The sequence below is a fragment of the Amblyomma mixtum genome, chromosome 5, assembly GCF_055824585.1.
Source record: "Amblyomma mixtum isolate Tamu chromosome 5, ASM5582458v1, whole genome shotgun sequence".
NCBI classification, from domain to species: Eukaryota; Metazoa; Arthropoda; class Arachnida; order Ixodida; family Ixodidae; genus Amblyomma; species Amblyomma mixtum.
This window is the reverse complement of record NC_143016.1, coordinates 54,842,596-55,301,817: the sequence shown is the minus strand read 5'-3', so window position 1 is coordinate 55,301,817 and position 459,222 is coordinate 54,842,596. Positions and strand designations below refer to the sequence as shown.

General features: G+C 46.4%; 3 protein-coding genes across 8 annotated transcripts; all 3 read right to left on the bottom strand.

Annotated features, from left to right (window-relative positions):
- Positions 1-12,435: 12,435 nt before the first annotated feature.
- Positions 12,436-24,053, bottom strand: LOC149342207 (epithelial sodium channel subunit gamma-like). The gene is made up of 6 exons (XM_089546767.1): positions 23,999-24,053; positions 23,019-23,097; positions 19,619-19,670; positions 17,540-17,598; positions 13,804-13,876; positions 12,436-12,717 (listed from the first exon to the last, which is right to left on the bottom strand). Exons 1-6 carry the CDS (start codon positions 24,051-24,053, stop codon positions 12,436-12,438), a joined length of 600 nt encoding a protein of 199 aa, XP_089402893.1.
- Positions 24,054-25,867: 1,814 nt separating this feature from the next.
- LOC149342206 (acid-sensing ion channel 1-like) lies at positions 25,868-28,366 on the bottom strand. Its single transcript, XM_089546766.1, has 4 exons — positions 27,794-28,366; positions 26,759-26,913; positions 26,568-26,677; positions 25,868-26,046 (listed from the first exon to the last, which is right to left on the bottom strand). The coding sequence occupies exons 1-4, from the start codon at positions 28,364-28,366 to the stop codon at positions 25,868-25,870; spliced, it is 1,017 nt and encodes a 338-aa protein (XP_089402892.1).
- Positions 28,367-47,958: 19,592 nt separating this feature from the next.
- Positions 47,959-394,165, bottom strand: LOC149342205 (neuroligin-4, Y-linked-like). Of its 6 annotated transcripts, none has more exons than XM_089544495.1 (12): positions 393,760-394,165; positions 392,426-393,337; positions 124,320-124,469; positions 120,201-120,386; positions 83,119-83,492; positions 75,131-75,636; positions 71,138-71,250; positions 62,163-62,455; positions 61,383-61,595; positions 60,385-60,570; positions 55,274-55,474; positions 47,959-48,596 (listed from the first exon to the last, which is right to left on the bottom strand). In XM_089544495.1, exons 2-11 carry the CDS (start codon positions 392,919-392,921, stop codon positions 55,274-55,276), a joined length of 2,718 nt encoding a protein of 905 aa, XP_089400621.1. In that variant the 5' UTR covers positions 392,922-393,337; positions 393,760-394,165; the 3' UTR covers positions 47,959-48,596. The 6 variants fall into 6 exon arrangements, with proteins under 6 accessions (XP_089400621.1, XP_089400618.1, XP_089400620.1 ...); XM_089544492.1 differs by having other exon boundaries at positions 55,278-55,474; XM_089544494.1 differs by having other exon boundaries at positions 47,959-48,593; positions 55,278-55,474.
- Between the last annotated feature and the right edge of the window lie 65,057 nt (positions 394,166-459,222).

The following is a 459,222-nucleotide window of genomic DNA, read 5'->3' as shown; positions in this document are numbered from 1 at the left end:
TAAATCCTTCGGGACAGCGCTCTTAAGGCTCTCTCCAGACTCCCAAGACATTTCTCGTAATCGGCATGGGTATTGTCCGGGTTCCTTTTGAGATAGCACAATGTTTTCATTTGCTCATATCTTCCTGTAAAGGTGCCATAAACTACGTAAGTGAGGCCTCTTTCCTATTTTTATTCCACTGTGACGCTTGCCGTGTATATACTCCATAGTCACAGGCGATTGATGGCATGCGATTGTCACTGAGACTGAGTGTGTTGTATAGGCGAAAGTGGTGGAAAGGTCATCCGATTTTTGTGCAGCTAGAATTGGGGGTGCAGCTGTTCCACCGAAGACTTCCGCCGTTGCAGGGGAATGCGTCGAAGCTGGGGAAGGCACTCGCATCGTGAGTGCGGAGAAGTAGATAACTGCAGCAAGCGAGCATTCCTTCCATAGTCAGATACAACTCAAGAAAGAAGCAACAAATGCCCTTCAAAAGGGGCCCTCCAACTAATGGCGTCGACCTGTTGTCACCGGCTGTTGTGACCGCCTTGCATCTGCTAGTGCACATTTTCTGCCCATTACAGGTGGAAGGCTGTTGATCGCGATGTCATGACATTAGAACTTCTTGCCGGGCGAGTTGGTGCGTGGCTATGTTAAGAACGAGTAAAAAAAGTGAAGTAACGGTTTAAAAATTCACCCTCTATCAAACAGCAACGGTGTATGCTGGCGGAACACTTTCACGATCTAAAAGAGGAAGAGACCTGCAAGCGTGAGCAAGTTAGAGCGGCTGCTCTCTGACGGTTCATCAAAACGCCAAATTAAACGTCACTCAGTGACGATGGAGCGCCGTGTATGACAACTGCAATAGGTCTGTCTGCGTGTAGTTGAATGTTTAGACATATATTCTATGTACCAGGTGTTTGAGGGAAGCCCGCCATTACTTTTTGAATATAGGGTGTTTGATGTAAAACGAAGCTTTTTGAGGCATAGTAACACCTGTGTTGGTGTTGGTGTAACTTTTTAACTATTACAAATAGGCTGCAGCTGAGTGCAGTTAGAGATTTGTAGCCGGCTGTTAGTAATAGCCTTATCAGATTTTTAAATTTCGAACATGCGATTACCCTCACCGCTGCGGCTCGACTAAATCGGGCCATTTCTCGCGGCATTCGAAAATTGCGCGCCTGAGGGGAGCGCAAAGCAACGTCAATCAAATCACGTCACGTCCCGTGACGCATGTACCCCTGAAACACCAAGTATAGAAAACAAACGCCTGCGGGCAGTCGTCAGGAGCCGCCACGATCGCTGAACAACCAGCGCCATCTAGCGGGCAGGCGGGGAACATATCGCAGGATTGCTCCGCCGTAGCAGACGGCATGGCAGCCTTGCGCGAGGCTGGTAGAATGGCGGTGGAAAGCGTGCCGATGGTTATATCGGCGGCCTTTCGCGATTTGGAAGATTTGAATTCCTTCTTCCGAGGAGCGAACTTGAAAAAGGGCAAGCTTTTGCTTGAAGCCGGTCACGTGCACAACGTGAAAGAGCTCGTGCTTTCAAGCGGCTCCGAAATAAGGGGGAAATGCATGGCGCAGACCCCTGCTACACGGGCGTTTCGAATGCCTTCCAACCGAATGTCATTCGACTCGACTGCCGAGCTAACGCTGCTACACGAAGTTTTTCAACGGCATTCGGTTCAGATGACATTCGAGTCGACGGAGCTCCGCGGAGACATTCCAGATTTTTGCCTTCGAAACGCGAGCACAGCCCGAAGCGACCGAAGCCGTCGCTGCCGCCGTCGCTTCGCCCCGCCCACAGCCGCGCGACTGCTTTCGGCTCTGTGGCTGTTCATTTCGATACCCGCTACTCGCTTTTTTCTGCTGTTTGTTTAGCAAATAGTTCATGTTCCGTCTAAGTGAGTGCTTGCAGATAATAGTACACCAACGAACATTTACCGCGTGTGCATGAAATTTCCCCAGGAGTGCGCTGATGAGGACGACTGTACTCATGCTGCTGTTTACATCGCTGCGTATGAACAGCTTGTACTGGTTTGCAAGACATAAAACGAAATATGCGCTTTAGTTCTATTAAATAATCTCCTCTCTTCTGTACCGGTTGTACCCGTGCCTGTTTACGCAGTGCGACAATCTGTGGGAAGCGCCGACACGATCGCTCGCCTGAGAAACACTTGACAGCCAGGTTGTTGACATCGCGTAGGATCGGCGCTTCTCGCTAATTTTCCCGGCTTCCTCCGACATGCCCCGTACTTTATTTTAAACTACTTTATCCAGAAGCATGTTTGGTGACCGTTCGCGTTAACTGAAATGGCTTAACTTGATACCCACAAGCTAGCGACGGCGACGACTGCTGCAGGCCGTAAAGCACTGCTCGGCAGCCCGAGTCACACCGCCGCTTCCCGTTCATCGTATGCTCGTCCTGCGATGTAAGCAATAGTTGCTTTCATGTCACTCTTGTCAAAACTACACTCGTTGACCATTTGCATTCGCTAAAACTTGTGAATTCGTTCTTCACAATCACCGATCCAACCCTGCGGGCTCGCCAGTCGTCGCTGAAGGGAACGGAGTCGTCGTCGACTGAAATTAATTTGGCAAGTGGTTGTCGCTAGTGAGTGTCCATGTGTGCACATGTGAAATATAGGCGCTCGTTTCGCTTATTTCCAATCCGCATAATGTATAAGCGCGCATGTATTCGCACCGTCACCTCAGCGCGTTTTCGCTCAGCCGCCGAACTCCCGAGGGCATGAAAGCTGACCGTCCGCTGATCGGACTAGTCGGTGTCGTTTAGCCAAAAAACTTGTGCCACTACAATACTATTATAATAAACTAGATAGTTCGCTATAATCACATGCTGCTGTTCACCGTGATAGTGCCGTTGTCGGACTAGCGTGACCGTAGTCGTCGTTGTACACTGAAAACGAGCTGAGAATTTCGAATGCGTTTGGAAAGTGCCGTGTAGCACCGCGGGAGTCCGTCGAGTTCGAATTCCATTCCAAGTCTCGACTGCCATTCGACTCAGATGTCATTCGAAAGTACCCGTGTAGAACAGGTATAATCAACGCGCCGCCGAAGAGCGTGGAGATCTCGAGGTAAGCTACGTCTATTCATCGCTTGTATTTTTCTGGCTCGCATCTCTCATTGTTATTTCAGATTGACAACAGCAGGAGAATCATTCGTATTTGACCCCGGCGTTCTTCGCAAAAAGAGTACGCAGCCCAGCCGCGGCGATCAGATGACATACGGAGCTGACTGCCAATGCGTGCGACGGCGAGCGTATCCTGTCTCCGCTGCGCTGCTCGCCGCGAGAGGCGCCTCCGTCGGCGCGCTAATGACCGCCGTATTCCAGTTGTACACGGTAGTCCATCGTCACAGAGTATCGTTTAATTTGGCGTTTTGGTGAACCGCCAGAGTACAGCCGATCTAATTGGGAAACACCGCAGCACGGGCGGGGCAGATATTGTCGCGTGGTACGTGCATCACGGACGCGATTCGATTGACGTCGCTTTGAGCTCCCCGCAGGTGCGCGATTTTCGAATGGCGTGAGAAATAGCCCAAATTAATTGCGCTACTGCGGCGAGGGTGACTGCTTTTTCGAAAATATAAAAACCGATATCGTAATAATAACTGCCAGCTAAAAATCTCAAATTGCAAGCAGGAGCCTATCGGTGATAGTTGAGAAGTTAATTCGAATTTAATTAATCACCTTACTTAACAATATTCACCAGTTTTTTTTTTAGACGCCCGTCAACATTGGTATTGCTGTGCCGCAAAAAGCTTGTCCTTGCCTCAAAACCCCGATTTAAAAAAAAAAAAAAATTGTGGAGGGCGTCCCTGAAACACTTGGCATATCTACCGTCCATATGTATGGGTGATTTGTATAAGCCGCTCTCTGCTCCTGTATCCTTCTCTTCACCCGCCTTTACTCCATATCTTTACTCCTGTACCACGGCCGCTCAATGGAGAGCGCCGTGCCTGTACTATACCTCTGTTTTCTCAAAGCGTGGCTTTGGTTCTCTCCGCTGGCAGCCGTTGAGTTGCCAGGCCTGGGCATAGTCGCAGCGGCCGGCGCTTCGTCCTACTTCCTCTCTATTCTTTTCTTTCATGAATCAACACTACGACGACAGCCACCTTCAGTGTGCCAGCCACGTAAGCCTACAACGAATGTGCTGTGGTGTAGCAGCATGGAATACGCTGGAAAACACCACAGCTAACACCGCAGCTTCATTGGAAAGGTGCGGCCTGTGAGCTCTTCCACGATTTTTTTTTTCGCTACTCAGCGCCATGGTGGCGCGACTCAACTTCTGTTCTACTTGCTGTTGCAAAGATTGCTCCTTACGTCCAGCAGCAGTTGCGCACGGGATGGAAACTTGCTTTGCTGCTTGCCACTGCGCCGTCCGGTGCAAGCCTCTTAACAATTTTTATAATTGTGTATCACCAGCCGCCGCTGTAGCTGAGCGGTTTGGTGCTCGGCTGCTGACCCGAAAGACGCCGGTACGATCCCGGCTGTGGCGGTCGCATTTCGATGGAGGTGAAATGCAAAAACCCCGGTGGGCTTTGCGATGTCAGTGCACGTTAAAGCACCCCAAGTGGTCGAAATTATCCGGAGTCCTTCACTACGGCGTCCCTCATAGTCTTAGTCGAGTTGGGAGCTTAAGCCCGATAAACAAACCAGTTATCAGCTGTGGTAGGTCTACTACAGTACAGAGGCCCACTAGCGCTAGCCGAAGCCGCCCTATTCGAGGAACTTATTGAGGTCATCAGTTCACATGAACTTCAGCTCCCTCGACTGCGTTCCTCTTCGCGACCATTTTGTGACCATAAGACATCAAACATTATAACTGTTCTGTGTGTTATGTATAGCTTAGCCCAAATCCATTTCGTCCCCTTAATTGCAGCGAAGCTGTTATCATCGCGTGTTTCATTTGCTTTCTGATTCGCGCAGCTCTTTCACTTCTTTCCTTTCCCATTCTTTGCTGCACTTTTCATAGTCTCGAAGTTTCAGCCGCACATGTAGGTGAGTACCAGCAGGGTATGTCGGCTGCGCTTTTTTTTTTTTTTTGGAGGCGGGGGCAGGAGCAAGGAGGGTGGGGGGGGGGGGGGGGTGACAGCCAATTGAACGCCAACTGGTGTGCGAGCCATTTTTCGCGCGCTTACCTTCACGCATTCTTCCAGTACCGGTTTCAAGACTAGTAACGTGATTACGACGTCGACGCTTTGATCTTTGGGAGTGCAAAATATCTTGGAAATTCTTACGCGCGGCACGAAATTGGCGAGTTCATTCTTTTTCTTTATGCCTGGATGCTATCCGCCAAAGCGTTTATCTGGCTACCCTCGTGCTCCTCCCGAATGAGCGTCGCTCGATCAACCTTGGTTCATCATCATCATCATCATCATCAGCCTGACTACGCCCACTGCAGGGCAAATGCCTCTCCCATGTCTCTCCAATTAACACTGTCCTTCGCCGGTTGCGGCCACCGTATCCCCGCAAATTTCTTAATCTCATCCGCCCACCTAACTTTCTGCCGCCCCCTGCTACGCTTGCCTTCTCTTGGAATCCACTCTTAAAGCGGTTATCTTGCCTTCGCATTACATGCCCAGCCCAAGCCCCCTTCTTCCTCTTGATTTCAACTAGGATGTCATTAACCCGCGTTTGTTCTCTCACCCACTCCGCCCGCTTCCATAGCTCGCTGCGTTGTCATTAACTTAAGCTGAACCCTCTTTGTTAGCTTTCACATTTCTGCCCCATAGGTGAGTACCGGTAACATTCAGCTGTCGCATATCTTTCTCTTCAGGGATATTGGTAAACTGCCATTCATGATCTGAGAGAACCTTCCATATGCGCTTCACCCCATTCTTATTCTCCTAGTTATTTCCCTCTCATGATCCGGATGAGCGGTCACTACCTGCCCTAAGTAGACATATTATCTTACTACTTCTAGCACTGCGCCATCAATTGCGAACTGCTGTTCTTTTGCTAGACTGCTGAATATTACTTTGGTTTTCTGCATGTTAATTTTTAGCCCCACCGTTCTGCTCTGCCTGTCTAATTCATTGATCATGCTTTGCAGTTCATGTCCCGAGTGACTCAGCAAGGCAATGTCATCAGCGAATCGCAGATTACTTAGGTACTCTCCTTTAAATCTTACCCCCAACCGTTCCCATTTCAGGTCCCGGAATACCTCCTGTAAACAGGCAGTGAATAGCATAGACGAGATCGTGTCTCCCTGCCTGACACCTTTCCTTATTGGAATTTTATTGCTGACTTTGCGGAGAACTATGGTAGCTGTGCAATCGTTGTAAATATCTTCCAATATTTTCACATAACAATCTTCTACACCCTGATTCCGCAATGCCTGCATGACTGCTGAGGTTTCTACTCAGTCGAATGCTTTCTCGTAATCAATGAACGCTATATATAGGGGCTGGTTATATTCTACGCATTTCTCTATCACCTGATGGTTGGTTAGTCCCGGTCAAATGGCAGAAATTGAAGTCACCCCGGCGTTCGCATCGCTGAACGGTAGCACCTCTAATATCGTTGCCACTGGTGCTGAAGCTATACTCCCGGTTAAGTCAACAGCCGGCTGGGCGCTTCCTTCGAGGATCGGCTGACTGCTTATCCACGCTACGTTGTTTGTCTGCTTTTTTGAGCGGTACGTCTCCCTCTCCGGCGCAAGCTCAAGTTCCGGTCTGCGAGAGCTTCCGCGCTTGAGGTCGCGTGAGGGCCATGCATTCCACGCCGACAAAGAATGATTTTCCTTGATCTTTCAGTAGCTGCTCTAAGCTATTTGAGAAATGGTAAGGAAAACGTTCTTGGATGGTGGCTTCAGTACTGAGCTAAATTACCGTCAATGGTCACCTCTGCGATCGGCAAACAAACGCTCTGGTCCTCTGCAACTTGCGCATTCCACGCGCATTCCCCGGTAAAATCATCCTGCTTCCTGTCTCTGTCTCCATTCTTTCGCGCAGTTTAATCATGAACGAGGAGCACCAACTAGCCCGCCAGCAAACCCTTCTTGAGCAGTTTCGGAGCACCTGAAATTCGCAGCCATTCTAAAGAGGGAGTAAAAATGAATCAGTTTTAAACAATTCGTAATCAAATAAATGTTATCAATAAATAAACGATCAAATATTAAAATACATTGAAATAGCATGAAATAAGTGAGAAAGAGCAAAAGAACAATTAAAATAATATATGTAAATAAAAATTGCAATATAGCTGCTGGTCTCGCACCCCCAACCCCTTTAAAAAAATGTTCTAGCGTTCATGCAGGCAGGCAGCGACCTCGAAAACACTGTCATGAAAGATTCAATTGGGCCCCCCAAAATCGTGAAAGAACCCGGCAGCTGCGTTAGTGATATGTGCATGGTCGGTAACTCGTCGATCGAACGTTAGCTACTCTCGGCTGTGTTCTATTTGAGCGTGGCACGGAACTTCTGAGGTCCTGCATGCATAATCTCGTACAGAGGGCGAACACCGTATAACTAGTACGCGTGCGTGATCTCAATCCTTCGCGAACAAACTTAGTATCCTGTGGTGAACTCGCCCTGCCTGACGAAAGAAAAAAAAAATGGTCGGACCGTATACGCCGGCGCTAATCAAGAAAGAACGATAAAAGAAAAAGTAAACACATCGGAACTTCGTTGAAATGTAATCGGCCTTCAGTCTCAGCTGGTCGACATGGCGGTAGCAAGAAAACGTGACCAAACGGGGGCCTGATCCTATTAGTTAGCGCGTGAATAGTTTACGTCAAGGCTGAGTTGAACATTGTGGCTCTTCCACACGTAGCAGGTCGCCCTAAAAGTTCCTCCTGTGTGCCCCAGGCTCAATTACGGGGAACGGAAAACAGGACACCACACACAAATGAATGGTAATCAATACTGAAGTCTATCGATCGCTTTAACTCGAAGTGCTTTTTCTTGTTTGGCAGCTGCGTATAGTAAGAGTTATGGCGAACGCATGAGGTTTCATTTTCTTGCAGCTGGCGTTCCTACAAGTCTGATGATCTCGTTTCCATATTTTGACAAATGTGGTATGGAATGAAGAATTCATGTTGCATTCTTTTTTTTTTTCGTTTTTCGGTTGCAATTAAATCGCAGTGGTGGCATAAGGTTTGAGCAGCCGCCTCGTATGCGAGAGGTGTGGGGTTAGCTAGATCCCCGGTGCCGCTTTCCACCGATTTTTTTGGCCTGATGCTCTGCTCATCTTAGGTGAAATGCTTGGAAGACGGGTCTTTGACCGGGCCGTATGTGGGCAAAAGACACTTGGTACCTCGGTACTCTTTAGCCAAAGCGTTCCTTGCGCCATTAAAATTCATCATCATCATGAACATAATAATAATCATCAATCAAATGCACGTACCGCGCTGCTTTCCGTGCACCAAAATATCTGAAACCAAGCGCACTTAAAAGCAAACTACGGAGATTTCTTTTTTATTTCCAGCGATGAGCAAACTTTTTACTACATATTTTTTTTTCTTTGGTAGAGTGATGGCCTATGAGCGTGCGAGACGATTGGTAGACCCGCGAACGACTTATGCGGGACACCTAGCTAGGTGTCCCATCATACATGAAACCCCGCAGAATTCAGCTCGGGTTTTATTGTCCTGCCCGGAATTGCTCAGGGAGCCATAGTGATGAAAAAAATTGGAGGCTTATCAAGGTTAAGCCCAGTGGATGCGAAGCATGTTAAGCAGCTGCCTCAGTGTGGATGGGGCTAAGTAACGGAGACGTGGTTTTAGGTTAATCGTCGTACTTTATTCTTTGCAGCCCGACAAACACACTCTTATGGTCCGTAAATGCATGACTCTTGGTTTGCACGTCACTTATTCTGTATTGTCTTTGAGCATTTGGAGGCATCTTGACCGCATACACGCCCGGCGCAAAGACGCTGGCGCGGTTGCGGGCGCAGAGACCGACGCGACGGCGGGCGCGCGCCGCTTCATCCGTGGCGTGACGTCACATATCACGTGATGCAGCGATGGTGGCGCCGCCGCCGCGTCGCGCGCTACGGCGCGAACCGAAGCGTGGAGGCCTCCGCCGGGCGACGTCCGACGGCGCGATATGAGGCCCCATCTGCAGCCGATGTGACGTCATCACGTGACGTCACATCACGTTATCTCACTTCAAGGTCAATGGTGGCCACCGCCGGGCGTCGCGCGAAGGCCCGAAACCTACGTTAATATGCTTCGCATAAAAAAGAAGCGACACATGAAAGCTAACAATTGGAATAACGGCTGCTGAATCGGGATCAAAACACCACTGCAGTCGAGCGCCAGCACGTACGGACGTGATCGCGCCGGCTGGATCTTCCCCGGTCGGCACTATCGTCTCGAAGCTGTGACTTAGGCGTCTGAGAGAGGAGCTGCAGATGCCTTTCAAGTCTAAGAGGGAGTGCAATAAAATCATACATGTTGCTTTGTTCTGTTTCAAGCAAGAAAATGTCGATATTGTAAAGCACATAAAGCCCTCTTCTAATTATATTTTAACAGGCAAGGCTCCGTCCTTTGTGCAGCTTGAACAATTCAACTGTTTTAGCACTCTCTGGCATAAGTCGGCTGCCTCACTCATGAGTTCATCGATTAGGCCCCTGGGAACGTAAGCGCCTTTCAGTGTGAGTGAGCCCATATGAGTATCGGTGAATGTGATGAGCGTGTGCGTGTGTCGATATAAGTTTGTGTGGACGCGAGCCCCTTGTGAATGCAAGTGGATGCGAGCGTGTGTATGTGAGGTCTTCAAAATGCCAATCGTTCCGAGTGGACAGCGAAACATACTAGTGAGCGAACTTGACTGAGCCACCTCTCATGATGACGGGGTATGTTCGCTGGTACTTAGATCAATTGCTCTGTACAGTGGCGACGGGTCCAGACGTCAACGCAAGCCACCGGAGTCCTGAACTAAGGAGTACGCCCACCTGACTTGTCAAACGTAAAAAAAAAAAAAACTATAAAGTTTTATCTCTCCGGAACTTTTTTTTTTTTCAGTGACCCAGGAAAGGGGGCGGCGGACGGGGGGCGGCAAGACTATAAACTATTTTCTATTTCGTTCATGTTACGGTGGCAAACAGAAGGACGAGAGATGATGACATGAGATGATTTAATGGTTGGTGACCTGTAGCACGAGCTCTCCGCCTGCGCCATGAGGTGCAGGACACGACGATGAGCTCGAGTGGATGGTCATTAAGAGACGAGACGGTGATTGAGCTTGCCGCCGTGGTGAAAGGGGAGCGGATGAGCCTGTCCGCGCATACCTAACAATTCCGGACAAGAACATTTTTAAACGGGAAAGAGTTTATGAACGCAGTTTTTTTATGTATTGTAAGATTTCACTACAATAATCAATATATACGGAGATCTTCCTTCGGCAGGCTTGCATTTTTTTTTAACGTTTTTGCTATCGTCAAAAGCGTTACCCATTGGTTTTCTTGGTATATTCATAACTGCTCGATGCGAAGGATGCAAAAAACTTTAAAGAAAGCTTTTATGCATATCGGAAGAACGGACCATTACCTTTAATATTTCTATAACAGCACCTTACAATCCAATATTCAAAATTTTAGTCCAAGAATGTTGGACATGAAACCTGCAGAGCCGCCGGTCGCTAGAAGTCAACAGCAAGGGCGAGGGCGCTATCTTAGTTCGTGTGGTCGTCGGGTCAGTACTTGGTCGTGTCGAGTCAGTCAACGGCTTCTTCTGGTCGTCGTGTCTTATGGTCTGGGCTGGGGGGTGGGGCGAGGGGGAGCGGTGGGTCGGACCTGGTCAAGTCGAGCTGAGACGATGCCGGTATAGGTGCGAACCACCAGCACGCCAGATAAGGCTTCGGCAGACAACAGGCTCCGAAGATGCGGTACCGGGTTTATGATGACACCCTGCACCTCTTCCAAATGTTACGCGGCGGCATGCAGAAGGACCATGATGACAGTTGGCAATGAGATAATTTAATGGCTGCTGGCCTGTCAAGGGCCATCAAGAGAGCCCGGAAGTTGCTGTTCGGCCTTTGTATTGATGAACTATAATTTAACGAAGTCAGAATGCAGTTACGCGGCTCTTTTTGTCTCCTTGTGTTCCGCCTTTCTGCAGCTGCAGTAAAAATGTGCTCCATTCTAATCATGAGACTGAAAGTATTGCCCAGTCGGACTGGTTAAACCTGTAACGGCTAAAAATCTAAGCGACGCCATGCAGTCCTAGCATGTCAAACTCCACAGGCTTAATTGTTTGTGAACTGAAGCCTTCTCGGCGGGTTTGAAATTCTTAACATCGTAAGTTCCCTCCTTGTTTCGGTTGTTTTTGTACGCAACCTTAAGTCCTCAAAGGTGGTGTCAGCCTCTAGCCTCCATGGACACTGTGCACGAAGAAACTCTGCTGATATTTTTTGTGCCCGTGTGACGTTCCCGCCTACGGGGGTTTCAGCTCTGCAAAACCGACTGGGCTCCACTATTGTGGACTACGCTGAATTTAGGAGGAACAATATAACACGGCGGTCATCCGGTCAAAGATTACAGGTATACAGACACGCTACCTGAATGGGGGAAGCTGAAGGCCGGTTCACCACTGGCTGGACTGCTGTCCTGATGCAAGTCTGGAGGGCTGCGGTGTGTGTCACTTGCCACCGCTGAGTCAGAAGGCATTTGTCTCAGTCGCAAAAGTCTACCTGGAAGCCTGAACCGTCACCTCAACCTTGTCTAATCCGACATCAACGTGTCGCGGACGTCGTGCGATTAAGTTTGGTTTTATGGCTTACCTAGGATTGTGCAAGTGTGGAACCCCCCGTCCCCATTCCCGCTGGGGTTTCTGTCGCTAGGCGAAACGCAGCTCCCTAAGGTTCCCGAGACGTGAGCCCCAATAACGAAAAAAAAAAGGAGACAGTGTGAGTCTTGGACGTCAAATTACATTGCAATCTTGTCTGAAATGAATTAATTGAATAGTTAATCAACGCTTCTCCACGACTTCACTTCTGGCGACGTTCTTGAGGAGACCACGCTTGTAGAAAACATTCTTAGCTCAAGTTCTAAGAGAGATCTGCACTCAGAGTGAACGAGGTTTGTTCGTTGAGACAAAAAGTTTAAACACGGAAAATTTCACTTCGTTTGGTACTACACAACAGAAGCGGTTTAGATGGCAGCATAAAAACGAAGGCTCTTCGCACTAGTAGAAACGCTCCTTCCCCATTTCGGCTGCAGCGGAGCCAGCGCATGCGCCACCTGCTGCAGCTTCTATGGTACTAAAATAAATACGGCAGTATACACTTGTCGGTGCAGCATCTAACTGTTCAGGTCAGCTTTATTTTCAAGATTCACAAGGTTGTCTGATTTCGTGGCAAAAAGGTGTAGAGACAGCTTGGTGAGACCAAGGAGACGGTGATAAGACCCGTCGCTCTTCTGGGAGCGATGGGTCCAGGAAGATTAGCCGGAGTTTGCAGTTCGCCGCGGGCCCCGAACTGTCCGTTGTCGTCACCGGTTGCCGTTGCCCTGGTAGAGTGACAGCGACTGTCTTTGGAACAGCGGCATAGGGCGGCTCGTGTATAGAACATCTGGCGCTACGGCGGCGGCAGCGACCGGCCTCTCCACCTTCCACCAGGAGCTGGGGGCCTGCTGTCGGGAGCGCGAGCGCCAGACCCGCAGCGCCGAGAGCACCGAGCGGGCGACCACCTCGAAGATCTCGAAGATCACCAGGAACGAGAAGCTCACGTACATGCCCAGGATGCCACCCATGTTGCTCACCAGGTTCGAAGGCTGCGGCACGATTGCGAGCGAAGGTTGACCCCCCTGGACGAAGCTTACCCTTCACTATATGAGTGCCAGTTTAGCCATTAAGTTGAGCTACTTCTGACTCGCCCAATACAGAGTGCTGTTAAACTATAGGCATATTTGACTCGATGCTGCGTATGACATCAGCATCTCAGTATCTCGCTTTGGTTTTGTCTTGTTCTTTGAGGGATATTAATGTTTCGGAGAAAGAGAAAGTTTCGAGGGACATCGGAATCTCGGTTCGTACGCACAAGGAAGCGAGAGAACGAGGAAACGTCTGTGATGCTATAGCGCTTTTGGATCTGGGATTCAGACATTAGACGAGTGTGAAGAAAGCTGGGGGCGCGGCTACAAAGTCGCGCGCTCAGTTGATGCAGCGGAGTTGTAATCCAAATGGATTAATGGCAGATGTTGGTTTGCATCCGGTGGAAATGCTTGAGGAGCCTGTATAACTTAATGAGTACATGCTTTGTTGATCGGCTTTACTGCCGCTTATGCAGGAAGTGCAGGTAGTCAACTCCCAGTGCCCCCAAGCACCCATCGGTTTTCCAGTGGGTACAAACTTTCCCTTGGCCTTTAGTGCTCAGCTTGTTCGGGGAGAAATGCTTGGGGCAATAGGTCTTTGAACAAATACCATGCAGACCAAAACCGTCAGTCAGGGTGCTTTTTGTTTAATGTACCCTTGTGACATTAGAGCAGTCAACATCATCATAATCAATGACCAGGATTGACTCGTGACGAACGATTAAATATTTTCAATATGCTTAAAGGAAATGGTTACATCTAAATGCACATGATAAGGGCTGCAGACTGCAAGCTGACTTACCACTAGTCCTGTGCTCGTGTGTTCGTGGATCGTTATTTTATTACCACAGCACTATAGTATATGACTAACTTTTAAACATCGGCACAGCATGCAACCTGTCCCCAAAACAGGTCACATGTCAAAAGCGGTTTGCAGACGATCCCCATGTCATACTGCACAAAGACACCCAGCACATCATATTGCAGAAATAAAATTTTTATTTACAGCATGAATACGAATATGAATAGAAAACGAAATCTACTCACGCTGTACTGAGCAACTTGTCGAACGTTCTGCGCTGTGAGGCTTTGGAAGTAGATGACGACTTTTGCGAAAACCCTGTTCAAGAACAAGCGCATGTATAATCAGCCAACTCTTCACAATTTACCATAAATCCTTGTCAATGTGACTGCTCTTATGTGTTAAATGTGTGGCACCTATTTCAAACCATGCATGCATATTCGCGAACAGTCACAAACTCTACTGCGAAGTATAGGTGCCGAATTTGTACGTGTTTAAGTACAATGTATAAGTTCAAGCATTAGCAAGCGGAGAATAATAGGCTAGATGCCAGCGCAGGACATGCTTTGCTACGGGCAGGTTATGTTGATTTTCTTGTGATGTTTTGTATACGCGAGCTTTCCTAATTTACCTCCATTTAAATGCATCGCGGCTTTAATCTCAGCCCCAGCGGCACTATATCGCGGAGCTCTGTCGTGGTGGCTCACTGGCTAGGGTGGCGACGTGGGTTAGATCCCGATAGAGGCGCAACGCAAGGCGCCCGTGTACTGTGCGATGTTAGCGCGCGTTAAAAAAAAAAAAACCAGGTGCTAGTAGTCGAAATTAATCCGAAGCCTTCCATTACGGCGTCCCTCATAGCCCATGTCGCTTTGGGAGGTTAACCATACCATACCATACCATACCATACCATACCATACCATACCATACCATACCATACCATACCATACCATACCATACCATACCATACCTTACCATACCATACCATACCATACCGTACCATACCGTACCGTACCATACCATACCATACCATACCATACCATACCATACCATACCATACCATACCATACCATACCATACCATACCATACCATACCATAACATCCCATAACATCCCATAGCATAACATAACATGCCATACCGTTCCATAGACCAAAACCGCACCATACCGCATATTACATGACGTACTGTACCATACCATGTCACATCCTACCATATCACACCATAATGCACCGTACCATACCACAGCACACCGCACCATACCATATCACACTGTAACATACCATATCATATATCTTATATAATACCATGCCACACCATGCCATTTCGGGAGGTGAAATTCCATAACTCCTGTGCATTGCGATTTCGGCACATGCTAAAAATCCCGGGCGGTCAAAATGAATCCCTTAACTCTGCATTCCGGTGTCTCGTAACGCAAAATGTTGCTCTGGTGCATTAAATTTCAACAATAAGTCCGCAGTGCTGGTTCCGCGCGTTGACGGTGTTTGTGGTGGAAAACATATATTTAGGCTAGTTACAAATTCTAGGAGGGGTCCCTATTTCGGGACCCCTGTGGCTTCCGCGGCAGCTCGGGCCCTAGCGACGAGGGCTCGTTGGCTCTCTGAGGTAGAACAACTGAGCAGGACAGCCTCCCAGCTCTCTCGGGTAGGTGAGGGGAAAGGGAGGCAAGCGGGGTTAGAGGGGCATGCCCATACCGTCTGGTACACGTCCGAGAACGCGCATCCATAATGCGGGCTCTCCCCGTTAAAAGCCGGACTAAAATATTGCAGCACTGCCGGACACAGTACCGTGTTGATATATAAGTGAAGAAGCCAAAGCTCCTCGCTTGTAGCTGCCTCACGTCTGAAACAATCGAGCCAATAGCCACCTCTCAACTTGTATACGCAGGTGCGAGAGACGGAGGAGGGTGCGAGCATTAAAAAGACTCCGGGAAGGGCTCGCCAACTTTCGCGCGTGATTGTGGGCCCTGTGCTGCGTGTAGAAGTGTATTGTTTGGCTCAGGTTTTCATGATCACACAACGCAATGATTGACCGAATTGGTGTGCTCTCCTCGGAAGGTATTTGGGAGGAGCACCTTTAAAATATCCCGTGGCATGATGCTGTCGAGCTGCAGCAGCAAGCGGAGGGTCGCATGGCGTCAAACAGCCACGCGGTGTGGAACGGTAAATCCCGATTTCGTTTTTAGTGCGAAAGCGCTTCTCCGCTCGCAAAGCTCAAAAGGCCGAGGTATGTGTGAAGCCTCAACCTTTGATCTTGGACGAAGCGCCAGTGGTGGAGGCCTTGCGCAGCTGCTCCCTCAACGCTTTTGGTTAGCGCGCCCTCTCGTCACGACCGTCAGCAACAGAGTAGCAGAACTCCGCGTAACCACTGCGGGCTGACCTGCCGCAGAACTTCTGTCATCGGTCGGTATCGCGGCTACATGGTTCTGGAACTCGCATTTAGGCGCATGAAATTTCCGATTATTGTTTCCCATCTTGCGTAGGGGAGTGTTTCACGTTCAGTTCGTTTGCACTTTATTGCAGCTACCAACCGGCAATTAATAATGCGCCTAGAGAATATACCGGGTGATTGTTTTTAATCTTCGCAGATTTTTATTTTAAACCCCTTAGAGAGACGTCGGCGCTGTCTGTTCATGTGTGTTGTACAGCAATTCGGGCATTATAAACATTTTAGAGCTGAATTAGTTTACGATTAATTAATTAAATAACTAATTTATTGATTTGTAATTTTTAGGCTTATGACGCAAAACTGTGCTGCGGAATTCAAGGCTGTCAGCGACAAAGTCAAACGAAATTTCCGGAGCCCTCCACTACGGCGTCTCTCATAGCCTTAGTTGCTTTGGGACGTTAAACCCCATAAACCAACCAACCAACTTTTTTGTTGTTCCGAATCGGCATTGTGGTTCTAAATAGCGAAGGTGAAAAATCATGAAACCAGGAATAGAAAAAATACACCCTTGAAAGTTCGTTAAGTTGGCTTTCCCGCGCTTTCACAGTTGTAAAATCGCGTCACTTGCATTTTTAATGCAGCAGATATACATGCAGTTTGTCTATTTTATACCGTAGAAAAAAAAAAAAAAACGTGATTTCGGTTACGATACTATGCGCAGCGACGCCATTTTATAAATGTGCAGTGCGGAAAAACGAACTCACCAAATCTTCAAAAGCGTATTTTTGGCTCTCGGTATTTCGGACCACAGTGACGAATCAGAAAATTTAAAAACTGTGCTCGCCTTTGGCATTGAATGCCTTTAATTTTGGTTGGTTTGGTTTTATGGGGTTTAACGTCCCAAAGCGACTAAGGCTATGAGAGACGCCGTAGTGGAGGGCTCCGGAAATTGCGACCACCTGGGGTTCTTTAACGTGCACTGACATCGCACAGTACACGGGCCTCTAGAATTTCTCCTCCAAAGAAATTCAAACGCCGCGGCCGGGATCGCACCCGCGTCTTTCGGGTCAGCAGCCGAGCACCATAACCACTGAGCCACCGCGGCGGCCCTTTAGTTTTGCATTGTAATATTGTGTCCTAAAAGCAGGAAATAAAAACGTTTATTACTTAATTTTTGTCAAAATAATTGTATTTTAACTAGCTGTGTCAGGTACCTAATGTCCATCTTGCTGTAAAATCCACGTGAACAGACCGCGCCGACGTATCTCTCACGGTTATTGAAATACAAACTCGCCAATATTAAAAAGACTACGAAGGTTTCAGGGCACAACGAATACACCTTACACTAATCTCAACGGGGTGTCGCAAGCAGAAGCCTGCCTCTTCTCGATAGACTTAACACGAGCCTTTCGGTTTTCTGCGAAGAATCTTTTAGATAGCCGTCGTGAGCTGCTTTTTGTCTCCAAGATGTTTTTTTTGTCTCTTTGGCCCGGGCTTCTAGCAAATAGACAGTCTTACCAGAGACACTGACGAATATGGTTTCTGCTCAGAAAAAGTGGCGTTAAGTTTTACTTACGAACTCCTCGACCTCGTTCGCTGTCTGTAGCTATTTGTGCTGCCACCCTGAAACGAACACTTACATTAGGTGAGAAGAATGAAAAACACTTCACGTACGCTCAATCCCAGCCCTAGTTGTATTAAATGGGGAGCTGGTTCTTTGCGGGCCCGTCCAAAGAGCTTACTGCACATCGCACGTCGGCGCGCTTAACACAGATGCAGTATTTTCTCCAACAGAAGCAACAGACGCACGATCTGTCCTTGGCGATGAGGTTTGTGAGGAACATTGATCGTCTGCTAAATTTTCAACGGTTACAGTTGCACGCATTATGCTGTCTAACCTGACTGTAGCCTGCTTTCGGATGCCGGCGTTCTACTGTCATTAATGAATGTTTGTAGCCTATCATTTTGCATATGCTTTGACTTTTTTGCGAGGTATGTGATTGTAATTGTAATGAGCACGCAGTTGACATTAATGACAATAAACAACTTCTCGAATTCTGTTCGCTATATTATGCTCAATATAATTTCGGGCTGGGAGACAGACTTCACTTTTTGTCACTTACGAGCCGTTATAAGCCGTTATGTTTCTAGAGTTCGTCGAGCAATTTACTAGAATGCGCTACCTATTTCGTATTCAATATTTTAACATCTATTAACGCTTTTCGTGTCAACTAATGCAGATACGAGTGAGGGAAATTAAAGGTGAGTAAAAGCCCGAGATCCGGAAAACATGCTTTAAAGCTCAACAAAGGTACCTGAAAAACAGCACTCACTGAGATTGCCAAATATGTTTTGGCCTCTACGCAAGTGTTGATTCATATTGCAGCGAAGAAGCACACACACACAGAGAAGGAACACGCAAAAATTACGGACGAACGCTGCACTCACAACTGGTTTACTGCGAAAAGATTTCGAGCTTAAAATGGTTCACGCATCTGCGCACTACAGAAAGAAAACCGCACTACAGAAAGAACAAAGAGAATGTGCACTTGGTTAGGCACTGCCAGTCATGCGTGACATGTTTGCCACGTTTCGATAGTGTTCGAATCCTAGGCAGAAGCAAGTATAAAACGGCACGTGAACTCCTGGAGGCCTTTCACATAAGGCTATAAAGGAAAAAGCAGATTGCTGCATTAGTGATGCATCAGGTTTTTTTGTACGCTTCGGAATTTAACCTTTTTGCGGCAATATGATAAGATGTTATTTCTTGGCACGTGTTTGTTATGGTTTTCTTTCTGTAGTGCGCAGATGGGTGAACCATTTTAAGCTCGAAATCTTTTCGCAGTAAACAAGTTGTGAGTGCAGCGTTCGTCCGTGTTTTTTTGCGTGTTCCTTCTCTGTGTGTTTGTGCTTCTTCGCTGCAATATGAATCAAGAATGTTACCAACTTGCCCAAAAACGTGTTTTACGCAAGTGATTACTGTTGAAGGCGAAAATCCTTGTTACGCTAACCGATTTGACTGCAGTAAAGGAACAAATTAAATTTGGCGTCTGCATTCCGGAACTCCACAGATTATAAACCTTTATATGTTCTCCGCACCGTAAATGAAAGTGCACAGCAAAAGAAGACGGCTTGAAAGGGTAACTTGACTTAGCCTGCTAACTCGTTATTGGCCACATACTAACGATCACCTTCGTTTCCGGCGTGTAGTCGAAGTCTCTCTCTTTTTTTTCTATACCTGGGGCCAATATGTAGAATGCTTATAGCTCAACTGTAGTCGGAGACGGCTCAACAACGAAGTAGCTTTTCCCCGCCAAATGATCCCCTTCCAGCGAATGGCGTCGGCTGAATCTCTTGAGCTTGCTAGCGTGACAATGCAGGGAGTGACGGATGAAAAGGGGACAGTCCCCTCCCGCCGTGGTCAGGGATAGTCCCCTTCCTAAATTTTCACGCCGCTCCCTGCATTGTCACGCTAACAGGTTCATGAGAATCGGCCGACGCCATTGTCTGGAAGGGGGGCCTTTGAAGGGGAAAAGCCGCTTTTTTCTTGAGTTGTATCTGACTATAGTAATTCATGTCTCCAAAGTGAGCCAACATGTCCATATTACTTCGCAATCGGAGTTTGCGAAGTGTGCTCTACGAAATGTCAACTCACCACATCTTTTGCCCATGCAGCGATGGATGCCGATTTCAGGAACAATGTCTCTCTAGAATAAAAATAGAAATAACCGTAAATATACGCGCACGTCGCTACCCTCTGCAAGCTAGTAGTTATACTCAACGCTAACAATACCCGACCCGTGCGCCATGAAAAGATGGGGAATGTTATTTATTTACGAATCACTCCTGAAACCACGGAGTCCTCGCCGAAGAAATGGTTGTCGCTTTCGTCGCCTTTTGAGGTCTTCACCCACCAGAAATCGAAGGGTTCTTAAAGTTAGCAAATACAAAAAAAGTTATTTTTCGCATTCTTCTAATCAACGAGACAATTTTATTTTGCAAAGCCCTTTTCGGTGAAGTGCTACTTCCAGTGTTTCGCTTCTTTAAGCGTCTGACCAATATTTATTCAGCATCTTTTTAAAGGGTGACGCGTTTTGAAATCTCCCCAAAACGGCCAAAAAATTGATTTTTCGAAAATTGTTGAATCCACTTGTGTGCCTCGTTTTTTATGCTGTCCCGAAGTTTAAAAAATCGATCAGGGAACTGTAGATTTTTCTTTTATTGTGAACCGCGAAGGCTCTGCACTGCGGGGAAAAACGTTCGATGAATTGGCGTTTTTCTCCGTTGTGGTTTTCTACCTAGATGCTCACCTTGCTGAACAGATTTCTTCAAGGCGGTTCTATCTATTTTTACCGCGTTTCCTAGGACCAATTGGAGGTCGAGACATTCTTTGCTTTTATAAATAATGAATTTTAAATTTCTTGTAATAAATTTTCTCCTTACACCAGATGTATCGACAGACGCCGCGTTAAAAAATTCAAAAACAAAATTTGTGCTTTACGAAAAAAAAAAATCTAAGAATGTCTTGATCTGCAGCGCGCCATTAGGAACACTATGAATGTTGAACATGCCTTCTGGCATATTTTCTTAACTCTGCATCCTTTCCACAAGATTCAGAGGAAAAATACAGATTAGGAAACAAGTTTTTGGAGATTTAACAGTCAATGTTTGTGAGAGTAGTAATAAAATTATTTCTAATATGCCCAAGAATATTCATGTAAATACAGAAAGAAATATTTTTTTTTCTGCTGAAAGCTAGCTTCCCCCTCAAAACTTTTGGGAAGAACAAAAGCCTTTCAGGAGGAAAGTGGAAAATACGTAAAATGGTTAACTTGATTAAAATTTCTGTCTCCTTAATTTTTTCTTGTGACCGTCGGGCCTTCATCTGTCTCATGCCAAAAAATTACAAAGAAATATGCAGTACAGACTTAGAAATTGGCATTTTCTTGATATGCGGTCGTCGAAGATTGTGAGCAAATCTCACTTTTGACGGTCTCGGCACACTGCGAATTCCGGTGGCTTCCGACGACGAAGTACCACCATCTTAGTATCGTGGCGCTAAGAAAACAATTCGAAGGCGAATGCTAAAAATGCCTTGTCAGTGTTTACGTTGCTATGTTCATTCTCCTGAGCGGAAAAACTAAACATTCATCTAAACAGAGTTGATTACCGGTGCGCACAATAATTGACCCGAGGTAAACCAAAGCATCATTAAACAAAGCTGACGTTTTCAGACGTAAAATTCATCAAGCGGCTTACTTTGAAGAGGAAACGTTCGTTTTCGACAGAGAGAAGTGTAGGGCGTTTCTTAGCTTTCAACACGCGTGTAATATTGGCAGTTTGGAATTTTCTCTGCTGTAAATAGATTCTTTCTGCAAAAAGCACAAAACAAATTCTTTCGCTATACGCTTTCCTGTCATTACGACCTGACATGAAAAAAACAAAACAAAATCGACATGAACGGCCTTTTGAGAAACTAGCTTACTCCATCAAAATATTTTTGCAAGTGTTTGTTTTTGTGACAACGCGTCGATCTCGTGTCATAATTTACGCTGGCTATAAAGCAGTAAAAGAAAGCCGAAAGCAGTCAGATTTGGCTGACACTTCGGCGCTAGGCTGCTGCAGGATTTTAACTCAAGGTTCAAGAAATTCTCGTCATACGATAACCACCTTAATAAAATCATAGATTTAAAACCAAGACCGGCCTGTTGATGAGCTTGCAAGATGACGCGAAAAGCAGAAACTCCGAAAACATGCGTCTTGCAAGAGCGGTTCTCTCACTCGCTGATTTTATCCGAGATAAGCGGAGGCTTTGGTCAAACTATCCATCATGTCAGCTAAACCAACGTACAGTAATGACGGCTGTGGACCGGGACAAGCAAAATACTAGATAGCATACCCAAACCAGAAGAGATATTTATTTTAGAGACGTGTCGTCTTTAAATTTCATTTCTTGCGTGGTTTTATGCCTCACGGGATAAAAAACGATCGCCACAGCCTCATCAACCTCGTCTAAGCGTCCACAGCTTGCGGACCTTAAATTAATTTCTGCCGGGCAAATTTTCTTTGGGCGAGATGAAGAGCGCGTTGATATATACATCTTTTTTTTTTATTTTCACGTTCACGTACTCTCTTTCTAGTAAAATTTCGATATTTCGCTGAGGAAGGATGGAAGTCCCTTTTCTCTGGTACTGATTTAATACGAATCTCCAAGTATCCTGGACATATTTGCGCAGAAATACAATCGCCCCGGTTTTTTTTCTCCTCACCGGATAATTATTTCTATCGCTAATGGGCTGCACAGTTCATGTAAAACTTAAATGGCTGCTGAGTTCTGTATAGTCTGTTTCCGGAGCTTTCGCTGCCACCATTCCGTCTTTCTCTCGACAAAGCATTGTATGGTACTACGCACGCGCAGTTGTGAGGCACGCATCAAACTGAAGGAAGATATCTTGCTGACACGCATTTAAGAAAATGCGCTTCCTGTGTCCTTGTTTTGTTTGAGTTGTCAGCTCGCCCAAAAAAACGGCTTCTCCGGTAAAGAGCTGTATACGAATTACTTTTGCTCTCTGGCAACGCAGACAAATGGGTTCGGCATTGTCACGTCTCTCCGTGGTCTTGGATTTCAACTTGTCGTTAGTAGACACCTTTAGCATACCGTGTTACCGCTGCGGGCGTGAGCACAGCTGCCGGGTATGTGGCGCCATCTGGCGCCGTCAAGGCAATTTGCGCATGCGTATTGGCTGCGCGCAGGCTCCCGGTACTCCGGTACCGGTAACGCTAACACGGTACACGGTATGCTAAAGGTGTCTAGTATTACTGATAGAAGTAGCCTGTGTGTCTCATACCCGTATTCGCATGCCGCGCGTTGGTTCTTCTGGTATTAAAAAATATTTAAAAGTCAGCCGGTTAGCCTTGTACTCTTCAAAGACTAATTCCCGCTCGTAAAGTAATCGTCTTTACCATGCATCAAAGGGGTTTGCTATGAAGGCGACTGTTCGGGAAACTAAAGCTGCTTTGTCTACCATCTCCCGTGAAGAGGTTAAGATACTCACAGACAAGCTTGAGGGCAGTTGCATTCCAGTTGTCCAAGTTCGTAATGGCGTCTTACGCGGTCAACGCAGTTTAGTGTTTCTGAAAAACGAGGTAAATATTTTTGTGAGGGAACAGCTAATACATTTCCGTGCGAAATTTGCTTCCGCACTCTCACTGGCCGCTTTTCAAACAAATAGGTATTCCTAAGATGCTAGTGCAGAGAGGAGATTTTTCTCAAACACCTTTATTCAGTGATAAAACGTGCTCTACGCGCCGCATACATTTTTTTACCGCCTATATTGCTAACGCGTTGTTTGAAGTCTTTCTACGCGCTAAGTGAGGTATGAAATATGCGGTGAGTCTAACCTTAATTGTAAGTTAGATCACATTTTCTATCACAACTGCATGCCAGTATGTGACAGCGTTCTCTAGTGTGTACGGCAACACATTCTGACCATTCACCCGACTATTTCTCCGTAATTACTTGCGACGAGCGCACGTTTTTTTGTCTTCTGTTTTCTAAGTAGTTTTCCTATTGGCATGTTATAGCCAAAATCTATTCTCTACTTCAGCGCGGAAATAACAGTAGAGTTTTTCTTCTTGCGCAATATAGTTGTTACCTTTTATACTTCTAGCACTTTTATATTAGCATATGACTAAAAACGCGCGGTTTGGGGAACGGTGCACGACGTTCAGGGAATGATTGCGGAAGCACGCGTGAGATTTAGGAAGGCTAGTTCATTTCTTCTACACGGTTAGGGTTAATTCATTAAGTATAATTTTATTCTAGCGCATGCTGCTTGATCTTTCTTTTTTTTTTTTTTTTTTGCAGATGACTTGTTAACGTCGTATGCAAGTCGTGCATGCATATTTGCGGCAGCATGACAGCTTCAATGTAAGGCGAGAAGCCCCTGTGTTTTTGGCACTCGCGTTTGAAAGGAAGTGTGAATTTGTCCCTCGAGATTGAGAAGTACACCTGAGTATCGTGCAATAAGCTCACCATTGTTGTTGAGCACGTCGCACACGTTGAAGGAAGCATAAGACGGCGCTGGCATGAAGCTCGACTCGCAACTGCAATTCTTCAGCACGGCTCCCTGTTGACAAAGCTTGAGGCAGAGCTGCGCGTGCGCATTGGGTGGAGTTTTTGCGACAACCAATTGAAACACTTCCGCTTAGGTGCCGTCTTTGAGTAATGTAACCATGCGACTGGATTTGCTTCAAAGCCATATAGTGGAACACTCGTCACGCCTAAAGACCAAAAGGTCTTTAGACTTAGAGCTTAACTAGTCCGTAGACTTAGAGAGACAGAGCCTAAATCTACCCATTTACTGCGGGATAAGGGCAGTTTGGAATTTAGTTTGCACTACTTTAAGGTCTTCTGAGCAAAGTTTAGAAAAATGTGTAAAAACAAACTACTAGAAAAAAAAAAGATGGCCCGCTCTCGTAAAAACCTGAGCGCGCAGCCTTGCGGACGCGAATGTGAGCTGCACGTGATTTGTGATGAAGGCTACAGTACATGTCAATACAAATGAAAATCATCAAGGCTTTTATAAATCGAGGCATTTTTGGACAGAAACGGGAACTAGTAATGCGGCAGTGCGTTTTTTTATGAAGAAACTTTTAGGTTCCAGCGATATCCTGTTCCAGTGAATACTACGTCTTTATTAGCCATTACACACACAAAAAAAAGCTGACAGCTGACTAGGACTACTGAATTCGTGGCTGTTTTTTGTGAATGCGTAAATAATTATTGTGACGAGGAACTTTTCTACAATGTAAAATTATTTTATTCTAAACATTAATTCACACTACTGCAAGAACAATTTGAGTGCTGAAAACTAAAAAGAAGAGATGTTACAAATAATAATCATGGTGACTGTCTGGAGTTTTCTGCCTCTAAAGCAATGGATTAGCCAGCGTCATTTGAAACTGAGTGGCCTGCAGATAGATAACACAGTAATAATATTATCTGCGGGCTCACTGAAGAAATTTTGCGGAGCGATATTCTAGATCACAAGCATTTGGGACCCTCCATGTATGATCCAAGTTATCGCTGTGCGAGATGACACACAACTAGTTCGCTGTTTCAGGTGCAATGGCAGCCTCGTAGTTCATAGTGACCCGCGAAAACGCAGCACTCGAGAAGCCTTGAATTAGAGACTCGGCTAACAAGCTCAACTGTTTATCTAGCGGAGCAGTAAGCTGGAACGTACCGCCCGACTGTAGACTTTTCCAAGCGAAGCATTGGGCTGCAGGCTATTTGGAGGCCATGTTGGCACGCAGTTAGATGGGTAAGGAGCCTTGAGACGGTAGATGCTATTCTGGAAGAATAACAGAGGATATTAGCGCAAAAAGCAAAAAAAAAAAAAAACGGCATGCCATAATTGTAAGTTTTGCTGCGAATAACAATGAAACGGGCGTGATCATTGCGTCTTCATGTGGTGTCTGTAAACTGCTGTAAGGATAATAATGGGGCCAATTAGTGAATCATATTGAATATGCTATGAATACACCAGGAATATGAAATATTAGAATATTATGAATTATGAATATTATCAATAAATATTAATAATTATGATATAAAGAATATTATAGAATATTGTGAATATAAAGAAACACTAGGAGAGGAAAAGGTGACATTTCAGCTTTGAACTGCGCTCTAAACAGAAAGGTATAAAAAGGGAGTAAGTTGTACTCTAGTGAAAGTGAGTGCGCTAGAGGACAGCTAGTTACTCCCTTTCTACTCCCATATAGGCGCATTAGTGTTTAGAGTGTGTTATTTCGATGCGAACGATAGTAATCTATTGCTCAAGGCACATATTTCTAACGAATTCTATGAATATGATTCAAGATGATTGATTAAGCACGATTAAATGCAATGGCGCACCACGGTGACGCCGACGTAGGTGGTCTGTCCGGGAGCCACGAAGATTCCGTCGGTGGCCTCCTCGGGATCGTGTCCCTGCTTGTGAATCATCACCATGTAGCCGGCTTCGGGCGTGATGGGGAGGTACTCGTGCTGCTCGACGGCGATCAAGATCTCCAGCCCTGCGATGGAGCGACCGACAATATACATGGAAGATGCTCACTGCGGGCAAGACGTAGTATCGGTAGAGCCACACACAATGAAAACCCTATTCATGTTACACGAACGGAGCGGCCGAAGCTTCTCAAGAACATTAAGGTTTGCTGGTATTAATAATAGAAAGCCGCCTATTTAGGGGCACGTGGCCGTATTGCCATAAAATGAAGAAGCCTCTTTATGGAGGTTAAACGTCCTAAAGCTACTCAGGCTATAAGGGACGCCGTAGTGAAGGGCTCCGGAAATTTCGACCACCTGGGGTTCTTTTAATGTGTACTGACATCGCACAGTACACGGGCCTCTAGAATTTCGCCTCTATCGAAATTCGACCGCCGTGGCCGGCATCGAAACCACGCCTTTCGGGTCAGCAGCCGAGCGCCATAACCACTGAACCACTGCGGCGACCTAAAATGAAGAAGCCTTTAGCAATGTTACTGGAGATAACGAACACAGCGGTAGGGATAAGAATAGGGAATGAAATGCTTACCTTGTTCTGGCCTTACTAGTCTCCGATACCGGAATACTGGCTCATTGTTGCTCTGACAATGAAAGCAGAAGCAGTTCCCGTACCTGGAGCTGAACGCAAGAGTGAACATCCTGCCGGAAAAAAAAAAAAAAGAAAGCTCGTACAGATTGCAGTGCCCTCGAACGCTCTCCAACGAAGCCCTCACTACGAACCTGTCCAAATCGCATTTGATCCCTTGAATGCTGCAGGTCTTGAGCAAGTCCGACAGCTGGTGTCCCAGAGTCTTCGCGAACTCCGGCTCGGTTCTCTGCTTCGTGGCCAGCCACATGACGAACTGGTCGAGCTGGCCGTCATCCTCGCCGCGCGTCTGCGCGGAGCAGCAGCGCAAACTTCACTCATATCGGCCTAACCCCCACGTGAGGCTTCGCGAAGTGCGCAACGCCTCACGCGCTGCCTTTTTCGCGAGAATAAATTGTTCTTCTGAACGTCCGTATACGTGTATATGAAAGTTGGCCCCTTGCTTTCCGACTAGTGTTTCTGATAAAAAATTGTGATGTGGTGCTACCGCTGCCGAAAAAGTGTAACGGGCGGTTCAAATGAGCCGGGAATGAAATTAAAAAAAAAAAGACGCGTTCTTGTGAGGTGTGTAAGTAAACAAGTCCAAATATTACCTGTAAAAGTTATATGCAAGCTCAGAGAGCACTTGCCAGGGATGCAGCTCTATGCTTGTGCCCTTCTAGACTTCAATTAGTCTGCATGTTAGAGACTCAGTACAAAAGAGGTAAGCGAGCAAGCACACTGAGGGATAAAGATTAAGCCCATGGTCACACTAAATCCTCCAGTAGTTATCTAATGTGGACTTTTGTTAATTCGAACTTCTGGGGAAGTTTTAGTACCGTCGATATCAAGTGCACTAAAAAGGCTCTACTTAATCCGAAGTCCGCATTATTCGAAACAATTTTTGGTCCCCTTCAAGTTCGGATTTAGGGAGTGGACTGTAATTCTACATCACCCTCTCTCTGTCGCTGTATTAGAAGCATATATGCTGAATGTCTACCAGGCGAGGTTCCTGATCAACGTAAGCATCGCGCAAGATCTCAGCGGCGAAAGATAATCGCGCAAAATTCACTTTGACCTTGAATTTCGACCTGTGTAGTGATATTTCTAACTCTTAACCTAAAACAGGTCTTACGTGCATTGGAAAGGGCCCCGTGCTGAATTTAGTGAATCTGTCTAGCTGCGCTCACCACAGTCATCTCGGCCGATTTGTTGCAGAGGTACTCCTGGAGAGCATAGTCGAGGTCAGTCTCCTGACCGCACAGCAGGCTCTTTCGCACCGGATTTAAGTTGCAGATAGTCACGGCGGGAAATTCCACGTTGTTGACGTCTTCCAGGCGGATGTTCACAGTGAGCGGATAGCGGAAGTACTCGTCCATCAGTTCGTACAGGTTGCTCAGCGCCACCGACCCGAGGCCTACGAAGACGACCACCCAGATGACGATGCGAAACGGGTTTCGAGACTGCGCCAGCTGGATGAATCCGGGAACCGTGGACTGCGAGTACAGGTCTCGAGCCATGAGGCAGCAGTTGGCCGTCGCCTCGTGCACGCCGGACCGGGCCGACGTGGCCTTGTCCTTGAAGAAGGACCCGCGCTTCTTGAGCAGTTGCTGTCGCTGCTGACTTCGTGGCTGCTGTGCCGGTCGTAGCCGGCTCAGGTCTATTATGGAAGGAGGCGTGGGCTTGAAATGTCCCCGGCTGTTGCCGAAGAAGTTGGTCGCCCCGCGTCGCCACTCGCCGAGTCGCCGGAGGTAGGAGTCCATCTGGACAGAGTCCGCCTGATGCCTTTGAGACCGAGTCGTAGATGCGGTTGACCTTGGTTAAGGATGACGCGGCTTTCGTCCTCGAGATGACCGTTTAGGTTAATTTAGACCACTTTGAGCAAGTGCTCTAGGAAGGAGGGTGTACTGCGCCTGTTTAAGAAGAATTAGTTCACGGGAACTACCAGTGTTTGAACACGCGTGGGTTTGTTCACTGTGCACCTTGGACTCTTCGACCAGCGAGTTATAGAGAGATTTCGTTACTCTCCACAGATGAACACTTGCAGAAATATGATATAGTAAAGGATCTTGCAGCATATGGTCAGTAAAAAAGTGTGTCCATCTGTTACTCTGCTCGCCACCTAGTTCTACACGCCTGTCTCTAAGGCCGAGCTCTATAGGGTCGTCGGAATTAGTCTTAGTACGCCTTGAAGTTGTTCCTTGCGGCGTTATGTGTTACTAGAAGTCACCGAGGAGACTCGAGTAAGTGATACGTGCGCAGCAGGCTATACGAAATATCTATACCGCACTGACTGCCAAGTGCTGGCTTGCAACAAGGATCGCGCCATCTGGCCCGAAGGTCGCGCGAAAGGGTGAGCACATCGATCCTCCAACCTCAGTGGGTCATTCAGACAGAGCTCTTAGTGCACCGAAGGGCGAGGTTCAACGGGAAATGGATTCAGCAAAGGCGTGTAGCGTTGGCAGCACTGACTAACGGACCACCCTCATGTCTCGGAGACCGGAAAGTGCTTGAAAGCCTGGCTGCGTAACGATGGTTCCGTGAGCTGTGCCATTAGGCGTGACAGGCGTCTAGGCTGCCGACTTACAGAAGTTTCTAGGTTTCTTTGGATTGTCGATTTATGCGGAACAAACGGCGCGGGCTAGCAGGACATCGCATTTACTTATTTTGTTTGGTTGCTAGAAGTTAATAATGTCACGTGTATGAAAATGGCATTTTAATGTTATCGAGCACTATGGTGTGAGTTACCACTGAACATATATGTTGACATGTGCGGGCCATCTGCATACTTTACTGTAATATCCATGCCGGATTCATCGTCTAAACTGTGCGTCAAAACTCGCGTGAGCATTCTAGGCAGACTTGGCTGTTCTGTATTACTTTTATCATTGCTATTTTTTTACGTGTTCTTGAGATTCGCGTGGCCACAGCGAAAACTTTACAAGCTATTCCCTAGAGATTGTGGAAAGTCGGCGGAGACAGAACCCGTACCCAGCCGTCTTCCAATTCCCGAGCCCGGGTTCCATGTCACGCGGCTCGTGTCTCTTCATCCTCTTCTTCTGTCGCCGATGACAAATCGATGGAGAAAGGGCAGCGCTGCTACTAGGCCAACTCTCTTCGCTCCAGTCTCAAATGACTACATGAAAGATTAAGAAGAGAGCACTACTGCCTGCTGAATGTGGAGAAGTCAGAATAACACACTGTATAGGTATTCCAAAATTTTCGTTTAGGCATTGAAATACACCGTATAAAATACATAGCCATGGCAAAGCCATGTGCAATTTCAATTGCACACAGAATGTGCTGTTTATGCTAACAGTAACCACGCTGCCTTGACCGCAGTAAAAGCGGGCTGACGTCCGAAATGAGAACCTGCGGGCGCCAGGCCTCGTCTGCGTGGCATGAACGTGCAAGTGATAGCATCAGACGCGCTGAGGGAAGCCTGGTTACTTTTGGCAGAGACGTTATATATGTTAAAATAGTTTAATTCTTGAATTACATCTATTTTATTTTTGTAAAAATTTAAAGTTGAAGTTATTTAAAAATAACCAGTAAAATTCTTTCATGCGACATTACTTTAGCAGCTGTTGTGTCAGTATTGCCGATGCAACGGAGCTTATTGCTCACTACAGAAGGAATTCGTGCCCTTGATTTTAGGCTGCTCACCTTCATTCTCCTTCATTGTAAATTTTATGTTTGGGCGCATTGCCTACAATTAGGAGGTCATAGAGTTCACAGCAGGAACTGGAAGACCGTGTGTAGGCCACGAACTCTATAGGAAGCTGCTAGATTCGTCGCTGTTTGTGCAGCGACGTGTGACCTCGAAAAGTGTGACCTCACAAATACGTGTGACCTCACAGGGTTACACAACTGCCGCCACTGAGCTGCAAGATCAGACGGCGGCGGCGCACGGACACCGATGTTTAGCTGCTCTTGCCGTCTGCGCACTGCTAGTGCCAGTCTCCGGCCAATAATTTTTCTCTTGTGCGATGTCTTGCGCACGTTCGAGAAAGCGATAAGTACAAACTTTAATCCAAGGCAAAAAGCAGAGGACTCTTTTGAGCATTTCAGAAAAGCTGAAGCAATTTATCGCAGTTCGCTGTTCGACGGCACACCTAGAATGTCGCCCCGTCTTCTTGGCTGAAGGAAAAAAGGTCGATAAAAGTACAATACAAAGTAAAAGTGCTACAGGCGTCCCATCCAAAGGACGTCTGTCTTGGCGAGAAAATTCAGCGATTGCCCGAAATAGCACAACGCGACAGCACGTGTTGGGAATGAACGAGCGCCGCTCCAAATAGAGTTTTCAACAGACAGGAATGCATCTGGAATGGTAAGAGAGTTAGTTATCTTGCTTTTTTTATGGACAGGCTGTCCGCCGACTGGCGTCACATGCGAGCTCGACGCTTTGCTCGCCTGCGTCGTGAGCTTGAAAAGGCGAGAGGTTTTATATGTAGAAGCTGAATTAAGGTTGTTGTGAGCTACGGGTGCACGATTAGTCTTGCGATTGATTTTCTGTCAATAGCTTCGTCATAGCGACAGTTAGGGGTTAATTAAGCCAGAAAATTTGAGGCACAGATCTGTAATCTGGCTGATCTACGTCGCTGCGCGCACAATCACTCTGATCATTCATCATCCTCAGCCTGACTACACCTACTGCAGGGCAAAGGCCTCTCCCATGTCTATCCAATTAACCGCGTCCTTAGCCAGCTGCGGCCACCGTATCCCCGCAAACTTCTTAATCTCATCCGCCCACGAACAGTCTTTACTCTCAAATGACTAAGGAGGGCTTAACCGCTGGCTTCGTCTCTTAAAGATAAAACCCAGGGCACTAAGAGTGTGAAGTGCCAAGCAAGTCCGGGGACTCAGACCTCTTTCGGAGAAGCTGTAGAATGTAGAAGAGATTGCCCGGCTACTGTCTCATCAAGACGACAAAGTTGCAGTAATAACCTTTGTAAAGCCACAGGCTAAGAAGTTTCGGCAGTGACTCATTAAGAAAATTGTTCGCGGCCGCCTGCGGAACTACTTTTCCAGCCTGCAGCTTTGTTCTTGCTGAGAACTCTTCTGGGCTAACAAGAGCTATTGTCTTCGTTTTTAGGTAGGGTCGATGAGCTGTCAGGTCGCCTAAACCGCAGCACCCTACACGCGATAGCGATGTGATATGATACGTGAAAAGAATGCGTGGTTTTTAGTGGCGTCCGTTCGAACTTCGGTTCTTATCAATCTGTACTGTTCAAAAAAAAAAAAAAAGAACGCTTCGCATTCATTTCTTTGCAGTCGCTGCATTTTTTTTCGGTCATGAGGGGCAAGCCCAATACACATAATGGCACGGGCCGCGACACTTACATTCTTCAGCCATTTTTTTTTTATTAGTCCCACCATAGCATTAGCCATAAAAGGCGTAGAAAACAAAGGGATGCTGACCACGCCGAAACGGCCTTGCGAGAGCCCGTTTCTGCGGTCTGCGTTCACCGTACTCGTCTGCACATTCGCGCACTTATAATGAGTCTTTCAAATTATTTGATACAAACTTTTGTTTTAAAAGTTACAAATACGTTGGTGTGGTTGATAAAGCGGCAAGGCGGACATTATTTACGTGACCGAGAACATTTAAAATGTACTTAATGGACTGAACTAATTAATCAACTGAAAAAAAAATTTTCTTTTAGGACAGAAGGTTATATGCGATATTGAAAGCCGGTAATATCGAAAGTGAGCCCATTTTAAAAAAAAATTCTGAATCGCCAACCAAGTTCGAAGCATCGAACGGGAAAAAGATGTCTTCGAATTATGGGTTCGCTCTGCCACGAACATTCATAAAATTCCGTCGCTGTAAGTGGTGTCGTCACGGAATCATCGTCAGTATAATCTATGTCATAAAACACGATAATTATAATATAAGTTATGTTATAAATACATTACAAATTCAAGCATCGTCATTTGATGAATGTGCAACGTCGAAAAGTCAACCTAAGAAGCTTTCAAAAGCTTTTTTTTTGTGTTCCATATTTCGAACCGATTCCAGCGTTTAAGAGACTGAGCTCGCCTTCGATGTTGAGGGCCTTCAATTTCGCAATATAACCTTGCGGCATAAAATCTTCAATAAAAAGTAGATTAGCTAATTTTAGTTAATTATTCGTATTTTATTTTAATTGCACTTTATGACCTAAACAACGTCCGCCTAGCCGCACAATCCACCTGCACAGACCTTACCGAAGTATCTTTCAAGGCTTTAAAAAAAGTCTTAAGATGATTTAAAACATCCGTATACCGCAACTTCGGCTGCCGTACACGTAGGTCAGCAGTTCGCTTCTCTGAGGCGCTGGTGGTCGCAGAGCGAGGGTGGCAGAGAATTTCATTGTAGCATCATTGCAGCATTCGTGTCCCTTTTCTGTGGAACGCGTCTCGTCTTAAACCAGCACTGCAAGACCTTCCTGTCAGTTATCTCCGCCTTCTTTACAACTCTTACTTTATAGTTTAGGAATACGTGACAATGTAGATAAAGCGAGGTGGGACATTTTCACATCAACATAGCCAGAGCTTAACTGTGGAGCGACCTTTGCGAGCGGGTGCAGATTGGACTGCTTTGAAATTCAGGTTAACATGTGACGAACACATGGCTTGTTATGGGAGCTGAATGTAATGTATACTCATGCGATAATTTTCAATATTTCGTAACGAGATATGATAATTTAAGTAGGTGGTTTTTGAAGAGTTGAAATAGGTTGCAGATGGTGAAACCGAAGCAGCAGTGTCGTCGGGCGGCCTCTAAAGCCGGTTCATAGTAGTAGTTTGTAAACATTGAGTCCTGATGTTTGCAAATGCTTGACATACCAAAAATATGTTACATGGGAGATTTATCATTATCAAAAGTTGAGACACGCAATAAATATGTTGTAGACATAACAATAAATTTTTCTCTAGCCTGCAAGTTCCGTCCCGATAGGCGAGTTCCGGCAGAATGCAAATATACCTGTATTCCTCTTGACGGATATTGGCGCATGAACTTAGATTGCTTTATTCGTAGCCAAAGCCATCTTGATGCATTTTTTCTTGGGAACGAGTGGCACGTGGAAGGATAAAAACGACACACGAGTATGTGCCCAGACTCGGCCTTGATAGTCAGTCAGCCAGCAGATGTCCTCAAATGTCCCCACGGTAAGTTATTAGTCGTGTTCCTAGGTCGACGCCACTGAAAGGTACTGCACCTTTCGTGCGGCAAGCCAACCAGTTGGAAGCCGGAGGGATAACCTGGCGCTCCTTTGAGCGTTACCGTCCAGCACCGTTGATGTTTCGCGTTTAGTTAGCCGGATGTCTCGAAGGGCTTTTCCGGGCTCCCGAAGCGTGCTTCGCCTGTGTCTCAGTCGCATGTTGTTCGTACAGGTAGAAGCAATATGAGAGGGAACACGAGAGCGCGTGGCCGCCGCACTTCGTCGACCACTGTCACCGCGAGGCGGCGAGAATCGGCAGCAAAAGCTCATGCACAGTAAGCATGGCCGGCTGCTTTCTCTCATATTGCTTCTACCTGTACATTTGAGCAGCTCAATGAGCGAACAAGAGCGGGGTGCGTCGACCTAGCGGAACTTTTATTAGACTTCATTATCCTGTTCTGTCTGTTGACGGTGCCATACAAACGTTCAAATGCACCTACCTAGGTAAATCCTGATAACTAGTAAGCTGGCTAACTAAGTTTTAATTGCAATGTTTTTAAATAATGCAGTTATACCCCTGGCTACAGTAGGAGAGGTGTATCTGGTCATTAGTTATATCCATACCAGTTTTTAGAATTCCAGAAACACGATTACTATGCCATCAAGGTTCGACCAATTTTTTTCCACCTCGCGAGCAGGGTGTCGGACCGGCAATTTTTCGGGTTCGGTTCGGGTTCGGGTTCACGACTTTCGGGTTCAGTTCCGGGTTCGGCTCCAGAAGGCCATTCCGTTCCGGTTCGAACCGGTTAGGACCGTCTCGAACCGGTTCAAACGGGTTCAGGACCAAAAAAAAATTAGAACGCAGATGGGTTTCAGTCAAACTTGCTATGCGTTTTCTTTTTTCTTGCACATCGCTATACAAAGTAAAAAATGCAAATATATGTTTACGAGAACATAAAACTGGGCTAGTTGGTAATGGTTGTTTAAGCAGCGCAGTAAATAGGACAAAAGGAAGTCTGGAGACGACACAGACGCTGACTAATAACTGGTTATTACATTCTCGGAAAAGTATATGAAGGCGCAGGACACTGTGAACAATCCAAAAAAACAGAAGAGCAAAGATTAAAAGTAAAAAACCATACTGCGCATGCACATCGTAGTCGAGTCATGACATATTTTTGAACAAAATTCGAAGACTACATTCTATAGCAGACGGCACTCCCCTATCTCATGGACCTCACACAGTTGCCAAGAAAGCCTGACTCCTTATCTCCGAAATTGATGGATGGTGAAGCAACACGCTCATCTGCTTCCATCCTGATCATAAAGGCCTCCACCATCTCCCTACAAATTCGATCAGGGTGATTAAACAGGAGACTTGTCTTTCTAAGTGGGGAAGCAATGGGCATTTGTTCGAACATCACAGGTGGGTGAAAAAAGTAGCGGTGTCGTACAACTTGGCTTTGCATTGCAGCGAGTGCAACGATTGCTTCCCCCAGTAGATAAGACAAGTGTCCTGTTTAATAACCCTGTTTGCATTTGTGGGGAGCTGGTCGAGGCCAATGGGATCAGCAAGGAAGCAGATGAGTGTGTTGCTTCACCATCTATCAATTTGGTAAATAAGGAGTCAGGCTTTCTTGTCATTGTGTGAGGTCCAGGAGATAGGGGAGTGCCGTCTACTATGGAAGATACTCTTCGAATTTCGTTGAAAAAGACGTCACGACTAGACTGTGATGTGCATGCGCAGTATGGTTTTTAAGTTTTAACCTTTGTTCTGCTTTTTGGGGGCTGTGTCCTGTGTCCTGCGCCTTTATATACTTTCCCAGAATAAAATTAACCGTTGTTAGTCAGCGCTCGTGTCGTCTCCCGTCTTCCTTTTGTCGTGTTTACGGCGTTACTTGAGCGTGAAAAAATTGTTTAATGCGAGATGTTCTCACTTTACCTATTTTATTTATTGTCCGCAGCAAAAAGACGAATTTACGGCAAGAGCCGCAAAATGAAATGTACTCGAAATTAATGAAAATGGGCTATGTATATACGCTATAATCCACCTTATGAGGTGAAGGACGAAAAGCCGATACATTTTTCATCTACAAGACCCTCCTGCTTGAGCAGTTTGGGAGACCCCCTTGCGCCAGTAATAGGTCTCCCTTGAAGCTTTAGTCAGTTGGGACTTTCTCGTACGCAGTGTACTTACGGGGCCCCGAAATTGCCGCCGCACGCACCCTCTACGTTCCCGCGCACTACTGAGAAACGAAACTGTCATGTATCGGCACGTATACATACAGACAGATAGATACCTTTCCGTCACCCCGAAACCGACTTGCCAGTCCCCCCTCCTTTATTACATGGTAAGAAAATGTTCGAGAATCCCTCCACCGCCCATCCCCCACCCAACGAGAGCCTCGTGGTAGCACTGGCTCTCCCTAACAACCAGAACTTACCAAACATATTTTATTTAAATCACCTATTCGACATCGTCTTTGTGACTCACGTTATATATCCTGTGACCCTATAGCTCAGTATCTTCAAAAACTCAGGTAATCGTGGCTTCTCACTACAGTAAAGTAAGAAATTTGTTTGTGATAGAATGTTTTTGACTTTTCCTGGGGCGCTATCAAAGGCAACCTTTGCGTCAACAGAATTTTTTGCGCTCTTGGTAGAGTGATAAAGAGTAGTTAATCTGGCGCACCATTTGTCCACCAACCTGTTTCAGGCATTTATTTTCAAAACTGCAAACAACCCTTTTCTGGCAGCTATGCTTAATAGGTGACTAAGTGCTTTCCTGTCTTTTCTGGATATGGTCGCGAGTGCTGATTCATTCGGTTTTCTCACTCTTCGCTTTTACTTACCTGTATGGCCTCTTCACAAAGCAGATGGCAAATCTTGCGATCGGTCATTACTTCCTCTACCCATACATCTACAGCCTTACCTAAACTTTATTGATACTAGTGTATTAAAGCGAAGTCAGCGGATGTACAGTGGAGCCCACTTTAATGGCCACAGATATAACGAACGCTCGCTTATTACGAGTGAGTGTGGTGCTACCGTGAAAATATGCATGAGGGCAACGGAAATTCGTCGCAGATACAGCGAATAACTCTGGCCACATCACTCGGTTATAGCGAACGACGTGACGTGGTGAACTACCCCGAGGTTGTAGAGGTCGTCCTTATGCTAAGCACGCAGATGAAATAGCGCCTCTCAACCTTCACGACACCGCCCCGGAAAGAACATGTCAACCCAGAAATGGAATTAAAAGGCGGCACTGGCGTGCGCAGCGCTAACCGGAAAGTCCGGCGTCCAGTAACACTGTAAACGCCAAAGTAAACACGGTAACGATATGCTATAATTCTCTATTGAAATAGTAAGTAACCGCCGACCAAACCCGCGTCGATGGCCAACGAGGGCAATCATTGCCTACGCGTTCGCCGGCTCGGCAAAGCCTCCTGAGTCGAAGAAGCGCGGTGCGCGTGAGAAAGAGGCATCGTCAAAAGCGAAGCTACTGACCATGGTCGCGGATCAACTAACAGCAGTGATTAGATAATTCTGAAATCCTTGCTGGCCATGCCAGTCACGTGGTATGCGTAGCCTGCCCAGTCGACTCCATCTTTTGCGCCGCTGCCATGTGCAGGCATTGTCATATAGCGGACAGTGCAACGGATGCATTCTGTGCCACAAGAGCTGCGCTACTTCGTCAAGGTCAATTGAAATAGGTCGCGAAGCCGGAGCCTGAATGCGGTCCAGAACCAAGTGCTAGCGACATCAAATTAGTGGTGGAACTAAAGCGCCAAAATGAAATGAGTGGGCAAACACGACTAGAACAGGAAAATAATTAGAACATATTTTGTGTTTCAAAAGCATTCGAAAACAATTGCAGTGATTCCTTTTTAAAATGTTTTAGTTGTGTGCATTTTGTTAGAAAGTATAGCGCTTGCTTTGTAAAAATTTTTATGACAGCGTTCGCTCAGAGCAGCGGCAATGGCAGCGGGACGATGCCAAGGTTGACGGTGCTCTGATGTCATACCCTTGTCATATCTTTTGACCATTCTGCTTGCTTTTGTTTGAAACTCGATTCTGCTAGCCCTACTTTTTCCTCGTTGCTTGTTGCTCGAGTTCTTGGTGTGCATCGTTCGTGTACACTTCCGTTTTTCCCTTTTGCCAGCGCTTCTGTGTAGTTTCGTTCGGTTGGGTGCGGTTCTGTCGCTTTTGCCCCAAAAGGGCATCATCTGTGGCCATGGGGCCCCAGTACGCAAAAAAGAGGTGTGCGGTTGCACGATGTGCGAGCGATAACCTGTCTGGCGGCGTCACATTTCATCGCTTCAGCGCTACACCTGCGACATTCAGCGCGACACCTGAGGCGAGGACGAAGGAAAAAGGCACAACGAGAACTGACTACCTAAAAATAGCGTTGGTGGTCGGCACTCGTCGTGTCTTCTTTCTTCGTTCTCGTGTCGGGTGTCGCGCTGAAGCGTCGCGGCGTTCAGCAGTTATTTTTCCCGCCAAGCAGCACGTGACGCTGATGTCACGAATATGACGTCACTAAAACACGTGAATTCAACGTCGCGTTTTTGTTTTAATTATGACGTCACTTTTTAGTTGTCCACGCATTTCGAAGACGGCGCTGGCTGCGCACCATGAGCCGCCATGTTTTGAACGTATGGGCTTCTATGCAGCCTACGCTACCATAGTACATCTACCTTGACTTCGTCGCTACATCAGCCCAGTAACGACAGAAGAAGCTCGAAAACACGCGTGACCAGATGCTTGCAGATTTCTGGCAACGCTTCGTTGATCCATAGCAGACCGTATGTTTCCGCGGATAACTACGTTCCTGCGGCACCTTAGAAGCAGAACGATTTCAGCGAATCGGCATAACGAAATCACTTCATCGCAGTTACATTTCATCGCAGTAGCATCTTTCCGGGCGTAATCACTATCGCATGCCAGCGAGCGCATGTATTTCCTCATTGCGCTTTTCTGTAACCGGTATTTAATTTTTTTCTTATTAGTACATCTCCACCGTTGCCAAGATCCCGCCTTTCGTTGCTTAATTCCATCGCGCGCAAACAAGAACATGTGGATTCTAAAAAAAAAAAAAGAAGCTGCACCAATTTATACATCGCTATTTTGGAGCCCTCCACGGTGTAGTGGAGGGCTCCAGATTAACGGAGACCAGCTGGGCATTTTTCGACATTACGCTGGTTTTTGTATTTTTGGAATCAGTGGCCGAGCTCCACAGCCATTGAGCCATTTTTTTTTCTTTATTGCCCTACAGATCCATCCTGAGGGGTTTTATTTAGAGCCTGCTGTCTAAGACAATGAGCGCATACAAAAGTAAATGTTGCACTACCCATTACGGTTGCTCAGTGTTTAGGCGCTCGGTTACTTATTCGGTGTACCCGGGTTCGAACTCGGCCCCGGCGGCCACGTTTCGATGGAGGCGAAACGCAAAATGCACCGTGTGCTGCGCGATTTCAGTGCACGTTAAAGGGCACCTGCGCCACTTTTTGAGGATTTCGCGATATTCAAGGATTGAAATCTATACAGGCTGTAGGTAAAGCATGCTAAGTTTTTTGCACTGCCATTTAAAATAGTGACGTAATCGACGATTAAATTTTGCGCTGTTTCTCAAAGCAGTAGAGGAGTGCGGGGAAGTTTAGTGTGATGTCACAGAAGGTATGATTTCAAATTACTGCTGCCGTCAGCCATGCCCTGCCGTGCCTCGTTGGACGCTGCCAAACAACGTTCGGCGGGCTCTGCCTTCGGTGGCGTTGGTTTTTTTCCTTCAAAGCAGGCGTTTATGCGTTGGAAATGTATGGATACTTTCGATGACGTCATCATGCGTCCCCCACTTAACGTTGTGCGCTGCGGAGATGCTTGAAGGCCATCGCAATTTTAAATGGTGATTACGTCACCGCTTCAAATGCTAGGCCTAAAGGACTTCGCATACTTTACCTGGAAGTATCACACATTCGAACTTTTAAGCTCGGCGATTTTTAAAACCTATGCAGTTGCCCTTTAAGGATCCCCAGCTGGTAGAAATTATTCCGGAGCCCTCCCCTACTGCACCTGTTTCTCTTTTTTCTTTCACTCCCACCTTCCTCCCTCGCTTACGGCGCGGTTCAGGAGGTGTCCATCAAGAAGTGAGACAGACTGTGCCATTTCCTTTCCTCAAAAACCACCATCACAACATTGTTGGGTCCTCGCTCTAATATTTCGTCTATTTGTGGAAAATGACGCAAAGAAAAAGAAGGCATTCTCAGTCGGTACTGAAACGACTATAGGCACCCAGTTTTATTGCGTGTTTTCTTCTTTCAAATGCCGCCATAGATATTAGAATACATGGATCACGGTTGGTATTCGCCAACTTCCACTAAATAGTTTAGAAAATAATTTTTTCTACCATGCTGTTTCGGTTTCATCAACCGAATGATGGCTGTGACGTGAGTTCAACATTAGGTCACGTGAGGCATGGGAAAACTAATTCAAACGCTGATAAGTTTTGACTCACTGTAGCACTTAAATCAGCCGGCTTCAAGACCTATAATTACATCGAACGACGTATCAGCAGTTATATTGCCGTTTTATAGCACCTCACGCCGCCTATTTTCCACTACAAGTCACAGCCATTGTTATGTTGGTGAAACCAAAACAAGGTCAAGAAAAAGTTCAAATATAAATTATTTATTATGTGTTGGTGAATTCCACGCGGTTCTCCATGTACACCAACGTCTAACGCATTGTTTGAAAGAAGAAAGCACGCAAGCAAAAGTTTGGTGTCTATAGTAGTTAGAGCAGTTCTAACATTTTGATTAAAGATTTGCGCAAATACGTGACAGTGGAGGTGTAATAACTCAAAATTTCACATAAACCTGACTTACAAGTGTTTAGAATTAGCGGTAGTACATTACAGAAGCGTCAATTAGGCTTCTTCCCATGCACAAAACCTCCTGTAAGTTTGCTGTCGCATATACTCGGTACCATTTTCGCGCTTCCCAGCGCAGACAGCTACGGGTGGGTAAATCTATGCGATAGATCATCTCATTTTGTCGGAAAACAAGACGTATGCCGGGATGCAAGAAAAGTGATGCTGCACCGGGTCCTGAACCGGTTCGGAACGGTTCCTTCGAATCGTTCCGGTTCGGGTTCAGTTCCAAGATGGCGAAAAAAATATGGGTTCGGTTCGGTTCCGGTTCCGGGCGAAAATTCGGGTTCGGTTCCGGTTTCGGGTTCGGGTTCAGTTCCGGTTCGACACCCTGCTCGCGAGCCATTCGAAAACCGCGCGGTTATGGAGCTCGCACAGCAACACCCACTTGTGCATGACACTCCGTGCAATAACACCTATATGGACACTGCTTTGGGGCACACGTGTCACGCGAGCTTCTATGTCCCCCACTGATCTAGAGAACCGCCGAGCACTTCGTTCGTTCGTGTTAAACAAGCTCAGCAACACGGACTTAGAATGCACGTTTTGTGTTCATTGCATGTAGTGTAATACCCCTGTCACACGGGCACTTTCGATCCTCATTGAGTCAATGCTCATCGAACTCAATGCAGATCGACGGTTGTCACACGGCCACTTTCAAGCGCAATCGAGCTCGATCCTGCTTGACTCGATGCCGACTCCTCAAGAGTGCTTGAGGTTCCAAGCACAATCGAAAGCACTCTCGCTCTCACGAAGCTATAAAACTAAACACTAGTTAACGAAACAAAACCACAATTATTATTGTTGTAATTTATTAAAATGCAAGGAACATTTTCATGCACTATGCCTGCTTACATGCAAACATATTTATAAATAATCTCGACGCCACTATCCAAGCTTCGCCGTCTGTGCAAACAAAGATGGCGTCCTCCTGCTCGTCGACGCGCAAACTGTGGAGCGAGCGCGAGACAGCCGCCCTCATTGACCGCTGGCAAAGACCGCCTAGATGATTAGCGGCGCCAGAAGAGAAACGCCGCAGTCCCTTTTAAGCTCACAATAATGCACACAGGTGCGTCAATAAAGCTTTTGGCTTTGGCGCAAACCGCTATCACGCCTGGCTACGGATTTAGCTGCCGCTGCCCCCGACTGCACAGTGTTGCCGGACATCACCTTGTTATGGCTGTTGGAGGAACATTTGGCGTTATGGCTGTTGGAGGAACATTTGGCGCCACCTAACACACATTAGGGAAACTTCTCAATGAGCATTGAAAATGCCGGTGTAGCACCGGATGTTTCGAACCTGCTCGAAAATCTCAATGCAGATCGAGTTCAATGAGGATCGAAAGTGACCGTGTGACAGGGGTATAAGGTACGATAATGCTTTCGAATCGTTCCTGACACCGGTATTGAGTTATGTATTTTTTTGTTACTTGAAACGAGAAACCAGCCCCACAGAAGCCAACTCTCAGGGGCGCTTTTATGCTCCACACAGGCACGTATCCAAGACGGAGGTAGGAGAACCTCCCTGTTCTCTTGAGAGAGCTTGACAAGCACCCCCCTCCCCCCCCCCCCCCCCCCCCCCCCCGGCCGCCGCCAGCTCGGAAATTACCTAGGGCCCCTCCATAAAAAAAAAAAAAAATCCGGTTACGTGCCTGACTCCAGATATGTCTCACATTAATGTATGCGTATTTCGTGGGCTCCCGATGATTGGAGGCTTAGTGTATCACATATTTTTTTCAGTTATTATGAGTGTGGTAAATTATGGCGTTGTGCATGTTAGACGACACTTTCAAGGTCTTTTAGAAGCAAAGAATGAGCAGTCCATGAAAGCTGTCTTAGCACGTAGATTATGCGACTAGACGGTCAGAAGGGAGAAAAAAATATACTTTCGACGTCGATCTAATAATTGACTAAGGCCAATCAGTAAACCTTTTAGTAATCGTAGTTATGGTGTGTATTTGCATTGGGAAATTACAGGCGATAGCATTCTGCGAGCTACTCTTCCCTGATGTTTAGTGGTCCAGGCTCAACCACTGTAAGCCGACAAGGTATTGCGCAGAACTGTGCCACAAATGCTGGAAGCCTTTATATCGATATTGTCATCTAATGAAAATCTGAATTTCGTGTGGAACAGCAGTTCGTCCGCGTTGCGCTTGCAAATTTTTAAATAAGCAGGGCACCTACCATCCCAGCAGCACACCTTGATAAGTGTGAATGCGTGCAGAAATAGGACCTTATTTAGTCTTTGCAGTTGAAATCGGTCAAACAGTTGGTCTTTTATGTCTGTTATGACCTACGTGCTAGACTGCTTTGGCAATAACTAGGGTAGCAAGAGTAGTTTCCACGATAGTAACTGCGTAGTTACGCCTTTGTCCTTTTATTTTTATATTCTGATGTATATTGACTTTGTTTCCTAATTTATTATTTATGACCTATTACCTTTTTCTATTTTGCTGGTCCTAGCGCAAGAACTATATTTTGTGAATTCATTCTTGATAAAATAAAATGTCAGAAAATCGGAGTTACCATATGACAGTTGCAATTAAAGCGCGTGACGCGGTAAAGAAAAGACGCACTCACAATACAAGGTGATCGCATCTTCACAAATTCAGCTAATTTATTTTCACATTTTATTAATTTATTTTGTGAGGCATTATTTGTGAGCTATGTCCTTTAAAATTATACTGCAGGTATCCGTGCACAGAATTATGACGCAGGCACTGCTAAGAAAACGAAATGTCTGTCATCTGAAAAGGCAATATAAACTTTGCGAAATAGCCCGTTCTTGCACTTTTCAGAGGCGTGAAGATGTCACCATAGCACCCGTCACAACATGTCTTTGAGAAAAAGAAAGCCTGGCTTTTGAGATGATAGATAAATGCAGATGACGGAGTGTTATCACGATTGCGGGACTTGCAAAATTTAAGCAATAGCTCTCCTTCTGTCTAGCTTTTGGCAGATGAAAAGATAACAAAGAACTAGTAATTACATCGCCTCCGTATCTATATAGTTTTGCAATTCATTCTAGACGTCATGGAGGATGTACACGTTTCTACATTAAAGCAGATTTTCGGATGATTGAAGTTAGAAAACTTCGGAGTCAAAACCAAACGCCTGCGCACGACATGCGCAAAAATAAAGTAATAGCACAAATAGAAACAGTTGAGAGGAATAACTTTTTTTCAAATCGGAATTTTTGGTATAGGAGCCAAAGGCGGAACCATGAAACGCTAACATATATTATTGCTTCCTGTCATTCGGCTCCTCAGCGAGGTAATTAAAATCGTGGTCGATTTGTCCGCTGGCGATGACAGCGGTCGCCGTATCGCTATTTCAGCTTGCATTCCAGCCACTGAGCTGAGACAGCTTCTGATAGCTTTCAGATGTTCAAAAAAAGAAAGAGTATGACAGCATTACAGGGGCAAGAAGGTTATTTTGAATTATTCCATTTCTGCGTGCTTCACTTGCGTGATCGTTCTCTGACACAGGCTCGCAATTTCAAGAGAATGATCAAGGAACTTAGCCAGCGTCAGCACTTCATGGTTTTGAAAAGAACAGACGGCTGTCACGGTGACGTTATGCGAGCAGACGGGAGAACATAGCATGTTCTTGTTCGTACGTGTTCATGGCCGCCGCTGCGATATTACTATAGTCGGATAAAACTCAAGAACGAAGCGTCTCTTCCTCGACAAACATAGAGTTTCTTACTATTACCTAGAGGGAAAGCTGGCAGCCCGTCTATGGGAGTTTGCATGGCGACCCCTCGAGACCACTTCAGCCACCATGGGCGCTCAAAGCATCATGGGGCGGTAAGCTACTTGTTGCGGAACTGCAACTTTTGGCCAAAAAATAATAGAAAAATAAAGCTGTTTGATAAACACGAATGTCCTAACATTCAATATATTGTCTGATGATTGCAACAAACGAGCAGAAAAGCATTTAAGTGCAAAGTTTGCCCAAAATAAGAGACGACTCGCTCTCCTATTGGCCAAGTAGTGAACACTATAAAAACTGATATTTCGTAATTAACAGGCGCACTTTTAAAAGTAAATATGTTTTCAAAAAAGATGTTGTTGCTTAAATACTATAAGAGATTTTTTAACGGCATTTCGGAAAAGTGAAACCTTTTATTGGCGTCGTATGTCGTAGCGTTTTCACTACTATGGGTTTTGCCCACTGCGTTCGCGGGAAAGTCGTCTGCGCGCACAAGAACAGAGTTTTCGGAATGAAACGTCTTAGTAGTGCCACTCCATGTTTCTGAAAAATTACGACTGTGCCGCAACAAGTAGCTCACCGCCCCATGATGCTTTGGGCGTCCATGGTGGCTGAAGTGCAGCGCCGCCAGCTTTCCCTCTAGGTAATAGTAAGAAACTATATGTCGACAAAGGACCCCTTTCCAGCCAATGGCGTCGGCTGATTCTCATTACGCTGCTAGCGTGGCAATGCAGGGAGTGGCAGATGAAAGGGGGACAGTTCCCTCCCTGATAGTTCGATGATAGTCCGCTATCACCGACACCATTGACTGGAAGGGGGTTCTTTGACAGAGAAAAGCCACTCCTTTCTTGAGTTGTATCCTACATAATGACGGGTGTACTCAGCCCTTGGCTTCTCTTTGAGTCAGATTGCCACTTTGTGCTGCCTAGGGGCAGCACGGAAGCCCACACCATGGCAAGATGGTACCATGGATGGCTTTTTCATTATGTTTGGTTATCGTGGCGTGAAGCAAACACAGCTGCTGAAGACACCGTTTGATGAGCTAGTGCAATCACAGCAAAGTGTTGAACAGTGCAGAACATTGCTTCGGGCTGTAAATGGCCTCGTAACCTTCGAACTCGTCACTTTTGCGTCACAGCAAAAAATATTGCAAATGCACAGAGAAGGAAATAAATGCGTTGGTCCGTATTCACAGCGAGAAGTCTGGATAATGAGAAAAGAATGAAGGTGTTACCTGTTAGAATATTCAGTAGCATTGATCTTGTGAAGAACAAACCAAGGTGAACGAGGCCCATGCAGAAAGCCACTGGCGATAAGCTCAAGGTCGTCAAGCTTTCACCAGTGTCATGGTTGATATTTTTTTCGATTCAAGCCGCAAGGAGCAAATAGCGTTTCCGGATTTGGCGGATATAGAGAAACCGAGGAAGACACGTGGATGAAAGAATCTAGGCTGCATTCCATAGCGCTGTTTTTGCGTGTCCTCCTTGTTTGACTGAACACCATTGACAACGATTGCGAAATTTTAGCCAAGTGTTATTTGAAATACCCCCTGTGACGACTCCTTGCCCTGACGTCTCGGAAGATAACAAACATTGCCCCGTCACTTGGCATTACAATAGCGTTTATTGGATCTAAGGTTGAATAAATCTTGTCCTCGTTAGTCTAATATAGTCGAGCGACAGGAAAGAAAAGTGTCGCGGCATCTAAAGTGCGAGGGATGTTTACGTGTGCTTTAAAACTTCAGATGGAATTAGATGTAATTTGTTTTTTGCCGGATTTATTTCAACAGGGAATTATTATTAGATGACTGAATAAAATCAGTAGAAAATGAAGCTATAACAGCACATGACAGTTTATGTACCCTAAACCGTGGCTTGCTTGCTAAATGCGATCGACTGTTAGTGTTCCGTGATGGGCAACCTAATGAAGATAGCGTAGTGTGTAGAAAAGTATTAATAAGTTGCGTACGTGTTCGCCAACAAATTACAATATATCTCATGGTGTGAGAAAGCGCATATCTGAGGCAAGAAATTCCTTTCCTGCAACAAATGCAGAGCGAAGATTTTGCGGTTCCTCTAATTACATGTGACGCTGATGAACCTCTTCGTCCTCAGCCATTCGGGGTTTATATTCTCTCGAGTGATACCTTTAACGAATATTTCACACAAACAAGCAGTACGCTTGCGGAGCATGAACAGGGACAAGAACGCTTGCATTGAAGAATGAGAACGTGACAGAAATATGAGAAGACCACACTGTTCGAGAAAGGATGTTTTATTGATGTCTTTACGTTACTCCACGCAGATGAGCAAGAACAAATCAGGATAATTTAAAATCGCTGCATTTCTCCCAACGTCCTATTAGGTTTGTAGAAAGAATTTTAGGTAGTTTCCTGTAATACCTGCGTAGGGCAGGTCGAGACAAAACTAGCAAACATACCTTTGGTAACTATCATTGAGGTAAAGAATCTCTCAAGCGATCGTAAATTAACAACTGCCCGCCAACTGGTACTGCTTAGTATGGGAACAAAATAATGCTCCCCATATTAGGATGCACTGGTGTAGTCAGAATTTGAAAAATAACTGTACACATTATTTTCTGCGTTAATGAATGTCGCAAAAATAAAAAAAAATGATTGAAACACAGATAGGGAAGTATTTGCAATTTGGTTGGGCACAACAGCCGTAGAAAGAGGTTTGCGATGTTATAGAAAAATGCAACTCGCCAACTATGCTATCGAGAAACAAGGTTTTGCGCCAAACATATCCTTTCGAATCGCTCAAACCGTGTGGCTTGCATCGCTTGAGCACGGGCTTCTCGTTCAGTGGTTCAGGTCGCATTGTTCAGTCAGGATTGACAGATAAAGATAGATGCAAAAGGTGTGTGAGATCCATCCTGGTTCAAGAGACATACGCTCGTAACGTCTCACGAGACGACAGCTCTGAAGCTGTCTGCATATTAACGCATGAATTGCTCAGCTGAAAACTTAAGTATCCAGTCCGAGTATCTGGTACTTTTAATCGCTCGAAAATCGTCAGAAATTTCTTACACTGTGCAAACACCCCGCGGTGTGGCGCTCAAAGACTTCGGAGTGTGGAAGGGTCACCGAGCCGTAGATAACAAAAGTGATGATGAAAAAGGGGACGAAGCCTATTTTTCTCGTATCACCCAAGTCCATGAATGACCTACGCAAAGTGTTCCTCGCGCGAGCTCTTTCTGTAGTTTCGTGAGTGCGTGCTTGATGTCAGAAAGCACCGTATCGCGCAGGTAAGGAAACTATCGTTATACTTTGCAAGAACGGCGCTCTCAGCTGCATTTCGCCGCGAGGTGTCTGTAGCGAGGAAGGTTATCTAACCGCTCTTGTCACCCTGCCCCTTCCGTCAACGGCTGACGCTACTTAGAACGTGGCCTGCGTCCACCAGGAAGACGAATAAAGAAAGAAAGAAAAAAAATGCAGCGTCCACAGGGACTTCAATTTCTGTACAGCAGCCACACATGCGTGTTTCGTCTCGAAAAAAGAGGAAACACATGGTTACTATGTCGAAGTGGATAACCGCCAAAAACGTTAGCCGGCACACAGTCGTCGAAAAGTCTATCACCGGACCAGCAACGACCACAAGCCTCGGAGAGACCACGTTCAAGATCGCACACGCCACATTCACACAAACACTCGAAGAAGCCGGTACAACCGAAACGAAGCACGCACGCCCAGCGGGAATCACGCACAATACGTCCCGCCGCCATCATCGCTACCACCTTCACCACCGCCACTAACACCACAAGCAGAAGAGCGGTGGCATAGGAAACAAACGCGGCCTGATGTGTCCGCGGCGGGCGTCTCGACGAAAGGAAGCCTTGTGGGCAGAAAGTCGGTCGCTCCTGCCTTTGTTGTCACTCTCTCTCTTTCTTCGACCTGGAGAGAGGGAGTCCTTTGTCTCTCCGAAGGAAGGGAGGAGGAAAAGGTGCGGGGCGTGAGTCCTGTTCCGTCGCCGCTCGAGGCGCCCTCTTGACCAGCCCCGTCGTGATCGGAGGGGCGGGGAAGAGACGAAGGGGGGAGATGTCGGCGCGTACAGTCCTTATTGTTTCTCCAGCGCCGCTCGTCCCCAGTGCGGCAGCTCCTCGCCAAAGTCCGCGCCCGGAAGGTCACCGCGCCACCACCACCGATGCTAGACTGTTGTCTCTTCCCTCCGGTCCCGGAAGCTACTGTCCGTGGCCGCAGCGAAAGGAGGGGAAGAGGAAGAAGGGAGAAGGAGATAAGTGATGATGCGGGGCGAGTTGTCAATCACACTGCGCCCGCCCACGCGATTCCCAGATCTCACGTTTGATGGATGACGGGCTGCAGGTGCTTCGATTTCAGCACTGCCGTGTTTCAAGTATTCGAGATGCGACTAGCAAAGTGGTGCAGAGCACAAGCTCCCGTCTGGCCTGCTAGTGATGGATTGATTTAAGCTGAGATTAAATCAAATGTGTTCTTTCCGGTTCGGCATTTTATCAACAAACCCCGTACGGACAGGCACAAGGTCTTTTGCACCGCTGACCAAGTTCTCTTGTCCGGGAAAAACAGGAACAAAAAAGGATGTTAAAATACATTTGGCTCTGAAACGGCAACCGGCCTACTTGTACAGGAAATAAACAAAAGACATCGGGTTTCATTCACAGTGACTAATACAAGAGTGGAAGACCGGCATGCACTCCATTTCCAACTACAAAAACGTTAAATCCTATGCCGGTTTGATGAATTCAAAGAGAGCAGATTTGCCGGGAGAATGTTGTCTGTCTTTCGTATCAGTTATGCCAAAGTAATTTAATATCGAGCCCGGATTGCGAAACGCCAGTACTGTCTAAACAAGGCGTTTAGTTTCAACGGTTATCTCCTATTATTTTCTCCAGCCTTTACACTTTTCATGCCTGCATATATACGGAGCACAAACACGGTCACACACATTCATGCACGCACACATATGTTACACTCATGCTCACCCAACTGATAAACACATGTATACATGCAGGCGCCCGTGGGTGTTAACATGAGAACATTCTCGTTTCTATTATTTTGGTATTTTTTTGCGATTGAAATAGTTAATTCTTATAAGGAACGGGCAGTCCAAATACTGTTTAAACGAGGCGCTGCAGTGTCAGTTATCACCCTCAGAAAACACATCACCCTTTTTTTTTGTAGGTTTGGTCACTCCTTCCTGAGGCGTTGTCGTACAATAGCAATACAGTTGCGGTGGTGACGGTAGAGATGCATTGATGATGATGACGATGATGACAGGTGAGAGGGAATGACTACATGGACGGAAAGGACGATAGCAATAAAGTCAGTGTTTATTAAGCGCCATTCAAGTGGTTGCCTGCAACTGCACGTCACAGAATTGAATCGGTGGCACGTCACCCAAGTGACTGGGGAAAGAATTTACCTGTGACCTGGCAATCACTGAAGCCACTCTTATGCACTCTTCAGCGCTTGTAATCACGTGCATTTTGATGCTCTTGACAATTAAGAAAGCTCGTGCATCTAACCTAAAGCTACAAAATGTAAATAAATTATAGCAAATGGCAGCGAAATAAAAAGATAAACGACAGAGACAGTATTTGATTGTAGAAATAATGGAGTTGGGACGGGAACACATGCATCTTGCTTTCTATAATTTACACTACGTGAATAGAGGGGAGGGGGGGGGGGGCGGGGGGGGGGAGCAATGAGTTGGTAGGTGGAAGAGGGGAATCAGTGCAGTGTGTAATCTACCCAACACCGTCAAGCTACTCTGTAGTGCTCTAAATAGACGGATCATCGGGTTTTCTTTGCTGCCTCTAGCCATATTTATTATCCCTGAATACTGCATTCAGTAGAAGGATATAAATGCATTCAAAATGCCAAGCCTCCACATGTAAACCCTCGCAAAGGCACCTTGACGGTGAGGAACGTCGTAAAAGGGCACTCGGCATTATTTTCTGATCCCGTGAGTTCTTAAACACGCACGACACCTCATTGCACAGGAGATATTTTGCATTTCACCTGCAACAAAATATCACTGCAGCAGACGAGATCGAATCCGCGAACTTTATGATCCTCGTAGATACTTTTGTCCTTGTGATTTATATAGAATGGCGGACTTTCTGACGATTCTTTTATTCTTCTTTATTTTTCTTTACGAATGCCAGCGACGCTTGAAAACGTCGGTTTGATTTCAAAAAGTTGTTTAAAGGGACACTAAGGACCAGTACATCCAATTTTTGTTAGCAGTAAAAATCAATTCTGTGGATCTTTCTTGTATGCAGACGTTTTCCCGGCAGCAAAAGATAAATTCGTTGCTGCGGCAATTACGTTTAAGAATTTTCCTATCACTTTATTCAAATTGGTGACGTCTACATCAGAAAGGACTCTGTGATCGCCGTTTTTAAGTTAATGAGGACATAGTACAGCCTCTGAGATCAGCGAAAAAAAAAAAGTGTCCTTGCACAGCAGTTTACCTTCGAAATCGACTCGCTCGTGATGTGTACACCTGCATTTCATTTTTTTTTGCCGTTTCTAGATCATAAAAACTCTGTTTTCTCTGGAACTAACATTTTTGTCATTATACCGCGGTAATTCATCGATGCAGGTCCAATTCAACTTGTCGTCAATGTCCATTCAAGGTCGCTTCTTGCATATAATTCTGAAGTAAAACACATGGACAGGCCATGTTATACTATGGTAGCGTCAAAACAACGGCTTCGGAATAGCTCACAGTAAGCAAAGTTGAACAGATGTCACCGACAGACCGACAGACACGCAAGACAAATTGGAACTTACACACCGTACGTCAGAACTGCCGGGCCGCAAGCCGAGATGACGCGCGGATAACGTTACGCGGTTTTGAGCCCCTCCGCTGTCACGTCGTCTGTAATGGCATCAATTTTGTAGGAAAAAAAAAAGAGTCTTGACGCATCCAGGGACGAAGACGACGCTAACCAAGCGCTCGAGAGCACAGCGTGCGCATAAAGAGAATAAAACTGGGCGGCTGGTCGCGTATAAATCTCGGGCAGAGAGATAACCGCGCTTTAAATTTATAAATGCCCTCGCTTCTCATTTTTTCCCCTTATTTCTTCTTTTCCAGCGAGAGAGGGACTGCATGTCCACGCAAGCGCGCTCGCCGTATGCGGGGGCGCGATGATAATAAAGAACAAAAAAAGAAAAAGAATATAATGGGTGGCGCGCCTTTGATTTTTGTGAACTTTCGGCGCGGACTTGCAGCCTGTAGAATGAGGAAAAGCGTTCATCGATCACCTGGGTATAACGGTCCGACGCCGCTACATTAACGACCAGAAGCGCGAAGGAGGGAACGAAGAGAAAGGAAAGAAAGAAAAGAATACGAGGAGATAGAGGGAAGCGGCGGCGCAAGAGAAAAATGTGACCTGCCAGGCCGCCTCTTTCGCGCGCCTCCGTCGTCGCCGCTGCTCTCGCTGCTGCTGCTGCTGCTTATGGGCAGCGGCGCAGTATATATTTTTCACGCGCTCTCATCGACCGTGGTTGCGTCCGCCAGGCGCCCAGGACGGTTCTGATGGAGTGCAGAATTCCCGGCGCTGAGTGGAATGGGTGTAACGAAGCGCGGCTGCTTCTGACGAAATGAGGCGTCGACGGCGGGACGAGCGCACGAATGCGGCTTTGGCGGCACTGACGTTGTTGTGCGCGGACAAAGGGAGAGCCGATAATGCCGGCGAGACTAGAGAAAAAAAAAAGATGGAAAATAAGTGACGATGGGCTAGAGGGGCGGCGTGGTCAGGGGGACGAAGTTCCAGTTTGCCGTGAGGATTAAGGGGCATCGGTGTTTGTGATCTGCTTGGTTGCGCTCCTGCTTCAAGCGGTGTCTTTCGTGGGGCCCTGTCTTTCCCACCTTCTTCTCTTGGCTGAGGGACGTGCTTCACTCTCTCTGAACGCTTTGTTTTTGTTTTCTTTTCTTGGAGTCTATCGGGCTGTTGCCCGGCATACCAATGAGAGAGGCTGCAATCTTTTCGCCCCTATCCGAGCTGAGCAGTCAATACACGAAGCCTGAGAGATGCATAAGGATGCAATTTTTTTTCGTCAATATATGTTTGCTTTTCGAACTGATCTCTTGTGGTAGGACTCCTTAGGGAACAGATTGTAACAATGCGACGAAGCGTAACCCCGAGAGAGAACGTTTTGTCGAGGCGCAATCTGTGTGCTTTGAAATAGGCGCATAAACGAATACCGTTAGTGGCGACAACGAGGATTAGTCACTTAAGACATAGTTCCCCTTTAAATACGGAATGAGCCTACGTCAACATTCTAAGGGAGAGCAAGCGTTGTACCCTAACTTTAAGGTGACAGTTAAAACACCCCTGACATTCATTCATATCACTCTCACAACTGGCAGGCTACAAAATTAGTGTGTCGCGTTCAATCTTTCGATAATGAAAGGTGGGTAAGAGAATTTTCTCTTTAACAAAGCCGCGAAATGTCAGCGGGGATGCGCGCTACACGACGGATTACGTTCTTAGTTCACGTTCAACAAGTAATTATGGCATAAAATTTGGAATATTACTGGCGGTTATAAAACAAACAACTAGAGATCGAGCGACGTAGCTTTGCCTCTGCTCGGCGGCTTAGCCCGAAGACGCAGGTTTAATCCGGTCGCTGCGGCCGCGTTTAGGTAGAGACGAAGCGCAAGACGCCCGTGTGATGTGCGATATAAGTACATGTTAAAAAATTGCCAGGTTGTCGAAATTTATGCGGAGCTCTCCACTGCGATGTCCCTTCGTGTCACTTTGGAACGTTTAATCCTCATATGCCATATTATAGCTTGCCTCTGAAACATTGTAATAGTGTCACAGGGGCTCGTTCTGAACTCTGCAACGTTTTTAGAGAAAAAAACAGCGCAGGAACAGGGACACAAGAAAAGAAGACGACGGGACAGGCGCTGACTAGAGAGTATTTGTAGAGAGTTTGTAGAGTATTTTTTGTGTTCCGTGCAATAAACCTTAAGTTGCAAGTCAGCGCCTGTCCCGTCGTCTTCTTTTCTTGTGTCCCTGTTCCTGCGCTGTTTTTTTCTCAAGATGTACCAACTCGCTCAACTCGACGTTTTACTGAAGCAACGTTTTTAACGTCGTATTTTCCGAGTCCTTTGGCCTAACGCCTGCCATTTATAATTCACACTTTGGCGCTGTGATTTTTTTTGGTATAAATTATACCAGTTTCATACAATTTGTTGCCATCTTATATTTCATAAAAACCTTAGACTTTTGTCCTCTCCCAAAGAGGTTGCTATTGAATTGAAGTTTCGTATCACTCATAAGAAGCTGTTTCAATATACTTCGCAAATTTGCTCGCTGTCACTAACTAACGGCGAGTTAGCCAGGACTGAATTGGTGGCTAACGTGGAACCAATGTAGTCAACGCATTCCATAGCTGTAGGCATATATCATTAACTAGTACTCCCACGAGGTGTTTCAAGCATATCTTTATTCAAATATGATGAGCTTTCTTGAAAGCAATTCCTTCCACCTCATTCGCATAGATGAGCATTAGCATGAGACAGAACTTGTTGCTCTTACTAACAACGTTTTTGTTCTAGGTGAATAAAGCGTTAAACACTGTCTGCGCAATTTGGGATTTTATTTCATAACTTGTAAGATTGTTGCCTGCCAGATATTTCGCCTGACACTAAAAAAAAATAAATACTGCGCGAACTTTCCTTCACGGGTGGAGAACCTGCTTTTTAACGAAAAGCGTTTCGCAACAGCCAACGTACACGAGTCTTCTCCTCTTGAGGTTGTTTTTAGCGTGGCATAGGGGCTATTTTCCGGATTTCGTTTTTTTTTTCATTAACAGTAAATGCTTGTGAAATCTCAGCAAACAACCCAGTAATTTATTGAGTTATTCCGTTTAACACTGGCACTTCAAAACTGCGGCAACAAAATATCTAATCGGCGAAGCGCGTGGTATGGTATCTGCGCCCGGATATAAATATTAAAATAATCAGCGGTCGAAGCTATGCTTCTTGAACTTAAAACTTTAACTACTGCAGCGAGGAACCATTACTTGAACATGTAACATTGTGTATATACGTCAGGGCTTGTATAACTAGTGATCTATCTCGCTAGATGCACATTCACTATATCGTAAACATAGCCGATCGCGCACTTTGATACATGTGTTAAGACTTTCTGAGAGAACTTATCGCTATATCTTCTACTGGGCAAGACCTTAGGTCATTCTAATTTAGGACACTCCTGCTGAATTTTGGATCCTGTTCGTGAATCTCCTATAAACACTTTAGTCAGTTCAGAACCACACATCGCGTTTAATTTTGTCCCTGTACTATAGTTTCTCTGGTGGTTAAAATATGAAATCAACACTAAAGAACTGCAAAGTACATTTTAAGGTCCTTTCCACCAAGACAGGGAAACTTCGAGGGAAGCTAGTGCTGATCTCAAGATACCAATATGCCAGGTATGATCTTGTGAAGCCGTCTGCAATTGAGGTGCGTTGCTATTAATAATGCCAGGCAATTGTACTTAAGACTGCCTTATCGCGCTGGGTGCGAAACCGGCTCGCGAAGCTGCCCAATCTTTCTGAACAACGTATCATTCCTGCCAGCCTGAGGCATGGCATCTTCGTGAAGCGTCAGAGAAAGCTCTGCGGCTGACATCATTGCTGAAGAATTTGGTTTCAACAACGCTCTGGCCTTTTCAGTATACCCCAAGAACTAAACTATTAACTGGAGAAAGATTTACGACAGCCTTGTTTCCTTTCCACACAGCTTCAGCGAAGCGCACAGACACGGTACTACGACCCCGTGAGGTGAGAGTGCAGACAGAGGGCGGAGAGGCAGGCAACGGTGAAGGAAGACGATGGAATGGAAGGTGTGGCTACGTACTCACACGCACAGCTCCTGAGTGTTGTGGCTTGTGACTTGCTGCGTCTGCTGCTGCTGTTGCTGTTGCTGCTGCTGCTGGTGATGCCTAAGGAGCGTGGCGTGCGCGCCGGGCGATAGGACCCGCGCGGACGCCGACAGCGGGAGCAAGGGCTGGGCTTCCGGGTGGTCCGACGGGAGGAGGCTGTTCGGCTTCGGAGGCACCTGCGCGAACACCACGTGACGCAAGCATTGTTTTAGCATTACCAGGCTTTTCCCATCCTGTCTTCGGCGACACATTTGTTCACGTGCTGCATGTGGCCAAGCTTGCAGGCATCTACTTGTGCAGGTCCGTGTTCTTGATTGAGGAGAAACTGCAGAGGCTAGCCGTTTTTTTTTTCATGCGAAAACGAGAAACATGAAAAATATAAAATTTTTCCTGTTTATTCAAGTGCTTGTTTTAAAAACACCCGCTCTTGCGCGATCAAGTAAACCAGACAAGCTAGGCACCAGGATTTTTTTTTTTCACCTGATTGATATATATATTCGGTTCGGGTAAAAATTGCAAATCAAATATGAGAAAAATAAAATGACAATCATGAGCGTGGACTGTTTACTTTTCAGTTACTTTGGCTACCCAAGCTTGCTAAAAGGACTGAAAATGACCAAATTGAAGTTTTCACGCAGATAACTCTATCCTGAGCGCAAACAGAAACATCTCTTTGAGACATAGGCAGTGTCTCCAAATGACTCCTCCGATACAACGAGAGCGTTCTCGCAGACAAAATGCTGCGCTATGCTCGGCCCTGTTTACTGAATGAATATACATGTCACGGGATCACTACTGCCGACCTGAATTCAGTAAAACTATAACGTCATTATGCACCACATAGCTGGAATTTCGCACTGCCTGTGTGCGTCTTACTGATTTGATCTGTCATGAGCCATAAATCTCGTGAAAAAGGAACCAAACTCTTCTTTTTTCGATGTGAAAATTGCACAAAGCTGGCACGCGTCAGTGGTTTGAGTTAGCTGCTGCTTCTAGTGGGACTGTATGGGGACAACAACTTGTCAAAGCTCTCAGACCGACTTTTTGCTTGTTGTCTATATAAAAATATAAAATGAAAGAAAACCCAAAACAAATGAAATAATGAGATATAGTATGTTTTCAGTCGTCGGAAGGGAAGAGTTAAAAAGAAGAAAAGCGCGAGGAAGGTGCTACTTTGAGAATGCGAGAGATGTATTTTCAAAGATTTGTTTTATTGGGGAAATAGGCTTCTGCTTGAAAAAGCAACGCAGCTGCCATAGGAAAACAGCATAGACGGGGGCTTCGACCACCTGGGATTTGTTAACGCAAACCGAAAGCCTTGTACACGGGCGTTTTCGCATCCATCATAATACGGCCGCAATGGCGGCGATGTAATCCTTAAACTTATGCTCCAGAGACGAATACCACTGCAGGAGGGGAATTTAAAGCATTTATTGGTGTCTATTGAGATAAGTGGGAACCACATATTTTAAGTGATATGTTACGTGCGCTACAAACGCAGCTTTCACAACGTGAAAAAGAATCTCGACTTCAGGTTCAAGCCAATGAAAGCCGCGTTTAGCTCCCATAGAGCACTGTTTGAGCGATAAGGTAAACTACACAGTAATGGTATCAATCAATCAATCAATCAATCAATCAATCAATCAATCAATCAATCAATCAATCAATCAATCAATCAATCAATCAATCAATCAATCAATCAATCAATCAATCAATCAATCAATCAATCAATCAATCAATCAATCAATCAATCAATCAATCAATCAATCAATCAATCAATCAATCAATCAATCAATCAATCAATCAATCAATCAATCAATCAATCTTTATTTTGCATTTTTAGTACAAATAAAATCAAGTAAGGCGAAGCTAGCTTCCTATTTAAAAAGCAGGAAAGGCATAATGGCAGCTTTCACATTCTAATTGATGCTGGTCTTAGAGGCAGTTCATTAACAATAATGTTGCGACCAATTTTCGACGAAACAAGAAAACAAAGGAAGGTGCGTAATCAAGCGCACAAGCAAAAAAAGAAAACAAATTTGACTAGAATAACGAGCGGTACGGCTCCATTTTCAGGCCGTTTGTTCACTTAGTCGATGCTGTGTCGGCGACCTATTCCTAGTTTTGAATAAAACATGAAGGAGGTCCACTCCAGAAAGATTAGCATTGGCGCTTTACTTCAAAGACATCCAACAGATGGCCTGAGATAGGCCTAGAAGCTGTGTCATATAGAACGAAAGAAAGAAAAAAACAAAACACCATGCAACAGATTTTCTCTTTGTACTCGCGATTCTCTATGCACTCTGCAGTGACAAATTCGCCCGTCTCCAATGCGCCCGCTTTAATTGGGAACGGTTCCAAACAAAGAGAAGGCCGATGTTCCCCCGCTAGAACGTCCACGACAAATCGAGCCCTCTGGAATGGCGATAATGAGACGGCGAGACACAGTTCTGCTCTCGGCGCATTAGTCGAGCAAGTATAACTAAACACGCTTCTCTCCGAATGACGACACGGGTCGAAGGGTCAGCTCAGGCTCGCTAGCTGCCGACCATGGTCGCCGGTATTCCTTTCGTGCTGTGTTTTGAAATACGCTCTGACCCTCTCGTTTATCATGAAATTAGAGAAGCACTCGTCGTAATAAGATTAGGCGCATACCATTTTAATTTATTTACTTTTGTCGATGACTCGCATTAAATAAAAGCGTAGCGCGCTGCGCATGACTTCAAATGCACGTGTATAAAAGAAACCTTTCTCTGCTTTCGTAAGAGTCGATGATGGTATGAGGGCTAGAGCCGTCCAGTTCGAAAACGCACAAGCAACGGCAGGAAAAACCGACGAGAATTTCGATGGATGCTTGGCGTGCCAGATTTTGCTGCGTTTCCCCAGAACAATATTGATGGCGTGCCATGGGAAGGAGCAACGGGTCGGAAGGTAATAACGGTCTAGTGTGCTGTAAGCCAAACGGCCTGCCTTCATGTGACATCGGCTTGCGGATGCAGCGTTCTGAACATAATGGATAGTTTTAACTTAACGCGAGTAGAGAAGAAAATCCTTTGAAGTCGGTAAAAGCTCATGAAAAATGCCATGAATGGCAGCTGAGGCTCGCATAGATTTCCTCCCTTTTTGACTGCAATCTTAAGTGTTATTGTGCTTGTTTCCTTACTTCTGGCCATGAAGAGTGAAAGGGCAAATGACATTAGTATCCGCGGGTTTTATGTTGTACAGAAGTTTAAGCGAATACCTAACGAGTTCTGGTGCAGTATAGCACTAGCATTTTTGCACTATAGCATAAAATTAACTTGTTGCATTTCCTTTTCCGTCATTGCAGTGTGCCCGTTCTGGACCTTCCAGTTATGGGGAACTGCTTCTATAATCGCCAGGCATATATGTGTACGCACACACACAGAGCGCATAGAATCATATGCTATTTTCTAGTTGCGTAATTACCGTGTTACTGCTAATATTTAACTTTCTAACTCCCCAAGGTTCGTAAAACAATTCACTTAGAATCTACTGGGGTGCCACAAGCAATGCTCAACAGCCATTTATGTAACGACACCTATATTTAGAGTGATTTTTGAGCACGCTTTGAGCAATGCACTAGAAAATTGCGCGCTCGAAGCGTGAACAGCTCGTTGTTAATCGAGAGAGCTTACTGGCCGTCATTACGACAGGACCAAGACGGACCAGTCGCACTCGTTATCATTATGCCCACGAGCTTTACCGTGTATTATAGGTGCTTCTTTCGTACCGATGAAAATAACTTTCAGAATAAAGCTACATGTTCAGAAATCCGGCATATCAGGGATTCTTTCGATACTCTAGAAGTTTGTAATCAAAGTTTGCTACGCATATTCGGTGATTTAAGCGGTTATTATCCTTCTCAGCTAATAACTAGGCGCAAATGCAATGAATAATACTCCTGTGGTCACCTAAGTGATCGCCTGCAAGAGTAGCTGAATTTTATCCCCACAAAATGAGCTTGTATTTTTCTTAAATCAGCTCATTTTACGAATATAACCCTGCAGCATGCCTAATATATTGTCCTCAGAGCTAATCTCTGTACATCATCTTTTCTGTCTCAATCCCTAACTTCGATTTTCTACCGCACTTTATCGAATTGGCTCAAGACCACTTGTTTTTGTGTTTGCATGTAAAGCGTGCACCGCTGCACATACATCCTTTATGTGGTGAAGCTAACTCAATAAAACAAGCTTGCGGTGAAGTATGAATTAACGGGCGTACAAAGCAGCCGGAAAAGGGTTCCCACTTTAGCCATTAACAACCATGATTTATGCCTGCCTGTATTTTATAGTTACCTCTAGTACCATCAAGACTAACTAATAATGCGTTAATATTAAACTAATAATAAAAAGGAGAGAGAGAGAGAGAGAGAGAGAGAGAGAGAGAGAGAGAGAGAGAGAGAGAGAGAGAGAGAGAGAGAGGTTGCGTAGCAACTATATGGGAATGAAAGACAATTTGCACTTGCAAGTGAAAGATTGGTGCTGTAGTACTAAAACGCAAATCACACATCGAGTAGCGAAAACGCTTGATCCATTAATAGCGCTTGGCAGATGAGTACGTCTGTGGTATGTGCGTAATGTGTGGGCCTGATTAAGACCCAACATTCTCTGCACGTGCACGGCAGCAGAGAATTACCGCTTTTGGAGATCACGAGCAGTGAATTTCACGCGGTACCTCCTTCTATATTTCATAAAAATGTGTAAGTACAGTTACATTAAATGTTACACAGCTGCCAACAGTGTCAAAAGGAGGACGCTGCTGCGTTCCAACTCCATTCAAGCGTTTCCCATAAGAAAGTAGATGTACAGCCGGCCAAATCTTTAGCTGGCGTGCGCGAATGCCGTTTTTTCTGCTCTACTGCGCTTTGAGGCAAAGCAAACTTCTGGAAAGGTCAATATTAAGTACGGGCTAAGTGAGCTGGGGCTTACATTTGATGTTTTCGCAAGTTTGCTCTGTCATAAGCTGCAGGAGCACAGAAAATGCGGCCGTCACGCACGACAGCTAAAGATACAAAACACTGCGAGTTTTTCGTTATCTCTATAACGGTGGCAGTGGCACGCACCTTGGGTGGCGCGACGGCCAGACACCCGGTGACGACGGCGGGCGTGCTCTGGTAGTCTAGATGATCGCACCCTCCGGCGCAGGGTGACGCCGGAGGGGGCCGCTTGAGCGTGCCACTGCCGGCCAGGATGGAGGCCGGCTGCGATGGCGGTGAGCCCCGGCCCAGCTCGTCACCCAGCCGCGGAGGCTGCGAGCGCCAAAGAACGGACTTCACTGAGCACTTTTGTTTTACTTTAATGACTACAAGGTCGGTGTTATTAACCATTTGCGCAAATGAACGATCATTTTTTTTGCGTCCCAGATGACCGATAACCACACTGGTCATTTACTAACCTAAACCTGAATCGTTAACCATTGACCATTTATTACTGGTGGCTTGAAGTTAGGCATTTGCCACAAAACATTACCAACTAAATATAAAACAGGTCGCCTGGAGCTTTCTTCTATAACACTGGCGCAGAACCCTGTGGTAAGAAAGTTCTATGCCGGTCAAATGTTTAGGGCAATCCCCCAAGGTGGAGTAGATCTGTGATAAGGGAGTAAATACTTATTGACATCCACCAAAGCGCAGCATTTTTCTTTAACTGCGAAGTTTCTGAGAAAGCGGTATAGCTTTCCTTTGTAGCCGTATGGCTGCGCTTGGGTGGATGCCAGTGAGTAATAGCTCCCTTATTACAAATCTACTCCACCTTGGGGGATTCCCCTAAACATTTGACCAACACTGTTCCCACGTTGAGTTATTGATCAATTCGCTCTCGCCCTACCATGAGCTTGCCGCCCCGGTTAGTTCTTTTGGTAGAGAGACTGCTCCGGTGAAGCGTTGGTCCCGTGTTCGAACCCCGGACCAGGACGAATTTTTCTTTACCTGCGAAGTTTCTGAGAAAGCTGTTAGCTTTCCTTTGTAGCCGTATGGCTGCGCTTGGGCGGATGTCAGTGAGTAATTACTCCCTTATTACAAAGTTCTATGCCGTGCAAAGAGGCTGTCAGGACTGTCCCTACCTCGAACGGCCTCTTCTTGGATTTGTCGGCGGCCCGGCCGGCCTTGTCCCGCTGGTAGTAGACGCCGGCGAATATGAGCACATTGAGGATGAGCAGCGAGCAGCCCACGGCGATGGTGACGCCTAGCGCGGTCGAGTAGCCGCCCTGCGGCATGGCCATCGCTTCCGTCTGGCTGGGGTCCCCTGGCGTCGTGACACCGCCTCGGCCGCCGTCCTGCGCGTTGTGGACGGGGTATCGTGCCGTGAGCAACTTTGGAATGCTGCAATGAAAGCTTACGGGTGGGTGCATTTCATGGTTGCCTTTTTCACGGGCGGTGTCTCAGTAAAAAAAAGGCGCACGGAGAGGCTTATCGTCAGGTTTCGGCCGCTGTGTAGCTGCGTCTATAGTGCATGCATGTATGGAAAGAACAGATGCTGATCGAAGTCTTGGCAACACGAAACTCACGGCAATCATTAAGTTTTTTGCGAATATAACCATGCGGTTAAAAATTGAATGGTCTGCTCAGCACTTTCCTCTCAGACTTTCATACCGCACCTGACAATGACATATCGAACCTCTAGGTAGGGAGAAAGTTCAGCCTTTTTTCGTGGCCTCCAATTTCGCAACACTTCTATGGCCGCCGGTACGTAGAAAGCCAAATTCTGAAATACGATTCATAAACAAGGTAAACGTTTTCTGTTCGTTGGTGATATCGATGGCGGCTACTGGTTACTTTGATGCATCGAGTGACGAACTCCCCCCCGTCTTCTAAATCCGAGCTGAGCGCTGCACGGTCCTCACCTGGGCGCCTTTGCCGGCGCGTGCCCCGCCGCTGGTGGTGAGCGGCCCTCCACCCGAGTTTGAATCGACGGTGGAGTGCGGCAGCGCGGGCGTGGGCGAGGGCGCCATGGGCGGTGGCGGAGGGGGCACCTCGCGCACCACGCCGTCGTAGCTGGCCGCGTCGTCGAAGTCCTCGAGCAGGTGGTGCGCCCGAGGCACGTCGCCGCCGCCCGCGCGGTGCAGCTTGGGAATCAGCTGCGTCCACACCGAGAGCCGGTGTGCGTGGTAGTGGTCGCGCACCTTGGGCTTGGTGCCTGCGCCAGGTAGGAGTGGGGGAGGTGTGAATGAACTGCTTATTAGGAATTATGACAGAGTTGTGCTGCGTGGGCCCAGTGTTGCAGTGTGTCGAACATGCACCTTGTCCGGGGTTCAGGACGAATTTTTCTACAATTGCGAAGTTTCTGAGAAAGCGTTCCCTTGTAGCCGCATGGCTGCTCTTGGGCGGATATCAGTGAGTAATTATTCCCTTGTTACAAATCAACTCCACCTTGGGGGTTTCTCCTAAACATTTGACCAATAGGTTGATTTCTCTGTATAGTTCCCGTTAGGTTACCGAGAGCACGCATACGACAGTGAACGAATTTAAAATTGATAGTATAAAAAAGTGAATGAAAGAATTAATGAATGACACGCGGGGATGAAACTGAACGGGCCTGCATATCACGGCCCCGTAAGAATGAAATGCCGAACTGCTATTGCTGATAAAGCTACAATGGCCACGATCTTGCGATTTCGCTGTGGCGGTGCTGCGAGGAGGCACAGAGACCGACCTTGAGCCTTTGCCTAGCAACCGCCACAGCGGCGGACGGCGCGCGCTCGCCGCACCATCTGGCATGACGTCACACCACGCGCCTCACCGCGGAGCCGCCGCCGCCGCCGGTTGGTATGACGTCACACCGCTTGCCTCGTCGTTGCGCTTGCCTCCGCTCGCTTCGCCAGCTGTGTCGCATGCCTGATAACATGTGCGAGGATTGAAAAGGAGAGCTCGCGTGCACCGCAACCACAGTTGAGGTGGCAGTGTGGCAGAGTATCTCAAGCGGAAAAGGGCAGAGGATGCTACCAACGTCTCCGCGTCGACATCGGTTACTGGTTCGGTTGCCTTTCGCTCCGTATAACCCGGCTCAGCCGAGCTGAGCCACAGCCATTTTCATAAATACTACCTAGAACTATCTGATTTATTCTCATGCCATTGTAAAAAAAAAATGGTGCAATGTCCACCAGCGGAATTAATGGGCTTAGTTTCGTGATCTCAGGCTTGCGTACACTATATTATAACATATTACGCGCATTGATATACCTGACACATAAAACAGTAAAGTAGTAATTTGTGAAGTATGTGCTGTTGTATGCAAATATGCTGAACGCCCATTCAGCATTCTAATTCTTAGGGAAATTTATGTTAAACTCTGCAGAGCTATCTTGGCTATCTCGTGATTGAATGTAAATTTGTTGTGGTCCGATACAGATCATTGACGTTCCCTCATGTTTTGCGCCGCCTTTAATTTGCTTTTTTCTCCCGGTAGGCATCCACTTTTGTTTTGTAGGAAAGCGGAAGAACGGCACACAAAATGATAGAAAAGGATAGATACACGGCTTTACTAACAGCCGAATCTTGATAGCACTCGATTCGACAGATATTATCATTATAACCCACGACGTATCATCTTTTGATAGTGCCTATAAAAACAAGAATTTTCATTTATCTTCGCAGAAGCGCATGAATTGCGAATGTACTTGGAGATACGGCCCTTTTAAGCATTTTTATAATCTGAAGGTCAAAGTGTCAGGTGCTCGTTGCAAAACAATTCTTAGCTCTAACTTGAAAACAGCCTAAAAGTTTAGTCTTCGTAATGCTGCATTGGCAGAAAACGGAGTGGCTTTATGCGACAGCATTTAAGTTGTCGTCTCAGAAAAAATTCGGGCTTCTTTGTCGTCTCGAAAATTATCTGATTGGTCGAGAGAGTCGTGCTGTCATCAACACCACGTGACCACCAGTGTACCAATCATAGGGCATCGCCTCTAAAATTTGGAAGTTGGCCCACCCCCAAAATTCCAAAGAACCCCCAAAATTTTGGGCGCAGGCCAACCCTAGACTATAGATTATAGACCCTAGATATGGATTAGTGGTGATTATTGGGTGGATTAAGGAATATTAGCGGGTGGAGTTCGTATAATCTCATAGGGTAATCTAATGGAAGGTACTCATACATTCTAGAGGGTGATTACTCATGCATACCGTATCAGGGCAATGGAACCGGTTCCGACTGGAGTTTTAGCGGGAAAATATGGCGTGATATGTAAATTGGGGGAAAATCCGGTTGGCAATAACTCTTTATGTGGCGGGGCGCGAAACACTATTGCACCGAGAGCTCGCACTGATTACACAGAAGAATATTAGACACTTATCGTAGACACCATGGCTGGTAACCTAAATGCTATCGATTATTCTTCGTTAGATCCTGGTTAAAATGCCCTCAAGTTTTTTAATTTCGCATTTGATTTGCTGTATGCGCTTTCATATTTAAGCCCAGTTTTGTTTTCTTTAGATTGTTAGAAGTCACCAAAATTAGCTAAAATTATTTGGCTCTAATCATATTTTAATCAATAAATTTGCAATTTTTTACATATCAGTGCTGAAATCTAAGAAGTTCATAACTTTCATCGGATGTTTTCAATGATTGGGTATTAGAGGACTAAGGAAAATGAGCGTCTTATAGTAAATCAAATAAAGAATCAGACAGGCTACACAACCATTGCGTGGTAATCGTCGATGCAGACGTTCAACCAAAAATACGATACCCTTTTCCGCCAGTGTCACAGGCTAACTCTTGCGGCGCAAAGTGAAGTAACTGCTGAAATTTAACTTTGGTTCTTGCCTTGCGTACACCACCAAGATGGACACGTACTGATTTAGTTTGGTCAATTCTCTATTTTGCTAAATTTTCGCACAAAGCACAACGCAACACGACACAACACAACACAACACAACACAACACAACAAGCTGTTTTCTTACTGTGTGCCTTTATACTTACCTGTCCGAACACGTTCAATAAAAAAGTCAATTGCTAGCGCCGTCTCTCTGTTTTTTTCTATCCATCCTGCGCGGCGTTCCTGTGCTTTATCCCGACACGGCGCACTAGCTTTCTCACCATTGATTTCTTTTGAAACTTCTACGCAATTGTCGAACCAGCGCGTTACTATAAAAGGATTTGCTGCCGGCTGTGTAAATAGCCTACAGCGTCGCGCCATAAACTGTTGCGCAGCACGGCAACACGATGGTCATCGCTTGCGTGGCTACGTTGTTGCTCGGCAGCCTAGTCGGACAAGTTCTGTAGTGACGAGCGATAGGCGGTGAAATAGAATTGAGGTGTCGATGTGCATTTTTCCTCCTAGTATTTTTTCATCGCTGTCTCAGGTGACTGTTTGTTTTGAAACTATATGCTTTTCTCAGTGTCGGCGAAGCGCGAAAGCGAACTTCATGTCAAAATTTTGCCTTTACAAATAGGCTCCTTTTGGGCAACGTGTGGCCAAACACTAACAGTGCGCTGAAATTCCTGCTATCTCTGTTCATGCGTTCCCCATGACATTTACTTAGCCTTAAAATGTAGCGACCACTCCCTCCTTCTTTTTTTTCTCCATAAAAAAGACCCCAAAAAGGAAGGAAATATACAAAGAATCGTTTTGAGATTTAAGAATTTTGTGTGCCGCCTCTTCAATAATTTGTGCAGACGCAATGCGAGGACTGTATGTGCGCTTGTACTTTTTACGTGCGGAATAAGCGCTGCTTTCTTGCACCAGAAGCCATACCTTTCGACGCACGTATGGTGATAAAAAGAAAACTGAAAAGAAAAGGTATCTGACTTAATTACAAGCTTCGCAACACGCTGCTAACTAAACGTTTTTTATACATTTGTCCCGTTAAATAACTCTTCATGATTCTGGATTCGATGACCGTACATTTTGCGCACGTATTCGACTGACTCTATAAATTGTGCCGTTTTAGATGCCACCCACTCACTCACTCACTCACTCACTCACTCACTCACTCACTCACTCACTCACTCACTCACTCACTCACTCACTCACTCACTCACTCACTCACTCACTCACTCACTCACTCACTCACTCACTCACTCACTCACTCACTCACTCACTCACTCACTCACTCACTCACTCACTCACTCACTCACTCACTCACTCACTCACTCACTCACTCACTCACTCACTCACTCACTCACTCACTCACTCACTCACTCACTCACTCACTCACTCACTCACTCACTCACTCACTCACTCACTCACTCACTCACTCACTCACTCACTCACTCACTCACTCACTCACTCACTCACTCACTCACTCACTCACTCACTCACTCACTCACTCACTCACTCACTCACTCACTCACTCACTCACTCACTCACTCACTCACTCACTCACTCACTCACTCACTCACTCACTCACTCACTCACTCACTCACTCACTCACTCACTCACTCACTCACTCACTCACTCACTCACTCACTCACTCACTCACTCACTCACTCACTCACTCACTCACTCACTCACTCACTCACTCACTCACTCACTCACTCACTCACTCACTCACTCACTCACTCACTCACTCACTCACTCACTCACTCACTCACTCACTCACTCACTCACTCACTCACTCACTCACTCACTCACTCACTCACTCACTCACTCACTCACTCACTCACTCACTCACTCACTCACTCACTCACTCACTCACTCACTCACTCACTCACTCACTCACTCACTCACTCACTCACTCACTCACTCACTCACTCACTCACTCACTCACTCACTCACTCACTCACTCACTCACTCACTCACTCACTCACTCACTCACTCACTCACTCACTCACTCACTCACTCACTCACTCACTCACTCACTCACTCACTCACTCACTCACTCACTCACTCACTCACTCACTCACTCACTCACTCACTCACTCACTCACTCACTCACTCACTCACTCACTCACTCACTCACTCACTCACTCACTCACTCACTCACTCACTCACTCACTCACTCACTCACTCACTCACTCACTCACTCACTCACTCACTCACTCACTCAGGCTGTGAGTTGAATGAATTGTTCTCAATCTTTTACACGCAACTGACCGTGTCTCTCTTGACGGGGCCCACTAATTTTCCTGCAGAACATACCTGTTAAGCCAGCATTTAAAGTCCTTCACTGCGCTGTCATGCAACACCTGAAATCTGGAAACACGAAACTAGAACCATGCTCAGTGAAGCAGAACTTGTAAAGACTTAAGCATGGAGAGTGCGAAGCTTTCTCTAGGGGCGCGCCAATTTCACGGAGAGATTCAGCCTCTAATCCACGAACGTTCTGAAGCGCGATACGATCAGGAACAAAACAGGTGCATCGAATCAGTTGTCATCGCTTCCGAAGCGAAAAAAAAAGAAATAAAACACGATGTAACATCCCGGCTCCATTGTCTTTACATCTCGAGCTTCGAGGTGCCTAATAAATAACCGGGCCCCGAGCCATCCGAGACCGAGACTCGTCAAATTCTAAAGCCTGCGCGCTCGAGCTCTGGTTCTTTGACGCGTCAGATTTCAGCGCTGAAAGGAAAGATGGAAAGGAGGTTGCCATTTGAGCTACGCGCGCGGGGTCGCGCGACGGAGACTTATGTAACGTGAGCTCGCGATGGAGGGCGAACGCGCAAATGCGCGAACGAATGGAAAGAAAGGAGCAGTCACGGTTCTTTCATGCTCGAGGAAATCCAGCACATGGGTAGTAGTACTCTATTTTGAGGCAAAATGTGTTTACAGTTGTTTTGTCCTTTATATACACATGTTTAGTTTCGAAACACGGAACGAGCCACCAAGCAAAAGTTTCTCATGCTCGTGTGATAGAGAGGACAGCTTAATAACGTTTGTTGAACTTGTCAGAATTTCATTTGAACTGAAACGAACGTGATTTTATCCCCGGAAGTATCAACAACGAGGGGAACAGGAAGATATGTAGGAAGACGGCAGCTTTACGGGTGTTTCAGACCATCGTTTTTTCGTAACTAACCTGTTTTCACGATGAGAGTCACAACCGTTTGACCTCCACGCTATGTAAACGTCGGCTATAGTCGTAGATTTGTTTTCCCGTGCGTGACATTGGTCGCTATTTGGATTGAATTTCAATGAACGGCGCCTGTCGTGGGAATCAGTGGCAGTTCTTTTCTTCACAAATGAAACATATGTCGGAGTCTCGAGGAAAAGAATGGATGAGAAAAATGCTCAAGCACGGCCATTCGACCTCCCTATGGGATATCCTTATAGAGTGGGCCATCCGTTCACAGCGCCATTGACCAGTGTTTCCTATCTCATTTTAGGTGGACACATGAACAGCGCTGGGAGGAAACTGGTGAAGGAGAGGGAGTTAAAAAAAAAATCTTTGTCGTGATTATTGCTTAAGGGTTAGCTGGCTTATCTTTCGCCTCCCTTCAGAGTGAAGAAGGCACAATGGTGAGTGGGAGCACAAAGTACACATCCACCAGAGCGCTCACCGCGACTGCTTAAATAAAATCGTCATGGCTCAACAGGCATATGCAAGTTTTTGATCAGGACAGTGTGTGGCGCTACTGGTTCGACGTACAGCTATCGGCGTACAAAAACTAAGGCAATATAAGCCGTCCTAACTTCATGATGGGAACTAACGTGTTAGTAAGTTCTGTGCACAGTCAAAATTAGGAGAGCACCCAAATGCTTTACAGGTGAGCCATATTTAAAAGAAAGAAGTACTGAGTTCCTTAAAGGGCAGCTGGCCAGGTTTGCGCATTTTAAATAGACAGACCCAGTGCTTAGATTGGGCTGCTACAATCGCCAGCAAAATATTAGAGCCATGCGCGCCCTGTAAAGCAATGAAGATTCAAATTAAAGCCTGTTCGCGCTTTATTTCGACAAAGTGAACCTCCTCATCCTCAGCAGTGGAAAGGCTGTGACGCTGCTGCAAACTGGATTTCATTGGTCGATCGTTCTAGCTCACGTGCGAATGACGAACAATGGCTTGTTGCCGTCACTCATTTTCGTTGCACCGTTCGTTTTTGCACACATGCAAAAAAACAAAACAAATATGCAATTTAGTTCTTTGTCCTTGTTCATTTATGTCTCCGCTTAGTATGGGTGCTACTCTACCCTTCGTTTGTCGCTCACGCCCTTCATTTTACCCTGTGAACGCGGACGCATCGTATCGTCAAAAATTGGAGTGGACACTTAAGCTCAGCCTTAAGGGTATGAACGCGATAACGTAACGGGTTAATTCTCATATATGCTGAAGGTCATTCTCCACTTTACATTCATAGATCCCTGGGAGTCCCCATACCGCTCCTGGCGCTTGGTGCAGCGGTTAAACGGTGCTCGACTGCCTTTGGATATCAGGTGGTGCCCCCGGCGGAATTTGTGCGATGCGTGTTGCTCTCGGGAAAACAAACGCTGGATGATTTTGCCAGGCTCTGAACCTTCGGATTAGTGCTTTCGCACTAAAAGTTGGTCGCGCGTTTTCGTGACCCCCCTATACTATACCTGGTTGCTTTTTTTATACATCTTAAGAATGTTATTTTTATTAATCCACCTAATGCAAGCCTACCTTTTTCCCGAGCCTTGTGAGTAGCTAAGGCTTTTATGCTTGTTTTTCAAATAAGGGTAAACTGCGTGCCCTTTTTTAGTTTTTCTTCTTGTGTCCCGTTTCTTTCGCGTAGGTTTTTCTCGTATGCATTAACTCGCCGAGGTTTCAAACTTGTTTCACCGTAATGGGAGATATATGGTTGGACACAGAGAGCTTTTGGTGACGCTGGAGTCATTTTTCTTTGTGAACAGTTGGGCAACGCCTTCTCTCTTTCGGTGCAAGCTGCGGTGCTCTCTTCGCGGCACTTCGCAGCAGTTAGCTCACTTTAGCAGCGGGAATGATTCGAACGCCTCGGTTCGTTTACTCGCAGCGATGTGGCGCCACTTAAGCGTAGCTCTGGCTTACGTCATAGCACCAGCTCTCGTCATGACTGCCGTGACTGCCGGATGCTTGTCTATAAAGCGCCTCCTCGCAAAGAAAAGAGAAAGAGGACAAAAATTCGTTCGCCCATTTCTCGCGGTGTGCCGCCAGTTATTGAGTTCACTCCAGAAATGGAAGAGTGAAGAAAAAGTAGTAGGAGAGGGCTTGATTTGCCGAAGCCGGCTGCACTAGACTTTCATTTAAATCAATGAGCCGTTGCCCTGCGAATGCACCCCTTTGGCCCAAAGTAACGGAGCAATAGGATTCTGCTTCTCAGCCGTGTAACGGAGCCGTTACGCACCTCTAAAGACAGAAAGGTGTCAAAACGTGAGCACAAGGCCTAACTTAACACAGATTCAGAGCTTAAGGGCTGCCATAAGTGCCTCGCTACGCGGCTAAGAAACAAACCACCTCTGCCCGGTTACTTTTGGTAAAGACGGTACCTGCAATGAAATGTATTGAGCAAGTTTGTATGCGACGTCCGAAGGCTATCGCGTGCTGTACTATATATCACAAGTTGCTAGAACTGCACTGGAAGATGCAGCTGGTGTCAGCAAATCAGGGACCGAATTTTCACATAGCAGCTGGCGTTAGAATGGGGCTTGATTGGCTGGTACTCTTGCTATCGTCCATCTGGCCACCATGATTGCCCAAACGAAGTGCTTGAGTCATTCATTAACGGTTCTGACTTGCGAGGAGCTTAGTGCATTCAGCGCATGCTTTGCTGGCGCCCGCTGTAGCTCTGACGTGCACAGTGTACGAACAAACGGGGAGACAATATACAACCGCTGGCGTGCGTCAAGCTTTCAGCGGCTTCACAAGAGTAAATGGCCATTTGGTCCGCGAGGTCACTACGCGTGTTTTTTTTTCTCTTACTGGGCGAATAAGGTGGTTGGTGTCTCTTACCTAAGGTGAGGTATCGTTGGTGGACGGGGTCATAGGCAGGCCAGGCGACCTTTTCCCCGCGGCCGCCTTTGCCCCGCTCGGACTCCGTCTCCGTCAACGTGAAGTTCGGTGAACTGCAAGGGTCATCATCATCATCAGCCTGACAACGCCCACTGCGAGTGTAAACGCCTTTAAAAGAGAGCGCACAGAGCGAGCCACGTATAAATCGCTGCCAATTTATTAACAGGACAAGCTTGCTAAGAAGAGAGCCCTACGGTCATGGTGCTTGGAGTCTATCTTCTTTGTTGCCTATAAGCGTCGAAAACTTGCAAAGACGGTGATACGTGCGTCTTTTATCTTTCTGAGTCCATTTTACACTTAAGCTCCGTTTTTATTTTTTAATATTCTTGTAGGAGCGGCCACAGGAACTGGACACACTGAACAAAACGAAGATGACCATAAAGAAAAAGAAACAGGATGTTCCAGCTTACCCACCAACCCAGCTGCGAGAGGGAAGAGCTTGATTTTTTAGACTGGTTGCTACATCGGAGGATTTGGGGGAGGGGTAGAGAGGGGATTACATAAGCGACTTCTCAAGCAGCTTGCTTGAATTTTGACGGCCTACTATTGTTTTACGGTAACCAGGCCACAGCTGTCCCGTTCTTAAAAGGTTCGTCTTCGCTCGTTTACTTTGGATCATCTCCGGCTCCCTAGTAAAAATGCAATTCATGGCTCCCCAATGGCTCGCTTCCCCGTAAGCTTGGAGATACCGCAGAAAGGATTGCCTTTCGTTCCAGAGTACAGCATTCAGAAACAGTATAGAAGATATAATCTTCTCGGAAGTCTTTACGAGAGTTTAGATAGTGAGTCGCTGCCATGACAAAAGCAAAAAAAAAAAAAACGACGCTACATACTTAAGGTGCTTTCCTCCAATATAATAGCGCTCCCAGGAGCATCGATTGGATTGGAAAAGAGGGGAAAACTTTCCTTACACCGGTCGTGGTAGCGGGGACATTAAAAAGCAGGTACAAACAAAAAATGAACAACATGATACTAGAAGACGTAGTTTCAAAGAAATGAAGCGAAAATTTCTCGCAGCACTGAGAGAAGACGAGTGAGAACTCTGTAGACAGAAACCAAGTCCTTGCGCAAAACGGGAGGACACTGAAGAAAAAGCCTTAAAAAGAAAACAGTGGCACGTGCAGAAAGCAAACACAGCGAGAAGGAGGTATCGCTCCGAGATTGAACGGAGGCTGCCGGATTGAATAGCGAGCTGCCGGCGCTGCTACAAAGAACCGCCACTCGTTGCAGCAAGCGAAGCCAGCTCGAAGACAACAAACCGATAGAACGCGCACAGAGAAAGAAAAGAAAAAAGAGAGAAGAAGGAATGAAGAAGAGGCGGAGGCTGCCAGTGGAGAAGGATTGAAGAAATTGCAGGATGCCCCTTTTCTTCCCGCTCGATGTACCGTAGAAATTGCCAGTGGAGAGAGTGAAGATGCAAGCAAAAGCGATCGGAACGAGGCTGAATACAGGCACATGACAAACCGGGGCAGGCGACGCCCTGCTTCACTTTGGAGGGAGGAAGAAAAAAAACGTGAAATCTTTTCTGTCGTTTTATTGCTCCCTGTTTACACTTCTAGAATGCACGTTAACATCGATCACTCTCAACTTCCTCTCCGCGAAGGCACAGCGGCTGGGATATTGCGCTATTGAGTTTGAGGTCCCTGGTTCGATAACCGACCGCGACGGCCGCGTTTCGATGCAGGTGAAACGCAAGAACGCTTGTGAAATGTGATTTAAGGGCAAGTTATACCACTACAAGTGGTCAAAACGAATCCGAAGTTCTCAACTCTGACGTCCCTTCAAAAAGCAGAGTGTAGCAAAATATTGTGTACGAATATCCTTTCTGATTTTACGAAGGTTCACTGCTGTGAAGGATCAGTTGAAAATATCTTTTTTTTTTGTGCGCTTGTAGGTCAGTTTGTTTGCACACGGGAACTTTTGTCATAGTAGAAAAAAAAACGAAATTTGGTATTGGAGTTGAGATATTTTTAAACATGTGATATTCCTATAGAGAAACATTGAATAAATAGTACGGTGTCCATTTTTTTTAAGATTGGTACACTACAGAAATTATCAATGAAAAAAATTACGACGGTGCGAACAAAGACGCATGGTGAACTGGGGATTGTAAAGCTTTGGTCTAATTTAGAATGAATCTGATACGCCGTGCCATTTTATCGCTATTCTGTCACAATGAGGACAGTACGATAATTAATGTCTCAGATTTATGTGCTGGGTTTCTGCAGAAATTATTCCACTGAAGAACTAATTGCTTGATTTTCTTAAGCAATGTTGTCTACGAACGAAACCTGACGGCGTGGCATACGGCATGAAAGTTTGGCGAAGCTCCGAAGTCTTTGGGCAAAACTCAAACTCTTTTACGTTTGTATTTTCCTTGCACACCCAGAACGTTTTGTACGAACAGGAAAGAGATACTTTAAAAACAGAGTGCAACTCGGGGGAAAAAAATAGAAAGGAAGATCAATAGAAGCCACATCAACGGTTTACAGAGCGAAGGCAGAAGGTTCCGTGTCAAAGCAGCTCGGCACACAGAAGAGAACCCAGTATAAAAACTCACTTAGCGATGCCGACGCTGAGTTCAGAAATATTTGTTTATAAGAGAGAGAAATCAGTAGGTTTTTCTTCAAACTTTTTTTTATCCTGTACTAAGTCAAACTGCGCGAACCATGAACGGGATAAGCATGTATTTTTCAGAAAAAAAAAAATTGCTTTTCAGTTATTTGCGAGCGCGAAATCCAGGCGTATCGAGAGTTAACAATGGCCATTTAAACAACTTTGAGAAATTCTATATCTGAGAGAAGCAGCAACAACAACAATAAATCAGAATGGCCGCGACAGAGGCGTTGGCAAATTTCAAGCTGAGACCAAGGAAGAAAGCATTGCTGGGTAACGCGTAAAGGAGCTCCTAGCAAAAACTAACAAACATTCGCGTTATGCTTTGTAAACAAGCGATAGCTGTTTTCATTACGGTTGGAGGGTAGGAGGGGGCAAGCAGTGTAATAGGGAAGTGGACTAACTCTTACGTTGTGCTACGTCTGTAGTGTTTCCTTTTTACTGATACCGTTTCATCGCACGCGTGGCGCAGCGGTTATAACTATACCAGTTGCGAAATTTCCCATAGGGTCCATGTATAAAAAAAAAAAACGGCGGTTTGATGTGCCAAAAATTTGGGTGCTTACGGATTGCCACGCGGCTCGCGGTGAATAACGTACATTGTGTTCAAGGTGCAAATTTCAAGATTGTGGATAAACCACAACCGCCTGCCAACAAAATCAATTAAACAAATGTATTATCGAAAATCCGTACATATAACAGTCTAACAGGTAAATTGAGATAAAAGAAGCAAAAAGGAAAGCTTTTCAGAAGGCAGTGGTGCCATATAGCATTAGCTTTTCTTTGCCGCTTCGAGATGGCGCAGCTATCCGGAAGCACCAGGAAAGTGGCTACTAAATCTAGCCACTTCTTGAAGCAGAGTTTCGCCACACACATCGTGGGAATGCACAACGAAACCAAAACACTTAACTGTATCCAACCCGACATATGAGCAGTGGGAGGTGGCCCTGACCAGCGATACCCTGGATCAGCAACTTAAGTTGGTTCAGCAAGTCCGTCGGTCAGCTAAAGCCAGTGGCGCCTTCGACTAGGGGTGCCACCCAAGTTGCTCGAGCAGTCGAGCTGTAACCCTTTCCTACCGCCCTCACTGAGCGGACATCTACACCGACACCCCTATCTAGTACACTATATCGTGGATCAGGGGGCCTATGCCATTAACAGCTATCGCTGGAGAAATAGAGAGGGAATGCCGGTTAGTGAGGGCAGCTACTAGCCCATGTCCAAAAGAGCACAAGGGTGCCAGGCTGCTTGGAGAGAGCGTTGAGTGCTCCGTGCTAATAACACCGCCAAGTGGCGGGGCAGGTGTCGACCACTTACCCCGTGCGGAAGAATCGCACCCAGTAGGACATGGTGGTCTCGGACAGGGCGGCCTCCTGCTTGCTGTAGTTGCCGTAGAGAGGCGCCCCTGTTCCCAGCAAGGGAAGGCCCAGCACGTAGGGCAGCTCCTCGCCGTGCACGCAGCCGTTCTTCTGGGCGAATGACGATTCGTCCGAATGGTAGCCGAACAGGTAGAAGTGCGTAGTGGCCACGGGACCACCGCCGCCCTTAGACTGCTGCTGTGCGGAGCCGACCCCTCGGGCTGACGACGGTGGCGCCCTCCTGGCTGCCGCGGCGGCCGCGTGCAGCGTGCCAGCCTCGACGACGGGCGCCACGACGAGCGCGTCGCTCAGCGCCTCGGCCGTCTCCTCGAGGATGCTGGCCGGGTGCTGGACGGAGCGCGTCCAGTCCGTGTACTCGTTGACCACCGTCAGAAAGATCTCCTGCTGGTGGAAGCTGTACAGGTTGCGAACTAGCGTGCGCAGCAACCGGTCCCGTCGGTCCACCTGCGCCAAACGCCGAGCATTTTGAATGAGGCACATACTTGCGACTTTAAAAATGGAAGTATTGTTTACACGCGGAAAGAAAAAAAAAAGATCTTGACACGGACATGCACACGGGAGTTGGCGAACGTTGAAGATGATGTACACTGTCTACTACCTTCCTTGGTCGGTTCAATGGACCTCAGAAGTCATTAATATGTGCATAGTCTCTGTCATAAATATACGTTCCTCAAGGTTTCCTTCTGGGTCATGCAGTGTGATGCAATGCGAAAATTGCCGTAAAACTCTGCAATTTAACCACGCTGGGACGTCCGGTGGCAGACATCATCGCCTTTAAACGATTAATAATAATAAAGTGATATAAAAGTTAGTAGTTATTTCTTCAAGGTATACATATACAGCACAGAGTTGAAGCTAATCATTATTTTAGAATGAGTAATTCTCTAAGATTCTGCTTAAAGACTAGAGCTTCAAGATTTTCACCGCTAGTCCATCTTGTGTGGTGTTGAGAAGCGTGCTCCTCACCACAATAGTTTACTCAATCTTAATAGCGCCTCTAGAGGGCACATATATTTTCGCGTTTCCTTCAGCCCAAACAGATCTACTGCTAGCAGCTCTTCCACATTCCGGCACGGCTTCAAGGAGCAAGATGAATAATGCGCGGAGATTTGTTGACGTCAAAGCATGCGGCGAGTTTTGGTAGCTATGAGTGGGGTCAGTGCCCTACAATGGCTTTCGATGCTCCAGTGGGCGTATTCATAGACGGAATTTTTTCCAATGTACTCATTTCGGGAAAATATTTCTCTAAGTTATGCAGCATTAGAATGTACTACAGTCAAACCCTGTTATATCCAACTGAATAGAGACCATGAAATAGTTCGATATATTCATAATTCAGTGTATGAAAAAGGCCATTAGAGAAGTTTATTTATGACCTATTAGCAAAAAATCACCCTAGTGACACGCTTCTTGCAGCGGCGTGTTACCGCCGCTGTGATGGACGCACACCACTCGCTAGGCATTGCTATAGCTAGCCTGCGTCGAATCGAAGTAGCAGTGGATGGTTGTTTGGAACTAAAGCTACTGCCTATCATAAGGTGTCTAATCATGTCAGCAGTACAACTATAAGTAGAATAATGGCTCATTATCAAATTAAGGTTCAGTTGGTTACCGCAACGCTTTCGGCAGCAAAGCGAACGAAGCATCCCCAGCGAGGGCCGTCGCTAGGCTTTAGTTAGCTAGGCTGGCTTCAATGCATGAGAGCGATATGTGGAGAGGAAAATGGGCATAAGAGATCGAAGGCCACCCACAAGAACTACCCCCATTAACTTCATCAAGTGGTTTCACAGTACTAGCAGGGCTAGTAATGCCCAAGTCCGCGCAGCCGACCCTTTTCCGTGATCGAGGAGCGCTATTAGGAGAAGCGCCACTTGCAGACCAGCGACGCGCAGTTCGATATGTCGAATGACTGGCGAAGTTGGAGTTCGATATAGTGCACTACTTTCCTATAATTTTACACAGGTTTTCAAGGGTATAATATGTGTGTTCGATATAGCCAATAATTCGAAATATCCGGGTTCGACAGCATAAATGTCTACCCAGCACGCGAACAGGTATACGTTACTGCAGCAAGTTCTTTGACACAAGAATATTCGCATATCAGCGACGGGAGAAGAAATAGACGCGAGCACTACTTCCACGCACTGGTCTTCGCGCCATCAAACTAGAAATCAAATGCACTATTAGCCAGTCTGCCGCAAGTAAAATCTTCGTATTCTTCTGTACTCATTTGAAATATGTTCCCGTTTCATTCGCCGCTGACACTGCATCCTGTTGGCAAATAAATCCTCACAGATTGCAGCATCATTTGTAAAAATTCCGCTACAATTACCCCGCAATGGATTTGCGTCGGATAAATAATGCAGTGTCGAAGAAAAACAATTCGGCTATCATTTGTAATTTTTTTTCTGATAACTGTTCACATTCCAGTGGTGCGCCATACTGTATTTTCATTTCACTCTGTGCTACTTTATGTGCCGCAACGGTTACCAGGAATATTTTATTGAATATATATTTAATAATAGCTAGGCAAGTAATGGTTGGAATCACGTTAACAAAACTGTGCGTGCACTGCTACGCCAGTGATTGAAAGTCTTTGTGGGGCAGTGTGAATTAAGTAAACGAGAGGTGGTATCCCTCAAGAAATGCGAAATTTTCGATTAAACAGCGGAGATCTCGCAGAGCACTTGGTGAGAGAAAATCGAAGACAGTTTACTGGTTGCATCTTCTCCAGTATATTCCTCTCTTTGTTAGTTATGTTTTCAGCACTCTTCTTGCTCGTATCCACCGCAGAACGTTGAGGCTAAGGTAGCAGGCTTTTATCGCTCTTCCCTAATTTAGAAAAGCATATATAATACAAACCTTGCGACTACAGCAAGGCTAGGAACTACGGAACAAAGTCCCTTCGACAGAGGGTTTCACGTAACGCCTCTACTATCTAATAAAATTGTCTTCTTACTTTTTTCTCCGAGAGAGAACTACCGTTCATTCATGCAGCTCAAAAGCTCTCGTAGAGCCAGAACGGCTCGCTTACATCGTATAACTGCTCATAGCTCCCCGGAGCGTTATTAATGCTGGCTCGGCAAAAAAACCGCCGAGCAGCCTCCCGTCCTACATTCCCCTCCTCCCTTCCATTTCCCTAGCGCGCAGCACTTGTTCTCATCCATTACCGCGGTCATTCCAGCAGCGAACCCAACCTTGCGCTCCTGTATATTTCCCCAGCCCCCGAGGCCCACGTCGGCCTCATTCCGAAGGTGTGGTCGACGTCGTGGTACACGTCAGCCCGCCGCTTGCACCGCCAGACAAAGCGTTCCCCGCTCAGCCCGAAGGGCAGCTACTAAAACAATCCCAGAAGATGGGGAGGGGGCCCGGGGCCACTAAATAACTCCCGAGAGAGAGGAACGGCGGACAAACGGAGTCCGACAAGCGCTTGCAAAGCGTCGCTGAGGAGAAGTCTTTTTCTCGCCTTCTTGCTCTTTTCTTCTCGGCACGAACAACAGTGCTTCGCTTTCCGCTTCTTCTTCCGGATACACTCTCCGAAGGGCAGTCAAGGAAGAGAGAAAGAAAGATATTGAAAGCGCCAGCGGCTCCCAAGAGCACGAGAAACATGTAAGTCTAAGCGCGGAATCAAGGAGGAGAAAACAGCAAGATAATAAACCAACAGGAAACGAGGAAGGGAACGTCAGACAAATGAAATACAAGAGAAAAGAGGAAAAAGCGAAACAATGAAAGAGAGGCAGAGAGAGAATGGAAAGAATGTGCTTGGTGGGTGGCAGCAGCTTTTGCCGCAAGGACCGACGGAGCGATCTGATTTCTCGGGTACCGAAAGGATCGAGAGGAGAGGTGGACCGGGGACGAAGAGAGAAAGGAGGAGAGGAGGAGGAGGAGGAGGAGGAGGAAGTGAGGGGGAGGCGTAGTGCTGCCGGCGGGCGCAGAGGCCAATTTGTAAAGCAGTAACAAGAGCACCAACAGCGGAACTGGAAACAAACCGGGTCCAATCACACGCACGCCCGCGCGCTCTGGAGACTGACTGCCACCGAGCTGTAATCAGTACAGGGGACACGGAGGCCAGATAGATTGCCGCGATCGTTACAACGCGAGGGAAAACGATAGGGAAAGGAGAAAAGGAAGAAAGAATAAGAAAAGGAAAGAGAAAATAGAGGAGGAACAGCATGAGGGGCCACACATGCGTATGCCGACAATAACGCGGTGTTCACCTACCCGGCTTCTGTCCCTGGCGAGCTTAGGAGCACATTGCTTGCTTAGGAGCGACATAAAAGGAGGTACGAACGAGACGGCGCTCTGTTCGCGAGCGTATGTTTATGGAAGCGTCGTGAGACGTACACGAATGCGCCGCATGAAAGCAGCAGCAGCAGAAGAACGAGGATACTTTTCCGGCTCCTCGCAATTCGACGACTCCCGAAACGAGCAGAGTGAGCGCGCCGCTGGTCGGATGAGGGCGTGCTAAGCCGCACGCACAGCGCCCTCGGGCGCACCTGCGACCCCGGCGGTGGCTGAGGTGAATAACGGGACGCAATCAGGCTCCGTCGCCGCGGTGAGGAAAATCACGGATGCAAGAAAGAAAGGAGGAAAGAGGGACGACGCACGCGCAACGAGCTTCATCCTCCCGAGTTATCCAAAGTCGAGCAGTCCTTCCCTCCCCCGAGGCGTTGCAACGAAGATACGAGGGGAAGGCACTCGAGGGAGCGTGTGCCTGTAACCGGGCGCCCTCCCCCAGCGTGGTGGCGGTGCTTGCCCGCAGGCAGCTGGGCTCGTCGTTGCTGGATGCTATCGCTGTGGCGAACGACGGGCAGCAGCATGTCGCTGCGGCGCCCGTGGAAGTTGTCCCCTGTTCCAAGAACCACTCAGGCGTGGGAGAGATGTTGCTGCAGCAGCAGCTCGTGTGTGCGTGCGTGCGCGGTTTGCGCGCAGCAGAACAGCGCAGCGCAGCGCTTTTCCCGAAGGCGTGAAGGAGCGCGTTAAGCCATTATGCAAACAGCGCGTGCGCCGTTGCGGGGACCCGAGCAAGCGGCAGATTTTGCCTGTGGTGCCGTAGAGATGTGGGAGAAAAAGGCGTACTCCGGGATTGTCACCGAGAGGTGAATCCGTTTTATTTGTGTGTGCGCGAAGAGCGGCTGCATTGCCTTACTTGCTTTGTAGATTACGCCAGTTTTGAATTTTTGTTTGCAGCTCTACTGTCTTTGAAATGGAAGGCCTTGAAACACTGTCAGATGCGACGTGATGCGAATGTAAAAGAAAAAAAGAAGAAAAACCCTGGGTTTTCTCTTCCTTCGTGCTTATTTGAAGGACGGCTACTTGCCGCTGCATTGAGTGAGGATTCTTTCTGTGCAGCTAATTATTTTGTTTCTATTCGAGAGATAGTCATCTTTTGTGACGTCTGAGTGGCCGGCTGCGTTATCGGAGGCGGGGATGGGCAGCGGCAAGGAGGCATATAAAGAACAAAAAAATTGTTTAGAAATGCCACTTCTCCATATCTAAATGGGTTTAGTCTAAAGAGCAACCACACAGTCATGCAAACGGAATATCACATTGTACACATAGGATAAAATGAAGAAAGAGAAGCTTCGGGGCCTGATCTAGAAAATTACCTGTGGAAGGAGCCCAAGAACAGCGTCAAAAATAAGAAGGGTGCTTCTAACGCGCTTGTGGAACATGTGGAATCTACCTTTAGCATGAGATCGGTTGGCAAGAAGCATCCATTATCGCAGGAGAAAGCACCTGGCTCTTACGGCGGTATCTTGAGTCTCTGACAATCCAAACAACAGAAAGAACTCCAAATCGCAGCGACCGCAATCTTCCGACTATGTACGCAAGATTCTTTTGGCGATTGCTGAGACCATCTTGAGCTGCGTGTTTTGTTTGTTTTTTCGTTTCATAGGAAAGGTGTGTCTCTTTAGCTAATATCGTGCCTGGGGAAAATATTCACACTCCCCATCATAACACACTTCCCCCTTCACGCCTTCCTCCCCATCATCGGGCCTTACTCCTCGGAGTGAATACCCTATTTAAACCCCGCGATGACGAAAGTTTTGCCCAGACGAAGAGAAGCCCTCTTGTCGAAACGTTGCCAAGCACCCGAGCCCTTCCCCTCCCTTGCTGACTTTGTGAGTCAAGAAACCATCTGCCTGCCCTCTACCATACCATGCCATACATACCATACCATACCATACCATACCATACCATACCATACCATACCATACCATAGCACACCATACCATACCATACCATACCATACCATACCATACCATACCATACCATACCATACCATACCATACCATACCATACCATACCATACCATACCATACCATACCATACCATGGATTTTGTCACTTAGAATGTCTTTTTCAGGCTAGAAAAGACATTTTGGCGCGAACATTGCTAATTCGGGTTGGATTTCGTGGCAACGCCCATGCACCTGGAGTCACGTAACGCAATCATCAGTTAGTAACATGGTCAAAATTACCATGCGAATACGAAAATTTTCAGGACATCAATAGCCGATCTTGACTGACCTTGCTTATGAAAGCCCTGCCCCGCGGCGTTTCCCAACATACACATTCGGATATTGGTTATTCTATCATGCGACATCAATTGTAGCTTTCGTTTGTCCTTCTCTTTCCTTTTTAGCTAAATGCTTTTACTTTTTCTTTGAACAAAAGGAATACCCTTCTGTAATTATGGGTGCAGAATAATTGTCGCCGTGCAGGCACCTAAAAAATACGTAATTTGGTATTGATTTCTGCATTGTTCCTCTACTATTCTAACCATATGGTGCTGTCGCGACCGCAGCATGACCCAAGTACATATCGTGACTTCAGCTATCATAGGTTTGTTCTTGCCTGGATCGGCTGTCTTTCCGAGTGTAAAGTTTACTATCTGTGATTACGCAAGGTGTTTATTTGCCTTGTTTGGCGCATTATATAGATGCCTAGATACGTAGATTTAATGGAGACATACGGGTTGGTTAGTTGGTTGGTTTATGGGGTTTAACGTCCCAAAGCGACTCGGGCTATGAGAGACGCCGTAGTGGAGGGCTCCGGAAATTTCGACCACCTGGGGTTCTGTAACGTGCACTGACATCGCACAGTACACGGGCCTCGAATTTCTCCTCCAAAGAAATTCAACCGCCGCGGCCGGGATACGTGTATTTAAATACCTTGTAGCGAGGGTTTGTGCATACATACAGAGACTTTGTTTCCATTGGCACTTTTTTTGTCCTTTATCAAGTTGTATCTCCGCATTTCTAATACTCCATTTTATCTTCGCACTTCTAATGTATACTTTGCGGCACTCCTCGTTTATACATGTGCTCGTTGTTGCCACTAAAATTTCGGTGCAATTACTCGCAATACATGACCGGTGACAGCTGCTGCTGCCCAGTACACTGGAACGAAGGACAGCGTCGTTGAGATTTTTTCCTGGCCGTTCCATATGTGCAAAAATGTCAAGGTTCTTAAACGACAAAGATTCATTAAAATATTTGTCCTGCATACTTGCTAATTTCGTGGCCTTTACGTTTTTAATATCAGCGGCATGCAGAGCTTTGCTGGTTTCGGACTGTTATAGTTCTAGACTTAGTGTGATATTTTCTTTATTTATTAAATACGCAAAAACACGGAAGCATTGGTATCAGTTATGTCTGCCACCGTTTTTAAGACATAAGAATGGATTATATTATTTAAAAAAATACATATTTTACTTGTATAGACAGTGCATAGCGTAAACTAATACGCAATGGTAATGCAGTTATTATTCTTTCGTTTGATCCCTCCACAAATTCTATGAGGAGGCCCCTCTGCAACATGAGCCCCCCCTCCCCCTCCCCCGAGCAAAATTTCTGGCTACGCCACTGGGCATGACATGGCATACTACGCCACACACGCGTGCTCAAGGGCGCTCACCCACCTCGAATCCGTGCTTCTCCTCGTAGGCAGTGAACAGGAAGTACGCCTCGAAGCGCACCACGCCGAAGAGCAGGTCGTAGTCGGCGTACGAGGAGCGCGGCGAGGCCATCTCGTGCCGGGGCTCTCCGGGCACCACTGTGCCGTCCACGGTGGGGCCGAATGCACTCAGGTGCTCGGGCACCGCGAGCGGCACGTCGACCAGCTCGCGCACGGGCCGGTGGCGCAGGCAGTCGCCCAGCGCCGCGCCGCTGCCGGACTCCGGGCAGCCCAGCGCGCGGCCCACCTGGCGCGCGTAGCGCACCGCGTCGCGTGCGATCGCCCACGGACTGAGCGCCGAGCCGGACATCATCACGGCGCGCTGGAACAGCCCGTTGTCTGCAAGATGGAGAGAAGGGAAACGCAATTACTGAGAGTGAAACTCTGCCCTGTTTGAACACTTTGCCCGAGGCTCCACTGATTATCATTATCACAATCGCAGTCAGAATCAACACCGTATTAATCATCATCATCATCATCATCATCATCATCACTAATGATAATTGCTCAACAAATGCCTCACTTATTTGTCTCCAATTAACGCTGTCCTGCACTAGCCTCGGCCACCTTATCGCCGTAGACGTCTTAATCCCATCCGATCATCTAACTTTCGGCCGCCCCCTGCTACGCTTGCCTTCTCTTGGAGTCTAGTACGTTACCCTTAACGACCATCGAATGTCCTTACTTAGAAGTTTAGTGCGTTATCGTTTGTCATGTCTGTTGAGCCGCAACTCGGTGCCGTTGTATAGACCTTTTTCAGGTGCGCGCGGCCATCTTTCGACAGCAGCGCCGCCTTGCGTCTGGCCGATTTCTCCGCCATGTTGGCTTGGGTGGCCGCCGCTGCAATACAGGCAGCGAGTACTCGCCGCGCTGTTCAGCCTAATCTGAGTGTTGATTTTTGCATGATTTTGACCTGAAAAGTGTTGCACTGTATGCACTGAGCAGCTGTGAACAAAATGGCCCGTGCTTCGGCGAGCGGCGACGCGGATTTTTCCCTGCAAGTTGTGCTGAAAATCGGCATTGGAAGCGCGCTTCTACGCCAGTGTGTGCAATTAATTTAACGGCTTTCTGGTATCTATAATGGAGACATTTATCAATGCGAGCACGAAACTTGCTGAGCGCTGTTATGTTGTAGTTATAATTATAAAACAAAAACCGCTCCGTTCCGAGCTAACAGCAGTGTTGCTGTTAAGCGCTCAAGTGGTCTGCTCTGCGTTGCGCCGGTGACACGAACAGATTAAAACTGCGTTCGACCGCGTCTTTCACTACATTTTTCCTCTGCACTGCCCTAAAAAACGGTACTTTCTGTAGTGCTACATGGAGAAGGCACCGCTGGAGCGCATAAGCGCACAGAATTCTGTTGCGGCTTTTGGCTTTGCATAAATTTCTTGATTACTTCGTACTAACGGTAAAATAACTGGTGAAGCGTGCAAATGTAGGGTGGTCCACTCTTACAGGGTGAACATGCGAGTGTGTGGCCGCGCTCTTCGGAGCGCCAGTGCATCGGTCGGCGCCGCGCGCGTCGAAACAAAGTGTCGCAGGATCAGAGGAAACTGGATTTGAAGCTTCGCGTCGTCTGACATTTCGTTAAACTCGGAAAAAGATATAGTAGAGAGGCATGTGGCCTTCGAATGCGATGTAGTTTATGCACTCGAAACTGGTGCACCTGCTGCGACAGTTCCTGAGGGGCGTATCTGCTTGGTCCGTCTCGGGTGCGGCCTCTGATTTATGCCGAAAGAGCGAAAAAGCGCGTGCGTGTGGTCGGGTGGGCACTGCGCGCCTGCTGATTGCACGTACCTAATAGGCACATTTTTTATGCGAAGCATACTACTTTAGCTACCACTTCAGCCCTTCACCGTGGTTATGCGCCTCCAAATCACGTGATACATGACGTCACACCACGTGACACGATGACGTCACGACAGTAGAGAAACGGGGGCCCACCTCGCGCCGTCGCTGTGCTTGTGCGCCTCCAAATCACGTGATACATGACGTCACACCACGTGACACGATGACGTCACGACAGTGGAGAAACGGGGGCCCACCTAGCGCCGTCGCTGTGGTTGTGCGCCTCCAAATCACGTGATACATGACGTCACACCACGTGACACGATGTCGTCACGACAGTGGAGAAACGGGGGCCCACCTCGCGCCGTCGCTGTGGTTGTGCGCCTCCAAATTACGCGACACGATGATGCTTCGCATTCTCCAGGCTTAACCAAGTTAAGCCTCAGCCATTTTTTTTCAAACAATCGGCACTTTGCATTATGACGTCAGTTGAAAATAGTATTTGGTCAAAGTATGAGGTGTCACGATGCAAGGTGGACACGTCAAAGCTGCGGCCTTCAGTTTTTTAAGTCCTGCTGGTTTATTGATATTTACTGCAAGCAAACAGCTGTGGCATTTGTGCAATGCATCATGGCTTTCAAGTACTGTCAAATAGCTAAGTTTACAGTGCCGTTGTCGTTAATAATCAGTCGCCAGTGTCGGCAGCTATAACAGAAATATTTCACGTAACCCGCAGTGCTGCTGCATCATTTGCCCTAATTATTACTTATGTTTTGATTTTGCAAGGGTCACAGACGACACATATCTTAGCGACATCAGCAGTAGGTGCTCGCGTGTAAGGTATGTGTAGCTGAAACAGCCCGCAACCGCACTGCCGCCGTGGCTCTCTTCTTCACACTGCTCCGCTTCAAGCCGCCTTCGCTTCCTGTAGTTGTTTGAACCGCAGACGACTGCGCAATGGTTTCCCGAAGCCCTCGTTTCAGCTTTAATCGCACATACACCCAAATCGGGCTGCTACAGCTAAGCAACCGCATACAGTAAACACGGAGAACCGCAGAGAACGCACGGGACGCACGGACACCGCCTTTCCGAACCAGCCAGAGAGGAGGAAAGCAACATGGCGGTGTTCGGCGCGCTGGGAGCGAGGCTAAAACTGAAAAAAGGTCTGTTGACAAGGGCGTCCGCAGAATTTTTTGCAGGGGGGGGCTCCATTGGTTCTTGACGCCGGAGGGGCGGGGGGCTATGTTCGTAGGAAAAACGCACTATTTGCGGAGTAAATTCATTTATATATATATAAATAAAAAAGAAGGGAAATACACACATGAAAGAAAAATTATAAACAGCAAATTAAAGCGTGGCTAGGAGAGATATATTGGAGTTTATCAAGGGAGAAACAATTAAAATTACTAAAAAATGCAAAAAGGTACTGTCACTTCGTGCAGAAGAGTGCTCAGTCTTGCTGCATACGGGTTCTCGACTCACCCGGATTGATGACCAGCACACAGCACAATATGTTCACAAACACGCAACTACAGTCACTCAGTCAGTCTTCCTTGAACAGCAACTGTAGGCGCCTCGAATTTTTCTGGGCGAATTGCGTAATTACACGGGTGATAAATTCATTTCCGTGCTTCATTACACGCTCTCGGTGCACACTCATCATACACATTGATTGGGAAAACGGTTGAACGCGTACTTTGAAAACAAAAGATGACTATATATACAACGAAAACTTATTTACAAGATAAATGCACGCTCGCCGCTTCAAACACCTCGCTCCATCTTGATCGCGCATCCGCACAGTCGAGCAACCGCACACACACTGCTCGCCGCTCGTCGTTTTCTCGTCCGCTGTCGTGGTTGTTCTCACCTTCGTTGACAACCGGCCACTAAAGACACCGAAGCACGAACACAGAGGCGCGCACACGTGCAAGGGCTTACTTGCCGCAATATCCCCGAATGCGCACTCTTGGGGTGAAAGGAACGCCGCGCGAGACTTCCGAGGGGAATGGACACTCGCCACTCCGGTCGGAAAATTTGTTTTTATTTATTTATTTATTTATAAATACTGCTGTCTCTGAGGAGAGACATAGCAGGAGTGGGTGAATACATGAGTAAAAACAAATAACATGGGTAGCATAGAAATAGATAACACAGAAATATTAAAAACAGATCAACGGGTCAAATTGTCAGGCAACTGAACAACAAAATCTTCAATTGGCAATGAACGAAGTGAGCCGTCCAATCCATTCCAAATTTCAACGGTTAGAGGGAAAAAAGAAAATTTAAAACAATCTATATGTGGTTTGAAGGGAACAATGTTTAATGGGTGGTTCCGTCGGGTTGCACGTGCGCTTGATGACACAAATGTGAAGGGTGCCTGAATGCCAGATGATGTGTGAACGATCTTGTGCAGCATAATGATGCGTTCACGTGTGCGCCTATGTTCTAATGTTTGTAAAGATAAACTGTGCATATGGGAAGAAGGTGAAAACTTGCGATCATACCGGCTGAAGATGAATCTTATTGCTTTTTTTTGAACTGATTCTAAACGGTCAATGTCGCGCGCGTAATGAGGGGACCAGACAATTGAGGCGTACTCCAGGATGGGTCGAACTAGTGATTTGTAAGAAGTTAATTTACATTCCTTCGTGGCATTTTTTAAGGTTCGTTTGAGATAACCAAGTTTGCGAAGTGCTTTCCCAGATATGTTATTTATGTGAGCATTCCATGTTAAGTTATGCGAAAATATAACGCCCAGATATCTGAACTTTATGGGGTTCAGAGCCCCAAAACGACTCAGGCTATGAGGGACGGAGTAGTACAGAGTTCCGGATAACGTCGACCACCTGGGTCTCTTTACCATGCACTGACATCGCACAGTACATGGGCGCTGTTGGGATTTGAGGCCCAGCCAGAGGTGACAGGCGAGCCAGGCAGGCGCCATCGGGCTGCGTTGACCAAAGGCGCCGGTTTTCGAAGAAGACGCAAGGAACGCTGGTGTGGGGGCGCCTCTGGAGACTGCGTCGCCGTGAACAAAAGCAGCTAATCCCCTTTGCCGAAGATTCTGAAAGCGGCGCTTCTACCGAACTGCGCTCTCCCGTGGATCCGGCGGCGGCGCCAACTCATCGCCCGCTTGCCCCTGAGCAGCCCGACAAAGCGGGGGTGGACATGGCTGATTTGTCCTGCCCTCCTGAAGAGTTCATCGGTGGCCGGCGTAACGAAGGCGAGAACAAGATGCCCTGTGCCCTGTCTGCCTCCGTGTCGCATCTGTCTAGAGATCAAAGAAACAGACACCCATCTCAAGGCGGCTCGAAACACATGCTAGCCGGTGCCGCTGCATGTCTGCAACAAGTCGCCCTTTTGTAGAGCTAACGATGGCTTGGTTTGAAAACGGCGGGACGGCGCGCGCCCGGACGCGGCATTTCGCAGATGTGACCCAAAGCGTGGAAGCGGGGCTGCTTTTACCCTTTTGGCTGAGCGCACCACCGCCCCTGGCGTGCGGCCATCACCCACGGTTCGAGTGAGTGATTTTCCAGGGGGGTGCAGCCGCCCCCCCTTGCCCCCCCCCCTCCGGACGCCCATGTCTGTTGACCTCAAGAAAACTTTTTCGGGCTGGCTAAAAATTTCAGACGCTGCCTCCCGACTTCCGTGCAATGTTCGCTTTGAGAAGCAATTCATGTCGTGCAGCAGTAGTGGCTTTTCTTCAGTGGAAAAAAAAACTTCGCCGCTTTCATGTTCATGGCGTCAAAAGTCAAGCATGGCATGGTAGTATTGGTCTTTGTATGTGCCATTGATTGCGGGAGAAAGTAAAGAAAATTATACCATAATTCTAATCTTAGTTTGGTTGATTCTGTTACGTCGGGCGTGTGGAGGGGTGCATAGACATACGAGAGGTTTTTACACAACACTACGGGCAACGATACACCTCGTGCATTTGCTTGCCGTAGCGCAATCTTCGCTCTCTACTCCAGAGAACTCAAAAAAAAAAAAAAGATCGTGTCAGGTTTGAGTGATCGCAAATATAACTTTGAGATACATATTCATGCTAGGCAAAAAACAAAATCAGAGTAGCATTTACGACGGTTTGCACTGCCCAAGCATCACGCTGGAAAAATAATTATTTGGATATTCTATTGCATGAACGATAAAATACTCCAAGCAACCTCCAGCCCCAGCTCGGGGACGGGGGTTAGCGTTTCAAACTTCTATTTCATTTTACATGGGAAAAAAAAAATTGCACAGAAGCCGTCTCATCATAAGTGGCGCTCGCCCATTGCTTAAAATATATATATACATAAATGCTTTGGGAACTATGACAAGTGATTCGGCGTTCCTAGAGGTGGCATGACTGTTATATTAGATTACGTTCGGATGTGCTTGATTCGGAAGTTTGAGGGCGAGTCAAGTCGGGCGCAGGCAATTTCGGAAGCTTTTGGGGACCCTTATAAAACCTTGACAGGGAGTAATGAATGTATAAATGCGTTGTATTTTGTTTCACACGCACGGGGAATAAAAATTTACCCCTGTCATGACCGCAGCATAGGCAGATTTTGTTAGCGCAGCCTTTGCGTGCATTGATTATTGCTTGCGGCGTAGTTTCTTAAAGGCCTACCTGAATACTTGAGTTAATGTTAATCGATGGAAAAACAATTTTGTATCTTTCTGCACATAAACAATGTTTAAGACATTGAAAATAAAGGCAAAACGTTGTTTTTTTAAAACTCTACTGTATTTATTTATGCTCTAAATTTGTTCTCGACAATCTAGCTGTCTGCCTGGACGTGCAGGTATACTTTCATTTACTTGTCTTTAAGTGATGACCAAAGTGAACACATTTTTTTTTACTCTCTGCCCCTATACAATGCAATGAAGTGTCGACACTTTGCGTGAACGTTAGTGCTGCATTTACCGCAATGACGTTTTCGTGTTATCGTCTCGAGGTTCTTTTCTCACGCATGTTTGGTCGTGTACGAGCAATAAAAAGTAAAAATAGAGACGGAAAAACACTAATGGAAGGAAATTTGACATGTCGTTCTTGAAGCAGGTTCATTTAGCTTGGCGCCACCTCTTCGTCTGAGTGTGCATGCAGTCTCTATATTTAAGTGCACTTTCTTTCCTATCGCTTCTGAGCTTAAACGAGTGTTTGTCCACGTCATAACAATGCCGACACTTACAGTAATGGCTTAATGGCGCTGCAAGACTTTCGAATAATTAAATAAACGCGCACGCGAACATAAACGCCTCCGGGTTCTTGCGCGCTGAATGCAGTAAACATTTGTTTCTTCCTAAGCTACGCATACACATTGACGTGAAGATTTTTCTTTCGCCTCTCTTTTCTTATCGAAGAGGCACCTTCACCGCCGTTGTATTAAAAAAAAAATAGACAAGCTCACTTGGAAGTTAAGAAGACGCAGCAAACGGAAGGAGACAGCAAAGTTCACTATATGCAAACCAAGTTTGTAAAGCTGTCTTCCCTCAGCGACACCTACCAGTGAAACACGCCTCGGAGAATCGCCCGAAGCGCAAGCGACAGAGACCGCGAAGCACATGTCGGCGGAGGGTGATGGCAACCCTCTCCACTTCTCGTAATGCCGGTGGCGGCGGCGGCTTGTGCATCTTCCCCCTCTCCCATAAACGACAGCGCGCACCCCTCCCGAAAGCGGAGGCTCTTAGGCAACCTCGCCTGTCGCCTGATGTTCTCGGGGGCAACCGCGGTGCGGTGAACTCCGCGGGGACAGGGCGATTTAGGAATTTACGAGGAGCACGCCAAGACGACGGGCCCGAACACGGCGCGTGAGCTCTCTCTCTTCCTTTACGGCCAGGGCGCCGACCGATATGCCACCACCTGACCCTTGTAGAGCAGCGTTCGCTTATAGAGTCGCTCCCTGGCTCGCCCTTGTTAGCTGCCGGAAACTGCTCTAGCGCAAATAGAGAAACAAATAGGAGGATCCAAGCGGGGGCGCGAAAGAGGTAAGCGCAGTGTTCAGATGCGGTCGTATAAGAGGAGAGGAGAGGAACGTGTATTAGGGTCGCGAAGACCGTGTACTGCGACCGGTGTTTTCCTCAAGCACCCGCCGGGCGGACCGGCCCCATGTGACCTCTTTGTATGGCGGGCCGTGAAGAAGACGACGGCGGTGGCGGCGGCTGCGTATACTGTTTTCATAAACATGTCAAGTGCGGCGGCCGACACCCCTTTTTGCTTAAAGCGAAGCAGACAGCGCGCTCTCGCGAGCGCCTCCGCGCGTGTGTGTGTGCGCGTCTGTGTGTGCTTTAGTATCGTTTTACGTTGCCGCAGAAAAGACGGCCTCGCGCACATATACTGCGCTTTGTTTGCGCCGTTTCTGGAACGCTATGGAGCGGCGACTTGATGCGACTGCTCCTTTTGCAGATAGCACCTTATACTTTGGCTCCGCGTTACAGCTTCGCTGTTGTTTTTCTCGTCCTGCGAGGCGCATTTTAAGAAAGAGCACCCCCTTTATTTATTTTTTCGTTGTTGCAGAGTGTCCCGCTGTCGCGGTGCCGCGAGAGATGCGTTGCTTTTTGCAAGGCGAAATGTCATGCGCGACCACTGACCGGAAGGTTTCGTTATCTTGGTTTGTCCCGCGGGCGAGCACCGTGCCGGCGAGATTTTTGCGTTGGAGCGCAGTTTCTGCCTTCACGAAGCATGCCAAAGGAAACAAATGAATTGTGAAATCAGAAAGACGGCGACGCCCTTCTCATGTACGCTTTGACATGCTTTCAATACATGTATGCAATCAATATGCCTTGGATTTAATTGGGAAATTCTTTTACGGTTCAGCGTAAATGTCGTCCTAGAAAACACTTTGACGTTATAATAACGGTATTTTTTGTTTGATGAGTCGAATGTTAATGTTATGTGCATAAAGTTGTTGCTTGACCTTTTAAAACCCGAAATTTAAAGACAATGTTTCTCTCTTTGCGCTAGAGCAGTTTACACATCACAATGTAGATGGAGCTTCAGTTAAAATGTATTCCATGATTTATGACCCAGACTTTGCGCTCGACCACTTTAAATTTATTTGAAATAAATCATGATACATTGTGCTACCGTGATAAACATTCTCGCACCTCATTTCTGATGATAAACCGTTTTTTTTTGTGCCTTGGCCGCCATCTTAAGTCGCAAATGATAACAAAACCTAGTCTAGAAAAGAAATTGTAGAAAATTTAATTTTTAACCCATGCCTCTGAAATGTTTTTCGGGTGAGTAAAAGATACTGCGCTTTTATGCACAATAGCTTGACGTATATTTGCTTTATTTTTGCTCAAATATTAAACAGAGAGAATGTACAAAACCATAGTACTTTGGAATTTTTTAATTAATTTTATGTTTGCACAGAAGTAATTTCAGCTATTCATCAGATTACCTAAAACTAAAAGGAGCGGATAAAAATGCTTCAGAGCGGAAGGAATGTAAACCACGTCAGAAAAAAAAAAGTTCTAAACAGAAAATACTGCTTTTTCGCAGCAGATTCAACCATAACCTGCGCAGTGAGGTGTTCCAAGTAAAACTATCAAAGGTAGTACGTCACTTTTTGTTTTAAGTGAGAAAATAATTTCGTGAATTAAACACCGGGGCCCACCACCGGCGATACACCGTACTGGCTCTTCACTGCAATGCACGAAGCCGCCGGAGCTAAGGAGGCACGGAAACAGATCTCCACTGCCCAAATGTGATGATGCTATGGGCTTGGACGGCCTGTCCTCGAGGGCACGGTTGCGAGAAATAAAAGCGAAGCAGCCGCGTAGCAGGAGCATCATGACACCTCGTGTGGCAACTGGAGAGGCCGACGAAAGATCGCTGCAGCGTCACCTTCCATTCCTTGCCCACCGGAAACGATATCAAGTTCGGGGGGCCATCAGATCCTCGCGTACCAGATCGACTTATCATGAGGTGGCCAAGTACATGGGGCAGACTGGACGGTGTCTGAGCACGCGCCTCCCCGAGCACAGAGACAATGTCGAGAACAACGACACTGATTCACGAGCTGCAGACCACTGCGTCATATGAAAGGGGTGATCGGAAAAATTTAGCACAAGAATGTTGTACAAACACCCGGATAAGGCAAAGAAGGTGGTAGAGTCATCATATAGCCGAAAAACGAAACACTAGCATCAGCAAGCCTACCGTAGCTCTTACAGGTAATGAGCTTGCATTCCTCAACATAAGTTCCTTTTACTACGAACTTTTTATCATGGTTATTCTTGTATGCTTGTAAACCTTTTTTTTTTCATCTCTTTTAATGCGATTCCAGTCACTCATGCGGATAAGAATTCTTAAGCATTGCGAATAAAGTTAATTGAGGTAGTGCTCACAGCGTTTCTTCAAATCATTAGGTTCTTGTGTTTTCTTTTTGAGCTGCTTTTTCATGACTAGGTGCCACTTTCAGTCTGAGCGCCACCACCGTGGCCAGTGTTCCTCCATGCAAACTGTATGTGCGCTCGTAATGCCAACATCCGTACCTGCCCTTTTGACAGGAAGCACCCTTTGCGGTCATAGCACGAACAATGTGAAAACCGTTCCAAGGAATCGTGCTACATGCCGTGAGAGAAACGGAGTCGGCTCTTTTGTTATTTTGACAGTGCCTGTGGAGGAAACACGTCAAGGCGAGGCGCGTCTTCATACGCAGGTACAACCTCTCTCGCCTGTTTACATGAGTGGAGAAGAATATCATGGTTGTCGTAGCCCACTTTGTGCCACAAGAAATTATTCAAGAAAACGGTGCTGAACCCACTGGGTGGTTTGAAAGAGCGGTATCTTTGAAAAGAAAACGGGCGTTTCACCACATCAAGCCTTTAGCATTCAATGGCGCATACTAGACGCTCGACTCTTAAGCAGCGACCCTAGAGTTTCGTAGTTCGAAGCAAGGATGAGGACGCCAACCGGCCTTTCGACATCCAAGCCTCCGAAGCAACCAGAATTTAAGCAAGAATTAGACTATATAGAAGTAAATGGAGAGTGAATTAGCCTATATGGGAGTAAGGTATCTTTTAGCGCACACCCTGCACCTTAAAGGGTGTGCACTAGAGAACAGCTTGCTCTCTTTTTACTCTCATATAGGCTAATTCGTCTTTAGAGTGCACTTGAAACATCGCGGGGCTGTTTACGAGTCTCCTTAGTTCCGACAGCTGCATGCGCTGCAGTGAAGAGTGAGCACGGAGTAACACCGCAGTAGTGCACGGGTGTTCAACTTACAGAATTTTTTCTGGTTTGGTTTATTGATTTATTGGGGTTTAACGTCCGAAAGCGACTCAGGCTATGAGCGACGCTGCAGTGAAGGGCTCAGGAAATTTCGACCACCTGGGGTTCTTTAACGTGCACTGACATCGCAAAGCACACGGACCTCTAGAATTTCGCCTCCATCGAAATTTGGCCGCCGCTGGCCGAGATCGAACCCGCGACTTTCGGGTCAGCAGCTGAGCACAGAATTTTTTCTCTTTTAAAACAAAATTCGTTCCGATGAAACGCTCCGAAACAAATGCGTTTGAATGGCGCTGCGCAAAGTACAGTTCTTTACGTTCTTACTTTTTTTTCGAACTATGCAAAAGTTTTTTTCAGGTTTCGAAATTTTTCTGACGTCCTTTACATTCCTTGCTCTCAGAAGAATTTCAATCGGCTTCTTTAAGTATGCGAAAAAATAGTTAAATTAACCTTCGCGAGGACATAAAAAATGATAAGAAATTCTAAGTACTATGGTTTTGTACTTTTTTCGGTGTTCCATAACTGGGGGGAAAATAACGGAACTTCATTACAAGACACCGCATGTAAAGCACAGTGTATTTAATTCGCGTGAAAAGATGTCATAGCCATGCGGAAAAATTTTTATTTCGAACAAATTTTTCTTAGACTAGGTGCTAAAATTCTTTTTCGCTAAAAACCAGCCGGGAGAGTATTTAACACAGTAACACGATGCGGCAATTTTTTTTTACAGAAATCGAAAATGGTCGAGCACAGTTTGGCTGATGTGGAGTAGAATGACCATATAATAGTCTTTCAGGACCGGGCCTGCCATCTGCGAAAGCACACAGCGCCAGTGAACATTTTGTAAGGGCTAAGTAACTAACAAGGGCTCAATAGAGCGCAGTAGAGTAACTAATCCGTGCAGAACTTATAATTTTCTTTTATTACTATCATATATTATAAATTATGCAGACAAAAGCTCTCGTTGCACTCTGACTCATGCACTACCCTAAATCAAACTTATGCGCAGACTTTGGCTTTACGCGTTCAATATATCGGTCATGAAGGTGCGCCGCAAGTGAGAGTGATGAATTACTGAAAGCACTAATTATTTAGGAACTATCCAGCATGCGAACATTACATGCTAAAAATGTTATGTAAGCGCACCCGTACTTTTCTTACTACAGACTAATGAAACTTTACATACTTTAGTAATTTTGCTCGTAACGTCGCTATTGCCCTTGGTGAGATGTGAATGCAGTGGTTTGAAAATGCTCCATGAGTGAGAAGTTCAGCTAAAGAGATAACGACCGCAACTTATGTGCAAATGTCAGGAGACTTTCGTGGACTGAAATAAAAATTGGTAGTGACTTAGCTCTGGTTAAACCTTGAGGGTTGCGAAAGCAACGAGGAGAGAGGCAATGGAGAGCGCGTGGCAGCAGTGGCGGCCCCGGCACGATAGCTATGCGCCGCTACTGCGCATGCGCAACTGGCGAGCGCGGTGGCGGCACCCCTGAGTCACCCGCGCAGCGACGGCGCCGGCGCGCCAGCTGTGCGCCATGTGACGTCACTGCTCCTCGCGCATGCGTAGTATAGCCTTTCGTCAGCTCCGTAAAATGGCTCGGCGACTCGCATAGTGTTGTTTTCGCAACAAAAGTGTTCTTTTCACACATTCTGCTGTCTGCTATTAATCTCGTACAGTGGTAAATGATTGCCTGTGCAAGAAGGCAAGGCATAGTTTATTACAGAGCAAACCAGAGAAAGAGTGGAGCAAAAGTGGAAAGGAAGGACAATTCCTTGTACGAGATGCGTATGCTGATGAAGCCATCGATATCTAATCTTATTTGTTTTTTTTTTTAGATTTTGTAAAGGCGGTAACAGTGCAATTCGCAACCTCGCGCTGTGGCATCGAGGGGCTACTTCGGCCTAGGGGAAGTGTGTTTTTGAAAAAGGAGCACTAAATCCTAGTCTGGCGCTGCTGTGACCACGAGCGTCGAGCAATATTCATCGCTGTTTCTTCTAATTCCTGTGTAGGATGCATCCGATGGGTAACGGGGGAAGTCAAGCAAGCTGTCAGGGAAGTGAATTCTGCGTGGACCATTCCTTCTTTTTGGAGGAAAAAACGAAGTGTTCTAATACACAGGGTAAATAAAATCTGGCTGTACTCAAAACCGAAAAACAGAACTCACACGGCCGAAAGCATTGACATACGGGGATATAAATTCTTGTGCTTCGACTGAAGCATTTCAGTTTGACGGTGCGACAGCCTAAAGGCAACACGTACAGCCCTAAGGATACTTTTGAAAGGTTTCTGTCCACTTTCCTAAAAATGCCAAAAATATATAAAGCAGTCTTCGTTTACGAGTAGAAAGCTGCTGCGAACCGCCGTGGTGGCTCTCTGATTATGATGCTTGGCTGCTGACCCGAAAGACGCGCGTTCGATCCCGGCCGCGGTGGTTGAATATCGATGGAGGCGAAATTCTAAAGGCTCATGTACTGTGCGATATCAGTGCAGATTAAATAAACCCAGGCGGTCGAAATTTTCGGAGCCATTCACTGTGGAGTCCCTCATAGCTTTGGGTGGTTTTGGGATGTTAAACCCCATAAGCCAAACCAAACCAAGCTAAACCAAAGCTGCTGCAAATTAGAAGAAGGCTTTAAGGAAGATGGATTTTAACTTTTGTGATCAGAGATTGAATGCAAATTGCTTTGGACGTTTCAAACAGGCAAAGCTCATGTAGCCTATCTGCTAGAAAAATTCCAGACGGCTTCTATTGTCTAGAGCAATGGTCAGTGTTCGAAGAGAACATCCGCTATTTCGTACTTGGAAGACCTTAGTTTACGTTTGCACTAGCTAATGTGAAATATTTTTGCACACTTTTTTTCTCAGGGCTGGCTGGATCTTCTAGTCATAACGAACATAATTAGGTTGCTCTAGCCTGGATTATTTTTTTTTTTGGTATTGAAATCAAGGCCTCCTGCTATTGTGACAAAATAATCATTGGGTTCTATTAAACGCTGACAATATTTCATTCCGGGCTCTTTGTCTAATACGGGAAATCCGAGCAGTGTCTTGCGCGTTAACGCTCCCAGGTTCCTTCTTGAACAATGCCCATTGTTCGAAGACTCATATTGCGAATAATTGTATCCCAGCTTCATTATTCAAAGTTTGAGTCAATATTCGCAGCTAACTATTCGTATGTCATGGTTACAGAGGAAGAGACGGGACAAAGAAGGAAGGGTACATACAGCTCTGGGTTTTGTTCTTTTTTATAACTACTGAATCCCTTCCGTATTTGATTCGTGTTAGTAAAATCAATATTTCGCGCATTTTGCAGTCGGAAGGTTTTCCCTGGGCATTAAAATTACTTCCTCAAGCCCCGCTCATAAGTTTCAGTTGTGGCATTTTATTTTCGCTAAATACCGCGGGAAAACTTTTATCATTGGGAGAAAGGAAAAAAAAAAAACTCTTAGAGGAAACAGTATCAGTCAACCTCACTGACTAAATCCGGAATACATAGTATAAATTACACTTCATATGACTAATGAGAATGATTCTATATGAAACGCGAAATTGCTTCCGGGTCCATAGAGGCGTTGCAAGGAGTGACTTGCACAAGATGTCCCGGAATGTAGAGAGAAAAATACCAAGATGCCAAGTGGGTTCGACTCCCTCTGCCGGCCAGCTACCCACCGGTTATGTTAAGTTTATTTCCCGGCCTGGTGTGCGGCTTTCCGGGGTGAATGGCTTGGGACCGGAGACCATATCAAATCCAACACCTGTGTTAGCCTGGAACAGGCAGTTCTTCAGAAAAAGGGACCACAGTAGGCTTTAACGCGCCAGTTGGATTTTCGTCTCTCGCGGATAGATTTTACAACGACGGAGGGTGAGGTGACAAATGGCCCTTTTCCAAGGATTTCACCCCAGAAGAGCCGAGCACCAGGCCAGGGGAAATGTTGCACTCATTAGGATATTGGAGGGCACCCGGTGGCGCTGGGGATCGAACCCAGCACCTCCCGAATGGTAGGCGGATGCTCTACCACAAGGCCACCGTTGGGATGGCAGTCGCTGATTTATGCGAGAGCCTGTGGTAATCTGTGTGTATGAATACGAAGAAAATAGCCGTAACCGAGCCCTCAACCGCGGAAACAAGCGAGGAAATGCGACCAACAAAAAAAGACGACGCTAACAGGGCAGTAACGGGGACTAGTTGGTTATTCATTATGTATGCCTTAGGCTTTTATCATTCAGTTCAGGGCGGTTTTCTCTAACAGTTCTCTAACAGAACTTGACTATGTTGCAACTCGGATGGTAAAGACATGTCGCTGTTGTATGTTGTTTGTTGCTTTCTACAACGAAGCGTGTACTATATAGAAGCTTGCGTAAGAATGGAAAAAAAAAATTCGAATAATGTCGCCATGGTCTGAAGGCATGATTAATCACAATGAATACGACAAAATGGTCAGGAGAAAATTTCTGCCGTGTTTGTACCAGCTTACATTGATTGAGCACTACGTCATGAATACGTAGAGCGTGGGGCAGCAAAGGCCTGATCCGATGACCCTTGGGAGAGTGGTTGGAGGGAGGAGGGGGGGGGGGGGGGGTGTTGCATGCATGAAGTTTAGAATGGCATTAATTAGGACACGTTTTGTGCACGTCGGGCAAGCATGACTATTTAATGGTTTTCCGCAGTCGCTAGAAAAGAGTATCTAGAATAAACTCATTTGACAGATGAGCCGCCATGGCATTATATTTTACCAGATATCTTCTGTTCAAGGCGTATTGTCATGGTCTAGCTGAGAGTCCTATATGTTTCACGACAGCAACATAGACACTCTAAATTAAGAGCGTCGGGATAGTGCTGACAGCTTTGTCTCTGAACACAAAGGAAGAACGCTGTGTTTGACAACTTCTGGGGAAAAAGCGATGGCAGTTAAGCCGAAATGATTAGGGTCACGAGGGAGCGCGGCTAACTTCGTTTATAACTAGCATTAAATTTTTCAGTATTTGTAATACCATCGAATAGCAGCTTTTGATTTAGTTCCAGGTAGCACCTCGAGCTGATATTATTTTTCGCGAACTGCGATATATACAACATTGCTGCCAAGATTCAAAACATCATTTCACCCAGCGTTGTTGTTTTCCGAGTCAGCCCACAAAAGCATAAAGATAACGCTTGCTAGGAACTGGTTATAACACCCTATTGTCCTAATTGTCTCCTAATGGGGGAAATTTATTTATGTGCAGATTTTTGTAAGGAGCATGTCCCGAATCCATATAAAAAATTCCAGTCTTCCGAGATGAAAAATTATGCAGTTTCTGCGTGGTCCTTATATACATACGGTGTGATAAATGTACTTTTAAGGCATCAGCTGCATTTCTTTTAACTGATTCCTGTTATATGAAGTTGTGCAAACAAATCAGCACATGCTAGGGGATCTTAAATGCACTTATTCTTGCAAAACAACGAAACGAAAACGCACACTCTCTGGAGAAGTGTCGGAGTTACCGTAAAGCACGCGGTTGCTCATTTTAAAAACGATTTTCCGCATTTGTTTCACATGCCTGGCTTGAAGTGTTTCTACACATAATTTTCCGGACTCAGCACGCTTTACTTCGCACACATTGTGGGCATCGTGCTTTGTATACGAGGAATTTGACAGCGTTAAGATCGCGTCCAAAAATGTCAACGCAGCGTCTGAAGGATGTGTAGCCGTTTTATATTATGAAAAACGCCTTGGATTCTTGAGTGCAGAAAATTTGCAGTGAATTCATAGTTATATCGAGCAATAACAGCATTTTGAATGTTTATGCTGTCGTTCATGTTTATTTTCCCGTAATGAATATGATCCCATGAGAACGTCTGAACTACCAGCAAAAGCAAATTTCAAGGATTCATAAATCTGATGGCCCATGTTCCATGAGCAGATTATGGTCACGTGCAAGAAAAGTTAAATGTACTATCGGGGACGAAAGTGGTATGCTCCACGCGGCGGGAGCCGGAGCAACGGAAAACTAGAGTTACAGTAACTCTACGGAAAACTGCGTTGCAACGCCATCTACAGGCGGCATCTGGGACCCAGGCAGCCAATCTGTGACCTTTATTATCAGCAGGCATGTCGCTTGGCTCGTTTCAATGTTTCAAAAATGCTCTGCTTTCACGACAAGTTAGCCAAGCGCATGCGGGCATTTCATCGCATCATGACGGTGCGCGCGCCGGCTCTCAAGCCATATCTCGAACACGCGTTGAAAAAAAAAGAAGACACAAAATGAAAAGAGGGCCACCAGATTGCTACTGCTGCGGCGCCGCTCGGCATTTTGGCGAACAAAAGCACGTAACATTGAAACGAGTCAAGCGACATGCCTGCCGATAATAAAGATCACAGATTGGCTGCCTGAGCCCGAGATGCGACCTGCAGATGGCGTTGAAACGCAGTTCTCCGTTGCTCCGGCTCTGGCCGCGTGGAGTATACCACTTTTGCCCCGATAGTACATGTACCGAACACATAGTCCCAAACAGAGGCACATACAGACTCACTCACTCACTCACTCACTCACTCACTCACTCACTCACTCACTCACTCACTCACTCACTCACTCACTCACTCACTCACTCACTCACTCACTCACTCACTCACTCACTCACTCACTCACTCACTCACTCACCCACCCACCCACCCACTCACTCACTCACTCACTCACTCACTCACTCACTCACTCAACCACCCACCCACCCACCCACCCACTCACTCACTCACTCACTCACTCACTCACTCACTCACTCACTCACTCACCCACCCACCCACTCACTCACTCACTCACTCACTCACTCACTCACTCACTCACTCACTCACTCACTCACTCACCCGCACGCCCACCCACCCACTCACTCACTCACTCACTCACTCACTCACTCACTCACTCACCCACCCACTCACCCACTCACCCACCCACCCACCCACCCACTGACCCACCCACTCACTCACTCACCCACCCACCCACTCACTCACTCACTCACTCACTCACTCACTCACTCACTCACTCACTCACTCACTCACATGCTATTAATGGCTCACTAAGATAAAAATAAAGTTGGCCTGTATCGATACATTATCGCATTCCAAAGGCACTACGCTACTTTCGCTGAAAACAGCTTTTGTAGGCTAGAAAAGGACAAAAATATAACACCGGTGTTAGCACCACCCTACGATTTCACAAATAACCTGCGGTGCGTCAGCAGTTCTTTCACGCGGACTCCCGAGAGTGCGCTGTACCCCCATTTTGTTCACAACGATGATCACGGAGTTCTTTTCGGTTCAGACGTCACATGTTTGAATAGAGTGACGGAGAAAGTTTTATGCGAAGCATATTACTAGAGCTACACTACAGCCCGTCGAGCGCGGCGGTGGAGCTACCATTGACCTTCATTTGACCTTGATTGCATTACATTTGATTAGATTGGATTAGATTGGATTGGATTCGATTGGAGTGGATTGGATTGGACTGGATTGGATTGGATTAGGTTTGATTAGATTACATTAGATTAGAATAGATTACATTGGATTGGATTGGAATGGATTGGAGTGGAATGAATTGGATTGGATTGGATTGGTTTGGAGTGGATGGATTGGATTGGAGTGGATTGGATTGAATTGGAATGGATTGCATTGGATTCGATGGGATTGGATTGGTTTGCATTTGATTGAATTGGATTGGAATGGATTGCATTGGATTGGATTGGATGGGATTGGATTGGATTGGAATTAATTGTATTGGATTGGAATGGATTTGATGGGATTGGATTGGTTTCGATTGGAGTGCAGTGGAATGAATTGGATTGGATTGGAATGGATTGGATGGGATTGGATTGGTTTGGATTGGATTGCATTGAATTGCATTGAATTGCATTCGATTGGATTGGATTGGATTGAAGTGGAATGAATTGGATTGGATTGGAATGGAATGGATTGGTTGGGATTGGATTGGATTCGTTTGGATTGGATTGCATTGGATTGGATGGGATTGGAGTGGAGTGGAATGAATTGGATTGGATTGGAATGGATTGGATTGGTTTGGATTGGTTTGGATTGGATTGGAATGGATTGCATTGGATTGGATGGGATTGGATTGGTTTGAATTACATTGGATTGTATTGCATTGGATTGAATTTGATTGCATTGTATAACCGATGCATCACCACAAGTCTAACCACTAGCACCACCACCAGCTACACTACGAGTTGTACCATGGCGTACGTACGGATATTGCTTTCGCAATTACCGGGCTTAACCAAGCTAAGCCACAGATTTTTTTAAACCATCTTTTTCCCGCAATAAATGCGCTTGCTGTTACCAGACAAATATTAACATACACAGAAAGTGTCATAACATATTTTTTTTACAAAAGACAAAAACTGGATGGGGTTGACTTCAGTGTCCCTGTGAGATACGTTGACACATTCGTCAAAGCACATTTGGCCTTGTCACAACTTGAACGTCCGGCTTATGTCTGAATCCCCGTTTTCAAGAGCACTTCGACAGGACAAGAACAAGAAACCTTTGCGGATGCATCTTGTCAGGCGCACTTAAGTACTTTTCTCTGTACGTCCATATTACTTCGCCCCGACTTAATATCTAGCAAAATCCATGCATACAAAGCATAGATTGGACTAACGTAAGTCGAGCTGGCACGCAGTCCGGTCCACGAGCGTTGAAATAACGACCGCTGCTTCCCATCCACTCATAAATCAGTCCTATACAGCCACGCTTGCGAGCGGGAATTTCCTTTTCCGGGCAACGCCGGCGAGACCGCGGAATCATGGCGGCTAAATTTGCGCATAAATCTCGCATGGCTCGCTGCTCATTTGCCCTCCGACGGCCATTGTGGAATCAGCCAGCGTACGCTTTTCCCTTGCGTGCGCGGTGTTTCCGTCAGAAATAGGCGAACAAATTCAGCGATGCACTGGCTCACACGTAGGAGCTGCAGGAAACGTATAGTTTATCACAGATACTTGTAGACAATTTGTGATATATGCTCTATTGAATGAATCGATAGCGCTTTAAAAGAGCGAAGGGGGCCGTGGCGTTCACGCGAAAAATGATGACCGCGATAATATTGAATTTCAAAGCTAACTGGCAGCGTCATATGCATGCGAAACGTATACGCTGTGAATAGAGTCGACCCCTTCGACCTAAGGAATTGAAATGGTCCTTATTAAGAGAGCTTTTTGGGAGGCTAGAGAGCCCGGACAGGATAAATTCTGTCGGCAGCTTCCCTGTTTACATCTTCGACAGCGATTGATTCCTTTACAAATTAAAGGTACGTACGTAGAATATTTCGAAAATACCTTCCTACTAGTGCAGTCGCTTTTATTCGTTAAAGGCTAGACACCTGCATTCCTACAACGACTACGGTACAATAGCTTTATTTTTTTTTGTTCTGCAGAAAGTACATGCCACATGCTTTCGTAATAGTGCGTGAATAAGCGCTCTTTGACACCAGACGCACTGAAAAACAGGCTGTTCGGCTTTTGTGGCTTTGCGAATGTTTGCTAGGCAACAAAAGACGCATTAATTACTCAGGAAATAGAGTTGATAATTGAAAATTTTTATTCCGCCGTTTGATTCAAACTCGTCACGTCAAGACCAAAAAGGACTTTGTAATCATTGTTTGGAAGTGTATTACGGTGCTCCATAGCCTAAGTGATTCGCAATAAAATATGGTCTCGATGCCATCGCAGCTTGCACCTATATTTTGCGTCTATTCTAGCCTACACCATCTCCGCTTTCAAAGAAAAGTGCCTCATTGTCATTAAAACGCAGTTATAAATTGATACTGGTCAATTTAAATTTGTCTCCAGATCTTTAAAATGTTGGCATCTTTTTGACTGGCTTCTTTCCTTCCTTCGGTGGTGAAATTAATAAACGGCGTTGATCGAATCAGCTTTGCTTGTTATGGTGATTTTTATGTTAAGATATTGCATTCTTGTACCTTAAAAAGCGATTCAAAGTCAAACTATTATCACGTACGACAATTTTAGAGATGATATTCTACTTCGAGCAGTCGCAGATGGGGCCGCCACGATATGAAAAAAAGGACTGCAGACAGCTCTAACTTTACCAACGAGCGGCGCCATTCACACTAAAAATGTACATTCCAGTCGGCTTTTGGCATAAAATCTAGGATCAGTTTTTAAAACTGTTACAACAAATGACCCTTGGCAACTTATTACACTGCAAAGAAGATGAATTTCTTGTCCTTTCCTTCGGCGTTACAAGCCAGTCATGGCTACGTAACATGTCCCGCTGCTTACGTATCGTCTTTGCTAAAAGTAGAAGAGAAACAGGGTTCATTTCTTAGCTAAGTAGAAGAACACCTACAGCACCCGTTAAGCTCTAAATGTGTGTAAAGTAAGAAGAACCCGTGTCCCCACCTCTTAAGAGCTTTTGGTCTTTATACTATAAGCACGAATATGCCTATATGGGAGTGGAAATGGAGTAACCTTTAGCGCACACCATGCTAGAGGAGAGCTTACTCCACTTTAAGTCCTTTCCTTTTAGAGTGTAGAGGTGCCGTATGAGCTCCGCTACACGGCTGATAACAAAATCTCGTTGCTTAGTTATCTTTGTAGATACTGTACTTACTGCGAAAAAAGTAAATCCTGCCTTAATTGCTCGAAGCTCTTTACTTTCGACAGTATCTGATTAAGTATAGTTTAGAAGAACTTCCATTAGGACTAGATGGTTCATTGTACTTGAGAAAGGAAAAACAGTAGCGCCGAAAAAAACACACACAAAGCTGAAGAACCGCGTAGGACATGTGCGCTTGTCCTACGTCGATCTTGAGCTGTGCGTGTGTTTTTTGGCCCTGCTCTTTTTCCTTTCTGAAGTGATTATGTATAGTTTCTCTGTTGCCAACACAACTCTTCTATTCTTAGCCACGCCGCATTGTGGCACAACCTGAAGGCGAATAATAAAAAATTTGTCTGCAAAACAAAATTAGTGACAGGTGCCTTCACAAATACTGCGAAAGCACGAACAAAATAGAATAAGAAAAAAAAACGATATTTTGCAAAGTCATGTGATTCTTGACATAGACTTTTTATCTGTAACGACTTAGCGTCCCGTGAGGAAGAGAGTGAGATGCAGGCGTGCTGCGCGGAACTCGAAACTAGACGTAATAAGCTCTCCCTCTAGTCTGGCTCGGCTGTTGAAACAAGACGCGTGAAGTTCCATAAAGGTCTCGGCGTTCTCACTCCGCCTCGATACACCACCTAAGAGCCCTGTCAGCATTTGGAAACTGTAAGAGGAGCCTAACGGCGCAATAGACCAATTATCTGCATGCGCGAGTACGTAGGCCGAACCACGCATGCGCCGCAAAGAATACGCAATGAGGCTATTACGCGAAGCATGTACCGCGACAGTGTTAAACAGGCTGCCACCCTAACGGGACAATTGACACTTCGCATGCAACAAAGCATGCTTATTCGCCTAAGTCGTTGTAACCTAATCCGGGCGCTGGTTGCATCTGAATGGAGCGCAGTCAGTGTTGCGTGGTAGCTTGCAGAGAGTTGGCTGGTATAAAGCCACGCGAGAAATGCCAGAGCGTAGGCCGGGGTTTCAACAGCAGTTGTCAATTCGCTTGATAACATGGCTTTCGTAAGGGAAGTAATAATTTTTTTTGACAGTTTGAAAAGTGCACAGGCTGCGTGTCTTTATTTATTTTTATTTTACACCTAAATTGCGCATTTGTTAACACGATGTCTCCAATAATAGAGCATATGAAGCCAAGCTGTCGTAGTGGGTAGCTTATTTTATCGTGTCTCGCAAAGTCACTGACATTACAGTGACGAGGGTAACCTTTTAAGAGCGCACAGCGTAGATCTGTGCTAACAATAGGGTGCCCACTCAGTGCGTCATGGCTGCTATTTTCGCGCATGAACGAAAGCCGTAAAAAGCGTGCACTTACACAGGAGTCTAATAAACTGGGTGTCCACATCGCTGCTGTGCAGCGTAAAATGTGAGCGCATTATGCCGAAACACGGGTTTCAAATAAAGCCTATCTCAGGGATTACGTGGTTTAAGGTTCTGACATAACCGTAAAAATAAATCTTAGGCCCGTGTCGTCCTTAGTTTGTGAAAGGGGGGGAAACAGGGGGAGATGTGCGGCAAAAATAGGAAGGCAGCTCAGACAGCTGCTTTGGATCTGTGTTCCTTTTTTTTTTTTTAGAGGGGCGGGATTTAATAAAGCAATAAATGTTCTTTTAGTACTGTGCGCTGCAGGAGGGCTCTTTGTTTGCAAAGAGAGACTGTGGTGCAGATTATTCTGACCCTGTGTTCACGAAGGAAAGCACTCAACTTCGAGTACTTAATAGATACGCAAGGAATATTTTCCGAGACTGGTGACGTAAATTTTTACGTCTGCATTTCAGTGGTATCAGCTTTCACACCATGTCCACGAAAGCCCGCCGCGGTGGCTCAGCGGTTACGGCGCTCGGCTGCTGACCAGAAAGACGTGGGTTCGATCCCGGCCGCGGCGGCTGAATTTCTTGAAGGCGAAATTCTAGAGGCCCGTTTGCTGTGCGATGTCAGTGCACGTTAAGGAACCCCAGGTGGTCGAAATTTCCGGAGTCCTTCACTACGGCGTCTCTCATAGCCTCAGTGGCTTGGGGCGTTAAACCCCCATAAACCAAACCAAACCAAACCAAACCATGTCTACGAAAATTTGTGCATAAATAATTATCTGCCTTCTCCTACTTGAGTAGTACTGCGCTCATGGCGTTTTAGTTGGTAAGTAAGGTTGATTAAACCACTCTGCCTGACAAACGCGCTGTTGGAGTTAAATCCGTCGTCATAATTAAATAATTTCACTGAGGGCCTGATTGTTTATTTGATGCCTGTTCTAAATAGGTGCTCAATTATTTCACCGCATTCGTATAAGCCATTGGAATCAAGCACACTGGACGCTAAAAAGAAAGTACTTTTATCGCTCGCATATTATATGTTGATAGATTGCTTTCTAACAAGTTACTAAGTTATATTAAGGCTCTTGTGCTCAATGCCATTCTGCTGTTTACTCGTTCCGAATGCAGCCAGAAAGGTTCTCAGGGCGTGCGTCGCAAGGAAATTGCGTTCAAGGTCGCGCCCAGTTGAAAATTAAATAACGCGCTTTCGAAGCTCACAAACAGGCCTCCGCACAAACCCAGAGAGTCGTAGTCGTCGTTGTAGCGCGAGGCAGACATTGTTGACAGGCTAATTGTTTAACAGTGTAACTAATCAGACGCGAATGGCGCAAAGTACGGGCCGACAAACGAGGAAGACTGGATACAAGACAGCGGACAAGGAATTCGCATATTTATGCGAATAGCTGCGACGCATTTCGGAGGAATCGAATCATATTTTACCGATTTTTTATATATTTTTGTTCCCATGTTTCGCACTGCTCTCTTTCGAACATGCACGGACTAGCTAAAATTCGCTCATTCCTTCTGGGAACTAAAGCGTGTTGCTGGTCAGAATTCCCGGGCAAGAATGGGGAGGAGGTGCATATGGTACGGTCAGAGAAAAAAGAAAATGTTTGAAGTGATTAATGTTTTTAAAACAGTGCTCAGAAGAGAAGTGACAAGTGAGCACATTTTTTATGCATCTCTTGGGCGAACTTTGTTCACTTTCTCTCAACCCCTCTCTCTCTCTCTCTCTCACACACACACACACACACACACACGCACACGCACACGCACACGCACACGCACACGCACACGCACACACACACACGCACACACACGCACACACACACACGCACGCACGCACGCACGCACACACACACACACACACACACACACGCACGCACACACACGCACGCACGCACGCACACACACACACACACACACACACACGCACGCGCACACACACACACACACACACATGTGCCGCCGCGGTGGCACAGTGATTATGCTGCTGACCCGAAAGACGCGGGTTCGATCCCGGCCGCGGTGATCGAATTTCGATGGAGGCGAAATTCTAGAGGCCCGTGTGCTGTACGATGTCAGTGCATATTAAAGAACCCCAGGAGGTCGAAATTTCCGGAGCCTTCACTACGGCGTCTCTCATACCCTGAGCCGATTTGGGGCGTTAAACTCCCTTAAACCTTAGACCAAACACACAAACGCTCTCTCATGTTTTCTCTTGCCCTTTATCTCCCCGTCTTGGCACCTGAGCTCTGTTTTGTGCAACTGGATCCACAGATGTTATTACATAGAGCGGGCCCGGGTTTTGCAGTACGCCACTGGTGTTCTCACATCATGTTGACACGTCCGCGCTCGCAGTGCGCTCACTTTGCTCGTCTGCACATGGAAATGGGCAAATGGTGAACTGAATGGCGTGGTTTGGCGTGCGCTCAGTTACTCGATGCGCTGAAATTCAAATATAGTCATCACAAAAGCAACTTCATGCCTGGGAATAAGAAGAAAATAAAGGAAAATGACAATACTGGTATCGGAGGGAGAAAAAGAGAGCGACGAAGATAGAGAGAAAGAGAGAGAGAGATAGCATTAACGCCATCTATTGAAAGTCTCGGCATCCTCGTTACGCATCGAGCTGAGATTATGTGCCATTGCGTCACTGAGGCGTTATACAAGAGCGCGCAGTTAAAGAAGTCGCGAAAAAATATAGAAAAAGTCAGAACTTCGCCAGAAAGAAAAGAATAAACCAGCCTGAGTGCTGCGCGCACCCGAATTACTCATTCCTGTCGCCAGAAACGCTCGTTCATTCTCCGACCTCTCCCCAAAGGGGGCGTGCAGATTCCTGCGAACTCGCGTGATAAAGCCTTCCGCATCTAATTGAGCGCCTAATTGGAGTTCATTAAAGTCCTCTTTTGCGCTAAGGATCGGCAGGCGCGAAAAGCTGCGCCGCTCGCGCGCCGCCCGACACCGCAGCAGCTTTGCGACCGCCGCACCACCGCGCGTTTCCGACGGCGGCCAAGAACGGAATAAAAAAAGAAAGGCAATAACGCGCTCGGGCGCGCGAACAGCAACAGGGCCGTCACACGCTAGCTACAACAAAGGCAGCACCGAGAAATAAGGAGGAGAATAAATAGCGGCAAGATAGGCAGAGATTCTTGGCTGCTGTAGTTTAGGCAATGAACGTGCGCGGGGCCGTAGCCCCCGCTAGGACTGGAGGGATAAGGTCGGAAGGCGCCAGGTTTTGCCGATAAGGCCCGCTAATTAGCGACTTGGGAGCACCGTGCGCTTGCCACTGGCCTGTTCGGTGTGCGAGGGCGAGTGGGTTGGAGGCTGCTTGGGGCTCCTGGAGCGGCGAGGCTTATGGAAAGGGAAGGGGGACCGGTTTACTTTCGTTCGGCCTGGCTAGCCTCATTGGAGCCCTGCTTTGTCTCGGCGGCCTGACCTGGGGTCCCTTCGTAGGCGCGGCATTGGGTGGAGGCAGGCTTGAGCGGTGACTGCCGGCCGGTTGGTTTTCAGCGTGCCTGTCCGGAATTGTTTAATCATTGTTTACGTTGTGCATTCAGCGAAATAAAAATTTTGAGCAGATTTATGTTTTTGCATTGAAGGCGGCTCGCGCCGATCTAGGTTTAATTTCTCGTAATGAAGACAAATGAATGAGACAATAAAACATATGTGGAGAAGTGCAGTGAGTATTAAGTAGTTAACGGTGAACCCTCGCAAAATCTAAAAGAGGAATTAGGCATGAATGAGACGGCGCGAAGATCTGGACAACGCTTTTTTTGTTTTCATTTCTTGCATTAAAATACTGCATTTCCTATAGCCTCTAAAGTTGTATTACAGACTTAGCGACTGCCGGCACGGACTAACTAATTAAGTTAGTTAGTTAATTAATTAATTAAGGAAGTTAAGGAGTTACACTAGCAACTCCTTAACATCGCGCTTCGCGTTGTGATGTACCTTAGTGCTTTGAGCATCATGAAAATTTCAGCATGACCAAAGCCCAACTTCCAGGGGATACTCAGGGCTTTCAAGGATACTCAGGGCTTTCAACCATGGCCTGCTGAGTGGCATTACAGTTTTTGCCGGACTAAAAAGAATTATAACACGTGTTTCAGTACAGCACACTGCTGGTAATTAAATTTGCTATAAATTTACAACGAAACGTCCACAAATTCTCAGGAGTTAGTTTCTGAACAATTTCGAGGCTTAAGTGTAGAGGCGCGCCGTTTTGTATAACTCGCGCGGTGTCGTTTAGGTATGCCATCTGGAATTTTCGCTCTTAACCGCTGCAAGTCTGGTCATGCAATTTTTTGAAGATGAAACGATATGTGGGGACAATTCAAGGTGTTTCATCGTGTAGGTGTTTACTATGTGAGAATTTCTTTGAAAACTGTGCTCCAGCTGAAAAAGCGGTGACGAAGAAGTCTAGGTACACTAAACATTACGGAAGAAAGATGCCAGCCTTCCGTGTTGTTGTTAGCTATTATTTATAAACTAGGGTAGAGAGATTCTAAGATTTTAAGTTTGATCTTGTTATGTAATTTTGTTCGTTTCTACCTTACTGAGAAAAGAACTGGCATTTCATAAAACTTAGAGAGACCATGATTTCTTGAAGTGATTTCCCGGAGGCAGAAAAAAAAAGTATATGGGCCATTCGCGTAGTGAGGCATGAGCTTTCAGGTCCATTTTTAAGGTCGTCGGAAGTCATGCTTGTGCAAAAAGGTGACGGTCATGTTTAAGGGATTAATCGGTCGCATTATCTACTGACAAATAATGTGTCGTAAGCATGGCTGCTAACTGGTCATGCGGCTTACTGGCCATAAGACATGTGACCATTTGGCGTACCATGCTGTATGAAGACTTAATTCATAGGCGTTGGTCTGTTGGCTATAAGTACTGACGCTTTAAAAGAATGCAAACCAGGCAACATATAAGTGCTGAACCGACCACTAGGCGGCGTTTTTACCAGTCCAGGCATGCTATCCTCATTAGCGAAACGAAGAGTTGAATGAAAAGATGGAAGCTAAGAAAAGAATGGTTTGCAATGTAAGCTGTACAATAAATATGCTAAATATATGAACGATATCTTTGTTAGAGCACAATACTAAGCGACATTACAAGCGGAGTAAAGACTTAGGAACACTTGCGAGGACATACACTGACTGAAGATGACGAAATGGCTGAAGTGTAGGTGAGCGCGTCTAAGCACGCTTTCAGATTTATGCGATTCATGTCCTTCCTACTGAATACTTTATGTCCTTCCGAACATATCGGAGCAAACAACCGTAAAAACAACAAGGCAGACACTTTAATACGAAGACTGAGACTTCTCTTGCGTCCCACTCCAGCAGTATTTTTGAATAAAATAGTGCATCTCGATCTTAGCCATTTCAATAGGCTTTAATCATACCGCACAGTTTAGGCTTCCCGGCTACAAGCAGCCGTCAGCCACTTAGCGGGTGTGCTTAAAGAGTAATGGAAGAAATAATGGAAGAAACAGCCTGTATTAAGAAGAGCTTAGCAATCGACGGTGAGTTAAGTGATAGGGGCAATGGGAAAAAGACAGCAATTGCTGATAACAGAACAAATGGGATATAATTATATCCTGGTTGAAATTGAGAGGAGAAGGCCGACTTGATCGGGACATGTAAAACGGGGAAAAGATAAGCGGAGGTTGTTAGGGTAACCGAGTAAATTACCAAGGGGTGAGAAACACGGCCGTAGATGGCAGACAGTGATTTGGGGAGATCACGAAATACCTAAAATAAAGAGGCTGCGACTGGCTCCGAGTGTTCATATAATTGGAGATCAATGAGGCAGGCGTTTGCAATGAAGCGGATTTAACCTTGCAGCTGGTGCTGGTTCTTATGGCGATCCTCTCCATTAAGAGTCTGCATCGTTAATCATGGCGAGGAGTTCCCCGAAGACCTGATTAAGACCACTAAAGCCCTTGAATTGAATAGAATGCAGAGGGCTCACAGGTTCTCAGGATTTCTTGTTCGCAGCTTGGATTATGCTTCGCCGCGATGTGTGAGGAGGAATCAAAAGCTTAGACTTGTGTTCTCTTCATTTGGGCGCATTCGTAAACTGTGCAAAGGAGCATCCGTTGCACCCGGTACGTTGGAAGGTGGCGAACTGGAGACAGGGAAATGTCCCTTTCCACTGGTATGGTAAGTGTGGTAGTGCATGGCAGCTCACAACGAAGTTATTATTGTCACAGCTGATGGTAATTAGTTTTACTCCAAACTGTTGAATTTTTTTTTTCAGAGCGCGGATGAGAACCTAATGCTTCGGTCGCCGAAAAGTTTTTTCTTAAGGCAAATTCTGCTCACTGCAGCCCATCAGAACGGTCATGCATTGTTCTGCGACTATTACTTAGGAAATGCAGTCCAATAAAGGTTTCGATGCGTCTGCTGAGTAGCACTACTTTGCCGTTTATATAAAACATCGTTTTGGGGCATACCTGCGAAGTGCGTTTGAGACCGCCTGTACAGATCACACTGACGCATGTACAGCCGCGTCCAGATTAATACGTAGCACTCATCGGCGTTCCAACTCTTCTCTCGTGGCGCCTCAGAAGCTCATAAACCGCTTCTGCGGTTCCGCGAAATCCTAATTTATTATTGCGACAGCCACCGTCTCTACCCGGCACCTGCCAAGGGGCTGAGTAAGGCGGAGGAGCGAACTCTGCGGCGCCTGCAGACAGGAACCCTTCTCTGTCCTGCAATAGCAAAACACTTCGATCCGAACACAGATGGGCGCTGCCCGCACTGTGGAGAGATCTGCGATATCTTTCACATGGTGTGGGCATGTACTCAGAATCCTCACCTTCCCCCCTCCCCCACCCCCACCCGAGAGGCATGGGAGACTGCCCTCCTCAACTGCTCCACACTGGAGTCCCAAAGGGCTCTGGTCAAGCGGGCGCGAGACGGGGCCTCGTCATGCGGTGTCCCGGACTAAGGATACCGACCATGCAGCAGGGTTATTTATTTTTTTTATTATTTTTTTTTAACCCTCAAGCTCTCTTTGATTGAAGTTTTTCACCACCACCATCACAAACAAAATGATAAAGCAACGTGCCGGCGGCTTGAAGCGCGAGCAAAGAAATACTACAAGGATTCATAGCAGTATAGCCTCCCAGGAAAATGGTTGGTATGAGCAAACAAAGGTTATATATACTGATATGACGACGGTAATCATTGAAATGCGCAGCACGGGCAGCAAAAGCAGAAATGTTGGTCACTTTATTTATATACAGCATATGCTGGCGCCCGAATAGGAGCTCTTTTCACGTGTGTAAGCATTGCGGCCAAGATTTCTAAGTTTTGTGACCAAAGTTTCCGTACGGGGCCAAAATGTCTCGTTTTTCTTTTTCTTCATTTTATGATCGGTGTCTGTTTTTTTGTTCCACGTATAGCACATTTATTATTTTATAGACATGCACTTGCAGGCGCTTGCACTTTCCAAGTTTACTTTCTCGAATTGTGCTGAAATTCTCAGTGTATTTCATCCATGCAGAGGCTGCATGCCTTGAACTTAACTTCTTACTTGAGGAAACGGAGCTATCTTCTTGTACGGCGTAAACTTTAGTTTTTATTAGCGAGTCTTTTCCACGATCGGTTCAGGACTCTTTTGGTTTTTTCATTGCAAATTTAGCTACTTACTGTTTATTAGTGTCCTACGTAGTAAAAATAAAGGTTCACTTAAGTCCCTTTACGTGCGGAAATGCCAAAGAATTTTGAGTTCCGTGGCCTGCTCTGTTTATCTTATTTATTTATTTATTTATTTATTTATTTATTTATTTATTTATTTATTTATTTATTTATTTATTTATTTAAGTACCCTAAGGACCCGGCTGGGCATTACATGGGGGAGAGCAGATAAAAAAATTGCGCAAGGATTCACTTCCTACATAATACAAATATAGGAAAAACAAGAATGAAGGAACAAAGCGCGAATGATCAAATTTGGCCGGTGTTCGACATCGTGGGCACGGCGCAGTGTGCAATAAACAAAAAAAAAATAATATGTACACGTACAAGGCAAAGCACAGGTACAAGGCGGCAAGTTCAAACAGACTGTAATGCTGCGCCTGATTCAATAAATGTTAGTAATGATTAACGGAAAGATGATGGTTCGTTAACAGCCACAATGCTACCAGGTAAAGCATTCCACTAAATAAATGTAAATTGGTTTTTGAGGAAAGGAAATGGCGCAGTAACTGTCTCACATATCCCGGTGGACACCTGAACCGCGCCGTAAGGGAAGGGAGGAAGGTGGGAGTGAAAGAAGAAAGAGAGAAAGAGGTGCCGTAGTGGAGGTCTCCGGAATAATTTCGACCACCTGGGGATCTTTAACGTGCACTGACATCGCACAGCACACGGGCGCCTCTTGCGTTTCGCCTCCATCGAAACGCGGCCGCCGCGGTCGGGTTCGAACCCGGGTACTCCGGCTCGGTAGACGAGCGCCTTACCACTGAGCCACCGCGGCACTCCCTTATAGCCAAAACTAATGGGGAATTCTGATACTTCTTTGTGCGGGCAAAATTGTTTGAATTTTAAGCGTACGATCGGAACGAGGTGATATGTGATGTGCTGCTTGGATGTGCCTGCGTACGAAAGATGGATGGTTATAGTAGAGGAAGCGGAACAACGATAGGTGGAAGAATTTAATGTAATTATTCATTGATGAAAATTATTTAACCAGTCAATTAGTTGTAAGTACTAATCAAATAGTTTAAATTGTAATTAATCGTTAATAATTAGTCATAGATTAATTATTGATCGCTTAAATAGTTTCTTAGTTATCAATCCATTATTATTATTATTATTATTATTATTATTATTATTATTATTATTATTATTATTATTATTATTATTATTATTATTATTATTATTATTGTTATTATTATTTTGGTCGCTCAGTTCTGGAGGGATTGCTAGTAAATCACCAACTTTGTGCATTCCTCGGACGAATTAGCGAAATTAACTGCATTATTATTTAATTAATTATTTTATTTAGTAATTCTGTCGTTTAAACTTTCCATTCAATCATTGTTAATTATTACAAATCATAATTACACTCTTACTGGATGACCGACAACTCATGAAGACACGCTATGTCCACAATTCTGTCCACAGCCCGTGGTGACACATGCTGTCCACACTACTCATGAGGCAAGAAAAAATTACGAGGAACTTTAGCGGCTACAGTTGTGAAAGGCGAAAGCCTCAGTGCTGCATTCTGCTACGCGATTGTTCACTGCATATTTTGTTGGTGCATTAATTAACTGCCAATTAATGACGCTTAAGCTTCGCCTTTAGGAGTGGAACGCACCAGCGTGTTGTAGCGCTGCCACGGAGTCCAAGGAACGCCTCCATCCCATCGGCGCGATGCGTTGCCCTTTGAACGCAACGCTTTTTGAGGAAAGGAAATGGGGCTGTAGGTCTCTGTCATCTCGGTGGACACCTGAGCCGCACCATACAGGAAGGGAGGAAGTGTGAGTGAAAGAAGAAAGAGGGGCCGTAATGAAGAAAATGAAAATTGTACTTGAGGAAAGGAAATTACGCAGTAACTGTCTCACATATCTCAGTAGACACTAGTCGAAAATTGTATTTGAGGAAAGGAAGTTGCGCAGGAACTGCCTCACATATTTCGGTGGACACCCGTCAAAATTCGCGCGCGGTGACGTCACGACCATTTGGACCAATCTGAAACGCGGACAAATACGCCTTGCTCGTTGGTAAATTGGTATTTGAGGAAAGGAAATGTATCTGTCTCTCATATCTCGGTGGACACCTAAACCTCGCCGTAACGGGAAGGGAGGAAGATGGGAGTGAACGAAGACACCGTATTCACTAGACGCACCTTTGTTCATTCCAAACCATCGAGCTGGCATGGCCGAACAATAAAGAAAAAAAAAAGCTGGCATGGCCGAGTGGTAGCGTGCTCGTCTCGCACTCCGGAGACCGGGGTTCGATTCTCAAGCTCGGCAAATTTCCTACTCAGTTTTATTTATTTATGTGGTCTGGCTAGAAAGGTTAACTAGGCTAATTGGTTAAGTAAGCAATTAACTAAACTCAGTCAAAGTTACTTGGAGCATCACTATACGATCCCTTTAATTGGTTGCATAGTTAGTAGCCAAAGTACAATTGGCCCCGTTTGAAATTCGCGCACTGTGACGTGACGACCGTTTCGACCAACTGAAAAGCGTGACATTTTTCACATTAATAAGCCCCAGTATCCTTGGCAAGTGTTTTCTTTCATAAAAAGCGTCCGAAATCAAGTGCGAGCAACATGCACGATCCACGTAAATGAGCTAACCGAATGTAAAGAACAAGTAAGGACCTAAATCGGTTTGCTTATTCAGACTCAGGCTGAGGGCCGCAGAATGGAAAGGCGGCATTTGCTCTCCTCGGCAAAGCGTACGCACCAAACGGACCACACGTTTCTGACAGCACATTTCAATCCTTGGTCAGCCTCGTTTAAAGGTCAGGCACGTGTGAATGTCGAGTACGAGGAAGACAGAAAACAGGCGGACGGGGAACGTGAAAGTTCGTTCGTTCTTCCCGACCTGCTGAACAAAGCTCGCTCTAGTATCTTCGCACTAGTGTGAACGCCACTTCGAACAGCATGCGCTCCAGTTCCCGATGCGCATACATTGTCGGCTCGCGCTGCATGCGGGAGCTAAAGACCCTCAGAGAAGGCCGCCCACATGATCCACTCACAAATAAAGCGCGTGGCAGAGACGTCTTCTTCTACCCGCTTCTTCCTTTTCTTTTCTTTCTTCCTGACGAGAACAATGAGAAAAGCTGAGCTGCGGTCTTGTTTAAGTGTGACGGTGTTTGCACAACGCTTTGCACGACGCGCTGCGCCGGCTACCACTGCGCATTCGCACTTGACGCTCCGCGCTAGAAAAAAGTGGGTCGCGGTAGCGGACCGAAAAACGCTGTGCACGAAAACATCCTCGCGTCTCCACACAGCGGAGTGAAAGAAACCAGTCCCATTGCGCGCCAACATATGCATCTTCACAGGAAAAGTTAAAACATACATCGCGCCTCTGGCTTTGTCGGGCATCATTCGGGACCGAACAAGACGCGTGTGCCGAAAACGTTGCGACCGCGACTTCGAAGGAGAGGAGGGGGGAGGAGTGCGGGCGGAATGGCCGGACATCTCTCCTCTTGTAGACTGTGCTCGTGGAGGGGGGGGGGGGGGGGGGGGGTGGCACCGGCGTTTTTCTTATTTGTCCCGGAGCGTGGACAAGACGCACGGCCCACCGCTACCGCCGACCTCGCCGGAGAGTCGTGCGGAGCGTCGTAATAAGAGCTCGTTTGGGCTGAATTGACGGGGCGGCGGGAGACGTTAATCGAGGCACGGAGAGCCACCTCCTCAACCCCCCCCCCTCTCCACTGCTGCCCGCGCTGCGTCGCCCTCTCTATGCGTCCTCCAGGGAACGCTGCGCGCGGCAGCGGCGTTGTTTTAGGCCGCTCTGTGTGTCACACGTGTGTGCCCCACCGAACGCTTCCTTCTTTTGCAGTTTTCCTCATCTACCCTTTCCTTCCCTAGTATATATATTTTTGTTTTCCTGGAACCTGCCACTAACCCAGCCGTGCGGGTTCCTTGCGTCACGAAATGTCCGTGAGGCCCGCTACTTTCTCGTTCATTCTGTTTTGTAGGTTTCAGCGAAGTAGCCCTTGTGGGCTGTCTCCTCCGCAGCTCCTCCGAGCGGCAAAAGCCTTAATTGGATCTAGGCGGAGACAGGGAGTTTATTTGGGGGCGAGACAGGGAGGTTTTCTTTTGGTGCGAGTGCGTTTTTCGGTAGTGGGGAAAGCGAAGAGATTAGAGATGGGCGGTGATGGTGACGGCCGCTGAAGTGCGCGCGTGGCCACAGAGCAAGGACTTTTCTTGGAGCAGTACTGAAGTGGAACTTGGCTCCAGCTGTAGCGGGTTTACGAAGAAAAAAATTGCGAAAAAAAAAACAAGAAAAGCGAGAAAAAAGACAAAACCAGATAGGTTGAACATCGAACGATCAAAAAGCTACAGCTCTATAAACCCTTGGCGGCCACAAGCCCTTAATTCATGGGGTAACGTTTCTTAAACAAAGGGCGCGATCTTAATAAAGGTGAGATTTTTATTTGCGCTTACCGGGAATTCCTTAACTCATTTCTTCTCCGAGCCTGTTTCGTAGTGCTCGGGTATTTTCATCGTTTATTTCTGCTAAATAATTGACAACTAGTTGTTTTCTTCTTAGAGAAAAAAGCTCGTTTTTCTTTTAAATAATTTTTTTCACACAGTATTTTTTGTTGCGTTCTGTGCCCCTCTTTATTTATTGTTTTAGTTGTCAATACGTCTGAATAGCTTGCTAAGGAGAGCATCATCTCAAATTTTTATTTCGAATTTTTTTTCTTAAATTCCCGTGACAATTTTGGGATTACTGCAGGAGTCTCTCATTTACAGAGAACAATTTGCGAGCCCCTGTCCGAATCATGAAAAAAGTCCCTCGGATGACTCAATCTGATAATACAGAGATAAAGAAATGTTGCTCACTTAGGATGCGCAAACCCGGTCATCTATGGGCATTCCAAACCTGTTATATATCTGTGGGTGCAGCTAGATTCACTAGAAGTTACGTGAACCACTAGAAGTGAATGCAGAGAAAAAGTGCAAAAGGAACGAATACTGTCACATAACGGAAGAGAGGCATAGAGAAAAAAGTAGTCCGTTTCGAGTGAAACAGGAATCAAACTTTGCGCTTTCTTTATGTTGCTTTCAATAGGAGTTGATAAAAATAGCCCAATTAACGAAGCAGCCTTTGATGCTTTGTGCGTGTTACGTGGACCACGCAGTGCGTCTGAGCACACAATACAGCATTAATTGCTGTTAGGCAATGTAATACCTCTTTGTGCGCCGAATTCGTTCCTGTGGAGGTCATCGGCAATTTAAGCGATTTGCGATTGCGTTTCGGTCATAGACAGGCATCCCGCATCCTCCTCTCGTAGTTGCTTAAAAACTGTGCGGCCGCTCCACGCCGACGACGTAGCACGACGCCTTAACCACCGCATCCTTCCAGGTATCACTCTGGTGTGCCCCTGATTTCTTCGCACTTATTCGCATCACAACATTCTTCATCGCATAAAAGGTACTGACCAAAGTAATATTGCTGCTTTGTGTCATTGCAGGTCTGTTATACAGTGTCTTGTTATTTTGCTGATGAACAAGATCACTTTGGGAGCTACTGATAGACTACATCTGCACTACCTTTGGAATCATCCAGATCGACCGAAAGAAAGACAACTGTCATAAAACGCTTGACAGTGCGCCACTGCGTTCCCACTTGCTACCAGTTTTGTGGCGTCTTCGGCCTGAGGGAGGGCGCTACCTGCTTGTGCGTGCTACGGAGGCTGCCTTGTACTTCTTAGTTTAACCGAAGTCAGTTTTTCTAACAATTTCAAACGCAGTGCGTTGTGCGCTCATGTCTCGTGCTAGTGTCTTCTCTAATCGTTCGCCAACATGAAGTAGCAAGCCGTTTCTGTGAACATGCTTCGCTTTTAAGCCTACTGTTCAAGTAGCCATCAGTCGCCAAATTTGTCTCTCTCCCGATATCATCGATGACACCGTTTTCGTGCTGTTTGCTCTAAAAAACTGTACATAATTTCGGACTTCATCGCGATCTTCTTGAGACCGTTCGACAAGCGAAGGATGCACGGAAAGACCGCATGCTTCCGATGGGTGTCATGATTAATATGAAATATGGAAATATGAATTTATGTTTTCTAATATAAATTCACATCAACACGTCAAACTCTCAGTTCTCTGGTTTTTGTTTTTTAATCCTCATAGGCTCTGTACAATGTCCTAGCCATGTTATAAACAATCCTGCCAACCTCGTCCATATACGCGTCGCCGGGTCGGAGTGATGTCATGACATGACAAGTGCAGCAACGTTGCCGCAGAACTTCATCTTGTTCCTGTTTTTTATTCTGAAGCAGAGCTCTGGTTAACTTCTTTTCTTTTGAATTTCCTTTCACACAATCGAACCTTCAATTAGTACGCAGCTCAACAGCGTATACAACTTGAAAACAGGTCCGTGCCTACCTTTCGCCATGGGTGACATCATGAGGAAGTTGACGCACGCTGCTCCGTGGCCGTGTCCGAGTATTGTGACATTGCGGTTGTCGCCCCCGAAGACGTCGATGTTCTCGTGTATCCAGTGCAGCGCCGCGATCTGGTCCAGAAGCCCGTTGTTGGCTCGAGAGGCACCGTCCATGGCCGGAAGGAATCCTGCGTTGTCGATTCACCGTGAACATATGGTGTACTCGAAGCGCCCACGAGCTCACATCAATCATGCTAGTGAAGTTCGTGCGAACCGCTGTATGTTACAGCAGCAGCTGTTAAGTTTTTCATCGATAACATGAAATTGAAAGTTGTTTGTTGTCTTTTTACAAAAGGCCAGCCTCGGGCTTGCGAATATGGCTGAGATGACAGTGTACACCTAATTAAATCAATCTTCACGCAGAACTGAGGGGAGGTTCAGAGCAAGATAGCGAAAGCACAGTGTACGTTTCCCGTAGTATGGCATGCGCGTAGGCTATGTGAACGGACGGAAGCAAGAGGTGGAAGCACAGGGCCGCGCTTATTGGAGGTCAACGGCAGAGGTCTTTGTCCTTCAGTGGACGTCAGTGAACGGATGATGACAATGAAGAGCTTACTGCTCGCTTCCAAACAACCTCAGCATACACGTACGCCTTATTGGTGCTGCTAACTAAAGCCGTACTCCACTGGGTAGTTTAGGCTGACTGTCCCTTCCAAACAGTGCAAGGACGGCGCAAAGGAAAGTAAAGGGGAAGACGAAAGAAACAAGTGTGTGGTTTTAAACCTCTCGTTTCGAAAAAAAAAAAAAAAATTCCCCGACCCTGCGGTTTCATCTCGACAAACAATCTAGCGCAACGCAAGGAAAACTCAGCGAAGGCCTCGCGATAAAGAGATCGAAAGGAACAATGGGAGCTCGCAGCAGGACGCAAACTGCTGCGGAGCAGTTCCCACTGCAAATCGAGCCACCGCAGAAACGCACACGGAGGAGCCGCAGCAGCAGCGGCAGCAAACGAAGCCGGCAAATCCAGACAAGCGGTTTCTTCGGAACAGTCAGCCGGGCGAGCTCTGAAATCGCCTTAGCCTCTCGGCGAACTCCTTCCCGAAAAACCACCGTCGCTGCACAGCCGATGTGTGGTAGTGCGGCGCAGGGAATGGGGGAGGCGGGGGGTGGGGGGGGTGGGGGACAGAAAGAGAAAACGGAGCAGTTGTGAGTGTGTGCGTGCGTGTGTACGTGCGTGTCTGACTGTGTGCGGGGACTAAGGACGTTGGTATGAGCAGTAAGCTTCCGCCAGCGAGCTAGGCAGTGCCGGAGCCTCGACGTCGGAAACACGGCAATGGCGGCGTCGTTCGTTTTTTTCCCCTCCCGTTCCTCCGTACTCCCCAGGGTTAAGCCGGCAAAAGAAGAAATCGGGATAACAAGGAGGAGGAGGAGAGTAATAAAGCTCGGCGAGACGGAGGAAGAGGAGGGTCGGCGCGGAGCGTTTACGACTGGCGCTCCACCCTAAATCAAAGCAAGGAGCCGCTGTGGCCGCCTCGCGATGTGAGCGGCTTTGATGCCGAGCGAGCTGCGGGATGGGGCGATGCCGGGCCTCGGCTAAGCGCGGCCTCCTTAGCTGCTACGGCGTGCCGGTAGTTTGTTGCACCACCGGTGGCGGCGGTGGCCGTCTCCTCACTCCCCCCACTTTCTCCCGTTCTTGCTGCTGCTGCCGCCGCCTCTTCCGATGCTTATAACCTCCGCGCGAACGCCTCCCCCCTCCGCGAAGCGAGGAATCTCTCGCAGGCCAGTCTTATAGCGTGCTGCCTAGTTTCGCGCCGAAGAAAGTACCGAACACCGAGTGGCGGCGGCGGCAGAGATTACATGATAATGGATGTAGCGTCCTCGTATCGCGCGGCAGCTGCGACCGCACTTGTGTTCACGCTTTGCTTCCGTACGACTTGTTCTCCTCTTTATCACGGGACACGGGCTAAGTTTTTCGCCCGGCTTTTCTTTTAGCGAGTTATCTTTCTCACCGGCGCAACTATCCCTGTCTCTTGATCTTGCTGTATACCTCAGGGGTTTCACGCTTGGGGAATCAAGTTTTGAGCGCCTTGCTTTTGAACCGCTTGATTGAAATGCCCCTTCGAACAGCCGCTGTCTCGACGAACTCTAATTTACGCTTTCTCATTATCTGCCTAAGCCCGGAGAGAAGAGTTGTTTGAAAACTAACGCCCCCTTTTAAGCGCTTAGAATTAGCTCGATGCTGGCGCCTTTTTTTTTTTCGTTATTTCAATCTTAAAACACTTGCGCTAGTCGTGGTTAAAAAAAAGTTTGAAAGAGATGTTGGCACGTGCCCTAGATTGTAATAAACGAGTGTTCTGAGTGTACCTTAACGTCTGAATATTTATTTGCTTAATATTTAATCTATAGGTACTCCTAAATTTTACATGCTCATACAGGAGTGGGTCACTGTTGATTTTTAATTTTTCGCTCCTCCAAATCGAAAGTTTAGAGGAGACGGGCAAGAGTAGTCGGTATGAAAGTGAATATGATTTATTGACGCAGTTGTTGAAGTTGACGCTGAACAAAGCAGGAACACTGCCTTTTGTTTTTACTCACCCCCTCCCCTTTGCCAAGCAAAGATTACTAATGAACGCCCTAACTGCTGCAGATTCGCGAAACGTATATTTTTGCTCTATTTAAAAGTAGAGATGAGCAGAAAAAAACATAATACGAAAATTAAAGCGCCTGAGCTTATTAATTCGCTTTAAAGTTGGGACATCTGCGAAATGAATCGTTTTTATTCCTTTATGATTTTTTTTACCCAGTTAGTAGAGCTGCATGGACATATTGCGGCGCGCTAAGAAAGAAATTTCTTTATTTTAATATTTCTTCTCTAGCCTCTTGCAAGACGATCAAGGGCCTGCCTTGTTATTGGCCGGAAAAAATAACGAAGAAATTCGATAGGAACGACGAACAGGGAAACACTTACTTATTAAGCCAACGGTGAGTACAACATGAAAGAAGGTTCGTGAAGGCAAAGGCTGTAGAAAAGCCGCTAAGAAAAACAAATTGACCAACCTGTCAAATTCTCTAGCAGAGCATATTAATCTTTGTTGCGAGCATTAGATAGTAGAAACAAACTCTAGACAACACAGCAAAGAAAATCTAAAAACCGCAAGTAAGGTCATGGTTGCGCTGTACCAGCCGCGGAAAAAAAAGGCAAACAGCACGACAAGTGGATAAAAGGCTTTCAGAAAAGCATGACAAGCCTCTAGAGAAGCCTTGAGCCAGTAGGACGTCCAGTGTTGCTGTTTCGACAAGCGGCTTCTTGTGCCGATGTCAATGAATAACGTCAGGCAGAAATCCGAGCACCGAGTCCATTCCATGATATATGGCCCCACCATTTCAGCGGTTTTCGAGCGATATACCGACTGAAGGACGCGTCGTTCTGCGGGCATAGGAAGCTGTGTATGGCAGGAACAAAATGCGGAGCCGATCTGGACGTGTCCTTTCGCATTCCGCATTTAAAGGTTTGCAATGCTTTTTTTCGCAAACAAAATTTGGCGAGAGAGCCTTCAAGGACACCGTTTGATGAAGATTTCACGTTTTGGATACAGTAAGCACACTGTGGGACCAAACCAAGCTCAGCCGGTCACTATTGTTTGTTTCTGTGGTAAAATTTTACTTCAGACGGTACAACCGAAGCCAGTCGGATCACTAGTGTTGCAATGCTCAGCAGTGGTGCGCCGAAATCAACAGCACCACGAGAACTCTAGGAAGAATTCTGCTTTGACAACAATGCGACTTCTGTACTTAGCTGCAGCTTCTGCGAATGTAGTACTGCTGGTAGGACTGGAAAAAAAAAAAAAGCCTCTTCGTTGAATCTGTTGTTACATGCATAAGGAACGAGGCAGCGCAATACAGCCATAAAACAGCTGGCGGATGCAAAGACTTGCCACGCCTAACTGTTCGAGTGTAACGTAAATAATTTGGTCAAGCTGAGGCTCAGCGTAATGCAAATTTAGTTGTTATGAGCAAGTCAAGATTACAATATAAGAACGGGGACGGAAGATGAAGCAAGAAAAAAAGAGGGCGGGATTGAAGATTTGGACTGACCTAAAAGTATGTGGCGACGCACTTACCGAGAATGCCGAGCCTGTAGTTGATGGTGACAACGACCACGTTGCCGTAGCTGGCTAACACGGAACCATCGTAGGCGTTTCCCGAGTTCCACTCGTACGACTCGCCGTGGATGAACATGATGACAGGAAGCTTGGTGGGGTCACGTGCCACTGCATCGAGGAACAGAAGAATGCAATATCCGGTTATTACGGGTTGGGTAGGTGTAACAAGGCAACTACTGTTATCAACTTGCGATGAAAATAAGCCGATTATTTGATTACATTATCGTCAGGTGGTATTGGAGCTTACAGTACATAGCATAACCGTGGAGGCTGAGATGCTTTACCGGTGAGCAGCAATGACGTGTTCGTGCTAGTTTTAAGCTCAACAGGTCAGATGGTGCGCGAAACTGCAACGGCGTTAGCGCAGGATACTGACGTTAATCCAATATGCATCTACGCTCATACCTCTTCACTACGCTAAACGATCTATTGTCAGGTCGGAAAAGCACTGAAACCGCAGTGCCGCCGTCAAAGTTAATAACTGCCCTACGCATTCAGCTATTATGAGCTGACTTTTTGCCTTTTCAAAACATTGCCCCCCCCCCCCCCCCTCTTCTGTTGAAGCACGTGTTCTTTGTTTGTGACACGCGTTTTCACAGACAAAAGCGTTGCCTCAGAGCCAGCAGCACTCGGTAGCAGTCAAGGCTATACTAGAGCGAAATGCTCACATATGACAACTTTTACACGGTTCAAACAAATAATATTGGACAGAGTTAAAAATAAAAGGATCATGGAGCAATTTAGTTTCTCTGCAAGACTGGAGCATAAATTTTAAACGAAAAGAGGGATATACTATTCTTCACGACGTGGTGTGCAAAACTTTCTTCTTGCATTAGGGAGAGCGACCTTGACTGGCGCGATGTTTTTCTTTTATTCTGACATATGACCGAGAAGCCACTTTTCACATGCTTTGTCATGTCAATGGCAACAAGGCAATATTTCACAAGGACGCTGTTTGCGGGATTGGCCTGAACTGAGAGAACCCACCATGATATAGAGTAATCATGTACTTTAAGAGGACAAGAGAAATGTATAACATCTTCCCTCCAGTGTGTTACATTCAACTTTTGTAGAATCGCAAAGTAATGTAGTAAGTAATCGCAAAGTAGAATACCCGCCTCTATAGGCGGGGAGCATACCCTGGACGACTTTCTCGAGACGTTGCAAAAGGCATATCGTGCTTGACGGATGACTGTAGGTTAATAAATATCAGCGCGTGGTTCATGTTCAAATATTTATACACTAAGCTTAAGCAGACAGAAATGCGTGAACAGCGAGACATAGAACCCGAGGCAGTAACACATAATTTATTTATTTTCGCAGCGCACAACTTTCACCGTGGGCGGACGAAAAATTCCTGTTACGGCAGTAAGGCAATGGTGTCAGTGGGTGCATTTAAAGTGTGAATAATCTGCATGAAAAGCGAATCCATATGAAATGATGTCACGGGCAGCGTCGGCGCTGAGTCCTCGGTACGGACAGAATCTGCGGACGAATATCCTGTACATCGACAATGCTTTTGCAGCCTACTTCTTGCATAATGGCTTATAATGCTAAAAAAGTACTCGTCGGCTTAATCGACTCACACTTCGCGCAAAAAAACACAAGCTAGTGGGGGCGACGTTGTGAGATGTAACCTTTCTGGGCAACGTACAAGTTTTGCTCACGCAGAAAATTAGAGTTCGTAATACGGGCTCCGCACTTGACCTAGACATTAAAAAAAAAAGTTTTCTTTTGTTGTGCGAGGGGTCTCTTGTGCCTCTGTGCGCAGGAAATCTTGCGCACCGCATTTTGTATTCTAGGTGTGGCTAGCCAAGTTAGTGTATTGCATAAAACTGCTTCACAACGTCTGCGCCCACACAGCGTACATTAACCACAGAACAGCGACCAGGCGGTCTCCCCATGTAAAACCATTGCAAACATTTCTCAGTTTCTTGCGACATTTAAAATGAAGAAGAAAGGGTGTCTAGTGAACGACGGCAGCGTCGATGACATAAAAATGGCTGTGACCTTAACTCATAGTATTCCTGTCGAAGACATGCAGGAAGCTCAGGTTGAACTTTTCTAAAAAAAAGACTAAAGAGCACATAATAGAGGGTTTCAACGAAATCTTCGACTTTGTCTTTGTGAACTTAGTGACTCGTATGAATCTCTAGACGTCAATAATTTAAAAAGCCATTTTTGTTCGTAATTAGCACTTGTGTGTTAATTCCCACGAATAACTCTAAGCCATAGCACTTCAGATGTTTTAGACTGTTTTAAAGCTGTTGTTTTTTGAAAACCCTCCTTTTTATACGCAGGAGGCGTGTTTTCCGAGCATAATTCCGGTGATCCTCCGGCGGTACGCAGTAGTGTTCTTCCAAGCCAAACGCATTCTTTTAGCCTTCATACCAGGTGCTTCTGCTACGGGCGTGGATCTGAACAACAACGAGCATTGGTGGTCCGTACCGTTGACGCCGCACAGGGGGCGCGCGGTTGCGTTGATTATGGACGAGGCAGTAAAGTGCGTTCACTGCTCGTGCAGCCGAGTCGAGAAGTGCGCAAGAGAACGGGGGGGAGTGGAGGAGGGGGAGTGCAGGAGAACGAGAGAGAGAGAGAGAGCATAGGTGGCGTAAGCAGCGGCAGCATCAAAAAATACCGTCGGCAGCTCCTGCCTCCTTTGCTGCGAGCGCTATCCTCGTTGATTATGCATGCCGACGCGACCAACGTCCACGAGAAGAGCAGTCGCCGCGGTCGGCTCCGGTGGTGAAGAAAGCAAAGCGAGCGGATGGACGGCGGGGGGCCTCGAGGGACGACGAGCAAGCAGCTGTGTTCGATGCCCTCCTTCCGTTCCCACATCGTCTTTTGGTTGCGCGCGCAATCTGTGTTCGCGAAAGCGAGTTCCACTACGTATGCATGGCGCCACGGCGGGGGCCGCCAATTGCCGCCGCCGCCGCACCCGCTTCTCCTCTTTCTCCTCCCGATGGCGCTTTCCTGTGTTAGGCCTTCGTTTTATCATTTCTCGCTCTTTCTTTCTCTCTTCGCCTTATCTGTCTACACACTATTGTTGGCCCCGGTCGCGTGGGCCCCATAGAAGAAACGGCGGAAAAAGCTTCGCCCTCGCGGGGCAGGTCCTGGCCGTGTTTGCCGAAGACAGAAAGAGCGCTTGCGCGCACACCTTCATTCGCCCTGTTTCACATTTTCTCGTTTCGTAGTAACAGCGCTTTAAAGCAATTGCGAAAGAAAACAGATTGGAAAGCAAGTTCAGAAATAGGAAACAAATAGGAATAAGTCCGTCAGGTACCAACGCACTAAAGGGTAGAGTCCTTTTGTGTGATCTGTTGTCTTCGTAATAACCTGCTGCATACCAGAACTTCAAAGTTATCAGAGAAATGAAAGGCCCGAAAAAAAAAAACTCGATTAATTTGTAAATGTTAAAGTATGCGCAAATGTCCGTAGGACACACAAAAGAAACAGGGCTGTTCTATGTCTCCAAACTAAAAATTTTCTTAGACAGATTCAAAATTACCTATGTCAAGCCCTTTTTCGGTGCAGCAGATTGAGAACTCGGTCCGTTTAAGTCGGCTCTTAAATTTCTCTGAAACGTCGTTGAAATTTCCTTTTCACCAAATTTACCACACTTATTCTCCGATGAGGAAAAAATTCTCAGAATGCAACGTCAATGAAATCAATGTAAATATCTGATTTCATTGATGTTCCATTCTGAGAATGTAAATATCTGAGTGCCATATATGACATGTCCCTGATGATCACCCTCCAATACTCTCTCTCATATATGACATGATAACATGCCTTTTCATTAGCAGCACTTTATCACACGTTATGTCTACGTTTTTAGTTTACTGAGAGAAAAAATTCGGCACACTTCAGACTGCTTACCTGGGAGGATGCGAAAGCATTAAAGGGCCGAATCTTGTTACGTTGCAGATTGACCATGATTCATGACTATGACCAAGAGGCATGACTATGCATACTTTGCACAAACTCAGTACTCCTTACATTACATTACCTGGTAAGTGCGGAGTCAGGCTACATTGCAGAAGTGCTAAGTCATGCGTCATGACTGCGCGACTTGTTAAGTGCATAGTCATGCTACGTTGCATAATGATTCGGTGTCATGACTGAGCATATTTTGCACAAACTCTATCCACCTTCATTACGTTGCTTGCAAAGTGCTGTGTCATACGTTGCAGAATGACTATGATTACGAGTCATGACTTTCGTAGGTCATAGTACGTTACGTTACACCATTCATGACTACACATGTTCGCTTACATGTTGTGACATCATACACCGGTGTTCTGACATCATCTAGATTTCTTGCCATGGATGGCGACACACTACGGACGGCTGCTTTTTCAAATGGGGCATATTATGTTTTCGTGTTATTACATTAATGAAATTATTTTCAACAGACGATGCCCAAAGTGTACCCGATCTAAATGATATCGTACTGAGAATTTTTATCCTCTCTTGCCAAAAATAGTAAGAGAAAACCAGGAATGCGTATTTCTCGATGGATGCACGACAAACATTCTCATGCTTCTGTGTCTCCTTGTTTCAAAATTGAGCCTTCTGACAAAGTTTGCCTGCGATGCTTTAGAGCTCTTCAAATGCCCAAACAAGCTGTCGTTCCTAAAAATTCTAGGACTGCATGAAACTTCTTTCTATACTATATGGTAGCACAGTGCTCGCATAACAATTGGTGGCAGACACGTACTGGTACTGCGTAGACCTAAACGATTTTTCCCGTGCTTGCTTATGTTCGTACGCATATTGTTTTTATTTTAAGGTTACACCACTTAGTAAAGGAAGTCTAACCAACTAGGTGAGTCATTTTTTGATTTAATCTATGTGATACGTCCTTCAAATTATTTTAAACTGACCATTTTTGTCGACGCATTTTCTTTCACGCCCACGACACGAAAAGTGGCCCATGAAGTGTCGAGGGAGAAGCTGTTGTATGGCTGCAACTTACTGAACACAGTAAATTCCGCCAGCGTAGTTTATTTTATTTGTCTTCATCTTAATAGTTGCCAAGAGATTAAATATTCGTCCCCGTCTCAAAAACATAATGTAAAGTTATTTTTTTAGTGCGTAATACGAAGGTTTTGAGGTGGCGTTGCACACCTACTTCGATGAAGAAGCATAGCCTGCTAATTAAACACTATCGACAGTGGTGAATAACTTTCACATTGAATAACGTGTTTATCTTGCCTTTTTTTTCTGTATCCGGATTCCGCGGTGCCTTGATCGTTTAATGTATTGCGCCTGAGTTGGGCCTGAAGTTCGCTCCCCTTTCTGCCGCACGTGTCAAACTCTCAACTGCTGACCGAGGGAGAGGTGTGGAGACCGGAGACGCCTTAAGCCAAATCTCCGGAAAATTCGCCTTGGTCCCACGCACCGGCCCACTCGTAGAAAGCGCGAGAGGTGGCAGAGGGCGAGGGAACTAACGTGTTTGTGTGTCCCAGCAGCGGCTAGGATCCGGAGGAGTATGGCGCGGACGTCGAAAGAAGGGGGCCGTCCCGCGTTCTCCATCAACGCCGCCGGAGCCCGGCAGGCTGGGACGCGTCGTTTCGGCGAGCAGCCATTGTGTTGACCGCCCAGAACTCTTCGATTCATCATCGGAGCAACCGACATGGCGGCGCCACGTTGCGGTCGCCTCCTCCCGCGAGCACACCGCGTCACGCAATCCTAGCGCCGTGCCGCGAGCGAGCGAGCCAGCTTTCTTCGCCAGGGGGGCATGCGGAAGGAAGGAGGACGGGGAGGAGCGAGTCTTCCGTCAGCCGCAGCCAGGGGCTACGCGCTGTTAGGAGCCGCTCGCGCCAGGGACGACGCGTCCATTTGTCAGATGTCCGCACGCGGGGGGGCTTGGCTCTCGGCTTATGGCTTCATCAGGTTCGTCTCCGTGCCTAACTGGTGGTGGGGGCTGCCGTCGGTCGCTGCAGGCGCGCCGGCGGCGGTGCTGCTCTGGGATCCTCGTCTCGTTTCAATGGCGTCGTCGTCTTTGGGCAAGACTGATAGCGAGAGGTCAGGGGGACGCAGGGGCCCAGGAGGTGCCGTGGCGAGAAGCGGGAAGCCAGGTTGCAACGACACGATGGGGCAACGACCCTCGTCGCCGACGTGTCGCCGTGCCCAAGTGCGCGTCAAATGCCTCCGGCTGGGGATTTTTGTTGGCTTTCTTTTCTTGTGCTACAGTCATAACCCCCTCCCTTTTTCTTTGTTTAACGCTTCGCCTGTGAGTCGCGACCGTACGTGTGGAAGATACGTGCTTCGAAAGCAGACAGTATGGCTAATGAAAGTGGTGGTAACAGACCCTTTTTAGAGAATGAAGGTGGGAAGATGATCGGGTAAAAGCAGCTTGAGGGTGCGGTGGCAACAAAGGGTGGCAGGCATGTAGGAAGCAATGGATGGTCGTGAGGCGTCAACGTACGAAACGTTAAGCCCGGGAAGTGACACGTCCTTTGATGACTAGTTTAGGAAAAGAATGACCAAGTATGAAGAAAAACATTATTGACCAGAAAGACTACTGAAAGGTCTCTGCGTTATCGAAGTTTAAAGCACAGAGTTCGCTGCATTTTAAGTCGGCAAAGTGACTTAGCATGCTGATATATCGATTGCTTAAACCGGCACAAACAGCAAATCGTCACTGTTTACTCAGGCACATAAGGTTATTTCAAGCTTCATGGTTCGAGTTTGCAATCGTTCAAATTACGCTGGAGAAGTGCTCGTGGCTCGTTTGCTTGTATGATGCTTTGAACTCATGAGAGTACCAAATCATGGTCCGTTACAGTTGTAGTCTATCGTTTACCAACATGAGAGACTTTTCAGGTTAAAAGCTAACAGTCTGCGAAGCGGTATAATGATTTCGTCTGAAACACAAGCCTGTAGGCTGGCGTGGTAAGGTGATTTTTCTACAACAAACAGAAGCCAGCAACGAAGCCAAAGTCCTTTTGCGCTCGCCGGGTCAACAGAGCACCCGAGAGAGAGAGAGAGAGAGAGAGAGGGAGAGAGAGAGAGAGAGAGAGAGAGAGAGAGAGAGAGAGAGAGAGAGAGAGAAAGAGAGAGAGCACTCGAGTTCCTTGTTTACCGTGCTTCCGGTGTTGTTCCATGCACTTCGGCAGTAGCCGGAAGTCGCTTTCTCAATCCAGTGTAAAGGCCGCACTGCTGGGCTGCTTCTCAAGCAGTTTCGCATTAACAGACTCGAAGTTAAACAATAATTTTTTTTGTAATTTTTTTGAAGGAAAGTACAGGACGCCTCTTTAAAATCCATTCAACCCTAAGGGCAAAGTGTTAACGTCAGTGAAATACCAGGGACATTGAAAGAATAAAAGCTCACGCTCATGCAAATGATTTTGGTGGTCAGATACTTAGTGAAATACATCTATAGAGGTGGTCTTTGTAAGTATTTGACTCAAGTCTGAAAGCTCTGCGCGGACTCTGTGCATTAAAAACAATTTTTAAAATTGGTACTTGCGGTAGCTCGCAACTGATTAAGGCGACACCTCACGGCGCGTTCATAGCCATTGCCATGCTGATGAAGTCAGTGGCAAACTGGACAAGCTTTAACTTTGGGCTCGCCCAGGTGGCCTGGGCGGGATGGGGCTATATGGGAAGCGTAAGGGGTGTAGTTCAGACCTGTTATATGAATTCTTTTCCTGGTACATCGGCATGTATGAGCTGACGGGAGAAAAAGCATCATTTTTAACACGCGATATATTCGGAGTTAATGAAGCTAGCTTATAAAATTTTGTTGTGCGGTGACGAGAGACGGAATACCGATCGCTCATGCGCCTTTTATAGCCCCATTAAATGTCATTTCATGTTACATTTGAAGCGTTGGATATTATTTGTACAACTATTATGAAAGAACCATGAATAAAGTGATCTGCTACGAAAATTTCATCAATGATAAGATAATAAAAACAGGTAGTGATTGTACTATTTGGTTTTAGAGTACGTTCACGTTAATGTGACTCTGAGGAGTATGTTAAGGTCCAACTGCACCAAAAAGCTTTAACGCAATTTCACGTTCATTTTTGATTCGACTATTCTATTCTTGGTTATGTGACACGCCCTCTAGAAACTATTAGTGCAAAATTTACAAGCCCACTCAAGGAATTTTCCTCTTAATTATTACAGCGTCTATAATTGTCTGCTTTTGTCTACAGATGTAATTATTAGAGATGTCTACCTTCGATGTATGGAGAGAAAACAGGACAAAGCACCTTTGAATTTTGCTCTGCAGCATCAATATTGTTTGATGCTCCCCTTGGTACTTGCCTTGGAACACACCATATAAAGATGGGAAGACGCACGAGGCTATCGCCTATCAAGTCCAATTCTTACATGTGGTCACTTGTGGAAATTATTTTTGTCAATTTTGTTGTGTTGCATTTGACAACACTGCCCTCTTTCTCTCGCGCACACAACGTCTGGTAGCGCTTATCAGTGGACGTTTTTGCAGTAAATGGGTTATGCCCACACTCAAAAAAACTTTTTTTTTTAAAGTTGCCTGTAAAGCGTGCTCTACAGCAAGTTTGACTGTACTGCGGCGAAGCACCACTAAGCTACAAAGGAGACGAGGACTTTTAATTTTGGACTTCGCGCTAGCACGCACACACAGAAGAGCCCATGCCCACAAACGCGCTCACACATGCACACGCATGTAATATACTATGTAATATACTAACTGTGTTGACAGTGATGGTTGCTAAGTCAACACAAGGAAATTTTATTTGACTTTTTCTAATTTTTGTGACTTGGAGCAATACTGTCTTGAGCAATCGCGTCACAGTGTGCCGAAACAGGGCCACCACGTAGTTTTATAGCTTTCTTTCAGCCTAGCCCCAGGAAAGGTCAGAGGATCAGAGAGAACCCATTATTCGACTATGATTGAGTCAGAGCTCCTTCTTAGAAATCGAAGCAGGTTATTGGTTCGATAAAAGGGTGGCGAGGGCCTGAAGGAGTACTACCCAAAACAAAGAAAACAAAGGGAAATACCCCCCCCCCCCCCCCCCCCCCCTGCCTGGCGAAGAATAGCTGAGAAAAAGTCAACATTGCAAAAACCTTTCTCGATGCTTTCGTAAGAAACGAAAACAGCGCCGCTCTGACGTCCCATTTGCTGTCCACGGGCTAGAGTCACCTAATCACTCGTCGAAACAGGTCCCCGAGAGAAAGGCACCAATGGCAGCAACGACACAGTCTGGACAGCCGGGCTGCGGAGCTTTTGCCAGCACCGTCAGCGAATGGTACCAGCGGCAACGGCGACAGCGGCGGCCTGGTGACCCGATTCCTCTTTATCTGAGATCTGGACGACGCGGGGGGATGCGACTTCAGAGGCGCCCAGGGCCGCGCTATACCTAGGAAGCAGCGCCTTCAAATGGAAACATATGGCGGCTCCAAGTCGCCGCTCCCTACGAGATCGCAGCGTCGCCCGGATGTGCAGCGGCGGATAAGGTGCGGGATGAAAGACAACAACTACGAAAAGAGAAGCGAGATGGACCCACACTAAAAAAATAAATGAAACGAAAATTCCCCAGTGGAACTGGTCGTGCTGGCGGCCGTTGAATGAAAAGGTACGCGAGGATGTGGGGTCTTCTATACGTATACCCTATGTCTTTTATTTGGCTGAGCTGCGTGTGCGTGCGTGTGTGTGCGTGTGTGTCACACACGGCGTTCACACCCCCTTCCCGAAGGCGCCTCGAAGCAGCGGTCCGTGATGGATAGCTACATTTGTCGGAAGTCCCCGAAGCGATTTATTTCCGCGAATTTAATAACGGCCTGGAGAAGCGTCGGGAGCTCAGACGCTCTCGCGCCCGCGTGCGCGCGTGGGCCTCCGTGTCATCTTCTTCGTTTTGCGTTTTTTGGTGGTTCTTACTTTCGTGATCCTTACTCTGTTTGGATTTTCCCCCCTTTATTTTGATCGCTGTCGCTTGTCCATTGCGAGATAGTTATGTAGCTTTTCGCTCTCGCGTCCAATATTTACGTTGTTCCGGAAGGAAGGCTGTTATTGGAAGAAAACGAGAAAAATCGTTGCGACGAGGTGAGCGGCGTGTCGAAGTGTCTGTTTACACCGACAGCACGGGTTGTTATTTTTTTCTCCCATCTACTTCGCGGCGAGTAATTTTCGCCTGAAAACAACTGGCCATGGAGACAGCATGTTCATTTATTTAGCGCCACGAACCTCAACCATAGACATAATAAATATGGCACGGCTACTGTTCATGCGGGAGTATCTAATTTTATTTCTATAGGCGTCAGGCGAATCTAACAGACACTTTTCTTCAACTTTCCGCGCTCTTCGTCTTCCAACTATAACTTATTACCTGTCCCTGTACAGACTGATGCGCTCCTCTAATACCCTATAAGGCAGAGTTTCAGTGCGTTCACTATTAAATCTGTTTTTCCTACTTCATTTAAACGTTTTCTATCGGAAAAACATTCTGGTTAGCTACAGCGACACCTAAGCAAACAGCGTAAACGAACAGACGACCGTAACAGGAAGGGACGTTTCACGATACGGTGTCTTCGAAAACGTACAGCAGAGCTAATTATTTGTACTAATGCCTTATTCTGCGATGGTAGAGAGGGCGAGCTTGTCTTTGTGAAATAGTAGAGTTCTTCGCGCGCAAAGCGTAATGATTTGATTTGTTGTTTACGAAGACGGCTACAGCGCTGCAACCCGCTGCTATGTTTTTGACCCTCTCCAAATACGTAAACAGTCTGACGAGCCGCCGACCACAGCTTCTTGTCGTACTATGCCTACAGCGTGACAGCGTCTTAGAACGGCAATGCCTTCTCATTACGCGCAATTGGACTTACTGAAACGCGTTCCAATCTACATTCCTAATCACGCGGCACTAAAGACGAACGTCACAGTATTCCTCTGCAGGATGCCGCAGCACAGCTGTGCGGACCCTTCTGCAAACAACTCTGTTGATCCGCCGCGGCGGACAGGGACAGAACGCGCCTCCATACGACGTGAAAGGAAGTGGAGGATGTGGGAAAGGGGAAAGGGGGTAGGGGGAGAGCAGGAGCTCACCGTCACGCTTTCTGCACTGGCGACTCGCTCGACGCTGTCAGTGGAGAGCGACTGCACGTCTCAGAGCTGAGAAAGGAGGAAAGGCGGCAGGGAAAGCGGTGTGTGAAAAGCGTGGCTCCCAACGAGCAGCCCCGGCTAAAGCAAGCAGTGGCGGAGAGAGAAGAGAGAGAGAGAGTGAGTGAGAGAGAGAGAGCATAGATGGCAGTTGCGAGGAGGAAGAGGAGGCACACTCCGGCCGCGCATTTTCCTCGCTCCAATCAGGTCCATCAAAGACTCACGCCATGCAGCACAATCGCTCTAATTAATGCTCGTTTGCGCGGCCTGCGGATGGGACGGCCGAAGAGGGCCCGGAAACGTTCCGGGTGAGGAGGAACAGCAAAGAGGGCAGGGGTTGCGGAAGAAGGATGGAGCGCCCCCTACAACGCCCGGAAGAAGAAACATCGAGCGAGCAGAGTGAACGGAAAGAGAAAAGAAAGAGAGGTGAAGGAAGCCCACAGTAGGGGCTAGCCGGGGAAAGAGCGAGCGACGCGGGGTAGACTTTGTGAGGAGAAGTGGCGAAAAAGCCTACGACGCGCGATAGCGGTCTGGTGCTCACGCGCGCTCGCGCACGCGCCGACAATTTGCGATGCTTTGCTGAGCAGTGCGCAATTAATTACCCCCGCGGCGGGGGTGTCACGGCACGCTTGGGGAAACTTGCGCCGACGGATGGCGCTGCAACTGCCTGCGTGCGCGTACGTGCGTTCGTGCGTGCGTGCATGCGGGTGCGTGGTATGGCGCTTGCGTGCGCCCTGCGGCCACCAGAGTGCGCGTATTCATCTCGACACTCTCGCGTTGGTACCACTGCTTTGCTTGGTGTTGGCGGCGACTTTTTGCGGAACGTGAACGTCGGCGTCGGCAACAACCCCCTTCCCCTCGCACCTCTCCTCGAACGCCGAGGTTTTTTCTTTCTGCTTTCTTTATTGTTTTTCTTTCGGCGCCCCCCGGCTTTTCTGTCGCAGCCGCCAACGTGACCTCGAAGCTTCCCGCAGGCTGGCGGCGTGCGTACGTGTTGTACGCGGTAGGCACGCGTTCTTCGTTCCTTCTGGCGTGTAGGACAACGTGTAGACAAGCCACTCGATTGGAATTCCTCTCGCGTGGGTGGGAAAGCTAGGCGCGCGTTGTTGGTGATGACGCGGTTCTTTGCCTCTCCACACGCGACTTAGGGTAGAAGTAGGGTTCGGAGAAAGCGCACTGATGCGGAACAGGACAGAATTGCGCGGCAGTAACGAAAAAGTTAAACAGCCGTCTTTGTGGTCTAATGGTATATATTGGGGCAAGGACATATATGCAGAAATATATATGCGGAATCATATATGCGGAAAGAATAAGAAAGGTTGACAATGCGGACGAAAGAATTTCGTAACTGAAGGCGACAAAATATTGGACCTAATTCTTGCGTTCGTTTAAAGTTTAGGACGATAACCTCGGCCGCAAAACATGCTGCTTCAAAGACAGCCTTTTTCATGCTGTTTTAAACTGCATATCAGACGTAGTTTTCTTTAAAAAAAACTAACAAAAAGTTATCACAAAGAAATAAGTGAAATCTGCAGTATGAGCTTGAGAAAGTTATATTTAAGGGAGTTCTGCGAGCAACGGAAGAGAATTAATATAGGGGGCGATGAGTGGTAACATTAAGGGACAGAAAGGGAGCAGCTCGAATTAGAGGTGGTGGTGGTGGTGTGACACTTTTTATTAACAGCCTTTATGTTAGGCGTTCAATAGGTCCTGGGCCAAGGTGACGAGGGCGCGTTGCAGGTTCAGGTCCCGGGAGACAAGCCAGATGGGTCACGGTGGGGGTGGCGGGAAAGGATAGGCGGGGGACTGGAAGGGTGCGTGGCACTGTGTAAGGCAGTGTTCTATGTCTGCATGTGTGTGGACAGTTTGGGCTCTGAGGTGTTGAAGTGTGCAGGTACAGATAAAGTTTGGCTGGTGTACGTAGGAGATTAAACTGTGTTCGGCGAAGAATGCGAGCTTCAGGGATCGATAAGGATGGGTGTGGTGGCGGTAAATCAGCTAAGTCCAATTTTTGCTGCGTGTAGTATTCGTCGACAGTGCGTTTGTAAGCCCTGACCGCCTGCTCCGTTGGTGGGCTCGTCCATGGTATCCCCGGCGCCCGGTATATAGTTTCGCAGGCAAGCTGGTGAGCCAGCTCATTGCCGGGGATGCCCATTTGACCAGAGATCCACCGAAGGGTCACCGGTCGTGGGCTTAATGCTAAGAGGGTGGCATCTAAGGCCGATCGGGTAGGGAAAGGGAGGGCTGTTTCATGGAAGGCACGCAGAGCTGCCTGCGAGTCTGTATAGACAATGTATTGGGGGGCGGGGGATAGGGTGGCAAAGTGTGTGATGGCATCGGCGATCCCGTGTATTTCTAGGGCGAGCGTGGAGGGTGGAGAGGTGTATGGACCGGTTGTGTGAGTGCTGATTGTAGAGAGGCAAGGGTGGAGGAAGAAGGCTGCTGTGGAGTCCGCGGTTTCCGTGAGAGAATACGCTCACTGGAAGATAAGCACATCTTCCACTGACCTCCAATTAGCCCTGTCCTGCGACGTCTGTGGCCAACCTATCCAGGCAAACTTTTTAATCTGATCTGCGTACCTGAACCTCTACCGCCTTCTTCTGCAGTTTAGGTGCCCTTGGAAACCACTCTTCCTTACCCTAAGGGACCATGGGTAACCTTCTATCTTCACTAAATGCCCTTCCTAATTCTATTTCTTCCTTTTGGCTTCTGGCAGGATACAAGTAACTCAACGTACGCCGTTTGGAGGTAAGGAGCGAATAGTTCAATGTTTTTATAAAAACGTGTCTCCACACAGGCACCAGAACTGCCGTTTACACAGATTTGTAACGTTATAACAGTATTGCATTCACTTATCACTGCGCAATATTTCATGTGTTTGTAGTTTGGGGCTTTCTTTGATAGTAAATGCGCTAAATGGACACTTCGAAGGGAGTGGAATCATCTTATAATGCTTTCTGTTGGAGAAAATCACCTATTGTAGAAATATCTTCGTGCTCTTATTCACGAAGATGTGGTCACTGCAATACTGCTGGAGCTTTTGTAACTCTTAATGCTAACGACATTAAATCGGCGCTTCTGATGACATCAGCTTCTTCATCGTGGTTGTATTCTGCATCATAGCGCTTAGAACGCTCGCATCCTGCATGCATATGTAATACTTCTGGGTAGTAGTACTGTATTAAAGGCGAGCGCAGGGCAGCTAAAAAGTAACTGTTTGGTTGTGTCAATTAATTCTGCATGAATATTCAAGGCTTCAGAAACAGAAGCAGCGGCAATACAATGATAATGCTGCTTCTCATATGCTAATTTATGAAAACGGTTACGAACGAGAAAAAATTATCGCACGCACGAAAGAAACGGGAAGCTTGAGACATGATTTTATCAGTGCTTTATCTTCTTGCTATGTATTCACTCCTACGTAGGTGAAGTGCTCGCATGATCCCTACAAGACATGAACGGCATCTTCTATATATAGACTACGCACTGGTGCCTCTTCCGAGCTAGAGTAACGCGCCCCAGGGCCCACGCAGCGAATCGTGTAGCCCCGTGGCCGCATTCCCTGTTGCGCGTCGCGGTACGCGAGCGACGTGCCGGCCGCTGCATTTTTAGAGCGCCTCCTTTCGTCGCGTTATTTTTTACCGCCCATTTTTTTCAAACTGAACCAGTGACTGAAGCATCGCCGAAACACATTTACGCTACCCACCTATGTCCTGCTTTCAAGGCTGAGATAAAAAAAATGCACAAAGAGGAAAGCGTAAGCTAAGACGGGAAACGAGAGGGGCTATACCAGTCGAGAGGAGCACGTTTATAGCGCATGTATTATGCATGACCCAGCGGCGTTCTTTCGGCTATGCTCGGCATTTTCGCCGGTCAGCGAAGCTCCTTCTCAGCATCCCCGCCCTCCTTGCCTTCTTCGTTTATGCTGCTCGCCAGGGCTCAAAAATTTGTGCTGACCGGAGTTGAGGAACACGCGCATACCAGCCGAACTTGTTGGGTGCCTCGCGGAAGAGGAAGGATTTTGTTCCCCCTGTTTTAGTTTTCTTCTATTCGCCTCCACCGACTCCTAGCCAAGGCCGCTTCTTGGTTTTCAACGCCGTAGAGGGGGCGGAGCTTTTCTCGGCTCATGCAGGTGCCTTCTTGGTTCTGGGACGAAGAAGTGTGTGTTGCAAAGAAGGGGAACTAGGTTGCAGTAAACAGTGAGTAAGCTGAATCGAGAGGCCGCATGTTTGAAAATGTACGGGCTTCTTTGTTGGCTAGCACTTTGTTGGAAGGAGGAAACAACGCGTTCTATACTATTTACTCGCTCGTGAAGACCGCGCCGCGCTTAGCAAATACCGAGCCCAAGGACGCGATTGAGGATTTCAGGTCAGAGGATTAGGACTCTGCCAAGAAAAAGAAAGAAAAAAGACAGGCAAACTGCCTGCCTTTGTGTGTCCGTTTACGTGTTTTTGCTTAAAGGAAGAGCGACAACTCTGCGCGACTCCGACTGGCTAGCGTGTTTCTTTATTGTACTGCATATTTTAGAATGCGTCCGCACAAATCAATATTTAGTGAGCCTACGTTCCCTTCATTGTGAGCAAGGCAGCGACAACGCGTTGGTGAGTACGTTAACATTCACGTGTAGCTTTCAACACTTAACTGAAGGAAAATCTTGAGTTCGTCTCGTACGATGCCAACATCGGTTAAGGGACGAGACAGTTTCGGTGTTTAGTATATGAGCTGATCTGAATGGACCTTGTGATGATGCAGACAACGACGAAAATAACGTGGACACACATCACATCTCATTATCTCTGCATTAATATTTACCGCCCATTCCCCCCTTCAGCCCATGTCGGTCAACTGGACAGAGTACCGGTTATACCGTATGCCCTGCCGTTGCCAAAATCCCTTGCTCTTGTTCTTGCAGAACTCTGTTGAAAGTCGTCGTGTCTGACATGAATGGCAGGAAGAACTCAACTCCAAGACAGCAAAATTTTGACTTCTAGAACTTGCAGTGTGCGAGCGAAGTATTTAGGTAAGGTGCTTCACAGATAACGAGTTGCTGCAGCCTGCGCAATTTTCTTGTGGCAAAGTGGGCATTTTACTGATGCTTTTAGTTACGACACTCCAGGTGGGCCTGTGGACAGGGAGACTGACTTCGAAAGCGTTCTTTTGCGCTAGATTTTGCACTGACTCATTTAAATTAAGAAAGAGTTGAAATAAATGTTTTTTAGTAGATTGATGATGTGAGTTATTCGCGATATAATCTGGCTAAGCTGATGGATTTTTTCTTTCCTTCGCTGCATTGCAAAAGACTAGTTATTCGCAGCATGGTTTGACGCATCTTTAGAGCAGATAATTAACACGAATAGACTAGATTCACCTCAATTTCTTCCCGTGAGACTGAGGTAACTGGGATAATCTTTCAATTTTTCTGCGACTATACGCAGGCCTGTAGCACAGCTGATCCTGTTTTATTTATGCGAATAACTTGAAGGTGAATAACTTCTTGTGTTCTCCTCAAAATGCACTCAAAAGAGGTTTATTCGCTGTTTCACAGCTTATTGTAGTGGTTGCTGGTATCTATTTATCTTTGGATCCACGCGAACAACTTGACGTCATTCGCACAGATTTTTGCTAAGGCATTCGATAAGGTTCCGCATAGTAAATTGCTTTTTAAAATTCGAGATTCAGGTGTTGCTTCAAATATTGTGAACTGGATTTAAGCCTACTTGAGGAATCGTGCACAATCCGTGCGCATAAGGAACTGCATGTTTAATTCACTAGATGCTTTGTCGGGGGTTGCAGAATGGTCAGCGTTGAGTCCGTTATTCTTTCTGATTTATATCAACAATATTTCCAGCGTTTTTTAATCGCCCGTAAAAATAAACGTTTTCACCATCAATTACTGAATTTATGTCAGAGTGGCCGACACAACTGATCAAATTAAAATTAACCGATGCTTGCAAGTTTTCTGAGACTGGTGAGAGTTAGGAGTGGAAATGAACTACTCGAACTCGACGTTTACTTATATAACAAGAAAAAAAGTGCTTTCTTAAGACTATGATATTGATGAAAACTATTTGTCTAATGTGCTATTGCGATCAAAATATTACGGGACGCGTATTCTTAGGAAAAAGTTTATTACACTTCTACCCCGCTACCCAGTCGCGTGCTATGGTTACCAGCGCACACAGCATGCACGTTCTCTCATGACAACACATTTCCGACGACTGGATTTTGACTATGCCAAACTAAACTTTTTTTCCGCGCAATGCAGTCTCGTAAACTTCTGGTCATCATAGTGCGTACCTTTAAGCATTTAGGAGTGATTATTCATCATGATCTGTGCTAACGCAGAAATATGGAGATAGTTTGCTCTAGGGCGTTTGGCTAACTGTGCTATTTCAGAAAAAAATTGAGGCCTGCACTACAAAACTTGAAGCTAATTACGTACAAGACAATATTTATTCACTCGGGCTTGGAGTATGCCGCCTCCGTTTGGAGTCATCACCAAGTGTACTTGTGAGATAATCTGAAAAAAATTCGGAGTCGCAATACGTTTTATTTGTTCGCGTTAAAGGGCAACTGCATCACTTTTTGAGAATTTCACATTAGTCAAGGATTGAAATCTACATAGGCCGAAGTTGAAGCATGCGAAGTGTTTTTCCACTAGCATTTAAAATATTGACGTAATTGACGATAAAATTTTGCGCTTCTTTGCAAAGCATCAAAAAAGTGCGAAGAAATTATGATTCGGAAGGTGTGATTTCAGATTACCGCTGCCGACAGTCACACCCTGCCGTGCCTCGTCGGATGCTGCCGAACAACGCTCGGTGGGCTTTGCCTTTTTTGACGTTGTTTTTTTTTCCTTGAAAGCAGGCGTTTATGCGTTGGAAATGTACCGATGCCTTCGATGACGTCATCAGGCACCACCCACTTGGCCTTGTGCGCTGCGGAGAAGCTTGAAAGCCGTCGCAATTTTAACCGGCGATTACGTCACCATTTGAAGTGCTAGCTCAAAAGGACTTCGCACGCTTTATCTGCAAGTTTCACGCATTCGGCAATTTTCAGCTCATCGATTTCTAAAACCTATGCAGTTGCCCATTAACTACGAACCAAGTGTGTGTCCCTCTAAAGCACATTACGCATTTGAACCACAGGACCGCAATACAGGCTTCAAAAAATGCCTAAATGGGTCTCAAAACCGTTTATTTCCTTCTAGTAGCTTTGGTACGGCCTTCCGGAGTGCGCTGTAGCAGCACAAATTGTCAAAGAGGTAGGAGTTTTTTTTTTAAATTGTTCTACAGGTAATGAGTGAATTAACAATTGATCATGCTTTGTCTTGTTATTTCTCGCATGCTTTTCTTGTTATTCGTTGCTGCCCCTGTATTAGTGCTTTGACCATGCTTTCTGATAGTGTGTGGTCAGGGCCCGAAACAGTGTTCTCTTATGATGGCCCTCAAGTGAGGAATGCAGATTTCATAAATGAATGAATGGATGAATGAATAATTGAATGAATGAATGAACGAAGTACTCATTGCTCATGAGCCGAACAGTCCAATAAAGAGCACAGCACGAGAGGCCACAAGGCGTAGTGGGCTTGTTATAAAACAGAGACGTTCTTTAAACTTGAGTGCGTGCACGAATTTCGTGTATGTACATATTTCAATGTAGTCAGTTCATAAGTGCCAAACTGAGGCCACAGACCTGCCGTGCGATTATCAGGAGAAAAAAAGTCTTCTTATGAGCTATTCGCTGGTTTGCAAGATGTCCCTTTTTGAAAACTTATCGCGTAGTGAAAAAATAAATAAAAATATAGAGAAACCTTTATCCTGTTACTTACCGCGAAGAAGAAGTGAACTTTAGCTAGTAATCCTATTACGCAAGCTCTTGGCATCGAAGGGAATGGCTAAAAGTGGAGCTTTGATTTTGCTGTTACTAGAGCCTGAGAACCGAAGTGATAACGGTATTTTAACCCTTAAGTCGATAGCGCAGAAAATGAGCGTACTTGCTGGGCGTTGGAAACCACTTTGGTAAGAGCTTTCCTCCGTTGTTGCGTCTCGGAAAGAGGCTTTGAACATCGCGCCGGGTAGTGCGCTTTCGCAAATTATCTTACTGCTCGGTGTTGCAATGGAGAGGACTGCGTTAAAATGCTACCTTGTGAATGCACTTTTCTGCCCACGCTGAAATTAAATTAAACAGTGCACAACTGTGAAAGATGGACGTGGAATCACTCATAAAAGTGGCAAATCAGTAGAGCTAGCCGATATTTTTTGGTATTGGCTTGTTGCGCTTTTTATGACCAACGAAGTGTGCAAAGCTGCCTGCCAGTTACCAGCTGTTATGTGCTATATTGATAACAGCTCTTTTATCAGCGAATCACAATCATTTTTCAGATTATTCTAGATTGACTACTGCCATTTTTGTCGGGGCGTAGTAGAATATGTAGTCATTGTCATACAGTTCCTTTCTTTTTTCTAGAGGAAAAACTGCTTTATGTGTTTTGTTGGAAGAGGACAGTAACAGATTCAGAGGAACTTACTAAAAATAATGTCCTACTGCAGTAGCACTACTACCATAATTCCCACAAAAACTCGATGTCTGAGGTGGAAAGGGTGCTCGGGAAGAGCAACCTGGGTCGCATTAGCTCCACCGGTGGGTGGCAGCACAAGCCATTGCCAAAGGCACAGCTATTGCCTTTTGTCGCGTCCCCCAGGACATTTCTGTAGCGGAATGTCTTGAATAAAGAAAGAAGGAAAGTTCGATAAGTGGGCCCGGTAATTTTTTAAGTGTGCTTCTGTTCCCGTTTTATATAGACACTGGAACAACACGATATAATTTTTATTAGCAGTAAAAATCTATTACAAGGCTCTCTCTAGGTATGTTTATGCTTGTCCGGCAGGAACAGACGCTTTTTTTTTTTAAACTTGGTTTAAGGCATGTTTTTGGGTTGGCAGCATACTGCAGAAAGTCATTTTGTCCACTTTAATGCTGATTAACTTGAGCAGGCTGCATCTCTTATTAGTGTCCGTCAGTACCTCGAAGAATTCTCCCTCTCATGTGGACGCATTTATTGGTGAGAAAACTGCATTTAAAATTTTTCCCGCCACTCAATTCAAACTTGTGGCGTCTAGGCTAAGAAAGCCTCCGTGATAACCGTTTTGAAATGAATGGTGGTGCAGCCTAGCCTCTGAGATCTGCTCAAAAATTAAGTCTATGCACCGTACTTTACTTGCAAAATGGGTCGGTGATGGTCACACCTGTATTTGATTTTTTTTTTGTCTTTTCTACATTTTTTTTGCGAAAGTGGTCTATGTGTCGTTAGAATGGCGTATTACAATAATACAGACCAACTTCCATTCGTTCTCAGTCTTTTTTTGAGTAATTTTACGCGGCGAAAATCTCGTTTCGAGGTTGCTGTGTCCGTAAAGAAAAAAAACAACTGCTTTTTCAGTTCGGTTTTTGTTAAATGACGCCTCAGTTGGCGGTGAAATTCTCTGATTTTGGAGATTTGGCAAGTGCGTATTGTGGTTCGGAGCACATTGATGTGTCTATATAGAAATTGCCAAACACGTGCTCCAGATTTCGTGAATTAAAGAAAAGCTATCTGTACAGTGTTCTTCCTGGTTCGAAAAGAGGTCGTACTGCACATAATGTCGCGTTCTGATGAACGTCAAAATATTGAAAATTTTTCAAGGAGCAGTACCGTTTCAATTAGTCGGTGTATACAACACAGAAATTGTTAACGTCCAGTGCACAAAGAAAGAAAGAAGGATGATATAAGTGATGAGAAAATGTGCTAAACGACTACACTCCTCTTATCATCGTTTTGAAAATTCCGTTTTTATTTGACGTTCATTTATCAACGCTGGCCGGCAACTGCATTTTGCTTATTTAATTTTAACAAATAGAAAAGAAGCCAAACAATGGAACCTTTTTGTTCGTCGCGCTTGTACGAAACACGCGCGAAGAAAGAAAGGAGAAAAAAAAACTGAAGCCCATTCTCTTGATTCACATTTCCTCACACGCAACGCTGTCTCCGCTAACCCTATGTCCACACCGCATAACGCGCAAATCCACCGATCCCCCAATCGCATTCAGAGGCTTAAATAGCCCCGCATCGCAGCCCTTCCTCTCTCACTTTTTCTGCAGCCCAGTCTGGAGAGAATCATGCCCGCACCGCAGTGCGCTGACAGCCAGCGCTAACGGCCAAACGCCCCGGCCGCAAAGCCGTCTGATCCCGCGAAAACCCAACTTGTCAGGGCTGGTCACTCGCAAGTGGCAGAGAAACAACTCGCCCGGAACGAAATAACCCAGGGCCGGAAAAAAAAATGTCCCGAACAACCAAAGGGACTGCAGCCAAAGGCGCTGAGTGGAACGGAAAACAGAAGCGCAAAAACAGCCATCCTGCCCACGAACGTCCGGTGGGGGAGGGGAGAGGGGGATGACCGTGGAGGGGGAAGAAGGCAGCAGCAGCAGCGGCAACGGAAGGACGGAAATTCTGGCGTAAAACTGTGCTCGCACCCGGACCCACGGGTCTCTATACCAATAAACCGAATGGATAAGACTAGGGGGAGAAGGGGAAGGTGTACACAAACGCAGGGAGAAACAGCGGAAACAGAAGCGCGGTGACGAAAGAGAGGTGGTGAAAACAGGGGAAAAAGTATAACGGTAACGAAGAGGAGGGCCCCTTCGCCTTCAGCGTAACCTGCGGTCACGCTGCCAGCAATTCGTCACTGACCATGTGGAAAGACAAGCAAACAAGCAACAAACTGTACCAATGCACTGACCCCCCCGCTTCTCTTCTCCTTTCCTGAGGTTCTGGCCCTTCCTTCCTTCCTGTCTCTCCTCTTCTCTCTCACTTCCCATCATTCGGCTCCATCTTACTTTCCTTCCGTTCTCTCTCTGGTCTCCACTGTGTTCGCTCTTCTCTCTCTTTTTTGTTATTTTAGTTTTTGTCCTCAGGCGTGCAAACACTAGCGAGTAGTCGGCAGCCTCATTTTCGCGCTTCCCCTCTCCTCTCCCTCTTTCCTCCTCACCCCTCGCCCGCTTGTGTGATTTTTGTACGACGCAGTGTGGACGCGGCGCAGGCGAACGGAAGAGGAGGCCCTTCGAAGCCATCGCTCGCCAAACGACGGGGCTGCGCGAACGAACGGCAGCAGAGCACGGTGGGCTTCGGATCCAGCCATACAGAAAGAAGATGGGGAGGCGGGAGCAAGGAGCTAGGTTGGGGAGGGGAGAGGGGGGGGGGGGGTGGAAGCTCCCAGAGCGAACGGCCGGACGAGCGGCGGTGGCCGTCGCCATACACGGTGGACCAGAAAAAGCGCTGACCTCGCACCGCCGCGCTTACGTTCTCCGCGCATCCCCCCTTCCCTGCTAGCCTCTTGATTCCCTGTTCCTTTCTTCACTGCCTATTCTCTTCTTTGTTTGCAGAGGCAAGTTATTATTTCTTGTGATAACTGCTTCCAGTGCGGCCTTTTTATTTTTTTTTCCAAGGTTGAGTGATATTTTTCGTGCCCGATTCTTCCTCCGTCTTCGCCGAAAGCCCCCGTCCCTCTTCCGGCCTTTATGTTTGCCCACCGCCTGCTGTTCCTCCCTGTCCGGCCAGTCGGTCGTGCGTTGCCAACAAATGTCCGGCCGACTCTATAGGCATGCGACGGTGCGCTTGACTTGCTCGGACTCATTTATGCTCAGCCGGCGGCCTCAGCGCATTGTCTCCTCAGCTGGGCGTCGTGTCTGGAAAGGAGTCTTTCATCGTCGCTTGCTTCACCGCGTTTTTGTTTCTTCTTATTAATGCCGGTAACAGAGAGCGCGAGGTTAATGATTTCTTTGACTGCTCACATTGGGGCGTGGAAACTGTGCTTTGAGAGATGCGGCATGCGTCACTCGTGGTGGTACTGGTAGAGGTTTATCTGTTTAAAACCTCGAATTTCTTGTTTGTTTGTGGGGGTTTAACGTCCCAAAGCGACTCAGGCTATGAGGGACGCCGTAGTGAAGGGCTCCGGAAATTTCGACCACCTGGGGTTCTTTAACGTGCGCTGACATCGCACAGTACACGGGCCTCTAGAATTTCACCTCCATCGAAATTCGACTGCCGCGGCCGGGATCAAACCCACGTCTTTCGGCTCAGCAGCCGAGTGCCATAACTACTGAGCCAACGCTGCGGCCCAAAAATCGGCATTAAAAAAAAAAAAAAAAGATGGGTGCTGGTAGCAAACTGCTGCATTTGTCCCTAGCAGTTGACTGCCGGCCAACGCAAATAAGGGGATAGGGAGAATGATAGGTGGTCTGAAAATAGAGATGGGAGCTACAGAGAAAAAAGACAGCGGAGAGCGCAGGTTATCACAGCTATATTCAGCTATTTGTGGAAAGGTTAGCAAGTTAGTTCGCCGCAGCAATGTCTGAAGGAAATATATATATGGTTTGGTTTATGGGGTTTAACGTCCCAAAGCGACTAAGGCTATGAGAGACGCCGTAGTGGAGGGCTCCGGAAATTTCGACCACCTGGGGTTCTTTAACGTGCACTGACATCGCACAGTACACGGGTCTCTAGAATTTATATATATATATATATATATATATATATATATATATATATATATATAGACAAGGAAAGGGGAATGAAGGGCTCGTTATAAATATGAGAAAAGCCAACAGCCACAGAAACCAAGGGGCATAGGGGAATTTTAATTTATTTATTTATTTTGTGGTGTTGATCAATTTATAATATTTCTGAATATGTTATCGCTTAAAGCTAATTGATTAGAAAAGCAGAAGAAAACGTAATTCGGAGATCGTGGGTTCGGGTCCCACCGGCGGCATGTGGTTGTTTTTTCTTCTGCTTTTCTAATCAATTAGCTTTAAGCGATAACATATTCAGAAATATTATAAATGGATCAACACCACAAAATAAATAAATAAATTAAAATTCCCCTATGCCCCTTGGTTTCTGTGGCTGTTGGCTTCTATGATATATATATATATATATATATATATATATATATATATATATATATATATATATATATATATATATATATATATATATATATATATATATATATATATATATATATATATATTGCCACGTATCATTGTAGTGTTTGTTCGTTCAAGCTCAAGGCTGCAGGAAAGGGTTGTTATCACTTTTGTTCGTGACGCGAGAAGCGACCACACTAATCTCGATTGATCGCAGCCATGAAAGGCTGCATCTAGGTTTTTCCAGATTTCTGTAGATGATCTTGTCTTGTTATCTGGAAGTTTCCTTGCCGGCTTTAAATTGAGCGATGCCGCGAGCGGCGGACATTCGTAGATCGACGATTGACGAACGCTTGTTGCTTACGCTGCCACCGAGTGATTCAGTTCTTTTGCGGGCGCATGTCAGCCCTAATAAAGAGCTTCGTTTGCAAGTATTTCTGGTGTCTTCCTGACCGCTGGACTGCCGTCACTACAACGTGACATCTGGTGGAGGTGCTGGGATGCCTTCCAGGTACCGGACAACTCCTGCAAGTCGTGACGCCAGCCCTTTGAGTTATTCGCCGAAAGACCTGACTCCAGTCTACCACGCAGCCTCTGGAGCCTCCAGCCATGACTTACGCCGCAGCAGTGCGCCGTCCTGTACCTCGACGACGGGATCCAAGCCCCTATCGCCCTTAGCCAGCTGCGCTGGAGCGCCGCCCTCTCGCCCCAACTCGCCCGTCCTACGAGCGTCGTACACGCCCGAGGAAATGCGTCGAGTGGAGAACACCCGACCAGCGCCGCCCACAATGCTTCCACTGCGGAGAAGCCAGTCACGTTCTCCGATACTGCTCATACAGAAGACTGGGCATCCAAGGGTTCTCTTACGACGCCCCACGACCCCGACCCGGCCAGCGACCAGTCGAAATCGAAGAGTTTTTGCGTCGGGAAGAATGCCCGTCGCCGAGGCGCTTATCACGTTCCCCGTCGCCATCGTCACCACGCTTTGTATCTCCTAACCGAGGTTACGCCGTGCGTGGACGCTCCCCCAGCCCCCGAAGGTTAAACTGAATAAAGCAGCCTCTGGAGGTGAGGTTGCTTCTGAGCGCAAGAACTAAGATCCTCCATCGACGAAAACAGAAGACCATGCCCCCTATGACAACGACGAACCCTACGACAACGACGACCCCTACGACAACGACGACCCCTACGACAACGACGACCCCTACGAAGACGACGACCCCTACGAAGACGACGACTCCTACGAAGACGACGACCCCTACGACGACGACGACCCCTACGACGACGACGACGACCCCTACGACGACGACGACGATCCCTACGACGACGACGATCCCTGCGACGACGACGATCCCTACGAGGAAGACGATCCCTTCGACGACGACGACTACTTCGACGACAAATACGACGACAAAAACTACGACAACACCGACGACAACATCGACGACGACACGGCCAGACTTCAAGATTTTACAGCTGCCCTTACACCTTATTAGGAACGCTAAAGGACTATAAGTTCTCGAAGCATTGTCCGTGTTTAATTTCATTATAAAGCATCGAGACGATGCTTCTTTGGAAGGGGGGTAATGCCACGTATCATTGTAGTGTTTGTTCGTTCAAGCTCAAGGCTGCAGGAAAGGGTTGTTATCACTTTTGTTCGTGACGCGAGAAGCGACCACACTAATCTCGATTGATCGCAGCCATGAAAGGCTGCATCTAGGTTTTTCCAGATTTCTGTAGATGATCTTGTCTTGTTATCTGGAAGTTTCCTTGCCGGCTTTAAATTGAGCGATGCCGCGAGCGGCGGACATTCGTAGATCGACGATTGACGAACGCTTGTTGCTTACGCCGCCACCGAGTGATTCAGTTCTTTTGCGGGCGCAAGTCAGCCCTAATAAAGAGCTTCGTTTGCAAGTATTTCTGGTGTCTTCCTGACCGCTGGACTGCCGTCACTACAACGTGACTATATATATATATATATATATATATATATATATATATATATATATATATATATATATATATATATATATATATATATATATATATATATATATATATATATATATATATATATATATATATCCAAGCACACCTACTTCTACGGTAATAAAGAGGGCTCACGAAGCCACCTGCGTGTTATTTGAAATGTCCTTTGTTTTGTTTGTGGAGCCACACACGTACGCAAATTGTACGAACTGCAGTGCTTCTGAAAACGCACTTCTATGAACCGCACTTTCGAAGTGAAATACTTGTCGCTTAAAGGAACGCAGGCATTAAGCTGAAAGGATGATGCTGCGGAATATTTGTTTCAAGCAATGGGATACCAGCTATAGCTCAGCAGCAGTAGGCAACTGAAATTACTCAGGGATTTCAAACTGTAGAAGACAAACTCAGACAAGTAAGAAAAGCTTGATGGCTAGAGCATCAAGGAGTCAAATATATCTTGCGCTTTCGCTATGGCTTTTTCTTCAACAGTACCTAAAGTTTGAGTCATGCAGCCTTTATATAGAAATTCAGAGTTGTGTATCAACAAATAGCTTTCGACAGAGTTGAAGATGGGTGCTAGACAACATAGGCACAACGAAGGTAATATCAGCGTACTTATGCAACTCTAAGCTGAGTTGCCGTCACCTAACTCGCTATCAAAAGCAGATCCTCTCAGTGTCCTTGTCAGCAGACTTGTTTTCGAACCTACAGGCTTGGTTTTGTGTTCTGCCCTGAATTTGGTCTTTAGCCACCTCCCATTATTATTTTCACAGCGATCTTTTACAACGTTTCAACTACGCTCAATATACAATCGTTATTATCCCTGAATATTACGCGGTCGTAATCATTAACCTCTACCCAGGGAAGCGTCGAAGTTCAATAAGTACCGGTACGTTGATGTATGCGTGTCATTCGGCGGTTTTCGTTAGCTATGCAACGTCACGTTGGCTCTATCGTCGTAGAAAACTTCACAGCTAGGATTCTGGGACTCCCGTGTTGTCCGTAGTAGAAGCAAAATGCTTTGAAGTTTGCTGCAAGAATAGAAGGCCGTCAGCAATCTCCAACAGGTTGCGTGATTATTGCCGCAGTTACTACCGCGATAAGAGCGGTAATGAATGATCCATAATCTCACATGGCTTCGACGACTCCCTCCTTCTAGCACAATAGCCTTCCAGCAGCGAATGCCAAGGGTTCAGTGAGGCCCACTTGGGATAGTGGATATATAGAACCTGGACTATCGGATGAAGAAAAGATGAGTAGTCAGGAGAGGGGCTCACTCGAATGTCTCTCTCGGCGGGGACGTGGCCGCAAATAAATTAAAGCTTCCCAAGCGGTGCTCTTCACTTGGTCCTTTAGCAAACCCTTTGCTAATAAAAAGGGGGAGGGAGGCTGCGATTTAAACACGACGACGGTGCGAGAAGCGTTAATTAAGACCTGTCCGGGCGTACGGAGTTGCGTTATGCGCTCTGGCCTGGAGTAATTCTTCCTGTCTTCGCCCGTACCGCCGGAGCAATCAGGCGTATTTTATGAGGTTAGCTTTTTTTTTGTTCTATGCCTGATTAAAAGCGCGGACGGCGCGAAGTAGAAAAGAAAGAGAGGCAGATCTGGCAAAGCGAGCGAGCGAAGATGGCTTTAAAAATTGCGACGGCGTTCGTGAAGAAGGGTGAGTAGGGAGATAAATATGCAAAACAGGGGGGCAATTTGGAAGATCGGGGTGCTAATGAAAATGAGGTATTGTCTGTAGAATCCAAGGAGATCCTCGCCGACTACTACTACTACTTGCCCTGTGTGCAAGATCATGAAAAGATCATTTTTAGCAGGGATCTACGCAAGAATGAGAGAACAGAATAAAAAAAAGTAAGGAAAAATGGAGTCGGTTGAAAAAAAAAAAAAACGGGCCAAGAGCAACGTTGGCGCCCCGATAAAATAAATATATAAAATGAGGAATGGGGGAGGGGGTTATTTCTGCAAGACAAGGCTCCTGGCGGATCTTGTGCCTCTTTTTTGGCCGGTAAGTGCCTATTAGGAACATCATGAGGTCATGAAGAAGAGAGAGAAATAAGATAGAAAAAAAAGTCTGTAAATCGCGGGAGTAGTCCGGCGAAACTTTGCCGAGGTCCAGTCCGGTCGAGACGGACCGAAGGGCGGCGCTGGCGGCGGGGGGCCTTCATTCAAAATAAAATGCGGAGAGATTAGGCGGCAGGAATGTGCGCTGCTCAGAGATAGAATATGCAGGGCTTGTTAGGGTGGCAGTGCGCGCCAGAGAAGGAGCAAGACGAATAAGAGAAACCATCTCTCGCGGAGAGTAATGAGGGCTCTTTTGAACTCGAGTGTCCTCACTTTCATTACCTTCCTTACGTCCTCTCTCTCCCTCTTTTTTTTTTTACTTGTACGCCGTTTCGATTCACATAGCATTTGTTCTGAGATTTAAACGGGTCCCTGGCGCGCAGTTACCGGCTGGAAACAGCGTGTTCGCTTTTACCTTCGGTTCTGTCCGCGCCTCCGCTCTTAGCGACGTCGTCGTTTGTAAACGGTGAAGTTGAAAGACACTTCTTGTTCAAAGAAGAGGGAAATAATGAGCCTTTAGCAATAATTACTTAAGGTAAGGGAGAGAGAAGAAATGCGCCTGCGGAACTGCTGAAAAAAAAAAAAAGAGACAGCACTGAACTAAGAGAGCACAGTTTGGAGACATTGCCTTGGCCATATCAGAAAGTTGAAAAGCAAAGTGTTTTTTTTTCTTTTTTTATGAATGAGGAGGCTGTCATTATTGCCGGCTTACAAGTGGAAGTCATTTGCACAAAGCGTTTAAGCTGAAGGAAAGATTGGAACATCTGAACGCAAATAAACGTCGAGGTAGTTCAAACCCTGATTTACGAACCCTTCACACAACTCCTGCGCAGAGTTCTGGGGTCTCTTGATAAAACATGGTGTGGAAAACCATTTACTTGCAAGAAAAGATTTCTGATTCTGATTAGTATTCTGAGTTCAAAGCAAGAACACGTTTCAGACGGCATCGAGTCAGATGCTCGTTAAGTCAGGTTTCTGAATATGTGGAACGCCCCCTGCAACTAAAATGTAACTAGAAAGGACAGCCTCTGTTGCACATAAAAGTACAACCTGAATATGTTTTCAAGTTGAACCATGCTGTTTGGGCAATTAATTTCGGATTTTGTTCACATAGGAGCACCGAAAACTGGCTGTGAAGGGCTTGACGTGCAAATGGGCGCAATTATTTGTCTGGCCGTCCAATTTGTCCCATCACACTCTTGGTGATCCTGCGCAAAGAATTGTTTCCAAGAACCATCTTTTTAAATTGCTAGCAAGCCTGGTTAACATGCCGGCCTTCCCCATGTCTGCTCCATTCAATTTTATCGAAAATGCTTCCATGCTTAGTCTCGACAACTGAGAGCAGCAAGCTACTAAGTAATCTTTGTCAGAAATCAGTCAGCTGACGGCAGTCGGATAGCATAAAAAAAATCTATGTACAGTAACTATGCTCAATGCATCAGTCGCTGAGGGCGTCCTTCACGGCATACATTTTTTTTTGAAACAAACCAAGCAATTTTCACTTATGACGATGCGGCCCTATTTTGAACGAGCTTTTGTAAATGTATACAGAATCATTTCGGGACATCGCTTTCTGCAGACAGTACTTTCTGCAATAAAATAGAACACCAAAAATGCACTTTTCTTGGAGCGGAATTATCATATGTTTACTAGGCAAGAATTTTGTACTGATAAAACATTTGTAATCACAGAATCAACTGGCAGAACTCCCCAGAAGCGTCATTACACAAATGATTTCATGCAATAAGGACGTATCTCTGCCACTTGATTTGTTTCGGTATTTTAAACACCGACACTCCTTGCCGCACAGATCTACTGGATGATCCTGCAATGATCCCGAGAAAGAAGTTATGTGAAATCCAGAAAATATTTTACGGAAGCCATGCAGCCAGTGGTAACAAAAGCTAATGGACACAGAGGGGAAAAAGTGGAAAGTTGAACAGAGAACATCAGATAATGAAATATGGAATTCCACTTCATCTACAGATGTGACGGCAGAGAATGTTTTTATTCTATAGCGGCGTTGTACGACTACGGTGTTCGTCACGGACGTTTGGTGGCGCTCTGAAATTTTTCAGCCATCGAGAAAGATGTGTACTAAAGGCGAAAAAAAGTCTCTAGGACCCTGGAAAAGCGATTTAGGCTTGTAGGTGCCATGTTTGTCAGTGATTACATCGTTTCACTATCACAGTTTGACTTTCACCTCCAAAAATGTGGTTTCGATCCGGCGGCTAACAACAGAGTTTTCGGCTTCGTTTGCTGCTGACATATCCTAGCGACTTCTGATCCTGGTTGTAAATACCTCTTCAAATGTAAGTACAAACTCGGGAAAAGCTCCCAGCAAGAACAGAGGCCAGGTCGCACTAACTGGAGAAGGGGGGGGGGGGGGGGTGGAAAACATACCTGACTTTCGATGCGTCTAAGGTTTCGGCGACAAGGAGGTTTAATTAGCAAGTCGAGGTGGAGAACGGAACAGTCTCATGGTGTATTTAGTTGCGCCAGACAGCAATAATTTCGCTGGGTGACATCATCGACCTAAATAAACTGAGCAAAATATGCAAATCAGCAGCAGCTCCTGTATCCAAACGAGCTTTTCAAAGAGCCCGAATTCATCTTGCGTTAATATTTTCAGTAAGCAAACACCTTTTATGCCCTCGCTTTAGGCGAAATCAATAGTTGAATCACTTCCAGGAAACTGCGTAGTAAAAAAAAAAAGGACTTCCATTTTCGACTGAAAAGAAAAAATAAAGGAAACCTTTGCTTGAAAAAAAGTGAAGCCGTATGCTCGGAGCAGCGTTTTTTTTTTTCCCCTACCTACACTTTGAAAGCAAGGAGTTGGAGAACACGAGACTTGGATGAAAGCCGAGCCGACTCTATGAAAACCGGAAGCCCTCAGAGCCCAACGCCTGCGGACCGACCCTGTGCTCCCTGGGAACAGTCCGCCCGGCGCGAATTGAGTAATGTTCTGGAAAACTCCATGGCAATGCATGGCAGAGTGCGGGTAGAGGCAAACGAAAAAGAAAAACGGAAATATTGTAGAACAGAGAGTGAGATAGAGAAAGAGAGGGGGACAGAAAGACGAAGACAAACAGGAGCAAGACTGTCGCGCTGTTCGGCGACTCTTATTTTTCGGGTTTCGGAACACGCCCGCGCAAAGCACGTGGGCAAGACACGGAAGCGTCCTACTTCTGAAAAACTCCGTTCCTTTTCAAAGCTTTGTGGAAAGCAAAGCGCGTAATTTTTTTAATTTTTTTTTTGCCTGTAAGGGAGGCAGGCGCGTTGCGCCTGAGGAACAGTACTTTGCGAGGTTGTTGCTGCTTGCCACGCTTTTTCAAGTAGAAGGGTTACTGCGGCTGCATTGAACAGTGAGTCAGAAGAGAAATACTTAGGCAGAGGGAGAGAGAGAGAAAACACAGAAAAGAAAACAACGACCGGCAGTCGAGTCAACAAAAACACGTGTTTTAGGTCTGTCGAGCTTTCTCACTCGGTGTCTGGTTTTGTCAGGAATAATAAAACAGTTGTTTTTTTCCAGAAATGGTTAATGGGTGAAGAATTTGTACGTGTCTTAGAAATGCGCCGAGCTGCAAGGCCTGCCGTATCAGAACACTCCGGAATGATTTAGGCCCACTGGTGTTCCTTAACGTGCACCGAAATTTAAGTGAAAGGAAGAGATTTTTTTTTCTGCTCGTACTTCGCCGGGCATCAAAATGCAATCGTGCTTGCTCATGGTTTGAACGTCTTAACTTCTGAGCCACCACTATACGACGGCTGATTCAAGAATGATGTTAGTTCTTTATGGAATCTTATTCCTTTCACTATTTTACGCGGTTGTGTAAAAAACTTGCCTGGGCGTTGTTTTTCATCAGTCTTCTTAGTTTCCCGGAAGAATGACAGTCGCGACTGCTACAAAGCGCTTCCGACGACCATTCGGGAGGGAATTGAACTCCGCCTGGTACCACCACGCGCCAAGATGAAGTGGGAGCAGAAGAAGAGCTTGCCTAATTTAGCTACCATTAAAGGCTGACGCAACGAGGATGCTTTTAGTGCTCTGATTTATTAGAAGCATGCCTTTTCACATTGTGTCAGCAACGGAAATACGAGAGAAATGGCATTAAAAGAAGAAGAGGGTGAATTGTTAAGCTGGTGAAGTAATAAGAGCAGCCCTTAGCAGCTCCATGTATACATGGAGCAACAAGCGCAAGCGCTTTTATAGGATCTGGTATAAAGACTACGAGAATTCACTGGGTTTGCCTTTTAAGGAAACCGGCCGCAAATAATACGATTGACTCTTTGCCCCTAATGTTGCCAGCTGTGGTCGCGCGCAAGCCTCCGTTATGTGTCCTATTTTTTCATTGCTGTGAGAATTTATTCGTTCCGTTGTTCACCACCATACTTATCCTTGTGAGAAGTACCGCTCGTGCATAGATGACGGTTATGTAAATGCTCTATGTGCCCTTACTGCAATCCAGGCACTAATGATATCAGCCAGGAGGAATTATTGACGCTTTTCTCATCTGTGCTGAGCAGGCTGTTCTTTTTTTTTCCCTCGTATATATGTGCGGAAATGTTCGGCGTTACGTTGGCCTGTTACGTCTTTCGATTCTTTCTCGTCACGCCTTAATCAGTGGTCGTGTCATTCGGCTGCTAGGCAGGAGGTCGTGGGTTCGATTGTGGCTGCAGTTCGATTGTGCAGTGGCTGCCTGATGGAGTGGGAATGCAAGAACGGCGATATACTTATATATATGTACAAGTTAAAGAGACCCAAACTATCCAAACTGACGAGAGCCGTCCGCTGTGGTGTGTGCCATACTCAGCCCATTCTGAGGCTTTAGTAAGGGAAAGTTCTTTAATCTTCTCACTTTCCTTCCTTCTCAGATTTTCTTTGTTTCGTCTTCTCTGTCTCTTCTTGCACAGGTTAGGAAAAAGAAAAAAAGGTCTCAAGAGAGTGTCAGAAAAGGCTCTGGTTAAATCACTGCCTCTCATATCATTTTTTTTTTCCTGTGAGGATTTGTAACGTGCAGATGACGGTGAATTGCAACACCATGGGTTCCGGAGCACATATGGTCTGTGACCAACCCCGTCTAGCCATGTGTGGAGGTTGGATGATTGAGCCGACGCCGATTGTTTGGGCATTTCAGGTCCCTCGGCGGGGGCAACACACTGCTTTGGCCCCGCTTCCCGTAGGTAAACCTTTTGCGGCTAATGACCCTGAGTTATTAATATTCGGTTATCGCTGGGCCGTACAGCTGGCGTGGGCAGGAGCTCCTTTAAGTTCCTGTGGCTCTATGGTGGGTGTTTAGCAGAATGGCCGAAAGACTCTTCCCCCTTCTCTCACACCTTTGATGTATCGCCCTAAGTGCGGACCAACGTTCCTGCTCGGTTCTTGCAAAAAACGAAGCACACTTTCCTCATATAGTGAGCTACCAAATAATCCAGTCGAATAATGTCTTCATTTACAGTTTCTAAGAGTCTGGCAGATGCCTTGGACACCGGCTATAGGGTGACAAAAATGGTTAGTGGTGTCCTACTGCTCGAGCTGAAAGATACAGCGCAACATTTAAAACTCTTTAAAGTTGCATCCTTCGGAAACATCACTGTTTCTGTGTTCTAATCACTGAAAACAGTCAGAGGCGTACTTTATGAAAATGATTTGCTCCTGCTCACCGGAAAAGAGATGCTAGAGGGGTTGACTCACTCGGATGTCATAAACATGCACTTAATAAAACTTCGAAAGATAATGGCGAAATACCGACCAAGCACCTAGTACCCACTGTCACCTTCAGCACACTTCCTATATCCATTGAAGTTGGCTATGAATAAAATTCGCGCCCGCGGATACATTCCGAATCCCCGTCGGATTTTCTAACGCCGGTAATTTGGCCATGGTTTGCAGAGCTGCCGCGACCACCAAACATGAGTAAAATGCGACTAAAAAGAACACCTTTCTGCGAATTGTTAAAGGGCATCACAATGCGCAAACTGTGAAGGTGAACACCCCGCATACTCAAAGTTATGCCCATCGAGAAATACCGAAAAAAAAACATCACTCTGAATGCAAAGGAAAACAATTCATTTAACGAGGCGAATAAACGGGTTTCTCTTGTCAAGAATACATTCTCCTTCACGGCCAAGGCAAATTTCGCGGATGTGGTAGACAGGGGCGGTGCATCACACCGCACTGCAGTCCGACGCCTGCCCAGGCTCCGTTTACGGGGCCTCCGGCAGTGTCATCCAGGCCCGAGGCAGGCGCAGCAGTCTGTCCTGTCATCTCCCAAAATGGACCCGCTGCCCTCTGAGTCGCCGACCCGCAAACCCTCTCCCACTCAGGACGAGCCAAAGGCTCGTGCGCTCGCGGTTTCTCAAAGACCTCCAGTGCTTCCAGTGAGGCGATGGACACCACTCTCAGTACGCCATTGTCGCACGGGCAGCACAGCTCTCTGGAGCTTGCAAAAAAAGAAATATCCGAGATACCGGGTTCAAAAACCAAGGATAGGTTTAGGTTTTATGGGGTTTAACGTCCCAAAGCAACTAAGGCTATGAGAGACGCCGTAGTGGTGGTCAAAAACCAAGGAATTACCTTAACTATTTATGATCCAACAAACATTAACGAGGCTTTTAGAGTGCAGAAAAACTGTAGAGGTGCACTGAGGAACTAGAGTAACATTACAGGCCTACGCGTACTTGGAGCGATGCCACCCATACGTTCTGAGTACCAGGAAACAAATTTAAGACCACAACACTTGAATATTATGAAGCAATATGAAACCTTTCGTCAAGACCGAGAGCGGGTAAATAGTCGTTCAGGTGGTGTCGCAAATTTAACTCTAACTCAAAGCAGTACTTGGATTCTATGAAGCAATATAAAACCTTTCGTCGCAACCGAGAGCAGGCAAATAGGCGTTCAGGTGGTGTCCAAGTTTAACTCAAAGCGGCACTTGAATACTATGAAGCAATATGAAGATTTCGTCGCGACCGAAAGCAGGAAAATAGGCGTTCAGGTGGTGTCACAAATTTAACTCAAAGCGGCACTTGAATACTATGAAGCAATATGAAGATTTCGTCGCGACCGAAAGCAGGAAAAAAGGCGTTCAGGTGGTGTCGCAAATTTAACTCTAACTCAAAGCAGTACTTGGATTCTATGAAGCAATATAAAACCTTTCGTCGCAACCGAGAGCAGGCAAATAGGCGTTCAGGTGGTGTCCAAGTTTAACTCAAAGCGGCACTTGAATACTATGAAGCAATATAAACCTTTCGTCGCGACCGAAAGCAGGAAAATAGGCGTTCAGGTGGTGTCACAAATTTAACTCAAAGCGGCACTTGAATACTATGAAGCAATATGAAGATTTCGTTGCGACTGAGCACAGGCAAATAGCCGTTCAGGTGGTGACGCAAACTTAACTCACAGCGGCTTTTCTGCTCAAGAAATACAACTAAACACAAAAATGAGACGGATGCAGTCAGCTTCGTCAGCTACAAATCAATAACGGTATGTTTCCTATATCTTCCTACACAGACCACAATTATAATCTAGGATTTAAAAGACCTTGTCAATCAACTGCCGGAACCTTATCTGGCGGGTAAAACTTTAATGCTTAACTCCACCTTCTTTATTGCGGGGGGGGGGGGGGGGGAATCAACTGCTTTGACACTACGGGCCAAATCTTTGAATATTTTGTACTCGCAAACATTGTAAGTCTATAAAACGCAAAAAAAAGAGACACAGATGCCGCCTTCGTATAAGACGCACTCATCTCACACAAAAATTCGCGCTTGCGAAACAAGAGAACCTAGCTGTGAAGCATGGGGAGATGAGCTGACAATCAACCACATCGTACTGTCATGCAAAAAGCTTGAGAAAGTAATAAAAAATTGCGATTTCATGATGAGAACATCAAATTTTACCCTAGCTTGCTGCTGGAATTGTCCCTCGTTGAATTTCCGTGTGAAAGTGAGTTTTTGCAGACTAAAAAAAGTACGGCATTTAAAAACGCTTTCTATATTTAGCACAAAAAACTTAAACATGTGCTAGGTGCATGGCGGCCTTAGCTGCTAATGCGCCTAGAGAAAGAAATAAGGAGGAGGACCGAAGGCAGAGACGTTAACGAGAACGTTGTCCTGGTGCGCTACCCTGCACGGGGGAAGAGGCCATAAAACCCAGCAAACATTCTTTCTTTTTTTTTTCTAAGGAGCTGGTATTATATTTAGCCGTTGTAAGTTTTAAGAAAATTGACGCGGTTTTGCATATGACTTACATTCGACTCATTTTATCAGATTATGGGAGTAATTCCACTCATCGTTCAAAATTTTAAGTCTCGAAAAAAAAGTGCTGAGTTTAGCTTTTCTTCTTTACTGAGCGGAGCGGGAATGAATATTTCAAACATTAACATTATAAAGATATTTAAACAATGCTTGTCTTGGACATAAGCTGGTGACTTAAAAGCAGCATGTAAAAAATTGAAATAAGCTTTCAGGGACAAACTCCGGGGCGTATCTATCGCACGCATATGCTTGTTTCGAATATTTTTGTAATGATTCTGTGGCAGCGTTTTGTTGCAGCCGCGCGCGCCCCAACCGTACGATGACAAAGAACCCCGAGCGCGAGCGGAGCGTTCGAGGAATCAACGAGTTCGGAAGGTTAAGGGCTACCGAAAGGTCGTGTCCTAAGTCTTTCGCGTTTACGTGGCAGTCCTGACATTTCCGGTAAAAATTTTTTCCTTGTCTTTTTTTTTTTTGTCTAGCATTCTAAACTTCCGAAAATTTTACATCCCTGGCTCCTGGCAGGCGACAGACCATGTGGAACTTCCGAGCCGTGTAGTTCTGGCAGACTAAAAGGCACTATGAGTAAGTGGTTGAATCAGGAGCATGAAAACTTTCTTTTACCGATCTGACATGACAATAGTTGGGCGGCTGTCTAGGCCAACACTGCCTGCATCGCGCTCAAATACGCCATATATGAGAGAGGAAAAAATGGATGGCCTTAGTGATGTTCTTTGAACGTACTATTGTCTGCGCTAAAACCTGCGGACATGAGACGCATCCTGTTACGGGCGAAAAAACAAATACTATAGCAATATTGCTGCTCCACACGCGCTTTTACACCTTCAAACAAAAAAATAACAAATAAAAGAAATGTAATGCCCTCGGGCCCTTAAGGAGAAAATAAATGAAAATGTATGAAAGTTGTCTTCACTTCACGCTGCTGGAGAAGATCCAACGGGGGCACAGTAAAGAGAAAAACAGCCTGGAGCTCCAACTTTGCTATTCATACTTTATACTTCAAAGAAATGTCTGAGTGAATGCAGTGAAACTTACGGGACGTCTCGGTTTCTCATGTCTGTACAGTGAAAGCAGGGCTCTCTTTTGTACCTCGGAATAGGCCCGCCTTATAGGACTAGATCTTCGCGAAGCTGAAAAGAAAAGTGTAAAAGAAACACTTCCCGCCGTCGCTTCTATTATTTCCTTTGCTACTGCCTTTTTATGTGAGCGTGCAAGACCCTCTCGTTTGTGCAGCACGCATAGAGAAACCGGAAGTGCACTCTCAGCAGGTTTAGAGCGGCAGTGTGGTCAAGCCGGCTGGGAGATACGCTTCGAACGAAGACAAGGGTCGCCTTCATTCATATGCAGATATCTCGAAACGCCCAGACGGTCGCTCGTTCTCTGAAAAGGAAGGGGGGTTCAGGCGTGCTCTACACCTTCCTTTTCGAGAAACGCGGTCTGACCCCAACACGGAAGGAACCCGGCATCAGCGATCTCCTTCGCTGCATTCAGCCCACGGCCGAACCGAAAGCCTGCTTTGTAGTACGGATCGGACTTCGATGGCAGGAAAAATACACAAGAACGAGGATACCGAAGGGAGCAGAGGGTAAATGAAAAGAATGTGCTCATAGTAAGCTTTGGAGAAAAAAAAATGTCCACTAGCTGAAAGAGACGAGGAGTATTTGTTGTAGTCTAAAGTATGCAATAGGCACGGACCAATTGCGTTTCCTTAAAAAAAGAAAACGTTGGAGGACTTCGCACCGTGGAACGCAATGCTTTACGTATAGTTTTATTATTTTTTTTATTGTTTTGTACTACTTTTGTTTAGGAACCGAAGTTTGCATTAAATAATTCATCATGCAACAAGTCCATTTCAATGCAATTGTTGGCCATGCTGCGCGACCGATTAACTCTTTTTCCGGCGCGTTTCGAAGTTTGTATTAGTTCAGAAGTTGAAAACGAGTTACACTTTCTTGGTGATGGAATCAGATACAATTAGTCAGAAGATGATAAAAAAGGTGTAGTGTAGTGTAGTACCGTCCTCATCATCATCCTTCCACTGCAAGGCAAATGCCTCTCCCATGTTTCTCTAATTAACCCTGCCGTTTGCCAGTTGCGGCCACAGTATAGTATAGTATAGTATAGTATAGTATAGTATAGTATAGTATAGTATAGTATAGTATAGTATAGTATAGTATAGTATAGTATAGTATAGTATAGTATAGTATAGTATAGTATAGTATAGTATAGTATAGTATAGTATAGTATAGTATAGTATAGTATTGTATAGTATAGTATAGTATAGTATAGTATATATTTGTTTGTTTATGAGGTTTAACGTCCCAAAGCGACTAAGGCTATGAGAGACGCCGTAGTGGAGGGCTCCGGAAATTTCGACCACCTGGGGTTCTTTAACGTGCACTGACATCGCACAGTACACGGGCCTCTAGAATTTCTCCTCCAAAGAAATTCCAGCCGCCGCGGCCGGGATCGAACCCGCGTCTTTTGGGTCAGCAGCCGAGCACCATAGCCACTGAGCCACCGCGGCGGCTTTATAGTATAGTATAGTATAGTATAGTATAGTATAGTATAGTATAGTATAGTATAGTATAGTATAGTATAGTATAGTATAGTATAGTATAGTATAGTATAGTATAGTATAGTATAGTATAGTATAGTATAGTATAGTATAGTATAGTATAGTTAGTATAGTATAGTATATCGGTAGCGGTATGTGGGGTTTAACGTCCCGAAGTGACTCAGGCTATGAGCGACGCTAGTGGAAGGCTTCGGGTCAGTTTAGACTACCTGCCGATCTAACGTGCATTGACATCGCACAGCACACGAGTGCCTTTTGCTTTCCGATATGGTGTGGTGGGGCATGGTGTGGTATGGTATAGCTGTGGTATGATTATGGCAGGGTATGTTATGGTTGACATGGTGTGGCATGATATGGCATGTTATGGTATAATATGGTATGGTGGGGTATGGTATGGTGTCGTATGACATGATATGGTGTGGTATAGTATGGAACGATACGGTATGGTGTGGTGTGGTATGGTAAGGCATGTTATGATGTGGTATAGTATAGTACTGTATGGTATGGTGTGGCACAGCATGGTGCTGTATGGTAAAGTATGGTTTGGTATGTCGGGTTTAAACTCCCAAAGCAATGCATGTGAGGTGCCATAGTGGAGAGTTCCAGATTAATTTCGACTGCCTGATGTTTTTTGAAGTGAATTGATATCTTACACCATACAGACATTTTTCGATTCGCCCCCATCGAAATGCAGCCGCCGTGCCCTGGAATTCGATCCCGCGCTTGGCTGGGGCTCGCTACTGCACGCCATAGTAACAAAGCTATCGCAGCGGATAGAGCAACAAAAAGCGCATCTGCAATGTAATTTTACAGTACACAGTATTGAAAGGACAGGCGCTAATACAAGCAGCCATTTGGTGGTAAAGCGCAGTTGTTCCGCAGCTGGCGAGGCTGTTCAGTGACGTGGCTCGAACTTTATTTACTTGTTATACATGCCCTCGAAAGCCGGCGACCTGTAGATCGGAACAAAAAAAAAAAGAAATGAGAACTTAAAGTGGAAAAATCATGTAGAAAAGGTGGCTTAGAAAAGATGTACAAAAAAGCACGCGTCACGAAATAGATTAGAATAGTAGTGCTAACAATGGGAGAGAAATACCTTACAACTACGCGAGTTAAACATACACAGTAAATCAGAAGAACAATCTGCGGGTAAACTTTCAAGGACGTAAAACATAATTGAATGAAATACTGAAGCCGTATGCGAGGATAAGGTGGTCGTGGCTTTGCAAAGGACAGAGGTAATTAAAGAGACATGGGAGAGGCCTTTCTTTGCCCTGCAGTGGGCGGAGTCAGTTTGGTGCTGACGATTATTATTAAACCCGAAAGGCTCGAAGGTAAGTAAAAGAAAAATGCCTCGCAATGCAATACACACCGGCCGAAACGACTTCTATGGCTAAACTGAAAGCAATCGTTGGATAGGTAGGCAGCACTTGCAGAGCAAAAAATTACAGGTATTTCTCTGCAAGAGCAGTACTTGCAAAGCAAAAACATTTTGAACGACTCTCTTCCTTGTTTTGCTGTCTGGCATTATTGCTCAAATGAAGAACAGTGCATGCGCAGAAACTTTGGGAGAATGAACTTTATACTGTCGCTTGTTGCAGGGGAAAAAGGCCGCAGGTTTTTCAAGAACCCCCAGCCTAGCGTCATCTACTGCGATGCTCTGGTGGAAAATGATAGTTGAGTGGGACATCCTCCAAAGTAGCGACGAATGTTGTAAATGAATTACTGCCGATCCCCGCTTCTTTATACGCGAGCCTGATCCCCCATAAACCCGAACTCGTCCTCTTTTCGAGCGAAAGCAGCTTGTGAATCGCGCATGTTTCGTTTTCACCCTCCGCTCCGGGGCAAGCAACCGAGCCGTTCGCCGCCAGCGCTGCAGCCAGGATAATTAGCCCGCATCACCTGGCATAGAGGATCCGCCACCCCACCACTTCGCAATCATTCATCTTTTGTTCTTTAATTGCCCCTCGCGGGTCGGGTTCTCCGCACGCGTCCTCGCACGCTAAGTGAAGTGGGCAGTAATGAAAGGCAGGAGGGTCTTTCGAATCTGGATTGCAAGGACAGTAAGAGCTGTGGTCGGCCTCGCGATCCGGGGATTGGAGGCACTAAAAGAGCGGGGGAGCTGACGGAAAGAGAGAGGAACGAGGACGGAGGCGTTACACCTGTCCCGCTAATCTACTGGCCCCCGAATTCCCGTGAGAGAGTTTTAATTGTAGGGCAGGGCGATGAAGGTAACATCATTTGAGGGTCCAAAGTTAGATCACGGGCAGAACTGAGCTCTGCGCCTGCTTTTTAACGTAACAAAGTTGGAGATATGCATCTGTACACTGGGAATGCATAATGACTGTTGCTGTGAATGTAATTAGCGTGCGCTGACTCAGCCACGTGTACAACCGTTTTTCAGGTCAGTCCTTTTGGGTTGTGCATACCTCCTTTACGTTAGCAAGGAAAATTAAACTGAGTTCATTTATATGCACTCGTGTATCTCGCGACAGATGACGGTGCTATTATTCAGTCGGTCACACAGTGATAAAAGCTAGAGTGGCGAGGAATTCAAGCTTGGGATTTCACAATGAAACTGACGCTTGAATATTAAAGTGCCGCCTGTTGAATTCATCGAAGTGCAGGCGCTTGAGAGCGTAAAATGAAGAGGCAAGTTTGGCCGCTCAATGATCCCTTGTGGCGGCTCAGCGGTTATGCGTTGGGACACTGAGCAGAGGGTGTGGCTTCTATTAGTTACCCGCTGTTTCTGCTACTGTATATGCGGCTGAATCGACGGTACTCCAGCTTGTTACTGAATACTACAGGCGGTTGAAAGAAATCCGGAGATTATCACCGAAGCATGAGCCGTAGTCCGAGTGCGGCTTTGAGACGCACGGACTCTATTTCTTTGCGCCGTTCCGGAAAGAACGCACCGTAATTTACTTCTGATTAAAACCGGACGGTTGGTATTTAGAGTATCTAAGAATCTGTCCGCGCACTCTACAATGATCTAGGCATAGAGAAGAGAATAGTGTGTGAGTTTGGGGTAGTTGTTAACTCATGATTCACGTTAAGTGCGCAGATAGACAAGGACAGAGCAAGAGAACTGATGCAGCGCCTAAGAGAGACGTGTCCTACGTCTATTGTCTTGCTCTTTCTTCTTCTCTGATCACGCACTTAACGCTAATCATACATAAAGCAAAGATGTTTTCTCCCACACTTCAAAGTTTTTTTTTCTTATGAGTGATCCATTTTCCGTTCGCAAGAGAATACGAGGGAGTTCCTAAGGAAGCAAATGGGAGGAGATTTTTTTCGTTCTAAAGTAAGGAGAAACACTAAGCTCAAAATGAGAGGAGCAATAATGAATGGGACTGAAAGACTGGCGCCACTCAGTGCACATTTTATGAATGAAGAGACGGTGAAAATAAACGAAGAACTCGAAATGATAAAAACCGTGATTTAAAAAAAAGAAAAATAAGATATTCGTTTTCTTCCGAGTTCAAGCCAAAAGCTTCACAAGTCCAATGCAGCTTCTATCAGTGCTGTATTTGTACTTTCTGCTCTCCATCCGAGGGAAAGCTGGCGTAGAACAGAGAACTTGGTTCAAAGAACACGGAGAAACTGTTGAGCTTTTACGCCACTAAAAGCGGTACGAATATTGGGGCTGAAACACGACGTTATAAATACAGACGTGAAAAGAGGGACAACGAGAGCCAAATGAAAGCCACCGTCGTCTATTATTTTATTTGTCTTCAAGGAATAGAACAGCGAGCCTTCACATTTGACTGAAGAGAGAGAAAAGAAAAACAGAAACAATGAATTTCTTTGTGGACGCCGCCTTCCCGACAGAGAACATGCGAGTGTACGAAGAAAAATATCTAAGAAAGGAGCACGCGACGGGGTTGCATGTTCATCGATTTATGTTTGTGTCGCATTTTCGCTCCCAAAATCGGAATCGATTTTGCATTAAGCGACTGTCGTCGCCACCTTGCGTATATAGCTTGCGCGCGCTGTGGCTGCTGTGACCCAGTCGAGGAGGGGTGCACAAACGTCGCGGCTTGAACCACTGATGCCGTCATCGCTGTTCTTTGAGCTGCAGTGCGGCTGCTGGTGTGTTGCTGATACTGTCACGCTGTGAACAGAATAAGCAACGTACAATAATATCTGAGGCTAGCGTCAGCGAGGGTACAGCAAAGCCTGAACCTGCTCTCCCCACCTCTGCTGTGATTGTATTTTATCGCAGTTACTTTGCCTCCGAAACACGAGCGCGATATGGGGTTTTTGGTGCGAAAGAAGCTAAGGAGATGAAAACAGAGTTGATCCGCTTGCAGAGAAGGTGGATTTTTCCTTGCTTAAAGGAAGGGCGGTCGCACATAGTGGAGACGAGAAAGACAAAAATTAAGGCCGAGCATGCGAGTGCAGATGTATAGCGGATGTTTGTGTCTTTCAACGTCCAGTAAGCCACGCAGCTTCTAAATTACATTCCTTCTCTCCACAGTTTGTCTTATAGCTTGCAGTGTTATACACAAAGTGATCAGAACCGAGACAAAACAAAAAGAAATGCTGATGGCTTTACCTTGTCAGAGCAACTGGGTTGCACTGTGGCAAGCATTAATCATCCCAAGAGTTTGCTATGATGCTCGCCAAGCTGGGTGAATTGCGCACCGTTTCTTGGCACCTAGCTTAAAAATCAGCACTCACTGGAGCTCGGTGAACTTCTCGCATATGGCGGCTGCTCATTGCGGCACGAGGCTTATTTGAAACTGTCATATTCCTGAATCTACACTAGGCTGCTCCAAGCCCATTTTAGCTCTCTGCAAATTCATTGTCGGTATCTCATTTCGTGCGGAATGAACTTCTGCTATTCTAATTATCCTTATCGACTGTTCCAATAAATAGGGGAACTGCTTACCCGTCGCACAAATGGGGCATGTTCTGAGCCAACGCACTGTAGAACACGGCAGCGTAGTAAGAAACGTCCACTCAAGGTCTACATGACCCGACACACGTGGGACTGGAAGCGTGCCTAAGCACAAGCGTGAGAGCACGGCGGAGAGCAAGAGCGTATTTGCTGATAATAGAATATGCGCTGGAGATGACCAGGAAATGGTCCCAGTTCGTCTTAAATTTGCGGCCTGTGACTTCCCCACGGGCCGACCTGGGGAAAGGGTAATGTAAGCGCTGGCGCAATGGGCAGGCGCCTTCTCGCTCCGCTGATTGGTCTACTCTGTAGGGCAACGCCAAACCGTCTTCCGACCTGGCACTAGCCACTTCACCCCACAGCCACTGCCACTGTACTCGACCCAAGGACAACGCTAAAAATACCGTAGCTCGAGTGACACAGTGTCGGGAACAGGATTTCAGATGTTGCCTGTTGAATCGCTGCATCTAGTCGGGTGACCACACCGGCCTCCTAAGCAGTTAAAGGTACTTGATAAACTATTCTTTACCAAGTCTCTTGTCCGTTACTCTACGTTGATTCTCACAAATGTGGCAAACGTGATGCAACCCCCGAATTGAGGCACGTCACAGTGGTGGCAGCGATGCGATCCGGTTAATTTAATCGCAGTGTTTAGAAGTGTGACTTCAATCTCATCTCTTAGAGGAAACGAGGCACGGTGGCTACTGATGCCCAAGCTAACCTGTTAGGAGAGAGCGCAGTCGGGTTAAGGGGCATGATCCTTTATTTTGCCGCAGGTGGTAACGAATGCGGTAAGCACGAAGGATTTTTTTCGTACGCTAGACCGAATCGGGAAGCTAAGCCGGTGGACGGACGCACAACTGATAGGGATAGCGCTCTTCAAGACGGTAGGAGCCGCGTACTACTTCTCACGGCACTACGGGGCCGCAGCTTCCGCAATAAAATTTAACAAACGGAAAATACTCTGGCACGAAAGAGGCTTGACGCCGAGCTAGACAGTCCAAAGCTTCAAAAAGCTTTCTGAGAGAGGAAAAACTTTTAGTGTGGACGTTCGATCGTTCGTGTACTGGCTCCGTACCCTGGATAGCACCACTTAAGCTCCACGAGAGCGCTGGGAGTATTAGCTCCAAGCACGAAGCTTGTAAAGAGCTCTTGGACGAACAGTTGAAAGTCAAATGTCGAAAGTGTCTGCGTGACCCGATTAGAAGGTTCTCACTTTCACGCGAACTCAGCACACTAGAAATCGGGCTCTTACAGCCAAGCAGAACTGTCTTCAAGCCGGGCACTCGCCACTTCACTCAGCAGCCGCCTCCGCCTCAGTCGACCCGAAGCCAGCTCTGAATCTCGCGTAGTTCGAGTGGCTCAGTGCCGAGACGAGACTCCGGAGTCAAGATTATTGCCTCCTGAATCGTCGCATCTAGTCCGGTGAGAGCATCGCTACAGTTGCAGTTCAAGCTATAGCTTGAGCTGCCAACAATGCCGGTGCTCTCCCCCGAAGGGATGCGACGATTCAGAAGGCAATAATCTTGACTCTGGCGAATATATTCATCGTATTTGCGCACGTAATGAATGCGCTCTCAAAACGAAAGCAGTTCTACTGTGGCTGTTAGAAAGTTAATTTTTCTCCCCCGCATCACACACTCCTTTATTTTGGCCTGCAGCTTGCGGATGATGATAGCGAATTATGGAAGGGGGCCTTTTTTGAACGCCGAAAACTGCTACGCAATACTATAAAGCTCCATACGCCGAATGTCACCATTATTATACCTCTTTTGGAAATATTTGTGGGCACTTAAGACAGCACACGACAGAGGACACACACAGGCGCCTGTGCGTGTCGTCTGTCATCTCCTGTCTTGAGTGCGTGCAAATATTTAGAAAACCACGAAAAACTAACTCACCCAAAACGTAACGATACTACACTTCACCCCACGTGACAAACAGTCGATACGAATTTTCCCCTTAATGCTACGAGCCATGCTTCAGTGAATCCCATTTGTGCTTACAGGAAAAAAAAAAAAACAGAAAAGGACGCGTTCACAAGAAGGAGTAGACAGGACGGCGCTGGAGACACAACTGAATTTTACTCGTTGAAAATTGTCACAACAGAGCCCGGGGGTGCACATGCACGTAGCAACAACAACGCCGACAAAAAACAATAAACATTTGATGGTGCAGGTGATGGTATCTTGCATGTACCAAACTATGCTTGCATGTGACAAACTACGTCACGTTCCTGAATTCGTATTCCCATGCAGTAAGACATACCGAGCTGTCGCTGACCCATTCATAGCGTAACTTCTTGGTTTAAATTCTTCTAAGATTTCTCGTTCTATCGGTGCTTTCCAGCGGCCGATGACTCTGACATTGGTGAAGAAGAGGTACAGTCTTTATGATGGTTGAAATATCTAGGTAGACTGACTGTGTCATCCAGCTGCAGAGGAGTGCGGTGCTGTCTGAAGTGTTTTCTGCCGTACTTTTTTGTAACTATGTACTAAATGGCGCAACAAGCTACGTTTCCTTAATTAATTTGTGCTCTCTTTGGACATAATTATAAGCCGCTACGCGAGTTGTACGCGGGGTTGTCGAAACAAATTGAAGTAATTGATTATAATTTCGAGTTGGGAAAACGTGCTGAGAAGTGCGTTTCGCTTTAATTAGACAATGAGTCGTACCGGATGGAGACTTATTTCGTCAGCCTACTTTTTGTTTCTTTTATGCCGCCTCAAATTTTTTCTGAATATTTCACCTTGAGTAACCGACTCACTCCCCAAATTTTCGTATATTTCTTGGGGAAAACGTGCGTTCTTTATGGGAGTATATACTGCACTGAACTTGTTCTTTGCAAATTCGCGTGTTTTTTTTTTCCTTTACTGTGTGTGTTGCTTCTCTAAAGTGGAAAGCGCGATGCTAATGCAAACAAACTGGAGGACGCCACCATAGGAGGGATGTCCCACTTGAATTTAGCAGAAGTCCTCCCCAGTAAGTCTTACCGCGAGCCTAGGACACAGAAAATGGATTTATTATTACGTATCCGTGTGTTGGGGGGATTGTCAGATTTGTACTAAATAGTTATTCAGTAGAGTTAATTCTTGGGCTAGTTGGTATACTCGATTTAAACTCATAGTTTTTCAGCGCAACGGCACACGGCCAAAGAAAAGAAGCAGGGAGAGAAGAAGGACAAACACAGCGCTGTGTTCGTCCTTCTTTTCTTCCTGCTTCTTTTCTTCGGCCGTGTGTCGTTGCGCTGAAAAACTATGAGTTTAAATAAAGCAGTTTTCTTATCTGGAGAAAAAGAATGGAATTGACGTGCATTGGTGGTCTTTTGTTGCAATGCTGGAGAACAGAATGGTATACATGAAGTATATGTCTTTCCAGCTCGGCGTCCAACCAGAATTCGGCACTTGGCGAAGTCGGGTCTCCTTCTGGAATGCACAACATGTTATACGTTGAGCCGACACAGGGGTCTGCCATCGCTCACTGCTCCCGTTTATTTATGCAGCATGCACAGAACCTTTTAAACAGTATTTCTTTGTTTGTGCTCTGAGTGAATGCGGAATGCCAGAAAAAAATACGGTGTTTATACGTGAAAAACACGATCCTGGGACTGGTTAGCCCTAACCATACAAAGGACGCAAGGCTGTTCGCTTCTCTAACGCGGTCTGTGTTTGCGCTTTCACGTGCTCAGATAGTAGAGAGATTTGTAACACGGGCTGTGTTGGCATCTTCATGAACTCAGAAGCTCAACAGATGTGAATAGGGCTGCGCATATGTAAAAGTACAAACACATCACAGCTTATCTATACTATACACGTGTGAGCGCGCACACGTGTGTGTGAAGAGGCTCTGACCGAACCAAAATCGACTCGCCTGAGTGCCGGAAAGCACCGCGGGATGGTGTTTGATTTAAACGTGCGTGCCAGTTTTTCTGGCTGACGTCTTTTCTGCTATTCTACCTTCCTTTGCGGCATGAAGGCAAAGTGATTTATTCACGCTGGTGATTGCAGATGGCACTAGAAAACGTTTAGAACATGGAGCCCACGCCAACAAAAGCTGACGTGAATAGTACTTAGGCTGATGGATAAGTGTATTGAGTAACATACGAGGTCTGTTAGAAAAGCATCCGACCTTTGGCCGTTGAAAAAAAACTTGCATAACTGGAGCGTTGCAAACCTAGTCATCTTTAAAGTAGTCTACTTGGGACTCCTCACACTTCTCCCAGCGGTGCTGCCATTGTGGGAAGTATTCCGAAAAGGCCCTTTTCGGAATGGAGTTTAGCTCAGCTGTCGTTGCAGCCATAATGTTCTTCCTTGTCTGAAATTGCGCTCCTTTCAATGGCCTTTTGATTTTGGGAACCAGCCAGAAATCGCAGGGGCCATATCAGGACAGTAAGGAGTCTGTTGAACTACAGGAGTCTGGTTTATCACCAAAAAATCTGATTCGAGTGCGAGGAATGTGCAGGAGCATTGGCGCGATGGGTGCGCCAATTTCCTGTTGACCTCAGCTCCGGGTTCTTGCGCCGCACAGCATCACGTAGGCAACGGAGGACATCCCTGTAGTACTCTTTGGTCATTGTTTGACCCTGTAGAGTGCGTACTCGTGGTCTGCCACACAGAGGGTGTCAAAGAAAGCAGTCAGCATCACTTTCACATTGCTGCGCAATTGGCGGGCCTTCTTAAGTCTTGGTGACGTGGAATGCTTCCACTCTGACGACTGGGATCTGGTTTCCGGGTCGTACCTGTACACCCAAGACTCGTCACTAGTGATTATGATGTTGATGAAGTCGGGGTCACTGTTTGCGGAATCCAGCATGTCCTGTGAGACTTCAACACGAAGCTGCTTTTGCTCCACCGTGAGCAGCTTCGGCACGAATTTCGCCGCAACTCTCTCCATGGCCAAATCTTCGGTGATAATGGAATGTGCGGAGAAATTGCTCATGTCCACCTCTTCCTCAATTTCTCGGATAGTCACGCGACAGTCCCGCATCACCATAGCGTGCAGTTCGGCAATGACCTGGTCATTTTGGCATGTTGATGGCCGATTGGAGCGTGGCTCGTTCTCCACCGATGTGCGGCTATCTTTAAAACAATTGTAACACTGCTTAAACTGTGTGCTGCTCATAGCATCTTCACCGAAAGCCGTCTGAATATTTCGAATGGTTTCCACTCGGCTGTCGCCAAGTTTATGGCAAAATTTGTTGCAGTAGCGCTGCTCCTTTCACTCCGCCATTTTCCTTGCAATAAAAAACATACATACATACATACATGCATACATGCATACATACATACATACATACATACATACATACATACACACACACACACACACATACATACATACATACATACATACATACATACATACATACATACATACATACATACATACATACATACATACATACATACATACATACATACATACATACATACATACATACATGTGCAGTCAAAAGCAAATGGGAGGCGACTTTGTCAAAAAAAATTAATTTTTTTAAATCTACGGCATAGTGGTTCATGCTTGTTGGTGCACAGTGCAATTCGCAAAATCACAATCAAGCTGCACTTATGTATTCAGGGATGCATGAATTAGGGGGCCAATGATTAAATTTTTTCGTGAATATTGCCTTCCATTTACTTTTGACTGCACACACGCACACGCACACACGCACACGCACACGCACGCGCACACACACACAAACAAACACACACACACACACACACACACACACACACACACACACACACACACACACACACACACACACACACACACACACACACGCACGCACGCACGCACGCACACACACACACACACGCACGCACACACACACGAGATTAGACGCGAGTTCATCCCGGTCGCGGCGGCTCAATTTCGCCTCGTGTGTTAACACGAATGAATTTGGAAATAGAGATAAAAGATCACGAGATAAAAGCTACGACAACACCGAAGGGCCCTAAGACAGAACAACGTTGCTTGTATTAACGTGTAACACCAGGCAGCGTCGTCTAGTGCAACAAAAACATCAGTGGTTAGTCAGCGTTTAGCGGCTCACCTTTCTCGGTAGCTTCCCTGAAACTCATCTTTGTTTCTTCGTTCAGTGATTTTACCGAAATGTGGAGCTTTTACGGATTGCTGTTTGTGTACTAAAAGGACGGTCCGGTAGAGTTAGCCTTCCAGGATGGGTACATAAAAGCGTAGCAGTGAAAAGCAAATCCCAACGAGAAAAAAAAACAAGTCGTAAAACTTTTTTGCGTTTGCGGAACACACAATCGATAGCTGCAGTTGCAGTTGAGGTTCATGTTGTTTTTTCCCCTTCTTCTTTCACATAGTGGAACGTTTGGGCAGCAGGCTCATTTCTCACCGGAGAAATTTCCCTTCGGGCTCCTTTGTTTAAACCGTGGCGTATTTACGGCACGGTTTATAGAGCTCCCCTACATTTCCCCGACAAATAACTAAAACCGCGGCAGAAAAAAACTGAATGCGCTAGGAGCTTCAGTGACTCACCGGAACCATGCACGCGCTTATGAACCATAAACAAAAAGAAGGCAAGTAGGGAAGCTTAACTAAAACTCATTCTACGGCTCATTTCCTGCTTAAAAGCTGTAAACACCTCACCGAATTTGCTATTCCGCGAACGCGCGTGCTCCACACGCAGGTTTACTAACTGCAACGACGAAGCGGAAGCTCAACGCGCCAGCTCTCATAAACGTGGAGGCGTGCATGCGTGATACGTGCGGCTGTATATGCGCGTTAGGGGCAAGGAAAAAGGAGGCGGCAGGAGAGTGCGGACAAGCTTGCATACTAATAGCTCCGAAACAGAGGCAAATCGCTGCTGCCCCAGCTGACAAGGCCGCGGGGAAGCTCGCAGGGGGCTCTTGTGTTTTCCCCCTGAGCCGTGCATAAGCTCTCGCGTGTCGACCGCAGGGCTTCTGCGGTGATCTCGGGGGTTGGGGATACGCTCGGTGAGCAGCGATACCTCGCTCTCCTTCTCACGTCTCCCTCCTCCTCTCCCCTGCTCTGCCTTGGAGCGTGACACCGGGGACACGCCCTCGCGTTCACAGGGCTTCACGCGAGGTGCGTGCCTGCGAACACACAGGCTGGGCGATCGGAAGCGGAGGGAAGAGATATAAGAATAGATCCAGCGCTGAGAAACAAAAGGCGATAAAGGATGGGTGCAATAAGAGGCGCTAAGTAATAAAAAAGTAAAGCGAAGGAGTAAAGTGATGGGTGGGGGTATCACCGGAGGCGGGCGGTGCCGTGGGCGTCAATCCATCATCGCGTCAGCTCTTGCGCCGATCCGGCTGCCCGGTGCGCACTCGGACACGTCAATTTCTTCTCGAAACGCTCCGGTGCTCCGGAAGGCATTTGGGCGGAGAAAGGGGGGGAGGCGTAGTATGAATGAAGAGGGGAGCTTTAAGTAGCGAAAGTGAGGATCTGACAGCTCTTACGGGGGACGCGGGTGTGATGCGTCTATCCCTGTTTCCTTTCCCGTTTTCCTTTTCTTACTTTCCTCGTTTCCCAACTACCTTTTTACGCAGTCAACAGGAACTCGCAAAAAGTTTTCCTACCCTTTGGGAAGGGGGGGGGGGGGGGGGGGGGTGAGCGGTATGAGTAAGTAGCGAAACAGGGTGGTGTTTCGCCTTTGTTTTGCTCTTGCGTCCCCCTTCCCGCAAAAGAAGGATGGAAAAGAGGGAAAACGAAAAATACAAAAGGAAATAACAGGGCAGGAAAGAAAAGAAAAAGGGAGGAAAGAAAGAGCGACGCGTGACGCAAAACGACAACGCGCCTTTAATTTTATTCTTGTCGCTGAGCTGCCCCCACCGTTTGGTCGACGTGCTGTCAGCTTGCTGTCTTGTAAGGGACGCATAAGCGATAGGTGCACGGGATAAAAAAAAAAGACAGCGAGAAAGCCGGCGTGGCATCTTGCCCCTGGGCTAGAAAAATAATAAAGAATGTTATTAGACAGGATCACTGCAAAGGTTAGAAAAACGAAAAGTCGCAACGCGCATGCAAACACCTGCGTGCGGACATTCGAGGGTTGGTGGAGCCTTTTTCATATTCACCGTGAAAATAAATATTTAAACAGAGAAAGGAAACAAATAACCGTAATGTGCACCTGAGCATCGAATAAGCAACAGCAACGATGACGCAGACAACAAGGAGACGTAGCGGCAAGAACAACGAAGTAGAAAGAAGCAGCGACAAAGTAAGTTGAGGAGTTTCGAGCTACTGGAAAGAACGTGGACAGAAAATGAGCGCAGTACTGTGGTGCATAAGAAGGTAGTCGAGGTAGAACTACCTATCTGAACTTTCTCGCGCACGCATGAATACCGACGCGGACGGCCATAGCGGCGCAAAATAGATCCAGCAGGCCTGGAAATGAGGAGTCCGAAACTCGACGCTATTCATCTCGGCAGCCCTGGCCAAAGCTGTACGGGTCGACAGCAGAGGTAGAACAAGGGGTAACGGCATCAACGAAGGGAGCGAAGAAAGCGGGGGAGGAAACTTTTATTAAAGAAGCTTTCAGTCACGTGACAAGGCGAGTGTGCAAACTGCTCTGCACCGCTCGCCCGTGCGGTTGCGAGGCTCGGCTGTTCTGGCTCGTCGAGCACCCAGGGTCCGCTGGCATACATGAATACCAAGGGCGTTTCCTTTGGCACGGTGCCGGCTCGAAATGACACGAGCAAGCGCGGAACGGAGTCCCCCGAGGAAACACGCGGTGGAGAGATGCAGGGAGCGTTGGGACTGCACTTTTCACTGGCCCATCAAGAGGCGCTGGAAGCGCAGCAACATCTTCATTGCGAGCGTTTTTCTGCCTGGGCGTCGGCGCCGGAGTCGTCTGTGGAGCAGTCGACGCCATTTCTAACTTCAGCAACGCACTTCGTCTGCAGAAACGTGATAGCAGCGATAAGGAACGCTGTTCATGAAAACAAAAAATGGTTGAAGCCCATTTGCCCGGGGGATTCTTGAGGCGCGTCAAATGCGCCTGGAGCCGTTTTCGGGGTAGCAAACCGGTTCGCGAAAGTGGTAATGGTGAGATCCTAGCTAGCCCGATCTGTCTTTACTAGTTGTGGTTGTCAAGGAGGGTGGCACTTCGCAGCCTAGAAGACCGCATTGCACTTTCGCTACGATCGAAAATTTCCATGGCAGCACCGTGATATGCTTGAAAATGCAGTCAGCCCTATGTGCAAAGGGCTCGAATACTTTTCTTGTTTTGGGGGGTCCTCAGACCATGCTAGTAAACATTATTTAACCGAACACCGTTTATTAAATTTAGACGATTGACAACATATCCTGCTTCATTGAGAGTTAAACAGAAAAGTTTCAAATCAGGAATTCACTCGGAACATTTGAAATGAAGTAAGCAATCTTGCACTATAGGGCCCTATATCCCGAAGAGATGACTTTCGGGAGCAGAACGGCGTCGTCTGCTTGTGGCAGATAATTCATTTACATCAAGACAACAGGTGACAACCCCTTTGATAAGAGCACCACGAGGAGCACATAAACAAAGTAGATGCGTCATAGTATAGCCCGACATCAGAGCAAGATAAGCTCACTTGAAGTGTGAATGGCAGGATAATTTAAACAAATATGAGCGTGACAGGCGGCATTTTAATATAGCGTAATGCAACATATAAGACGTATATATATGCGCAGAACATCACCATCCTATTGCGCAATGTCCATGCGATGTGCCTGTTCAGTCTTAAGGGAGTGTTTTGCGTGCATATGATTGCACCCAAATTCAGCAGGAGCTGATTGGTTATAACCATTTTAATAAAAACACGACAAAAACACGACAAAAAGAGAAGAAAAATTATGCTGTTAAGAAAATTTAGATATAAAAAGTACGATTTTGCCATTCTTTTCTGTTATATATTGGCTTCTCGATTTTGTATAAAGAAGAATATTTTCCAGCCTGAACACAGTAAGTTTGCATGGTCATGCTCTATGTACGTATATAGGTGCGATGGATAAAACACACAAATACACACGAAGGATAGAAGAAGAAAATCGTAAATCGTGGGGTTGAACGTTCCAAAGCGACACATGAGCTATGAGGGAAGCCGTATAGTGGAATGCTCCGGATTAATTCGACAACCTCGGGTTTTTTAAAGTACGCTGAAATCGCACAACGCAAGGGTGTTTTGCTTCTCGCTTGTGTCGAAATACGGCCCCTGTGACCGGGATCGAACCCACGACCCCGTGATCAGCGGCCGAACTCTGCCTGCCACCATTAAGCACACAAAATATTCCTATACAGCAGAGAAAAGTGAGAGCGAAAAAAATAAAGAAAGAACAGGGATCCGCCGTAGTGAAAAATCGAAACGAGCTGAAGAATGATGCTCCGGAGAGCCAGCCAACCACACTGTTCCGAGTACCTGCAGCGCAGGGCTCTGAAGGGCTCTCGCGTTCCTCTTTCGGAAGAGCACAAAAATAACTCGGATCACTCGCGGTTTCGTCTCTACGGAAAGCACAAGAGATAAAAGAAAAAGGTAGGAAGAAATATAGAAGAAATGCTTGAAACGGGAATAGAAACAGAAATGGCATAGGGGAGTACGAGCGAAACCCCCTTACTTGCTTCCGAGGAGTTGTAGGGGGGATCTTGGTCGGGCCGAACAGTGACGCAGCGAAGCGTGTTGTTCTTTCACGCACTCTATCTGCGTACAGGGCCCGGGATGCCCTGCCGGCAGCCAGGTCCTGCGCCCAGTCTTCGCAGAAGAATGGGGAGCTTTCGACTACCGCGATGTCGGCTCTCGCCGTTTCTTCCGTCCTGACTCCTTTTTCCCTCCGCATCTCGTCTGCGGTGGTGTTGAATGCAAGCGCCGACGGAATTGTTCTTTACGATCCGTCGAGCTTCTTTCTTTGTGCCGGCGTTGGCCGTCGCCCCGAGGCCGTCTTTGTTGGAATCGCAATTCTTGTTCACTCGTATCGACGGCGGGGCTCGAAGCCTAAATCAGGCTCACAAAAGAAGGGGAAAGGAAGATGAAAGTACTTGTACGCGTCTTCAAAATGGCTACTGGCCTTGTCGTTGGAGGAATGAGACCGCAGCGGTCGGTTGGGTGTACTTTGCCTTTGCGGGCGTTTCGAGTCTTGAAAGGTAATAAAGGGAAGAAAATGTGGTGTTCACATGCGCTACGGTCTCGCACAGCATCAATACTCCCAATCCTAACCCTATTCTCGCTGTGACAGCGAAAATATCCCACATTTAACTGGCGTAATAGAAATGTACTCGTTCAGCCATACATTATAATCAACCTAGTATCATCGTCAACATTTTGCGCAATGTAGTTTTATTGCTGCTTCTTTTTTTGATAGTTCGGCAGGTTCAGTCTGAGCATTTCAACTTTTACGTACCACTGCATGTTAATGCAATGATTCGCTTTTTGCGTTTTGTGCTATTTGTACCGATAGCCTTTGTTATTCTTTGCACTCTGAAAGAAAAGGTTATGTAAATAGCGTAAGAGCTCAATGAGTTTCATTTACAGCAATAACTGTATCAAGTTCAGGAGTACTTATGTAACAAAAGTATTAAACAATGTAATTGCAGAACTCATGGGTTCTGTAATACGGATATTTTTCCCTGTGAGGAGACGACCATTCGCGTAAGTGGATGGAGAATGGATCGGAGTTGTGCAATGCGTATGTTTTGGGCGCTTCTCAGTGCGGTAGAGAAAACATGTAAAATCTGAGAGAATCTCCTAGTAGAAAAATAGCTGCGTCCAGAAATAGCCTACCACCTGTGTGATGAACTGAATGAGTCCAAAATGGACGCCTTTAATCGACACCTTTTGTTTGGCGGAGACGGTACGACTAAATATACATGCAGGTAAAAATTTACTTGCTCCTTTTCTTTACTTCTATTGCGCTTTTGACGCCGATGATCAAAACAGAATTCTCCCGATTTGGTGCGAAAAATGCGCTTGTGGATAAGCTTGTACATACATATTTTGCCTTATCGATTAAAAATTATAAGCAATAATAGTTTGTGCCGCATTTTGATAACTTCCAATCAGCATTCGTGAAAAAAAAACAACTGAATGCATGAAGTGCTATCATTTTTGAAGAACCTCTGGTTGTCGAAATTCTTCTGGAGACTCTTATATTACAAGAGCAGCTTAAGGACGTTGAACTTTCCATGTCACCAAAGTGCTGTTTTGTTCAAGTTTGTAGGTTTAAGCAACTCAACATAATGCAAACCTTAGTTCTGATAGTGGGCTCACCAGAGGCGATGGTAACCAGGCGATCCGAGTTACTAAAGCCAAAAAATGGCCGGAAAGAAAATTAAGAAAAATACAAGACAGTACGGACAACCTAATACGTCAGTGTTGAAAACATTTGAAAGCGAGATTTCGAAATATCTCCGCGAAAGTTTCAGACTCTCAACATGAAAGTTCGGGCGTTTCAAGGGCTCACGATGTGCGCAATGTATCCAGAAAGGGAAGTAGCAGCAAACGATGCGAGCTCTTTTGAAACCGTTGCTGAGCTTCGAAGCTCTAGGAATACTCTTATTTCGTGAAGAAATAAAGGCGAGCAACTGCCCGGCTTCTGGCTGTTAAGAGGACGAGAAAGTAAATGGGTTGAACATTGCGTAGGGGCAGGGTTAATTTTGGAAACAAGACGCACTTACTTCCATCCCTCCGAAAATGAAATTGATCAGGAAAAACATGTCTGGTTCATTGGTACTTTCGTCAGACGCTTTGGATGAAAAACAAAAATGAATGTTGGTTGTGCTCACCGCAGCGATTGGGAAATTAACGAAATAAAAAAATGCCAACTTTAACCAAAAAAGAAGCTCTAAAGCTGTTTACATTCTCTGTTGTACGTCTCTGAGTAGTCGGCTTGAATTCGCAATCGGGGTAATGGCGCGATAAATTTGCAAGTTTACTGAAAGGAACGACTTAAAAACAATAAAATAATCACGTCAGAAACCAATTCGTCTTACTTCTTCAAGCTGCTCCTAGACCGAAGAGTGACACGTGACAGCGCATAGGCCAGTTGCATGTGTCAGGCTTGCAGAACTCTCCTGTCAATCATTGTCCAGGCTGAGTGTCTGACAAACTCAAGCCCCAGCTATCTTTCCACCTTTTACACACTGGAACCTGCCGTTGGTCTTATATCTTCCCGTCCCGTCAATGTCGCCATCTCTTTGTTCTTCGTCTCATAAACCGAGGATCCAGCGATTCGCGCGATGTTCGTTTCCGATGCTACAGAGAGGGAGAGAGAGTGAGGGGCGACGACCATGCAAAGAAAGAAGACGAGAAATCACGCGTTTGCACATCGACGCCCGTCTTGGTTGTCGGGAGCTGCCAGCTCTGGCTGAAGGCGTTATTGCGCGTTCCTAGGGCGAGAAGAAACATCCATCAATGTCGACGCGTTGGCACAGAGAACCGTCTCGGCTTCCTTCGAGCAGGGACTTCACTTCGCCCGTCGCGCGTCCTTCTTTGCAGAGTAGGTCGTCACTGGCACGAGTTCTTTGTCTCGCCCTACTTGAGGAGGCCCTCGGCAAGCTCTCTTTTTCCGTGGCAGCTGCGGTTGTCCATTCTCCTGAAGAACAGCGGAGAACGAGAGGAAGAGGGTTCGGCAATTCAATACGCCGTTGTGGGAGAAAATTTCATCGGGGCTGTATTTCTATTTCTGTCGTCTTTAATGCATGGGCTCATTTTCCGTTCTCAAGTGAACCGAAGCGAAATGTAGACTTCACCAGCAGCAAGCCCGGCAGTGATAGAGTTGTCAAACTGGCCTCAAACTTTCTAGAATTTTCCACCAAGAAAGCCTGGAAGTGACACAGCTGTTAAACAGGCTTAAAAGTACAATCGTAACGAGGCGCTGTAAGGAAGCGTATGTTCCTCCGAATCCCAGGATATCGTATCTTGGGCGACGACCGAGACTTTCGGGGAGCTGAGTATTGTTTTACTACAGAGAAACCGCGAAGCAAAGGGTAAGCTTAGATTAGAAGGGTGAAGAAATAACAAATGAAAAGTTAGTTTACAACTTAAAGAAAAGGATGAAAAGAAAGAAAAAAATTGAAGGGGACACTTAAGCTCCGCCTTAAGGGTATGACTATGACGCGATAGTGTAATGAGTAATCCCCATATATGCAGAACTGGTCATTTGTCTGCTTTACATTCATAGGTCCCTGGGAGTCCTCATACCCCTTCTGGCGCAGTGGTTAAGAATGCGCCACTGCCCAGTGATGGCAGGTGCTCCCAGCGGTGGGCTTTCTCCCCAGGTTGCTCTTCCCGAGCAACCAATCATTAATTTAACTGCCACCTGCCATGGTGGGCAGTTTTCTCACTACCCAATGATTAGGTTGTGATGACGCCGCAAATTCACGAGGCCTAGGTGGTCCATTTACCTCCTAGGTCCCTCTCTGGGGACCACCTGCCAGATGCATGACCGCGATTTATCGCTCACAACGCCGACCGTGATAACGCCGACACCGGATTTTCTGGACGAAGCAGCCTTTAACTCTATCGCGTTTAAAGACGTTGTTTTAATTGTAATCAAAGGCCTGGTATTTCGCTAAGTACTGAGTCATAGCTCATTAAGATTAAGGGACAGTTTGAACAAAACGGGCTATCTCTATTCGAAGAACACGCAGTGGCTTCGTGGGTCGCTACTACTCCTGATTGAAGAGCGGCACGCTAGCATGTTTGAATGCCAATAATGGCGCTGTTGTTTTTTCAGAGCTTTTAAAACGCGTTTATTCATGTCAATGCTTGGCTTGACTGCAAGAGATGGATTCTTTGTTTGTTTATTTGTTTAATTCATTTCTCAAGGACCTCATATTGTTGTTACATGAGAACTTTGAGCCTAAAAAAAAATAAAAGTGGTTTCTTAATGCAGCTGTTGTGACTTTGTAGCGGCGCAACCTTTTCTAGCCATGTCGGTCATATATTCAAACTACGCTCTCAACCGTTTTGAATTCATTTTTTTAATGCTGCGAATGAAAACTGCTTTGCAGCACGCACATCCCAACCCAAATTGTGAAGGGTTTTTACCACTCTAACAAAACTTCGTGCCGGGCTAGTTGGTAGGACATTGTTGAAACTTGGTTCAGCTCAAAAGACGTACACAGATAAAGGAACTGACACACACGGAGCGCTCCGTGTATGTCGTTTCCTTTGTCTGTGTTCGTCTTTTGCGCTCAACCAAGTTTTACCACTTTGTAACGTGAGATTCAGCGACAGTTGTTTGTGATGGTGAATAAAATGCCGTTTATTCATTATTTTGCCTTGTTCTTTGGCACTGTACTGGCACATGATGTCGCTATATTGTTACTCGTGAAGTCACTGTCACCGTGGTGCGTTGCAGTGATGCCACGCGTGACGTCACTAAAGGACGACCAATCAGCATGAGGTGGTGTTACGCCAACGTCAGCGCCGCAGAACCGGGAGGCTAACAGCTATCGCTGAAAAAGCAAAGGTATTAGAGCATATAGAACACGACAAGCATATCTTACCATTACTCCTTATGGTTGACAAAAATAAGTAAAGCTCTGTCTATATTGGCTGAGTCGGTGGACTTCAACTGCGTATAAGAAGGATAGAAAAATCTTGTCCATTAGGGCAAACATGACACTCGACTCGTCGGTTTCGTTTCGGTATGGACTCTGCATTTTGTCTTCGCACTTTTCTGGGCACGTGCGCAGCTCTCCTCGCTCTTCGGAACAGTTTTCTCGCGGACTGGTTGCTAGCCGTTCCCCGAAGAAGGATTGGAGAAAAAAGAAAAATGGACAAATGAGCCGGGGTTGACGCCGCAACGTCAATACGCCGTGGGATGTGTTTCCGCCTGACAGACGCTACGCCCAAATTGCAGCTGCGACGAGTGTTGTGGCGTGGCGAGACAGCGACCACGGGGCCTATCATTATCCCCCCGCAGAAACAACAAGCCGGGTTCGGACCGCATCGCTGAGGCGGTTCCTCCGCATCGCAGGGCGGTAGAAAGGAGAAGGCCGTCGCGATCCGAAAGATAAACACCGTACAGCCGTCGGCGCTCCAGTGCGGAGGCAAAAGCGATAGCGAACAAAGTAAATACGCTGCAATAACTGGGCTGCTGGCTGAGCGGCCACGTGGGTGTATGCGGTGGTCCTACTTGCACAGTTATGTCTAAATCGGAGGCAACTGTCGCCTGTGCTTAGCCTTTTTTGTGTGTGTGACTTGGTGAGCTCGGTTCAGAAAGAAACGCTTTTCGCACTAACGAAGAGCAGCACGTGTGTGACCCCTGCTGTCCCCTGCTGTCGCAACACTCGTTGCGACATATGTAGCATACCATGTCCAACAGTTTCGCACAAAAATTTTTAAAATTGAAAAATTGTAAGATGCTTTTACGGAGATATTGAATGCAGTGGCTCATTCTTCTGTTTTGTAGCAAAATCTTTGTTTTTAAAGTGTTTCCATCGATCGATTCGAACAGTTAAGACTCTCATAGAAAGCCAGTGGGGAACGCATTTGATGACAGCAAAAACATTAATAGAAAAAAAATCAAGATTACTGTCTGGTGATCTGCGGATATATTGATTGTTATAGCGAAATGTTTCCCTATATCGAAAAATTGTGTTCGTAAAAGGTTTCTCACCCAAAAATGCTTTTGTACAAAATTGCTGGGCATGGAAACGCATGGAACAATAGGCAGATTTGGAAACAGATCTTTCTCTATCACTGATTCGTTGAAAGCGGTCCTTTGAATCGTCCACCACTTCTCGTTTTCATTTTTTTTTTACTTAAGAGAGAGAAGAATATCAATATGTTCTCAAATATAAGATTCCAGAAGTAAAAACTCACATGACCGTTACGGGTGTGCAACGCGATTGGTAAAGCGTTAGCTGTAATGTGAGAGCTGCTCTTTACCTATGCTCCCCTCCCAAGCCGCTCTACTCAGGGTGCGCAGTGGCGCGCCAAGCAATCCATCCCCCCTGAATATGCCGTGAAAATATAAACACACCGTGGTGTGCTGTTATCGGCGGGCAGCACCTTGGCACGTTGCCAAGTTCTGCGCCCGGGACGATGACGGCGCGAAACTGAGGAACGAGCTAAAAGAACCCAGCTCTTTAAAAATATAGCCTTTCGTCGCCTGAGCGAATTGGTGTGGTCGATTCTTTTGCCACGCAATTTCTCGACACCTGTGTTCCAAACAGCATTACGGAAGCAATTCGTGGCACTGCTGCTATCTACCCGATCAGCAGCGTCTCTGATAGCGAGAAAACGAGAAAAAACAAGGTATATAAATTCGAATAACGAAATGTTCAATGTGGCCAGCTTACACTATGTTTTCTTTCTTACTTTTTCTCTCAGGCTTTTTTTTTTCTTCTTGATCATAATGGGCTGGGGCGCCGGTCGACAAGGGCAGCGGATTCCGGCCAAGGACGATGGGCGGCGGTGGCGGTGAGCGCACGGTGGCAGATAAGAAGGCCCCGAACCCAGGGACCCGCTGCGAACCAGGAAAGTCGGCAGCCTCTATTGATTTCGCGCAAGCGAAGAAGGGCCGCGGTGAAGCCAAGCCCGTAATGGCCGCAGCTTAAGCGGCAAAGCCGCCGGGCGTTCCTTGGCCCGATCTCGGCGGGGAGCCCGGCGAGAAGCCGGTCTCCCATCCAAAAAAGGGAAATAAAAAGCGTCAAATGAAAGCGTACCAGGACGATCCGGGATGAGCGGGGAATAGGCAGCAAAAGCAGGAAAAGAGCACCTAAACGAGCGTTTCGGACGACTTATCGAAGAGCGCCGCTAAGAGCGCGTTCGATTTATGCTTCCTGATAGGAAAAAGGAAAAGAAAGGTAGGAAGAGTGTAGAAGAGGAAGTGAAGATACTGCATGTTGGAGTTTATTACGTTTCCGGGGTGCCGTTGTGGCACGGGCGCTGCTTCAAGAGTAGCAGCGCCCCCTACTGGCGTAGTACGTGGCGCCCTCTATTTTAAAGCGGTCGAAATCAACCGTGGAAGGTAGGCAAACCATAGAGAGATAGAGAAAGAGTGAGACAGGTGCTTTATTTTGATGGCTTCAATCGGATGTGACATGAATGGCGTCGCTGTACTAAATACTGGAGAAAAAAAAATCGATTTGTTCAAGAGGGAGTGGCGCAATTAAGCATTATTGTGTATTTTGTGGCGCTATGAGTTAATTTCAGGTATCATTATAGTAAGTAAGTTACTATATCTCTTACTTTTAGGTGCGCCACATAAAAGAAATCTCTTAAGAGGAAAAAATATTGGTAAGAGTTTTTGCAAATTGGGAGTCTAGTCGAGGTACAAGTAGGTCCGTGATTTTCCCTTTATATGTTAAAGTTAATGGCAACGTGAAACAAGAAAAAAAGTGGAATGTGGGCTGTCCAGGTGGTACGCTGAATGCATCTTTCAGGACTTCATCGGCGCAATATTGGAAATGCATTGACAAAGGCCAGTCCAAGAAAGGCTGAAACCATCCATTTTCAATATTGGGCAGATTATCTATGGTGCTTGGGTAGGAGGTTCTTCTGATGGTCTCCACCTGTAACCTCCTTGTCGGAAGGGCCTAAGGGGCAGCGTCGCAAGGCCGACGAAACGGCTATCAAGTCTACCACGTATGAGGCTTTAGATGTTGCTGAAAGCGCTGCGACCGCCATCTAGAGGAGCTGTGTAGCAGCCAAATGGACGGTGAAGCGAAGCAGGAAAGGCTGTTTAGGCTTACCTGCTCTTTCCTCAAAAAGTGTAGGTACAAAACGATATCCCGAAGAACTTGTGCCGACAAGAGGCACAGGGTTAGTGGGTAATAAACCTTTACTTCCCAAGACGACACTATGGGCAATGAGGCAGGCCGCAGTGAAGATCTCCAAATTGATGTAGGTTCTCTGTGGTTCTTTAGGGTGCGGTGAAGACTCAGTACACGGGTATTTTCGCACTTCACCAAGGAGCACTGAATCAGGATGATGGTACCGACCCTGAAAATGCTGACAAGCCGGAAATGTTCTTTTTGCCCAAAGTGAAAGAAAAAAAAAGCCTTGGTGGCTTTTTAGACATTGTATACATATCTACTTCAAGCCGAGGCAATAGTAGCATTTTGTCAGGTGACTGTTCCAGGCCAAGTGGCGTTTTTCATGCTTACCTTCGCAACGAATATTTTGGAGTAAGAAAGAAAGTAGTCACTAAATAGTAGCACTTCTAAAGCCTCTAATTATCTAAGCAGCTGACACTCTGAAAAGATGTGAGTTGGAACTGGGAAGATTTTGGCGCATTGCTTTTGAGGAGGAAGAAGAGACAAGCACGAAAAGAAATGCGGGGCAACTATCTCTTGGTTGACAGACATTCTCGAGCACGGTGATATATGAAAATCTGACCAGGTGGAAGTAGGGAGAGGGAAGTGTAGGCACGTATACAGATCACATGTTGTCTAGCGTGTGCTGACGGCTGCTTTTGATTCCCCTTACTGACCTCGTGCTCTTATCTATCTACTTTAAAAAATTACTCTAAAATACTGGTTTTGACTTATTGTTTGTTATATACGAACGCATAACGCATTGCAGAAGTGTCAGTTCTTGAACAATGAGCCTAAACGTTGACCGGGAAGCATCCCACTTGCTTATAGCGGGAGCAAGAAAAATGAGCTTTGCGAATAAAACTCCACTTTTCGGGATGTTACACATACTGCACTACTAAAGCTGCACCCTGGTATTTGAAAGGTAAATTTTACGGGAAGACCTTATCTTCTTTTCCGGTCGTTTAATATTCAGGAGGTTTAGTGACTTCCGCAGGACTCGGAAGGCCACTGTATTTATACGGTTCCGGGTGCTTTCATAAGTAAAGCTAAATGCGCCCACAAATGTAATTTAGCCTCGATCTTATTAAGGGTCTCACGCTGTTGTACTAATGCATACATTAACTTTACGCGGTAGACAGAGCACAAGTTTCGCTCAGGGTAAAGCAATAGAAACACCTTAATTTACCGCACACACATGAACGCAAGCAAAGCAGAACATACTCAGGGCAACACAGGCGCTGCACGATGTGTTAATTTCAGCCTGTTTATGCTATTGTCGCTTGTTTGTGCATGCATGCAGTTGTTTGTCATATACGAACCAGTCGCACTTATATTTAAGCATAAGTCTGCGTGTAGTTCAATACACAAGTGTGTAAATGTTCTAGTAGTTGCACTGAGTAGACATTGAGTCCACTGGCAGAGCCCGCTTCGATATATTTCTTCAACCATTAAGGTAGATAGAAGTTTTTTTTTTTTTTTTAGTGCATAGGTAAAGCTCGAACGCCCCCGTAGCAGTGCATCTTTTTGTTTTGTAGACGCAAAGTATACATTCAAAGACAGAAGTAGCTCAGCACTCGTTTAGGCGGAGGGTCCGAAAGGCGCGGTTTCGATTCAGGTCGCGACGTTCGTATTTAGATGGAGGCGAAACGGTAGAGACTCGTGCACTGTACGATATAAATGCACGTTAAAGAACCCAGAAGGCCGAAATTATCCAGAGCCCTCTACTACGAAGCCCCTCATAGCCGGAGTGACTTTGGGAGGTTAAACCTGGTGAAATCACAAAACCAGACTCAGCACTCAAATGCTAATTACTTCTGTAGATATATTATTATTCTGTAGATACTAAATTATTTCTGTAGATATTAACCTTCAAAAAGAAGGGATTTGTATTGGCCCCTGCATTGCCCCGATCTTAAGTGACCTCGTTTTAGTAAAACTTGACAAAGTCGTTATGGACAGATTAGACAATATGCTGGTTGCCAAAGTTTTTAGATACGTTGACGATTTTCTGATTTTTATTGACAGTGACCATGATTCCTTTGAATACAAGGCTTTTGACACACTAAGTATGCTCAGACAAAGTTTTAAACCACTTATTCTAACTTTCGAACTGCCTTCTATTGACAAGCTTAGATTTCTTGACATTAGCATCATCTTTCACCCAGGTCATACCTGCTGGGCTTATGAACCTCGCAATAGCAAGCCTCTCCTGCGCGTCAGACGCGGGTTTGATCCCGGCCGCGGCGGCTAGAATTTCTTTGGAGGAGAAATTCTAGAGGCCCGTGTACTGTGCGATCTCAGTGCACCTTAAAGAACCCCAGGTGGTCGAAATTTCCGAAGCCCTTCACTACGGCGTCTCTCATAGCCTGAGTCGCTTTGGGACGTTAAACCCCATAAACCAACCAAACATCTCTTGCGCTTCAAATCTGCCCACTCTAAACTGGTCAAAAGAGCAATAGCGAATCTGTGTTTTGAAAATGCCCTCCGAAAATCTTGTCCGCATATGATGTATGCAAGTTTGCAACAACAGTGCAGTAGGCTATCGCACGCTGGCTATCCTGGTCACCTTCAGATTTCCGTAGCAGAAAGTTTACTCAGGAAGCTGAACAGTCAGCTGCACCCTTGTGCGCATGTGCCCTTAGAATGACAGAAGAAAAAAATGGCAGTTATCCCATACTTGCATACCATCTCTCACAATCTTAAGCGCATCGCAAATCGGATAGATGTGTCAGTTATTTTTTCTGCCCCTGAAAAGTTAAATAGCCTAGGCAAGGTAAACAAAGTTGTTCGTCCTTTGGCCAAAGAATGCACAAAGAAACATCAAATTCCGTTTGTAGAATGCAAGGTTGGCGTGGTGTACCAGATACCGCTCTCATGTGGACGACAGTATGTCGGTCAAACAGGTCGCTGCCTGAATGACGCCTCCGTGAGCATAATCGCAATGTAAGTAATAAAAACGAAAATGATGGAGAACTCGTGAAACATTGAAAAGCATGTGTTAGGTGCAAGCCGTTACTAGACAAGTGTTCTTTAGTTGGAAAAAGTAAGGACAAACGCACTCGGGAGATTATTGAAGCAGAAAAGACAGCCAGATTAGGAAGTGCCTGTGTAAGTACTCCTTCTGTCAAACTTTCAAAAAAAGAAATTGCGTACCTACGCTCGCAGTGAATTTGCGCATGCTTTGGGATGACACGGCAAAAATGCATGTATAAATTCTTGTGCTTTTGCTTCTAATAAGGTTGTTGGAAGTTAGCGCTGTGTGTGTCTACTCGTTCTTGATCCCTTGTCCTGTTTGCGCTATTGCTGCGAAGCTAATTACTTCATAGCTGCAGTAAGAAAACAAGAGGTTCAGAAATAAAAACAAAGAAATTGAGAGTAGTTATTTGTCTTAATTTGTCACTTTTCTAGACGTTCACATTATGCACATGGGACAGCTATGTCATGTGTGAAGAACGCTTGAGACTCACGCGAAAAAACGACGCTATGTCTGCGATTGTAAGAGCAGAGGAAACAAAAGTTAAGTCGAGTTTTATCGGAAGCAATAAAATCGAATATTCATTTTTCTTGAAGAGGGCGTGATTTACGGTGAGACCACAGCCTACGCACCGCATTCATAACGTCGAACAATGGAAAAGTTCTACCGGCAGAACAAGCCATTATAAGGCACTTTTTGCCATTCCCGTTATTGCCTTAGTTCTCCCGAAATCGACTGGAGTTTAGTCAAGAAAGCGTGAAAAATCACAGAAGCATAAAAAAAAAGATAGCTTAGACAAACAGCCCTCTTTGAGCAGACAGTCCACAGTGCCAGAGTCCAGCATACTTGTGTAGAGCATAGGAATAAGCTGAATCCAAAAGAAAAAAAAAAACGCTTAACAATCCATCGGAAGATTGATGGGAGCTTTCCGACGGGCATTTGCTCTTAGCCATTCAGTTCCTGTTCTTGCATTCCTTCATTAAGTCTCTGACGTGAAGCTGTTAGTTTCCCTTTCCCGTTAAAAAGAAAATTGGCTTTCCCGCTAAAGTTGGCATGAAGTAAGTCGAAGAAGAGCGTGGCTTGCTGAGATGAGCAAAGGCAAGGCATAGAAATGAAGACGGTACCTTTTTTTTACCTTTCAGAAAAAGAGTAAAAAGAAGGCGCAAATACAGAAAGAGTAAAATTAAGAGCTAATTTGGCCTCAGTGGTTTGGCATTATATAAGTGGCGCACGTCAGTGCTGAAGAAATAGGAAGAAAAATGGAGAAAGATGGTAAAATAGAGTGAAGTTTGAAATGCCCCTCAGGCTGTCGTGCTATTGCAGCAGTTTTTTTTGTCAAAAATGGATCGTCGGGGCGAAGCGGGCGTCGGTGTAGTTTATTACAGGCTACGCTGCGCCATACCCTAACAGGTTCCAATGCTTGTCTGCTCTTGGGAGCGATGCAAGCGCCCTTTCCTTTCGCAAGCGCCCAAGTCCGTACTTGTGTTCTCCAGGAAATATGGCGACACACGTTGTGGTTAGACAAGCAATATTGCGTTTTTGGAGGGTTTCACGCCGTAATTAAAACTTTAAAGACAGTCCTCGGGAAAGCGTGGCGATATATTGAGCTTTCGTATCTTTGTTTTGGTGTTGAGCGCCTAAAGATTTATTTTGGCGTTTTGCAAAGCAATTAGCTCCTTTAGGTGTGTGCTATAAACTCTCCTCTGTTATAACTTTTTTTTTATGGCGGCTTGAAGGCGTATCCAAGTTTATGAAGTAAAATAACAGGTCCCTGAAAGAAAAAACAAAGCGATTCCTGAAAGAAAGAACACTAGCAACTGGTGACACTGTGCCAGTTTCTTGTATATCTTTGTTGTATCTTAGATTTAAAAGAGGAGAAACTGGATAAGATATCAAAGTACATAAGTGCAGTAGTCTAGGAGTGAACGTTTTTCCTGTTTTCTTTTTTTGCTGTTACGAATGCGGATAAGTTTAAGCAGTGGTTTTATTCTTCTGTAGCGTGTTGTTCTCGCTCGCCCGTTCTCACTCTGACATTAGCAATATTTTAACTAAAAAAATGTCATCAACTAGCTCACGCATTTTTAAGACAAGAAATTTTAAATCTCGCTGCCGCATTTCCGCATTTTTTTTTAGAATTAAAATTTGTTGAGGATATTTAGTGCTTGAGTAGACCATGCTTCCGGGCTAGTTGGTGAGATTCTTCAGACATGATAAACTTTCTCGTAAACAAGACAGGATACCGCTTGGGCGGTATCCTGTCTTTTTGTGTATTCTTTTCGCGCAACTTTATCATGTCTTAAGACATTCAGCGCTATGTGTGCAACGTTAATTAAAGCTTTTACACTGCATAATCATTAATCTTGCAGGTGCTTATGTCTTTTTTAAGAACGCCACAACATAGTCCTTTTCATTAGCCTAAACTGGAGATATATCTTCCGGGCACCTCCGTAGAACTTGTCATTATTTGTGCCGATGGTAGTTTCCGTGCGAAGTAGTCGCCCGAGACTTTCACGGGTATATAACAACGCTACTCCCGACTTTTTTCGCCTGACGCACTTCGGCTTGATTAAGAGTGCAAACATGTCACCAACAAGAGGAAGCTTATTTACTGGAGTCTGGTGCTCGCAGAGTAAGAGAGAGAGAGAGAGAGAGAAAAGTCTCGGTTGTTGGCTACGCAGGACCGAAAATCCGGCAGCGTTGCGGTAGCTCGACCGTGAACGGACGTACCCTTCGATCTGCCGCCAAAGCATCGCGCGAAGAGATCTCCCGCTGTTCCACACGGACAACAAACAAGGTCGTCAAGCAAAAACAACAAAGGCGGATAAAGAGTTGAGCACCGACCTACGCTGCTGCCGATTCAAGCTTCCTCACCTCCAGTGCAGGAGCAACTGGCTCGAAAAGGAAGCCCCGTGTCGCCGCCGAGCGGGCGTTTTCTTTGTAATCCTCCTAATTGAGGGCGCTGTTTTTTACTCCGATGAAAAGAGGGAAGCGGCGCTGAGTCGCGAGTGCAAGCGAGGGCACGCACGCACAATGGCTTCACCGGGAGGCAGAGTTGAAAAGGGGACTTGTCAACGAACACGCTATTCGAGGCTGTCTGGCAGCGGGCGACATCGCGAGTGCCGAGAAGGGCCTCCATTGTGCCACCGGCTGCTGCTGCCTCCTGCGAAGAAGAGGAGGCCCCCTTCTTCTTCCTCAGCCTCCCTTTTCCTTCCCTACCCTCCCTCTTGAAAACGCTCGGCTCGAGAGTTTGGGAGAAACCTTTCGTTTCGCGTCCGCCATACTGGCGTTCTTTTAAAGCAACTTTTCTCTTCGACCAACCAACACTGCTTTACTCCTACCTTGGTTTATCCTCTTTATTTTTCTGTTATTCCCTTCGTCCAGCGGCCGACGGTGCCAGGCAAGAACGGAGTACCGACGGAGAGCTGTCGTCACCACGCTTCTTCTACGAAGGCTGCCATTTAGATCGACGAAATGAGGTCGAACGTTTTGTTTTTGTAATTTTTACAGTTTGCCTGTTGTATTCGCTATTCTGGGAGGAAGGTCGACGGAGACGCCGAAACACGGCGGCGATGAAAGACGAAAAATATACGGCCTCAAGAAAAGCATTGAGAGCCAAGCGAGATTGGAAGAGAAGAAGCGGGGCTTTAAATAAGCAGGTTCGTTGCATCACTGAAGAAGATGTATTTGCTGAGCGCGCTGCAGCGCATCAACAAATTACGTTATTTAAGGGCGCACTGGGCTCTATACTGCCACAAATCACGGTTATTTCAGAAGAAGAGATCTTGTCGCGCTTGCATCACAAGCGGAATCCTCTGCAGCACGAATGCTGCTAGCTCAAGTGTTCTCCCACTTGAGAATGAGATGGAATTCATAAAGTGAGATGGATATTTTAAAGTCGCTTCAATGTACACATGTGGCATGAAAGAGCCACTGTGTACACTGTGACTGTGTATTTAGAAACTGCTCATACTGGTATGCTTCCCTATTCAGACGCATGCGCGCACACATACGAACACACACGCACGCAGGAATGCATGAAATGTGCTTACAGGCGCGGTCATAAGTAAATGCAGCACGCGATACCATTTTAAGTACAATTACACATTTCCTATTGGAGATGAAACACTGTTTGCCCTTGACACAGCACACTGGCGTCCCCTGCCAGCGTACAAACACCATTTATGGCAATTTCAATTAGGCAATGCGTGAAATATGTTATAAGACACCAGCAACCTTCATTTACTTTATTCCACACCTGTACTTTAAAACTCCATGTTATACTCTAGGCAAGGGAATCATCATCCTCCGAAGGCGCTGCCGATATCGAAGCGATCCAGGATTTCTGATCTAGTGCTTAGCCTCGTCCTCACAAAATACTTCCTCTTCAGAAATAAATCGCCACTCGATGCTCTCTGAAGCCATCGACGTGCATTTGTCACCGCATTTTTCTTCGCGGTAAATTCACGCCGCTTTTATGCGGCTGTGTATAGTTACCCCGCACACTCACTGCACCAGTAAATACACATCAGGATGAGCATGCAGATGCGCATCCTGTACTTTTTACACACGCGCTTCGCTAGCACAAGCTAAAGGTTCTGGAGAGATGTCGGACGCCTCTAATTGAAGAAAGAAAATACTACTAGATGCCCCCACCCCCTCCCCCCTCTCTCCTCCTATTTCTGCAGAGCTTTGAGCGTTTTCTGAATAAATAAAAATTTCTAGCTAACCAATTTTAACTCCAAGGTTCACACGACACATGGTTCTTACTTTATTTGCTGTTATTTTTTGTAACGATCTCTTGATCATAATCATCTTGATCGTCGTTGCAAGAAAAGTGGTGCGAACGCACGCTGACGAGGGGATTTGTGAATTACTTGATTTCGATGTAAATTTTGAGGGTGGCTTGTTAGTGTCTATCGCAACTGATATGGAAGCAAGTTTCGGAGCACCACAACGATAACGCTCAATACTGGAAATAAGAACGCCACCCAGCGCGAGCATAGACGTGGCTCCAGGAACAATGAACGTCCCAAGAACTCGCTCATCCAGTGCTCAGCGCAAAAATAAAACAAAAAGGCTCAGCACAACGAGCAGTCCACGGAGAGACAGCGTGAGTGGGGAGGGCACACGCCGCACCACGTTAAAGTGATGCAGAGGAGAAATCCGGGCGACGCCGCGATCGATGCAGCGGAGCGTAGTTTGCGCTCAAAGACGGCGGCGACGGCGACGACGCCAAGCCCGCGGAAAACTCAGGAAGCCGACGCAAAGTCAACTTGCCGTCAGGGTCTGCGCCACCGGTCGTCCTTCCCTAAATGCATCGACAGGCTGACGCCAGCCAGGCAGGAAAGCAAGAGAGTGAAGGGCCCACCCTCCCTCTTCGGCAGTCGTTAGACGCAAGAGACGCATCCCGCTTGAAAACGCCGCTTGCAAGGCGAGGCAGCCCGCCGTGCGGCGGTAAGCAGCAGAAAGAAAGGGCACAGACGCGAGCATTCGACGAAGCTCGTCCTCCTCTCTCTTCCGAGCCCTCTTGAAAGCGGAGTGGTTGTTTTGTTACCACTCGAAAGAGAGGCGGCGAGGGAGAATGAGGGGAGAGCAAAGTGTCGATCTGCTTTCTTTACAGCTCGGTTACGAGTTTACGGCCTCGGGCTTCTTGCTGAGGCCTTTATGACTCGACGCGACTTTATCGTGTGTTGATGAAAGCCCTTAGAGGCGGATTCTCGCGGCTGAAATTATAGCTACACGGCTCTTGGCAAACAAACGGCATGCAGGCGCCGGCGAATGTGGCGCCGTCTCGGTTGTGTTCGGCTTGCGCGGTGTCTTCTTGGGTTCAAACAAGGCACTGTACGCACAGGCCTGGAAATAAACGCTATGCTTCGTTGGGTCTGGTTAGAGAAGAAATAGGATGTGTCCGGTAACAGGGAATGGTAATAAATCAAAATAATAATGATGTCAAGCTCGAATATCGGCTTTCAAAGGAGAACGCTACTTTAGATGGCGCAGGCCATCCACTGCTTTCAAAGCAGGAAGCGACGAAATGTGAGCTGTTAGAGCGAACTACAAGTGCAGTACTGTGCCAGCAGCGGAAGTGACAGGCTAGGCGCTTAAGCGGAAAGCCGTTCCCTTACAAGGTTTTGTACATTTGAATACGACGCATTACGATGCATACGATGAATGCGATGCATAATTAACAGTTGTGTTCCAAGGAGTCACGTTGTGCTTGAAAATTTTTACTTGTCAGGAAAGTAAATGGTTAACTCAAACACAATAATTCAGATATAAATCGGCTAATGTGCACTTAAAGCTTCAGATAGAAAACTGAAGAACATGAAGCGAAGTCCTAAAGGGCACGTTTCTCAAAGATAAGGTTTATTTCATTCTGAATGTTAAAGTTTTCCTCCAGCAGTAAAACCAATGCCCACGAATTCTCAGAGGCGTCGAAGTTGGCGACGTGGGCTGAGCCAACCAAAGGCTACTGAAAGTACGGTCGGAAGAGAATTACATCAGCACTCTGTCAATCAAGACCGATGCGATCAGAGTGTTTTGTCGACAAAAAAAAAAGATAATAAAATTAAGCTATTTTAAACAAAAGAACGACATTTACATATTCCTTTGATTTCGGCAACGTTTTTTCAGAAACGTCTCACCTATGCAGAAGAGTTAAAACAGCTGCTACGCTTATTATCATTAAAAAAGAAAGTTGTGCCAAGTCGGCCTGTACAAGAAAATTCAGGGAGGGGGGGGGGGGGGGCACTTTGTTGACATAAAGTGCTGTGAGGCGAAAGCCTTAAGCGCGGTGTTGCTACTTGTGTCAATGATGTGTGGTTAAGATGTTAATTAAGTACACAATTGTTTGCGAATCTTAAATGCTGGAGACATTGGAGGGCGTTTGGAAAGGCATCCGTCTGATTCGACGCCTTTCTGCAAACACTCTCCAGCGTCTCAGGCAAGGAAAACTACATATCATTTTGGGTGGAAAAACAGCGCGAAAGGAACGGAAGACAAAGATTAAGGAAACGCGACGGATGAGCGCTGACTCACAACTATTTTTTATTCAGAAAAAAACAGACATTTATAGTTAAAAAAAGACACATGACCTGACGTAGCCCGCGCACATGCCAAGAGTACAACCGAGTACATCAATTAAGAACTACCTCATGAGTCAAAAATAAAAGCCTTATAACACGATTTCAGAACATCGTGACTAACCGAAAAAACACGAGGCAGCCCGAAACAAAAACACCACCACTAAAAAAACAAAAAATCAAGTGTTGTCAAGAAACAAGACCTATTTATCTGACATTATCTACCATCAATCTCTACCATCAATCAATCAATTATCTACCATCAATTTTTCCACCCAAAATGAACGTATACCAACTCGCCCAACTTTCCATTCTACTACAGAGAACTACATATGCGTTGGCAGAAAGTGTTTCGCCCAGAATTCATTTTAGCCGAATGTTGCTGCAGGTAGCGGACATTTACAAAGAATTTGACTTTTTACCGGTTTGCTGAATATCCTTACCGACCTTTTAGTTCTGATCTGTTTACTATCATGTTTGTGCCACGTAGCGTCTACGTAGGTGCTCTGTAAATAACTTTTTTTTTGTATGCATACACACACACATATGTATGTATATCATTTCTGTACAAAACCATGTAAATAAATACCATGAAAGAAAAAAATAGGCAGGAAGTGGCGTAGCCATTAGCACGCGCGGCTGCGGAACGGAAGGACGGTGGTTCAAATCCCATCGTGTGCGAAGATGTTTTTTCTGTTGAAATGTTTCAATTTGGAATCACTAGCCATGTTCATCGTCTGAGCTTGCGCTACTCGGCATACCTTTTTTATTTTTTCTTACAAACTTCCTCATTAGCTATTCACGAAGTACTTAATGCGTCGCAAAGCAGGATTCTTCGCAAAGCAGGATTCTTCGCAAACCTTCGTAGGATCGGTAAGTAAGCCGATATTTTTCAATACCAATATTTTCATACAAACGTGTGTACTATGCTTGTGGACGAAATTCAGCTAAGTAAAGACGACAAGGTAAAAGCAAAAAACGGTTCACAATTGCAGGAAATAAATTATTCTTGGAGTCTGCATTGCCAACCGTATATATGGTCCCGGGAGCAGTCGTCCCTGCCTATACGCAAGGCCATGGCCATTGCCGAGCGCTTAGGGTTGCCGCGCGGAAGATCGTTTTTCGTCGCAAAGCCGAGAGCGGGCTTGGATTTGCCTCTTCTTTCTTCTTTTCTTTTTTTTTTTATGAGCGCCGCGGCGCAATTCGCTGGCCTCCGCTGAATTTGATTGCACAGGAAGCGGGCTGAAACGGAGCGGGCAGGAAGAGGAGAAGGACAGGGACGTTATAATTATTGTATTCTCGTTTTACAGCCGGTGCAGCGCGCATTCTGCACTTGCCTTGCGAACGTCTTCGTTGCGAACACGACAATTTTACGAGGGCGCTCATGTTCGCAGTAAAAGACAGAAAAAGGGAGTATGTATAGCCAGTATGTTCGCATCATCAGAAGGAGCCAGTCTACTTTTTTTGTATTTTTGTTGTTCAGACATCCCCCCCCCCCCCCTCTTGCATTTTCAACTATGTTTTTGACGTTATTTGGATATCTGCTTTTTGTTTTCCTCCAGAGACCGTTTTCCCAGTTGTCCGTGACCGCGTGCTTGATTTCTTAAATAAAGACGTCACTTTTACGAGAAAAATTTAATGCACGGCTTTCATTTTGAAAATGCGTCAGAAGGAGGAATAATAAAAAGTTCTAGAATATATTTATTTGCTTTCTATGCTCTGACGTATTGACAGGATTACGATTAAACATAAAATTCTGGCGGCAGAATAATGGTTCAGGACGACGAAGCTGTTTGGAGCGATCGATACTGCATTCCCGCATTGGAATATTTTGTGAAGTACTTTTACTATTGAAGATATTGTATTATCGCATTGGAATATTTTGTGAGGCCCGAATAATTGGAATCGTTAGCACGTACGTATGATTTCTGTTGTTTGATGCTTCGCAAATTCGGTCCTGGACTAAAATAACTGGCCAAGATACTGTGGTCATCGTATTACACAATGCGTTCAGATGGGAACAACTTTGTGACGAGTACCTGATTCTTTGCACCTGATTCTAATCCACACTTTCTTAAATGAAATTTGCATGACGAAACAGCATGCACTTCACAGTTCGATACAAACCGAAACAACACTACAAACCGGTGCGCGTTGCAAATATGATGCGGGTTGGATTCGGAAGCTACTTAGAATCGGGCTATTGCGCTATCATTGAGCTACTTTAAGAAACAAGGTAGCTCACAATAAAAAGTCCGTATGCAGTCAGCACGGTGTACATGTCGATTTTTGGCCTATTCTAGAAATAGATGGTGTGCGTTGTTGCATAGATCAGCAAGCAAGCGTTGCACGTATAGCTTTACGCTGGGTGAACACTGCTTTACACATGCGATTGATTAATTCGTCCATTTGGACCAATTGATTTTTTGGTTAATCAATCTAAAAGAGCACGGAGTCCCTGTATTTACTCAAGCGCACTGAGGTGACGTGTAATACAGAACAGTAAGGAACAGAGGGAAGTGTCTTAGAGTTCACATAGCAATACTAACTAGCGAAAAGACTCTTCAACTCTCGTGGAGATGACGCGAAACTGATGGCCTACAATGAAGACATCAATGAGGTGAAAATATTTTTTCAGATGCTATTGAGACTTCTTTCAAGCGATTCTAACAGCAAAAAAACAGAATAACTGTCTCCGGGCCTCTTGTAGGCATTAGATGAACCTGTAGACTCCCGTTAGCATCGAGGTTAGATCTTGGAATCTTTCTTACGCACGTGGGACGCTGTATGGTAAAGTTATTGCTGAAGTTTAAGACCCTCGTTGATAACAGAGAGAGATAAGTGGAAAGAGGAAAAAGAAGAAGGCGTAATTTCGTTTCTACTATGCGGATACTGGATGACAACGAAAGGTATAACACGAAACGAGAATGTAGCTAGTCCTTTTCTTTTTAAGTGGTCATTGATTTATGGAATTGTTAGGTTTTTACAAGGAGGAGTCTTGAAATTTTAAATTAACACAGAACTGAATTCTTGAAAAAAATATGGTGTTTGAATGACAGTGTGTCAAAAGAAGATCTGTAAATAATTTGCATTTAGTCGACAGAAGACACATACAATATGGGAGTCTTTTGCACACGTACGCACGCACAGACATGCACATATCCCGAAAGTGAGGCAGTAAAAAAAAAAATCAGAATTGGGACTAGAAATAAAAAAAAAACAAAATTGCAGCTTCAATAAATAAGCAAAATTACGTTTTGTTACCTGCGTTTTCTTCCGTCCATTTAGAAGCTGTTTTTTTTAACCAAAAATATTACATAAAAGTCAAACGATGTGGTGATTACGTTTGAAATACGAAGCCGCTTTGCTCTATCGTGTTACGAGGATCGCCCCAGGAGAGTGATGATAGCATTGCTTGCCTGGCTGTCATGCAAGTTTAAGGAGAGAAGGGCTTTTATACATTTCACTAGTATTCGCTAATACCTCAAATAACCTGCTCGAAAGGCCTTAATTGATATGAGGAATTGATTATGGCTTGCCTACTAACAAACGGTGTTTCGAAGATGGAGTTAGACATGCTGATGCCAGTGAGTTTTTAAGTCAAGAGTAATGCTGATATTAAGGAAGAAATTTAAAATTTAGATACTTATAGTTCAGTGTAAATATAATGGTATTCTAGTGAGCAAATATTTTGTAATTTGTTTAGGAGATGTGCGCTGTTTCACAGCCGTTTTTCTGAACCCCGTCCGACCTACTGGAGTGCTGCTGAAGCGTTGGTGCGATAGCATTTATTTTCAAACCGAGGTTCCTATTTACTGACCGCAATAAGTTAGGTAAAACATGGAGCATTGGCAGTAGTTGCGTTGCAAGCATTGTGTTGTTTCAAGCACTCGCCTCAGGAGCATGGTTTTGTGGTGTTATACCACACACGCAAGAGTGTTGAAACACTATTCTTCTCAAGAATAGTATCGAAGCACTATTATTCTGAAGAATAATTTTGGAAATAACCGGCAAGGGGGATAGGCTTATTAAAAGGGGCAACGAAATCGACATCACTACAAGGAATAAGGTTGAACTGCACTACATCTCGCATATTTTCACCTCCTGCTTCTTTGAAGTTTAATTCCAATCTGTAACTACAAGTTAGCTTTGTTGCACTAAACAACATACGACGGCAAAGCATTCTTTACAGGAGACAAAAAATAATTATGGTTCGTTCGTTGAACAGGAAACTTGTCGCGAACGCAACGCTCAGCGTCGCTCAAAACAGCCACCGGCATATCGAGCGACCTTAAGTGCACGCGCGCTGCTAAGCGACACGTGGCAATCGACGCTTGCCGTTGTTCATAGCGTCCGCTTCCGCGGAGCCAGAGTTGCGACATGGATCTAATGTTGCTTGAAACGCCTTCGAGCGCAGGGTATCCTTCGCAGCAGCTGGTAGGTTGGAGGTGTCGCAAAAGTATTGCTCTTAGTAAGCAACAAAGATGCGGTAGTTCGCCGTGTCAAGCCCTGTATCGGCAACGAATGTAGAGATCGCCAACCGAGACAAACCTCTGGGTAAAACAGCATCGCGGAGCTGGATCTGTGGTTTCTCAGTGTTACCCATGCGTTGCCAAGAGGGGAGGAAAATATTTGTTGAGATTTAAAAAAATCTTTTCTGTTCTTTTTCCACATGATTTAAAACTTCAGCTTTATAGAAATGCTGCCTTTACCTGCTCTCTTGCGAAATCTCAAAGTAGGTTAGAAAGAATTACTTCCAAAAGTCATTGCAGTACATGTAGCACACAACATACCACAATTGCATGCGAATGTTTCATGACGTCCAACGTAAATGATATAAGCAGCGTTCTCGTGCGTCGTTTTGTAAACGAAGAACCTCAAATTTCTAGCAGAAGATGCACAAGTCCTATTTTTAGCAGTTAAAAAGCTAGGGAAACTAATTACGAATTGTATATCTGGCCACAAGAATAAACCTCCTACGCTTATGCCATTCGCATATTAATAATAATAATAATGGTTTTATTTGCGCCAAATGAATACATGGCGCGGGAGACCCGCAGTAAAAGCTGTCACAAGCGACAGCTTGACAAAGCCGGAGGCCCCCCTATACACTTGACAGCATCATAGGCGCAATGAAACGGCATGTCTCATCCAAAAAGAAAATAGAACAAAACATGAAAACATCTGCAATTACAATCACTCATAAGAACTACATAAAATTATACAGAAAATGTGTTAGAATGAAGCTAGAAAGCACTTACAAAAGCAATGGAACATTCATGTGCGATGGCAATGAGTTTAGCGAAAGTAACAGATAAATTAAGCACATTTTTGCTTCAAATAAAATTCAAATCAAAGTGAATACAGACAAGCGGTACAGTCAGGGTAAACAACAGTGTGACAGAGTAAACAGGAATGGCAAGCGAAGTGTCCTAGTACATGTTGAAATACCGGCGGAGTGTTTTGAACGTCACCTTTTCAAGTTGGATATGTTTATGATTTAAATCATTTAGTAACCGGGGTAGTTTATTCTGTAGTGTTTGTAGGCCGTATGTTGTGCGAAACAACATATTACAAATAATATGCTTTTACAACGTTATATTCACAGGTTATTTTAATGTTGTATAGGGCTTTTTGTTGATAAGTTTCTTTCACGGGCTTGGTTCAGTACGAAACCTTACAGTGATTTGAATTGTCTTAAATGAAATTTATTGTTTTTGGTAGTAGTTTTTTTTTTCTGAGCCATGTGTCGAAATATGCCCTGCTTTAGATCACTTCCCTGACTCATAAAATACGGGGAATTATTATTTTTTATCATGTTCTAAGCGTTATTATTTGATAAATCGATCCGCACGGAAAAAGTGTGTCATTCGAATTCTAAAAAAATATGCTTTAATAAAAGAAAACAGTGACTAATGACATTACTATCTGGTCTCCCTTTTCCGTTTGCTTTGCAGTAAATGATGATAATGTGCTGCTCAATCTGACTCACTCCACACTTTCAGATCGACCGAATTGTCACATATCAACAGGACTGTTGGCTTTATATGCGCATAAGAGCTTTGTATCTGTCTGATATTATTTCCTTTCTGTTATTAAACTCTCCTTATCGACTTTCCACCCTCGCTTGCCGATTTTTGTACAAACACACACGGCCGCCGTTTACGCCTGCAGTATGTTTCGTCTGAAATAATAATAGTCGACGCGAAATGGAAGTTTTTCCGCTTCCATCCTACCTCCCATCCTGTGCGGCCTCTTCCGTGACTTCAAGCGATTCCGTTCACGCCTCGATCTCCCAAATCTTCGCTCTAAGCCCCATCTCTACCCGCCAAGCAACTAAGCGCACAGCGGGGTAAATTTACTTTTTGACAATAAGGGCGCGATGGCATAGGGGGTGGCTGGAACGGGAATATAAAGAAATGGAAAAAGAAACAGACAGAGAGCATCTCGAGGAAGCGTTGCGATACAGATACGAATAAGACTGGGCAGTTATAGCGTTCAAATCCTTCGAAAAACTGAGCGTACGCTACATGGAAAGACAAACAACGTGGAAGAAACGTTTTACGCTTATTTTATTCCTTCTCTTTTCTTTGCTCTAGTCTTCAGAAGTTCGCCGCCTCTAGACGCAGAGTGTGAGAGGGATTGTTCAGAGCAGTAGCACTTTTATTCAAAAGCAAACAAGTCAATTTAATTTGATCAGGAGAAAGAATTTCTCTCGCAAAAAATAAGCGTTAACCGCTTCAAGTTTCAGGCGTGTTTCTTCGGTATATTCGTAGAGGTTTTATGAAATATATTATCTCAAAAATTTATAAACTGTATCTTTGATAACAAAAATTTATCAACAAACTTTGAACGTGATATTTTTTTGCATTCTTGATCACATGGAGTGAAGTTCGAAAAGACTGACTCTAAAGTTTGGTTGAATAAACTGCCGACCGACTTTGACTCGTTAATGAGCACTTTTATCTATATTTTTTACAGTAGGATTCTTGCAGAAACATTTGTAGTTATTCAGCTCGGCTATTTGGTTACTTATTAAAAACCTTTTGCAATTTCTGGAAGCCTCTTTATTCAAGTCGACACATCGCGCTTTTTCATTACGGAGATTTGCAAGCAGATATATACGGTGAAACAACACCCATAAAGATTTCATTTCGAAGGTTAGGCGGGTTTCTAGAAAGAGAGCGAAAAAAAAAAGATTTCAGGTTTAGCATATGAACAGGCTCTCTTTTTTCTTCCCACGATTGCGAATGAAAAGAGCAGTAGATAGCTGGGTGGATGTGTAAAGGTATAAATAACATGGTCGTGTTCAAACTACAAAAGGAAGAAAGCTCTGCATTCAAAACAGGACAGTTCATGCAGTGCACACAATCACTCATGAATGCCACAGTGCACCTCCTCTGCGAGAGCGGTAAATGCGTTGATACTCGCTTGTGTAGATGCGATGGCGATACGCAATCGCATTGGTGCTGTGCTTCAATATTTGAAATGCAAATAGGCCTAGCATACCGACAACAGCAGGACATTCAACTCGCAGTGGAGAGATTTCGCAACACTATTGCAAGACATCCGTATTGTTGAATAGTACAAACTTGTCTGAGGACTATATGTGCCTGCCACGGGTCTTGTTGCTAGATGTGAGTGAAGAAGAACAGAACAGGTCACAAAGGGGAAGGGCAGAAATGAATCCGCTGCTCTCGATAAATGTTGAGGTCGAGTAAACCAAATATGGAAAGATGGTGTAACAAAAGGGCACTGCCTCGTAACACGAGAGAAATAGCTAGAGAACTGGTTTGGATGATAGATAACATCGTTACTTCAAGGATAAGTCATCTAGAGCAGAGGATGCCCTCTAGATGACTGCTGAACTGGGCTGTAATCATTGAGCTAGCCTATGCTATGGGGTGACAAGCATTTCAAAAGTTTACAAGACAGATGTTACCTCTCGGCGAGGGAGCCCCACATGATGACGACAGACGCTGCTCCTTTTCTCGCAACGTCCGCGCTTGTTTTATGCGTTTTCCATATTGAACTAAAACTTAATGGTGCAATGATGTACGAGCAAACGCATCATGGTTGTAGATGTTTACTCCTTAACTGTAGCTCTAAAGAAGGTAGCAGAATGTAGTGCGCACTTTTCTTTTCTGACCTTTCCATTTCTGAGCTGTATTGCTTCGAGGATATATGCGCGGCATTTAATTATGAAACACGAATGTTTAGGAGCCCTGCGACCTACAGAAAAAAATAAAACACACACACTTATGGTGTCTTCGACTGGTCGCTCCCACGATCCGGTTCGGATTTGGCAACGTGAGAGCCGCTCTAGCTCCGAGCGCACAGCGAGACCGGTCAAGCCGAATGGTCAGCAAGTTTTCAGAGCGAAAGCGCAAGAAGGAGGGAAAGGACCTAACTTCCGGAATCGCCACACCGCAGTGGCGCTGCCGCTGCGGCTGGTGTCAACGACAGCAATCACACAGTCTGCACCGCCCACGCCGCCGTCGCCGCTGAACCTGTATTGCTGCCCCAGCAGTTCTTCGTCTCCGGCTCGCGTCGAAAAAAAAAAATAAAAAATTAGTGTCCCGTTGTACCACTCTGGATATGCCGCGGCAGCCCCCAGATGTGACAGCAACACAGACGGCGTACCCAGCTTAATGATTCGTCTGCTTTTCGACATATCCCCTCACAGAGCCACACAGCAGGGACGTTTTAACTGCGTCTAATACCTAAAGCACCAAAACTTGCTTCTACGGATGCGTAAGAATGCCTCGCCAGACCGGTCGTGATGTGCCCTGGCTACCCTGGCTTCGCATCCGTCTCCGCGAAACGGCGGAAGTGGCTCTGTCACGTGAGCACATCTCGGGGCCGCTCCGACTTTTTTCTCGGAGCGCCTCAGAGCGCTCTGAGCTGGAGGCGGGCGCTCTGAAAGAACCAGCCGAATGTAGTCAGAGCGCTTGATTTCGACCAGCCGAACGTGCGGCTGCATCTCAGAGCGCTCTAGAGCGATCTGAAACGACCAGTCGAAGACACCAATAGACTCCGCTGTTTTCGTGTACATTCACCAGCATCACCTATTATATTTGACAGCTGGCACAGTAAGTACACCCCGTCTGCGAAGGCATCCGACAAGTTTCTTGGAATGAGATGGAGAAGGTTAGAAGGTTGGACACGGAGAAACGAGCTAAGGGATGGGAAGGAGGTAATAACACGTAGAAAGAAGGAAAGAGTGAAATAGAGAGAGAGAGGGAGAGGAAACCGAGAGAAGGGTAGAAAAGGGGGCGGCTTTGCCAGGGCAGCGTATGTCTAAGCTCGCAGCCAGCGTCATACGAACGCCAGGCGGGGGATATACACGTTCCGGAACGAGCGCCGGCCGACTTGGCACGCGTCTGGCCGAGACACTAATTCCGCAGAACGAGGGTAAGTCGAGCGCCAGCGCGGCCAGACGTTTGTCAGCCTGGGGAGGATAGGGCGGGCGCATTAGCGTCAGTCAGCCGAGGCCGTAGGCGCCTCTGCCGGCGCGCGCCCGCTCACCTAAACAGCAAACGGCGCCGGCGAAGCGGGTGCGGGACGCGCGAATGCGACGCCGGTCGCGATCGAAGTGCGACGCGGCCCGAGCGTATAACAATGGCGCCGTCGGGCAGCACAAGCGCAAACCGAGGCGGCGGCCCGCGCTCGCTGCCGCAGCGTCAGAGGGCGACGCCGAGGTTGCTGTTTGCGGCTGCCCCCCCACAAGAACACACCCGCCCACAGGCGCGGCGTCGATAGTGTTGTCGTGCCTCCTTTGTGCAAGCAAGCGTTGGGGGCCTTTGAAGGGGCGATCGAAATTTTACGCGGCAATCAAACCGCCGCGCTGCTTTACGATGTTGTTTATACTGTCAGCACTGTTATGTTCTCGTTTTCATGGTATACGTAAAGTGATAAAATGATTGATAATTAATTTGCTAGAAAGATAGGAAGCTCGGCCTGAACAAATTCGCTCATCAGATGGCCTCTCTCTTTGGATGTAGGAAATGTAATTAATATGGTTCAAAGGTGATCGGGAGATCAGATCAGAGGGATGAGTGCATGCTCTGAACAAAGCACAGCGGCACACTCAAGACTGTGAGTTTTGTTTGGCGTCTTGTAGAAAGCGTAGCACTGCTTTTATTGCCTGGATTTACATTTTCATCTCACCTCTAGCAGAACAATAAAGTTTTGTCTCTCTGTCTTTCGCATGGGAAGCCTAAAGTGAAAGGCCCAAGACTGCGTTTTCTAAAAGTAGTCATTTGCCAATTCCTGCATAGAATGTGCGCACAAATGAAAAGTTTATATAACGCCTGCGTACTTTATCGGCTGCAGGTGTTCAATGTGATACGCCTGTGTAATTTCCCGTGCATGGATCTTTTTGTGTTTTTACGTGCAATTTATTACTGCTGCGCCCCTTAAGTAGCTAGAACAATCATAATGAATGTGATAATCAATTTCGATGAATAAGGAGGGACCGCGAGGCCTTTGCAACAGAGCAGTTGTTTTCTGAAATCTCTGCGAGTAAAAAAAATACCTAATGTCCTCTCATTAATGAAATTCTGATCGTTTTAACCTATGACAGTGAGCTAGAAGCAATTGAAGAAAACAAGGGATCTAATTAATAATAGGAGAGACAGCAGCAGACAGGACGCGCTCAATAATTGCCAAAGAGAAGCCTGTGAAACTTGGTAGTCTTCTCTGAACTCCGAACGTACACCTGATTATGATTGCAGATAGCGTTCACAAGCATTATTAATATCACTCATATGCAGTTCTTCCAAAAACGTTATAGTATGTCGCTAAAATGAACAGCATGCACTCTCCACCAAAAAAACTAGAAACATCGAAGAAGCGCTCTGTGAGAGACGTCGTAGGGAAGATGTCCGGAAATTTCGACTGCATGGGGTTATTTTACGTGCACTGACATCGCGTAGTACAAGGGCCTCTAGAATTTTGCCTTCATTGAATTTGACCGACGAGGCCGGGATCGAACCCACGTCTTTCGGGGCTGGCAGTAGCGCGGGATAAATAATCTCTTTGCCATCTTTCACTGCGGCCCATTCTTCGGCTCGCCGCCACGTAGAAATATGTGTAAAAACTATATATATATATATATATATATATATATATATATATATTTGAACATGTTCATATCGCCAACCTATATATATGACGCTCTTAAGCATTCGCGTTTTTTTTTTCTGACGAAGGTCGGTCCAGCGGCTGAAACGTAATTAATTTGTTCTAAGCTACAAACGCGTTAATATTTCTTGTATATATATATATATATATATATATATATATATATATATATATATATATATATATATATATATATATATATATATATATATATGAATGAGGGGCTCGTTATAATATACAGTATAAAAAAAGCCAACAGCCGCAGAAATCAAAGGAACACAGGGGATTTTATTTTATATTTTTTTATTTTGTGGTGTTGATCAATGGAGAATATTACTGAATATGTTATCACTTAAAGATAATTTTTTAGAAAAGCAGAAGAAAGAACAACCACATGCCGTCGGTGGTAACCGAACCCACGACCTCGAATTGCACGTCCGGTGCCCTACCTCTGAGCTATGGCTGCGGCTGTCAAACCTTCTGCTTTCGTGGGTATTTATGTTTATACGTAACCTAACCTTGAGAGTGTTCATCAGCACCACCCACGTTCGAAAGCGGCGGACGTAGTACGTCCTTAGTTACCGCTGGTGTGACGTGGAACGTCATATATATAGAGAAAATAAAAGGCTGAGTGATTGATTGATTGATTGATTGATTGATTGATCGAATGGCGAGGGTGGAAGCTGTGTGAGAACCCTCTTATGCTTCCTATGGCGATAAGGCTGCCAGAACCGAGGCCCTCCTTAAAAGCAGACAAGTGAAGGGAATGAGGGGCTCGTTATAACATACATTTTAAGAGAAGCCAACAGCCACAGAAACTAAAAGTCGTAGGTTCGGTTCCCACCGGCGGCATGTGGTTGTTTTTTATTCTGCTTTTATAATAAATTATCTTTAAGCGATAACATATTCAGTAATATTCTCCATTGATCAACACCACAGAATAAATAAATATAAATTAAAATCCCCTGTGTTCCTTTGGTTTCTGTGGCTGTTGGCTTCTCTTAAAATGTATGTATATATATATATATATATAGTTAAACAACGTTGACTAAAAGTGGCTGCTATCAGGCCAAAAAGCTTTGAAAACCGGAAGTGCGTGACCCCTATTCGCCATTTTTTGAGTGCTATGAAGCCCTTGTTTTGTTCGGGCACATATTTTATACGCAGGGAAATAAAGGGAAAGGACGACAAACAAGCACCATACAAGTGCACTTTGACAACAAAAAGGACTATAGTGGCGTGACGACGACTGCACACCACAGTAAACTGGCCACCAGGAAATGGTCTCCCCATTATTATGGGATGCACGGTTATGAAGCAAACGAGTAGCGGTTATGCTAGGCGTTATTACAGCAGCGGCGTTGTAGCAGTAAACGCCTTGAAAATGACGGGTATAAAAATACCCCCTCCCGCCCTGCCTCCTCCCAAATGGTAGCCCCAACAACCATAGTGTTTAAATAGATGCTGGACGGAGCGCCCAACCAGCACTAAACACGCAAAGTTATTCCTCGTCCCACAGTTCTTTTTTTTTTAATTCGCGCTGGTGCGCGAGTAAGGCTTAAACGAAAGAGGAAACAGGTTCACCTTTGACTGCAGCGATTTAGTAATGATGAGGTTCACCTGGGAAGCTGCCCGTGTCATTAAAAACCTAGGCAAAAAAGGCAAGAGAGTGCATTAGAGGGAAACTTCTAATCACGAAGATTTCCGCTTGGCAAACTATCGAGTAGCACGATAAACAAGAGGGGGGGAGGGGGAGAAGTAAAGAAAGAGTATATCGGGAACACAATGCCGTATTCTTGATGACACCATTTTCCCGTATGACAGGGCATAAATATCGCCCAACCCTGGCGCTTCTACCCCTGCATCCGAAAAAAAAAAATAGTACAGTGAACGTGAAGCGAAAGTAAGCGGTCTTTTGTCACGAAGATATATATAAAAAAAATATATCCCAGGGCTCGCGAAAAAAATCGCAAAAGAAAAAGCAATCCCTTCACAGCATCGGCAGAAAGTGGCAGCCTTTTAGAAGAGAAACCACCACGGCGGCCAAAATCAAAAACACGTTAGCAAATAGGAGAGAGAGAGAGACAAAAGTACGTAACGAACCGGAGAGGAAGGAGGGCATAAACGACCGCCTCTCGCTCGTGGAGCCGGCCAGTTGGACGGCGTAGTTACGAAGCCCCAAACAGGTGATTACCATAATCGTTACCGTTACGACCGGCAGGTTTTCGCCCCCGCACGATACTGCTGGCTTTCTTTCTGGCTACCTTCTCCTTCTCTCTCTCTCTCTCTCTCTCCTTCCTTCCTCCCGACTTCGCCACAACTTTGTGGGCTTTCTCGCGTTCTCTCTTCCTTCGTTCTCCTTTCCGCCTCCCTAAATTTTCTTACCTTCTTTCTTTGTCTCTGCTGCATCAGTGACTCTCGGCGCGCGTACAGAGGATCCCGCCTCCCCAATAATTACGGGCCGCAAAGATCGGGCATTACTCGAACAACGCCGAAGGGGAACGGCCAGAAGGACGATGCCGTGGTACCGCCAGGAAAGACAGCCGAGTAGAAAAAAAGAGAGAGAGAGAAAGAAGAGAGATAAGGAGGAGAAAATAAAAAAAATTAAAGCTACTCACCACCGTGAGGCCATACGGTCACAGTTCGCGTCACCTGCTTGAGACGCCCCCTCCCCTCCTCTTTTCCAAGCATGCATTACCTTTTCTCTTTTGTGACTTTCTCAAACGTCAGCCTTCTCTCATGCACCCTTTCTCTCCATCTTCTGTTTATCCATTCCTTTCTCTAGTCGCTCCTTCTTTTTATTTCGGTTACCTTCGTTCTCTCTTTCTCATCCTCACTATCTGGGCTTAACATCTCGCCGTTGTCCGTTCCTGGGACGTCATTTACCCGCCCCAAAGGTTTCTGTCCATTCCTGGATGCAACGGCGGCGCTCCCCTCCTCCGCCTTAAAACCACAGCAGCCACGTGAGGTGTACGCTTCTCCTGTCGTTCTTTTCGTTCGTTCCTTCATTTTCTTTATCCGTGCCACTCTTTCTGCGCCTCGTTTTCTTTTCTGTTCAGCTAAAATGATGCGCTATTTCTCTCGTGCGCAGCCGCTCAGGGAGACGACGCTGTCTCGTCTCTCGTCTTCCTTGCTTCATCCCTCCTTTTCCCAGCATCCCGCTCGATTCCCGCTCGAGGCCCAACAAGGCGAGCGAGCCACTGAAGGGAATAGAAACGCAGAAGCGAAAAGCAGAGGGAAAGAACTCGCAGCGCGCTAAGAAGCGATTCCTGCGGGCGCATTTTTTCCTGCACCAGCAAACCCGCGGGCGTTCGTCATGGACGGAGCCAGAGACACATCAGTATGAGCACCGTTCGTCGGGGCCGTCGACGTCGACGTTCACCGCTGCGCTTCTCTCTCCCTCTCCATTTCCTTCCCCCTCGTTTCCTCCTTTCTCTCTCTCCCTCGGTACTTTATACGCTGACCAAGAAAGCTCGCGGAAAGAAGCAAAATGTCTAGTTAAAAAAAAAAAAACACATCGTGCAGTGGGGCGCGGCCTTCTTCCTTCCGCGCAACATCTTTTCTTCCTCTTTCTGTTTTTTTTTTATTTTAATTTTTCTGTCTCTCTTTCTTGTTCTTGCGGTAACGGCGCAGAGCACCGCGCACGCTCGAACGATGGCGAATCCAAAAGATAATAAAGGACCACCCCTCCACCCCTCCACCGCCACTACCTCCCCAATTCGGATCGCCAGTGGTTCCCGATGCGAGAAATGACGGCTCTGGGGATAATAAGTAACGATAACAAGCGTGCCATACTGCCTTTCCCTCATCTGCTCCTCTCCTCACACACGCGCAACCTCTCGCTATTTCTCTTTTCCCTCGTCCTCCCGCGCTAAGCACTGCCCTTCGTCTCATCGTATCGGAGTTATTGCTTAGCTTTGCGCCCGACGTCCGCTCGGCGCCAGAATACGTTCGAGAGAGCGGCCGCTCACAGCCGTATACTGGCGCGGTTGTGAGCAGCTGCCGGACGCGCAGCTCGCAAGCTAAGCCGAAAGGCGCTGGAAGCTCAACGAGGTGTGCTCTTGGCTCGAGTGCCGGCACCGGGAACGTTTCAATTACGAACGGAAATCTGGACGGTTGTTTTGCTAGGCACGTGCCGACTATGCCTCTTTTCGTAACGGCATGCTGTGAGAAACCACGTTTACGAAACGTGGCGGAGGCATGACGCCATGCCTACCTTTGTGGGCGACTGCGGTGAATTGCGTCAGTTTTATCGATCGCTGTCTCTTCTTTTCTCATTGGTAATTTCGCAATACGAGGAGAACTGCTTTCGATAAAGTGAGGTGTTGAAGTATATGAGCCATCTAGTTGGTCTGAGAAATGCATAACGTCGTCTGAGGTTAAACTGAATATGAACTTTTCGCATCTGCTGCAATTCCTGCATATGCAGCGAACTTTTCGCAGTGCTGCCAATAAAATAAAATGCCAGTGCCATACAACTTCAAAGTCCGGGTATGCAGCTGAGAAAGAAGTGTTCTGTATCGTAAAGAATTTGGAGAAAACTGATAAACTGTAATCGCAAAGTTCACTTTTGTCATTAATGCTATCAGAGATTGGCTGCTGAATACAATCCCCATCAGAAAAGCCATAGTCGTTAAGAGAGAAATAAGTTGGCCGAATTGGCAGTTATATAATCGCGCTAACAAGGCGAATAGTGGGAGGCGCCATTTTATTTGACTGCAAATATTAGCGGTGGCTCAGAAAGAAATTCTCCCTTTTCAAGTTTTCCAGTCAACAGAAAGACAGGACCAAATAATGCAAAGTATGGAGGTTGGCTGACAACGAAATTAGCATAACTTTGCTCAAATGTCTCCCAAAGAAACGAACAGCTCGACGAATAATACGGGTGATGGGAACGGGGTGACAAAACCGAGCAGAAATACGACTGGTTGTGTCAATGAAGGAGTATATAGAGTAATGGTTCCAGCAAGTAGCACCTGCGCATAAATCGTGTGTTAAGCGAATATTGCAGCTACACAACCTACAAACCGATTGAGTTGTTCTGTAGGATTCAAATCATGGCATGTTGCGCAGCATGTGCCGTATTGTCCTGATGATAACTGGCGTACGAAGACGCAAGGGATGACTGCGTAATCGAGGGAAGATACACCCTTTTGTTGCGAAAGCAACACTACGCTAGTCGCCGAGCCATTTCGTGGAGCCGAAGAAAGGCCATACTGCGCATGAGCGAAGAGCAGTGACGTCACAGGGCGCATAACTGGCGCGCTGCCGCCGTCGCTGCGCGGGTGACTCAGAGGTGCCGCCGCCGCGCTCACCAGTTGCGCATGCGCAGTAGAGGCGTATAGCTAGCGTGGCGGGGCCGACGCCGCTGCCGCGCGCTCTCCATCGCCTCTCTCTTTCCTCTCCGATGCGCAATGGCGGCGCACATCTAGCGTGCCGGGGAATCCGGCACGCCAGCTATGGGTAGTGACGTCACTTGCTCCTTGCGCATGCACAGTATGGCCGCGCAAAAGCACGCGAAACGGCGAGACTGTGGGAAGTGTAGCTCACGCAACAGTATATGGCTACGCGCAGATGCTGCTTTCGCAATCCTCCAGGTTTAACCAGATCTAAACCACAGCGAATTTTTTTTCTCAAAAGCTTAGGGGCCAATGATGTTTGCTTGTTGGCCGCAAAATGTGGCTCGTTATGCATCTCCAGCATTCCAAATCTCATGAAGGTGAGAGGAACTCTGGTATATCCTGCTCCTACGTTAGGACTTGCGAAGAGCCTACAAGGGCCCTACTGCACAGCTTGGAAGCAAACCACCTGGACTGTAAACTTTTGGCAAATGCTGCACGATTTCCAAACATTTGATGGAAGTCGCATTAAAACTATGAGAGGTAAAGGTTTTTATTTTATTTTTTTACTTTAGTTAAGCTAACTCATGTGTGCAATAAACAAGGAGGGAACCCACCTCAACGTCTAACAGTACGAAAAACTACCGTCTTCAAAGAACTGTATGTTCAAAGATATATATTTAGTAATGAACACGTAACGTTTGCGTACTACTTGTTTTGAGGTTTGAAAAGACAAACGGTCGTAATCAACAATTAAAACTTTAGAAGAGCAAGTTGCTGGGCTAGTTGGTGCTGTTGCATCGTGGTGGAGCAGCGCAAAGGACGGGACACAAGCAACAAGGAAAGACGTACACAGGCGCTGACTATCAACTGACCATCATTTCTGTTATTGATTGTCTATAGCTTTTAGCCCCTTTAGGGCGACCTCATCTTTCATTACCGATCATCCGTTATTTCGCGCCTTGGCCCTATACACCCTCCGCTTCTCTTTATCGTCTTTCACCGCCACCACATTCACCAACATACTGTATCTACTGACGTGACTGTCTTCTGGATTCCGGTGACCGAGCAACCTTTTATCTATGTTCCACCCCCTCATGATCGCTATATATTCTCTGTATTTCGCAATAAAAATTCAGTTGATAGTCAGCGCCTGTGTACGTCTTTCCTTGTTTCTTGTGTCCCGTCCTTTGCGCTGCTCCACCACGATGCAATTAAAACTTGTTTCCGACACTTCGTGTAAGCTAAAAAATCCTGCTTGAGTTTATTCTATCCCTGAACTCGTACCTTCTGTGCTGTACACTTCTTTCTAAGCAGACAAAAAGAGCACATGCAGTGACAGCACGCAGCATTCTTTATTTCATTACGCGGTGCTTAGGTCCAGCGCGCACTTTAGAATGAAAAGTTACACGGGTAGAGCGCATCGCGATGGTCTCGCGAGCCCATTAGGGCTCTTAGCTCGCACGCGTTCCGCATACCACTGGGTTTATCCTCCTGGGAAGTGTTAATAAATTAGTAGATCCTTAGATCCTTAGACTCAAAAAGGGACACGCGTATTTGTGCCTGGCACTGTAGCGAAGGTTTTTTTTTTTTCAGCTCAGTCCCCCTGAACGTTCTCGAGCTGCACCTAACTATCAACGAGGGAGCATTTTCGCATATCCTCTCTATTTTGTACTCAGCCAAGTAGAGTAAAAAATTTCGCCTCGAGCAGAGAGGCACCAAGACATGGCAGAGACCAGATGATTGGATGTAAGACCAAATCAGCAAACGCATGTCCTGAGAACGAAACGACTGGGAGATAAATCCTGATCTCGGTAGAATCAGTGAAGTCAGAGAACAAAATAAACGCAACAAAAATTGGCGCGCTGCGTCCACCCTCGAGCGTCGGGTGTATATCGACCGACTTGCAGGGTGGTCCTCTGTTTTACAATCTTCGCACCACCTCATCACTCTGTTCGCTCGGCGAAGCAGAACGCATCAAAATAACGGAGCCATATATATACACACTGGAAGGTAAATAGCTCAGAGGAGCAGCCTCAGAAAATAAGCAAGGTAAAAAGAAAACCGATGGCAGGCAGGAAAGGGAGACGGCGCACGAGCTTGCGTCGAAGAAAAAAAATGGCCGCTTCTGTTTCTGAAGAGAAACAGGGGGGAGGAAGAGGAACGCGGGGAGCATTCCTAAGTGCATCATCAAACATTTCCAGCCTACTTCCCTCGCGCTTATTGATCACCACTTGGAAAGAAAAGTGTCCCCAGCCCCCCGACCTTCTATACCGTCTTCCCCTCCTCCTAGTGCTCTTGTTATCCCATATCTACAAATATATATGTCTGTACATTTATGTCGGTCCCGAACCGTCGTGTGTATTAGTGCCCCATGGGCACTGTACGACGGCAGCCGTCCTAAGCCCCCAACACCAGGGACACCCGAGACGGAGCGGAGAAGTGGCGCATACACGGGAGGAGAGGGAAAAAAACACAGTGACAATAAGGGCGGGGTGAATGAAAAAAAAAAAGGAAAAGCGATACGGTGTACGGACTGAGGAAGAGGTAGGAGAAGGAGGCACAGTGACGTATCTCGCCGAGAACGCGGAGGATGTGCCTCTGCGATCGCGGTGGTAGGAGAGAAGAGGGAGGGAAATATATTTGGTATGTGCTTAGCGAAAGGGGTATACACACCACCCGCCGTGCCAGGCAAAACAAGATGGAAGCGACCGATCTATCCACCGACGCTATCGTTGTCCTGCAAGCCTATCCAACCTCTCCCTACCTCCGCCATTTCTTTCACTCTCCCTTTATCTTCATCTTTTACTTTGTCTCGTTCTGGTTTTTCTTCCACGTCGCAATCTTTTCGCCCCTGCATTTTCTCCTTTCCCGACTACTCCCTACGCGCCCTTCCAATTCCCGTGCTTTCCCTCGCCTCCTCCGAGAGATCGGTTTTCTCCCGTCTCGATCCGGTTTCGATTCACTGCCCGGTTCGGCAACGAGCAGTAGCGGCTCCAGCAGTGGCGGCGGCGGCGGCTTGACGCTCGGGGTCGCGGTGTATCGCTTTAGATTTCCAAGAAGCTTCATTTGTAGAAGCTTTTCCTCGGCGGCTCGGATTGCATTAGGGGACCTGCGGAGGAAACCTTGGCGGCTTCTCTCCTTCTGTTTTATCTTTCGCGTCGTGGCCTCCTTTTCGATCCTCCTCCGCCGTTTTTCTTTGTCTGCGCGCGCACGGATGTACTCTTTGGCGATAACCCAATTTGAGACGGCAGGTTCTTGCGGCGGGGGTGAGCTCAGGAAGGTCGCGCAAGCGGCGATGCGCAGAAAACGAAGCAGCTCACCGGTTGCGACAACTCGGGCATAGCGTCGTGCCCCTACTGCGATTGGCTCACTGAGACGAAGACGGCGACGTGGAGAACACACGCGCTCCCTGGGAACCGGCTCGGAATGTGCTCGACCGCGTTTGAGGTGCAAGGAGGGCGGCGCGGGAGACACTAATGGTTTTTTCCCGCGCCGGTGGCTTTGCATTCCCCTGATTCCTGCGCTGAAGACCTCGGCAATTAGGTAGCGAGCAGCGCATTAAAATCTGCTTTTGCTTCCTTGGGGGCTTCTTCCTAGGTTGCGCCCGACGGATGCTGAACGAATCACGGGAGAAAGAGGCCTGCACAGATGCTTTGATGAGGAAAGTTCTTGCTGTCTCTGTACACCTTCGGATCGAGCGCGTAGTGAACACACTTCATCAATAGTTTGGAGGGAGAAGTCGATAATTTTACCGTGGTATAAAGGAAAACATAGGATTGGTGTTGAAAAGAACAAGCACTTCGATCCCTAGTGCGCTGTTTGTGATCGCGTAAGTGATAATTTATGAGCTAAAAGTGCGTAAAACGGCGGCGTGGGACTTGATCTGTCAGCATTCTTAACGTCTCATCTTCTGAGAAGGCTTAAGGGAGAAAATTCGAGAGAAGGTTATCAGGTAGATTCGTTTACCACTTTTTACGCAATAGAAAAGAAAGAAAAACTTGTTATTGACTATTTAGCTTTAGCTGCTCGGCGAATTATCTAACTTATTTTGGATAGTGCCGGTTTTCTCGATTTCGCCTCCGCACTTTCCACATCACCGAAAAAGCTGCATTGTGCATTTGCGACACGATGAATGTTGTTTCAAATGTTGTGTTCGTTACTAGCGGTTTATACTGGCGTGTAATAAAATAGAAAGCGTGCGTGTTGCCGTAGCAGTAATGCTTTGTTTGGCTTACCCGTCACAGCTATTCAAAATCTCTGGAATTGTCAGCTAAACACGAAGTCATAGGTTCGACCCCTACCGTGACGGCTGCGTTTAGATGGTGGCGATATGCAAAAATACTCGACAGCGCGTTAAAAACTCTCAGGTGATCGAAATCAATCCGGAATCTTCCACTTCCACTGTGCATCACAGTGCAACCCCTTTTTAGCATCACCAACGCACATTAGGTGCATTCTTGGAAACGTACACCATTTTGACGCTGGTGCAAGTCCCAGTTCCAGTAATATTAAAATAGCAATAGTACTGTAACAAAGGAAAGCAAGCAAGATGGAAACACGATGATCAACAAATGATTGAATGTCCAGTAGTTGCATGCGAAAGAGAGCTGGTCTTCCAAAGTGCTGGGATCGCGTCATGCACAAGCTGTTTGGACTGCGTAAATGTTACGAAATTGATGCCTCAATAGAGGCTCATACGAGGAAAATCCTTACCTCTTAACTAGCTCACTTATGAGTTCTTCCAGTATACGGTAGTGTCTGAATTAGCGCACGCCACGTGCAAGTTCTCATTACGCACGGAATCATGAAAAGACTCCCAGAGAGAGAACACTTTATTAAACGTCCTAGGGCCGAGCAGGATAATTAGGCAGCGGGGCAGACAGTCCCCGAGCAGTAGACCCCGGCTATATATATATATATAAATATATATATATATATATATATATATATATATATATATATATATATATATATATATATATATATATATATATATATATATATATATATATTAGCGAAGCACATATTACTGTTCGGTTTTGTTGAACCAGTTTTCTTGGCGCAAATACGAGTAGAAGGTGATAGCGTGCGAAAGCGGTCATGTTTGACATTACAGCTCTGCACCATTACCTCGTTTCCAGGCATTTCGCTTTGGCCTGAGTAGCGTGGGCGTCGCTAAAGCTGCCATCGGATTCAGCAAGGTCAGTAAATGCTGAAATATTCGTGGCACAGACATTAAGCTACGCTTCAGGTGAAAAGTATTCAGCAGAAATATGCTGAGCATTGTATGCATGTCACATTTATGCATAAGTTTATTGCTATCGTGGATCAAGAATATTTAGAACATCTGCTTGAGTGTTGACAACGTCCTTTTCTTGGCTTGCTAACTATTTTTGCACGCACTTCTGAACTGCGAGTTACCAGCGTCTAGAAAGTGTTAATTACGTAAAAAAGGCAAATAAGGCAGTAGTTTGTCATGATAGCTTGTTGCATATGTGTTCATCTTCAACCGAATGCTGCAGTTTGAGCTTGCTAAACAGGGGCATGCTCCTGAAAACAACAAACCCTGAAAACAACAAAACCCTGAAAACAAACCCTGAAAACAACAAAAAAACAAAAAAGATGCCCGAATAAAGTGTTTGAGAAATCTGCGACAGTGAACTGTTCTGGGTTGCTCCGTGTGTTCGCGTCTAAGAAATAATCGTGGACTGAAGGTCAGTTCCTGAATTAAGGCTGAGGCAGCGAAACGTTATAAGAACTAAAAAATAAAACGGAAGTAAGGCGAACCACGAAGAACTGACCAAACCGAAGAATCGCGCTCATAGCGAAAGACACTCACCGTTGTCAGTGTTTACCTTAAAATTAATTCATCATGGTCATTTTCATTATCTGTATTGTAGGCGCTATAGTCCCGGCTTCAGGATATTGATATCGTTTGGCTATAGTGGGAATATTTATTTAGTGATCTTCTAGAGCTGTATCTTTGGAAAAGCCTGCAGGCAGTTTTTGCGGGTCGCGGTCGTAAAGCAACTATGTAGCGATTCACAGCACCCTTCCCCCGGACAGTGCACCTCAGACGACAAAGACAGCTCTACTCGGGTAGGCACACAAACAGTGCTCAGGAAAGGAAGGTCAAAACATACATATCTCCAGCAAGGTGGTCCCTTTCAGTCCTGTCCGCATCGCCTGGCTTCTAATTCATTTGGTGAAACCAGATCTTATTCGTTTCTCTCCAATCCTACTTCTGTTTCAACTATGTTAAGTAAGCACTACCGGCCAACAGCAACAGTCAAAAGGTTAGCGCGCCGCCCATTCGGGAGAAGAAACACAGCAAGGCATGAAGAAAGAAGCCGGCTATGGGACGGAATCAGAGACGCGCCTCGCAAAGGAGCGGTGCGCGCGTGTTTGATTCCGAGCAATCGCGCGGCAACCAGGCTGCGCCGCCACTGCGCTGGGGACGTGCGCTGAGAGCAAGCAATGATAAGCGCGCGGCGCCGCGAGGAATGCTAAGAAGGCCGCAGGCCCCCACGAGAGGAAATCGGGTTAGGCCGTGGGGGCCTCCCAGGACGCGCCGCAGCTGGAACCGCGCTTCCCACGACGAGGAGGGGGCGGCGGAGGGCTTCTATTTGCTGACTTCCGATTAGCCGCACCAACCTCTTCCGCGCGTGCTTTTCTTCTGTGGCAACTATAACCAGTCCTCTTTTCTACCCGCTTCCTAGCTCAGCCCCGCACGCGCCAACTCCGTTTTTTTTTTTTTTTGCACTTTGGGGCATCCAGCCTTCCGCTCTTTGTTTGCCCCCCTGTGCCCAAGCTCATCCAAGATTGCGCGGGACAAAGATTGTTTCCGGGGCAACGAATGACTGGTCGGGGAGTGATACTGGGATACGCTGTCTGACAAGGTGGTCACCGTCATGTTGATGGACGTCTCTTGGGATTCATTACGCTAAGTTTTTAATGACAAGGCAGCAGATTTTTTTTTCGAGGTAGCTCATGGTACGGAGTTGGACCAGTTGGTACATTTTCTTTTCTGTTTTTGGCACAAGCAAACAACTAGGAGAGGAAAAAGGGGCAGGAGGAGCGGGAACACAGGGTAGGATTGAACCCGTCAAACTGCTTCCTGGACACGTCTGTTGATATCATGTTCTGTGGCTGTGTCTACAGCATTAAACATACCTGAAGAAAAAAAAATGAGTTTACTTGTGTCCATATAACCTGCTCAGGCTTCAGTGATGTGCAGGTAAGCACCCAAAAGTTTCCTAGCAACTGAAACCTTACGGCAGATCCCGTGGTACTTTGACTATAGTAAGGCAAGTACAGTTATATAGAACACATTTCAATAGAGTGACCGAGTGTCCTCGCAGCCACATTTAGAATACGCAGAAGGAGGCCTTAGAGCAGGCGGCTTAAGGAACGCCTCTTGCAAGGAAATACAAAAAAAAGCATATATATGCATGTGAACAGTATCCAAGATCAGAACGTAAAATTTGGGCTAGACAGCTGTCAAAGCAAATAACTTTGTCAATGAGGGAAACATTAGTTAAGGTCTTGTAGCGTTAAGCTTACTAACGCTGACGCTGCAAGATTTGCGATTAACATAAATCTAATTCTCCCTAAAATACGCACCAATTGTGCCAATCAAACAGTTCATTTTTTATTTTTTTCTTTCTGGAATGGCTTACCAGTGGGATTGAAGAACACAAATGCACTATACATAATTACAAAAACGGCCTAAAAACCCAATTCTACCTAATAATTATTAAGCTGGTTTTCCAAATCATAGGTACAATTATTAAATTAACTCCACAGGAGCGAATATCGTATTAATGAACTGTGGATTACATGTTGCAATCGCAAATTTATCGATAACGTTTTCCTCCACGGATGTTTCCTGTTTCGCATTGTATAACTTCTTCAACTATTTGTTTGCACCCACCTAGAGGCCCGTGTGCTGTGCGATGTCAGTACACGTTGAAGAACCCCAGGTGGTCGAAATTTCCGGAGCCCTTCATTACGGCGTCCCTCATTGCCTAAGTTTCTTCGGGACGTTAAACCGCAATAAACCAACCAACCAAACCAAGCCTTTTCTTTATTAACTGTAACGCTGCCGATAGCGAGAACTGCACAAGTGTTCATTGTGTTTTTGTTGGAGTTGCTGTGTTTCGTTAAATACTACTGTTTTACTAAATGATATAGGAGATCCCAGTACAGTCACTGACGACGGGACCTCCTTCTGTATAAATTTGTCCATCTTATATTCTCTTTTTTATTACAATAAACGGATTCTGAAACAGATTCTGATTCTGACTTCATCTGTTCGAGTATAACTTGGGCATGTGATTGTGGGCTGTCTCTGCCTAAACTCGCATCGCACATTTTACTTTTTTTTTTAGTCCATGATTATTCTACTGCATCCCTGCAGCGATCGAGAACACAGAACCTGTGTTGGCCAGGGGACACCGTCAGTCTTTAATAGATTTAGTCACGTTAGCTTAGTAATGACGTGCTGGAATACAACAGACTTTCTTTGAGTCGCGTGTAGGTTCTCATTTCTCTCTCGAAAAGTAATTACTAACCAATCCTGATGAAGACGCGAAGTCTCCTCTCTCAGGAATAAAAAAATGAAAAGAAATGAAATGAGGAAAAACAGAAGAACAAGGAAATCTTCCGAAAAAAAGAAAACAACCAAAAAGATCACCTTAAAACAAGGAAAATCGCCTGACTTGATGAACTCTAAGAAAAAAAAAACGCCGCAGAAAGAGATATGAAAACTCAGCGAGTGTCATTTTCATTACAAACCTGTGCAAGTCCGTTATGAGATGATCTCACACTTCTGTCAACAACGGACGATAATAACTCTTGTGAAAAGTGCAAAGCAACGAAACCTGTTACGGCTGAAATTCCTCAAACGAAATCTTTTCGCGATTGTGAGCGCCAAGCAAAGTCAAAAGTGCTGTACGCTGATTTCAATTTGCAAAGTCACTTTCTTTATTTCTTAGACGGCCTAAACGCAGTTGTCTTGTGCCAGGGCACCTTGACATTCTTTTTTAATGTTGGTACCTTTTTAGAAATTGTAAGAAGATAATAAAAAGATTTTTTTATTGTATGAAAGACAGCTAGATGAACGCAGAGCTCTTATAGCCGGGAAACACGGGGTAACACGAGAAACCTCCCGCGTACTACATACGCCGAACTTTAAGTGCTTAAGTGCCGTAAGTGCCTACCTCAATTTCTCTCTACATGTGTCAATGGCAGGCTGAGTACATACTTTCTCGGCATTTTAATTTTTCGCGAGATATTTCTTAGCAGTACAAGCTCTTGAAGGTCAATTTTTCACTTCTCAAAGGTTTTGACTGTTAGTTTTTCATTTTGACTGCGCCCTGAGCTGCCCCTTAGGAGGCATAGGTGATGCGCTATAGAGTACTCTATCGTCAAACATGAAAAAAAGATGCAACAACGCGTTGTTTGAAATAGAAGCACTGTACTATGGACAAAAAAAAAACCACGAATGAGTGTTTTCTATAGTATATAATAATCCTGCTCTGAAATAGCTAAACCTCACTGCCAGTCATTGTTTACTGGTGACGACAAGATAACTCGCATGTGCAAAATTTTAGCCTAATTGACTGTGTTATCATGATTGCTGGGTGCTTGATGATTAAAACAGTGCCGATTTCCCTGCTGTCTTTAGCATTACTTCGAAGAAACTCCTACTTAAGGGTGCCATGACGGCGTTTACGAAGTGCTTCACCGTATAGAAATAGGCAAATATGTTTTCTGAAGTATGATACGTTCCAAACGTGTGGAGCAGTGAGAAGAGGGAAGCAGTGTAATTAAAATACAATGCCAGCGATTTGTCTGCTATGGCAGCCAATATCCTAACCACGATACAGAAACCAGAAGAAACCATCTTCCTGGTCTCTTGTGAGGCTCTGTTGTTCCTCACACATTGGAGGATTCCGGAACTATAGAACAAAAGGAAGCTCTTCAGAACGCTTGCTAAACGCTCCCTCAACTACTAACAGACGTAGCACTTGTCGCTCTTCTAATTACGCCTGCTGTGATCACCAAACGAGCGAAGCAGAATCCACCCGATCACTGAGTGAGCAGAAGCGAAAGACTGTTCCCGCGACGCTAATGTATCACCCGCTGGTAACAACAGTCCTTTCAACGCGCTTCCGACAACTGACCGATCCATCCGGTCTTCTTCCGTTGTCGCTGGCGCCGCGGTTCAAGCGAGGAGGAGAAGGGTCTTTTGACGAGCAATTGTTTGCTAGCTGTTGCTGAAACCGCCTTCCACCGAGTGCGAACTCGTTGCAGGAAAAACTCGTTGCTGTTGAGTATACTTTAGCTGCATACTGCTGTATCGAACAAAGCCCCTGTTGCGACTATGCTAATTTTTCCCTTTATGTAAAATCTGGTAAACTGTAAAACTGAAGCAGCGCAATTTCATAGAACTGTGTCGTTTGTTTGCGAAACAAACTTCGCTCTCGTGCGCCTAGCAAAGGCAGCCTCATCCAGTACACCAAGCGTTTTCTCCTGTGTTCATCTCTAGAAGGGAAACTTTCGAAATAAGCTGGGCCGAACGGGACGTGTTCTCAAAGAGCGTACAAAACATAAACGTAATTACCGAAGAAAAAGCTAATTAATTCCCTAGTTTTTGAACAAACACGAGTAAGCGAAATTGCAGCCTCGTATTCGCTGCATCCATTTGTACAAGCTTTCGCACCTCGTTATCTTCAGAGTCGGCGTACAGGCTGGGCAAATACAGGTTCGGGGAGAGTGCTCAGAACATATGTCGGCAATACTTTCGTGGACTCCATCAGCCCTTTACCGCAATGCTTTTTCGATAATAAAAGAGTAAACATGGGTACGGAAAGTCCGAGGTAATAACTGAGCATCTTTTGAAAACACTCTTCGTGGGAACGCCGTTCTCCAAGCAGCCGCCCCAGGTCTCACACGTGCCGCCTTTTTGTATGTGCGCTAGTTTTCGCTTTACTATATATCCTTCTAAGTCTCTCCTTTCAAAGCCTGTCTTCGCGTCGAAGAACGCACTTTCTATTCCAGCCTCCCTCGTTCTCTCGAGCACCCTTTAGGGGTGCCTTGTTAGACAATATACGACGGTCTCAGGCGCTTTATTTTACTACACGACATTTCCAGCGCGCGCAGCTTGTGACACTAATTGCAGTGAGCACTGCACGGGCCCCGGCAATCTGAACCAGCGCATTTCAAGCGCCTTCGCAGGCAGCGTTGCACGCGCAGTCATTATCTCGGGTGACACGCGGGTCTTGACACGTTCGACGACGCTGCTCCGATGGCTGGCTCGCTGAGCGCGCTCGCGTCCTTGGGCACAGGTGCAGGCCGGCATCTCGAGTGACGATGACATGCAAAAGAAAATAGCGCTAAACAGAATTTTGCCGGGAGCCAGATGGCAGAGATGTTCGCTTACATGGTGAGAATGGGTAGAGGAGGAGAGAAAAATAAAAACACGACGAAATGAGTGCAGGCACTTAGTGCCGTTGCTGGCAATCCTGGTGCTTTGGCGTCGCGTCGAGCGCGCTTGCACGCGTCGGGAAATGAGTGCGGGCGTCGGGGCAGACGCGAGCCCAAGAGACGGCAATTCGATTTGAGTGTCGCCCCGAAGCGATGCAGCCAAGAAAGAGCTCCGAGCCTTGGCTGGAAAAGTTGTCTGGCGTGGATATCGCTGGAAGATGGCGTGGGATGAACTAAACGAGGGATCCGGTAGTTCTTCCTTTTTTTATTCTTAATTTTTTTTTTGATGGCGCAGATTGGGAAGCAGATTGATAGTGAATAAGCACGCGACGAAGCAACGGATGAAGGAAGAGCTTGGTTAGAAGACGTGAAGCTAAAAGGGAAAACGAGGAGCTTTCAGTGTGGAGCTTTCGTGCCATAGGAACGCATTTACAAACAGACGTTTCATTTTTCGGTACATCGGGACATTTAAGAAAAATACATGAGTGCGCATATCACAATTACTAATGGATATATGGAGCCCATTCAAGCCATCTGGGAGCAAGTTTTATGCGATAGCTATTTCTACAATCGTTTTCCGAGCAGGGCTGTGGACGCAGAGTACAAATGTGCAATGCGTCCATTAGCCACAATCTCTTACATTCCTGTTTTACTTGGAAAGGTAAATTCATAGTTGATATAATACCGGAGTGCATCGAGGGCTAGTGGCAGATTACTTACGTTCAGTATTTATACCTTCACTAATCGCATTTTTCTGAAGTACAAAAAAAAAATGCAGCATTGTTCTCCATTATGACGCTCTCACTATGGGCGTTAGTGAGAACATACGATGTATGATGCGTTAAAGATAAAACGCATCAACCGCCACGAGAGCACCATATTTTAGGACTGACTCCTGGAAAGTTAGAGCTTGTTTGTAACTGACGATGAATATATAATGTTTTATGATTGGCATATCACTTTTGTTGTAACATCGGTGGTCTTTACAATGCACTGCTCTACCTTTTGCTATATTAAGCGGAAAGAAAATGATGCTGTTCTAAAAAGAGGAAGTAAAGCAGGTCACAGTCGAATCGCGTATTTTTCTTATTTTATCTGCGTCTGGACACTCGCCATAAGTAATCCATCGATCGCTCTTAGGGCGTTAACTAATCTCCCGAGTTCATCGTCCACTAACCGCAAGAGAAAATCGAGCCCAAGAGAGACGAGATTGAAGTAGTTCCTAATCCCTGCTTAATTAACTCTACGAAGACGGCAAGACAGTAAGTAAACAGACATGGCAGAATACATTTTCGTCAAGTCCTAAATGTCGATACGTGTAAGTTGGTATAATTAAAAGGCACAACGTTCCTTACTGATTACGATGGAAGGGGTCAGGGTATTATCATCGTGGTAATTGACGTTCTTGTGCAAGACTTTGTTTCTAAGTCCTCTAGCTTTGCAGGAAGATTTCATCACCGCCAAAGATACGTTGTCTTAGACTGTGCGCTCCCACAAATGAGCTATAGCATAGAATTAAGGATGAACTCGCGCAAAATGGGGATACAGTTTGCTTTCAGGTTTCGTAACAGTACATATTTTTACCCGAGGCGTTCGCAATCGTTTTCAGAGCTCAAGAATATCGCGAGCAGTGGAAGCAGGCCTGTGAGCAGAACCCAGGCTCTGTCTGCTATAAGCTGCAATTCTCTCTCGCACGCATTGTTTACAAGCCCGCTTCAGTGAAGCATCACGTTTGCAAGCCACAAAAGTACTGAACTAAGGAGTCCGCCCACCTGACTCGTTCCACATTTTAAAAACCAACAAATTTTTTATCTCTCTTCGTCTCTTGGTTTCCCGTGGAGTACCGTACTTTTTGACATACAGTCCGCGAGCTACACATCTCTAAAAGCTTATATTTCGCGCTTTGCGGCCATATCTGTGGATGTGAACTAAAGAGTTTTTTTTTTTTTTAAATATCGCCCAAAATAGATGTGAATCTGTTTCCGTCATGTGGCTGACTTATTCAAGGAGTGCGTACCAGCGCTAATTGCGGTCTCGACTTCGATTGATATGAAGCTATACACAGAAGTACGCATGGGGGTTGTGGAATCCTGAAAAGCAATTCCTTGTCAAGCTATCGTCAATGGCTTCGTTAAAGCCCGATTGTGGACGTTTGTGCCCGGTGAAGAGAGCAGCAGCGAAGATGCTCAGAACAGTGAAAACTCTCCACTCCATGCTGTAACGAAGGAGTTTTTGCTCTGGTAACTGGGACTTTGGCTCACACATTATTTTTTTTGTGTGGTGAGCACACCTGACCCCTGCAGCCTTTTCACCGGACGCAGGCAATCTAGTAAAAACAAATCTTTTCGCTGAGAATTTAAGTACGCGTACTGTGTACACCGAGTATCGGCTGTGTACGAGAAACCATGACACTAGAATAATGCACAGAGGTCAAGTTCAAGTATACATTTATGGTACGGTAAAACCAGCGCATTATTTGATGCTATCTTCAGAAGTGTTTTTTAGGAAAGACACTGAAATAACCATAGTAAAAAAAAACAGTATAATTTTTACCTGACCTCATTTTCGTTCTTCTGTATATTAATTGGAAATAATATGAACAACAATGATAATCATGCGATGTTACCATTTTGGGCTGTAAGCCATAAAGTGATGTAAAGTATTGGGTTAATAATTCTGTCGTTTCAAAAAGCGCTTCAGTCGCGTCAACCACATTCATTAATAACTGTTCCACGTATGCGGCATCTGTTCGTTAAGTGAAAAAAATATGTATGCAAGAAACTTTAGTTACGATGCTATTAACTTCCATCAGAAACCTTTAATACTTATTGGTCATAATCTCTGCCGTAACGGTATGGGAGAGTTTTGTACGCGTCCAGGGGTGACCGCAATGCTGCGCTATGTGTTGTCTAAGGGCAACGAGTGGATGGCAGGGAAGGTGGCGCCCTCTGTCAGCGTTACAATGACGCGACAGACTGACGCAACGTTTTTTGAAGCGAAAAGTTCTACTCCTCCCCTGCTGAGCCTGAGGGTCATCTGGCTTTTAGGTTTGACCTCTAAAGAGAGGTGCGCCCCATGTGCAAAATAGCACGTGGCAGGTGCCTTGATCTTCATCTTCACTTTCGTCGCCACAGATGCGCGCTTCGCAGTCACGTCCGCCGCTGCGCTGGCTGTTGCTCGGCCGCTCCTCCTCGCCAGTTGTGGCATGTGATATGTCACGTGATTCACTCTTGCTCTTGGCAGTCACGTTCACCGCTGCGCTGGCTGCTGCTCGGCGCTCCACCTCGCCAGTTGTGGCATGTGATATGTCACGTGATTCGCTCTTGCGCTTGGCAGTCACGTTCACCGCTGCGCTGACTGCTGCTCGGCGCTCCTCCTCGCCAGTTGTGGCATGTGATATGTCACGTGATTCACTCTTGCGCTTGGCAGTCACGTCCGCCGCTGCGCCGACCGCCGCTTTGGACGCTCGCTCTTACATTTGTGGCACGTGATGTATCACGTGATTTGACCTCGCTGAAGCAATTTTCTGTCGCTGAAGTTTTGAAAACAATAAAGATGAACCGAAGCTAAACTGTGTCTAACCATCCTTAACAGAGCTTTCGCTCTGTATATCCTGGCTCAGCTCAGTTGAGCCACAACCACTTCTTTCTTTGTTTATTTGCGTGTTTCGAATGACATGCTGCTTGAATACTTGAAGGATTCTGAACGCCTGCTGCGCACCTGGTTGCCGTTCCGGCAGTAGCGAGTGGCTCCGAAATGCGCGAAAATGACGAACGTTGCCATCTGGTTGACGATGTGTGAATCTTCGCACATCGCCAACCAGATCGCATCTGCTTCGTGCCGTACGCGTCTGATCACGTTAGCGCCTGACCTGTTATTTTATGTTGTCTCCTTTGTGTAGCGCTACAAAGTATTCCGCCTCGAAAAGATGAACCAACCAGCCCCTAAACAAACTCTTCTGGAAGTGTATATTTTACTCGCTTATGGGCAATTTTAGGCCACTTGGACAGTGTACGTGTTTCGCCATTTTTTTGCCAATAATAGAAAGACGTAATTTTCGGCAATTATTGACGCGCTGTACAGCCACGACTCCTGACTTTAGGCGTCCGATTACATCGGCAGCGAGATATAATGTACACATAATTTTTCTAAGTTGGCAACAAGACTAGCTATGAAATTTCAACTGCGGGCTTAGCTTGGAAGCTATGCGTTGACGTGATTTAACGTTCGCAGAAACTTTTCAGGCTCAAGAAAACTGCTTTATTCGTAGCCGTAAATGTAACCATGACTATGCCAGAGTTTCAAGTGGCCAGCCAAAGCTGGAGTTACGAGGCGTAAACAGAGGCGTTGAAACCGAGGATCTGAGCACTGATAGAAAACCTACATAACACAGCATGGTGCAAACAGCGAGCTTTTGTGAGTATTTCTCTTATACTTGTCTTTTTTTTCTCGTTGTTTCTGCTTACATCATGAATCGCCAACTAGACCAAAACCTCCACTTTTGTGAGGCTCTGTCTTTTAGTCCCATCTGCAGCAATACTCGCTTCCACACAGTAGAAGGTGCTTGTCTGTTCTTGTAGAGGACACCATTTTGAGTTTAAGCCGACAAATAAGAGTCCTGCGTCACCTGCAACAAATAGCGGCCATGAGAGTGCACCACTTTACAACGAGCGCTTATCGCCAGTTCTCTCCGCTATGTTATGTCTTCCACGATTACCGGCTTCACGGTCCAGTCAGCCGGCGCCAGCGATCCAGTCCAGGAAGCCAGCTATAAGAGCGAGGAGGCGACAGAGGAAATAGTCGTTCACAATTGTCGCTCTTTCCCCTCGCCTTCCGCTTTTTCCCTTTCCGCTCCTCCTCTTTTCTCGCCGCCTCATCTTCGCCCAAGATGTCTTTATGGCGCCCTTCTGGCGGTCGCCGCAATATTCTAGTGGCCTTTTCGTAAGCAGCTGACTTCCTTTTCCCGTTCCTTCGCTTCGGCCGCGGCGACACACGTTGTTTCTCGCACGCTTCAAAGGATGTCTAGAGGAAGCGAACGACCAACATCAAAGGCGATGGTCGCTGCTGCCACCGCCAACGTTGGCGCAGCTTCTTCCTCCGAATTTTTTTTTTCCTCGTCAAGAGCAAGTAGAAGGCGGGTAAAGAGAAAGCTACGCCGGAGCAAAAGTAAGTTCAGTCTAGTAGCAGCCGCTCCTAGCCGCTAGCGCTGGTTCATATGTTGCAGTGCTGCGATTTTGATGTATTTCGATGCCTGGGCGGTGGACCTAAAAAACCGCGGCGACGCTGCTGTAAGGTCTCTCCTGACAGGACAAGGAAGGAGGTCGAGCGTATTGGTGAGATAAGAGGGACCTTCCGTCCGCGCTGTGGGGCAGTTGCGCTCGGGCACACTGCCATCTGGCGACCAACGACTTGTACGGCTTGCTTCGGGGGCTTTATCAGGCTGACGCCAGGTGGGACTGAATACCAGGACTCTCTCTCTTCATCTCTCTGCTTCTTTTTGTCTTGTAATCCACTCTTGCTTCCCCTTCGTTTTGCTTTTTGGACGTCCAGCTTCCCTTTTCCTTTCCGACTTTTGCCTTTTATTACCTCCTTTTTTTCCCCGCTGTAGTAGTACGTCCCTTTCCTGCAGCTTCTGTAGCGGTGTAGTAGTTGTATTTATCTTCTTAATGTGTTTTTCCTCTTGGAGGTAATGTCCTTGTTTGTCGGCGCTCTTTCCGGCGATCGCCGTTACTCCCTTTGTCGCTGCTGTTCCCCGTTGAGTGCCCGCTGTTACTCAGGAGAGGTAATTGTCCCCATGAACTGAGGGCAAGCTATTCGAGAGTATGAGCGGGCGAAGGAAGAACGCGAGAAAACGAAGGTTAGGGCAGCAGCAACAGTAGCATCGTGTCGGCAAATAAAGATCACAGGAGGGGGGATAGCCTCAAACCAAAAGCAAATACAGCAGCGCGAGCGAGTTCGAAACAGGACCAGTGAAGAATCTGGTCCCGGCGGAGTGGAATGCCAGCGACAACAACGACGGCAACAGAGCTGATTCCTCTTAGCTCTGCAGTTTTGTATGTTCGGAACTGAAAGGAACAGCACGCGTACACTCTGCTTACTTCTGTCTTTCCATTTATTCGCCCTTCTATTTAGTTGAATTCGCGGCTCGCTGTTGCTTGCTGGCAGAGTGCCCTCAGGGCTCGAGTGTAATGCGAGGGCGAACTGCCCCGATTGGCGTCAATCTCAATTCACGGGATGTGTCAAGGTTTCATCAGCGGTCTTACAAGCCTCGTGGCAAACAGAAAAGTTTGCTCAGTCTCGTCGCGCACTTTTCCACTTCGTAACTTTTCTTAAATAGTTGCATGTAAATAATATAATTCTGTTCAAAATAAAAAGCAAGTAAAGTATGTGAAACCAAATTTCAGATAAATTTCAAACATTTATATTCGTAACAGTGGTCCACATACGTGTACATGAAACGCAGTACTGCCTTGCTTTGTGAAACTGGACTTGCACCTGTCTAGTGATCATCTTGAGGGGAATAGGAGCGGGACAAGGGACGCTACCTTTTTGCTGTGTGCAATTCTTTGTGTCTTCCCTGCTCCTCTGGCTTATACTGGGTGCTTTAGTTGCGCCTTTGCTGACTTTGCGCGAGGCAGCCTGAAAGCATGCATATGCGAGACAGCTAGGGCTCGCTTGCATCGCTCACATGTAAAACGTAGGACACGTTTACCGTTTTCTATTATTAGCCTCATTCCCAAATCCCCTTCCCTGTCCCGCTACTCCCCGCTAACCTTTTCTTCTTTCCTGGGTTGTCAGACTAGAGAGAGGCTCATATGACCGACCTATTCACCATTCTTGCATGAGGGGGTCGTCCAATGTCTTCTCCCTCCAAAGCCTAATCAATTTGCGCGTTCGGTCTAAGAAAAGTCGTGCGTTGTGCAGGCACGCCACAGAGACTGTCTTTCGTCTCATTCCCGTCCATATTCCTGCAGGGTGGCTCGGTGCTGAGCTCCAAAGCCGAAGACTTTCAGGTTAGAGTCCACCGTAATATTCACTTTCGGAACTCTGCCATTTTAGAGGCTGAAGTTCTAAGCACGACAAATGCACTAACCGCGTTTCCAGATTTCGCAGTTTCGTATAGCGTGTAGACAGCGAAATATGCCTGTGGAGTGGTAGTAACTACTGATCCAGAAAAAAGTAATCAAAATATGATGATATAAGGTGAAATTCTTGATGATAGTGGGCGCGTGTATAATGCCTCTGCCCGCAAAATGAGCTCCCTGCCAAAAGATCTGCTATATTCAACCATGGATATCCTCCCAGAATAAGACCAAGTGAAAACTGATGAAAGAATTTAGAATAATGTAACATTTTGTGCGGCAGCAGGAAGGCAATAAGCGAGAATCTTTTGTACTTTGGACGAGAGGACAGCAGCGGCCATGGTGGAATTTGGGGGCAGTTACGCATCGCTCTACTAATACACATCGAATTCATAAAATGTTGTTTTGGTAGCAAAATTCTTACTGAAGGATTTCACATGTTTGCAATGTGGTGTTTTGAGGCATTTTAAAATAAACAATACGTAGGCCACTGTTGAGCAATTCATGGGAAGGACAGATTTAAGTGTGGCTTTTCCATTGTACCTGGTACCACTGAAGGTTGAGACCACGGGAATCAGGACATAGGGAAACGGATGCCCATAGCTTTCTGCGAACTTACATATGTAACATTAAAAGGCAACTGCAGCACTTTTTTGAGAATTTCGCGATATTCAAGGATTCAAATCTATATAGGCTGTATGTAAAGCGTGCCAAGTGTTTATGCACTAGCATTTGAAATAGTGTTGTAATCGACGATTGAAGTTTGCGCTTCTGCTCAATGCACTGGAGGCGTGCAAGAAAGTTCAGCGTGATGTCACGGAAGGTATGATTTCCAATTACCGCTGTCGTCAGCCGCACCCTGCCCTGACTCGTTAGACGCTGCCAAACAACTCTCGGCAAGGTTCGCCTTCGGTGGCGTTGCTTTTTTCCTTCAAAGCAGGCGTTTGCGCGTTGGAAATGTATACCGATACCTTCGATGACGTCATCATGCGCCCCCCACTTGGCGTTGTGCGCGGCGGAGAAGCTTGAAGGGCGTCCGGATTTTAATCAGCGACTACTTCACTATTTCAAGCGCTAGCCCAAAAAGACTTCGCATGCTTTACCTGCAAGTTTCACACATTCGACCCTCTTAAGTTCGTTGATTTCTAAAACCTATGCAGTTTTGCTTTAAGGATCAATACTTTCAAAAACACAGCTCAATGCTGTGCTGCTTACCAAAATCGAAAGGGGTTCATAATTTGCACACGAGTTGTGTTCTTAGGCCAGAAGTATTCGCACAGCCTCCGACACGAAATGAACAAACAGGAGCCAGGCTTGATGTCGTCCTCCGCTCCAATTAGGGCAGCACACGCTGAAAACAAACTTTATGCAGGGTGTAATGAGAATGGGCATCGCCCATAAGACTTAATAGTCGCAAGAGAGGAAATGCGCGCGTTAAAGCTGCGACGAGCCTTTTCTCGTTTCCGAAGCTATCGAAAGGGGAGACAACCGCGGAGCTGGGCTCATTATCGCCCTGTAATGACCACGATGTGAGCCGTTGTTGTCTTGCCGTACTTTTCCATAGCCGCGCGCACTATTCCGGCGCTGGTCGGTTGATGAGACAACGGCCGTGGCTATTAGGACCACGGGTAATGACAAGAATTGCAGTTTAGAGCATAAACAAAGAAGTCGACGCTTTCCAGGCTCTCTTTCGCATACGGTTTCATTCGGACGAAAGTACGGCATCATCCATTTTTGGCCGCCAGTTAGGTATTTATTCCGGCTGGCAGCTAATAAAGATTTCAGTTGTGAGTCAGCGTTGTGTTGTGTCTCTGCCTGTGTCCTTCTTCTTGTCCCGTTCGTTGCGCTGTAGTCACGGAATATCAGACAAAGACACTTGAATTGTTCGGGGTATTAGTGACAACTATTGCATGCCACTGCGGAAATATACGTCGAGAAATGTGGTCTTGAATAAATATTCGGCTTGCTTTAGTAATGGAGGGCGGTCAATATGATATATGTAGAAAACATTAAAAAACATAACTGCAGGCTTGCGAACTGAAAGTAGCACAATGTTTGCGAACACACTGAGCACTAACTATGCTGTTACACATTTCTGTCACGCATCTAAACGACGACTCCAGCCCCAAGGCCAGATATAGTTAAAACAAAAACTTCCGTTCTTCGGTCATACTAGCTTCATTTTTATTCAACGCAGGCGTAGCAGAAGACGCGCTAGTAGAATTGGAAAAAGAAAGGTAAGTGCAGGATAGCATGCAAGAACTACAAACCGTGTTCCCCGAAACGATCAAGCGAAATTCATGGCACACCGGACCCATCGCACGCATTTGTCGCAAATAAACGTGAATTGCACTCCACTCCGCATGGCTTGTTCCAGGAAGGCACAGCAATTTTTCTTCATCATCTGCATGCCCCGATCGACGAACAAAAGAAGCTGAACATAGAAGCACTGCGATGTAGAAGCAGCTGCATAGCACACGTATAGGCTGCACGGAGGCTGGTCCGCGGCATTTCGCGTCGCCAAAATAGAAATTCAATACATCCTTTTTAAGGCACCTCGACGGCCCAGGGGACGGGCACAAAGGGACACGACGTATCCCGGCTACGCGAGCCGTGGTGACAAGGACATGCAAATACCTGATTCGCACAGGCAGGCGGCGAGCGCTGTGTCCACGCTATCATTACCAGAAATTCAGGGCAGCGACCAGCTAGTGCGCCTAACCGCCTATCACGTTCGTTTGGGCAGCCAATCGGTCATTCTCTTTCTTCCTTACGTCACGGATGATGTCATCGCGTTATTCTTGAATGTTCAAAGCTATGCGCCTCGTGGTGGCAGCGAAGGAAACTTGTCGGATGCAACTGAAGAACGCAGCGGCTGTTCCCCATCAAATGACCATAGAGGGAAGCTGCTATCCACTTTCATCTACCACTCCCTGCTTTGTGACACTAGCAGGTTCGTGAGAATCGGCCGACGCCATTGGCTGGAAGGGGGGCCTTTGACGGGAAAGAGCCGCAGCATTCTTAACTTTTTAATTATTGACTTGAGGAACAAAGTGTAAACGGAAAAGTTGTGGATCGCTTTGAGAAACAGCTTGCTGGAACATTTGCGGCAAAGTAATATTTACGTATAGTAGTTTTTACAGGCCTTTAACCACAACCCGCACAATAAGAAAAAGCTTCCACATGACAACTGTGCCACTTCAACGTCCCAAGACGCGCCTTAAAGAATAAAATCCGTTTCCGTTTTTTCTGAAGTCCTGTCTTCGATGAGACTTTGGGTGCACATTGGGGCAGAAAAGTGAGCGAGCAGCTGGTCACGTGACAACTTTCTTTTAAGGCCAATAAATGAAGCTACGGAAGTCGTAACTTGACGGAAACAGCACTACTGGCGGTTTTTCGATGCGATCTAAAACTTTTTTATTTACACTTTCTTCCTGAAGTCAATAATTAAAAAGATAGCTAATTAAACTTAACTAATCAATTAACTTTGAAGAGCGAAAAAAATACTCAGGACTAGGCCACGCGACTATGAACAACCCTCAGTTGGTTTCACTGGACTAGGACACTTCGCCTTTTTTTAAAGTTTGGTTACACTTAGCTGGGACACCCGGTATACGCCATGCGCATAACCTACATCACCAGGAGTAGGCGCAGAGTGGATAGCTAAGTCACGTGGTAAACATTCCTCGCATTACAAAATTTGGAAATTGAGGAAAGTTGTAAGCAGCCTTAAATCTTTAACACTTGCCTATACCGAGGGCGCTTTCGAAAACTAAACAACCTACTGTGCATCCCAGCCACAAAAGTAAGGAGCTGTTTAACCTTCAGGAAAATCTGCACCAGCTGACCCAGATCACGGCCTTATTGGGTCGTTGTTACTGGAGCGGGACTGGTATGCACCAAAAGACATGAGTGGACAGATTTTCGTGTCTTTGAGGACGTATATGATTTACATTGTCCTCCATGCCATCATTTGGAAGTCTAAAGTTATGCCATTTGAAGTTTTTCAAGATTCGCAGTTAGAAGAACGGGGACGGCGAATATATCTTGTTGCTCGGTTTGACTAATCACTTCTCAACTCCTGCGCCCAATATCTCAATGCAATGTGATTCATCCTTGGCATTCTGAAAGTGGTCACACGAACATGTGCTGTAACAAACTATCGTCCGTAACAACAGCTCACAATAGGTGTAAACCAGAATTCGCATCATTCATTCAAGGAGCTGCAAAATAGTAACAGTTGCTGGGCGCCAATGAAGTCCGGAAACGCGTAAGCATCTACCGATCAGCGAAACAGCAATGAGCCCATGAATATAAACCTCAGCCATCTTAACGCTTTCAACTCAGGGGTTCGTGACAATTGGTAAGGAGCGACGGAGATAGAGTATACAGTCACAGCGCGTGCAGTTGTGACATTCTCAGCTTCCGGAGTTGGTTCACTGACCAGAGAACGAATGCGACCACACCGCATTCGACGCACCCCGCGAAAACCACATCTACGCCTCGAATTTGCATCGTTTGAGACTTAAAAAAAAACGAAGAAAAAAAGAAAACACGCGTCAGATACCATCGTCGCGATGAGTCCGTCTTCCGGTGCCCGGCGCCTCCTGTGCGCCATTGCATGCGAACCGTGTTCGCGGCCTCGAACAGAGTCGAATGAAAAGGACGCGCAGAGACGAAACAAAGGCGTCATTATGCCTCCGACTCGGTTCTCGGCGTAGCGAGACACACGCACCAACGCAGAGAGGAAGAGTGCGCCGAGTTTTGTTTCCCTCCGAGTCAGAAGACAAATGATGCGGCTGCTGCGGCTGCGGCGGCGTCGCGTTCCTCCTTGGCCGGAATCCGGCAGGGCGGGAGGAAGGCACGCTGCCGTCGCTGCTTCTGCTGCCGTTGCCGCTGTTGCATGCCGCACGATTCTCCGGCGCTTCTCTCTCCTGAGCGCCGCTGTATACCGACGCCGATGCTCCTCCGCCAGCGCCGCCGGCGGCGCGTTCCTGAAGGGGCGAAAGAAGTTTCTCCAGAGGATTCGGAGATGGAACTCTTGCAGCGAAAGCCTAGCAACGCCCGTGCATGCATTTCCTATTCTGGAACGCGTCTTCGTGCAGGAGGAGACGTGACTGCTGCTCTAAGGGGTGGCTAAAAGTCTACGAAAGAGGCGAGATTTCCTGCGACGTGAGGTGGGAGTTGCAGGGAGGCAATCAAATTTAGGAATTGTCTACCTTGAAAACACCCTTAATTCAAAATACTGTTAAAGGCGCTGGGAAGAGGGTATTAAATAGGCGAAGGGAGAATACGTAAAATGCATAACACTTATATGATACCCGAAAGCTTTCAAGTATCATAGTACTGTTGTCATAGTACCTGAAAGGACTACGAAAACAGAAACAAGCCAGTATAATGGGCAGCAGTAACACAACATTATGAAAAGAAGTGACAGTGCGGACTATGGCCAAGTACTTTTTGTTCTTTGTCCTGCTCGCAATGTGTGTATTTCTTCATCCTGGTAGGCCGATCTAGGCAGGAACTGTCAAGCTGTAGTCTTGTGAATGCTGATAAGAGGTTTTCTCAATGTCCTGCAGAGTGTTGGTTTTTTCTAATGATGCCTCTCGCTTATTACGATATAAACAAGACGGCGTTTCCTTTCCCTTGCCGTCCTTCCAGCTATAGCATAGAAGAAAACCAAGTGAATGATTTGGCTTCTACTACTACTCCTCTAAGGTTGCCTAATCACACGACAGGTAGACTTTTGCTGCTTCGGAAATGCGTGACCATTTTTACAGGCTAATATAGAAGCTTTCATTAGGAAGCAGCTTTCGATCAGAAGCGGAATTCTTTTGGACCGTATTTTTTCTGAAGCCCTTATACGTTCACCAACACTAGTGACGGATCTTGTCTCGATCTTTCTTGTGCCGTTGCGTAGGAAAAGCGACGCCATGTTAAGTTATAAAGAAATTAAATAAATATCCCCAGTTCGTAGTCGTGCCCCCGGCGGCCCGAACAGATCACCTTAGCAGGCAGCTGCGCGAGACCGTTAGGCTATCGCCGCAGCCGAACACGCCTCGTGTTAAACCATAGAGTTTCTTACTATTACCTACAGGGAAAGCTGGCGGCGCTGAACTTCAGCCACCATGGACGCCCAAAGCATCATGGGGCGGTGAGCTACTTGTTGCGAGACAGTCGTAGTTTTTCGGGAACACGGAGTGGCACTACTAAGATGTTTCATTCCGAAAACGCTGTTCGTGTGTGCGCAGACGACTTTCGCGCGAACGCAGTGTGCAGAACCTATAGTAGTGAAAACGCGACGACACACGACGCCAATAAAATGTTTCACTTTTCTGAAATGCCACTAAAAACCTCTTATAATGTTTAAGCAACAACATTTTTTAAAAATATATTTACTTTTAAAAGTTCGCCTGTTAATTACGAATTATTAACTTTTGTAGTGTTCATTGCTTGGCCAATAGGAGAGCTAGCCATCCCTTATTTTGGGCGAACTTTGCACTTAAATGCTTTTCTGCTCGTTTGTTGCAATTTACAGACAGGATATTGAACGTTAGGACATTCTTGATTATCAAATAGCGTTTATTTTTGCATTATTTTTTGGCCAAAAGTTGAAGTTCCGCAACAAGTAGCTCACCGCCCCATGATGCTTTGAGCGCCCATGGTGGCTGAAGCGGTCTCGAGGGATCTCAATGCAAACTCCCATAGACGGGCTGCCAGCTTTCCCTCTAGGTAATAGTAAGAAACTCTATGTGTTAAACTGCAACACATTCTCGCACTGTGCATTGCGCGTCGTCGTCTTCATCAATTTCCATTTGCGGCGCGTTCAGATCGGATCAGCTTAACCTCCATCAGGGCTTAACGTGAGTCGAATATCGTCGCCAGACGTGCCGACGACCCACCAAAGCAAAAGTATGAGCCAACCAGGCTAACATATGCTTTCGCACGTAAACTCGGTTCAACGATGTTGAAACCCAACCAATATTTTCCGGTCGCGTATATTTGGGTCAGGATAAACGGTCAAAAAAGCGTGCGAGATCAGGTTACGCAACCACACTGTGATGACATCTTATCTCGGAGAAAATGTTACTAATCTGAATGAGACGCAAACAAAACAGAAGTGACGCTCTGTGGAAACTGACATTAGCTGCATGCCTTAAAAAGCATGAACTGGACGGTGTGAGGTAACCTGAACGCAAGTTTGGTTATGCTCAAAGCTCAGAACCATGAATGATTCCATATTCTTGCGCGCTTTCAAATTCAGCGTTCAATATAAAACGCTTCTTTCTTTCGCAAGCAAAGTGCGTGAGAAAAAGTAGAAAGAACTGAAAAGAGTTTTCTTTCTTTTTTTTCCCACCGGGACAAAAATCTTGTAAGGCAGCGAGTAGCACGACCGCGATTCACGCTACTATCGAAAAGAAAAAAAAGTACTTAACGAAGCTCGAAAGGACGTCATTCGGAAAATGTATGCACGGACGAGCGCGTACTGCATACCAATGAGGTGCAGCAAAAATAGTCATAAGCTCTCGAAATGAGGCATGAAGCACGAATAAAGAGAAGAGAAGAAAAAAAAGAAATAATAAAAGTTCTCGCTAAATATGATACGAGTCAAGAGTTTCCCGGGTGCAAGAGAAGAAGCTCGGATGCAAGAGAAGCGCGTCCCGCGCATCACTGGTTGACGCTGATCTTAATTTTCGCCGGATCGCGCGTCTCCGTTTTCCTGCATCTTTCGAGACAGGACTAGGAGTATTTATTTGTATCTTTTAGTGTTGTTTGCTTCGAGTGGATCATGTATGCGATACGCACTTGCATGCCGCTACACACACTGTGTCTGTAGGGACACTTTATTTTTAGTCGGCGCTATCAAAAGATCGAGACCTGCGCAAGACTTGGCCATCGGCACCTTGCCGCTCCCCCCCCTCCGCTTCTTCCATTCCTTCCTTTTCCCCTCATCCAGCTCTCCCCCTTGCTCTTTCTATTTCACGTAAGAGCTCTCCTCACAGGAACAGCAGTGGAAAGAGCACAGGCGGACCCGATGCGTTGTTGACTTTGTCGGGTTCTTGGTGGCTCAGTCGCGCGCTTTCCGAAAACTGATTCCTCGTCGCACGCACGGCGAATCTGCGAATCTGATTCCTCCGAGTCTCAGGATCTACGGGCGCCACATTCCTGCGGATCGTGAGGAGAAAAAATAGTAATAAGTAAAGAATGGAGCGTATTTGGAATAGCGAACCATATTACGTGTATATTTTGAGTGCCCCGAGAGAGCGTAATCCTTTTCTGGGCGTTGTTTGTCTGTTTCGTTTCCGAGTGATTGAGAGCGCGCGCTACTGCATCGCGAGAAGGCGGCGGGCGATGGGAAAGGAAGGTAACGCAGGCGGCGAAGTGATTTGCCAGGCAGGAATCCCGTGGTGCGCTAACATTTCCTTCTTTTGAAGAAGCGCGAAAGAAATATAACGCAAGAAAGACAAACAAGCGACGGTACGGAAGGACGTAAGGTTCGAACTTGAAATAGTTCGGGCTTCGAAAATCGGTGCCGTACATTTTGCTCTTTCGCTTTTATTTATTCTCTCTTGCTACACTTCTTCCGGCCCTGCTATAGCGTCGTTAAAGAAACGCGCCACCTCAAGGAAAACGATTTCGGTTCCTCTCTTCAAAGACAGTCACAGCCGTAAAGTTTCTCAGTCCTCTTCTTCTTCGGGGCTGAACTTCGAACGTGTTCCCGACGTGTGCCCGTCGCAGCAGCAGAAAGTGTGTGCCGTACGCGTCGGACCAGGAACGACAGGTATACGTTGAGAAGCGCAAGAATCGGGTGCTCGGACAAAAAAGCAAAGCAAAAAAAACACAAAGGAAAAATCCAGAAGAGAACAAAAACAGAGAAGACAGGGGCGGGGAGAGGCAATTTGCTGGTGTTTGTACCGATTCAGTAAAGCAGGTCGGATAAATATAAAGAGTAAGAAAAAGCAGGAACGTGGAGGTGGAGCCGAGGGTCGGGCACGCATCGATAGCTGAAGCTTAATAGGTGTATAAGAACGTCTCTGGGGCGAAGCACTTGGTGGGCGAGACTGAAGTTGGTCAATCGATAATTGCCGTGGTGTGCCAGGGAGGCAGGCTGGAAAGGCAGGCGATTCGGCAATCCGTCGATTTCTCCCTTCCAGAAGGCACGAAAATCCCATGGACGTCGTCGTCGGTCGACCTACAGCATTCCGCCTCGGTAAAGCCGAAGGAAGGTAGGGGGGGGGGGGGGGGGGGGGGGGGGGTGACGGATTCCGGTGTGTGACGCAATTCGGGAACACGCGCTCATTTAAGTCGGAGCCATGGGCACGAACTTTCTCGCTAGTCTGCTTCCCTCACCGCCCGCTATACCCGCGAATTGCGACATTCTGGAATCTCGGCTCGACAAGAAAGCCTCGAATTGCGCAGTCCTTACTTTGCAGACAGCCGATGGTGGGCCGAGAAGCAAGAGAACTAACTCTGAAAGCTTGCAGCTTTGCACACGGAGTCTGCTGTTTCGCTGATCTTTATTACCTTTTTTTTTTTTTGCTTAAAGAAAGTACTACTTTCAATAAACTAAGCGAGCGCCACGGAGCAAGTCAGTCGAAATTGGCAGAAGCTTAAAATTTTTAAAGTTTGCACTATATTACCTCTCTCGCAATCGATGTACTTTATTGTTGAACCGGACTCATTGATAGCGCATCGATACAGTCAATACCTGAAAGGTGCGGTTAAGATTGGCCAAAGTATCAAGTTTCTCTAACACAAATATCTGGCTATTATCTTTATTAGGACCTCGGGCAGGCATCTAAAATATTCTGGTTACTTTGCCACAGCAACTGCGAGTTTTTCTTTTATTTTAAAATAGTTAGACAATAAGATTTGCATCAGACAGGAAAAAGGCACGAAGTGCGATGCCCACTCTAGTGTAGCTGAACACTCGCTTTCTAGTGGTGTTATCTTTTTTACTCTTTATTGCATGATTGTATGTGTCCTCTGTCAATCCTTTCCTTGTCCTTTTGCACTATCTCTTCTCACCCTATTTGTGTTTTTCCCTTATCTATCTTCTCCCTTTCGCTTTTATTACCGGTGGACGCGGCTCGGATGCTTGTTGCCGCAGCCGGCTATATTTTGTCTTAAAGTTTTTATTTCATTAATTAACCACTGCTATTACTTAAGATTGCTCAGTTGAAGGAAGCTGGCTCAGGCAACGTTTTGACATGGAGAAAGTTCCGCGAACTCAGCTGTTCGGCTGATGCCGGGGTACCTACAATAATATTGAAGTGTTTTGAAGAGGCATAGTAAAGCGCAACAAATTCAATACAGGCAACCGCCGCTAGTAACGAGACATGTTGTTGAGCACAGAAAACTCAAGTAAAGCGCGGGAACTGCACGTGTAAAAACATGGTGGAACCATAGAAATGGGTAATTGTTCACAGCGCAATTATCAGGATCATTACTTACCACTTTCTCCACGGGGTGTGCTGCCGCAAGCTTCAATTCATTATTGAACGACGACAAACGAGCGATCAGACTTGGAAGCACTCCAGCAATCACACACCCTTTATTCGCAGCTAACTGGCGGGTTAGTGAGAATTTGTACACGTCGACATACTGACGTGCGTACATTAAGCTTGATTAGAAAGTTTTGCCTTGTTTCGTGGTTAACGATCGGAACCGCGGAATGACGGTTAAAGACTGTGGTACAGTAGTGTTAACTTTTTTTTTATCTGTGCGGATTACGCAGAGGTCACGTTATTTCTTAGCAACCAGGAAAAACGTACACTGTAACTTTCCAGATGACAAAGAAATTTTGCCTGAATTTTATAAACGTGCCAAAGCAGAACTGCATGAACGTTAATGACGACGATGAAGACAGAGAATTCTCTGTGTCTTAGCGCCACAGATGGAAGTTGATAAAGTCGACGATGTGCTGTGCACAACACGAGAGGGTGTTGCAGATTAACACGAAGCTGGCTGTGACCGTAGTGGCACTCACTCTTAGTGTTGTGTTGTTCATTGCCTTTCTTCTAGTTTTTCGTTGCTTAGATGTGTCGTGTTATGATGTGTTTAGCGATGTGTTCCGAAATGGTTTATGGGGGCTTAACGTCCCAAAGCGACTCGGGCTATGAGGGACGCCATAGTAAAGGGCTCCGGAAATTTCGACCACCTGGGGTTCTTTAACGTGCACTGACATCGCACAGTACACGGGCCTCTAGAATTTCGCCTCCACAGAAATTCAACTGCCGCAGCCGACATTGAACCCGCATTTTTTGGGTCAGCAGCCGAACACGCTAACCACTGAGCCACCACGGCAGCATCGACTCTTTTCCTGGGCTTATGATGTATTAGCTATGTGCTCCTAACTGACTCTTTTCTTGTGCTTCACTGCTTATGTTTGTTGATGTGTCACTGCTTTATTAATGCTTGTAGATAACTCATGTACATAAAACATCGCATCATTGCAATAAATACCATGCTAGAAAAAGCGGCGATAGCCTAGTGCTCTCGAGCACTGGCCAGCGAAGTTGATCTCTTGGCGCAGTTCTAATTCTAGTCGAGACAATATTTCTTTAATTTAGTTTTATTTATATATTTCACTTGGCACAAAACCAGATAGCAAAATACTTGGCTTGGCCCAAACTAACAAACATCGCAAGATCTTGCTCAGGGTTTAGCCATCGGAATAGTGGTTTTGCACTTAAGTGCCACAAACAATTATGATCTGTTCGCTGTCTAAACTGATTTCATTGCACTTGTAGCTAGCGCTCGTGTCTATAGGCCAATGCGTGCCATGTGCACAGGGGCCAGAAAAAAACAAAAAAACTAGTGGGCCTCTCTATGCAAGCACTGGCATATACGCCCACGGTTTGCCACGGGATAACGTGTTAGGACAGATGTCTGTCTGCCTAACTACCTTAGTGCACTGCTCTGGTTACGACAGCAACAACGGACGAACGAATACAAACTCGCATGGACACACAGAGGAAGTTGTCCGCCAGGTGTCGCAACAATTGACTTATCACGCCGGAGAAGTTAAGAAGGCTGTTACTGAGGGACCTCGGGGGAATGCAATGCAACTTGACCGTCTAGAGAGGCGACTATAGGTTTTAGTTCCAAGAACGCATCCAATAGGAGGACGCATGGCGACAAGACTGCCGCGTGGCGGTAGCAAACCACGTTATTCTCCGGGGAACGGGCAATGTTCCTGATTCAAAACACCGCAGCAAACACGTAGAGAAGGGAGACTAGAGAGGGTATATTTTCCCTTCTTTCCATGTTCGCTGCGCTGTTTTGATTCATGACTATATACCAACACGTCCAACTTTCTTCCCTGAACAACGTTCTTGCTGATCACGTGGCAATTCCTGCAAGAAGCATCTTTCTTCGGAGACAGAGTTAATGCTCAGATGCGCGAGTGCTTGCAAACCCTCAAAGCTAGAAAAAAAATACTAGTTGGCCTTTCTGCACAAGCCCTGGCATATACGCCCACCATTTCTCACGGGATAACGTGTTAGGACAGATGTCTGTCTGCCCAACTACCTCAGTGCGCTTCTCTGGTTGCAACAGCAACAACGGACGAACAAAAATAAATTCGCATGGACACACAGAGGGAGTTGTCCGCCAGGTGTCGCAGCAATTGACTTATCACGCCGGAGAAGTTAAGAAGGCTGTTGCTGAGGCACCTCGAGGGAATGAAATGTAACTTGACCGTGTAGAGAGGCGACTATGGGTTTTACTTCCAAGAAAGCATCCAATAGGAGGACGTATGGAGACAAGACTGCCTCGTTGCGGTACCAAACCCCGTTATTCTCCGGGGAACGGGCAATGTTCGTGATTCAAAACACTGCAAGGGAGAATAGACAGGGTGTATTCTCTCTTCTGTCCGTGTTTGCTGCGCTGTTTTCTTTCATTTCTATATACCAACATGCCCAACTTTCTTCCCACATCATTGTTCTTGCCGATCGCGCGGCAATTCATGCAAGAATCAACTTTCTTCAGAGACCGAGTTAATGCTGAGATGCACGAGCACTTGCGAACCTTGAAAGCCAGAAAAAGAAAGAACGTGGGGACTTGCAATTCCATAGTGTGTTGGCAAAGCGATAATATTAAAACCTATTGATGCCTTTACCGGAAGCGACTGGCGGGGCTTCTGAAACAGAGGTCACTCTTCCCGAGCTCTTCCCGTCTACTCTCGGTCTGATGACGTCGCTTCGCACAGCCGATGAGCATTCTCCGATCTGCTGATGTCACTCATAATCTGTCGACGTCACTACAAGGCTAGCGAAGTCACGCCCCTAGAGCCAATGTGATTTGTCTGCTCTGGTGACGTAATTGATGTCGTCACTGTCCGCCAGCCAGTCAGGATTTTTCTGGACGATGCTGGGCGGCGCCAGGTTTGCTCCATGCGGGTTCTATGTTGTCGCGTTAAAACGTTATTTGTTTGAACAGTTGTATGCGTGCTTGAAAAGAACAAACCTCTGTCTTTCAATGCTGTCTTTCTCTCTGATGTCATGATTTTAAAGCTTTGCGCTGAATTTCACTAGCTCATATAGTTCGCGTTCCGTTATTGCACATGGACTACATCAGTACGCGCTTCGTGAGGGGAAGCGTTAAAAAAAGTAAGTCATATTTTCATTTTAAACCACCAGCTTAATGGCTGTGATACTGAAATCGTCGCGAGTATTTTTGGGCTGATACACGCCATATTGATCTCCTCCTTCACTCGACCCAGAAGAGAGTAAACCGTCGAAGCCCAGATGTTCGAAACACTGCGCCAGCATCCGTACGCTGTTTGCGTGGGACGCTCGGTCGTCTGGCGGGGCGCTACACCGCTGCACTGCACCGCATTTTTTCGTCTAAAAATCATTCCAGCAAAACATGCAAACCACCGCATCTTCGAAACGTGCCCTGCGCGATGCTCGTGGTTCAGTCCGCGCAACGGCCGACAACATTTCGCCGACTAGTGGCTCGTACCGCACGAGAAGCGCTGCTGCGGAGTAGGCATCATTAGGGGCCGTGTGACGATGAGAACGACCCTCCTTCGTCCGAGCATTGGGGTGGGGAGAGGTGTCGACAAGCGTCGACAGAGCTGCCCCAGTTGGGACATCGCCGGGCGCGGACCCCTTGGTCCTCCCCTGCCCCCTTCTTGCTTAACTAACGCTCATCAAGGGTTTGTCATCGTGCCTTCTCAAAACTCATTAGGCCTTAATTTTTCGTCGTCTAGCTCTCCTCTTCTCAGCTATCACGATGCTTTTTCCTTTTTTTTGTTTTTTTTTTTCCCCCAGCTGCCGGTTCAGCCCTAGCTGTCGGCCGAACCTCTTCAACTCATTGCGAACCGGGATTCTTCCGTCCTTTACACCGCGCGCTGCTCTGCCGACATCTACTCTATAGCCCCGGTGTCTGGAGCCTTTTGATTGGTGGTCCCTTTCTCCCTCGATGCATTTGGGAGAAGATGGGGAAAAAAAAGACGGCAAAGGAAGAAGAGAAAAAGGAGTGTAGAGGCAAAACTAAATGGTATGTATTACGCGCCGGTGAGCGAGGCGAAATAAATTATTCCTAACGATCGGACGCTTGGTTTCTCGTCGTCCCATTATCGACCCGACATATTCAAATTGCCTTTCCTCGCAAACGCCGAAACAGATCTCCGCTCGCGAGGCTCGGCGTTCGCGAGGCGCGCCAGGCCATTCCGGTTCTTTGAGGCCCCACTCTTTTCAGCGCTTCGCAAGGCTGGCGCGCATGCATTTATACCGCCGGGTGGTTATTTAAATCACAGCTTAACAGTTCTCGTCATTACCGTACCCCCCCCACCAACACACACACGCACTTTTTTAATACTGCTGAGTGAAGCAGCTGCGCGCAAAAATGTAGCGTGGTCGTAAGGAGTTACTTGACATTCGCGTTTATTGAACACCATTGTTTTCGTTCGATTGGTGTTCATTCGATGACGAATACGAAGTGGTGTCGGTCCTTGAGTATCGCAGGCACTGTTGCGTTATTCACGCATGCAGTAGCGGATATTATTTCAGTAGTACGTTAAATATTTCTGCCTACAAAGACCGTCTCCACTGGCTGGCACTGACGAATGAAAAAGAATAGGGAGAACTTATACAGATATTCGAAGAAAGTTTGTAAGCGAACCGCACATGTGTAGGCTACTTTTGTAGTGCAAAAAAATCTTTTAGTAAACTTCTACGTTATTGTGGTATCGTTTAGACAATTACAACTTTAGTTTGAAGGAACAGAGTATAGGACAAGACAAGGAGTGCTGTGTGACGTTTTCCACACAGCACTGACAGTTCCTGCTAGAAAGATTTATTCGTATCCGGCTCGGCGGGGTGTATGGGTTCGTGAGTATCAGCACTCTCTTTCTGTTCGGGTTGTTTCGTCAACCCGCTGTTTCTCGAAAAGAAAGAAATGATGGGTAGCCCACGTTTTTATCCTTCTAAACGCGTTCATTATTTTACGGTTTTCGAAACATTAAGAGCACAAAGCCCTCAAGCACCAAGAGATTGTTATTGCCCAATTTGAATCGATTGCTAGGAGTTGATTGTGTAGTGTGTTGCCGGAAAGTCTTGACAGCAAATGGCGGGGAACGTCATTTGATACCCCGATAAAAAAAAGGGCAATTATTTGCTTATGAGAAAATTAACAACACCAAAAACATTTTTACGTAGAAGGAAATAAAAGAAAACGTGCAGAATGGCCCACATTATTTCTGCTAACATTATTAGAAAGCAAAAAAAAAAAAAGCTCAGATAGGCACTATCATGGCTTCGAAAAACAAACATCGTTCTACGAACGCTTACGACACAGCTATAGATCAGATATCTGTTCTAGTCCCCAAGAGTTTTCTGAACGAATGACGTCCGAACAACTCGTGTTTTTGTAACAGATTCGCATATCTTAAAGCCAAGGTTTGCACTGTTGCCTCCCGGATTTTTGGCGTTGAACGCCCACAGCTGAATAACTTCTTGTGAAGAATATTCAGGCGCAAATTTTTGCAGCGTGTGTCCTTCAGTTTTCAGTTGTACTTCTCCTCCATGCGCGATATCATGAACTGCATCCCAGACTGCACCCATACTGTACAAGCGTATTCATTTGTAGGCATACACCTCCCGCAAGCCATGCACAGAGTGTCTCAACACAATGAACGAAACGTGTTTGCATTTCATCGAAGAAATAAGAATGTTTTGCACTCTGTAGGGACGCATGGCGGTACCAGTCAAAATCAGAAAGATCTGAACAATAAATATTTATAATAAAAAACTTTGCTGAGTGCGCTCTCCACTGCTGAAAAGCAAACCGCGTCGCTTGAAGGCTCTGTACGTTAGATTTTAGATACTATAACAAAGCATCAATTGAATTAACAAAAACACTTGACTGCCCACATGTCGACCTATGCCGGTATTTGCTTGTGCATAAGCACCCCAGGAGCATGGAAAGACGTGATGCAAACGGAAGTGACGTATCATGTGTTCTTTGTGCTTTATCAAACCAACTGTTGTGGTCTAACATCAGTGCGGATCAGTGCTATAGAGGCTATGATCCTCAAAGCTGTGCAACTAGGCTCGAAGTTCCTTGCCGAGGTCAGTGTTGCGCAGCAAGTATCTTTAGATAAAGCTGCTGTCAAATCTTGGACGCGATAACAGAAAAGAAGGTACAGAGGCATGAAAAACAAAATAAACGGATAATTAGAAGCTGTAAAAAAACTCGCAAAGTTTTACTCTGTTGTCTTTTTTGTGGACTCTGTAAAAGCCTTCAGGTACGGGACACTGTAGAAAACATCCCCCTGCTCGCCTAATGGCAGTAAAATGGATGCAAAACGCCGAATTCTTAGCAGAAAGTCTTTCCAGAAAGCAGCTCGGCGTCAACTACGTGGTATAAAAAAAAGTAGTGGCTGATACCTCCAGCCCCTGCCACCTGTGTACGGTTGCTGTATTCGTGTAAAATCACAAAAGAGAAGAAAAGAACGCCATTTTGTTTCTGCAAGGTGAATTCCTTGTTACCCTGTAGTATCGCCTCAACACGGTAAGGGCAATTCATTACGGGTATAACTCCAGCCGTAGACCCGCAGCCCTCATCGCCGTCTGAGCTATTGGGAAAGAGCCTAGAAAAGAAAAAAAAAAGAAGAAAACACTTTCCGTTCAGGAGGGATTTTTCTTTCCTCTGGCCTGTCCCCCCCCCTTTCGCTCTCCGCTCTTTCTCTTTCACTCCCTCCCTCCTTGCGAGGCGGTGTCGACATCAATCATGACGCTCTTCGTCAAAATACGCTCTCTCCGGGGGCGATAACTCTGGCGGAAAAACGCATTAACGTGGCCGGACTCGAGAGGCCCCACAAACGCCGTCAGGGTGCGCGCGAGTGCGCGAGCCATGCGCCCTGCCTCGCCTCGCGGTCTCAGCAGAAGCAGCAGCAGCAGCGCAGGCCCGCCCCGGACGCAAGAGGCTTACGAATGAGCCGCAGATCGCTACCGAGCAATTACGGGAGCGCGTCCGACAGGCGTTACTTCCGAAGCCTTGTCTGACGCGCCGTATATTTTACGTGACCGGAATCGGGCCCGGGGCTCTTCGCTGCCTTGGCACGTGCGGCGGCGCGTCGTCTCCGGGTTTATACGAATGGATCCCACGGGTGTGTGGCCGAGCCGGAGAAACCGGCCGCAACAGCGAATAAACCGGGAGTGGAAGGGAACAGAAGAGAAAAAAATAATAATAAAGGAAGCAGGCGGCGAAACGCTCGAGAGAGGAGCGGGAAATATTTGTGTGCGTGCGCGCTCGCCCGCTTTTGGAATAAACAGTGGCGGCCGTTCATAATCCGTTCCGCTTGCCCACTCACCCGCTCGCGGTGAGCGCTCCTCGGCACTGCTTACGTTCCGTGAACAGGGACGGACTCACCTGGAAAGAAAATGAAACGAAAAGGGCGGTCAGTGCGTGCAGTGCAGCGCTCGAGAAACGGACATCATGCTCTGTAGACATTCACTCTTTGTATGCATGCCGCATTCTCAGGGGTTGCCCTCATTAAGGGAGCACATATGAAGCACTTCATAATCCCGGAGCACATGTGAAGCACTCGTGTTTTACGCTGACTGATGACAACCATATGTTTGCATGACGTGGCCGGTCATAAACCAAAAACGTGAACTCTGGGTAGATTGTAGCTTTGAAGTTAACATTTTAGTGTGTGATGGGATTTTTCGTTTGCGCCCAGTTTCTTTTTTTCCTTAGGTAAAAACTACTTTCCTAAAAGTGTCAACATTGATCGCTTCGTTGTAGACGTTTGCAATCAATCAATCAATCAATCAATCAATCAATCAATCAATCAATCAATCAATCAATCAATCAATCAATCAATAGCGTGTGACGTATGACGTATGGTGTTGTGACGGGCGTCGTTGTGAGTTAGCATGATAGAACCACTGGGCAGATCAACTTCAAGCGCTGTCCCGCATACCACCAAAGCGCCGATAACGCAATGCGGCACGAAAGTCGGCAGTCCGCGCTCACGAAGGCCGCCTTTACGGCCCTCATGAAGAGCAAAGGCAATTCACCAAAACAAACCGTAGGGTTGAAACACTTTTCTGAATAGTTAAACTAATCCCCATGACTTTGCGTACTTGATATACTTTGAACAGTGCTGTCATGCCAGCTTCCACTTCATGAGAGCGTTTTCGCGCAATATTGGAACGTCTCATTTTCGCAAGGAAAGCCGTCAGCTCGTGGGTGTAGCATTCTACCCTCAGTGCCTAGCTAGAAGCTTAACCGGAGTCTAGACGGAAAATCGTCCATGTACTACACCCTAGCAGAGAAACGGGGCGTGAAAAAACGTGAGCACCGCGTTTGTACTGAGCGCCCTAGGTATTTGTCGCTACTTCATTCATATACTACAATCATATTACATAGTGGGCAACTGGAAAACTTCAAGCGTCCATGTAACGCAGTGAGAATTCGTCAGTCGTTTCAGCTGGTGGTGGCAGTGAAGATATTTTAATGAAATAGTTTAGGAGCTTGTAGCCGCTTAACAATTGCATGAATGACACCCATTAGTGTTGACGTTTAGATCCGGTCTGGTAACGAATATAAACAGTTATCCAAGTTTTTAGCACATCATAAGCAGTGTCCTGACTTCCCTTTTTATAGGTAGTTAATGTCCGAACATCAAACCGTAGGCAATTTGAAATGAAGGCCTATAATTACACTATGCCTGTACTCATCATTTCCGAACACAGGCTTCGATTCAATTCTAGTTTCACTGAGCTTCGACTTACGTCCTGCAAGCCGTGCGTCCAGAGATATATGCGTGGCGAATGCAACACCTTACTTAGGCTCGTCAAAAGTTCATCGCGGCCGACGCTCACGCGCTCACCTATATATGCTTTGCTTTATTTTGATGTCGCATATAAAACCACCAGCAAAGATTGAGAAAAAAAAAGGTCAGGAAACGGGGGACTAGACATCGGCAGCGGTGAAGAGAAGACAAATACATATGAGAAGAAGCACCACAAGCAATCAGCCAACTGACACCTACATCCCAGCAAAGGGCACAGCCGTCCTTTTCTGAAGATAACAAACAAACAAACAAGAAAGAACAGAGAAGGAAGCTAGAGTCATAGAAATACAGAATCGAGGATGGTGGAATGTAGGTAAAGAGGAAAGAGATCACCGAAAGTGAACGTGCGCACAGCGGCCATAATGTCCACCATTCGGCGCGGCTACCGGATATGACGTGCTTTGAGCGTACGCGTGGTCGCACTAAAGGTCGCTTCCGCACCGCGCTATCCTCCCGGCGGGCGCCACGCGCTTTGAGTAAGGAAGGAAGCGCATGCACGCGTTGGACTGACCGGGCAGTGTAAGAGGGCGAGGAGGAAGCCCGGAGAAAAGGAATGGGAGAGGGGTTATAGTGCTGGAAGCATAAAGGCCAGACATGCCATCACTGCAGCGGCGGCGAGCGCGCGCCGGTCCTGTCCACCGGAAGCTCGCGAGTCAGAGGCAGGAATTTCATCCTCCACTTCCGGCCATTTCGCCTCGCCTATATAACGCCATCCTCCAGCCGCCTCCGTTTCCCACCTTCACCCATTTGCATTGGTATTCTATTTTTTTTTTTATCTATCATGATTCTTTGTGATCTCTTACTTATAACTTGACCAAGAAAGAAACGATTTTCCTTCGTTTCTGGTTGATTTCCCAGTCTGCCTTGCTTGCCCGATTAAGCAACCCAGTGTCGGCTTCTCTAACGCGCAGCTGACGAGAGGAAGACGTGACCGTTGTTCCCCGTACAGGGACATACGAGCGGCCAAGTGTAGGAGAAAAGATTTTTAATGGAGGCATTGGATGTGTGCGTCTCCGAGCGGAAGGCTTCCGTTCCGGGCACAGCGTGGAGACACGAGAGAACGGAAGCTTTCCGCTCGGGTTACGAGCTTTTCTGCCTATCTATAAAGGTATTTCGGCCGGCGAAAAATGCGCCCGTCTCCTGTATGGCTAGTGAAAGGAATGCATGAATGGGCCAGAGCAACGCGAGCAGACGGTGTACAAGACTTAGAGGCTGCTGCCAAACGGGTTGATCCAACCATGTCAACATGTCGGCCTCACGTATAGTGGCGAAGAAGAACATATCACGTGTCTGCTCTTTCTGAGGGGCTATTTACAGCGGCGGGAAAAAACCATGGTGTGCAATGCCTGCGGTATCACAAGACATGGAGCAGCCGCATCACTACCTTTGCTGCCCGAGGTATCAAACGAAGCACCACACAGATAGCGCAGACTAGAAGAGCTGGGAACGATAAGAAGAGATACTCAGCAGACGCTCAAAAAAAAAGTGGTAAGGATTTAAGGTAGCTAAACCGAGTAGACGTGCGAAAGCATGAGTTTAGGCTTGTTGGATCATGAGTTTGCTTTATTTATTTATTTATTTATTTATTTATTTACAAATACTGCAGGGCCTTCTCAGGCCATTGCACAAGTGGATACAAAGGAGACAATACAGGGGAACAAGTTAGGTACATTTATAATACAAAATAAGAATTCATCATCATAGCGGCATCTTGGTGGTAATGATGCCAATTCGGGAAACGAAAATAGCGGGTTCAGCACGTAAACAAATATAGTTACAAAAAATACAAAATGAAAGTCAGCATCGTAGTTTTATCACGGTGGCATTACTGATGAATCAATGCTATTGACATGCTCTATGAATGATTCAACTGAGTTGCAGATTACAGCAGCCGAGGGTAGTTTGTTCCAGCATGGTCGTTGCATGGTCGTTGGCACGTATGGCGACGAGATTAGGCCCAGATTAAGCTCTGGTTGAGGTTAAGCCGATCTGATCTGTTCGCACCGCAGATGTAAGTTGATCAAGACGATGATATGCAATGCACAGCACGAGAGTGTGTTGCAGTTTAATATGATTCATGATCAAGATTGCGGCGATAGCACAGTGCCCTCGTTAAGTGGCCAGCGAAGCTGATCTGTTCGTGCCGTTTTGGGTTCGAAATCCAGTCGCAATAAAAGTTATTCTATTTCTGCATGGGCTGTTGCTACGCTAGGGTTTGCCAAGGTCACCATAAAGGTCGAGCTTCGCAAAAAATCGATGAGCCTGTCAGACCTCGTGAAGTAATGCTTTCTTTTATTATTTATTTCATACTGCAGATCATCTTACAGATCCAAGCAGAACATTAATACATTATAGATAACACAGATACACGGGCAACAAGTAAAATAAAAAGAAAAACTAAAAATAAAAAGGCATGCAGGATGACTATGTGCTTACATTTTACGTGTCAGAGAATTCCACTCACTGATGGTACGCGGGAAAAAGGAAAATTTAAAAGTGTCAGTTATAGCAAAGTACGGGGTAAGTGAACCGGGATGATGGTGACGTGTGATGCGTGTAGCTAAAAACGATAAATAGGGTGCAAAATCAAGCGCCAGTTTGTTATTTATGAGCAAGGAAAGAAATTCTCGTCGAATATTTTTTCTTCTTACCTCAAGAGGTTGGATACGGCTAGATTTCATTAGCTCAGACGGAGAATCAAAAGGTGAAAATTTAGAATAAATAAATCTTATAGCTTTTCTTTGGATTCTTTCAATTTTCTTAATATTGGTGTTAGTATAAGGATCCCACACCACGCATGCATATTCGAGCTTAGGCCTGATTAGTGAGTTAGACGCACTAAAACAAGTTGTCTTCTACCCACGCAGGGGCCAACGGCAGATGTCGCTGGGGCACTGCCCGTAGTGGGCTCCACTCGTACTCTCTGAGTAATCCTCTGGTCCGTACTACCGCCTTCATTCTCCAAAAGAATACACTTAGAGTTTCCTGTTTTCCGCTGAGCTGCTTCAGCGCAGCTAGTACTTATGGTGAAGTGTCACACAAGTGATGGCAAGATTCGTTTTTCCTCCACTGTCGGCTTTGAGGTTTCATTGCTGGCTGTTAAAAGAGTGTAGACGCCAAATTTCCAGCTAACGTTAACGCAAGAAAGCTATGTTGCGAGGTTCTTCAGATGTAGTCTTCTATTGCAGAACTCTTGCGCAACGCTTAGACAAACAAACACAAAAAAAAAAACTCATCTACTATACCTCCTGCCGAGGAACACTAAACCCTGTGAAACGCACAAAAAAGGCATGTTCGTATTCTTGGACAGTGTCGGTGAAATATAAAAACCAGGAAGCTCATAAGAAACTTCACAAGGCGCTGTTGCGCCTTGATATTACGCCATTCTACGCTTTATAATGTACGCTCTTGCTCTTAGAACCACTGCGACAACAAGACAACAAGAAATTATCGAAGAATCCAGCAATACATGCTTTCGTTCAGAATCACAAGCGGGCAATTCAACGGAATGGAAGGAAGAGTTGGAGTGGTATGTGAACGCGCTCATGGCGCGTCCTTCATTTGTCCGACCCACTGCTCGCCTTGGAATAATAGTAATAAATAAATAAAGGAAAGAAACTCGTCGTAGTTCTTGTATAGAAGGAACGTTGCGCAAGAAAAAGCTAACACAATGCGGCCTTTTCAGTGTATGTACAAGAGCTCACCGTGAGCATATTCTCGAGAAACGCGAAGGAACCACGAACAACACTATGGCGAGGAAGCAAAAAGACTGACTAAAAGCAGAACAAAAAGCAAAGGCGCGGCGTAGTTTGCTTTCTCCGAGGAGCATGCGCAAGGCACGAGATCCAAACGAACACTCTTTCTTGGAAACAGTTTCTTCCGACTCTTGTTCTTCTATCGGTTGCGGCAGAATGCTGGCGCTGCGGGCAACAACGAGGCTGCTGGAACTTCTCGGCTTACCCCCGCTGGCGGCTGCATCGGCGTACCGCACGGGCGCATGCAGCGCAAGGAGAGTCCCTGGAAGCGCGTATGGGGAGAGGAGAGCAATGCAGTGGAAGGGGAAAGGGTGAACTAGCTACCAGCACCGCCACAGGCGACAAGAATTTGGCGTGGTATTCCGAACATTCGCCGCCACTATATGGTGCGCGAGGAAGGGTAGCAGGCTGGTCGTCCGAGCCGATGGCAACTTTGTGGATGTTCGGGAGACGCCGCCGCCATAGCCGCAGGGCTATGCTAGTAGAGGAGAAGGAGGAGTGGGAAGAAGAGAAGGACTGAGAGGGGAATGGGAGGAAGGTAAGTGACGAACAGAAGGACTGCAGGCGATGGAAAGAAAGGAGGAATCTAGATGGCATTGCGGCTTGGCTAGCTGGCTGGTTGGCTGGCTGGCTGCGTGCTGCGGTTTGCCCAGCACTCGCATTGTTTTTGTTTCGGCGCCGTTCTGTTTACGCACCGTCTGCGAGATCTCTGCACGCCGGGCCGGCTCAGGATCTTATTCCTCCCATTTTGACTCGCTCGTGCTCGGTTCGCTCCTACCGCTGAAGGGGGAGGGAGGGGGGCTTCGGTTTTCGTTATTTCTTCTTCCTTTCGTTTTCTTCTGTGCCTCGATCCCAGTTGTATAGCCTCGGCCCCTAGCGCCCTTCTCATTGCCCCCTCACCGTCCTCCACCCACCATCCACCGCCTCCGGAGAAGCACGCTAGAGCAATTATATTAGATCCTCTAGACTAAGACAACCGAGAAACTATGCCCGACTCGCGGCCATGCAAGAGCACAAACAGTGCAAGAAGTTAACTCGTTTAATCAGCGTGCAGCCCCGCGGCATGGCCTGATTCTAAGGGAATCTCTGCGAGAGATAAAAGAAGCGCAAATGAAGCACTGGAGTGCACATGTGTTTTTGGGGTCTTATGGCTCGAGTTCCCGCAGTCCGCGCCAAGGTGTAGGAGCACAGCTATCGAGAAATTGTTTTCTTGTGCTCGGAGAAATTTGGTAGCTCCTTCTTAAGCGAGCAAAACACAGCTATTATAACTTAGGTTGCGGCAACCACGTCATCATTCCCCCTCTCTTTCTCTGCATAGACGGACCGCAGCGTGTTGACCTAGTGGACAGAGATAACTGTTTCACAATATTCCTACTACGTAGAGTTGTTGTTGTTGTTGCCTCTGAAGCAATGACACATACCCACTTTGCGAGATTGGCCGGAGTTCGGTGCAAATTCAAACTGTGCAGGATGATTAATTTTTAGAACTACGCACATTGTGGGTCTTATGAAGTATGGACCCCTTCTGCAAGTCTACGCTAATTGTCAATACAAATAGCCCAACGGCCCGCAAACGCTATCTGCCGTGTGCTGTTCTCGTGTTACTAAATATAGCTTATTAATTGTGACTGGCAATCATAAATGTAACAAATTTTACCCACTTAGAAGACTGACAGTGTTGGCTTAAAACTTGGTACGTAATAATCATATCTCGAGTAGCTGTTAAGGCTCCAATTTCATTTGCGCACGTCGAGTTTGGTACTTAGGCGACTGGGATAAGTGCTTAGGATGTCAGAAGCCTTAAAAAGACAGTTTTCAAATCTACACTGAAATTTAGCTTTATGGTTATTTCCGAAACATACCAGCAGACTTTTGAAGACTTTAGTACGGGCTGTGGTTCACACTGTGCTGGCGAGAAGGCGTAGTTTAAATACCCTGCAGTCTTTAATTCATTATTACTTAATATTTTGAAGAGGCGAAGCAACAGCAGCAAAACTCTTTCCTCTTTTGGCTGCAATCTTTCTGTTGTTTTATAATTGCATGTTGCATTTCGTTTTTTTGGGGGGAGATGTACTCTGGGCAATAAGAGGTCTAATGCACCAGCAGGGAGAACCATTCGAAAAGAGCCGTTCTAGCCGCGAGCTGCAGTTTTATACAAAGTCAGGACAATCTAAAACGCAGATGAATTTACAGCCGTCTTTACTGAGCTCCCTCGGGCCGACATTTGGGCGATGCACCTAAATAAGGAGGCTCTCCATATTCGCTCCTTCCAGAATGAGTTCAAACAAAACCATTAATTTGTCGTCATTCCCTCGAAGTCTGCTGGCCCGGATTGTTCGGCACGCAAAAAGAAAACAAGTCAGCCAAGAAAGCTGGGCGCGCGATGGAAAGACCGCGAAAAGCCCTCAAGCGATCCAGAAAAAACTTAAAGGGAGGACATTAAGCGCTGCGGCACCGCGGCCGAAAGGAAGCACGCGAGCACTGGACAAAAAAAGGCCTTCGAGTGATCGATTCGAGCGTCAAGAGATGAATATGCGCCTAGCCAGAGAGGGAGCCAAGTAAGAAAGGCATCAAGATTTAATTCGGGCCAGGATTTAATGAAAAAGAGACAGAGGACGACGACGATGACGACGGCGAAAAAAGAAAAATAAAAAGAACGCAGCTCGGACGAGATAATTCCGGCCGTCTTTGTAACCAGAGCGAGCGGCATTTGTATGTAGCTGGGCGGCGGAATTTACAAGAAACAAAGGCGGAAGGAGAGGTATATTGTCTCGGATTAATGAAGAGCTGCCGCGATGGTCTTTCATGCGTGTCTTGCAGCCGTTATTGCTATACGTTCCTTCGGCCTCCTCCTTGTTTGCATTACTTTAGTATCTCTTTCCTTATCTCTCATTCTTTCTCAGCAGCTGTCTCCGTCTTTTACGCGCTAGCAGGACACTGCTTCTTTTGCAATTTCGAACTGCGCGCCACTCGGCGTAACAGTTGATGGGCCACGGCTGCGCTTTCCGCGAATTCAACGTGTTGCCATCGCCCAGTCTATGGCGACGGCAGAAATAAATCACGTTGAGAAGTAACCTAAGATTAAATGCAAATGAGATTATAAAAGAGGCTTGCACTTCTCTTCACAGCCTCTTGCCTCCCGAAGCTTTGGTTTTATCTCGGCTCACCGCGTACTCTATCCGGAAGTATTAGCAGTAACAAAGAGAATAACACCAACGTTTCTGGGTACAGGACAAGATTTGCGACTGCTCAGAAAAATTATCGTGAGACTTCGCAATCGAACGTAATATAGAATGCACACTTGAACGACGGCCTCGCGTATAGGTTGAGTCGAATGTAAAGAACTGAAAACATTAAAGGTACTGTTGACCGTAGCGTTTCTATTTCTTACCAGTAAGAAGCTATAGAGACCGAATTCTAGGAGCGCACTTCTTTCTTTCGGAATGTTCCGGCCGCACACAAAACAACACGCAAAACCGAAGCTGGGACCAGACGCAGCCTAGTATCGCAGCAACCCAAAAGAAGGATGAAATACGCGAACTCACGTGAGCGAGAGAAGGCAAGAAGTATTGAGGCATTGATTTTCCTGATTGATTTTTCCGTGCATCGGCTGCCTGTGAGAAATACCGCACCTGCTGCTCGAATGAAACGTTTCGCAGTGGTACTGTGTTGCGGTGCAATCGTGCGGTAGCCGCTTTGTTTCGCGTATACGCAATGGCATTTGTGCGCTAAGAGCGACTGTTGCGGCCGAAGCGAAGCTGTCGTGATTTCTGTGTTACAAAGTTGCGCGGATTAACGCGACACGAAAATGAAATTAAATAGCCAAATAGAAAAGAAACAGACCTGTAGAGCCAGGAAATGTATTTATTAGTCCGGAAAAGATGCTCGGGGAGCTTTACAGGCAGGATTTATTTCGGCAACCCTTCCATGGGCAGGCAATAAAACAAACATTGGTCACCAAAACACGCAAGAGTTGAACTCGTAATTAGAATTAAGTATTGTAATTCTATTTAGTGAATATCTACCAGTTGCTTATTTAATTTCGTATTTGTGCATTAGCGAAAGTGAGCTCGAGAGTGCATTTGCTACTACAGTCATGTCTCGAAAAAGCGCTCTTTGTACACTGCTGCCATGTGTTTGTTTTGCAAAGAAGGTCTGCTACCAAGAACCGCATGAAATATGCCGTCTATTTTCCATGGTCTATTTCACGTCCATTTGGTCCGACCGAAGCGTGGACCGAATCGTGGCCTTGTGGTAGAACATCCGCCTCGCATTCGGGAGGTGCTGGGTTCGATCCCCAGTGCCGCCGGGTACCCACCGGTTTCTTTAGTGGCTACAAGATTTCCCCTGGCCTGGTGCTCGGCTCTTCTAGGGCGAAATGCTTGGGAAAAGGGTCTTAGACCAAACAGTTGCAAACGATTGATCACATGCCCGCGGCTTTCAAGCGTCTGTGGGAAACGATCCGGTCATTGGGTGGTTGGGGACCGAATCTCCCCATTGGCTGCATACCACACCCAATGACAACCAGTGGTCAGGTCCGGTCGCCTGCTATTGGACAGAACGCGGCGATGCACCTCCCCATTGGCTGCAAATCAGAACCAATTCCAGCCAATGGTGAGGCCCGGTCACCAACCACCCAATCACAAGGTCGCTATCCACAGACACCTGTGGGTATATCTGAGCGACCAATGACAGAGCACCACATGGGCACGAAATGGACAGTCGAAAATGGACAGCTTGTAGAATACGGCCCCGGATATGTTTTTGCGTAAGTATCTTTATAAAACCCCACACAGGTCCGTAAGCTTCACTCTCGAAATAACTAAGGTTTCAGCAAAGGTAACACGACGGAACCTAGAGTACCTTGTACACGATTTAATGGATAAATGGCGATACAAAACAAAGTATAGTATCAACGGCGCAGTGCACAACAGCAACTAAGATGGTGTGCGTTCACTTATCGTATTTAACTCTAGTTCCAGAGCGGAATGCACCAATGATTTGCATTTACGCTTCCCTTCCTTAAAAATAGAGAGTAATTGTAACCCACAGTAACAGTAAAACAGTAACCCCCTGAAACATTGTTATGGCACCATGAAAAAAGAAAAACACCTGAAGTTAAGCATTTGTAACGAGAAAAAAAGTCCAGAAAAGGAACGCGTCCTTTACTGCTGGTTTTCATCTTAACCATCTACCAACTGGACCAACACACTATACACCTATGGACCCCGTGCAGAATATTGCCATTAAGTAGGAGTCAATTCGCGGCACACTAAAGCTTGCTTATAGTCAATGCTTCTAAGGACTTCGCAAGACGGGAACAACATTCGTAGTTCGCCCACTGACATTCAAGATAACAAGCTTCATATTGATCCACTTTTGCATAATCGGCATTCTGCTCCTCTACTCAGCTCAACATTGTATAATCTCATACCGCGCAATTCCTTTCGGCGCACCAAATTTTGACTTTTTATGACCCCTCACCATTAAAAGCCCTCTCGATCTCGACGGTGCAACAAACAAACAAACAAACAAACAAACAAACAAACAAACAAACAAACAGACAGCAAAACAAATCAGCCATCAGAATGACTGACAGAGAGACCGTCGGACGGGCAGACAAACAAATAAACGAGACTGCTTCCGTCACCAAGAAAACAATAAAGATGGCACGTGGAATCAGAGACAAAAGCAAAAAGCCAACCTTCGAGTTTTGACAGGACACGCTTGAAACGCATTGGCTGAGAGGTTCGGGAAGTCCACAATATGATGTACACACTCGTATTCTTTCATTTCATCACATTTGTTTTATGCTCTACGCGGTACGGGACACGCGGTCCATTTCTGGGCTCTGAATAAAGCGCTATCCATCGCTGCTGGCATTCAACAAACTGAAGCACGACAGGAACGGGGACACTCTCAAGAGGCTCGCGCGTTCCAGCGCCAAAGTACACACGGACTGGCTGCGAGAGGCGCCGTGCGGCACGAGGCAGACTCGAAGCACTCAGTCGACGAGCTCCAATCGCTCAAATGGACGGTGAGTGTTTCCGTCATTGAAACTTTCAATCTCTTCTGTGCCGAGTCCTCTCTTTCAGCGCCCGGGCTTTTGACTTTCCCTTTCGTCGCTCTCTCTGGCCTTTATTTTGCTGCCACTCTTTTTACGTCTTTTCAGCCGTTATTCTTCACCACGTGGAATTTCTTTTTCTTTGCGATCGTACCTTTTTCGGGTGCCAAAAGTGGCCGACTCATAAAAAGCGAGAAAATACAAGGAAGAAGAAACAAAATAAACGAAAACTGCTGTAGGGAGGACTGGAATGGGCGCGAAAGTAAAACACAAGTGGCACTGCCCGGAGGATAAAGATTTTTAAAAAATATATATACGTGAGAAGGGAGGAGACTGAACTTCAGGAGAAGCGCGGAAAATTCCTGGATAGCGAAATCGTGAAAGATTAAGCGAACCGAGCCCGAAAAATCAGGATTGCGGAAAACAAAAAGGAAAGAAAGTGATCCTCTCGATGGAACTGAGCAGGCCACTGGAGTTAGCTGGAGTATTACGGGAGTAAAGTTTACTTATTAATCGATTAAGCGCCTCTGAAGCGCGCTTCGTGTACAACGCCACGCGAATTCCAGCACCGGATTTTGTTGCGAATTAAAACAATCGTAGAAAGACGAGGACGCTAGCTATACCACTTCGCGATGCAAGATACTACTAGAGCGAGAGAGAGTGAAAAAAGTAACGGGGCAGTGAGAGTTAGCGGAGAGGAAGACAAAAAAAAAAAGTGCACGCGCAGAAATGGGCGCAGAACGCAATCGCGATCACAGGAATCGGAGTGCGCTTTTCTGCCCCATTAAAAGCACATTTGGTGCCACGCACGCGTTACCATCGGCGTAGATATTGTGATACGCACTGGCTATGCTGGCGAGACATCATCTGAATCTCGTTTATGTTCGTCGCTGTTAGCTCGGTGCCAATGCTCTTCGCAGATCAAGTACGCCACGGAGGAAGCGGACGGTGAAATGAGTGGGAGCAGCGATAACGGCAGCTTGATGTAGGGAATGAAGAGGTGGCCGGTTGTAATCCTTATTTTGCCCGTTCATAATGTGAGCAGTTTTTTTTCTTCTAGTCTCGCTTATCCTCGATGCGTTGTAAAAGCAAGGCGGAAGTACAGCTTCGCGTGAAAGAGCCGTACAAAACACCAACAATTGAATAATTTGGAGCCTTGTTCTATGTTCCAAGAAGCTGTTACTGGACGAGGGCTGGACTTAAACAATCTATATGCTCATTTACTGCAGAAGGGATTCGGAAATTTCATTCATCACTCGTCTAGTACGCAACTTCCTCGTTTTTTTTTGTTGTTGTTGTTTGAACAGCTTGGACTTCCATCCCCTAACAGAGGCGAATATTGAACCATGGTCTCAACTTTCATCAGCGTGGGATGCCATCAAAATGCTATTTAGATATATAAGAGACACAGCCTCGAGCACGAGTTTATGCAAAGAGTGAAACTTCTTTGCTTTCATTGGCCACAAAGGACTCATGATCATGTCACTTTCCATGTACACAAAGAACTCAACATGTTATCTTTCTTTCTCTTCTTCGCATTATCTTCCTTTTGTTCCCTTTTTAAGTGGGGGTAACTAACAGAATGTGCTATGGTTAACCTCTCCAAATTTCCTTTATTCACTCTCGCTGTCTCTTGTTACGAAAAAAAGCATAGTTTTTCCTTTCGTTCAGCTTAATTATATCAATAACATTATGAAAGGCTTTTCAACTGTGCCTAGTTAAAGGGACCCTGAAATGGTTTCTTCAATCATATTTTATTGCAACAACTCTGTAGAGGTGGTCTCTGCGAGTATTCTAGTCTGGTTCAGAAAGCTGTGCGTTGAACCATTAATTTACAAACAATTTTTCAAACTTGCCGCTCACAGCCGATTAGGGCGACACCTCACCGCGCGTTTTTACCCGCCCCTACCACATGACGTAAACTGGGCAGCCTTGGCCATGGACTGGGCGACCCTTATCATTGGCTCTGCCAAATGACGTCACACGCAATTTTTGCAGTATTTCATTTGAAACTGAGCACTGATGCTCCTTGAAATGCTATTTTATTGATTACTTATTATTTTTTAAAACACACGTATACAGAGGTAACAATTCAGCGCATTTCTTGAAATTAATGTGGTACTTCCGGTAAAGAAGGAAATCCGTCTGCTCACAAAAGCACGTGTTCTCGTCAAATCTTGGCGCCCGCCTTTGCGACTTTCCTAGCTGCGCCGACGAGCCGCTGCTATAGTGTACTAGAATTATATATATCGCTGCTGTAGTCGCCCTGTGGGTCTCGATATGGCGTGTACTGAAAGGCTCGAAGCCCATCTCAGCGGTGGCTGTACGTAGCCGCGCTTCGAGCATGCCGTTCGAGCAGCAAGCAGGAGACAAATATGTGCGAAAACTTGGCCGGCGCGCCGCACCAATCGTCATCAGAAAGACTGCCAACTATACTCGAGCAGCGACGAAACATGCCTGCTTATGTTGGGAGCTTTCGGCAACGACATCGCTCGTGGGCTCTCCGAGCGATGAGCTCTGCTGCTGCCTGGCTGCCGTAGTCGTCGCTAGGCCTATAGCTCGTTTGGCGTCGAAGCCGCAGCGGCCGGCGCTTCAGAAGTCGTCTGAGCTATAATAAAAGGCTTACTCTACACATCGCTTTACAGTCAACAGCATAATCTCACAATAAAGTAATAGTATGGTCACTTTCCGCGACGCCTTCAGCAGCGAAGCGAGCGGGCGCCAGGCGAGCCGGACCCCAACGTAGGGCCAGCGGCAGCTGCAAGGCGGCTGTGGCCAGAAATTTGCTCGTATCACAGTTGTTACCTTTACCAGCAGCTCAGTATTGGTCAGCGATCCTCAAAAATGACACATTTTTCACATTTCCTGGCCCAGGGCTTATTATTTACTTCAAGAACACTCTTTAGCTCATTTTTTATGACGCCGGCAGACGTGATCCAGGCCGGTCGGCCGACTGGCATGCTCGGCGTACAGTCTAGGACAAAAGTCTCCGGACCACGTATTCGTCTAACGAAGCCGATAACTCTGCTATTAGTCGGCGGCTGGAGGCCATACTTGTGGAGGTAAAAGTTAATTTTTTGTTCTATCATCTCCACAAGTGCGGTCTCTAGCTGCTGTCTGATAGTATAGCTATAAGCTTCGTTTGAGGAACACGTGGTCCGGAGACTTTTGTCCCCGACTGTACTTGACGTTCGCACAAGGAAATACAAAACAGCAATTCTACCAGAGATTATGCTTCCTATATTCGAGCAACAACAACATGTCTGTTCAAAAGTGGAACTTTCGGCAACGACACCGAGTGCGGCAACGCCGGGCGACGAACTGCGCGCTGGTCCCAGGCTGCCCTAGTCGTCGCTAGGCCTAACTGGTTTCGCATCCAAGCCGCGGCTGACGGCGCTTCGGAAGTCGCTTGCGCTATATCAAAAGGCCTACTCTTCACATCGCTTTACTGCGAACTCGTCCCATAATAGAATATATATTCGATTTCCACGACGCCTTCAGCAACAGAGCTAGCAGGCGGCAGGCGAAGCGCCGCAGCAGCACCAAAGCGGCTATGGGATGAAATTTGCTAGTATCGCATTCATCACTTTACGATCAGCTCGGTATTGGCCAACGACCGTCAGAAGTGATGCATTTTTGACATGCATCTATCCCAGGGCTTGCTATAAACGTGAACAAACAATACTAGCGCGTTTTTCACTCGCCGGCGGCCGGCATCAAGGCTGGCAGGCCGGCCCGGCGCGGCTATAGGCCCCGGGCGCCCTGAGGAGCGCGCTGTACGTCATCACGACGCTGCCGCTCTCCGCGCTCGATTTGGCTCCCGCTTCCCGTCGTTGCGTCTGCCGCGAGCGGCTCGTCGTTGACATCTAGCAAGTTGCACGCAGGCGACGAGCTGCGATCGGACGTTGCGACGCCGTTCGCAACAGCGCACCGCAGTGAATCGCACTCACTTTTCGCACATGTGTCTGCGACCACCGGAAGTAAACAAGCAGAGCGCCATTGCTTGACGTATGCAAGGGCGGAGCATCGGCCAGTCTTTTTTTTTTTCGGAGCGAGCCCCGCGTGTATGAGTTGAGGGTAGTATGTGGGGGAGAGGAGGAACATCATTTTTAATCGGCGATATCTTCGGTGTTGATGGAGTTCGCTTAACAATTTTGGCGGTGCGGCGACAAGTGATGGAATACCGATCTCTCGTGGGCTTTTGGTAACCTTGGCAAAGAGCTTTTCAGGGTCCCTTTAATGATCACAACCACGTGAGCCTCGCTTACACGTTATCGTGCCCAGTATGTCGGCCTCAGCTTGTGCTCTGCCGGGAAAGAACTGCATTATGAAAAGAACTGCATTATGCATTATGGGAGAGGCTGTAAACGATAGTGGTTACCACGAATACTTTTATTGCATTTACGTTTGGCACTTATCCGTGTTCCGAAAGCCGTCAGCGGGTGACAGATCTCTGCCCAGCTCAGTTTTTCTCGCCGTATTCGGATTCAAATGTTTCGTTTTTCTTGCAATCTTTTATTCGCTGTCACCCCGTATGCTTCGAGTTACCATGTTTGTTTACAGTGATCATTTCAGGTTCCTGCTTTGCCGGGATAATCCTCTCAAGAGCGCAGATCTCTGCGCTGAAATCGTTTTCATTCGTCCTTCACGGTATCCCTTAGGAAGCATGTTTTCCCACTGGTAAAAGGAATAATCGGTGCGCTGTCAGGAATCAACTTCTCCTTACGTTTTCATGTCAGTATATGCCCAAAAAGAAAAAAAAAAAGTTATGCTCTTTATTGGTCCCGTTCAGATACGTTTTATACCGTGCATATATGAGCAGCGCTTACTCGTGTAAAACAAGTTGCGCGCATTGCGTAGCGTTAGATCCTTGTTTCAAGAATACCATCCACAATGCGAGTAGCGAGTTGAACTGTGAAACATAACGCACGCAAGCAAGCACAGAAAGGGACGAAAGGAAAGAAAAAAAAAACTGCTGGGTCGATCGATGCAGAAGTTCTGAAGCAAAAATAATCAAGAAACGTCAGTGAGCGCAAAAACAAGAGTGATATCAGCGCTTAAAGTTGTGGGCAAGTGTCAGGTAGTTAGCAGCGTCCTTCAACTTCCTGGAGTCAATGTTGCGCGCTGTGTGCAATGGTTCGGACTGGAACGCGGCACGGCAACAAGGGGTACTGCCGGGTCGGAGGCATACGCATTCGCGCAGAACAACAACTGACCCAGTAACTCGATGTTTTCTCCTCGGGGCCGTGTTCTACGCAGGCGAAAGAGGTAGCAAGAGAGAGAAATACAAAAAGATAGATGTACTGGGTAGAGATGAACGCAAGCAAGTGAATCGGTGCACACCAAGAAGCAAAAGCTGAAAGCGCGAACTCCTAAGGATAAGAAAGTTCAGTGCATGGACCGATTACACGTATCCCCTTTAATGGGCTCTCTTGCGGCCAGTGAAGACTAACATGTGGGGCCTACCTCAGGGCGTCTCGAGAGCGGCAACCGGTAGAGGCAACAGCAGCATCCCAAGAGAGAAGAGGCCTACAGTGCTTCCACTGCACAGCCTACGAAGGAGCACCATCATCGGTTTAATCTCATCTGTGCTCATCGCTAGCGGATCGCGCTTCGTTAAGGAGGACTGAAGGGAGTAGAGAGAGAGAGAGGGGGGGGGGGGGGCGGCGGCAAACGGAGTCTGGTCAAATTGTGCCCCACAGAAACACCTCCACAGAATAAACACGTTGAGAGAGCATAGTGCGCAGACGATAAAAGTAATGAGGGGCTTGTAAGTAGGGAGGAAAATATGAGACAGTGAAGCGTGTGTCAATACTCACGCGTTTCGCTAGACGAGGAACAAGCGAGCCTAAAAGACCTGGAGCTCGTTATTAGATTATGAACGAACAGTTCCGAGCCGTTCGCTGTACCGGGTGCCTGGCCGGAAACGTGTAAAGGTCGCTGCTTTTGCGCCTGCGCCACTTGCGTTTGCGACTTAATTTTTGCGCAAATTTGTTCGAGAGTCGTGCTCTTAGAACATAGTGAATATTCTTCTTTCACCTTACGGCAGCAGTTATCAGAGTATACACTGCTTTAAATGTACTCGCATTTCTCGCATTTTTTATTTAACACGTGAAAAAGTAAAATAAAGAGCCTATGATTTATTCCTGCTGATGTGAGCATGAGTTAGTAGGTCTTGTATAGAAGACGTGCAGTCAACATAGCAGCTGAAAGGTGCCTGAGGTAGTTTTATTAAAACAAGAAGAGCAGCCATCATATGAAGGGACCACTTAGACGCATAATTTTCTAATTTTATTTTGTGGCTGCTGGAGGTGTGTCACGTGTTTAAAATCTGTAAATGGCTGCGTCATTTTACTTTAGAAACTACTAGAACAGCTTTCCTAAGTTAGGACTAACAGAAAAGAGATAATAAATTAATTAATGATGTGGAATTTTATTGTATTGGGAGTACCAATGATATAACTCTTGTTTTATATTTCACTACAGATCTGACGCTACGTGTAAGGCGTTTGCTTTAAAATCAACTAATTTTTTTTTAAAACTGACTTCGGCATGAAAGGGACGTCAGATGTGGCCAGAAAATACTTCTGCTAGCGAAAATTATTATGGCCGTTATGTTCCTGCTCAGGAGTTGCTGGAGTTGATGGGAACAACATAGGAACAGGTTCCAAAGAGATCGAGAAAGTCAGTAATGACTTGAGACAGCGTTGGAAAAATATATTCTTGACGACGAATGGAGATTTCCGTCGACTTTTATCCGTACACTTGCCCTCACCGAGCTTTTGCAGTCTGAGTTGCAAAGTAACATAAATTCATCAGTTCCGCATTTATGACGCGTCGCCAGTAAGGTCTCATAACTTACGTTTTCTTATTTTTTTTTAAAATCTTGTTTCGGACACATTTTCCAAGGCAAATCCATGCGTAGCTTAGTGGCGAATTTCCAGAGTAAGCCACAATCCCCATGCATCATTTTTTTAAAATGATAACTGAGATTTAGATGACTTGTCGATTCCGTCGCGTATAATGTAGCTGCACTCGGTACCCAAGAATGAAAACTAGTCTGTTTCTTATGTTTTGGCAGGTGAGCGCTGTTTTATGTGCTATTTGATGCCCGCGAAATTTGATCGAGTACTAACGAGAAAAATGTGTGTTCTCTCATCGGCCCCAATTAGAGCTGAGCCTCAAGAGTATCGCTTCCACTCACCGCATCGCTTCTGAATCCCATGTTAAGCGACCATTGAGCAACAGGACCGGACATATACACCTGAATGAAAACAGTTCCTATACGAGCTGTACCCTCCCAGTAAATAAACGCGCAATACAAAGAGAACGACGCGGACGAAGAAGAAGGGGCGCGGGATCCTCAAGTGAGCTTAGCCCCCTTTTCCGTAGCTTCCTTTTTGCCCTTTCGTCCCAAAAAGGCAACCTGAGTTGCTGGAGGCGACCGGAAGAAAAAGGGAAGATAAAAGAAAAAAGAAAAGCCGTCAATGCACCACAATGCAGTCCAGGGCCCTTACCGGTCGGGAACCAGGCACGCGCGCTTCTCTAACCTTCTTCGCTGGGAGAGGAGGATGCAGAAGGAAGAAGGAGAGGGGGAGAGGCACCGGCCGACCTGAATAGCGCTTCATTAGGGGCGGCCCGGTGCCTGAAACCAACGCGGCCGCGGCGCTGGTTAGAAGAAGCGCGCGCGCGCGCGCATTGTGAGCTCGTGAAAGGCACAGCGCGCCAAGGATCTGCGTGGACGGCGCTCGAGGACGCTCGTAAAATTCGAGTGTTCGCCGCCGTCGTCGACGACGAAGACGTCGTCGTAAAGCTGGACTGAGCCGCTTAGGCGCAGTCGACAGCGCCATTGCGAGACGCGCAACGAGCAGCTCTTACGAAAGCTGAGGAAAGGGTAAGGGAAAGGAAGGGGTGGTCCGACCGGCCACGAGGCGACTGGCAGTCGCTGCCGCTGCTCAGACCCTTTTCTTCGTCGTCGGTGCTGTCGCGATTGAGAGGGTTGCGATTGAAGGCGCCTCCCTTAAGAGCCGCAGGGCTGGGAGGCTCAGGAGGGGCGGCATGTGAGATAAAAGGCGGAGATTGCGAGGCCTAGAGCGCGAGCTCCGGACTGCGATGTCAGCGCGCACGCATCCTTTGAAGAGGACGTTCTGATGCACGCTCGCCGAGTCGTTCCTGCGTTCGATTCGCGCAGTGTTCTTGCGGCTTAAACTGTGCGCCTGACCTTGAGTGCCTATGGTCGTGTGTAATGCTTGCGTCTGATTTATTTGCCTCGCTTTATATTTCATCCTTGTTTCCTTAAGTAGCTTGCCAGATGCAGTGCCAGGCGAACTACTTCCAATTTTAGAGGCTGTTTTCCGTCTCTTGTGTTACGATAGCTTTTATTGCATCACTGAGAGCAAAATGCGCCGATCTGTTGCTTTATTTTTTGTTCGATAGAAAGGAACTTTGTCGGACGAATTGGCAAGGTTGAGAGGGAAAGAAACTGGGCGAACTGGGAGCAGTCCTCGTTGCTCACAGCTGGCCAGCAACGATGACATGAGCGATGAACCCTCATACACAAATAAAAGACGGTTTCGACACAAGGTGCTTCAGAGCTGTTTCAGAGGACTTGTGTGCGCATGGTGTGCCTCTGGGACAAAGCGAGACACTTATTCGATATTGTACCGTGTTAAGGATGGAGGCACATAGCCGCTGTGTATAGTTTAGCTGGCGTCGCTAATCTGGTTTATACTCTTTTGTTTATATTTTGTAGTCGAAGACTCAGATGACCGCTGGGTTCTTCACCCTTGCCTTCCCGTGACGGCAAGACAGCTGTTCTGAGATCCCTTCTAATGGACCTCTCTTTACAACAACGGGTGGAGCTACGGATGGTGTACGTGCAGAGAGCACGCAGATACTGTATCTTTAAGAGTAGCTGCACGTTGAGATGGTGGCTACATTTGTTAAGCAATTAAAGTAGCACTTAAATGACGCTTGCGCAAAAAGATGAGGACTGGCGGCCCATATGCTGCGTTTGAGCATGTCTTATCTTGTTCATGTTCGTTTTTCGCTACATTCACTTCTCGGGTCTATTACCAAACTTTTTTCAACTACCTGCCCTATACCGAAAAATAGTGGAAATTAACGACTTAGTGCATTCTTTACTGACAGTTGTTTCATGGTTCCTGAAACATTACGGTTTCCGAAAGAACACTTTCGGGAAGTTACTCTCAACACGCTGTTTTGAATCTCACTAGCGACATCTACCGGCACCTGAGCAATTCCAGCAGAGGCCTTTCGTGAGCTTGTATTTCGTGACCACTCCTCATTTCCCGTCCTGGATACCAATTAGCTTTCTTTAGAATGGGGAGAGTTGTATAGGACTTGCTACGTGCTTGCCAGAAAGCGAAGATGAATGGAATCTCAACCAACGCGCACTTTTTCGTCAGGCTCGAGTATTTCCCAGCGAGCGGTACGATGCTGAGCGGCTCCTGCGATGTGGAGGCGCACACCGCGCGCGCGTAATTTACGTCCGGCGCGTCTTCAAATTACGGCGGCGGAAAGGGCGAGCGGGAAAAGAAGGAGGGACACACGGATGGGGTAGCCTAGGGAGGCTAACGCGGGAGATCCCAAATTAATGCTCTTGCCAAGGTGCTAACGAAGGTCTCTCTTTTCCCATCGTTCGCTAGCCTCGCGCGAAGCACGGCCAGTTTTCGTTCAGTGGATGTTGCGGAGGGGAAGCGCGGCCGTGAAAAACGAGGCGGAAAAGGAAAGAAAGAGAGAGGGAACACCAGCTGGATGGATGGAAAAAGCTCGGGTCTGGCGGCAGACGCACATATGCACGGGGGGCGAGATAGATTGACATGTCTTAGAGTGGAGGGGAAAAACGCACGCACGCACAGCCACAGAATCCAAGGAGCATAGGAAATTTCCTTTTTTAGGTTGTGGATATATGTATGTATGTATGTATGTATGTATGTATGTATGTATGTATGTATGTATGTATGTATGTATGTATGTATGTATGTATGTATGTATGTATGTATGTATGTATGTATGTATGTATGTTTGGTTTGGTTTATGGGGTTTAACGTCCCAAAGCAACTAAGGCTATGAGAGACGCCGTAGTGGAGGGCTCCGGAAATTTCGACCACCTGGGGTTCTTTAACGTGCACTGACATCGCACAGTACACGGGCCTCTAGAATTTCTCCTCCAAAGTATGTATGCATGTATGTATGTATGTATGTATGTATGTATGTATGTATGTATGTATGTATGTATGTATGTATGTATGTATGTATGCATGTATGCATGCATGTATGTATGTATGTATGTATGTATGTATGTATGTATGTATGTATGTATGTATGTATGTATGTATGTATGTATGTGTGTGTATGCATGCATGCATGTATGTATGTGTGTATGTATGTGTGTGTGTATGTATGTATGTGTGTGCGTGTGTGTGTGGGGGGAGGGGGAAGATTCCCGACTAGTACAATCGTGTGCGCTGCACGCATACACTTTTGGTTCACCGTATGCCCGCTCCGTTGGCTATGTGCAGAGGGCGCTGGGTGCAATACCAGCGGAACTTGTCACATTACGTGATCGGACGGCTTAAATCTCATGAATCCGGAAACGCTGGCCGCACTGTACGCACAGACGCGGCTCTCCGGCAGCGGCTGTCTCCTCTTCCTGGTCGGCCACTAATTAGAAATGGCGGCTCGCGGCTGCCTGCGGTGAAGCGAGCGAAACAGGGGTCGAGGAGGAGAAGGACGTGCACAGCTCGGGGCTGCGCTGCTGGCATCGTCCTCCGTGATGTCGGTGGGAAAGAGGGACGGCACGATATGAAACTTCCCACTCGAGTGGAAGTTTAAGGAGAGGAGAAAGAAAAAGACTCGGAAGGCCTTGAAGAAGGCGGCTAAGACACTGTGGGAACTACGACTGTGATGTGAATTATTGGGATAAGTTATATTAGGCTCGATGGTATACGATAAGTATAATATGCGGTGTGCAGCTAAACATGGTTGTTATTCGGCGTTGACCAAGAAGAGGGAGGTAGGATACAATAAGTTATCTCGGAAATGATGTTGCAACAGGTGGTGTAGGGACGTATGGAGCAAGAATATGCACTGAAAAAAAAAATAGTTTCTTCGTTCACTTTCTTTTTTCTGCGTGCATTTAAGCCAACGTAAGGTATCACGACGACAACTTGAGCGAGGGTGGACAAGTGCAGAGGCAGGATTTTGATCAGTTGCATCAGTTATCCCACTGCCGCCCCCCTCCCCCTAGGGGCGTAGCCAGGGGGGATGCTTATGGCGCTTCAGACCCTCCCCCCCCCCCCCCCCCCCCCCCCAAATTTTTTCGAACTGTCATCGACCGCAGTATGGCCTAAGTACATATAGCGACTTCTGCTGTCATAGTTTTGTTCTTGCCTGGATCGTCTGTCTTTCCGTACGTGTATAAAGTTTGCTGTCTGTGATTGCGCACGATGTTTATTTGCCTTGTTTGACGCATTATATAGAGTGACTGTTGCTTAGATACGTAGCTTGAATGGAGACATAGATGTAATTCTTTTTTTCTTGCTACGGATATACACAAGATTAGCGAATATTTCTCTATTTTTATACGAACGAACTCTGCAAGATTCAGTATCTTTAATTCAGGACATGTTTCTTAGTATACCAATATGGTGAGTATCTTCAATAATACCTTTCACGCATGGTCCAATGACTGTGGACTTGTGATTAGTTGGCAAACCCGATACTAGCTCTAAAATGTGGCAGAACAGTTTTGAGCTATCCTCGTAGAAAAAGACTTTACCATAATTAAATACATGCTATGCGTTTGTCTTTTCAAGGCCGTAAAATAGGAGAATATTGTCACGTTGTAGTGACGGCAGTCCACCGGTCAGGAAGACACCAGCAAGTCTTGCAAATGAAGCTCTTTATTTGGGCTGACTTACGCCCGCAAAAGAACTTAATCACTCGGCGGCGGCGTAAGCAACAATCGTGCTCGTCAGTCGTCGAACCACGAATGCCCGCTGCTCGCGGCATCGTTCAATTTAAAGCCGGCAAGGAAACTTCGAGATAACAGGTCGAGATCATCTAGAGTAATCTAGAAACAAGTAGATGCAGCTGTTCATGGCTGTGAACAATCGGGATTAGTCCGGTCGCTTCTCGCGTCACGAACAAAAGTGATAACAACCCTTTCCTGCAGCCTTGAGCGTGAACGAACAAACACTACAATGATACGTGGCCATATTAACAGGACTAGGTTCATCTCATAAGGGCTAGGAGCTCCTTCGAAGAGTAGAAACGAAGATGGTTTCAGATGCTGATGAAATCAGTTCCTGAGTCACATAGCCGGCGGAGGGGGAAGCTCTTCCTTATTAAAAATGTAGGCTTGCATGCGTTAAAAGCGGCGTCACCCGTAGCAAACTTTCAAGTTCCCCTGTGGAGGAACGTACACAAGTTGCAATTATACATCAGTATTTAGGCAGGCAAAAGACACTGCAGAAAAGACTCAAATGGTTCGTATGGAGCAATTACTAAGGGCAGACGTGCCACATTCGATATAATTTATGTAAAAGGAGAAATTTTTTTATTCGTTTACGGCGCAGATTCGCACCTTGCGCTGCTGATTTCGGATATACAAAACAGCTGAGCCTTAGCCTGAAAATAAGAAATCAAATTCATGCTAGACCGCAAAGAAGAAGCACGGCATCTTGTTAAACGTAAAGCAAAAAAAAAAGAAAGGAAGAAGTGAAAGATTAAGTCTACACTAGTTGCATAAGGGTAAACACGAAAAAGCTGACGCTAAACGCCATGTGACAACAACAAGCAAGTGCGCGAGGACCGCGTCAACAACACGAAAAAGGAGAGCGCATCCCGGCCCCGGAACAGGTTGTATGTATGATAAAAGTGACAAAACTTGGCAGCGAGTTATACGGGAGCGCCGTCCTTATTTACCTTGCCGGAGGCGGGAGGCCAAGCTGCACTGAAAGCGCTAAGGCTACCCCCTCTTACCTTTCGCAACCCCCTCCCTCTTTCCTGCCTTCCTTTTTTGCACCTTACTGGAACAGAAAACGTCGAGCTCTCTTTGACAAGATATCGAAACGGGAATATGTCTAGGATAAGAAAGAAAGAAAGAAAGAAAGAAAGAAAGAAAGAAAGAAAGAAAGAAAGAAAGAAAGGAAGAAAGAAAGAAAGAAAGAAATAAAAAAAGAAAGAAGGAAGGAAGCGGATATCGTATGAAACCCACTGGGGATGGGGGTGGGAGGAGAGGGATGGAGAAGAAAAGGGTGTGGGAAAAAAAAGTGCGACGGAGCGATACGGAGGCGGGCTTTCGGAGAGAGGCCGATAGCGACCGGGGAAGGAGAAGCGGTCGACGGGGCCGGAGACGCTCGCTGAAGAGGAAACGAATGCGGATTCGGCGAAGCCGCCTTGCGCTGATCGCGCGTCTCAATCTCGAAACGCCTGACGCGCATTTCTCCATCTTTACGGGGCTGCAAACAAGCACGCGAGAAGGCGGCAGCGCCTCCCGGTGGCCACTGCGCTGCTTGTGATCTGGGCCCCGCGGACAGATGATGGCCCGGTGCGCACCGTACGGGAACGGCTGCTATACGCTGTCTCGCCGGACGGCCGGATGTATCATATACGGTTGACGCTTGTGAACCGCGTGGATGCAGTGACCTGGGAAAATAAAGTTTTCATTCTTTTTTTTTACGTCCGAGTATAGAAGCCGAAATTTCTTGGACGTTACTATTCAGTGTCCCCAACTAGTGCTATCTGCCGGTGGCACGTAACGAATACTTCGTACCTCACTGCGGCAGTTCTTACACATAATTTCGAGAAAACAGTACCAGGTGTTTCAGGGGATCTCGCCGTTAAATTTTAATCATAAGTTTTTAAGGTAAAAGGACGCTTTCCGCGGCATAGTAATTAAAGTGGTGGACGCTAGAAAAGAAGGTATTCATGTTAGCTAATGAAGTGACTAGTTTAATTCGAAAAGTTAACTTTTTAAGTATTACAGAGAGGCGCCTGGCTGCGACTTGAGATTTGTTGCTGGTAATTAGTCACAGCCACTTTAGTTTCTAGAATTTCGACAGTGCGATTACCTTCACCGCTGCGGCACAAGAAATTTTGGCAATTTCTTGTGTCCTGAAAATCACTTCGCGCGCTTCAATCACTTCACAACCGCGTTACTAGGTAAAACGAATCACGTCTTTTCTGGTGTCCATCACTTTTAACTAGGTGTATATTTCACCTACCAGCTGTGTGACAGATGACGCCTGTGCGCACAATACAAGACTTCGCAAAGTCAGCTTGAGATCATCTTTCTTTTTTTCTGAGTTCTCTGGATAACTGAAAACTAAAAAAAAGTACGTAAAGTATCTGAAGAGCACCGTGGTAGCAACGGCTGACTAGTGTCCTCTGGTGGCTGCAACAAAGAGTTTTCCCGACACAGTTGATTTCAATATGTCCAGGTTAGTTTTAATAATAATCTCAGGGCTTAAATTCTTGGCACTGATGGTAGTTCTATGCAGCATTCGAGAGTAATCTAGCAGTGAACGAGTGCTCCTTAGCTACAGTGATTTCCTACGTGGTAAAAGAAAATTCCCTTAATTAGACCCGAAATTTTCTTTTTCCGCTGGAGGAGCTTGAAAGCTCTGTCAGTTAGGAATAAACGAAACAATTTAGATGCTTCAGGTTCCCTCAAACTTTATAAAAATTCTCTTTTCCGCCAATTATACCCGTCAGATTTCTTGAAGAAACGCAAAAATTCCTGGAATGGGACATTATTGATTAGCTATACCTTGGACCCGTCTGGCTTGAAGACGAAAGTGCACGCCTTAAAGCTATTATTAATTCCAATTAGTTACGAACGCAGAAGCATAGCTCCTTGCCAACACGTGCCACCGACCGGCAAAAAGTAGTCTCCAAGTTCCCGGAGATATCCAGCGAGGGGCAAGTTTCTTGCGGTTCCATCGCACCGGGGCAGCGCTGCTTCCGCTGCTGGAGCGCCAAACATGTGCGCGCTTGGCCGAGCGGCGATCGATGGAGGCGTTCCTGGGGCCAGCGGCAGCTCGGGAAGACATGCCTGGCGAGAGAGGAAGCCGGATTACGGACGCCCAGAGCGCCCCGCGGACGGCCTCCCGCGGCGCCGGAGCGCTCGGGCAGCCGGATGCAGAACGCCACCGTCGAGGCGAACGAACGATGGGGGACGCGGCGACGAAGAGGGGTTGCGCAGAGGCCGAGAGGAGGGCAGCGCGCGACCACAGCTGGACCCCTGGACTTGCGAAACGCGAACATAGTTTGCATCTCGAAGTTTGCGCGTGAAGGCATCTGCATGGAGGAGACAGTCGCTGCCCTGCGAGACGTAACTTTATGCGAGCGGGGCATCTTCGTTTCTTTTATTTTTTGACAGTGAGTCTCGGATGAACGATATGAAATGGCATCTTATTAGATTTATCACAGCCGTCTTAGTGAGCCTGTGAGAGCCCCGGCAATTTTGTCAAGGTCGCCTTTAGTAGATGCCATCATGGGATCGGAAGAAAAAAATTACCAGACGGTTCAGCATGGCTAAGCGCGGAATATCGTCCAGCAGCGCTGGTGTCAGTGGGGACTTAATGTATTTTCGTGTTCAAGGCATTTCGCCTACACGCCTTCACCACAAAGGCCTTTGGCCTGAAGGACTTCCACCTAAAGGCGTTTACCTCAAACAAATTTGGCCTAAAGGCTTTCTACTTAAAGACCTTTTTCCTGAAGGCATTTACCCTGAAGGTCGTTCCCCTGAAGGCCTTTACCATAAGGTCTTTAACCTAAAGGCATTTGACCTAAATGTATTTGACCTAAAGGCCTCTAACAGAAAGTCTTTTTACCTAAAGGTCATTAGCCTGAAGGTATTTACCTTCACCAAGGTGAAGGCCTGCCATGTGTACATACCTGGCAGGTTGTCTACAACCCTTTAGACAGGTGGGCAACCTGCGACAAAGCAGGCTTCAGGGACGTACAGTCGCCCTCAGACCTGTCTAAAACGCACTCGAACGACGCACCGGGGATTACACTGGCGTCATTTACAAGTCGCCTAGGGCTCGAAACAGGATTTTATCGAGCATGCACATTGCCGTGGATCGTGCTTAACTCATCTCTAAAATCTACATCGAGCCCGCCAGCCAGTGTCAACTCTCATAAGTGCGCATCAGAGCATGCTGTTCGTGCGTTCTAGAGAAGTGTGGTGACGACTGTACGTACTTACGTACGCCCGAAATCGAGAAATGCGCCTAGTAGAGCTACATCGCTAATAAATAATAAAGTGCACCACCCCTATGCAACCCGCATCATTGCACCTATCGAGGTACTCATAATTGCCAAGTGGAAGCGCTCGCTGCGGAGTCTTCTTACTAGTCTCCTGATAACTGGAAGCAGTAAGCATGATCAAACAGTCCGAAAATTGAACTTATAATCCCATCAAAATTACAATTACCTGTGTTCCCGCAGTATAATCGGATCGTAGGGGTCGCACAGCACAAAGGAATGTTTGGAGCGTTGCGGCGTAATGGTACGACACTGCTGCAGAAAAAAACTCTGCCTCTCCCGTAACCGAGAGTAGAGTAAGTATGAAATGTTTACGGGCCTAATGTCATCTCGGTGGACACCCGAACCGCACCGTACAGGAAGGGAGGAACGCCACCACCCGTTCAGCACGATGCCTTGCCATTTGAACGCAAGGTTTTTTGAGGAAAGGAAATGGCGCAGTATTTCTCTGCCATCTCGGTGGACACCCGAACCGCACCGTAAAGGAAGGGAGGAACGCCACCACCCGTTCGGCGCGATGCCTTGCCCTTTGAACGCAGCGCTTCTCCCCCGGGCCCCTGTGCGCCTGCGCGGCTTTGCTTCGATGCGCGAAGCCCCTAAGAGATCACGTATGACAACGAAGTGTATCGTGGCATTTATGTCCTTTTTGCACGAGTTATTAGAAATCGGGAATTATAATTCCGTGCATTATCAAACGCACAGCGCGACAGATATCTTGATAAACATTGAGAAGGCATTGGCAGCAGGTGACTCGTTTGGAGACCAACCGGCGCTTGCATGCCGGTCGCGTAGGAGGGCTTAGAGAATCTCGTTAAATCTCGTTAAGTCTCGTACGGTGCCCGGATGTTCTCGTTTCAGAGCCCGGATGACTCTCGGTCTCGGCGTGACGTCACCACGCTGCCGACAACGGGGGCTAAAAGCATTTCATGCTTAAAAAACGTGGCGACCAGGTTGGTATGCGATGCAGTTAGTACCCTGCAAGCAGGCTGCGGTTCACAAATTCTCTTCTGCATGAAAACGCACCACTATTGGCCCAGCTCGACGCTGCATGAGTATAATGATTAGAAAGCAACGGAATGATTTGAAAGCTTCCTTACCACTCTCATGCTTGACTGCCGTACTTTCGAGCATCCCAAACTAAACGTGATCAAACACAAATCCTTTTCGCCCGCATACACATCAATGGGTGCATCATGTAAATAAAGAATATTTCATTCAAGAATTTGATTGGTGAAAGCTGGTTAAGCTGGGATTCAGTAATCTCCTGCATAAAAAAACTCTCAGGTGACCCTCGGTGAATCAGTTGTACGTGTTAGGATGTTCTGCTCATATCTCTTCATTTGCATTGCCCTCATAGCTGGTTCGTACATAAATATTTATGCACCAGAAAACCCAAAATGTCCATTTAGAATCTTTTTCACACCGTCGCTGCGAAGCTCGCACAGCGTTCAACGACGCAGATAAAGTGAAGAACCCAATGAAAAACGCTATGCTGAGATACGTTCGCGAAGAGAGCAAGCAAATAAGCCATCGCATCACATGCCCGCAGATTGAGATTAAAGGTGGGAAAGAAGTTTTAACGCGGCGTAAGAAAAAAAATAGAAGCTGTTTCTCTCGGGGAACTCATTCCGACTGGCTGAGCGTTTTGTGGTAGACGGCTGCGCTTTACCTACACTCGAAACGACAAACAATGCGAACTGCAGGGGCCTGGTTCTCTTCGTTGCAGTCGTTCGAAGCAGATGTTTTCGTCGGGCGTGTACGCGCCGCGGCCGCAAGGCGAGTTGCGGCGCCAGCGGGGTGATTTGGCCCGCCAGTGCTTGCCTTCGGGAGCTGAGGGAACAGAGATTGCATGGGCGTGTTCCTGAAAGGCAGGCGGATTCAAAAGGCGGACGCGCACTTGTCAAGTCACAAAGCACAGAATGCTTTCTGTGAACGCGCCTTGCGTATGTACGCAGTTTTTCTATCGGCTTTTCTCGGTGCCTCGCCAGTGGTGCACGAGGAAAACGGCACGCATTTAATGTGTAAGTGTGTATGGCTCATTTTACAGATGTTTTCCTTCGCTTTTTCTTCGTTTAGGAAACGAATTTTCGAAGCCGGTTGTCCGCCACCGCAGATTTCGTCAGAAGTCTCCCACTGCTCAGCTGATGGTTTTGGAATTTTGGGTTGTATTGGGCTCGCCAGACAGCTCCATGCAGAGTGGTAGAGGGAAGACAGTTTCCAGCATCATGTACATGTCGAAGGGTATTATGTTGGTCATATATTGTTATGTTTGTAACGACCTGGATATAAGTCTGTTTGTAGTATCCTCCAAGTGGTGGCTTCTGACCAGCCCCCGTCTGCAAGAGCAGCACCTGCTGGTTGAGTGAGCGACGCTGTCCGCGAGCGCTAATGGACTCCTGGAACAGGAAATTTGATCACTCAGTGTCCAAGCTATCATCCTCTAATTCCCTTCCTTTGTGAAAATAAACACTGATTGTTTCATTCATTCATTCATTCATTCATTCATTCATTCATTCATTCATTCATTCATTCATTCATTCATTCATTCATTCATTCATTCATTCATTCATTCATTCATTCATTCATTCATTCATAAGAAGACAAGTTTATATTGCAAACCGGAATGGTTTCAGACGAAAATTAAATAGCGGAGTTGAGAGTTACTTCAAAAGCGCTATGAGGAACCGATTAATTTATTTAGCAGGCAGTATTATTGCTGATGTGAAGGATCTTTGTTGTTCTCAGCAACTCGCCGAAAGAAGAAATGAATTGTTTATGGCTATTTCAAATTTACGGCCGTCCAGAGGTCGTCGTGTCGAGCTAACAGCATGATTTAGTAGAAAAAAAAAACAAATATCGGATAGTTGGCAGAGCCGAACAGGTGGGAGATTGATTAGAAGCGTTGTCATGAAGAACAAAAAAAAAACAACAAAAGTTGACGCAGGTGTCAAAATTCATTTCTTTCTTAAAAATTTACAAACGTTACCCCCAATTCAACGGCCAACCCCCCCCCCCCCCCCCCCCGTTCTCTAAAAAAGATATAAAACAGAAGATGAGCAGCTCGCTCAGTGGCTGCACGTTTCATATCTTAATTCGAATATTTATCATTGTAAAATTTTTGCTTACTTTCCAAAGCCTTTAAATCGAGGCTGTCGCATAAATATTTTCTTGATCTATATGGATCACATTTTAGTTGTGTCGCTATTTTCACATACTGAAATAAATGTTTCATTGCTTTTCTTTGTTTGTTTATTAAGCTGTAGTGTTCGGCTGATGAGCACAGGGGAGAGGACTTTAACCCTGCTTTCCTATAGCGGTGAAATGCGGGTGTGCTAGCATTTCATGATACTCGAAAAAACATTTCAATTCGAGACCTTCATCACAACGTGTGTCGTACTCAAGAGTGCTACAAATGTTTCACTCTGTGGTTAATCAATAAATAAACTCTGACCGACCACATATAATCAGTTGCATTTAATGCAGCTACCGAAATGAATCCAATGGGACATAGATCAACAAAATGATTATGAGTAAAGACACAAACACTAATGAATTAAGATTTCAGTTTCGCTCAACGTACAGTCTCCTGCATCTTTCTGAGTGATAACAGACCAAATCTCCGAAGACAGACGTTGGGCCTTACTGAAGCCAACGGAATATCTGTCCAGTGCGACGCTCCATCTTTGTCACCCAAGGCGCTTAATTCTCTCGCGGTACCCAGGAAAATCGTTCGAGGCAGCCCGTTTACTTAGTACGCACGACGTGGCCTTATGAACAGAGGTTCGTAGCTGCCCATTTCTCCGACTTCTCCGAAGAATACCGGGCAAACAAAAGAGCAATAGAAACCGGAGCTCCAGACTTCGTCGCATGGGTCAAACAGGGGCGCAACCCTTTGGGCCCTGCCCGAAGCCCCGCTGGAGGTCTCTCGGCGTATACCGCGTAGGCGCAATCGTTTCCACTGGTGAAATAACTCGGCGCGTTCCCTTTCCCTTCTCCACGTCCCATCGTCGCTATACTCGGCCCTGCGCACTAAAGAAGAAATGTTGGCCGTCCATTCTCCGAGACAAATGTTTTTCTTCCGTAGAGTTACTCAGATTGTGCGAAGCCAGCCACGCGAGATATATGGCGTCCCCACACTTCTGAGTGCGTTCGCCACTTCTCTGCAACGAACGGCGGCAGCCGCTGCTGAGACGACGAAGACGGCGCCCGACTTCCGCCAGAGACGGTCATTTGTCACCATTATCTACATCTCGAAATCTAATATCGCTTCCCCGGAGTCAATGCTGCCGTGGCGCCGGCGTCACCGCCGTCGTGCACCGCTCGCGAAGACCTCTCGCACTCATGTACACCTTCCCTCGCCCGGCAGCTTCACAGCGCTTCTGCCTCCCTCCTTCCCCCTTCCCAGCAATCTCTCGCCGGTAGTGAGAGCTCTCTTCTTCGGCGGAGGACCCCCTTTTGTCCAGGCGCCCTTCAAAGGACACCGCTAAGTTCGCGACGTGTCGTTCTCGGCGCGATGAGAACGGACAAGCGACGCGCTGCCGACGACGGCGACGCTCCGACGTCCTCGCATGGCGAACGCCCGGCGCACTCCCTTTCTCGTTCTCTCTCTCTCGCTCTCGCGCAAGCTAATTGACGCAATGGAGGCGCTGTCCCAAAAAGCTAGCCCACTCAGGACGGATCAGCGAGACGCAATTCGAGAGAAACGTTACGCGTTGTTAGAGGCTGATCATGGTGGGCAGTGTTTATAGCTTACGTTTGCCGCGTCGAGAGTGAGCACTCATCGTTTTGTCTCTCTGGCAAATACGGCGCTTTTCTCTACAGCGGGAGCACTTCCACCAGTAGTTAACGTGACAGCATGGGACTACCTTTCAAACGGGGTAACTATACCCGATTGCGAAGGAGATATACCACAGAAATCAAGGAACAGGACGAGCACTTGTTGAAGATGGTAGTTACACACATCAGATAGACTGTTTTTCTTTCCCACACGTATTTTTTGTTCATAGAAAATTTATACAGCGTCTGTAGGAATAAGTGAATTGGCGCCTAGATTTTATTTGCTTGTACCAGAGTCATATATTCCCTGTAAAATTATATAGATTCGAACTTTATATTTTGAGAGAATGAGGCTGTTGCCTTTATACATTAGATAGCTTTATATCTTCTAGATATGAAAGTCGCGGTAGAACAATCGCTGCGTCATTTCTATGTTGTATCGATGATGCGAGCAATTACGTTTGTACTTCTACTCCTTTTTGTCGGCTAAGATCTGAATACTTTTAATGCAATGCGCCGACAGCAAAAAACAAAACAAAACATTTTTTTGCTCATAAGAGGGGAACAGGCCACAGTGAAGGTCATTATTGCTTTGTTTTTCTTATCCTTGTCCGCATTATGTCTTCAGCTGCAAATCATGAACCGAAATAGTAGCTCAACTATTTAGCATTTTATGACTTACCAGAACTATTTGACCCGTGGTCGTTACTTCTCCATATTTGCGACCCAAAACGGCATTTCTATTATCCGAATAACTCAAAACGGGATGCAAAAAACTGAACGGGACACTTAAATTCTGCCTTAAGGATATGAAGCGATAGCGAAATGAGTTAATTACCATATATGCAGAATTCGTCATTCTCTACTTTACTTTGACCCCTGAGAGTCCTTACACCACACCTGGATCAGTGGTGCAGCGGTGAAGCGATGCGCCACTGCCCTGCGATGGCAGGTGCTGCCACCGGTGAGGGTGGTGCGACCCTTGTTACTCTTGCCGAGCGGCCGATCATTGATTTACCTGCCACCTGCCACGATGGGCAGGTTGCTCGCGATCCGGTTGCCAGGTTGTGATGACACCGCAGGGTCACGTGACCTAGGTTGCCCACTTGCCTCCTAGGTTGCTCTCTGGCGTGATTTTAGTGGATTTTTCGCTGATGGTCAACGGCGCCAACGACGCCGACGGCGACACCGGATTTTCTGCGACACGAGGTCGTTAACGCTGTCTCTATAAAAAACAAAGTATTTACCGCGCTACCACGGCTGAATTAATGGCTCTAAATGGGCCGTAATACAAGTTGCTTGCCATATTTGTTTTGTTCACCAGAGGAAACACCATTGCTTCGTAGCTGGTTTTTGTTTGTTTCTGACAAAACTCCAAACAAACCCACTCCGAACCATGCGCAAAAAATATAATAAGTTAATTATTTCCGGTGCGGAATTCTTTATTCCAATCGATTGACGAGCCTTAGTCAGTCATATGGTCACCGCAGATCTCTAGAAGTGGCAGTGCTGGATCGCTCTGGGCCGTCCTGATGCATATGCCTAGGAGCTATTGCTACTGGCGGTCTCCTCTCCTTATCCTGCTGAGAGTCGTCTACGTAACCCTGAATAATGAAGGGCTCGTGTGAAGCGAGTACCTTGCTACTGAGACTACAAAGCATATGAAGGCTCGCACCTCGGATTTCCTCAGCGTTCCAATGGTGTCTCTAATGTATCCGAAAATGGTGTGAACTGTCGGAAGCATATCAAACTTAATGAATTTTAAAAAGCAAACAACAACCAAAACAAAAGAACAATAAGAGACTGGGAAGCTTTTACAAGCATCTAATTGTTGGACCATTCACAACTTGGAAGAGGCCTACTTTTGGTTTGCCTTTAAATAGCACGGAGTTATAACCCCGTTAAACCGAGTAGGATGACATGCGAAAGCACCTGGTTTCGAATTAGCTTGGCTATTGCCTAAACATTGCCGGATCTTTTCCTTAAAATTCGCTTGACTCTTGCCTAGACACTGCCTGACATTGTCCTCCAAGAGGATTTCTTTTAAAATTTCGTACCACGTGACGATCCCCTAGCCACACCGTATCCAAGCCATTTTATGTAAAAAGGTCAAATGTAAAGGTTCAAAAGTCAAGGATCAAAGGTCGAGGCTTCAGTGACCCACCGGCTTTTTCAGGATTGTTAGCGAAGTAGCGCTTTTGCACTGAAAGCTTCGTTATCTTTTGCGCGTTTTACATGCAGTGAAGTCCTAGTGCTGCGTTAAGTACCATCCACAACGTATTGAGTGTAGTGCTCTTAGTAACAAGACTGTAAAGGATTGCGGTATCATATAATGAAAAACCAATTCGCCATGAAAATAGAAGCGTTAGTAAGATAGAAAAGAAATACAGAGAATAAAATACGCGCAAGAATTGTCGTTGGTCGAGCTAGTTGGTATTCCAATTTTGCTAGTTTTGGCAGCGCACAAAGACAAAGACAGACCGTAGGAGGACAGCGCGGTGCCCGAACTGTCAGTCCTTGTCTTTGTACTTGCGAGCACCAACCAGAAGCGATCTGTTTTGCATTATAAAACCTTTAGAGAATCTGAACGTGAGTGGCATGAGTTTTTGGGTACCTTTGCGCAGTGAACTGAGAACTTCATTCTAAAATCATACCTGGTTGTCCAGATGCCAAGCTGCCGGTAAATAAAGATGGCTCAAAGGGATGACAAACACACTGGCTGTTTGGGTTTCACGTTGGTTCTGTTGGTCTGAAACAGGTTTCCTTTGTTTCCTAGTGAAGCGCTTTTCCTCCTACAAATCCCCCTCTTGCCTTTCAAAGGACTGCAACTACCCTGGAGGGGTCATTTTTCTTTCGCACCATAAAGCCATGACATTACGTACTACCGAAACTGTATTAACATAATCGCATGTTTCCTTTCACATCATTGCACCTTAATTATTTTTATCACACAGGGCTGAGTCGCACTGAATCAGATGCCTTCGTTATGTCGTACCCAAAGAGCGGATTTTGCATACCGTAATGAGAAACAAATACAGCTTGTTGATTTGTAAAGGAATTATGCATTGAATAAATTTTAATGCATAAGGCAAGCCTTTATAGCTAGTTGAAGTTAATATTTCTGTATCGCTAGCTGGAAGCATTAACATGAGCAGGCTACAGGAGGCACACACATGCTCGGCGTGTTCGGACTAAGTAATTTATCATATCTGTGCAAGTGCAGAGTAGAATCGCTAAGGCTAAGTGCCGCTCGCATAATTTCTTTACAGGGCGTTGCACCTTCTCACAAAATTAATAACAAGCTGTGTGAGTGAAATTTTCTCTTCGCTTTCTTTCTTTGAGTGCAGGACTCCTTAGGAGGAGACTGCTGCAGCACCACAAAATAAGCTAACGTTTAAAACTTGGCCAGATAAAAATTGGAATGAAAGACGAAAATAAAAAGAAGACGAAAAGAAGCTGTCGGGGATGCGCCGAAGCGCAATCGCTACATGTGTTCATTTAATGAAGAAACACTAGAAAGAAAACTGTCTTACAATTACAGCAACACGCGGTGCGCACGCTTTACAACGACTACTCTGAGAAGTGGCGTTTCCGAAAACAGAAAGACCCCCAAAAACTTTCCAGAACGGTGCTACGGCAATAGTTGGCTGCCTCTCCCGCCCTCAAGGAACACCAGACGGCGACGGCGGTGGAGGCGTTCGCGTTATTAATTAATCAGAGTCTGCGAGCTTTGCAGGGAGAGGCGACGCGCAGGTGTTGATGCAAAGCGCGCGCCATGGCTCGGTGAGCGCTGAAGTGAAGCCAGCGTGCGTGGGACAAAGGGCGGAGGCGCTCCTTCACGCAACAGCTGTAAGACCGTTTTGAAATGCCGCGTCTCCGCCGTGCAGGTTGGCTGTGCTGCTACACCGTAGCATTAGGCGGTGAAGTGGAGAGAGCATTGTGCCCTTGCGGGCTTGACAAAGGTGCGAACATCGCACTCGGTGTGCTGAAATACGAACAAAGCATCCGCACCGCTGCAGCGCCCGCCTAAGGTATACGTCGTCGCCTCTCTATGTAATGCATGCGTTCTTTTTTTTTTTTCATGCTCTCCATCCCTCTTTTTCTTTCACCTTGCGTCTCTCAGAAACTGAATTTAAACATTACGACGCCCGCAGAACGCCGGCGAAACAGCGACGCACGAAGACGCAGGCGGCTGCGGGTGGAAGCGAAGCGCGCATGAAACAAGGTTAGAGCGTGGTTGTCTGGAATTCCGAAAACGCAGAGGGCAGCAAACCCGCGGCGTGTTGACTGTAAAGCCCTATGGCCCCGGGTCGGCCGGTCGTGTGAGGGCTGTCACAAGCCAGTTAGCTCATGATGGCACCGCCACCGCAAGCTGCTTGCCAAAGAGATAACCGAGAGAGACACGGTAAACCTATGAAAGGAAGGGGTATGATTGGGCGAGAAGCACTGCTTGGAAAAGGGGATTACGGGGAGGTAAAGGAAGAGGGGAGATTAAGGAAGAGCATGACAAGGCGCGTACACGCGATGGAAAGTGCTTGAGAGAGTAGGCGGCGTTCTCTCATGGCTGAGACTTTGAGAAGGCAGTCTCGTTAATAATTAGCGAGGCCAATGATGTGAGGACTTTGTTCGGAGATTTGTGGTCGCTGTTACGTCATTTTTGCGGATAGACAGCGGAATACACCGCAAATAGTGAGGATGGGAGCAAGACTGCAGCTGGCATCCATGGTGCGAATTTTTTTGGTAATGGTAAGACAGAAGAGATTGTTTGACAGCGAGTCGCTGTTTAAGATGATGACTTTCAGTGCAATCAGTCCGCGACATAAAGGAAGGAGGAAGGGAAGAAAACAAAATAGATGAATAACAATATGAATAAGAACAATAAGAATGAGAAGATGAACAAGAAGGGGCGCAACGTGGGAAACAGCAAGATCCAACCGTCAGTCTCGTGGTCAAACTGAGGATCGGCGCCGCTGTACAGCTGCAAAGGCGCTAGAAGGGAAGCATCTGGACCGCAGACACATTGCTCATTTCATGCAAAAACCCAGCACCTATGCTTATCCTGCTTACGCAAGTTTACCAAGCTTGGTAAGAAGGGGCCAAGGCTTAGATCCTTTTGACAGCTTCTCGCTGAATAAACCATGTCCGTCTTTGGCCTAACCGGTCAATTGTTTTCACGCATGTTAAACAAGCCACTTCAATTTCGTGATATCGTTAGTGTGAGGACTTTTTCTAGATGTAGCACATGTTACTGCAGCTGATAAGTGCTGTTGGCCTGCAGTAGAGAGGTTCAGATTCCGGCTGACGAAGCGTTCAGCCTACATTTCATTTCATCTGAAATCGATGAATATATTTGTCGCATCTCACCACTTAGAATATTTTTGTCGGGTGAAGTATCCGCCGTTTATGTCAATGTTTTGTAACAATATTTCTCACTAAACCCAAGCGTGGCCATCAGCCCATGCTTATTTACGAATGGAAATAAGGTAAAGCTCTTATACTCTGTACAGTTCCTTCTATTTTTCTTATGGGTGACCTTTCCTTCAGTGATGGCGCAGGCATTCAGCTGAGTTCTGCGAGATTTTTGAAGCTATGATTGTTTCACGACTCTGTTTTAACTCTCGTTGTGCGAACACGGATGCCTTGTAGGTTGAATTATGAGCATCTTCTCTGTGCCATATGCACACCGCAAAGCAGTCTTCTCCAGTGACTTCCGTCTCTAATAATCCTTGTAGGTATTTCGTCCCTAAATGTACTTTTTCTTCAATCCCTCTTCAAATCCTCTGGTTTTCTCAGCCCCTGTTCCCATTGGCCTCGGTGTCTTTTACTCGATTTCGTTTTCTGATCAACTATAATTTTTTTCTTATGCTTGATTGCTACGCCGAAAAATCATTATTTTTTACATATCGCAGTATATCGCGTAGAAATAAAGAATATGAGCCACAACTGGCTGCAGGCCAGCGTAACGAAAGCCGTGGAATTGTTTGAAGAAATGTTCTCATATAAAAGAATGCTACGCAGTTGCATCATATTAATTATAATTATGATAGCTATCGGTAATCGTAGGGCGAAGGGTTTGTTTCGCATCAATCACAAATAAAGTTGCTACTTTGCTACGTCACTGCAGCATGGCCGAGTGCTTGGTCGTCTTGCAAACTACTTTCATCTGTCCTGCGGAATGCGGAGAAATCGAAATACTGCACTTGAGGAAAGAAAGCACGCCAGCTAACAGCATGTAAAGATTAATAACTGCGATCAAAAACACTCATGCGTCGAATACGAACCCAGCAAAAACCCTAACTGTGCTTGAAAATCTGACGGTACGAAAGGGTGTTCACGGATAAGGGCATATCCAAAAATGCAAAAAGCGTCATTTTAGGGCGGCGCTCCCTTTGATGAGCCCCTTAATTTTAAATGCTGGTGCTCTCTCAGGCACTAGATTGGGTTCACAGTCCGAATAATCTATGCGATCTTGTGGAATGCTTAGTATGAATTTTTTTTCCACTTTGTTTATATTTTCTTCCTTCTTCCCATCCTCTCGACAAACGGATGTACAAATCATATTCACTGCCCTCTTGCAGATCTTTGTTGAACCTTTTTTGGCGTAATGGCGAACGCTTGTCAGGACTACATGAAAAGTCTGAATTTTTCTGACCTTTTCTCTGTTTTGCCTAAGTATTATAACAGCAATAAGGCGCTTCGTTAATGACGCTTATCTGACGGTCGATCAGCCTTCTCTTACTCCAAGCGTAATTTAAGAAAAGAACCTCTAGCCAAAGCTTTCCCATTGGTGATTGGATGAAGGTCTCCCGGACAACAAACTTTAAACTTTTCGAGGATCATCGACCTTTCTTGCTGCTTTTTTGTGTGCCTGAAAAGAAGTTGGGCAGAAACTTAGCACCACATGCTTTCATTGCCATTTTATTTGCAGACAGCTTTCCTGAAAATTTTCAGGCCACGTGGTTTGTTTTGAGCCGCATAACTTGGTTATGGTTAAGGCACGCTAGAAAGTAGAAATCTCTGTAGTGGAACGAATACTTGTTCGGATGTTGTGTCCTGCTGCGCACCGACAAAATGGGACTGAAATGAGTATATATATATATATATATATATATATATATATATATATATATATATATATATATATATTTCTTGGCAGCTGATTGATTAATATCAGATAAAGTCACCAGAAATTGAAAAACATAACAAGATTTAATTCACGACGTTTCGGCTGGAGGACCAGCCTTTATATATAAATATATTGCCCAATAAAAATAACAAACATTGTTTTTATCAGAACAAGTTTTAAAACCCAAAAAACAGCGAAGCGCAAATCGTAAAGGACAGTGGAATTAAACATTTTTAGCAGAGAACAATTAGCAGCGCAGCATAACTCGATGTGACCATGGCTATAAAGAAACTGCGCAAATGCAATTGTTTCCTAGCTGTACAAATTTACTTCTTTATTTCGTTTTCGAATGTTCCTACTTCATTACATGATTAACTGAGGGAGGGACAAGGTGTTGACATTATTGTTGGTGGTGTCCGTAGTGGCGGTTTTGAAAGCATAAAGGTTGGTGATTACGGCCTGTTTGGACGGAAGGCCATTCCAATTTCCGGCTATTGTTGGGGAAAAAAAAGGCTTATAAAACATCTCGGCGTGAACTGACTAGAGCAGACGGTGTTAGAGTGGCAGTATGGAAAATGCCTCGAGGACGCATGAAAGGATTGCGATCATGGGAGAATGCACGTTAATATTCAAACATAACGAAAGACAGGCGGCCTTGCGACGGCAAAGAAGGGTACGAAAATAACATTATATTCTAGTGCGTAAATGTTTGCGCGATCGGAGTAATCAGCCAGGAAAAAAATGTACCTCAGAGGGAAGGGGGGGTTACCATGTTTGCTGCGCCTACAAATGGTGAAGTTGTGATACATGGAACCGGAAAATGTTAACCAGCGATAGTTGGGGTCTCGCGTACGTTTTGTAATGACGTCTAATAACAAGTAATAATGTGCAAAAACTCTCTTACAATGTTTAAAAACAGAAAGACCGTTTGTCGGAAGGCCATTTCTCAGCGCTGAGAGCCCGTTCTGCATCTCTGACATGAGGCACGTGACATGGGTGCCATTCACAAAGTTTCTCGCGCATGATTGTACATGACATCAACTCATGATCGGCTGGCGGTTTTCTTACAGCTGGCGTTACTGACCTACCCTATCGTCAGCTCCCATGGTCGGTTATTTCCGATGCGTCGATGTTACGCGCTTCACAATTTCACGTCGCTTTATTTCTTTTCGTTTGCTTTGATATGCCATACGGGCGGAGTAATTGATGTGAAGGCTAGAGAGAATTCCGAACGGTGAGTGCCCTTCTGAGCTGCTGCTCCAGAATAAAAGAAATGGCGGTAGATGGACACGGATAGGGTAAGAATGTGAGGAACAGAATCAACAATAAGATAATACTATGAGGCTTAGGCGCAATGTTGAAGCCACAGTGCGGATGAGCAGTAATCAGCACGCAGACGGATGGATACATCCGTTAGATGATGGGAAGCCAAATAAAAAAATTAAATAAAAATGCCCAGCCAGCAAAACCAATGACAAAAGGGGATTAAACCAATTTAATAGAAATAATGAGGCAAAAGCCAATTAAAAAAAGTGCGTAGCGAAAGAAATAAAAGGAAAGGGGGATCTGCCATAGCGAAAGCTGCCAAGAGAGGGTCAGGCTCAGGGTAGTTTACTGAATTCTTACATTTACAATTCTAGCTTAATCAAATTAAAAATCAAAATAAGTGTTCACCTCTTCAAGTAATAGCTATAAGAAAAAATGTGGAAAAATATTGACAATGTAGCGACTTTGAATATTTGATAGCGCAAAAATTAATAGTTCTCAATAAATGATTAAACTATTTTTCATGATCTTGTTTGAATATAATAGAATTGTTGCTCAAGAATCACGCTAAGAACTGTGACTTGGGCAGTGTATTGACTTTAGCTATTTTATTACCAATATTTATTGACTTTACAGCACACTCTCGTCCATTGAAAAACGGGAAAGACGTTCATTAAAAATGATCGCCTCGACTGATTTTGGTCCAGAACTGAGAGACCACCTTCGCTTCGCGCTAGACTGAGCGACGCCCGTAAAGCCCGTGAGGGCAGACGGTACTGGCAGCCAGAAGGCACTGGCGCTATGTAGAGGCAGCACAGGGTTTGGAAACCAATGTTGAGATCTACTTTATGTCACGGACATTCTGCTAACGTGTGCGTCCTCCGGGTCTTTCACATCCGCCCTTCAAGGCCATTCACCTGAACGCACGCTCTGAGAAGACTTTGAACATGTGTTTCTTCGGGATAACCATTTACGTCTTCGTTCCAAAAACATAAGCAAAAGCAGCTTGCTTTTCACTCCTCGTCATGTTCTCTCTTTTTTTTTCTCTCTCTCTTCCAACACGCGTAGGACACGCGAAACATCTTTAGGTGACAAAAATGAAGCTGATGCAGAAGTACACAACGACCCTCCGACGCTTCGAACAAAGTCAGCGCGGCTCGACACAGGCCGAGAACAAGACAAAAAAAGAAGAGAGAGAGATATCTAGCATACGGACAAAAAGGGCGCAGGACAAATAGCCCCGGCATGCATCGAATAACTTCCCCCGCCTCCCTTTCTCCTCTGTCGTCTCCTCACGCGACGGTGTAACGTCGTATGCAGGTTGCGACAGCTGGACGCGCACTCGTCCTCCTGCGACTGGGCAAACGGACCGGCTACGGAGAAAGAGGAGCGCTTTGCCTCCGTACGTGTAGCGCCATTTCTGCCGTGTACGCAAACACCGGAGGCACAGCCGGCAGCTGGAAGAATGGTAGCCCTCTTTTATACCCCCCCCCCCCCACCCCAGGTCCAACCAACGCAATGTTCCTAAACCTTACCCCCCCCCCCCCCCCCATATGTACAAATAAAGACACGACTGCTTGCCGTCTGTCCGAAGCGGTGGGGCATCATGTATCAGACGCGCTGCCATCGAGGTCGGTGCAGTGCGCGCATACGTCGAGGTGACACTTTTTGTGACAGCCGATGGTCGAAGTAGCAGCGTGTTTTCACAACCATGCCATCGCATCGTGTCCGCTTCGTACACTGTTCTGGCGTGTGCGGCACAGCAGTAGAAAACAACCGAAACGAATGCATCTCTACGAGGGAGGAGAAGGCTGTGCCCTTTCCTTGTTGTAGCGGCAGCGTTTGACAGGAAGGCAAGACATGCGAGTTTTCCACGGTGCGCGCGTACGTCGCGCACACGCACACGCACACGCAAGCACTCACGCACAGAAAAACCCTAACTGGAGCAGCTGCAGCGACAACCACTGGGAGTGGATGTAAGCGGGTTTCATCTTTTATTCTTCTCGCGTTCGCGTCAATGTTCCTGGCTGTCTTTGTCTTTGGAGTGAAATGAGAATTTAGCGAGACTACGCTCGCAGCACTGTCGGATGGTGACGGTTTACTGTGAGGAATAGGCGCTGCAGTATTAGGAACCTGACAATGCCTTCGTGCGTAGCTTACATTCCTAGAATGATCATAATTATCTAAAAATTTGTTTCTCAAAATATAATTTCAGAACGTGACATCTAACAATGTGTACTTGCGGAATAGTTTGCAATGGTTTAGGTTTGACGCCATTTGATGCGGCCTAAACAAAAATACATAAAAGACACTTCAAAAAAATTCCGTCGAAAATAGGAAAAGCAAGAAAGCCAGAAGATGACGCGCGCAAGTAAGTTTTGCACTACTAAGCGACACCACCATCGTCAAGTATTCTACAGAAAATTATTTAGTAAAATCCTCTGCGTACCTCAAGCGACAAGTTAAAGCACTGCCATCGCCCTGTGTACTTTCGAGAGAAGCTTCAGCTATTGACAATTACGATGTTGAGAACTATTGCCACTACGGAGTTCTTAAACCAAAGAGAGAGAGAGAGAGAGAGACAGAGAGAGAGAAGTAATAAACGCTCTTGGGTTTCCAAGCTAAAATGTACTGATTTTTTTTTTTTTTTGTATCTCCTAAGCGTAGAAACTGATTCTGGTAAGTGCAGGGCGGTTTAGCTGTGTCGCTCAAATGGCCGCCGAAGCATGTAAAGTAACTAGCGAGTTTAATAGCGACGTACGATCATATTCCACGTTCTCTGCAAGTAGAATGAAGCAACACTTCTGGAGGGAAATGAACAGGCAGAGGGTGTGTTCACTGCGCGTAAGAGCCTGCTGTATTTGACACATTCTTCGTTCCCTCTTCCAGGTCTTGCACAATTTGCTCAACACGCGTGGATAGGCCATGCGACTCGGCAGTTTTCACGGTGTGCAAGACGTGCTTCAGTTTGACACGGTGGGTGTAGTACGTGGGCGAAAGGCGGCAGTGTTTTATGTTTCCATTTCGCACGCTGTTCGCATTTCGAAATATTTTCGAAATGGTGCCAAGATAAAATGCGAAGACAAGGAGAACAAGAGGGCTTATTCGCCAAGGGGCACGAATCTCGAGGGGGGGGGGGGGGGGGGAGAATAAACAGAACATGGACGTAATGTGGGTCGAAGGCGTAACGTCACCTCGACGGAGACGTGCTCGCACGTTATACCGGTTTTATACGGTTGTGCAACTGTTCCTCTTTCAGACAACTTGGGGCGTGCCCTTTTATGAAAGCGCGCAGAACTCGGGGTTTCCTGACGTGATAGCTGGAGCCGACGCCCGGTGAACCGCGTAAAAGTGCGCTAACTTTGCTTGAAATAGAGCCTACTAAGGAAGGGCTTTGTTTCGCGTTGTAAGGAACTAGGTCAAACAAGTAGCGTGGATGGGACTAGCGAGTCAGATCGCAAGGGACCAGTGTAAACCTGTTTTATGCAGGGGGTTCAAAATTAAGCTTTCGTGATATTCAAAAATAAAACGATGAGACATACATGAACGTCGTCTTCGCGTGTAAGTGATTCGGCCAGACGGGCTACAGCGTGAGAATAACACTAACAGTAAACCTTTTGACCGACTAACATTAAACAATAAAACTACTCATTTCATTTTGCACATTAATATTGGAAACAATGTTCACGTTTTTTTATCAATACGAGATATATAACAGTAGAGTAATTCTCTTACTGCTACTGACTCGGCCTCGTCATTTAATTATCATTTTCCTGAAAAATACTCATTGCGAAAAGGCGTACTGTTTCGAAGTTGCACAGTTTACCAATAATAATGATTCATATAATTCCGCGCATTTACTCCTGGCAAGATACGGGTCCCCAGCAATAAATCAGTTCTGAAAAGGATCCCGCGCTTCATATAAGCAGTTTGTAAGCTGCCATGGGAAGTCACCCCGTCGCGCAGAGAGAATACATGTGGAATTTCGTGATTAAATACCTTCCGGGCTTATTCCTGACGTGGGCTCGCTGTCTTCCCGGCGAGCACCCCAACGAGTCAGGCCTACATAGACCCCGCAGCATTGATGGCGATGATAAAATAGTGGAAACGCAGCCTTCTCTCGGAGATCGTTTATTTTGTTTTCTCTGATCTCAAAAAATGAACTAAAGGGCAGGACTAAGGAAGGAAAAGGCAGAGTTTTGCTGTTCCAGATTTAACTTTATGATTTATTCCATTGAATTCCATTCAGACAATGAAGTCAGAATCGTGGTTAAAAAAAAAAAAAAAACCCTGATAGGTAGGAAGGACGCAGGAAAACGCATAGAAAATGTTGGTGGGGGGGATATAGCAGTCAAGAAAATGAAAACAGCAACACAGAAAATAACAATGAAAGGTATTAAACATTTTGCTTGCCTAATAATAGCGGTAGTGTTCAACGGCTCGAACACTAGAATATAAAAAAAAAAGCATTCGGCGGTGTTTAAAATTTTTTTATCGCCTTTCCTCTCGGGGAAACTACCGCGCCACTGTTTGATAAGGTTGGGCGTTGATTTTATCCGTCCTCTTTGACGAGCACTTCACGCAAGCCGCGCAAACAATTCACGAAAGCAACTAAACCTTTCCTTTCACAACACCTTCATCGAAGCTCTATAGTATCAGGTTGCGACATGCAACGCCGACGCCCAACCTGTTTCCACCGTCCGCTCTATAACTATCGCCTTAATATTGTCACGACCAGAGGAGCCGCGAAGGTAGGCGTCGGCAAGAACCCAAGACTGGGAGCCTTCTTTTAATTATAGAGCCAGCTTCCACGACACCAAAACAGAACAAGCGCGCCGCGAGAGTCCACCGCCGCTTCGTCGTCGTCTTCGATTCAGCGCGGAGGCCGCGCGGCGCGTTAGGCGCGTGGCAATATATATATATATATTCTTGCAAAATAACTCATTTTGAGTGATTGTGAACGATTTGGCAATAAAGAAGGAACAAAGAAAGTGGAATATGACATGATGAAAGGGCATTCAACGTGCAGTTCATAAGGCAGAGAGATCAATGAGGTTTCAGGCACTCGCGGTGCACATTTCACACACTGTTATATACGGCCCTTTTTCTGCCCGCCGCTGCCGCGCATGGCACAGCCAGCCACGTCCATCTGCGTAGGCTGAGTTGCGAAGGGTGTTCGTCCAGACTTCCATTTTTCTTTCACGCTCCTGGACGCAAAAAGACATCCGAGTCTTCTTTACAGCGCTTTGACCCCTGCACACACGCACACAATAACGGGCGTCTGTAGCCACTCCAAATAGCCCGAGAAATATTCGCAAGACCAACATATAAACAGCCAGACATAATGTACGCAGCGCGATATTGTCCCGAGACCCCAACGCGCATACGCAGGGGGAAGGCGTTTTTATGCGTACGCTGCCATTAGAATTCATTCCTCGCGACGGCCTACGTCGGCGGCAGACAATGACGGTCCCATTTAAGGTTTCATTCCGAGCGCCCTGTGGGCAATCCCGACTTTCACGCGTGCCGCATTCGGGTTCCGCCTCGCTTGGCGCTGGGAAAAGGGCCGCGCTTACACGCCGACGGCGCATCAGAAGGGGTCTCCAAGGTGGAATCAACGCCGCTATTCATCGCGCTGTTGCGAGAGAGCGCAGTGGCAGGTCGCAGAGAGAAGGAGAGAGGATGAAAGAAGTTTTCAGCGTGGGTTTGGAGAGAAAGAAAAGGAAAATGAAAAGAAAGAAAGGGGTACGGGGGGAGGACGCGGGTCTCGGTTTTTCTTCGGGATGCAAGGCAGTCAGAGCGGAGGAGACGGCTATCCACGTGATGATACACACATACACACTTACACACGCACACACCATGAACAGCTAGAGCGAGACATCAGTCAGAGCTGCGCGTAACAAAAGAGAAGGAAGAGAAGAAGAAAAGGAAAAACACAGGGTCACAGTCACAGAGGCTCGCACGTTTCGTCGGCGACATTGGGAGGCGCGCTTGGCAAAGAGATCAAGGAAAACGCAGCAGCGTGGTCAAATCAAATAAGAATGAAGTCAGACGACGTAGACGAAGGGGAGAAAGTATCCGAGACATTCGTAGCTAGCAGCGATAGTGAACAGAGGATAGGGGCGGTGTGCGTGGGAGTTGTCTGTGTGTGTGTTGGGGGGGGGGGTGCATGCGCATTTTGCGTTGCCTACCGGAACTCGCGCAGAGAGCTTCGCATTCAACGCCGTTGATACGAGAGAAAGGAGGGCATCGCAGCGTACGAATACTTGAAGGCGGAGATACGGCAGAGTCGAAAACAGAGCGGAAAGAAAGAAATAAAGAAAAAAATGAAAGCCCCCAGAGAAAGCAAAAAGTAAACCTGCATTCATGCGTGTGCTTAAGAAACGCGAACCTGAAGGAAAGCGTTAGAGAGACGGTCCAAAAGAAGCGGTGCCACGAGGGAGGGGGAGGGGAGACTGAAAATTTACGCTCGGCTCTGGCGCAACGAGAGAGAGGGCGAGCCAAACAAACAAGTGGATGTGGAATGGCAAGCAGAAAAAAAAGAAAGAAAGAGACGTCATTAGGGTTATCTCGAGTCTTTCTTATGTCGCGCTTTCTCCGAGGAAGAGAAGGAAGAGGGAGCGGGGTGAGGGGGGTTGCATTTGGACGGTTTTCTTGCACTATACTTTGGCTATCCTGCGTTTTTTTTTTTCTAATTTTTCGCTTTCTTTCTTTTGGTCATTGCTGTAGCGTCTTTCTCCTCCTTACTTCGCCCTTACTCTCTCTCCCTCTCTTTCTTTCCTGGTTCAAGTCATTCGCGTTTGCCTAGCAAGAGCCTCGTGCGGGGAGACCTCCCCTCTTCCCTATCTTTCTCGAGCTTCCGCGATATTTTTCTATGGTAACCTCAGGGTTTCGGCCGGAGCAGCGGCGCAGCCTTAGGGCGAAGCCCCACAAGTAGTGCAGGAAATATTGCTGAGGAACACGGCCTCTTGGGGACGCCGCTTGAGAGGGCGAGGAACTGCGGGGAGCGATGTAGACCTCCGTACGTGGGAGGCAGGGCTGAGAGAGAGAAGAAAAGAAGAAGGCGTAGGGAAGAAAGAAGAGAACGGAGCGACACCTAGAGAAGGGAGGAACGCGGCGCCGTCACTGCTCCTCTTGCCTCACCGCCGCGGCGTATTCAAATGGCCGCCGAATAAATTTTCCAGCGTGGCAACTCGACGAGGGGACCCGGAACGAAGGTCATCATCTCGGAGTGCGTCTCTATTTTCGCTTTATTTATTCATAGTCATTTTTTTTTTGTCGATGCTCCCCAACTCGCGATTTTTGTTGCGCCAGCAGCACACCGCTGCCACCGCCTCGACCCCGTGATGAGCTGGAGGAATGTTTTCGTTTTGTTTGTCCTTTTTGTCTCCCCGAACATCAGCCCCGATGAGTTGTTCCTTTGTGACGAACACCTTCGGACTGACGAGAAAAGGCGCAGAAAAGAGCTAGGCTTCATGGGGATGACTAGTAGTTGACTACATTCACTTGTGACAGCGGAGAAATCACATTCGTACGATGATAGTAGTAGTAGTAAAAACATTTATTTTTTTTTTTTTTTCAAAAGGAAGAGTTAGGGAGTAGGGGGATGGGGATAGATAGATGTGGAGCTACAGTGGTCGGTCTTCCCTAGTCCAGGATACCGTTGGCCTCCGCCGCTGCCTTGGCCCTCGTCACCAGCATAAGCTGAGTGCTCGGGTCGGAGTCAGCCAGGAGGGCCTCCCACTGCTCTAGACTAGGGCTATTTACCTTTGGTAGTAAAGGGCTTTTTTCGCAGCCCCAGGTGGCGTGGTACGTTGTGGCGTAGCCCCCACACCACACGCACTCTTTCGCGTATCTGTTCGGCCACATTTTGTGATACATGGCTCTGCTTGGGTAGGTGTCTGTTTGTAGTCGTCTGAGCGTGGTGGCCTGCTCTCTGTCGAGGATATCCGCCGGAGCCGAGTACTTCTTGCGCGCTCCCAACAACGCCTTCATTGCCTCCCCGTAAGATTCTGGCGTGCTGAAGGGTTCCACCGGCAAACCCGCCCTCCGGTTCGTGAACCCTCGGACAACGGTGTCTGCCATGAGATTTCCCTCAACCCCAGTGTCAGGGACCCAAATGATGGTGTGTTGAATGTTTGTGTTGTTTGATCCATGTCTGTGTTGTTTTTGTTCGAAGAGGATACTCGCGGCTTTTCGGCCGATCCTTCCATCTCTGTACGCCCTTGCTGCAGCCTGAGAATCTGTGGCTATCCAGTAACTCAGTCCCTGCCGATTGGCTTCAGTCAGGGCTAGAGCTATGGCGATCTCTTCCGCTGCTTGTGTTGTCCTTGTGCGCACTGATGCACCAGTAACTATATTCCCATTGGCGTTCACTACTGCTACCGCCCTAGCGTTTTCCTTCGTTCTGTACTTGGACGCGTCAACATACAGAACCATCTGTTTCTTCTTTAGGAACCTGTCCAACTCCAATGATCTCGCCGCCCGTCTTCCTTCGTGGTTCTTCGGGTCCATGTTTCTGGGCACTGGTTTAACCAAGAAAGTGCTCCTAATTTGGCTGTCAATGTCTGTCTTGTCTTCGCCCTCGTCTTCTGCCGGGTATCCTAGCTTGATCAGTAGTGCGCGGCCAGCGGCTGTTCTTTTAAGTCTTTCCATTTGAAATCTGAGCATGGTTTCGCTGTGCTCCTCATAGGTGCCGTACACCCCCATGTTCATCAGCTTCTCTGTCGAGGCGCAGGTCATGACGCCTAAGGCTTGCTTATACGCCCTTCTGATGCATGTTTCCATTTTGTTCTTTTCCGCTTTGTTAGGTTGTAGGTACGGAAGCGCGTACGTCATCCTCGGTATGATGAGCGCAGAAGTGATCCGTAACGCATCTCGCTCCTTCACCCCTTTTCTCTTGTTCGTAATCCGGCTTAACATCCTGCATATCTGTTTCGTGGAGTGTTCCAAGAGCTGGATGGTATGGTCCCGTTTGCCTTTCTCCTGCAGCCACATTCCCAAGATGCGAAGCTTATTTGTCCTTCTTACGGGTTGTCCATCTATCTCTAATTCTATCGTTCCCCTGTCCTCTTTATTTTTGTGAAGTCTAATAAATTCTGATTTTTCTGGGGAGCACTGCATCCCGCTAAATAAAGCAAATTGACCGATCTCATCCGCCGCTCTTTGCAGTATTTCTTGCTTGTTTCCCGTCGATCCTTTTGTCGTCCACACTGTGATGTCGTCCGCATAAACTGAATGTTCTACATCTTTGATGTTTTTCAGTCTCCTAGTTAATCCAATCATTGCTATGTTAAAGAGCAAAGGTGAGATGATGGATCCTTGTGGCGTCCCTCTGTTTGGCGTCGTCTTCTTTTCTGACCTAATGTTGTTGATGCCGATCGTTGCTGTTCTGTTAGACAGGAAGGCCTTTACGTATGCGAAGATCCTTTCCCCACAGTTTGTTGCCGAGAGTTCTGTGAGAATGGCATTGTGGCCGATGTTGTCGAAGGCCCCCTTGAGGTCTACGGCCAAGATTACGCCTTCTCGAGTGCCCGATATTTGTTTTAGTACCGTGTCTCTTAACTGGAGCATCACGTCTTGCGTGGAGAGCCCCGTTCTGAACCCGAACATGGTATCCGGAAACAGACCGTTGTCCTCCATGTAAATGCTCAGTCTAGTCTTGACCACTTTCTCGTATAGTTTACCGAGGCATGAAGTTAGTGAAATGGGCCTAAGGTTCTCCAAACTGGGTGTTTTCCCTGGTTTAGGTATCACGATAATCTCAGCGTGTTTCCACTCCGCCGGGACCGTGCCCCTTTCCCAGTGCTCGTTGATTAGTCCAGTCAGGCTTTCGATTTGGTCATCACTGAGGTTTCTGATCATTGCATTTGTTACTTGATCTTTTCCCGGTGTTGTGTTCCTTGTGAATGACCTGGCAGCCGCGTATACCTCGTAGTCTTTTATCGGTTCATCCAGCTTCGAGTTCCTTGTCCCTGAATATACCATGGTGCAGGGTGGCACTTGCGTGCTTCCGACATACCTGGACCAAAGAAAATCTGTAATCTGGGCGTCCGTTCCCTGAAAATTGTGCGTGATACGTTCTATCGTTTTGCTGTTTTCTCTTTTCGATTTTGTCGGGTCTATGAGGTGCCTGAGCAGCGCCCATGTCGTAGCGCTACCCAAGTTGCCGTTTAGTTCATTGCAAATTTGGTGCCAATTATCTCTAAGTAAGTTTGCAGTGTGGTCTTCTATCTCCTTATTGATCTGAGCTATTCTGAGTCTCAATTTCCTGTTATGTTTTTGTTTCTTCCATCTTTTCGTCAGTCCCCTACGAGCCTCCCAAAGATGTAGCAATCGTTTATCCGCACGTGGAAATTCATCGGTGACCTCTAACTCTGTAGTATTGTCTCTGTGAACCTCCCGTAGTCGTTTGGTCCACTTTTCGATGTCCGTTATCGCAGTTCGTCCGGCTTCATTCTCCAACTGTTCACGGAATTTTTTCCAATCTGTGATTTTTGTCTTTCTCTGGATTGTGCTGAACCTTGTAAGTTTAATTTGCGTTTGAATTACGTAGTGGTCACTTCCGAACTGCTCCCCGGTGTTAGACCATTCGTAGTCTAGGATATTTCCTATGATGGTCAAATCAGGGCTAGTGTCTCTTGAAACGCTGTTTCCGACCCTAGTAGGGTATCTGCTATCGGTAACGATTTCCAGCCCGTGCGTGTCCACTCCATCTAGGATGGTTTTTCCTTTCTTTGTATTCATCTTGTAGCCCCACTCTTTGTGCGGAGCATTGAAATCTCCTACAATCACAAGGTGGTTTTGTTTTACCAGGCCGATCACCGCTCTAATGATTTCTCTGAAGTCATGTCTCTTCTTGCGAGGTGGTGAATATATGTTAAGTACGAATAGGCTCTTCTCCCCGCGCTTCTTAGGTATTACCTCTATTAAAAGGTGTTCTATATCTTCTTCTGGTGTCGTGTGGTTGTGCGTAGTGACCCCCTTCTGACATAAAATGGCCACTTTTTTAAATCTTTCATCTACTATGGTGTCGTAGCCGACTATCTTCGGCGAAGTGTTAGTTTCTTGCAGCGCTATTACAGTGGGAGGGTGTTTATGCTGCATTACATGTATGTTGAAATCGGTTTTTTTTCGAAATCCTCTACAGTTCCATTGCCATATTGTAAATTTTTCTTCTGCGTTAGCCATGATGTGACACTACTGCTGCGCCGCGAAGATCTTCGCGCTTTCGTTTAGGTCGACCTGTTCCGGTGCTCTCTTGTTTTGTCTCCTGAACAGTTCTGCCAATCTCTGATCGGTTGCGTTCAGTCTGCTCATGATTTGTTCCAGCGTCGCCAAGACTGTTTTCTGTTGCTCCTGTATTTGGTGCAGTGGTATAGTAGCATCTATTTCTTCCCTTACTTGCGGTTGTACGGCTGCTGGCCCTTGCGTGCTTGTTTTCGTCGTGGGCGATTGTACTCCGTGTACTTTTCCTCGGTTTGTATCATTTTCTTCTCTTTGTTGTCGCTGTTCTATAAACGAGAGCCTCCTTTTTAGTCGTTCATTTTCCTCTCTAAGTTCCCTGTTTGTTTTTTCTAGAGCTTCGAATCTAGCCTGTATCGAATAGTCTAGAGCAGTGGGATAGACTGGAGACTCGCTCCTAGACTGACTCACCTTCTTGGACTGCTTGGTCTTCTGTTTAGATGTGGAAGCGCCGTGGGCGTTCCCTCGAACCCAGGCGTTGTCGCCATCGTGGTCGGTGGTTCTCGCGTCTGCTAGCCCCGGAAAGTCTCCCTCTTTGAAGAACGGCGTTCGGCTTCTGCTGCCGCCGCGCCTGTTCCGAGACGCAGATCTCGAGGATCCGTTCTTTCCTTTCGTTTCGGCTTCCTCGCTGTCGAACCACCGCGGCCTGTGACCACCGTGGCAACTGCTTTCTTTTTTCTTGAATTGCTGGTTCTGCTGGCCTTTCCGCTTGAGACGTCTCTTACATCCTATATCGCCCGTGGCGTGAGCTTCGCCGCACCACTCACACCTGGGCTCCCCACACTCGTGTCCGTCGACGTTGGCACGTTTGCATCTAGGACACTGCGGAATGGGTTCTGGTTCCGGGCAGACGTCTGATCGGTGCCCCTGCAGGTGGCATCTCAAGCACACCTGCTTCGTAGGTTGGTAAGGGTAAACTCTGTAAAGTCCTCCCATCACTGCGACTGTCTTGGGCAACCTCGGTCCGTCGAACGCGATGAGCGCTGACTCTGACTTCCCGAGCATTCTTGCGTAGACTGCACGAATTCCCGGCGTTGCTACTTGGATGTGGTTCATTAGGATCTCTTGCGTGGTGCCGGCCATCACTCCATGCACCACACCCCGGATAGTTCCCTCCGCCGTGGAGCAGTAGGCATTGAACTCGAATTGTTTGTCTCCGAGGCACAACTTCCTCGTCTTTTGCAGAGCTTCTGCCTTCGCACCATCTGGCGTCCGGACTATTATTATGTTTGAGATGGCTTTCACCGCGACAAGCATGTCGCCGATGTATACCAGGTTGCATTCCTTCACCAGGGCTTGTATGTAATCGCTGGGCTTGAAATCTCCCACTCTTAGGTTGTGGCTCTTCGGTCGGAATACGATTTTGTATCCTCCTTTCGGGAGCTGTACGAAATCTCGCCTGTTACCAGGGAGTGTCTTCAGTTGGTTGTTTGCAGCGGACGCCGGTGGCGCGTTCGGGACCATGGCGTTCGGTCCCGGCGTCCCAGGTTTCTGCTGCTGTGGCTCGCTCGTTCTCACTGGAGTCTTGTTTGCCTCCGAAGGTGTACTTGCCTGACCGGTAGCTTTCCTATCCTTCTGGGCTCTGCGCTCCACTAATTCCTTCATCACACGCCACGGGGTCTCGTTGACTGGGTAGACTCTTGGTTGTTCTTGCGGTCCCCTCGTAGCTCCAGCGTTGTTGGTGCTTGCAAGCTCCATGGCTTGGGGCTGGTCCGTACCCGGGTTATTTTCAATAACCGGGGCCGTAATGTGTGCCGCAGTCGATGCTGATGCCATACCGCCGTCGAGGCTGCTCAGCCCCGGTAGGGCCAGCGAAGCCCATGCGTCTCCTGCTTCGGCCACGGCCGACGCTACGTCGGCGTTAGGTGTAGCGTGGCTCTCGCCGCCTCAAGATTTCAATGTCCCGTAAGTGGAAAAATATTCTACTCACAGAGATAAAATTGGTGTCCAGATGGTCCTCGTAACTTCACGGAACACATCCAATAAACACTTTGCATTAAACTGGGGTTTTCCGGTCAAGAACACTGACGATTCACGGAGCCCATGCAGAGCACGTCCGCGTTCCCGCGCAGTTGGGTGTCAACCATCGTACGATGATAAGCACCAGAGAAATATGGCTGCAGTGGCGGAGCGTTAAACTCCGAATCGTTTTGTCATACATCGATTGAAGGGAATCAGCAACCACTAAGAAAATAACAGGGTCCCCTACTAGTAGCACGATATGAAGGCTCTTAGACAACAACGATCACTTTCTACCTGGCTGGCAGTAGCGGTAAGGCAACGCGTGCAGGAGCAGTTATTCTCAAGCGCAGAATAACTCAACATACAAACTTTGTGAAATTATCTTTTGCAGAGAAATGATTTATTTATGAAGCATCCCAGATTTCCAGCCAATTTTTGAGGCTTACAAGGCCTATCGAGTTACGATTTTTAGCAAAATCACAGGGATTGTTACAGAGAAAGTGAAGAGCTGAAACCCATATATATATATATATATATATATATATATATATATATATATATATATATATATATATATATATATATATATATATATACATACTGCAGGCTATAACATATTAATTAATTCTCAAGGCGACCTATATCCTCTAAATGAGGCGTAATGCACCATCAAAGACGAACCCGCATACAATTCCTCTGAGTCAACTGCGATTCGGCTACAGATGTTTTGAATGGGGAAAATATAGCAGCTCTGGAGACGTGATTTTTTGAGAAGGCCAAACATGGAAATCACAAATTAATGAGGCCAGCGGTAAGTGCTCGCGAGGTAGCATTCATGATAACATAAAGAGATCCAAAGTCACCGTCATGATCGCGCAGTGTGAGCTGTATTATCCTGAAATTGCGCTGTAACACAACGTCAATTTGTTATTACGTAGGCTGTTGCAAAGTGACAGAACATATTCCACGCACATAGCTGCTAAGGACACACCCATGTGTTTGGCTTCAATAGCAATGCCGAGTCCAACGCACCGGGAACAAGCATCTGCTTGAGCATTCGTCCCTAAAGCCGGGCCCCGATCTTTCAGCCGACGCCAATTAAGGAGAAAAACGTCCTTCGCATTCCGCCCCATTGTCGTCAGAGGACCGGCGGCGAGCCCGGATCATGCTCCAGCGAGAAAGGACTCCGGCACAGATGGGCGGTCGTAGCACCGTCTTCGGCATTCGTTGCAGTTCACGATCGAAGAACCTTCCCTTCCTCATCCTCGTCTCCAGAGCGAGCCAAATCCCGAACAGGAGAGGTGATCGGCGCAGAGCTTTCCGGGCAGCACTGCAGTGAAGTGACCGTTTGTAGCCATTGGGTTCTGGTGGCGTTGTCTGCGGAAAAAGAGCGCCTATCTCGGAACTGAGCTAAGTGTATCTGAACCAACCCTCTCTCCATCGCAGCTTGAGTAACGTAGTGTTTCGTGATTAAGACTCACGGCTGAGTCACATGGTTAAGTTGAGGGGGCCATCAGTCATCGCTGTCGAAATATGCGTGCCTAATGAGCTATAAATGCGTTAGAGAGTGTTAACATGGCGGGTTGTCATTCTGCGCGCGCTGCACGCAATGTGATCTAGACACTCGGTTAGCTCACATATGAAAGAGCCCATCGTACTGTGTCGTTTGTCACAGAGTGCAAAGCGCTGTCGTGTTCCGAAGGGAAAATTAATTCACTACGAAACACAAAACAGTAGAAAAAGTAAAAAAAAAAAGTAAAAAAAAAGGCAACTCAAGTGACTTCCCTTGGCGAAGTCGCAACTTTTGTGACTGTGAATGCGATATGCGTCTATATTCGAGCTTTTTCGTGCCTAGAGTTGACAACATTATTTTATAATGGCACAGGTGCCATGTTTTTTGGAAAACCGAAATGACTGGAAGCGAAAGCCGATATGCCATTCATTATAGATGCATGGGCTAAGTAACAACGGTGCCTCCTTTGGTACCTTTAGCTACAAACGGCTAGCTTTAATGCAATGGTAGCCCCCCTTTGGCCATCCTACCTTTTCCTTTTTTCTCATGCGAAGTTCCCTGTCTCAGGCAGAATACCCGAAATAGCCTCAACGCGCAATCGATGAAATAAAACCTTTATTGCTTAAGAGAGGTCTGGGCGAGCTTGGCGGGTAGGGCTCCTAGCCCAGCGCCCTTGAGGCTGCGAAAAGAGTTAGCTATCGTGTTTCGAACTCTTCACTTGCAGCGCTAATCCAGTGCATTGCGCTCCCCCGAAACTGTGCGTTATCAGAGCGGAGTTATTTTTTTTCCCTAGTCATACCTTGGAAAATTTTTGCATCATGTGGCTGAATTGTATCGTTCTGGCGCGGGCGTTACGCCATACTTAATGATTGGCTGATGCCCGATAACGATAGAAGAACTAGCAGTTGTTAATATGTAACAAAATTACTCACTGAACACCGTGCGCGGAGCGTGGCAAACCAGGAACTATGCTACGCATTCTCTGAACTAGAAGCAAGGTGCTGCATACAAGAGCAGTGAACGCAAGCCACTGGGTTTTCATGAAGAAGCGTGAAACCATAAGCTGTGTATTGATAATGTGTAACATAAAGAATGAAATGTAACTTATAAAACTAATCATGCTTCAGTAACAAAGTAGAATCAAGAGACTTCGTTCTTCGATAGTTAAAGAATACGTACAAGGCTTTACGGAAAATGCGCCATTAAGGACACACTCCACGAACAGCACGGCACGTAGGCATGCAGAAAAGGGGGCGGGGGGGGGGGGGGGGGGGAAGCTGGCTGTAGAAACCGGCTGCCGAACAGAAAAAGACACAGTTGTGGACAAGCAGAACAAAGAAACATAGATACATATATACTTGCTATCTGGAAAGGAAGTAGCAAACAATAGATAAATACTGAGGAATGGCGATGAAGGAATCGTAACGCTTCCAGAAGAATTAGACAGTCAACACAAAATGTTTAGGGTGACTTTTAGTACCAAACTGAAAACAGCTGTCATAATTCTCACTCTTCTTATCTCAGCTCAAAATAGTGTTTCTTTTTCTGATTCGTCTCCTTAAGTTTTCTCACTTGTACGAAACATCTGCTCAGTCATTTACATTGGTTGATTTTGAGATTTATATGCAAAATAAACCGGCTGTTTCAAATCTTCTCAGCCGTAGCGTTCCGAAAAGAATGGTAAGATTGTTTGCCTTTGCTAATGTCGACTCTTGCCTTGTAATATAAATCTGCGCAGCAACAAGAAAAAAGTAAAATAAGAAAAGGAAATGAGTAGGAAAACATGAAATATCTGCTATCCACAAACCACATTCAGCGTCACTGCGCGCAGTATTAACAAAAACTCAGTGCTTTGTCTGCAGCGTGCTTGAGAGCATATTGCCTTTCCTTGACGCCTTCATTATTTTTCACTTACTAAGAAGAGCATATTCTCCGGGCTCGAGTAACGCAGCCCAAACTCTGTCGCAGCGACTTACATTACCATTGTTTTCTTGCGTCGCATTGGGATGCTGTGTTCCCGCCACATGTTCATTACTTACAGCGCGAGTCATCCTTTCACGCTCATAAAATACAAAAGCAGCAACAAGAGAGGTAAACCGTCCAAAGTAAAACAACTGCAAATGCTGTGCCTTTGCAAAAGCCATCCTGGCGTTTGTGTGAAGGCGTGTGCCCGTGTGAACGCGCACCCAATGCTTGCCGCCTCCTGCATACAGGGCTAAGACAAAGGACTCGCGCCAAAGCTGCTGCTGCGTAGCCGCACGGCATTTCCCGCGGTTTCTTCTTTTTCTGTTTCCGCGTCAGGAATTCCAGACAAAAGCGTGCAAAAACGCGAGATGCGCGACCGCCGCCACTGCCCGCAAACTGGCGTGCGGATTCCGCACGCCACTTTGTCTCTCATACAGTCGTTGTTTTTTTCGCGTAGGCCTGCGTTCTTTTCCTCACTCACTCCGGGGCATTACTTATGAAATGATGCCGCCGCTGAAAACAAAACCAAACGAAGTATGGAAAACAGCAGGAAGGCTGAAGATAGAAAAAACACGAACGTTAGATGACACCGTTCTCGTCTCCGTTTAGTTTTTTTTTAATTCTATTTGTTTACCTTTTTCGGCGACGCCTTCTAGAGTGTGCGGGTTAGGGACTAAACAAAAGCAGTCGGAGAGGTGTTGCGAACAAGCCCAACAAAAGGCGTGGCGACAGCGAAGCGACTCTCTGGCGCGTTTGCGTGTACGTCTCGAGGGGTGCATAAATTGCGCTTCCGTTGGCGCTGCGCTCGGAAGTCGCGCCTTCCCCCGGCTTCAGCCGCACGAGCAGCGGAGGCGACAGAGACGAGTTGTCGCCAGGTGTTTCGCGCACACGAATACGCAATTTGCATCTCCTTCAATGACGAAAATAAACAAGCGTAGGAATAAGTAAAAGGCTTGGAAGCTGGGCTCTAACTACGAAGCATCGGAACGCTGGTGCAAAGCGTGTTCTTCTCTTAAGTCTCCGTTCGCCCAAGTACGTTTCTTTACTCATCTTGCCAACACGTGCCGCGGTATACGTTTCATGTTCTTTGTATTATTATTTTTTTTTTCAGGACGGACGTACCCTCTACAGCGCTTTACAGGAGCAGAAAAGGGTGGGAGCGCATGTGCGTATGAAAACATTTTCTTTTCGCGCTCGTGCGGTCGCCTTAAGCCTACACCTTTCTCTCAAGAGCCGTCAGAGGGGATGAACGCAAACAGACGAGCCGTCATATCCGCTGTCGCGGCATTAGCATAGAGATCAGCAAACATTGTTTAGCTGCGATGACGTGCTATCAGCCACGCCGTAATTAGGTTTCTATATTGCGCCGCAAGGGGTTCGCTTTGGCGCCTTAATCAGAGCACGCCGAAGGTGAGGAGATGCGGGGAGAAATTCTGGATGATCGTTCAATGTCTTTAAAGCCCTGGGACGCGATGTATTCACAGGAGTGCTCCGCATGAAGCCTTAAAAATGAAGGATAAGATAACGTCGACCGAGGCCACGGACGATCACTGGATATCTAGTGCCTTTGGGAAGTGCTTTGTGGTCGAGTTTGGTCCGTGCGAGCAGGAATTGTGCTGCATGGCATTAAACAAGGTTTTGTGCTGTTCTAGAATAATTTAGTCTAAACCCAGCCTGGATAACTACTGTTTAAATACGAAAGCCGCCGCGGTGGCTCAGTGGCTATGGTGCTCGGCTGCTGACCCGAAAGACGCGGGTTCGATCCCGGCCGCGGCGGTTGAATTTCTTTGGAGGAGAAATTCGAGGCCCGTGTACTGTGCGATGTCAGTGCACGTTATAGAACCCCAGGTGGTCGAAATTTCCGGAGCCCTCCACTACGGCGTCTCTCATAGCCTTAGTCGCTTTGGGACGTTAAACCCCGTAAACCAACCAACCAAACCAGCGAAAGAAAATTGAGCGAAGGAAAGAAAACAATTTTGGCGGGATAAGTTATGGCTTGACGCGGTTAATTGAACGAGAAGCTGCGCATATGGCTTGGAACCTACTGTGGTTGTCGTTGGGTTGGCTTTTTGCATTGCGCTCGCAATGAGTATACAGACAGTAAATGAAAACGGCTTCTCGTTTTCTTCTTATCATTCTTCTTCTACGAGGAATGATTGCACTGATGGCTGTCATGGATGAAGTCCCTTAAACAGCTTCTCTATATAACAAACCCCACAGAGCAGAGATTGAAGCTGCAGCCTTCTCACTAGAGTAACACCACACGAGCTGTATATTAAGCAAACACTTAACCGACTAAGCTGGGAGCCCTTTGGCGCTACGGAATTATGAAGGAGAGAATGGGCCTCCAAAGAAAGTGCTCATTAGAGAAATATTGCAAAACCTAGTCTTGGCACTTACATCTTACTTAAGTCTCCTTCACCTGACCCCCATAACTGGGATAGCAGGGTGAGCTCGCCAGTGAAACGTCGGTAATTCTGGAAAATCGCCGGCCAAAATGGGTACAAGCGTCCCCTGTCCCGGCGTCCGGCTTCCACAGGGGTGTGTGCTTGGGAAATATTGCGCAAACCCAGCTACGCCCTTTAGGAGGCAAACCCAGTTTCGAGCACCTCAGCCTGCAAAGGTGGTTCATATAACCGTGTTAAAACAGGGGTTGTTCTCACTTCAAGTTCAAATTCGTACGCTCTAACTAGCATGTCTTTACAGACGTACAGGTTGAGCTGTCACTACATCAAGTCCTTCAAAATAAGTTCACCTCAGAGCACCACTGCGGTGTTGGGCAAATCCGGATTCATCCGGTTGTCTGACTTTGCGGCTGTTTGAGAAGAGTTACAATAGCGAAGAAAGTGAATTCAGCTGTACGTGAATGGCAAGGAACTGTGCAGTCAGTTTCACGTAATACATTATTTCGAAGGTCGAGGCTTAACATTGGAACATATCGTGATTTGTATAAGTGTATGCACTTCAGAACTGACTCAACTGTCGGGCCACGAAAAGCAATAAATTTTCTTTGGCGATATATCGATCACCTGAGTTATTTCGCGGTAATAGGATGTATATTATAAGCAATTATAAAATAGGCATGCTGGTTATGCATAAATCAAATGCACAGCTTGAAAGGACACAGAGAGAGAGCGTCTTTTCATTTCATTCGAGTGCCGAAAATTCGTACCTCTGATTCCGAAAGAAACTGCGTTTGTCTCTTTTGCTAAAACATAAAAGAAAATTAACCCTTTATTTTTAGCCCTGTCTCTGTAGAAACACAGACCTTAGTTCATAAAGCATGTTAGTTTGAAAACCAGAGAGTTCGCTGCGTTAACAGCGTTCGAGTTAAGTTTAAGTTTAGGTGCGAGCACCTCAGAAAGCGCGACGCTTCTCAAAAACCTCTTGAATCTGCAAAAAAGTGAACGTAACAGATGGAAAGATGAGTTTCTGGCAATGCGGGTCGACATTTTCCAGGGCGATGAAGCACAGAACGGAGAGATAATAGAACAAGTCGCGAGCGGAGCTTTCAAAGAACGGCCCGTCGCACACGTTTAAGGCACTTTCATCTCCCGTGCGTTATGCATAGGCGAGTTCTTATCGACAGTCGCTACGCACAAGAACCAACAGCGCACCTTAAATTCTCGCGCCTCGACTATTCCATCTTGCCGTGCTTTTCAACGAACGCACCCTGTGCGAGGAAACTTTCAGTCGCATTGAGGTACACGGGCCGTGCGCTTGTCACAAACCACAAACCCTCAATGTTTAATTTTTACCTTCTGCTTGAGACGATGGGGGGAGACACCACACTGGCAACGACGGTTGTTGTCGGTGAGACTGAGAGCGAGCTTGTCGACAAGATTATCAGACTGCAGAAAAGACTGCTGACAGGAGTGTAGAAAAGACCGGTGGCAAGAGCCATGAAAATGCTGGAGTCGACGAGACTGTAGATGAGATAGTAGGAAAGACTGTCGGTAAGACTGTCGGCGGGAGTTAAGGCAAGACTGTCGTCAAGTCTGTTGGCGATGGCATCGCCAAGACTTTTGGCAAACTGTGCGCTTGAAAGCATTCGCAGTAAGATCTCGGGATGAGGCTTAGAGATGCACCCCCTGTCAGCTCGGTCTTGCGGCGAGTAGCGAAAAAGAACCGTTCGAGCAAAAACAACGCCAACACAAAAGGCACCGAGGAGGGGAAGCGTGGAGAGATAGACTGCAGAAGTGAAAAGCGAAAGATGTGAGACGATACCAGTGATGCCGGAGAAGAGGTAGGAAGTCAGTAACATTCACCGCGTCGGCGTATTTTTTTTCTTCTTTGGGCTTTCGTTCCTCGCCGCGTGAATGATGTCGGCTACCCCGGAGCATCCCCATTTTTCAGGGGAGAGAAAAGAGAGAGAAAAGAAGATGAGAGGAGGAAGCGAGAGATGGATAATCCACGCCCACCGACCGGTGAACGGGACGCCTTTCGAGGAGATAGATATAAAGCAACTGCGAACAAGATGTTCTTTTGTGCCCGAAGACGCCATCAATATCGATGAGAATACGGCACGGAGCGTCCGTGGCGGTTCCAGGCTCGTTCAAGTGAATCCGAACGCAAACGGAGCAGAGGTCATCTCTCCTTTGCGGCAAATAGAGAGGTCATTGGCCTCTTTTCCTTTTTTTCCTTTTTCTTTTCCTTTGCCTCGATAGCGTGATGCCGCTTCTGCAGCCGCTATGGTTGCGAGGCCACGACCCCAATTGGATTTCTTCGAGCCAACGTTTTCCCCGCAAAGTGGATAATCTGTCTAAACTAAAACTGCGCGCTTAGGACGAGAAACGGCTTTATTTTATGTTCGGTATTTCATGCGTCGTCCGTGTGGTAGGCCTGTGGCGAAACTTCTTTTTGTTTTTTTTTTCTGGAATTTTTCCTGTCGCACCGAACTCCAGTTTTTAGGCCGCCTTATTGCTGGCCGCAGACTTTAAGAAGGAGCCGACTCACGATGCAGTAAAGTTAGCGCTCGTACAGCGCTGCATGGTTCTCGTTGGTTGCTCCGGAGCTTACCGAGGTAATGAAATTTGCATAGGGGTCGAATGTGAGCGCTCCGGTTAAGCAATTTCCCTCTAGAGAAGGAAACTTCCCACGCACCTTTTTTTTTTTTTTTGGTTCCTCCCTTGAATATAGGAGGGTCTATGAACGAATGTAGACGCCCACTTTATGAGAACAAATGCTAGTGCTGGCCATGTTCTAGGAGCGGTTATTTTATTTAAAAACGCGTAGTTCTTGACGCATCCACGAATGAATGGTACGTGCCCATAAAATAGAAGTAAGCTAAAAATTTTAATATAAATGTGGTGTGAGCAACAAGGTACTTCTTTGCGGCGAGTGTCTGCAAACAGAGCAGTAATGAGTGAACGTTTCTATATTGACGCCCGAATCGGGGGTTACGGTGCTGGCACGCTGCTCTAACGCCCCTTGTGACGAAATATGCAGAGAGAGCCTATACACACTGGAAAGTTTTTCTGCGAATACAGCAGAAGCTACGGAACCGAAACATGCCCTCTTTCCAACGCAGCGGTGCGTAGTCCCTGCTTGTACTGGAACGTTTTGGCGGACTAGTTGGTTAAGCATCATGTATTGAACAGCGCAAACACAAACATGCACAAGAGCCGTGGAACAGCGCTGTGTTCGTCTGTTTCCTCGTCTCTTGTGCTTGCCTGTGTTCGCGCTGCTCGAAACAGGATCCCTGCTCGCAGTTATTAGTTTCCTTCTGAAACATTGTACATTGTCAACATTCATTAGTTATCGCATATTTCTAGTGTAACTCCTCAAATTTTAACGCTGGAAGTCAGGAAAAAACATCACTTTTCTTGATTACAACGAATTTGCTAAGACCGTCTAGTAACAAGAAGCCTCCACAGATGGCGCCAGTTGAACCAGTGACGAACTCTACAGTGACGGATTGAAGGTACCGCGAAGAGCGCAACGTGCCAAGTAGACTGCGTTGCTTCTTGGCGAAGAAAAGTGAACCTGGTATACGCGTTGCCTTACTACTGTATGCTAATGAGTAGTAGCTTTATTAGAAAGGAAGATAAATTAAAAATAAAGAAAAAATGAAAACAATGCTTTCGCATTAAAAAAAAACGTAAGTAGTTTTATGCGGCGTCCATAAGTTTTATCAACGAACAGCTAATATTTAGCAAGCATAATGCAAAATTCCGCAATACAACAGCTTTTATCTTACCGGTACTCACTTACGGGGCGGAAACGTGGAGGCTAAGGAGAAGGGTTCTGCTTAAGTTAAGGACAACAAAGGGAGCTATGGAAAGAAAAAGGATTGGTGTAACGTTAAGAGACCAGAAGCGGGAAGAGTAGGTAACAGAATAAGCGTAAGTTAATGACATCCTAAACGAAATCAAGAGAAGAAAATGGGCTTGGGAAGGGCATGTAATGCGAAGGCAAGATAACCGATTGTCCTTAAAGGTAACGGAGTGGATTCCAAGAGAAAGCAAGCGTAGCAGAGGACGGCAGAAAGATAGGTGGGCGGATGAGATGAAGTTTGCGGGGATACGGTGGCCGCAGCTGGCAAAAGACAGCGTTAATTGGAGACATGGGAGAGGCCTTTGCCCTGCAGTGGGCGTAGTCAGGCTGATGAAGAATGCAAATACACGAATAATAGCATTTTTCAAGGCACACAAATATCAATGCTGCACACTAATAGCAAAGGAAGCCGTTGCCGATAAGTTTATTTCAGAATTTGATCAACTAAGCTTGAATTCCTTTGTCTGTATTGACAGAACGTTTAACGTAGAAAGCGTAGAGGGCTGTAGCGGCTGCTTTGATCGTATGAGCCCTAATGAAGGAATGAATTTTAAGCAGGCCACTTTACCAAGCACTGGGGGGTGGGGTCAGAGGCTGAATCTGAGCTCGCGATAGTGAGTGATTTTTGTTTGCGATAGAAATTTCATTGGCATCTCTTTGGCTCCGATTGCTTGCGCCAAAGAAGTATTCTCTGCCTTTTATTTCGTCAGTATTTCAGGGTGTGCTAAACAAGACGCGCGCGAAGACATCGTCCCGGGATCCTCATTTCCTGCTCTGCAAATATTTTGGTGAATCACGATACCATAGGAGTCAGAAATAGGCGGCAGGCAAAGCTCTTGGCCAAACAAATCCCACTGCTTCGCTGAATTCACGCCCTATGTACACAATGGCGACGACGCCTCACGACGGCATTCGTCAGACCAGCTGCGTGCCCGAGACGAGCGGGCGTCTTTGGATTTTTGGAAACGTTGTGCGCCGCACTTTTTACAGTTTTACTGAGTGTAGTGAATCTTGGCTTATTTTGTTGTTGATTTCTTACCAGTACGGCATAGGGAGTTCCGAGGGGGGACTAGAGACTGCTTGAGATACGATAGCCTGTTGATCCGCAGCTGTAGTCGAACGGTACGTGCTTTTAGCTTTGAGAAAGCAACGTCGGGTGAATATTTTCGACTAACTCTTCTTCTTCTACAAATGTCTTCCCAAAAGGGTTTTAGTGGTGAAAACAGCAAACGTGTTGCTCACTTTGAAATGCCCTTTCATTTGCTGTACCGGATCAAACGCTTTGAATAACTTCGGCTCAGGACGCGAGCAAAAATCTTCGCTCACAGCAGACACTGTCTGCAGCTTCGAAACTCTTCTCGGCGGAGGCATTGACAATAAATACATGTGTTATGTCGTTTTTATTTGGACATACACTGATGCGACAAAGCATCAGAATGGAAGCGAACCAGACTGATGCGCTCCCCAGCAGCGACACCCTTCGCGGGTGTCACTGCTGTAAAGCGTTCACTTTGTTTGTTGTTATTGTTCCACGCAGAGTGCAATGAAAGCGGCAAGTTTTTCAAGATTTAGTTCTCTTGACTATGAGCTAACTTGATCAGTGTTGCTGTTATTTTGTTTTACGAAGAGGATGACATGGTAGAATTGTACTGACGCCTCTTTTTGGAACATGAGCGCTACAGGGCTCTTTAATAAAATGTTAGAAAAAACATTTCTGAATGACACTTCGACATATGGAGCTTAGTGGCAAGGCCACCTAAACCTAAAGATGTCTCGCTTGCTACAGCATTCTTAAATTGCTTTCTTAAATCAATGTTGCAGTTACTCTCATTTCCGAACTGCTATTATTGCTGGCATTAGGCCAAGAGTGATTTTCGTCTGCCGGAATGCAGCAAACATGAACGTGGCCGCTGAAAGGTTTGCTATCTATACTAAATGCAAGGAACTGAAAAGTCAAGTAGGAAGAATATTGACACGGTCGGTCCCGATAGAACAAATAATGAAGCATTGCTATTCCTGGCGGTATGAAGGATTCCTGGCAAGGTGCAGGGTTTGGATTCCTTAGTAATTTATGAACTGACAGCGCGAGCTAGTGAGGGGGGGGGGGGGGGGGGGAGCAGAAGCGCTATATGCGCCCCCACTCGACGTCCAAGACAGCCCTCGAGTAGTTGGCTCTAATATCAAGGGCACTTTATATTTTGTGGCCACTCTGGCCCCTGTTTTTTCGGTTATCTAGTGATTTGTGGCACTTCACGGTGAATATCACAAATCAGATGCTGCGTTCTCGTGCCTCGAGCCACAATATTAGCTCAGACTTTTCGATTACCGATTCGGCTTAGTTAGGAGATGGGCTTTGCAGAAACGGGAATAATTAATCGCGATTTGTAATCTCATATCAAGCAAATGTCCCGCCATCCTGCTGTCCCTCGTGGTTTTCAAGTAAGCAGAGGCAGCCTCAGCGTTCTTCTGAATGCACTAGGAATACACTTTTTGCGTTGCATATATATGAGAACAAGCTCACGAGTTTCTGACACGGAGAAAACTTTTGGCGCAAAGTTCATTACTGGAGTTGTAAGTGCTTGTTTTACACCAGGTGCTATAGTTCTGAAATTCATTTGGGTGGAAAGAAGAAGCGCGTGCTACTTCACACTCATTTTGCTTTCGCGACGTTTTATGGACCTCAGTCAGAACCAACTTGCGACAATGCCAGGCAAGCACTAAAGTATCGATATAGCCATGCCTCGCAGAGTTTAGGATTTCTGTGATTGCCAATTCTCAGATTATAGCTTCCTTCAACGCACACTCTACACATCTGTCTTTTTTTATCTTGAGAAAAAGAAATTCTTTGACAAAATAAAAGCAGTAGAGAGACTTACACTCATCCGCTGCTTCGTTTGAATATAGCATGCATATACAATTTTTAAAACGCAGAGACATCTACGGAAAAGAAGAAAAGAAAACTCGGAACAAGACAGGGCTCTCGAGCAACCCAATATACAGGATTTTTCAGAGCCGGGATGAATAGAGAACCTCTTTCCTGTTGTTTGCATTGACTTCTTACTGCCGCTGGCTGTCTGTATACAACTCCTAATTTAATAATGGATCGTGGCCCCAAGAGTAATGTCGCTGGATGCGGAAAAGCCATTGCAGATGGCGGAGAACTTTTTGTGTGCCAGATTGGGCCAGTCCCCCCTTTTCTAAACTCACCCCGGTCGCAAAGGAGTTCTGAAAAATGAAACATAAGCTATAAAAACGAAGAAGAAATACAAGGTCACTTTCTGACATTAGTTTGGCGCAATAAAAGAAAATATTGAGCGTCATGAGATCAAACTGAAGAGAGACAGGAGGGCTGAGTTTGTGATACGAACGAATCAAAACCGCCGATAAGTAGGAGTGCTGTCATTCTTCTCAATCAGGTTGTGTTTGCTCGCAAGCGTAAAACACGAAATTTTCGTAGATCATCGCGACCTATGCTAAAAGGCTTTCTGCGCATAGTTGTCCAAAGGACAACTGTAGGATGTTACTCGCCAATTGCTGAGCTATTGCCATTGGGGTTAGCGCGGAAAGCTTGTAAACAGAGAGGCAAACACAAGATTCCTCCGCCCCCCCCCCCCCCCCCCTCCCGCACCCTCGCTTAGAAAACCTAATCAGTGTTCGAAGAGGTGTCATGTAGTGCTTTATGATACGAAAACAGAGAACCGAATTCAAGGTTCTGTCGAATGGTCGACTGGATGGCTTGAGATTTGCTGCAGTTCAATTCAATTTTTATTCAACATCTTGAGGATGTTGGGTGCGCCGACAAAAAGCCAGAGAGAAGGCTTGACAGAGGTCGACGCAAATAGCTTGACAGCAGCACCAGAATGTTGTACAGTCCACGGCAAGTGAGCACACAGGAAAAAAAAAAATAATAATAATAAAATACAAATCATGAGTAAAAATCTTCGTGACACGAAGTGCTGACGGTACCTAGGGTTACAGCAATTTAGTTGCCTTATTTAATGAGTACGGAAGAGTATAGCAAAGCATTTGGCGACCGTAATTCGTTCGAGTTTTTGGCACGAACCATGTGAAACCAGTACGGGTGGTGTACTTCTGTTCTTTACATTTTAAGTTCGACAGGTTCATCATAAATGGATTGTTTTGTCTAATACTTGTTTTATACCGCCTTAACAGTATACTTTCAAAAACTTGTGGGAGGGGGGTAATGCTAAGAGATGCAAAAATCGGTTCGGTGTGTTCAAATCGTGAAGCATTAACAATATTCCGAACAATTTTCTTCTGAAGTATATGTACCCGTTTAATATTAATAAATGATGTTGTGCCCCATACCAAAATACAATAATTAACAACAGAAGAAAACAGTGCATTGTACAGTATCTGCTTAATATGTTTTGGTAAAAGGTATCGCAGTCGGGACACGATACCAGCAACCTTGGACAACTTGTCCCTGACCTTTGAAACGTGTTCATCCCAACATAAATTTTCATTAAAAAGCACTCCTAGACTTTTGACCGTAGGAACTATTTGAATGAATGATGAACCCATTTTCAGTGAAATTTGTGAGACAGCAGGATCCTTATTGCGAGGTCTAAAAAGTACAGCTTTGCTCTTTTCGGTGTTTATGACCAGCGAATTCGATTCAGACCATTCGTGAAGCTGGTGCAAACAATCTGCAGCTTGATGTTCAAGATCACGCACATGTGCCGCTCGGAAGAATAGAGTGGTGTCATCGGCGTAGATCACAAAAATTGGCAGTTTACTGATGCAGACTATGTCGTTAACATAAAGGAGGAAAAGCAGCGGCCCTAGAATACTGCCTTGCGGCACGCCAGAGAACAGATGTTTAAAATTTGATGACTCGTTGTTTACCGTTACTTGTTGGACACGGCAACTAAGGTAGGATCTGATTATTTGATGAAATTTTCCGCGAAAACCATAATGCTCGAGTTTCGCCAACATTGTGTTGTGATTGATGCGATCAAACGCTTTCGAAAAGTCGATAAAAATGCCGAGAGTGAGAAGTTTTTGTTCAAATGACTCTAAAATTAGTTCTTTCTGGGTTAGAAGCGCAGTTTCTGTAGAAAAGTTTTTTCTGAAGCCGTGCTGGCTAGGTGTTATTATTTTATATTTCTCGCAGAAACTGGACATTCGCTTGTATAGTATTGTATAGCTTGTATAGTGGAAATGAAACCCTTCCAGTTTTGTGGAAAATTGTAGAATTGCCTCGTGTTTATATTCTCCGCCCATGAAATGCGACAGTTATAGATAGCATTGCAGATTTAAGTTTATGTGTGCTCAAACCCCTGCAAACCGGCCAGGGCTTGAGTCTCGCCAACTTCAGTGAAGTTAACGCTACGCAAATAGGAAGAAACCAAGACAACAAACATAAGAATCTGACACCTCCACGCTCATGGTGTCATATTCGTTTCTTTGTTGCTTTGTCTGAGTCCTACAAACGTAGACTTAACTTATCTCGACATGAAGCAACTAGCTAACAAGAACGTTTTGCTGACTAGCTGCTTTACCTTACACTATACGTTCCTCTTTCTTCCCGCCTCTGCCTTTCTCTGAAATGTAAATAGTTTATTTTCAAACCAGGAAGTAGCAAACTACAGCAGTGCTCTAAAAGGATATTCTTTGCTGTAAAAAGCGAAACAAAGCAAAAAAAATATGAAACGGGAAGTACCTGGAGCTGTTGGCCAAGAAATATTTTTCCTTCGCACTACCCTTCGGGTCTGGAAGTTTCGGAGCACAAAACAGGCTCGTGGTTCTGAGCTGACGCCACATTCCTCAGGGCTGCAAGCCTTGTTAACCGCAGCAGTGCCGGCCTGATCAAAGAAGGCCTGCCTTCGAAACCGGCTCTTTCTTAGTTCACTCGAGCGCAGCCACCGAAGCCCCGCTCCAGGACCTGGCGCACTTCCGGTCTCCGACACCGGCCGCCTCCTCCTCCTCCTTCTTCTACTGGCCAAGCTTCCTTTCCCCACCGTGCGGCGAAGTTCGGGGCTCGGCGAACCTCCAGAAATCGCGAGAAACGAACTCGAGGCGCCCGCGCTGCGGTGTGTATGTGCGCCGATTTCTCTGGCGTATATGTAAACGTGCCGATATAAACTGGGTTTCCTCCGAGTTCCAAGAAGAAAGAGTGCAAAGAAGAGAGGAAGAAGAATAGAAAAGGCGAAAGAGAGCGATTGCGTGCCATCTAGGCTGTGTTATTCGTGTGTACGCTCGTCTCTTTACTCCGGTCGCTCTCGCCCGGGTTCCTACACTTTTTTCTTTGCCCTTCGCGTTCTCTTTCTTCCGATTCCTGCACCGCCCGCCGGCCGTTCCGTCTGCTTGACTTCGCCCCGGTTCTGTTTGATAGCGTTCAACGCGGAAATTCAATTTCCAAAGTGCTGCTGGACAGCGTCTTCGCGTGGTCTGAAGGCCGCGCCATTCGGGAATGCAGGCCGGGCCAGGCGCCGCGTATACGAAAGAAGAAAGAGAGGGAAAGAGGAAGCTGGCCGAGAGCAAACCATTTTACTTGCCAGCAGCAGTGGCAGCCCGTTTTCTCCAAGCTATGCGAGTGAAACAAAGGGGGCAGCACGAAACGGCGGGTGCCGAGTCCGAACCCTGTCTGACCCTCTCTCCCGAGGGCTATTGCAAGCACGCGTCCAGGATGAAAAAAAAAAAAGGACCAGAGTAAAAGAAAACAAACATTACGAGCGATACGTACGAAAAGAACAAGGGGGTAAAAAGGAAGGTAAAACAAGATAATGAGAGAAAGAGAGAGAGAAAAAAGCTGTGTAGTTGCGATTCTTTGAGACCCGGCCGATCGAGCGGTGGCTCACACGGAAAGCCGGGTGTGATAGGCGCGCTCTATGAATGCCCCGTCTCGCTTTCCGTCTTTTCTCTTCCAGCTATCGCTGATGCTGAGCTTAAAGGATGTGCGTTTCCTATAAATGATTCTCAGTTATCTCGCTGGCGCGAGAAAAAAAGAACGCAACGATAAATTTGCCACGTCGACAATGTGGTTCTTTTGCGCGCGATGTGTGGCAGTATCGCTGTCCTGTAGCGCCTTATTGAAAGGTAAAGAGAACGGTTTACTAACAAATGGACGAGGGAAATTGGTTCTTGCTTGTAATAAGATGAAAAGGAGCGTCACTGTCTTTTTTGTGTTCTAGTCTAGTTAGACTGGGTGATAAGAAAAACTTGGCGAGTCATCTGGTGTTAAACGTAAAATTAGAAACGAATAGTGCTGTAGAGATTAACGGACAGTAAAATAGAACTGGCGTTGTGTTTAATGTATAAGTTCTAGACTGTGTACGTCATTAGTTCACTGGCTTCCCTATGGTGTACGGCGCTCATAGAGACTGACATTTTGCGGCACATTGAGTGACCATTTACTAGAATATTATTTTCTGTTAGACGGCGTGAAAACATTAGTAAACGGACCACTAATACAGGGCTTTTTATAGCCTCTGCGAGACGCCTACCCTCCTCATTTTCTTATTTGATCGTTACATTATAATTTTGTATATTTAAGAAGTGTCTATATTTTGCCGTCCTGCCTATAATAGTTCTCAGACCTCAGACGATGAGATTCTCGGCTATTTGGAAATATTTAGCCATTTTTAAATTACTCTTAAAGTTCATCACACGCTGTAAACCACAATGGTAAATTTCCAACTCACTGCGTGGTCAAAAGTTACCCGTGGGGAACAGCAGCGCTCTAAGTAATGATCATTACTTCGCGTTTTTCTGGGCGAGAGAAAGGGCTAGAATTTCCCAACTGCAATACCTCATGCTTGCCGTCGTACGACCTATTTTTTTTCCCCACCCATCGTCGCTCCATTCGCAGTCCTGTTCTTTTTACTCGAGCCTCGCGCGACAACCGCAACCGAGCCATTTCCGATCGTAAATTTTGCCAGACAATAAAAACGGTATACTTCTGTTATTCCTTTATTTTCAGCATTACCTTGCCAGGATACTGTTCCAATAATAGTGCACTGGGCTAGGGCAATTCACGTAGTAAAAAAGAAATGCAAAGAAAATAAAAAAGTGAATCACCACAGTCGTCCGCGAGGCTATTTTTCAGCCAGGGCGTCGTTTTAGACACCCATTTCGTGCGGTCGTTGTCTGGAATGCGCTGTCTTCAAAACAAAATACACACACCGCATGCAGCCCTTGACAGCGCTTTAGGTAAACCGCGAAAAAAAAAAACCCCAGTGAAAGAGGTGAACAATTGCGCGCACTTCAAAGTCGTTCTCGGCTCAGGGAACCTTCCGCACATAGAGACGAACGTCCTTTGCGTATAGGTGAAGCTATAGAGAACGGTGATCGAAATAAGACTGTTTTTATTGGCCGAGTTTCAGGACATACGGAGCAGTGAAATAAGACTGAGTTTCATTAAAAGTTTACGGGAACATTAGTAGGACTCCAGCTCATTCTACCTTTGATCGTATGGCCTAAGCAGCAACGAAGGGTTCGCTAGCTGCTCAAAACGTTTTCTCTCACAGTTAGGGATGATGTCCTGAATGCGAACCACGCTGGGCAACTGAATAATGTCAGGTAGAGGAATGTGTGGTTTGTACTGCCAGTAAACCTGGTGTTTCTGCGAGAGATTGATGATGGATTTTTATGGCATAAGGGCACCTGCGGCCATAGAGCGCCATGGCAAGAGGTGTTTTCGACTACACAAGGTGGGGCCAAAGAAAGATTTTACAAGCGTTTCACCCTAGATAAGCCGAACACCAGTCCAGGGGAAAGCTTGTACCCATTGTATCCCCGGTGGGTACCCGGCGGCACTGGGGATCGAACCCCGCATCTCCCTCATGCGAGGCGGATGCTCAACCACTTCGCCACCGCTGCGGTACTTTTGAGAGAGATTAGTGCCTTGGCTCTTATATGGTATGGTATGGTATGGTATGGTATGGTATGGTATGGTATGGCATGGCATGGCATGGTATGGTATGGTATGGTATGGTATGGTATGGTATGGCACGGTACGGTACGGCATGGCATGGCATGGTATGGTATGGTATGGTATGGTATGGTATGGTATGGTATGGTATGGTATGGTATGGTATGGTATGGTATGGTATGGAGTGCATGGTGTGGTATGATGTGGCAGGGTGGGTATGGTATGTTATGATATGGCATGATATGATGTGATATGACATGGCATTGTATGATGTGATGTGATGTGATATGGCATGGTATGGTATGGCATGGAATGGCTTGGTACGGTGTGGCATGGATTGGCACGGCGCGGCATAATATTGTGTGGTATATGAGGTTCAACGTCCTGAAACTGTACATCAGTGAAGTTATCAAACAAAAAAAAAGTATGCATGGCAAATAGATTATCCCTCAGAAATACTAGCGACATTTTTTTTCTGCGCGGAACAGTGGTGCATTAGCCATTAAAGCCGCCTGCAAAAATGTGCACTGTTACGTCATTTCTATGACACATTCGCCATGGAGCCCTCTAACTAAACTGAAGCGTCACTTCCAAAGACCGAAGACGCGTGCAGAAAACGAAAACTGAAAGTTAACAAATTAGTAATTACGGCGGCAAGGTGCAAATGCAGGTCGTTTCAGCAGTCAGCTCCCACCTTCCCACCCCACTACTCTCCACCCTGCTAGTGCGGAGGGTCGGGGCCCTCTGCTGGATCACCTGCGGGTTTGTCTTGTTGCTATGCGCGTGTGCGGTTGAAATAGGTTTCGTGGGTGCGAAAGAAACTAAGGGAAGTTATCGATGGCAGCCGCAGATAGCAGATCAATCCTGTTTGCCGCGCTCGCGCACGCGTATAGCAACGACGACTAGGCGAGGTTGCGGGCTTCGGTGCGCTGAGCGATGGCGTCAAGTAAGCTTCCAGGGACCCTCAAAAGCAGCGGGCAGCAGTTGCGCTCTAATGTATTTCATTCAACACCACATCTTAGTGACAAACTACGTGCGAATTTGTCATCAAACGGCGCTGTGCTGTCAATCATCGCGCGTTTGTGGACTAACTGCACTAACTGCGCCGTGAGTATGTTCGCAGGCGGCCCTTGTAGTTGACTGTCCGGTGGTCGTTGCAACTTCTATGTTCGTAAATTGCTTCCTGTGGGTAGTAAGCGTTAATAAATAAAGGTTTGGTCCGCATAGAGGGCAATTAGGTACCAATTATTCTTGTAGATCATCTAGAGAGGAAGAAAACCTTGGGCATATTGCGCTATTGGCTTAGTTGTAGAAATAGAAAGTCTTACAGACGAAACACGCTTTAAAAACTTTACGGATAGCTGATTACAAAAGAAGAATAACTTGACCACAACATGGAAGGGAACCGTATATTCTTTAATTCTGTTTCCGAGGAATAATTTATCGATGTTTTTCAGCTTTAGCGTGCGACTAATTTGTAAATAAGTCTAGTTACACGCAATAAATAAAAATTGAGGGGACTATTAAGCTCCCGGGTATGACGCGATAGCTTGAATCGGTTAATTGCCATATATGCGATATGGTCATTCTCTACCAAACATTCATAGATCCCTGGTAGTCCTCGTCCCACTCTTGCCTCAGTGGTGCAGCGGTTAAGCGACGCGCCACTGCCCTGAGACGACATGCACTGCCACAGGTGGACCTTGTAAAACCCAGGTTGTTCTTCCCCGAACGAACTCTCACGACCAGTCATCTATTTAACTTCCACCTGCCACTGGGGTCGGTTCGCTCATAATCGAGGTCACGTGACCTAGGTTACCCAATTAGGTTGCTTCTCTGGAGAGTTTTCGCTCACAACACCGATGACGACGACGCGGGATTTGCTGCAGAACGGGAGCCCTAAATCTATCCCGTTAAAATTATATGTTTTGTTAAAGTGGTTTTAGTTCTGAACAGTTATACCTTACAAAAAAAAAATAAGACGCTAGAGATATTCAGCCGCTAGAAATTCATTTTTTTTAAAACTTGTTGTAGCTTAAATAAAGCCTGCCTCGAAAACACTTAAAAGAACGAGAGCAAAAGAAATCGGACGGCTATTTTGCCTGTCACCATAGCCGTCCTCATATTGCCTGTATTCCAGTCCTTTAATTAAGGCACAACTCGAAGTTAGGACTCCCAGATGTAACACACGTTACGGTCATTTGTAGAGAAATTTCTCCGCTCCCATTGATTTAACTCGTGGCCTGATGACGCCTTCTGTATGTTGCCAAAATACGCACTGAAAAAATATTTGTGAGTGAATTTGTAGATTATTTGATGATTAATGTTAAATTAAAGCAAAGTGATCATATTTATACTTTATAAATGAGCGATGTTTTCTTATCGGTACTCCTTATTTATGTCCATGATTGGCGGGTGCAGCCCGACAAGCCGCGTTGTCTCGCGCTGACACGCTTTCCTATACTTCATCTTTCGGTGTTTGGAGTAACGGCCTTTTTATTATCATTAGTAGTAGTATTATCATACAGCTTGAAGCACTTGCGGAGCGAATGCCGGCGTTCCTTTCGAGGCAAGAACCCCTCGCTGCTACCATCCTCTTCCTACTGCTTGTCTTCCTCACGCAGAAGAAGCCCACATCGCAAGGGAATAACTACGCCAGAGAGCTAATGTTTCCGTTATCGAAGCTGCTCGCTGCATTGTGACATCTGCCCCTGTCTATAGTACCGTCGTTCTCACTGCAACTCCTACCTCTTCCTGTTCTCTTCCAATTCAGCCCCCCGAGAGGAGGTACGGTGGGGCTGTCTTCCTCTCTAAGTAACCCACCTCGCCAGTCGCATTGACCCTGCCTTCTATATAAAGTACGTCATGCCTCACAAACGCACCGATACGCCGGGGCGCAAACTGCATTTGCCCCCTGCCGCCTCCACCTTCGCTCTCCCTCTGTCCTTTGCGTCCGTCTATACGTCCGGGCTCGTTAGCGTGCCAACGTCGGCAGATACGCCTCGCCGTAATATAAGAGTGGGCGAGCCGAAGCGCCCGCTCCCGCTTTTCGCCTTTGCTCGTGGTTCAGGTGCCTTTGCCCTGCCCAGCCTGTCAGCCGTGCAGAAAAGCCACCCCCCTGCTACACTGACGTTGAGGTGGGCACCCGGGGAAGGCGCCAGGGAGCTCTGAGCACGCCCGAACGCTGCGGCCTGGCGCGAGAGTCGAGACCGTGCCTCAGGCTCTTCTCTCGTTTGTCACGGCCGCCATTCCTTCGCGGCAGTGACGCGAGCTCAAAGGAGAACTGCCTACTAGCGAAGTACTTACTACCTTCGAAGTTTTTAAAGTGACAAAAAAAAAGAATTTAACAATAAAAAAAGAAAAGAAACACATTTAAAAAGTACCTCCTCCTCGAAGGTGTCTCTATTTGCTTGTTTTTGTTTGGGTAAGATATATTATTTATCACTTTCATGCCTTCAGGTTCTCGCTGAACCGACCTCACAATGCATTCTCTCGATAGAAAGTGAATTATGCGTTCCTTTATATTTTCGCGTAACGCAGCTTTACCTTTCGTTTCTCGCTTTCTCCAACAGCTTCGACTCGATACGAAAGGCATAAGTAGTGGAACCACTCACAAAACTCGGCGTTCGCGCGACAAATGCGGCCATGCGTCACGGAATAAAGGAAACCAACCAGCGAAGAGGGCCGACGGTGACAAAAGGGCGAGAGCGACCGAGAACTGCGCGCCTTCACAGGATAACGACTCGACCTCGCAAGACGAAGGGGTGCGCCATTCGGCCAGCTAGAGGCGCGAACAGGCCTCGGCGTAAACGGATTTCCTCGTGTCGCAGCAGCTCGTCTCACTCTCCGCATCGAAAGTATCGAAAGCATGCGGCTCCGGGCTTTCTCACGCCCCACTCGATGCGCTGACGCCCATGTGTTGCACGGGACATGCTTTGTATCTGTTACGTTTTCTTTTTATTCCTGGGCAACACGGTACTCGCGCCCTTTCAGTGCTGTCGCAGCACAAAAGGGTATGAAGGAGGATGCGATGAGTCGGCATGCTGCGCGACGTCCTTAGGCACGCTTGAGATGCGTTTCCCGCCAGCCAATTTTTTGCCCAGACGAGCGTAAATTATGCCTCCGTGCACTGGCGATGAAGTAGAGCGTTGTAACGACAACAGCGCTTCAAAGGTACGGCCGACGTTAAGAACTTGTCTTCGTGCTCAGCATTTCTCAGGCGTCTGAACTAAATTGTGATGATCTCACGGTTGAAAGTCTTAACGAGGTTCGTGACCAAGAAAGTTGGTGAATAAAGTCCTTAAAAGTTTGGTCGCTTCTTATGATTGCTCGGATCTCCGTATTGCACTTTCGGTGCGCATTGCGATATTTATTTACGCTGCAGAGGAAACTGAAAATATGTCAAAGTTTGCCGAAGAAAATTTTCGTGCCTCTTTGATTGAGAGCTTCGCGGTACAGTGCATAATCTCAAAGAAACTAATTACGTTCGTCACAGGACTAAGAAGCTTTTTGCACACAGCTTCGCTGTTTCGTGTGCAATCAACGCATCGTCGGCCGCAAAGGGGCCCTGCGCAAGATGAGCTGGCCGGGAGCCTGTGTAACGATGCTAAATTATGGCAATACCTGTTGCGAAGATAGGGCTGGTGCAGTGACGACTAATTTTTTCCTTCACATTAGCAGCAATAAATACGTCATGAAAGTACAACAAATAACCACGAAGAAATGAATTTACGAGTGTATGAACACGAACGCACATTATTTTTATTTTTTTTTGCCAGGTATGATCTCTTAAATGCTGACTTTTCTTTCTGCAAGATACGATCTTATGTCATGACAGCGAGCTAGGCGCCTGCCTTTAATTTCCTGGTATTGCGAAATGAACCTCTTCCATCAGTTAGCCTAGAAACACATGGTTTGCGTTATTGAGCTGATGCTCAACGGTGGGGTGCAATGCTTACCTGATGGAGCGAGGCACCAGGAATGATCATGGACAGAAGAAGAGAGGGGAACAAGCTAACTAGGAAAGTAGATGAAGTGGGATGAAACACTACACAAGCGTATTTTTAAACAAGCCGCTGCATGATCACGCACAACACGGGACGATGAGCACAGTCACATGGTTTAAAAATTAGCAAGCAGGACCAACCAGCCCGACAACGTACGTAGCCGACGTTAACCAAATTTGAGAAACATGAACTTTTTGATATTTCATAAATATCAACAAAAAAACGTCACGGAATTTTGTACTACCGTCCTGGCATCGCGCTTGGTGAATAGGAATAAAGGAGAAAAAAGAAAAATGTTGTGATAGTCAACATTTCAAAATATTGCATTTTGTCCCCACCCGTAGAGCAACATTAGAATTTTAGAAATTACAAATTAGAAAATTAAAAATAGAAACCAGCAATTAGACACTACAGAAAAGTTATAACGTGCAGAAGCCGAATAACACACCGCTCCCCTCCCCCCACGCCCCCCCCCCCCCCCACGCCCCTTCCCAAAATAAAAAAAAAAGAAACGTATTACGTGGTCTTGCCGTGAATGCCCAAGAAGCTGGCTCCATGGGCGCTACGAAGACTGACGTGAGCCTATTCGACCGAGAAATACTGTCAACGGAGGCCAACACTGAACTGCTTTGCGCCATGACCGGCTTCAAACTTGGTAGTTGTACAACCAGGCAGCATCAGTTTACTCCCTAATATCTTCAGCGTTCAGCCTCTAGACTGCTCAGCTTTCTGTTTGGGAAAACGATCGCCTTTACGCCAAGTTTCTCATAAAAATATTGATCCTTCTACGGCATCTGGAATAAATAAAAGAACCGTAAATTAAAGGCGTCTTCAAAATCACCGCACACTGAATGTTTGTTTGTTTTTTTGGCTACCTATGCAATAACTGTCAATCGCAGACAGGAAAACCGCTTTTCCGTTTCCATCCGACAAGGATGGTTACCTCAATAGGCGCATGCACACACACACACACACACAAAAAAACTGCGCCTGAATTTAGAATTGAAGAACATTTTTATGCAAAAAAATCTACCACAAAAAACAGCAAAAAAAGAAGGGACAGAGCAGGAGCCCGACGTTGCCGCAGCTTCCAGAAAGGTTCAATCAATGAACAGCTGCGATAACGCGCTTCAAAGACGAGACCACTCGTTAAGCACTCATGCCACCGATGGTAAAGGAAGATGAATAAAGAACCACCGGTAAGCGCGCTCGCCCCTTCGGAGCGATAAATGAGAAAGGGCGACCGTTGAAGAGCTGTCAGCGACGGAAGCACCGAACGGAGGCCGCGGCGGCGGTCTGAGCAATGTCAGGCCAGGCAGAGGAGAGTGCCGGCAGCCGTCGACAGTGAGTTACGACGCAATCCAGAGACAGCGCGCCGAGGCGGCCCAGAGATATGAGACGCCCGCGGGAGCGCGAGTGGTGAGGTGGGCCGCGGTTCTTCCTAGCCCAATGATCGCGGTGACCAGGGCGCGTCGCCCTCATCGTCTCAGCAGCGGTTTGCGGATGAGTTCGCCGCGTCATCTTCCGCAGTGACGACGATACCGGTATGGAGTGCTGCGGCTGCTGCTGCGTGGGATCACAGTGCGGTGAAAAGGGGCATGCCACCGACACGGAGACCAAGGAGGACTGGGGCAGCAGTGCCGAAACGCGAGGTTAGCACAAAAGTGGGGGAAAAGGAAACAAATAAACGAGGGTGGAAGGAAAGCAGAAAGGGTCAAAAGACAACAATTAATTACGGCCACCGAGACCGGCGCGCCCTTCCCGGCGCTGAGACGTAATTACGGCCGTTGAATAAACAAGCGCCAGCCAGGGCGGACAAGTGGGACGGCTTCAGCGGGCTGCCGCCGCTTGTGCTGCTGCTGCTGATGCTTCTGGTCCTGCAGCGCTTCCCGCTTGCGCTGTCGCTGGCGCGAGAGGAAGATGGAGCGCTACGACGGCCTCGTCACTCGCGGCACCTGCACGCAGTGTCCTTGGGAAGCGTTCCCTAATCGATGCGGGGATGGGCCGCCAGATAGAGGAGCCACGCCGGACGTCCCCTTTCTGCCCTTCCCGTCTCCCTGGCTCCTCGGACAGCCAAGCCCGCGGCGCTGATGCGAACTGAGTGTCACGCGTGGTTGCGCCACTTCATGCACGACGGAGCCGGCGAGCTTTCCGGGGACTGCCCGCTGGGCCTCTCTTCCCACGCTGGAATTGCAGCAGCAGTAGTATCGTCATGCCTGTTTTTGTCCTGTCTTCTGAGCATAATTTCATTTTCTCTTTTTTTATTCTATCAGGTAAAAACCTATAGCGTTCAAGCAATCCTCTGAGAGGTTTCACAGCGATAGAAGGTTTCTTGGAGTTACAGCTGTCGTCATGGTCACATTAACATACAGAGAATTGAGGACTGTCGTGAAGAATACTTTTCGGATCTTCGGCCTGAAGCAGGATGTCAGCCCTAGTATTTCTTTTTCTGTTTCCATTTCCAGTGCTAGTTTCTAATTATCCCCATTTATCAGGGTCTCTTTTCAAGCACTGTGTCAGCAGAAATATAGTAGAGGCGCAGCACATCACGCTATGTTATGTTCGCTTTATGAAAGTTCCCAGCAGTGCTGAATCCGACATGAGCATTCACGGCGGATTTGCTGAGAAGCAAACGCATGGTCAAATGAGACATGCTTTGAACAACACTGTGAAGTGGTAAGGTCTGCAGCAAATCGCAAATATATTGTTTGCAGTGCATCATCGGAAATACTTTAAAAACTTGAGCGAGGTGAAAAGTTCAGTTCGCATAAATTGCGAGGACATACATGAGACCGAATTGAGTGCTCTGTGGTCTATTTTTCGCTGAGTTTCTTGCATCATCGTCCTCACCTTAGCTTTCTACCTCACCCATAGAACATGCTACGGTTGGAAGGAAGAGGCGTTGTTACCAGTAGAGTGAGGTGTCCCAGTCATACTTGGAAGGAAAGATGCAAGCTCAACATTAACAGCTCTGTTAACAATACAAAAGCTTCCCTATTATATGCTATAGCCTACCGGCGCTAGATTACTGCAGTGGTATTGGTTATTGACCTGCTGCTTCTTTCTGGACTACAGTATGCTTGACTTTTTGTCCTACCGTCTTTGCAATTTGCCTATGCTTTCGTGTGGGGACCACTGCCACTACATGTTACACATAGCTAAAGTGCGTTATTTTTTAATGGTGTACTAAATCAATACATGGTAGAGAGAGGGAATGTAGATGAGTTTCTTGCAAACGCAGAGTGAACGAGGCTTTCCCGTTCCTTGTTTGCTTTGTGTTTGTACGAAATAAGCATCACATGCGACCCCTTCAGCAAGCTCTGATGGAAGAAGTAAGGTGCAGGACCTCAGTCCTTCCCGTTGATGCGAGTTCGAGTTCCACCACAACTCTATGAAGAGTAAGTGCCTGCCACATAGGCTTACTGTTTGTAGTCACACGTCACGCTCCTCTGGCCAGGAAAATCTACTCAATACTTGTGATAAGAATCCGGATTTTCTTCTCGAAACATTTTTGTTACTGCTATCGCTTTCTTTTGTTGCTGGCTTGCTAAGGTGAACTTTTCTTGTTTAATGAAAAAGAAGAGAAGGATAATGAGCGATGCAGGAGCCGTATTCTACAAGCTGCCCATTTTTCATTGTCCATTTTGTGCCCATTTGGTCCTCTGCGATTGGCCACTCTGATATACCCGCTGCTTTCAAGCGTATGTGGCAAGCAATCCAGCCACTGTGATGTTGGCGACCGCAATTCACCATTGACTGCACGTGGAGCCAATGGGGAGGTTCGGTCGCCAATCACCAAAAGGCCGGGTAGTTTCCCACAGACGCTTGAACCAATGACAGAGGACCAAATTGACTTATGGTTACCTCAACATCACGTATATATTTTTCTTAAGTTCTCCTCACTACGGCTGACTGAGGAGTTAAGTGACAGGCTGAGCTCATTTACGCAGGAAAATAAATACTGCGCGCGGCGCCACAGTGTCATCAAGTAGTTCAACATTTGAGCGTATTGCTCTCTAGGTATGGAACGTCAACAAAAGTCGCAAAAAGAAAACGGCGTAAAAGCCACCTCTTGTTTTTGCTCGCACATGCCTGCGCTGCCTGCTCAATAACACGTAGCGCTGCGTTGAATGCACGTATTCATTTATGACTAAAACTAGTGCAGAACCACGTAAAGACGTTCGTTCCACGTGTCACGCACGCTGTCTCATTTCTCTTTCTTTGGGAAAGTACACTCGAACAACATATGCCGTTTCCGCTCCGTATTATTTCGAAATTAGGAACACTCGCAAACACACGCGTGTGCCTCCGCTGAGTGCTCACGTGGAGGCCATTCATAAAGCGCCTCCATTAAGAAATGTTGTGCCTCCAAAACGTGCTCCCCCCTCCCCCCTTCTTGTCCCCTCCACTTCTTTTCTTCCTCGTTAACGAGCGCTCAGCTTAGCGCAGAAGCGGGCTCAGTAAAGCGCTGTCGCGGCAACCCGTTATCTCCTACGTGTTTCTCTCAGCCCTCAATGTGACCTGGAATGAGATAGAGTGAGAGAAGTGTGTGAACGCGCGTTAGAGAAAAGGGAGAGGAGTGCGTTGCTCCAGGCAGGACTCGCTATCAGACTCTCTCGCGTGGCCATGATATCTCGCGCCCTGCGGAAATCAAGCAGCCGCGGCTGCCAGCGTCTCGTTTGCACTGGAAGCCAGCGTAGCGAGTCCTTGAACGCGTTGGCCTGCGGGTCGTAGACTCACCGGTCTCGTTAGAACGCGCGATGGGGAAAAATTCCGGGGTGCCCTAATGAAATTACCCGCGCTCTCGCGCGCACGCTTACCCTCGTTGGGCCAACACGCTCCCTGAAGGCGCCGTGAGAGCGGCGGCGGCGCATTGGACGGAGAGAGGGCAGCCGCTTTACACTAATCCAATTTGCGGGGCGGCAGCCGCGCTCACATCGCCGCCTAGACCGAAGAGGCGCGTCGGCGAATACGCGCACGTTGGAGAGCGCCCGGAAAGGTGCTCTTCGTGAATCACGGACGCCGGTAAACCGAATACGGGGTTGTAACTGGCGGAGGGCTTGGCTTTGCAATAGATAGCAATGTCTCCCGAGCTTATTTGTTGTGTTCGCTTTTAGTTGTAAACGGAATTCATCCGCCTGTGGGAAGTTTCACCGCAAAAGGCGCGCTTGAGGTATGTTTTGCCATGAGAGTTTTGACCACGGCGGCATGCATCTAATCTCTGGGCAGGTAGAGAGGCAGTGCTCAAAACCTGACGGGACTATGAGCTGTCAAATGCCGCTTAGAAATGATGAGATATGGAGGTTAGGGCATAATGGCCATCCCAGACCACGCTTCTGAACTGCTCGTTCTGCTCCGCTTCTGTTACAGAGGCGACATTAGCTCACTTTACGCTAACTTGCCCCGGACTTCGGGAGGCACGCAAGCGATACCTCGGCATTCAGAGTTAGCACCCCAGCCAAACACCAGACACTCAAATCTGGACTCATGCCCCAATACCGGGCCTTGTTGGCGTTTATAGCCGACACCAGCCTGCACATGTATCTATAACTCTCTTATGCCGAAGGGCATATTTGCGCAATGAAAAAAATGGTGAAGTCGGTGATAGGTAGGAAAAACCTGGGAAACATGTCGCCACATGACTCCGCTACTGCGCTGCATCACGTACAGTCTGAGGTAAAACATCCCGTATCATCATCATCAGCCTGACTACGCCCACTGCAGGGCAAAGGCCTCTCCCATGTTTCTCCAGTTAACCCTGTCCTTTGCCAGTTGCGGCCACTGTATCCCCGCAAACTTCTTGTTCTCATCCGCCCACCTAACTTTCTGCCGTCCCCTACTACTTTTGCCTTCTCTTGGAATCCACTATCACAGCTAGATCTTGTCGACGTGGTAATGCGCTTCTGCTTTGGCAACTTACCTAGCTCAATCTAAGCGGCGTCAGCGCTGCGCTGCTCCGCGGGTGGCACGTTTGCAGTTGCGTTTATCGAGTATCGCAATCGCCCTGTGAGCACTTTTAAAACGGAACACACCACACAGTAACGTAATCAAACCCCTTTCATCCCTTTTCTAAGCGGATTCTGATGGCAAACTGAAATTTCTCTCCGTCGACAGACCACCACGTTCTCGCGACAAAGAAACTAAAATTACTGAAAACGGATCTCTGCTAGAAAAGGTCAAAAATTAAGTACAGGTGTCCCAATCACCAGCTGTTTTCGCAAGCAACCTGCGGTGATTCAAAACGTATTCTAGGAGCAGATTGCTCAGTCTAGGATACACTGCCATTCACTTCAGAGTGGCGATCACGGAGTCCATTTAGGTATTGACGTCACGAGTTTGAATCGAGTGGCCTGAAAGTATTACATTAAATTTTCTCAGTAATTAATATTGCCACGCGCGTAACGCGCCGCGCGGCCTCCGCGCTGAGTCGAAGACGACGACGAAGCGGCGGTGGGCTCTCGAGGCGCGCTTGTTCTGTTCGGTGTCCTGGAACCTGGCGCTGTAATTAAAAGAAGGCTCCCAGTCTTGGCTTCTTCCCGACGCCTATCTCCACGGCCTCTCTGGTCGTGACACTGGTGGAGGTGCGGCCGATGCTCCCTACTCCTGAGGACGACTCGACACGCCCGCCTTTTGTGGCCACCCCTGTCCATCGTGCCAGCCGGAGGATCCGAGGCTTGTCCCCTGAGGCCCTACCTTTTGTCGGTGAGCCCTCGACTACCCCTACACTCATGGCGACGCCAATACCCGCCCTGCCTCCGACTGTCCCTGCAGCCAGCCCCACCTATCTCACTCTTCAGACCCCACGAACGCCTAAGCCCTTTCACGGTGACCTGTTTGAAGATGCCGAAGATTGGTTGGCGCACTACGAACGGGTTGCGACCTTCAACTGCTGGGACGCCGCTACAAAGCTGCGTAACGTGTACTTTAGCCTTGAGGACTCTGCACGCACGTGGTTCGAAAACCGCGAGGCTACTTTCTCGACGTGGCAGGACTTTCGACGTCAGCTCCTGAGTACGTACGCCAACAGCGACCGCCGGGAGAGCGCGGAGCGCACCCTGTCCTCTAGAATTCAGCTCCCCAATGAGGGTGTTGCCATGTACGTCGAGGATGTGACGCGTCTTTGTCATCGCGCCGATCCGGCAATGCCTGAAGAAAAAAAGCTGAGGCACCTCATGCGCGGCGTGAAAGACCAGCTCTTTTCCGGCCTCGTGCGGAACCCGCCCAACACCGTCGCGGAGTTTCTGGCCGAGGCCGTCCACATGGAGAAGTTGCTGCAGCAGAGATCCCAACAGTACGCCCGGCAACTGCGTCCGTCGTCGACACTGTCAACGTTGGATCGATTCGACCATGATCCCAGGACGAATCCGGACTCCCTTCGCGACCTCATCCGTTCAGTGGTCCGCGAGGAGCTGCAGCACCTTCAAGGAACCTTTGCCCCTCGCGTCGATTTCGTCACCAGCGTCATCCGCGAGGAAGTCCGGCAGGCCCTCAGAGCACCAGACGCTGCAGTTGTGCCGGCGCCGCAACCGACTCCATACGATCCCGCGCCGTATCCGACTCCGGTCCAGCCAGTCACGTACGCGGACGTCGTGCGCCGCGCGGCCCCATCTCCTGGGCCTTTGCCTTACACCGCACCATTGGTCACGGTGCACTCTGCTCAGCCTGCTCCTTACTGGGCGGATCGGCGCCAGGCACCGCGGAAGACTGACCTCTGGCGCACCCCGGATCAACGACCGCTCTGCTATCACTGTGGTGAGGCCGGCCATCTCTACCGGCGGTGCCCCTATCGCGAAATGGGACTACGCGGATTTTCTATCGACAGCCCCCGTCCACGGCCTGGAGAGCGCCCTCAAGACATCGCCGAGTATGTCACCCGCCAGCGTAGTTCGCCGTCTCCGCGCCGCGAGTCGCGATCGCCTTCTCCACGCCGGTCTTCCCCCTCTGGGCTCCGTTTCGCCTCAGGACAACGCGGTTCCTCGAGCCCTCGTCGGGAAAACTAGCTCCGGCGGCCTTTGGAGGCGAGGCCGCCGAACGCCGATCCGCCGCAAAGCTTCCACCGCCGCAGCAACCGAATAGCCCCGACGTCGGAAGCCGCAACGCTGCGCAGTTTTCCCCGACGCGCCTTTTGACTCGACGCGATGCCCTAACCCCAATCGCCGACCCGCTTCCGCCGCCGCACCGACCCAATCGCCCCGACGCCGAACGCCGCATCGCCGAAGAGTTTCCCTCAACCCGCCGCTTGAATCGCCCCGACGACGCAACCCCAGTCGCCGACCAGTTTCTGCCGCCGCACCGACTGAGTCATCCACAACAGCCATCGACGGGCCACGCTGAAGGAAGGGTCTCTTTGGATATCCCTGTTCTCGTCGACACAAAGGAGGTTAGCGCGTTGGTTGATACGGGCGCAGATTACTCTATTCTTAGCGGACGGCTTGCGACGGCCCTGAAAAAAGTAACGACACCCTGGGACGGCCCCGACATACGTACGGCCGGCGGACATTTTGTCGCACCACTCGGTATGTGTGCGGCCCGCGTTACGGTCCGAGGCTGCACATTCGTTGCCACTTTTCTCGTTCTGCGCGAATGTTCTCGCGATGTCATCCTTGGCATCGACTTTCTTCGCGAGCACGGTGCTATCATAGACCTCCCGAATCGCTTGGTGACATTTCCTACCGCAATGGCCACAGAAGAACCTGCGCACCAGGGTTCTCGATCCGCCCTGCGAGTTGCCGACGATACCGTTACGGTGCCACCACGTGCCAGCATTCTCGCAAGAGTTACCTGTGCCGAGCCACATAGGGGACTGCGGGTTGTCGAGCCTAATGTCTCCCTCGTACTCACTAAGGGAGTTGCGGTGGCACGGGGCCTTGGATCCCTTCATGACGGTTGTACAGAGGTCCTTGTCACCAACTTCTGCAATGAGCATCGACATCTGTTTCGTGGCACAGCCATCGCTTACGTCGACTATGTTCAGGAAGTGGCCGAATGCTTTGCTTGCGAGGAGGGCACACCTGGAGTTGACACCGAAGCGGTCACCAACGTCGACATCAATCCAGGCCTTCCACCCGCTGAAAAGAGGCAACTCCAGGACCTCTTGCGGGAGTTTGGTGCGTGTTTCACGTCGTCGTCTAAAGTGTGACAAACGTCGATAGTTAAACACCGCATTATCACGCATGAAGGAGCACGACCCATCCATCAGCAGCCCTATCGTGTGTCCCCTCGTGAGCGAGATGCTATCCAAACACAGGTCGAAGAGATGCTCACAGACGGCGTCATCCAACCGTCAAGCAGTCCGTGGTCGTCTCCTGTCGTGCTCGTGAAAAAGAAGGACGGGACACTACGATTCTGTGTCGACTACAGGAAGCTGAACAGTGTGACCAAGAAAGACGTGTATCCGCTCCCGCGTATCGACGACTCCCTCGACCGACTTCGTCAAGCCAAGTACTTCTCTTCGGTTGACCTCAGAAGTGGTTATTGGCAGATAGAAGTTGATGAGAGGGACCGTGAGAAAACCGCCTTCATCACACCGGACGGGCTGTATGAATTTCGCGTCCTCCCATTCGAGCTCTGCTGTGCTCCTGCCACGTTCCAAAGAATGATGGACACCGTTCTAACAGGTTTGAAGTGGCAGACCTGCCTTGTTTATCTTGATGATGTCATCATTTTTTCCGCAACGTTCACGGAACATCTCCACCGTCTCAGGACTGTCCTCGAAGCCGTTCGATCCGCCAACCTCTCCTTCAAACCAGAAAAATGCCACTTTGGGTTCACCGAATTGAAGTTCCTCGGGCACGTCATTAGTGCTGACGGAATCCGAGCTGACCCAGAGAAGCTTGCTGCCGTTGCTGCCTTTCCGGTCCCCGTCCACAAAAAAGCAGTCCGACGCTTTCTGGGCCTGTGCTCCTATTATCGCCGCTTCATTAGAAATTTCGCCCAGCTCGCCAGCCCTCTGACGCTCCTAACCCGTGATGACACGTCATTTTCCTGGGGCAACGAACAGCAGGCTGCCTTCGACGAGTTACGACGCCGACTCCAATCACCGCCCATCTTGGCACATTTCAACGAAGATGCCGACACAGAGGTGCACACGGATGCGAGCAACGTCGGCCTTGGCGCCGTTCTAGTTTAGCGACAAAGCGGTGTCGACAAAGTAATTGCCTACGCCAGCCGCGCACTGTCGCGCGCTGAGTTGAACTACTCTACCACGGAAAAAGAATGTTTAGCGGTAGTCTGGGCCGCCGCTAAGTTCCGCCCATACCTGTATGGCAGACCGTTTTGTATCGTCACCGACCACCACTCGCTGTGCTGGCTGAAAAATTTAAAGGACCCTTGCGGCCGCCTAGCACGTTGGGCATTACGCCTGCAGGAATCCGATTTCACCGTCACCTACAAGTCAGGCCGGAAACACACCGACGCTGACAGCTTGTCCCGCGCTCCCGTCGAACCTCCTCCCCAAGACACCACCGACGATGATAGCTTCCTTGGAGCGGTCAGCACGTCTGAGCTCGTTTCCAGACAGCGTGCCGACGCCGAGCTGCGTCTGCTCATCGATCATCTCGAAGGTGGGTGCCCTGAAATACCACGATACCTCGCTCGTGGACTTTCGTCGTTCTGCCTGCGGAGAGGAGTGCTTTATAAAAAGAACTCTACTTCAAGTCCGACAACTTACCTGCTCGTCATACCGTCTGATCTATGGGATGAAGTCCTCCTTGCCTGCCATGATGAACCAACTTCCGGCCACCTTGGAGTTTCACGCACCTTGTCCCGAATCCGGCAGAACTATTACTGGCCCAACCTTACTTCAAGTGTGAGGCATTATGTCCGGACATGCCGGCAATGCCAGCGGCGGAAAAAACCCGCGCTCAAGCCTCCTGGACTGCTTCAGTGCATCGAGCCGCCCCAAGTACCATTCGACAAAGTCGGCATGGACCTTCTGGGGCCATTTTCCCTCTCGTCGACCGGCCACAAGTGGATCGTAGTCGCCACAGACTACTTGACCCGATACGCTGAAACGAAGGCCCTGGCGCGAGGTACTGCCGCCGAAGTTGCCCACTTCTTTATGCACGACATCGTGCTTAGACACGGCGCCCCATCGGCCATCATTACTGACCGAGGCAAGGCGTTTACAGCCCGACTCCTACGTGACATCTTAGCGCTTAGCCATACTGCTCATCGACCAACAACAGCGTATCATCCCCAAACCAATGGTCTAACGGAACGGCTCAACAAAACATTGGCGGACATGATCTCGATGTACGTCGACGTTGAACCCAAAACCTGGGATGAGGTCTTGCCTTACGTCACCTTCGCATATAATACTGCGACGCAGGAAACCACCCAGTTCACCCCGTTCCGTCTCGTGTATGGCAGAGAGGTACGCATGATGCTAGACGCCATGCTGCCGTACGGCGACGCAGAGCTCCCCCCTGAAGCAGGCCACTTCGTGGAACAAGCAGAGCAGGCCCGTCAGCTGGCCCGCTTGCACATCAAGGACCAGCAATCCGCCGATGCCCGACACTATAACCTTCGGCACAGGGGCGTGCACTACGAGCCGGGCGACCACGTGTGGGTGTGGACACCCGTGCGCCGCAAGAGATTGTGCGAAAAGCTTTTAAATAAGTATTTTGGCCCGTACAGAGTCCTGCGCCGCCTGAACAGCGTCAACTATGAAGTTGTCCCCCATGGAACTGTGATCGCCGGCCCTCAGCGCCACCGGCCGGAAATCGTGCATGTAGTGCGCTTAAAGCCGTACTTTGCGCGTGACTGAGCGCTGTGTTCACGCTTCGTTTTGTACCTTTCTTCCCTTGCCCCACGTGTGAACTTGACTCTCCCCGCCTTCATCTAGCGCGCATTGTATAGTTCACCTCACCCCTATTTTTTTCTTCTTTTTTTTTGCTCCTCCTCCTCTCTTTGTACATATCCCATTCCACATCGAGACGATGTTTGCTTTCGCTGGGGGGAATAATGCCACGCGCCTAACGCGCCGCGCGGCCTCCGCGCTGAGTCGAAGACGACGACGAAGCGGCGGTGGGCTCTCGGGGCGCGCTTGTTCTGTTCGGTGTCCTGGAACCTGACGCTGTAATTAAAAGAAGGCTCCCAGTCTTGGCTTCTTCCCGACGCCTATCTCCACGGCCTCTCTGGTCGTGACAATATGTCGTTTTCTGTCGGACGCAAATTAACGTAAATATAAAGAGCCACAGAACTAGTTTTACAAAGAAGAATAACTAATGAAGGTGTCCTCCGAGGGCTTTTAATTTTTTCGTTCGCGATACTGTACAGGTGCCCACCCTCTGTGCACCTGCAACTGCGCCTCTCCTTAAACTGCTCATAACCCCTAGACGAACGCGCGCAGAACGTCCCAGAAGCGGTTGGAAGTGCTTGGTGGCATCTTGCGACCTTGCGCCCCACCCGATGACCATAAAGGTTGCACGAGGCACGGCCAGCATGCGCGGGCTGGTTATCTGATCGCGGAGGAAAGCTAGGCGTGGTCACGTGATCAAGGGGTGAGCGTACGCGCCACGCAAAACAACATAAGTAGCGCGAGGCCCATGCATGGCCATGTGCTCTGCTACACCACCGCCACCACCGACACTGACGCTCAGTGATCAAATGGGTCATTAACAGCAGCGCTGCAAGAAACCTTTCGGCATGTTGCACAAGCGGCTCAGTGGCAGAACTGTGATTCATAAAGGAAAAGCACACTCAACAACCGAAAAGAAGAGCTGGAATGGAACATGAATAAACCCTCTTAGATTCACTAATCGGGTGTTCACGGAATTATTTGTGGATATTGTGCATTTTGAGAGTAGAATTAACTTCGTCAAGCCGTGTTAATCATAAAAAAAAAAAAACGCGGGTTGTTAAGTTTGTTTAGGCGCACTAGACAACTGTCTTACAGGCAAAGCATGCTCTACAGGGTGTACAGAGCGATGTTAGCCTGATCGCGGGAGGAGCTGCGTGCGATGAGCGCGCCCCCCAGCCGAAGATGACAAAGTAATGCAAGGAACAGGCACGGGATGCTAACAAGATCCCTTTCGGCGGCACTGCCGGCATCACCTAACGGGCAAACGGAGCATTTATTTTCTTTTCAGCGGCGTAACAACTGTGAAAGAAAGCGCATAAATGTGAATGACTTTTATTTTGCTTGTAGAACTACATCAAATGAAGACATAGTTTCGGAAACTACAATTTTCGACATATTTCACTAATTTTAGCTGCAAAAATGCAGGGTGCCTGCTGGGTTGCACTATGTTGGTTTTTATGGCACATAAGCAACTAAGCCTATTATGAAGCAAACACAAGGGAAGGCCTGCTGGAAGACGAATTCATGCAAACGCTAACCCTAATGGCAAAGCAGACTAAACGTTCTGTGGCCGTAATACAGCATTGGCAGGCGATGGAGAAATTTTCAGTTCTGCTCTTGATTTAGTGCAGAAACTTGCGCATTTGCGCGCAGTTTGACTGTCCCAATGCTGTCAGAAATAATAAAAATATAGCAAAATAACTCCGCTTTAATATTTTTTTCTAAATAAATGTACAATTTCTTATATTTCTGCAGCAAGGGGACTACTTGTGATGTAATCCAGGAAATTGATGACTTCTGTCTAGCGTTTTCAAAGTGTGGGCAATAGAGGGTTATGAGCTGCGTTGTAAAATGGCTTGTTAAGTCGCCATTTTCCAGAAGCAAAGACAAATGAAGGAATTTCGTGATCAAATAGAGTGATAATTTGTTACGAGCTCTTTAATTAAAGGACATGCAAAAACACAACCTAGCTGCTAGTTTCCAGCCTAGTTCTTGCTTGAAACTGTAGCTTTCCTCGAAATCAACGTTGCACGCATACTAAGCCCAAAACGACTGCTGTGTTTCTCGCGAAAATTTTTATTCCTCATTTTGACTCGCATGAAAAGGCAGGGTCTGGGAACAAGTAAAAGAAGCCCATGACTAGATTCTCGCTATTTTTTTAAACTTGTTTTTTTCTTCTTTCGTCTGCTGCATTACAGGGCGGCGAAACTTCGTTTCACACTGATTCATAAAGAATATGGTTGCTGTTCGTTTTCTCGTAGTAGCCATAATGCAGCTACACTTTGACCATGATCCGTGACGACTTTTTCGAATAAACGGGATATGCAGTAGCGCAGTGGAGACCAGAGAATTGTACCCTGATGTGTCTCAACAATGCTGCTGAAACGATGCCCGAATCTACACGGTAAGTGAAAAAGAAACTAAGAGAAGGAAGCTTTCTGCGTATTTTTCTAGAGCAGCGAAAATCAGTAGAGAAAAGATTGAGTCGGTGAGAAAGTTCGGGAAGCGACTGAAGCAGCAGCTTGCACCGGCGATAAAATGCAGTGATTCAGAGTCGACGACTAGGCGGAAGAAAGACAGAACTCTTGCTGACAATGATAAGGCGCGGCAAACAAAAAAATGAAAGAAGTACAACTACTAACAACGCAAGAAACTGTATCATGCCGAAAGAGGGTCGTCGCTTGTACCTGCTTTAAGGAACAGTGAACAGAAGAGGAAAAAAAGACTAAAAGGATCTGGGAACGGGAGTTCGTGAAAGGGAAAAGAGGCACGAGGCAAAAGTCTGATACTCGCGGGAACAATACGTGCTGTGGAAGAGCTCCGCGGTGTGAGGGCTGAAACGTGGCAGGCATCGGAAACACAGAAGGAAAAAAAAAAGATAGCGAGATTGAAAGGGAGGGACAAAGGCGAACAAAGACAATCAAAGGGGCCCAGTGGCTGCTTTGGTGAAGCATTCGGGAAATGCAGGGAAGGGTCGATATACACGTGCGTATCTGGGCGCCTTCAGACACACCTCTGGCGGGGTATCCATTGGGCAAGGAAGAAAAATGGCGGTGGCTTTTCGACAGTCGCGGCAGCCAGCGCTGCTCTCTCAGAAGCAGCCCGAACGGCCCCGTGGAAAATGATAGGGAGTCCGCTGTTGCCGCTAGCGCTGCGCCAGCGTGTGTTATGTGCGTGCGCCTTTATCGATACAAGCTGGCGGAGACGGGCGTGGCTCGAGCACGCGCGTTAACGAGCTATCGGGAAATGAAGGAGAGAGAGAAAAAATAAATAATAGAGAAGCGGAAGACTCGAAACTTCTTACTTTTACTTAAGCCATGTCCGGCTCTCCACTGACGCGCATGAGATATTTGCCCCCTTTCCTTTTCACTGGCCTTTGAAAAATGACAAAGAGCGACGAACGATGTGCCGAGCAGAAAGATTCGGGCCTTGATACTTTCTTGTTTTCGTTATTTCTCGCTTTGACTGATATTAGTGGTTCTTCGCCTGATTGTGCGCTGGGGCAGTTTTTCGCGCAGGGCTTCTTTATAATGTGGGAAACAGACCAGCTGATTATTCGACGCGGACTCCAGCTACAGGTTTCAAGTGAAGTGGAAACGACCCAAAACCGACCACGCTGCTTCTTTAATCTTGCATGTGGGGTTCTATTTTCTCCGAAGCGGAGAATAAAATGTGAAAAAATATTTTTATTTTACGTCCGTTATCGTGAGGATTTTACAAAGAGGGGATGGGGGGGGGGGGGGGTTCTTCGTGCCAGCGTGTAAGTGTTGCAAATATGCGGATCCGGCAGGCTAGCTCATTGCACCATCTCGTTGATTACGCTAAAAAGCAGGCTTTCTCATCGGTGGTTATTCCTTCCTCTGTGAAATTTGTTCCGAAGTCAATGTTGATATAGGAATTATTTATGGGCTTTAAAAAAAGAAAGTCTATACAGCAGATGACGAAAACCATTACATAATACTTGGCATCGTGTGGACTGTCTGAGAGTATTTTTAAACTGCGGGTAATTTATTAGAGAACATTAATTAAGCAAAATTTGTTATACCTTGTTTAATCCAATGCGCATTTCGTTCAGAGTCCTCAGAAGAAGAGTTCGGTCAGAAAGAGCCATTGCAGTTATTTTTTTTTTATGAAGCAGTGTGCCTCCTGCATGGTTCCTTTTTCTCTGAGTTAAAGAAAGCTCGCGAAATATGAAACATACCACGGGACTGCATTCTTGCGCTGCAGTGTTCTAGCGATCTCAACTGGGTTCTGAAAAAAAAAAAAGTGTGTGCGCGCACGATGGCAAATTGAGCATCCAAAGCTCACTTGAACGGGGTGCACATTGATACAAAAAAAATGTCACTCGGTTTGGGTAATTCTGCCAGAAGCGGATATGTGCGCTAGCATGACGTCAATTGTCGGCTGGAGCCACGACTTACCAGCTGGGACCAGGCCACCACCTAATCACTACCCCAAATTCTGCCTTTAGCTACTGGGCAAGAATCATTCGAATCACGTTCTCCCCATAACCTCTGCTGCTTATTTCGCTTCGCTCGGTGCGCTTAGAGTCGGTGGAGCCTAATTCGCACCCCAGGTTCTTGCTTGGCGATTATCGGCTACACTTTGGCAAGTAAGTAAATTGGTGGGCAGGTGAGCAGTGGCGCAATGGAGGTGCTATGGCAGGTGTTGCTATCTGTGGGACTTGAGTTGCTTGGGTTGGGTTGCGACCTAAATTGCTCTTCCCGAGCAGCCTATCACGATTAAATGGGCTGTGGCCTGACACGGTGGGCAGGTTGCCCACCATCCGGTGGGCAGGTGCGCAGCCTGCCTGCCTGCCTGCCAGACAGACAGACAGACAGACAGACAGACAGACAGACAGACAGACAGACAGACAGACGGACGGACGGACGGACGGACGGACGGACGGACGGACGGACGGACGGACAGACGGACAGACAGACAGACAGACAGACAGACGGACGGACGGACGGACGGACGGACGGACGGACGGACAGACAGACAGACAGACAGACAGACAGAGGGATAGACGGACAGATGGATAGACGGACGGACAGACCGACAGAGGGATAGACGGACAGATGGATAGACGGACAGATGGATAGACGGACAGACCGAAAGACCGACAGACGGACGGACGGACGGACGGACGGACGGACAGACGGACAGACGGACGGACAGACAGACGGACGGACAGACAGACGGACGGACAGACAGACAGACGGACGGACAGACAGACAGACAGACAGACAGAATAGACATACATACAGGGTCGTCCACTCTTAGAATACGCTAGCGCATGACCGCACTCTTCAGAGGGCCACCGCATGCGACAGTCGCTCATCGCAGCAAATTGACGCAGGAGAAGGTGTACCTGGACATTGGTGCTTCGCGTCATCTGCCGCTTTGCTTCGATGCGCAGCCGTTTCGGACGCAGTGACCCTCCAAAGAGCACGGCCATGCGCTAGCGTATTCTGAGTGGATGACCCTGTACATACATACATACATACATACATACATACATACATACATACATACATACATACATACATACATACATACATACATACATACATACATACATACATACATACATACATACATACATACATACATACATACATACATACATACATACATACATACATACATACATACATACATACATACATACATACATACATACATACATACATACATACATACATACATACATACATACATACATACATACATACATACATACATACGTACGTACGTACGTATTATCGTATTATTATTACGTACGTATTATTACGTACGTAGTATGTACGTACGTACGTACGTACATACATACATACGTACATACATACGTACATACACACACATACATACAGAGAGAACCGACGTCCCTGACTCGCGTGTACATCCCATGCTGTTAAATTATGCAGCCTGCATGCACCGTGACATCGTTGTATGGCTCTCTTTAGCTGTAACTATCACTTCCCGCTACGGTCTATCAAGACGACAAATCCCCAGAAACGCCGGAAGATGAGAGAAGAAAGGCCATTCTGGTAAGAGTCCTCGAGTATGGCTCAGCAGAGACGAAGGCGTCACGTTCCGGCACAGCTTCTCGCGAACGGCTCATTAGACGGGCCGGATTTGAGCGCAGATAATACTTTGTCGGAGAGAAAGTGATCGCTGCCATAACACGTAACGACCAGCATTTTAGCTCACAAATGGTAATGCTAATGACTGTCTTTGCTCGGCCTCTACCTTACTGCTTCTGGCGACGATGTCATAAACCACTGTATCGCTTTAGTTTTTATTTCTTGCCGCGACTGCCGCAGAGCGACACGAAATCTTTTCACGGTCTTGAACTTGGCACTTACGTTTCGGAGCGGAGCGAATGAAAGGAGCACAAAGTGCTGAAAGCGAAATCCAAAAATCACGTCTCCAAAAGCGGCGTCGGAAAGCCCTAGCCGAGGAGAGGAACTGCGTTGAAGGGACAGCGGAAGAGTACCGTGTAAGGTGATATATATAAACCGGGACCGAGAAGGAGTCTAGGGAGTGGGGAAAAAGGAAGGGGGAAAGCAGGGCGCGGCGCGCTCACGTCCTTCTAGCGCGGAGACGAAAGGAAAACATCAATAATCAATAGCCTCTAAAACGATGGGTGTTTGCGGCTCTGACGCTGCCCCAGGGTGAGGACTATGGCGAAGATGAAACCGCCTAGAATAAGTTCGACTGGGAAATACATACAACGACAAAGAGAACAGCCAACCAGAGGTAAAGGCCGGGACAAACGCAAACGCTCGCAGCTGAGAATTATTACCGTCGCCGGCTCGCATATCTGTCCTTGTTTTCTTTGCCGCTCGCGACCGGTTTCTCTTTTCCCTCTCCGGTTCCCTGTCCGCCGTTCTCCTTCTTTCTTTCTGAGCCTTGGTTCCCACATAGAAATATAGGAACAGAGAACGAGAGAGGACGAATGACGGGAGAAGAAAGAGAGAAGGAGGAGCGAGTACCGTATAAGCCGGTCGTGTGGATCGTCGACTGGACTAGAAATATAAAGTACGGCCGGTACGTGAGCGTGCATCACATTTTTCTGCTTCTCGTCTTTGCACCTCCTCCCCGGGGATTGAGGCTGCCGACTTGTGCCGCGGGGCACTATCGCAGGCCAGCTAAATTGGGCCAAGGATTATTTCGTTCCCCTCGGCTCCGGTGCTCGCGGTAGGTGCGCCAGCGCCCACATTCGAGGGAAGGTGAACGCAGGGACGAGTACGTGCGCGCGGCACGCCCGAAGGGATGAGGTACGCTTTCGTCTCGAAGAGCCTCTCTAGCTCTGTGGAGCGAAAATGTGCGTCAGATGTCCCGCCGCTGATGCAATGGTGTGTGTGGTGTCAAGAACGCAGAGAGCTTCTGGGCGGGGCCTTGATTTTTAGTGGGGAAAATTGAGAACGGTGGATATTTAAATCGAATGCGGTGAATAGCGTTGAGTTGGGACTGCTCAGAGCAGGCGAATAATTCCAAGTGCGAATAAATGGAGGGAGAAAAACTGGGGACTCCGCTGATAGAACTCGGAATGTTTTGAAGCAAATTGCACACATGACAGTGGTTTCTTGGGATGAAAAGGTAGGCGGAACGTTTCTTCCCGGGTTCTGATGAGGGTTTCCTTTGCCATATTTCGGTTACTATTATTTCGCCTTGCACGGTCCCTGGTCTGTACTGCGATAAACCGGGAATAACGAAATAAAACACTGTCGACGTTCGGATATGACCAAATCATTTTGTCTACTAAAAGGCAATGACTCAAAACTGTGCCTTTATTCTTATTCAAAGGCATTGCAGGAGGATTTGCGATGTTTACGGCGCCGTGAAGCAAGACCATATTTCACCGCATTTTAAGGTAATGTTGCAAAAGAAGAGGGACAAAACTAGTTTAATGAATAAGAGGACGACTTAATGCTTCTGTAAATGACATATTTGCCAGAGCCCACTCATTCGAAAACAGCGCCTTTTTATTGAGCGAGCGCAAGGACTACGCCATTAAGCTGTCTTTGCGTATCCGTAGCGACTTACGGAGTTTACTTTTTTTTTTTGTCAGCCGTGAAATGGAGCTTTGAAAGAATGTACGCAAGATCACTACTCTAAGCGGTGACGGATGCCTGCTTTTTTTCTAGTTCGCGATGCCGCAGGAACAACGAGTACTTTGATATTCCTGACCTCTGCTGATTCGCCTCTAAAGGAGCATATGCAACCACTCTATCTGTTGAATGGGAGCCTGTTGTGAGAAATCTTTACTCCTTCAAATTTTATAGAAAGTTTGAAACTAAGGCAATGAAGGCACCTGTTTGCTCCGATAATATAATCCCTTAGAGATTTGACCGAGTAAATCCTGCATGCCACTCTCTAACTTCTCGAGACATAAGAGGACGTCTTCCATTGGTATGAAAATCTGATCAGATGAGGCATCAGTTGTCTAAGATATCGTCGTTTTTATATTATACATTGTTGTTTGATATACATACATACATATATAATGCTACTTATGGCAAGGCGCATCATCGCAATGGAGCTGAGGGTCTCCGAAATTCAACGATTCCCGTCGTTTCATTCCTCACTCCCATGCTGAAATTTTAAAAAGGGCTGTCCTTGAAACGTCAAGGCTGTCTACATCCGAGGGATGCGCTTTTGGTGTGGCCCTCTAACGTATGCGGCATTAATATTTCGGGAAATGACCTACCACTTCAAAGTATTTCGAAATATCAGAGCATTCCTCGATTTAAATTCTTAACCTTCGAAAGACAAATTCAGTTGTCAGAACATCGCCTGGATTCATGCCTTTTTATACACCTCCCGTACATGACTGACGCATGGATTCAATTTAAACGCGAATGAGGTAGCAGCTGCGACGGCTTCCATAAAACTGTTGTGACGCAAGCGGTGTCTGGGCATTCCGTACGGCAGTGTTTACGCAATCTTTCACAGCTGAACAGCCGAGGCCGAGTCACCGAGCCGTGAATCCACGCTCGAGATGCATCCTTCAGCAACAAGTCGCTGACAAGAGTGCGGTTTTTTTTTTTTTTATAGTGATAGCATGTTTTTCAGAAGTGAGAGGTCGGCACAAGTCACTGCTGTGTGGCAATGACACCGGTTAAGGGGCGCCTCGAGGAATAAGAATGAGATGACTTGTTTTTTACTTTCATTCTCCAATGTGTTATGCTCCTTCTTAGAATGCAAACCCACTGCAATGGACAGGCAGAAATGTGCGATATGTCAAGCAAAGAATCTAAGTTCAAAGAACTAGGTCGGAGTTCGCATTTAAAGCCAGGCTCACAACAAGAAAAGAGACAACTTTCTGCGAGTAAGAACCTCAAGCCATGAAGAATAAAAAAAAAAAAACGTTCACCTCCGCTTCAATTATCACTCTTCGTAAGAGGCTTGCTTGAAAGGCAGCAACCGTCCAACTCACGAGAATAGATAAACACATGATCATGTTCTGTCGCAATAGCATGCGCGCATTCTTTCCAGATATCTTCACAAGCAACGTGAAGACATTACTCGCATTTGCAGAGCTCTGCTGATATCTAGACGACTAGCGAACGCATGCATTTAGCTGATTTTTTTTTCTGTCATATTCTACCTATAGATGTGGCAAGATTAGGCAACACCGTACTACTTAGCACCGAGTTGTTCTTGTTCAGCCACTGATGTCTGAGACACAGATAGCAAAAGGAAATCCGAGGCAGAGAGGGTCTTCAATCTCTCTTCCGAAAAGCTAAACGAAAAACACAGCGCTTGGCTAAAATACATCGCTTAATGCCATTCACCGCCGAATCAACAAACGGCCCCAAAATAACTGTTGACATTGTTGCCTCGCCGATGCACAATGAAATATTGAGAACAACGAGAGAAGGGTAAACGATCGAGAAGAAAAAGAAAAAAAAACAAGAGGGGGAAAAGCTGTCTCTCAAGGAGGAAAAAGACGGGAGACAATAACCACCGCCGACTCTTCGTGCGGAAGCAAGTGATGGGAAATGCATCACGACAGCACGGGGGACAACGAGCGCCTCGGGGCCGCAGTACATCTGTGACGGAGGAGGGCTGCGACCTTCGATATTTCCTGCTGTTCGCCCTAGATGGCGCCATGAAATACGGGACCAACCGCAGTCACGAAGAGGGCGTTTATTTGCCTGCCCGAGGAAGGATTCGCGGGTCGCGCAAGATAAACACAGCGGAGACGTGCCCTCGTGTATGACATTTATTTCCCGCCCCTGGCTCGACGCCAGCGTTCTTTCGAGGTTTGTAATTGATTGTCACCTGCCTGCGGCTCAAGATCTGCAAACATACATTATGAAAGAAAGGGTACGAGGACAAATTTGTTGACAATGGAAATCGTCTTGCAGCGTGGCAATGCGCACTTTTTTCTCTCCCTTTTCCTTTATCCTCATAAGGTACTGGAAGCAATACTCAAAATCGATACCTTTAGTATCCCAGCTTCTGTAGAAAAGTTTAATATATGCTCAAGTTAGGTGGGCAGATGAGATTAAAAAGTTTGCGGTGTTACGGTGACCGCAGCTGGCACAAGACAAGGTTAATTAGAGATATTTCGGGGAGGGTTTTGTCTTGCAGAGGGCGTAGTCAGGCTGAAGATGGTGCTGATGCTACTGCTGATGTTCAAGTTGTCCAAAAATTATAGATTTTTTCTGCCCCAGAAAAAAAAAACAAAAACGCGGAAACGTGGAGGCTAACAAAGAGGGTTCAGCTTAAGTTAAGAACAACGCAGCGAGCTATGGAAAGGAAAATGATAGGTGTAACGTTAAGAGATCGGAAGAGGGCGGAGTGGGTGAGGGAACAAACGCGAGTTAATGACATCTTAGTTGAAATCAAGAGGAAGAAATGGGCTTGGGCAGGGCATGTAATGCGAAGGCAAGATAACCGCTGGTCCTTAAGGGTAACGGAGTGGATTCCAAGAGAAAGCAAACGTAGCAGGGGACGGCAGAAAGTTAGGTGGGCGGATGAGATTAAGAAGTTTGTGGGGATACAGTGGCGGTAACTGACAAAGGACAGGGTTAATTGGAGAGACATGGGAGAGGACTTTGCCCTGCAGTGGGTGTAGTCAGGCTGATGATGATGATGATGATAGATTTTTTTAAATTCTTTTTATTCACAGCAAAAATGCTGATAGTAACTTTAGTGATAATTAATGCCTGTGGATACTTTAGATCTTCGAAAAACGTAATACCTACCGATAAAAAAAAAATAAACGTTTAAATTATAGTCTAGTTTTTGACCGCTTGGACGGGTGGCGCAGACTTGGCTATTTCAAGGAATTTTTCACACGGCCGGAAGATGGCTTCAGTGGCTGTCCGATTTTACTGAGAGCTGTTGAATGCGAATAAAATGAAGTAGTCGGCAAATCTCACTCTCAAAGTGATACAAAGTGCCAGGAATCTGCTCTGTCCGGCAGGTTTAAAAATTTATGGATTGGAAACAGAGGGAAAGGAGTGTTGGGGGAGGGTTGGATTATCGGAATTCAGAAGGGGTGCTAGTGCATAGATCTTGAGTGAAGCGTACCTAAAGCTGTAGTTTAAATTTCGCATGACTGCAGAAGCAATTCAGGCCCAGGTATATAGCTATTTACACCAGGGTCCAACTTCCTTTTATGTTTCGCACTGTTACTTATTAACACGCCACTTCTCTACAAATATGGAACAAATAAATACCCATGTTTACCCCTTCGCATCAATTTTTATAACCGAACACAACGAGTGGGAACATCGAGAAGAGAGGGTTAGATTAAAAGTGTCAAAACAGTCCGGGGTGCAGTATATATCCTTACCAAATTCAACTCAATCATCTGGGCGTGCGTGGTAAGAATAGGACGTCGGCTAACGAGATGACTCGCATTCACGCACTTCAACTCGCAACAGAACGCACGCAACCTCCCTTTGTTGGCCGTCCCAAGACAAGGCACGAACCCCTCTCCTTACTCGATGCCGGGTCTTACACCACGCCGTATGCGCCGGCTAGCCGAGTTCCGCGCGCGCTACTACGACGTGTCCAATTTATTTCTGCCTATCTCCTTAGGCCTCGGCTGGATGCAGCGAAACCCTATACGAGGAAGGGACGCTGGCGGCAGCCTTCAATTCAACGGTCCGGAACGCAGTTTATCTCTCGCTCCTTCCGGCATCGCTTCCGCGGCCGCGTGTCTCGCTCGTGTTCGGCATGCAATTGAAAGAGCGCCCCTCCCGGCCGACCGCCTTCCTTCGCCTGCACTGCGCCCCACTTAAAAGGGTGCAGCGTTGCGGAAGGCACAAAGCGCGCTCGGACGCTCGGCTACTCTGCGCAGAGAAATGTAGTTCTCAGTTCTGGCTACGTTTATGCACACAGCGAATTTGTTACTCATCGATGACCTTGATGAGGCACTTTCATTTGCCACGCTATTGCTCCTGTTCAGCGCTGCCTAAACCACTGCTGACATGTAGCGATGAAACAAACTGCCTCGCGCTGCGGAGGAAGGAAGTGCTTTGTTGTGCGGCTAGCTCATCTGATCGGCCAGAACCAGCGCCACATTTCAGTGCAGTGCACCGTTTTATAGCGAGACGGAGTATAGTCCCTGGCGGCGGCGAGATGCTGTCTCCCCGACGGCGTAGCCCGACGCAGGCACGCCATTCGACCCAAACAAGGCATGAGAGAGAGAGAGAGGATCTGAGGAAAGAAAACATGGGGTTGAGGGAAGGGGCGGAAGGGAAAGAGATGAGGGAGAAAAGCAGGGCGTATGTGGTGCGCAAGGAGCGCTACTCTCCGAAGCAGATGCAGGCAGCGCCGTCGGGATAGAGGACGTCCGATGCATTTGGGGTGACGAATGTGTCATCCCCGGGCTACGCTACACCACGGGAAATAGACGAGGCGAAATGACCCGCTCATAAACTATAGCCGTGCATACTCTGGAGTTGATACTCCTTCTTTTATGCCCCCTCTCTCTCTTTGGCACTGCTTTTAAGCGTACCCTCTTCCCCACAGCTTGCCCTTCCTCCTTCGCCGGAAACTAAGCTCTTCCCGGTTTGCTCTGAAAGCCTGGTGCTTTAGTTGTTTCTCTTGCTGCGCAAACGTCACTGCGCTGGAAAATGACGCTAGCTTGTGCAGGTCTCTTGAAAAGAGAAACGTCGCGAAGGTGCATGCGCTCGGGAGTGCTGCTTTGACAGGTGAGAAATCGTCACACTGTTTGCTGATATAGGAGTGTTAAGCTAATGTCACAATTGAAATTTTAAGGTGATAGCGTTGGAGATGCCATGAAGGCGAAAACTTCCAGGCGGCATCGGCGTCTTCGTAAAGCCTATACCTGCCAACCGTTCACCTAAATCCTCGCTCCATCGTCCCATTTTCTCAAGCCGTCTTCACAGGAGAGAGACGCGAGACTAGCGATGATTCTTCAAAAATGAAATCAACTAAGGTTGACTCAGCCAAAAAAGAAAGAATGAAAGGAGCAATTGAAAATAGAAATGGAATCAGAATTCGAATAGAAACGAAACTGGAATATAATTAGATTTAGAATATATTGGTATGAGAAAGAAAAATGCTATTAATCATATTAACCATCCCTAACTTTTTGTTTCTTCGACGTGACTTGTCAGGCAGTCGAGGCCTAAACACTTTGCAAGCACTACTCACTGTAAATCTTGATCAGGATAAAAAAGAAAAAAATTCTATTAGGGAAATGTTCACGTGTAACAGAAACAATGTCCAGTTCGGGAAGCTGTGCACCCTGTGTAAGGTTAGAATGAAGAACCGTGGAAAAGCCTTTCATACGCCATGTGACTTCGGACTTTATCTTCTTGCAGGCTTCGACACCGACCCATTCAAAATATATATGTTGAGAAAGCAGTAAAAAACTGCGCAGCCTCGCCAGTGGCTTAGTGGCTAGAGCATTTACCTAGCAGCACTGGAGTCCGGAGTTCTTTCCTCTTTCTCCTCAGTCAGTACGTTTCCTCGGCGCTAAAAAAAAAAAAAAAACTCACGGTAACCGCATTAGCAGCAAGTAGAGAGCATCCAGACAGTGGTCGGATTTGCGTGACTGGGAAGCAGCTCGTCGGGGCTTGAGCGTTTGCTCTTAGAGCACTGCTTGTTGCGTGACTCTGCGGTGAGCCATTAGGCGCGTTGCAGTACGAACGATTACGAAGTCGCGACAGATTGCTACAGCGTACGATCACGAAATCATTCGCGGTTGTTCGTGGTGACAATAAGTAGTCCGCGCACGACAAGTCAGCGCCATCGAAAGCAGGCTCTCTGTTTTTGTTTTTGCTCTGTCATTACACGAAGGCAATCGGCGATCTGTCATTTCCATGGGCCCACTAGGTATGGCGAAAAGTTAGGGTTAGTGCATTAGCAGCCCGTTATACGGTTGTTACCATCGATGCGCACGCGTAGACAGTAATTGCGGGCTTTCACTCAGTTCGTTGGGCTGTTTTCCATCTTAGAGAATAACTTCGCGAAAGATAATTACACGCAGTTTTAATTTGCCTGCGTTTCTACCTAAGTATCTGCCTACCTACGCTGCGTATCAATCCCAGGGTAATACGAAACCTTCTTTGTTTGAGTAATCTGCTAAACAGACTGAACAAAATATATGCTTCTAACTGCACAGGCTTAAGGTGGAGAACAATGCGCTACAGTTCTCTGAACACGTCATTTTTCTTTTCTTTTTTTCGGCTTGGATAGAGCTACATGTAAGCCTTCGTGAATTAATGGAGCAGCTATACCGATTAACTTGTTCTGCGAATTTTTATCCTTGTAGTTTTACTGCTGTGAGAATTACACCCTTTGAAGAGAGGAAGGGGAGGGAGGGGCTTGTCCTTAGGGGAAATACCACTGCAATTTGATTTTCTCTTCGGCGCGGCAATGTTATACGTGTCCGCCATCTTATGAAAGTTTATTTTTTTTTCTACCGCCAACCTTTTCTTTTATTCCTCATGTTAACATTTAATAGGCAAAATCCGCACGCTCTTGCTCAACGCATCCTTAGCGTACAATTTTGTTGCATATTCTGCCTTGCTTGGCGAAACATGACACTTTTTATCGTTATATTTGCCTTTTTTTTTCTTCCTTCAAAGCAAAATCATCGCCTAATGGGCAAGGGCACGACTGACAAGAAAGAAAGAATCAGAAAGATCGAAGGCAATGGCTGGAAGATGACACCATGAGGGGCTGGGACTGAAAAGCGCAGTTGATGAAAGGAACTGCTTTTGAGAGCAGTTTGTTTGCTTTTTTTTCGGGGGGGGGGGGGGGGGGGGTGGGGGGGGGGGGGGGTAGTATGTTTTTTTATTTCGCCCTGTTTCTAAACTAAGATGCGCTTGGAAGTTACACAAGCTTTACTGGATTCTTTGCCAACAGCAGCACAGTTGCAAGCTTATACTTTGTGGTACAACATAAAAGTCTGACTCGGGGCACTTTCCGGAGTAACAGATGGGCACTGAGGTTTCATCCCCACATGCATAATATCAGCTTGCTTGCATCGCTCACTGCCATCCCCCCCCCCCCCCCCCCCCCCCCCCCCCCTCTGCCTTGCATTGAAAGACGGAAAGGCGAAGCTCCTGATCGAAAAGCTCTGCGTTCATGACGGCGGAACACTCTGGATCGCACTTATTCAGCCCTGCCTACATGATGCATCAGCCTTGTTTTTCGAAGTGACTTCCAAAAGGAAACATGGGCATCTATTATTTGTTATTCTGCATTCTTCTTAGTCACAGTTATTATCACACGCCTACTCTATTTCTCCAGTAACCACGGTTCCACCACACCCTCCTGAATGACATAACTCACGAACGCTACTAAAATAAATGTTTGAAAGTTATCGCCCAGCTAACGGCACTTGTTCTCTTTCATTCTTTTAAGTGATTTGTATGCACACACATCGACGCAAATAGAAATGAAGCGCCCCGCCGCGGTGGCTCAGTGGTTACGGCGCTCTGCTGCTGACCCGAAAGACGCGGGTTCGATCCCGGCCGCGGAGGCTGAATTTCTTGAAGGCGAAATTCTAGAGGCCCGTGTGCTGTGCGATGTCAGTGCACGTTAAAGAACCCCAGGTGGTCGAAATTTCCGGAGCCCTTCACTACGGCGTCTCTCATAGCCTCAGTCGCTTTGGGACGTTAAACCCCAACAAACCAAACCAAACCAGAAATGAAGCTTGTTGCACACGTCCGAAGTTCGGTAAGAGGAAATGAAGAAATACCAAGGCAACGTTCCTCGGGATAAAAAAAAAAAACTTGTTTCGCGCTGCCTTCTCGTCCTCTAGTGGCTGCAGTTTGGTCATATTCAAAAAGACCTTTGCTACTTCCCGCTTGCCTCTTCTTTATGTTATTGAATTTGTAAATAGTTCCACATTCCTCGTGGCAAGCCTTGCTTTTCTCTTGAAAGGAACAATAATAAAAAGTGCAGCCATGAAACAACAAGCGAAAAGTGTAAAGAAAGGTAAGCGAGTTCTCGCAACCAACTGGATTTTCTTCCTCAGGTCAATTTTATTTCGCATTGGCCGGAAGTTTATAGCGCAGAATCTCTACTTTACTCATATTCTTGTTTTTCATGCGGCGGAAAATTGTTACTTGTATCATTTTCCGCTACCTATTATAAACACCTATAGTTAGATTGAAATCGAAAAGCTAGCATTGCATTAATGAAAATATTTGTGACCGTTTGAAATTATTGATTTATTTTCATGCCATTAACTTCTCTTTCATTATCCTTCGCAGTGGCATAACTTTTGTTTGGTCCTCACGCATGCTGATGATTATTACAAAAACTAACACTCTTGTTCTCGTTATCGACTAATTATTTTTTTTCCTCAAGTAAACAATCGCAAGGCACCAAGAACATTGTCAGCTAGGAAGAGAAGACCGTTTTTCTCACAAACGATACTCCTAATACTTTCCGCGTCGGTGGCTCTTGATGCATTCACAGCTATAGCCGCCTTCTCGCTTGGGTAACCCCATCATATAAAGAAAAATAACAGAGGAAGAAGAAGAAGAAGGACAAGCCCAACGCCCCCGCCGCTCATTCAACGTTACAAGCCAGTAAGAAAGTTACTCCAGTTTGCGTGCGCTCGGCCACAACGATCGGTCGGGCACCGGCGGCAGTGCCCGACCGATACACCCGCTACCAACGCTCGTTTCCCGGGGATTTCCCCAGGTGGCCCGTATTCCCGCAGGACCAGGTGTTGCCGCGCGCACGCAGTAGGTGAAGCGGCAGAGTCGCGGACTCTCCTCTCCAGCGCAGCCCCTACAGCAAAACGACTGAAAGCTCGCGCACGCACACACACACACGCTCACGAGGTGGTGGCCGCCGAGCCGAAGAGATCCAGGTTTAGTAGGCTGCCATATCGCGTAATTGCCAATCGCGAGAACCACCAATAGGTGTAGTGTGGGCGGAAAGAGAGCGCCGCGCCCCCCTGTAGCCTTCTCCGGAACCCGTTTCCCGCTCTCTTCCGGGCGAACGGGCCGCCCTGGCGGTACGTAGGGTGCGGAATAAGAGGAGGTAGAAATAAGCGTCCGCGGGCCCGAACAGGGCCGAGAGGGTCCGATTCGGGCCAGCCGAAGGGAAAAAGAACCACGGTATATAGTAGAGTACAGCTCAGCGGCGGCCGCGGTGGTAGCGGTAGACGTACGCCCGCCTCTGGCCCATCGCAAGAAGGCAGCGCATAATTCCCGCCCGCTCGCGCCCGTGCGGACACACACGCGCGCTCACAGCACGCAGCCATCAGGAACCCATTAGCCTGGGACTCAAAGCGGAACGATACGCCCTGCTGCTCAAAGTCCGTGTCTCATTATCCCCTCGGTTCTCCCCCCTCTACCTCCACCCGCGGGGGTTTTCGCCGGCCCCTGAGCTTGTGCGGAAACAACGCGCCGCTGCCAAACGTCCCGGCCGAAAGGACACGGTGGGAAAAAAGGGAAGCAACCATCACCAGAGTGTGCAGGGTGGCCCAGTGGTGGTGCAGAGGAAAAAACAAGAATGAGAGACCAGAGCGTGACTGAAAAGGTGCAACTCAAGGCACTCTCGCGGAGCGCGATTTGGATGAATTGGCAAAACGTCGACTGGGTGTGGTGAGACTGGTATCGATATGATGCGCCGTCGAGGTGGATCAGTGGTTATGGGGCTCTGCTACCGGCCCGAAAGACACTGGTTCGATACCGGCGATGATGATCGCATTTAAATGCGGGCGAAACACTGGATGCCAGGGTACTGTGCGATATCAGTCCACGTTAAAAAACTCCGGCTGGTCGAAATTATCCGGAACCCTCTACTACGGGCTCCCTCATATCCTGAATTGCTTTGACACGTTAAACCTCCTAAGCGACACAACAATTAATATGATGGGATCGCGCCCACACTTTTGACTTATCAAAATGTGGTGGAAAGAGAGATTCCCAGTTTCTGCGGGTGCCTATACCGAACTCTGTATAGTAATTTTAGCTACTTTCTATGGAAGGTTACTATGCTACAGAGGCGTAAATGTTTTGCAGTATCGCGCATCAACTGCCTCCAGTTCTGCCCGTAATATCTCTCTGTACAGCGGTCAACCAGGGTCTTGCAAACGACAGTAACGTGTCTTCTATTGAAAAAAGTATTCATTCCCTCACAATCCAGAGTCAAGCATGACAGTTGTTCTAGACGTTGTCAAGAAGTGATCCATACTGACGCGTCGTTGGCCTTTACACATGTTTATACTAAGGTCAAATATTTCAACAGCTTTCGCTTAGTTGCAAGTCTGTTTTCCGCATTCTGCTGCTGACAAAATAGAGGGTTATGAGTGCAGGATTTCAAGTAGATGCTTCAATGGATAGACCAAGGCGTTAGCGCTTAGCTAACGAATCAGGGCGTCTGAGATATACGTTAACTGGGTTCAGAAACTCAAATGTGCTCTTCTTTTTCTGTCACAAAATTAAGACACCAACCTCCTAACAATTTGTTGAAAATTACGCCGTCTACAATGCACACGTCGCCCATAGAATTAGGTTGCGTGGTACGTTTCTTCTTATAAGTGGTTGCGCTAAGCAAAATGCGATGCACAAGCCAAGCGAAGATATTCGACGCTAGTCGTCTCGTTTATGGCGAACGATGGAGAACGCAGCCTCAAAGAGACAGGAGCATGACAAATTGGTTCGCATTTCTCCAGGCGCGTCGGGGATTTCCTCGGTCCTACCGAGATGATTTATCGAATGCTTCGGGGAGCTCTTCGAGATATCCTGATGCCTGCGCTGACGCTTGCGCCCAATCGCCTTCAAGAAAAACGTCCAACTTTCTATGACAGTGCGGTGACATCATTCCTTTGCGGGAGCCGTGGACGAATTCTATAGAAGCTACTTTAGCACTGCGTTAATAGAATTGATATTCCTTTATTGCCACCGTTATAAAAGCTCCATACTCGATGTTGTCTGCACTGTAGTCAGTGGTATGTTTTAAGTAAAAGTGGAAAGTGCTGTCCATGACAAGAGCTAAACAAGATAACGATTATCATGTAATAAAGCATTTGTGATGAACACTTTTTTTATGTCGATTATATTGAGAGCGATACCAAAGCAACTTAAAAAAGAACAAGTTAGTTATTGCTGTCAAGAGACTTAGTTTTAAAAGAATCTTGGTCAATTTGAGTAGGTAGGTCAAATATGAATTAGGTGCTCTAGCGCTGTGTGACCATTGTTTTACAGTGTTTATCGTCCACGTGCATTGTTTATTGTCCAAAAATGGGGCCCATTCAGAGAAAGGAAAATTGCCCTTTCCTTTTCGTGTGCTATCACTAGGTGGGTGAGTAGCTAGAAATACGTGTCCTGCTGAAGGAGAGAAGCCGGTTTTGCGGCAGCTGCAGCCAAGTGGAAAGGACGAAACCCGGGCACGCCAGCTGCACTCAAATGGAACGAAGGGTAGCGCGCCATCTATAGCCTAGCGGAGAGGATGAAAACCGGTTTCGCGGCAGCTGCAGCCAAGTGGAAAGGACGAAACCCGGGCACGCCAGCTGCACTCAAATGGAACGAAGGGTAGCGCGCCCATCTACAGCCTAGCGGAGAGGATGAAAACCGGTTTCGCGGCAGCTGCAGCCAAGTGGAAAGGAGGAAACCCGGGCACGCCAACTGCACTCAAATGGAACGGAGGGTAGCGCGCCATCTACAGCCTAGCGGAGAGGATGAAAACCGGTTTCGCGGCAACTGCAGCCAAGTGGAAAGGACGAAACCCGGGCACGCCAGCTGCACTCAAATGGAACGAAGGGTAGCGCGCCATCTACAGCCTAGCGGAGAAGATGAAAACCGGTTTCGCGGCAGCTGCAGCCAAGTGCAAAGGACGAAACCCGGGCACGCCAGCTGCACTCAAATGGAACGAAGGGTAGCGCGCCATCTATAGCCTAGCGGAGAGGATGGAAACCGGTTTCGCGGCAGCTGCAGCCAAGTGGAAAGGAGGAAACCCGGGCACGCCAGCTGCACTCAAATGGAACGAAGGGTAGCGCTTCATCTACAGCCTAGCGGAGAGGATGAAAACCGGTTTCGCGGCAGCTGCAGCCAAGTGGAAAGGACGAAACCAGGGCACGCCAGCTGCACTCAAATGGAACGAAGGGTAGCGCGCCCATCTACAGCCTAGCGGAGAGGATGAAAACCGGTTTCGCGGCAGCTGCAGCCAAGTGGAAAGGAGGAAACCCGGGCACGCCAGCTGCACTCAAATGGAACGGAGGGTAGCGCGCCATCTACAGCCTAGCGGAGAGGATGAAAACCGGTTTCGCGGCAACTGCAGCCAAGTGGAAAGGACGAAACCCGGGCACGCCAGCTGCACTCAAATGGAACGAAGAATAGCGCGCCATCTACAGCCTAGCGGAGAGGATGAAAACCGGTTTCGCGGCAGCTACAGCCAAGTGGAAAGGAGGAAAACCGGTTTCGCGGCAGCTGTAGCCAAAGAGAACGGAGAACAGCCGGTTTCGCGGCAGCTGTAGCCAAGGGGAACAGAGGGTAGCACGCCTTCCGCAGCCAAGTGGAAAGGAGGAAAACCGGTTTCGCGGCACCTGCAGCCACGTGGAAAGGACGAAACCCGGCCACGCTAGCTGCAGCCAAGAGGAACGGAGCGCGCATTTGATGCCAAGTGGAAAGGAGGCAAACCGGTTTCGCGGCAGCTGCAGCCAAGTTAAAACGGAGAAACCATGTTCCGTCTTCTGCCGCTTACATCGTGCGTAGGACCGCCATAAGTAACATGCGAATCGGCCCTAGGTATTGTTCTAGGGCACCTACGGTCGAGTTCAGTTTAATGTAGTAAATATGGTTAATTTATTTAAGGTTAACGAGAGTAGCCGGCAAGAACATGATCTCTGTGAGCAATGATGCTTTTCTTAGCATTTTGTGGTTTTCTTTCTAAAATAATTATTGATTTTTAGTGCCTTGGGCCTCTCCAACCACGTATTCGTGTTTGCACAAATGTAGAGCAATTAGCAAAAAATAAAAAGAGGAACGAAAAGAAAAAATTCCAGCGTCTCTTAATGAGATGGAGAGCTTTCCTAAACGCATCGAGTGTCTCAATACGACAAGATTTTTACTTTTCATGTCAATTTTAATGTGGCTTGTTTTCAATGTTTCAGTCTCTTCTCTCTGTTAATTGCATTACACATGCTCAAATTCATTCCAACCCTCTTTATTTAATATCTGCGAAAAATTCCGCGCTTACAAGCAAAAAGGCAAATACCTCGTCAAGCTGCTCATAGGAGCTCTTCTTTATCTCGTCCTGCCATTTTTTTATTTTATGCGGCAGAATGCTGAACAAAAATTGATTTGATTTGTAATTTAATGTATATTTTCATTTAGATGTAAGTGTCCAGCAGCCACGTATATTTTTTGTTATCGTTAGCTTTCTCCGGAACTAGAGGCGAACTCTTTAATGTGGTATTCGTACGTCTTGGCACGAGCGATGTTTATATTTTGTTTCTGACTGATTAAGAAATTCTCTCCGATCGCTTAGCGCTATAAAAGTGTGACAACGAGAACATAATGCATAAACCATGAAAAATCAAAACAAAAAACTCCGCTTTCTATTTCTTTGCTTAGTGTTGGAAAGCACTGAAAGGTTCGTACGCCAGAATTTCTTAAGAACATTTTGCGTCTGCGCCACACAGACCACCTGAAAAACAATTCAATTCAGATTTTACCTGGATAACAATAAGAAACACCCATGTCTTTATAAGCTCATACATTGTATACATGGTCGTCTGGGTTGGAGGAAAGGCTATTTGCGTCATTTGATGTCCTTCTAAACCCTTCGAAGCCACAAGGCCAACACAGCAGACGAAAAAGATCACCCTGATCGGTTACAGGGTGATCTAAAGTCAAAGAAAAAGAACAAATTCGATTCTAAAATATAGCCAATTGCACAACATGGATTTGAAAGAAATGCACAGAAAGACACGGGATAACGAAGGTAATGCGAATACATCTGAGGTAGACGTTAGGGGAAGACGCTTTGAGGACTGGTCATTTGAAAGAAAGGCATAACATTAGGTATCAGTATCTGATTAAAATTTGGAACAGTGTAGAAGTAAATAAAATTTATATTTAGAAAAAAAGGGAGAATTTATAGGTAGCCCCTTTGAATTTGTCTCATTAGAGAAATATGCCGAGCATGGTGGCACAAGCCACCGCCCCGTTTGAGAGTACGCTCCTAACATACATACATACATACATACATACATACATACATACATACATACATACATACATACATACATACATACATACATACATACATACATACATACATACATACATACATACATACATACATACATACATACATACATACATACATACATACATACATACATACATACATACACACACATACATACATACATACATACATACATACATACACAGAACCTCCTGACAAATGCAGCGCTACCAGTCAGTGGCAAACATAATTATTCTAGATAAAAACTTTTTTTACAAAACACTCATATTTTGTGAGAATTTCTGTGAAGCAGCACTGTGCTACTACGTGTACTGTTCGAATTATTCAATTTTCACTTTTTCCGCAACTTTTAGATCAGCCTGCGGAGGCTCCAGAAAATGCGGGAGGCCCCAGAAGAAAGGCGGGGCTTTCAGCGCCAGTCGCAACAAAAATCTGCGGCAATGCAGACCGGCAGCAGCTGCAAAAAGCCTTCCGCGGGTGTCCCTGCACTTGTCCTTTTTTTCTCTCTGTCTCAACATCGCTCAATGTCGAAAAGTAGTTGCATAACATGATGATGCTGCCCATGTTGAGTGTTACCGTTTATGGCGTTTATAGATACTGCGGTCGATAAAGACGAATACACTGCCAGACAACCCTGCTGCCCTCGACGGTTCGCATTCGGCCGGGCTGTAGCCTGTCAGAAAGTCGCTAGTGCGCTGTGGTTCTGCGAAGCCGTAGGCAAACACGCAGAGCTCCCCCGAAGAACAACAGCCTTTCGAGGAAACGCTCTCTGACCGTGGATAGGAAAATTCGCTCCGGGGAACTTTCAGGCGGCCCAAAAAGCACTGCGAGTTTTATTGCACGTTTACATGCTCAGTTTTTCGTCGTTCACACACGAATGAACGTTATTCAGCGCGTTGCGTTTTGATTGATCGCCGCATTGTGTTAAAGTTTAGCCGTGCAGCCGGTGCACGGAAGAACTGCTCTAACAGCTCAACTTTAGAAAGGCAAGTTGTTGCGAGAGTTTCGCCACCCCGCACTTATGTCCGGTACAGTTGGCTTGCATCAGAATAATTCAGCGGCATTTCACTCCACGAACGTTTGGTCCACTTGGTCTAGTCCAATTTTCGCTCGCTTTGTAAAATTAAGCAACTTAGTAACGTATAACCGAGGCTTCTGTTCTGGCCGAGCTTTCATGCTACGATATCTCCAAATCCGTTGCACAACCACAGAAGCGTTACAATGAAATACAGTGAAAACACGCGTAAAAATAATGAATCAGACTCCTTCGCTAAAGGGTCTCCCGGCGAAACGAAGTCAAAGCGAGCCCGCGGAACTTATCGTAGCTAATTTCAATTACGGGACTTGCGCCATAACGCGCCGCGCGCTGCGCCTATACACGCTCCCCACGCTCGGCCGAGCGGAGCCGCGTTTTTTTGACCGAGTGTCGCGACAAAACGGCCAACTTCGCGGCTTCTCCCCGCGGCTCGCGCCGTGGGTGTCGCGGCGACGGCTATTGGCGGTTGAAGCCGTGGGGCCGCATTATTCCGCACCGTTGATCAGGCGGCCGTTGCAAGCGCTGCCAGCGCTACGCGGTTACTGCATTATCGCCCGCCAGCCGCGACTACGACCACCACCAACTAGCAGCGGCGAGATCAGCGCCGTATAAAAGGGATCGGTGGCGAGTCGGAAGCGTCGACATGGAAGAGGGCGCTGGGGACGAATGGAGCCCGATAGAAGAAGGGAGAGACCTCTAGCGGTGACTGAACACACGTTTTCAACAGGCATCGTTATGTAGTTGCATGATAGGAGGCTATGGTAGTTGTGCAGGAACTGTTTTCATTTCGCCCCGCTAGAGGGGTTCGAAGGGGAGACGGTTTGGCGCGGCGATTCGTCGTCGCTGCAAGAGCGTGCGCGGCGGGACCTGAGGCTTACTCCTCATCGGTGCATGAAGCGTTTTTCGTCGCTCTCCCAGTAGAGTGCGCGCGCGCGCGAGCGGCCGTCCAAACTGCGACGGCAGTGTAATTAGAACGCAGGACACAAAAGCGCACGGGCCCGTGCGGCGAAGCGCGCAGCGGGAGCGTCGTGAGCGGCGGTGGCGGCGAGGAGCGATCGCTCCAGTGTACTGGCGAGATGAGTACGGAGACGCTGTATTCACTAGCTAAACAAAAAAATATATACATACATATACATAAAAAACCTGTTAGTTTGCCACCGGCTGTTTGCGTTTGTCATAACCACGTGCTTTTTCCTCGGCGTCTCACTGGTCACTGGTGTTATTTTCTGTCTCTCTCTCTCTCTTTTCTATCTCCGTCGACGTTTTTCTTCTCCCCTGCGACACTTGTCGCGCGCAGCTGTCGCCGTTAAAAACTTCTTCCGCCCCTCCTCGGTCGCGCGCTGACGCTCGCACCAATTTTACTCGCTCGCCAGGCCGTCGGAGTGCCAGAGCGGTCGTGCTGTCTCCTTGATTATTTATTTTTACCTTTTTCCCGCTTATTTGGCTGCAGCCGGTATCGTTCTTGGGCAACGGTACACGCTTGTTTGTATACACCACAGAAGACATTTTGAAAAGTGATGAGCAAATATGCGAACTTAATTCGAGGGATTCGTTCGGCGTTGTGCTGTGATACGCTGCGTGGGCTGTCAGCTCTGCTGGGACAAGCAATCCGTTCGCCGGTGCTGGGGAAGCGGAATGCATAACTTCCGCGCATCGAATTTTGAAATTTTATTTTTGGGAACTCGGCTTTCTAATAACGCCCCTAGGCGTTATTTCTGAAACAACATTAGCCTGGTCCGCTGTTTCTGAACTGAAAAGACGACACAAATTGTTATTGAGTTTAAATGAAAATGGGGGATTAATTTTTCATATCAAGTCAGACATTTGCTTCGAGTTCTATTGGAATGCCTGGCGTTTTTGCTGCCGTATTTTACTTATTTTGCTAAATTGTTAGTCGTTCTGACTGGAGCATCTTTTCTGCCGGTTGTAGCCCTTTCAGAAGCATCTCAAAATTACTGTTACAAAAATCTGCACGAAGAGTTTTTGCAGGTTTTAAATAAGCGAATTAGTTTTGCGACGCGAAGTTTGATGAGTTGATTTTCTTCAAGAGTCTGCATATTTTTCTGAAAAACGTGCTTGATAATTGTAAAATGAAAACATAGGGTTTGTCAAATACTTCCTTTAGTTATTGTGGCATTGCGCATTTTTTTTGCGAAGGTACGCATGACGCTAGAAACTCGAAAAAGAAGATTATTATTAGTGGTCGCAATAACTGCCGATATGTATGTCAAAGGAAGTGTTCCAAGCTGACTGTTTCAGAAGATATTATTTACTGCGTACTGTATCTAACATAAAACTATTTCAAGATGCGACATAAAGACTGGTAAAATCGCCTGGAACACAGAAGTTATGACTATCTTTTGCACATTCTCAACAAGCTGCGATATCACTATTTACACAACAGTGAAGAAAGTGTGTGAAATTGCTACGATCTAATTACGTATATGTAGATGTGGCAAAAACAGGTTTCTTGGGAGAACTTATTTAAGCATTACTTAAAATACATAAAAAAAGAATTGTATAGCATGTGCTAAGAGCAAATCAAGCAGTGGTTTTTGTAACACCAAGACCATTGCAACCCTGCAAATTGGAATGATCGCGGTGTTCGAAGATTCATTGAAATTATATGGAGCAAAATCACCGTACCGTGCGGCGTTCTGTGCTACGCTACAATTTAAATGCCGCAAAGTTGATGTTCTTTGGCTGTTGTGGAGGACGCATGATGGTGTCAGTATTTATGCGGAGATCACTAAGTAAGTAAAGTATTTATTTGGCCATAAATATGCCCCCGAGGAGAGGCAAAAAAGAGGCAGGGAAGCTTGCCTCCGGACGAGGCCTTCCCACCGCATAACTTCATACCCAACAATTCTGGACTAAAGCATTTTTTAACGAGAAAGAGTTTATGAAGGCAATTTTTTTCGTGTAGTGTATGGTATCACTATAACAATCAATATATTGGCGAATCTCCCGGGAGCAAACTTGCATTTTTTTGCTATTTCCGTTCTCGCTGTGGTCGAAAACGCTCCCCAATGGTTTTCTATGGTTGTCTTAACTGCTCAATGCGAGCGAAAGGAAAACATTAAATAAAAGAAACAATTACCTCCAATATTTTTATAACAGCAGCTTAAAAAACTCGCATATTAAAAATTTTTGTCCAAGAATGCTGCACAAGATCAGAACGTTGGTGTTTGAATGGCAGCACAAATGCACAGCTGTAATGAATGGCACTTTTCAGAACAAAGCAAATTCATTCTCTAATGTACAGAAACTGAAGACGCAGAGAAGAAAGAATGTAATTTTTAAAAAATCTAAATGAGAAGATAACTAGACTCCGTCAAGTCCGAACTGTCGTAACAGAATGGAGTAATAGAATATTGAGTAATAGAAAAAAGGACGAAGAGAAAAAATAGAAAAGTCCTAATCTCTGTGAATATAAAAGTACACCAAACCCATTAGAAAATGGAAGAGAATATCTGCTGGCGTGCTCAAGTGACTACAAAAAATTTCACGTTTTTTTTTGTATTCGATTCACACAAACATACCACGTGCCGAAAGATGGAAGAAGTTCTCATTTAGATCTGTGCTTGCGAACCAAGGACCAACAAAGTATCCTAGCTGTAATGTCGCCATTCGAACAGCTAGCACTTTGAAGTGCACAATTTGTAAGAAAGTCTGTCACAGTACACTTCAATATGAAATAACAATCATGATGGGATACTTAAACTGATTTGACAAAAACATCTGCACCCGGGTTAGTTTGCTAAGTAGCAAACATAACATGTCAACTGCCGATTGCAATCACAGAAACGATAAAAGAACGACTGCATGTTTTTTATAAAGATGTGAACACGGCCATGAAACTTGTTACGATGATGTCACTGAACTCAACTTGAAATTTAAATTACTTCACGGTCAGCACGAATGATTCAGAAAGAATTATGGAACACACTATATTGTTAGATAAGCGGGACGCAGTTAGTACGGAACGCCGCTGACCGGAGCCCGCATAATTTCTCACCAAACAGATAACCTTCTGATGAAAGACAGAGGAGACGTTTTGAAAGAGCTTGCCCATAACATTTATTCGTCAACATGAAACCACAGTGGCGTGCCTCAGCAGCCTTCCGTGTTACATTATAGACGTCAGTTTGGATTGGCTTTGTGTGGGTAGGCAAACTGCTGAAAATATTTTATACCAAACATCTCACAGGCCCCTAGACTACCCTTTTAACGACGATATACAACTTCACTAGCGAGTCTGTCTCCTCTACAAGTGCAAGGAAACAACTGAACCCCTACGCTATAAACAAATAGGAGTAAAAAGTGGAGTAAGCTGTCCAATAGAGCAAACACCTTTATAAAAGGGAGTGCGCTAAAGGGCAAGTTACTTCCATTTTACTCCCGTTTAGGCGTATTCTTGTTTCGGGTGCACGCTGCTATTGCGCCCGCTTAGACACTAAGTGAATGTATTGCAAAGGAGCGTCGCACAGATTATTTAGCCTTCAGCCCCTCGGTGAAGGCAGAGGCAAAATAATCTTGAACTTAGTTACTTTTGGCTTAGAAGACCCCCAAATCGATTCACAGACATTTTAAGTCATGGACTTTATCGGCTGCTTGTTGAGAAACTGTGGACGTGGTTTTCTTTTTACTCGAAGTGACGCAGGACTGCGATCGCGGTCCTTGAGCACGACAAGCTGAACGCTTATATACTGCCTTTTCTTTTTCTCTTGGTATTTCTTTTTCTCTTTTACGAGCCTAGAGGTATGATGTTACATCAAAGAGCACCCTGAAGTTCTGGGGTTTTCAGAAGGGTCCATGGTTTCATGACGGACTAACGTAGTCTCTCCTAATTAAAATTAAGAGGAAAGTCCTTGAAAAGCCTCACTAGAAAATGCACGTTATACGTTGCAGGACACTCTGTGTAGGTGACAGCCTGGTCATTCTCAGTACTCTTCTTTTTTCTTCCTTCAGTGTCTCCACAGTCTCGGTGCCGCCTTTCACGAAGAAAGACCGCAGCAGCTGCTCGCAAGAGGGGTTTAGCAAAAGCAAAAACAAAATGTGACATACGCAAACTACTCGATTTGACGCGGTTGTGACATGACTTGCGCTGCCAATCTCCGCCTCTCGTTTCTTATCTTCGTTTCGTCTTTTTCGCCTACTTCCCTCCGAGGCGGACAAACTTCTCACTTTGCGCCCTCTGTTTCCGAGCTCTTAACCACTCCCAGCCTCCTCCTAACCCGCGAGAAATCTGTTAACATCAAATCTTCGCAGTTCATACCGAAAAACCAATGAATAAACAATCAACCTCGGCGTAGCGGCCGCGATGCGCTCACGGTGGGTCGAGGTGTCCTTTCTATTTATAACGTCGTTAAGTCGTCGTTCCGAGCTCTGATGAGCTTGCGATGGCTCTGCGGGGCTTCCCGCGCGGACAGCACCGTCAGGGGCGGCTGCCCTAATCCCGTGAACGTCGGGGGTCCCGGGTAAATGGGAAAGAAGGGCAAGATGGAAAGCGAAAGGACAAGACTGGGAGCACCACACTATCCCTGCGCACACGTTAAAACGATCCTATATACCCGCGCAAAGAACAGACACAGCCGGGAGGAAGCCGCCCAGTGTGTTACCCCATACATGAATAATTGAGATCGCTCCTTTTGCAACTAACTGCATGAGGTGGTATTAGCAACGCGCCACAAAACAAGGCTTACGAGAGTCCGGCGCCGCTTCTAGGGTGTAAAAGGATTGGCTGAAAGTTTGAACTTCTCTGAAATCCATAGCCCCCCCCCCCTTTTTTTTTCAGATTTATTTTTTGTGAATTAGTAAAAAGTGGTGTGAATATGAAAGCGTGAGCGGGCGAGAAAATTTAATTACGTCTGAAAGGGGTCATTAATACTTTGAAAAGTTAATCACCTCGGGCAGCGCGCTCCACAAGCCGTGTACTTTCATCTCGCCCTAATCGCTCATGCAAAGAAGCACATCATGAAGCTAACAGCGAAATTGCAATCATTAAGTAAGCGCAGCGTGCTAAAGCATGCTGCGCAGATAGCCTTTGAATAAATGGGGCGGACTTATGGTCCCGTTCTGGTCAAGAATGAGGCATGTGGTTCGGGATCTGTATGTGGCTCTCCTTCACCACACGTGATTAACAATGTGACGTACGTGTGACACGAATCAAGTGTGAGGCAAGTTCCAATCTGTCATCTTGTTATTACTGCGTGTAGCCTCAGTTAGCGTGAAGTCGTGCACCTTACAGTCTCAAGTGAGGGAAGGATTGTACCTGCTGACAGTCCTTGCTGTCGTTTTTGATGCCCGGATATCCTTAGCCGCATATACCATGATTTAGGGCGTGCTCACCAGCAAATTCTGCCAACGCTGTCACAAAATTCGGCGCATTTTAGAAACAAACAAAGAAAAACCGCCGCGCGCACAGCGTCTCCGCGAGCCCGACGGGGGAGAGGGAAAGCCCCCGCCGAGCGCGTGCCTCTCTCTCCACCGCCGCGGCGTGCGCCGAGGAAATGAGTCATCCCCGCCGATTATTCTCGAACATGCGAGTCGGTTCTACAGCTGACGGGGGGAAAGGGCGTAGCCTTGCGTGCACTAAGACACGTCCCCCTCGCCCGTCGGCGTCGGCGCCGCTCAAGAACACGCTCGAAACTTCGAGATGCGACCCCCGACCTCTGACCAATGGGGACGCGCGGCCGGTGAGAAGAGGAAAGGGAGACAGCACTGCCAATGCTGCGTGTATGTGCGCGCCTACTCGGGCGCGAACAACAAACAGACGGGAGAGCGAGCCTATAAAGAAGGACGTTGACCGCTATCAGTCAGTCCGGACCGCCGTTTAAGCTTCATCGAGGCGCGCCTGTTCGATTCCCGGGAAAACACCACTCGGCTAGCATCGGACCAACGAGGCAACGTTCGCCAGTCTGCGGGACGGCATCGTCGAGGAACTCTGGTCGTCGGACTGCCGCAGTGCCCGGTGAACAAATTGTGTTTTGTTTGTTTAACTCTCTCTCTTGTGTTAGTGCACTTTAGGTGCAATATTGCCTCTGTATTGTATTCTCTCTCTAATTTAACTTTGCACGAGTTGCATCGTTTGTTAATCACTTTGTATGTGCTTGTACTAGTGATTGTGTAATCCTCTGTATCGCCTCTTTGCTATATAAACCTTGTTTTGTTTTGTGAACCTCTGGCTCCGACCCATTCTCTGGCTTGCGACCAGCGAAAGCTGGGCACCGAACGCCCAAAAACCTCTTGTCACTTGGTGGCTGGTCTCCGCTGAGTTTGCCACGCTGAGTCGAGGGCATCTCCTTCGAGTCCGAGACCGCTACCCCCACACGCTCTAAGGGTGTCTGGGAGCTTCCCACGTAAACGTGCGGGAAGTCTGGGTGACAATATATTCTGGCGTCCGCGACAGGACGTTTGGTGTTTGCAAGCACAGAGAACGGAGAAAGAGTCGGAAGGAGTTTACGAGTCATAAACGAGTGTTATCAGCAGAGCGATATCGTGAGGTGCCGCGCTGAAGCGGTTAGTGAGGTTCACCGTGTAGAGGTATTAGTTGCCTTGATGTAGAGTTCGGTCTAAAAGATGAGCTTCAAGGAGCTAAAGGAGCTAGTAGAGGTCGGTCTCCAGATGGGGATGACCGGAACCGAACTGCGAGAATGGGTGGACCAGGAAAGAGAGAGAGCTCGAGAGGAGAGAGAGAAAGAGAGACAAAAGAAACGAGAAGAAGAACAGAGAGAACGTAAAAAGAGAGAGGAAGAGGCTGAAAGGGCTTTTGAAAGAGAGATGGCAATCATTCAGAGGAAGATTGCTGAAATTCGGCGTTTGAAGAACGTCAGGGATCCAGTGGAGCCTAACCCCGGAGAGGCCGGGTGGAAGACTAACGAGTCTAATTTGTTGACAACCACGGAAGAGGTTGTAACTAGCTCCACTAGTGAGAGTGAGGTTGTGGAACAGCCTGTTCCTGCAGCTGAAATCACAGAGAGGGAAGGGCAGACCGGAGTGTCGCTTCCTCAGCAAGTTGAAAGTGTAGCTACTGTTGAGGTAGTACGCACTGAAGTAAAGGCCGACCTGACGCTGCAGTCCGAGGGGACCCTAGAGCAGCCGCCTGAGGACGAAGAAGCAGTCGAGATCTCTATGGAGGAGTCCGAGTGCTACACCTTTGAGTCCGGACCGCCGTTTAAGCTTCGGAAAAGCGCGCCCGTTCGACTCCCGGGGAAAACACCACTCGGCCAGCCACGGACCAACGAGGCAACGTTCGCCAGTCTGCGGGACGGCATCGTCGTGGAACTCTGGTCGTCGGACTGCCGCAGTGCCCGGTGAACAAATTGTGTTTTGTTTGTTTATCCCTCTCGCTTGTTTTAGTGCACTTTAGGTGTAATATTTCCGTTGAATTGTATTCTCTCTCGAGTTTAACTTTGCACGTGTTGCATTGTTCAATTAATCACTTTGTATGTGTCTGTACTAGTGATTGTGAAATCCTCTGTATCGTCTCTTTGCTGTATAAACTTTGTTTTGTTTTGTAAACCTCTGGCTCCGACCCATTCTCTGGCTTACGACCAGCGAAACCTGGGCACCGAACGCCCAAAAACCTCTTGTCACTTGGTAGCTGGTCTCCGCTGAGCTTGCCACGCTGAGTCGAGGGCATCTCCTTCGTGTCCGAGACCGCTACCCCCACACGCTCTAAGGGTGTCTGGGACCTTCCCACGTAAAAGTGCGCGAAGTGTGGGTGACAAACGCACACACCACAACCTGTTATTACAGAGGGGAGGTGTAGATGTAAATGATGGGAGGGAAGTGGGAAGGAGGTCGGCTGTCAGTAAAGAAAGAGTCGCACAAGCGTAAGCCCGCAGAAAATGCTTGAACATCTGCAATTTAAACAAGGTGCAGCGAAGTTCTTGCTAGTTCATCTGACACCCCATCTCGTTAACGGGAGAGATGAAATAAAGAAGAAACTACTAATTAGCCTCCACTCGAGTGCCGCCATATGTCTACAAAGGTGGGTTATATAGCTTTCTAACCGTAGTCCACCTTGGGAAAAAATCATAAACACACAGATTAACACAAGGTTCGCATGCAAGTTCAGGGTCTTTAGACCGATAGTACTATGCACCAATAGAACACCGATGGCCTATCAGGAGAATAATTTGCTACATGTTGATTGCCTTTAAGTTGCAAAGAGTCTGCAAGATAGGTGGCATTTATGGCACAGTAAACAACCCCAAAGTTACTTTTAAGAGGGGCAGGGGTTTCAAGTAGTTAATCAGAGTACACGTGGGAAAGGAGGGGACACTTAAGCTCCGCCTTAAGGGCTTTAGTGGGTTAATGCCAGTATATGCAGAATTGGTCATTCTGTGCTTAACATTCAAACACTGCCGCGATTCCTCGTACCAATATCTGAGCAGTGGCGCAGCGGTTAAACGATGTGCCACTTCACTGGCAGGTGGCTCTTGCTATCACAGCCTCGGTATGGACTGTGCGACTCATGTTGCTTTTACCGAGCAACCACTAGCGACTAATGATTAATTAAACTGCCATCTGTAAGCGTAAGTTGTGATGACGCCACAAGGTCACGGGACCTAGGTGGTGCGACGCCCTCCTCCCACCGGCTACAGCTGGCGTGGCGCTGCTCCGAACTTATCCGAACTTCCTCCCACTGGCCGCAGAATGCTCAACGCTCCTCCGAGCTAACCTGAGCTTAGCCGAGTAACTCGGGTAAGCTCGGGTTAGCTCGGAGCACAACACAATATTCTTGCTCGAGGTTGGTACGTCTGGAATAATGCTTTCGAACTAATAACATGCTACTGGGTGGTATCCTTTCAGTCGTAAAGGGCAGTATGCCTATTAGGCCTCTAGCTGTTTCAGAAAAAAACCTTTGGCGTCTTATACATCATGCTCTGAAATGCTGCGGCGGTGTTCAGGTACTTTGGGCCCGGAGAAAGTCACAGGTAACGTAATAAGGCGTATTTCATTGCATACAGGGTCATGGTCAGAGCGCAACTCTGAGAAAACTTCTTGTTATGCGTTAGTTTAGCAAACTACCCATAGATGTTCCCTTTATCTCTTCCGCTTTTGCTTTCGTTGTTTTTGCTGTTCTCGTATTCCCCTCTTTTGTTTCTCTACTTTTCTAATGTACTTGTTTACAAATATTTTTACCAGTTTATCTTCAATTAGAACAAAGTTTCTTATGATATTGAACATGAATACCGTTATATAAAATATAGCTTTTCTTGTAGCTCCGGAATTTTGGAAGAAATAAAGTAAATACCCAGTTTGTTCCAACTTAAGGTTATTTTCACCACTCTAATACGCATATCTCTTTCTAACGGCAGAAAACATGGCTCACTTCTTCTTACACACAAATATTTATAGCAAATAGGTCTTCATTTAATGGTTAATGCATTGAGTAACGAATCAATGCGTCTAAAACGCACGAACATACACACAGGAATTCCTTCGAGGATTAATTTTATCTCCCATACACTCTAGGCCCGCGCAAAAGGGTGCCTTTTTCTTGGATCGCATATAAATTTCTTAGCCTCAGTTAGGTATACGACCAGGATAAAAGCTCCAAGAAAAGCCACTCAAAACAGGTGCGTCACATAGCTCCTTATCGACTCTCTAATTAGCAGTAGGCAGCTCATCCGATTAAGTGCGGCTTAACTACGTTGCTAGAGCCGCCTGCCAGCCACAACAGGTGCCGAAGCGACGATGAAGGAACGAGGACGAAAGATAAACAAAAATAACATGCGCCTCAAAGCTCGGTGCCGCAGTTTTTTCTTCTTTTTAACGAAACCTCCGCGAAGAAAAGCGTTCTCCGAGCAAGTTCTCCGCCGCATCGCTCAGCGCGCCTCTTTCAGCACTGGAACAGTGCGGCGCGCGCGAGACGCTCGGCCACTGTGTCTTAATCCCCATCAATATCTAAGTCCGCCTGCTTATTCAGGCCATGCCGGCGCGGATCGCGGGATGAAAAGGTCCGATCCCCGGCAGGCATAAATAAAGGAAAGGCGCCGCGAAAAAGACGGCGGCGCAGTGAACGTGCGCACCTCATCAGAGCTTGTTTGTGTTGCGGTCCCGCCGGATGAACGGGCCCCGACATTCGTCGTTCTGCCCGCGCAGCTTCCTCCCCTGTGGCACGGGGCGCCGAGATTTCGCGCGACTCTGGGCAGAAATAAGAGAGGAGCTTTTCTCCCTTGTTCGTCTAAGCGAGTGCAGCTCTAAGCAAACTCTGCCCCTCTACCCCCCTCTTTCGTTAGTAGTGGTGGCCGTCTTGGGAAGCGTGCTGATAACGGCGTTGATGCGATTAGGATACGCGCCGTTCTTTCCTGCTTTGGTTTTTTCTTTTGAGTTCGCAAAGAGACTCAGTGATTTTGCGACAAATCAGGTAATGGAAATAAAACAGACGCACTTCAACTCGCTCTGAGGTTTCTGCATTCTTGATGAGGAGTATTGGTGACGAAGGCTCAACCGTTGCTTCGATAATAAACGTGACGATAAATTTATTACGCAAAATGAAAAATAGGAAAAGAAACTGGCTTTCATAAAGCCAGCTTGGCAAGCGCAAGAACAAAGACTGCTCTTCAGCAGACAAAAATACCATGCATTGTCACTGATAATTAACCATTTTCTCGTTCTTAAGGTTGACAAAGTAACGGGATAGTTATTGATTTTTTATGAGCTTGCTTCACAAAAATTTCTCCTCATTTCTGCGATAGCAAAGGGAGAATAAATAAAACGCCATCAGAAGCACCTTTTTTGTCGGTTGTGGTCTCCGCTACTATATATGTGCGCGCTTGCTTCAGTAAATACAGTTCTTTCAATGTGACCTCCCGCACATTTATAACTGTAAAGGGAAGATATGTCCAGGTGTAGTCAGCCGACGGGTGGTCTGCCGAAGCTTCAGTAAAAGTAGACTGAAGGCGTCGCATGACTTCAAGAAAAATCTGTGAAGCGAAGGGTATAAACGCGGACCAGGCGCGAGCATTTCTGGCCTTCATTACGGCAACATCGTACAGAGCAACACCCTTAACGGGAGAGTACCTTACTTATGAGAAGTCTTCCGTTCGAGGGTATGTTTTCCATCATGACTCTTGATGTAGTAATGCAATTACCACGTGCATAGCGCTATCTCATTTAAAAAAAAAAGGATTTTTAAAGTTAGGTGTAAAAACATACAAAATTTAGAATTGCTGGCTCGAAGTCAATTCTGCTCTATTTAGTCCAGTACGCCACCGCATTCATTCATGATGGAAAAGAACGCAACTTTCAAGAGATGCCTTTATCTCAGCGTATATGTTCTGAAAGAATGCAGTCGCATGTTCTGAGCTCTTTCCATATTTAAATATGCCAGAAATTCACGAGTTCACGAGTTCATCGCACAAGAAGCTGTCTTGAAGAACTCCATAGCGTCACCGTGCGCCAAATCCGTGCATCATGTGGCATTCGACGATGGCGAAAAAAATGCGCCCGCCATGGACAATATGCATGGCTGCCGGGATGACCACACTTGTTCGGAAGCGTCAGCAGCTCTTGCCCCCTTGCGCTGCCTCCAAATACACGTGTGCACATCCCCAAAAACCTATCCTATTCGCTCTCTGTCGCACTGCAGAGCTGCTAAAGCATTACTAAGGACAATGTATTTCTACTATCTCTTTTGTGCACTCATTGCATTCTGCCTTTTTAGGTCGGTCCTGTGTCTAGTTCTAGCTCACCGGGCAAGTCCACGCTGGGTTAGCGCCGAAGACAAGCTTGCTCTTTTAAATTTATACTACAGCGTAAAAATACGCAGTTTTACAAACGAAATCAAATGGCATTTAACGTACGAGTAATGTATCTGTGAAAATGGGAAAAATTTTAAACGAGCCATAAAACACAATGGATATAACCACTAATGAAAACCTGCATACTCGTTAACTATATGTACATACTGCATAGCAATCTAGATGTATTCTCTGCACTAAAAGAAGACTCGCAGAGATTGACGTTATCTGGATTTGATTGGTACGCCAGTTACAGCAGGTACTCTACCTCCCAGAATCGCAGCTGAAGGCGTACAAGATAATTATTTTTACACCATTGCTCTAAAATTTTTGAACCATTTTTTTTCTTGATAAATAAACACAGTCGTGGACATAACGTATACGTTTTTCTTGGATACATAAAGCGTACGAGTGTTTTTGCACGTCTGTCTGTAATAGTGCGCAAGTTGGCACCACACACTGGAAAAAAGCACCATGAGTTAATGCAGTGCTTTGCCCAATGAACGCCGTCTTTATGCGCTTCTTTGTGTGCGTGTCTCGCCTGCATTGATGCGCCCCTTAATCACCTCTATATATTCGGCGTCAAATCATACGTAGCCTACCAGTCCCCGAGAATAAAATCAAAGACGTCACACATACGGTGGCGATTCTTTCCTTGCGACATTCATTGCAAAAAGCAGTGGTTGGCTCTTCATCAAAACAAACAAAATTTCTTTGTTTCGCTACGCTCCCTCTAGTCAAATTTGTACAGTGCATGTTTATTATTTCTTCAAATAAAATGTTTCAGTATTTCTTCAAGTGAGGCTACAAAACTATACGTCAACACAGGAACAGATTTTGCTACATCTTGCATCCGAGTTCGAGTTGAATGAAAGAAAATGAGGCTTCCGTCAGGATGCAATGTTAAAAGGGAAGAGGACAAAGAGGGAGTGAGGGTATGGCGCTTCCGATAAGCGAGAGTCGACCAAAGAAAGGGATGTTGCCATCACCTGCCGAGATCGAGGAGAAGCCATCTCACTTCCGAGATTCTGTTAGCAGTACCCTCTTTACACAACTACTCCCAAGATGAAACTCTCTTTTTATTTCTGAGTGCAGGAAACCCGTTCTCCTCGGTCTCTGAAGAGCGCACGACAAAAATACAAAACAAAAAAAACTGCTGAAGAGACATTCTTGGCTGGCACATTCCGCGTCCGACATCGGACGTTTTTAGCTCCGATATCCACGCAACAAAACTAGTCCGAAGAGAACACAACCCTATCCTTTTTCGCAGCACTTGTCCGTTCGAGAAACGCGGAATCCAGCTAACAAGTTCTTAATACGCTGAGCAATAGAGCTCTCGCAAGGCCTAGTCGAGTTCATATTTGCAAGCAGGTCTTTTTTTTTCTCTTTGTGTTGTCATCGTGCTTTTCACGTCTGGAGATTTTTTTTTGCTATTGCGTCTTCTTACTCGAACAGTGTATATTGGGTGTCGGAGCCTTAAAGCCGAACGTTGCGTTTGCCAAGACAGGAGGAGGCCAGTCTGATATTAAATCTAGAGATGTCCTGAGTCCAGTACTGCTCCCTCACTAAAAGGAAAGAATGAAGCCCTAGCCTTTGAAGGTTCCGGAGAACAAGTGGAGGTGGCTTAAGGTGACGAAAATGGAATAAAACCTGAATAGAACGTTGTCAATGGCTGAAGGCGAGAACACACTCGGGAGTTTTCTCTTTTTCGCTATCCTTTAATGCTCCTCAATCCCCCCCCCCCCCCCCAACTTCCACCTTTTTTTAAAGGGGGGGGGGGGGGGGGTATTTGCACTCACTAGCTATTTGTTTTTTACGCCTGATGTCAAGTAAGCTTGCAGAGCTCTCTGCTTCTGGAATGTTTAAAAAATATCACTTCAGAAGTTTAAGCGTGCAGAAAGAGCGCAATAGACAAAAATGTGAAAAACCATGTAAACGAGCAGTAATTATATTGAAAACGCCAGAAACAACGGGGGATGGGGGACAACTTGACTACAAAGGAAGGGCCCATCAATCTGGTGCATTGTAATAAAGAACGTAAGGCAGATAACAAGTAAATTAAAACACTGCTTACAACATTCAGTGCATGAAAATGTCTCACGAAAATAAACGAATAAATATAAATAAAAAGGCATGATCAAAGGGAATCACAACCAGCGTGCAAGGGTTCATTTCATTCAGTACGATTGAGCACTCTTTAAGTGACCGTACGAGGCGAAAAGGGCTTTCAAACCTGTCTGTGTCCATGAGGTATAGAAGTAAGTTTTCTGTGTGACAGTTCCTGGAGCGCACTGAACGAAATCGGTTCGATGCATTTCGGTCTTGTGATTTTCTTTCAATCTTAGTAAATACAGTGCAGATTCTTTAACTGTTTCGTCGTCAATAACAACGCCAATCCCAAAAATTGCTGATATCATTACCACGCATTGGACTGGATGCTGAGAAGAATTATAAGCTTTCAAATACACGGAGGTTGCGTTTTAAGCATAAAACATTAAAATATACTCTATAATCTCCTGATAAAAATCTACGCCAAGGTCTGGAGGTCTCTTAAAGAGAAATACTTTCCTCGGGACGCGGAGCAAATGGTGATTCAGTATCGTACAATATTTCAGCAATAAGCGCCACCCTTGCTTAAAGCGACCCGAACACACAGAGGTCAGAGCAACTGCAGTGACAGCAAACAAATCAAGCTTCAAAAAGAAAGAGTGACAAATGCAGCGCGGAACGGAACGTTGTCTGCAAACTCATTACTCTACCAGATGCTCAGGCTGCACAAAAATCTGCGCGTGCATTCCATTATTCTGCGAGCAAATGGCTGAGCGAGGCATTCGGAACGATGGCCGTCACAAACAGCCGCTTGGGAAATTGACGGCCCTCCCAGTAACCACCACAATAGCATCTCGTGTTTCTCTGCATAGCGGTCTATCAAACTGAGCTTGCAACCCCACCTAGACGCAAAATACTTACTTGGAGCTTAGCGATGTACGTTTCGCGGTCATGAAAGAGAGGATAGAGGACTTGTACTATGAAAACGAAGCGGTAAGAAACTACGTAAAGTAAAAATACACTCAGGGAGAAAAATTTGCAAGCAAAGACTGAACAGTTTCAGCCCGTCATATAAGTTGGAAAAGCAGTGACATGGTAGCTGAAGAAAGCGTAATGTGTTTGATATAGTTTTAACATAATGCAAGACATAAAACAAAAGCGGACCGCATATTTAGGGGCCATGGAAGTTCTCTGATTTGCAGTGGCAGATGAAAGGGAAGTTTAATGCGTTTGGAGGGAGCTATGAAATCATGGATTTTACTGACATCATTCAGTATTCTAGATCATTGCCTATATGACTTTGCCTTACCACCTTTTTTTAGAGCTTATGAAGTGACTGGCCGAACCCAGCTGCATGGTTCTTCGGTATCCGCGTCTGGCCAATAGCGAACTTCTTCTTTAAAGAGAAGATTTAGAAAAATGTGTAGTTCGGCTTTGTACCTGAATGTCTGCACACCCGGTGATTCACCTGCAAAGCGCGAAAATAAGAAGTAATAGCCGTTGCGCGGGAGACCGGCACATCGTTCTTTGTATTCTTTTACAAAGTTATTTGAATGTGTTATTCTTCTGTACCCTTTTTTTTCTCCTCTCACGTGCTTTCGACTGTTGCAGGCGTGAAATTACGATATGTAGTTCTTTTTCTTTGCCCACTCTACTCTCAGTAAGAAAGTCTGGCTACACGGGTTCTACTTTTCAGTATTCAATTTGCATCTTCCCAAACATCGCTATAGCTATGTGCTTTTTTTCCTATTAGCGATGTTGCCAGACACTGTACTGAAGTATTTCTTTCAGTGAAGAACAATTACGACTTATGTAGGCGTATCTCCGCAACAGGGAGCATGGCGGTCACCTGCGCCTGGCCTCACGTGCGTTTTAGAGCGTAGCTCTTACGCACCTGTTCCTGGTTTCCGCGTCGTAGTCGTCGGTGTTGTCGGCGTAGTAGGGGTAAGCGTTTGTGCAAATAGCAGAGCGGAACGCCGCTTGGAAGGTGGCTGCATCGGGAAGTTCCCGTAGGACGGCTAGCAGCGTCACACGCCGTCTGTCAGCTGTAAAGAGCTGCTCGCAAATTTCGCACAACTTGCTATCATTATCGTCTGTCAATTATTTAAGTGCAGAAAAACATTCATTGGCATCGCGTCAGCTTGTGTTTTCTAAATATAATCACCAATCAGTATCATGTGACATTACCAGCCCGATTCTATATACTCTCTATATCCACTTTCTGATGCGTTTTTGCCGCTCTATAATGTTTTGTTCACGGTTCCGACACACTTGATTGTTCACTCCTCTATATAAATTACATCAAGTTGTGCATTACAACCCAGCCTCTCCTATGAAACAAATGGGCCTGCCTCGCTTTGGAAGCGCAATTCGGCAGCTGGCTTTATCACAGAAAGCAATACCCTACAGGTTGACTGCGCAATACTCAATACAAGCGTGCGGCTCACAAGAGCTTTTGTCATCCCGCGGGAAGCTTAACGTCCGCAACATTCGTTTGATGTCGTTACGGAAGAGAATCCAAAGAGAATCTCCAATACCATCCACTTTTTCTGGTACAAGCGACGAGCGAAATGCAGGTAGTTGCGTAACAAAGCGCTCCGCCTCAAATGCTCGTGGAAACGAAGTCTCTGTTGTCTGTGCCGCAGAGTTATGAAAGATTGTCGTCGGCAGAGGAGACCGCTCGCTGTAACGTGTCGAGGAAATCAATAGTGTATGTCACCTGACGCGCGGATGTCTGAGTGTTTTCGGATACGGGAAAAATTTTGCCGCGTTTTGCAACTCAGTGAGCAACATATTCGCAGCTCTTGCACGTAGAAAAGTATATTACATTTTGACAGAAAAAAAATACGACTTCGCAACAACCTCGATTACTGGCGGCTGAACACTCTCTATAAACTAGAGAGTGAAACAGCGCCGCTACAAACACGCTTTCCGCTGGTAAAAGCAAGGAAGGCACATACACAGCAAAAAAAAAAAAAAACCGTAACATAGAGCATGGTCGGATTTATCAGCGTGTGTGGCGACTCAGCGAAAAAGCCGCAGAGAACTGAGCCCTTGGGAACCTGTCAAGCTTATTTCGGCATCTGAAAAAGAGTTTCCGCTTGTGCACGAATTATGTTTATACTTTACGTTCTTCTATATCTTATAGGTCACTGAGTAAGTCCCCGAGAACCCAAACTACAAAACTCGTGTTTCTTTTTTGTTCTCTATTCCATGAGAATTATACGACACTAACTTTTTCAAAAGGCTTATAAGGCAATCTTCCTGCCTCGGATACAGAAGCCAGAACATGCCTTACGTATCTGGCTCCAGCGATAATATATAGGCGGGCTGATTATAGCAAAAGCAAACTAAAAATCATTTCCATGAATAAGAGAAACGTGCCCCTGAGACAATGTTCGTGCTCAATATAAATACATCGAAAAACTAGATGGAAAAGATCCCTTCATAATTTTCAAAATATTGCCATGCCAACAGCAGTTACGTCTGATAATTTTCTGTTTCGAAATCTATATACCACGTACTATCACATCTATGATTATTTTTTGCTGGTATAGTCGCTTCATTCAGTACAAAAGAAATAATTATTCATTAGCATCTGCCCACGCGCAGTCGCACGGCTACAAGTGAGAGGTGCACAGCTTTCACAGAAACTTCGCAGTCGATGAAAAATTCGTCCTGGTCCGGGGTTCTACCATGGGACCACCGCCTCATCGGGCCAGTCTACCAAAGAGGCTAACCAGCACGACTAGCAAATGGCAGGGCGAGACAGCGAATTGTTCAACAACAGAAATTGGTAGGGTGTTGGTCCAATGTTTAGAGGAATCCCTGAAGTTAGAGCAGATTTGCAACGAGTGAGAAAGTACTCATTAGTGTCCACCTAAGCGTAGTCATACGGCTAATAAGAAAATTTATACAAATTTCATACTGCTATAAAGCTATCCGTAGTTTCTGTTAAAACTGTATAGCTTTCCTTTGTAGGCGTATGGCTACGCTTCGGTGGATAGTAATGAGTAGTAATTACCCGCCGGTTACAAACCTACTCCACCTCGGGAGACTGCCCTCAACATTAAAACTTCAATGTGCAATTGCATATAGTGAAGATCACGAGCTTCTGCTTCTTCACACTTTTGCTGATATGTTTTGAACATGGCGCGACTACTGCTATATAGAAGTTTGGTATATATGTGTTTATGTCTTTTACTATCTCCATTGATATCTCCATTGATATCTCCATTGCTGTCTGTTTATTACTTTAAGGATCGCCATTTCACGTTGTCGTTGAATACAAATATCTCCAATTTATATGTGTCATTAAAATGTCCTGGTTGAAGATTGTTAATTCTCTTTGCAATAATACCTGATAGCCGCGTTATTATTTGCGCCGTGCATAAATGGATGTTCCCTAACCGCTCAATATATCTAATCTTCAATCCATACCGTGCTTTAACAAGCGTCATCTGCAGAGCGTCAGAAACCCTCACGAACGGCGCGATATAAAACAAATTATCTCCTTTCAGAAGAAAACTGCCATTTTACCTATCACCTTTGCGAACGCAACTTTTCAGCCTGCAGCGGTCTATTTTAAACAGGCTTTGCATCTCGTTCTCTATCATAGACACCAAATTACCAACGGCCTCTCACAATTCATAACAAAACGCATCTCCCAATAAAGCATCTTCCTGCGCTTCTGCTGAAAGTTAATCCGCGCGGTGGGAGCTCAATGGCTTCAAATCCCGGCCCCGGGGGTCGTACTTAGTTTGGAGGCGAAATACAAAAACGTCTCTGTGCTGTGCGATGTCAGCACACATTAAAGCACTCCAGGCGGTCTCAATGAATCCGGAGCTCTCTGCTACGGCGTCCCTCATAACCGGTGTGTCGCTTCAGTACGTTAAACCCCAGAATTTACAGTTTATCATTGTAAAGGCAGTTAATTAAATTTACTTGCAGCACCCTGAAATAGCAGCTATGAAATTTTAATATTTAACGATAGGATACACGTACAAATAATTTTAACGCTTTTTCTTTTCTAGCGCTCTTGAATGTCAGAATTCACTAACCGCTACATCTTCTTTAATCATGTTCGACATGAATTAATATGTAGGTGTAGGTGAATGATGATTTCTGTTCCTTATATATTTCATTTTATGTGGGTTCGCCCTTTATACAAGGACTGTATAAAAGAAATGTGAACAGCATGGCGCATAGTGCTCCGCTGTTCACATTTCTGCTCATCGCGACATTACACAATTGTAACAGTTTAAATGTTACACTTTTTTTACTCCTCCTTATATGCTATGTTGCTTTTTTTTATAGCACTACAACAATTTTAAATTTAGTACGAAATCTGTCATCTCCCTGCTGTTGCAACAGGCCCAGAAAGCAGGTACTGCCATATGCATGTATAATCGATAGCTGTATATATAATAGATAGTATGATGAATCTTTGTCAGCCCTTGTGACATATTGATGTAATTAGAACATTTATGAGAGGTATGTATTAGGGCGTTAACAGAAAAGTTGTACTTACATCCGACCTGAAAAATTGAGAGCGCGATTATTGCCTGATTATGAGAGTATACTTAGCTCGCCTTAATGTTCCACAGCATTCTACACTCTGCTACAACTTACAATAAAGATTACAATTGTTGGTGGAGAGAACAGAAGCCTTTTGCATTGTAAAGATGTTTTCATTCTTTCTATGTATTGATGATACTGCATTAAAAGCTGTGATGGTGGCCAGTGGTTTGAGAAAGTGATGCAGTTTGTTTTATATTTTAAACCTTTGCGCGTGAAAAACTAAAGCGGTTGCTTTCGGATAGTGCGGAGACTTTGCGCGAAGTGTCTTTAAATCCATTTTCCGTGTGGGGAACAGGTGGTAATGTACTTCACACAGTTCCGTGGCACTCCACGGTGCAGCGCTCGCCGCATCACTTCCCGTTCTGGCTTGGTCTCAAGTGGCGTAAGCGCTCTTTAAGTCCTACGAGGCTCTTCCTGTAAATGAACTAAGTGCTCGTACGAAATGGTGTTTTGGGAGACCGAAAATAATAGCTGCTCGGTACAACAATAGATGTAGCGAACAGCAATCATAATTCTTAGTAAAACGAATTAGAGAAGCGGTACTCCAGTGTCCTTAGACATGAATTGAAAAGCGCGCTGCTTGCAGTGGGCAATTGTCACCCAGTGAAAGGCAAACCCGCATGCAGAGTGCGTAACCCAGTAAAAAATTGCCATATACAAATAACAGCTTATTTTCTAGCAGTTTTTTTTTTTTCATTATTGTTGATAAGAAAATTTTTGCTTAATCAGCCCAAGTAGAGCTTCCATTCAAGCTTATATAAAGATAGTCACGTGCTTTACTCAATACTGAATTCCCAATTGGTCAGAACAGGCTAACCCAAAAGAAAATTTTCTAGGTATGTTCTGAATTAAGTGCTGACGCTTCCAGAGAAGTCATATCTCCCCGTTTGTGTTCTACGCATTAACATTCCCTGCATTTCTCCTCTCTCTGTATCTATCTATCTATGCATGTATGTACAGCATCGTTCAGAAGAGTTGAATTTAGGCAATTTGCTTTTGAGGCGCATAATAAGGCAATTAAGGCGCTCCAGAGGACCAAAAAGCTTTGAAAAGCAAAATTTCGAGCAGGTGAAATATCATAGGTTCTTCATTTACACAGCTGTAAAGAAAATCATGTGTCGTGATGACTTTTAACCAAAAATGAACATGTGAATTCTAACCTAAATGTGCTGCTGCTAAGTCTCGTGACGGGGCTGATATTCTGTCTCATCGCTTGAGAAAATCCTTTTTCACGTTCTAAAGACCGCTGTCGCAGAAACCGAGCCAAGTCAGTAAAACGCTCAAATCCTTAGGGGTTTCAAGACGGGATATTTTAAACAAGCTCAAGTACACGTAAGTCTTAAATTGCGAAAAGGAAGCCGAGTCAAATGTGTCGCTATGGCGAATAAATTAAGCATGGACGGGATGATGTGGGAGGGAAGACACGAGTTGAAGAATTTAGCGCAGTTTCATAAGACAGAAAGCTTGGCTCTTTTTCGTTTTTTTTTTTGTAGATCAAGACGACAAAATAGGCACGCTCCATGCAATGAAGTGAACTTTCTTCTAACAGCTTTTTGCCGCCTTCATCCGCACGGGGTAGGTAGAAAATGAGTATTGCCAGGTTAACAACTGTGCCTTTCCTTTATTTTGTGTGTCTGCTTCTGTCCTGGCTCCTGTCTAGTTTGAAAGGCAATTACAGCCTGTTGTAGCTGGAAACGTGGCTTGCCAATATTTCAGTCGTTCGCGACCAAATTCATTGCTACTCTCTGGTAAGCACCGAAAGTCATTTTTCCATTACACTTCTACCAGCCTCCTCTCGAAACAGGAGTTATGTAACCAAACACCGAGGTCATCACGTACGCGGAATTCTGAATGGTGGATGTTACTGCGAGTTGGAAAAAGGGCACTGACATCGCAGTTAATTCCTCTTTGCGACTGTTAGTCTAGAACGGCGAGATGTTTCTGTGCGTCGCTTCAATGTTCGCGGGGGCTAAGCGGTGAATCGCCTTCCAAAAGAGCCTCACATCCACTGATTTCCAAGTAATTAGGAGCGGGGGCTTCGGTGCGCGTCGCGTGTGTGACGCAAACCTATTTTGAACAGAGTTCGCATCATTGGGGTACGTGTGAGGCTTTGCGGAGTTCTGATGTAAGCGCTATTTGGCCGTTGACTTCTCGCGTTTGGCGTAGAAAAGCCTGCCTTCATTTTGTATCCGACGGCCTGAAATGGCTTGAAAGGCCTCTAACCCGTCAAGTTGCGTACATTAAATACACATAAGTGGCGGATTGGGTCGGTGAGAGTTTTGAAGCGAAAGCTTCAATACGGTATATCGGGCTTGAATTGCGGACCGTGTGAATTTGACCTTCAGTTGAGTTAGAGGTCCAAGCATGGAAAAGAAAAAAAAAAGAAACTGAATCAATAACCATGACTGGGATCGAACCCGCGGCTGCGCGAACAGATCTCCTTTAAGGGCCGCTCAGCGAGACCACAAGGCGCCGCTCTTTTCTTTCTTTTTTTTTCAGCCAACATGCCTCGTGTTAAACTGCACCACACTCTCGAGCAGTGCTTTGAAAAGCGTCGTCTTCATCATCTTCCATCCGCTCCGTCCCGCGGCCCAGCCTGCTCACCGTCGTCTTCTACGCAGCGCAAATCCGTGCTTTCGCCCCGATTCGAATGTAGTAAACATTCTCTGTAGGTTTTTTTGCTATTTTATTCCTATCTCGACATTGTTGGTTGGCATGGCCAATGAAAGCCGGCGTATCATATGATGGCGTTAGACATTTTTGCGGCTGAATGAACTGCTTGTATACTCGATGTTTGTGCAGAAGTGGAACGTTGTGGAAGCTAGTGCCGACGACAGCGAGTATTGGAAAGAATCTGCGAGTTCCGAGAACGCAGTAAATGCCATTGCGACCAGAAGTCCAATATGCAATTTATGCCTGGCATTATGAATGTAGCGAAATTGTGCAGGTTTAAGCAAATTTATTTTCAACGATTACTTCGTCATTACAGATTTTCTTGTTATGACGAACCGTAGCTATTCAGGATGCCGGAGTATACTTACGCATATAAGCCCCATTAGTGCATTTAGGCAGTGTTTTTAGTGATATAGCATTGCAGTTGTCGTGACACCAAAACTCCGTCAATGTCCCATACGAAATTCGAGAAAGGTGATGAGACCTTGTGACACCATTACAACCTGCCCTGAGGGCCACCTGATTCGTTGAAAGAAATCATATGGCGTGGTGACGTCATCACAACGTGGGCTTGAAGTTGTGAGCAACTTAGAGAATCGAAATAAAAATTCAGAAAAATAATGTGATATATGCGAATGGCGGCACCGTCACAGCATAACGGATGCTTGCTACTACAGCTGTAGCAGTCGAAACATTGCGGTTCACAGGCAGAAAATTTCAAAGAAACTGATGCAAACACACAGAGAAATTCACACAGAAGCAGCAAAAAGTGTGAACTATAACACAGTCGCATTGCACTCTTGAGGTTACTTAAGCGTCCCCGTAGATGTTTATCTTAGTTTTGTTCCGCAGATTCTCGTGAGGCTAAAACAGAGTCAGGAGAATTTAATAGTACTCTTGAGGCTAGTTTGAGCTAATAATTAAGGGTAAGATAAGCTAATAGTTAAGGGTGCTGCATGAAATTTTATGGCGATCGAGAAATGAAGCTACATGCATCACAAATCGCAGCTCTCGTTACAAATGGGGCAGGCAAAAAGGAAGCGTACAGTTGACACGCAGTAAAAAGCGATGAGTGAAAAACCTTAAATATCTGGTTTGTTTTCTTTCTAGTAAAGGAAAATACGAATATTTTATTCCCCACATAGTTTCTGCGCCGGACAACGAAATGATCAAGCGACTCTAGTGGAGTGTGTAGAGTTTAACAGCTTACACATATTGCAAATGCTTTTGAAGTGCTAAAAACCGGCTTAAGAATTAAATTACAGAATTGTAATTCAGTTCTGATATGTTTTCACCGTCCTAACAGACTTCCTTCACGTGATTCTCCGCGATAGGTATGGCGTCATCAGAAAAACAATACGAGTCAAGGAGCCAACCCTTGCTCTCCGCGTTTGCTTCATCTCCTCGAACAAACAATAACCACGATGGTTAAATTTTCGTACGCCACAAAGGTGGAGCTGTTTGCTACAATAAATATAGTGACTTTGCGCTTAGATGTGCGTAGATGGAGCAGTTCCGTTAAAGGGAAGCTGAAAAGTTTTTTTGAGAATTTGAGGTTATTCAAGAATTCGAATCTATTAAGCTTCTAAATGAAGCATGAAAAGTATCTTTGCACTAGCATTTAAAATGGTGACAGAATCGTCGACTAAAACCGCGACGATGTTTAGTCTTCTACTCACTACGTTGGAGGAGTGCAACGAAACTCGGTAGTGACGTCATTGTTGCCGAAATTTCAGATGTCCGCTGCTTACGCTTGTATGGTGCTGTGCGTCGTCAGAGGGCGACAAACAATGCATCGTGAGCTTCACCTTCGATGGCGTCGGTTTTCTTCTATGGAAGAACCGTTTCTTCAATGGAAACGTAGCGCCGTCGTACGTCGAGGCCTCTGCCCGTCGCTGTGCACTTCAGAGAAGCTTGAACATCGACGACAACTTTATTCGGTTATTACGCCATCATTTAAAATGCTAGAGCAAAACGATTTCGCAGGCTTTACCTGCACATTTCGCCCATTAGGCAATGTTCAACTCATCGAATTCTAAAAGCGCTTCAGTTGCCCTTTAAGGAGTGCATGTGCACACCGATCTACCGTTCCGCTGGCGTGCGCGCATCCTCTCTTGAATGGAAATGTTACGCGCACGGAAGGTTGCGTGAGTTGCAGGCCCGTAAATCTACTGCCGACATAAATTGCGTCCAAATATGATTGATACGCTCGGCCGCACCTCTATTGAGCAGGTTTCAAGGGAGTCTGAGGACATATTGAACTTGGCTGGTATTGATAGCGTACCTCGTTTCAAGCACAAAGAGCCAACTCCCACCGAAAACGGAGCCTTCTTAAGGCAGAAAAGACCACATAGGGAAATACAGGTGCTGCCATCGCCGGCTGATTTCGCAAGTAAAATGCACGAGTCAAGATCGGTTTTGGGGGCGCGGATTCCTAAAGCGCAGCCATTCGCTTCAAAACAGTGGCAATCCGTCCTTTTTGCCGTGGACGTCACGAGTTCGATTCAAGAAGCGGAAAAACTTTTAAATTCAATTGTCTCGGTCATGAATATGTCTTTTACTGTCAGAAAAACGTCGACGTGTGCAGACGGACTCAGGGAATCAATTTTTTACTGAGTACAATATTTGGATGATGCTGTCCTCAGTCTTCTTTTAAGAATGGTTCTAACCTGTCTTTCTGTCGAAAAATGAAAGCAAAAAGAAAAAATTGCAGCGTACGGTGGCCGGTGCTGGAAAGCATACGACAGGTATGCTTTCAGTTGCGTACTATTGCTTCGACCTGCGCTCCGCGCATACTTCGAGGTTTAGAGTTTATGCTGTCAAGTTATGCTGCTAATCACTGTACCATCAGTGCTCGTATTCTCACGGCTACCTAAACCACGAGACCACCGGCGCATATCGCATCCCGTCAATTACAAAACCTATACGCAAAAAATCGTGAGATGATGTAGCCATTAAACCTACGCCTGCATAAACACAAGAAGAAAAATGAGCGCACAACGTATACACACCGCTTCTGCGTAACTGCAACTTAGAATCTTTACAACAATCCCTTCATGCGTCAGTAATATTATGGATACCATGAAGATAACAATGACATTATTAAATTTAATGAATAGTTGCTAAGGCCTCGCTTTTAGAAAGAGGCATGTAAGGCCTGCCTTTAGCCGCACATGAAGAGACAATACGTAAATACAACTTAATGATACAAAATACAATTGTGATAAAACACGGATCTTGAGCCAAAGAAAACAGATACTTAGAGAAACTTTAATATGTGTGCACTGAACAGTAAAGACTTTAGTAATATTGCCATCGACGCAGATGTGAAATGTAGGAAGTAATGTTATTAATAAGAAGAAAAATAAATAACTAACTGTATTAAATACATTTGCATCCAGCCAGAGTTGTCTGACAGCATTAAGGGGTGCGCTTCCATATAAAGCATAATGTTAACACGCGCATACGACGTTGCTACGTGTGAATTGAAACGAATAATTATTTTCCGACTTGATTAAATAATCCCGTGTTGAACGCCTTCGTCTGGAAAAAATTGAAAAGCCCCCGATAAGCAAAAAAAGAAAAAGCTAATGCCACAAACGCACTTGTTTCTCGTCTACTTAATTTCACCTGCAGTTCCTATCTCGGGTATTGCGGGTCTCGCTCGCCACGATAAGGCCTAGATAAGGAAGTGCGCTGGAGTATACCGGGATTGAGCACGCACCCTGGGAACGCGCCACAACTCATTGAACTTTCCTATTTCGGCCCTTTCACCGAAGGTAGCCCGATATTGTGGAAGGCCAGTGTCATATGTGCAGGGGCGTTACAAGTGCACTGTGTGTATTACTCTAACTAATCCATGCGTAAATGCAAACAGGTCCGGGAAAGCCGAACGCGGACGTTATTAAAAACTAGAGAGATAAAAAACTTTTAAAAGCGTTTGATACCAATTAGTTTAGTAAACAAACGGCCGCTTATATGCAAGTGAGAGCATATCAGGTGGTATTTAATCCTGTCTTGAGCCTTGTACGCATATGATAATTTCGCTCTAAACCCATTTTGAGTGGAGTACTGATTGCAAAGAAAAAGCTTCCTGCTCTCTACGCGAAAACTCAACGCATTTTCGGGCGCTGCATGGTCTGTAGCGCAAGGTCAAATCCTCTCTATTTTTTTTTTCTTATCCCGGTGAAATCAGGAAACTCTGTATTGGTAATCAGAGAGGTATTGGGTGTCTGTCCGCAGTTTAACGCCATGCGATAAGTTGTGCCGACGACTGAGCAGCAGACTTCTGGTTAATTCCTAGTCACGGCCAAACTCCCGCTTTCAAATATGCATGCTCAAACCTTAGATTGAATCACCATCATCCCACACTCCTGTATTCTCAGATAGATTCCTGCTCACACGAGCGTGTCTTTACACGTCAATATATGCGATTAGGGGTGAGCGTTGTTTTGAAGCTGCCCAACCGTCATTCGTTCTTGCTTAGGTATTATTTCTTTATTTTTTAACCTTACACTGCGTTGTAAGTTTTAGTTCACACGATTATCGCTGTTAACCAAGTGTCATACGAGGGGTTCGCGTGCGCGCTGGCAACTGCTGCTGTGTGCCCTCTAACAAAAAGCAACGTGAAGAATACGGTGTGGATTCGTTTAGCGGAGTTATATCGCTTCATTTCAGGACGCCTTAACAAACCGATTCCTTTCCGCAGTCGGATTTAACCAACCACAGAATACAGAAATTCAGTTTAATTGTAGCGCAAGGTTCATGACTACGCAAGCTAGACTTCGCACACATATACTAAAAAAAGCCTTTTGGAACGATCTATCCGTAACTTAAATTTTGTGGCCGAGCTAAACAGTTTGTCATATGGTATATATATGACATATGTAATATATATGGGATATTGTATATGGGGTCTACCGTCCCAAACTGACTCAGGATATGAGGGACGCCGTAGGGAAGGGCTCCAGATAATTTCTACCACCTGAGGTTCTTCAACGTGCACTGACAGCGCACAGTATACGGCCCTCTAGAGTTTCGCCACTGAATTGCGACCGCCGCGGTCGAGATCGAATCCCCGTCTTTCGGGTCAGCAACTGTGTACCAAATGCACTGGACCCCCGCACTGGCTATTCCGAAGTAAAATTCAGCATTACCGCTAAATGCTCGTCTTAAATGACGTTTCTAGGCTGATAGGTACTGCGTAAACGGTGGCTTCTCTGAACGCAAGCGCTGTGCCGCTGTCGTTGCAAGTTTTTACGCCTTTTCTTCCGCACTTCATGTATACTGCTCGGGTGGGCTTGGTGTTCGGATAAACAGAACGCTATACATCCTGGCCAGTCCCCCCGGGTGGGTATGTGCCATTAAGCCTGATGACATCATCATCATCATCATCAAACAGAACGCGTATTGTTGCGCGTGCAGTAAATGAGATCAGACACAACGCACCAGGTGCCGGTGCGCTTTTGGAAGCACTTCCATCAACTTCTCCAATTGATTTTGCTTTGTATCTGTGTTTAGTTATCTTCCTTACTGTGCTGGTTTTTGCCGGATGACTTATCAACGAGAAAAAGGCGTATAGGCGGCGTATTCTTTAATCTGTTAAATAAGGGACTCATCTTTCGCCCATTCTTAATTGCAGTGCACAGTTGGTGACGCAAGAGCGGACAGCTAGCAAACAATGAAGCTCGTTGCAAGTGCTCCCAGAGGCGACTCTGACCAGTTGAAAAGACACTACGGATGAATGCATCAAGAAAAGGATAGTAACGGAAGGTGTTTCCAGGCTTCACCTTGACGTCAAGGGAATATTGAGGGGCAACTGGTGCTTGGCTAGAGCGTCTTAAAGAAAGTTTTAATTGGGTACTTGTCAGATTTGTTCTTTTTTTTGTAAGTTAACCCAACCATACTGGCAATTCTGTCAAAATGTTTAGTATTTGGTCCTAGTACTGGACTGAAATAGTTTTCCTCCTCCTCCTCCTCCTGTACCCACGCACGTCGATCTGATCGCGGGTCTATAAAGCTTGGCAACGTCTTCCAAACGACATATTCGTCAATATGCCCAGCCTAGCCGTATAGAAATCACGTAATAATCAGGCTTCTTTAAGCTACGAGCTATGCACGTATTGAAATGGGACTAAATAAAGCATGCGGTTCATCGAATAAATGAAACTTCGTCGCAGTACAAGTCGAGGTAATCCAAAACCACGGGTTTCGTCAAAAAGCGGCCTCGGATGGCGTGAGACTAAACGACAAAAGGAGGGTGATAGACAAGCACTCGCATCGAGTCGGGCACTGACCTGACGCCGGCGTGTAGATGTTAAGATGCAGGCAGTCCTCGCTGGTGTTGAGGAGGGCTGCGTGGGCCAGCCTGCGCAGCTGCTCGAGGCGGCCGGGCGGCATCCGAGCCGCGGCCGGAGACGACTCGTTCCGCAGGAACTCCGGTAGCCGCTGCGGGCACGCGGGGCCCGGCGTGTCGGCCGCACGCACATCGTCCCAGTGCGGGGAGTTCACGGGCGGCATGAAGCGGAGAGTGCCCAGAGGAGGGCTCACGTACGGCACGCCCATGAACGCCTCTACGGGAGGCAAGTGGGTGCCGAAGCGTGAGCCCAGCGTGATGATCTTTCCCCGCAGTTGGCCGTACTTGGTCCGCACCACGCGTGGGCTGGGCCGACTTGAAGTCGCCGGAGTGGCGTCCGCCGCGCCCGTGGTGGAAGTCAACACAAACAGCGACGCGAGAAGACAGGCACAAACCCACGACTCCAGGCACATGACGACCTCTTTGCTTCCTCTCATCGCTCCACTTATATGATTTAGTTACGGGCTTGATTTAAGTGTTTCTTTTTCTTTTGTCGTTGTTGCTTTCGGTGTTGGATGTGCGGTCTCCGTCTTCCGCGCCGAGGTGGTAAGCTGATTAGGTTTCCCTTCCTCTAGTGGCACGTCTTGCCTCTGTCAAGGGGGTACGGCGGCGAAAGCACACACAACCTGGAGACGATGGCAGAGTTCACGGTCACAGTCTCTGGACCACGGGCGCCGCTCTTTTCCAGAGGCCATGGTGTGATACAATGCTAAATGTGGCGAAGGGGGGCACGATTTAGTAAAGGGGAAGTGGCCGCTCAGGCGCTGCGCATCTTGTCCACGACGGCGATATGCGCGCCGTGGATTCCAGAGAAATCCGTTTGATTTTCCAGTCGCCCATTGCAGAGCAGCCTCTGCGAGAACGTCAGAATATGAAGTATATATTAGCCTTCGTTTTTTCACGTCCCCGAAGTAAGGAACTAAATTACTGGTAATATATATAAAGAGAGAAGTTAAATAACAGCTATTAGTAAAATTATGCACCTTTCTCACGTATTGCAACCAACGGAGGTTACAATATAAGGAAACGGATTTTTGTTCACTACTTTCACACTTTCTCACGCGGATCCGCAGCTCAACGCAACAAAAAGTACTGTGTGGAAATAAAATTAGAAGACATTTGTGCTTCTGAACATTCTTTTCATCGCTCTTAAGAAATTTATGCAAAGAGGGAGATATATTGGCTTATTACAAGAGATATCAAGACATAGTCAAACAAATACGGCACAAAATTCAATAAAAAAATATGATGACTTGATCACGCACGCAGATTTACCTACTATGAGGGCAGCCTTAATATGGTCCAACGTCGCGCACGATCGACCCCAGCGACCGCGCTCATCCCGCGCGACGTGTTTGCAGAATCACGGCTCCACGGCGGCGCCTCCTCGTCCTATACCGGGACACGCAATGAGAACGGAGAAACCACGGTGGAGACAGCCGATCGTTGGTACCAATCCAAAAGAGCGCACAAGAACGCTACACGAGCTCAAAAGGTGACAAGTTAAACAAGCAAAAGGGAGATCTGGAGCAGTAAGTAGCACGGTCACCTCCCATGGCACAGAGAAAAAAAAAACAAAGAAAAAATGCGAAACACAAATCAAAACCGGGCGACACAGTCGAGTGACGGGGTCCGACGAGCGCGGGGAGCACGCACCGCGAGTCCTGAGAAAACGCCTCTGGCGGCGCCTGGTCCAAGTGCGGAGCGCCAGCCAGTCGCCCCGAGACCCCTCGCTGCCTCCTCCTCCACCTCTTCCTCCTCCGGCGACCGCCGCTGCGGCTCCACATCCTCCCCCTCTCCCGGGACGAACCATGGGAGAGAGACCGCGCTTTCCCGAAACAGGAGTCGGAGGGAGAGCGCGGCTTCCCCACCTCTCCCCACAGCAGCGGCCGGCATCCCCTCCCTCCCTGCCTCCCACCTTCGCTCCGCCGCAGAGTTGCGCCGCTGCGCGCGCTCGCCTTTCCCCCTCCTCCCGCGAGCGGTGTGCGCTGGGGAGCGAAGGGAAGCCACGCTCACGGCTCATGCGCAAACCTCACCTCCCTCGTCGTCGTTCTCGTCGTCGTAGTCAGCAGCACCGGCGGGGCAAGTCCTTTTCTAAAGAGGTGGCACGCGCGTAGCCGAGCCGAGCTGCGCACAGCCTTCGACGGGAACGGAACGACGCCGTCGCTCCTCTTCTTGGCTTCCTTCGAAACCGAAAGGATGTAAGGGTCGCAGGATGGGAATCAAAGGAAGGGAAGCAGGGGATTTAGGGAGGGAACGGCGCTTCGTTACAACGGTGCATGGAAGAGGGGCGGTTGTCTATGGTCCAAACTCGCGGAGAGGAGAGGCACGGCGGCTCAAAAGACGCCACCGTTCTCCTCTTTTCACCTCGAGAGATAATATCGAAGATAAATGGCAGTTCACAAAAATAGGCGTGTCGCCGTTAATCCAGCTCCTCTTCCTCCCTACCAACCCAAGAAGGATACGTGGGAGCTCTGAAAATGAGGAGCAGCCGCTCGCCCGCTTTAGCGACCCCATCAGTTGCACTCTTGCCAGGCAACCCGCATCGTATTCAGGGTTGTTTAAGGTTCCCGCGCAGGCAGCTCATACAACGCCTCCGCCAGACGCCTCCGCTTGCTCGGGTGCAAAGTGCGAAACATTGAAGCTAATTTGCCCGCCAGAGCTCCCGGGTTAAGAGGTTGGTCTTGCACGATCCAGCACCTCTGGTCTTCGCTTACTCGATAATTTTTCCGCTTGTCTTCTCTTGGACATCCTTCATACTTTTCAGTGAGCAAAAAAGTGGAAGGTTGCTTTTGAGAAGATTCGCACACTGCGTACTGCTCTCAGGCTAGAAAATTTTGCGAAACAAGAAAAAGCCAGTTGAACTTACATTGAAGAGACAAGGCTCACGTATCAGAAATGCTCAGCAATGGAGGTTTCACCTTGAGAATATTGCTAGTGTTTTCTCTAACACAACACGCGATTTGATCGTAAACAGTACTCGTCTACTCGTCACTGACTGCGAACGAGAATCTGCGAATGTTCTTTCGGTTTAATATTTAAGGGGCGTTGACCTGAGTGCCGTGCAGTTTGAGGCAGTAAAATCAAGCTGCGTGTTGGGTAATGTAAAGTCCCATACAAGATAAATGAAACACGGGCGCCTCGAAGTCCTCGCATTCGATGCTGTAAAAGTAAGCTACAACCTAAGCGCATCTACTCAACGCGCCTGGTAGTGGGTATATAAGATTTTCCGACAGGTACAGCCTTGCTTATGGTTTGCGCTAAGAGTCATTGAAGGGAAAGAAAACCTCAAGACCTTCTCTCTCTCTTCACGGGCGCACAAATGAGAGAGGCAGCGTGCCGCATGGGAGGGAGTTAGGGGAATGCGCGCGCTGCTTCTCCCGGGACCAATTAGCTAAACATTGCGCAAAAGGAGCGTGTCAGGACAGACCCTAAAGTGATGCAAGACATTAAGAAAGCGGCCCACTCCAACGGCGAGGTAACTGCCGAGGCTAGGTAAGCGCGTGCCGGTTATTACGTGGGGCAGTTTGAATGAACGCCATGGCCTGGGGATGAGCATACAAAAATAAATGCCGCTAACAGATGCCTTGATGCACTTACCTCCATCATGCCATCTAGTGGAAGTCGGCCGGGAGTTCAACTGCTGGTGAGCAGAAAGAACCTTACGAATCTTGTGCCGCCCCTGCGAGATATTTTATTCGCTATTGTGACGAAATAAAGGTTTCACATTAAGACAGAAAGTAAGATAACTTCTCTTGAAATAATGGTGGCTGAATGTGTGAACTCAATTTCCATGCGCTCTAAGACTGCCAGTCAAGACGCCAAGACGTGTTCCACCATCCCGTAACTTCACTATATACGCTAAAAAGGAACGGGCCCGTCTTTGTTCTGTATCTTCAGGCATAGCGGACGCCCCTTTCTATAATCTGACTGTTACGGCTCCTGCTCGCAAAATAAGGATAAGTTGCCTTTTCTCGACCTCTTAATTTTCTTGTCTACTCAGACCATGTGCAAAGAGGTGTTCAAAATTGGCTCCTCATTTTATACAATATTTTACGAGACCATCTGTCTACTTGCGCTGTGCTACAGGACCACGCGCCTTTCGCATCGGCCATTTGCAGTAATCTTTGTGCATTTGTTCTCTTTTTTTCATCTTTTTTTCTTCTCCCCCATTTTAGGGTAGGCACCCGCATACCCAAGAGTTCTGGATAAAAGCATTTTTTAAACGTGAAAGGGTTTATGAGAGCAATTTTTTCATATATCGTAACATTTCACTTTAACGATCAATATATGCGCAGATATCATGTCGGCAGCGTTGAAGTTTTTTGCTGTTAACGTTTTTTCTATCATCGAAAAGCGTTCCTCATTGGTTTTTTAAGGCAGTCTGATGCCAACTGTTTGATGCGAGCGAGCGATAGAAGCACTATAACAGAAAAAAAGTTTCCTACATATCGTAAAAACAAATAATTACCTGAAATATTCTAATATTAAAAATCTTAATAAATATGATTAATACTATTATCAATATTATAAAGGAATTCCAGCAGTAGTGTGTAACGCCAGAAGTGCATGACTATGATCTCGCACGGTGCAAAAGGGTAGACGGTATTCGCGTTTACAACGTTAAGTTTTTCAGATTACCAAGTTGCGGTATTTTCCAGCCCAGAAAATCTGGACAAGCGCTGCGAGTTTTCGCAGCGGGCACCAGGTGCTAAATGGCGCTCAGCATAAGATATTGCAGCGGGAATTTCAAATGTTTTTAGTACACCTCAGTGATTTTCTGGGGTCGTCAAAACACTTCTTTGTGAGTGCAGGAAGCATTTTGTAAGTCAGAATATGCGATGCATAGGAAGTGCAAGCTGTAAGCAGCAATATCCCTGCGCGCAGTTTCAGAGGACGCTCCATTTTTCTCTGAATTACAAATTAAAATGTTTTCACTCTTTGTTCGGTGCTCTCTACTGGAACAGGTAGATGATGGGAGTTGGTGATGTGCAGGAAAGCAGGGCATGTTAGAATGCAGTGCGCGCTTATTGGCGCCTGTAGGCTGCTATGGATCTAGCTACTTAGCGCGGTCTTCTCTTGACTTCATTCGTGGACCACACAAACTCCGATTAAACGATACGGCTATTCCCATCGTGGCCCTGAGGAAAATTTTGCGCCGACATTTCAAGTGCTGAAGTAATATTTGATTTCATGTCATGGCTATAGTTCGCGCTTTGAACTCAATTTCGAAATGTTTTTCAGTTCTACTATTATTCGCTTTTGAATAACTTGTTTCACCCGCTTATTTATTTTCCTTAAAGGTTGAAGGTTGGTTTATTTGTTACTTAGTGCTACAAGGTATAGAAGGCAAAGAGGGGACTCTGGGGAAAATGCCGCCGAAATGCAGCTTGAAGGGCACCCTGCGCCCACTATTCACAAGATATAACTGTAGGTGAAAGCGCGGTAAAATAAATTCCCACAGATTGAATCAGCAATGTTAACAGCAATATCCCAACGCTCAGCGATCACAACCTTATTGGAAAGCATAGCAATGCAAATGTACAAAACGAGAACATTGCCACATTTTGTGCACGTACAACTTAAGTGGATGTAACTCGGCTTACGGATTTGACAGCAAAATGTTTCATTGAAATTTTTCTATACAAGCATACACCTGTCTTTGCAGAGGTACAGGATAGTTGTGAGGCTGCTCCGTAGCATTTCTTTAAGTGGTATGTTATTATTTTCAGTAGTGTTCAAATATCTCGGCAAGATGAAAGACAATGATTGCATCTCGTATTTAGTGCGACAAACGGGTAAATACCAGGGAGCATGGAAGCGTGTGTCATAAGATATTTTTGAGCGAGATAGTGTAAAAAATGAGAGCGTAGATTTATTGTTTGTCATAATCGTGGTTTTGTACAAGAACAATAGTCTAAAGGTAAATACTGAAGTAATCTTTACGATACCAAGCTCAATGAAGTATGAATCTGCGTGAGCGCTCCAGCATACATTCGCTATTAGTCTAACAGCTCATTTTCGTGCTATTAGTATTTTGGTTATGTTGTGTTTGGTCGTTGTTCCCCAGACTGTGAGGCAGCAGTTCAATAATGGGAAGAATGCTTGATATATGACAGCCTTTACTCTAGTTGGAAGTGTGTGCCCATGCCGACATATATTAACACTAGAGCGGTTTATTTGTTAACGAACGCGATCCACATGCGCGTCAAAAAGTCATACACTCAGAGAAAATGATAGCCAAGCATTTCATAGTATGCACAATTTCAATTGTATTGTTGCCTAATTTTAGGATGTAGTTTGTGTGGATTGTTTCGTGTGTTTTGTTTTTTTTTTTGCTTGAAACAGTGTGGGCTTTGGCTTTGGGACGTTATATCCTCGTAAAACATGAACTAGTATGGGCTTTGTCTTGGTAGAATTCACCTTCAGAGAGTTAGTACTTGACAGCTGGTGGATATATTCTAGGAATTTATTGGCTTGTGAAAATGTTTCGTTTTATGTGCTATCCGAGAGTAGTGCCGTCATATAATCCGCAAAACCCACAAGATCAACGAAAGGAGGGGTCGAAAATATATCGTTGATGTATAGAAATGCGTTGCAGAAGAACTTGCTTTGGGGCTAGTTGGTTCATGATTGAAGTTCAGAATGGCCTCAAAAGACACAAACACAGGAAAAATAGGGGATGACACAAAGAGCGCCTTTGTGTCATCCCCTATTTTTCCTGTGTGTGTGTCTTTTGCGCCATTCTGAACTTCAATCGATGTATAGAAGGAATAATAAGAGCCCCAGTATGCTGCCTTTGGGCGCAAAAGACAAGACCGGCTTTAGTCTCGATGAGCTGTGATTGAGAGCAACAATTTCAGTCACCATCGACGCTAAAGCTAATCTAATCTGGGTTTTTTTTTTGCGTCATTCGAAACCGCATGCCTGCGGGAGAGCGCAAAGCAACGTCAATCTAATCACGTCACTCCATGATGCCCTTATCAGGTGGCAATCTCTGCTCCGCCCGTGCTGCGGTGCGTCTTGCTGAGGGCCAATTCACTGCTCCAGCGCGGACGGGCCAGAGAATGGCACGTGGTATATGAGCCACGGAGGGTTTGCGATTTCATTGAGGCCGCTTTGCGCTCCACGCGGGCGCGCGGTTTTCGAATCGCGCAAGACATAGCCCCAAATAATTTAGCCGCAGCAGCGAAGATAATCAAGTTTTTGAAATTCTAAAAACTTATAGGGCCAATACTAACGGCCGAATGCAAATTTCAAAGTGTAGCCAGATGCCTATTAATAATAGTTGACGTTTGCAATTATATCTTAATTAATGACTTTGCCGCTTAACGCGATTCGCTTGTTTTGGACGTTCGCCAACGCTGGTATTTTTTTTATTTATTTATTTATTCATACTGTTAACCCTCTGCATGAGGGTCATTACAGGGAGGGAAACATATACAGACACAAGTGCAATTCTCTTCGCTAAAAAAAGAAACACTCAAATGCACAGAATTACAGATTTGCACAGCAATCTTCCAGGAACGCGTTCACACCTATCACAAATTTGTCTACATCTGTTTGGTCCACAACGTCACTTGGTAGTTGATTCCAAATTTCTACAGCATCGGGAAAAAAGGAGTAGCGATAGACATCAGTACGTGTAATAATAGGCTGTAATACCTTACTGTGATTTTTCCGAGGGCAACGCTTCAGGGGAGGTGCAACATAGTGATGTTTATTAACTTTGACTTTATCATTCATTATCAGAAAAAAAAGTTTCAATTTCTGCTTTAGTCTTCTTACTTCTAGTGATTCTAGCTGACACTCTTTTAGCATTGCTGTGACTGAATCAGTGCGGCGGTATTTAGAGCATACAAAACGTGCTGACATCCTTTGCAATCTTTCCAGTTTCCGTTTTAAACCCTTTTGATGAGGACTCCACACTGCACTTGCGTACTCTATTATTGGCCGCACGAACGTCTTGTACGCAATCAATTTAATTTCTCTAGTCGCATTCGGCAACTTCCTCCTCAGGAAACAGACCTTCTGGTAGGCTTTTAAATAGACATTTTCAATATGGGTGCGCCAGTCAAGATTATTTGTTAATGTCACTCCCAAGTACTTGAGACACTTTACTTGATCTAAGGAATTTTCACCGATATTGTATCGAAACATCATAACATTCTGCTTCCTTGTTACTTGCATGTAATTAGATTTTCGGTAGTTTATTTCCATACCCCATTTCAGGCACCACGAGTTTAACGACTGAAGACATCTATTTATGTTCATCTGATCTGCCGGGGAAGCCACAGGAGAGTAAATTAAACAATCATCGGCAAAAAGTTTCATTCTGACAGGCGATTCGACGATAGCAGAAACATCATTTATATACAATAAAAACAAAAGCGGACCTAAAATGGAGCCCTGTGGCACCCCCGACAGAACTTCACGCCTATTCGATACTGCACTTTCTATTTTACGACTTGACAGTGGTTACTCAGATAGGCCTGAATCCATAGTACTATATTTTCAGCGATTCCTAATCTGCGTAGTTTAAAAAGAAGCTTATGATGCTTCTTTATATGTCGCAAGAAGGTTTTCTTTACCTCGAGAACCTTAATTTTAAAAATTAGTAGCGGGCTTCCCTGCAAAAGGGGTGTATTAAACCGCCGTATTAAAGGAAAAAACCTCTGAACTCACTTCTTAAAAAGCGCAGGACTGCGAGTCAAAATTGAGCTCTCTCAACTTGTGGGATCTAACTGAAACTTTATGATTGATTCCTGTGCAGCATGGTATTTATTAGTTTTTGTTGCGCTGTTTTGCCACAAGCGTCTTACAGGTTGATGGGCTTTGAGACAGATTTAGTTGATGTAGCGATGCTTTGATCTCAGACGAATTTTGATTCTTATTATCTTATAGATCACTCCTGTAACGCGGTGTTTTTTTTTTATTTTCGGCTAACCGCAACGGCAGCCGAGTAGTTGGAGCATACACCTCTCATGTAGGAGGTGCTGTGTTCCATCATAAGCGCCGCCGAGCTTCCAACGGTTACAAATTGGGCACAAGCTTTCCCCTGAAATGGTTTTCGACTTCCTGGGGTGAAGTTCTCGGGAATTAGACCTTTGTCCCCACCTTCAGCAGTTTAAATTATCTTGCACATTATCTTGCACAATTATCTTGCAAACTAGCTATCATTTCTCAGTCGACGCAAAACACATACTCATCCTGCAACGATTGCTTTGCCTCTAGCACTGCTGCCGTCGGTGCAGCTACATCACGGCGCAAGTCAAGGCCCCAAACCCAATTTAGAGCCGCAGGAGTAATGAATTACCGAGTGAATTGATGGCGATATTTTTTTCACGCTTTGAAAAATATTTTATCCGGTATTGCTGCAACACTGAATCTAAAAGAGAGTCATGAAACTTGCCCAAGCACTCAATGACTCTTTAGTGGGCTCCTGAGAAGGCTTCGAATTTCGTCATCAGTCATGCATATCTGGGATGAACTGCTCCTGTTCAGATGTGAGGTCATCATATCTGAAGGTCATGCACAGCTCGAGACATTCAGAGGGGTGCCTGTTCAGATAAAAGTTTAGATTAGGTGTTTTTACCTGCACGCATGTATGCTCCTATTTCTATATCAAAATATTTTCCAGTTCCAACGTGTTTCAGGCCACAGTTTTCACAGAACAGAATGAGTTAGACATAAATGGGAGCCCTTTGTACTGCACTAAAGCTGATCGGGCTGATAATGTCGATAATGATAATGATTACTTGTTTCTAGAAGCACGCAAGCGGAAGAAAAGTGCTTGGCGCGTAATGTACATTCTTGGAGATATGCTCATGATGCCCGGAACGCTTTCTATTGATGATCATATCTGTTCCAATGTTTCCTGCACCCCCTCCCGGCATGCTCTATTCTCATTTCCCCAGTTGAAGCAAATATATATTTTTTATTTTACGTGCCCGGCAGCCCCTGTTTCGAAGTATCAACTCGCATTCCAAATGACGTCTCACAGCCGGCATTCTTGAGAAATGCTTAGCCCCCTTAATTCTGAAACATCCTTTCTAAAGCTTCTTGACGCGAAGCAATAGCTTATCAAGTATTAGGCCCTGGATGTCATTATACGCAACTTCCACCTGACAAAACTGTATTGACAGCTTTTGCATTAGTAACCGTGAAAAAGGAAACTATGCATTATTTCTTCACGTTTGTCGTCTCTGAAAGCAAGATGTCAGTCTTAAATAAATGAATAAACGTGCTTTTACTTTGTTGAATATGAGTAGTACTAAAAAAAAAGCTACCTACAGCACGGAGTCATATTTTGTCATTGAAATCCATGTTCCTACGGCGCGAAGTGTTGGCGAACCCGTTCTCTATACATGCGAGTAGCGCACACACTTACCTGGTTACCGGATACTTTGTTTTGTGTGTATTACACCTAAACCGAATCCAAAAATTCTTGCTCTAGAGTCTTTTCGTAATCCCTGACCAAGGAAAGTACGCACCTGGAAACAGTGCGCCCAAGCTGGGAAAACTGAGAGTGTAGCGTGGATGCAAAACCCACTATTACGCAACGCTATGCGGAATACTGTGTGGCAAGCGCAAACATTACGCTTCCACGGCAACCCCCGCATCTTTTTCCCGCAAACAAGGAGCTCAATGTGTTCTGCAAAGCTTGGGGAGAAGCAAAGGCAGAAAACTCTCTCGCCTATACTTAAGAAGACAATGCAAAAGAAACGGCCGCCTCAGTGTAAACGACCCTGTTAACTTCGTATTTTTTGCCTCACCGAAACCCTAGAAAGTGGCTTCCAGAATCCCTTCTTTTCTTTCCGACACAGCGCTTGCGTATCTCGGCTGTAACGTGCACGTGTATCGGCCAGGCCTCTCCGGTTGACCAGGTTATAGTCGAGCTCGCAAATGATCCTCTCCATTGTGTGCTTCAACGAGCTTTTAGCAACGAAGCTCTGGCTTTTAAAAGCCATGCTACGGCTTATTGGATACAAGCTGCCTTCCTTTGTGATAAGAGAACTCAGAAAATAAATAACAGTCGTCTGGTTTCACTCATAGTGTAACCCGTTTCAGCTATGAATCTATGCAAACGAGCCAAATTTTCTTGCTTGTTTCTTCTTCGCTTTGATTGCTTTTGTGTATGTGCGCGTGTATTGCGTTGATTTGCTGTTTAGTTACGGCAGCAGGAGGTGGAAATGGCTACAGGCGCACCGGTATTGCGCAAGGCTTGAAGAAAAAGAGAGAATGGTAACGAAACATAAGACAGTTATTTTGTTTTTTGGGGCATGAATATTGCAACAGAGCCATTCCGCAGAGTGTAGTGATTGCGCAACTCTCGCGCTCCGAAATATCTGGGGCGGATGGGGAGTTGCACTCCGTGAGCGAGGCTTCATTCCTGCTGGTCCGTCGGTCGTTGTGCTCCCGTCCGCTGGTGACTATCAGGGGAATAGGCGTGCAACGAGTCTAGTTAATGAACCGATGGTGGCGCATAAGCAGTTGCTCCAGTGGGTCGCATTCTCGGCTCGTGTTCTGCTGTGACCGGCTCCGTCGATCAAGTTGGGCTAGCTGTGTTTCGTTTTTTATTTGCTCTTTTTCTTTTAATGCAGCGCGTAGATTGCCTATTACATTTTGTGAGTGGCTCGCTGGCGCGGTTATGCATGCGCCGAGGGCCATGAGGACATCGCCATCACTAAGGCCCTTCTGTGGAGGTCGGCAAGAGCTCCAGCGTAACTTAATGGGTCAGCGAGCTTGAAAGCAGATTTTGGAGGCGATATGCGCATTCCATCGAAAAAATTTGGCGCAGTTCAAGCACTTCTGTTCAGCTCTAGTGCGTAATAAACTACATTTTATGGTGGCATCTCACTCGAAAATATTCTTATTGTTCTTGCGAACATATTTTCATTACCTGCACGCATCCAGGATAGCAGGATATCTTCGTCGATAAAAACAGACAGCTGAGCTAGTTCGTTGGTTCTGACAAAATGAAACAACAGCGGGGAAGAAACATAGATCATCCTAGAGGATGCATGAGCTGTGCGTTAGTGAGGAAGTGGGGAAAAGTAAAAGAACAAACAAGAATTCAAATGCAAAGTCATGATTTACCCCAACCATCTTGTTTAAGTTTTTTTTTTTTGTAGTTCCTTTGAGTGTTTGCCGTCTTCCTGTCCCCGATTTGGTTTCCTGCGCGTGATGTGTCTGGCGCAGCCCAGTGTGTAGAAAGTTTTTGTTCCTGGAATAAAACTAAGCTAAAATCCAGGGTTAGTGGCGTCTGCCATTGCCTGGTCTGTTATCGCTGGTACCAAATTTCATTATCTGTGCGAAGGCCTAGACAATAATGGCTTTCAGAAAACTGACCATCTTGGTTCTTATAACACACGCGGGATTTAGAGTTGCAGTATAAGTTAGGCAGTGTAGAAGCACACTCTACGCGTGTTTCTGCAGGGCGCTTAACGATGATGACAGAGCTCGTTTTGGCAACCGTAAGAAAACACTAACCGCATAGGTTTCAGTCAAGTGTTACGTATTTTCATCTACAGTGACACCTATCGGAGATACTTTCCGCAGATTGAACTTTGGTGGCTGTGGCTGTTGTGTTGGCTGCGGAGTTTGAGGCTATGACGTTCGGTTGTTGAGGGCGAATTCGAACGTGCGAATCTACCTACAGCAGCCTTATTTCGATTAAGACAAAATGCAAAAACACTCATTAACTCAAATTTCAGCGCATTTAAAGAACGCCTGGTGGTAGAAACTGAGCAGTGCATCTCATTACGGCGTTCTTCATATCCTAATCTACCTGCGAATCTACCTACAGCAGCCTTATTTCGATTAAGACAAAATGCAAAAACACCCATTAACTCAAATTTCAGCGTATTTAAAGAACGCCTGGTAGTAGAAACTGAGCACTGCATCTCATTACGGCGTTCTTCATATCCTGCCTTGGCGCGTAAAAGTTCATCAATAACAGTCAATTTCGCTTCGCGTCTTCGATCACCGTGACCTCCTCGCCATGCACTCGCCCTTTTTTTCCTCTCCCTCAGGTGCTCTTCGATATGTTCTATCGCTCGTTATGTTGCCAAATGCCATCGCGTATGCGGTAACCATGAAGATTTGCGCTTTTATGAATACAACACGAGAATGTGAACGTAACCGTAATCTATCTGGATCGTGTAAAGAAGCCAAAAAACAGTGGCAGGATGGTGGAAGATGTTTAGAAGAGTTGTTAAAGGAGCCTAAACATTGCCAAGGGAGCCGGAAGGTACACAAGGAAAAAGTTTCTGGGCATCGCAGTACCCTTTAGCAAGCCCCCATAGTGTTTCGTTAAATAGAATTACGCATGTAAACGCATTTCACCAGTCGTACATCAACATCGTTTCTTTTACTTGCAAGCCGTCTCTCCACAGGAACGTCGTTGGAAATTATCAAACGAAAATGCCGCTCACTCACGACCATTTTGGCGATGATTGCGCGAAGACTCCCACATCGGTCTATTCCAGACACCTTAGGGGAGAGCGTAAGTTGCTCATGCTTATTTTGTTACTTTCATGCTATGATTTGCTGAAGCGTGTGATTAAGGTACTCGAAATTAAGGTGTATTTTTGTCTTCAGTATGAAGTAGGTGCGGTTTTTAAACCGTCGTGTTTACAATCATTATTGCCGTGATTTGTTCGCGGGACTATGGGAGTTATTTGCGTATTGCCACATTTAAAGCATAAAAAAAATTTATTGCGAAGGGCAAAGAATGTTGAGCCCCATAATGAACACGACAGAGAAACCTCTAACGTAAGCAATATAGTGGAGATTTAGAAAGCTGACGCCTGATGGAAAAATTATCACTTTGGCTTCTGTACGTTAACCGTTTTTCATGGGCATGAGTATGAAAAGGATGGTCACCTGAAATGAGATTTAGATATTAGGTATATTGAAAAACTGCACAATGGGACGAACTCATCATAGAATGTTTCGATTGTAGGTGGGCTAAAGATGTTTCCTTCCATCTGGATTTTCAGCAAATGAGCTCGCCTTTAAGGTCTGAAAGGTCGAAAAGCTGTCTTCTATTTTTACCGAGGCGTAGTCTTCTACCGAGGCGTAGTCAGACGTTCACCTTCACCCTTTACCGTGCCCGTTCGTGCTTGAGACGACCGCGCTCCTAGCTTCCACATGAACGCGAGAGAGGGATTCTCGTTCTCGTCCGTACCATAGCTAAAGCATACCTGTGAATTAAACTCCAATTTTCGACTTAGAACTATGAAAGACGTTTAAATAAACTGCAGACCAACAAGAACATTTTTCCTTACAGCAATTCAATCGTTTTCGTGCGAGCAAACTTTAGAGAGCAAGCTACGAAGCTCGCTGAATACGCACCTATTCTCGGTGATAATGTTTCAGCTAACAAATAAATGTTAGAGCACACTCTCGAGCAGGAAGTGTCGCCGCGATGCTCCCGTCTCGTAGCGCCATACATTTTACACCGCAAGGCTCACGACTCCCACGAAAGCGGTCTAATGTTATGTACTCGCGCGTGTTTTCATCTCATATACTTTCTGTTTAGAAAAGCACTTGCTCACCTCAGCGTTACCTAAATAACTATCTCCTCTGTGAGCTCGAATACAACCTGCTCGTCGTCTTCCAGACTATCACCACAAGGTCGTTTACCAACTCCAAGCATTCACCATGACGTCCTTTCACTACTTCTTCACCCAAGCAGCTCGGCACTAAAACAGTCTTCCCAAAGTGTTCTCCCACATACAAGCCCGGATCAGTTTCAAGAAAGCCATCCAACCATTGTTTTATTAACGACATGTTGTTAGCCCCACCATCTTGTAAAGCTCTCACTCGAGGGCTTTTGATGTATATAAAATAAATAAAAAAACTAACCTAGTAGAGACGGTTGAGAGAGGGCAGATAGATGGTTTCTTGACACACACACACAGACTGAAGAAGGGAGGGGAAAGCCTTAAGGTGCTTGCCAGCGTTTCGACAAGAGGTCTTGATTTTGTCTGGACAAAATGTTCATCACTGGCGGGAGTGAATGTGGTTTGGGGCCACACGATGTCTGCGACAGGTCAAGCAGCGTGTTAGCTTCTCTTGCTGGGCCAACAACTCTGCCATCATCTCGTGTTCTCACAAAGCAAAAGACAGTTCTTGCAGTTTTCGCTGTGCCAAGCCAAACACATTTACCTCTTTTTGCGCACTGCCTCGAATATCACACTGTGCCTTCAGGTGTCCAGCGCCATACGCACATTGCAGCACACCGTGGCTGTGTTTACCACGCAACGGTGCTTTTTTCGAGCCACGGCTGCTTTGTGCCTGAAACCATCGGCCAGGCGTCAAACGCTGACCCCAGCGGTGCTTCCAAAGTAGCTCCTGTGGTTCGGTGCAGGGCCTGCCACTGGGGGCTATGTGTCTGGCTCGGCTGCTGCTGGACGGTCGCCCATGTGGCTGTTGTTCGCTTAACACCGGAGTTAATTAAACGCTTCCGGGGTCGTTGCTCTGGCGTTTTTCGGTCACACATGTTGACAGGTAACAGCAAAACCTTAGAGTCACTGCAGTGTTGAGAGGAAGAGCCTGAGCGAGGAATTGAGGGAGAGAATGAGAACGGTGGCGTATATTTAGAAAGTGAAATTTTATTCTACTGGCCTTAACGCGTCGTTCTAACAGCCTTTTTTTTTTTTTGAACTGCGAGAACGCTGACATTTGTTATACGAAGTATTTCTTGCCAGGGGCTATTCTGAAGGACAATTTATCAGGAGTGCCAGTTCTTTGTTTGAAAATCAATATCATCGATTGCGATAAGCTGAAAACCTGCAACACAGAAGGAAAGCTTTTTGTCCATTTTTCCGGTGCGGTCCATAGAAATGTCAAGCAGTGAAGATACAGATCAATCCCAAAATAAAAAAAAATAAAGAAATGAAGTGAACGGCGCTCTCGACGTGTCATTAATTTTCTTTGAAGGTACTGGAAGCAGCAGTGTTGACTTTAACAAGCGAATGTGGCGTTCTCGTACAAAGCGCAGACACTTTATTCCGCACTGTGTACCTGTTGTTCTCAAAGATGTTGTTGTTGGTATGCTTTATCACACACAAAAAAAAACTAAATTACTGCTTCGAGAAATTAGATATTCGTCAAATTATTTTCCGGATTATTACGTTGCTGTGCAGGTGGACTTCTTTTTTTCTTGCGGAATTATCTTTAGGAAACAGCTTAATTTCTCATAAGACGCTACTCTGCTTTTTCAGATGCGTTCCCCGCATGTCAAAAAAAAAATCAGCCCCGAGTCAAGTGCAAATAAGTGCAAGGCTTCGATTATGTACATGATACCCACTAAATAACTCAACATACAAATTTTGTGAAATGATCTTTTGCAGAGAAATGATTTATTTATGAAGCATTCCAGATTTCCAGCCAATTTTTGAGGCATGCAAGGCCTATCGAGTTACGATTTTTAGCAAAATCACAGGGATGGTTACAAAGAAAGTGAAGAGCTGAAACCCATATATATATATATATATATATATATATATATATATATATATATATATATATATATATATATATATATATATATATATATATATATGAAACCCATTGTTGAAGAAATTATTTGCATTCAGTAGAAACTCATTGCAATAATTGTAATTAAAAAAGTGCAGAAATTGTTCATGTTTTTTTTTTCCTGCTGAGAGCTTGGGTCGGCCGGTGATGGCCTAAAAGTGATCAAAAGAAAAGACAAGGTGTTCATTAAACCCTGGTCAGAGAATGTATCAGTGAAGAGCTGGACATTTAGGGTATATTTGTTCTCTTTTAAGCTACAAGTAAAGTTCTAATCAAGGTATAGTCTACAGCGCTGTATTGGAACTTGCGGTAAATTAGTAGAAGAAAAAAACTTTTCCAGGAATTTCCACTAGCAGTCCCTGAAAAGCAGCACGAAGAAGAAAAAGCGCCTTTAATAATTTATGAAAATTAGTTTTCAAATTGTTTCCAGAACTACAAGTGGTACCAGGACTTGACAAGTGGGTTAGAGGCACTCACAACATGCTGTGCAAACCACTAAACACATTCTTTCTTTGTGCCAGCGCACTTAGATATTTATAACAAATTACTGTACCCCTAGCCATAGTGCCACTGAATGAACTACCGGCAATAACTTCAAAAAGAAAGTATCTCTAAGCGCTTTTACTAGAATGGTGTTCGTCTTCCGGCTTCCTAACTCGTGTGCTTCACTCTTGTTTCGCCTTCAATAAATCCTCCCGCACGTGGCCTTTTTACCCTTCACGTCTGGCACGGAATAAGCGAGCGTCTCACCATCACCAGCCGCCGTGTCCCCTCTTTTTGCCGGGGGGTGAGATACGCGGTCTCGCTTTCGGGGCACACCAGATGGTTCCACCTGCCTGCCTTGTGGCCACAATTACGCGGAGCGCTCTCTGGCCCTGACAGGAATGGAACGCGACACGGACGAATGGCCGCCGGTGACAAATTACGGCGGTTCAGTCGGGCGACATTCGGCAGCGCCGGACAGACAAACGTTGTCGTCAACGGGTCTCGCGAGAGCAGATAAATATCCCCCTTTCGGAGCAGGGCAAAAAAAAAAAAAAGCAAGGCAGTAACTTCCGCGAAAAGAAAAAAGAGAATTCGGTCGCTGATTACATCGCTTATATGTCGAATTCGAGACGGCGAGACAGAACTGTCAGGAAGAAAAATGAAGAAGGAAAAAGAATGCGCGAATGAGTGTTTGGTATACTGACGGATAAAATTTCCTACATATTAGCACAGCGTGGAAATAAAACAACAACACAGAAGGCACGCTGCACGAGAATGGGCGAAGCATGGAAAAACTTGAGCAAGGCTTCGCGCTCGCGCGGTTGGAACGACGCCGCGCTCAAAGTTTACTCCTCCTAGCGAGAGCTGACTTGAGTTCGCCCCGTCTGGCAACGTGATATGTTGCCCAACGTTGGCTTTTGACGTGAGTTGACAGAATAAAGAAAACGAAGAAGAAAAATAACGAAAAAAGAGAAAGAGAAAGAGAAAAACAAAACGACAAACAACGTCTGAAGGTTCGCAAAAATGCGGCCGCCTCTCGGTCCGTCACGATCTCAAACTTATTCTTTTCTCCAGTTCGCCTTTCTCTGGCGTCTTTTAAAACTGACGGAATCTCTCCTCAACTTTTTATTTCACCCACTCGCTTTGCCCCGTCGTCTTTTTCGTTTGTTCTCTTGTTCTGCTCACTCTCCGCTGGATTCAGGAGAAAAAGAGCGTTTTTGTTTGCCGATTCATTCGTGTTCCAGAATACAAAACGCGTGGACGGCAAGTCTCTAGCAAGAAAGAATAGCCCGCCTCCCGCCTTCTCGGCACTCTTCAAGCACGCGTGCACGCTCACCCGTTCGCACGCACGCACGCATGTACGAACGCACGAACGCTTCCACGTAAGAACAGCAAACCCTTTCATGCTGTGAAAGACAGTGCGCAAGGCGTACTTCTCCAACGAACCAGCCAGTGAGCCAAGTCAAGGGACGAAGGAAAATGATAAGATCCGCCGATCGAGCAGCGACGTTGCTGGGTACGGCAAAACGTGCCTTACAGATGGATAGCAGCTCGCTGTGCGGCTCTCAGTCAACCTACTAAATGCTGGACAAGAGTGCAGAACGAAATTTTCCGCTTTCTGAAGCTCTTCGTCTCCAGTCTTTGTTAGGAACGGCAAAAAAAAAAAAAAAGGACAGGAAAAAACAGTAAAGCGAGCGGGACGTACACACACATAAGACGAAGAGTTAGCGCTTGGTGGACGTGAAAATGTGTCGGAGCAGCAGAAGACTCGCCGGATTCTCGCCGATTTTTTAAAAGAGGACGCAAGGGAAGGGCGCATGGACGGACAGGCGCGGAGCGGATAAGCGCTTCGCCTCATCGACTTCGGGTGAGGGAGATGGGGAGACCGGCTTTGACACGAGCGATGTCCGCGCTTTCAACGGCCTGCAGCTCCCATGGCCCCGGCTGTGCTATGAAACGCCCCCCCCCCCCCCCTTTCCCCCATATCCTCCCTGTTCCGTCCCTACGCCTCCCGGGCGCCTACACTTTTATTATATATTTTCCCCCTTTCCGGAAGCGGTCCCCTGATAGACTGCTTAGGGGACCTGCGCAATTTATTTGGCCCGTTCACAAGAAGCGTCCGTCCGTTAGTTTGTCTGTCGCACAGGCAGTTATATATCTGCATTTAGGCTTCGATAAGGCCCCTCCCTTTCCCTTCTTTTCCTTCACCCGTTCTCTGTTTTTCCGTTCTCTCTACTTTTTTTATTTTTTTTTCCTCTGGCACTAGGAGATGGGCCGCCACTCGTGTCAGCGGGAGGCGGCGGCGGAGTTTTTGACGCCGCCGTGTGTCTTTCCGTAACGTAATCCCGTTTCTCAAGTTTCTCCAGTGTACACACTTGCACGCGGCTCTGTTCGCTGAATTTCGCACATATCTGGAGAGCCGCGGGTGAGTACCCGTACCGGCTTTATACCACGAAGCCACTCTTCGTGCTCGTCATCCCCTCTCCCCCCTACCGCTCTCACCCTGCCCACCACCACCAACTCACAATCCTAACCTCTCCCCGTCCCTCCCTGGCCCCCTGTCGCTCGTACAGCGAGTCCCGCGCCAGTGTAGGCGCTATCAGCGACAGGCCATGTAAACAGAGATTGCCGGCGAAACCTCTTCCTCTAAAGGCACATGAGAGCGCACACGCGAGCCCTCTCCAAATCTCGCGATGGCGCTCGGAGATTTCGACAAGCATCTTGAAAAGACGTATAAGGGCAAGCAGAGCTATCATTCATCGCAGGAATTCCGCCTGCGCCGAAGGATCGCAGATAAATTCTGATAGAGGCGGAACGGTGCGCTATGTAGAGTTATGGCTGATCCCTTTGCTTTCACGTTTCGGTGCCGGAACTTCGGCGCTAAATACTCGAATTTGGTGTGTGTCGCGAAGTTTGGCAAGACGGCACATTCTATCACCTCTGACACATTAACGTTAGAAAATGTAGAGAAAACAAAAGTACGAGGATGCGAGTTTCGTTTTTGTCGTGTGTGTTTCGTATGCGCGTGTGAGGGAGTGGAAACGAGGAAATGAGTGAGAGAAAGAGGTGCCATTTCAAAATGTTCTGTAAGCATGCAGTTGGCGGTGATGATCAAATGGAAGGGTGCTTTCGCCGTACAGTACACAGGAAGTAACAATCGCTTATAATTGGCCTCTCGCCTGGCTTAGTGATGTCTTGTCCGTTCAACAGCTAAGACGACTGGAGCACATAGTAGCGCCAGTCGTCTTAGCTGTTGTGAGTAGCCGCGATGTGAGTAGCGCTACTCACATAGTGTGAGTAGCGGCGCTTCATTGATTGAAGCTTCAAAGACAGGTGTTAATAAGTCGCAGACGGTACGAATATTTGGAACGTTTTCTAAGTCGCTAAAACTAATCGAGGACACAGGCGATACCTGTTATCGCCAAAACAAATTACAGATGAAAATCACATTCAGAGAGCGAAAATGCATAACTTTTTGCTTGAAAGTCTCCTTTTTGCCACGTTTATTTTGTTTATTATTCGACGACGCACAATACAGCGCAGTACTGCCGTCATTCCTTTGTTCTGTGAAACTAAGGTTTGCATTTCGTTAAGCCTATTCGCAAAATAATCGTTACACTTGCAAGCGACACGCCAAACTTCCTTGTAGCACTGGGCAAAGTCAGGAGAGCAGGAGAGGCGTCAGCACACGTACTTTTTGCGTGTGCGGCAAATAAGCAGCGTAGTTCAGGCCCTGAAAAACGAAGAACCAAGAAGATTTTACGTCACGAACAAGACTCACTTCCCGTTCCGTGGTCCCGTCCTTGGTTCACCAAAATGAGACGCGAAGTAGGCACACCTTAGACATTTTATAGCCAAAAAGGACGCCGGATATGCCACATTTCGTTTACTTCACAGCCGTCAGCTCAAACCAAGCACCTGAAGGTTAAAATTATCCATAAATATTCATCAAACCACCTGGATAACCCGAAAAAAGGACAAAAAGGAATATCCGACTCTTTTTTTTCCTATCCTTTCCAGCCTTAGCCTTAACCGCGACCACAGCAAATTAGGACAGAAAACGAAGTTAGGAGTGGTAAAGAGAAGAAAGGTTCCTGGAAGGAGGCATCCGTCTAGAGCCAGGAAGAAGTCTCCGGCACCGGCACAAGAACCTGAACCACCCACTGAGTGTCAAAAGATAAAGAAAACACAAGCAGAAAACAATAGCGGCGTCATCAATAGAGAGAAGAAAGTAAACAAGAAGAAGAAAGGAACGGGTGATGCATTATTCACCATAAACGCTTTGTTTCCTCCTCCGGCTTTATCGGAGTGCCGGGTGTCCCTTACACGCAGTCTACACAGACGCTCCGGCGTCCCCATGGGTAAAAAGAGAGAGGGAAAGAGAGGCGAGAAAAGGGAACCTGGAAGCCCCGGGAGATGGCATTTATTCACTTGTTTGCCTCGTCCCAGTGCCGCTAGAGCGAGCGGACCAAAAGGTCGATGTGAGGGAAGCTGCATATCTGAGAACAAAGGAACTAAAATGTGTCGTTGGGAAAAGAACGAAGCTGGGGAAAAGGCAAATAAAGCTGACAAAAAGATGTCTGCTGGGTTTCAAATTATGTGAGAGGAATACGTTAAAGGCTTACTCGGGATGACAGTTTGGTCTAGTAGAACGAGCCAGGAGCGTCGGTTAGCAGTAGTAAGAGACTGACAGAGTTGGCAGAGAGGCTTTTTCGAGTAAAAAACAATCAAAAGGGAGCCGAGCACAATTCTAGGGGAATGAGAAAATCACATTAACTTTCATACCGACACTCTCAATGGTTTTAAACGCAGAACTCTTGCATTGAGAATAAAACTCTATTCCCATCTCGAAGTAAAAAAGTGCTGCAATGTAATATCGTCTGAAAGCTTAGGAAGTAAGGCCTCTGTTATTTATAACTAAGGCCCTATCATGCACTTCAAGCTGCATGCCCTTCAGGTGACATTAAAAAAGTCGTTACAGTGATAGTGGGGACGGTTAAGGCTAACTACTTTTTTATGCGTGAGATCAGTTGCGCGCCTTTAGTAAACAGGGGGGTACGCGAATAGGGACTTGGAATGGAAATAAACGCTCTCCTCCTGCATTCGAGAGTGGCTCGTTCGCTTCGCTCGTTTGATGCCTGCGGCATCCCATATCTGAAATCACTGCGAATTGAATTTCTTGAATAGAAAAGCCGTCTGATATTGACACCTCTAAAAGAGAAACATTTAAGCTCATAAACGCTAGTCATAATATTACTTGTGGGACAACTGTTGCCGAGGCGTTTAGGAATCCAGAAACGTTGCTTTTCAAAAACAAATAGGAGTCCTTGTGATTTACTTGAGTGAAAAATATCGAAAATATGATGCCATTATTGCATATCTAGCAGTTTTAAACTTTCAGATATTAAGTTTAGCAAACCGTGCTCCTCTTTTATGCCCTGGAGTTATTTTTCTACAGCAAGATGTTTTTGGAACGCTCTTCTCTCAGCTTAACGTGATGAAAAGTACTCCTCAAAGGCTGAAAGCACAACACATTCTGTCATCATTGCTGCTACCGATGTGGATGGCACAATCTCTCCGTGAAGGTTCGAGCCACGGGACACGAATACTCAAAAAAAGCAAAGCACAAAAAATATGGACGAATTCTTTAGTTCGCGCTGCTACTACCACTTCCCATGTGGCGCTGACCACTGAAAATCACCGCGGGAATTTCAAATGTTGGGCAAATCTAATTGGTTTTCAGTGGCCGTCCAAAGCAGTTGTTGTGAAAGCAGAAAGCATTTTGTTGGTGATATTTTGCAGCGAAGAGGAAAAGTGGCCATGATAATCGCCATATTCACGTAGAATCTCTCGGGACTCTCGTTTTTTTTTTTTCTTTAGAGTAAAATGATTAAAATGTCAGTATTGAGCCAAGCGGTGTACACTACTGGCGAAGAACAGACGGCACTAGTTGTTAGTAATAACAGTTTATGTCTAGTTAAGTGTACACGACAATAACCAGTGCGCTTAAGCCTTAATGCTTGTGGTCGCGGCTGGGGAGTACATCATTATAGTACCAGGGCAGCGCCATGCACAAAATAAATAAAAATACTTGAAACGCACAACATTAAAAACAGAAAGAAACAGGGATTATGAAGTAGAACACTTGCCTGTCGCGAAGCGGAGAGGCTCGAAACAAGGTATTAGGACAAATAAAGTGTAAGAAATATCCAGAAAAACTGGGGATGGGACACAGTATAGGTATAATGGTGGCAGGAACTGCCATGAACGGATCAGAGTGACTCACAGTATCGCGGCGATTTGGGGCAGGAAATAGAGCCACCACCGCGAAATCCCGAGAACGTAATGCGGTAAGTATTCACCAGGCTGTTTAATGACATATCAATGATTTTGAAATTGCGCAGTAATGACTGCTGAGCTTGTTACGTTTTCATAGCCTCACAAGAGAGAATATAAACGGAACTGCCACAAGCATAAATGGTAAAGTGTGGACTACACAAAACACAGTGAGGAAAAGAATTCCGTCCTCGCTAAAATTCAATCACGCTGCAGGTCTCCCAGAATGTCCATAGAGTGCCAGGTACCATATTTATCCAACATCTGTCAAATTTATACGCGTTGATTAAAACTGCCTTGAAAGAGGCTCCCAACAGTTAGTGCTTTGGAACTTGTTGAATATTTTTTTTATATTTTTCGTATATACACAGCTCTTCCATAAACTAGGTTTAGGTTTATTGAGGTTTTATGTACCTAAACGAATCAGGCTATGAGAGACGCCGTAGGGCTCCGGATAATTTAGACCACCTGGGGTTCTTCAACGTGCACTGACATCGCAGAGTACACGTGCCTCAAGCATTTCGCCTCCATCGAAATGGGACCGCCGCGGCCGGTATCGAACCCGCGTCTTACGGGTCAGCAGCCGAGCACCATAACCACTGAGCCACCGCAGCGGCCTTCCATAAACTGAAACCTGAAGTACTGCACATTCTCGTCATGTGAAAACTTTCGCAAAGGGGAAAAGTAAGTTGTATTTTCGTCTTTCATTTTCACAAGAGCGGCACAATGAAACCTATCTAATAAACAGGAAGTCAGCTATCCCGCATGTCACTCACTACCCGTTCACAATGGCTGCCCGACCCATTTCTTTTAGAGCAGAGGCAGAAATTGGGTGCTGCGCTGGAAACGTGAAGCAAGAATTATGGCGCTCGCAATTTTATCACGCTTCTGCCTCGTTTGGGGTCGCAATAAACGCCTGAAGCACAGTGCTGCCTAGTAGCTGCTAGGCAGATGCACGCAGAGCCAAAAGACTTGAAATAGAAGCCTGCAACGCTGCATACAATTCCTCAACTTGGTATAGACCACGTCATCACAGTAAAAATGTTTTTGTAAGGCTAAGAAGCTGACTTTTTGACTTTCGAATAAAGTTTCGATTCTTCATATGAAACATTTGAATGCGAGTCACCAGCACGGGAGGAAGAAGGTAAGAGCCGTCTGTCGCTACCTGTCATCTGAGATAAGCGACAAAAATAATGCACTATGTCCCACATTATGCATCCACGTAAAGTTTGTTGACAGCATGGTAGCTTTTGAGGTGGTTTTCGGATGCATTAGATGACACGTAGAGAGGCTGAATTCTGGCTGCGAGGAAAAAGGTTAGCTCATCGTGTCTGTAATAGACACCTTCTATCATTTACGCATTGAACTTCTGTTTTTTAGAGACACTAGCTCATGTTAAATTCAAGGAGGAAAGTCACGTGTCCCCTGAAGTTCTCAAAACACTGTGACAAAGTTTGCGCGCAAATTTTTGCCTTTGTTTGTACATCGTAACGCATGGGAGGAACGTCATGGAAACAGAATGGCTGTCTCGCGGTAAGAAAGAATGAAGCAACGCTACAAACGTCACAAACCGGCCACATTGTTTGACGGTAAGAGATGGACAGACAAACGTTGCATTATCGTCTTTAAAATTTAGCCACTATTAAATGAACGGTCGCTTCATACATCTTTTTTTTTTTTCACGTAAGATTATAGAAGTCTGGTTAGAAGAAAAAAAACAGCATGAACAAGGAAGCCGTACCAAGATAAGTACATAACACATGCGCTGTGTACTTTGTATTTTGCGTGCTTTTCTTCGTCTTACGTAAGGACGTACTTTTCCTACAAAATGGACGTCACACAACTCGCCCAAGTTGCCATTCTGCTGCAAGTCTTATTATGACATAGATCATTTTACAGGATTTTTTTTGATGTACTGTAAAAGTGCTTACGCTGTCAGCGCTTGCAAAAGTTGGGCTTCATATAAAGGTACATCGAAACCAAAAAGAACTTCCTCACAAGTATGAAGGAAAAACCTCAAATTCGTTCGTTTTCCAAAGGCATTCGTCTTAATACAAATATGAAGCGCGTATTCTACGAAGCAATAACAGGTTTCTTTCCCAGTCTAGAATGCAGTGCTTAATTACGTACAAATTTCCTCGCATCGAAACAGAATCGAAAAAAAACGAGAGAGAAATATGGACAAGGCATTTTGCAAACAGGCGTCATTCCCGCAACTGCCCTCTAGAGCTGTCGAAGTGGCGGAGGCAAATTCGGGCCATCATCGCGAACGGGCGTCGTAGCGGGTTCATCGAGATGCGATCGTCGGAGGGGCCGATGAACGCGTCCTGTTTAAGCCCTCCGACAGCGCACGCCGGGCCTCGCAAGCGTAGGCTCGTTAGCGGCGACGGCATGGCGGGGGCATTTCGCGCCGGCCCATAGCGTGTTCGCCAGACCTCAAGTGAAGCGTGCCAGGGATGGAAGGATAGCGTTGTTTTTGAAAATACCCGGCCACTTTGGCCACTGTCCATACGAAAGGCCTGGCCGATAGTGATGGACGCCTCCACTGCGCTTTCGGTGTTCGCCATTTGTTTGAAGTGTGAAGTGTTAGAAAAGACGATAAGATGAAGCGGGAGTTCACGTAATGTCACTCGTGGTTAAGCGTCATCTGTGTGTGTAAAGGGGGATATGAATTAATGTGGAAAGAAAATGCGGCGTTAGGGGTTTCAGTATGTTAATTGGTCTCAACCTACATTGGTCATGTGACAACTGAGGACTGAAGACGTAAGCTTGCCATGTGATGATGTCACTGCACGCTGAGTAGGGCCACGAAATTTCGATGGTGGAGTGCTTTGCCTATGACCATTTACGCTATAAACAATAACACGCGAAACACAAGATTGTTGGATGTGTGTGAAACTGCGGCGAGACAGTGACCCTTTGTAAAAATGCGCACGCTAAAAATGAGTTTCTATATTCCTGTGCGTTACTGCGCATTATGAAGCGCTATCGAGTGCAGGGGCATGAAGACCAACACGGGTTCATTACCATGCAGCGAAGTATGCCGGAGGTTTCTTCATCGCGCCTATGTCAAAGTACAGCTACCGCCATCCAGGACTGAACCCGTGACATTGGTTTGCCGCTCCGCCTACGCTGCAAGTGAAATAACAAGAAATTATTGGCCCAAAAGGTATGTATATTTTGCGCTGCCGATGGTTGGCTGTCGAGTAAATAGATTCAATCTTGAAGTCTGTATAAGCGGCTTGTTAAAAAGTTCAGTGCACACTACGCTGGTTTTTTTGGGATACGGCTGAACAAGACCATGTGGAATGAAGTAATCCTCGAATAGAAAGAAATAGCTCCCTAAAAGGCATTCGACGAGACAGCATTGCCGCAAGAATCCCTTCAGAGGCGCGCGAATGAAAAGTAGAGAAAAAAAAACAGCTGCATCGCAGCTTTACCACTTCTCCCGAAAAAAAAAAAAGATTGGCCCAGACGGGTGCATCATAAATCTTGCTTCTTCTGTGGAAGACGTACCCCCGAAGTACCTAGAAGCTGCCAGAGAAATGTGAAAGGGGTGTCGTCTTCTTTCTCAAAAGAGAGTCGTAAGTCGCTTGTGTAACACGAACTTGACGCAAAAGGACCTTGAGCAATCTTAGGAAAGAAGAAAGTAAACACAAATACCTTACTCAGCGAGTTACTCCGAGAAAGATGATCGTAAAAGAAAATATTACACAAACGTCGGCAGGTTTGCGGGGACAGAACGGTTAACAACGGCTCCTTAAATCACCTTCATTTGACCCCCCCCCCCCCCCCCCCCCCCCCCCGATATCATCGTCGGTTCTCGCTGCTTTTGTATTGAAGGTTTCTGCGCATTTCTTCAGCATTGCTTTCTTGGTGGGTTCGTGTCACCGTACTCTGGGGAGTGCAGGAGAGAGAACTGAAAGACGACTAGATGCCGGCGGTGTCAGGAGTGCCGGATTTATGCGGGTGTCCGGATTTGCATTTCTCTGCATCTTATTTGCAATGACAGACGAGGGACACCAATTCCCGGGAAAGGAGCTTCCATTTATTTCTGCTTGCGCTTGCGGCCGCCTGAAAATATACGGTTTGTGCTTTGCCTGCGAAGCGAGCTCTTTCCTTTTTTAGTACCTGGTTGGTATTTAGCTTCTTCTAGATCGCTTCTTGTAACAGTCAAGCGTTTGAGTTTCTCAAGACATCACGCGAAAAGTGCAACTTTTGTTCATTCAGGAGATCAGATTTTAAAGAAAAAACTTCATATTTCTCTAAAGTTCGCCATACGATTTTCTTTATTTTAAACAACGACGCATGATGAAACCGGCGAAGATCGTTCAAGAAGTAACTTTTACGCTCCATGATCTCTATTAGAAGGCTTTTCAGTAATAAACATGCAAGCATAAAATTGCAAAACTCGCCGCCGTAAATAGCATTAGCTGTATGGGCTGAATTTGAAGTCACGGATTGCATAAAAAGAAATGGTAGCCGATTTAACATGGTAAAGCGAAACGCGAACGAACTGCGCTATTATGTTTTAACCAGTGCTTTCCTGCTTGTGGCAAGGTTGTGGCAAGGCACACACAATGCAAGCACTCACAGAACGATCAGTTCCACATGACACTTGGTTGGTCTTACAGTAGAGGTGAAACATGTCTATAACTGAATGCAACAGCAATGTTCTTCCAAAGCCGTCCTTTATTTTATAGAGTGTTTCGCCATAGTGTTTTGCATAGTTGGCCATAAAACCTGCTGGCAGAATGCGCACAATCCGGTTGTCAGGTTGCCACCTGCCGAAGGCGTCTGAGAAAAATCGGCGACATCTGAGAGTGGTGGTTTTAGGGTTAACGCACAAAAAGTCGCTGCATAAAACTCGCTGGATGTCGAACAAAACTGTAGTGTATACCTGATCATTCTAACAGAAGTTAAAACATGAAAGCACACGACCTTTGCTCTCCCTGTCAACTATGTGGCCAACATGCCACTCTATTCCACATACTCTGTGCTTGCCCTCGGGACTCCCCTCCTCGAGCTTTGCAGCTCTCGAATCCAGACCAGTGGTGTCCACACTGCTCAATTCCGACTCGGACACACAGATCCTGGTTGTGACAAGAGCCCTAGAAGTCTCCGAAAACCAAGGGGCTCATGGCCACTTGATGGGGCTATAACCCCACACCATCTGCTACTTTTGTCGGCGGAAATAAAGCTTATCCTCCTCCTGCTGTGACCAACACAGTTAACCACTTGCTGAATGGGCCACATTTAGGATTAGGATGAAATTAAGAAGAGAGGTTTCCTGCAGATGCGTGCGGCGGCTCCTATCGGGAGAAACAATTTAATGTATGCGATGCTGAGTGACATGATAATATACAGGACCTCTTCCAGTGATTTTTGTGAATCACCTACGATTTGTCAAGAGCTTTTTGTGAACTCCAAACTCATAATCCCTTCTGGTGGTTCTTTTATTTGTTGCTTAAAATTTGGATGTCTGCGACGATGTTGTCCATATCTGCTATGATGTTGTACATGTCTGCGATGATGTCGTCCATGGTTTCTGTTAGAGCTTCGTCTTGACGCTTTGGCGCAAGGAATATTTTTACAAACGTTCCAGTCGTATTTAGAAGCCATATATTAATTTGTTTTGATATCTGCTCGGCATACTGAGTCTAGAGGCTTGTTTTTCTGTCTTTGTTAGCGAAGGTTGTTTTCTCTTTGCGAGATTTATGCTAAAATGTAGATATTTCTGTTGACTCTTCCTCTCTTCGGCTATGCTGAGTAAGAAACCTCTTTACAAGCGCGTTATTCTTTCGGTTGTCCTACTCACAATACCACCATTATTTCGTTCATTTTGCAGAATTTTTTTTAGTCATTGCTTCTGAAACGACGACGGCAAGGCTAAAATTCTATACTGATGGTATACTGATGGCTCATTTCGGGGCCTCAACAGGTCCGTGTTATTTAGGAGTGAAGAAAAGAACGGTGAGGTTACATAGATGATTAGGAAACAAATGAATTATCTGAAAATAGCTTCGTACCTCTCATTTTCTTGCTTGACTCTCACTTTTACTGCGCTAAATGCACAGCCTTCTCAGTGCATGTAAATGCCGGCTGGTATCCTGACGATTAAAGCTAAAGCAAATCCTCCAGTAATAATGCGGTGCAATATCGTGGAGCTTACGGAATGACACTTCCGTAATTTGACTTTTCATCTTCCAAAAGATTGAGCTCGAATCCCACTGTCGGCGCCCACTTCAACCTTCACTCTAAAGTAGGAACAGCAAAAAAATCTACAATCAATAGATTCGCAACAGACCGGAACACGTTCAGACATCATTCATTGTGCTGATCGGAAACACTTCCAATACCAACGCTCAACAGAAATAACTGACGAAAATAAAAAAGAGCCTCCTTTCGACAACATCTCTTTTGGAACCACACTCCTCCTCAGAGGAAAAGCCTGGCGCGCGCTAGAGTCGATTACTGGCGCTGCGCTTTCGATATAAACTCTCCACCGACCGGCAGCGGGAACAGCATTGTGTATACCACCGCTTTTGTAGTGGAAAATACCAGAGGAAGAACTTGAAGGTTCAGTCAAACCAAGTGTAAACTGCTCTGCCGAGTCACGACGCGGATCATTTTTATGCCGCATTGCATTTTATTTTCTGCACCTGAATTTCTTTCTTTATTGCTTCTTTTTTCTTTGCTTTTTTTTCATCGGTGAGACCGCCCCGTGGCGCCACACGGCCAACAACCTCGGCGCAGAGCGGAGCTTTTCAGAACAAAGAGCTACATGGCGAAGCTGCAGCGCACTTGTGCGTTCCCGCCGCATTTGGCGCTGGCGTCGCAACTGCTGGTGGCGCCATCTAGAAGCTCCGCCTGCTTGCCTGTCTTCTGCCTGCCTGCTTGCGCGCGTGTTCACTGGGACATATCGCGGCGGCGAACAGGATACGGTTCAAAAATTGGACAAATGGCGCACAATGCTGAGCCCTGACGGATCTGGGGATCATCTAATGGAACGTGCCCGGCGGACGAGTGATGGATGACGCCGCCATTGATCGGAGGAGAAGCCGCCGTGCGCGACGATTTCTGCTCCTTACTTTCTCACTAGCTCCTCTCTCTCTCTATCTATCTTTCTGTGTTTTTTTTTGTGTACTTTTGTTTTTGGGCGAAAACCACTTACGCCTCGCGTCAACCGAGGTGCGCAGTCCCGGGCCTGGCCTCAGCTTGGATATAGCGCACCTAAAGAGAAGGAGAAGCAGAAGAGAGAAGCGCGTGGTCCTTCTTCTCAAGACTCCCGTGGCAGTGTCGGGAAGGAGGAGCTTGATCTAGGCACTCAGGCTGTTGGCAACCAGGAGCTGCGAAATTGCGTGAAGTGGTGTCGGCGGCTTGGAGAATGAGCGGAAAACAACAAGCAGGCCGAGCCTGGGCGGTATTATGCGCCAAGAGTGACGAGATTGCAATTCTTTCAAGCGCCAGGCAAAAGCAGGAAAAGAGCGGCCGAAAACATGGTTGGTAACAGGCGCGGATGATAGTTTTTGTGATGCGAAGAGCTTGGAGGAAATAGCCCTATTATGTAGTTGCTGCTTCGAGCGAGGCAAAATTTCGAGAGCCTTAATACGCCCGCACGACACCCCCGGTGCTCCACTGAATAAGAACGGCGATTATGTGAACTATCCAAGAGGGACAGGGAAATGTAGGAGACGTTAAGTAACTTTACAGTCAACGATGCCTCTGCAGAGTCACAATCCGGAGAAATAAGTGCATAACCATTCAGGAAACTTAACCTGATAAAGACTTGGGCGAGCGATAAGGACTAGAAGAAAAGACGAGCGAATCTTTTTTTTTTTGTTCCAAGCCTGCTAGGCTGTGAAACCGCATATTAATCTTCTTGACGGACTAAGAAAAAAAAAAGAGTAGACCGTTTCATGTTCAAGCCCATGCAGAATTTTCGCTCCTTTTCATTTCCCCCCTGACGTCATCACCGCAAGATCAGGCCACAGCCCATAGCCAAGCGAATAAACTTTATTTACTTTTACAATCTTTGCATGTTTTCGCACTGTAGACAAAGGCAACCATTTATAGGAGAAGGGGAATAACGCTTATTTCGCGTGAGTAAGCTCGCTCAGCGCATGCTAGTTTCACGGATTAAATTTTGTCTTAAGTTGGCCATTATTGTTTATAACGATGGGATTATGTTCTCTCCGTAAGCGTGGCATTGCCTTTCTTTGAGGGTGTCGACGTTGCTTATTCTTATTTAAAGCTCTAAGGAGCGCCGGACGCAGCAGTTTAATTTCGTGCCAACATAAGCAGATAGAGTGATAAGCTTAACCATTGGAAGGGCAAAAAGGTCAGCTGGAAAGATGAATATCTGGCCTCCTACAGTAAAAAACAATAATTTAAATCAGTGACTCAGGCAGAGTAATTGCTGCCAGGCCACTGTAAGGCTATAATCCCTCCTGTACATTCAAACCACCTCCACCACACCACATCTTTATGACCCGAGTAAAAGAGTTTTTTATAGCTAAAGCAAGCAGATTCATAAAATTGTGACGCGACAACTTTGCTCCAATTATTAAAAATCCTGCCCATCTTCAAATGCTAGTGGTCTCCGCTACAGCGCTTCATTAAGAAATCATCGCTGACTGCTTGTGAACTAATATACAAACACTTCTTAATTCATACATTCATACATTCACATGTTGTTCTCGCCACGGATTCATAACGAGCTCACAATTACCTAAATTCTCTCATGATTGTGATTTATGATTTATGGGGGCTTAACGTCCCAAAGCGACTCGCTATGAAGGACGCCGTAGTGAGGGGCTCCGGAATAATTTCAACGCCTCGGGGTTCTTTAACGTGCACTGACATCGCACAGCGCTCGTGCCTCTAGCATTTCGCCTCCATCGAAATTCAACTGCTGCGGCCGGATGAGGCTAATTCTCTGATGAGATCTCTCGTCATCTTAATATTAATGAACAGGTTGACAACATTTCTGCCTACTTATCGAAAACGTTTGGCACTGCGTCTCACAGTAAGCTTTAGCGAAAGCTTATCTCTGTAGTAGAAAACTCCAGTGTTGCTAAGTGGATGGCTAGTGTTCTTTCCCGTCCGATAATTTCACTAAATCATTGGCCACTGAGGTTTCATAAGGCATCCCGTAGCGTGCCATTGTGCATCCTCTTTTTTTCTTGTTGCACGTCACTGATCTACCGCTTCATGGTTAACAATTGCACACAACTAAGGCGGCCTCGTTTGGAATCCCCAAAAGCTTGAGGATATATTAAAAAAATTAGACTGGGTTTAAGAAACGTCTTTCGTTTTCTATTGATATCCCCGAGATTTTTTGCCTCCATCTCATCTGCCAGATCTAAGATTCATCATAATTTCCGCACATTTCGCTGAGCGTTTTACGTTCTTGCTGACGTTAATTAGCTCTTCTCAATTTGTGCCCCTCGGCAACTTTTTAAAATTTTCTAAATCATCATCCTTAAAGGATATCGCAGACTAAACATTTCACCTTTCATTCCGCGGGCCAATTTGTTCAAATACAGTTTTCTTCAGTGCGCTACACAAATTTGCAATTCCTTTCCTGGCCCTACTCGCGCTGTGGCTTTGATAGAATTTTTTGTATTCTGCGATTTGGAGCTGACATGATCTTACTTTGTGGTTCAATCTGCATACATAGCAGCTCATATGCTGGGGACTGTCGTGATTTATTTTTGTACTTTTATCTGTTGCTGTCAAAGACCTATGCGAGGCTGGAGTATGCGAAAATAAAAATAAACAAACAAAATGGGGTGAACAGGAGGCAGCCGAATACTGACTGTAATTCAGAAAAGAGTAGCATGTCTTCAGAATTTTTAATGCGAGCGAATCTTGTCTTCGAAGTATTGATTTCAAGGCGATCCTATCGTAGCTAGCCTCTCTCTTTATGTGCAACATACCGTAACTTTTGAACAGACGAGGGCAGGTAAGTGAGGGGCTTGTTCTGACGCATGAATGAAGGTAGCCAACAGTTAACGAAACCCTGCAAACCATAGGGGAATGTTTCTGTGTCTTTTCTGTTGCTAATTCGTAGTGTTGGTGAATGAAAATTTAATTATGCAATAATTTTATCGCTCAGATATAATTGATCAAATCTAGAGCAAAAACAACTACATCCGTGGGATCGAACCCACGACCAGCGAATTTCGCGCACGGTGCTCTAACGACTGAGCTACGGCGGAGGCTGTCTAATCTTGTACTTTCGGGGGCATCTGTGTAGCGTGTAAGCTACCCTTGAGCTTCCACGAATGCCAAGTTAAACGTGATCAAACGTTAAGGGCTGAAGCTGTGCGAGAACTTTAGGAGCCCATCGGCGGCATGTGGTTTTGTTTACTGCGCTAGCACTGAAACCCCAATAACAGATTTCGCCAACGTTTGTCTGTCCAGTACCTCCCTTCGTGTCCTTGAGGTTGCTGGTCTCACATGCTTTACTGGTGGCAGCACCAGACATAGCAGGGAAGTGGCGTATCACTTAACAGCTGCACCACTACGCCAAGAGTTGCACGAGGACTTCCACCGATCTGTGAATGTAAAGTATATAATGGTCGCTTCCGCATATATGGCTATTAACCCATTAACGTGTCGCTTCATACACTTAAGCTTCGGCTTAAGTCCGATTGGCCCTATCTTTGCTTGACGCCTGCTTGACCGTGACAACCGAGCTTCGAACGGAACCCCGATTTAAAACCGAAGTGCTAGCGCTACTAATCCGCATTTGGCATAACCACGCTAAACCGTCCGCCATTTTTTATTACACTTTGTGTCTGAGCGAAAAAGTGACTGCAGCATTGATTCCCCATATGCTAACACCACAAATTAAAGAATGAGATAGCAACTTTCCCCTATTTTTTTCATGGTTTCGGTAACTGCTGGTTTCCTTTATTGATAGTCTAAGTATGTAATGGCTGAATGAATCAAAAATGATTTGCTCGGAAGACAGCATTGCAAGGCCGTGCCGAACCATACAGTTAGAAATAAAACACGCAAAGTGATAGTTGAATAAATTCCGAGCAATGTGGATAAAACTGAGCCACGAGGAAGCCTAGTATTCAGTTTGCCGCCTAATTGTTTGTTGTACGCACACGCACACGCATACATATAGACATGCACGTGCCCGCTTGCCCGTTCGCGCCTTTATGCGAAGAATCTAAGAAAAATATACTGAATTTGTTTCTTTATGCAAGCTTTTATGCTCCATGTGTGAACTGTAGCCGGAGATAATGGGTATCCACCACAAAAATATACATTGAGTTTCTAATGTCCGCTTATTGAGTCCTTGTGGTGTCTACAACAATTCAATTAGCACTCAATTTTTTATTGAGTGGTCTGTTAAACAATAAAGCTGCCTGTTATCAGTAAAGAAGAAGGTGATAGTCTAAAAGTCATTTCAAACTCAGTCGTATTAGAGTCGATAAGAAACCAATTATCCACAAGAAAATTCAATCTCAGTTAAATTTAGCTCAGCACTAAGTTGCCTACGGACTAATTATCAGTATACGGCTAATCATCAGTGTCATGTGTATACAGGTTACCCGCTTATTTTGAACTGACTTGAAACACTGAAACAATGCAGCAGCAAGTAAAAAAAAACTCCCACTGAAGCAGGTATACTTCTATCATTCACATAAAGCACAGCATTACACTTTTTTTTTTGTTCATTAAGCTGCCCTTCAACTAAAAGAACCTTGCAGTTAGTAAACGTCATGTATGTACCAAGCAGAGGCTACGTAAATGGTACCACAATTCTTTTAGAGATCTGTGTTCTTCAGTGACCCACCACTAAAACCAGTTGCTGCACCATTCATAGTCGGCATATAAACATGTACACAGAGTTTGAGACAAGTGAATCTATCATCGTTGTAGCATGTGTTTTTTTCTGTCTCGTATTTCCCTCTTCTCTACCTTCTTTTACTTTATCCCAGCAGAATTTTGAGAGAGATGGTGTTCTCTCTAACATTTGGAGGTTCAATCATAAAATATTATTTCGCGGTTCAGCAAAAGTTCCGCTGACTTTATTGTTTTCGAGTAAAATATCACCTTGGCTTTTTGGATGCCGTTTACGGAGGATTTGAAAAATAACGTGCAGAGCACTTTATCATTTTTTGTCCTAAGAAATTATTTCAGAAAGTTCTGGAAACTGTACCTCTCCGAACTGAATGTATTCAGTTGGTGATTAGTTTTAACATCCATCCAGCATGGCGTTTCAACTGAAACCGGTGGTCTGTGTGTTTTAGCAAGTCAATACAAAATCATTAACAAATCAATTTATTCTTCTAAGAATGCATCGTACAAACTCAATAGCCTTCTATTTTAAACACAATAAGCATTTTTGTCAGAAATGCCGGCTTCCCGCAGATTCTCTTTGCGGCAACTTTAACATCGTCACACGACGAAATGGCAGAATATATGAGCAGCAAACGTAATTCAGCAATTAACTGAAGATATACCGATAACAACTCGATCGAATATTTTCGCAAATGAATTCAGTGGTTCCGCCTTTCGCGACTTTGTAGACATTCATTTCGCAGCAGAAGGCGTAATTATCACTGCAAAAGTGGGAAATCAAAATGAAATATATTTTCCACCTCTTGAGTCAAGCTTGTGCCTCTATCTCGACGTCCAGACTACTAACACATCTGTGCAAAAATTTTTCAGCTCTGTCGCAGTTTTTTTGTGAAAACTGTGGGTGTGGGCGAGACCCGTATTTCAATCCTGTCATTCTGTTTCTGTGGAATCTCTATAGCTTTCCTTTGTTGCCGCATAGCTGCGCGTGGTTGGTTGTCAATGAGTAATTATTCCCTCATTACAAATCTACTCCATCTTCAGCGATTCCCCTAAACATTGGACTAACACCGTACCAGCGCTTCGAGTTCACCGATTCGCTCTCCCTCTACCATATGCTAGTCTTCCTGGTGAACTCAATTGGTAAAGCGACTGCTCCTGTGTGGCGGTGGTCCAGGGTTCGAACCCGGGACCAGGGCGAATTTTTGTTCCACGAAGTTTCTGTAGTAGCTGTAGAGCTTTCCTTTGTTGACGCGTCTGGCTGCGTTTAGGTGGATGTCAATGAGTAAATGCTCCGTTATTACATATAAAGTTTAAAGCTTCGTTTTTGTTAAATATTGGCCTTGTCACTAGAAAGCACTAATCACTCAATATAGATTTGCTTGAATGTGTCCCTAGTGGCTATTTAAGGGCTAACAAGAAACCTATTTTTTCGAAAACATAAATCTCAAATGCAAAGTGCAGTTTTTAAATCGATTTGAAGGAATCTCAGACTATGTATCGACTTGTGATTTCAGGACATTGGAGCCGAAATCGCCAAAGTCAGCACACTGCATTCCATGTAATGCGATAAAAATGTAGGCACCCTCTCTTCGTTATTCTCACTTTGGCGCTTGGAGACACATGTCCAGTAACCTTTTCAAATGTTAAATAGAACGAAAATTAAGGGCCTTCACGAAACACAAATCGATACTCAATTTTGGTGCGCGCCCAATTTATGCAAAGAGCAGCGTTTTGAAGTGAGTAATGAGGAAAGCTTAGGCAGGAAAAAAAGTACGACCGCCATTTTCCGCTGACTAAAAGCTTCAAGGAATCATTACGGGGAGGCATGGAGCACCGTCCTGCATTTAATCCTTAAAATACAGACTCCACGTGGCTGAAACCGGATAATAAATGCATAGCCTGTTTTTTATATCTTTATAGCTCACCGTAAGAAAGAACTCAACAACTCAAACAATTGTCCTGATTGAGCGGGCAGAGCAAAGGAAAGTTTATTTTCGTTACTGTGTTCACAAGCTTTTCCTCCATGTTTATGTCCACATACCTGGAAAGTGTGATCGCTGTGAACTTGTTTTTTACAGAAACAAGCTGCACGACTTTTTTTTAGCGCAGAAATTGTTGAGTGCAAGAGTTGTGATGACCGTTTCGTCTTTTTTTTTATTTCTCGTCCTCGCCGGATATTCGAGAATACAATTTCATATCAGCATTTGTGCATAGGTATACCATGTGGAAGAGCCTGTCTAAGCCAGTGTTTAAACCAGAGAAGAGGCTGGAGCATATGTGAACGCTGACTCATGCGGCCAAGTAGTAGCCGATTGCGCGCTGTACTTCTGCGCATTTTTCTGAGTCATTACTGCCAAAAAAATACGCTAGAACTTGGCGTGTACACGAGCGGGAGACGAAGCGTTCATATTTTATACCGGGCGTTCCACGCACGTACTGTGAATCAAAGTTTTAAGATAGAACGTTTTTGCCTACCGTTATCATCATGGAGGAAAAAAAAATAATGATCATGGCTTTCCAGTGACGCCAGAGTCGGCCCCACGTGACCGCATACACACAGCCCTTGCCAATGAAGCCTGCCACAGGCCGTCACCCGGGGCCGACTTTCTCTGTTTTATTTTTTATTACTTGTCCATCATTATCACGGGACGCATTCTGAGTTTTCCTTCTCCGATTGTTACCTCACCTACCGGGAACTGGCTGCGCATGCACACACACATGAGCGCAACTGGCATCCGATAGTTGGAAAACTGTAGCATAGAGGGGTGGTGGTGAAAACATTTATTTGGAAGGAACAGGAGGTGGTATGTTTGGATCATCCCCTAAGGGACCAATCCTTACAAGCACTAGGTGGAGGTCCCTGGTTTGGGACCCCAGTGTGCGGTGGCAGCCGCCCGGGCGCGTCCAACTACGGCTTGTTGGGCCTGCAAGTCGTGGCAGCCGAGCAGGGTGGCCTCCCAGTCCTCCCGGGTTGGGTTGGGATGGGGCGAATGACCGGGTTGGAGGGGCAGGCCCACACCATGCGATAGGTGTCCGAAGACACCGCACTACAGTGCGGGCAGCTGCCGCTAAAGGAGGGGTCAAAATGTTTTGCCGGGCACAGCAATGTATAGGCGAGAAGGCGGAGAAGGAGCCACTCATCCGTCTTCCTGAGGCCTTCACATGGACGAGGCTAAACCCGATGACTATCTTGATAGCAGGTTGTGATATCTTTGAAGGTATAGAGCGGATTAAAATCGGGTTCCTGATCGGGTGGGAAGGAGAAAACAGCCCGGCGAGACAGCGCGCGGGCAGCTGCATCTGCTGCCTCGTTTCCTGCCAACCCCTGATGAGCAGGGGCCCATAAAAGGAAACGGTGTGCGGGGTCCGTATCCCGTATGCAATTTTGGTAGATTAGATAGGCTAGGAAGGGAATGCAGCCTTGTTCGACGTTCCGACAGGCCCCTCGCGAGTCGGTGATTATGTATTTTGAATAGGAATGTGCGGCTGCGAGAGCAATCGCGACCTCTTCTGCTTGTCTTGAAGTGCGGGCTCTGAAGGTGAGGCCGTTAACTGTGTTGCTGTTGTGAACTACCGCGATCGTGTACCATCCCCCGTGGTGAGGGCCGGAGGCGTCCACGTAGCATACACCTGTTTTGTTGTGTAGCATCGGGGAGCACTAAAGAAGGAAAGAACAAAATATTTAGCGGATATTTCATTACATTACCCGTGTTGAGAATGCGATAACATGGAAGTCGGATGTTCGTTCTGCCAGCTTCTCTGTCATTTCTGCTCTCCGCATATGCTGAGCCTGCGTAGCCGCCCGCCGACCCCACATCTTCAGCCACATACTTGCGGGGACTTTCCTCTACTGTAGACACACTTGACGTTGATTCTTGATTAATTTGAAACAGACACGCGTTGGTGTCTGCACATGTCTGCACATTACCAAGTCGAACTGCCAACTGCCTTCTGCCACTTGCCAACAGCCCGCGCACCTGCCAACTCACCTGCTAACTCAGCCATGTCAAGTGGCCTCATGACGTCCTTCACTCTGTCGACTAGTCAGCAAAATTTATGAAATGCTCTGCGGACACTTTTAATGCACAGTTTTTTTTTTGCTGATGAGGCCTTTAATGCTATCACAATAAAAACTTCACTGTTGAAAGCTCATGGGGCAATTCAGAACATTGTTGTACTCCAAGCGGTTAATCAGAACAATGAAGCGGTGTTCTGACTCTCGGGTAGAACTTTCAACAATATCGTTGCAGCAAATATTTAAATGCTCGCTGCCTATTATAGACTACTTTATTCCGTGTTCGAAAAGTCAGGGGAAATTTGAAAAAAAATCCCACATGGCTGATCGCCCTGCTACTAGCAATAATGAAGAAATTCTATTGCTTGCCTAGCTGGCCGGCGTTGAAAAAAATGACAGAACAGGGATATGCGCGCTGGTGGTATGTATGTCGCGCTGCGATGTACAGTCGCCCCTAGAAGGATTCTTTAAATGCGCCGCTGCCCGGCAGCGGAGTGGTATGCACAGGACTGAGAAGGGTCGCTTTCTAAGCTAGCCAAATTTCACGTGGCAAGGTGCGAGTAGTTATAATGTGCTACAGTGTTTTCTCCACGTGGACGGTCCTGAACTGTGCCTTTTGCTACAAGAGGTAAGGCTAAATTATGGAGTGCATCTACATTCAGTGGTTTCTTGTTGTAAGAGTGCTTAATGCCTCAAAGGAACACTGTCTTAGGATCGGACAACAGAAGAAAAAAAGAATGTTTTATTTAGGTGTGCCAAGCAAGACACGTCGGACACGATAAGATGAACGCGTCCTATGCAGTTAGTACCAGGAAGCGTCTTGTCCAGAGTTACGCTTGAAAACGCGTTTTCCCCGGTGATTAAAATTAATAATGAGTCCGATGAGCAGTGCCTGCCAAATATTTATTGCGCTGCCGGGCAGAAAGAGGCGCTCATAAGGTATTTACAGCGCATTTATTCGAACGCAGTAACTAAGTGCCCACTTGTGGACCATTTAGTCTCAGGATGTGATTTAATGACATCTTAATGGCATCCTACTCGAAATAAAGAGGAAGAAATGGGTTTGGGCAGGGCATGCAGTGCGAAGGCAAGATAACCGTTGGTCCTTAAGTGTAACGGAGTGTATTCCAAGAGAAGGCAAGCGTATTAGGGGGCGACAGGAAGTTAGGTGAGCGGATGAGATTAATAACTTTGCGGGAATAGGGTAGCCGCAACTGGTAAAGGACAGGGTTAATTGAATTGATACGGGAGAGGCCTTTGTCTTGCAGTGGGCGTAGTCATTCTGATTATGGGGATGATGTGATTTCGAAATAAAAGATCCAAGAGACCGGATGACAAAAAAAGAGCAAAGGCAGGAAGGTTGAGAGCATCGTCCTAATTTATGTCCTTATTGCAACAGGGGGGGGGGGGGGGGGGGGACAAAAAGAGGTAAGCGTTTGACTGAGAAATTGGGAGCAAAGTATGCGCACACGCGAAAATGGGCTAAAACAGCCCAGGTGGTCAGAGAGGAAAGTTGAAAAAGCGCAGGGATGCTTTTGTCGTTTTCTGCTTCATCTTTTTTGCTGAAAGTGGCGTAGCCAGAGACACAGGCTAAGGTCAATGGCTTCTTGGTGACCGCAGTCTAGGCAGGAAGCACCTCGCCCTTATATATACGCGGCAAGGGTGTTCTTCCGTAAAAGCCACCCTGCACCACATCTAAAGAGGGAATGGTTATGTATGATCAGGTATGATGGCAGTTTTCAGGGACGATCCATGCTATGAAGCCACGACTGTTTCAACCTTCATAACGCAATTACATTAGCGAAGGTGCGAAATTACTGAGAAACATGAATGCAACAGCAAAAAATAGGCGCGCACTAAAGCTTCATTCAATGTACTCCTCCCATAACTTATTTCTTTCCTCATAGCCGAGACTAAAAGGAACTTCAGCCATCAATAACCATCCTTGATAAATGAACTTATAGGGAGCATCAATTGCGTTTGTTGTAAAGGATGTCTTGGGGACTCTCCTTTTATCATTAACCGCCGCGGTGGCTCAGTGGTTACGGCGCTCGGCTGCTGTCCCGAAAGACGCGGGTTCGATCCCGGCCGCGGCGGCTGAATTTCGATGGAGGCGAAATTCTAGAGGCCCGTGTGCTGTGCGATGTCAGTGCACGTTAAAGAACCCCAGGTGGTCGAAATTTCCGGAGCCCTTCACTACGGCGTCTCTCATAGCCTTAGTTGCTTTGGGACGTTAAACCCCAATAAACCAAACCTTTTACCATTATCTATTTGAGGCGTTTGCTAAGTGAGGTGATAAAAGAAAGAAAAAAAATGATAATAGGCAATACATTTTCTTCCCGTCTATGAAATGCTGTTTGCTACACATGCAGGTTAAAATTAGGTTTCTCCTAGATAGGCTGAGCTTAAAATTTGATGCTTTTTTCTTTCGCGGCCATGATGGTCGCAACGAGTGCTTCCGCTCTCAATTGTTTTTACTACTGTGGCGCGCCGCTTGCGCGTTTAGTCTGTGCTGAATTTAAGAGCATCACAAAGGTGCAGGGAAGAAGTCATTCTTTAGAATAGATGGCACAAAATTGTGTGCAGTTCTAATTTTAACCACGTTAACCCTCGTTCACAGTGAGTCCGAGGGAAAGGTCAAATGGGAATGAGCGATATGAAGGGCTATTTCAATTACTACAGACACGGTGGCATCTTCGCATAAAGCAGCAACGAGCTATTGGTTATGGCTGTTCAAAGAAATAGAGAAACGGCGTAATATGAGAGCACATTAGTGCACATTATACAAAACTGCATTTTAGGGAAGGAAGCGGGATGCATCCTCGTCGGCTACGAACAAGTTCAATTCGACTCACATCGCCGTTTCCCGCTGCGTTCGCAACCTCTAAAGCGATTAGGCTAAATCGATTCGTCTGGCTTTTAACCCTTCTTGTGTCCCTAGTCGTGAAACCTTCCCCCACAACCTCCGCTCTCCCTTTCCCCGCTTGAGCTATCATCACCACACGAGACAGGCTCAGTCGACACCATTAGGGCCCCATTCGCGGGAGCAGTCTGTCGGACGACGCAAAAGGTAACAATTTCAGCAAGCCGGTTTTAACCTCCGCACCCCAACCACCCCTCTACTTCTTTTGGCCCTTTTTTTTCCCCCGTTTTCCCCCCTCCCAGAAAGCTACGACGTCTCCTCTGACCCCGCACGTGTACGAGACACCAGCGCGCTAAAGATCGTCTTCCCTTCTTTCCCTTGCTATCCCTTTCTCTCCGCTTCCTTATTTTTGCAAGTCTTATAACACGATAAATGTGTTAGCTGCTGACTTTCTACCCCGGCTCGAATCGATTTCCGCGACGGCCCCGGCCGCGAGATGAATCTTGGACCACGTCGAACAAATCGCCCGCCGTCCGCCGGCGTATCCTCGCACCCCTTCGCCTGGATGGAAGGGGCTGCGCCCCCCTGAATATGTCACCAACGCTAATCGTTTCGCGAATCTCTTTCGCATCAGTGCTCGCCATGTCTTCCCCACCTTCGAGCGGATCGTCGTAAGGTCTAAACGGGATCACGTGAAGAGCCTGCGAGCTGGCTTCTCTAGAAGCTCGGCTTTACTTTATTGAGATTTATGCGTCCTGGGGTAAAAAAAGAAAAAAAGGCCCGGTGCTAAAACCATTTCTGCCTTTCCTGCTTGGGATCGACGCTCACCCCTCTCTGTATACGATACGGTGACCGTCAAATTAGTCAGGCAAAGAGCATAAAAACAAATTATGGCAAACCGACCGCTCCCGTTTGCACTTTTTTCTAGCATTCCCAATGCTCGTCCAGTCAAGGGCGTGGTAAATGCATAAGCTGGAATTTTTCGCTCTTGCAAGAGTGAGGAATTGAAGTCAGATGACGCAGATGCGGGGGTAAGTAGAAAAACTTTTGTTTAAATGCAGGCCTCGAAACTTGTGTCTAGGCGCTCAGAAACAAGACTGGAAAAGGTCCGTGCATGACTGCGCGGGGGATAGAAATGTGTGAGTCACCTACGATGCAGTGATTTATATTTTAGATTAGATGCGCAGTTCGAGCTGTTGGCATACTAGCGTCTACCTTGTTGAAGCTCACTGAAAATGGCGATATGGAGATGAGATGTGCGTAGTCAAGATTGGCTCAGAGTGGAAGCCAAGTGCTAGGAATAAATTTTAACATGCCGGTAGTATATATTTACTCAATTACATTCCTTGCTTAATTAAAACAAGAATAGATTGATGACTGCAGTATCGTTGTCTTCTTTAGCGATGGTTCTAACATCACTTCAACCTTTGGTTTTGGCGGCAACTGCGCGATAATTTTGGTGAGACTCAGTCTGAAACTGCCGATCATGGACGCTAAAATTTTTTTCATGATTTAAAACAGTCCCTGTAATTTGACATCATGGCTGGCTAGTGGCAAGTATTGGCAGTGTCGAGAATGATTGGCAAGAAGATTCATTATAAATTCATCGCCGAGAGTCCGTACCTTGTCGCACTAGTATTGAATGGGTTACTGGCAACACCAGCGACGAACTGCTTAAGTGAAAGCTCTATCGGTTGTGAAGCTTCAGATATTCTATCGTCTGGGGAAAAAACCGCAGTTCCGGTGGCAAAGTGCGGCACCCATGCTGAGAGCGGAAGAACTCTCTCTTGATTGGGTAAAAACATACAAGCACCTAGGAATTCATATCACTCAAAATTTAACATGGTCTATTCATATTGACTACGTTATTAATAACGCTAACCGCATGTTAGGGTACTTACGTCGCAATTTCTCAGCCGCTCCATCATCTCTTAAGCTTATACTCTTAAAATACTTATACGTCCTAAACTAGAATACGCAGCATAAATATGGGACCCTACACATGATAACCTTGTATATTCCTTGGAACTAGTCCAAAATAATTCCGTTCGCTTCATTCTTTCAAATTACGACCGTACGGCAAGCATCACAGCCATGAAATCTAACGTGTCACTCCCACCGTTACAATCTCGCCGTAAAATTGGTCGCCTAACACTATTTCACAAGATATATATCACCACGTTACGCTTCACGACTATTTCATATCACCCCCAGAATACATTTCACGTCGCATCGATCACCGCCACAAGGTTGGCATCCCAACATGCCACACCAAATCTTCTTTTCAGTCATATCTTCCTCGCACATCTGTGGAATGGAACCACCTTCCCCCCGATATTGCAGCCATTGCAGATAACAAAACCTTTCACGACGCAATAGCTAACATTGTTTATTCTGAAAGAAGTTGATCATGTGTTATATCTGTTTCCACTGTGTTATGTACATTGATTTTTTTTTACGCTTTGTGAATGTTGTTTGTTTTAATCTGGAGAAAATTTATTTTGTACTACCTGTTTTCACTGTATTATATTCATTGTTCTTTATTTTAATTAACCCACTCCCCTCTGTAATGCCTTTGGCCCTCAGGGTACAATAAATAAATAAATAAATAAATAAATAAATAAATAAATAAATAAATAAATAAATAAATAAATAAATAAATAAGTAAGTAAGTAAGTAAGTAAGTAAATAAATAAATAAATAAATAAATAAATAAATAAATAAATAAATAAATAAATAAATAAAGAGGCGCTAGCAGTTTTCTACGACGGTGTGAATAAAGTGGTTAACTGGTGGCTGAATTGCATCCGTGGGGTCTACATTGAAAGCGATCTACTTCTATTGTTTGTATATATATGCCGAACTAGACATTTTAGAGGCCAAACTATTTGGACTGTTTTGCTCTGTCTAGTGTACACTGCACCAGCTAGGACTGGCCTCGTCATGGAGTATATGCCTTTTGCACTCCCCCTGAAGTAAGCAGGAATACTTAATAAAATTTTTCCTCTATTCTGCTGTATTTTTGCTGAAAGAAGACATTCTAAAATTTAATCAAAATATAAAATAATTTAGTCTTATGGCTCTAAAAGAACCTCAAGCACAGGATGAAAAACTAACATCGGTCGTGTTCACAATATGCAGTAGATACAGTCAAATCTCCCTCGAATGAATTTCAGTTCAATGAATATTTCAAAATAAGGAACATTTCAAGGAACCCGGCAGCTTTCTTATCCATCGTGGATAAAGGTATATTAGCTCAACGTACAGCTTACTCGTTAGCACCAGCTCGAACGGGACCGTAAATTTGTTCACATTATGTGCGATTTCATTTCAAAAGTGTCATTATGAAACTCATTTGGTCCTCAAGCGTCAGTTCGATTCATATACAAATTCACAGTAAGCGAATTCATATAGTGAACTAAATATTTGCTTTAACGAATTTTCCATTAAGCGAACTTTTTCGATCGTAACTCACTCAAGTAAGAGTATATTTTTATTTCAAATGGTCTGAAAGATTCGTTAGCGTGATCTAAAAGAGGAGATCTGCGCCAAAGCGGACATTATGTCCATGAAAGAGAGCAATTAATATTGCTCCTTATAAGTCAGTACTCCTTAATGACATTTCTTTTTGTTTTTAGAGCGAAATGTCACGCTCGGAAATTATAGGCCGTCCACAAGGAATGCGAACCGTTTTTTAAGAACATAGGAGCAGTAGTTCCAACAATCCAACTTGAAATTGAGCTCGCAAAACGAACTGATTTCAAAACCAAACGCGACCAGCCCGAAGTAGAGCTGCATTTTACGCCGGATCGATGTGCACGCGCAAATAACGAAACCGAGCTCTGAGGTGCTGCAGCGCTCCGGAGCCTACTCTAGTGGCAATTTTCGGCAGGTTAGGTTAATTAAGCGACAAGAAAGACTCACAGCCATGATCTGTTTCTGTTTAAGACGCGATATCAGCGCCTAATGGATGCTCTTAAAGGTCCGAGTCTGCGCAGATTAGAAAATAAACAAACCCCTCAGTGATGCCCAAAGCAACCGAGTATATCGTTGGGGTTCGCACGTCGAACATCGCTTTCGTGAGAAATGAATTAACTAAACCAAGTAAACCATCTAAGGCTCGACTGAAATGATTGGTTGGTCTCGTCTTTACCCAGGGCAACCAGAACACTAATTAGACTTTTTTGACAATTAGGTCTTTAAAAAAGACTGCGAAAACTTGATGCAGTAAAGGCAAATAGCTCGGCTGTACAATACCCGGCTACGATTAGTCCGGCTGCAGTACAGGCAATCTCAGACGCTGCCGTGTGAGGCATTTATCAATATAACAGTAGAAACTAGCCCTGAGAACGTTCACCACAACAAAGTTACCGGTATCGGGTGGACATGTGTACATCCTGTGCGATACCCTGCTTTGCTACGCGTGGCATTAAGTGTGCGTAAACTAAGACCCTCTGACAAGTGGTTGCACTTGTGTAGCTGCGCGTGCGAGGGTGAGAGGGGATGTGGTAAGAGATGCTTGAGCGGGAGAAGGCGGAAGAGAGCTTTTTTCCTAAAGGGTACGAGAGAGAGAGAGAGATTTTAATGAATAAAGGATAGGTCCTAACGGGTACGGTATGTGCTCTCTAACAAGATCCATGAGAGCTCAGATTAAAGCATTATAGACACGTAATTTTATTGCATGTTTTCTTTTTTAAAACGATGCGTTAGGGATTAGAATACACGGATCACAGCGTGTTATTCGCCTACGGCCGCAAAATAATTTGATATTCAATTTCTTCTCTCATGCTGTTTTGGTTTCATCAACCAAACGTTGGCGGTGACGTGCAGTTGAAGTTTAGGTCACACGAGGCACAAAAAAAACGCAATATAAATGTTGATACGCGGTTTCAACTCACTGCAGCGGATAAAACGGCCTTCTTCCAGAGCTATAATTATAATGAACGACCTATCAATAGTTATATTGCATTTCTTTTTGTGCCTCACTTGACCTAAATTTCAACTACACATCAAGCCAACGTTAGGTTGAAGCAACCGAAACAGCGCCAAGAATAAATTCAATTATAAGCGGTCGTATATGAATACCACGAGGAGATTCATGCATAGCTATGTCTAACGCGTCGTTTGAAAGAAGGAAACAGTTTTTGAAAGAAATATTTTTTCAACGAAGAAAGAAGAAAGCGCTGTGTTCGCCACTTCCCTGTCTGTCGATGTCTGTGGGCGCTACTAGTACCTGTTTCAATGAATTGGCAACAAACCCAACAAAGGGCTATTCTAAGAAAACGCAAAAGCAAATATTTGATGTCTACAGCTCATTAAATGCACCGATGGCGTTTTGAGCACCCGGTCATAGGACAAATGTTTCTATTACAAAGACGTGTACGCAGTCGTCACTGGGCCTAATTTGTTGCGTAGAACACTCGTAAAACATGCGAGTTAGGCAATATTCATCGCGAACGTTCTGTACCGACGCCACCTAATTGCGCAAGAGAGCATTCTGAGACCAGCAAGAAGCCCTATAATTCATTTCACCGTCTCTCTATTAGGCGACGTGTAAAAGTGGCATCGGCTGCTCCGGCGTGTTGTGACACGGCGGGACACAGAGGCATTACCGTGCTGCCCTATTGCGTAACGTAGCGACTTCAGCGTAGTAATCCTGCGTGGGTAATTAGGCAGACTAATTGCCAATGTTGAAGAACAAATGCAATCGCAACTTTGTTTCGTCAGCTGCACTTAGATTGGTCTTGGGCGGCGATCGCATGTGTGCCTGGAGCACAGACGAGTGCCCTAAACTTCCTAACAAGGAAGACCCAGTAAAGATTCTTTAAGGACGACGTTGTGGAGTAATCACAAATCATCTTCTCAAGTAACATTTGTAAAACGAATTCAGGAAAGCAAAACAAGTATGCAGAGTTTGAAAAATGATAGCAACTTGTTTACAAAGTTTCGCGACGAGATACTGCTCATCCAAATTACTCTGGGCCTCCAGTATAGGCATCGGTGCTGGCCACCTTGACTCGGGAGTTCGCTTACATTGATTAGGAATACGCCATTTTGAGGGACGAAGATGGATTGTGTAGAGCTGGGTTTGGAGAAAGTTTCTGATGCAATGGCATTAAAAGCCTGATCTGCAACGAAGACTGTCGTCAGTCATAAAATTCGCCGATTGGCTAGGGGAAGTGACGTCACCAGAGAAGATAATTCTCATTGGCAGCAGGGAAGCCACGTCATCAGAGCGGAAGGAATCGAAAGAAAGAGAGAAATAGACTCTTTAATGAAGAGCAGAGAATTTAGCCGGCGTTTAAAAATCGCTGGCATGCTACTCTGCAAGAGGTAACTAGGCGTCCCGTGAATTTATTTTTTTTTATCTTTATATGATGTGTCGCATTTTGTCAATATTTGTACAGTGAAAAATGTTGCATGGCTCAATATATTGCGCCGGCGCGAAACTGTGCAGCCGAAGTTACACTCCACCACTGTCCTTCGCGTTCTGAACGGCTAAGATGAGTGCCTGGCGGCCTGCGTCGTCCCGGAGTATGCATCGAAACTATCAGGTGACCGCACTGTTTTCACAAATGATCGCCTCTTCTTAAAGTGTTACATTACGAAGAAGCTTTTCGTGATAAGCTTCTCCACTGTGAACAATAAGCCAGTGGGGCTATTGTATTTGCTATCTGTATTTGGTGCCAATCATGGTCAATGGAATTAAACATCAAAAAATGTAAATTTCTGCGTGTGTCAAGAACTTCCGGCCAGCTACCTTCCTATCACCTTAATAATGTCCCTCTAGATCATGTTTCTTCTTACAAATATCTTGGTATCCATATTACTAGCAACCTCACTTGGTCCATTCACACTTCTGACGTAATTAATAATGCTAATCGCATGCTGGGATATCTAAAACGTAATTTCTCTAAGGCACCTTCTTCCCTAAAACTAATTCTATATAAGACACTGGTCCGCTCAAAGCTAGAGTATGCTGCAGCAGTGTGGGATCCCTTTCAACAAAACCTAATTCACTCATTAGAAATGGTCCAGAATAATTCTGCTCGTTTTATTGTATGTAATTATAACCCAACTGCCAGCATCTCTGCAATGAAATTACATCTCAGCCTGCCATCTTTAGCATCTCGCCGTAAAGCCCTTAGACTCTCACTTTTTCACAAGATATTTTATCATCCTTCACTTCGCCACGAACTGATCTCCCCTCCCCAATACATTTCATCAAGGCTAGATCACAATAACAAAGTCGGAATTCCATTTTGCAAAACCAATGTCATGTTTCAGTCATTTCTTCCGCGCACAGCTGCTGAGTGGAATCACCTTCCTGCATCTACCGCTACAATTTCTGACAACCAACGCTTCAAAACAGCATTAGAAAACTTTGTATAAGTAGGAGCATCATCTTTTTTTTTTAATTCTATATTCTTGTTGTTTTTTGTACGAGCGTTTTGTTTGTTTGTTTTTGACTGTATTGCTGCGCTGTATTTTGTGTATTATATACTATTAACCAGCACACCAAGAACCCAACCACTAATAATGTATAACTAGGAGCAATCATTTTGTATTACTAATTAGTTTGCTGCACTGTACATTTTTTTTCTGAAATTTTTGTAACCACTCCCCTCTATAATGCCTTTGGCCCTGAGGGTAGACGAAATAAATAAATAAATAAATAATCGTAGCTTATTCGACATGTGTAAACACATGTAGCACTAAACGTCACCTGCATCATCTCCCAAACTGCGCCATAAACGGAACTTAATTGTCACTACGCGTCATTAACGACAATTATGAGCTACATACTGCGTGTACAACGCAAGCCCATCATTTCAGGCCTCCTGCACACTTCGTCTACGGCTATACCGAGCTCCACCCTTCCCTTTTTCATGACAGCTCGTAACCTGAGTATTTCTTATTTTTGAATTCATAGGACATATAAGATGACGTATTTCGCCACATGCTACTAATAGGTTGCAATTTATTTTACTTCGTTCTGCTAATAAGATCCAAACTGAACGTGTAACGCACCATGCCAAATCCAGTCGTTGGCGACACGGCAGATATACGAATGAATGAGTTCTACACTCCTCGTTCGAGAGTAGCCTCTCTTGGATATCCCTTTTGGATATCCAAGTATATGCGCCATCTTCGGAAAGCCACTGAGAGGCTCTCCAACTAAGCACTAACCACATGTATTTTCTTTCTTTCTTTTCCTCTTTTCCCAGTAGTAGGGAAACACGTGCAGAGCCAACACGTCTCAGTCGAACGCGCAGTTCCAGCGACCCTGTCGTCGCTAGTCGTAGCGCGACGGTGAACGCGCTTTCATCGGCGTTCACAGCTCGGGGCTTCCCTTTTCTTTCTTTTTTTTTTCTCTTTCGCGCGGCCTGTCGACGCCAGTTGCTTTCTTTTGAGACAGCCCCGCTGCCAATCCAAGCCCGCGCTCGCTGACGCATTTCTATTCACGGCGGCCTGTATTCTCGAGATAGGCGCGACAGCTTAATAAGGAAAGTTCTTTCCCGGGCGAGATAGCAATTTTCTTTCGCCCACGTGCCGGTTATCGCGACTGCGTGGAGGACGCTACGACAGTGACACTGAGAGAATGAAAAATACAAGGAGCAGAAACAAGGAGCGGGGACAATGTGCGACGCGGACGACAAGGAAGCGAGAAACGAGGGCGAGTATATTGAAAATGACGTTTCAAGCAGACAAATGACTTGGCCCTCGGCGTTTTCACGCATACGCAGGTAAAGTGAAAGAAAGTACGAGATGTCTCAGTGGAGAAGTTTTGTTCCGAATAAGGTTGCTGCCTTCATTTTTCTTTGTCTTTTCCTGTGTTTACTTTCTCTAGGTTCTCCTCCGTGGAAGATAAATGAGATAAATGCGCAACAGGACAGGCGGATGCATGAAACACGCTGAACTTGTGTTACGGAGTTGTTTCTTCGGGTACGGTTACCGCTGCGTGAAAAGACATTTGTGCGCGAAGCGTGTTTATTAGTTAGAGGTGTCACGGAGCTTCCTACGCTTCTCGAATTCACGTACTCAGAATAAGTCGTTAATATATACACAAAGCGTTTTAATTTTGTTTCATTCGCAATTGAAACAAAAGAAGCGTTTTGAAACTCCAATTCGTATGACTCTCGGGTGATACATGCAGCTGAAGCGGCCAGCGCACTGGAAGTTATAAGTCCCGTTGATCATGAGCCTGTACAAACAGACAAAATCAGCGTGAAGGTTTGCAACAAAAAACAAACAAAAGAAGAATCTACATCTAGAACTCGCCCTGCAGACTCTGCACAAAGGACTCGGTCGTTACCAGTGACGGTATCACCTATCGCGCACGCAGAAATAATCAATGATATCGAGTCATCTATTGCTTCGATAAAGGGGCAGGGAAGCCCCGTTGCTTTGACGGTCGGATAGTCTAAGCATTCTCCATGCTTAGGAGGACGGTTTGCGAGTAACGGGAGTTTTGCTCAAGAACTGGTGTCTGAGCTGGGCTGCTCTGTACTCTAAACAGAACCCCCAACATTTTGGAAGTAAGCCCGCCGAAGAAAATGAATTAGGGTAGATTAGTTGGGATTAGTGGGTGGATTAATGCGAATTAGTGCCACGGCTAAGTGCGAGACGCCCCGCCAAGAAAGGAAACAAAGATAGTAACTATGGCACGCAGCGGACGAAGCCGACGTAACCACTGCTAAGGAGCGAAGCAGACGGTGCAAAGTGCGCGCGTCTGCGCGGAAGCAATAATAGTTTACACGGAGACCGAAGAAAACCAGACGGCGTGAGCGCGCAGCTCCGGGGACCGCAAGTGCGTGTGAATCCATGGCCGCGAAGATACATGGGTGCAACGCACCCGCGGGGTGAGGAGGACGGTATGACAAGGCGTCCCCTCCGTGCGGCCGCCCCGAGGGGAGACAAAGGGACTCGAGTTTTGACGCTGGTGAAGGAAACACGCTCTGAGGCTGCCATCTCAGGCCGACGCACCCCAGGAACGATCCGGAACGACGAGACGCTCCTTCGGCTACGCACCGCAGGCCCCTGCGAGGTCTCCTCTAGCGGCATTTCTCATCCACCTTAAGTACCGATTGGACTGTTTTCATTACCCTTCATTCGATTGCTACATGGACTCAAAAGACTCTAATTAGAACGATTTGACATTGTTCTAAGAGAACTACCTGCGTGTGGGAACTCTGCCTGATTTTTGCATGTTTATCTATGTGATGTAACCCTTTGCTTTTTAGTTTGGTAATTGTTGTTGATTGTTGCAGTACGTCCTAGACAGGCAGTGACACTTAGTGAGTACGATTAGTAGTGCCCGATATGATAATCTAATGGAAGGTACTGGAACATTCTAGAAGGTGATGACTCATGAATATCATATAAGGGCATTGGAATCGGTTCCAACCGGAGAATTGGTAAGAAAATCTTCAGAACAACACTTGACACTGACTATAGGCAACATAGCAAGCGACCTAAATACTAGCGCATTTTCTTCTTCAAGAATTTGGTTAAGAAAGCCCTGAATTTTTTTTATTGCATACTATTATGTTACCTTACGACTTCGCGCAACCGTTGCCTCCGCGGTGCTCCACTTGTAGCTCCCACAGTGGGATCCGATAGAAGGCAAAGAATCGCTACAGTCCACCTGCTCAGTTCAAGGTTTAGGGCGTAGAAAACCAAAGATTTAAAAAAAAATGGCCTGCACAACTTTCTTGCAAACATGCCCATATTACGACCTAACAAGAGATGCAGGTTGAGCGTTTGTCTGTTGCTATTATTTTGATACAAGAAATGGGTTAAAATGTGCCTGATTATAGGGTCCAGGCCGAAGCAAAACAATTTAGAGCTCGGGGGAGCGTTATCGAAGAATGCGCTTGACATTTTTCCTTCCTTATAAATATATATTTTTTCTTTCTTACAAACAACAAGGAAAAACATTTCATCCATGACTTCTCATGTTTCCTTTCTGGTTTCATTCTGTCTAAAATCGCAATGAAATTTGGAGTGCATTCATTTCTTCTACAGCTATTAGGAAAAAAAAAAGTTTGTTTCACTAGTCTGGCTTTAATTAATTAGCAAACCTTGCTGCTGTTAAAAAATGAAATTTAGTTAACGAAGTGTTGATATCTTTTTTTATAACGCGACAAAGGCTGGCAAAACTGTCTCCTGAGCAATGTATTTAACGTAACCCACCCGAGTCGGAGATAAAAGAAGGTCTCCGAGGGCCGACTAGAAGAGCAACGTAGTAAGTTAGCTTTCGCAGTGAACTGAGCCAACAGCTTTGTCGTAACTAGTCCCGTTATAACTATTGAAAACACTTAGCGCCAGCTATTAATGCCAAACCAGGAGAAACTAAGATCCCCCTTAGCTTTCGCGTTCAGGCGTAGCTTTATGCGCGTTCTGCACACGGAAATACGAGACGGAATTTAACATTCGCCGCTTCTAATGAAGCCGGGAAAAGTAAAGCGGTGAAGAAAGATGAAAGAGCGTGTAAAAAAAGAACGACAGAGAGAGGGGGGACTGCGTCATACGCACTCTGTGCACGAGTCACGCGGTCCCAAATTTCACGCTTGTTAGGCCTAGCTCGCAAACACCCAACGAAAGAGCCGCCGACTCCATGTTTCCGCGATCCTGGGTGCCTGGCGCGCCGCTTCCCCTAATAAATGACACACAACTACCCAGAGCGAATCGCGAATATCCCGGGGTCGGCGCGCAGCCTTCTAACGCGCGTTTATTTTTCACCATCGCCGCCGAGCTCAGCGATGAGGACAAGAAGAATAATGAGAAACCAAAAAAAAAAAAAAAACGCTGAGAGTGGAATAAAACTGGCGCGCGCACCCCCGATCCTCTCGCCTCGTTAACGACAGAAACCAACGCCGTAGTCGGAAACGTTGCTGCTGCTAGCGCCACTGCAGCGCCAAGCAACAAAAATGAAAGAGTGGCGGGCGCACGTGTTCTGGAAAGAAGAGAAAAAAATGTACAGAGCTACAGAAGAAGGAAGGAAAAGGAAGGAGACGAATAAAGAGAGGTGAGCTCATAAGCCGAAAGCGAGGGGCAAAGAGTGAGAAGGGGGGTTGGGGGGGGTGGGGGGAGCCTAGATGGGAACGGATTTGGAATTGTCTAATTAGACCCCGGGTGACTTGAGGGCGCGACGCCAGTGGGGCGTACTAACGAACGCCCCGAGAGTCACTTAAGCCGGATTGTTTCGGCCGACTGACTTTGTATTGGTTGGCAGCGTTTGAATGCGCCCGAGCAAGCCGGGGCCTCCGGCCGTGGCGGCCAAGAAAATAGCGACGCAGGGTAAGGCGCACTGCGGCCGAACGCTATTCGCGTACTCACGTTCGCGGGAGCGCCACTGCCTAACATAGCCGAGTGTGCCGATCGGCTGCCCGTAGAGCTTACGGCGGCTTAAGGAGCTCCCCCGAGGAACCTCGAGAAAGACTTGGTGCTTTACGGAGACCTGCCGTTGCTGCGGCTGCTGCTGCTGCTTCTTCTCTCTCTCTCTCTCTTTCTGCTTTTCCTTTCTTCTCTTCTCTTTTCTTCATATTTCTTTCTTTTTCAGTGAATAGACTCGCGATGCCATGAGTGCGTAGATCATCGCAAGCATCTCCGAAATGGGAATGCTTTTAGTTCCGCAGCTAGGAGTGTTGCTCGTTTTTTTTTTTTTTTTTGAACTACGATGCCGCGACTGCTTATTTCTTCTGCGGTGTTCCTGATGTTTGGGCGTATACATAACGAATATTCGGGGCAGTGGTTTTGCTGAGTGTGCTTGTTAAGTCTTCCGACTTTTGCAAATGGGATCGAAGCATGTGGTTAATTTCGTTTCGGCACCGCATATTCTACCCCGCAGCACTCGATGAAAATGAATTATGCGGGTAAAAAAAAAAAAACGTTGCTTACGAACATGTTCATCGCTATGTTGCGACACGTTCTGTTGATACATTCGACAGAAATTTTGCCGAGCCGAAATAAGATCACGCGCTGTTTTTTTCGTGCCCATTGTGAATACGTTGCTCCTTGCACTTGTTATCCTCAAGTTAAAAATGGCTTACACCCACTGCCGGGGGATTGGCCAATACTCGTGCGCTTGTCGCTATTACCGACCATATCTGTTTTCTTCTTTCTTATATTTTGAGGATTCTCAGGAGCTTTTGTTTTGGAAAAAAACAATTTCGTTGAAAGAGATCTATGCTCCATCTCACAAGTTGTTCGCAGTAGGGTGGACGCTTCTGGCGCGTGCGCACGGCTTTCGCAATTGCATTGTTCTTCCGCGGTCGCGAGCCAACCTGGAAGATCTGGAAGCGTTTGCCTCGTGCTTTCGCTGCACTGCGAACAACATATATTGTAAATTGTAGGGCTTAGCTTCCCGTGGCGACGGATGGGTATAAGGAATGCCATAGTGGAGGGTTCCGGACTAAATTATACCACCTGCGGGTAATTAACGCGCTCTGAGCGCGCAGCGCAAGGGTTCCTTATGCGCTGCGCCTCCAGCGAAACGCGGCCGCCTCGGCCGGTATCGAACCCGAGTCATATGGCTCAGTAGCCGAGTACCCTAATCGCTCTGCCACTTGGACAGGTCGCAAACACTTGTGAGATAGAGTACAGTATGATTCGATTAGTTTTTTTTAGCGTGAGCTTATACATTGGCCACAGTCTCACCGTTTCGCGTGCTCCCTCCGTCGACCATACTGCGCATGCGCGAGGAGCGAGTGACGTCACTGCGCACAGCTGGCGCACCTCGCCGCTGCTGCCGCCGGCGCAGAGCCACGTGACGTCACTGCTCACGCTACGTATATCCTGGTGTACCAGAACTAAGTCACTGCCAATTTTCCGTGTGAAAATAGCCTCCACAACCTCCTATAGCATACTGAGTGCCCCATCGTATGCCACATGAGAGGGCCTCCAAAATAAAAAAAAAGTAAGGTATAGAAGAATGGTACAAAACCCGAACGAACGAAAAATAAAGATGACGAGTTTGTCTTCTTTCACTTAAAAAATATTGAGGCATCAGTCAAGTAATAAATGCCTTCGGAGGCCAACAAAACGGCTAGGCCTACATGTAAAATGGTATTCGAGCAAGCTATACTTCATGACGAAATGAAGACAAAAATAAGAAAAACGTTTTTACAACGTTTTATTTGAAGTGGCATATTTTATTGATCATCCTTCAAACAGGCAGAAAGTGCTCGTATATTATTAACCGAGGAGAGAAAGGCAGAGTAACAGCAATGAGAAAAGTTCGACGGTTACTGCAGGCATACAGGACACCTACTATTACTAATCCAGGCATAGACGGCTGTTCAGCCATCAGAAAGTAGACAGCGCGCAAAATACGACCTGTATTTACTGACGCGGTGTTGCATTTTTCAGGACCGTGCTCGCAAACTACCGGCTTTGTGCGCTGACTATGCTAGTTGCCCCAACTAGTTAACGAGGTGCGCGAACGAAATAAAGAGAAGAAAACCGTACTTTTGGTGCAGACGTCGCACAGCAAACGGGCGCCTTTTGCACTTTGCTTGCACAGAAACGCGGCTGCCGAGGCCGGAATCTCATTCAGCGACGTCGAACGCCATAGCAGATGCCAGACAGGAAGCGAGGATATAGAAAAACGTGATTTCATTCTGCCTCCTTTTGCTCATCAACCGAATACTGCAGAAGAAATTGCCACAGCAATAGCGAGATTGGACTGCACATTACCAACCTACAAAAAAAAATCTCTGCCTCTCCCGTAACCGAGAGTAGAGTAAGCATGAAATGTTTACGAGCATAACACATTGGTTGTAGATGGTACTAGTCAAAATCTCGAAATCGATCTAGTGTTCAACACACCACACCACACATACTGTGCACTGGTCCATGTGGATGCAATCGTTTCCTGTCTCTGGGGAATCTCTTCCGCCCTGCCTCGTCAGCTGTATCCGGTTTCTGTCAGGCTCCATTGCTCGGCTTAAGCAGCTGTGACGGTGGCGGCTTTGAAATCCAGGACGATGCAGAAGCGTACGCGGACACGACGAGACGCAGGCCTCACAAGAATGTATATGCTGCGCGTTCGAATACTCCGCCAGCATGTATACATCTGCCTGCCAGAGGGGGAAAGGGCTTGAAGGCCAAGCGGCCGGTCTTTTACATGCGTGAGTGTGGGACCGCAGCGCCATCCTTGGGGACGGCGCGGAAGCAGTTTTTCCGCCCAAAGCCCTTCTCGCCCTGGAGCTCACCTCTTGCTCTAAGCGGCGCTCTCAGAGAGTCTCGTTAAATCTCGTACGGTGCCCAGATGCTCTCGTTTCAGTGCCCGGATGAGTGGAATTCAGTGCCCGGATGTTGGCTCTCGGTCTCGGCATGACGTCGCCACACTGCCGACAACGGGAGCTTTTCATGCTTAAAATATATGCTGGAGTTAGTACAGAATCTTCACTGGTTCGACTGCCTTGATTTATCGAAATACTTCAGTTATTATTAGCCTGCTGTGCCTGTTGCACGGTAACAAATTTTGCATAGTGCTGAAGGAAGAATTGTAAATTGTGGGCTTTAACGTTCCCAAGCGACTTGTGTGCTGTGAAAGACTCCGTAGTGAATCCGCTCGGGATGAATTCAGACAATTTTGCTATAATTTAACGGTGCAGATATACGATATAACATAAATACAGGATAGCACTGTGTTGGTGCACAACCTTGGCATAAGAATACTCGTGTATGTATTAAAAATCGCGAATTTAGACGTCCCGAAATTAACATGAGCTACGAAGGACGCCGTAGTGGAGGCCTTCGGGTTAATTTAGATCCTCTGCGGTTCTTAAACGTGCAATAATATTAGTTAGTTTAGAAGCCCAACGACAGCAATAAGCCTCCGAGACCGGTTGTGCCCCTGGATTATTTGTGGCAGTGTGACTGTTTAGCCGGTGCGCAGCTGAACATGTACCGCCTCGTGAGAGAGAGAGGGATAGAGCTCTTTAATGAAAAACAGTTTTTGGCCGGCGTGAATATTCGCTGACCTCTACGTACGGGACGGAATAGAGGAGTAAAGATGGTTAAGGGTGGTAGAAAAGAGTGGGGTCATTGAACAGGGTTGCAAAGCAATAGTTCACTGCATGATGCCTTCTTTGGATGAGACCGAAGTTCGGAGCATGTGCATCGAGGTGATCAAGTGTACGGGCAATTTCGAGTTTGTCTAAAACACCAATAGTGTCTAAATAGGCGCATAAGAATATCATTGCACGTCGCTGCTGTCTGTAGTAACCTAAAGGACCTAATATAGAGTGCACTGTGAATGGCACTTCGGACTGCATGAATTGTTCATAGTCCGCATGTTCGATGGCGTGCGCTGCACATTCGAAGAGATTATGAAGTACAGTACAATAGGGGATTAACCGGGGGCCTCCACTACGGTGTCCTTCATAGCTCGTGTTAATTTAGGGACATTAAAATCCACGATTTTTTATGCCTGCTCAAGTACGCTTATGTTAAGGTTGTGCACAAACACAGTGCTATCCTGTATTTATGTTGCGTACAGCGCATCGTGTTTCGCCGATATTCATTAGCAGGATGCGGCAAGGAACCGGAAATTTGCAAAAAAATTTAAAGTTGCTCCTCATTTGTTGTTTTCTCCTCCCAGTAAACAACATGAAAGAAAGGAAGCTGAAATTTCATTGTGAATCGTTCTAAAATTTTTCACTGAATGCGAGAAATTTGGTGGTGGCGGTGAAAAACTTTTTTAATGCTCAAAGAGAGTTTGGGGGTCAGAACACCCCGCTACATGGTCGGTATCCTTAGTCCGGGACACCGCACGCCGAGGCCCCGTCTCGCGCCCGCTTGACTAGAGCCCTTTGGGACTCGAGTGTGGAGCAGTTGAGGAGGGCACTCTCCCATGCCTCTCTGGTGGGGGTGGGTTACGGGGAAGGTGAGGATTCTGAGTACATGGCCAGGCCATGTGAAAGATATCGCAGATCTCTCCACGGTGCGGGCAGCGCCCATCTATGCTCAATCAAAGTGTTTGGCGATGGCAGGTCATCGAAGAGTTCCTGTCTGCAGGCGCCGCAGAGTTCGCTCCTCCGCCTTAGTCAGCCCCTTGGCAGGTGCCGGGTAGAGGCGGAGGCTGTCGCAGTAATCAATTAAGATTTCGTGGAACAGCAGAAGCGGTTTAAGAGCTTCTGAGTCGGGAGAGCTAGGATGAGAAGCCCGGTTCGTGAGCGCTCAGGCGGCCGCATCAGCGGCCTCATTGCCTCGTAGACCCTGTGGCCAGGAGCCCAGATTACTTTTGTGCGAGTTGGATCGGCGGGAGCCTGTCTAAGAATTTGGGAAGCAAAAGGTGATATTTCCCCTGCAAGATAGTTTTCACATGCCCGGCGAGAGTCTGTGATAACCGTTCTCGATTTTGGATCGGCGGCAGCGAGAGATATTGCATTTTCCTCCGCTCGCGTTGAATTTGGGGCCCGAAAAGATAGCCCATCGACATGCATTCCCAGGTGGACTACGGCAGCCGTGTAGAATCCTGCGCGCGACGGCCCTGTGATGTCCATGTTGTAGACGCCCTGTTTAGATCCATATTGCCTCTCAAGCGTGCGAACCCGCGCTTGTCGTCTGCCTTCATGTGAAGTCGTGTCCATACGCAGGAGCGGAGCGACCCAGAGCAGATGGCGCCACAGCACCGGGATGTTCTCCGTCTCTTCTGGTATGCATGTGTGTTGGATGTGTAAGCGGCTTAGCAGGCGGCGCCCAGAAGCCATCTGCGATAGCCGCGTATATTGGTTCACGAGGTGGGCCTCGGAGATCTCTTGGAAAAAGAAATGAGAAATGATGAAGGTAAAGTAAAACAGCATGTCAAGATCGGAGGACGCGGGCATGGGAAGACTTAGTACCGGACGTGACTCATCACAAAGAAAAGATGCGGCGATGGCTGGCGACGGCGGCAGCAGCGGCGGAAGCAGAGACGACGGCGGCGGCGGTAGTGTGGCCGAGCCTGTCCTCGGGTCGCCGGACGGAGTGGTGCTGCCAAGGTCAAGCCGTTGCTGTTGATTGAACGGCGGCTGTGTCCTCGACAGATGTCTCGCACTTCGGTCATCCGGCGGGGTAGTTAGAGGACGTTCATTCACCTGCGGGGAGACTGCGGGAGACTCCTTTCCCGCGGAGGCAACGCGCAGAAAACTTAAAACAGTGGTCAAGGTGGCGCATCAGTCTTTGATGACTCCGTCTCTACCCTTTCCCATCCCCCGAGCTGCGAGAGAGCGAGAGAGCCCAGCACCGCCCCCTGCCGCGGGTGGTACCACCAGAGTGCACATGGGCCCATCTGATTGGACATCGATCTCCGAACTTTATTCCCCAGTTAGGGATCTGGGGAATCCGAAGCCTATTTAAAGGGGTGTTGTTTTGTGATCTAAGCACTCCCATCTCAACTGTAAGTATGTAAAATAAACTTTCTCTACAGTTCCGTCCATATCGGTGTTCGACACCGTCCTTCGGAGCCAGGACCTGCGGGGCTGAAGGAGTCAGTCAACACCAGGTCCCCTCCGTCTTTCAACAAGCAGTAACAAAATATGCTCGCAAGTAATCAAATCTGCAAAAGAAAGACGCATTAATCTCTGAGAGCTTGAACTTAAAACAACTTCGCGCATGAAAAATAATGTTTTAAACGCGAAAAAAAGGTGGTTAGCCTTAGCTTTCATGTACAGTATCCGTCACTTAACTTAGCAGAGGCGGTAACGGAAGCCGTACAGTGTGCTGCATTAGCGCTCGTCACTCAGTTAGCTTCATGTTTCCTACATGTAATTTCAGCCTATTTACGATTTCATGAAGAGCCACCCAGCTTCTAAAAGGCTGGTTAATAAAAGGTAGAAGCATGAGCTGCTTCCTTTATGCAACTTAGCAATGAGCGCCTTGGTTAACCTGAGTGTCTTCCAGCTTTAGAGCTCTTGTAACAAGCCTTTTCTCTAAAAGCGGAGCTGCATCCGGAGACTTAGGCAAGAAGCTGGTTTGGTTTCCTCTTTACATGCTTTAATATTTAAAACCTGTCCGTCTCAGTGTTCCATTAGTTTCCTGGCGCTCTAAAGGCGGTTCTTGGTGACTAGATTAACTTTTGAAGAGTTTTATGGCTACTTTTTTTTGCGTCCTGCTATCAGATTTCTGTTTGTTTATAACTACAGCTTAGCATAATGGGAAATCCGCGCTTCTTAAAAATGCAAGCAGTAATTTCTTCCGATGTTTGAATTCGTTTTTTTTCTTTCGTTAGTTTATACGGTGATTTATTTCTGAGGTAGTGGCCTTCTTTTTCATGCAATTGAATTTGTTTTTTGTACACTTTCGAATCTATGGTAGCTCAGCTTCAAAGATTTGCATAGATTAGCATTATTTTTGTTCTTAAGATTCCCTGAAACGTGAACACGCTCAGAATATGGCAGCTTTAAATAAGTGGAAGCGATTTATCTAATTCGTATTAATATCGAGCAATTTGTATAATATCAGTTTTCATGCTGTTCTGTAACCATCACCGTTTCTCGTCTCAACATATATACCTTAGATGGCCGGTGAACATATATTGTGTTATTATAATAAATAAAGTGCTACTTTCACCTTCTCAGAGTGCAGTGACAAGAATAAACGACATTGAAGCGTTTTGTTTAATTAATTTATTAAATTCCAGGTCGGAAATTGGAAGAGCTTCATGTTAAAGCTGTTTTCAGGTACAGTTCAGCGTTCCCGGTTGAATGTATCATGAATGGCATTCAGCCTGCTATAGCAACGCTAGCATTGCAGAACGTTGTCAGATACACTTCCACATTAAGCTCACTACATCTGACGCATATTTCATAGTAGTTGTTGTCCTTGTCAATTAGTAGATTGCTTGAAAACTGCTAACAGACATAGCACACTGTCGATGTCATGCAGAACTGGATGCACAAATTATGCTTACTACAAACGTAATAGATAAATAGATATGTTCATTGAATATCTACTTTGCAGACCAAGTAAGAAAGGAGCAACAGTTGCGTTAATCTGCCTACGTATATATCACAAGAACCACTCGCAAATAGCAACAGACGAAGGCTTCGGCCGTTCCGAAATCGTGAATTCGAAATGCTACTGAAATCAACGCAAACAAGTAAACTGACATTTCACAGCACACAAGCGCCTTTGCCGTTTCGCCTCCATCGAAACGCGGTCTCCACGGTGGTGTTCGAACCCGGGTATTCCTGCTCAGTAGACGAATGCCTTAACCACCGAGCGACCGCGGCGGACAAAGATCAAATCTTCTACGGACAGCAGCTGCAGTGATCGCCTGCCCTAAAGGCGCCTGAGCGTGCCGTGTTATTTACTTCCAAACACTGTTAGCCCCTCTGGGTTGCTACAGGGTGGGGAGCTCAAATTCAGTCAATTGAACACAGTTACAACTCTTTTAAGTTTCTAGTGAATTAGTTTTAACATATGCGTCTCGATTGAGCTTATTTCATTCTATAATTATTTTAGTCGGAAACAAAAAATGCTAGTGAAAGTCTTCCGGGTGGCAGCAAATACAAGCTGGAATTCAAACTGAAATTATTGGGATAGACCGGATAAAAATACTTAAGCTTAGCAAATTTCCTGCGCAAAGTCAGTGGTAGCTAATTTGCTCGACGATTAAGTTTTGTTACTGACTGCGTTCTTCGATGAGAAGAAAATATTGGTTGGTTTGGTTTATTGGGGTTTAACGTCCCAAAGCAACTCAGGCTATGAGGCACGCCGTAGTGGAGGGCTCCGGAAATTTCGACCACCTGGGGTTCTTTAACGTGCACTGACATCGCACAGTACACGGGCCCCTAGAATTTCGCCTCCATCGAAATTCGGCCGCCGCGGCTGGGATCGAACCCGCGTCTTTCGGGCCAGTAGCCGAGCGCCGTAACCACTAAGCCACCGCGGCGGGGCAGAACAAAATATAAATCTCACTGCAAATCTTGAAACAGGTTCCTGTTTGTGTATATGAGATATTTTTGATTTGGGTCTCAAACTATGCTGGCGTATTCCAGAGTTGACCGCAATATCGATTGATATGCTTTTAGCTTGACTTCTGACGGTGCATCTTTTAGCTTGCGTGACACAGTCACACTGCCACGCACTTCTCATATTTGCAATTCTTCCTTACTTCTTGCTGTTTTTTTTTTCTTTTTTCTCTTTACATGCCCTCTAGCTTACTACTCCCCAACACGATAAAGCTAAAAGAAATCTGCTGGGAAGCTTCCCGGAGTCTACCCTAGCCTTGCAAAGCCATGCGTACCATTGTCATGCCTTGCCTTGTTGCCTGTCTTGGCGACTTGCACTGTCTTGTCTTGTCTTCCGCCTTGTTTGTCTTGACTTGTCTCGGCCATTAGTTCGCATTGAAATACAGGACAAAGAATGCAGGCTTCTCCGACCTGCTTAAAAGGAGCTGGCCGAATTTATTCAACTCCCGGAATTCGGAAACATTATTGACAAAAGCAGCGCAGAATTGAATGCTACGCTGGTGGGGCTTGCAGGTTGGAAAGACATGAATACCCGCTATGACCACATTTATCTGTGTGCATTGGTGATGAAACGAGCAACACGGGAGAAATAAATAGAGTGTGCTAAAGCAGTTTCCACTCAGCAGAAAAATATCCAAGTGTAAGCAGAAGGGGTCGCTTTATTTCACACCCCGCTACGGGACATGGCTCCGTGCCTAGTGGATCCTGAACAGCTGCCGTTTATCCACGCGAGGCACTTAGTTTTTCGACGATGTCGTTGATGACTAAAAAATAGAAGCGTTGAGAGGACGTTTGTATATATAGGAAATAAACAACAAAGAGCTCGCTGTGGTTAGCTAACGGGACGGGTTTTGGCCGGCAACTTGGCTTCTGAAAGGCACCGTCAAAGTATACGTGTGCGTAATAAATTTTTTTTTCTGTGTAACAACTAAAAGTGAGCGCAGAAAAACGAGACAGCCTCCTTTTGATTGCTATGTAAGAGAGATAGACTGTTGCAGTTGCAAATGTTCGCCTCACCAGAGCGCTGAAACACATGTACAGATCTCGAAACTGCTACTATATACTCTTTCTTCGCTGTCTTTGTGCTCACTAAGGCAGCGAAGGCACTGATTTTATTCGTATCAATTACTAGCATGTCTCGAAGAGAAGACGGCAAACGGCTTTTTCATATGAAGAAGGCAAAAGGAAAGTCTTTTATGAACGTTGAAGCTCGTGAATACAACAAAAAGGTCATCGTCTACAATTTGCAGTAGATATTTTAGATGGGCTAAAAGGTGTTTGAATAGGTCATGCATATTCTCACTATCATAATACTGTACGTCACAATGTTCCATGCATCATAAGGTAATCCATTCTTGTGACGGTATAAAGAAGGGTCTGCGTGTGGTTGCGGCGGCTGAAAACAGACAAGGTGTTACGGCATTTATGCGACGTGTGGAGAAAATAGTGTTTTCTTAAACTATGTTTTCCTTAAGACTGTGCACGTAATTAAAAAGAAGTTTGTTTTTCTTTAATTTGTACCTCAAGTATGCCCTTTCTGCTAGTTTTTCCACATGTCAAAACATGCATTTTTTTAGCTTAATGTTAGCTTAATGCATAGCTTAATGCATAGCATTAAGCTAACCTGGCAGTGAAAGCTTTGCTGCGCTTTGATATGAACACTGTGCGTAAGCTACTATTAGAGCATCAGGAAAACCTTTTTTCTCTTTCTCCAAAACAACGTGCTGAAGTAGCAGCACGCACGTTGAAGACACTCCTGTCTTATTGACGCTTATACTTGAAAGTGAGGCAGTGAAAGAAGGGGCTTGTGAGGTCGAAGACTGACTTCAGATATTCAAGAGACACAGGCTTGGGCGCCAGACTCTCGACTCACTGTGGATGTCCCTTGTTGTAGCAAACCAAAGGACGGCATGGGCGTATTCCTTATTACTGACTGAACCGTACCTTCATACCCCCTTCTATTTAGCTCCCTTTATTCGTTCCCCAACGTATAGGATAGCCATTCGCGCACTGCCTGATTAATGTCTATTATTTTCCTTTCTTCCGTCTTTCTCTCTCTCAATTTCTTAAGAATTAGCAGGTTCCACCCTTAATCGTAAATTTCAAGAAGGTATTAAAGATAAGTGTTATGACATCGGTCTGCAGGCGGCAGCGTTAGACAAATAATAGCATTGCAGCGTTGCGAGCACTGGAGTCTCAAGAAACTCAGAACACATTGGCCGGAAAATGTGACGTGGTTTAAAGCTAGAACGAGCGAGCACTTTCAGTGATACCAGAAAAGGCGTAGCATTATCGGCAATATCAGCAGGAGATCTAAAAAAAAAGTAAGCCAAAATCTGCAAAAAAAAAGAAAAACGAAGATAGATACGAGGAGTATCGTTATTTATTCGTCTTATTTACTACCCAAGCGAATGAAATAATCAGTGTTTAGTTTAGCATCTGCTGGTAAGAAAATGAAGCACGTTATGTTACGCTGTTGTGGTACGAGCTGTTGAGTTGTAAATTTCTGGCTTCGAAAGTGCCGAAAAACGATTGCACCCACACATATAGGCATAAGTAGGGGTAAACACGAAACTGTTTAAATTTGCAGCAGAAATCAGTACCCTTCGTGTCCGCCCATCGCGTGCTCATTGTAAAATTTTTCGTCTGTGTGGTTGCGAAGTCCGATCATTATTTCACTGCTTTCACACGCAACGAAGTCTTCATCGAGTAGCACTAGCGGCTCTTATCGCATGCAGACGGCCTCATGGCTATCATAGAGCATTTGCTTGAGTGAATGAGCGTTGTATTTTTTGTTTTATTCATTGCAACCCAGTGAACTGCGTTTACCTGTGCTATACTTTTTTTCTTGCTTTGTACTGCTCCTCCTGCAAGACATAAAAATGTTGTCCAGCAGTGTTTTTAAATAAATAAATAAATAAATAAATAAATAAATAAATAAATAAATAAATAAATAAATAAATAAATAAATATACTTTAGATTTATCTCATAGCTTAGCCACAGAAACGCGCGCAGAAATAACGATTACGGAGGGCACTTAAGGCTACTTCCGTTGTTTGAAGGCGAAAGCATTACTTTTATAGTTTATATTAACGCGACAGCGTTAAGGAGGTTGCGTCGCAGAAAACTCGTCGGCTTCGTTGACCATAAGCGAGAAATCTACGAAAAATCCCCAGAGGAGCAACCTAGGAGGCAGGTGGGCCACCTAGGTCACGTGACCCTGTGACGTCATCAAAACCTCCCTTGACTATTTCGCGCCTTAATGACTTCGTTCATTTAAAAATGTCATCATGAAGGTTATCTTTTGTCTTTTGCCGCCCGGCGTGCTGTCGTCTGCACCCCACATCCTGCATGTATAATGGGCTTCTGGCGTCGTTACGCCTCAAATATAGCTAAAAAACTTCAAAATAAAATTTGTCGCAGCGCTGATCCTCCAGTTTGGAGTACGAGCTGTCCTAGCGACTAAACTTTGATTCATCCAAGAAACTATAGATAAATGCTGGCAGCACGGTAGTGTTAAGGAGCAGTTCCCACATTTAGAAGTCAATGTCCCCTAGATGGATGACTAGATGAAGGGCAGTGAGGCTTACGAGCTGACACTCGACCATACCATTATTACGTCTGTGGAATGATTATTTCTGCCAGCTGAATAATGTGAATTCACGATGTGAATTCAGATGCTGAAAGGACTACATTC

Excerpts from the sequence above, each read along its gene's own strand:
- LOC149342207 (XM_089546767.1), bottom strand. The coding sequence starts at position 24,053 with ATGCCAGCGCCGTCTTATGCTTCCTTCAACGTGTGCGACGTGCTCAAC. Across the intron at positions 23,098-23,998 it reads CGACGTGCTCAACAACAATG|AAACACTAAACTGCGTTGAC; the intron begins GTGAGCTTATTG and ends CTCGTTTTTCAG. Across the intron at positions 19,671-23,018 it reads AACTGCCCTCAAGCTTGTCT|AGAGACATTGTTCCTGAAAT; the intron begins GTGAGTATCTTA and ends TTTTTATTCTAG.
- LOC149342206 (XM_089546766.1), bottom strand. The coding sequence starts at position 28,366 with ATGGACTCCTACCTCCGGCGACTCGGCGAGTGGCGACGCGGGGCGACC. Across the intron at positions 26,914-27,793 it reads AATCGGCCGAGATGACTGTG|ACGCGCGGCGAGGATGACGG; the intron begins GTGAGCGCAGCT and ends TGCTCCGCGCAG. Across the intron at positions 26,678-26,758 it reads ATCAAATGCGATTTGGACAG|GATGTTCACTCTTGCGTTCA; the intron begins GTTCGTAGTGAG and ends TTTTTCCGGCAG.
- LOC149342205 (XM_089544492.1), bottom strand. The coding sequence starts at position 392,921 with ATGAGAGGAAGCAAAGAGGTCGTCATGTGCCTGGAGTCGTGGGTTTGT. Across the intron at positions 120,387-124,319 it reads CTACAGGCTCGGCATTCTCG|GATTCCTTCCGGCCATGGAC; the intron begins GTAAGTGCGTCG and ends TCGACAACGCAG. Across the intron at positions 83,493-120,200 it reads GATGTCACCCATGGCGAAAG|ACAACGGGCTGTTCCAGCGC; the intron begins GTAGGCACGGAC and ends TCCATCTTGCAG.